Genomic DNA, 566,005 nt, shown 5'->3' on the forward strand with positions numbered 1-566,005 from the left:
TGTATATACAGTCTCTGTGAATAAGGATAGACTGTAGTTAGGTCCATATCTCACATGGTATTTGAGAATAAATCCTAAAATATCAGATAATAAAAAGTAGTAGAGAAAAATAGTGGAGAATTTTTTTAGGCCCTTGCAATAGAGAAGACCTTTCTAATTAAGGGATAAAATCTAAAAGCCACAAATAAGCATTGTTAAATTTGACTACAGACCACAGAAAAAAATAACGAAAACAAACAACAACAAACTACTTTAAGGCAAAAAAGAATTACTATAATCAAAGTCAAATTTAACTTGCTAAATAATCAAAATAGCAAAAGATAAATGACAAATCAGGAAAATATTTGCAATTCATGAGAGCAGAAAGCTAATCTCCCTAGAATAGAAATGTCCGGACACAGATGAGAAAAAGACTAAACTCCAACTAAAAAAATGTTCAAAGGACACAAAAATTCACAGAAAAATATATAAGCAGTTCATAAAACAAATGAGAAGGTGCTCAACTTGGTTCATAATGAAAAGAATAGGTACTAAGTCTATACTTAGATACTACATCTCTCCTATCAGACTAGCAAAATCCAAGTTTTTATAATAGTTTTTAGAATAGCTGAGGAAACATGTATTTCCATACACTTCTACCAGAAGGTTTAGTTGGTACAACCTATATAGAGGACAAACTGGTAATAATTATGAGAATTCAAATGGACATAACCTTTGATCCAGAAATTCACTCTTAGGAATTTGTCCTATACTTGGGCACATGTAAAATGACAGACAGGGTTACTCATCGTAACATTGTCAGCATTAGCCAAAGATTGGAATGTCAATAAAATGAGAATTAAATATATCATGATTATTTATACAATGGAAAATTGTACAGCTGTAAAAACACATGATAAAGCTCTTTATGAATTAACACAAAAGGATTGCCAAGATATACTGTTAAGTGAAGAGCAAGACGCAGAAAAATACTTATGTTGTCCCTTGTGTATAAAGGGGAAAAAAGAAAAAATAATTAGGCACTCTGGCTTATATATGCATAAAAGTTCAATGAAAGGATTATTAAGAAACTGATAAAAATAGATACCTATTGTGGGAACTGAGCAACTATAAGAAGGAAGTGGGAAGGGCATTGTTTTAGAATTCCTGATCTTTAACTTGTGGGAATGTATTCCTTATTGAAAAAATTAAATAGAAAATTATATTTAAAAATGGAAGCTGGAGGGGCGCCTGGGTGGCGCAGTCAGTTAAGCGTCCGACTTCAGCCAGGTCACGATCTCGCGGTCCGTGAGTTCGAGCCCCGCGTCAGGCTCTGCGCTGATGGCTCGGAGCCTGGAGCCTGTTTCCAATTCTGTGTCTCCCTCTCTCTCTGCCCCTCCCCCGTTCATGCTCTGTCTCTCTCTGTCCCAAAAATAAAAAAAATTAAAAAAAATAAAAAAAAAAATAAATTAAAAAAATAAATAAATAAAAATGGAAGCTGGAGGGGCACCTGGGTGTCTCAGTCGGTTAAGTGTCCGACTTCGGCTCAGGTCATGATCTCACTGCTCGTAGGTTCGAGCCCCGCATCAGGCTGGGTGCTGACAGCTCAGAGCCTGGAGCCTGCTTCCAATTCTGTATCTCCCTCTCTCTCTCTGCCCCTCCCACACTTACACTCTGTCTCTCTCTCTCTCTTTCTCAAAAATGTTTTTTAAACATTAAAAAAATTTTTTAATAAAAAAAATGGAAGCTAGATAGATTGTATTATAAGATAAAGGCACATTATCTTTTTGCCAACACAAAACAGAAAGGCAATTAGAAACTCTAAGAAGGAAACACACAAAAAAGCTAAATAAGAAAGTCCTGGTCCAAACCGGAAGCAAACCAAACACCATACTGCTCTCTGTAAATGGTATGCTATACGCACAGTGAATCCATCAAACCTTGTTGCCTGGGACAGGATTCTGAGTAGCCAAATCAGGTCTGCGGGTACCAATGTGAATTCAGCCCAACCTGTTACACCCCTGATGAAACTGAGTTCAATGACACTCAAAAGCAAATTTATCATAACTAGAAAATCACTATTTGGCCCAGCCTTGTAAACTATCAAAATTAAAACTAAGTCTAACTATTTAAAAAAAAAAAAAAAGACTTTCTTTAAATCTTGCCCATTTTTCTAACACATAAACTATAATCTCACTTTGGTCATTGTACCAGCCCTACCAGGCTCTGGGATGACAAGGATGCTTTCAAAATCTGTGGAATAATATTATCTTCATGAAAATCTCCTTAGCCAATACCGACGATGCTCACCTTCTCTTTGCAGCCAGGCTGTGATAAGATAATAAGCGTTGTGTGCCAGAGCTCATTTTCTCTGCACTCTCGCGGAGTTCTGAGAGTTGCCATCCAGATCCTCTCTACCTGACTCAGCCTTTGAGAGTTTCATGTGTACAGTGAAAGCCTTGGTTTATGGATGCATTTATGTCAGTCTGGCATTTCATCATGGAAGGGACTTAAGAGCAAAAGGATCAGGCCCACGGCCTGATTTATAAATAAAATGTAGTTGGAAGATGGCCACGCCCTTTTATCTAGCTATTGTTTATAGCTAATTTCATGCTACAACAGCAGAATTGAGTCGTTGCAACAAAAGAACGCATGGCCCACAAAACCAAAAATATTTATTATCTTGCCCTTTAAAAATTTTGCTGAGCCTTACTCAAGAGTGTCCAGGCCTGGCATCCAGCTGATCCCACTAACAAATCAGACAGACCTAATAGTATAATGTTGCCTGAATCAGTATTAAAAATCCTGCTTTGGAGATATATAAATATAGATGCAGATAAAATTATCATTATTATCGTATAAATAATCAGTATATATATGTGTGTGTATGTATGTATATACATATATACATATATATGTGGAGTTGTATCTTGAATAATGCAGGGGTTAGGGTGCTGATCCCCCACACAGTCAAAAATCTGCATATAACTTTTGACTCCCCCAAAACTTAACTACCAATAGCCTACTATTGACTGAAACCTTACCAATAACATAAAACAGTCAATTAGCACATATTTTGTATGTTACATGTATTATATACTGTATATTTTTTTAAGTAGGCTCTACACCCAGCGTAGAGCCCGAAGTAGGGCTTGAACTCACAACCCTGAACTGAGATCAAGAGTTGGACGCTTAAGGGGCGCCTGAGTGGCTCAGTCGGTTGAGCTTCTGACTGCAGCTCAGGTCATGATCTCATGGTCTGTGTGTTGGAGCCCCGCATCAGGCTCTGTGCTGACAGCTTAGAGCCTGGAGCCTGCTTCGGATTCTGTGTCTCCCTCTCTCTCTGACCCTCCCCCGTTCATGCTCTCTCTCTGTCTCAAAAATAAACATCAAAATATAAATTTAAAAAAAAAAGAGTTGGACACTTAACCAACTGAGCCACCCAGGTGTCCCTGTATACTGTATTCTTAAAATAAAGTAAGCTAGAGAAAAGAAAACATTATTAAGAAAATCATAAGAGGAAATACATTTATAGCACTGTACTGTATTTATTTTTTTGAAAATCTGCATATAAGTGGACCCAAGCAGTTCAAACCTGTGTTGTTCCAGGGTCAACTGTATATGTATATGTATTATGTATGGTAGCACACTCTTACTACAAAATAACAGTCAGATTAGGAGCAAAATGTTCATTCAAAGAGACTATAATAATCTTACCTTTATTCTTTCTCACAAGAATCCAATGTGCTCTACACATCTGAAAGGCAGCATAGTTTAGTGGAAAAAAATAGATAGATCCAATTAAAATCAGCTCTCTTACATTCCCTGAGCTCTACATCTCTTCTCTGGACCTTGGGGATACTATTACCTTCCTAAAGGAAGGGTCAATGAGACACCACATGTAAAATGCCTTGCACATAGTCAGCACCCAATAAATGGTGATTATTAGTTTTATTATACCTATGCTCATCTGCCTGACCCCATTCCTCTTTTCTCACTTTTTTCATTCCCTGGGCCCATTACCTGAACACCATTTCCTTTAATTACTGACAATATCTTTATTAATATCCTTTCTCTTACCTGTATTTAGACACTTATTTTTTAACTTCAAATAACTGGAGGTTGGAAGCCTCCATAAGTTTTGCCACTAACTAGGAATCAAAAAGAAAATATATAATTATCTCAAAAGAGTGTGTGTGTGTGTGTGTGTGGTTAAAACCATAAAATAGTTTAAACATATACTTTTTTAAGTATCTAACACCATAAGAAAGAGAGAAATTTCCACATGCTAGGAAACTGAAAATTGGAATAATAAATATGGGAACTGATTTTAGAGAAAGAAAAGAGGTGTTATTTTTAGTGATCTAGGGATTGGGGTTTTAACACTCTTGTGAGGCTACAAAAGCCCCATTAATGCTAGGAGTTAGAAATGAAATATCACCGTCTAGTGGAAAAAAACTATCAGCATGCAAAGATCATAAGAAAGTTTGTCAGTCTTTTCTTAGGCTCTGGATTGAAAAAGAAAGGTCTCTCTTGACAATGCAAAAATGTGGGCCCACACTGTACATGGGTTTGGACTTCAACTTTACATTCTCCATGTGATCTGAGGACACCAGTGATGTCCAGTGTCTAAAAACAATTATTTTGCATATTTTGTGAGCTCATCTTTTAATGGCACTTTATCTGTGGGAACATTGTGCAGCTGAGAAATTAACATAATCTAGTAAAAGAAAACAGAAAACTATCTGGAGGGATACGCTCTCAACACAGGCTGCACTAGATTCTGACAGAAAAAAAAACCCACAACTGAAAATGAGCTCATGACAAGAAATAACAATGTGAAACACTTGAAAACATAATTCACCGTGAATAAACAACAGTATGCACCACATAGAACACAACATAATCACCAAAAGCCTTAGATACATAAAATAGATACGTCTGAAGTTATTAAAGATAAAAACGTCCACTTAGGGCAATGTGGAGTAACAGAAAATTGGATTTGCCCTCCCATCTGAAATGACCAAAAAAAGAAAAAAAGGACAAAATATATTAAACAATGGTTTGCAGACATAGAACATTTGGCAGCTCTGGACAGTGACACTTAAGAGAGGGGGAACATAGAATAGAAACCCACCAACTGCCACAGATTACTTCTTGGAGGGAATTTCCAGGCCACAACACGGGAAGGGAGAATTGAGTTGGAGGTTTGCAGACCTTGTGAGTTGAGAAGAGAGAGCTAGGAGAAAGGGAGGCCTGAGCAGCTAGAGCTCACAGGACAAGGAACCAGAGAAGAGAAAAATACACCAAGAGTGAGCTCTAGAGATCATCAGAGCCTCTTGAGTCTTCAGCTGAGTACAGCTCAGAGTGTGCTTGTGAGGAAACTACACAAAAGTTGGGGAAAGAATCAACCAAAAAGATCAGAGGGATCAATCCCCAAAGCTCACACGGAGCCAGGAATAGTTCATTTTCCTGCCAGCCAGCATGAAAACCCTCACAATTCAAGGGAATTGAGTAGAATACTTAGAAGGATGATACATCAGTAATGATATCAAGATGTAGAACAAAGAATATTGCCATGGATACAAAAAGGACATTTAATAATGATAAAGGGGCCAGTTCATCAAAAGGAAATAATCCTTGAGTTAAGGAGATATAGCTGAGACCCTGGGGAAACTAAGGTGACTTGTATTGATGGGCATAGTACAAGAGAAAATGGAGTAACACAGAGAACTCAGGGATCTGCAGAGGGGTCCCTCGAGTTTTCAGTTGACTATAAGTACGTGTGTGTGACAAAACTAGCCATCTCTAGGGAAAGAACTTTCTAAAGAATTTAGAAGTAACAATGCCCAGTGCTCACTTATAGCTAGGAATGGTGCCTGATCCCACCACCTAGATTGAGAAACTTTATGATTCTCAGAATGTGAGGTAGGATATACAGAAGTCTCTTGTCTCAATAGTGGAGAATTATTAGTCCTCTACTGTGCACTACTTCAGTTTTGCCTAATAAATTTTATTGTTTTTACTTTTTACGTTCATTTATTTATTTTGGTGAGGGGAGTGGTGGTGGCAAGAATTCCAAGCAAGCTCTGCACTGCCAGTACAGAGCCCTAAGCAGGGCTCAAATTAACAAACTGTAAGATCATGACCTGAGCTGAAATCAAGAGTCAGGTGCATAACGGAGTGAGCCACCCAGGCTCCTCTGACTAATACATTTTAAAAGCAAAACTAAAGGGGCACTTGAGTGGCTCAGTCAGTTAAGTATCCAACTTCAGCTCAGGTCATGATCTCACAGTTCATGAGTTCCAGCCTCGCATCAGGCTGTGTGCTGACAGCTCAGAGCCTAGAGCCTGCTTTGGATTCTGTGTCTCCCTCTCTCTCTGCCCTCCCCCCACTCACGCTGTCTCTGTCTCTCAAAAATAAACATTGAAAAAAAATGCTTAGAAGCAAAACCTGAAAAGCTCAAATTGTTCCAAGTGTCTTAAGTGTGCCCCAGAACAAAGGGAAAAAACAAAAATATTCAACATGCATTACAGAAAAATTTATGATGTCTATAATCCAACCCCAAATTCCCGAATATAAAAGAGGAAGGAAACAGGACCCATATTGAGAAATTAATTAATAGAAACAAACCAGATGTAACACAGATATTAGAATTAGCAAACATAGTCATTAAAACAGTTACTATAATGGGGCACCTGGGTAGCTCAGTCAGTTGAGTGTCCAACCTCAGCTCAGGTCATGATCTCATGGTTCGTGGGTTCAAGCTTCATGCTGGGCTCTGAGCTGACAGGATGGAGCCTAGAGCCTACTTTGAGTTCTGTGCCTCCCCTCTCTCTGCCCCTCCCCTACTCACACTCGGTCTTTCTCTCTCACAAATAAACATTAAAAATTAAAAAAACAGTTATTATAACTATATTCCTCATGTTAAGAAAAATTAAATGAAAGCATGAAAGATATATGAAAAAAAAGAACCAACTAAAAATTCTAGAGAAGAAAACTATAACATGTGTTGGAAAATACACTGGATAAAAGTAATGGCAAATTAGATTTTGCAGGAAAAAAAAGGTTAATGAACCTAGAGATGGAACAATAGAAACTATCCAAAAGAATAAAAAGAAAATTTTCTTAATAAGCTGTGGGAAAACAGTATGTGGCTAATGTGTTGGTAGTTAAAGTCCTTGAAGGAGAGAAAATGTGATAGTAGAAAAATATTTACAGAAAAAATGGCCATAATCTTTCAAAATTTGATGAAAACTGTAAGTCAATAGAGCCAAGAATTTCAACAAACTCCAAGCACAAGAAATTTGAAGAAAACTATACCAAGGTCCATCATAATCAAATTTGTTCAAAACCAGTGACAAAACTAAATAACCTAAAAGCAGCCAGCTTAAAAAAATTAAAACAAAACAATATATGACATATATGGAAACAAAGATAACTTGCCAGAAACAATGTAAGTGAGAAGACAACAAATAACATCTTTAAAATGCTGAAAGAAGGGGCACCTGGGTGACTGACTCTTGGTTTCAACTAAGGAGATGATCTCACAGTTCCTGAGATCGAGCTCCACATAAGGCTCTGTGCTGACAGAGTGGAGCCTGCTTGAGATTCTCCCTCCCCCCCAACTCTCTCTCTCTCTGCCCCTTCTCTGCTTGTGCTGCTTCTGTATGACTCAAAATAAATATTTTTTTAAATAAAATAAATAAATGAATAAAATGCCAAAAGAAAATAAACTGTCATCCTACAATTCTATACCCAGCAAAAATATCTTTCAAAAAATGAAAGTAAACTAGATGTTTTTCAGATATTAAAAAGCTGAAAAAATTCTCTACCAGCAGAACCACACTACAAGAAATATTTTAAAACATCCTTCAGGCAGAAACAAAGAGTTATCAGATGAAAATGTGGGTTTATACAAAGGAAGAAAGAGTATTGCAAATGGTAACTACATACATAAATATATAAGATTCCTCTCGTATATCAATGCCTGTAATGGTAATTGACTCCAGACAAAAGCAATTACTATTTAATGTGAGTTTAACAACATAATATAGGACAACAATTGCACAAAGTTTAGAAGGAAAGAAGTGGAAGCATACTATTGAAACGTTATGTTACTATATATGAAGTGGTATAACATCATTTGAAGCTAGAATGTGATAAGTGAAAGATGTATATTATAAACCCTATAGTAATTTCTAAAACAATAAAGAGTTATAGCTAATATTGTAATATAGGAGATGAAATCACAAAAAAAAATTCAATTAATCCAAAAGAGGGGCGCCTGGATAGCTTAGTTAGTTAAGCATCTGACTCTTGATTTCAGCTCAGGTCAATTCATGATCCCATAATCATGAGGTTGAACCCCACATCAGGCTCTGCACTGATAGCATGGAGCCTGCTTGGGATTCTCTCTGTCCCTCCCTCTCTGCCCTTCCCCACCCCTCAAAATAAATAAATAAACTTTAAAAAAAGTTTAAAAAATCCAAAAGAAGTTAGCATAAGAGGGAAAAGGTAACAAAGCATAGAGTGCACAAATAGGAAAAAAAAGATGATAGACTTAAATCTAACTGTATCAGTAATCATATTAAATATAAATGGTCTAATTGCCCGAATTAAGAGGTAAAAATTATCATTTTGGATAAAAACATGTGAAGTCCAACTGTGTGTTGCCTATAAGAAACTCACTTCAATAAAGAGATATATCGGGGTGCCTGAATGGCTCAGTCGGTTAAGTGTCTGACTCTTGGTTTTGGCTCAGGTCACGATCACACAGTTTCTGATCTCAGTGATTGAGCCCCACATTGGTATCCACACTCAGCAGGGAGCCTGCTTAAGATTCTCTCTCTCTCTGCCCCTCTCCCCTGTTCTCTCTCTCTCTCAATTTAAAAAAAAAAAAGTAAATTTTAAATATAATAATAAAAATAAAAAGATGGAAAAATATACACCATGCAAACATTGATTCAGACAGTTGGAAGGGCTATTAACAGGGTAGATTTCAGGCCAATGAATGTCTCCAGAAATAAATAAGTTCAAATTTAATGGTTACTCTAGGGATTACAATATACATGACTAACTTCACAGCCTCTTTAGAATAAATACTTTATCATATCAAGTAAAATGGAGATGTCTTACAACCATTACCTTCCTCTTTCTTTTCTACAGTTGCCATATATAATACATCTAGATACACTGACAATTTTATATTTGCTTTCAGCAAATATATATATAAATATATAAAGAACTATATATATAGAATATATATAAATATATATAGAGAAATAAATATATAAATAACTAAAAAAATTTTAGTTCTTCAAAAACTAAAGAAAAGAAAAAACACTTGCAAAAAGAAAAATCATCCATTCCATATACAGGGGTATTTACCATTTCTGTTACTCTTCCTTCATTCCTGAAGTTCCAAGGATCTCTCTGGTATCATTTTCCTTTAAGCTGAATAACTTCCCCTGATACTTCTTTAAGACCAGGGCTAGTGGTGATGGATCACTTCTCTCAGTTTTTATTCATATGAGAGTATCTTATTTCACCTTCATTCTTAATGCATATCTTCCCTGGATATAGAATTTGGGATTGACAGGTTTTTTTCCTTAAAGATTTCATTCCACTGTTTTTTGGCCTTCAAGGTTTCTGGTAAGAAATCCACAGTCTTAAAAAATTATTGTTCCCTTGTTCAAATATGTCATTTTTCTTTAGCTGTGTCCAAGATTTTTTTTCTTTTTCTTTGGTTTTTAGAAGTCTTGCTATGATGGATTTTTAGGTATGGGTTTTTTAGTTTACCTTGTTTGGAATTCAGTGATCTTCTTGAAATACAAATTTATGGCTTTCACCAAATTTAGGTTGTTTTTCATCATTATTTCTTCAAATACTTTTTCTCAACCCATCTTTTCTCCTCTCTTTAGGCAACTCCAATGCATAAACATCAGACTTTTTTATATCATCCCACAGGTACCTGAACTTCTGTTCTTTTTTTTTGTCATTTTTTTTTTAATTTCTGTTTTTCCAACTGGAAATCTACTGCTCCATTTTCATATTCACAGATTCTTTCCTCTGTCATTTTCTCATCCAATGAATTTCTTAGCTTAGATATTACACTTTTCAGTTTTAAAATTTCCAATTGGTCCTTCTTGCATTTTATATTTCTTTGAGATTTTGCCTTTCTATTCATTTCAAGAATGCTTACCTTTATTTAATGTAGCACAGATATAATAGCTGCTTAAAGTCATTGATAATTCCAATGTCTAGGACACGTTAGGATTAGCATCTGTTGTTTGTCTTTTCTCTTGAGAATTGATCACATTTTCTGGCGTTTTGTGTGTCAAGTAATTTAAGATTATATCCTGGATATTTAATATTGTATTGTGAAGTTCTGGATTCTATTAAAATTCCCTGTAAAAGGCTGATTTTGGCAGTAAGTCTGGTGAGATTCCGACTGTAAATTCAATTTTAAAGGCAGTTGAAAAGTGTCAAGAAATCTACCATTGAAAATGGCACTAAGTCCAAATGGGTTTAGAACCAATCTTCACCTAAGCTATAGCACAGATTATAATAATTCTACTCAAATTATTTCAAGCCACATAAATACATAGAGAACTCTCCAACTCATTAACAATCATTGTAATAACCAGATTGGTTAAAGATTGTACAAAACAAGCTAAAAAGATCAAGATTGCCCATTTATTTAGCAATAAAAATTCTAAACAAAGTATTAGCAAATAAAGTGAAGGAATATGTAAAATAACAATACAATATGGCCAATTGGGTTGCTTCTAGAGAATCAAGGATGATATGACAGCAAAAGCTTGATTAACAATCCATTAGAAAGAAATAAAAGGAGAAAAACTGTCATCATTCAGCATCCAACAAGATACTCAACACTGATAAATATTAAAAAGCATAGGGGAAAGAAATCTTTTGATTATCTTTTAAGTCTCTGAATTCTAGTAGCATATGATTGCTTCATTTGTCCTTCTGATTTACATAAACCAATACATTTCTTTTTTTTCCTTAAGCTAGTTTAAGTTGGAAGGCTGTCACTTGCAACTGAGAGTATACACTAATGTAAATATCAAGAGAAAAACAATTAGGAAGTAAAAGATTATTCAACAAAGTAGTCACATACAAAATAAAGTTTTGAAGTTAATAGAGAACCTTCATGCATTGCTAGCAGGAATATAAAATAATGTTGCCACTTTGGAAAATACTTTGTCAGCTTTTCAAAAAGCTAAACATGAAATTACTATACAACCCACCAATTTCACTCCTATGTATCTACCCAAAATATATAAAAACATATGTCCACACAAAGACTTTATGCAAATGTTTGTAGTAGCATTGTTCAAAATAGCACAAAACTGAAAACAATCTAAATGCCCATTGCTGGTGACGGGATTGAGAAAATGTGATATAAACACACAGTGGAACACTATTCAGCAGTAAAAAGAAACAAGCTACTAACACATGCAACGTTATAAATGAACCTTGAAAAACATTATGCTAAATGAAAGAAAACCAGACACCAGAGACTTCATATTTCCATTTATATGAATTATCCAGAAAATTTATACAGCCAGAAAGTAGATGAGTGTTCACGTAGGGCTGGGGATGGGAGCTGGGATTAACTCTAAAGCGGCATGTGAGGTTTTATTGGAAGAAGGAAAAAATCTTAATTATGGTGATAGTGGCATCATTCAGCAATGTTACTAAAAATCATTGAAATGCACACTTAAAATAGGTGCGTTCAACAATACTACAGAATCTACCTCAGTCAATCTGGTAAAAGCCAATAGCTAAAGGCTAATAGATTTCTGATATACAAACAGTAATCAAGTTAAATGCATGATAGAAGAAAACATTCCATACACAACTACAGAAAATTATAAATTATCCCGGAATAATGTAATAAAAAATGTTTGGTGTTTACAAGAAACCACAAAATTCTACCAAGAAGCATTAAATCTTGAATAAATAGAGAGCAGTATCTCAGTTTCTTCAGAGCAAATTTTATCATCATAATTTTTTCCTAACGTAACCATAAGCTCAATGTATTCACAATCAAAATCCCAGCAGGATTTTTTGAGAAGAAGGAATTTGAAAAAAAGATTCTTAACTTCATCTAAAATTATAAACATGTGAAAATAGATGGGAAAATCCTTTTTAAAAAAAGAGCAGAAATGGGATCATGTCCTCCAATGCATTATTATCATAAAGCTACAATCCCTAAAATAGTACAATAGAATGTATAGCTTTATCAATAGAACAGAATAAAAGGTTAGCAAATTAGCAAAAGCATACAAATTTAATGTATTATAAATCCAATTTCAAAGCAAAGGAAGAAATACGGAATATTCAACGCATGGTGCTTGGACTGGTGTCAAGTCATTTGGAAAAACATAAAGCATCATTCTGACCTCACTTCATGTGCCAAAATGAAATCCAGATGGATGCTATTTTTATCATAGCTGAGTGAAGAGGACTTTTCTGAGCATTTCACAAAGATCAGTGTCTATGGAGAAAAAGATAAGTTGGATTACATTTTAGCTAATAGTATCTGAGACCTCTATACCAGGTGCCTTTCTAAGCATTTTACAACTAGTCATGCATTTAATCCACACAGTAGCCCTGCGATGTGGATACGAGCAGCAGCCCCACAAACTGAACTATTTTTTTGTTCATCCTCGTAATGTCTCGGCCTCACCTGTCTCCTGGACCCCCAGCCATTTGTTCTGCTTCACTCCCCACCCAGGCCAAAGAACTTCATTCAAGCAAGTAGCAATCATATGCTACGAGAATTCAGTGGTTTTGCTGCCTAAGGCTGGCCAGCCACTTACCTGGAGTCTATGGCTCCTCCTACAACCTCCAGACTCAGATGAGATGCCACTCCATAGGGTATGGGATCTGACTACCCACAGCAGCCAAGAAGTCTGATAATGCAACCCAGAAGTGAGGGAAAGTGAACTCCCAATGGGGTAAATGTTGACTAGCGAAAGACAGGATGCGGGAAAATAAACACAAACATCTTATAGCTTTCCATAGTCATGGATAGCAGGACAGTAGCAGGAGAGTGGCAGGATGGGGCTAGTGTAAAATTTGTAAACATAAGCTTCACACTTCATACATTCACACATTACCTCTAAGTTTCATACATACACACACATACACACTACATCTTCTTTATCCATTCTATGTATCCCAATATATACATTGTGTGTGTGTGTGTGTGTATACACACACACACACACACACACACACACACACACACACACACCCAGTCTTTATCCATTCATGTATTGATGGACACTTGGGCTGCTTCCATAGTTTGGCTATAATAAATAATGCTGCAATAAACATAGGGGTTCATATATCCTTTCGGATTAGTGTTTTTGTATTTTTTTAGTAAATATCCAGTAGTGGAATTACTGGATCATATGGTAATTCTATACTTAATTTTTTGAGGAAACTCCACACTGTTTTCCACAGTGGCTGCACCAGTATGCATTCTGACCAACAGTGCATGAGGGCTCCTCTTTCTCCACATCCTCACCAACACTTGTTGTTTCTTATCTTTTTTATTTTAGCCATTCTGACAGGTATGAAGTGATATCTCAGTGCAGTTTGGATTTACATGTCCCTGATAAGTGATGTTGAGTACCTTTTCATGTGCCTGTGGGCCATTGTATGTCTGCTTTGTAGAAATGTCTGTTGATATCTTCTGTCCATTCTTAACTGGATTGTATTGTGGGGCTTTTTTTGGTGTTGAGTTGTATAAGTTCTTTATATACTTTGTATATTAACCCCTTATCTGATATATTATTTGCAAATATCTTCTCCCATTTAGTAGGTTGCCTTTTTGTTTTGTTGATGGTTTCCTTTGCTGCGAAAAATCTTTTTATTTTGACTTAGTCCTAATAGTTTTTTGTTTTTGTTTCCCTTGCCTTAGAGATACATCCAGAAAAGTATTACTATGGCCAATGTTAGAGAAATTACCCCCCTGTGCTCTCTTCTAGAATTTTTATGGTTTCAAGTCTCACATTTAAGTTTTTAATCCATTTTGAGTTTATTTTTGTATATGGTGTTAGAAAGTGGTCCAGTTTCATTGTTTTGCATATAGCTGTCCATTTTTCCCAGCACCATTTGTTGAAGAGACTGTCTTTCTCTCGTTATATATTCTTGCTTCCTGGGACGTCTGGGTGGCTCAGTCAGTCAAGCATCCAACTTCGGCTCAGATCATGATCTTGCAGTTTGTGAGTTTGAGCCCCACGTCGGGCTATGTGCTGACAGCTTAGAGCCTGGAACCTGCTTCAGATTCCGTGACTCCCTGTCTCTCTGCCCCTCCCCAACTCTCTCTCTCTCTCTCAAAAATGAACATTAAAAAGTTTAAATATTCTTGCCTCCTTTGTCAAAGACTAATTGACCACATACTCGCGGGTTTATTTCTGGGTTTTCCATTGTGTTCTATTGATCTATGTGTCTATTTTTGGTGCCAGTACCATACTCTTTTGATTACAACAGCTTTGTAGTAAAACTTGAAATCTGGAATTGTGATACCTCCAGCTTTGTTTTTCTTTTTCAAGATTGCTTTGACTACTCAAGGTCTTTTGTGGTTTTTAGGATTATTTGTTCTAGTTCTGTGAAAAATGCTGTGGGTTTTTATAGGGATCACATTAAATCTATAGACTGTTTTTGGTAGTATGAACATTTTAACAATATATGTTCTCTCAATCTCTGAACATGGAATACCCGTCCATGTGTTTGTGTCATCTTCATTTTCTTTCATCAGTGTTTTATAGTTTTCAGAATACAGATCTTTCACTTTCTTGGTTAAGTATATTCCTAGGCATTTGATTACTTTTGATGCAATCGTAAATGGGACCATTTTCTTGATTTCTTTTTCCAAGCAACTACAGTTTTAATTACTACCGTTGTTTTAACATTGTCTTTGCACTTTCCCTTTTCCCAGGGATTAAACCAATGCTGTCCTGATAAATGTTTAGCAACCAGATTTCAGGAGGGCAGAAGCTGATTTGTACCACTTGTTGACTTCCATGGTGTAAATACTCCACAACAGACCATTTCAAGAGACATGCATATATTACTGAACACAGAGTTAGGAAGAGATGCACAGTGGCATATCATTGCATGTATTTTTACCATTCAGTTTCAACAGATATAAACAACTCAAGAGCATAAATAATGGAAAATTGTAGTAAAATAATTAGGAAGTGATGAGTTTCAAGCTTGCATTACCTTCATTTTAAATACAATGTTAAATTATAAGTTTGTAAAATTTAATTTTTAGTAATGGTTACATCTAATACTCAGCTCGCAAAGTACCTGAAAATTTAAGTCAGCTCTTGTGAGCTGGGATACCACTGAATTCAACCTGCCAAACATTTTCATGGTTCCGATTTGAACTTAACTTCCCACAAAGATTCCTCTTGACTCTTTGCAGGGAAGAGACCTATATATTCCATCCTGGATTCCCTGGGGGCTGCCACACCTCTGTCCAAACAGGTGCCCGCATCACCCACCTTTCTCCCCAAGCAATAAAGTTCCCTGAAGCTAAAATCACAGCTTAGGTCATTTCCCTTTTTTCCCTTTGAGATAGAAAAAAGGAGAAAAATGTCTACTAAATTAAACCTAAAACTAGTTGTATAGAAGTTGTACAAATTAATTACATTGGTTGATTAATACAGAAAGACAAGGATCTTAATCCTTATTCTGTTACTTTTGAGCTGGAGGACATCATTCCATCTCTCTGAGTTTCAGTATCCTCCTTAGTCAAATGGGAATAGAAACAGCCTCACAGGTGGTGGTCAAGATTAAATGATATAATGTCTACAAAACAGCCCAGTGTCTGGCACAGAGTAAGTGCTCAACAAATGGTAACTTGTTACTATCTGTTTTAAAGGTCAGCTTTAGGTAGGTACACTTGTAATGCAACTTATGAAATTTTAGGATATCAACTCCTGATTAACTAGCTCATTACCAAGGCCAAATGCCTTCCAAAAATCTCATTAGTCCAATATTCACACACAAATACTAAAATCAGGAATATGCTCTTCAGCCACCAAATTACCCAACCTACTTTTTCATATAAATGCAATGGAAAGGTACATCCATGTATTAGCGTAGTTTTCCAGGCATGGGAAATACAGCATTTAACAAAGTTGACACAAGTTTTGCCCTCATGAAACTTATGACCTAGTGGGTGACAGAGACATAGAATATAATCACACAAATACAGGATTTCATGCTACAAGTGAAAAGCAAGGAAAAGATATTCTGAGGAATTACTTCAGGTATAGCTTACCTACGCTGGAGTGTTAGGGAGCTTTCTGTTAATAAGAGACATTTAAGCTAAGGTCTAAATGGTGAGCAAGAGTTAACCAGTCACAGATGGGGAAAAGCTTTCCATGGTAAGGGATCAGACTTTGCTGCTGTGCGTTCAAGGCCCTGGAAGATAGGAGCCACATAGTATGATAAGCATTAAAGAAAAATTATGTCTGTTACTAATTCAACTATATTTGCTATTTCCCCCTCACTCATTTTCTACTCCATCTCTCCAGCTCTTTCTGAGAAGGTGGATCCTATATCCTAAAGAACCCTTTGTGACATGTTTGGCTTGCACCACTTTGGAGGTAGAAACTGGAGACAAGTTGAAATCAAACTTAATTGTTCAGCATATTAAAGGAATAAGAAGTTTAAGAGTGACCCAGAGGGAGAAGCTGAGAGTCAGAGAGGCTGCATGCTATACTGGAGAAGGTACTTCTAGCTAGTAGAAAAAGCTTACAGAAGATCAGAGGCTAGAAGGAGGAGAGAGACCAGGGTATTTACTCTCTATCTCTCTGCCTCCAGTTAGGTCTCCAGCGGGAGCTGCGTCTCCACTGTAACTTCTGATCCTGACAAACAGCCCCTCCACCTTAGTTCTGGCTCCCATCAGGAAGGCCTAGCCATGTTGCTAGCTACCCCTTGATGATGCCAAGTTCTAGGCTTTGGAAACAATATCTCCTCTTGGTGTTCCTTCAACTCCAAGGAAAAGTATGTCTTCCTGCTATTGCTAATCTCTGGTTGCCTCAACTCCCTGTGTTTCCTTGCTTTTCAAAAATTGGTTCATGGGCCAGCAGAATTGGCTTTATTTGGGAACTTCTTAAAACGCAGCATCTTAGGCTCCCAAACCTATTGAATTCGAATTTGCACTGAAAAAGGTCCCAGGTGATTTAAATATACATTAAAATTTGAGAAGTAATGGACTATTTGTATCTTGAAGAAGACCAACCCCTAAGAAACAAATAGTCTGTATTAAATTTCCCTCCTTTTGAAATGCCTAGATGGGTACTTTTTCTTGACAGGACCCTAACTGACACAGTCAAGTTTTTATATTCAATATTTTATGTTCGAGTTTGTTCTTAATGCTTACAACCTATTGTACAACAATTTAACATTCTTGGACTATTTTTTTTTAACTTAAAGTTTATTTATTGTGTGAGAGAGAGAGAGAACACGAGCACAGGAGAGGCAGAAAGAGAAGGAGAGAGAGAATCCCAAGCAAGCCCCTCACTCAGTGTGGAGCATGATGTGAGGCTTGATCCCAAGACCATGAAATCATGATCTGAACCAAAATCAAGACTTGGATTCTTAACCGACTGAGCCACCCAGGTGCCCCTTGGGGACTGTCTTTGGAGCTCGATAGATGTGGTCCTATCCTCTCATTTCCATAAATTCCACCCCACACATATCCAAAAGCTACATTTCTCAGGACATGTGATATATTTCTTCCTAAAATGAGCACTTATCCAAAGAAAACCTTTCTGGTAGAAATGATAGACTTTAGGGAAGTGCAGTAGTTGGAGATGGGGTAGTGGTGGAGGAAAAAGGTTGTGGTCTTTGATAGTCTCTCTGACAGAAGAAATAATGGAAGCATATGACCCAAACATCAGGGGAAGAGGAGAGCTCACCTTAGTCCTACTCATGAGATGCTTACTTGCCCTGCCCTGCCCTGGACAAGGGGCTGTGTATATCTAAACCTATTCTAAGTCTAGATCTTGAAGAGGAGTACTCCAGCACCCAAGTGCACAGGGAGAGAAACCAAGGAGATCCCACAGTTCTCACCTGTTCACAAAGATTGGGCCTTGTTTAAGAATAAGACAACAGTAAAAAAGGAATCCTATAAAAATTATTATAGCATAAAAGAAATGAAAAAATTATTCTCTAGGCTCAGAGGAAAATCATAACTCTAAAAACTACTTAGTACACACACAAAAACAAAACAAAAAACTACTTACTACAGGTGTCAGAAAATGTTTTGAAAGGACTTTCTTTATTATTTTCAATAAGATCCAAGGAGTCATGGTCTCTTTGAAAAAGGAGAAGTGAGTTTTATCAGCAATGGTTTGAGATAAAAAGAGAGCTTGTAAATTAACTTCAAAAGTAATACTACTAATAATATCAATGTTGGACATGATTTTATAAAATTGAATTGTTCCTGAAGAAAATATTAGAACAAATAAAACAAAAATAAGAATCTAAATTTTAATGAAAGAAGCTATTTTTCAGTGGAAAAAAAAGGTCAGTGACTGGAGATCAATATGGGTTGGTATGTTCCAGGTGATATTAATATATATGTTCCTGATGATATTTTTTGAATTTTAAGGAAAACCAAAAAAATTCTGTAACAATCTATGCAAAACAAACAAATGAAGAAAACCAAAATCCCAGATTATCTACAAAGGAACAAAATCAGATTTCTCTTTGGCAACATTGAATAACTTAAGAAAATTCAGAAATTTCTGTGAAGTTTTAAAGGGAAAAATTTTAACCAAGTATTGGTCAGAGACACCAAGTGAGAGAAGGATCTAAAATAATCCAAGAATAGGGGCACCTGGGTGCATATGAGTTTGAGCCCCCTCATGGGGCTCCGTGCTGATAGTGCAGAGCCTGCATGAGATTCTCTCTCTGTGTCTCTCTCTCTTTGCCCCTTCCTTCTCATGCTCTCTTTCTCAAAAATAAAATAAATAACTTAAAAAAAAATAAGCCCCAAATGCAGAAGGGATGTAGCTGCATAGGGTTTGTTGATATTTGGGGTCAGTTTAGACTCCTTCCCGAAAGAGGGTTCTATGCTTTCTAAAGGAGAGTATAGTCCCGGGTATATACCTGTATCAACAGTACAACTGGAAAAAACTCCCCCTCAGACATTGGTATATAGTCTCCTCCTTAGTTTCCAGTGTTAGTCTTTTTGCATATCTTCATGGATATTTTAATGGAAGAATATAAGACAATAATGTTGGGCCCTGCCAATCTGCTACCATAACAACAATCATGAAGACTAGCATTTGTTCAGCGCTTACTGTGTGCCAGGCATTGTGCTTAGTATTTTGTATATATTACGTCATATTCATTCTCACAATAACACCTCACTGTAGGTGTTGGAGGCAGCCTCCCACTCTCTGTGGCTTCATGTTTCCATGTGGAAGGATCTCCATTAGAATAAAACTCTTGGCCTCTTACTCACCCTCTCAATCTCCCTGGGGAGAGTTGCTCATCCCATTGACGGGTTAAGGAAAAAAGGAACTAAACACACATGGCTTGGCCACATCCAGTACCACTCTTTGATCTGCCTGCCTAAAGAAAGGATGCATTTTGGTCTGCTTGCAAAGGCTCAGAGTAAGCTTAGTGGAGCAGATCTGCCAGAAGAGAGAAGCTGTGTGCCTTTTCTGCCGGTGCCTAATGAATATGATTAATGTTGGGGCACAGTATTAGGAAGACCTTCGTTTCTAGACATCCAAGTTTTTGAAGACAGTTTTATTAGTAGTAAAGCAGCATTTGGCATTCATTTATCTAATTTCTGCCCTTTCAATTAGTTCAGTTCAAATGGGAAATTATTTATTAATCTCTTAAAATCCCCAGGGTAGGTATTACTAGTATCTCCAGTTTAAGTAAGTTCAAGCACTGAGCTAACTTATCCAAGGTTTCCCAGTTCATCAATGGTAGAGCATAGATTCTCACTCAGTTCTATTCAACTCCAGAGCAAACACTCCACCATCAGGGCCAAGCTAATACCTGAAACTTTATTGTCCTCCACAGCTGACCTTTGTAAAAATCGCATCACGCTGCTAAGACTCAGTGATAGCATCATCTGAAGAAAACCCATCTATCCTTCAAGACTCTTCTGTGGAGCCTCACCCCAATTCTCCCAGACAAAGTTAGTGAGTCCGTCCTCTGTGCTTTTTGTACAGCCTTCTGTTGGAGAGCAAAGGTTCATTCGGTTACTGATGTGTTCATTCATTTATCTCCCTAAGCACAACATCTAGCACAGAGGAGGTACTAGTTCAATTTCTGGTTAAATTATTGTCATAGAAACAGATTAACTAACACCAGATTCTCCAAAGCAATCCCTTTAAGTGCAAGGTCTACACAGATTCCAGGGTGGATTGAGCTGCCCTCCTGCATTATTTAAGTCACAGGGCCTTCTTCTGTTCCATTTAATTTCAGGAGGTTTTTGTTTTTGTTTTTGTTTTTGTTTGTTTAAGTTCCTTCTGTTCTTGCCCATAGAAGTTGTTGTTCTGGGAGGCAGTAAAGGGGCAGCAATATGATGTCTATTCATACTGTTTTACTCTAACTGGTTTAATCTCACCTGGAATTGCCACAAGACCTCAAAGTATTACAACAGTTACAAATATGAAAATATTAACTGCAATCTATCAAGCACCTATCAGGTACCAAACACATGGGTTATACAAATTATCTCCAACCATCACAAGAAGCCTATGTGGTATGTATTATTATCTCCATTTCACAAGTGAGAAAACCGAGACTCGACGAGGTGCAGACATTTGTCCCTTGCCACACACAGGTAAGTGGCAGAGCAGAAGCCAAGTCAGTGCTGTCTAGCTCCAGCTGGATCTTTTTCCTTTATTCAGTGATCTCTGGAACTTGTAGCAGCTGTTGTGATAGCTGGAAAAGGTAGTGGGTGCGAAGGTGCTTGGAAAACGAGAACTAAGCACATGCGAGATGATGAAGTAGAGAGCTTTGGCAAGGGCACTGTGATAACAGCCCTGGGGAGGGGAACACATTGATCTGGCTGGAGTTGAGGGACATTTCTTATTATGTGATTGCTCTGAATTCAGTATTTCTGAAACAGTGGAGATGCAGACTCTCCTCTCTTTGTGAAACAGTCCTCACCTCTGGGAACAAAGACAGGAGAGCTTAGGTTAGTTTAAACCAGCTATTTTCTTTCAAGACAGATGAAGGTGGGTGGCAGTGTTGCCCACTTGCTGTTGGGTCCAAGGCATTGATTGATTCCGGACCCTGCTCTGAGAGAGAGCAGTAACTTACAACACATGCTGAACGTTTTTCCATTTAAATTGCATTTCGACAACACAATAGACCTGCATGTTTATCCTCTGAAATACAGCACAGCAGAATGCACAGATTATTACATATGTTCTGAATGTTTCACCAGACTCCAGAGGCAGAGAAGGGCCTTTTGTTCTTTCATTTACCCAATAAACACCTCTTGAATGATTTCTATATGTCAGGCATTGTGTTAGGCACTGAGAGACAAGACAGGGGCCCTGCTGTTGAAAAATTAAGACTAGAGTAGGAGAGACAGACTCATAAACTAAACTTTTAAATATTATGATACAACATAAGTGCAATAATAGAAGTATATGCAAGATAAAGAAAACTGAATGAGTGATGTTCTTCACCAGTAGAGGCTCCTTCCAAGAAGGAGATGATGTCTGAGCTGACTTTGGATGACCAAACAGAAATATTAAGCCCAACCCCTATTATGTGCCCTGTCTTCCTTCCTCCTCCCTGCCCCCCATTTGTATCTAGTGCTTGGAAACACACTAAAATACTATTTGTCATTTTAATAATCATTTATTAAGTACATACTACATGCAGAACACTACATAAATATTTGTGCAGGATGTGAAGAAAAATAAAGGATAGTTCTACTAAATCCATCAAAACAGATTATATTAGAGTAAACAAGGCATGTTCCAAAATAACAAAAGAATGAGTAATAGTGGGTAAAATATTTATACAACACTGGAGATGAAAGATTAAGCAGACAAAATGTAAATTCTGAACCAAAAGGCAGAGAATTGGATCAATGATCTAAGCTCTCACCTTAAGAAGCTAGAAAGAGAAGAGTAAATGAAACCCAAAATATGCAGAAGGAAAGAAATATGCAGAAAACAATAAAATTGAAAACAGATAAACAACAAACAAAACTAATGAAAGTAAAAACTGGTTCTCTGAAATGATCAATAGAATTGAAAATACTCTAGCTGGACTTCTCAAGAATAAAAGAAAATAGATACAAAGTGCCAATTCAGGAATGAAAGAGGGAACATCACTACAGATACTGCAAGTATTTAAAAAGATAATAAGAAAATATTATGAACAAAATATCAATAAATTTGACAACTTATATGAAGGGGACAAATTCCCTAAAAGAATGCAATGTACCAAAACTGACCCAAGAAGAAATAGAAAATCTGAATAGATTTATATCCTATTTTAAAAAATTAATTTGTAACTAAACACAGCTTATGGACTGAATATCTATGCCCTTCCAATTCATGTGTTGAAGTGGACATATTGTATGATTCCACTTATATGAAGTTCTAGAAAGACAAATCTAATCTATAGTGACAGAAAGCAGGTTAATGGTTACCTGATCTGGGGGTAGAAAGGACCACCAAGGGGCACAAGGGAACACTTTAGGGTAATGGAAATATTTTATATTTTGATTATGGCACCAGTTACAGGATATATCCGTTTGTCAAAACTCATCAAACTGTACACTTAAAATGAGGGCATTTTACTATAAGTCAATTACATCTAATGAGAGTTGACTTACAATGAAAAAAATACATTTTAAGAAGAAGTGTGATACAAGAGATAGATTATAGACTGGTAATCAGACAGATTAGGTTCAAATCTCAGCTCTTATATCCCAGAGGTGTGACCTTGGACAGACCACTTCACCTCTAAGACTCTCAGTTTTCCCATCTGTGTAAGTGGGAGTAATGATACCTACATCAAATTGTTGTGATGAGGAGTAAGCGTACACATATTTTTTCCCCTGCGCTATGGTACTTAACAGTGTGCCAATAATGCTAATCCTCTTCTATTTAACTTCCACCATAGAGATGAAAGAACCGGAAGGCTGTGGTATTTCTTTGAGATGTTTAGCAAGTCCTTTGGACCCAAACAGTCCAGAAGCAATTATGGCCCCAAGTCACAGATCAGGCCAGCAGACACTACTTTCTTCCCTGGATAACAAAACAAAACACAGGAAATTGTGGCTTGGCAGAAATTCTTAGATAAAAAGAAGGCATGTAGAACAAACCATAGGGAGGGAGGAAGATGGGTAAGACCAGGGAAAGAAGATACAAGTCAACTGTGGAGAATAAGCCTTTTCCTTTCTGCTGAGATTCCAAGTTTTTCTTCAGTTCTATGATTGATAGTGTCTGCAGGTAAAAAATAATTATTGTGTTCAGTGCAGGGTAACCTGGTAGAAACAAAACAGCCTTTGAAGTTCTCAGTGCTCAGCTCAAATGCCAGTTTTTCTATTCCCTGGGTGTGTGATCCTTGGCAGGAGAGGGAGGGCTTCTGATCACAGTCTCCTCATCTCTAAGACAGGGATGATGGAAGAATCAAGCTCAGAGGGCTGTCCTCAGGGTTAAATAGCACAGGCTTCCACAAAAATTGATTAGAGACATGGTTCTCAAAGATAGGTCTTGCTGACCAAGAATAAGCACAGACAGTGAAGAGCTCTGGATCCAGTCCCCCAGAGGCAGGTCCAGATTGGATGAGAATGTCCGCTTAAGCCAGTTGGTGAGGTACAGAGGTCCTGAGTGACAAGGGTGAGCTATGTAAGACTTTGAGAGGTCATGAAACATTTTGTCCTCCTCTACCCTGGTCCTCAGCCATGTGTCTCCAGGAAGAGACACTCAACTCAGTCTGCTATCACTGTTTACCCTCTTGGCCCTGGAATCCCAGAGCAGAATGTGGTGAGTGTATCCTCCCCCTGGTGAAGCACTGCATCACAGCTGGGTATGTTCTGGGAAGTGTATGTCCTATTGGGTTTAGTGAATGACCTATCTCCTCCATGGGCGCCAAGTCCCCCTGGACCAATGGGAACTGGGCACGCTCCACAGTGGCAGCTAGGGGGATCCTGGGCTGGGATCTCCCAGAAGCTGGACCACTTTGGGGACATCTTTCCTGCAATGGGAAACTTGAGGTGGCCTGTGTCGGTTCCTGCGAGGACCTCATAGACCAGGATTTGGAGAATGTTTGAGAAAGGAAAATTGTCCAACACTGAAGAGAAAGAATTGGGGAACATCCTGTTATCTCCACAATCTCTTCTCACTGGCTGAGAAGTTATTCTGTGTCTTCTCCTTGTGTCCTTTTAAAAGAGTCATTTCAGAAGCTGTGTAGTGCAGTGGAAAGGACAAGGGACACAGGTCATGGATTCGGGACTGTTCAGGACTCTCCCTGCTTATGAAAACTTGGACACGTCTCTATTTTCTGAGCCTTTGTTTATTAATCATGTCTATTACCATTCACTGGCTCTGTTCCTTGTACCATGCCGCCAAAAATTAGATCATTTAATCCTTCCAGCAAGTATATGAAGGAAGTTTTGCTATCCCCATTTTATAGATTGAGAATCTAAGGCATAGGAAGCAACTTGCTCAAGGTTTTAATCCAGTAGTCATTGAGATCATTCTGACTCAAGAGTTTATGCTGAAGTACTTTGCTATCTCCAGTATACTCCCATTTTTCAAATAAGCCTTAGTAATGATGATGATGATGATGATGATGGTGATGATGATGTCTTTGTTACATATTTTGCCTTGCAAACCTGAAAGTAATTCACATGATTTTTTATATTCAAGATTTATATTCAAGGTTATATCAAGGGAGGGCACCTGGCTGGCTCAGTCAGTAAAGCCTGCAACTCTTGATCTCAGGGTTGGGGGTTCTACCCCATGTTGGGTGTAGAGATTATTTAAAAAAAAAAAAAAACGATTAGGGGCACCTGGGTGGCTCAGTTAGTTGAGTGGTCAACTTCTGCTCAGGTCATGATCTCATGGCTCGTGAGTTTGGAGCCTCACATCAGGCTCTGTACTGACAGTCAGAGCCTGGAGCCTGCTTCAGATTCTGCATCTCCCTCTCTCTCTGCCTCTCTCTCTCAAAAATAAATAAAAATATTAAAAAAAAAAAGATATTATCAAGGTCGCAAACAGACCCCGAGTTTCAGGGCCTAAGAGTCCCCCTCACAAAGGGAGTACGTGATAGGAAGAGATCTGTGGAGAGTGCCAGAACCGGGACCGAGATCATGAGCGTGGCGTTGGACTGATCAGAGCCCAGTGCAGGAGCACTCATAATGGCAGCAGCTGTTTCCCCCGACCTTCACCCCCTCCCCTGGCACTGATGCTGAGGCAGGAGACCCCATCTCTTCCAGGCCCCTCCTCTGTCCCAGGCAGAGGACTCCAGTCCTCTAATGAAGAGCCAGTTTGATTAAACATTTTCCTCTCCTTGGCTCAGCTATGCAGGCTCAAAGTAGCCCACTGCTGACTATTCTTCTTTTGAAATTCACCATATGTCCCTCAAAACATAGCCCTCCCATTTATGCAAATTCTTTGTCCAATCCATTCACCTTCTCCCCTTGGCCCCAGGAGGTGCAGATAGCTTAAACTGTGGAGCAACTTAAATGCTCTTCCATAAAAGGCTGATCATACCAGTTATCTTTACTTTGTTCACTAGTCACCTAAAATCCTATTGTAGTTGAAATAAATATAACTCAAACTGCCCGAGGCCACAATAGGGACTTATTGGCTCTTGTAACTGAAAAGCTCAAGGACATATAGCTTCAGGTACAATAGGATCTAGGTATTCAGACAATGTTTTCAGGAACCTGCCTCTTCCCATCTCTTGTCTCTGCTTTCTTCCACATAGGTTTCATTCTCAGGCAGCAAAGCCAGGGGATTTTATCCCACAGAATTCACCACCCCCAAAAGTTAAGGAGTCCCTGTGCACTAGTTTGCCCATTTCTGAACCAATCTCTGTGATTCAGACCAGGCCATGTCTTAATCAAGGGAGAGATATAACATAAAGCCTGGACCATTATACTTTGAAAACAAAATGTGATAAAATCTTTATAGCCTTGGAATGGGTGAAGGTTTCCTTAAAACACCAAAAAAGCACTAATCGTAAAAGGAAAATAAAATCATAAATTGAACTTAAAGTAAAAAACTGTTGTTTGAAAGATATCATTTGAAATGAAAGAGCAAGACTCAGATGAGAGAAAATAACAAACGTCCCTTAAACTGTAGAATAATTTGCCACTGTTAATAAATGACACATGTGGTGTCTGGGTCGCTCAGTCAATTGAGCATCTGCCTCTTTTTTTTTTTTTTTAATTTTTTTTAACGTTTATTTATTTTTGAGACAGAGAGAGACAGAGCATAAACAGGGGAGGGGCAGAGAGAGAGGGAGACACAGAATCCGAAACAGGCTCCAGGCTCTGAGCTGTCAGCACAGAGCCCGACGCGGGGCTCAAACTCACAGACCGTGAGATCATGACCTGAGCCGAAGTCGGCCACTTAACCGACTGAGCCACCCAGGCGCCCTGAGCATCTGCCTCTTGATTTAGGATCAGGTCATGATCTCTCAGTTCATGAGTTCGAGCTCAGCATCGGGCTCCACCCTGGCAGCACAGAGCCTGCTTGAGATTCTCTCTCTCTCTCTCTCTCTCTCTCTCTCTCTTTTTCTCTCTCTCTCAAAATAAATAAATAAAACTTAAAAATAAATAAATAAATGATACCCATCAACATAAAAAGATCTTTGGGAAGAATATTTTCTGTTTTATTCTACATCTCTATCACCTAAAATAGGGTACAATCAATATTTGAGTTAATGAATGGCCAAAATATATTATTAAATAAAAAAGTGTTATGCAGAGACTGATCTCATTAATGTAAAAAAATATTTTGTATAGATGTGTAAATGCATAGAAATAGAATTAGAGAGGCGCCTGGGTGTCTCAGTCAGCTAAGCATCCAACTTTTGCTTTTCAGCTCAGGTCATGGTCTAATGGCCTTGAGAAGGAGCCCCGTGCCAGGCTCTGCACTGACGGCGCAGAACCTGCTTGGGATTCTCTTTCCCTCTCTCTGCCCCTCCCCTGCTCATGCTCACTCACTCTCTCTCTCAAAATAAATAAACATTTAAAAAAAGAGATTCTCATGGGGCGCCTGGGTGGCTCAGTCAGCTGAGCGTCCGACTTCAACTCAGGTCACCATCTCACAGTTCATGAGTTCGAGCCCCACGTTGGGCTCTGTGCTGATGGCTCAGAGCCTGGAGCCTGCTTCAGTTTCTGTGTCTCCCTCTCTCTCTCTGCCCCTCCCCCGTTCATGCTCTGTCTCTCTCTGTCTCAAAAATAAATAAACGTTAAAAAATAAAATAAAGTAAAAAAATAAAAAAAGAGATTCTCTCCCTCTGCCCCTCTCCCGCTCATACTCTCACTGTCTAAAAAAGAAAATAAAGGAACAGCCAAACATTTAAAAAAGAAAAAAAGAAATGAAGGGGGGGAAAAAGAGCTGGGCTTTTACTTTTCACTCCTTATGCTTATGTAGATGGTAGAATTTTCACTAAGATAAATAGAAAAAAATAAAAATCATGAGTCTGTCTTATTTTGGGGCCTGGCCTTTAAGCCCTCAGGCCATGCCCTGCCTGAAGCAGAGGAGCCATACCAGGTAGTTCTGGAAATTACTCCAGTCTCTGCCTCCCAAGACCACTTCAGAGTTTCACTCAGGATTGATTCCTCAAGTTTTAGTCCAGTTTGTACACAACTAACCTTCTGATTTTTGACCCAGCTCCTTTGAACTGACAAATGGACTGCTTAGCTTTTAATTTGTTTTTCCTGTAAGATACTGTCTCTCTAGTCATTCCTTTAGACCGTCCCTTTCAGCTGTTTTATGAACGATGCTTCAACCTCTCATTGACCCAAGTTCCCTGGACACTATATCCTGATCTAGGAATGTCCTCAGCAGAACAGGATGAGGAATAAAGCTGGATCTCCTGCTGGGGTGAAAATTTTTCAAGCTGCCTTTAAGTCACGGGGATTATGTAAGATAAGAGCGCAAGGAGTAAATACAGGTGCTTGACATGGTTACTGCTTCCACAGAATAGGAGAACAAGGTTTCTTATTCCCCTTTCAAAGAAAGGGAGAATCTGAACCTCCAAGTTTGAAGACATGCATTAGATCATACAGCTAGTGAGTGTCTCCAGTTCAACCTGAAGTTTCTTTGATTAAAGTTTATTCCCTTTAGTTCACCTCCAACAAGTTGCTACCAAGGAACAGGACCCTGCTTACCCCCAAGTCTCCTCGTGAAAATGTGGAACAGAATTCACCCAAGAATGAAGGAAGTTTCTCCCCTAATTTTATTGCCCCTGCATAGCCCATAGATGATATCACTTTAAGAAAGCCCAGGTACTATGGTTAGTATGAGCAACATGAGCAGAAGGCCATCCCATCACCTGGAATGTATTTCAGGTTGGCCTTATGAAAACTTCTCACTGTGTGAAGAAAAGAAGCTGATTATCCAAAAGATAAGTCAAGAGGAGTGGTTTCTCTGGAAACATAAGGATTTCAGAACTTTCCAAAGTGCTCCAAGGAAAGCAAGTCAAGATGTAGAAATGTGCTTTATGAATAGAAGGCTCATAACATCCTCTCTGTCTTCTTGGAAAAATAGCCTCAGTGCAAAAGTGGCAGCCCTATGCACGTGTGACCAGGTCCCTGATCACAGATGATGTTCACCAGAAGTGAACATCTAAAAGTGAGCTGGTCAGACTCTGCCCCCTGGCTCAGATGATCTAAACTCAGTAACAACTCTCAAGAAAGTGGAGAAGCAATGGCCTGAATATTGAAAAAGTAAGTGAAAAGTCATTAAACTGAATGGTGAGGCTTCCCAGGACATTGGGAGCCAGGAGAGAGCATTCTCCTGCTCAAGACAAAGGACCTGCATATACTGACATTTTGATGTCCCCCTCAAGGGAATGGCCAGGAACCCCTAATCAGTGAAGAAGCCTAGTAACAAGCTCTCTCTCTCGCACATGTGCGCTCTCTCTCTCTCTCATACACACACACACACACATGCATATCTCCAATGCATTTAGTGCCTTGTTTAAATTTTTTTTTTCGTTTGTTTAAATTTCATTTTTATTTATTTTGAGAGAGATCTAGAGAGCCAGCGGGGAAGGGCAGACAGAGGAGACAGAATCCCAAGTAGGCTCCCCGCTGTTTGTGCAGAGCCCAACACAGGGCTCGAACTCACAGATTGTGAGATCATGACCTGAGCCAAAATCAAGAGTCAGAAGCTTAACTAAGTGAGCCACCCAGCACCCAAAAAGAATGTATATCTTTTAAAAAACAAGGCTCACCAGACATGTGGAGAAAGCTTATGTTTTAACATAACAGACTGAGACCAAAAAAAAAAAAAAAAAATACAGGAGGAAGAAAAGAACAAAGGAAGAGAATAATCTAGGGAAATTAGAAACAATTCAGGAAATAAATAAACTCTTAAAAATTATAATACACATAAGGGACTCATGGGTGGCTCAGTCAGTTAAGCGTCCGACTCTTGATTTCGGTTCAGGTCATGATCTCACAACTCATGAGTTCAAGCTCCATGTCAGGCTCTGCACTGACAGTGCGGAGCCTGTTTGGGATTCTCTCTCTCTCCTTCTCTCTCTGCCCCTCCCCTGCTTGTGCTCTCTCTCTCTCTCTTTCTCAAAAAGAAAAAAAAAACTTAAAGAAAAGCATCAAGTATCTAGAAATAAATATAAGGAAAGACGTGCAAGACTTTACACTGAAAACTACAAAATGTTTTTGAGAGAAATGAAAATAAATCTAAATGGATGGAAGTATATATCATTTTCATGAATGGAGAATTTAACATTTTAAAGACATTCCAAATTGATCTATGAATTGCATGCAATCCCGTTCCAGGTGTCAGCAATGTTTTATTAGGGGAAATTGATAGGCCATCTCTAAATGGCTCGGAGAAGAGCCAAGACAAACTTGAAAAAAGAACAATGCTGGAGGAATTAAACAACTAGATGTCAACAAAAAGCTAAAAATGTAAGCGAATTTATATGCAGCATATAAATTCTAAAGCAGCACTTTTAAAACTTTAATGTGTAGGGGGGACCAGACAGGCATACCACTTACACTATACCTTTCTCACTTACGGCCCCTCACTTTCTAGAGTAAGCACATCCACGTAGTGAGGGCTTTTGCTTGTAATAAGCAGAAAAAGTAGGTGCTAAGAAACTATTTGCTAAATTAACTTTCATAACCCAGGTCTCTTTGCCATTTTGAAAATAATACATATCGCAGCAACAAAAGGACTAACACCGTCCCAGACATGTCCACTAGTGATTTGGGGAAATAAGTGATCGCATACTAAACTTGGATACTGGACATTGAATATCAGAAGAGTCCATTTTCTATGAACGCTTTTTTCCAATCTAGTTATCTACAGACCAAGAAGACAGCGGGACCAATACTGTATTTTAGCTGATATATAGAACGCACATGGCTCATTCAGTAATACCCTCAGGTTAGGTGTGTATTTTCCATCAGTGCCTTTATCTACACAAATGGCCCTGGTACCTCACTCTATTGTGATTCAGCAAACAGTACTAGCTTGTGATCTGAAATCAGCTGCCTATACCAATAATGGCTCCAATGGACATTATCTTTCTATTGTGGTTCCTAAAATTAGTATTTCTTTCTGTTATAATGAAAAAAATAATCTCCATTGATTGCAAAAAGCAATGCCTGATATTACAGCATGATTACTTTCAGAATAAATTGAATACTGTATTGTCCAGTAATAATTATCATGTTAAAGAGATCTCAGTCTACAAAATAGGAAGAAATCCTGTCAATTAGATAATATCCAATAAACCAATAACCAAATTGTACCAGTGCACTAAACATAATTAGCCTTAGATTTAAAAAAAAAATATTCAGAGGCAAAGTCAAGTCTTTCCCTGGGAAGATGTTATGATTGCCAAGTAGAGCTCTAAGTCACCTCTGTATCTAAGGCTGCCTGAGGCCTGAAGGAGAACATGACGTTTAAGAACACAGTGTAAGTAATGTTTTTAGTTTTTAATGTCCTTTATTCTCACTGTAGTAAGCCTAGCCCAGGCCCTGGTCGTTTAACATATGAATCTTAGTACATACTTATTACCCTCACGACCTAAACACCTCCCAAAGGTCCCACCTCCCAATATCATCACATCACATATCAATGAAGGGGGTGGGGCACAGATATTCAATCTACAAAAATATGTGCCCATCTCCAGGGTGGGTCTCTACCCACCTCTGCTGCAAGCCACAATCAAATCATCTTAAAAAAAAAAAAACAAAAAACAAAAAACAAAAAACAAAACAAAAAAAAAACTAAACCCTAGAGTCGTCCTTTGCTCACTTGATATTCCTTGCATCAGTTAGGACGGGTTAGGTTATCCTGAGCAGTGACCATCTCTAGGTCTTAGTGGCTTTCATGTTACGAAAATTGTTATTCTATTCCTTCTTTATGCTGCATGGGTGCTGCTGGTTGGCAGTGGGGCTGTGTTCCCTGTAGATGCTTGGACCCAGGTGGAGGAAAGCGTCATGGGTCATGATCCCCACCACTGAAGGAAGGAAGAGAATATGGTAAATCACACTTAAATCTTCCTGGGAGTGGCATTCATGATGGCCACTCATGTTTCCTTGGCCAGGCAAAGCACACAGCTATGGCTAACTTCAAAAGTGGGCAGGGAAATGCTACCCTACATGCCTGCTGAGAGAGGGAATATGGTGAACAGGACAAATAACTCCTACTTCTACAAGGGGAATTTAAATAAGAGAAATATACAACCTTATGGGAAAAGTAGAGTAAGGACCACTGAAATATCTTATAAATATTTTTTAATTTTCTTAATGTTTATTTTTGAGAGAAAGAGAGACAGAGACAGAGTACAAGCTGGGGAGGGGCAGAGAGAGAGAGACACATAGAATCCAAAGCAGGCTCCAGGCTCTGAGCTGTCAGCAAAGAGCCTGACGTGGGGCTCGAACCCGCAAACCGTGAGATCGTGACCTGAGCTGAAGTCAGACACCAACCAACTGAGCCACCCAGGCACCCGTGAAATATCTTTAAATATTATTAAACTTAAAACAAAGTAAATCAATTATTTCAGCACACCAAATAGCATTAGTTTTTAAATACCTATTAAATTAGCTATAAAGATTCTGTACCATTAATTTCCTATTATTGTGGCTTTCTCTGTGGAAAATGTAGAATTTTTCTCTTCAGTGGTTTCAGTACTAGCTGTGCGTTCATTTTGCTTGGTATATATATTGTGCATGTGAAATATACAATACACAAGTTATACAAATATAATGCATGTGCAAAGGTATTTTTCTGCTTTGTTATTCCAGCCAGCTATCCTGTTTTATTTTTTAACTCTTTGTAACAGTTGAAAATTCAAATAAGATATATTCACAGTCTGGAATAATATACATAATTTTATCTTTACCAACTCAATTTTTGCCAAATAAGATAGATATTTGAGATAGGGAGGAAATGTGTCAAGTGGTTTATTGTCATTATTTCACCCCTCTGCTTGAAACTTTTAAAATTTCCATTAGCTACCTGTTCAGATTTAAATTCTAATATCTGGATTGGCAAAGATGACTACCTCTCTACCAAAAATTCAAAACATCCTCTTTCCCCTTCCAGAGGGTAGAGTCACCACTAGGAAATAGCTCCCTAGCTCTCTTTATAGAGCAAGAGTTATTTTTTTGAATTATGATTGCTGTTATTTTTTATACTATTTAGAGAACATGTATAAGCACATACTATATGCAAGGTATAGATGTGTTTGACAAACCAACCCATTACTGCGTATAATAATCCTATAAAGTAAGTTCTATTATTGTCCCCATTTTACAGATGAAAAAAACTAAGGGTCTGAGTAGTTGAATAATACAGAAGAACACTGTCAGTAAGTCAGAGATGGGATTCCAGCCCAGGAAGTCTAATTCCAGAGCCCATGTTCTTCAGTACTATGTCATCCTTCCCCTTGGGTCAGGGCCCTTAAAAATCAAGTGGGACTGGGGCACCTGGATGGCTCAGTCAGTTAAGCGTCTGACTCTTGGTTTCAGCACAGATCATGACTTCATGCTTTCATGAGGTCGAGGGTCGCGTTGGGCTCCCTACTGACAGGGGGCTCTGTACTGACAGTGTGGAGCCTGCCTGAGATTCTGTCTCCTTCACTCTCTGCCCTTCCCCCACTCGCGCTGTCTCTGTCTCTCGAAATAAATAAACTTTAAAAAAATAAATAAATAAAAATCAAGTGGGGCTTCTCTGTCTACTCTGTGACCCCAGGGGATAATAGAGCCACACCATTTCTTGTAGGATCCTGAGTTTCCAATTAGCCACAAGGAAGCAAGCTACCTCCTGACCACAAACTCCCACACTAGACTACCACATGAGTAAATAATAAATTTCTATTAAGTTTACACACTGAAATTTGGGCTTTGTTGTTATAGCACCTAAAGTTTTCCCCCAACTGATATACATGGCAATCAAGACCCCCCAAAATTTCTTGGTTCAGAGTCAGGAGACCTGGATTCTAGGGCCAGCACAGACTCTGACTTAACGTATGACCTTAAGGAATCACTTCTTTCCCTCAGGCCACATTTGAAAAGTAAGAAGGTTGGATTAGATCAACATTTTACAATCTGTGCTTCATGGAACATTCTATCTTGTCTATGTTGCTTGAATCTTCTTGAAAACAGGACTCCATGGCCAAATAAGGTGGGGAAATATTGGATACTGCATCTCCCTTCAGAGATTCATAATGCATATTTGCTTTGCTTAATGAAGGCTTTGAGACATCCTTCCATAAAGACTTGGTGAACAGTATTCACCATGTGGGTTTGACCACAGTTCTTAATTTTTTTTTAATTGAGACACATTTATTAATATTTAGTGGGATACATGTGTACTAAGAAATGTAGTTCAGGTAATGGTGGGCTAGAATCCTAAAACCATTCCAAGTTCTAAAGATGTTCTGTATGGTTCCCTACCTTTCTAAGTTTTCCATGCACACCTCCAATCGGGTTACCTCTTCATTGCAACAGATATGCAACATATGTCTACACTTAGGTCTGGGAACCTCTCACTTTGTCTCCTAAAGCTGGAATAACCTCTCCTCTCCTCTGCAGAAGAGTCTTTCCTACACTTCAAGGCTCAACTCAACTCTGTGCCTGGTCCATGAAGATCACACAGTGTGATTCAGCATGATGTATTTCTCTCTTACTCAACACCCATCAAATTGTCTGCACCCTCCACAGATGTCTTAGGCTTGTACTCCCCTGAAAGGTCTCCTGAAAGAAAACATATGGAGGGTAAGAGATAACTAGCAGGTGAGTTTCTTGAGCCATTTTGATATGCATTGGTTGAAGGGAGACAAAATCAGACTGGCAACAGTCACAAACAAGAAAGATGTGTGTTGACTCAAAGGTGGTCTTCAGCCAAGAAAATCCCATGAGGATCAAACAAGGAGCGAGATACAGTTCCAGTTGGAAGTTTCAAGGACAATCTGCAGACAGGAAGAAATTATGTTTGGGGATTCCCTTATTAGTAATCACAGCAAAATGGGTTTCCTGTCTAAACGAGGCTGAACATACATTGTCTGCATGGGCTTGGGTCTGTATTCAGTATGCCTACTCTGCATTATGATGGCATCTTCTCTGGCATTTGGGGATATCTGCTCTACAAGCATGAACACCTGGGTGCCAGATACCTTTCATGTATTGCCACACCATAGCTCAAAATAAAATTCTATTTTTTTTTATAAAATTATATTTTTAATCAAGTACTGGATCCCCAAATACATGAAGTAAAAACTGACAGATTTGAAGGAAGAAATAGATAATCCAACAATAATAGAAGAGGAAGGAGCACTTCCTAACTCATTGAGGCCAGCATTATCCTGATAGCAAAACCAAACAAATCACGAGAAAGAAAACTATATCCCCTATGAATATAGATGCAAAAATACTGAATGAGATACTGGCAAACCAAATTCAGCAGCATATAAAAAAATTGTATATCATGACAAAAGGAAATTCATGCCAGGAATTCAAGGCTGGTTCAACATATGAAAATTAATCAATGTAATACACCATATTAATGTAGGATAAAACCACATTATCATTTCAACAGATGAAGGCAAAACATTAACAAATTCCAACACCTTCTCATGATAAGAACAAAGTAGAAATACATGGGAACTTCCTCAATCTGATTAAAGGCATTTATAAAAAACTCACAGCTAACATCACAGTTAATGGGAAAAGACTGACAACTTGGCCTCTAAGGTCAGAAACAAGACCAGGAGGTCTATCTCACCACTCCCAGGCAACATTGCAGTGGAGGAGGTAGCCACAAGGCAAAAGAAAGACATAAAAGTTATCAGATTGCGGAGCCCAGAAATAAACCCTGAATAGATGGTAAATTAATTTACAACAAAGAGTGGAGAATATACAATGGGAAAAGGACAGTCAATGGTGTTGGGAGAACTGGACAGCTACATGCAAAAGAATGAACCTGGGTCACTTTCTTACACTATACACAAAAATTAACTCAAAATAGATTAAAGACTTAAATGTAAGGCCTGAAACCATAAAACTCCTAGAATAAAAGAAGTAGGCATTCAGCTCCCTGACATAGGTCTTGACAACGATTTTTAAAAATCTGACTCCAAAAGCAAAAATAAACAAGTTGGGACCATATCAAACTAAAACACTTCTGCACAACAAAGGACACCAACAGCAAAATGGGAAGGCAGACTAATGAATGGGAGAAAATATTTGCAAATCATATATCTGATGAGGAGTTAATATCCAAAATATAAAAAGAATATATACAAATCAATAGCAAAAAAAATTTTTTTAATTTAAATATCTGCAGAAGATCTGAATAGACATTTCCCCAAAGACATACAGATGGCCAACAGGTACCTGAAAAGATGCTTAATATCGCTAATCATCAGAGAAATGCAAATTAAAACCACAATGAGATATCACCTTATGCCTCTTAGAATGGCCATTATAAAAAAGACAAGAAATAACAGGTGTTGGCAAGGATGTGGAAAAAAAGGAACCCTTGCACACTGTTGGTGGGAATGCAAACTGGTGCAGCAAAACAGTATGGAGTTGCCACAAAAAAATTAAAAGTAGGATTACCACATGGTCTGGCAAGTTCACTGCTGGCTATTTATCTGAAGAAAATGAAGACACTAACTCAAAAAGATGTATGTACCCCCATGTTCATTGCAGCATTAGTACAACAGCCAAGGTCTGGAAATAATCTAAGAATTCACTGATTGATAAATGGATAAAAAATGTGAGACACACACACACACACACACACATACACAGAGCCATAAAAAACAATGACATCTTGCCATTTGTGACAACATGAATGAACCTTGAGGGCATGAGATAAGTGAAATAAGACAGAGCAAGACAAATACCATATGATCTCACTTATATGTGGAATGTAAAAAAACCCAAAAAACCAAGCTCATAGATACAGAGAACAGATTGGTGGTTGCCAGAATCAGGGGATATAGCGGGGATGGGGGAGAAATGGGTGAAGGGGCTCAAAAGATACAGACTTCCAGTTATAAAATAAGTAAGTCACAGGGTATCATGGTGACGGTAATACTACATTGTACATTTGAAAGTCACAAAGAGAGTCGATCTTAAAAGTCTTCATCAAAAGAAAAAAAAGTAATTATGTATGGTGATGATGTTGACTGGGCTTATTGTGGCGATAATTTCTCAATATATACAAATCTTGAATCATTATGTTGTGCACCTGAAACTAACATAATTGTATGTCAGTTAATCTCTTTGGGAATTAGATAGTTACACAGTGGTGATGGTTGCACTTCTTGGTGAGTATACTATAAACCACTGAATTGTACACTTCAAAAGGTGAATTTCATGGTATGTGAATTTTTTCTCAATAAAAAATTGTAATAAAAACATAGAAGTCATGCTCACTCCTTGGAGAGAATCCCAGCAACATGACTGAGGGCAAGATCCTTGGTCTTTGAAGGCATCATGTCCTCATTTGCTAATTAGACTCAATACCATTGTCCCTGCAATTTGCGGTGAAGTCAGTATATGCGTGGAGCTGAGCCCCATGTTCCTCTCCTGGTACTACTCCTAGTCGAATCTGAATCCTTCTTGTTTATAGCACTGCCCATGCCCAACCTAGCATCATCCAAGCCACGAGATGTTTTTCAGGTTCTTTGGTTTGATATGGTTTTTATATCCCTTTTCCCCTTTCTGAAAGTCCTCACCAGAGAGAAAAAGTGAGAGTCAGTGAGGACCTATTACGTGCCAGATTCTGGTAAAATACCAGACTTAGGTGTCCAGATGGTGCCCTGGGCTTGGTGTGTTTATTTCCACTGTAAAGGAAAGGAAACTGAGGCCTGGCTTACAAAATTCTCTCCAAGTCATGCCATTAAGGAGAGTAGGGATGTTTGGATTTAGATGGGCCTCAGCTCAAATCTGCCTCTCAGCAAATCTTATGAGATGGCCCATAGGTTTCCTAAGCCTTCCAAACCTCAGCTTCCTCATCTATAAAACAGGGACGATGGGAGAATCTTTGTTGTGGAGTGATTTGGAAAATTAAACGAGATACAGAAGATGCACTTAGCACAAATCCTGGAATACACGTTAGCTATTGTCAGTCGTATGTGAAGCTTAGCGGTGGCTGGATTTGGATTAGAAGCTCCATATGTGGCATTCCAACTTCTCCCCCACTTCCCCACATTGCCTCTCCTTTGTACCTGTCCAGGTTGGCGTGGAGAAAGACTAAGAACAGACCATCTATAGGCGTACACATCCCATTTTCCCCAAACTCATCATTCACAGCATATCCTTCATGGACGCCCTCCCCCCCCCCCCAACACACACACACACATACACACATGCAGCTTTCTTGCAAATTTCCGTAGCCAGCCCTAATCACTTCATGGAAAAATGGGATGTAGCTTAACCAGCATTTCACTGGAACATCCCCAGAGTTTCACTTGCTTGACCTTTCATAAAAACTCTGAGACACAATCAAAGAGCTTGTACAAACCCCTCCACTCCCTCTGTGTCTTCTCATAAACTGGCTCCTGGCCTCTCCCAGCTAGGTCTGGTCTCAGTGGAATGTGCTTATCAATCTTACTCCAGAGGAATGAGACCAAACAGCCTGGTGCCCTGGTAGCCGAGGAAGCTTCTACAAGCTTGTGGTATGCCATCAAGTGGGTTGACCCAGGATTTCCATTTTTGATCTTCTGGTAACTTCCATGACACTCAGAATCTGCACCCCCCCCCCCACACACACACACTGACATGCACCCACCCTTCCAGACTCATTCTGTTTTTCAGCCTCAATCCTACTCTCTTTTCTGCTCAGTCTAGTAGCGTGAATTGAACATGAGCTCTCACTATGATCATTGCTAAGTACTGATATTATCGCTTACGGTAATCAATGGTCCAGTTGGGCTCCTTGTTACAACCCAGCCAAGGGACTTGCCATTCCCTGGGAAGCAGTGTGGAGTGTGGGGAGAGCGCTTTGGCGTTGAACAAGCCTGGCTTTGAACCCAGCCTTCTGAGAGAACCTGAATTGGGCCCTCCACTTGTCCCTGTTTTCTCATCCTCACAAGACAGCTATTCATACCCACCTAGCTAGGTTTTTGGTGGGAAATACATAACTGGCACCATGGCAGTTATTAACAGTGTCACTATCTTCACTGGTGTTGATCTAAGGTTGTCAAGAGCCACCTGACAGGGACAGGGGTCCTGTTTCAAAACATGCTCTCAGGGCAAACTGTTACTCAGTTGTTACAAAATTAACCATGGGATGTCTCGACCTCAAGAGTATATTCACCCTTTATATCCAGACACTCAACCTTTAGGAGTAGAGTCTAAAGAAATAATCATGGAGGTGGGGCAAGGATGTAGCCACGGGAATGATCATCACATTATTGTTTATAATAATGAAAGACTGAAAAAAAGGACACTTGAGCAATGAGTTCTTACACAGTTAACCCAAGTCCAGTTCAAGAGATGACTAGCAGCTCTTGAAATGTGGTAGGACAATGTCCATGTCATGGAAAGCTGGCTACAATGTTGAATATATAACTTAAGTTGCAAAAATATGTTTCAAAACAGCATCTAGGACATAATCCTGGTTTTATCTGAAGGAAGATCTGGAGAGGACATTGGAGCATATTCAGAAAAGGCCAAGATAATCATGAATATGTTCAAAATGGATGTCTTCTTTTAGTCTGTATCTCCTGAACTGTTAATAATGAAAATACTGAGGGAAAAGGTAAAAATTTGGGTAGATTTTACCAAAAAAAATGATCAAAACATTCCTCCAGAAAAGTTGCACAAACCCTAGTACAGCTTGAGGACTTCTGATAAAGTGAACACACCTGTGTAACTAACACTCTGACCACGAAACATAACTCGCCACCACCCCAGAGGCCACCCCTCTTGCCCCGTGTGTCACTGCTCACCCTTCGTGGATACCCGCTGCCCTGGTATCTAAACAGTCTGGAAGAGTTTTGTTGGATTTTATGCACTTTACAAATGGAATCACCTCTTCCACTTTGTCTCTTTCTTTCATTCAACACTGTCTGTTGTAAGTGTAGTTCATTGGTCCTCAGTGCTGGATGCTCTCGCATGAACACGCAAACACAGTTTCATCAATCGTTCTTCTATCACTGTCCACTTGTATCATTACTTACTTTTGGCGTCATGAACAGTGCCTCTAGGGACATTCTTATTCTCTTTTGGTAGACTTATGCCCACATAGAATTGTTGGTCATGGGAAACGTGTATATACCGTTTAGGGGATACTATCAAACAATTTTCCAAAGTAGTTATTCCAATATACACTTCCATTAGCAGAATGAGAGTTCTGGTTACTGGACTCCAGTGACTTGTCCATACTTGGCACTGTCTGGTGTTTTCATGTTCACCATTTCTAATGGCATCACACTGAGACTTTATTTTACATTTTCCAAATGACTGGTGAAGTTTAACATCGTTTCAAATGTTACTGACCACTCTGATATTCTTTTCTGAGGTGCCTATTCAAGTGCTTTGCCCATTTTTCTACAAGTTATCCCTATTTTTCTTATTGACTCATAAGAATACATATATTCTGGGGCGCCTGGGTGGCTGGCAGTTAAGCATCCTACTTCGGCTCAGATCATGATCTTGCAGTCCGTGAGTTCGAGCCTTGCATCAGGCTCTGTGCTGACAGCTCAGAGCCTGGAGCCTGCTTCGAATTCTGTGTTTCCCCTCTCTCTTTGCCCCTCCCCCACTCATGTTCTCTCTCTCTCTCTCTCTCTCTCTCTCTCTCCTCTCAAAAATAAGCAAACATTAAAAAGTTTTTTAAAAGGATACATATATTCTGTACACAAGTCATATCAGATGCATGCAGTGCAAATATCTTTTCCCATTGTGTGGCTTTTATTTTTTCAATTTCTTAACGGCGTGTTTTGATGAAAGAGGGTCTTGATGTTAGTGCCTTGTACTTCAATAGTACCCTTGCTATGTCCTCTGGCAAGATTGAACCCTGATCATATCACTTACCATCAAGAGGCCAGGGAGGCAAACCCATACACAGAATAAGCATCTATCCCTATAATGACAAAAAGCTGGTCCTCCCAAGATGAATAGGGGCCAGTCATGCTATTTGCCCACTCATAGTACTACTTTTGTTAGTCTGGGTCCTTGAGAAAGAGATGCCAAGGTGGAATTAAACATGCAAAGATTTTAGTTTAAGAGAATGGAGAAGGAGCTGTGAAGATCTGGGACAGCTATCAGATCACAAATGCCAGAGACCTTACGTGTTGGAGCATGGAAGGAAAGCTTGGACAGATAAAAACATCCTCAACCTCCATGCAGTCTATGGAAGATTCTGCCAGGCCACCAGGGAGCACCTAAGCCAAGGTCAGTTGTCAGAGATGTCCCTCAACAACCAGGAATGGATGTGTCCTAGTATCTTTGCCACACGCAGTCATTCCTGGGAATGCCCGTGGGAAGCCTGGTCACCATGCAAACACAGCGATGGATTTCAGAGCACCAAGGCTGGGCTTTGGTCAATTACAGCCCCTGTGACTGAAGTTCTGCTAAGCACACTCTCATAGCCGCTGCAGCAAGAGAGCGAATACGGGAGGAGAACAAAGTAGAGGTGAAGGAGGAAGGTGGCTAATGTGATCACTCTGGGAAATACTGAATTTTTTTTTTTTAATTTTTTTTTTTTTCAACGTTTTTTATTTATTTTTGGGACAGAGAGAGACAGAGCATGAACGGGGGAGAGGCAGAGAGAGGGAGACGCAGAATCGGAAACAGGCTCCAGGCTCCGAGCCATCAGCCCAGAGCCTGACGCGGGGCTCGAACTCACGGACCGCGAGATCGTGACCTGGCTGAAGTCGGACGCTTAACCGACTGCGCCACCCAGGCGCCCCTGGGAAATACTGAATTTGATACATCTTCAGCTCTTAGATATTCGGCAACCAGCAAGATACACAGGGCAAGAATTCAGCAAGTGGGTCTCAGGTTGCTCAGATCGAACATCAGGGCATGACCCCCCCACCAAGAGCTTTGTGAAAGAAGGAGACTCGGGTATCTTCCTAAAGGAGTCAGAACAGCACTAGGGGGACCAGGCATTTCCATGGCTTCTTGCTTTTTCTGCTAAGAGCTTATTGAAGAACTGGAGAACAGAGAGGGAAGGAAGAAAAAAGAGGCCTCATGTAGTAGATCATGGGGCCCTTCCCAGACTTAGGGCCCTCATTAAAGAAACTCTTTTCCAAACATGGCAGCCCAAGGGTGCTGACACATTTCAGCTGTATTCGTCTCAGCAGAGCAAACTGGTTTTTCCCACCTTGAAACTGAACGTGGCCCAAAGTAATTTGTATCAGTTTTCACTAAGAATTTTAGAGGGAAGCCAATGTGCATTCATTATACACATGAGTGAGCTTGCACACATGCTTGTACAAACACACAGACTCACACACGGTGCAAAGGATGTGAGCAGTCAGATGTGGCCAATCACAGAATCTGTGTTCTGCAAGCTGGGAGGGAGCGCGTGGGTACGTGAGTCAGGATTAAACATCATAGCGACCAAGGTACTGAAGCTTGCCGAGTCAGGCAGCAATTTCTGCTTAATAGAGCCCTTAGGTCTCAATAAGTGCTTTGAAATCCATACATCAGCATGCAGTTCTCATGACTGGGGATGCCAGAAATCCAAGGGTGAGGGCAAAACTGACAGCCTCTCCTATGAACATTCAAAGACGCAAAAAAGTCCCCTGGTTCTGCCTCCTTCTCAGCATTTGTTAAAAAAAATTTTTTTGATGTTTATTTATTTTTGAGACAGAGACAGAGCGTGAGCAGGGGAGGGGCAGAGACAGAGAGGGAGACACAGAATCTGAAGCAGGCTCCAGTCTCCGAGCTGTCAGCACAAAGCCTGACACAGGGCTCGAACCCACGAACTGTGAGATCATGACCTGAGCCGACGTCGGACGCTTAACCGGCTGAGTCACCCAGGCACCCCATCCTTCTCAGCATTTGTAAATATGCATCTGCAACTATCTTTTTAGTAACGTCCAGTCACCCACAATCACCTCCAGGAGTTTCGCAGCAGATTGGGCTGGTTTGTGCACAAGGGCAAGATGTGGCCCCTGAATTAAAATCCGGTATTTGCTAACAAGGCTGCATACTGACCCAACTAGAAAAAACTGCCCCTTCTCAAGGCACTTTTCTTCTATATTCCTGAAAATTGTCATAATATGCTAACTTTGTTAAGCAATTTAGAGCCCGAAACATTGTTGTGCTAAATATGCAAAGTGACTAGGTCTACTTTCTGAATGAAAGATGGGGCAGTATACAACCTCGGCATCAGTCTGTGGCAGCCACATCAGATTGTACCCAGGAATTGTCTTTCCTCTGCCCTCTGTTTTTACACTGTGGGATTTAACACGCTACATGTAAATGGCTGCTATTCTTTCGGAAAACAGCTATTCCGGTGGGCCAGGGTTCTGTGCCAGGATTCAGGAATTTCACATCAGTAGATACTCATGGTCTATGAAAGAGGCCTGGAAAGGTGGAGCCAGCAAAGAATTCCGAAATGGGAGATACTCAAGAAACCTCAAGCGACAAAGGAAAGCAAACCAGCATGAGTTAGGATGAGTTCCAAGCAGCCGAGAAAACTGTGCCCCAGATGTGTGCAGCCGGAAACCTGTTCCAAGCCTGGCTTTCTCTCTTGGCTCCTCCGACCTCTGGCCACTCCGCTTCACCTCACTCCCAGGGTCCCTCTGCAGCAACAAACGTGGCCATTGCAACAGAGAGGTTGTTGCTTGGGAAACAGTGGTACCCAGCACCGAGAAAGCAGGGGGCTCTCTCCCCCACTCTCCAGGAAGAGCGGGTTGTCACCAGGTGGCTAAGCCCAGACTGGCCAGAGAGCAGGGCGCTTCTCAGAAGCCCCAAACACAGCTTTGGAATCTCTGTTCCAGGTTTCCAAGTCAGAGCTTTTACATCCTTCTTTTTTTTTTTTTTTTTCATATTTAAAATAGTACAAGGGTGCCTGGGTGGCTCAGTCAGTTAAGCGTCAGACTTAGGTTCAGGTGGTGATCTCGTGGTTTGTGAGTTTGAGCCCCGTGTCAGGCTCTGTGCTGACAGCTCAGAGCCTGGAGCCTGCTTCAGGTTCTGTGTCTCCCTCTCCCTCTCTCTCTGCCCCTCCCCTGCTCATAATCTGTCTCTCTGTCTCTCAAAAAATGAATAAACATTAAAAATAAATAAATAAATAAATAAATAAATAAATAAATAAATAAATTGTTCTGTAAATGTTTAAAAAAATAGGGGTGCATGTTGGGTTGAACCTTTGTACATTGGTCTTAGTTCTACCTGCTTCTGCCCTATACACCTGTTGAATTTCAAAACAAACAAATAAAAACAACAACAAAACACAAACCAAACCAAAAAAACCCAGCCCTTCAAAAATGTGAAGAAACTATCATGTTTTACCTAAATGTTCTGTGATCTAAAATTTCCAATGCCTTCATCTATGTTCCATGTGATACTCATTTGTTTATTCATTCTTTCATTTATCCAACCATATTTCCATTCATTGGATAGTTGCCCATTCTGGCCAACGCTGTGACAATCAAATAAATGACATACAGCATGGACCAGAGAGTGACAGACAGATGAGAATTGCCACAGTGGCGTTGGCTTCTGTGTTTTATTAAATAATGGTTTAAAATGGAAATAGAACAAAAAGATTAAGTAAAGAAAACTCAGAAAACTTAAAGAAATTGCTCTGATTTAGTATCTTGGTATTACATAGACAGTTCTGAAATTCAAAGCCAGTGACATTCCGTAAGTCCGCTTGTAAGTTGGTTGTTTAGAATGCAGATCTCAGGGGCACCTGGGTGGCTCAGTCGGTTGAGCATCCAACTTCAGCTCAGGTCATGATCTCATGGTTATGAGTTCAAGCCCTCCGTTGGGCTCACTGCTGTCAACACAGAACCTGCTTCAGATCCTCTATCCTCCTCTCTCTACCCCTCCCTGGCTTGTGCTCTCTCTCTCAAAACTAAAAATAAACATTAAAAAAAAAAAAAGAACACAGACCATATCTCCCATAGGCAGAAACAAGGCACCCAGAGGTTACATCCCCTACCTTGGAAACCTAGTAAAGGAAGAAACACACACTGAAGTTAATACGCTCTACATTGTCCACTGAACACTGTTAGAAGGCATCCGTGGCTACACGTGATGACTGAACAAAACTAAAGCCACAAAATTCAGTAAGAAAATTCTTCCCACTTACTTTGCTAGTCACTAAGGATAAGCAGGTATTGTTCATTCATTCAAAAACCACTTATAGGTTTATTTAGAAAATGATAAGGATGCCTGGGTGGCTCAGTTGGTTAAGTGACTTCAGCTCAGGTCATGATCTTATGGTTTGCTGGGCTCTGGGCTGACAGCTTGGAGCCTGGAGCTGCTTCAGATCCTGTGTCTCCCTCTCTCTCTGCCCCTCCCCCACTCACACTCTGTCTTTCTCCCTCTCTCAAAAATAAATAAAACACTAAAACAAAAAAGATAAAAAGAAAAACCCTGTTGCAACGTTTGCAGAGATTCTGAAAGGGACTTCTGGATACTGTCAAGACACTCAGAGAGTCACAAAACTGAAGGCACTGTTTCTCTTTTCCTGGATATAGGTGCACTACCAATAATATTTATGCACTGACTGCCATGAGCATGGCCACTTGGGAGCTGTGAGCCAAAGAGAACCAAGATAATTATTGAGGAATTTTCCAGACATAACTGGGAAAGAGCTAGAAAACAATGGAAGGAACTCTAATTGCCCACAGCTATGAATCTGACTAAAACAATTATCCATGTACTGAAAAAGAAATAAAAAGATTTATTAAGTGTCTACTTGTGCCAATAAACAAGACGGACATGTTTTCATAATTCTAGGTGAGTCTGAAGGAAGATGGGGCCCGGGGAGGAGACATGAGTCAGCATATTCCCCGTGTTGGCCTCCACAAGTTTCTCTGGGCCAGGATGTCATCTTTGATTTCAGAGAGAGACTGGGGGAGAAAGGGGAAGTGGAAAGTTCCCTGTTTGTGTTGGAGGTACTCGAAGAAGCATCCTACCGCTGGCTCGTTGACTTAAGGGTGCCTGAACTGGGCATCCAGACTCCAAAAGAATCCATATGCCCTGGCCAAAACATAATTGCCCTAGAATAATTGCATAAATTGTGAGGAGATGAAAAGGAAAAAATAAATATTAGTAACCACTGTATTCTTCCCTCACTTTATACTACAGGATAATCCAGCATATTAAAAGGCTCTGCCGTAGATCACTGTTTATCAGTCAAGTCTTTTTTGAGGTCTTTGGGAATGCAAAACAGAAAACAATTCCTCGGGGAAACATAACTGGATAATAAACAACTCATAACAACAAATTAAAGTATTGCAGGTGTGGAAAGGAATGTTCTAGGTTCAGGCGAAGCATTAGACCGACTCATGTCAGGATACCAAGAGTGGACTTTGCTGAAGTGTGGTGCTTAGACTGAATTTTCAGCAATGAGGAGAAATTAGCCAAGTAAAGAAAGGCTGACACACCTAGCCACAGAAATCAGACAAGAAAAAACAATAAAAGACATCCAAATTAGTAAGGAAGAAGTAAAACTTCCACTATTTGCAGATAACATGATACTACTATATATATAGAAAACCCTGAAGATTCCACCAAAAAAAAAAACAAACAAAAAACAAAAAACAAAAAACCCAAAAAACTACTAGAACTGGTAAACAAATTCAGTAAAGTCACAGGATACAAAATCAATGTACAGAAATAGGTTGCGTTCCTATACACTGATAATGAAGCAACAGAGAACTTAAGAAAACAATCCCAATGGCAATTGCACCAAAAATAATACAATACCTAGGAATAAAAGTTGATTTCTGTCCTATTCTGTTGCTCATAGAGATTTCATTATGGGAGCACCTGGGTGGCTCAGTGGGTGTGCGGAGTGCCTGGGTGGCTCGGTTGGTTAAGCGTCTGACTTCATCTCAGGTCATGATCTCACTGGTTCGTGAATTTGAGCCCCATATCCAGCTCTCTGCTATCAGCACAGAGCCAGCTTCAGATCCTCTGTCCCCCTCTTTCTCTGCCCCTCTCCCGCTCATGTTCTCTCTCTCTCCCTCAAAAATAAATAAGCATTTAAAAAATTAAGATGTGGTTTGTTTGCATATATAGTGATATATATATACTTTTTTTTACTATATATATACTAGTGTGTGTGTGTGTGTGTGTGTGTGTGTGTGTGTGTACATACAACCTTGGTTTGCGAGCATAATTCGTTCCAGAAACATGCTTGTAATCCAAAGCCCTTGTATATCAAAGTGAATATCCCCATAAGAAATCATGGAAACTCAGATGATTCATTCCACAAGCCAAAAATATGAGTATAAAAATGATTACAATACTGTAATTTAATACAAAATATAAAGAAAAATAAACAAATTAACCTGCACTTACCTTTGAAAACCTTCGTGGCTGGTGTGAGGAAGGCAAGAGAGAGGAGGGTTATTGTGTAGGATGACTTTCACTATCACTAACAGAATCACTGCTATCTATTGGCTTGATGGAATCTTTTTCTGCCTGGGGACCATTGTATATGCTTGTATGGATGTTGACTACAGTACAGTATTAATAAACTCTTGTCTTCTACTGTAAACTGGCAATAAGGCAGCAGAGGAGTCTATATCGGCAGGCAGCCTGACCTAGAATGAAGCAAAGCATTCCTAAGCTTACTCTTGTATGGAAAAGCAAAGGACTGTCCGTAGGTGCTTTGAAGTGACAAAAAATACACTAGTGACAGCTGTGGTCACCATCCAATGTTCCGAAAAATCACTGATTTCTGCCAAACACTGTGGCCTGAGATCAAGCATCTGAGAATGGGAGACGATTACCCACAATCCCACAATGAAAGAGAGAGAGAAGAATCATTGGCTCAGTTGTGATCATGTGACATTCAGCGTCTCTCTCTCTCTCTCTCTCTCTCTCTCTATATATATATATATATATATATATAGTGGAATATTATTCAGGCATAAAAAAGAATGAAATTTTGCCATTTGCAACAACATGGATGGAGCTACAGAGTATAATACTAAGCAAAATAAGTCAGAGAACAACAAATACTTTATGATTGCACTCGTATGTGGAATTTAAGAAACAAGACAAATGAACAACAGGGCGGAAAAAAGAGACAAACCAAGAAACACACTCTTAAATATAGAGAACAAACTAATGGTTGCCAGTGGGGGGAGGTGCCAGTGGGTGGGGGGATAGGTGAAATAGGTAAAGGGGATTAAGAGTACACTTATCTTAGTGGGTACTGAGTAATATATAGAATTGTTGAATCACTATATTGTACACCTGAAACGACTTTAAAACTGCTTGTTAACTACACTGGAATTAAAATTTAAAAAGAAATGAAGAAAAAGATGACACAGATTTCCAAGTGCATGAAAGGTATATATAGGTAGGTCCTAAGGCAGAAGAGAGCTTAACATGTTTGAGGAAGTGAGAGAGATTTTGTGTGGCCAGTGGGAAAAGAATAAGAAAATTGGCTCAAATTGAGGTTAGAAAATAAGCTAGATTACATAGGTTGGTCAAATTAAAAGTTTTATATTCTAGGAATGCCAGGGTGGCTCGGTTGGTTGAGCATCCAACTTTGGCTCAGGTCATGATCTCACGGGTCCTGAGTTCAAGCCCTGCATGGGGCTCTCTGCTGTCAGCACAGAGCCCACCTCAGATCCTCTGTATCTCTCTCTCTCTCTCTCTATCTGCACCTCCCCTGTTCATGCTCTCTCTCTCAAAAATAAACAAACATTTAAAGTTTAAAAAATAGTTTTAGGTTCTATTCTAAACACAATGGGAAATCATTAAACTGCTTTACATTAGAGACAAGGAATAGTTCAGAGCAGTAAAATCATTGATCAGTTTCCATTTTTATTTTATTTTTGTAATGCTTATTTATTTATTGAGAGAGAGAGCAAGTACGTAAGTAGAGGAGGGGCAGAGTGAGAGAGGGAGAGAGAGAATCCCAAGTAGGCTCCACACTGTCAGCTCACAGCCTGATGAGAGGCTCAGTCTCATGAATCGTGAAATCATGACCTGAGCCAAAATCAAGATTTGGACGCTTAACCAACTAAGCCACCCAGGTGCCCCATATTTCCATTTTTAAAAGATCATTTTGGGGGTGGGACTTCCAAAATGGCAAAGTGAAGAGCTCACTGGGCCCTCTCCCCAGTAAAACAACAATTCAACTGAAGAAAAGTATTTTAAGAAAACAACAATTTAAAATCTAGAAACTGTCCTAAAGATACACAGCAAATGGAGAAACGTTCAATTAAAATCTATTATATTTTGTTAATAGTAAACCACCACTAATTTCTTTACTCATGTCCAGCACCATGTTACATAAGCTCTACCCAGGTTTTCAACTTCACACAGAAATACCTGCTGAAGCATTCAAGACAGTGAGGAATCCCTCTCCCTGCATCTCCCAGTCTGGGATTATAGGCTCAACACAGTAAGGGCATGCTTCTGGGATTTCCCATCCACCACCATCCTCCCCTACCACCAACGTTGTATTGCAGAAGCTCTACTCCAGTCAGGCATAGCCAAGAGGATGAGACTCCCTTTTTATATCCAGCATCCACTCGCAAGATAGAAGTTCTACCCGAAACATGAAAGGCTGAGAAAATGGAGGTTCCACTCACCTCCCACATTCACCTAATTCCATGTACTCAATGAACAGAATTTCCAGGTCTGTAGGATCAAGCTAAGAAGACAAGGGATTGCCACTCTCCCCACCCTACCTCAATGCCCTCTTTTCGAGCCCGGGTGTCACCAAAATAAGAGTAGGTTTCTATCGCTAATTCAAATGCAGTGGTGCAAGGGCTATGCCCAGGGTGGGAGAGGTAGGCAATTAGATGAACTCTAAGGTCTGCCTGAGGGAACTGAGTGTTTGGAACAGAATGGAGAACTCCATGCCTAAGAATGTTGTTGAAAATCATGAAGATCAGGTGGAGGAAAAATGAAGAGGAAGCTGGTCACTCTATTATACAAGCTAAATAGAGCAGACAGAAGTTTAATAGGGAGTGCAGCGAAAGAGATAGCCACAAAGAGGCCTCTGGGATCACAATCCACTCTGGTGTCAGGAAGGCTGTGTGCATGTGCACAGTTGCACCCATGCAGGATTAATCAAAAGAGGACATGTGACAGACTTGAGAGCATTCCCCAGGTCACACATAGACCCATCAACATAAGGTAAAGCTTTAGTGGAGCAAGGGGATTAAATAAAACATCTGACCACTGACTGAACAATAAGCTATTCTGCTCCAGAGACAACTCCTAAGAAGCCAAGCTTAAAAATAAAATTACACTTACCCCTGGCAGTCTGGAAGAATATGTGGTGCATAAGACGACACCAGGAGTGATCAAAGAAGTGATCAAAGAAGGAATTTCTAAGTTATCTGTCCCAGCTGAATGTGATAGAAAAATATAAACTTCCTGAATTGTGATAGCAGATTACAAACCACACGCATCTATCAATAAAAGGAAAAATAAATCTAAGTGGCTAAGGGAACTGAAGCACAACCTTTGACCAATAAATGGCTTATGGTGGCCAAGAAGTGACCCTTAGGAATCCAGGCCAAAAGATAAAAACTGGGGGTGGAGGAGAACCTGAGTAGGTAAATTAGAGTTTGCACCCTACAGGAAATACAGACTTGGCATAATTAGTTCAGTCAAGTCTCTAAAGGAATAAACAAACAAACAAGCAAAGAAAAATAAACAGCAATTCCCTGGAAGGGGAAGATAAGTATTCAAATTGCTACAATATAATATCTAAAATATCCAGCTTTCAACAAAAAACTATGAGATGTGAAAAGAAACAGGAAAGTGTCACGCATATATAGGAAAAACTGCAGGCAATAAAATCTGCCATTCAAGGAGGAACAGATGGTAAATTAGCAGACAAAACTTCAAACGAGTTATTACAAATATGTTCCAAGAATTAAAGGAAACCACACTTAAAGAATTAAAGGAAAGTATTATGACAATGTATCATCAAGAAGAGAATAGCAGTAAAAAAAATTATTTAAAAGAATCACAGAATTCTGGAATTATAAAGCATAATAACCAAAGTGAAAAATTCAGTAGAGTACCTCCCTCAATAGTAGATTTGAACTGGCAGAAGAAAAAATTAACCATTGACAGATACATTAATAGGAAGTATATAATCTGAAGAACATACAATGAAAGGAAAATTAACAGAGTCTCAAAAAATGTGGGACATCTTCAATGCACCATGATACATGAAATAAAAATATCAGAGAGGAGAGAAGGAAAGGGATGGAAAAAATATTCAAAAAACTGATGGCAGAAGTTTTCCAAACTTTGATGACAAATACTAACCTACACATTAAAGAAGCTCAACAAACTCCAAGTAAGATAAATACAACGAGATAATTATTTAAACACATCCTAGTCAAAAGGTTAAGACAAAGAGAATATCCTGAAAGCAGGAAGAGAAAATCTACCGGGCATATATAGTTGACTCCTGAACAACACTTGTTTGTTCAAGATTTGAACAAAATTTGGATTTGAACTGCATGGACCGACTTAATCATAATTTTTTTTCAATAAATACAGTACCATACTGTAAATGTATCTTATCTCCTTATGACTTCCTTAATAACATTTTATTTTCTCTAGCTTACTTTATTGTAAGAATGCAGTATAGAATACATATAACATGCAAAACATGTGTTAATTCACTGTGTTATTAGTAAGGCTTGCAGTCCATAGTGGGCTATTCATTGTTAAGTTTTGTGGGACTAAAAAGAATTTGTGGGACAACCAATGGGTCAATAAAGAAGTCAAAGAGGAAATAAAAAAATACCTGGAGTCAAACAAAAATGAAAACACAATGGTTCAAAATCGTTAGGATGCAGCAAAAGCAGTTTTAAGAAGGAAGTTTATGGTGCTATGGACCTATCTCAAGAAACAAGGAAAATCTCAAATGAATAACCTAACCTTACACTTACAAGCAGCTAGACACAGAAAAACAAAGTCCAAAGCTAGTAGAAAGAAGGAAATAATAAAGGTTAGAGTGGAAATAAATGAAATAAAGACTAAAAAAAAAAAAAAAGATTAATAAAACAAAGAGCTGGTTCTTTGAAAAGTTAAACAAAGTATATAACCTTAAGTCATACTTATCAAGAAAGAGAGAGGACCCATATACATAAAATTATAAATTAAAAAGGAGAAATAATTGGGGTGCCTGAGTGGCTCAGTGGGCTAAGTGTCCAACTTCAGCTCAGGTCATGATCTCATGGTTCATGAGTTTGAGCCCCGCTTTGGGCTCTGTGCTGACAGCTTGGAGGCTGGAGTCTGCTTCAGATTCTGTGTCTCTCTCACTCTCTCTGCCCTTCCCCCATTCTCTCTCTCTCAAAAATAAATAAACATTAAAAAAGGGGGGGGGATAACAACTGACACCACAGAAATACAAAGAATTATAGGAGAGTATTATGAAAAAAATATATGCCAACAAATTGTACAACCTAGAAAGAATGGATAAATTCCTAGAAACATACAATCTTCCAAAACTGAATCAGGAAGAAATAGAAAATCTGAACAGACTAATTTCTAGTAACAAAATGGAATCAGTAATAATAATAATTAAAAAAAACCTCCCAACAAACAAAAGTCTAGGACCAGATGGCTTCACAGGCAAATTCTATTGCACATTTAAAGAAGAGCTAATACCTGTTCTTCCCAAATTATTCCAAAAAGGAAAACTTCCAAATTAATTCTACAAGGCCAGAATTTTCCTGATATCAAAACCAGGCAAAGACACTACCAAAAAAGAAAACTACAGGTCAACATCTCTGATACACATAGATGCAAAAATCCTCAACAAAATATTAGCAAATTGAATCCAACACTACATTAAAAAAGATCATTGACCAGGATCAAGTAGAATTTATTCCAGCTATGGAAGTGTGGTTCAATATTTGCAAATCAATCAACATGATACATCACATTAAGAAGGGGAAGGATTAAAACCATATGATCATTTTAATAGATGCAGAAAAAGCATTTGACAAAATTCAACATCTATTCATGGTAAAAAAAAATCTCAACAAAGTGTGTATAAAGGGAACATATGTCAATATAATAAAGGCCTTATATGATAAACCCACAGCTAAAATTATACCCAATGGTGAGAAGTTAAAAGCTTTTCCCCTAAGATCAGGAACAAGACAAGGATGTCTACTCTCACCTTTTTTATTCAAAGTAATGCTAGAAGTCTTAGCTATAACAATCAGACAAGAAAAATAAATAAAAGTCTTCTAAATTGGTAAGAAAGAAGTAAAATGGTCACTATTTGCAGATGACAGGGTACTACATACAGAAAGCCCTAAAGAATCCATCAAAAACTATTGGAACTAATAAATGAAATTAATAAAATTTCAGGACACAAAATTGATATTCAAAAAGTCATTGCCTTTCTATACACTACTAATGAACTATCAGAAAGAGGAATTAAGAAAACAATCCCATTTAAAATTATACCAAAAAGAATAAAATGCCTAGGAATAAATTTAATAAAGGAGGTGAAAGACCTACATTCTAAAAACTGTAAGATACTGGTAAAAGCAACTAAAGACAACACAGAAATATAGAAGATATACCATGCTCATAGATTGGAAAAATTAATATCACTAAAATGTCCGTACTCCCCAAAGCAATCTACACATTTAATGCAACCCCTATCAAAGTACCAATGATATTTTTCATACAACTAGAACAAATAATAATAAAATTTGTATGGAACCACAAAAGACCTCAAATAGCCAAAGCAATCTTTAGAAGAACAAAGCTAGAGGTATCATAACCTCAGAATTCAAGATATACTACAAAACAATAGTAACCAAAACAGTATGGTATTGGCACAGAAAAACAGACACAAAGATCAATAGAACAGGATGGGACCGAGAAATAAATTCACCCCTGTATAGTCAATTAATCTAAAAAAAGGGAGTCAAGAATATACAGTGGGAAAAAGACAAGTCCTTCAATAAATGGTATTAGGAAAACTGAACAGTTACTTGTAAAAGAATAAAACTGAACCACTTTCTTAAAACACATACAAAAATACACTCAAAATGGATTAAAGACCTAAGCTGGAGCCCTGAAACCATACAACTATGAAGAGAAAACAGGCAGCAATCTCTCAGACATTGGCCTTAGCAACATATTTATAGATATGTCTCCTCAGATAACACAAACAAAAACTACTGAGGCTACATCAAATGAAAAGCTTTTGTACAGCAAAGGAAACCATCAACAAAACAAAAAATAAAACTAGTGAACAGGAGAAGATACTTACAAATGATCTATCTTAAAAAGGGTTAATATCCAAAATATATGGTGAATGTCTACAATTCAACATCAAAAAATGAATAATCCTATTAAAATGGGTAGAAGACCTAAATAGACATTTTTCCAAAGAAGACATAGAGATGGTCAACAGACATGATAGACATGAAAAAATGCTCAACTCATCATAAAGGAAATGCAAATCAAAACCACAATGAGATACCACCATAAGCCATTAAAGATAGCTAAAATCAAAAACAGCAAGAAATAACAAGGGGTGCCTGCATGGCTCAGTTGGTTGAGCATCCAACTCTTGATCTCGGTTCAGGTCATGATCTCACAATTTGTAAGTTCGAGCTAGGCGTTGGGCTCTGCACTGACAGTGTGGAGCCTGCTTGGGATTCTGTCTCTTCCCTTCTCTCTGCCCCTCCTGCATATTCTCTCTCTCTCTCTCTCTCTCTCTCTCTCTCTCTCAAAATAAGTAAATAAACTTAAAAAAAAAAGAATTAACAAACATTGGAGAGGATGTGGAGAAAAGAGAACCCTTGTGCACAGTGTGTATGTATGTAAATTTTTGCTACCATTGTGGAAAACAGTATGGAGAGCCCTCAAAGAATTAAAGAAGGAAATATCATGTGATCAGTAATTCTACTAGTGGGTATTTACCAATAAAGCCAAATCCACTAATTCAAAAACCTATATATATGCCCTCTACATTTATTGTAGCATTATTTACAGTCCCAATATATGGAAACAACCCGAGTGTCCACTGACAGATGAATAAATAAAGAAGAGACGATATGTATACATACATGTCCATATACATATACACACATACATATGTTTATAGCATACACACAATGGAATATTACTGTGTTATTAAAAAGAATGAAATCTTACCATTTCTGACAACATGGGTGGATGTAGAGGGTATCATGCTAAGTGAAATATGTCAAAAGAGAAAGACATATAATATGATTTCACTTATATGTGGAATCTAAAAAACAAACAACAAACAAAAGAACAGACTCTTTTTGTCCTGCCTATTCATTTATTTTTAAAAATTGAGATACAATTGACATATAATATTCTATTTAGTTTCAGGTGTATGACATAGTAATATGTGTGTATGCTGTGAAATGATCACCACGCTAAGTCTAGTTATCATCCATCACCACACAGTTATACTTTTTTTCCTTGTGATGAAAACTTTTAAGATCTATTGTCTTAGCCCCATCTATATGCTGCCTGCAAGAGACTCACTTTAGACCTAAAGACATCTGCAGATTGAAAGTGAGGGGATGAAGGGCCATCTATCATGCTAATGGACACCAAAAGAAAGCTGAAGTAGCCATACTTATGTAAGACAAACTAGATTTTAAGCCAAAGACTGTAACAAGAGATGAAGACCATTTTATCATAATTAAGTATGCCCCCAACTTTGGACACCAAATATATAAATCAACTAATAATAAGCATAAAGAAACTCATTGATAATACAATAATAGTAGGGCACTTTAACACCCCACTTCCTGAACTGGACAGATTAAGCAGAAAATCAGTAAGAATAGCGATGGCTTTGAATGACACACTAGACCATGTGGACTCAACAGATATATTAGATCATTTCTTTCTAAAGCAATGGAATACACATTCTTTTCAAGTACACATGGAACATTTTCTAGAATACATCACAAATCAGGCCTCAAAAAGTACAAAAAAAATGAGATTTTACCATCCATATTTTCAGACCACATCACTATGAAACTTGAAGTCGACCTAAAGAAATAATTTGGAAAAAACACAAATACATGGAGGTTAAAGAACATCCTACTAAAGAATGCATAGGTTAACCAGAAAATTAAAGAAGAAATTAAAAAATACATGGAAGCAAATGAAAATGAAAATGTGACAGCCCAAAACCTTTGGGATGCAGCAAAGGCAGTCTTAAAAGGGAAGTATATTGTAATATAGGCCTACCTCAAGAAGCAAGAAAAGTTTCAAATACACAGTCTAACCTTATACCTAAAACAGCTAGAAAGGAAGAGCAAATAAAGCCTAAAGTCAGTAGAAAAAGAGAAATCATAAAGATTAGAGCAGAAATAAATGATATTGAAACAAACAACAACAAAAACTCTCTCTGCCCCTCCCGCTCACACTGTCTCTCTATCCCTCAAAAATAAATAATAAACATTAAAAAAATAATTAATAAAATTGATAACCCCCTAGCCAGGCTTATCAAAAAGAAAAGAGAAAGGACCCAAATAAATAAAATCATGAATGAAAGAAGAGTGATCACAACCAATACCACAGAAATACAATTATAAGAGAATATTATGAAAAATTATATGCCAACAAACTGGGCAATCTGGAAGAAATGGACAGATTCTTAGAAACATGCAAACTACCAAAACTAAAACTAGAAGAAATAGAAAATTTGAACAGGCCCATAACCAGCAAAGAAATTGAATCAGTAATCAAAAATCTCCCAACAAACATTCAGGGCCAGATAGTTTCCCAGGGGAATTCAACAGAAATTTAAAGAAGAGTTAATACATATTCTTCTCAAATTGATCCAAAAAATAGAAATTGAAGGAAAACTTCCAAACTCTTTAAAAAAAACTTTTTTTAATGCTTATTTACTTTTGAGAAAGAGAGAGAGAGCACACAAGCTGGGAGGGGCAGAGAGAGAGGGAGACACAGAATCCAAAGCAGGCTCCAGACTCTGAGCTGTCAGCACAGAGCCTGATGTGGGGCTCAAACACACAAGCAATGAGATTACGTCCTGAGCCGGTCAGACGCTCAACCTACTGAGCCACCCAGGTGTTCCCAAACTCATTTTTTTGAGGCCAGCATTACCTTTATTCCAAAACCAAAGACCTCAGTAAAAAGGAGAATTACAGGCCAATATCCCTGATGAACCTGGATGCAAAACTTCTCAACAAGATACTAGCAAATAGAATCCTACAGTACATTAAAAGAATTATTCACCATGATCAAGTGGGATTTATTCCTGGGTTTTAGGGCTGGTTCAATATTTACAAATCAGTGAACATGATATATCACATTAATAAAAGAAATGGTAAGAGCCATATGATCCCTCAATCGATGCAGAAAAAGCATTTCATAAAATACTGCATTCATTCTTGATAAAAACCCTCAACAAAGTAGGGATAGAGGGAACATACCTCAATATCATAAAGGCCATATACCAAAGATCCACAGCTAATATCCTCGATGGGGAAAAACTGAGAGCTTTTCTTCCATGGTCAAGAACAAGACATGGATGGCCACTCTCACCATTACTATTTAACATAGTACTGAAAGTCTCAGCCTCAGCAATCAGACAAAAAAAGAAACAAAAGGCATCCAAATTGGCAAGAAAGAAGTCAAAACTTTCACTATCTGCAGATGCCATGATACTCCACGTAGAAAACCCTAAAGACTACATCAAAAAATTGCTAGAACTAATACATGAATTCAGCAAAGTTGCAGGACATAAAATCAATGTACAGGAATCTTTTGCATTTCTATACGCCAATAATGAAGCAGCAGAAAAAAGAAATCAGGGAATCAATCCAATTTACAATTGCACCAAAACCAATAAGGTACCTAGGAATAAACCTAACTAAAGAGGTTAAAGATCTGTACTATGAAAACTATAGAACATTTATAAAGAAATTGAAGAGGACACAAAGATACGGGAAAAGATTCCATGCTCATGAATTAGAAGAACAAACATTGTTAAAATGTCTCTAGCACCCAAAGCAATCTACACATTTAATGCGATCCCTATCAAAGTACCAATAGTGGTTTTCACAGAGCTAGAACAAACAATCCTAAAATTTGTATGGAACCACAAAACACCTCAAATAGCCAAAGCCATCTTGAAAAAGAAAAGCAAAGCTGGTGGCATCATAATTCCAGACGTCAAGCTATATTACAAAGCTGTAGTCATCAAGACAGTATGATACTGGCACAAAAACAGACAGATCAATGGAACAGAAGACAAAACCCACAAACGGACCCATAACTATATAGTCAAGCGATCTTCAACGAAGCATGAAAGACTATCCAGTGGAAAAAAGACAGTCTCTTCAACAAGTGGTATAGGGAATAGTGGGCAGCAATATACAGAAGAATGAACCTGGACCACTTTTTTAGACCATACACAAAAATAAATTCAAAATGGATGAAATACCTAAGTGTGAAACAGGAAACCATCAAAATCCTAGAGGAGAATACAGGCAGCAACCTCTCTAACCTTGTCTAGAGCAACTTCTTACTAGTCATGTCTCCCGAGGCAAGGGAAACAAAAGCAAAAATAAATTATTGGGACTTTATCAAGATAAAAAGCTTCTGCACAGCAAAGGAAACAATCAACAAAGCTAAAAGGCATCCTATGTAATGGGAGAAGATATTTGCAAATGACACATATGATAAAGGGTTAGCATACCAAGCACCCAAAAAACAAATAATCCATTTAAGAAATGGACTCTGCCTCCCTCTCTCTCTGACGGTTGTTCTCTCTCTCAAAAATAAATAAAAAACATTTTTAAAAGTTTATTTATTTAGGGGCGCCTGGGTGGCTCAGTCGGTTGAGCATCCGGCTTCGGCTCAGGTCATGATCTCATGGTTTGTGAGTTTGAGCCTGGCATCGGGCTCCGTGCTGACAGTTTGGAGCCTGGGGCCTGTTTCAGGTTCTGTGTCTCCCTCTCTCTCTGGTCCTCCCCCGCTTGTACTCTCTCTCTCTCTCTCTCTCTCTCTCTCTCTCTCTCTGTCTCTCTCAAAAATAAATAAACTTGAAAAAAAATTTTTAATGTTTATTTACTTTTGAGAGAGAGAGAGAGAGAGAGAGAGAGAGAGAGTAAGAAGAGGAGAGGAAGAGAGGGAATCCCAAGTGGGCTCCACACTGTCAGCACAAAGCCCAATGCAGGGCTTAAACTCATGAACTGTGAGATCATGACCTGAGCCTAAATCAAGAGTTGGATGCTTAACTGACTGAGCTACCCAGGTACCCCATTTTAAAAACAATTCTATACATATATTTGCAACTTAGTTTTTGTCTTTCAAACACTCCTTTTTAAAAATATATATATATTTATTGTTGAGAGAGAGAGAGAGAGAGACAGAGTGTGAGCAGGGGAGGGGCAGAGAGAGAGAGGGAGACACAGAATCTGAAGCAGGCTCCAGGCTCCCAAACATCAGCACAGAGCCTGAAGAGGGGCTCGAGCCCGCAAACCACGAGATCATGACCTGAACTGAAATCAGAAGCTTAACCAACTGAGATACCCAGCCACCCCTCACACACTCTTAAATACAGAGAACAAACTGGTGGTTGCCAGGAGAACAGCAATGGGGCAGGAGGACAGATAAAACAGAAGGAGATATAGAGGTATAAACTCCTAGTTATAAAATAAATCAGAGATGAGAAGTAGAGTATAGGGATTATAGTGAATAATATTATAATAATATTATATGGTGACATATGATGATTACACTTATTATGGTTAGCATTAATACTGTATAAAATTGTTGAATCAATGTTATACACCTGAAATTAATATAACATTGTGTTGCAATAATACTTCAATTAAAAAGTCAATTTTGGACTGGAGGGAGGAGAAGTCCCCCAAAGCCCTCATTATTCAAGGGTCAACTGTACTAGGCAACATCAAGAAGAACAACTGTTGATTTTGTATCAGAAACAATTAAGGTCACAAGACAATGAAATGACCTATTCAGAGTGCTAAAAAAAATTTTTTTTCATTTTTAACATTTATTTATTTTTGAGAGACAGAGAGAGACAGAGCACGGGCAAGGGAGGGACAAAGAGAGAAGGAGACACAGAATCCAAAGCAAGCTCCAGGCTCTGAGATGTCAGCAGAGTCCAACACGGGGCTCAAACCCACAAATTATCATGACCTGAACCAAAGTTGGAGGCTTAACGTCCGAGCCTCCCAGGTACCCCTAGAAATTTTTTTAAACAAAAACCCCTATTAATGAAATATAATGAAAACACTATCTTCAAGTAAAGGTAGACATTCACATATGAACAAAAGAGTATTCATCACTAGTAGATATGCCTTACAAGAAGTATTAACGAGAAAGTAAAATAGAAGAAAAGTGCCCAACATTCTTGTTACTGGCCTCAACTTTTCTTAAATGTGGGGCCAGCCCAGATCAGAGTGACATCATGCAAAGTGGTGAAACAGGAAGTGCTAAGAGTTGGTCCCTTCATTAAAGCAATATATGAATCACTGGAAAGAGCTGCTTGAATAAACTATTGTGGAACTCTAGAGCCTGAATGGGTGCTTATAATAACCAGTAAAGGACTTGTTTCAGTAGATACATATTTTTTAATTATAGGAGAATATGGTGAACAAGTATACGCTAATAAAATGTTTTATGCTAATAAAAGTCAAATGACTTAACAATCTAGCAAACTATAGTACCAAGATTGACTCCAAAAGAAAAAGAAATCCTGAGTAGACCAACCTGAAAAAAAACAAACAAAACAGATCAATAGCAATTGAAGAGCCAAATCTCTCCCACAAAAAGCAATATATGTTATGTTATAAGTGAAGCTTACCAAAACTTTAAAAAGAGAGATAAGCTTCTTTTAAAAGAAGATAAAGAAACAAAACACTCAATTTGCTTTATGAGTCTAATAAAGCATTGATATCTAAACTAGATAATCACAGCACAGAAAATTGTAGACATGTCTCTCCAGTAAATCTAGACTCAAAGTACTTTAAAAAACGAATACAGATGTTTACTAAAAATAAAACATCATGCTTAATTTGGATTGATCTGAAAACACATAGATGATTTCACATTAAAACTCCCATCAACTAAGTTGTAAAATTAATAGATTTTAAAAACCATGTTATTACCTTCCAGTTTGATGTGTCCTAAAAGCCTCTATTAAAAGTTTGTCTTTGGGGTAAATTAGTGGCTCAGTCAGTTGAGCATCTGGCTATTGATTTTGGCTCAGGTCATGAGCCCAGGGTCGTAGGATCAAACGTTGGGCTGAGCTTGGAGCTTGCTTGGGATTCTCTCTCTGCCCCTCTCCCCTACTCGCGCTCTCTCTAAATCTCTCTAAAATGAATAAGTAAATAAATGCTCATCTTTGTTGCAACAAATATATTAAACAATACTTTTTTAATATTTCAAACTTTTATTATTTTTAACTATGATGAAAGGCACTCAACATAAAATTTACCTTCTTAACCATTTTTAAGGGTACAGTTCAACAGTTTTATGCACAGTTACATTGCTGTGCAATCTCCAGAGCGCTTTTCATCTTGCAAAATGGAGGCTTTGTACCCATGAAACAAGTCCCATTCCTCCCCACTCCCTTCCTCCAGCCCCTGGCAGCCACCATTCTACTTTCTGCCTCTATGAATTTGATTATTTTCATATTGGTGAAATCATACAGTATTTGTCTTTTTGTGACTGGCTTATTCCACTTCGCATAATACCCTTAAGTTTTCTCTGTGTTGCAGCACATGTCAACACTTCCTTCCTTTTTAAGGCTGAATGATACTCTATTGCATCACACACCACATTTTGTTTTTCCATTCACCTGTCCATGGACACTTGGGCTGCTTCTACCTCTTGGTTATTTTGGGTAATGCTCCTATGCTCCTCCTATACTAATGCTCCTGTATTGAGTATACCAATATCTCTTCGAGATCATGCATTTAATCCTTTTGGATATATACTCAGACGTCAATTTGCTGGATCATAGAGTATTTCTATGTTTAACTTTTAAAGGGACTGCCATAGTGTTTTACTCAATGGCTGTATAATGCTACATCCCCATCAACAGTGCACAGGTTTCCAGTTTCTCTGCATTTTCACGGACCCTTGTTATTTTCTGCTTTTTAAATAGTACTCATCCTAATAGGTGTGAGATTGTACATCGTTGTGGTTTTTAATTGCATTTTTCTAATGATTTGTTACATTGGGCATTTTCTCACATGTTGGCCATTTATAAATCTTTGGAGAAATGTCTATTCTAGTCCTTTGTCCATCTTTCAATCAGGTTGTTTTATTGTTGTTGAGTTTTAGGAGCTCTTGAAATATTCTGGATTTTAACCCCTTATCAGATATCTGATTTGTAAGTGTTTCTCTCACTGGGTCTTTTTTTTTTTTCCATTGTGAATTGTGTACTTTGATGCAAAGAAGTTTTTAATTTTAATGTAGTGCTTTTAATTATTTTTTATTTTGCTGCATATACTTTTGGTGTTATAGTAAACAAAATTTTTTAAATGTTTATTTATTTTTGAGAGACAGAGAGAGACAGAGCATGAGCAAGGGAGGGTTGGAGAGAGAGACACAGAATCCAAAGCAGGCTCCAGGCTCTGACCTGTCAGCACAGAGCCCGACACGGAGCTTGAACTCACAAGCAGTGAGATCATGACCTGAGCCAAAGTTGGATGCTTAACCGACTGAGCCACCCAGGCACCCCTAAACAGTACTTTTTAAAATGCAGATACCAGGTAAGCAATGTCAGTGGTATACAAAGTGAGGTCTCCTACCCAGGGAAGTGCTACCAACAACAGAAAAAGATACACAGTGAATTAGTTATTGGTGCTATCAAACAACCTTTTGAATAATTATGACTAACGTGCAAAAAAGAATAGAAAATTTTAAACAGACCACTGAAAGTATTATTAAAATGTCAAATAGAGATTCTAGTAGTGAAAAAATAAATTGTAACTGAAATTAAGAACTTAATAGATGAGTTTAAGGACAGATTAGACCACAGCAAAAAAGAGAATTAATTCACTAGAAGTGAAAATATACAGGTTGAGCGGTGCCTGGGTGACTCCATCAGTTAAGCATCTAATTCTTGCTATCAGCTCAGGTTGTGATCTCACAGTTGTGAAATCAAGCCCCATATCAAGCTCTGCACTAAGCATGGAGCCTGCTGAGGATTCTCTCTCTTCCTCTCTCTCTCTCTGCACTCCTCCCCATCATGCTCTCTCTTTCAAAATAAGTACATAAAAAAGAAAGAAAGAAAGAAAGAGAAGAGAAGAGAAGAGAAAAGAAAAGAAAAGAAAAGAAAAGAAAAGAAAAGAAAAGAAAAGAAAAGATACAAGTTGAAAGAGTTGGGATAAGACTTGAAATTATAGAAAATAATATAAGGGAAATATAGGATACAGTGTAGTATCTAATGTATATATAATTGGAATCCCAAAAGCAAATGAGAGAAGAGAGCAACAGAGGCAATATTTGAAGATATACTCATCCCCAAATTTCCAAACCTAATATATCAGACTAAAACACAGATTCAAACAGTTCTTCAAACTTCAAGTTGGATAAATAAAAAGAACACTGTATAATAAAACTGCTGAATTATAATTTCATTGGTAAATTATACATCATTAAAGCTAAAATAAAGAATACTGCTAAAAATCAAAGACAAAGAGTAAACAAAACCAAATAAAGGACAAAAAAACCTCATTATCCTCAAAGAAAAACAGTAAAACTTAGTTGCCTTTTCAGAAGAAACTATGGAAGACAGAAGACAGTGAATGATACCTTCAAAACATTGAAATTTTAAAGAAATCTCCCAACTTAGAATTTTATCCTTCGAAATTAAGATAAGTACTTTTCAAACAAACAAAAGCAGAGCCATATGTCACCAGAAGATTTGTACTACAAGAACGACTCAAGGGAATTCTTCAGCCTGAATAAAAATGACCCCAGATTGAAGCATGCAACTGAAAAAAGAAATAAATACCACTGGAAAGGATAAAATATAGGTCATATAAATGGATTTTTACTGTTTATAAAAATAATAATGTCATGTAGGGATTAAAACATAGTTACAAAATATGTTACAACAAAAATATAAAAGATAAGAAGGAGGTAAATGAAATTCAACTGTTGTAAATTTATTTGTTATCCAGGAAGTGGTGAAAGTATTAATTTAAGGTAGACTTCAGTAAATCAAGGGACATATTGTCATTGGTCTGGTAACAACTAAATAAATAATTATAGAGTTATGATTCAAATGCTAGTAAAGGAAGAAAAGTAAAAATAAAAATACCTTGTTAATCCAAAAGAGGGCAAAGAGGGGTAATGAGAGACAAATAAGTAGAATGAACAAATGGAAAATTGAAGGAAGGTAGTCTTAAACTCAATTATATTACTAAGTATATACATTAAATATAAATGGATAAATAACTGCAATTAAAATAGAAATACTAAAAGGTGATTTTAAAAAGCCAATCATAAGCTATTTACATAAAATACTTTTAAATAAAAAGTTAAGACAGATTGAGAGAAACAAGAAAAAAGACATAAGATGCAGATACTAATCCAAAGAAAGCTTATGCATAGATAAGATTCTAAGGAAAATATTAGTGGAAGTAAAAAGGAAATTTCATATGATAAAAAGATAAACAGGAAGATTTAAAAACTCTCACCATGTATGCATCTAATAGCATAGTTTCAAAAGTTGATAGATCTAAAGCAAAAGTTACTAGAACTAAAGTTAAGAGAACTAAAGGCAGAATTACACAAATCTACAATTACAGCTAGAAATTTCAATAAGCCTCTTCCAAGAACTGGTAAGACAAGGATATAAAAGATTTGAAACGTATGTTTAACCACACTGACTTAATAGACATTTATAGAATAGCACACTGAACAACTGTGCAGTGCATTCTCAAACGCAGGTGGGATGTACACCAAAATGCACGACATGGTGAATCATAAAGCAAGAGTCAACACTCTTCGAAGAATTGAAATAATATGGAGCAATGTTTCTCAAACTTTAGATATCAGCATAGATATCAGTTAGGATCTTGACAAAATGTAGATTTTTAATTTCCAACAAGCTCCCAAATGATATTGTTATTGGGCTCATGAACCACAGTTTGAATAACAAGAATGTGGACTACAAAATCGGATCACAGTCAATTTAAACTAAAAATCAATTTTATAAAAGACTATTAGAAAATTCCTAGAGATTTCAAAATTAAGCACTTAATAGCCCATGGATCAGAAATCACAATGAGTAGTCAGAAATATTTTAAGCAGAATAACAACAACAACAACAACAACAACAACAACAACAAAAAACACTACATGAAAGAAGCTTTTAGGAAATAGTAAAACAGTGCCTAGAGAAAAATTTTAAATGTTAAATGTACGAATTACCAAAAGAAGAAAGGCTGAAATTATGAAAGCTTCCAACTTTTGAGGCTAGAAAAAGAATAGGAAATCAACGCAAATAAAGTAAAAAGAAGGCAGTAATAAAGATAAAAGCAGAAATCAGTAAGATGAGAAGTAAGCATATGCTAAAGAAACATGATAAGGTCTAAAGTTCTATGGGGCGCCTGGGTGGCTCAGTCGGTTGAGCGGCCGACTTCGGCTCAGGTCACAATCTCGCTGTCCGTGAGTTCGAGCCCCGCATCGGCTCTGGGCTGATGGCTCAGAGTCTGGAGCCTGCTTCCGATTCTGTGTCTCCCTCTCTCTCTGCCCCTCCCCCGTTCATGCTCTGTCTCTCTCTGTCTCAAAAATAAATAAACGTTAAAAAAAAAAATTAAAGTTCTTTGAAAGATTATTAAAATCAATAAATTCATAGAAAGGTTGAGAGAAACAGAATACTGCAAGTTACGAATTCCAACAATTCTCCAGATTCTACGATATTAAGGTAAGAGGGTATCAGAAATAATTTTATAGGAAAGAATTTGACAATTGTAATAAATGGATAAATTCTTGTACAAACAAAGTTAACAAAACTGAAATAAGAAGAAATATAACTTTTGAATGGTTCCATATCTATTTTTTTTAATTCCATTTGTTGTTTTAAAACTTTCTCCAGAGGGAACTCCAGGTTTAAGTGTTTTTAGTCTTGAATCCTTCTATATACATAATAAAGAAATACTACCAATTTTACAAAAACTCTTTGAGATCATGAAAATGTGAGCATACTTCCCAACTCATTTTATGAGTCTGCATAATCTTGATATCAAAACCTGAAAAGGTTATTACAAGAAAGGAAAATTATAGATCACTATCTCTCAGGAAAATAAACACAATGATTCTATACAAAATAATAGCAAATGGAGTACAGGGATATGTAAAAAGAATATTGAACTTGTCCCAGGAATGCAAGTGTGTTAGTTATCTTATAGCTACATCATAAATTACCTCAATACTTAATGGTTGAAACAAAGAAATATTTATTATCTCGTAGTTACTCTGGATTGGGAGTTTGAGATATGGGTTTCTCAAATGGGTAGATTTGGCTCTCAGAGCCTCTCATGAGTTTGTAGTCAAGATGTCAGCTGAGGCCACAGTCATCTGGAGATTTGATGGAGACCAGATAATCTGCTTCGAAGATGGATTACTTACATGGCTGTTGGCAGGAGGTCTCAGTTCTTTGCCACGTGAGAAAAGACACAAAAGGCTACATATTTTATGATTCCGTTTATACACGATTTCTAGAAATAACAAAATTATGCAGACAGAAAGCATGTCAAAGGTCACCTAGAGTCTGGAATCAGAACAGGAATGAACTGCAAAGGGGAACAAGGAAACTGTCTGGGTGATGGCTTGTGAATGTGGTTGCACAACGGTGTCCGTTTTCTAAAACTCAGACTGTATTTTTAAAATTGATAAACTTGAGGTATGTAAACTGTGCTGCAACAAACTGGTTAAAGCATCAGTCAATATCATTGACCACCTTAACAAAATTAATGAGAATCATTACAGAAGCATCTCAATAAATGCAGAAAAAAAGTATTTGATAAAATTTAACACCCGTAACAGCACAGGGAATGCAGTCAATAGTATTTTACTTCTGCTGTATGGTGACAGATGGTAGCTATGCTTGTGTTGAGCACAGCATAATGTATTGACTTGTTGAATCACTATGTTGTACACCTGAAACTGATAGAACTATACTCAATTAAAAAAAAAAGGTTTAAAAAATGTAACACCTATATACGATGCAATCTCACAGAAATAGAAGAGAGCCTCTTTAATCAGATGAAAAGGTTACTTAAAAAAAAAAAAGGAAAAAGGAAAGAAACAAAGAAAGAGCTAAATTTAAAAAGACTGATACCAAATGTTGTTGAGGATATAAAACATTTGGAAATTATATATTGCTAGTGGTAATGGAAAACAGCACTACCACTGGGATAAACGGTTTTGAAGTTTCTTATAAAATTAAACATAGACTTACTCTATAACCCAACAGTTCCTGTCCGACATATTATCTCAACAGAAACTAAAACTTAATTTCACAAAAGAATTTGTATGGAAATGTTGATAGCAGCTTTATGTATAATGCCCCAAACTGGAAACAGCTTAAGTGTTCATCAAATAGGAGAATACATAAAAATGTATGGTATTTGTGGCATAGCGAAAATATTTTCGGAGCAAATAAACCATACATAAAAGAACACATGCTCTTCAATTCCATATATATGAAACTTTAGAACAGGCAGAACTAAAACTATGACAGAAATTGGAAAACAGTTGCCTATGTGCTGTGTGTCGTGATGGAAAGCAGGGGAGAAGTACAAAAATGTCTTAACTCTTAATTAAGGTATTGGATATATGAGCATAAAATTTATTCAATTATATATATAATATCGGTACATTTTTCTCTGTAAATTGTACTTTGATTTAAAATACTTTAGGGGCACCTCGATGGCTCAGTCGGTTAAGCTTCTGACTTTGGCTCAGGTCGTGATTTCATGGTTTGGGAGTTCAGCCCTGTGCCCGGATGTGCACTGACAGCATGGGGCCTTCCTGGGATTCTCTCTCTCCTTCTCTCTCTCTCTCTCTCTCTCTCTGCCCACTTGCTCTCTCTAAATAAATAAATAAATAAACTTTAAAAAATAAAATACTTAAAAAATTTCATTTAAACATTTGCTACATTCTCAATCATAATCAAATGTAAATTATTTATTCTTTATAGGCTAAGTCTTTTTAACTAGCCTTTGAGTTTACAGCAATAGGTCTTAATAACTTAGGATATTTTATTTAAAAATTTTTATTTATTTTGAGAGAGTGAGAGAGAAAGAGCACACACATGCATGCACACATGAGTGGGGCAGGGGCAGAGAGGGAAGAAAAGAGAGAATTCCAAGGAGGCTCCACTCTGTCAGAGCGAAGCCAGACACGCAGCCCAAAACCACAAACTGTGAGATCATGACCTGTGCAGAAGTCAAGAGTCGGACGTTTAACCAACTGAGCCACCTAGGCCCCTCAAGCTAAAGGCTATTTTTAAAAATTCATTCTGAATTTTACATATTTAAAAAAAACACAAAAATCTGTAGTTGAACGCCTACTTGAAGATCAAATATTGGATGTTTTCCTACTGATTTCAGAAATAAGACAAAGGTGGGGCACCTGGGTGGCTCAGTCAGTTAAGCGTCTGACTCAGGTTTTGGCTCAGGTTATGATCTTATGGTCTTGGGATCCAGTCCCACATCACTCTGTGCTTACAGTGTGGAGTCTGCTTGGGGTTCTCTCTCCCCCTCTCTTTCTGCCTCTTTCCTGTGCTCACGTGTGCGCATTCTCTCTCGAAATGAATAAACTTAAAAAAAATCATCACCACTTTTATTCAGTTTTGTCCTGGAGATCCTAACCAGTGCCATAAGGCAAGAAAAGCAAAAATAAAGAATAGAAAAGAAGAATTAAAACTGTCCGTATTCACAGAAACACATGATTGAGTACTTAGAAAATAAAAGAGAATCTACAGGAAAATTATTGGAATTATCAAGTAAACTTAGCAAGTTGTTGGATCCAGAGTCAATACGTAAGAAGCAACGTTATTTGCACATGCCAATACCAAACACTTAGAAAATGAAATTAAAGAACTAATATCATTTACAAAGACATCAAATACATAAGAATAAATCTAATGAAAGATGTTTAAGATCTTTACATTGACAATTATAAAATATTGCTGAGAGAAGTTTAAAACATGTATAGATGGATTCAATATTCAAAAATCAATTAACACGACCTACCATATTAACAGGCCAAAGAAGAAAAACTACATGATCATATCAGTTGATGCAAAAACAAACATTTGACAAAATTCATTTCCTGTTTGTGCTAAAAATCACTTGAGCAAAGTAGGACTAAAGGGGACCTTCCTCATCTTGATAAAGAGACTCTATAAAAAAACTGTACAGCTGATAGCATACTTAGAGGTGAAAGACTGAATGCCTTCCACCTAAATTCAAGAACAAGACAAGGATACTTGCTCCTGCCACTCTTGTTCAACATAATACTAAAAGGCCCAACCAGCACAACAGAGCAATAAAAGAAATAAGAGAGACAAATTGGAGAGGAAAAAATAAAACCACCCCTAGTTGCAGATGACATAATTATCTACATAGAAAATCCCAAGGAATAAAAACAAAATTACCTCGTAAAATTAGTAAGTGAGCTCAGCAAGACCACTTTTACAAGACCAACACACAAAATCTATTCTATATGCTAGAAATAAACAAGTAGAAACTGAGATTAAAAATACAGTATCAATTGCAATCAATCAGAAGGGAAATACAATAAATGAAATCTCATTAAAATGAAGTTTCCCTATCAAAACACAACATCAAGTGAATGAAAATACAAGCTGCTGACAGGGAATAGATATTTGCAGGATACATATCCATCAAAGGAATCCTATACAGAATATGCAATATGTTCTGGCAAACCACTAAGTAGAGGACTTTCCCAAAAATGAGCTGATTTTTTTTAAAATTAAACAAACAAACCACATAAGTGGATGACCAACTGACTAACGAATGAAAAATTGTACAATATCATCAATAATCTGAGCAATACAATTTAAAACAATAATCAGATACTACAATACCCACCCTCCAAAAAGACAACATCAAGTGTTGATGCTAATGTGAAGCAATTGGAATGCTCATACATTACTGAGGAAGTTTAAATGTGTAAAACTGTGGAAAACTGTTTGAAAGTGTCCATTGTATTGGAAGAAATTTATACCCTATGACCTAGCAATTCAATTCCTCGGTATATACCCAACAGAAACAAATGCTTATATCCACCAAAATCACATCCAAGAATATTTAAAGCAAGAGTATGCACAATACCCCCAAACTGGAAAGCACGCCAATGTATATCAACAGAATAGATCAATAATAGATCAATACATGCCGATATGTATCAACAATAGATCAGTCAATAAATAACAGTAGAAAAGATCAATGTATATCAACAGGAGAATAGATCAATACATAGATCAAAGCGGAATAGATCATAGAATGGAGTTATCCATAGTAATGAAAAAGTATTAGTAATTACTAAGTGCAAGGAAATGGATAAGTCTTTGAGACATATTGTCAAGCAAACAGAAACACAAAAGAAGAAATTTTATATGATTCTATATATATGAACAAGCAAAAATAATTACTAATTAATTATTATTTTATTATAATAAAAAATAATTAATAATGATTGACATCAGTATATATTCAGGGTATTGACAGTGAAGGTGCATAAGAAACATTCCAAATCCTGATCCACATGATGGTTAAACAGGTTTATATATAGGTAAACTTTCATTTTAGCTGTGAAATTTAGATTTGTGTATTTTGTGGTATGTAAATTACAGTTCAATAGGAAAAACCCTCACACCTAAGTCTACATGAATCTATAGTAATTTAGACAATGTAGCATTTGTGTAGGAATACACAAATGGGTCAGTGTCCTATGATAAAGAACTTGGAATCACAAATATGGGAATGCACATTATAAAGAAGTATTTACGCATCAGAAGGTAAAATAAGAACTATTCAACCATGTGTTTCTGGGACAACAAAGCAGCCATCCAGGAAAAACTTAACTTGAGTGCTTGCTTTACACACCAAATGAATTTTGAATAGATCAAATGTTTGAGTTGAACAGTTACAACTATCTATATAGTAAGGAAAGTATTCCTAAATATGATATAAAACACAAATGTCACAAAATATTGATTCATTAAATCAATATTATTAAAATATTATTATTATTAAATATTATTCATCACGAAACCTTCATAAACAAAGTCAAAAGACAAAAACTTGGGGAAAATGTATTTGCAACTCCTGTTACAAAGGGTTAATTCCCCAAATATATAATAAGTTCCTGCAAATTGAACTAGAGTATAAATCCAACAACCCAAAAGAACAATGGGTAAAGGGTATGAACAAGTTTCATGAAAAGAAAGTTAGGGGTGCCTGGATGGCTCAGTGGGCTAAGCATCTGACTCTTGATTTGGCTCAGGTCATGATCTCATGGTTTGTGAGAGAGAGCCCCAGGTGAGGCTCTGTACTGACAGCATGGAGCCTGCTTGGGATTCTCTCCCTCTCTTTCTGCCCCTCCCTCCTTCTCTATCTCTCAAAATAAATAAATATTTTTAAAAAGGAATAAAGTTAAAAAAAGAAATAGCTATGAAACATATGAACATATCACTTAAGCTTTTAAACTTACTCAGAACAAGAAAGATTCAAGGAGATAGCGTTTTTTAACCCACTACAATAGCTAAGATAAAAAGGTTAATTTTTAAGGATAAGAGAAACAGGAAATTTCATACTGTGTATAGGCACATAAATTGGTGTAACCCTCTGTGAAAGTGACTTGGTAATACATATCAAAACTAAAAGTGTGCATATCTTCAGGCTCAGTAACCCCACTTTTTTGGGGGGGATACCTTTTCCATCTCTCAATTCTTTTTTTTTTAATGTTTTATTTATTTTTGAGAGAGAGAGAGAGGCAGAGTGCAAGCAGGGAGAGGCAGAGAGAGAGGGAGAGACACAGAATCCAAAGCACGTTCCAGGGTCTGGGCTGTCAGCACAGAGCCTGATACGGGGCTCAAACTCATAGACTGTGAGATCATGACCTGAGCTGAAGTTGGCTGCTTAACCGACTGAGCCACCCAGGTGCCCCACCCCACTTTTAATAATGTATCTTGCACATATCCACACATATATACCAAATAACATTCCAGGTCTTCTGTGTGTGTGTGTGTGTGTGTGTGTGTGTGTGTGTGTGTGTGGTATTGTTTGAAATACAAAAGACTGGAAAGAATCTAAATGGCCGTTAAATAAGCTACCTCCGTACAATGAAATATGCAGCATGTAAAGAGCATTGTGTATTGGTGTGAAATAGTCTTCAAGATACATAATCGTGTTTTTTAAAAACTAAGTTGCAGAATGTTCATCAGTGCAAAATCGGGTAAAGAGAGCAACTGGTTACAAGATAACAGACAGTGTAAAAGTAAGGGTAGCAGACAGGGTTGGCCAAGTGACAATCCATCCAACCAGTGGCATGGGGTAGCAATTACCCACAACACAGACAAGAACCTTGTTAGCTCCACCAATACAGACACTATGGTTGCAACCAACAGCAGCCTCGCTATGGTTACCACCATGAGAAATGATCCCAGCTTTTACTAAAACCCTTTATTCCATTAACATGACAAAAGTGTGTGTATCTTCCGCTGGTCATAGCTTTACATCTGATTTCAGAGAGTAGATTATTAACTTTTTGCAACTTGTGACTTAAAAGAGAGAGAGAGAGAGAGAGAGAGAAAGAGACAGAGAGAGAGAGAGAGAGAGAGAGAGAGATGTTACTAGAAATGTGATGGTTGCCAGGAATAAATACTCCACTAAAAAGGTTGTGGATTATATTGCTTGTCTTCTACCTCAGATTCTTTTTGTTTTATGACTTAACAGTGCTTTGAACTTGGTGAATCTTTTGTTTGACCTCCAGGAGTTAAGTCTTTGTATTCCACAGTAATACAAATTTTAAAGTAGAAAATGCTTGCTTTTACTTTGTAAGATAAGGAAGTATCCATATACACAGATGTGCTCATTCCTAATTTTTTTTAGAGTCTCTTTATTTTGAGGGGGAGAGAGAGAATGCGAGCAAGGGAGGGGCAGAGAAAGAGAGAGAATCCCAAGCAGGCTCTGCCTGCTGTCAGAGCAAAGCCCTACGCAGAGCTCAATCTCACGAACTGTGAAATCATGACCTGAGCCGAAATGAAGAGTCAGACGCCTAGCTGACTGAGCCACCCGGGTGCCCATCATTCCTAAATTTTAACAGAGGTTAGTACAATCAACTCATGAATACACAACTATGCTTACTTGTAATGTATTGTACAGAACATCAGCAGTTGAAAGGTAAAACAATTGTACGGTATTTCCTGCGGCTTTTTTTGTAATGATCGTGGTATTTTATGTTTATTTACTGCAGGTGTGAGTCAGCTCCACGATACCCCTTTTTAGAGGGATATCATGAATATTAGCTATAAAATGAGGAAGGAATCCTCAGTTTCAGTGTCTTGATCTAGTGTTAGGGCAACATTAAGGCACACAATTATTTTATATAAGCTGTTGGCTTTTTGCTAACTTAAACGTATCAAGTCAAAATTCACATGTTACGCAAAAGTTTAACTCTGTAAGTGTTCTTCTTCCCTTTTCAATTGTATGTATATCATGCTGCATTCTGATTACTTGCTCTCATGGTATTTAATGTGGATTGATTTTACAATGTGCTATTCACTTTCAAATGTGCACCTCAGCTGTTTTCTCTTCTGTAAATACAATGATGCTGTAATCTCCTTTTAGAATGGCCATTTTATTTCAGATTTTTTTTTTAATGGTTATTCATTTTTGAGAGAGTGAAAGACAGTGCATGAGCAGGGGAGGAGCAAAGAGAGAGGGAGACACAGAATCTGAAGCAGGCTCCAGGCTTTGAGCTGTCAGCACAGAGCCCGATCAGGGCTGGAACACGTGAACCAGGAGATCATGATCTGAGCCAAAGTCGGACACTTAACCGACTGAGCCACTCAGGTGCCCCTACTTCAGATCATTTTAATGGCCATTAAATTGTTTCATTCAAATAAAATACTTGTAAGATAAAAAATCAAAGTGGATAAACAAGATATGAAAATATGATGTAATCCACAGTGAAAAGAAATTAAATAGACCCCTATATATCAATACGGCTAGATCTTAGAAATTTTATTTCAAAAGGCAAGTCACAGAATATGATGGATAGTATAATGTCATATTTAAGGATTTAAAAACATACTCTGGGGGCACCAGATTTAATTAAAATTAAATCTGTTTTGGGGACACCTGGGTGGCTCAGTCAGCTAAGTGTCCAATTTGGCTCAGGTCATGATCTCACCATCTGTGGGTTTGTTTGAGCCCCACGTCGGGCTCTGTGCTGACAGCTCAGTCTGGAGCCTGCTTCAGATTCTGTATCTCCCTCTCTGCTCCTCCCCTGCTCACGTGTTCTCTCTCTCTCTCTCAAAAATATTAAACATTAAAAAAATTTTTTTAAACAAAAATCTCTTTGGGGCACCTGGGTGGCTCAGTTGGTTTGGCGTCCTACTCTTGATCTCAGCTCAGGTCACGATCTCACCATTCGTGAGTTCGAGCTGAGCATTGGGCTCTGCACTGACAGCGTGAAGCCTGCTTGAGATACTCTCTCTTCCTCTCTCTCTGCCCCTCCCCGGCCCACTTTCTCTTTCTCTCAAAATAAATAAACATTAAAAATTTTTTTTAATCAAATCTCTTTGTTATTTACTAACTTTTTAGTCTTAAAAAAGTATAGCTTTATAATGATTTGTTGTAAAAATAGATTTGTCAGTGTAGGAGGGTAAAATATAACAGTTTATTAACTTGATTTAGACCTTCAATATTTAGTCATAAAGTATGTGAGCCTCTATTTGTAATCTATCCTAGACTACGAAAATGTAAGGAACTGTCTAGAAGTAAATATGACAATTTTCAGTTAGCAATTTTCAGTTCTGAGTGGTGGAAACACAACTATTTTACATTAAACTATTTGTTGTATTTTATGATCAGTTAAAGTTTTTTTTTAATGCCGAGTGGTTAGTTTTATGATATAGTACAAAGGGTGATACTTATTTTCTCCTTTATAATTTTCTCAATTTTAATATAATGAACATGTGTTGTTGTTGTTGTTGTTTTAATCAAAAAGAACAAAAAGGATTTTAAAATGTAAGCAAGCCGTTTGGAATGAAGGCAATTTTAAGAACCTGATCCTTGTATGGGCCTGTTTGAGCTTTTTAATATTTAAAGGAAAAACCGCTCCCACAGGCCCGGTGAGTCCTTCACTGACATGCACCAGTCATAAGTACAACAGGGGTTTGGAATGTAGGAGTTAAAGAGAGAAAGTTAGGACAGATCTGGTCAAGTCAGTGGACTTCTAGGAACACAAACACACCCCAACTGGGATGGACAGTGGAAATGGGGAGCTGGGGGACCGGCAGTCAAGGATCTTAGGGCACATGAACTCAACCCTACCTTATAGGATATTGCTGTCCAGTGTTTTAATTGTAGCCAGGATTCCTCCACAATTTGACATTATTTTTAAACTTTTATACAATGTTTGCTTAGAGTTACTGACATATTTATAAACATGTTCATCATTATTTCACACTCCTCACGTTTCCATATGGGTTCATTTTCCATTTGGCTGAGGTAAATCCCTTAAAATTTCCTTTTGTGAAGATCTGTGGGTGGTGTAATCTCTGATATTTGTATCTGACTGAAGTTTGGGGAGTTTTTTTTGTAATATATTTTTTTTTACTTCTAGCCCATTCTTGAAATATATATATATCATATATATATATACACACACACTTTATATTTATATATTTATATATATTTATATATTATATTTATATTATATATATGTGTATATATATATACATATATATGTAGTTAAGTGGATTAGAATTGTAGCTTATTTTCTCTAAGCATAATGAAGATGTTATGCTTCTGGCTGGCATCAGATCTTCTGCTGTTGAGAAGTCAGATAACAATCAATGGTGCTCCTTTATAGGTGATGTGTCTTTTGTCCCTAAGTGCTTTTAAAATCTCTTTTTCTCTGGTGTTCTTCAATTATCTGATGATATGTCTAGAGATGGGTTTTGTTTCTATTCACCCTGCTTTGGATTCACTGGAATTTCTGCCTTAAAAATTTTTTTTAAGTGTTTATTTATTTTTGAGAGAGAGAGACAGACAGACAGAAAGACAGAGCGTGAGCAGGGGGAGGAACAGAGAGAGGAGACACAGAATCCGAAGCAGACTTTAGGCTTTGAGCTGTCAGCACAGAGCCTGATGTGGGACTTGAACTCACAAACTGTGGGATCATGACCTGAGCTGAAGTTGGACGGTTAACCCACTGAGCCATTCAGGTGCCCCCAGAATTCCTGTATTTAAAGATATGTTTTCAACACTTGTGGAAAATTCTCAGTTATCATGAATTTGAATATTTTCTCCTTCATATTTTCTTTATCTGTTTTTTAAACAGCTTTATTGATACGTAATTTATGTGCCACAAAGATCACCTGTTTAAAGTGTATCATTCTTGAAAGAACAAATATTGTTAAAATGTCTGTACTACCCAAACAATCTGCACATCTAATGTACTCCCTAACAAAATACCAACAGCATTTTTCATAGAACTAGAACAAATAATCCTAAATTTTGCCTGGAAGCACAAAAGACCCTGAATAGTGAAAATAATCTTGAAAAAGAAAAACAATTCTAGGTTTCAAGTTAGACTACAAAGCTGTAGTAATCAAAACAGTATGGTACTAGCACATAGATTAATGGAACAGGATAGAAAGCCAAGAAACAAAAGAGTCAAGAACATGCAATGGAAGACAATCTCTTCAACAAATGGAGTAAAAGAATGAAATGGGACCATTTTCTTACACCAAACACAAAAATAAACTCAAAATGGATTAAATACCTAAATGTGAGACCTCAAACCATGAAAATCCTAGAAGAGCACAGGCAGTAATTTCTCTGACATGGGCTGTAGCAATAATTCTCTAGACATGTCTCCTTAGGCAAGGGAAATAAAAGCAAAAATAAAAAGCTTCTGCACAGCAAAGGAAACAACCAAAAGAAACTAAAAGTCAACCTACTAAATGGGAGAAGATATTTGCAAATGACATATTTGAAAAAGGGTTGGCATCCAAAATATGTAAAGAACTTATACAACTCTACACCAAAATAATAACAATAATAATCCAATTAAAAATGGGCAGAAGACATGAACAGACATTTCTCCAAAGAAGACATACAGATGGCCAACAGACACATGAAAAGATGGTCAACATCACTCATCATCAGGGAAATGAAAATCAAAACCACAATGAGATACCACCTTTCATCTGTCAGAATAGCTAAATTCAAAAGCACAACAGACAGCAGTGTTGGCAAGGATGTGGAGAAAAAGGAACCCTTGTGCGTTGTTGGTGGGAATGCAAACTGGTGCAGCCACTGTGGAAACCAGTAGGGAGGTTCCACAAAACATTTAAAATAGGACTACCCATATGACCCAGTAATTGCACTACTGGGTACTTACCCCCCAAATATGAAAAAGCTAATTCAAAAGGATGTATGCACCCCTGTATTTATTGCAGCATTATTTTTCAATAGCCAAGATATGGAAGCAACCCAAGGGTCCATTGATATATACATGGAGAAAGATGTGGTAATATCTACAATGGAATAGTGTTCAGCATAAAAACGAATGAAACCTTACCACGTGCAGTGACATGCATGGAGCTGGAGAGTATAATGCTGAACAAAATAAGTCATAGAAAGATAAATACTGTATGATTTCACTCATATGTGGAGTTTAAGAAAAAAAACAAATGGACAAAGGGGGGAAAAAGAGTGAGACAAACCAAGAAACAGACTCTTAACTTTAGAGAACAAACTGATAGTTACCAGAGGAAAGGGAGGGGTGGGGAATGGATGAAACAGGTGACAGGGATTAAGAGTACACGGATTTGATGAGCACTGAGTATGGAAGCGTTGAATCACTGTGTTGTACACCTGAAACTAATACAACACTGCATGTTAACACCAGAACTAACATTTACCACTTAATAAATAAACAAATAAATGAAGCGTATAGTTCCATGGTTTATAGTATATTTAGTGTTGTACACCATGACTCTGATTTAATTTTAGAACACTTTACCTCCAAAAGAATCACTGTACCTGTTACTAGTCACTACTAGGCATCTCTATCCCACCTGCTTAGTTCAAGGAAACCACTCATCTACTTTCTTTTCCCGGAGATCGGCCATTTTGAACATTTCATAGATTGGCCTATGTGGGAAATTTCATGTAAATAGAATCCTACAATACGTGACAATTTGTTAGTGGTTTATTTCATTTGCCATAAGGTTTTGGGATTCATTCACGGTGTAGTACCTTTTTATTTCCAAATAATATCCTATTGTATGGATCTACCACATTTTGGTTTTCATTGGTGACTTGGGCTATTTTCCCTTTTTGGCTATTGTGAATATGCTGCTATGAGCACCTGTCTGTAAGTTTTTGTGTGGAGGTATGTTTTTATTTCTCTCTTGTAAATACTTAGTAATGGAATTTCCAGGTCCTGTGTTAACTCTGTGTTTAGGATTTTTTTTTAATTTTTTTCATTTTTTTAATGTGTATTTATTTTTGAGAGAGAGACAGGGAGCGTGAGCAGGGGAAGGGCAGAGAGAGGGGGAGACACAGAATCCGAAGCAGGCTCCAGGCTCTGAGCTGTCAGCACAGAGCCCGACGCGGGGCTCGAACTCACGAACCACGAGATCATAACCTGAGCTGAAGTCAGATGCCCAACCGACTGAGCCACCCAGGCGCCCCATTAGGATTTTTTGAGGAACTCTCAGACTGATTTCCAAAATGGTTGCACCATTTTCCATTCCCACTAGCCGTGTGTGGTGGCTCCAGTTTTCCATCCCCATTATCCCTTTTTGGAAAGATGACTAGATGAATACTAGACATTCTCCCTATATCCAACATAACTCGTAACCTCTCATTTTTTCAATCTCTTTGTATTCCAAATAAATCCTTCCACTCTATCATCCAGTTCACTAGTTCTGCCTTCAGTGGTAGAACCCGTCTTCCAAATGAGTTTTGTTTTGTTTTGTTTTGTTTTTTTTTACTTTCAACCATTAAAATTTTAAGAAGGCTCCACACCCAGTGTGGGGCTTGAACTCACGACCCTGAGATCAAGAGTCAGATGCTCTACCAACTGAGCCAGCCAGGGCACCCCCTCAACCATTAAAATTTTAATTTGGAGAATTTCTATGTGGACTTTTCTCAGTTCTGCCAAATTATTCCATGCTCACGTTTTAAGCTTGTCATATATTCATATATTTATTTAAACATATTGTATTAGGTAGCTCAGTCTGCCATAACAAAATACCATAGATGGGATGGCTTTAACAACAGACATTGATTTTCTCACAGCTTGAAGACTGGAAGTCTAAAATCAGGACGCAAGCATGGTAGGGTTCCTGGCGAGAGCATCTCTTTACCAAGTGTTAAGATGGGAGAGAAAGAGAGGGAGGGAGGGAAGGAGGGAGAGACAGAGAGACAGAGAGAGAGAAAGAGAGAGAGAGAGAGAGAGCGAGCACCAACTTTCTGGGGTCTTTTCCTATAAGACACTAATCCTATCAGGGCCCCACCCTTATGACCTCATTTACTGAATTATTTCCTTACTCCAAATACTGTTACATCAGGGGGTTAGGGTTTCACATAAAATTCTAGGGAGACGCAACTCACTCCATAACACGTATTGCACTTGGTTGCTTCTAAGTCTTATAGTTTAGTATCTGAATACATAAAGGCTCTTCTTTGGCCTGGTATTTTTTTTTTTTTCTGCTGTTTCATATAGATAATGCCTCGCTTCTTAGTATGTTTTGTGATTTTGTCTTACAATAGATTTCTCATTTTTGTTGGAACTTCCTCTGTAAGAATTTTTGGAGGCCTGGATTGAGTGTGAATTTTTCCAAGGAGGATTTACAATTTGTACCTCTCAGTTAACGAGGGACCTAACAATAGGGGGCCACCTTAAACAAATAACACCATCAGCTTGCTCCCCATGCCCCTCAGAACTGTGTGAATCCATGGGATGGTCAATTTGTGGCTACAAATTTTCAGGGATTCTTTTCCCTGACATCCAGCACCGAGGACAAGTCATTTTTCCTGCTGTGTCCTTCTCAGTAACATTGCTTTTCTCATTCACTTTACAGTGAGGGTAGGGTCCCAGCTTTATGTAAGATCTCACATCTGATTTGCTGCTTTTCTTAGCCCTCAGCTTTGCCTTCTATTTCCCACATGCCACCTAACTATTAAATATGAAGTAAGTTCTTTCCGGCTCAGAGAAACATTTAAAATAATGTTTAAGGGTGCCTGCGTGACACAGTCGGTTAAGCATTCGACTTCGGCTCAGGTCATGATCTCACAGCTTGTGGGTTCGAGCCCCACGTCAGGCTCTGTGCTGACAGCTCAGAGCCTAGAGCCTGTTTCAGATTCTGTGTCTCCCTCTCTGTCTGCCCCTCCGTCTCTCTCTCAAAAAACACTTTTTTTCAAAATAAACTATTAAAAACATTTGAGGGTAATGGGGTGCCATGTCAGCAATTTCCTCTCATCTTTTCTGAATATGAGATTATTGAGAGAAAAACATATGTTCTGTTCAACCCAGAGAAATGATTCAAACTACTTGAAACAGAAATTATATTGGGGTGCCTGGGTGGCTCAGTCAGTTAAGCATCTGACTTCAGCTTGGGTCATTATCTCACAGTTTGTGAGTTCGAGCCCCTTGTCAGGCTCTGTGCTGACAGCTCAGAGCCTGGAGCCTGCTTCAGATTCTGTGTCTCCCTCTCTCTCTGCCCCTTCCCTGTTGACACTCTCGCGCTTGCTCTCACTCACTCTCTCTCTCTCTCTCTCTCTCTCTCAGAAATGAATAAGCATTAAAAAAAAGATTTTTAAAAAATTCAGTTACTTTAAATTTGAGCAACACAGAAAAAGCCAGAGGGAAAAAGAACATCACCTATAATCTATAATATTTTGGAATGTAGCTTTCTGGTCTCTTTTTTTGTGCATACATATGTATTCACATATACTTTTTAAAAAATGTATTTATTATGAGAGAGAATGAGAGCAGAGGAAGGGGCAGAGAGAGAAAGGAAGGGAGAGAGGATACCAAGCAGGCTCCGAGCCTGACACGGGTCTCAATCCCACTGTGGGACCATGACCTGAGCCGAAGTCAAGAGTGGGTCGCATAACCAACTGAGCCACCCAGGTGCCCCCACACTTTCACCATAAACCTCTCCTCAAGCCAATAATATTCTTTTGCAACATAGAAATAAATAAATAAATAAATAAATAAATAAATAAATAAATAAAAGATTACTTACCGATTTTTGTATATCAAGTCAGCAATGAGGCTGAGATCCAGGACAAATTTTGTCTGCCTCCACAGCCTACATTTTTTTCTCTCTGCCCTCCTGACCTTCGATCACCACTCCCTACGTTCCCCCACTGCCTCCTTGCCCTCAGACAGGAGAAAAACCAAAACAGCACAGATTTTTTTTTCTCACCCCCCTGAAATGTATCAATAATGACCCTGATGTGAGCCAGCTGTGTAGTTCTGCAACCCCCCCCCCCCCCCCCCCACCCCCCCCCCCATTCCCACATGTCTTCGCAGGCTCTCCCAAACAGGTGTATTACTTTTGAATGCACCGGCTTCATCCTCAGGGCATTTGCATAGCTAATTGCTTTCACAGTCCCCATTTTAGAATATTCTTTTCAAGAGGTTATTTGAAATAATGCCCCCTGGTATGCCACTGGCCCCTTTTGAATTGGTGATGGGATATGTCTTGGGAATGAGTCAATCAACCGTTATTTGAATATCCGCTGTGCACAAGATTCTGCATTCTTCTAAAAAATCGGGAGTGCCAAGATGGGAATGCTAATTCCTTGCGAGGAAGTATTCTGAAATTCGACTAGAGGGAGAAGAGGAAGGTCCACACAACACTACACAGTAGCATCAAGCAGCCTGAGCTCAGTGATGGGAGTCAGAGAAACATGAGGAGCTTTTATTATCATAAAGACTTTACCAGAAAGGTGGGGCTTGAGCTCAGCCTCTATTGGTGGAGGGATGTATGTGGAGGAAGTATTTTTGGCAAGAGAAATAATAATGATTAAGATACAGTGGCAGGAATGTTTTCGACACGTGTGGTGGATGGTGAAGAGACGGGTGTGGCTAGAAGGTAACACAAAAAATGGGTAAGACGTTAGGCCAGTGAGGTGCCTGGCTGGCTCCCTAGGTAAAGTATGTGACTTTTGATGTCAGGGTCATGAGTTCCAGCCTCACGTTGGGTGTAGAGCTTACTTAATAAAAATATAAAATAAAAGATTAGGTCTTAAAAAAAAAAAAGTGAGGCCAAGGACTGATTGTGGAGAGCTTTGAATGGTGTATGCAGAACAAATTTTCTTAAATGGGAAGCATCTGGGTTGGATGAGTGCCGGGTCCCAGGTGGGACTCTACATGAGGATATAAAGCTTTTTTGCAGACAGCTCCCTAGAGCCAATTGGTAGGAAAAGAAAGGGCAAGATGGGTGGTTCTAAAGAATCAGTGAAAATTATTGACAACACTGGGGAAGCCATGCCTATGTGAAGGCTAGAGAGACAGTGCTGGTAGAGGGGAAGATGAGACACAATGAAGGGACAGAGAAAAATTAGTGGAGTGAGTTCTCCAGTGAGGTGAAGGGGAGCAGATTCCAGGATACACAGGTTGATGGAGAAGTTGGGGGAGGGCTTGTCTTTCAGAAGGAGGCAAGTCACATACTCTGAGACAGGAGGGACAGAGACTGGCCTAAGTAGGAAGAAGGAATGGTCTGGAGCGGAGCGAAGGGTGAAAGATGTGTTATCCTGGGCTAGGGCTAGGCTCCGTGGGTTGAGGGAGTGGGCAAGGAGTGATATGGTTTGGAGAGTAACGGTGATTTTGTAAAGTGAGTTTAACAGTTCAGAGGATGGATGGGGAAGAGGCAGAAAGCCTGGTGACAGAGTGCAGACCTGCAGAGGCAAATCCGTGCCCGGGCCCCATGACTAGGGACCACTGCCCACGAGTGAGTTGGTGTTCTCTTTGGGGTAGATAAATTTCTCCGTTCCTGGTTTTGCCTTCTCCCATGGCCTTGGAATTCTCTGGGGCTAGGATTACTCAGGTTCTCTGGCAGCTCGGCTGAGTAGAATTTTCTGTAATGATACAAGTGTTCTATATTTGCACTTTTTACTATGGGAGCCAATAGCTACGTGGTGGCTTTTGAGCACTTGAAATGTGGTTAGTGTGATTAGGAACTGAATTTAAAATTCTTATTTAATTTTCATTAATTTTGAAAGCCACAAATGACTGACTAGTGGTCACCTCATTGGACAGAGCAGCTTTTGAATGGCCCTTTTCTTCTTAGTGAAAGAGATAGGACAGGAGTGGAGAAACACATGGGGTCAGGTAAGAAGTGTTAGTTTTTCCCAGGGACTACTCTGGCGGACCTTCCCAAGAATAGGTTCATAGTTTCAGAAACTTCACATTCCCTTTATTTTGCTCATGATAAACAAACTCACAAGGATCGCTTATTTTGGAGAATTTTTTTTTTTTCATGGCTAGATTCTGGATAGGTATTTAAGGATAGGCCTGTCCTTGAATCTGTCTACACCTGGGAAGCAGAATTCGCTATCCCAAGGCTTCTTGAAGAGGAAATGTGGAAACTGAGGAGACCATTGCACTCAGGCCAAAGTAGCTTCTGTGGTCATAGGAGGAAGTCTAGAGTTCTAGAAATAGTTCTGGCTTAGCAACAGAGATATCTGGATTCAGACTTTGGTCCTTAAGCAAGTTAGACAAGCATTTAAATTTTACGTCTATAAAATGGAAAGAATGATACCTATCTGAAAGGGCTGTTGCAAGCATTTCATATGATGAATAACATTCATATTTATTCCACATTGATCGCCAGCTAATGTACCAGGTACTAGGAATAAAATGGTAGGCAAAGCAGGTATGATTCTTGTTCCGCTAGCTTATTTCACTGCCTTATGTTTTAGTGTGTAAAGATAGACATTAACCAAATAATTGCAAAGTATATATTGCATCTTTATAATATAATTGTGCTATATAAAATTACAGAGTGTGATAACGGCAGGAAGGAAGAGTACAGGTGGTATGATTTTTTTTTTAATTTTTCTTAACGTTTATTTATTTTTGAGACAGAGAGAGACAGAGCATGAACGGGGGAGGGTCAGAGAGAGGGAGACACAGAATCTGAAACAGGCTCCGGGCTCTAAGCTGTCAGCACAGAGCCCGACGCGGGGCTGGAACTCACGGACCGTGAGATCATGACCTGAACCGAAGTCAGCCGCTTAACCGACTGAGCCACCCAGGCGCCCCAGGTGGTATGATTTTTAAAATATGTTGACACTTTTCCAAAGAAGACATCCAGATGTCTGACAGACACATGAACAGATGCTCAACATCACTCATCATCAGGGAAACACAAACCAAAACCACAATGAGATGCCACCTCACACGTGTCAGAATGGCTAAATTAACAACACAAGAAACAACAGGTGTGGGTGAGGACAAGGAGAAAGGGGAACCCTCCTGCACTGTTGGTGGAAATGCAAACTGGTGCAGCCACTCTGGAGAGCAGTATGGGGGAGGTTCCTCAAAAAATTAAAAATAGAACTACCCTACAACCCAGCAATTGCACTATTAGGTATTTACCCGAAGGATACAAAAATAAAAATGTAAAGGGGTACATGCACCCCAATGTTTATAGCAGTATTATCAATACTGATAGCCCAAGTGTCCATTGACTGATGAATGGATAAAGAAGATGTGATACACACACACACACACACACACACACACACACACACGCACAGGAATATTACTTACCAAAAAGAATGAAATCTTGCCATTTGCAATAATGTGGATGGAGCTAGCATGTATTATGCTAAGTGAAATAAGTCAGTTGGAGAAAGACAAATATCACACGATTTCATTCATATGTGGAATTTAAGAAACAAAACAGATGGACCTATGGGAAGGGGCAAAAAAGAGAAGAGAGGGAAGCAAACCACAGAGACTCTTAATGATAGAGAACAAAGTGAGGGTTGATGGAGGGAGGCAGGTGGGAGATGGGCTAGATGGGTGATGGGTATTAAGGAGGGCACTTGTGATGAGCGCTGGGTGTTGTATATCAGTGGTGAATCACTCACTTATACTTCTGAAAGCAGGATTGCCCTGTATATTAACTAAAATTTAAAAATGTTTAAAAAATATGTTTGCAGACTTTTTGACACTCTGCCTCTAAAAGGCAGTACCTAATTCTTCTCTTATTGAATGTGGGCCAATCTTAGTGACTCACTTCTAACGAATAGAATATGGTAGCAGTGGTATTATTTGACTTTAAGTTAGTACGCAAAAAGGATAGAGCTTCTTTTTCTCTCTTTCCTTCCCCCAACCTCCCCTCCATTTCCTCCCACTTTCTTAATGTTTAGCATTGAATTCAAGTCACCATGTTGTGAGAAAGCCCAAGAAATAGGGAGAGGCCTATGTAAAGGGAAACTGAGTCCTCTTATCAACAGTCAACACCAACTTGCCAGCCATTTGAACGAACCGTCTTAAAGGGGAAGCTCCAACCCCAATCAAACCTTCAGGTAACTGCATTCCCAGCTGACATCTGACCACAGTCTCATGAGACCACAAACCAGAACCACCTAGCCAAGCCATTCCCAAATGCCTGACCTGTAGATACGATGAGTGACAATAAATGATTATTACAGGGTTAAGACATTAAGTTTTGGGGATATTTGTTACCCAGCACTAGGTAACTAATACAATAAAAAAAACCCATGTGATAAAGTTTGGGGTACCAAGAAAAACAGGAGAAAAAATAAAGAGCAGAGGAAGATATTTTTTTTTTAATTAATGCTTATTTATTTTCGAGAGAGAGAGAGAGAGAGAGAGAGAGAGCGTGAGCAGGGGAGGGGCTGAGAGAGAGGGAGACACAGAACTCAAAGCAAGCTCCAGGCTCTGAGCCATCGGCACAGAGCCCAACATGGGGCTTGAATTCACAAACTAGGAGATCATGACCTGAGCTGAAGTCGGACGCTTAACTGACTGAGCCACCCAGACACCCCAGAGAGGAAGATATTCTAAAGAGCTGTCATAACACAAACAAGGACCCTGTGAGCAAGTGATTGGTTTAAGGACTAAAAGTTATCCAGGGTGCTAGGAGCACACAGTTGACAGGCAGAGATGCAAGATGACTGAAAAGGCAGGGAGGGGTTAGATCATGCAGAGCCAGAGAATGACTTCTCCTAAATGTGGTAGGGCACTCTTGAAGAGTTTTTAGCACGTAGAGAATGTATGAAGCCCTAACAGCTTGGTTTCTGGTGCTTTTCCTAGAGATAGGAAACACCCGATGAGGACCATACTCATAGTGGAAGACCATGGTTTTGGACAGGTTGTTTGACAGGCTTGTAAGAGACCCAGATGATGTTGTCCAACAGGACATTAGATATACACCTCTAGAACTCCAAGGAGAGATATGGATTTGCACGTGCATGGTTGCAAGACAACAGCAAACACATAATAATTGAAATGAATGGAATAGATTAGCTAGAATTAGCTGCAGATCGGATGTAAAGTCAGAATGGAAGAAAACCTAGGATCTAGAACTACACAATTTAACAGCTAGCTACAGGAGAATGGGCCAGCGAAGGACAGTGAGATACAACAGAGGAGTAGGGGAAACCAGGAGATTGTGCCAGGGAGAGAGATGGTTTCAGAGAGGTGATAATCAACCATGTCAAATAACCCAAGATGGGGTGAATGAAAGGCCCACTGAACTAAATAAACTGAGTCATGAGGGCTAGAAAAACATCTGTTTTGAGGGAAGACGTGATGGAGACATGAGCCTGAATGGAGAGTGTCGAAGAATAGTGGGAGTTAATGGAGATGAGGTCAGACAATTCCTAGTTCAGTTGAGAAAGGGAGGAGAGGGCAGAAGCTTCCGTTGAGGTTGGGGCAGTAGAAGTCATTTTTTTTGTCATTGTTTTTAAGATGGGAGGCAGAACTCTGTCTGTTTCCATGCTGAAAGAAAGGATCCCATAGAGAGTGAAGTTCGTGGTCTGGATAAGAGGGAATGGTGTACATGGAAAAGACATGAAAATGTGAGGGGATGGGATTCAGAACCAGATCAAGCCCTGGGCACATGGGAAGCCCTGGAATATGAGCAGCTTTTTTTTTTTAATGTTTATTTTCAACTTTATTTAAACATTTTTTAATGTTTGTTTTTGAGAGAGAGAGAGAGAGAGAGAGAGAATGTGAACAGGGGAGGGGCAGAAAGAGAGAGACAGAATCTGAAGCAGGCTCCAGGCTATGAGCTGTCAGCATAGAGCCTGACGTGGGGCTCGAACTCACAAACCGTGAGATCATGACCTGAGCTGAAGTTGGACGCTTAACTGACTGAGCCACCCAGGCGCCCCTATTCTTAACTTTAAAAAATTGTGAAATACAACAGATACCTAGAAAGGAGTTCCTAAAAGAAGTCCGCCCTTATCCATGGTTTTGGTGTCTGAGGTTTCAGTGACCCAAGTTCACCTGTGGTCCTGAAGCAGATGATCCCATCATCAGGAGGGCAGTAGTAGCCTAGCACTGTGTCCCAATGCTTGGGTCAATCACCTCGTTTTACCTCAACACAGGTTCATTTTTACCTTCTTATACCATCGCAAGAAGAAGGGTGAGTGCAGTAGGAGATATTTAGAGAGCAAGAGAGACCACATTCACGTAGCTTTCATTACAGTGTATCGTTATCATTGTTGCATTTTATTACTATTGTGAGTCTCTTACTGTGCCTAATCTATAAATCAAACTTTATCATAGGTACATATGTAAAGGAACATAGTATATAGAGTGCTCAGCACTATCCATGGCTTCAGTCCTCCACTAGGGTCTTAGAATGTCTCCCCTTAGATAAGGGGGGGGGGACTACTGTACAAAACTTAATGGATCATTATAGTTAACATCCATGTAACCAGACAAAAATATAACATTACCTACATTTCAGAAGTCTCCTCTCATATTTCTTTTCTTTGTCCCAATGCCCTATTCCTCGTGGTAAGCACTATCCCAGATTTGTTGGTAATTCACGTTCTATTTTTTTTCTTTCCAGTTTTACCACCTATGTATATATCCCCAGACAATGCTGTTAAATTTTACTTGTTTTTGAACTTTATATAAGCACAATTATACTATATGGATTCTTTTATTTCATGCTTCTTTCACTCCACAGTATATTTTTTAGCATCATTCATGTTGCATGGGCCTCATTTATTGTCAACCCTGTATACTATTCCACTGTATAATTATATCACAATTTATTTATTCTTTCTGCTATTAGTGGACATATGGGTTCTTTCTTGTTTTGTTTTTTTTTTTTTAAGTTTGTGATCCTCTATTTAAAAAAAAAAGTTTACTTATTTATTATGAGAGAGTGAGCGGGGGGAACAGGGTAGAGGGAGAGAGAGAATCTTAAGCAGGTTCCGTGCTGTCAGCATGGAGCCTGATGCAGGGCTCTGTCCCACGAACCATGAGATTATGACCTGGGCTGAGATCAAGAGTAGGACCCTTAACCAACTGAGCCACCCAGGTGCCCTGATTCTCTATTAAAAAAAAAAAAAAAAAATTTATCTATTTAATTTTTAAAAAAGTAATCTCTATGTCTAATGTGGGGCTTGAATTCACAACCCCAAGATCAAGAGCCAGATGCTCTACCAACTAAGCCAGCCAGGCCCCCTCCTGTTTGGGGTTATTACAAAAATGCCCCCCCCCCAACATTCTTGAACGTGTGTCCTAGTGCACACACACCTGAGTTTCTCTTGGCTGTATTCCTAAGAGGAGCTTGTGGGTCATAGAGTACGCATCTCTTCAACTTCACTAGTTACTACCAAACCTCCCCAAAGAGGTTATACCAACTTACCCTACTGTAAGTTGCTCAACTGCATCAGAAATGAGACAAACTATATCTTTACTATTAAATAACACATCTTGTTTTCTAAGCAGTGTCTTTCTGAGCCAGGTGCTTCCTTAAGTAGGTTCTAAGGGGTCAGCTCTCCTTTCTAGCTTAACATGTTACCATTAAGTGGGTCACTGTTTCTCTTATGTGTTACCAGTTAGGTTGTTTTGTTAAGACTTGGGAGTAACAAACTCTCTTGCATCATAGGTGATACATATAATTGTTACATCTCAGGGTGGATCACCCCTACATGTGGTTGATCTTTTGCACCGCACTGCATTTGAGCGACTAAGTAGAAGGTTAAGAGCCTGAAACATGGCGCTGGACTGCCTGGGTTTGGATCCTCACTCCGTACTTTCTAGCTGTATCTCAACCAAATTATTTCACCTCTCTGTTCTGGTCCTCTGTTTGCTCATCTACAAAATGAAAATAATGAGTACCTATCTCATGGGGTGACGTGGGGATTACAATGAGATAATGAATGGAAAGTATTTAGAAAAGTGCCTGGCATCTGATTACTTTGTTATATATCCACGTTAGTTTGGGGAGCAGTAGGATCAGTGATTATGAACATGGGCTGAAGTCGGAGGGAATTTAGGTCTTGGCTCTATTCTCTCCTGACGGTGGATCATTGGGTGAGTCATGTAAACTTCCTATACCTCAGGTCCTCACCTGTATAAACTGGGCTACTAATGGTTACCTCAGGTGCCATGAGGCTTGAGATGGCCAATTCAAAATGCCAAGTGCTGAGTATGGGTGTAGTACATGTTTAGTTGCTGTCATTTTGGCCGGTGGCAGTTACTGTTCCTGCCCTCGGATGCTGGGGTTGAACAGCTGCTGGGTCCTACATCCATAGGTCCCATGTGCTGACCAGTGGGTGGCTGAGGAGAGTGAAAATGTGTGTAGGGACAAGAGTTATTCCCATTTGTGTGTAGGTCCCAGACAACATACACTTAGCTAAATGAGACCCAGTCTCCTTTTAAGGGCTCAGATATGGGGGCAGCCCAATACACCGTTAACAGAATACAATAGTGTGTCTGGAGCAAGTAGCTTTGAGGGTCCTGGGGAGGAAATACCTAGTTGGGCAGTCTTCCTAGAAGAGGTTTTTAAGATAAGTCTCAAGAAACATCCATGTAAATGGGAGAAGTCGGAGAAAATATTGGTCATGAAGAACTTTGAATTCCAGGCCAAGGTACTTTTACTCTTAATTCAGTAAGAGATGGAATGCTTTATGTTGCCAGGTGGCTGGGAGATGGGAGCTGGAGTCTGAAAAGTGGTCAGGTGCACTGGGCCAACAGTGGTTGAGCAGCCCTATGGTCTGGCTTGCACCGCCGTCCAACTCTGGTGCTTTTAGAAGATGATATTTGGAGAGGGATATGCCTGGGGCAGTTTCAATGCCAAGTTAATTATGTTTTTCTAACACATTTCCAAAAAAACCAGTGCTAAGGTGGCTGGGGTCGCTATTTTAACCCTCATTGTATCATCTTATTGCATGCAAAAAAGATAAAATACATGAGATGAAATACGTGAGTACCTGCCTGGGGTGGTGGATACCTACACAAGTGAGAAAATTGTACGGAAATACACGGAAATTGTGGGTGTACGTCACCCACAAATGAGTACAGTGAAGACTGGGGAAATGTCACTAAGACCGGTGGATTGGATCGATGTCAACATCCTGATTGTGATACAGGATACTTTTGGAAGACATGACGGTTGGGGAGAACTGGGCAAAGTGAACAAAAGATTCCTTTGCACTATTACTTTTTACAACATGCGAATCTTCAACGATCGCAACCAAAATTTCAAGTGAAAAACATTAGTAAAAGTTAGGTTTTGTAGAAAATGTGCCACAGCAAGTCATATCCTGCTTCCCTCAGTTACGCATATTTAGGGGACTTGGGGACACATAAAATAGGCGCCATTGTTTATCCTGGGACCTCAGCTGGAAAGGAGAGCAAAGAGCTCAGAAGGAAAGACAGCAACAATGCAGGAATTGCTTCATTACATTGATCTTCCAGAAACTTCACTGACAGTTACCTGTTGCCCAGCACTTGATAGACCGTTCTGCCACAGAAGGCCGACTTGCCTAGCTGTCTTGCCACCGGGTCTGCTACGTCACTTTCGCGCCTCCGAAGGTAGCGTTAAAATTATTTTTATTATAGAAGTGAAGTTTATCCACACACACAAAAGCGGTGACCTGAAGTTACCGGATGTAACATTTTAAAAACTCGAGGAATTTTTACCTGATCCATTACTTTCGGAGAGGACAACCCGCAAGGAGGAGTGGGCTTAGCTTTTTGGGCAAGTTGGAGAGGACTGTGCTAGCAGGGCAGGGTTATCACGAACTCTGTAATTACACTTTCTCGGCTATGCTACAGGTTTCGCTTCCCAACAAAAGGGCCGACTTCGACTGGAACGAGCGCTCCGAACTTTTAAAGTGAAAGAGGGGAAGACATGGCAGGCTGGGAATCCGGCTCCCGGAAGGCTTCCACGGCGCTGGAGAACCACCACCGAATTTCCAGAAAAGAAACTTCTCTTCTCCGAACTTGCAGACCTCCGCGAGTCTCGGAGCGCTCTCAGCGGCCCGCCGAGCTTCCGCGCCCCGGACGAGGGAAACTGAGGCAGGGCAGGCGCGGCGCGCGCAGCTCCGGCCTCGGCGCCCGCCGGGAGGAGGGAACCCAGGGTTCCAGAGCTCTCCGCGCGGGCGCGGGCGCCTCCTCCCCGCCCTCCTCCCCGCCGCCCCGCCCTGCTCGGGACAAAGCCCAGGCCCGCGCCGGGAGGGGGCAGGGCGGCTCCCGCGCGCGCCCCGCTCCCCCGTGGGCGCGAGGCTCCGCCCCGCCGCCTCTGCCGGGGGAGCCCGCGCCCCAACGGCTAGGCGGCCGAGCCGGGCCCGCCCCGAATCCCCATGACGTCACCGGCGGCGGCAGGCCCCGCCCCCGGCCCCGGGCGGCAGGCCGCATGACGTCACCGAGGCCCCACCCCTCCGGAGCGAGTTCGGTCCTGGCGTTCATTTCATTCCTGTCCTCATTCCGAACATTCTTAGCATCGCTCGCGCCGCGCCGCGCCGCCCGAGCCGAGCCGAGCCTCTGCAGCCGCCGCCGCGGCCCCGCCGCCCGCCGCGGGCGCCCACCAAGCACTTTGCAGACTCGCTTCCACCCTGCGGGCCGGTCCGCGCGGCGGGGCCCGGGCCCGGGGCGGCCGCGTCCGGGGACAGGCCATGCAGTGAAACCCCCCCACCCCGTCCGCCTTTGCCCGGAGCCGCGGGCAGCAGCCCAGTGCGCCCAGCCGGCCCCGGGGCAGGAGCGGTGCTAGGCAGGGGTGGGGTGGCCCGGCCCGGGGACCGGGAGCCGGGGAGGGAGCCGGGCACCGAGCTGCGGGCGGGGGAACCGGCGCCGAAGTTTGCCTCGGACTCGCCGGGCGCTGCGGCGGCTCCCTTCGCCGAGGTAAGTTGGCGCGCGGGGCTGATGCAGGGTGCGGGCGGGCGGCGCGCGGGGCGCCGGGGGCGGGGGGCCGGCGGCGCGTCCCGCTCGGGCCGCTCTTTCTCTCGCGGCTCCGCTTTGTGTGCGGCGGGCGGGCGCGCGAAGGGCCGGGGCCGGGCCCCCGCGCCCCGTTCAAGGTGAGCGGCCGGGCGCCGCCGCGCGAGTTGCCGGGACGCCAAGTTGGGCCGCGCGCTGCGGAGCCCGCGCGGCAACAGGCGGCCCCCGGCGGCGGCCCTGGAGGCGGCCGGCCGCGCCGCGCCCCCCGAGCCCCCCTCGCCCGCCCGCACGCGCGCACACGCACACACCCTCACACCCTCGGGCAGTTTGCACGGTTTTCTCGGGGAAGTCAGAAGTTCGGAGCGGGCGCGGGCGGGGAGAGCCTCCGGCGCCGCCTGGGAGCCCGCAGCCGGCCGCCTCCCCCCAACCCCACCGCCCCCCCCCCCAACCCACCCCGGGCGCCGGGACCCCCCGAGGCCGGCCCGGGGTCCGCGCCGACTCGTGCTGCTGGCGGGGGTTCGCTCCTTCTCAAAGATGAAAGAAGGCACGGTCGCCTTTGCCGCTTCTCCAGGACTGTTGCTGCCGCCGCCGCCGCCGCTTCATTGCACATTCAAGTGGAAAATTTTCAGGAGTCAGCAGAAACATTGTGTCCAAAAAAGACTGAGTCGCAGTTACCACCAAACCCTGGAGGAGACTCTCCCTGGAAAACTTCCCTTCGGTAGGAAATACTGGGGGATTTGTTTGTTTATTGGAAGAGAAATGATCCCCAGGAGAGGAGAAAATCAGGGTGTACTTCTAGTCTTTGTTCGTAGCAGCAACACTTGTTTTCAAAAGTCCAGAGGCCCGCTTTCAAGAAAGTTCAACTTCTATGAGTTTCTTTTTTCTAAAATGCATTTGTATATTAAAAAAAAAAAAAGCAAAACTGAAGCAACATTTTAAAAGAGTTGAAAACAATGGAGGGCTCACACTTCCCTTATTCTCCTCCCACGAAAATAAATAAAATCCAGATCATAATTTTCTCTGCTTTTTAATTGTCTTTCTTTTTAAAGATTTATTTAAAGCTGAATGGTGTCACTGTATAAAAATATTTATGAAACAATGAAATAGCAGCCACCAGCATTTCTCAGGAGGCTTGTTAACTTCTCAGAAGCAAGTGACTGTCTGTGATTTGCAGAAATGAAAATTGACCTCCGTAAGCGCTGGAAACTTAGAGACGGATGATGTTCCAGGAGAGGGTCATGTAAAAAGGCCTGTTTTAAAAACAGTGCCTTGGAGGGAGCCCAGGTCCTGGGACAGAAAGGTCTGCAAAACCTATCAGATTTCAAAATGGTTAAACAAACAAACAAAAAATTAAAATACTACAGATATTGCAGAGGAGCAGAACACTAACAGTTCAGGGCAACCACAAGTTTCTCCCTCCCCACCCTTCTCCTTGATTGTTTCTGGAAGTTTTGCTGGTCTGATCGCTTGTGGTGTGCTGGGTGCCTGCAGGTGGTTACCTGAATAGACGGATCCCTTGTGGAACATGTGATCAGAGCAGGCAGTGTGGGCTTCTGTCTCTGCAGTGACTCTTGCTGGCGTGTGGTGCCTGGGGGTTTCTCCGCCAGGGTACTCTGAGGCACTGGTTGGGGAGCATAGCTCAGGCTGTGCCTAGTGCTTCATCCTTTGACTCTAGGGTTTGTGCCCTTTTGTAGATAGCAGGATCTTTAGGGCCGGACTTAAATCCAACTTTGGTAAGAATCTTTCCTCTTCAGAAGGAAACAGTGGAACTAATTACAAAGTGACTCAGGAAAGACAAATGGATTAGTTGAACCTTTGTTAACTGTGAGGTTTTGAATTGTTGATTATGTTTTGGGGGGAAAAGCTTATTTTTCTAATCTCAATATTTCCATAAATGGGCACAGATATTTTTGTTTAGTATTTTGTATGTGCAACTCAGTGTTGAGCTCTCAGGTTTCAGGTTTTAAACAGGGTTTATAATTCTTTGATTTGTTGTTGGTATATAAAAAAAAAAATGGACTGATAAGCTGTATCCATTACTGTTTCTTGCTGATGGTATAAAAGTGCCAGTGTGTAGACCATTTTATTTTTACTTTAATGGTAAGTATTATTTGGTCTGCAGTTTTAGGGTCGTAGTTTAATATCTTCCCCCCCTCCCTTTGTTTTTTTACAATTTTCAAACAAAACTAAGCGACTCTGCCTTGACAGTAAGATTTTAAAAATATAGGAAAGAATCTTTGTATAGACTCCTCCTCTCTGTGATCTTTCGTAAAGTAAGAAATAGAACTCCATCCAGAGAACATGCTTGAGAGATTGATGGAGGGTTTTTTCCCCCCCTTTTCCCCAAACATAAACCAGGACTCACCACCATATATCCTTAATGAAATTTAATTTAAAGAGGGATGGCAACCTAGTTTACTTTGAGCCGGATTGAAACAAATTTCTCATGGAGAGGCGCTTTTTGCATTGCGGCACTATGTGTGCTTAGGCCCTAGCGGCAAACTAATTATCTGTTAAGGGCAGGTTTGGGGCGGGGCGGCGGGGGTGGGGGGAGGGCACCATGGGAGAAGTCAGCTTCTTCTCTTTCCCTTTTCCTCTACCTCTCTGTCTTTATACAGCAGGAATTATGTATTTGGATACTCACTTTGGGGATTAATGTTCCCTTTTATTTAGAAAAAGGACAAGCAGATCAAAAGGAAAAAGGTGTTCTGTTTTTTTTGCTGCTTGAGCTTCAGTGATTTAGAAAGCGTTTTGAATTCTGATACTGCAGAACAAGTATAGGAAGGCATTTCTTAATGGGACAGCTGAAGAAGAATATATGTGTATCATTTTCTAGATCATATTTGTTACATCTTCAGTAGAAAAGTATGTAACAGGAATAGAGACTGTAGGTCCCAAATGTTAGATAGGCCTTTGAAGAAATGAGCTGTGCCATTAACAATATTTTAAGGTTCCTTGTTTTAGAAATGGATCAGTGTGACGTGGTGGTCGAACAAGAGTCTGTGCATCTGTGGGATTACTTTTCTTTTATGTCATGTATTATTACATGTTAATTGCGAGCATAATTATACTGACTGCAAATGAAAATTGTGGTGTTCTATCACTCAAAAGGTGGTGCAGATAACTGCATGTATGAGCCAGTGTCCACATGTGGACAGTAGGTAGGTAACACTTCTAAGCTTGTATTTTAGGCACATTGACTTGTTCCCAATAAAGAGATTGTGAAAGAATAAAAAACACTGCTGAGTGAAAGCTGGGTCTACAGTTTGGATCCATTTAGTCATAAAACTTTTTTTTAGGTCTGTTTTTTTTTTTCCCCCCAAAGACTGGAGGATACTGGTCAGAGCAAGCGTTGAGCTTTTTCTGTAGAACTGCAGGGAAATCAGAGCCCACCTTTCTGCTGATAAAGGCACGCATTGCAGCTTCCTCTTTAGAGTTCAGTGACTGGAACTGCAGAGGCTAGTGTCCTACTTCTGAACTCAGGGTGGGGGGTGGGTCGGGGTCGGGAAGTATATTGTAAGCTAATATATTGCCCTTTGACAAACTTGGGCTGTGCTGCTGGGCTGTTGGTATTGGGGACTGACCAATAGCTAGAATAATCTTTTATAGCTGCCTGGTGCTGTTTCTCATTTTATCTGCAGAAGTCACAGATTACCCGGTGGTGTTTCAGTTAGATCCCAAGTCAGGTTTGAACAGTATCAGTGATGCATTTGATTCTTTCATATTCACAAGGGTGATAAAATCAGGTAATTCAGGTCCATCTGAAGCCCTTAATGTTTCAGGGTTGGGCTTTTTGACAAATAGCAGTTTAGTCCCCCTTGTATTGTAATTACTACATGGTTTTGAGATCTGGGAAGTTTGAGTCTTCCCTCTTCTGGGATAGTTTGTGGAACCGTAGAGTATTTGGATCGAAATATCTGGAGTGTTTTGATTTTCTTTTGTTTCAAAGCTGTGAGCTATTGAGAGTCCCCAACCCGTTAAGGTTCTCTTCATAAGCTTCCTTGACCCTATTCCATATTTGAACTCCTAGCCGAAATTCAGTCACCTCTTCAGATACATTCAGTCTTCCTAGTGGTGCCTAGTAAGAACATTTTGAAATATGTATTTTTATTTTAGTGAAACCGAATGGGATGCCCTGAAGCGTGGGTTTTGAGGATGGTGTTTCTTACAGGGTGGGTCCCTCTCGGCTCTCAAGTTCTGTCCACTGGCTTTTTGCATGGTTGGGAGGGTTCTCAGAAAGTAGTTTTCATAGTCTGGGAGTCCTCGCTAATGGTGAAACCACTTGTCTGTCTTCTGATTGGAAAGAGGGGAGGGGGATCCTAGAGGCTGGTCTTTTCTATTTTGGGGTAGGCCAAGGGAAGTCTCCATCCTGGCTGTATCTGCCCCCACCCCTGCAAATTTACTTTCCCCATCAATATCTGCTATCCTCATGCAGTGCTTTCTGCCCCTTTTCACATTAGTTTTTAAGGCTGTGTCCTAGGATTTTATTAGCAGTTCTAGTTTGGGGAACAGAGCCCAGCATTGGAAAATGGGTTGAAAAGAAAAAAAAGGAGCTTACTAATGAACAAGTTAAGCACCACCATCGTCTCCAGTGGGGAATTCTGGTTGCTTTTAGGCCTCTGACAGATTTAGATGTATGTGCAAAGTGACTGAAACACTCTTGACTGGGAATATACAGCAATGACGAGTGCTGTTGTTTTTACTGATATATAAACTGAAACACTGCTGCTAATGGTGGGAAATGTTAATTATGTGAGAACATATTGAACTTATATTCTCTGGCATGAACTTTTAAAAAAAAATGCATGAACTGCGCCGCTTTTTTATAGGCACAGCTTTCTAATTATCATAATTCAGTTCAGCTCCGCTCTTGGATGGAGTTCAAGTGCAATCTCCATTTAACTTGAAAGGAGATTTTTTTTTTTTTTTTAAACTGAGAGTGTTTAAGAAAATTTGAAAACTTCATCCGAGAATGTTGTCTGCTAAGGTGTTGGTAATTGGGGGGGTTGAGATGAGCACCTTTCCATAATAGATAACTAGATCTGAATGTTAGGTTGACTGTCTTTTTTTTTTCTTTTTGCTTTGCCCTGTTTCCAGACCTGCATCTTGTACATTTTTGCATAACCAGATGCTGTGTGTTGCTGAGTTCCCTTTGAAGACCAGTGTCTTTGCCCAAATAGATAAACCAAATAAGTGAATATTTTATTACCATTAATGATATAACCTCTGTGAAGATAGGAACCTCTTTACAGAGTAGAAAGAAACTAAATGCGGAAATCTTACAAATTCATTTGCCGAAAATCCCCATTAAGCTGTGATACCAACCAAGCCTTTAGAAGGTGATCTCCTCATTTGTTCGACTTTGCATCTCAACTTGATGGCATTCTGTGACAGGAGTCATCTTTGACAGCATTCATTCCACGGTCTTGTGTCCTTTAAATTTTCTATGAGCTTAGTGCCTTTTCCAAGAAAAAAAAAAAGCTAATGAAGCCCAGGCGCCAAATCCTCTGTGGAATCAATTTTAATTGGAAGAAAGAACAACTTCAGCTGGACCTTCCGACTTTCGTCCAGCCTGACTTCTGCTGAAATGCAAAGGGAGCCCGCAGAAACCAAATGACTTCATTTGCTCTGGCACTTAAGAGCCGAATTCACTTCCACGGTGGTGAAATAAAAGGAGCCAAGTGTTTTAAATAGCCACTCCCCGAGGCCCGCCCGCCCGAGTGTTTTGAGAAAAGCGCATTGTCTGCTTGGAGCTCCAGCCGGGAGCCTGCCTGACCCGCCCTCCCCCACCAGGCAGCTCCATTTCTGGGGTTGACATCTGGTTTGTTCTGTTCACCTGATGTATACCTGCGCGCGCGGCGTGCACGCGCGTGGCCTGTAGGTAACGCGTCTTTTTGACATTGAACGTGTGCTGTGTTTCTGGTCTCTACGGGGTTCGGGGGAGGCACGGAGCTAATGGCACAAAATAAAATGTAAACACAGTAGCCGCCCCACATGCCGCTGCTGCCGGGTTTCTGTCCGAAGCTGCTTTCTGGGCAGGCGCGCCTATTGTTGCGGCAGCAACAGGCGGCAGAAGTTGGGGCACCATATGGCGGATGTGGGCCTCAGATAAGCTGTCTGGTAATTTAGCTTATCAATAGCATTTTGATATGCTCCGTTTTCAGATCACCCGTCCCCGTGGCTGGAGATGTCCTGGGGGCGAACTGATTGCGAACCATTGAAACCATTGTGAGCCAAGCTTCCTTTGGTGGAATCTCTTTGAACCCATTCTCCGTGGGGTGCCGTTTCATCTCCCAGCCTTTGGGAGACCACGGTGGTTAGAGTTAGAACCCCGTCAGCTGAGGGGACAGCAGCCCTGTCCTGTAATCTAGAACCGTTGGAAGACCTCCTCAGGTGTTTTCACTGAGAGAAAAACGGAAGACAAGCTACCTAATAGCATTTTTCTTGCAGGCAGAGCGGAGAAATTCCCATAATTCAAAATCTGCTTTTGTTTTAAACGCTGGAGAGCTAAGAGAAGGCCGATATTGCGCTTTCTTTGATAAAAGGTTTCTAGTTTTGTTGTGTGCTCAAAAGACCCTCCCCCGATATTCTTTCCCCTCGGAGTTTTACCTTAATCATAAAATATAAAAATGACTAATGCCTATATAACTGGAAACCAGGAGAAGAGTCATCTATGATTTGGAGGGAGGAAGCAGCTTCCTTTTTTTTTTTTTTTTTTTTTTTTTAACTGGGAACTGTTAAAGAGGGAATGGCTTCTAGAACAGTTCTAGTCAGGTGTCTTAGGGGACCTTGGGCAAAACTACCCTGCCAGGAGGGGACTGACGGGGGTTCTTCCTGCCTCAGTTGCTGGAGCCGGCTCGGGATTTCTGCACAGAGTAGGTGGCTGTGTGGAAATTTGAGGGTGTTCATCAGTCTGATCAGCCACGTGAATCTTATTCAGCAAACGTTTGTGCCCCCGACACGTGCCAGGCACCAGGGAAGCAGGGTGAGACTGTCGGGCACCTTTCCCAACACACCCTCCTTGGATGTTCTCGCTCATCCCCACACTTTGACTTCTGGGTTTGTAGTTCACTGTCCATAGATCCTTTTGCATGGCTAATTCAGGATGATCCTGACTCCAGTCCATGTCAGCCTCTTTCCACTCCTGTCCCAGGGAGCCTCTGTCCCACCAGTGTTCCTACCTGCCATGTGCACTGCGGCCTTCACGAATCTTTCAACAGTCTGGACGTTACCCCTGGAGCCTTAGGAAGGCTGGGCTCGGTGCAAAGTTGCTGTGCATTTAAGAGGTCCATAGAGGTGTCCACCTCTAGTTGGGAACCATTGCTGTAGATACTCTTAACGCTTCTCCTCACACCCGGTCAGACTAAATTTGGCCACCCCTCCTAACTCTGTGTGTGTTACCCCTTGGGAGTGTAGCGGTTGATTCCAGATGTGATTATAGAGGTGAGGTGTGTGTCAGGCTGGCTGGCAAGGGGTTTTTCAGGGCTAATTCTTGTCTGGCGGCTTGCAGAAGCGGTTTTACTTTCTGGGTAGTGGGACTGCTCATGGAGCTCCTCAGGTGGTATCCCTGACGTTGCAGGAGGGGATGGGAAGGGTGATCCTACCAGCAGCCCAGAGATGAGCCAGCTGCCGCTAAGCCTAAGCCGCACGTGCCTTTCGTTCCTTTTTTCTGTCTTCCTTGCACCTCGGGCACTTTGAAATCCAGATGCTCCCAGTTTTGTGTCGAACCGCTACTTGCCCCTGGACATTTGAACATTTGCAGGTGCTATTGGGTGCCAGGGGTTGGGTGATCGGTAAAAGGTGGTCAGAGAATGGCGAGCAGTAACATGTCCCTGCAAAGTTTGCAGTTTAGCAAGGGAAACAGGCCTGTAAAGAGATCATCACAATCTGGTGGGGAAGCTGTGTATATTTTGTATGTCGTGAGTTCTAAGATGCGATGCTTTATATTTGAACACTGTGGGGGTGGGGATGTGTCTTACAGTCGTGGCTGGGCAGGCAGTGGTCCTGACCTGGTATGTGGTTGCACACACTCCTCAAAGCCTGTACAAAGAATGCAGGGAGGAAGAGCATTCGGGGGTCCGTTGTGGGGCGCTCGTTAGGATGCTCTTGTCACGAGGGTCGTCGTGTGTGCCAAAGCATGGGTGTTGATGTCTCGGAGAAGCTGTTTGAGGTATATATTACCTAACCTACTTTGCTTATTATTTTCCTCTTTATGTGCAAGACTGACATGTGATTAAAAAAAAAGTTTCAATATGTATGAAATTTCGATTTCTGAATGATAAGGCAGCATTCTGGCACGGTTGGTTTCATAGCAATGTTTCTTAGAAATCACTGTCTTAGAGTTGAGGAAATGCTGAAGAAACACGTTTACATCTCCACCCAAAAGGATCTGAGGGATCTTTATATTATAGACAGGGGTTGTTTTGAGGGAGTGGGTCAGGAAGGGGCTTTCACTTTTTGAGCATGTGTCGTTCTCAGGAGCATGAATTTCCTTGTTTAACACCAGAATAAAGGGAAAATAGGTCAGTTGTCTAAGTGCTCTCGATAACATGCAAACAGCCGTGTCCCTCAGTGGTCGGGACCGAGGAACCCTTTGCAGAGGAAGTCGTGTTGGAGTTGGGGCTTGAAGGGAAAGGGTTTTATTTTCCTTTTCTTTTGGGGTGTGTGTGTGTTGCTAGATGCCATTTTGGGAGCAGAGCGGAGCTGAGTCAGTAGAAAACAAAGGACCCCCTGAAGTACTCTCCAGAGTACTGAACTCAACCCCGAGAAAAGGTGTATTGCCAATCTTTAGCTCCTACAGATCTGAAACTTGGCTTGAAGAATTAATTGGAGGAAGCAAAAGGGAAGAAAGCGGGGAGGCACCTGGTTGACAAGGGGAGTGGGAAGTTTCTGGATTCTGGTTTGGAAAAAGGCAGGAAAATAATGTGGTTTTAAAAGCACAGATTTGGAGGGGCGCCTGGGTGGCTCAGTCGGTTGAGCGTCTGACTCTTGATTTCTGCTCAAGTCATGATCCCAGGGTCATGGGATCTGGCTCCGCACTGAACGTGGAGCTTGCTTAAGATTCTCATTCTCTCTCTCTCTCTCTCTCTCTGTCCCTCTCCCCTGCTTGTGCACATGCGCTCTCAAAAAAATTAAAAAAAAAAAAAAACCACAGGTTTGGTTGGAGTAGGACACTCCTCTGTTGGACCCTTGGCTCAGCTACTTACTGGTTCTGTGGCCTTGGACAAATTACCCTCTGAGCCTTGGTGTCCTCATCCCTGAGTTTCAGTAGAATGCCTCCTGTATGTCTGATACAGAATACATGCTTGGTAAATAGGTATTTCAGGTGTTCTTCTGAATGTCAGGTCTTCACAGCTTTCCTGCCAGGGCAGCCTGACAGTGTGACTCTTGAGGAATACCCAAGGCTGAGGCAGAGTTACTTGAAGAGCTGGACTGCAGGTCTCAGGCAAATGGATTCAAATCCAGGAGTGGCTGAGGTCTGAGACCATTAATCACATTGAACCGTATTTCCTCTATTAAGAAGTGATGGAGGAAACCCATCAGTACATATATAACAGGTGAGGTCGTTCCTTGCCAAGTGGTGGTAGTTTGAATTAAATGGAAATGCTTCCAAAGGGGGGTAGCGGGGTGCGCCTTTGTGCACCGAAAGGAAACCTCTTTCTTAGATTGCTGCGTGGAAGCCACGCTCCTAACTTGGGATTGGCTTCTAAAAGGTCTCTGAGATGAGTGAATGGAAGTCATGTTTTCACAGAGAAATTATACCTGGGGCCCTGGACCTGCTGGGGAAACCACTGAGGAATCGCCCATGGAGGTTGAAAGGATCAAGCTTCAGGTGTGAAGGAAGAGGCAGAGACGTACCTTGCCCTTCCTTTTGCTGCCCCCGTTATACTGTTTGTTTTTAATTTTCTTTGGTATCGTACTTTATTTTTTAGAGTACGCTTCACACTCAGCGTGGAGCTTGAACTCACGACCCTGAGATCAAGAGTGCATGCTCTCCTGACTGAGCCAGCCAGGCTGCCCTCCCCGCAACCACTGCACTCTTTAATACCTGTTTGGGAGCAGGTTGCTTAACTTCTCTGCTCTCAGTTTCCACACATGGAAAATGGGGCTGACGCTACCTACTCTGAAGGGTTGTGGGCAAGTTGAGGTAAGAGGCAGCTCAGCAGGCCAGAGTCGCAGGTGTGAGCACTTTTAGAACCCAGACCATCCTGTTCACCTTCGTGCTCCAAGCTCTGAGATGAAGTCTTTGCCCCTTTTATTAGACTCCTTTCTGTCTGTGGGCCTTAAATATACTTCACAGAGTGATTCACGCTTGTGGGAATGGCAGCCCATCCATCGTTTTCCCAGTGTTTTTGCATATTAAGGAGAATGTTTGTTAGTCTAAGATGAATGTCTCTTTGGGTTAGTACCCAGGCACTTCCTGGATAGATGAGCTGGACCTTTTCTGAAAGCTGGCGGGTCTCAGTCTTGTGCCCTAAGCTGGTCCTGCTGTGCTCAGATAGCCAGCTACGCTTCAGGGTGTGTCCGTGTCCCCATGCTTTAAGACTTGGGCCACTCCCTGTGACTGGTCTGAGCAGGTAAGATTGCTTTGTGTGAGCCTGGGCTTGGGACCACCAGCATTTTATTGACATCTCTTCCTGCTGCCTCTTAACCAGGTCACACGGAACTGTGTGTGAGTGAATCTGGTTCCCCAGTCTTGAAATTAAAAAATTAAAATTAGAGATTGTTAAGAGAGATGAGTGGACTTGGCCGGGGGATAGAGGCTTTTGGAGATAGGCAGGCTGACAGCTGAGGAGAGGAGAGAGGCACATTAAAGACAATTCACAAGCTGTAAGTCTACTAAAAGCCACTGAATTACATAATTTTAAAGGGTAGGTAGATTTTATGGTATGTGACTTCTATCTCATAGAATCAATACAGTGCTGAATCTCGTTATCGCACTGAACAACTTTGTACTCACTTGGAGCCCCTCCCACGCCCCACCTTGCATTTGCATTTGTTTTGCTGGTCAGATGATTAAGGTTGATACTCAGAGTGATGTCCTAATATGAGTTTACATTCTTGCCTGTTTGCTGGTTTATAGTGAGAGGCCTTCAGGTACCCATTAGAAGTATCTAAGATGTAAGATGTTTTCACTTTATTTTTTTTAATGTGTATTCATTTTTGAGAGAGAAAGAGAGAGCAAGCAGGGGAGGGACAGAGAGGGGGGAGACACAGAAACCAAAGCAGGCTCCAGGCTGTCAGCACAGAGCCCGATGCGGGACTCGAACTCATGAACTGTGAGACATGACCTGAGCTGAAATTGGATGCTTAACCAACTGAGCCACCCAGGCGCCCTGGATGCTGTTACTTTAGAAAGAGTGATTTCAGGGCCTCCTGGGTGGCTTATTTGGCTAAGCATTCGACTCTTGGTTTTGGCTCATGTCTTGATCTCACAGTCCAGGAGTTCGAGCCCTGCATTGTGCTCTGCTGTGACAGCACAGAGCCTGCTTGGGATTCTCTCTCTCCGCTCCTCCCCTGCTCGTGCTGTCTCTCTCTCTCTCTCTCAAAAATAAATAGACTTAACAAAAAAAAGAAAGCAATCTCAATAATGTGGAATGACTTGCTCCTTACTGATACGTGTTGGCCACATTGACTGCCCATATGGCTTACACTTGAAGCCAGAAGCAATCCAAGACCTTAATAAATACCAACAAGGAAAAACTGGGAGATCATGAGAAAGAGACACTCGAAAGTCACCTGAGGCCACAAGTCGAGTATTGAATCTGATTTGTAAATTGTCTTAAGCAGGGAAGAAAAGAACCCAGAGTCAGGTTAATTTATACCCCAACTTTCAGGTTCTGCTCTGCCCAGTTTTTGTTTTTGTTTTTTTTTAATATTTATTTACTTTTGAGAGAGACAGAGCATGAGTGGGGGAGGGACAGAGAGAGAGAGGGAGACACAGAATCCGAAGCAGGTTCCAGGCTCCGAGCTGTCAGCACAGAGCCAGACACAGGGCTTGAACTCGTGAATTGCGAGTTCATGACCTGAGCTGAAGTCGGATACTTTAACCCACTGAAGCGCCCAGGCGCCCTGGCGCCCCTGCCCAGTTTTTTCTTAATTGTAATTTGGTCTTGTTTTTTTGTTCTCCCATGAGATGCTCCCTGTCTTCCTCCTAATAACTGTTTGTGGCAGTTTTTATCCATTGGTATTTTGTAAATGGTTGTCTTCTGTTTCTTGTGGCTATGTAACTGCTTGCCTGATACAGTCCTGCTTCTTGTCTGTATGTAAACAGTAGTTAATAGCACCCTCTTTTACTCTCAGATGCCCCGTTTGGATGATAAACTATACATACAGTCATTTCACTGTTAGGAAACTGTTGAGGAAACTGGGTGACCTCCTCGAATTAAGCAGAATGGAGAGCCTATCTTGGACAGGGGGCCTTGTGCCCAGGGGTTGAGCTCCTGACAGAATTAATCTGGAAAGTCTGTCCCAGGCTGTTTCTGAGACCAGAGCTACAGTAGAGGAGCTATTCCTATAAACCTGTGTTGCATTTAACCAAGTTGCTTCAAACCCTCTGCTCTTCTGTAGATCAATTCATAATGTATTAAAAAAAAAAAAGTGTCCATTCATAGGAATGATTCAGCATTGGTTCATTTCCTTTTAGACTAGCAAAGTTTAATTGAGAAGTTTTTCCCAGTGGAATTCTGAAAGGTTTGTATTGTGTGAAATTCGGGAATTTCAGATTATATTTTAGGACTTGTGGTCTCAGTACTCTTGACATTCTTAGGTTTCAGGCTTGCTTGTCTGTTCTTTGGGAGACTGTGGGATCACGTCCTCTGATGTACCTAAATATATAAGGCAGGCAGGGCAAGTGGAGTGGAATTTAAGACATTTTAGTATTTTGCCTAAAACCAAAAGTAATTGTAACGATACTGCTCAGTTCCAGGTGGTTGTTTTGACACCACTGTTTACTTAGTTATTTTGTCATGCGCTTTAGGCAGTAACTTGGGCAGGTGTTCAGCCCACTGTGGTGTCTTTCAGGCCTGAGCTTGGAGAACTGTTTCCTTGTCGGGGCCATTCATAGGGCAAAGGCATTTTTGAGGGTCCACCAGGGGCCAGGATCTTGGTCCCTCCACTTCCAGCTGTGTAGAAAGAAGGCGTGGTTGGACAGCCCCTGCCATTAGTTCCCTTGTGCCCTTGGGCAGGCAAGTCACTTGAAAATCTTGGTTTCCCTCTCTGGGAAGACAGTGCTGGGCCACCTGTCGCCCTGGCCCGCTTTCGAGCTGAGCTTTAAAGAGATAAAATGTGAGAACCTTAGGCAGAAAGGTCCTGGAGAACTGCGTCTTTATCGGTGTCATTCCATACACAACCCCAGACACCCCTCCTAAAGGCTGGATATGTGGACCAGGAGCAATACTGCTGGGTGACCCAATTCCCGGGCCACTCTGGGGGAGTTTGGGTAAGGAAGAGGCTGACTGGCCAGGTTCTGTCTTAAGACCGTTCTTTAGCATTACCTCATTTAAACCTAGGAGCTCCATTTGTAGTCGAAGAAAGTGAAGCTCAGACAGGTTTTAATTCCCTGCCAAAGGTCACACAGCCAGTGTGACCGTGTAACAGGGCCAGTGTTTGAAGCCAGTTCCTTGATCTGTGACTCCTCAGCTGCCAGGCCAGAAAGATTGCATATTAAGTCACCTGTCAGGTTTTATTATTATGGCATTTGAATGGAGTTAAGATAGATTATGACATTGAAATTAGAGGTAAGCTTCCCCTCACTTGGTGTATTTGTGCAGAAAAGGTAAATAAAGTACACAATACCTTTGTTTTGTGTTCTTGGTGACCTGTTTTACTCTGTCTTCCAAACAAACGTGTGGCTAAGGTCCTAAAAAGTTGGGTGTGACTCTGTCAAGCCTTTTATCAGGGAATTGTCTCACCCGGTTTTGTCTTCTGGAGAAGGGGCAAGAGTCACCTCTGTCCTTTGGGTTTAGTCCTCAAAAGACTATCGGGACTCCAGGGGTGCCTGGGTGGCTCAGTCAGTTATGTGTCCGACTTTGGCTCAGGTCGTGATGTCACGGTTCATGGGTTCGAGCCCCACATCAGGCTCTGTGCTGACAGCTCAGAGCCTGGAGCCTGCTTCCGATTCTGTGTCTCCCTCTCTCTGCCCCTCCCCCGCTCGTGCTCTGTCTCTCTCTCTCTCTCAAAAATAAATAAATATTAAAAAACAAAACAAAACAAAAAGACTATGGGGACTCAGTACCCCTCAGTGCTCAGGGTATACTGGCCATTGAAAATGAGAGGGTAAGGCTCCTGGGGACTGGGTTGATCTGAACTCCTTTGTGTTTGTGTGTATTGTGTGTGTGGAGGGGAGGTTGATATGGTTTGGAAGTGTGGGTTGATGATCCATATTGCTGTGTGTGTGTGTGTGTGTGTGTGTGTGTGTGTGTGTGTGTGTGTGGAGGGCCGCTGATGCTGTTTGGAGGCCTAGGACTGGACCTTCCAGTTTCTCTGGTTTTTCTTTGGAATGTGCTCTGTTGGCAGGCTGTCAGAATATGTCAGCGCCCCCCTCCCCACCTGAAGGCCTGGATATGGAAATGGCCTTATGCCGGGGGTAGGATTTAGGCAGGCAACCTTGACTTCACTCCTTGTTAGCAAGGGTGCTTGGGAACCTGGGAGATGGGATCAGTTCCTTCCCTTCCCCGCCCAGGTGACCACCTGAAAAACACACCTTAGGCTGTGCTATGTGGGGAGCAGTGGCAGAGGCTGAGGGAAGAAAGGGTTAATGGGCTTGCTCAGAGCCCTTAATAATAAGGCCTCTGAAGAAGACCTTAGGGTCTTCAAAATGGGACTGCTAATGGGGTTGCTACCCATCTTTGACACCTTGGCTGGTTTTTAGTGAGAGTGGGCTGGTTGATCCTCCTTTTCTCCTTTTCACCTGGTTCTGGTGACTCTGATCCAAAAGGGCAAGTTGGGGCCACTGGTGGCCAATTTCTGGGCCCTGTGCTCTCGTCTTTCCCTCCTTCCCAGTACTGGCCCACTCCTTTCTTGGAATCTTCATGCTCCTGTGCCTTTTGGGTTCTTCCGCCGTTGGCCATTTTGGTTTTGCCCTAATTTTGTGTAGTTCTCTTTGTGTAGCACAGTAGCCAACAAGCATGGTTTTGAGGTCAGACCCTGGTTCTGGCTCCAGTCCTGCTTACTGGGTGTGTGATCTCAGGTAAATTTATTCTGTTTCCTCATCTGAAAACTGAAAATAATAATATGGTAAGGTGACCTGATGGAATATGGCAAATGGCCCACAGTGAGCTTCTGCATTGTCTTCCCCAACAGTTTCTGCAGCCCCCTGCCTCCGGTCCCCACCTCCCCCCAAGGTTCTGAGGGCTTTGTCCCGGCCAGAAGGGACCAGTCAGACTGGAACGCGTTTATTTGCTTTTCCATCTTCCTCTATTGGCTTTAGTTTTAAGCTTTTTCCCAGCCTCCACTCTTGCTGGATTTCCTGCTCTGTGGTATTTCTCCCTTCAGACAATTTCCCTTTTGCTTCCACGTTTTCACACACAGACACGCATCTGCACATGTGTGCATGCCCTCTACTTTTCACCCGTGATCTTCTACTCTTGTCACTTGGAGATCTTAGAAATTGTCCCTGCAGTTCCCTAAGGTTCACCAAAAATGGCCCTCAGAAAAGCCCCATTTATCGATTCTGGTACCTTTAACCCTGGAGAGCACTGAATCTTTTTTGGCTTATGGAGTTAGCAGCACTCTCAAGAGTTGTTGCTGTTTTGAAAAGACATAACTGATAACTACATGAACTTGTAGAATTACACACATTTCTCCTACTCCTCTCTTTGACCTTGGGCAACCTCTTTAATCTTTTGGAAACTCAGTTCCTTTACCTGTAAAATGGACACAGTAGTGCCTTCTTTTCAGGTTACAGCAAGATTTAGGATGGCACCTGACAGAGAAGGCAGTGTCCCATAAGTGTTAGTGGCTGTTGACCACTGTGATTACTGTCACCCAGCAGCTGAAAATTAGAGTGCCAAGTACCTCTTCCTGTAGCATTTTTCTCTCTGAGGGAGTGGGATAAGAATAGTATCTTACTGTATTTAAAATAAAAAAAAAATTATTTATTTTTGAGAGAGAGAGACAGAGTGTGAGGGGGTGAGGAGCAGAGAGAGAGGGAGACACAGGATCTAAAGCAGGCTCCAGGCTCTGAGCTGTCAGGACAGAGCCCGATGTGGGGCTCGAACCCACATACCGCGAGATCTTGACTTGAGCCAAAGTCGGACACTCAACCGACAGAGCCACCCTGGCACCCCGTGTCTTACTGTATTTTATTTCAGATTGGTCAGACTTTTTATTATGGGTGAATTCAGTACAGTAGAGGGCCTTTGTGTCCCATCATCACTTAGTAACAATCATCAACGCATGGCCATTCTTCTTTATTTGAGAGAGAAAATATGAGAGAATGAATCTTAAGCAGGCTCCCACACTCAGCACAGAGCCTGACGTGGGGTTCGATCCCATGACCATGGGATCATGACCTGAGCCGAAACCAAGAGTCAGTGCTCAACTGACTGAGCCACCCAGGTGCCCCAACTCATGGTCATTCTTGTTTCTTCCAAATGCCTGGCTCCTCTCCCACTAGACTTCCATTCTGAAGCAATCCCAGATGTCATACCATTACATCTGTAAAGTTTCCAGTGTTTAAAAACTATCACTCCTTAAGAAAGAAAAATACTAACTGCAATATCATCACATTTTAAAAATAATTCCTTAATATAAAATATCTCTATCTATAAAAGTCATTTTTCAGATTTCCTTGATTGTCTCGTCAACGGTTTCCCACAGTTGGGTTTGTTTAAGTCAGGATCCAGAGGAGATCTACAGCTTGTGTTTGGTTATTGTGTTTCTTAAAACTCTTTAGACACCTCTCTTTCCTCCTTTACTTTTCCCCTTGAATTGATGTGTTACAAGAGCCTTGTGGTTTCTGTCTTGAGTTCCCCTCCTTCTGGATTTTATAGCTTCATTTGCATTCTCAGGGTGCCGTGTGTCGTGTTCCACAATCCTGTTTTTTCCCATAAGCGGGAATCTAGATCTATCAGCTCTATCCGGTTCAGGTTTGTGTATATATATATATTTTTTTTTTTGAGAGGAATACTTTTTTCTCTTAAAAAAATTTTTTTTAATGTCTGGTTTTTTTTTGTTTGTTTGTTTTTTGTTTTTGAGAGAGTGCAAGGGGGGGAGGAGCAGAGAGAGAGGGAGACACAGAAATCTGAAGGGGGCTCCAGGCTCTGAGCTGTCAGCACAGAGCCCAACTTGGGGCCCAAACCCATGGAACCGCAAGGTCATGACCTGAGCCAAAGTTGGATGCTTAGCTGACTAATCCACCCAGGTGCCCTGACAAGAATATTTCATAACTAGTATTCCCACAAGAGGTACATAATTATAATGTCCAGTTGTCTCTCTCTTTGTGATATTAACAGCCATTGATTTTTCATCTCTGCCTGTATCTGTTATTTCTTGTGGTCTTTATAAACCGCTCATATTCCAGTCCTCTTGTTCTTTGTTTGTGAGCTAGAATACTCTTACATAGAGAAACTTCTCTTATCAGTTATTTGGTTAACCTGGTGTATAGTTTGTACAAGAAAGGCAGGTTTCTGGTTTTGTTTTTTGTTTGAGTATCACTAGGCAATCATAGATTTTTAAGTTATTGGGTACATTGTAGTTCCTCCTCTGATATTCAGATTGTACCATCTTTGGCCAATTGGAGTTTCTTTAGTGGGTTCCTGCTGTCCATTTATTTGCTGTGTTCTTGGACAGAATGAACCATTTCTGCGGGATGTTGGGTTCCTTTTAACGGAAAACAGTATTTCAAGGCTACGGTGTGGACGCTGGGGTCTCTGCTCCCCCTCATCCCCACCTTGTTCAGAAATGGACCCCACTTTCCACGTCAACGCGTTGACCCAAGGTAAAACCTGTCCTTGCACACTTGTCTCATGCTGGCCCCTTTGGCTCTCAGTCATATTTCCACACCCTTGCTTGTCATCTTGTCCTTTTCTCCCTTAAGAAAAAGGCCAAATCAAAGAATTCCCCAGGGACAGTTCATGGTTTGACACTCCTCATGAAGGCCAAAGCTCACATTAATTTAGGCTTTACAGAAGACTTCAGTCACTGCCCTCAGTCATGCCTACCCGATAGTTTGTTCTGGTCCTTGTTTAAATAACCAGAAGGTGAGAAATTCCTTATCTTATTACCTTTCGGAGCCATTCAGACTGCAGGCTCTATTTTGATGAGATTGTTGGGGTCATTTACACACATCTGTTTGAATAAATACTTGTTGAATTAAGTTTTGTACTTTGCTGTCTTGAAGTGTTTAAAATAGAACATATTTAATCTCTTGGTCATTTAAAGAATTTATCACTAATACATTATTTTCATAAGCCAAAAAAAAAATGTTAAAGCGGTGTGGTTTTAGGCAGATTTATGCAGTGGAGTCCTTAGAACACAGCAAGTGTGGTGCTGTTGTGGGAACCTGAGAGTAAGCCTCTAAGCCTAAAGTGAGTGCTGTTAGACTTATTTTTAGTAATCCCTATCTTTGTTTCTTGGAAATTGTTTTGATGCCCATGTTGGTTCATTGCAGAATGTGACTGAGGAAAAAAAAATTACAGGAAAATTAAAAGCTCATTTCAAAGAGAAGCTAGAATGCTCTCCTCAGAGGGTCCATTTGGGCCTGGACTTTCAGCTTCAGTAATACTTTTTTTTTGTTTGTTTTGTTGATGAAACAAAGCCATGTGCGTTCACAGACCAGCCAACACAGCCACACAACAGAATGAGTGAATAATCCTGAAATTATCATCATTCGTGACATCCCTGAGAAATTAATCAGCGTCCTGGCCTGTGAAATTTTGGATATGCATTTAGATATGCCCCCCCATTTTTACTTTCATTTTTTTTTCTTTTTTTTTTTTGAAGGCAGTGAGCTTCATTTAATGGTTCCTCTGTATTAAAGCAATGTACCGCATTGTAGGGGTTCTTCCCTCCCCTTTCCTCCATGGGCATAGAGGGCAAGGAGCCCTGTAATTCATAGGCAGGCAGGCCTCTGTGCCCCGAGGTAAACTCGGTTCCACAAAGGGAATTTTCATTGTGGTCCTGTGGCTCCCTGACATAGTGGAGGCTTCAGGAGGCTAGTGGTAAAAGCTACCAAAGAAAAAGCTGGACCGGAGCCACTGACGTCATGTCAGTAAATCTGTTGGAGGAGCCCCACCGAGCAGCGCCTGCCAGCCGGCCCCTGCACTTTGGCCTTGCCTGGTCAACTGTTCTCGCTGTTTCCTCCACCCCCACGCCCCCCCCTCGCCTACATTGTTGTTTTCTTTTCCTTTTCCCTCTGTGTGGCTGGGCTTGTGTTGAAACCCGTACACTCTTTGAAAATCACCCCTGAAACTGGTCCTATGTTTGATGCCCTCCCCCGGGGGAAGGGAAAACCCAGGGATTGGTGGGCAGGGGAGGATTGAAAACTTGCCCCCTAGCAGGACTTCTTGATGACGAATGATCCATGAGGACATCATGGGAAACAGCCAAGGTGTCAGCTCCTGACTCTGTACTTTTAGAGAGCTTTGCTCTTCAGTACTGGGTGTGTGTGTGTGTGTGTGTGTGTGTGTGTGTCCCCTTCCCCATTTGTCTGTTTGTACACACATGTGTGTGTATGTGTGCGGCAGGGGAAAGAGAATAATGTCCAGCAGCAGAGGTTGGTAGAAGTCCCGAATTGCAGAGTTCTGCAGAGGGTGATTTAGGAGAATGAGTTCCACTAGGACCCCTTTATTACCCATTACTCATCGGTCAGCTGACCCTGAACTCTCTCCCTGGTTTGTAACTCTAACGGTTAAATCTAGAGCTACATGCTTCTTCACATCTTGGGTATTTAGAGTCGCAACCCCAGATGCGCCTGAATTAAAATATTGCTGTGCTAAATCTATTTTTACATCTAGGGCAATGACATCTAAAAATAAACCTTATCCCACCTGTTACCCACTTTTGAGAAGTTTGGATGCTTCAAGTCCTAGCTCACAGACCAGGCTCTTGATCATGGCTTCAAATGGGATGTCCACATATCACTTTTCCTGCCATTGGCGTGATGTTTTACTTCATTAACCATTGTCCTCCTGTTTATTTTTCTGTGAATATTCATTTGCAAATAAGAGTGAAGCATAGGTTCAGATTGGTTTTGAAGTTCCTGAGTCTTAGGGTCAGAAACATATTAAAAGCAGTATCTTATCCATGAATCATTAGATGAGTCAGTTCCTGAAACCACTACAAGCCTCATAGTTCTTGGCTACAAGCAAAAGCAGGAAATCCAGGCTTCAATAACTTCCTTTCCCAGTCCTGGCTGTAGTCGCATTGGCGGTTAGGTTCTGCTGCCTGCCTTTGTAAGCGGTAGGAAGATGTATGTCTGAGGAACAAAGGCACTCAAGTCAATTTACTGAAACTGTTTATAATTTGTGGTCTTGATCTGAATGTGAGGCTGCATTGGCATACCCTCTCTGCTGTGCAGCCGTGCACCTCAGCCAGGGAGGGCGGTGGGCTGGGTCCCCTGAAATGCCCCTGCAAACACAAGCCGAATGTTTCAAGGAGCTTTAATGTTCCAGTGAATCCTCAAACTTGTGGGCATGGAAGCAGACATCAGGCAGAAAGCTCTGGAGTCCATATGTACAGCTGAAGTATCAACTTCTTTTGTTCTCTGGGTTGAGAGAGAGGGAGGGTGGAGGCAGGGAGGAGAGAGAGAAAGAAAGAAAGAGGAGAGAACACACCCATACCAGCCAGCCCGAGCTCTGGCTTGTCTCTTGCTTTCCCTTGCAGTTTACTTCCTTATAAACCGGGTCTTTTTTTTTTTTTTTTTTTTTTTTTTTTAAATCCTTTTGCAGTGTTTTTCAGGCCAGTCTTACTGACTTCAAAATCGGCTCAATAACTATTTTATTAAATGTTTTAAAAAGTAAGGGGGAATATGAAGTCCTTATCTCCCAATGTAATGGGTTCACTGCAACTTGAATTTCTCTTCTTTCCCGAGCAGTCCCTACTTTTCTGTGTTCCGAAGTCAGAGCAGACATAGGTTTGTGTCTCTGCCAATTTAATGCTTTGCTTGTGAACTTATGGACTTTTCCGATTTTGAAAAAAAAAAGTTAAAATTGAGTGTGATTCATTTTCATTTATCAACTCCTCTGTTCTTTTCCTACGCTAATTGGTATTGGCTAGCTGTGAGAAAATGGGACTGAACTTGGACTTTTTTCCCACTGGGTATATGCGGAGTCCTTGGAAGTTCTGATAGAAGTCTAAAAATAGAGTGGGCAGGCAAACTCTGTGAAAGAGATGAGGAAAAAGAAGAAGGAAAAGTGAAGTGATGAGCAGTCAGTCATACACTGATGCTGTCTTTCAGATTGAGCTTGTTTCCAATTCATGGCTGGCAATGACTCAGAAAGGTCAAATTCTATTTCAGCCTTTGTCAAGGATAAAATAAAAGCAAATGCAAAAGTTTGCCTGCCTTTTTAATGAAGCATGGCTGATTCAGAGCACAGCCAGGCTGGTGAGTGCCACTTTGTTCTTACTTGTCATTTGTATTTTGTGTTTGGGTAATTCTCGGTTCAACTTCAGTCTAGACTGGAAAGGTTCGGATAAGCTGTTGAGAAAGTTACGCTCGTTTTGATTTTAGAGGTTTGACTGAGAGTCATAATATCAGCCTTTGGTTTTCCAGATTTCAGGCTTGTAAGAAAGAAAACAAAACAAGACCCTTAGTCCTAGGTGAGTGTGTTAGGAAACCACTGGAAATATATTCCTCTTATTAACGCAGTAAGAGTTATTGTCTAAACTTGCAAGATATTTTTCCTTATGTTGTGAGAGATACAAACCCAATTATTTTTATTTGTCCTTCATCGATCTGAGCATTAACTTCTTTTTGATGTAAATTTCAGGCTGGGAGTACAGACTGAATCTGGATTGCTTACTGTCGCTGGACCAAGTTGTTCAAGGCCAGGGATTGATTCATTAATTAAAATCAATGTAAATGGATTTGTAAGCCTCCTGTAACAGATTATCTTATTAGCAACCACACAGAGCAGCCCGTGATCTGTGAGGAATGTGTTTGTTGCCCTAGGTGAAATAGACCCCGACTGATGGACTCTTTGGGGCTACTTTATGAAAAACCCAGCGGCTTTTGGGAGGAAGGAGCGAGCCTTGCTTAACCTTTACACTGCGCAGTTTCTTCCAATGGAAAATTACTTTTAGTGTGTCTGCCCCAGACAGCGTCAGTTCTGTGTATGTGTGTGTCGAATATCCCTGCAGTGGCTGCCTCTCTCACCCACCTTTGCATTCATGATCCCAGGGACATTTTCGTGTATTGGCCAGGTTCTGCCTGTTTCCAGGCAGGATTCCTGCCGAGAACCTTCCTCTAAAGAGACAAGGAAGAACCAGAAATAACTTCCCATTTGATAACAACAAAATGCTTTTTTTCTTCGACCCAAGCAACCAACAAGCAAGCTACAAAGGAGACACTTATCTGTTATTTGAGGATCTGGCTGTACAGCTGTGCTTCCTTGGAGTGAGGGTAAGGAGACAAGATGGTACCTTTGGAAAACCTTGTGGCTTTAACAAAGATCAGAGTTCATTAAGCTGTCATTTGTATTGTTACTTGTTGTAACTGTCCCAGACACGGAGATACCTTCTGCAGTCAGACCAGCTTGCCCACCTTCCCTCTGATAGTTGGATCAAGGCAGTTCATCTCCCCCAAGCTGAGTTCAACTGTCTCCTGAATATTTTGGGATTGGGACAGCAATCCTAGTTTGACTATCATGTTCGCATTATAGTTCAGGGAAAATCTAATTGGGGGGTTGACTCACGGGTGCAGAGAAGCATGGAATAAAACTGCTTTGCAGAGAGAAAAGAACAAAGCAGTTGTGCAGGGCAGGAAGACAAGAGACCTTGGGAAGTCTCGTTTGTGGATGGTTTTCCATTTCTTGGTTTCCACTTCCCCTGAGGGCTGGCTGCAGATCTTGACTCAGGGTCTTCTTATAGACCCCTTGGCCTTATTCAGGGTCTGCTGATAGACCCCTTGGCCTTATAATGAACCATGTTCTATCTTTTGTCTCCCCCGCCCCACCCCCTTAGGTTAGTGGGAGTGGGTTACTGTTAATTGAAGCCAAATGGTCTCTGGCCAACTAGTTTGCTGGGAAATAGGCCCCGTGTGGTGTTCTGGAGAAGCCCTACTCACAAAGGCAGCTAACTGTGGCAGCACATGGCTTCTGCTTGGCTTGCCATGCAGGGCTAATGTTCTGGACCCTGTTCTCCAGTGTGGATTTGGTCTGACGGAACTTGATTTTATTCCCTAGGTGTTTGGCTAACTGGGTAGTAACAATAAGGGTTACCCCTTAACTTGTGTCTCCGACTGGAACATTTCAAGGCCTTCCTTAGGCTTTTCTCCTGCTTGGTATGCCCTGTGGATTTAGGTTGTGTGATGCTTCATTCAAACGTGGCAGGTGAGGAGGAATTTTCCCCGTCATACCCCAGGGCACTGGGATGATCTGGTTGGCTGAGCATCTGGAAAGAGGCAAGCCAGGTGTGTCATTAGACCTGAGTGTCCTGCCTGGTGGCACCACCCTTCACGTCCTCCCCTCCCGTCTCTCATCAGTGTGGAAAGCATGCTGTCCGTGGCCTTTGGCAAATGCTTCCTGATGATAAATCCAATGTGTACATTGTGCACGTGCTTCAAACTTCTTCTCGGGGAATCTTCCAAATTCGTTGGGTTAGCAAATGGATGAAATGGCAAATGCCTTCTTGAGGAGACCAAATGTGTGCCCTCGGGGATGGGGTCAGGTACTAAATGCCTGCTTCCGCTACTGTTCTCCAGATTGGGGGGGCGCGGCGGGGAGAGCAGTATAAACGAGCAGGGAGGAAGACATTTAGAAACGACAAAGTAGAAGCAGTTAAAGAAGATAGAATTTGTTCTGGAAATCCTTGTCCTGCACATTAGCAGATGTATATGCAGTATTTGTTGGCATCTTTACAGAGTTGAAGCAGTTTTGAGTTTAGGCTTGATATGACATGTTACGTTCTACTCAGTTCATAAAGTTTAGTCTGTATATTTAGAAAGTAGACACCTGGAGAGGTTTTTTTTTTTTTCCTCCTGTAACTTGAGAGGTAGTGGGAAGGGGAAACTTGGTGGAACATTATCGGGATGTGGATACGAGGAGGGCGGATTTATGGAAGTGCGTTCCCAAAAGTCCCATGTTTAATCAAAAATAATGTTCATCTGAAGCTCTACAGTTCAGATAGTTCTTTCAGTAGGTTGACTCACTTAGCCCTCATAACAACTTGGCTTTTGTAAATGAGCAAGTGGGGTCTCAGAGGTTAGGAGGCTTGCCCAGGGTCACAGAGCAAGCAGGCAGACCGTGCCCGGGGTGCTGCTGAATCATGCTGGAGGCCTCCTTTGCTGTGTGCTCTCCAAGCTGCCATGGGAGTAGAATGTGTTAGGACAAGGCTACAGAAGGGTGACATGGGGGTTGGGGAGGGCAGGCAGGTGGGGTCTGGGGACAGGAAAGGAATAATCTTTAAAAAATTTTTTTTCTTGAAGTTTATTTATTCTGAGAGAGAGAGAGAGAGCGCGAGAGAGCATGCTCATGAGCAGGGAAGGGTCAGAGAGAGAGAGAGGGAGAGAAAGAATCCTACGCAGGCTCCACACCTACAGTGCGGGGCTCGAACTCATGAACCCGTGAGATCATTCTCTGAGCCGAGATCAAGAGCTGGAAGCTTAACCGCCTGAGCCACCCAGGTGCCCTTGGAAAGGAATAATCTTAAACTATCAGTTCAGACAGGTCTCTCTGCAGTGTTCAGAGCACAGAAAGAGCTGGAGTGGTCTCAGATGATCTGTCCACTGGATTGCAAACCAGGCCGAATGTCTTCGTCGCACAAGGAGTTTTTGTTTGTTTGTTTTAAATACTGATTCCTGCTGTTCACCCTGGATCTTCTAAGTCAGATTGGCCAGTGGTGATGCTTGGGTGGCCAGTGTTCTGAAACCTTCCCAAGTAATTCTTGTTAAGGTATCTGAGTCCCTCTTAATTCTGGCCCCAGGTCTCTTTAACTAGGAAAGTTCCATAAAATTTAGCTACTTGGCATCTCCAGGGAGCTTGTTAGACTAGCAAAATCTGAGCCTTCCTCCCCTCCCCCACCTCCAGGCCTGCTGAGTTAGAATCTTCATTTTAATAAGATTCCAGGTAAATAGTCCAATACCATTTGAGAAACACAGCTAACATCTCAGGGAAACCAGGAGACTGTGGGATGGGTAATTGCACATACACTTTGTAGGGCTGTCTTTTGCCTTTTGGGTTTCCTTGTTCTGTAATGTTTCCATGCAGAAATTAATTTTAGAGCAGATTTATCAACTCTTCCTTTATGGCTTCTAGGTTTTTCATTTGCGTGCAGACTTTCTTACTTTGAAATAATTGGAAGAAAGTCTTCTACTTAAAAAAAAAGGTCATACTTTACATACTTGAGTGTGTCTAGAATTTATTTGGTGTATAAAGAGTGACGTAAGGAATCTAGACTTTTGTACCTAATGCTTGACTTGTCCCGACACTGTTCATTGAATCTTTTCTCCATGGGTCCAGACACTGAATTCATATTGTTTGATTATCTACCTGGAGCTTTAATTACTGTAGCTCTGTCACAGGTTTTGATATCTATTTTTTTTCTTTAAAAAAAAATTTTTTTTTTTAACGTTTATTTATTTTTGAGACAGAGACAGAGCATGAACGGGGAGGGTCAGAAAGAGGGAGACACAGAATCCAAAACAGGCTCCAGGCTCTGAGCTGTCAGCACAGAGCCCAACGCGGGGCTCGAACTCATGGACCGCGAGATCATGACCTGAGCTGAAGTCGGCCGCTTAACCAACTGAGCCACCCAGGCGCCCCAGGTTTTGATATCTAATACAGCCACGTACTTTTCATTACTCCCCATTTTAAGATTTTTGTTACCTGCCTTTTTCTCACCTGTTTGGTTATCTATGTAATTTTACAAACACTTTGTGTAGTTCAAGAAATTTTTCAGAAACTATTTTTATTTGGGTTCTATTAAGTTTATCGATGAGTTTAGCCTCATCCCACTTGTTTTATATTTTTTGTCTTTTCTAAATTATATATCCTAGTTATTCAGAATATTTTCCAGTAACAGTCACACCAGCCTTTGTAGCAGCTATTTTGAAAGTTGTGAGAATGTATCTTCTGCAGGGTTTTATCTTTGGAGAGCTTCTCCTGATTATCCTATCCAGTAGGTGTCTTTCTCCTCAGCCCAGCTGCTGCTTATTCTGAATCACTGTGTCCTTTTCATTTCTCTCAATAAAATAAAAATAAACATCCGATTATGTGACCTACCCCCTAGATTGTAAGCCCTTCAAGGGAAGGCTCCATGCCTGTTTTTTTTGGCCAGTGTAGTTGCTCAGTGTTTAGGAAATTTCTGGCAGTTAGCGTTCAATAAATAAGGGTTAAATGAGTTGGAATGGAGAAATCCCAGTTACCAGAGCTCCTGGCCCTTTATTTGAAGGTTAGCTTTGTGTAGAATTGTCTGGATTTGGATCCCACTTTGAATCCACCGTTGGAGGAATGACTCACGCGGATTAAAGCGAACGTGTGGTCCTTGGGGGGAAGCGTTTGTTATCTACCCCTGAATGGAGGACAGGCCTGGGAGTGTTTTCATCTGTGAAAGCTGACAGGTGGTATGAATTGGTTCTGGAGAGAGGGGCTTGGTGACCACCAGTGTCCGGTGTAGCTCTGGTCACCAAGCAGGCCGTCCTTTTGGTGAAGAACGCTCTGACCCGGATTCTCCTGCTTCGAGTGTAGCCGCATCCCCCCTTTAGGTGGTTCTGTTTGTGTTTACAAATTCTTTTCAGACTAGGGAAAATAAAATATTACTGCAAAGAACTTTGCATCTTTTTTCTGTTTCTGAAAATCCTTTAGAGAAAACAGCATCACCCATTTCTTAGACCCTTTGGTTTTAAGTACAAGCACCCAACTTGTGAGCTCCACATGGACGGGAACACAATTTTCATTATTTTTATGTCATTAACACCCAAATGCTCAAGTAGTGAGGGAAACCAAAGTATAAACGTAACAGTATACATATATTTTTTTCAATTTTTAAAAATGTTTTATTTTTGAGAGAGAGAGAGAGAGAGCGAGCAAGTGGGTGCAAGCATGGGAGGGGCAGAGAGAGAGGGAGACACACAATCTGAAGCAGCTCCAGGCTCCGAGCTGTCAGCACAGAGCCCAACGTGGGGCTTGAACCTATGAACTGTGAGATCATGACCTGAGCCGAAGTCGGATGCTTAACCGACTGAGCCACCCAGGTGCTCCTATGTATATATATCTTTTAATTTTTTGTAATGTTTTTATTTTTGAGAGAGGGGGAATGCATACACGTAAGTGGGGGAGGGGCAGAGAGACAGGGAGACACAGAATCCGAAGCAGGCTCCAGGCTCTGAGCTGTCAGCACAGAGCTCGACTCAGGACTCGAACTCCTGAACCTGAGCTGAAGTTGGATGCTCAACCGACTGAGCCACCCAGGTGCCCCTGTTTTTAAATTATTATTAAAGAAAAAGCGACGTTTTATTGGACTGCAGCGGAAAGAAGTTCTGTGTATATTTTAGTTTCTGCTAGCATTCGTAAAAGTCACACTGGTCTTAAAAACTTTTCCTCCTGCAATGGGAGAGTTTCTAGAAATTGTACTTCTCGACTCTCATTGTTTCCCTTCACTCAGAGGCGAGAAGGGTGGGATGTTTGGATGGGGTTGGTCAACCACTTAAAACACTGCTGCTTTTGCTTCTTAGTCTATGATTTGAGGCCTATATTTGGGATAATTCAAAACTCCAGTAGTGTTTGAGGGCTTTAACACATTTGGTCCCAAGGGACTTGGTTTTGTAGGTTGTAAGTAGTTCAGGTGATTGTGTCTTCAGTAAAAATTACTTTCAAAACAATCACTGTGGCGACACTGCCTGAATCCACAGCCGTCTCCTTGAGCTGAGTTCGTGGGTCAGTGGGACAGCTGACACTGCACGGGACAGAGCAAGGACACCGTCTCTAGCACAGGGCCCACCTTCCGGTTCAGCCTTTGGGCAAAACCATAGCAGCCCCCACCGGTGCCCCCATTGTCCCACCCCCTTTGCATTTGCCTTCGCTTCTTTGTGTGTACCGTGTATAGTATTTGAAGAGTGTAAGCCCGTGGTGTTTTCTTTAATAAAACTGCATTTATCCTTGTGTGGACACAGCGTGTTCTCAGAGAGTCCGCATTCTTAGAGAACATTGGGAACAGTTGACTTACATTTTTTTTCTGTTTCTTTAAATACAGCCTTCCTCTGATTTGTCAACTTTAAAACTGTTGAAAGTCAGTAGAAAAAGTTGATTGCAGGGAGAAGGGGCTATTCTGGAGTGTTTTAATTTAGTAACTGCACTTGGGAGTGCTAAGGGCTTTTACTTTTCTAGAACCTGTAGCAAAGCACAACTAAGATCTCAAACCTAAGTTGGGCCTTGCGTTTGATCTGGGAAATTGGGAGTTTGGAAAAACCAAACGGGCCTGGATAAATGAGTTGCTGCCATCCTGAAAGGGTGAAAGTTGAGTCATTGGAGCATGCCGTGCCTGTGAGTCCTCACTGTCTTTTTTGGGTTCCAAATGATGGCACAAACTTTGAATTTATTGTGTGTGGGGGTCTGTGTTGGGTGCTGAGGATTTGGAGAATGAGAACTCTAGGCTGGTTCAAGGAACTTCAGGGAAGCAGTGTAGTGGGGGAGAGAGCTGTGCTATGGGGATTATCCCAGTCTCCTGTGGTGAGTCATGTGGTGGGGTGGGGTGAGGGTCTGCCAGAGAAGAGACTTGGGGCTGGGGGTCCTGAGTTCCTGCCGAAGCTAAAATAGAGACAACTTACATAGAGAATGTGAGCGGCTCATCTTTTTGGCCCCGTGGGCCATGTAGACTTTACTCCACATAAACGAGTTGAATTCCTACATGGAATGCCAATGAATGACAGTATGGTGTAGGAAGCGTGAACCGTCTAGCCCCCGAGGGTGAGCGTTCTCACCCCGACTCTCTCTGGCTGGCTCCAGAACCCTTCTTTGGATCTGCTCACGGTCTCTGTAACTGGAGACCTGGAGGAGGTAGAGCCAAGCTATGGACCTCCTTCACCCTAGTCTGTTCTGGAATGGTGAATTCTGCCTCCTCATCTGCCCTTTGGACCAGAGCCTTTTGTGTATTCTGCTCTGTGCACTGTGGCGGCCTCGGGTGTCCGTGGTCCTGGGCTGTGCAGGGCGCGGAAGTTGGAACTGACCCTCGGGCTTACCGCTGGGGAACATCACGGACGGGGTGAGCAGAGTTTCCCTCTCCCACGGCTTGTTCCTCAGACTAGTCCCCTTCTCGACTGCCTCTTGTGCTTCCTGCCTTCCATCTGTACAGTGCTTTGTGCCTTAGTGTCCTGTGGCCAAGTCTGCTGTCCTAGTTGGTCCTCACAACAATGCTGAGGGTGGAAAGTGTCAGGCTTGTTAGCTCCATTTTAGAGATGGAAGACTTGAGGCTCAGAGAGATGCACTCGGGTGTGTAAAGAGCAGAGTCCAGCTGGGGTGCCTGGGTGGCTCAGTCGGTTAAGCGGCCGACTTCGGCTCAGGTCATGATCTCACGGTCAGTGAGTTCGAGCCCCGAGTCGGGCTCTGTGCTGACAGCTCAGAGCCTGGAGCCTGTTTCAGATTGTGTCTCCCTCTCTCTGACCCTCTCCTGTTCATGCTCTGTCTCTCTCTGTCTCAAGTAAACATTAAAGAGCAGAGTCCAGCAAGGAATCCTGAGTCTCTGTCAGGTGCTTGTATGGCGACTCCGCCGTATGTCGCTCCGGCACCGCCTTTCTCCCAGGCTGCAAGCCTCGGTGGACCGTCTCTCTTCCCCTTGCAAAAACGATTGCTCATCTCCGTAACTTCCTTAACATTCCCTCTGGAGCTATGACTGTCTTCTCTTGTCTGGATTTCTCTAGCTGTCCCTGAGACGTGTCCGCTGTGGTTAATAAAGTTCCTACGCCATCACTAGCAGGACCCAGCAATACCTCTGTAGAGTTCTTACTGTTGGCCTTACACTTAGAGCTTGCAGCTCATTTAATTTTCACAGTAATTCTGTGAAGTAGGTGTAGGTGGTATTATCACCTCCGCTTAATAGAAGAGGATGTGGAGGCACAGAGAAATGAAGTACCTTGTCCAGAGTTGCACAGCTAGTTTCAGAGCTGGGATTCAAACCCAGACTGGCTGGCTTCTGTGGCTTTTAGTCTCTACATCTGACCCGAGACTCTGATTTCTCGAGAGCTGCCTCTTTCCTGTTTCATCACCCAGCCAGTGGGCATGTGCTCTTTGGCCTGGCACGTGAGGGCCCAGCAGCGTGGTCTCAGTGTCTCTTTCCAGCCTGGTGTCCTACGAACGGGATATTGTCATTTCCCAGATGTCCCCTATGGATGCCATTCCCTCTGCCAGGAAGGCTTCCCTTAGCAGGAATGAGGACTTTGGTGTGTGGCTGTGCCACCAGTGAGGTGTGTGAGGTCACTCCTGCTGGCTGAGCTGGGGTTTCCCTGCCCAGTCCGTGGAGGAAATGTCCCCTTACACGCTGCTGCTGGGATTTAAGTGGTGCCGAACATGTGCTCAGAGAACGCCACCTGTTCTGTTTTGTTGAAATCTCCTTGTTTTGTCTGCAGCTGCCTCCTTCAGGAAGTCTTCTCCCAGCCCCTTCCCTCTTCACCAGAAGAGGATTTTTACTTCCTTTGACCCATCAGTGTCTCAATGGCACCCTCGCCATCCAGCACGTTTACCGTACTTCATACATGTCCTTCCTTCCTCCTGAACTGTAAACTCTCAGGGTGCAGACTGCGGCCCGCACACCCTCATATCTCCACCGTGCTTTGCATACGGCTGGCATTCAGAATAGATCCATGGAGTGAGTGAATGTGGCGCCACTGGAATCCAGTTATTGTGTCCCTTGGAGAGCGGGGTGAGCGGAGCCCGGTGTCAGTGGACCTGCAGGAGCGACCATCTGTTGCCTGGGCTCTGGGTTCTGCTGCTTGTTAAAATCCTTCCCTGATAAAGCTGGAGATCCTTCCTCTTGTTTTCAAACCCAGGCTTGTGAGGTATTGTGAATTTGCACAGGCATCTTCTTTTTTTTTTTTTTTAATTTTTTTTTTTAACGTTTATTTATTTTTGAGACAGAGAGAGACAGAGCATGAACAGGAGAGGGTCAGAGAGAGGGAGACACAGAATCTGAAACAGGCTCCAGGCTCTGAGCTGTCAGCACAGAGCCCGACGCGGGGCTCGAACTCATGGACCGCGAGATCGTGACCTGAGCCGAAGTCGGCCGCTTAACCGACTGAGCCACCCAGGCGCCCCCGCACAGGCATCTTCTAAGGAAACCAGCTAAAACCCCAAACCTCTGGAAGCACAGTGGCCCTGGATGTGCTTTTATTTTATTTTATTTTATTTTATTTTATTTTATTTTATTTTATTTTATTTTGTTTTATTGATATTTGGTGAAGACCATTTTAATTATTTAAAAAATCTTAATTTTGAAGTATAGTTCAAACAGTATTATTTGCTTCAGGTATAGAACATAGGGATTCAACAGTCATATCTGTTACAAAATACTCCCCCTGGTAAGTGTACTTACCATCTGTCATCATACAACGTTATTACACTATTATCGACAATATTTCCTATGCTGAAGTCTTTATCCCTATGACTTACTTATTTTGTAAGTGGGAGTTTTTACCTCTTAATTAACCCTTTACCTGTTTCGTCTGTCCTCTCCCCTGTCTCCCGTGTCTGGTGACAACCACTTCTCTGTATTTATGAGTTTCTTTCTGCTTGGTTTTTTTTTTTTTTTTTTTTTTTTTCCACATCCTAGATTCAGATGAAATCACACAGTATTTGTCTTTGTCTTATTTCACTTAGCGTAATATTCTCTAGGTCCATCCACGTTGTCACAAATGGCAAGATTTCATTCTTTTTTAGGGCTGAGTGATATTCCGTTGCACATACACCACGTCTTTATCCATCCGTCAGTGGGCATTCAGGTTGCTTCCTTATCTTGGCTATTGTAAATAACGCGGCAATAAACATAGGGGTGCAGATAGCTTTAAGAATTGATGTTTTCATTTTCTTTGGTAAATACCCAGGACTAGAATTACTGGACTGTATGGTATTTCTATTTCTAACTTTTTAGAAGAACCTCCATGCTATTTTCCACACTGGCTGCCCCAGTCTACATTCCCGCCAACTGTACATGAGGGCTCTCTTCTCTCCGCATCCTCGCCAACACTCGTTATTTCTTGTCTTTTTGATATTAGCCATTCTGACTGGCATGAGGTGATAGCTCATTGTGTTTTTGATTGTGTATGTGCTTTTTATATTTTTTCATTTTTATTAATTTTTTTGAAGTTTATTTATTTATTTTGAAAGGGAGAGAGAGAATGAGCAGGGGAAGGGGGGTGCAGGAGGGACAGAGAATCGGAAGCAGGCTCTGAGCTGACAGCAGAGAGTCTGGTGTGGGGCTCGAACTCATACCGTGAGATCATGACCAGAGCCGAAGTCAGATGGTTAACCGACTGGACTGTCCAGGCATCCATCATGTGGATGTGCTTTTAGAGCCTGGAAGGAGGTATGTTAGAGGAACCTGACTTCTGCCAAGTCAGAGACGTGTATGTATCCTGTATTCTGGCTTCATTGGCATTGTGGTTGGTTTGTTTTGGGAACTCCCCTCCATGTACCTAGACCAGAGGAAGGTGATGTGTGTTATGGGCAGTTCCCCCTACCAAGCCTAGGGAGAATGCAGTGTGACCACTCAGTTTGGTAAGTGGAATTTGCTGGAGGAGCTGCCCTTTCCCCTCTTGAGAAGTTACAGGTGACTGAGGTGTCTGAAACCAGATAGCCTGCGTCGTATTAACTCTGCTGATGAGAATGTCGCAGTACTCTCTTACACCCTCCTGGCCAGCCACTCCCACTCAGTATTCCTCGATTTCAGCCATGCTCAGCTGTCCCTGATGCCTCCCTGCCTTCTTTCCCACCTCTGTCTACCTGTGCTGCACCCTTATACCCTTGTCATTGTCCAACTCTTGTTTCTAAAGAGTAGAATGTACGTCATTTCACAGAAGCCTTCCCAGTTCCTGCAGGGCGATATAACTAAGCCTGCTTTTGTCTTCCTTAGTAACCCCACACTGTTCCTCTGCATTAGCATCCATCGCATTGACCCCTGTGTGTTGGATTTATCCCATTCTCTCCCCGAGACCCTTGAGGGCAGGAACTTTGTATCCTGCCTGGTACACAGGAGCTCAAAGCATGCTTGCACAAGTCAAAATATTTGGATGTGATAGTCATAGCTAACATTTGCCAAGCGCTGTAACTGTTTTTTTTAGCAGGTGAGTCCTGGTTATGGTGATGGTCACTCGTTTTTGGTATCCCGTTACTTTTGAGGATATTGCAGAGCCGTCCAAAATGAAGTACAATATTTATGCTAATAAAGACATACACCGTGTGTATGCTCCAGCGTTTGCCTTGCAGAGTAGATACCCAGTGCATATCTGTGGAATGACTGAATTAATGAATGAGTGAATGAATGAAAAGAGCCTCCGTCCTCAGGGAAGGCAAGAGGGGTAGAAGGACTAAACTTCTGTACCACCCTTGAAGCTGAACTTGGTGCTTGCCTTGAGGGCTGAGGCAGGGGCTGAGCTGACGGAGCTCTCTGGGAATCCACATTTCTTCTTTGTAGTCCTTTCTGCTCTTGAGAACCAGCAGGTCTTGTGTATCTTGCCACATTTTCCCAGACCCCAGGGTTTTTCCTCTGTTCTTCAGAATCCTAGGATTCTACCACCACGTTTCAATCGAACCTGGAAAAAGTACTCATCGTTTCAAAGTCCTCACGTCGTAGTTTCAAAATCCTCTGTGAAAATAGTTGGGGTCACCATAGCATGGTTCAGTACAGCGAAGCATCCCAATGCGCAAATGCTGGATGCTCGCCGTGGTCAACAGAGAAGCCCCACGGCTGGATTATGCGTGCTCTTGGGATCCCACCTGATGGAGGAGGGGAAGGTGCAGCTGCCAGCATCCTGCTGGCATTTGTATGTATTTATCCAGGCAAACTCGAGGACAACCGGTTCTTCGAAACACTTGACACTTAGAGAAATGAAGAGAATTTTGCTTTACGCTGTGAGAACAAGGCAGCAAAGATGGCCGAAATGCTGGTTTGTGTACCAGCTCGTACCGAAAGTTCTGTTGTGTATGCCAACATAACTATTGTATATGTGTAATATACAATGTGTATTTGTGTAATAAGCGATGTGTACGTTATACTAAGATATGCTTTACTTTTTTTAAAGTATTAAAAAAATTTTTTTTGATGTTTATTTATTTTGAGAGAGAGAGAGAGAGAGAGAGAGAGAGAGAGAGACAGAGTGTGAGCAGGGGAGAGGCAGAGAGAGAGGGAGGCACAGAATCCGAAGCAGGCTCCGGGCTCCGAGCTGTCAGCACAGAGCCCGACGCGGGGCTTGAACCCACGAACTGCGAGATCATGACCTGAGCCACCCAGGTGCCCCATCTTTTACTTTTATGTTATGTGTGTTATAGTGTAGATAAAATTTCTTAGGAATCTCCTTTTTCATACTGCCATTTGTTGAGTACTCAAAAAGTTTTAGCTAGAATATGTCAAATGAGGTGACAAATCATTTTTCTTTTTTTTACAGGCGTGCCTCGGTGACTCAGTCGGTTGAACGCCTGACTCTTGATTTCGACTCCGGTCATGATCTCATGGTTCATGAGGTTGAACCCTGAGTTAGGCTCTATGCTAAGCATGGAGCCTGCTTGGGATTCTATCTCTCTCCCTGTCTCTCTCTCTCTCTCTTTCTCAAATAAACATTTAAAACAATCAGTTTTTTACACTGGCTGACAAACTCTATTGCCTGAATCTCTCCAGTGTAATCTGGTAGCCCTTACTTAATGTATCTTGCTGAAACTTTTAAAATAAATTGAATGGGCTCCATTAGGCAATACGGGCCTGTGTTCTCACCATGCTTATTTACAAAGGCGGGTAAAGTGTCAGTGATGAAATCGAAACTTAGTTTGAACTCAATGTGCGAAACAAAATAAATTTGACTCTTTTGAAGTTTTACATAAATATCTGTCAGAGCCTGGTACGGAGTATCTGGGGATTTTTAGGGCTGACCTCATTGAACATTGAATTATTATGTTGTAGGAGATACATTTTAACAGTGTTTTCCTCAGAAATAAAGGGCTTAAACGGGCCAGTGAAAGTACTTCCACTCCCTCCGAGTTGAACATTTTCTGATAAGAACTATTACCCAACCTTAAAATAAAAATTTCCTGTTGCCTTACCTTTGGATTTCTGGGTTACTTTAATTGAATGGATTTCTGAGGCTGAGTGTAAAAGGTTAAAATAGGTAACATTTGCAACTAAATGTGAGTTAGGATTTTCCATATACTGTAGGCATAATAAAAGAGAAACATATTGTGGTTTAAACTTCAGTTCATGAGAGCAGTTTTATTGTATTTCTAATAAATAAGAGCTGTAACTTAAGAAATTCTAATCTCACTTTTTATCAGTTTTGTTACATATGAGGGTTATACAGAAGGTTTCCTTTGACGGGATGCTTCTGCCGCTAAAACCATTGCCATCTGTAAGGTAGACAGTGGAGCCACTGGGCTGCAGCATGCACTGTGACCTGGAAACTGGTCACTGAGCTCCTTTCTTACCTGCCTCTTGCGAGGACTATCAGGGTCCTCTGGTGCAGCCAGACCAGATGCGATGCTCCTGATGCACGTGTCCCTCAGTTCACGAACACTCCACGCTTGACTTGGAAGGTCAGCCTGGCTAGCGCCTGTCTGTGGTCACAGTTGTAATCTCCTGACCATCTCCATGATGCTTCTCTGCATCCTGTTTTACACTGATGGGAAAACCAGGCTGAGAGAGGACATGCAACTGGTCCAAGGTCCTCTCTTGACCTTGGCCCCAGCAATCTTTTCACCATGTGAAGTTGCACTTGTAGATCTCTGTTGCTGTGTCTAGGAGGAGGGCTTTGGTTTACAAAACTGTCTCCAAATCATTGGCTGGTTGGCGATTTTCCAGACAGTGTAAGTGTGGGAAAGAAAGAACGTTTGTGGCACTTGCTCTTCAGCAGAAGCCACAATGGCGGTGGAAGACCTGTTCACTCATGGTGCTGTGCTTGTGTGACTGGGTGTTGGTTCCATGGGATGTGGAGGAAAGCAGTTGATGTGTTTGCTCTTTTGAAAACACTGGCCTGAGACCTAGGATCGCCCCTTCCACTCCTCATGCCTTCTGCTTTGGTGGCCAGCCAGCTGCCTGCCTTTGTGTTGAAAACAAGATCCCTCCACCCAAGGACATGGTAGAACTGCCTGCAAGCCACGTTAAGGCACATATTCAGATGTAATGATGACGTCTGAATTAGTTTTCACAAAGCCTGCACCCCAGAACTTACAGATTTCGCTCACAGGTGACTTCTCTGCGCTCTGCTTGTTTATTCTTGACGTATTCACGTTCCTAATGTGCTTGATTTCTCATGGCAGAAATGGCTGGAGTGGGGGGCGTTTATGGCTCTAAAGTAGACAAGGGCATCTGGTAGGGTGAGAGCTGATAGTGTAGGGAGAGGGGAGCACGACCGTAGGCACGTTAAAAAGCATGTTAAACTCAGTAGCCCTCATTGCCCTGTTGCTTCGAGTGGTCAGCTCGATCATCTAGCACCGTGGGGCACTGGGTGTTCGTAATAAGGCTGCGATCTTTCCAAGGCATCTTTCCCTATTAACGAAGACAGGGATTGAAGAGATATTCTTCAAAGGGGCACCTGCCTGGGTGGCTCAGTCGGGAGACTGCCCGACTCTTCCTCTCAGAGTTGTGAGTTTGAGTCCCATGTTGGGTGTAGAGATTACTTCAAAATAAAATCTTTAAAACATTTTTTTGGTGGTAAAGGAATAGTTAAGTAAATCCCAGGGAAACCATATAGTATTATGAAGCTGTTGAAAGTGACGAGGTGGACTTACCTCCTCTTAGGGAGAGATGGCGAAGGGATTACGTGAGAAATTCACAGCTCGGCCTGTGTAATGCAATCCTGTTTTCAGTATATATGTATACATATATATATGTGTGTATGTGTGGGTGTAAAATGAATACTTTTTTTTAAAGTTTATTTGGAAGAGAGCATGTGGGCAAGAGAGACTGCGCATGTGCACACAAGCAGGAGGAGGGGCAGAGAGAGGGAGAGAGAGAATCCCAAACAGGCCGTATGCTGTCAGTGCAGAGCCTGATGCGGGGCTTGAACTCACGAACCGGGAGATCATGACCTGAGCCAAGATCAAGAGTCAGACACTCAATTGACTGAGCCACCCAGGCTCCCCTAAAATGAGTACATCTTACATCATCTTTCTATATGCATTAATTTGGGGGGAGAATCTATATCAAATGCTAATAGTGATCATTTATTTAGGATTTAGGATCAGGTAAGGATTCTCATTTTCTACCTCCTACGTTTCTGTATTGTTTGAACTGATTATAAATGGAAAACCAGGAAAAATTTTTAATTTTAGAAAGCCAACCAGCTTGGGCCCCTTTTTGAAGTCTTCCAGTTCTTTGACTTATTGGAACCTTTCTGATGTCCCTTTTTAAAAGGGAGCTTTTTATGCCTTTTAAAACTTCAACACTGTGGCACGCCCCCCCCCCCCCCCCCCGCCAACTTCTTAAACTTGCTCAATGGTAATGAGCAAAGAAGTAATGAGGTATTAGCAATTCATTAACGAAAGGGATGAAATTATGTATGTGTGGTTCATGAAAATAATGTGGCAAGCATCACCAGGCATCCACCATGTGCCAGACGTTTGGGTTACAAGGGTGAATGGGACGCGGCTCCTTGTTTTCCAGAGCTCATCGTGAAAGGAGGAGCGGGGTGCTTACAGTGGAAGTGATCGTAAATTGGAAGATCGCTGCTAACTAACGGAGGGCAGCCCAGCACCCAAGTGAGAAGGCAGTAGCTGTGGTCCTACGTCCCCTCAGCAAAGAGTGAGCCCCTTGTCTGACCAGGCACCGTTCTAGGCACTGGGGGGCAGAGCAGTGACCAAGGCGGAGAAGACCCTGTTCTCTGGAGCTTATGTGCAGCAGGAGAGAAGCAGACCTATTGCAAAGATCATGACCAGTGCAGGGAGGAAGTGTAGAGACGACGCCCGCAGAGTGAGGGGAGGGAGGCGCAATGGTGATGTGCAGGGGGGAGGGTGGGAGAGAGCAGCAAGGAAGGGCGTGGAGACGGTGCAGCTGGCGTTCCAGGCAGAGGCTCCAGCGGGCACTGCACGGGCAGGAAGTCTGCCTCGGTGTTTCCAGGGCTGGGCTGTGAGTGCCGTGTTGAGGAGTGTGGACCGTATCTGTTGGTGACTGGCCAGCCCGCGGGATGTTCACCGGGGAAGAGAGGCGATTGGATTCGTGGTTCAGAAAGTTTCCTCTGACTCTGAGGCTGGATTAAAAGGGAAAGAGACAGGGACCTTAGGGTGTGGTCACGGGGAGGCCACTGCAGTGGCTCTGGAAGAGGCAGGCAAGCCGAGTCAGAGGGCAGAGGGAAGAAAGCAGTAGAATGTGTCGGACTAATGATCGTAAGCCACCGAGATCCTGTGTGGAACAGGAACTGGGAAAGAGTGAAGTAGTTATAAAATAATATTTGTTCGTTGGAATCCACGTTTCTCTGATGCCACCTAAAAAGTCACCGGTGAGCCCTGAAGGCCACACATGGGGATTTTCCCAGCTCACCTGCCGTCTCCCTTCTAGGATCTTGCATACCGTGAACCTGCCTGGGAACCAGACAGACCCTTTGTGCAGAGAAGCTGGCTGGCAGGGCTGAGGCCTGAGGGCTAGACCAGTCCTCTGCAATACTCACCTCAGTTCCTCAGTGTCTGCTTCCTGAGCATCGGGGAGAGGGCGTGGGACATGGCTTCCCGAGTCCCCTCCTCCTGTGCCTGCAGACAGGCGCCTTACCGGCTCAGGTTTTCCTGAGAATCACTGCAAGGAAACTGACAGAGAAGCAAAAGTAACAAAGTAACACAGATAGGGTCACAAGTTAACCACAGTAACAATGAAGGAAGCATGGGGTCCCTGGCAAGGTTCTGCTCCTCCTACGAAGTCATTGTCCTGAGCCTGACTCCTGGTGAGGCTGCACCAGGCTTCCTAACCTCCCGTCCCCGGGGGAGACCGTGCCAAACTTTCCTCTTTCCTACAGGTCCTCCCTGCCTCTTTTCCCGCCAAGGGCCCTCAGCCCAGTGCTGGGCCTGAAGGCCTAATTCAGGTAGTCTGGGCTGAAGGTGGAGTGGCCATTTCCAGATCCACTTGGGAAATTTGCGTCTTTTGAGGGACGCTCTGTGTAGTAGCCCTTCACAGGGGCAGTCTTGGTATTTCTTCCTGGAATCACCCTGATTCTCCTTAAAAATCTCTCCTCCCCCTACCCACTCATCCATCCATCCATCCACCCACCCACCTACTATTCCTCCCTCCTTTTCTCCATCCAGTAATCTGAGCTCCTTGTTGGGGCAAAAAGCCCCGTTTTTAGCTGTAAAAAAGTCAGAGGGCTCTCAGGTCTCCTCCTACCAGTCTGACCATTTCACCCCTGGGAACTGTGGGTGGAACAGCCTCCTCCTGTGAGGCCCGATCACTTTTTCTGCCCCCACACGGCTTCAGCTCATGCTTCTGTGTGGATGACCCCTGAGCTCTGCCACTGAACTTGCTGTGTGGCCTTGGGTGGGTTCCCTAAACTCCGTCTTGCTGTCCTCTTTTGGTAAAATGGGAATAGTAACATACTTCTCTCCTGGACTGCTCTGAAGATGAACTGACATAATGTGTGTGAAGTACTCGGCAGGTTGGCTAGAACTCATTATGGGCTAACGTATTCCCACCACTTCTGCCACACTGCCGTTTGTGTTCACGCTATCACCACGGTCTGTGGTGCCCTCGGGAACTGTATCCATCATGTGGGGATGCTAGAGAAAAGGTAAAATGAGAGACTGAGTTTTTCTCTGGGTGAGAAACCATCAGATCTGGTATGCTTGGGGTTGATGAGGCAAGCATCAGAGGGCAGTTTTGTTTTTTTTTTTTTTAAGATTTTATTCTATTTTATTTGGTTTTAGAGCGAGGGAGAGTGAGTAGGAGAGAGGGGCAGAATGGGAGAGAGAGATTGAGAGAGAGTCTTAAGCAGACTCCACGCCCAGTGCAGATCCTGTTGTGGGGCTTGATCCCATGACCCCAGGAACATGAACTGAAATCAAGAGCTGGCCACTCAACCAACTGAGCCACCCAGGTGCCTCTAAAGATTTTATTTTTAAGTAATCTCTACACCCAACATGGGGCTTGAACTTACAGCCCCAAGACCAAGAGTCTCATGGTGTACCGACTAATCCAGCCAGGCGCCCCACTGGCATGCCGACCGGAAAGGCTTTGTGAGAGGAGGTGAGTCTTACGTAAAACTTGGACCTGAATTGACGAGAAGCATCAGCTTTGACCCAGACGGATTTGGAAAGGTCTTTGGCCTTGTGTCTAGTCAGAGGATTCTCGAGTTTGGGGCCAGTTATTTCTTAGGGTTGTGGTTGATGTTGAGGGTCTCCTCAAACCCACGGGCAGAGCAGGGGTTGTCTACAGGCTCATTGAATGCAATGTGTGTTGTCTAATGTTAAGCCCGAGTGTTTTTAGATGTGTTAAGAGTTGGCTGTCTAAAACGCAGATTCACTTAAGAAACGTTACTGGAAGCTGTGGTCGTCTGTTGGCCTTTGAGTTTTCGATACTCAAAGCACTACTGCTACCACCCAGATCATCTGCAGAATGTTTTGTTGTTAAAAAAGCTTCCCAAACTTGGCAAAGGCAAGAACCATAGATTTTTGCCCAGTAAAACCAGAAAGTTGACACTGGCTGCGTCTCGGCTCATGTAACATAGCCGGAGGCTTTTAGCTGCAAGTGACAGACCTACTCAACAACAGCTTTATAATAAGGAGATACTTCATCTCCTAGGATTTAGAAGTCCAGAGTTGTGGTGATCCTGGGGCTGGTTAGCTTGGCAGCTCAGTGACCTAGCCAAGGACCTGGGTCTTTCCATTTTTCACTGTGCCATCCTTTGCATGTCAGCTCCCTTCTTTCTTGGTTAGCAAGTGGCTGCAGCAGCTCCGGACATCACATCATCACACTCATATCCAGAAGTGTTTGTTCCCAGACTGTCTTCTCTCCATAAGGATGGAACGTATGGTGAGATAGCCTCTAGAAAACTCGCAAGTCGTCGCTTCTGAGGGCTCTTCACCTGCCACTCTTGGTCTGGAGAACAGAAGCCTCCTGAACAGCTGGTCCCAGGAGTGGGAGGGTCTGGAGAATGGAGTGATAGAAACACCACCCATATCTGTGTTGCCAGCAGCTTTGGCCTGGTCAGCCTCCAGATAGCGCTCTGGGGAGAGCCTGGCTGCTTCCCTGCCTTTTTTCAACAAGAGGACACCATGTGCCGGCCTAAGAACCCAAGGTAGAATGGAGAACCAGATAGGCATGGACTCCTTCGAATTCCTCCCTCCCTCCCACTCACCCACCCTCCCTCTCTTCCTTCCTTCCTTCCTTCCTTCCTTCCTTCCTTCCTTCCTTCCTTCCTCCCTCCCTCTCTCTCTCACTCACCATTCATTCATCCCTCTAGTACTTTCCCAGGGCAGCTGTAACAAAATACCACACACTGGGTGGCTTAAACAACAGAGATTTAGTTTCTCCTGGTTGTGGAGGCTGGGAGGCCAAGATCAAACTGTTGGCAGGTTTGGTTTCTTCTGGGGCCTCTCTCCTTGGCTCGTATATGGCCGCCTTCTCACCGTGTCCTCGTGTGGTCTTCTCTGTGTGTCTAGATCTCCTCCTTTTATGAGGCCTCTAGTCATGCTGGATTAGGACCCACCTTATGAGTTCATTTGGCCTTAGTTATCTCCTTAAAGAAATACCATCACATTCTGAGGCATCTGGGGTTAGGGCTTCAATATATGAATCTTGGGGGGACACCGTTCAGCTGATAACAATCCCATTTTCTCTGTTGGGTGCCAGGCGCTGTCCTAGGCACTAGGGGCATCAATGGGGGTGAAACAGACAAAAATCCTTGCCCATATAGAGCTTACTGTGGGGTAGGGTGTGATTGTCCTCTGTTACCGATTCTGGGTCCTGTTCAGGACCATCTAACATAGTAGGATTTCAACACCTTCCTCTCCCAAATTCCTTTAAATTCCGTGTCCTGGAGTCATTCCTTCCTCAGAGACAGAGCCCAGGGTTGGAAGCACCTTGTGTTCTAGTGTAACCAGCAGAACAGGCATGAGACAGAGAAGACATCTTTTCTGCCTGGGAAGGGCTTTTTGAGGGATCAGAGAGCAGAATAGCGCTCAGGGTGTGAGGGAGGGTGAGAGGACCCGTGTGTCAGGTTTGGATGGTGGCTAAGAAAAGGACTCTGGGCACAGGGTGCTCTGTTCCTGGGGAAGCTTGTTTCTGGGAGCAGGCCAGCCCCTACATTGGGGCGCCCGGGGAGCTGTCACCCTGTGGGTGTTAGCAGGGCTCCCAGAGACAGGAACTGCCAGGCCCAAGCTTCAGCAGAAGGGGCCGGGGTCAAGGAGTCTCCTCCTGGGTGTGATTTGGATTCTAAGGAGGGTCGCCCTGTTAAATTTGAGTATCAGAACAGCAGTCAGTACATTTTTAGTATAAGTCTTTGAGTTTCCGAGAAGCAATGTTTGTGACAGTTATAGTGAAAAAATTATTTGTTGTTTACCGGAAATTCACATGTAACTGGGCATCTCGAGTTTTTATATGCTAAATCTGGCAACCAACCCCAGCTCTAGGGGTTCTCAGATTAACAGAGGTGGTGAGGAAGATGGGGATCGAAGGGCAAGGATAATCCTAAATCCTTTTTTTTTTTTTTTTTTTTTTAAATAATAGCTTGAGAAGGGAATACTGTGCTCACTTCTTCCTAAGTTTACCCTATGCCCGCTCCCTTCAACCTGAGACCGCCATTGGCCTCTTTTGCACTAAGAAACATCACACAGAAGCCTCGTGACTTAGGACAGGCTCCTTGTCCCCTGGGCTGTCAGCTCCCCTCCGAGGGCTGCAAGGAGGAGGTGTGGTCTCCACTCTGGTGAGACCTTGAGCTCAGTCTTTCCATCTGCTCTCATTTTCTGTTGCGCTGGAGCAGGACAAGCCGAGTCACCGGACCCCATCTAGCCTCATTTTCTCTCTTAGCAAAAGGGGGTGTCTCTCAGGTGGATAGGGTGGCTGGAGATGCACAGGGTGTTCTCACATTCCCTGGGCAGCCCTCGTCCCTTCCCCTTGGCTGCGGACCATCAGTCCTTACGGCTGAATCCCTGGACGCGAAACAGTGGTCAGGAAGCGACGTTCATATTTTCCTCCTGGACTCCTTTTTAGGTATTTTCAAGGTCCTGTTTCCAGCACTGCTTTTGAGTCACGGGTCAGGGGTCTTTCCGTAAACAGCCAGGTGGTAACGATTTTTGACTTCACAGGCCACATGGTCTCTGTCACCACTACTCAGCTGTGCGGTTGTAGTGGGACACTAGCCACAGACAGTAGCCAATATACAGAGCAATGGGCATGATCAATAACATTTTAGTTTTTATTTTATTTTATTTTTTACGGACAGTGAAATGTGAGTGCTATGTAATTTATCATTCTTCTGACTTTTTAAAAACCGCTTCAAAATGTAGAAAGCGTTCTTGCGGGCCGTACCAAAAGAGCCGGTGGGTTGCAGTTAGTTGGCCTGTGCACTCTGGTTGGCCACAACCCTGTTCTGTCACCAGCAGAGCTGTCCCTCCCCCACTTAGGGCCGAAGGACTCCTTCGCCCCGAGGTCACGGCTTCCGCTGCTGCTCCCAGGTGACCCAGGTGACCGGCTGGGTCAGGATCTTAGGTTTGTCTTTCACGCTTTCTCCAGCGCAAGTACAAACCCACATCCCGCGGTTTGCTCTGCAGAACACTTTGTGCGTGAATCTGTGAGTCTTTGGAGAATGAGCCTTTATCAGTGCGGCCTGCCCGTACGATCAGTATTGTAATGAATGCAGTTTGCGGTGATTCCAGGCTAGGGTATCGAGAGTAATTTTGAGCTGATAATAAATGGGTGAGCAGCAGACCTGAATGTGGGGCAGTTATAGGTCTGTGCTCTAATGCTGCCTTCTGTATACAGTTATGTGTGTGCGTTTGGTATTATGTTTCTAAACGGACAGATCAGATTAGGTTTGACTTTCTGTCACCAGATGGGATCTAGCTGCACCTGAAACGTGGGTCAGGAGGCAGGGCCCTTTATCCCTGGGTGTCCTGACTGATGGAAGTTTCGTGTTTTATGGATGGAAGATGTGCTGGGCGAGGTGGACAATGGAATTACACTTCCCGCAGAAATCACTCCTGGACGGGGAATCAGGTTTGCCCACGTGCCCTGTAGCACTCATTCTTGCCGAATGCTGGGAGATGGGGTGGTTATTAGGTTATGTCAAAGTGGTGTTTGCCTTAATACACGATCCTCCAGCAATAACCCAATAACGGGAGGTGGATGGGGGGAGCTGACCTGCATGTTTCTGAAGGTTGGAAGCATCTGGAAGTCAAGGAGGCTTTTTTCTGTGGTATTATCAGTGAGCCGTGAGGTTTCTGTACCCCACCCCTCACCCCAAGTCCCTGGCAGGCTTGAATCCACTAACATGGGGACTTCTTCCAAGGCAGTATAGCTTAGTGAACAGCATCTGGGCTCACATCGCCTGGCTCCTGGCCCACCAGTTTCCAGCTCTTTGCTTATGGGCAAATTACTTAACCTTGCTGTTTACAGAATTGTACGGTGGGGGTATTAATCGGAGTACTCGCCTTGAGAGCAGTCCTACGAGTCAAATGAGTTAATGTCTATAAAGTGTTTAGAACCCTGGCCTGCCTCATAGGCATCTTTATTGAGATACATGAGGGAGAAGTGACTTTCTTTCCTGCTAGCCTTATGCTGGAAGGTAGGGTCAGTGCACCTCTGGTAGTAATGTCTCCAAGTAAGCTCGCAACCGTACTGTCTCCTCCCGGCATCGCTCATACAGAGCTGCCGAGCATACCTGGGAAAGGTACACGCTGGGTTCTCTGAGTAGTGCTTCATGGATGATGCTTGGCCCTGGGAGGACCTAAGGCTGAGATGCCAGGCCTGTCGCTTGTCTGCTGTGGGGCCTTCAGATGCCTCTACCTCTGGAGTATGAAACAGATAAGCAGGCATCTCCCCCCCCCTCTTTCCTCCCCCCAGGACTGTCTTGGGGACATCAAAGAAGAGGAAAGTGCAAGTGACTGTAAGCTGTAAAATCCATTCTCAGAGGGAAGGCACCACCGCTGTTCCCATCCTCTTCCTCGCTGTCCTCCTGCACCCCCTTGGCCTCCCAGTCTCCCCCACCCCCCAGCTCTTGTGGGTTGAGGCTTTGATATCAGGTCTGTAGAGTCCTGTGGTTCTTCTGTAGAGATTCTGATGTTCTCCCGCTTCCTTTCCAGGTAGAATTATCAACGTGATTCAAACATGAAGTTGTGTGAGAATAGCACTTTGGTTTTGTGGAGGGGTATTTTTGAATCCAGTTTCTTTTCTTTTTCCTTCTCTAAATTATACTCTTATCTTATCCCCAGAGGGTTCTCAAGTACAATCCAAGGCCGGTCTATAGTCAGATGATGTTTTACATTTGTTTTGCTGTGATCTAAGCTTTTTTAAAAAGGAGAAATTTCATCAAATCCCAATAACCTCCGTATGAATGTTACCTTGCTTAAGTATCTTCCTCAACTCGAAATTGGGACTGAGCAGTATAAATTTTACTTCCATATGCTTTATGTGTGTCATTGTGTTCAGTTCAGGGCAGCTCTCTAACTTTCAAGAGTTTAAAAGCATTGGGGCACCTGGGTGGCCCAGTCGGTTAAGTGTCCGACTTTGATCTCACAGTTTGCGAGTTTGAGCCTCGCGTCGGGCCCTCTGCTGTCAGCACGGAGCCTGCTTCGGATCCTCTGTCCACCCCCCCCCCCCCCCCCCCCCCCCCCGCCCCTCGCCCACTCTATCATGCACACGTGCTCTCGCTCTCTCTCTTTAAAATAAGTAAACGTTAAAAAAAATCTTGTAAAAAAAGTTTGAAAGTGTTGCTCTGAGGTGTTCTTGGGAGTCCGAGGGTGTAATTGGGCAGGGGGGTCTGAGGGTCTTCTGGACAGCCCCTTCCGAGTTGTGGTTGCTTTCTGAGATCCCCGTGGCTGGGGGCACTATCTCTTTGACAGTGCTGTTTCCAGGAATCAGGAACAGGGCTTTACTGTCCTGGCCTGGATCCTCCCAAGTCCCCCCACCCCCCCTTCAGGGTCTCTCCAAGAGCAGCAAGCAGCCCCTGTTTGCTGACTCCGAACAGAGCAAAACTCCAGAGCAGTTTGGGGAGGGATGCAGGTGCCTGAGTGGGAGGGACTGCGGTGGCACTCTGCGGAGGGCGTCCTTGTCCCACAGCCGGATGGCGCTCGCATTAACGAGGGTGGGGTATCATCCCATGAGCCCCATGAGAGGGAGATGCCAGTGCCTTGCCAGGTGCAGGCCGAGTGCTGGCCGAGGTAGCCCCTAGCCACAGCCACACCCCGTATTATCCCTCCAGCTCTTAGATGCCGTGCTACCTGCTCGTTCCAGGCGGCTTCTCCACACATCTCCTCTCCTCTCCCACTTCCTCTGTTTCGACTAAAAGGCCAGGCGAGGCACAAGGATTCTTTTGTGCTGAAAGGGACAAGCAGTGCTGAGAGAAATCTTAACAACCCTTTCAGAGTTGGATCTGGGAGAAGCCCAGGGTTGGAGCTGGGGTGGGGGGATTGGTTGAAATTGCGAAGAGCCTGATGTCTGGCTCGACCAGTCTTGAGCTAAGAGCTGTGAGACTCTGTGCCTTGAAAATTATGCTTTGGAAAATTAACAGGATCTAGGCTCCCCAAAAAGGGGAGGGCACGCTGGGGGGAGCATGTGCCAGTTAGCATTGCCTACAAGCTAGGGTGTGCTCATTCACTCCCCCCTTGTGGCCAGTATGGAGTCCCGTGATGGAACTCTGTCTACGCCAGAGTCCTGAGATGGAACTCTCTCTACACCACCCTACTTCAAGGCAGCAGTGGCTTGCTTCTTCCAGGACTGAACAAAATGTACTACTTACTAGGAACACGAAAGAGTTAAGCCAGATTTTAGGGCAATATCCAACAAACAGGATGCAGTACACCAATTGTGACAATCCTCTTGATTTATCCGGTCCCTGCTACCAGAAAGGCGGTGGGGGGCACGTCTAGTTGACATCATTCCATATCCACATTTCAGAAAGAAATTCAAGTGCCAAAACTAGTTCTACGTGCATTAGTAAAGCTATGTTTACCAGTAAGAAAGAAAGCAAGGAAGCCAGGGTGTGTTGGTGGATGGAACAGGCTGTGGTTTCCATAACCTGTAAACCCTTTTTTAATTTTATTTTGATGTTTATTTATTTTTGAGAGAGAGAGAGAGCGTGCACGAGCGTGCATGAGTTGGGGAGGGGCAGAGAGAAAGGGAGACACAGAACCCCAAGCAGGCTCCAGGCTCTGAGCTGTCAGCTCAGAACCCGACGTGGGGCTCGAACTCACAAACCGCGAGATCATGACCTGAGCCGCATTCGGACGCTTACCCGACTGAGCTACCCAGGCACCCCAGTGAACTCGTTTTTAAAAATGTAATTTTTCTGAAGTTTATTTTGAGAGGGGTGGGGGGAGGGCTCAGAGAGAATCCCAAGCAGGCCCCATGTTCTCAGCACTGAGCCCGACGTGGGGCTTGAACTCATTAACTGTGAGATGATGACCTCAGCCGAAACCAAGAGTCAGGTGCTTAACCCACTGAGCCACCCTGGTGCCTCCATAATGTGTAAACTCCTTAAAGCATGACTGAGTCTTTGCATCTCCAGAGCCTTTTGCTCCATACGTGGTTACCGAAGCAATCTGAATTACAGACTTCTTTTCCTGGCGGGAAAGGATCTTTGAAATCCAGCTTCCTCATTTTGCTGGGGCGCAGGCAGGCGAAGCGACCTTCCAGATCTCAGGCAGTAATTGGTTGAGGCGGAGCTCCTTCCCCAGCTTCTCCTCCTGGTGAGGGGCATTTCTCATCGTATCGTGTTGCTCTTCTAATTAAATCCTGGGCAATGTCTGTGGCATGCTTAATTTCTAATTAGATGACTTTATGGATCAATTTGCATTTAATGTTAAATCTAATGTGGAAATCATTAAAAAGTTAAATCCCTAAGGAGAGGAATAGGTACGAGCTCCATGCCTATTAAAAATAACAAGTATGTGCCCTGCGTTCATACACGAAGCTTTTCATGCAGAATGGGAAAACATTACTAGGGAACGCAGAACATCCAGGTAGTCCCGTGTGCTTGTGAATTGGGGAAATGTGTGATGTTCAGATCAGACTTTACAATGCTTGTAGTAGCTGTTGTAACAGGTATCATTTTCTGCAACTTTACTGGGTGCCTGGCCTGTGGTAAGCCCATTAAGGGGTTGTTTTATTTAATCCTCAGAACAACTCTATGAGGGAAGCTTGACTATTTCCCTTTACAGACGAGGAAACCGCGGCTTGAGAGATGAAGGTCTTGAGGTCAGCAGATGGTAAAGGCAGGATTTGAATCCAGACCAGCTTGATTTCGGCGTCGGCCGTTGAGTAGCCTGTGAGATGCTCCCATGGGTGCTCGGTGATTATATCCCACAGAGCTCCCCGGCGGTCTGAAGGTGACATCCGTCGGATTCTGAAGTGTTTGCAGCTGATGGCAATTTGGGACGGTACCATTACTGCTTTAAGGGAGAGAGATGGGCCCCGAGACGACCAGCTGAGGCTCCTTGTCAGTGTCCCCAGGCTTAAAGAGGCAGTGGCTAGCAAGCGCAACCCTCCCCCCACCCCGTGCACAACTTATCTGCCTGGCGCCTCCTCTGGGAAGCAACTTCCATCTTGTGTGTGTGGCTTTCCTTTGGACCGTGGGTCCTTCATTAACTTCACGTAAGTTATTTTAGACTTAAACTTCCTTTATTCCCTCGTTTTGTTTGACTACTTTCTGCTCCGTTAGATTGTAAAGAATGTGGTTTTGAGTCCCGTGTCCCTTAATTGCCTGCGTTTAGGGCAAAGCATTTAGTCCTAGCTACCTGTCACTCGTCTACTTGGTGTAGTTGTGAGGTTTCCTTGAGGACCTGCGAGTGTGGAGGTGTTGGGCCTGGGATGTACTCGGCTAAAAGCTATCTATTTCAGGGCGCCTGGGTGGCTCAGTCGATGAAGCGTCTGACTGTTGATTTCGGCTCAAGGTCATGGTCATGATCTTGCACTTTGTGAGTTTGAGCCCCTCATGGGCTCTGTGCTGGGAACCTGCTTGGGATTCTCTCTCTCCCTCTTTCTTTGCCCTTCCCCTGCTTGTGTGATCGCTCTAAACAAACAAACAAACAAACAAACATTAAAAAGCATTAAAAAATAAAAAGCTGCCTGTTCCTTGCTTCTCATTCCCTTCTGTAGGAACAATATCCATTTATGATTGACATGGCTGGATCTGGGAGCACTCACTTTTTTTTTTTTTTTTTTTTTTTTGTCTGCCTCTTGCTGGTACCTATTGTGCATTTATTCAACTACTGTTCACATGTGGACAGCACCCCCCACACCCTCTTCTGGTGGCTGGGGACACAGTGCCACTGTGCAAAACACGGGGGATGATCTCTACCCACTCCCACCTCCATGTCTAAATACAGTGGGATGCAGGTACTACCATACTACCTGCTTGTTTATTCATTCACTCATTTTTTTCAACAAGCATTTTGAACACTTACTGTGTTCCCATTACTATGCTAAACATAGGGCATGTGAAATCGGGTAAGATCTGGTAGCTCAGAAATTACTCTGGCAGAAAAAAATGTGTCTGAGAAACACAGGTCCCTCTCTTGGGTTCTAACATTTTAACTCTGAAGTTAAATGCTCATTTGAGCAAATATGGGCTTCTAAATATGTTTTTTTCCTCCCACAGCCCACAGATTTTTTTCATCTTGGGGGGAGATGGACATTTGAGTTTGGGTGTTGGGACTTGGCCGATGTTTGCAGGATTCTTAGACTAGTGGGTCTCAACAATCCCTGTGCCTGAAGAATTGCCTGCGTGGCTGGTGAAATTCACATTCAGGTACTTCAGTCCCAGATACTCTGATTCACTAGGTGGGGTTGGGGCTTTAACCTGTAGCGGGCGTGAGTTGGATACAGGAGGTCAGATTCACACAGTGCTGAAAGAAAGTTTTAGTCTCTTCGTTTTATTAAGGTGGAGACTATTTCCCAGAGAAGGAAAGGACCTTGGAATTAGAGCCCACAGTAGACAGGATGGGCCAGGGTTTTCGAGCAAAATAGTTTGGAGTCGCAGCCGTGTCCGTCGTCCGGTAGCCTCATCCAGCTGGGAATGGGTCGTGTGGCTTCCCTGAGCGTCCCATTCCCGGCCAGCCTGCCTTGCTGGCTGAGGGATGGGATTGGAGGGTCCCAGGCCGGGCCAAGGACAGAGACTCTGTTGTCCCATGCCCAAAACTAGTACAGTGGTTTCCCAGATTCCCGCCTCATCCTCAAGAGTCTCTTGAGTTGAACGGCTGCGTCTACACCCCGTGATTTCTCTTTATTTCACAAAATAAAATGCTGTAACCACAATAAAGGCAATGAAGCAAAAGAAAAAAGTTCACCCACAAACTCACCATCCTAACACAACTGTTTTCATTTTTCTTTTAGCCCTTGTCTGAGTGCAGGCATATTTCTGTATAGCTGTAATCATATGTAGGCCCAATTTTGTATTCTGCTCTTTGCAGTAAACCTTAAGCAAATGTTTTCCAAATGGTTACAGACTCTTCTAGATGGTTTTTAATGGTCTTACAATCTATCATCTCATGGGCTGAATTTCTTTAACCATACATCTATTATTGGGCATTTAGATTTCTTCCCCCCGCCCCCTACGGTTTTGCACTATTATAAATAATACTTGGAGATATGGCTTCATCCTTATTGTAGATTATTTCCTTAGGGTGAATTCCCAAGAGCAGGATTTCTGGGCTAAAGGGCGCAAACACTGTTTGGTCTCTCGATGCATAGTGCTAAACTGCTTTCCAGGAGGGTTGTGCCAGTTCGCGGTGCCTTCAGCAGAACAAGAAGGTACCAGGTCTTTAACAACTTGGCTTGCATTAGATACTGTCGTTTTTACAAAGGTTTGGCTCAGCGGTGCCTCATTGCTCGACTGGTATTTCTGCGATTATGGTCCCGTTTTGGTATGGCTTTATTACTATTTTTTAAGATTTTATTCACCTTCTTTGTTTTGTGTCATAGGCAGGATCTAGCCATTTGAGGTCAGATTTTTCTGCTCAGGATTTTTCAGATTCTTGCATTTTTGCAGTTAAAAAAACCCAAACGAACACAAACCCAACCCAGAGCCTATCTGTATAATAAATACTCTGGACATCTTTTACGGTCGGATTAGCTGTTCGTGATCTAACTTCCTTGCAGGTTGCCAGTTAATGGGGTGAGGGGCCCCCATTTCCTGTCCCCCTCCTCGCCTGTAAGCACTGCTTTTGTCTCTTTGGAGATGAAACATGAAAGGATCAGCTTTTCAGCCATGCCCCCTTCAGCATATAAAATGAAGGTTGCCTAAATTACGTAGCACCGAGCCAGCATAAAGAAAATCACAGCGTTGTAACAAATTGCCTTTAACTGCTCTGCAAAAGTAAGCGTCTCAGGATGGAAGAAAGGTGTGTTTGAGGGTGTAATCTTAGCTTGTGGTGAAGGGTAGTCCAACTTGTTTTTCAAGTTGGTCTTGAATAACTTTGTTCTTTCTGGAATGCTCACCATCCTCAGCATGACAGAGTTTGCCTGATGACAAACCCCTTCACTCTGCCTACATACCACCCCACGGAACTGGCCTGTTTATTTGCCTGGGGTAAATGACCGAACCGGCCTCTTTTGCAAGAGCACCTGGGATTTGATGGGCCAGTCTTGTCCCCCCAGGCACCCTCTGTTAAGGTGGCCCCTGGAGTCCCCCCCCCCCCCACCCCCCAACCCCGCCAGGATCCTGGTAGGATGCTTACTGTCTTGGGCTGGAGACGGCTTGATTTCAGCTTAATTTGTTAATGAAGCAAGACGGACAGCATTTTCCCTTCCCGCACACCTCTTGGGCTGTTTGAGATGAGGCACAATTAATTTATTTGTACTGTCTGTGGAGGCGTATGCCAGCTAATGCAGTGCAAGAGCTTTTATCTTTCTGTTTGTAATGAAGAGGGGCAGGCTGCTGGCAAATTGACAAGGATTACTGATGACTCATTCTCGGACTGCAGAGTGCTTTCTTCTGAAATCATAAAATGCGTACACAACACACGTGTGTGCACACATAACATGCGAGCCTAGTTCCTGTTTGACATAGGCAGAACCAGTTCGGGGAAAGTTCAGGTGCCGCTGAAAACACTGCAGGAGAGAGAGAGAAGAGGTGGACAGAGCCATGTCCCCAGCTCCCTGGCTAGGCCCAACTGAGGGCAGGACCCCTTGGTCAGTGGGGGCCCTGCCCTTTGAGACAGAAAGTCCCTGCTTCGTGCTCCAGCAGGCAGCCTTGTCCCTCTTCCACCTGCTGGTGGGGCTAGCCAGTGGACTGACCTGGGGAAGCCTGCCCTCCTGGGCTGCTTCCTACCTGAGGTCCCCAGGCAGCACTGTGGGGACTTGGCTTTGTGAGGCCACAGACTCTGGGGCTGTTTGAGGCTAGCCTGCAAGTGCACTGGGTTCTGTCTGGCCTTTGCCTGAGTCCCTAGGCCTGGGCCCTGGCTGCGGCTGTGTCAGTTGTGGGTTGCTCTGTCACTCGACCCTGACACGCTTCAGAAGAAAATAGCGTATGTAGTGGCTGACATTTGTTCGGCCCTGTACGGTACATAAGACGTTCTGCTGTTACAGCAACCCTGAGTTGGTTATATTTTTATCCCCGTTTGATGGATGTGGAAATCGAGGTACATACAGGGTAAATGACACAACGATCAGGCAGTTGGCTGGTAGAAAGGTAGCAGCGATGAAAACCAAACCTTGAGAGTCTAAAACCCGACCTTGTGATCTTTTCACAACATTGATTCATTAAGGACAACGTTGAAAATATTCTCTATAAGAAATATATAACTCATTGGCCGGGGAAGGTATTCAAGAGTTCTCTGAGAGACTGTATTCATGTCTCTGCTTCTGTGGGAAAGAAAGCAGGAGGCTCACAGGATACTTTCACAAGACCTGAGAGCAATTTGGTTGTCGCATTCCGAGCAAGAAACTCTAAAGCGTATTCTAAGGAGTGTTCCTTCCTGTGTCAGACGGTTGGTCAGACTGGTTGTGCGGCGAGGGCTGGATGAAATGGCGAAGGCAGTTGACTTGCAGAGCCACGAGGAGCTTTTACAGACGAGGAAACTAGGGCCTGGAGAGAGAGAGAGAGAGAGAGATTTTTGTTGGGAGGGATTCCATTCGTTTATCCAGCCATCCAGCCGTGCATCTGGCAAATGTTTATTGAGCCTGTGCTGGGCTGGGAGATAAGGCATAGGCTGTGAATGAGGCAGACACAGTCCTGTCGTCAAGGAACCTAGAATGGTGGAGAAGATGGCCCCGCGGGCACCTGCAGTCTGGCTGCTGGGGCTGTGTTGGGTGAAGCCGGGGTGCCCTGGGCACAGGGGAGGCACACATAACTGTTGGGCCTGTAGTCAGGGAAGACTTCCTTGAGGGATGGTACTTCCGGTGAGACCTGAAGGGTAGAGCTGAAAGTCCTTATATACGGAAAGCTGTCGACCGAACACGGGCCTCTCCATCCTCAGATCCAGCAGCAGAGTCTGTGCTGGAAGGAAGACGCCAGGTGCTTGGAGACCGCAGGTGGCAGGCTCCGGGAGACTCAGGCGTGTGTAGGAAATGCGCAGTCTAGGCCCGTGCTGCACTTGGAAGGTGGCCTCCGAATCAAGATGGCCCGGAGGTACACAGTGACCCCTGGCCTCCGAGGACTTAGCATGGAAAGAGAATGCAAAACCTCCGTGGTTTTTTAAAATACCGATTACGGGCTGAAATACTGTTTCGATGTGTCGAAAAGAAGTTATTGAAATTAATGTTACCTCTTTCTTTCTGCTTTTTTTTTTTTTAAGTTTACATATTTTGAGAGAGAGAGAGAGAGAGAGAGCCAGCACGTGCACAAGGGTCAGAGAGAGAGGGAGAGAGGAGAGAAGACCAAGCAGGCCCTGTGCTGTGGGTGCAGAGCCTGACTTGGCCGTGAGGTCATGATCTGAGCCAAAATTAAGAGTCAGACGTTCAACCGACAGAGCCACCGGGAGCCCCCTCTTTTTACCTTTCTTAATGAGGCGACTAGAAAACGTGCCATGACCCACATGGCTCGCCTCGCATCTCCGTTGGACAGAGATGCTCGGTGCAAAGAGAGACCCGGGAGGGGAAGGGGTTGGTGACAAGAACATAGGATCTCGGGGCAAGAGGTGAGGTTCGGGACCCCAGGGCATTGTCTGGGGGCAGTCCTTACTGTCTCTGTGCCTCACTGCAGCTTCTGTCTCACGTGGCCCTGACAGCTGAAGAGGATGAAGTCAGAATGCTCGTGAGAAGCACATGCCAATGTGGGCCGCGGTTCTCCTGCAAGTGAACAGTCCAGGGCTAAGAGGCCACAAACCATGCAGTGCACTGATACTTTAAAAAACAGCTGAGAAATCCAGCCACTTGCAGAATAAGAGGCTGGTGTGTGGACAGGGCGTGCAGTACGCAATGAGCTCCAGACTGGGGGTGGATCTGTGTGAGACGTTGTGGATAAGAAAATTCCGTTTCTGTTGCACTTGGCTTGCTCTGCCCCAGGAATTCCCTCACCCCTCACCCCTCACCTGGGAGATTTCATCCCGGCTTGTACGAGTCCTTGTTTCTTGCTTGATCTCAAAAGGCCGTTAAGGGCTTTCCCATTTCTTTCTTTCTTTTTTATCTTCGGCTTTCCCTTGCTGTCCAAAGGTAAAGTAATTCTGTGATTATTTTTGAAAGTTCATTTATTTATTTTGAGAGAGAGAGAGCAAGTGAGCATGAGCATGGGAAGAGCAGAGAGAGGGAGAGAGAGAGAATCTCAAGCAGGCTCAGCGCTGTCCGTGCAAAGCCCAACCTGGGCTTTGAACTCACAAACTGTCAGATCATGACCTGAGCTGAAACCAAGAGTCAGATGTTCACCTGACTGAGCGTGAAGCAAAGAGCATTTCTTCCTTGCTTTTCAAAAGTTCACATTTTGCCAGTTTGCTTTTACGAAGGACCTACATCAGTATGTGTTTTCTCCAACCGAAAGAACCCTGACAAATATTTTCACTTGTACAGGAAAAACTGTTACTGTACTAACATAGGTCTTTCATAAGAATGAGGTAGCATAACTTGAACTTATGGAAGGTAGAGGATACCCATGTTGTAATCTTAAAACCAGGCACTCATTGGGTTGCCTGGGTGGCACAGTCGGTTAAGCGTTCGACTTCGGCTCAGGCCACGGTCTCATGGCTCGTGGGTTCCAGCCCTGCATCGGGCTCTGTGCTGACAGCTCAGAGCCTCTGTAGTCTGCTTTGGATTCTGTGTCTCCCTCTCTCTCTGCCCCTTCCTCAGTCTCTCTGTCTCTCTCAGAAATAGACATTTAAAAAAAAAAATGAAAACAAAACAACAGCAGCCCAGCACTCATTAAGTGCTTGTTGAAGGAGTTGACATTCTACCAGTATTGCCTGAAACCTGGATGTGTTGGGTATCTGCTGGGCTCCAGAGATGCTGTGCCAAGCAGAGGACAGCTCAGCCCCCGCCCTCAAAATTCTCACCGTTGGGAAGGAGACAGTTACCTGACCGAGGGAGAGGACTGTGGGAGGCACGGTAAGCATTCCCAAAGTGCTAAATCCTGTGACTCAAAGGGCGACTTCATGAGAGATAACAGAGGTATGAGCTCAGAGTCAGTTGAGAGAGACAGCACACCTTCTTCGAAATGAAATCAAGGAGCTCAGTTTGCCTGGGATCCTACCAGCCCCTGCAGTTTCCAGCACTGTGACCATGTTCCAGACTGATGTCACACCTGTATGTGTATTGATTACACTTTTCATTGTCAGTTTACAGATGCCCAAAGGTGGCGCAGAGCGTGTGGAGCAGACAGCTGTCCTCCATCGGGAGTGGCCCAGGCTAATTGGGAGGCTCTCCGGGGACCAGAGGGGCAGAGGCGGTGTGGCAGGCCCAAGCAGGGGATATTTGATGGGCACGAAGTAGCTGTGACCTGGCATAGAGGTGGCTGGCAGGCGGACGGTCGCTTTAGCGGGAGATGGCATCTGATACTCATCCCTTTGGGCTAGTTTTGTAATAGCGGCACGTAAATAAGCTGCCTCCGGTGTGTTCCCAGAGTATTCTCTGTCTGCAAAATGTCTTTAAGGAGATGTTTGACTTGCAGGCATGTGGCTGATAAAATAAATACATTTTAGAAATGTAAACCTCTCTGTGAGTCTCCTCTCTCCTCTGGGAAAAATAAGGCCCTTCTTTAACCTCTTTTCTTCCCTAAGTGTAGAATTCCTGCCATGCTTTATAAGCAGAAATATCTTCGGAATGTAGCACCTGCGGAAATAAAAAGGGGCTCTGCCCACACCATTGGGCCATGGCTATTGTGTGGGTGGTTTCTCGATGGTTTGTGAAGAGATACCAGCCCTGACACCGGCAAAGCATTTGAGGAGCTGGGCCGGGGTTGGGGGAGCTGGAATTCGGAGGAGGGACGTAAGTTGTTTTTTGCTGAATTATTGTGGGCAGGCAGCTATCCTGGGAGATTCTCTCTGATACTGGAGGAGTCTTACCGTGTATTACACCTGGTTAGAACAGGCACGTGGCGCCTCGGCATGTGCCTGGCACGATGTAGGCACTTAATACATGGTTGTTGGACGAGTGAATGAAGGAACGAGGCCCCTTTCTGGGCCTTGGAGATCTTGTAGGGTGAGAGTGCCCCACGGCTTCCCTCTGCTTCTTGGAGGTTGAATGTACCGTTACTTTGCTAGCATGTGAATCGCCTGGCAGTCGCTGCAAATTCTGATTGAGCGGTTCTGGGACATGGCCCTGAGAATCTGCATTTCTAGCACGTTCTGAGATGATGTCTGTGGTGCCGGTCCAGCGGCTACACCGTAAGTAGCAGAGTTCGGTTAGGGTTCAGTCAGATCATCAGGAAGTCTTTCATGAGTGCCCAGCAGCCCTTAGGGATCATGGATGAAGGCAGGGGCCTTGGTCCTAGTCCTAAAAAACGGGTAGCCATAGTGAAAAAGCCTGTAGTCCTAGTGAGAAATGAAGACTCATCCCAGAAGCTGGAGAAGAAGCATTGCAACATTATACTTCGCGGTTGACAAGTGGTCGGGGGAAGCTGAAGGACCAGAGGGCCTTGTCATGCAGGTGGCACTGGAGCCACAGCGTGGTAGAGTCAGGACCTTGGCGGTACGGTTGTGTCTGCTTCCATGGGAGGGGACACCTGTAGCTTGCCCCATCACCTGGCCATCCACCTTCAGCTTTAAATGCTCTCCTGATGGGAACATAACATCTCCTGCTTGTATAGCACTTTACAAAGCAACCCCACAGGCTTTTTCTTGAAAGGTGAGCAGAACCTTCTGAGATTGTATACATTTTACTGCCACTTGGCAGATGGGGAAACTGAGGCTTCTAGAGATTAAGTGACTTGTTCAAAGCCAGATTCTTCTTTCCAGTGGTACCCCTGGGATCCGGACCTTTTGATTCCCAGTTGAATGTCCTTTTAACCATACTACATTTGGCCGTGATTTGGTGAGAGAGCAGAGAGGTAGACCCTAAAAGCTTGTTTGAGGATTTGAGATTGTAGGGGCCTGGAGCATGGATGCCTGAAGCGTCCATCAAGGAATTGGAGTATGGAGATGAGAGGCAACATTGAGGGTCATTTAGGAGGAGGTAACCCTCCACTCATGGAGGCTTCTCCTACAGTGCGTTCCCAAAGAGCCTTAATGCTTCCTAGAGGCACGTTTCTTTTGATGGGGAGCTCACTACAACAAAGGAAGGGCCATTTATTTAGCTCAGATGGGGTCTCCTCCGTCCTTAGCCATTAATCCTAACCCCCTCTTGCGCTGGAGCCATACATGAACATCTGATTGCTCTTTTCGTAGGGTAGCCCGTTTAGATTTTTTCTTTGTCCATATCAGATTTTCAATATATGTTTACTATGAAATAATAAAAAAGGTAAAGTTTTAAACTATCAAGAATTTCACCACTCGTAGTGTTGTTAGCTTCACACTACATAGTCTCCCAGACAGGTTTTAGTGCAATTTTTGATGTGTCTATATGTTGTTTCTACAAAATGAATTATATATAGTCTGTGTGCATAATATTTTGTAATTTTGTCTTGTAAATAGAATTTGATCGCTGTCTTCCATGTCAATAAATATTTGATATTGTACTTGGTATCATTTCATAATGAGATGTGTGATTTTTTTTTCCCCTCTTGTCAGATATTTTGCCTGTGCTCCCTTGTTTTTTGGCAATTTATAAACCGTGCTATAATAAACATTCTTCTAGAGAGGGCGCCTGGGTGGCTCAGTCGGTTGAGTGTCCGACTTTGGCTCAAGTCATGATCTCATGGTTTGTGAGTTCAGGCCCTGCGTCAGGCTCTGTGATGACAGCTCAGAGCCTGGATCCTGCTTCGGATTCTGTGTCTCCTTCTCTCTCTGCCCCTCCCCCACTTGTGCTCTGTCTTTCTCTGCCTCTCAAAAATAAAATAAATGTAAAAAAATAATTCTTCTAGGTTAATCTCACTGCTTTTATAGTTTACGTATAAACTGTGTCATTTGAAGATGACTCTCATGGCCCCCCAAAGTTGTTCATTCTCTGGCCTCATCTTCTTCGTTCCACTTAGGATATGGAGCCAAGCACTCTTGACTGCTCCTGCTCACCGAAGTGTGCTCACTTTTGGCCACTCATCCCTCCCTGTCTGTGGGATCCAGATTTGCAGTCTCACTTTTCTTACTCTGAATGCAGCATTTCTAATCAGGACAGCCTGATGCTGCATTAGCTTTTATGGCAGCCTCATCACAGAGTCATTGAGCTTGCGGGCAACCCAATCCCTTAAGACTTTCTCATGTGATCTTCTCTACCCTATACTTGTGAGTTGATTTTTTTTTTTTTTTTTTTTTTTTGGTAGTGGTGGGGGGGAACCTAAGTGCATGTCTTGACATTTCTCCTTATTAAATTTCCACTTCGTTAAAGTCAGCCGGTCATTATATCCTTTGAGATCGTATCAGGAGCAGACTGCCATTCTTCATAGTCACTGTCCCTTCCAACTCCCAGCCACTGGCAAATTCCAGGGTCAAATGATTCAGCAAATCCCTGCGATCCTTTACATCTCTGTCTTCCTCACTAGATGGTGAGTTCTTTGGGGGCTGAGACTATATCCTGTTACTTCTCTTAAAACAAAACAAAACAAAACAAAACAAAACAAAACACCACACAGTTTCTACTTCCATGTTATTATAGGTGACCTAGCATATACCCAGCAAATGTTGCCATGTGAATGATTGTTTTGCTTGAACTCCGAGGATGAAGGCACAGTTGTGGCCGTGGGATCACAGCTATGAGTATAGAGAAGTCCAGGCTGGGTCTCCGGGTGAGGTTGAAGGGACAAAACCTGAGTAACAGGTGCAGTCAAGATACGTTCAGGTGCTGCAGAGGCCGCCCAGGGTAGAGTATTTGGGCTTGAGCTAATTGTTGTAATGGATCCCCACTTCTTCCAGAAAGGCTGGCAGTGCAGGGACTCCTCTGGGCACATTAGGCGTGAGTGCTTGAGGCGTGAAAACTTGAGTTGGGACCCAGGGGATGGCAGGGAAGATGGTGGTTGGTGGGAGAGCTGAGGACAGGAAACCACCTGCCCCGCTTTTGAGGACTGTGCTGAATAGTGATTGTATAGAGGGTTCTTACCTGACTCTGTCCTGTGAGTTGTAGAACCAATGGTGCCCTCTCTTTTTCTTGTCATAGTCTCAGAGTTTGAGGCTTGTAGAGTGAAGACCTACTCATGATTGATTACGCTTAGATCAGAGGCCGAACTGAAACCAGACCCCAGGAGCTCAGATCCTTCTCCTGCAGCCAGTACTCTTGAAGCCAGATCTGCGGTGTGAGGCAGCATGATGGTTCCTGCATTTACCCACCTCGGGGGCCTGCCTTGGGCCCACCAGTGCTTCAGTTTCAGACGCCTCATTTGTGAGAGGGGAGTAATAACTCTCCACTTGCCTTTTTGGGTTGTCGTAAAACACACAGGATGGTGTTATGAGAAGTAAGCGCTGAGCACTGGGCTTTGGACACAGCTGCTTCTAGGTAAAGGCCCGTTGAATTGGAGGACATTGGACTTTGCTGCATCTCTTAACCTCAAGAGAGTCAAGGGTCAGAATCCTGAGTGTTCCTGGTCCCCCGGTGTGGCTGTGATCTTTTCCAGGCATGAAAGCAGCTCTGGGACCCCTGCTTCCCACCTCCCAAGAGATTTGGGATCCTGGTTAGGGCAAAGGTCCTTGTTTACTAAAAGGGAAGCTTTCCTCCAGGAAGAGAGAGAGAGAGAGAGAGGTTCGTTAGGGGCTGGGTCCAGTCACAGGAATTTCGAGACCCCGCAGCACTGCCCAGTGGTTGTCTTGGAAATTTTAAGGGCTTCTTCACTGGCTGAAACCCTAGTTATTTGTGCAGGCTGAGCTTGCGCGTGTTTGAGGTAGACACCCAATTTCCCTGTCCTGCTTTCCCTCGGCACACGAGCGGTGTCTGTCACACTTCCCTCAACCCCAAGAAGCCTACTTTATATTCATCTGTAGATGCTTACCTACGTAAAGAGCACACGCGTCTGTGTGCATGCACATATATGCATAGGCAAACGTGCATTCACAATTGGATATACAGAAATACACAAACACACACCTGCATTCTTTTAAAAAAGAAAAAGATCTAAGATTGTGTTTAATCTTGGTTTAGGCTTTCTTTTAGGTTCGCATCAAGTGTTAATGCGCTGCAGGCACTTTAATTTAGGAAAGGAAATTCAGAGGAGGAGATGGGGAGAAAATAACTCCCGCTAATTGTCAGGAATCCGAGGAGGTCCGGCGGAGTCTGGCCAGCAGAAGCCGAAGCGTTTCAGGTTCTGGCTTGCCAGTCCTTTCCCCTTTTCCACTTCAGAAGTACCTAGGGTTTCCATTCCAAAGGATGGCCATCTCCTCCCTTCCTTCTAGTTAGCCAGAGGACTTGCTTTCCCTCTCCATTCCACCTCTCACCCCCTTACTTTCTGGCTCATTCCCACTGAGTCTTGTCTGAGCTAGTATTGGGGAAAGGGGTTTCTGCAGGAAGGATTACAAACGGGAGGGGAAGAAGAAGTAGGGAAAAAGGATCTCGTCCTGCAGTGGTTCTGGCCTTCCTGGTCCTTGTCCCAGACAGGGGTAGCAGTGGGTGGAGAGGGGGTTAACATGTCTGCCATTCCAGACGTTTCCATGTATGTTAGCTCCTCTCCGCAGAAGGAGAGAACACATGAGGAGGCCGAGGTGTGGCGACATTGAACGCATGGTCTGGTGCACAGCTGCAGAGTCGTGGGGTGTGTATTCAAAGCCAGGCCTCCACGTGAGAGCCAGGCTCCCTGCCACACTCCAGGTCTCTTGACAAGCCTCTGCCCGCCCGCCCTGCCTCCCAATCTCCTTTTTATCTTTTGAGCACCTACTGTGTGCCACACACTCTTCTAGATTCTGGGGTTATGGCTGACGTTGCTGCCTCTCACAGGACCGTGAGGTCTTTGAGGGGGGGCATGGTGGTTCCCACCTTCATCTCGGGGACGGAGCCTGGCCTGAAGTTGCCCCGTGCGTGTTGAAGGCTAATTGAATGAATGCCTGCATGTGTTTTATGACACCCGACTAAATTATGAGCAGGCTGGCCAGGTAGCTACCAGTTGTGGGTCTCAGCCAGCTGACAGAAGCAGGCCATGCTTTATCTAGACACCTAGAGAGGTCATTGAGGCCCACCCTCAGGCGCTTTGTCAGTGTGCGTGAATTGTGAACAGGGATCTCCTTTAAAATGTTAATATGATTGTGATATTTGTTTACTTTGGCAAATAGTTTGCCTCTCCGATTTCTCTCTATGAATCACCACACAGTGCCCTGCAATTCCAAATACATTCTTTTTCTTCCTCTCATTTGCTATTTTCCACGCATCCTTTTTTCTTCCTCTTTCATTTTTCTTCTCTCATTTACTATTTCTGATCAAAACCAGTACACATGAACATATTAAGACCAAAGAGCTTATTTTTTTTCTAGCCTTCCCCCCGCCCCCCACATTGCCCCACCTAGAACAAACTATTCAGGAAAGACAGGTTTGCATGGTAGCAATGTATCTTAAAATGAAAGTGAATTCAACTTAAGGAATATAAAACTCAGAAATATTTTATTTAGGATTTTAGAGATCTTATTGACTTCAACCAGTCACTGTTATAAAGTGAGAAGTGAGGATCTCTCTTCCTTTGAACATACAGTTTATCAATGATTATTCTTAAATCTAAAAAAATATCTGTGTCTGAATATTCACTGTATTCTGTTTCAGATGAAGGTATAATCTTCAAAGTTTATTGGATGATGCTTGAACATACCGATTTAATATAGAATTTTTGTCAAATTTAATGGTCATGGAATGTGATGGGTTCCAGCTGGAACCTTGATTTTTGATAACATTTGCAAAGAAATACCGTAGGTAAAGCAGGAAAAAAAAAAGCAGGGAACATTTCTTTGAGATAGCCAAATACAGTTTGCGTCTCTTAAATGAGTTGCTATGAATGAAAATGTTTTTTTCCTTCTAAAATTTATTTATGATTTTATTGTAAGGTCTACTTTTGAAAAGTACCTTTAAAACTTATAATCACCACCTTTTATTATTTTGTTAAGAAATAGTCTGCATCTTCAGAAAAAAAACACTGCTAGAACATATTTAATATGGCCTATATATATGTAAAATATAATACAGTTAGTAACATTTATGGCACTCTAAAGAGATTCACGTTGTGGAGAATGCAGCCATGCATGGGCCAGAAGTCTCTCTGTTCTGGTGGACAGCTGAATGGACTAGAAAGAATATTACACATGAGACCTATCTAATAAAACTCCTGTTTCTGCTCCCTTGCTTACAGATGAGGAAACGGAGGCGCTCAAGGTTTAATTGATAATTAAGTTAATAATTGTTGCGTCCTATCTAACCCAGCACTGGCTCAGCAACTCAGAGTCAGGCTGTGTGTTGACACATTGCTGTCTCCATAATTCCCTGAACATCTATAATACGGACGGTTTGACTAAGTGGAAGACTAAATAAATATAAAATAAATAAGTAAATAAAAGAGGGCAGTCATTATCTCCTTTTAAAAAGGCCCTCTGAGTCTCCGCTCCTTTGTCCCAGCGCCTCAAATATCCTTTACCTATAGTATTTCTTTGTAAGTGGGCAAGAATCAAAACCCGAGGCTCACGCAGGGATTTTGCTTCCTGGTTGAGGGTTTCCGCACAAGCCGCCAGCAGCTGCGTGTCTAACATTTACGTCTGCTTCCCTTGTCATTTCAGCACGACCTGTTTGGAGCTGTGAGTAGCCCCAGTGTGTGAATGTTCCACGTTGGGCTTCCCTAAAGCTGAACTCCAGGCATGGAATCCAGGCATGTTTGTGCCCTTCAGTTGGGGTTCTGTGTCCTCTGGCAGTTGGCCGACTTGCGGGGCTCCAGCCCGGAGGAGCCTGGTTTATGCTTGCTTCCCTCTTAAGAGTTTGCTCAGTGATTGGGGGGGGGGGGGCAGATAAAAAAAAAAAAAGGAAACCTACTTTGCTCAGTAGCAGATTCAAAAATTTGTCCTCCTATGTGATACATAAACTGAGAGTAGACTTGGAGGTGTGACGAGCAGAATGGCATTAGGGGCGATTAAGTAATTACAGCAGAAACACATACAAGAAAAAAATACCGTGCTTGTATCAGCTGCCTTAAAGAATGGAAAGTGCACTATGCAAAGAACAAGCAATTACCGCCCCTGCCTTCTGAGCTGACCTCTCCAGATCAATAAAGATTTAGCAGCCTTAAAGAATGTTTTCTGATTTTAGCCCAAAGAATAGGTGCCTGACAAATTAATCAAACTGCAATTTAAACTTGACCTCAAGAGAATTCAAAGAGGCGCCCTACGCCCTTGTACAGCACCTGGCACCCGAGTGCCAGCCCAGGGTATTGGAAGACAGGCATGGAGCTTTAAGTCCGTGGGGGCTGGAGATGCTGAAAATCACCTGTTCACAGATAAATCCCCCATAGCTGATAGAGGTGGCAGTGGACTCTGGGAATCTCTGCAGGTGGATGGACCCTTGTCCTTTCAGGTTCAGGTGGGAAAATCTTGAGTTTCTGACGAGCATTGGCTTGCGTTCTTGAACCACCACCTTTCAAGACAACCGTGTTCTTGGGCTTTGAAAATCGGAGCAAGTATTCTAGGCCCTTTTTTTTCCAGCAGTTAATGAATTGACTTGGTAATTATGAAAGGTGATATGTGTTGAACCAGGTCCTGAGGACACACCCAAATAAGATAAGGGTGCCGCCTTCAGGGAGCTTGACACCAGGGGGGCAGACCGGTTGACAGGCATTCAGAGAGGTGCTCTGGTACAAGGGCGTGAGGCTGTGGGAGCATGTGACCAGGCTCCCCAGACTGGACTTGGGGATCCAGGAAGGCTCCTGGAAGGAGTGCTCTCGCTGCTGAAAGGGGAAGAGTCTTGGAAAGATACATGTGGCATCTGTGTGATGTGTGAGGCCTCTGTGGGCGGTGAGGGCTCTGTCACGGATTCCACTGCCGGTACGCTTGCACTTGGTCTGATTTCTTCGCTTAGAGGTCCCGTTTTACCTTCCTACCCACCTATCTATCTACGTACCAACCTGTTTATCCGTAATTTTAATTGTGGTCAAATGCATATAACCTAAATGCACTGCCTTAACCATTTTTAAGTGTACAGGTCAGTGGCGTTAAGCACCGTTGGTTTGCCCTCCGTCCTTGTGATCCATCTCCGTAACTTTTCATGGAAGACTGAAACTCTGTGCCTGTTCATGCTGCGTGTGAGTGCTGCGGGGAAGGTTTTGCCGAAGAGGGGCCAGTTTGGTCTCTGGAGTATGCGCGTCTTAGCTTACAGGGGGCTAAGGGGAGGACATTTTGGAAAAGAGGTGCCTGCACAGCAGCGGGCGAGAGACTCGTCTCTACGTTCAGGCCGTCTAGTTTGGTGGTTGCCAGTTTAGAGCCGTCTGTGCTCAGATCTTGGCCTTGCACCTCTTCTGAGCGAGGCCGGGCAGTTGATCTCTTTCTGGATCTTGGTTTCCTCATTTCTAAATGGGAATGGTGCTGGCACTTTTCTCATAGGATTGTTAAGAGGATTGAATGAATTGACCTATAAAGTGCTTCCGTAGGGCCAGGTCCAGAACGTACACGGTGTAAGCGTCCACTACTGCTGTAGAGTCCTCGGGTCTACCAAAAACAGGCTCCGATCTGTGTGCGTCTGGACTCGAAGCTTGTGACTAGTCCTAGAAAGTGGGAGAATGGCTCCTGGGGGTTCCTGAAGATAGAGAGGATTCAGGTTGACACAGACGTCTGACTTCCAAGCTTTTCTTTTTTCATTCAAGTGCTCAAATGTCTCAACTTGTAGCTGATTATTTAAATTTTCTTCAAAAATTGGAGTCATTTTTGGGGCACCTGAGTGGCTCAGTCGGTTAAGCGTCTGACTTAAGCTCAGGTCATGATCTCACGGTTTGTGGGTTCGAGCCCCATGTCGGGCTCTGTGCTGACAGCTCAGAGCCTGGAGCCTGCTTCGGATTCTGTGTCTCCCTCTCTCTCTGCCCCTCCCCTGCTCATGCTGTGTCTCTCCTTCAAAAATAAATAAACGTTAAAAAAAAATAAAAAAAAGGTAGAGTCATTTTTTAAAACAATAGGACATAAAACAAGTGTAAGACAAAAACCTGTAATGTCACCCTCCTAATAGTAACTATTTTTTAAAGTTTCAGTTACTTTATTTTGTAGGTACAAGCATAAAATCAAAGTTTTAATTGTGTATATACCATACACAATTTCGTGAGTACATAAATATTATATAACACATGTAAGTCTATTTTATAATATATACAAATGCATATACATATAATTTCATATGCACTTCTACACATACAAGTGTGTATTTTCTAATACATATATACACAACGTTGTATTTTGCTTTTGAAAATCAATACTCTGAGAAGCTTTCCTCAATGTTTCAGCCTGTTCTTTTTCATTTTTCTTACAAATGGAGACAGTTTTCCTTTGCATTATGTACTGTGGTTTTCTTAGTCATCCCCCCGTTCATAGTATCATGGGTGATTCTGTAATGTGTATCATTGTGATCCTAATGTTTTTCTTCTATGGAATTCTCTTTTTGATAAATTTCTAGGGCGAGGATTACTAAGTGAAAGAATCCAAGCCTTTGAGGCTCTTGGTCAGTGTAGCCATTTGGGTCTTCACATCCCCAACACCATGGTGCATCCCCGGTGTCATATTCACTGCAGATGTTATTACTGTCTCTACAAGTTTGCTGGTTAGGAGCCTTACAGTAACACCTTCAGCTTGCTCGAATTTGTCATCCTTTCCCTCTCCTAGTGAAGGGGGAGAGTCACATACTTCTGAGCGACTTGTCCATTCATCTCCTTTTCTGGTTGTGTTCTTGATATTTTCTAAAACAAATTTGAATAGTTTACTTACCATAAATATTAGCTTTGTGTTGGAAAAGAATTCAGGTGCAGGAAATTTAAAAAGAGAAGGACAAAGACTCGGAGTGCCTGGGTCGCTCAGTCGGTTAAGCGTCCGACTTTGGCTCAGGTCATGATCTCGCGGTCTGTGAGTTCGAGCGCTGCCTCGGGCTCTGTGCTGACAGCTCAGAGCCTGGAGCCTGCCTGGGATTCTGTGTGTGTCTCTCTCTCTGCCCCTCCCCCACTCTTGCTCGCGCGCTCTCTCTCTCTCTCTCTCTCTCTCTCTCACACACACACACACACACACACACACACACACACATGCAAACACTCTTTCATTGCCCTGCAGTAGTCAGGCATGCACCCTTGCCATTGTGTTCCAGGGACGGAGAAGGAACCTGTGCTCGCCATGTGCCAGCTCTGCTGGGATGACATGGGTAGAGTCTGGACTCTCCAACGGCCTTGCTTTTCCGTTGCCTTTTGTTGTGAGCAGAAAAACAGAGCGGCTGTCCATTCTCTCGGCCCTAACGGTATGCTCACTGCATTCACAGGGTCTCCCGCACCTCCTGTCCCATCAGCACCCAGTACAGAGCCAGTGGCTAGGAGGCAATCTGTTTTCATCTGTCATGGGTCAGAGGTTAGAATGTGCCTTCCCTGACATCCTTCTCCCTGCTCCAGTTCCCAGTACGGCATCCCTGTTAAGAGATCCCTCAGCTATTCCTTGATTACCTCCAGTGATGGGAGATTGACTGGCACAAAAAAAAAAAAACAAAAAACAAAAAAACAGACTTTGGGCTCAAGGTGAGGTGGATCTGGGTTTGAATGTCTCTGTTTGATAGGTGGACAAATGACTTAAAGTTTCTAAACTTCATTTTCTTCATTATCTGGAGAACGGATGTAGTAACGGGTGTAGCTCTACTTGGAGCTGTGATGAGGAGTAGGAGAAATAATAAAAATAACGTCCTGACCCCTGTGCCTCACAGACAGTAGTGTTGAATAATCGTTAGCTGTGGCTATGATTTCCATTTACTACTCCAAGGTATTTCCTTAAGCTTTTGCCATTGTATTTGATATTGTGAGTTAAAAGTGCCTCCCATAGTGACATGAAATTTGGAGTACATTCTTCCTTAGTGGAGATGTTGGTGGGCACTGGCTTTGAGCTGATTCCCGCTCCGGCCACCATCCCAGCTGCTGGGCTGGGCGGGGCTGTAATGCATCCAGGCTGCCTCTCGTTTGGTTTTCAAAGTCCGATTTACAGGCTTCTGGTTTGTCCTTCTCTTTCCTGGCTGTTGCCCCTGCCCTGGCATCCGCAATAGAGGACAGACAGAAACATTTAGAGGAAGCGATATTCTGTTCCACTTACTCGTTATCTGTTCCCTCACACAGAAAATACTGTAGGTTAGCAAAGAGCGATGAGGTAGAGATCATGCTTCCAACTGCATAGCAATGCGCCCAGCTCCAAAATACTGCATTTACTGGGGTGATAGGTAAGCCAGTACCAGGGTGGTTGGGGCACAGGTTGGGTTGTACTTGACTCTTCTACTTATCTCTAGACTTCAGCATTTCGATATGTTTGTTTTAGCTTCCCGAGAATTATAGTTGATGATCTGAGACTTCCTCTAAGTTTCATATGATTTAACCAGACATCTTTTATCCTTGAGGAGCCAGTGTCACGGGTGTTCGTACTCGGTGTATGGACCTTATGATTATGATGTCCCTGTTTGTCTAACCCAATTCACTATGCCCTATAGAGAATAACTCAGTGGCAAGAGCTCCCTGCTAGTGTCTTGGGAAGTGCTTCTTATTAACGGTCCGTTTCGGTTTTAAAAATAAAATATAAAGGATTTTAATGAATTTAAGAAACAGTGCTGGTGTGATAATTATGATTTTAACCAGTGGTCTTTGGGGAGCTGGTGGGGAGGGAGGATGAAGAAAATTTAAAAAGCAAATCTTGGGGCGTCTGGGGAGCTCCGTTGGTTGATCATCTGACTCTTGATTTGGGCTCAGGTCATGATCTCAGGGTCGTGGGATTGAGCGTCACGTCGGGCTCTGCACTGAGCGTGGAGCCTGCTTGAGATTCTCCCTCTCTTTCCCTCTGCCTCTCCTCTGCTCACGTGCGTGTGCTCTCTCTCAAAAATAAAAATAAAAAGCAAACCTTGAGTTATAAGTTGCCTGTGAACAGGAGCGGTATTTAAAATATATATTAAACCATAAGGACATTGACACCAGGGAAAGCACTGGAGGCCCCGGGGTGTTCCAGGCACTTATCCTTCATGGGGATAGAGAGGAGGCCTGGGGGTTCTGGGAGAGGGGGGGCAGCCAAAGGGACAGGGCATTCCACGGGCTTGTACCATTGGCTCTTCACCAACTCGTATGGAAGTATTTCAGTATTATAGACAACCAGCCTGGCCCTACCGGGGAGGTATTGGTGGGGTTGGTGTGGATAGTACCAGCAGCATCCACATCCCCTTTGACAGGTGTTTAGAGGTGTTAGAGGGACCCCTTGCTTGTGGCTTCCTCTGTCTCATTGCTGGGGGGACCTCTGTTGTGCTGGCCTGTTGATCTCCCGGTAGGCGCTTGGAAAGTGTCACATAAGAATTAGCGTTGTCTATTTGAGAAGCACCCAGATGCATTCCTTTATTCAGAAAATACCACAGTGTGACAGGCACAGTCCCAGTCTTCAAGGGTCCCCAGTCTGCACCAGTGGCTTCCATTTTTCCCTGCTCTTGTGGATTCCAGGAATCTGTCCATAGGAGATGATTACAAGGATGTTTGCCATAACAGTGAACAGTTGGGCAACATATGAATGCGCACCCATGGGGAAATAGTCAAATAATAAGTATACCCACAACATGGGATACTATACGTCTTAAAAATCACGAATACAAAGAATGTTTCAGGACTCAGGAAAATGCTAAGTGTGAAATGAACCCAAGACTGTAGGGAATAATAGTAAATAGTATTGACGAGAATAACATTATTTATGCAAGAAGTACATCAGAATGTGTTGTTAGCACTGACGACTGTTTGGTGGAGGACTATGGGTAAAGTTCGTTTTCTGTGTGTATTTCCAGATGTTCCAGTTTTTTTGTCATCTGTGGGTATGAACTTCACGTTTAGAATAAATGTAATATTTTTAAAATCCAGTTTAAAGTTTTAAACTTAATGTCTAATCAGCAGCTGAGTATGCCGAATTCAAACTTGGAGAAACACATTTAGAGCTTGTGTCAATTGCCTATAAAGGAAGCTGCTGACTTAGTGGGATAAAAATAAGAGCCTAGGTCAGCCTCCTCGTGCGGGTGTACCCAGCTCCTCCAGGTTTCCAGACTGTGAGGGTTCAGAGAGGCCCTAATGGGCTTGTTGAAAAGCTCTACTTGGCTTCTCATTAATGTCCCTCCCCGAGTCGTGCGCTGCTCTGCCGGCTAACCTTGTCCGAAGGTTACCCGTGGCTCTCCAGGGCTCGGCTAATTTTAAACCCGGTCGGCCAGTGCGGTGGCGTGGCATCACACTGTGGAGACACGAACAGCTCCCTGGGAGACACAGCTGGGGAAAGATGAGCTGAGTCCTGGGTTTTTTCTCCTCCTCCTGTAAGTGACCAGGCACGCTGGAGAAGCCAAAAGAGCTGGGCTAATAATGAGAGCTTTTATGGTTAAAAAAAAAAAAAAAAATCAGGATTATTAAAGATCTTTTGCAGTGGCAGTGCCGGTTGGTAATTGCACGGTGTGATGTGTCCTGCATGAACTGTGTGAATTCTGACAGCCTGAGGAGGAACAAGCGGATGAGATCCTCTCTTCCGGGAATTAGACTGTTTCTAAAGACCGAGTGAAACTGCTGTTAATTTCACTGTGTGTGTGTGTGTGTGTGTTAGTCTTCTAAACCTGCAGAACTCAGCCCCGGCTGCTAATAGGTTCCTTCTCTGAAGTTTTGGATGAGATTGGGAGAGGGCTATTTCTTAAAGAAAAAAAAAAAAAAATGAAGCACATAATCTGCCTGTCTGTGTGTTTACCAGCTGGGCTGGTTGCCACTGTGATTGCCATTTTAAAGTCCCTCCCCCGCCCCTTCCCCTTTAAGTATTTGCAATGGAGTCCTGTTCAGGGCACTGCTTGCCTTCATAATCCTCATAACCCTGCTATTTTAACATGAAACATAGATCAATGACTATAAAATAAGGTCTTGTTGGAGAACCTTTCCTCAGGAAAACACATTTTTTTTTTTAAAGAAGATCTTAAAGAATCTATTTTTTTTTTTTTTTCTTATTTGGATTTTTTTTTTTTTTTTTTTTTTTTTTTTTTTTAATCTGCCTCCCTTTCAACACCTTCCTCCGGGGGATCTAATGTGCTGGGGCTTTCACAGCGGGCTCTCGGATGAGGGATTACAATGGGAAACCAAATCCACCCCCGACACTGCCTGGCCTTGGGTTTTACCTGCCAGCTGGAGAAGGGCATTTCTTGTAACTAGGTCTGCACCCAACCCACCCTCTTATAAAACAGTTGCTAGGAGCACATTACAGAGGCATGGTGTATGGAGTATACCCAGATGAAAGAACAGTGGACGGAGAATCAATAACCTGTTAACTCGCCACCGTGATTGAAGTTAACTTTATTTGAAGCACGCCGGCTGGGTCAGACCACATCAAGCCAGCAGTGTTCCTGCATGAGGGTAGCACGGGGGTGACCTTTGGTTTCATTTTGGGAAAAGGAAAAAAAAAATGTGCGAATGCTTTTTATTAGCCTTTTCTTTCTTGAAGGTCTGTTCCTCCTTCAGCAGAGTTAATTAGCTTTGTCATGTTTGGATTTAGTTTTGAGAAAATTAAAGCTGAGTAATATCAGGGATTTGTTGAATGGGAATACTTGTTAAAACCTTCACTGACCCCAATCTGACTTTTATAAGAGAAGCAAACTAAATAAGAAAAATAAATAAATAAATAAAAATCCGCGCCCGTCCCCCCCCCCCCCCAATCTCTTGCCCTAAAATAATGTTTTTAAAAGCACGTTTAAAGTAGTTAAGTAGAATATAAATATAAGCTGCTCTGGATGGGACACTAAGTGAATGAGTTATTGTAGGGGCTGTAGTGATAAGTTATGTGAAGAGCGTAGTTGTGAATTTAAAGTATATTTCTTAAAACCCAGTTCCTCTTTGACTCAAACTCAAATGTCTGCTTTTTGTTGTTGTTGTGTGTGTGTGTGTGTTTTTTTTCCTCCTGGGCTTCTCTTTCTGCACTTGGCCTGCTCGCTGACTGTGCAGGCCCGCTGTTATTTTGCGGTAACCTGACACTTTGGCTTGCCGACTGCAGCCCCCAGGCCCCCGGAGGGCGACTGGCTGTGAGCTGAGAAGGCTGGAACCTGTGTCCCACATGGAGCAGCTGTGGCAGGGCTTGGGCTCAGGGATCGGAGCAGGGATCTCACAGACCTGGGAGGAGGGCCTGTGTGTCATCAGTTAAGACCTCGGGTTGTGGCTCATTAGGTAACAGGCCCTACCTTGAAGGGGGTTCAGCAGAGTTGATGCTGAGACTAGAGGCTAGCTCATCAGGGCCTTTGGAGATTGGAGGAAGGTTTTTCAAGCCAGTGACTTTTTAATTTTGTTCTGTGGGTTTGGTCTAGAGTATGCCCGAGGCTGTCTTTGTGACTCCTTAGACAAGGATGAATTTCTTAATAGTCATAAAAATTGTATTAATATTTTATGTTAAACTAAATCAGGCAATTATTTATTGAGCCGGGGTGGGGATGAGGTGTAGAGATGAATGGGGCAGAGTCCCTGGCTTATGAAATGTCTGTAGTATAGCAGGAAAGACAGATATATAAGCAGTAATTATTCATTAGAGCTATATACATTTGTTCAGCAATTACGTTGAGAACCTGCAGTGTGTCAGCCACAGTTCTAAGATGTGTGTGCACTCATACCCACTAACCTGTAAGCCTGTAGATAATGATAAATAATGTACGTAATGACTGCCGATGATTGAGACACCCGTACTTTACATCCACTCATCATCTTTACGACAGGTAGGTAGTACTAATTCTCATTGGCACAGAAGGGAGATAAAAACACCGGGACACAGCTAAAAAGTGGAGAACTCAAAATTCAAACTCCTTGGTATTCCAAAACCCTAGGTACTCTTTATATATATTTCACTGCTTTGACATATAGGCTCTCCAGATGCACAGTGTAGTCCCTGCAGCTCTAGGGGTACCCATGAACGAAAACATGTAGCAGACATTTTTTTGGAGTTCCAGAAACTTGTCTGGTGTTGAGAGAGGATATAGGAATGCCAAGGAACTTACCGATTAGCTGGAGACTGTATCTTAAGAGACATTATGGTGAAGCATGCATGTGTGGGGATTGGAAGTTTATTTGAGGTGCTCTGGGGACACAGATGTGACTTCTCTGAGTGGAGACATCTGCTAAGGCAGATTGAGAGAGGTTGGTAGTTTTGGTCTTGAAAGGACCAATAGATATTCATTAGGCAGAACGGCTGGTGAAGGAAGCACCAGGGCAGAGGGACCCAGGTGGCGGAAGGATTGAAGCAGGCGGCCCGCCGTATCTGGGCACCACGGAGCAGTCACGTGGTCGGAATGGGAGCAGGCTGCAGCTAGGTGGTTCAGGCCACGGGTGCCCCTGTTATGCACTTGGGTTCTGGAGTGGGTGGGGATCTGCTGAAAGATTTTGAATGAGCATATGATGAAAGTCATATTTGCATTTTGGGAGCACAGGAGAGACTTGGTAAAAAAAAAAAAATACATTTACTGGGGCCTCTGATTCAGTACTTCTGGCATCAGAGCTGGGATCATATTTTTAAGAAGCCGCCTATGTCGTCTCGACCTATATCCAGAGCTGGGAGCCGGCCAGAACCAGGTTGTCAGGAGTGGTAGTGGTTTGGGGACATAGGCAACTGCCGTGAGACAAGAGCAGAGTCGATGGGGATGGAGGGGAGCGGAGGGCATGCAGCTGAGGGATTGGGGGGCTGAGTGGACACTCTTGGGATTCAGTTGCATCAGAAAGGGTGGGGGGAGCGTGGGATGGTGGCCCCCGCCGTGGGTGCTGTACTCCCATGAGTCGTGGAGCCTCTCTGAGGGGGCTGTGCTATTGGGTCCCCTCACCAAGGACCTGGAAAATCTCTTCGGGTTTCCTGGCTGCTTTTAGAGACAGACCCTCAGTGCAGAGACATGGCGTCGAAGGTGTCAGTACCCAGTCTGCCCGGTCTGTGCATATGTGAGGGTTTGGGTTTGTTTGGCTTGCTTTTGGGCCGTTTAGGCCTTCAAGTTGAATCCTGCATGCTGAATCCATCCACATCAGTCAGTTGGACTGATGGGGAATCAACACCATGAACACTGGAGAAAGGGAGAGCCCGAGACAGAGGGAGGGCTGTAGTGCCACTCCACAGGTGGAATCCGCAATGGATTCGGGTTCAAGGAGAGGAGTTGAAGGCCGGAGTTCCATGTTCCTCTATCAGGGTAGCAGACTGTGTTGGAAGAAGAAGAGATCCTGGACAGAAATATAAACCCAGCCCCCTTAATTTTCTTCTGAAGAGACTCCTTGGGTGTGTATGTGTATGAGTGTGTGTTGGGGAGCTGCAGAAATGTAGACTGAATCCATTTCTGGCCTTTTGCCTCCTTTACTTGGTACGGGGGACTCGCTGGCAGGGTGGGAGGGGGAGGCAGGAGTCTGGTGGCACGCCCTCGTTCAGAGCCTCCTGGGCCACGCGGAAGTGAAGGCACAGGGAGGCTGGATTCCAGAATTGGGTGCCTCAGCCTTTCTCAGTCTGTACTTCTCGTTGCCTGGGGGGTCTTGTCCCGCTGTGTGTCCTTGAAGTGTTTGTGGACTGCTTGCATGCTTAGAGCTGGTTGGTGCTGTGCACACAGTAGGTGCTCACGTAGCATCTGACTTTTTTGAATGAGTGGCTTATTGTCTAAAGGGGGAATACTCGCTTATCCTGCCTGAGCCAGTTTCCATCCAGAGCGCCAAGACTAGTGCTCCTGCTGAAGTTGAACTGGGTGTAAGCCAAGGACCAGGTTTACATTTGGAGGATAGGGATGTGGGCAAGGGTGGGGCTTTAATTGGTCTCTGAATTTGCATCCCTCTCGGTAGAAGACCTGTTTTGCAGCTGCTCCATCACTGTGTCCTCATTACATGGCACATTGCGTCTCTCATTTGAAGAGTGGGGATTCCATTATGTCAGTAACACTGGGACCAGCAGACGTTTGGGTCCACTGTTGTCTTTGGTCGTATGTCTTCGGTCAGATTATACATTCGTTCCTGTGGGCATTAGCTGATGTTTGCATGTTGGCCATTCTCAGATGTGTGTCTGTGTGAGCACAGCAGCTTAGTCCCCGTGCTGGTTTGGGGGTGACTGTGCTGTCGGCACACAGCCCTCTTTGGGGACCAGGGGAATAATGCAGGGTGCTTGAAGACAAAGTCTAATGAGCAGTAATTGAAGATCCGAGTGGAGTTCATCTGGTAGCTCTGGGCTGTTTAAACAAACACATCTGTTTACGCTGTCATTAAAAACACCTTTATGAATTTGGAATGCTTCAGGGATGGAACACTTGAAGTTACCTAGAGAACTGTTCTGGCCTTGGACCACACTGAAAATGCTTTTGATTAAAAAATTCTGATTGCAAATTTATAAAATTATCTGTTCTTCATCCGTTATTCTCCCAAGCAGATAACACACTCGTGCGCGCGCACACACACACACACCCCCCTTAGTGGCTTGCACACTCCTGATGTTGCTGGTATTTTCTTGTTAGCCGCTGTATGAAATAGCCCAGCCCTTTGGTCACGGTGTGCGAGGGGCCCTGTGTGATCCGCTTCAGCTTCGTGTTTTAAGCTCTGCTCCAACCTTTCTGCTTTCTTGCTTTGCCCTTCTGTCAGCACATCCCATGCACGGATACTCTTCTCGGGCCCCCCTGAATCCTGCTTGTAATCGGCCTGGTAAGTCCTGTTTAGACTTCCACAGCAGTCTGAACCTCCCCTCCTGTGACCCTCTGGTTGACCCGAGAGGCGGGATCAGCTCCCCGATCTGTGCCCCAATAGCACTTGGTTCGTTCCTCCTTTGACATCCTGTATCCATTCCTTGTTCATTCATTCCTTCACCCATGGACTTATTGTTTTAGACCTTCATTCAGTCATCATTTTGGAGGAGCAGTTACTGTGTGCCAGGCATTCTGTTAAATGCCAGGGGCGGGAAGATGACTAAAGGCATGGACCTAAGCCTTAAAGATCTCACACACCTGCAAAGGTGGCAGACACGTAAATCCTTCCTGTGCAGTGAGTGAGGCAAGTTCATTTGTCCTGGCGAGCCAATGGCCTTCCGGCTTCTGGCAGAAAATGAGGGAGGGGTCAGACAGCCTCCCAGAGGAGGGGCTTGAAGTCAGGAAGGATTATGAACTTCGATATCTGTCTCCCAGCTGGAAGGCTGCTCCTTGAAGGCAGGGAGGGTAGCATATTTATTTATCTCTGTTTCTGTAGTGCCTGGCACGTGATGGCGGACATGGGAGCGGGCTATTAGAAAACAGAAGTACTTTCCGCTTTGTGTTTCTACCCTCTTTGACTTCAGAATGAATTTAAGGTGGCTTGCAAGGCTGTAAAATGGCATTAATTAAAAGGGAAATGCAGGAAAGGAGAAAGGGATGGTGTAGAGGTAAGGCCCTGTAGTGGATCTGCGAATGAAACTAAACTTGCTAACAACCTCCGTGGCCCCTTCTCTGAGGGGCCTTCCTGTGTGGCTCAGGGCAGTCTGCGGCTGGCGAGTAAAGCCAAGGCCTAGTCGGTTGACCACAACGTGAAAAACCAAACCAGACAAACACACGTTGTCTTGTTCGTCATCGAACTTACCTTTGGGATCTCTGTAAAGAGCAATCCGTGAGATATGATGAAGGACACCTTCACCTTCTTGGAGTAAATCCAGTGACTAATTCTTGGGATGTTCCTTTGTATGCTGATGGCGCTGCATAAAAGCGTAATTAGGTAAAAGCAGTTTACCGAGAGCGCCTGGAATACACTTGTCTCTAACGTAACTGTGGAATCAGAAAGGTTAGTTGTAGCTGCCCTTCTGCCGTGTTCCGCTTTTATGCAGTCCCCTAATGCCACATGCCACTGTCCGAGGTCCTAGAGGGCTCAGGGGCTCAATTTCTGCTTCCAGGGAGTTTTAGGATTGTGTTTTGGGCTCCAGATACTCTCGTATGATTTGGGATGAGGATCTGTATGCTTAGATCCCTTCGAAATGGCTATTGAAAAGTGGATTGGCCAGACCCAACACCCCCACAAAAAAGGGATATCCTGATTTTTGATGGTTGAGGGGCTGGAAAAGGACATGTGTTGTGTTGCATTGTGTCCTTGGTTTCCTGAAGGTGACAGGGAAGAGTAGTTTTTTCTGGAGCCCAGAGTTTGGATCTTACATTGTGAGTACTGAGGAGGTCCATAGGGGTCTGTTGGATCTTTAGAGAGCATTTCAATGCCAGCGTACCCCGTACAAGAACTGGAGCAGAGCTTGGACTTCACAGTTCAGCACTTTAAAGTTTATTTATTTGTTTGGAGATAGACAGAACCAGCAGCAAAAGGGCAGAGAGAGAGGGGGACAGAGGATCCAAAGCAGGGGTTATGTGCTGACAGCAGAGAGATCGACGCAGGGCTCGAACTCAGGAACTGTGAGATCATGACCTGAGCCGAAGTTGGACGCTTCACCAACTGAGCCACCCAGGCGCCCCCACAGTTCACTCTAAAATGCCAGCTTTGTTCAGTTGTTCTTGTTGATGGACTTCTGGCCCAATCAGAAGTGAACTATGGATTTACCCAGTCCTTCTGTCTCCTTGCATACTGTGTAAATGATCCTGGGTAGACATGGGCTCGGCTGGAATGAGAGAAGCACCCTAAGTCATAGGAGCTGGAGAAGGTGGCCCGGGACCATTTCTGTAGGTGGACTAGGGAGGGCTGTTCCTGATGCAATAGAATTCGAACTCCACATCAGCCAGAGGAACTGCATCTGGGCAGGTCAGCTGTTGGGACTCAGCCCAGAGCCAACATATCATTAAGTTGGCTGGCAGCAAGCTGTGTAACTCTGAGTCCCCATGGCCTTTTGTAAGAAGGGTGACACCCCAGTTGTGACCTACAGACTTGCCACCCAGGGCACAGCACTCTGCTTGTACGAGGCTCATTTGTAGGCACTCTTCCTGGTATGGGACTGAGATGGGCCGTTTGAAATGCTCGCCATCGGGTTTGACCAAGCACAGCGTATGTACCTCCCTGCTGTGTTGGTTTCTTTTAAAATACAAACTGTCTCCTTTTGATTTTTTTTTTTTTTAATTTGTATTCATTGCCATTTAAAACGAGAAGGCATCACAGTAATCTGATGGTGAACCTCACCAACTAAGAAAGTAATAGTATCTGTAACTTAGTGACTAAGGAATATTCTTTTTGTGGTGTTTGTTTTCTTTGTTTTAAAGAATCATTGCGGGGGCGCCTGGGTGGCTCAGTCGGTTAAGTGTCCGACTACGGCTCAGGTCATGGTCTCATGGTTCGTGAGTTCGAGCTGCACGTCGGGCTCTGTGCTGACAGCTCAGAGCCTGGAGCCTGCTTTGGATTCTGTGTCACCTTCTCTCTCTGCCCCTCCCCTGCTCGCGCTCTGTCTCACTCTGTCTCTCAAAAATAAATAAATGTAATAAAAAAATTAAAAAAAAAAAAAGAATCACTGGGATTGCTCTGTCCACCTCAAATATATGTTCGCTTTACAGACCTACGGGAATTGAAGGGTTAGTTTTGGGGTTTTCCTGGACTGTTACCCCTGGGAAAGGTAAGAATTTTCCTTTTGAATGCTCACTGAGCGCTACTTAAAAGCTAACTCTTGTGGCATTTTTTTTTTCTCTTAAAGCAGGAAAGAAACTTCTGTTTCTGCCTTTGAAATGTGTTAAGTAGTCGACCTCCTGGGGCCCCATGGCTCAGGCTGTGGACCATGCCATCCAGCTCCTGCCTTGCATATGAGTGCACTGTCTTGATATCAGGTTTTCACTTTGGAATGGTCAGATTGGACAGACTGCTTGGCTTTAGGTCTGTGGCCTAGTTCCTTTTGAAGGTGTCCTGTGATGAAACAGAGCAGTGATTCGTTTGACTGGTAGTGGCGGGAGGAGAAAGGGAGAGGCAAGAATTTCTGTTCTCCAAACTGAGGGTTGATGGGGGGTGGGAGGGAGGGGAGGGTGGGTGATGGGTATTGAGGAGGGCACCTTTTGGGATGCGCACTGGGTGTTGTATGGAAACCAATTTGACAATAAACTTCATATATTGGAAAAAAAAAAAAGAATTTCCGTTTTCACTGGCTAACAGATTCCTTAAGGGGATGGGGAAGGTGATGCCACTAAAGGCTGGTAATACAGAGCTGCATGGCATGAAGTCCATCGAAGCCTTTCTTGAACTGTCACCTGGGCAGGTACTTGGGGCTGATGGAGCCGGAGAATTAATCAGAGAGACTCAGGAGGGTAATGCTAAAGTCCTCCCATGGGGTGCTCAGCATCGTGGTCTTGGTGAAGAGGCATTGGCTTGTTGACGGATCCTGTTGATATGGAAGTGATGTTTGCAAATGAGAAGGAGTAATTATCCACTCCTTCCTGCTGAAATTAGCATCTGTCGGCAATTGGAGTCTATGACACCAAGGCTCACTGGCTGCTAATGGCTTTATGTTCTTAGCGTTGTCATTTCCTGAACGTTCTGCTCAGACAAGGACTTAACGTTCTGCAGCTCCATTTCTCTGGAGGTTGCCTCCAAAATCCAGTCTGTCAGGCTTCGCTTGCATTTCTCGGGCTACTTGTTGGCAGGTTTGGCTAGTGTCTAAAATGATGGGAAACTAGTAACTTGTCCCACCTTACATATGCAAAAGTGATGAACCATCGTGAGTGCCTGACATTCCTACCAACTACCTGGGGAGGTGAGTCAGTATCATCACTACTCATTAGGAATTAATTAGACTGCGCTTGCAGGTGTCAGTTGGAGACAGGGCTGAGCCTTCAGCACTGCCTACATTCTCTCCCTTGGAAATCCAGCCTCCAGCTCACTGTCTAGTGAGGGTGTAGTTGAGTCTCATATTCCCAGGGAAGGTGCGCTGTGTCTGGCAAAATGACTCCTGGATTCCGATTTTCATTAATATAGGACTTTAGTCAACTTAGTTAGGTCTCTGGACCTCATAAGGTGGAGATAATACCCGATAGGAGTAGGGCAGTGATGAAATAAGATACTGCAGGTCAGAGCTTCTGGCATTGTGCTTGAAACGTGGTTCATTGGGAGAAGGTTGAATTTGGATTTGAGGTACCAGTTCACTTTGGAAGTAAAGACTCTTTTTTTCCTAGTCTTTTATTGGAGGGCAGCTTTTCTCTTATGAGGAAAATCTGGGCTGTCACTAAGATCACAGTGACCAAGAGTGATTCTCTTTCTTTAAATGGCTCTCACCTTTGCCTATGTCCACATTCTTCTGAGCTCATAGAAATCTTCCTTAGCATTCCTTTTAGTGCCACTCCTTACTGTTCCTTTTTCATTCACCCGCTCATTCAAATTTGCTTTGTTACCATTTTTCATTTCTTCAGATTTCTTCCTTGGCCACCTCTTGGGTTTCTGGCCTTCACATCCTCACCACTTTGCCTCTCTTATGACTTTTCTCATAGCTGCTATTGTCTGGTTCTATCTTCTCTAGGGGCCAGAAGAAAAGAGAACGAGACAGGGTAAAATATTGTATCTCAGAAATTTCCATTCCACTCAAAATAATGTTTGTTCATCGAAGCAGGAGTTTACCTTCTAGAGGACCCAAACCATATTTGTGTCTTTAACACAGAAGGGCAGTCGGTTGTCAGTAATTGTGATTAATAATTAATAAATTGGGTTAGACAGTCAACTCTTGTCTATCTCAACCGTGCCTGTCTTAAGTCTGTTCTCTTACATCTTCGTAATTGGGTGATTTTCTCTGGGACTCTTCTCCTTAGAACCTTGACCAGATCAGGGTGAGGGATGGGAAAGGGACCAAAGCTCTCACCCTTCTTGTGGAAAGCTTGGGTGATAAGTTCATTCATATTGATGTGAAAGAATGTTCACGTCATCCGGTTGTTGGTTCATTCTTTCATTGAGCATTATTCCACATACTGTGCTAGCACTGGGGATCCCGTGATGAGCGTAAAAGTCCCTGCCCTCAAGGAGATTGGAGTATCGCTGGGGTGCAATAACAAATCAACTTACCAAGTTTTATTATAGGTAGAGTCGATGGGAACACAAGGTAGTGTTGTGTTGGCCTTAGTTGGCTTTCAGTGTTAATGACGGAAACTGATGTACATGGGGGTTGACGAGTGCCCTGTGTTCCTGGGTTACTCAGGTGGAGATAGAGTCGTAATGCCCAGTCCATCCCTTTTCTGGTTGCCTCGTAGAGTACTGAGACATTGCCTAACAGAAGCTGTATGGATTTTTGTGACCCTCATGTTCAGTGGTGTTTCATTAATCAGGAGGGTTATTTAAAACTAACCCCTTTATTTAAGAGCTCTTAAATCACCTGTAAGTGGGTGACGTGCTTACATTATGAGAGACCCATAGAAATTAAGATACAGGGAGCAACAGAATACTGTGCCCTAGGTCATACCCTTGTGAATATGTCCCTTGAATGGAGTCAATGTCAGAAGCACCTGCATTTGACTGTCTCACCCCTTTCTTTGCCCAGACTTTTAGATTAAAATGTGAATTGGTTAACTGTATATATGCTATCACTTCACTGTAATCCTATCACCTTTCTTGAAGTGTCAGTGGGTAATTATGGAAGAACGATCCATTTAGGGAGTGTAGCTATTGGGGCAGTTAACAGGAATATTTAGGTCCCGGGTAACATTTATTATAGCGTGGCCAAGGAGACTTTTAGGAACAAAATGAGCTTTTAGAAAAGTGTTAATGACAGAAACGGAGGCACACAGAGGCTACATGGTACACAATATATCTCCCTAAGTCTCTGCAACAGTCCTGCGAGAGTAGAGTCCTTCTGCCCCTTCATGATTTTTCTGTGTTGGGATTGAACTTAAATTTATGTCCATTTGTAGGTTAAACCCTGAGCTTCTACGAGATGAACTAATTTAGTCTGGGTGTTGTGGCTGGTGGATGAGCCAGGTCTACAAGCCAGGTCAGGTTGAGTCTTAATACCACGTGTTCCCTCTCCAGCCCCCGATCCTGGACTTTTCTTCATTTCCTGAGTTGAGTGAAAGTTGACTCCCTTGCTCAAAGGATGTATGAGCCGGTGAGGATGTAAGCTCTGGCACAGATACTCTCTGCTCAACTCATTTGACTAGAGCTTGTTGTTGGTAATAAGCGGGCGTTTGCTGCTGTACATTCAGGGGCCACGTAGATTGCGTGGTAGTTTACCAATTCCACACATGCTTAGGATATTCCTAATGTGTGACTGACACTCTCAGAGCCACTGGACACACGCTTCCAGGATGAGGTGGATTTTGAGCTGGGCTGGAAGGGACCTGAGGGATAGAATGCCAGGATGGTTATTTCAGTATCCAGTACGGGAGCTTTTCTCAGCCAGCCCCAGTCTTGTGATCGGAAACTCTCTGCCCAGACAGGGCCTCATCTTACAATTGGGTTGTAAAACCAAGGGCCTGTAGAACTCTGTGGATTATGTATGTGGTAGCTTCTGGGGCTATGTCCTGGCCCTTGTCCAGAGTAGGTAATTCCATCCTGCTGAGCTCCGGTTGACCAAATTGCAAGAGCCTGGACACAGCGTTCTTCCCTTTGCAGTAAATGAATAAAAACCTGAGAGCATTTAGAGCGCTGCCTGTATTGACTAAGTGGATGGATCAGTTAATGCTAGCTAATGTTGCATGCCCTAACCAAGGACTAGGGAGTTTTAGCTTTAGAGGTAACTTGAAGGGGTTGCCCGCCCAACTCTGCTGCCTGTCTTTACGGCACTTCCCTCCTTGTGGAACAGTTCAACTAGCTGGAAAATTTTCCGTATGTTGAGCCAGAAACTTCTTTGGAACTTCTACAGAATGGGTCTACACCCTTCCCATGTGGCAACTCTTAGAGGTTGTTCAATGTCTACGGACACTGAGCTTGACGGTTATGATTCAGAAAGATCTTACCAGCTTTGAGCCATGCCCTAAGGGTAAAAATAATGGAATTTAATAGGAATAAATATAAACTCCCGTTTTTAGCTCCGAAGCCAGTTGCACAAGAGAGGAAATTCAGGAGCAGCACTTGGGAGCTTGGAGGTTTTATGAATCATAGGTTTATGAATCTGAGTGTCATTTATGAAGGGCTGTGGACAAACTGGGATGCATTTATGAGGGCTGGGCAGAGGGACAATGTGAATTATGCCTAGTCTGGAACGTAATCAGGAGGCTGGGGGCTGTTCCAGCCATACCTCAATGGGTGTTTGTTGGTGGGGGGGAGGGTTGCTCCATTTCTGTCCCTTGAGGGATAGACCCTCAGGGGATGAATAGGTAGAAGTTAACTGGGTTTTAGCCTCCCAGATGGAAGAATCTCAGCATGCCAGTACAAAGGAAGTGGTACTGGGGAGGGAGTGGGTTCCTCGCCATTGGGGATGTTCAAGTGCAGACCGCGTGACCAGCTGATGGAAGAGTTAGAGAAGATGTCAAGCATAGGATCAGGGGGTGCCGCTGTATTTTGGCCTGGAGGCTCTGTGGCTCTCACTCACACGGTGGTGTTCTCCTTAGGCAAGTCACGCTCCCCGGTCCCTCAGCAGGCCCTCACTGTCCCGGATTCTGTCCCTCCACCATCATGGTTGCATGCTGGGCACATCACCTGTTCATCCTACAGTGAGGCTCCCTGCAGTGAATTCATACTGCTGGGAGCTGCCCAGAGCCCAGAGGGACTGGCCTGTGTTTTTTTGTGCCGTTCGTTTTGTTTTGTTCTATTTTGGGGTCAGGTAGAGAAGGAGAAGGCGGGCTGGCCGCTACCTCAAAATGTTTGCTCATATTCTCGTACTTCTTCCGAGAAAGTGCTTTGGAGGTGGAAGCGACTGTCGGGCAGAGTAGTACAGGTCAGCCTGAGTTTTGTAAGACTCCTAAATCCCAACCAAAAAAAATATAATAATTTGAGAATTCGAAAAGCCCACACTGGAGGCATCATGGAGTTCATCTGCAGGTCAGTCACAAGACCTTTTCTTGTGGCAGAGTTTATGCCTCAACATTTGGCAGGTTTTAAAGTCCTGTGTTAACGCACACGTGTTGGTAAGACATGGTAAATATTTTGCTGACAAGCTCCTTGAGTGATGGGTCAATGGCAGCATTTAAAGGCAGACAACCTGAGGGTTTCTTTTATCCAGGTGCTGCTAGATCCAAAAAGCTGTCAGGCTAAGAAGCCAAACGCACCCACCAGTTACACCATTAATTGTGTCATGTTCACATGCCCCTGAGTTTCTGCACCTGGGATCTGTTGATCTATGCAGCTGGGGGAGGGCAGGTGCGAGGGGGTGCAGTTGGGAGCGAGAAGGAAAGAAGACAGGTTGCTTGCTCTCAGGGGACTGCCCCGGAACGCCGAACAGGTCCCCTGTGCCCGGTGGGGCCGCCGGCATCTGCTGCCCTTCTGGCCGCCTCTGTTGTAATATCGTGTGGACTTGAGGTGTGGAGGTGGATGGGATGGTGGTCACACCGAGCTGTCCCTGCTCCGGTCCTGTGCCTCCCTTCTTCGATCCATCCCCAGGCGCATTTCTTCTCCCCTTTTGGGGAAGCCTTTGAATTAATGATCTGATGCCTCTTCGACAAAGGAATATCGATATGTTAGTGTGCAGACGGCAGGGGGTACTGGATTAGATCATTTTCACATTGGTGTTTGTGCCGGTTTGACATTTGTTTGGAAAGCTTATCCCATTATGACCATAGGTTACATGCATAATTTAAGGGGAATAAATCTTTGAGAAAAATTTCTGGTGCTTCTGTAATCTTCAGTGCTACAGAAGAATAAATGAAAAGACTCCCTACGGTTCTCATGTGATCAGAAATTCCAAGCAGGCTACCAGATGAAGTGCCCCGTGTAGGTGTAAAAACATTTCTGCAAATGCGCAGGCCACTTGTCGAGGTCGCAGGGGAGGCGAGGGCAGGGGCGTCTTGGTCCCTGCTGCAGGGTTACAGTCTAGAAGCTGAGAGTGGCCAAGTGAGCTGAGCGTATAGGGCAAAAGCCCCGCAGAGAAATGCTGTACAGAAGCAGATTCAGGGCAGTTGGCATTGGTTTTAGTGGAATGAGTATTTAGGATAACAGTAATCTCCTCCTTCCTCCCTCCTGCCACCGTCTTGCATTCTGGCGATCTCAGTGACACACTGACTGGGCTGATTTGACATTTTTGAGTTCTCGTGCCACTTGCCACAGTGAGGCAGACATCTTTTGTTTTACTTTATTTCCTTTTGAACCACTTGTTTTGCCGTGGACATTGGATTATCCTTGAGTAAAGTGCTCCTGGTAGATTGGAGGCATTCAGTCAGTGGCTTTTGCAGGATTCACTGTGAACTTGTAACTCCGAGTGAGTACTGTTCTCACATCTGTGAAGACTATCCAGTTTCTGCCTGCCATCGCGTTTGCGTATGAGTGTTTAACATGATCCATAAAGAACAAAAGCCGCCTGGACCCCTGGATTCCGTATTCTCCGCTAGGACCTATTTTTCGAGCAAAGCCAGTGACTGAAGAACGGGTAATAGAACTAGTGAGAGCAGTATGTTGGTCATTACCTCGTCCTTATGCTGTCTTTTCATTTCTCTCTTAGGTTTATTTTCTTGAAAAGGCTCCAGGCTCCGGCTTGGAAAATCCAACCGCCAAAATTGAGCCCAGCAGCTGGAGCGGCAGTGAGAGCCCTGCCGAAAACATGGAAAGGATGAGCGACTCTGCAGATAAGCCGATTGACAATGATGCGGAAGGGGTCTGGAGCCCTGACATTGAGCAGAGCTTTCAGGAAGCCTTGGCTATCTATCCGCCATGTGGGAGGAGGAAAATCATCTTATCAGACGAAGGCAAGATGTATGGTAAGTGGTCTGGAATGCTACGATGTGCTTTTGTAATAAGGGACGATTGTCGCTAGCCTCGTCCTGAGATCCATTCACTGGCTTGGGTTCGATGATCTTTGTGGATTTTAGTTGGCCATCAAGGGACTAAATCTCAACTAACCAGAAGAGTCCATAAAGGGCCGTCGGGAAATCATTCTCTGGGGTTTTCTTATCCTTCTACATGCTCAGCAGCATTATAACAAAAGCTCTCAAGGTCCAGGTTGGAGCATAGTCGCAGTGACATGCACAGACCCGCATGTGTCGGGGCTAGTTCTTAGGAGCACATGGCCAGTCTCATGGAAGCCTGCCGCATATTAGCTCCCGGTAATTGGCTGGTGTCACGTGGAAACGGGACTTGGTGCTACCAGATCTCTTGATTCCCGCCCCCCACACTCCCTCCCCCCAGGAAGAGCTAGCAATATAGATGTTGATATATGAAATCTACTCATTTTTAAAAGCTGGCATTTTTGTTTTTTAAGCACAACCCTGCACAGGCCAGTCAGACATGTATGTGGCTTGCTCAGACCTTCAGACCACAATCTTAACCGCTGTGTTGCCAGTTTGCAGTTGAATGGCCAGACAAGGTGTTAGCCCCCAGGCTCTCACCAGCCTCCCCTTCCGCAAGGGGACGCTTAGCAGTGCGTTTTAAAGGAAACTTCAGGAGTGCCCGCGAAGGGAAGACTGGTTAACCAAATGGCTTGGGGTGCCAAGGGCCACGGCAAGCACCCATCCACTAGTCTGGGGCTTGTGTGCTGGGGTTGAATGTTCCCTGGTCCTTTCTGAGTGCTTCCAGCTGCAGACCTGTGCTTGCTCACCTTTTGGGAAGCAGATGGCAGGTGGTTGCCTGCACGTTCTGCCTGTCTAATTGGGCACGATGAGTTGACAGAGCTTGTGCTAAAGAGTCTAAAGAGACGCAATCAAATCGCCGAACCTCCAAGAGAACCGGCCCAGCAGCCTACCTGAGGTTGTTAACTTATCATGGAAGTGATTTATTTCTAAATAATTTGAAAGCTCTTCCATAATAGGGTGTTGTACCTTTAATCCTGCGCCTCGTCTATCTGGGGCCGTAGGAGGCTGCTGCTCAAACTAGCACACGCGGCTAAGGAGAAGGCAGATGGTGGTGCAGCTGCTACCAGCTGTGTTCCCTGCCCTCCCCTTCTCCAACTTGGATGATGTAATGGAAACAAGGGAAATTTTGCTTTCTGCAGCCTTGGAGTCTCCAGCCTGTCAGTGTCACACACACAGGGGAGAGAGCCCAAGCCTTCATTTGTTTTATGCTCTCCTGTGATCCTTTGTAGCCAGAGAAGCTTCTTTGTGTCCATTGGTGAAATGGACTCAGGGTGAAACATATCAGCTGCTGTGGGTAGAAAGTTTCAGGGCTGTCTGTTCTCTCTCTCTCTCTCTCTCTCTCTCTCTCTCTCTCTCTGTGTGTGTGTGTGTGTGTGTGTGTGTGTGTGTGTATCTTTCCTGGGCTACCCTTCCTCAGCCTGGGGATACGCTTGCAGGGTCTTGTCTTCATACCTAAAAATGCACCCCCGCCCCCCATTTTAAAGGCAGAGGAAAGTACTTTAATCCTTCCGCCTCCTTTGAAGCTGATTTTATTACTAGTTGTGAAGGCAGCTTCAGGCTGCTCTCCGTTGTACAACTCCAGTTTGTTAGTCCAGAAATTGTTGTTCTCTAAAATATCAGCCGAGTATCGCACATCCTGGTCGGTAGGAACTACTACCCTTCTCTTCTCACAGAGGATACTGGAAAGGTGCTTGTGCTTTAGGAATGAGGTTTGCGGCCGAGAACTTAATTCAGAGCAAAAGTTAATTTTGTCTACTCCCGATTGTGTTTTCTTCTCTGTTGGTTTTACTTTTTAGGTAGCAGCATTGGTAGATTTCACCAGTCTGCCTATAACACCATCACAGAAACAATTTTTTTGTGGAAATCCGTGTGTTAAGTGCTCTTGTTGGTGGTCATGGGGTGTCCGAGGCACTGGGCTGAATATGGAAAAATAACCAAGAAGTTTTGGATTGGAGTCCTTTACCACCCGCGGACAGATTTGCCTTCTGCCTGAATCTCCGTTTTCTCCCCTGTGGAAAGGAAAAAGAGTCAATTAAAGTGATTGATGTCTATGGGTCCCCGAGACTTGTACGTTTGGTGATGCCGGGACTTTGTACCTCAGTAAGAGTGATCAGTATGAGAGCACTTGTTCTTGATGTATGGATTCTTTCTTTCCTTAAACCAACATTCCACCGACTTATTGTGTTAGTAGCGACCAAGCTGATTTAAAATGGGGAGGTCTTTCGAGCAAGCAGCATTAGGAATTACAACGGCTGCGGGGTCACGTGTCCAGATGGGGGGGGCAGGAAATGCATTTGCTCCGGTGGTCTTGAAGCCATGCCCTCAACCCCCCCTCGGTGGCCAGCATGGAGGGGTGGTGCTCTGACTGGTAATTTGAAAGGGACACATGGAGTTAGCAGGGACTCGAGAGGTGCAGACGACATCCCTCAGGAGGGCTGCTGATGATTCCCCTGTGACTTTGAGGGTAAGAGAAGTTTGACGTGGGAACCTCCATAGTGAGGCCCCCGCCACTCGGGGATTGTGGATTGTGTCAGTGAGCAGTGTGGGGCCAGAGGTACTGTTCCCTGGCTTCTGGCTTGTTCCGCATCTTACCATACATGAACCAGGCACAAGCTAGACCCAGAGTCGAAGTGTCCTAAGGTCCTAAGAGCGTTCTTTTTCTTTTGAGCATTTTGAAAATGAAAACATTGAAAGCATTTTAGATTCCGTGGAATAAAATCAAAATAATCTAATGCTTTTTAGTGAAATACCAAGTGTTTTTGACTTGAGGGGGTTTTTCCAATATTTCTGAGCATTTGTAGAGTGCATTGTGATGTCACTAATACTGAGCCATTTGAGAAGGAAGGTCAAGTGCAGCGCTGATTTATTTTGGTAATGACATTTCCTCCGTGGTCGGCAATAGGGCAAATGCAGTCTTATAGAGGGGAAAAATGGAAAGCTTTCTTTATGAGGAGGTTTGGGCCATTAGAAGAGATGGCTTGATTCTCCCTCTGCTGCCTGGGTCTGTGGGGAAGCTGAGACTTGATGTGATTGGCCTCCACGTGGACAGACTACTTTTCTGCCTTGGGCCCCTCTGTGTGGGCATCTGTCCTTAGGGATAGTTAGGAGATTGAGGCCTCTCTGCAGGCTCACTCTCTCTCTCTCTCTCTGTGTTTCCTGTTTTTACGTAGCTGAGTGTCTCTTTTTCTGGTAGATAGTTGGAGAGGAGATAGCAAGAGGACACAATGGGAGAGAAGGTTTTGATCAGCAAACTGGTCTGAGATTAGATTTCACGGGAACAGGCCATTAGTTTTTAAAACAAAGCCGTGAACCACAGGGATACCCAGATGTGTTTGTTTTGCAGCTGAAAACCCTAGTCTAGCACTGTGGTCCCATTATCTCCCATAATCAAACCAGGGTAGGGACAGCAGCTAACATTCCTCCACTGATTGCTTTAGAGACCGAAGAGAGCAGCACTTAAAATTTTGGACTTTGGAATTGATAGGAGGCTTGGCCCTGCCTCTTCTAGATATCAGACTTTGGGCAAGTTGCTTTTCCTCCTGGTGCCTTTGTTACCACAACCGCAAAAGGGATTTAAATAGATCCTACTTTGGGGGACCGTTACAAGATTTAAACAAACTAATTGTGATCTGGGATTCCCCCTGCCACGTTTGGACGGTGTCTGGCATCCGGTGAGAGCTATGGAAGTGTTTGTGAACGGAAAACGAAAAGTGCTGTCTGCCATGAGCTGGGCTAAAGGCTTTCCATACGCTTTCCATCTACCGCTCCCAATGACATTTTGAGGTGGATATTCTGATCCCCACTGTGTCGACGAGAAAGCACATGACTAGTGTAAATGGTATAGCCAGAAGGTTTCAAATCCAGGTCTGTCTGACCCCCAGACCTGGGCTCTTTTCACGTGCTTTCATTCCTTGCTTGGTGGAGGTCATTATGTGTTAATTCAACAGATCAGTATTGAGCGCCGCCTGTATCCAGCCGGGTGCTGGGGGTTGTCAGGGATACAGCAGTGAACCAGACAGACACGGTCCCTGCCCTCACGGAGCCATCACAAGTTCATGTGCAGGAAACACTGACCTGAGGTCAGGGCTGTGTGCCAGAGCTTTCTGGGAAGTCTGAGGACCCTTTGAAGATGGTCACCTTCCACTTAGCCTTTTGAAGCCTGTTCTTGGCCACCAGCGTCCAGGGCACCTGGCCCAATGCTGGCAGGAGGAAAGCTTCTCAAATAACGCAGAGGGAGGATCCTAGATCACAAGGCTGGCCATGATGGTGGCCAGGAAGCTGTCTGGAAGATTCTGGTGCCCTGGGATCCTACAGGCGGCCTGGACAGAGCAATTGCTAGGCAATGGTTTTCTCCTTTTATGAGCAAATGTCTTGGGGGTCCTCACCTAGGGACAGCTCCATGGATGGCCCCTTTCTTGCTGGGATGCCAGACCTACTGGTTAGTCCTGGAGAGAAAAACTGTGAGGACAACAGAAGTTTGAGGGGGTGAGAAGGAAGACCCCTGTGGGCCAGTCCTCTCCAGTTGTTCAGGCTGAACCCTGCCAGCTGGGGGAGCACTGGACATGCAAGGGGCCCCTGCCTACTTCACAAAGGCACTGACAGAAAAGGGAGGGGGGCACTTGTAGTGAGGTGACAGCAGGGGATGTCAGAATGGGTGAGCATTAGTCGGTTAGGCAGAGACTAAAATCTGTGGTCCTCCTGGTTTTGAGAACTGGTTGGGAAAATGCAGGAACATCCCCTTTCAAGACCAGGAAAGTGGCCTGTGCCTGTAGGCCCCAGAGGCCTTGATGTGGAAATGGCTATAAAATCCAAGCCCTGTGGGATCTCCAGGCCACTTGGAAAAGTGACGCTCGGGGCCTGAGGTGAAGTTGTTTTTCTGCACCTGGACATCATGTGGCATCTTTGATTTCCTCTTTCTGTCTGACCTGTGATTCAGGGTATTATTTCAAGTGAGTTGGCTACAAATGGGAAGCACAAAGAACTGTGCCCTGAGAACAGACTAGAAGCCCCGTAAGGCAAGGACCCCACCCTGACTGCCTTGTCAGACATAGAAGCTATCAGTGATGTTTGTCCAATACATGCATACCTGAATTATCATTGAAAACAGAGAAAGGTTGGTGAGTAATCCTGAGGCCAGAGGGGCCTCTGTTGGTAGAGGCACTGGCTAGAAAGAAAGGGAGAAGAGAATGCAGGGGGGAAAATAAGAGAGAGAAAAGTGTATATTTAACGGTCTTCCTAGATGAGGAAGAAGAAATCCTGGTTTTTGCTAGGTGCTGGCGGATGCTAATGCAAGAGGTAGGAAGGATTTCTGCCCAGGTGGGCCCAGTGGTAGAATGAGGGTTAATTCTGGACTCCTCAGAACACGTGAGTAGTAGAGGATTTTGAAAGACTTTGGTTCCTGTGAGAAAAGCAAAGCCAGCGTCATCAGCGTTTTGGCTGGGAAGTTTTTTTGTTTTTTAAAAAAAAAATTTTTTTTAATGCTTATTTATTATTGAGAGAGAGACACACAGCATGAGCATGGGAGGGGCAAAGAGAGAGGGAGACACGGAATCCGAAGCAGGCTCCAGGCTCTGAGCTGTCAGCACAGAGCCCGATGCGAGGCTCGAGTTCACGAATCCTGAGATCATGACCTGAGCTGAAGTCAGACATTTAACTGATGGAGCCACCCAGGCATCCCTAGACACTCTTTTTGTTTGAGAACGTGTTGTCTTGTTTATTCCTCACGACAACCCAACGATACAGGTACTTGACAGCTGAGGAAGTTGAGGCCCAAGGTCAAATCGATTGCTCAAGGTCACATAGTAGATAAGTAGTGGAGCTGACATCTGAAAGCAAGCCACTTTATACAATTAACAGTTGATCCTTGAGCAACAAGGGCTTGAACTGTGCAGACCCACTCTATACAGGCTTTTTAAGATAAATGTGGTACAGTATTGTAAGTGTATGTTCTCTCCCTTATGATTTTAAAAATAAGTTTGTGTTTAAAAAATATTTCCTTATTTTGAGAGGGTGGGAGGGGCAGAGTGGGAGAGAGAGAATCCCAAGCAGGCTCCACACTTGATGTAGAGCCTGACACGGGGCTCGAACCCACTACCATGAGATCATGACCTGAGCCAATGTCAAAAGTTGGACACTTAACCAACTGAGCCACCCAGGTGCCCCCAAAATAATTTTCTTTATTCTAGATTACTTTATTACAAGACTGCAGCATATACTACACACAACATATGAAATAGGTGTTCATCGACCATTTCTATTATTGGTAAGGCTTCTGGCCATCAGTAGGCTCTTTAATAGTTAAGTTTTTGGGGAGTCAAAAGTTAAACTTTTGACTCTGTAGGATTTTTGACTCTTAGGGGGTCGGCGCCCCTAACCCCTGTGTTGTTCAAGGGTCAGCTGTACATATTGATCTGGAGGGAAGTGTATGCCCTACTAGAGATATACACAGCTTAGTGGTAGGGCAGTGGGAAGTGATTGTGACTGGGGAATACACATACCTCTGTTAGAAAATGCAGAAGAATGAAGGAGGCAGAGGCAGAGAGGCAGACTTATTTGAGCTAACTTTGAATGGGAGAAGGCCACGTAGTGTGTGTTTTTCGCTTACTTTGGATTTTGGACCCCTTTGAAAACCATAGAAAGTTGTGGTTCTTCTCCCCAGGGAGATGCATAGTTGGGTGAAGTTACAGGATCACTGCACAAAACTTCAGGTGATGTCGCGCCTAGGCTCAGACTTGCTGCTGTGGCAAGAGACGGAGAAGGGAAAGGCGAACAGATCTAAGCAGACCGTGTGAGAAAGGCACAGAGTCCTGCGAGGGCATCCCTCTGGTGCTCTTAGAAATGAGGGTGTATGTGGGAGGGTGGTGGCAGGCGGGCCTGGGCTGCCTCTGCATCATGGAGGACCGTGAAGGCCACAGCGTGGTGTCTGGTGGTCATTCTGAGGACAAAGGGAAGCCATTACATTTTTCCCGGAGAGATGACGTGACTCAGCCGGTGTTTTACGAAGCCGGCTCTGCAGGCGTGTAGGCAAGATAGATGACTATTGCAGGAGCCCAGTGGGAGAGGAAGAGGCCTGAAGCAGGTACCAGCAGTGTGGGCAGAGAAGTTCCAGATGTGGAACCAACAGGACCGGCCAACCCAGTGGGATTTGTGAAAGAGAAGGTGGGGTTGAGTGATGTCAGGGTTCCGCTTTCGGGGGCCCGGAGGATGAAGTGGGGAGTGGAGACTGGAGAAGCAGGTTTGTAGACAGGAGAGGAAGGAGGAGATGAGTTCTGTCAAGAGCTCAAGGCCCTGGGCAGCCACCAAGGCTGGCTGGAGGCTCGCCATCAGAGAAGTGGTCCCTTAGGCACTCCCAGTGGGTCACAGTGAAGCTGGCACAATTTTTAAATGAGGTACCTGTTGCAGTGGGACAATAAAGAGAAGTGTCTTTTTGAGAAAAAGAGAGACACATTGGTAGTTCCCCAGCCTGACCGTCATCAGCAGAAGCACTTGAGAAGCTTTTTAAGCCTTTAAGAAAAAGAAAAGGAACAAAAACTAACTCAAACCAATCAAATGAGAACCTCTAGGAAAATGGTCTGGGAATCTATATTTTTTAAAGCTCCCTGGGAAATTTGGGTGATCAGCCAGGTTGAGAGCCATAGGGCTAGGAGGCTACAGCCTGGGTCCAGGAGGACAGGAGCACATTTTTAGAGTGGGGGAAAAAAAAAAAAAAAAAAAAAAGAAATGAGCAGAGAATGAAACTGACATTTGAAACAGTCCTTACAAGGTTTGGGTACAGGAAGTAAACTATGTTAGTCAGATTATGTTTCCTCTGTACCGAGACAGAACACGACCATGGCCTAGTCTTTGGAGAGATCTGGCCACACACAGGAGCAGCCATGAGATGGTATCTTGAAGGACGTGAGTAGTTAAAGGAAGACTTCCCTTAGGACAGGGGAGAGTGGTTAGCAGGGGACAGAAATTGATGAGGTGAGGATATATTTGGTGACACAGAACCCAGAAGTGACTTTAAGAGGGGGTAGGGCTTCTTTTACTCTGAGGCACAATGCCAGGACCAGATGGGCGGAGGGTCTGGGGAGGGCCTAATGATCGGGTCTACCGATGAGGGGAGTAAGGCCATGTGGGCCGAGGCGGGTTGCGGGCTTTGGAAAAGTAGATCAGGCTTAGTAGAGATGCTGAGGTGAGCGAAGGTATTGCCCAGCACTGGCAGGAGGCCCTGAGAGAACCTGGAGAGCCTTCTTTTCTTTTTAAAGTTCATTTATTTATTGAGAGAGAGAGAGAGAGAGAGAGAGAGAGAGCGCGCGCGCAAGTCAGGGAGGAGCAGAGAGAGAGGGAGAGAGCATCCCAAGCAGGCTCTGCACTGACACAGGGCTCAAATCCACAAACCGTGAGATCATGACCTTAGCCGAAGTCGGATGCTTAACCAGCTGAGCCACCCAGGCATCCTGTTTATTTCCTTTTTTTAATTGAAATCTGTATTGAGATAAGTAGATTCACGTGCCATTGTAGGAAATACACAGTGATCCCCTGTATGCATTGTCCATTTCCCCCCAATGGTTACATTTAGCAAAAACTGTTACATCCTGTCCCAACCAGAATATTCATGTTGATAGATAACACACCAGTGATCTTACTCAGATTTCCCCATTCTGTGTGTGTGTGTGTGTGTGTGTGTGTGTGTGTGCATGAAGTTCTGTACAGTGTTATCACCAGTGTCGACTGGTGTATCCACCACCATAGTGAGGGTGCAGAACAGTCCCAGTGCCGCTAGGATCCCTGGACTTGCCCTTTTATGACCACACCCAGCACTGTCCCGCCTGCCCGGGCTTTAACTCCTGACAACCTTTAATCGACCTGTTTCTAAAATGTTGCCATTTCCAACCTGTTATATAATGGGATCATACTGTATGGAACCTTTTGCGTTCGTTTTTTCCATGCCGTATCATTCCTTGGAGATTCATCCCCGTTGTTGGCATGTTATCAATGGCTTGTTCCTTCTTATTGTTGAGTGTTTTCCGTGGGATGTCTGTTTAAGGGCATCTGGACTGATTCTAGTTTCTGGTTATTACAGATAAAGCTCCTATGGCCGTTGATATACACAGGTTTTTGTGTGAACGTGAGTTTTCATTTCTGCGGGATAAAATGGCCAGCAGTGGTAGTTGGGACTTTCTGGGTTTTTTTTGTTTTGTTTTGTTTTGTTGTTGTTGTTGTTTTTAACCGGTCCCCTGTTTTCCAGAGCAGCTTCACGTTTTCCCCTGCAATCTAGGTTGTCTGCATCCTCACCAGCATTTGATGTTGTCCCTTGTTTATTTTAGCCATTCTGAGAGGTGTGTGGTCGTATCTCATGTGGGTTGTAATTTGCATTTCCCTAGTGACTAATGATGTGGAGCATCTTTTCATGTGCTTATTAGCCATCTGTATATTCTCTTCAGTGAAATGTCTGCTCATGTCCTTTGTCCATTTTCTAATTGGATTCTTTATATTTTTACTGTTGAGTTTAGGGAGTTTATTCTAAATACGACTCCTTTGTTGCATATGTGGTTTGCAAATATTGGCTCCTTGTCTGTTGCTTTTCTTTTCATTTTCTTCACATGGGATCCCACATTAAAAGTTTTTAATTTTGATGAGATCCAATTTATTAATTTTCCCTTTTGTGGATTATACTTCTGATGGCCAGTCTAAGGACTCATTGCCTAGCCCTAGATCCTGAAGATTTTCTCCGATGTTTTGTTCAAAAAGGTGTACAGTTTTATATTTTATATTTAAGCTTATAATCAATTTTGAGTTAATTCATGTATAGGTAGAGAGCAGTACTTTTTGGGAAGCCCATTGGCGTGATTTTGTGATACATGTATTTTTTTTTCACCAGAGGATTATTGGTTCATCCATATTTTGACAGTTGTCAAAGTTGGGACCTGAGACACCAAGGTGCTGGTGATCACATGGTTGTACCAGCCTAGGTTGGGAAAGGGACAAGGGGAAGCTGGAGGGGCTACGTCATGGCATGTACTGCCCAGAGCCTCTGTTAGTTAGGAGAAGAGGCAGGGTAGGAGGCTGTGGTCACGCATGGGAGAGGCAGCATCTGAGATTAGAGGTGGAGAGATTTCGAGCGATGAGTTTCGAGGTGTGGCCATGAATGTGGTCAACTGATACGAGCGTGGGTGATGACCATTGGTGAAGAGGAAGTAAAACATGGGGAACCTCATCAGCACTGGGTTCATTAATCACTTTAATGTTGAAGTGCATAGTAGTGAAGTGTGAATTTGTAAATAAATGTGCCAGAGTAACCAGATATTGGGAGAAATTCTTTGAGGACATGACCCCATGGATGCTAATGGAATGAGTTAGGTATAAGTGAATACATGGTATGGACATAGTAAAAAGCAGGTGGCAGAGTGGTGGGGTAGAAGGAACATTTAGGGTCACAAGAAGATGCTAACAGTTCCTACTTCCTTCCTCCCAACTTCTCTGGCCGTTCCCATACTATTCCTATTTGTGATGTGTCTTTGGACAGCTGTATTAGCTTTCTGTACTTTGTCACTATCATCTGTAGAATGGGATGAGGAAATCCACATATCTCTCCCTGCCTCTCAACAATGCTGAGAGAAATCCAATTGCAGATGAGAAAGTGCTTTGAACTGAATCCTAAAAAGAGTACTTTTGTGAGGTTAAGCCCCCTTAGGGCCTGTTGGAAAGGTAGGTAGGAATGTTTTGGAGTTGTCACACAGGATTAAGCTTCCCTGTCCTAGGTAGAGGGGTGTTTCGTTAAGGGAGGGTTGAACTCCCCCCTCCCCCTTCAGGGTTTCTGCCAAAGAAGGGGTCGGAGAGGGGAGATTGGGGCAAACTTGTCCAGGTCAGAGTCACATACAGTGCGGGGGACCACTGGGAGCCTGTTGCACTGCAGAGGCTGGGCAGCCCCAGACAAGTGGCCCTGTACAGCCTCCAGGGGGAGGGGGCTTGGACACACTTGGGTGTTGTAGGCACAACCGTGGATTACAAGTCTTTTTGTTCTTCCCACACTGACTTCTAGAGCTTTAGCTCCACGCTCCCGTGGCTGTGGCCTTGCCTGTCACTTGGGAGCTTGTCTCTAAGTTCTTACTATCATTACTTATTTGTATCCCTCTCCACTGATAGGACGTACAGTGGTCATTTCAATAATTATTATTATGGTTGTGTTCTGCTGATCTCTTTAGTAAAGGTGCCGTCTTAGAGAATGTTCAACTCTGTAAATTTAAATACATAAATGTATCACGTGGTCAGGATCATAGAAATAATCTGCAGGAATTTACAACATAGGAATAGTGGTTGCCACAGGGGTTGGATTATAGGAGACTTACTCCTTTTCCCCTATATATTGCAGTATTAATGGAGTTTCTTTAATAGCGAACATATGTTGCTTTTGGAATTGGAGGAAAAAATAATTATATCAAGTTTATTTTGTCCCTCTGGTTCTGAGTAAGGAATACTCATTAAAGGAAAATGTGGAAAGTACCAAGAATTAGAAGCAAACCATATTGCCTAGGTCCACTTTGGTGTGACGTTCACTAGGGATTCGGTTGGAGGTGTGGGGGGTGGGGTGGGCTTTGCAGGGTCTTGGTGAGTGGAAGGGAAGCTGGTGCCACTGAACTCTTCAGGGCAACAGTCTTGAGGGACAGGTGGTCAGAGAGTGGTGGTGCTGGGGCAGGAAGCAGGACAGAGTGTTCTTATTATAGACTTCAGGACGTCGGTCCGGGAGTTCAACAGGTGCCCTGGCCAGTTGGATCTGTCAGTCAGCTGTCCAGACCAACAGTGGAATTATTCTGACATTCGTCTATTATGGTAAAATGGCTATGGGAGAGGTAGAGAAAAGCATTCGAATCCATTCTTCTAATGTCTGCACGCTCACAGCAAAGGGACACAACAATATTAATGGGAGTTAACACACCATAACCCCTGCCGCACCAGTGCTTATCATTTAACTCAAACTTGACAGGAGTAGCGGACATGTTTTATTTTGGAGGGCTGGGAGGGGGCCTCTCTTTAAAAAAGTTTTTTTTTTTTTTTTTTTTAAAGGGTGCCTGGGTGGCTCGTTCGGTTAAGCGTCTGACTCTTGATTTCGGCTCAGGTCATGATTTCACAGTTTGTGAGATCAAGCCCCACATCGGGCTCTACACTGACACCACGGAGCCTGCTTAATTCTCTCTTTCCCTCTCTCTCTGCCCCTCTCCTGTTCATGTTCTCTCTCTCTCTCTCTCTCTCTCTCTCTCAAAAAGTAAATAAAACTGCTAAAAAATTTTTTTTAATTTTTTTTTTTTTTTATGATCGTGTTATTTTTTGTAACAGATTCCTAGCAAATAGTCTTGTGTTTGCATTGCCTTTTGGCAGAGCTAGGTGACTTTTAGAGTATGAAAATGCTCTCGAGACTATGGTGTAGTATACATTCTCATTTGATGTAATCATTTGAATTAATAACAGGTAGGTTTCATTTGCTTGATATTTACCTTTTGTGCATAAACTGCAGATTATTCTGTCTGCCCACCTTCCCTTCTCTCAAATGCTTCAAATCCAGGTAAATAATAAAATCAAATTCACTCTTCAAAGCCTGTAAGGATATTATTTCTTTCAAGCCTCTTTCTGTATCATTGTAGTCCCCTCTTTCTTAGCTTTTCAGAGCACAGTCTGAAAGGTGTGACGTTGAAACGTGCTGCCCACGACATTCAATTTATTTAAAAAAAAATTTTTTTTTAATAGCATTACAGCCTTTTCATCACAGGCAATGAAATTGGTCATTAGCTGAAAATTTCCATAGACATTGTTCCTTTTGCAAAGGCCAGAGGAACTTTTAGGCTACCTTATAAGAGAATGCTATGGAGGAAATGCTTTGCAGCATCTGGGGTAATATTTAACATATGTTAATAAGCTGAGGGTTTTTTTTTTTTCTCCCCCCCAGCCATTTAGAAAAGGTCCCAATTACTCTGTGTCTGCCCTCTTCCCTGGATCTGCCTTGGCTCTGTGACTAGCTTGCCATTGTGTTGAGACAGGCTTTGGCAACTGTCTCTCAGATGAATGGTTCTATTACAAACACAGTAGCTTCCGTGACAGCTTAGAAGAGATTGTTGTTTATGGCTGCTTTTATTGAGAGAGCTTCGGCGCACGTTAATGTCCCGATAAAGACATTTGTACCTATAAAGTAGCCACAGCTTTAACCCTATTTGATGGTGAGTAAGGTATTGGGGCTGATGACATGGCCAGATGTGAGGTATCGGATTGCATGTTTATTCAACTGTTTCTGCAGTCTCTGTACTTCGATGTGCCTTTGTATTTGCTGTATCACAGCAACACACAGAATGCAGTGGCGATACGATCCTGCTTATGGAAGATGCTATTTGGGTTACTTGGATCGTAAGCCACGTGTATTAGGAAGCATTCTCTCAGTGCCTTGTGTGTCCTGAGACAGCAACCGCAAACAGTTGTTAGGTGAAGGGATTTGCCAGGTGGGATGACTGCGTGCACTGGGGTAGGGCACTTTTGAGATGGACGGATCTGAGTGAGGCCTGGGCTGACCGGGGCAGGCATTGCAACAGGGATTCACAATAACGATGATGAACATCTAGCCAGGGCTTGCTGTGTGCCAGGTACTATTCTAGACGCTTAACATCAACTCACCTAAGCCTCACGACAGCTCTTATGAATAGCTACTATTATCATTGCCGTGTCACAGATGAGGACACGAAGGCCCGGAAATGGCTCAGGGTCATGCAACTCGTAACTCCTGGATCGGAGGTATGAGCCCCTATCGGTCTGATGCCAGCACCGGAGTCTCAACCGCCACTTGTCTGCTGCCTCTGAGGCTTGACAGAACTGTAACCTGAGGTCCTCTGGACTCCGTGTCCCTAAACTGCTGCCTGCCTGGTTTGGGAGAGAGTTTTGGTTCCAAGTAAACAATGAAAAGGGGAGAATGTGCTTTCCTGGTGTCTGGGATCCTCTTTATCCTATTATCTGACTGGCAAACTCCTACAGGTTCTTTAAGACCCTGTACAAAATACTCTCCTTTTCTCCGAACCCTTCCTTAAACTCCACAAGCAGAGATAGTTGCTCCTTTGTGTGTGTGTGTGTGTGTGTGTGTGTGCGCGCACACACTTTTTTTTTTTTTTTTTTTAATTAAGTTATTTAACTGTCAGAGCCTTTCAGGCGCAGTTGTTTTTACAGTGTTTGTGTCTCCATGTCCTCGGGGGGCAGGGCAGTGTCATCAGCACGTCTGCATCTTTAGCAGTTAGCATAGTGCCTGGCACACACAAGGCCCTCAAAAAATGTGTGGATTGGTGAAAATTGTTGGTAATAATAATTCCACCTTTCCATCTCTAGCAGGCATTTTTTCCCTGCATTGTTATCACATGTGCAACATTCTAATGAAATAATGAAGGCAACAGTTAGAATTTTATGGATGAGACACTGGGGCACAGAGCCCAGAGGGCTTTCCATTAGGATACCTTATTTTGAGGTAACCTCCTGGTAAAGCAGAATTTATGGTGGAACCCATAGCACCCCATCCCCATGTCTGTGTTTTTCTGTTCTGACCACATTGACCCTGTGCCTGGGTCAATGAGAATGGGAACACTTTTTCTTAGTTTACAATTTTGTGCCCATATCACCATGATTCTGCCCATATAGGATATTCAGTGGCTAGAAAGGATGGCTGAGCCTGATTTGGCTATTGTGGTGACTGAACCCACCTTCCTCCCATCCTGATTTGATTTTTATAACTATAGTAAAACATATTCCTAGAAAGCTAGTCTTTGACAATTTTTCCCCTTTGGACATACCTGCTACAGTGTGTTTGTAAGCTTATTTGACATGTCCTAAGTGGTGTCTATGCATACATATGTGTGTGCCTTACTCTTTTCAGGTTGACTGTGGATTTGGTTTAACCTGTCTGAATGTGACTTCCACAGATTATCCTAAGATGACATTGTTGATCCTCAAAGATTCATTTGAGTGAAACAGTGAACTAAGCAAGCTACTGCTGTGGAGTTTAGAAGGTTGTTAATTTCAGTTAGGGCAGGTTACCAGACCTTTGTGACCAGGTCACAAAATCTGGTTAGCGTAGATTTAACCTACCACTAATCTTGTTAGTGGCTGATTTATATGGGGGTTTGTCAGCCCATAGGAGTAAGTTCATCGTAGTTGTTAAGGGCATGGAGTCAGGAGTGGGGGCTCTCTGGGCTTAAGTCCTGGCTCTGCCGATGTGTAACCATGGATATGTTAGTATTCTTGAACCTCCATTTCCTCATCTGATAAATGGGGCTAATATTAGCACCTATCTTACAAGGTTGATATGAGGGTTAAATGAGATAATGTGGTAAAATGCTTCACATGCCCAACTCATTCTTAGAGAGAAGTATTATCTTGACCACAAAATCAGGCAAAGACATAACAAGAAAACTATCGACCAAAACCTCTTATGAATACAGATATAAAAGTTCTCAACAAAATGCTCATAGACTAAATCCTGCAACATATAAAAAGAATTACTCACCATGACTAAGTGGATTTACCCCAGGAATGCAAGGTTCGTTTAAAATCGGAATTTAACGTAATATACTTTATCAGTAGAATAAAGAACAAAAATCACATGATCATCTCAATAGATGGAGAAAAGGCATTTGACAAAATCCACACCTCATCTTGATAGAAACAAACTCCTATGTGCCTACCATACTAGCCTCAGAAGAGAACTTCGTCCCTGATACGGGGCATTGGTAAAAAATCTACAGCCAGCATCATAGTAATATGATGTTTACTTAATAGTAAAACACTGAATGCTTTCCTCCTAAGATCAGGAATAAGACAAGGATGTTTGCTTTCACTCCTTCTAGTCAACGTTGTGTTAGAGGTTCTAGCCAGGGCAATTAGTCAAGAAAATGAAACAAAAGGCATCTGTATTAAAAAAGGAAGAAGTAAGATTATCTCTTTCTGATCTTTTATATAAAAAAAATTATTAAAGCTAATAAAGGATTTGGTAAGGTTGCAAGATATGAGATCAATACACCAAGGTAATTATATTTCTGTACATTTGTAATGAACAGTCTAAAAATGAAATTAAGAAAGTAGTTCTGTTTACAGCATTATAAAAAGGATAACATAACTCATGAATAAATTAAAATAGACACGTGTGCCACTTTTACTCCCCAAACTACAAAACATTGTTGAAAGACATTGTAAAAGACCTGAAATAAATCAAAAGACATTCTGTATTCACAGATCAGAAGAGTTAATAGTGTTACAGCCGTCATCCCCAAATTGATCTACAGATTCAATGTAATCCCTATTAAAACTCCAGCGGACTTCTTAGTAGAAATTGACAAGCTGATCCTAAAAGTCATATGGAGATTAAGGGGATTCAGAATAGCCAGGACATAACTTGGAGAAGAAGAACAGAGTTGGAGGACTCATGCTTCCTGATTTCACAACTTACTACAAAGATACAGTCTGAATCAAGATGGTGTGGTACTTGTATAAAGTTAGACATGTATCTTGGGAATAGAAACAAGAGTCCAGAAACAAAATCCTGCATATTTGTGGTCAATTGATTGTCAACAAATGTGCCAAGCTAATTCAAAGAGGGGAGCAATAGGTTTTTCGATAAATGGTGCTGGGACTACTGGGTATCCACATGTCAGGAATGAATTTGAACCCTTTCTCCACAACCTACACCATAACTAACTAAAAATAGATACTAGACATAAATTTAAAAGCTAAAACTATAAGACCCTAGAAGAAAATATAGGAATAAGTCTTTCTATGATCTGTGGTTAGGTAAAGCCTTCTTGAATATGACACCGAAAGCATGAGTAATAAAAGTAAAAATAAATTGATACTTCATCAAAATTACAAACTTTTGTGCTTCAAAGGATACCATCAGGAAAATAAAATAACAACCTGGAGAATATTTTTAAGCCATAAATCTAATATGGGACTTGTATGTAGAATATAGAAAGAACTCTTGCAACTCTGATAAAGAACGTAAGTAATCCAATTAAAATGTAGACAAAGAACCTGAATAAGCATTTCTTTTGAGAAAATATACAGGTCGCCAATAGCACATTGTAAAGATGCTCAGCATCATTTGGCATCTTGGAAATGCAAATTAAAACCATGGTGAGATACCACTTCATATCCACTAGGATGGCTATAATCAAAAAGACTGATAACAAGTATTGCCATGGATGTGGAGAAGTGGGAATCCTTATGTATTATTAGTGGGAATATAAAATGGCACAGCCACTCTGGAGAACAGTCTAACAGATACTCAAAAGGTTCGACATAGCATTATCAGAAGACCCAGCAATTTTACACATAGGTATAAAACTAAGAGAAATGAAAGCAGGTATCCCTATAAAAACTTGTGAATGAATATTTATAGCAGCATTATTCATAATAGTCTCAACAGTGGAAGGACCCCAAAGGTCCATCAGTGGATGGACATAAATAAATATGGGCATGAATAAAATGTGATATATCCAATCAATGGATTATAATTTGGTGATAAGAAGGCATGAATTGCCAGTACATACTACAACATGAACAACTCTTGAAAACATTATGCTGAGTGACAGAGTGCAATTACAAGACTATATATTGTATGATTCCAGTTGTGTGTAATACTCAGAATAGGCCAGTCTTTAAAGATAGGAAATAGATTAGTCGTTACTTAGGCCTGGAGGATTTGAAAGAAATTGGGCAATTACTGTTAATGAATATGGGGTTTCTTTCTGGGATGATTAATATGTATTATATATTACATATATTAATATATGTTATATATGCATGTGCATGTGTATATATACGCATACATATATACATACACAGATAGTCTACATACATACATACTCTGAATATACTAAAAATCATTGAGTTGTACACTTTAAATCAGTGAGTTATATGATATATACATTATATCTCAATAAAGCTGGTTGGTAAATGTATATACTTAGCATCCTACGTGGCCCATTGAAAATGGTCAATAAATGTTAGCTACCATTGTGATAATTTCCTTCCTACTTTTCTTGCTACTTTTACAGTAGCAAAGATGGAATTGAGAGGACAATGCTGAGAAAGCAGGTGAACCTAGCAATTAATTCTGATCCTGGGTGATGGAGCGGGTAGAAGAAATCTGTAGGGCTCTAGGCTGGGAGCTAAATGCTGATTTAGGAGAGCTAACGGAGAGGTCGAGTGAAGTTACATGGTGCAACTGCCTGGCATAGAATTGGCCCTCCCAAACTCTTAGGTAGATTTGAATTTAGTTACCCTTAAAATGGTGGTCGAACTTAGGGCTCAAATCTGGTCGAACTAAACCAGATGTTCCTCCCAAAAGAATAATCACCACTTGTGTGTTAAAGGCCAGGGTTTTTGTGTCCAGGAGTTACTAAGCCAGATGTGCGTGTTTTCTTTTTAAATCGCAGTAAGCATGGCAAAGACCAGGGTTTTAGTTCTGGGCCTGTATATTTTTCTAGGCGGTGTCTGGGGAACCTCAGTTTCCCAGTCAGTCCCTGGAGAACAGCTTTGCTCCTGGCAGGCTGCCTTTGGGCCTGAGTGTCGGAACCCCTCGAGAGGAGAAGGGCAGAGCCCAGTCCTCATACTCTGGAAGTCAGTCCCTGCAGAAGCTCGACAGCACCATAGATCGCCATGCTAGTTACCAGCGGTTCCTCCTTTAGAACTTGGAAAACATGTGCCAACTGGGCGGGAAGGTTCTCCGCTAAGATGGGTTTATTTCCCAACATGTCTCACGGAATTTTTTCCCCCAAGGATTTACCTATGGAGGGAAGTTCCTATTTCAGTGTTGGGGGAAAACCAAGTGAGCTGCTTTTCAGATGTTTAGCCACACGCTGGCACCCAGGCTCACGCGGTACGGAGTGGCAGAGCCAAGACTCAGAATGTCCCCCATGGCCACCTGGCTGCTAAGACAGTTTGCTCTTAGTCTTAACCACTAGACCGAACTGCCTCTCAGGAATGGACGCAGTTGAGAGAGGGAGAGGTGTGAAGACAAGTGTTTTCAGGAACACTGGGGAGTCTGGAGGGCTGGGTGCCGACAAACACGGACGGAATGGCTAATGAACTGGGAAAAGGAGGATGAGTTTGAGTAACATGGCAGGTGATTGCATTTGAACCCTGAAGATCAGCTTGTCTGTGTGAGTAGCACATTTCTGGAAGAGGGACAGGAGTCATCACTTTTTTGGATACTCAGCTAGTGTTGAAGAATTATTCTGGAAGCCTGAGGAGTGACCCACAAGGAGGTGGAGGTCACTGCAGCACTCCTGTAGGAAAGGAGGATGGCTTCACCTATGTCAGGGGCTGTGGCAGTGACAGCGAGAGGCCAGGGTGGGTTAGGTCAGGATAATAGCGATCAGGCATCCAGATGGCATATAGGAGGGATCAGAAGGCTCTCTAGGGCTTGGTGGCAAGAGAAGAGATGGAGGTGTTTCATCTGTGTGGACAGCAGCGCATTTACAGACACATGGAAAAGCAGATTCTGTGGGGCAGAATTGGAGTCCTGCGTCTGAGCTGTATGGAGCTGGCAGGGCTTTGGGGTTCTCCGGGGGGAGGGGACCAGCAGGCACGTGGAAGTTCAGCGTCCTGGGTTGAGAACAGTTTGGAGGGACAGCATCTCAAGGTTTGGAGTTAAAGCCTTAGAAGTGAATGAGCTTGTGCAGGAGACAGAGAGGAGAAAGGACTAAAGAAAGAAAGGTCTCGGTGAGAACCATTGCAGCCGTAAGAGTCAGGCCCCAGCTCATGCTTGTGTGTCCGTCTTCTTACTGAGCATCCTGCTTGTCACGTGAAACCTTACAAGTGCTGGAGCCGGGGAGCCCGAATGCCTGCGTGTTTATTGTACTAAGTATGTTGAAGTCTTGAAGTTTGTCTCTTCTCGGTGTGTTGATGGGTACTTTTCCTGTGGGTTCATGGGGTGCTGAGTCTGTAGACACATTCTACTCTGTGGCTCCCTAGGGTGAGTTAATGGGTTAGACCCTGATCCTTGTTCAGCTCCTTCGTTTAACCTAAACCAGATCTGGTCTGGATCTGATGTGTGATTTCCTTCCTCCCAGGCTCCCGGGGAGCATTGCTGGGACCCTTGCGGTCCTTTGCGTTGCAAGGAATCAGCCCCCCACCCTTAACTGTGGCTCCTGTGGGGTAGAAGTGCCTCCTTTCAGAGTCTGCTTCAGCTTGCTCTCTTGGGGCTGGCCCGGAGAGCCCAGGGACAGTAAGCGTGACCTGTCAGAAGCAGGGCCTGCCCTCTCTCTGAACCAGGACTGGGCTCCTGGTAGCCTGAGCCTGGGCGCCGTGGGGGACGTGTGGGCCTGAATGTGCTCTGTGCTGGCCAGGGTGGGAGGGGAGCTGAGGGGAAGGCAAGGGCCTCTTCTACCTGCTCTTCTAGAACCCTGAACTGGAGGGGTCTGGTGTCCTTGGTTTTTATACTTGAAGCTGGCCCAGAGATGCCCTTTCCCCAGTTCCAGTTCTGGGGGCCAGCTGGCCAGGCGTGGTCGCAGCTGCTCCTACATGGCTGTTCCCTCCCGTCCCACTGATCCCGGGTTCCAGGGTGCAGAGGTCATTCCCAGTTGCCTAAGATGCCATGTATTTGAATGTCCGAACTAAAACACTTGAGAGAATAAAATGGGGCAGTATTAAGAATAACACCAGGGAAACAGAAATAAACTGAGACCTTTCAGGCAAACCAGGATATGTGATCATCTTCTCTGTGCTTTCCCTTTGGGCTCAGTTCTTAATGTACCCCCCGAAGTGGTCCCACCTCCCCTACACCCCATGACCCATGTGATTTGGGTGCCAGGGACTTACAGATCTCCATCCTTTGAGATTTGGTCTGCATAACAGAAGCCTCAGGGATCTCCCACGTTGGAAGGCCCAGCACAAGGGAAACCTGGAAGTGTGTTTCCTGGAAGTATGTTACAGAGGAGGGTGGGAGGGACGTGAGCATCTGGGCCTCTCTGAGACGAGGCCAAATAGGGGTTTAGGAAGAGAAGGTGTTCCTTTTTGAGAGTCGAGGAGGTGATGAGAGCTCTGTCCGGGGGACTCCTCAGCCTGCATGGGCCCGCATTTCTACGCAAAGCTGGAAGAACCCAGATCTCCATGGGGCCTGAGCGAAGAAGGTCCGAGGACAGGAGATGGCTTCTCATTTGGTCTTCTGACTGTGTCCTTGAACATCTGCCTTGCCCAGGTGACCTGGATGGCCTGGATTTGACCATTTTGGAGTGAGGAGTAGGGTTGCCAGATTTGGCAAACAAAAATACAGAGCACTCTTTTAAATTCGAATTGCAGGTAAAGACTAATTTTTTTTTTTTTAAGTTTATTGATTTATCTTAGAGAGAGGGAGAGAGCACGGGTAGGTGAGGGGCAGAGAGGGAGGGACAGCATCTGCACTGACAGCAGAGCCTGATGCGGGGCTCAAACTCTTGAACCGTGAGATCATGACCTGAGCCGAAGTTGCACGCTCAACCAACTGAGCCACCCAGGCACCCCAAGACTAATTTTTCTTGTATAGGTATATCCCATGCCATAATTGTATTCTATACATGACAGTCTTAGTAGTATCTGGCCAGATTTTGCTTGCTTCTGGAATGTGGGGTAATCATTCACAGTGCTGCCTTCACTCAACAGGTATTTATTGAGTCCCAACTGACACGTCAGATGCTGTTGTAGGCACTGGGGGTTTTCATTGAGCGAGAGACAACAGGAGTTCCTGACCTCCTGGGGCTTTCGTCTAGTGCGGGCAGTAGACGATAAGGAAGAGACATAAGGATGTCGGATGGTGACAGTGGGAAAGTGGAAAATAAGGTGAGAAGGGAGGATGGGAGGGGGCGTGGGGAGAGGATTCACACCTGGGTAAGGGTTTGAGGGGATAGGCCAAGCAGACGTTTTAGGGGAAGAGGATCCCAGGCCTCAGGCGACACACACGTCAAGCCCTGGTGTGCCCGGTGCGTTTGAGGAGCCGTGAGGACCAGTGTGGCTGGAGCCACGTCAGCGAGGAGGGAGAGTGTAGAAGCGGAGCCAGTGAGGTCAGGGAGTAGAGCTTGTGGAGGGGCCTCTGTAAGGACCCAGGAGGCCTTTGGAGAGGGTATTGAGCAGGGTGGGGATGTGATCTGATAAGGATTTTGTTCTGTTTTCTTTTTTTTTGTTGTTTATTTTTGAGAGAGAGAGAGACAGAGACAGAGACAGAGAGAGACAGAGCACAAGTTGGAGAGGGGCAGAGAGAGAGGGAGACACAGAATCCGAAGCAGGCTCCAGGTTCTGAGCTGTCAGCACAGAGCCTGACGCGGGGCTCGAACCCACACACTGTGAGATCATGACCTGAGTCACGGTCGGTTGCTTAACCGACTGAGCCACCCAGGCGCCCCTGTTCTGTTGTTTTAAATTACAGTATGGTTAACATACAGTGTTATACTGAGCCGATGAGGTTTTATTTTATTTTTGGTTTTGAGAGAGAGTGTGTGCATGTACATGTGCATGTACGAGGGCAGGGGAGGGACAGAGGGGATGAGAGAGAGAGAGAGAGAGAGAGAGAGAGAGAGAGAGAGAGAGAATCTTAAGCACGTTCCATGCTCAGCATGGAGCCCGACACAGAGATCCATCCCATAAACCGTGCAGTCATGACCTGAGCCGTGATCAAGCGTTGGACACTTAACCCTGCTGAGCCACCCAGGTGCCCCTGATCTGATGGGGTTTTAGGAGTCACTGGCAGTTGGTGGAGATCACGCCAAAAGCTGGCCTGGGGTCCTGTTCTGTCACCTCGCCTGCAGAGGTGGGCTGTGGGACTTGAGGTGTGCATGTCATTTAGAATAAAAAGTCGTTGCTACCAGGACTCAGCAACACTTTATAGGATCTTTGCCTTTTTCTCTCCTTTCTGTCTTCTCCATTTGAATGACGCATTCCTCCTAAACAAGGGGAGGGAAGTGTTGTGATTATCTGTACGTGTTTTCAGCCCCTGTGTGATAATACCTGGTTCGAGGGACAGTTCCAAATGTTTCTTATTAAGCTTTAGAGGAATGACTTACCGGACACCGTTTACACATCTGAAGTTCCAGATAAAATACAATTCCAAAATACATGAGTTTTTGTTGGTGTTGAAGGAAGTCATTTTTCTTTGGACTAAATAAATTGAAATTTTTTTGAGGTCTCGAAGAGCTTGAAAGCATGTCTTTTGTTTCCAGTCTCTGAAAAGGAAAGGGAAGAGTGAGCTGATCATAGTATGCAGCTTTCTTACACTTTACTGGGCTGAAGTCTGATTTAAAAATGGAGGAAAAAAAGCCAACAGACTTCACATTGACCTTGACACTAAGGCATATACACAATTAATTAATTAATTTATTTATTAATTTATTTTCAAATGTATTTATTTATTTTGAGAGAGAGCGCATGGGCACCCAGGGGTGGTGTGGGAGGGGTGGGGAGGGACATTGAGAGGGGCATTGAGAGGGGGAGAGAGAATTCCTATCAGCCTCTGCGCTGTCAGCACGGAGCCCAACTCAGGGCTCGAACTCACAAACCCTGCGATCATGATCTGAGCCCAAATTCAAGAGTCAGACGCTGAATCAACAGAGACACCCAGGTGCCCCAGCAATTTATTTTTATAAAATATTTATGTTCTTTGGAAAAAAATACTGAGGCTGTAAAACCTAGACTTTTAAGTAAATGGGATCATTTTAAGTGTTAGCCAATTTGGGGGATGAGAATTATAATTCTAAAAGGAGTAGCAAATATTTTCTAAGTATCTTTAACAAGCCTGATGACTTACAGAAGACCATAGTGGTAAATTAACTTTGCTGAGTAAATAAACTTTGCTGAGTAATATTATTAATAAATATTTAAATTTTTACATATATCCATAAGGTTTATTTGAGAAGATGCAAAAAGGAAGCACTTTAAAAAAGGTAATGCAGAGGCGCCTGAGTGGCTCAGTTAAGTGTCAGACTCTTGATTTCAGCTCAGGTCGTGATCTCATGGTTTGTGGGCTAGAGCTGACAGTGTGGAGCCTGCTTGGGATTCTCTCTCTCCCTCTCTGTCTCTGCTTCTCCCCAGCTCACGTGCACTCTCTCTCTCTCTCTCTCTCTCTCAAAATGAATAAATGAACATTACAAAATGTGTAGTGTAGACAGACATATCAAATGTGAAAATGGATTCTTTTACCAGAGTTGTGAAGAAAACATCAAGACCAAATCAATATTTATACATATATTTTTTGTTTTAAATGTTTGTTTGTTTATTTTTAGAGAGACTGAGAGAGAGCACGCGTGTACGGGGAAGGAGCAGAAAGGGAGGGAGGCAGAGAATCCCAAGCAGGCTCTGTGCTGTGAGCACAGAGCTCGATGTGGGGCTCAAACTCACAAACTGTGAGATCGTAACCTGAGCTGAAACCAAGAGTCAGACGTTTGACTGAGCCACCCAGGTGCCCCTCAAGCCAATATTTAAAGTAAGAACTAAGCAGGCTTTTTTGAGGGGCTGTCCCGTGCCAGGTCATGAGATGGGTACTAAGAAAACAGAATCTCAGGGCTGACCACTGTAAAAAGCATCAGGTAAAATTCAATGAGCAGTAAAACACAGGTATGTAAATTGTGCATTTAAAAAGAAGGCCTTTGATGGGGCACCCATACTCTGTCTCTCTGTCAAAAATAAATAAACATTAAAAAAAAAAAAAAAAGGCATTTTAGACCAAGCCTGTTTGAGCGAGTTTAGCTACGTCCTTAAGCAGGGACTAAAATCCATTGTAAACCACTTTAACGTAATTGAGTCCCAACCATGATAAATTGAGATTTTTGCCACACCAGTTTGCATTACAGCCTAGACGCGCATTCACTTTAGGATTAGAAAGATCTAGCATTAGCATTTCTAGCTATAGGACTTGGCCATCTCTAAGCTTTAGTTTTCTGTCTGTAAAATGGGAGTCTTGAAACCAGCCTCATGGAGTGGTTTTGCCTGTTAAGTGGGCGACTCGTATCGGGTCCTTGGCCAGCATAGTGAGCTCTCAGGGAGTGATGGCCCGTATCATTCTTACTGGCATTGCTGACGGAGACTCTACAACTTACGTTATTTCATGATTTCCGAGGCCACCCAAGTTCAAGTTTTGGGTGTGCAGGTAGCATCGTTTGAATGCCTTGAGAGGTGGGGGAGCAGACAGGGGGGTTTGGCTCACAGTAGGTGGGAGGTGGGAACTCAGAATCCTGCTGAATGTGCCATCACACTTGACATCACCCTCCAGATGGCTGTGCAGCCAGGTTGATAATTAGCTCCGACAGATGCGGGTGGAGAGTCCCCTGGGCAGCTCTTCTGCAGCGTGGGTGTGTAGTGAGAGCGGCACATGGCATCGGGAGGCCCGAGCCGGGTTGGGATGTGCAGCGGGCTCAGCTGGGCCGACGCAAGCATCGCCCTAGTCGGACCCTCCTGGGTCTCAGCTGGTGCACAGACACTGCCCCCACCCCGCAGGCTCGCAGGAGCAGATGCCACCCCTGTGGGGGGCTGTGGCCTCCAGCTGCTTTGCAGCCTCTGTCAGGCCAGGGCTGTTGAAGCTCTTGCTCTGCTATTTAAACCCATCATTGCTGGTGACCGCTTCCAGTCTTAAGTGGAGGCGGTGTATGTGTGTGCGCGTGCTACAGGTTTCAGCTAATTACCGCCGCAGGGGATCTGTCCGGCGACTGGGTGTGGGGAAGGCCAGCCCCACGGCCCCCTGCGTTAGCCCCCACCCCTACAGAGGCACCTGCTGAGCCTGCACCCAGAGAGGGGCCCTGCTGCCCCTCCAGGACCCCCCCCCCTCGTCAGTGGACCTTTTTCAAAGCAGGGCGAGAACCCGGGGTTTCGTGCTCCCGGCCTGTGGGGACTGTGACACCAGGGCTCAGACATTAAGATGTGGACTCTGCCACCCAGGTTGAGGGAGGGCGGGCAAGTCAGCTTACCTCTTGGGATTTGTTTCCTCTATTAAGGGGCAGTGAATTGGGGGGTGGGGGGCTATTAGCCTGTTGTCTTTATCTCCATGTCCCTTGGACACAGTAAGTGCTCATGAAACAATAGCTTCATTTGTAAAATGAGGATGACATTGCCCACATCCCTGAGTTGTGCTGGGGAAGAGAGACCATTCGTGTAATTCAATTCAGCTGTGGCAAAAGGGGAATGAGGTGAGGACACTCTCGTTTTCCCTTAGGTTCTGCTCCTTTCATGTCCCCAGTATCAAAACATCTCAGACACTCAGGACTTCAAAAGAAGCCCATTTGTATATCTTCACTAACTAGTTCAAACTTAACTGATTTTGACAGTGGATCTTAATGGACATGTCTTCAGAGAAAGTGTATAAATGGCCAGAAAGCACATGAATAGATGCTCAACATCACTAGCCACTAGGAGAATGTAAATTAAAACCACGATGAGATAGCACTTCATACCTGCTCTAGGAGGACTGTGGTCAGAAAGGCAAACACTAGTAAGTGCTGGCGAGGACGGGGGACGGCTGGAACCTGCATACACTGCGGGTGGGGAAAGTAAAATGGTGCAGCCTCTTTGGAAGACAGTCTGGCAGTTTCTCAAAAGGTGAAAGGCAGAGTAATTCCATTTCTACATCTCTGTCCAAGAGAAGTGAAAACATAAGTCTACACAAAGATTTGCATGCACATATTTATTGCAGTATTATTCTTACATGTAGGCTTTGTGTGAATGCCTTGGTTTCTGATATGGACTGGGTGTTGGGACATACTATAAAGATTTTCCTGGGATGGCTGCTCTCCTCTTGGGTCTGTTTTGTGGGGTTCATGCCTCAGAAATGCCTAGCTTTGGCCTCCGTCATTGTCACTTTCAGAGGACAGCCCAAGTTCGGTCTGTGTTTTCAGAACACAAACTCAGGGAGTCTCCTGTAGAGACTTCTGTAGAAACCCTTATCAACTGAAGATGTCTGGTGTCTCCCAGACTTTGGTCTCCTGCATTCCTTGTAATCAGCATGGGGGGGGACCCCTTCTTGTGGTGTGAGTTGCTCTCAACGCATCAGGCTTTCGAAGATGAATTCCTGGTCTGATGGAAGATTCTGGCAGTAATGGGATATCTCTTGAAGGTGCTGATAAGGGCCTCGTCAGTTTCAGGAGTGGGCAGGTCTTTCTTATAGAGGTTTCTGGTGACTGGGATACCTGATTAGCAGGCTTTTTCCTGGCCCTGTACAATGACGGGTTATAGGTGGGTGGGCGTGGGAGCAGAGCATCTTAGATGTGTCTGTGACATATAGGAGTCAGTGGGTGGTGTCAGCCTCAAGGAAAGGGCCTCTTGATTGAGATTTGGAACTGACTTAAGCCAGTTCTCTAGGCATCTATTGTCTCGCATTAGAAACACAAGTTTTTCCTATAGTAAAACTATAATGGGGGCGCCTGGGTGGCTCAGTCATTTAAGTGTCCGACTCTTGATCTCGGCTCGGGTCATGATCTCACAGTTCGTGGGTTCAAGCCCCACGTCGTGCTCTGCGCCGATGGCACAAAGCCTGCTTGGGATTCTGGTTCATCTTCTCTCTGCCCCTCCCCGACTTGTGCTCTCTCTCTCTCTCAAAATAAATAAACTTAAAAAAAAAAACAAAACTAAAATTGAATAGGGGAAAATGTTTCTTTAGTAACAGGCAGAATACAGAGAGATAACCGTAGGGAGAAAATAACAAGCACAAGGCAAGCAGCCTTATTTATTTGGAGAACATAGGTGAAATGTTTATTGTACACAAAGCAAGTCGAACTAAAATTTCTGCATGTACTATAGGGTATAATTACAGAAACCTGAAGCTAAAGGACTAGCAGGAATTCCAAAAGAACAAACAAGCTAGACATGGACTCTGCTGTTCCCGTAAACTAAGGGTGGGGGGGGGGGCATCGTCTAGAGGTGCCCCCAATGGGAGATCAGGCTGCAGGGTGATGGGAGTCGAGCAGGTGCTCAGGACACTACTCCAGGTACATGGGGAACACTTGGAGATCACCTCACTGATTGGAAAGTTGTTTGGTGAGTACAGAAATCGGACAAAAGTGAGCGAGCGTTTTTAAGGGAGATCTCGATCAGGCTTTGTTTGGTAGGTAAACAGTGCTTCTCTGCTCTGGGCCTTTTTTTCTCCAGGCAGCTGTCACTGATTCCACATATTTGGGGAGGAAGGGGCACAGTTCCAAGGGTATTACAAGAATAACCAGGAAAGGAAAGGGGAAAAACTTTTAAAATGTGCTGTATGTGCCATGGAGAAAGGTTTGGGCACAGACATAAAAATATAGGCAAATCTGAAAACTTGCTGCTTTACCAAAAAAAAAAAAAAAAAAAAAAGATTGCTGCCTTTGATATAAGCCCATGTATATTCATGCCCTTGTGATGGGCACTGAAACGGAAATAAGGATGGTTCTCAGCTCCCCCCCCACCGCTTGCCCTGCATTGCTGTATTAAACAGTGTCCTGGCTTTAGAACGTCAGGCCCGGATATGTACAGCCTAGCTGTTAGCTGAGCAACTCCAGACAAGGCTCTCGATCTCTCTATATTTAAAATAGCTGTAGTGCTGCATGCATATGGTTGCTGTGAACATTAAATGAGATGTTTAGCATAAAGTCAAGGATCATGCCAGGAACATGATAAATGTTTAAGTGTTAGTGCCCTGCATCTTAAACAGTGGAAGTTATATGGGGCGCCTGGCTGGCTCAGTTGGTTGAGCGACCGACTTCAGCTCAGGTCATGATCTCACGGTCCGTGAGTTCGAGCCCCACGTCGGGCTCTGTGCCGACAGCTCGGACCCTGGAGCCTTCTTCGGATTCTGTGTCTCCCTCTCTCTCTGCCCCTCCCCCACTCATGCTCTGTCTCTGTCTCAGAAATAAATAAACATTAAAAAAAAAATTTAAATGGCGGAAGTTATAATTGGAAATGTTTAGATTTAAGGTACACACTCATTTTTTGTTTTTCTTATTTTGACATTAGAAATAATTGAAAAGCATAAAAGAAATCAAACTCCTATCATCTGTATTTGTCCTGTTTTTCTTTCTGTGCCGATATACTTTTAGATTTTTGCACATCATTGAAAAATCTAGAAAGCTATTTAAAAAATGACCTCGAATATATGCATGTATCTGTGCACGTAAAATACCTTTATTCAGGCATTTGCCTGTTTTTGTTTTGTTTTGTGTTTTTAAAGCAGCGAGAGTAGTTTTTCCCTTCTGCAAGTAACTGAAGTGAATGCTCTTGAGTAATATATGCGATTCTTTCTTTAGGACCAGTTCCAAGAAGTGGAAGGGGATAGATAAAGGGTAGATTGTTTTCTTTAAGAGCTATATGATAATATTGCCAAATTCCCTGTGTCCGCCTCACTAAAAACGAAGTGGAACGCTCATTCCCCCCAGTCCATGCTCAATGTCAGGTGTTTAATTTTTTAAATGTCTTTGCTCTTCTGATAGGTAGAAAACACCTTCTTGTTAATTCAGTTTGTACTTCTGTGGTTACAGGTGAGCTTAAATAATTGTATATGTTTACAGTGTATTCCCATTTCTTTCATAAATCATCGATTTAACATTTCCCCCAATTCTTCTGTTACAGTATTATTCCTTATTAATTTGCAGGATGTTGACCCTTCTCATGAGTATTGCAGATATAGCGATTGTGCATTACATTTTTTTTTAAGCATTTTTAGGCACCCACTGACATGGTGAGGTAAGACTTTGTTGGGAAAAGGCATGCAGGTGTGGAATATGAATGCAAAGAGAACTCAGATGCCTTCTTTATTCAAGCCCAGCGGTTGTGTTGCAGTGGGGTAGATGGAAATCTTGCTGAGCGCCTAACATCTGGGGCCTCATTTCTCATTGCGAGTTCCCCGCAACTGTTCAGAAGCCTTGCTCACTGGGAAAATCAGGACACAGGCTGTGCCTTGAGGGTATCCCAGGTGTATGTGCACTGCACCACTTTGAAGAATTGGTTTGGGATGACCGTATAGGATGACGGAAGCGGACATTTCGTTGTTGGGGCTCTTGGAGTGAAGTGGCCATGACCTTTGGTCTATCCCACCCCATCTTATGTTTTGTTTATTCTGGCCAAATCCGATGGGAAACAGCTGTGGGATGATGGGAAGGACCTGGAACCAGTAGCTCAAATCGTGCCTCTTCTACTTATCAGCTGTGTGACCCTGCATAGATCATGCAACGTTGCTTCGTCTCAATATCCTGGGTTTGCTGTGTTGGTAAAACGAACAATACGTACGATCCGCTCGGCATGTTCTAAGCGTCCAGTAAATGCTTGTCAATTATTTTTTCTTCTCCCGCCAGACCATGAGCTTCTCTAGGCCTGATCTGTGCCATATGCATCTCCGTATCCTCATGCATACGGTGGTCCCTTTGTGATTATCTGTGAATGGGGCCGAATGGGGCTGAGGGTGTGGTGGCTTATATATCAGAGCCAACTGCTCTCTGCAGAGTTGGAATTGACTTTTAAACATTCTTTGTTTATTACTTTTACATCTATATGTAAAAGTACAAAAGCCACCTCTCATAGGTAGTCAAGGTACACTGAGTTTGGAGTGTCCTGCAAAATTTGGGGCTTAGAATCAATCCTCCCTTTAGGACATGTGACAGGCCCTCTCTGGGTTAGGGCCAGGGTGGATACTGCCCCAGCGCTGATTGTTCCCCTCCAGGAGGGCCCTCTGACATTGAGTTTCCCCGCCACGTGGCCTAGCGGCTGCCTGTCAGAACCCACTGGGCCAGAATGGGCCGCCAGGACCCAGCCAGGCCTGTAATTGTTCCCACTCATGACAGAGCAGGGCTGCTCCTACAACCCACTGGGGGTGCCCGAGCGGGTGTGCAGACACATAATGGGCCCCGCTGCCGGGACGGCAGGCTGTGAAAGCCCTGGGAGAGGCCAGGCGCTGGAAGGCGTCTCCAGGCAGTTACTTTTCCTGGAAAGGGGGATGCCAAGCACCCGGTGCTTTTCCCTAGCACTTCTCGTGAGGAAAGGAAATCTGGTCCTCGGTGCAGGCACCTTCTGCTGTGGCCAGGTCCAGTCTCCTAGCAGCCCTGTCAGGTGGATGGCAGTGCTGCATGGGGTCAGTTGGCCAAACCTGCATAACAAAGGACTGTGAGCAAGGCGGCTTCAACCCACAGACATTTGTTGTCTCACAGCTTGGAGGCCGGACCGCGTAAAGTCAAGGTGTCCGTATGGCCACGCTCTCTTGAGACTCTGCGAGAGAATCTGTCCCCTCCTTCCTCTGAGCTTCTGGTGTCGCTGTAAGTCCCTGGCTTCTTTTGTCTTGCAGCTGCATCATTTCCGTCTCCACCTCCCTTGTCACGTGGTGTTTGCTCCTAGTTTGTCTTTACTCTACCTTCTTTTAATGACGCCGGTCACGTTGTGTTAAGGGCTCCCTCTACTCCGGTATGACCTCAGCTAACGAATCACATCTGCTTCCATCCTCTTTCCAAATACGGCCAAATTCGGAGGTGCCGAGTGTTTGGACTTCAACCTAACTTTCTCGGGGACACGGTTCGAATCCATAATGCTCATGTTGTGTACAAGGATGCAAGTCACAAGAGGAGCAGTAATTTGGCCAGAGTCACCATTACGAAGTGTCGGGGTCAGGATTGTAACCCAGGTCAGTTTGACCCCGAAGCAAATTCCTTCTCTTTCCACTAAACTTTGGTGCATCAGAATCACTTGGAGAGCTAATGAAAAGCACAGAGGCCTTGGCCCCTCCTCTGCTGCTCCCCCGCCTGTGCCCCCTGGACCAGCGACCTCACATCATCCCGGAGCTGGTGGGAAATGCGTATTCTCAGGCCCTGCCGCAGACCTGTGGAATCGGAACCTACAGTTAACAAGGTCCCAGGATCTGTGTGCACACTCAGCTGGGGGAAGCACGCGACCGGGGGCTAGTTCACTCCGTTTCCACACGGACTGCATATTAGAATTATTTGAGAAGCTTTCAAACAAGCACACAAACAAAAACAATGACAGCAGCCTCACCCCAGGCGGTGTGAATGTGATCTCTGATGAGGCAGTGGGCATTGTTTTTTGTTTGTTTTTTTGTTTTGTTTTTGTTTGCTTTTTGTTTTCCCAAAAACCTGCCTAGGCAGTTCTCATTCACTGTCGAGTTGAGAACCTCTGGGGCCTGGAGGTGCTCATTTCTGGAAGATGTCAAGAACCTGCGATACTTAAGTTGAGAATCCTATCTGTATAGGGTGGTCCTTTTATTTCCCTAATAACACAGAGACTTGGCAGGGAGGGGATGTATTTCAGCAAAGACAGAATATTGGAGCAAAGAAAAACCACCCTGCTTTTCTTTCCTGATCTTACCTCTTACAAATGCCAAGTGAAGGGTAGCAACCTACTTACTGGGACCAGGAGCCTGAAAGTGGGGCATGGAGATATAGCACGTAGCAGGCGATCAGCATTTGTTGAATTAAATTGAAAAGAGAACTACACAAACAGCATGGTTTTGTCTTCCTGAGTTTTGTCCTTTAGAGAGAAGTTCTTGTATTACGTTGGGGTACCAGAAAAAGACACAGAGGTAGAGGGCTTAAGATGTTTAGTAAGTCTTGATCTATCAGCCAACATGAATGACTTCTTGGAAGTTTTGAGACTACAGTGTAATTCTTACCACCTAGTGCTGCGGTGAGGGGGAGAGACCGGTATTCTAGTGGTGACATTTTAAGCTCTAATCCTTCACCACCGTTGGCCTGGAGAAGGAAGGTGACCATGTTCGCAGCCTCTGGCTCCTGTTTTCTCCTTAAACTCAATGCCCATCCGTCCTTCTTCCCCCAGCTGATCCCCGGAGTGTGGGGAGAGAGCCCAGTTCAGTTTGAGGTTTGGCTGTGGCATGTGTATGCAGTCGTCCGGCCGGGGTCCTCAGAGATGGTGGGAACCTCTTTGTGGGCAGGACTGGTGCCCTTCCCTCATTCCTTGGCCTTCTTGATTTCCGGGATACCCGTCCCCTCATCCTGACCGCCTCTCTTGTGAATTCCACAGTGTAGTCCTGATGTCTCGGGTGCTTTCTCGGTCATCTTTTACTGGCCTTTTTCTGCTCGACTCCACTCACTGGTTATCTTCAGGGTTTTATTCTCCTCTTTCTGGGAATTTCCTCCACTTGGCCAACTTTACTACTATCTTTATGCAAAGGACTGCTGTTTCCCTTCCAGATGGATGTCCTTTTGTCTGCAAAATGCTCCACAGGCTCCAAATGGAACCCACCGACTTCTCTTCCTTGTTTTCTTTTTTGTGTCATCGTGTGCAATCTCCTGTTTTTCCAAGCCCCTTATGTTCGAAACCTCCTAGTTAGCCCTACCATTTGATTCACCTGTGAGATATTCGTTCAGTCCCTGACTCTTTCATTCCCCTCTGGGACATCTTTCACTTGTCCATGTTCCTTACCATTCCTTCCACTCAGTCCTAATGGTCTATTTCTATTACTGCCATAGAAATTGCAATTCTTTTCCTCCTCTTCCTTCTCCCTCCCCCGCCGTGTGTGTGTGTGTGTGTGTGTGTGTGTGTGTGTGTGTGTGTGTGTGCCTTAAATTTTTTTGCATAAAATGTAAACTCTACCTTTATTCCCACTTTTATCTTCCACAGTCATCTTGGTGGCCTCAGCCCTCACCACAGTATTTTTTGTTTCCCCACACTTGACTTCCGCACCTACACTCTGTGATTGGCATATGTGAAGCCCCGTGGAAGTCTGCTGGCTGCTGATTGGAGGCGATGCATCCCGTCCTCTAGACTGTCTGTCTCCCCCTGCCTATCCGTGCTTTTCCTGTCTTTGAAGACTCCTGGTTCCTGTTCCGTTTCCACTATGCCTTTCCTGACCACTCTATCTTCCCTTGGTTTCTCCATCTTCCCTTCTATCTTTTTTTCAATGTTTACTTTTGAGGGAGAGAAAGAGCATGAGCAGGGAAGGAGCAGAGAGAGGGAGACACAGAATCCGAAGCAGGCTCCAGGCTCTAAGCTGTCAGCACAGAGCCCGATGTGGGGCTCGAACTCACAAGCTGTGAGATTGTGATCTGAGCCAAAGTCAGCTGCCCAACCGATGGAGCCACCTAGGCTACCCCTCCGGCTTCCCTTCTGACCTGCAGAGTACTCATCTTCTCTAACACCTTTTCGTAAACTGTCTTGAATTCACTTATATTGACTTCTAACTTGTAGTATGCTGGTGTTCTGTTTCCTCAGTTAGACTGGAAGCTCCCTAAGGGCAGGGCTTGCTTGGTGTTCTGCGGTGGCCTTCAGGGGGATGTCTGGGGTTGGCTGTCTGCCTGCACGCCTCCTGCCCCGCCTCCTCCTAACACACTCCCCAGGGGACTCCTCTGCACAGAGTAGGAACTCGGTGCCTATGGTCACATGAACGCAGGGAGAAAATTGGAACCTGTGGCGGGTATATTTATTCAAATATGTAAACCAAGCATGACTACGATGCATATGCCAAAGGTGTAAAGTTCTCATCTGTAATTACCAATTAAAAAAAAACAAAAAACCACTTTGTATTTACAGTGGAGTTTGGCACCAGATCAACACTTGTTTCTCCTTTGGTACAAATGTTATAAAACCTTGACTGCTCTGTTGCCATAAAAGGAACGTGAACTTCTGTGGAGGTGGTGATTTACAGCGGATGTCTCCAGGCCGTGCTGTCCCACTGTCCCACCGACAAGGGCAGCAGGGGCGGTGTTGATCTAGGCTCAGTGTGGGGACTGTTTGGTCCTTTTTCTCCCCCTCTCCCTACCTCCCCACCTGAAAAACAAAACAAAACAAAAATCTGGCATTCTGCTTGCCGGTCCTGTATTGAAGTAGAAAGATTTGAACACTTGGTCTCTATCTGTTAATAACTCATTCAGGGGAAGTTTGAGGTGTCACATTAGGCTCCCCTCATCTGTGAGGGAGTTGGAATCTGTCTAAATAGGTGTGGTGGGAAAATGAAGAATACGGACTGATCTGGCCTTTTTTTTCTTGGCTTACCTACCTGCCTACCTTGGCTCTCAAGTTCGCAATGTCTGGTGCAGTCGGTAGAGCATGTGATGCCTGATCTCAGGGTTTTGGGTTCGAACCCTACGTTGGGTGTAGAGATTACTTAAAAATAAAATCTTTTAAAAAATTACAAAAAAAAAGAAATGTGCCAGGCATTGGTCTAGTCTACATGCCTTATGGATATTAATGCATTTAAATTTCACAACATTGTTACCCTCATTTCACAGATAAGGAATCAGGGCACAGAGCTGTTTGAGGGGGTTGTGAACGATCACACACTCAGCTCAGGACAGTTACTTTTATTTTTTTTATTTTTATTTTTTTTTAACGTTTATTTATTTTTGAGACAGAGACAAAGCATGAACGGGAGAGGGTCAGAGAGAGGGAGACACAGAATCTGAAACAGGCTCCAGGCTCCGAGCTGTCAGAACAGAGCCCGATGCGGGGCTCAAACTCACGGACTGCGAGATCATGACCTGAGGCGAAGTCGGACACTTAACCTACTGAGCCACCCAGGCGCCCCAGGGCAGTTATTTTTAAAAAGACACTTAATGATGACTGTTTTTCCGATAATTATCAAGGTGACTGAATGTCTTTTTTTTCCCCCCAATCAGATGTCCGATTCTATAACTTTAATTCCTATAAATCATTCTCGTTCCTTTTTATGGTTATGGCTATACTGTATTTCTCTCTTAAGGTTGGCAACAGCTCTGTGTGTGTGTGTGTGTGTGTGTGTGTGTGTGTGTGTGAGAACGTGTGTCTGCATTTCAACACATACTGAAAAAAATTTCCTACAGCGCTTTACAGTTTATAAGGGCTTTTTCGCATGTTATCTCCCTTACTCCAACAGCCGTGGTGAGTAGAGTTATTATTAATTTCCATTTAACAAGTGAGGTAAGTGGCTTAGAGAGGCTAAGAGACTGGGCTGTGACTTCAACACGATTAGTACATTGGAATTTGAACCCAAGTCCTCCTAGTCCTTTGCTTTTCCGGCACCAACTTCTGTTCATGACTTGGGAAGTCCTGTCCTCTCTATTTGTCTTTCTTCCCATTCTTTGTTCTTCTGACCTGGCTCAAAAATGATGTCTTTTTGCTCATATCCCAAACTTGTATCGTAGATGGTGAAAGTAGGGGTTTGAGAATGCAATTTTTTTGAAAGAGGCAAGATTGTCAGATCCCACCAGGCATTCATTCATTCATTCATTCATTCATTCATTTTTTGTTGTTTTTCTTTGGTAACTAAAGATTGAACGCTTTACAGGGTTTATCTTGCTGTCTTTGGACTCAGGCACCCCAGGGGAATGCACACCTAATGCTAATAATTAAATACAGTTTCTAATAAGGGAGTTCTCTCAGTGTCACCTGCACTGGTCTACAGAATTGGGTGAGAGGCTTTTAAGGAGAGATTGGAAGCTGGAGAGCCCAGATGTATGTAAATACCCAAATCTGAAGATAACTACTTCCTGTACTTCCAGAGCTAAATAGTCTTCTGCAAAAATACTACTGTCACCCCTGTCCAGAATGAATGAGTCAGAGTTCTAGGTTCCAATCCAGTTCTCCCACCCAGCTATGTGATCTTGCATCAATCACCTGCACACCCTCAACTGAGCTCAGTTCAGGGCGGTGTGGGAGCAGCTATGTGCCCCGCACCATGGTAGGTGCTCCAGATGGATATATAAATTAGATAAGGTCTCTCTCTTGGAGAGCGGGAGACTGCCAGGAAACACAGCTATGTTCCTGTTGTGCTGGAGATAGGCCCGGGGCCTGAAGAAGTGCTGGGAGGCCCTAAGCCATGCTGTAGAGCTGGGTGTCAATGAGGGAGTATGCCCTAATGTTGAGTAAAGTCAGCTTCCCTCCTCTGCCTGCCCGTCCAACCCCACCTTCATTTCCCTATAGTATCCCTCCTTGGGTGCTCAGTGTATAGATGTGCTCAGCTTATAGATGGACACAGTAGAGAGTGGGATAGAAATGAATGGTGGTACAGAAAGGAAGCAGAACCTCAGGAGGCATGGTCTGCTCCTCTGGGAATACTGTGGGGCATCTTACCCTCCATTCTCTGCCCCCATCTGTGCCCCGGAGGACCATGTGCTTCTCCCAGCACAGGGCTAATCTTACAGATTGAGAAGTATCCTGCACGTCTGACTGTATCCCACACTGGCCTAAGAACCCCTTGCTAATGGAGCCAAGGTTACATCTTTCTCAGTATCAGCACGGTGCCGGGCACAGAGGTGTTGAGTGTGTGGATAGATGCATGGATGGATGGATGGATGGATGGATGGATGGATGGATGGATGGATGGAGCTTGCTGGAAGCACAGTTGGAAGGAGCAAAGGAAAGAGGCTGAAGTGAGGAGAGGTGAGATGCTCTTGGGTTGTGATTGATGAAATGTAACCCAGGCAGGGAGGGGCCTGGGCTAGAACCTTTTGAAAAGCTGCCAGCTTCAAAGCAAGAATTTAACTCCTTGGTTTCACAAGAGAAGACTGAGCTTATCCCAGAAATGATTTGATTTGATTAGGCCTAATGCCTGTAGTTTGTGCTTTAGCGAAAGCTTCTCAAGTTCTAGTTGGTGGCTGGTGTGAAAAGGCCATTGCGGACAGAACTGGGTTCTTGGTGGGGTAGGAAGGTCCCAACTCAGCCACTAAATCCTCTCCTTTTCTGAGCGAATGGGGCTGCCGGAGTAGAAACTAGAGCCTCTGGTAGTTTTACCCCATTTTTAAGAAAAGGGGTAACTTCATGGAGGCCTTTAATTAATAGCTACAATATCTTGAATACCTGCCATAGGCTAGGGACTGTGGTAGACACTTTAATTCATTGAATCCACCAAATAACTTTCTGAGATAGGTTTTAATGTCCTTATTTTGAAGATTGCAAACGGAAGCTCAGAATGGCCCCTGTTGAATAGCTAGTCGAATGGGAGCCTTGATTTGAGTCTGGGCCTGTTTTCTTCCAAAAGCTCATACTCTTAAATGGATTTCAGCGATGCCAGATCGCTGGACTTTCCTGAAGATGTTTATGTACATTATCACCACAAAGTCAAACTGAGAATCATATTATTGTATTTCATTCAGAATCATAACATGCCTTAATCCACATTCTGCCTCGGATAATGAAGGTGGGTGGTTCCCAGGCTTTATTGATCCGTGCTTCTGATGGGCAAAAAAAAACCAACAACAACAATAAAAACCCGTTTGATTTCTGTTCTGGGGAGGCAGAACGGATCGCACAATAGCTTGGTTGAGTTTGACATTTACTTAATGTAGGTACATTTAGTGTAAGCTGAAATTAGGCAGAGGGCTGAAATAGGCCCTCAGGGGTTGCTGTGGAGTAAAAAGAGGCAGTTACACTCGGCTCCCCTCGTATTTCACGCTTGACTTTAAATATTCGTGAAGGGAACATAGATCTTTGGTTTTAACGGGATGTAGCTCAAAGGTCAGCCCTTCAGAACAGATCATTTCAGTCTCAGGGCACCAATTTTAACCTCCAGAGATGAGACCACATTTGAGGCAGCCAGAGCTTGGTGTTCAAGAAAATCCATCAGTGATAAATCAGATCACAATTAAGTTTTTTTGTTATTACTTGTTGAGTGTCCACCGTGGGTGGGTCTTAGAAATATGAAATGATTGTGGGTTTTATTGTTTGATTTTGAGAAGTAACTAGTCACCTTTTCCACATGAGGGGTATACTCCTAAAGAAGGGTAGATCGACCTAGTCCCCTTTTGAATTCATGAGTTTTGTTTTCTGTATGATAAAGTGTATACAGTAAAATGTATCGTTTAAAACAACCATGTGTTCCCGTCTCCCCCCCCACACACCCCCACGCACCCCCATCCAAATAGTTCAATTTTGTCTCTGGACAGGGAGGAAGATTCTGTTTATGAAAGTGCCCGGCACATGGTAGGACGTGGTAGGGGGCAAGTCGGTGCCCGTGAATCTTCATTTCCCTGCATGGCCTGCTTCCCGAGAGGGACTGGTGGCCAGGTGCTGTTCATCCAGGTCAAGATGGAGAGAATGCACTTTTGTCATTTCTGCAGGCATGTAGCAAACCCAGCCGGGTCTCAGGTATTCCAGATATGAGCGATGTGCCGATTGCGCAAGGCTGGAAGCATTGCTCACCCAGAGATACAGAGGCCTGCCTGCCCCGAGCCCTTTGTTCTCCTGGTTGAAAGCAGTTAATTAGCAACTGTCTCCATAGCAACTACCTCATAGTCCAAAAACATTGTCTAGTTTTTCAGTTTAGCTTATCACACTGTTTACCTGAAGGGCTTTTCACGGCTCGGAGTCTCATTTGAGTTGGCGGTGTGCCCGTTGGAGAAGTGAATTGTCAAGACAGAAAAAACACCATGGTAGCCAGAAACCGGGGGGCGCCTTCTCCCTAACATGACCCATGCAGGCTCTGGGTTCCGTGAAGACAGGAGTTGCGAGGGCCTAGCATTTTTACCTGTGTTTTTTGGTTTGCCAGAAAGCTGCCATTCTCTCCACCAGGCCCTGAATGAGGCGGATTTCCGCCCCCCCCCCCCCTTTCCCCGGGAGGCTCTCTGAGCTTTCATATTCCCTGTTTACGGCCTGTGTCTGTTATTAGTCATCTCGAAACCCTCGGTGCTCTGTGCACATTCGAGGAGATTTCACTTCCCTGAGGGTCTTGGTATTTCTGAAGGTCCTTGGATGAAGGATTATGAGGAGGCCTGTAAATTAGTCAGGGAGGCTTTGTTTTTAGTCATAATGAGGAAGGGCTTCTCCTTACCTGTGGCTTGAAGTCGATCGTGTGTGAGCAAAAGAGGACTTCAGGTGGCTCGCCGGTAAATAGGAAGGGGAGCTCTGGCTTTTCGTAAGCTGGGCCACAGAGATAATAATTGTCATGGCTTTTGTTGATTGAATGCCACTGTGCTGGGACTTGGTGGAGCTTCAGCTCACATCCGCAAAGGGAAGGTGGGAGGCGGGTAGGGAGAAAGATCCCACTTTCTGAATGCCTGCTGTGTGTCCTTGTCACGGAGGCAGGTCTTTCACAGAGTGGGGTCCCCTGGACCCCTCACAGCAATCCTGCAGACTACGTTCACTCTCACTGTGCTGAACACTGGAGACACCAGTGTTCTGAGGAGCCGTTGCCTGTTCAGGATTGTGGAATGCCCGCCCAGGTCTGTTGGTATACAGGACACAAGCTCTTGCCTCCGAGGCAAGCGGCATTATGGATGCGGGGCCTTCTGACTCAGGATTTGGTGGTGAGGCTTTGCCCATAGCTGGTGAAAGGCTCGGTTAGGAGGTATGAGTGACACATGGCAGTTTTCTTGCAAACTCTTGCCCGAGGGGGGTGGTTACAATATGGCGGCGTATGTGTGTAATCAGATGCCTAAGTTATGTCCAGAAAAATCACGAAGCCCAGGCCTTCTGTGAGGTCTTCTCAGGTCCAGTGATAAAGTAGTGGAATTTTATCTTTAGGCACATGCACCAGAGCCCAGGTACCTAAGGAAATGTCTCTCTCTTCAAAGTATTAATCTGGAAAGACTGTGCCTTTTGACGTTTCCATTCTTCACACCTGAAAGAGGTCTTAAAAAGGGATCTCCATGGGAGAAAGTGCTTTCCAAGCTTGCAGCATATGACCTTGAATTCTGTTCAACAGAGCATTGTTGGGCACTTAGCTCCTATCACTGTGGGCTGAAGAGTGTGGCGTTTCTCTTGTGGTCATCACTTGGACCTAGCATGGATTCACTAAGAACGGCTCCTACCAGGTAGTTTCTTTCATAGCAAAGCTAATAGAGCAGAAAACTGCAGTTGATGTAGAGGATAAATAAGGCAGTTTATCTGATTTTTAGTGATGTCTACTCTGTCGAAAATAGACCTGTCCTGTGTGCTCCATGCAAGGGCTCTGATTCTAAAGTGCCGTTGGTTTAACGCCTAAGGCTAATGAGCAGGTGGTAACATGGGAGATCATTTCCTGGCTGTTGCCACCATATCTTGTGTCCCAGCTGACATCTGTACGGCGGCCTGGTGGAGATGACATGAAGCTTGGAGAGGGTGAGCATGCTTGGTGTGGGCCTGAAAAAGTCTGCCCTTGCCGGAAAGTGAATCCATCTAAGAAATAGGATATTTTAGAGGAGGGAAGGTACCCAGAAGTCCCAGCGTGGACAGTAAACATGTGACTTGGCAGTATTACGTGGGTTTTGTTGACTGTGAGATTACAGTTAAGTTCAAAAAAGTGGCCTCTGCGGAAGTGAATGTTGTCTCGGGCTCTGTTGATCGAAGAGAAGGGGATGCTCACCATATTCGATGATGCTTGGAGTCGGGTGTTCTGCGTTCTTCCTGTTTTCCCCCCTTCCCTCCCTCCGCCCCTCCTTCCTGTGTACTCTGTGCAAGGCACCTTTCCATGTGCTGGGACTACAAGGGTGGACACAAAGAAAGCTGCCTTTAAAGGGAACGTAAACATTGTGGAGCTCGTACAGAGAATGATGAAGAGAATAGAAAATCACACAGTACACAGAATCATCGAAGGGATTGGGGGTGTTTGGTCCAGCTTCGAAAAGACTCTCAGAGATATGAGACTTGTTTTCAAATATGTGAAAGATGCTCATGGGTCAAGAGGAAGCAGTTTTGTCCTGTAGACCCTAATTATAATGGAGGCAGTCAAATACTATTTTCTAATTGTCCTACCAACATGGACTTAGGCTTCTGTTCCAGGTAACAGGGAGAAGTATTCAAGCAGGGGTCAAATGACCATTTGGTGGTTTGCTGTGCAGATCAAATGATAAAGTGAGTCTCCTTTAAAATTTCTAGTCGCACAACTATGGTCGGAGAGCAGGCCTGTTATCTGCATGGAAGGCAGATGCTCGCAGTGGAGGAAGATGGGTGTCACATTTAAGATGACTTTTTTTTTTTTATTGCTTATTTATCTCTTTTGGGAGACAGCTGAGGATGATCAATTGAGAGACATTAGGACATTTGTAACTATAGTTTATGAGATGGGCACTTTTCATTGCAGGAGGATCCTTTTCTTCAGAATTCTAGCACAGGCCCAGTTCACGATAATTGTTACGTCATCATTATATACTGCGGGGGTCTTCATTCCTTTCTGAGCCCAGAAGTAAGGATCGTGTAACATATATCCTGGCCATTTAAAAAGGCTTACAAAATAAAAAGGGGGGGGGTGCCAGGTGGCTCAGTCGGTTAAGCGTCCGACTTCAGCTCAGGTCATGATCTCACAGTCCGTGAGTTCGAGCCCCGTGTCGGGCTCTGTGCTGACAGCTCAGAGCCTGGAGCCTGCTTCGGATTCTGCGTCTCCCTCTCTCTCTGCCCCTCCCCTGCTCATGCTCTGTCTCTCTCTGTCTCAAAAATAAATAAAAACATTAAAAAAAAATTTAAAAGGCATTACAGTGATTATATAAAACAACCTTTTATGTAGAACCATTCAAGTTGAGGTCTTAGGTCTCTCCGTATTGAGTTTATTTCTTGTGTCTTCAAAATGCTTGTCCCTAAAGACGGTACAGATTTCCATGCACGGGACACAGAACAGTGGTCTTTTTGCTCTTGATAATTATTTACCATAGTTTTAAGACAACCCGGGGAGTTTTAGAAATTGAGACAATTTCTGCAAAATCAGGCATTGAGTGATCAGATGAAGATAAGGAGTTTCAGAAACTTGTTGAATCATTGATTCACCCTGTACCACCCAAAAAATTGATCTAGTTAAATTGAGTTAGTTTCACAGCTCTGTTTGGTGTGCCTCTGGGTTGATTAGATAGTTTTAGGGAGTTTTTTATATTCTTTCATTAGGAGTTCTGCTGACCGGTTTTTAATACCTGAATTGACAGGCTGGCTTATAAATTTCGAGGGTCTGTGTGAACTTCTCCTTAGTCTGTTTACAGTGGTAGCACTGTTGTGTTTGAATGTGACCCGACCTGCCCCTAATATTCATGGAACCTGAAGCAAGAGTAGAAGTGGAAGCTCCTATACCATATGTCTCAATCTTTAAAAGTTTTAAACCAACAAATTATTTTCTCATCTCCTACTCTGATAAATGTACCTTCATAATAACCCAGAACCAGAAAGTTGGGGACCTGTCCCCTTTTGCATCCCACCCCTGGATATGTGGGTTCCCCAGCTGGCATAGGCAAACTCTCCTCCACTCACCACTCCCTTCAACAGCTGGTCACTCCTTGCCCCTGAGGGTACACATACTAGGGACACAAGTGTCCTTTTGAGGCCAGATTCGGGGAACTGGTCTGTGAAGGCCCTCGATGCAGACTGGGGACGTTGGTCTGGGAGTTCTGAAGCCAGAGGTTCTTGCTCCCTGGTCTAAAAGGTAAGGGGATCCCTGAGCAGGCTGTCCCCTGACCTTCAAAGACTTTACCTGGAGAGGAAGAGTATGGTTGAGAGAGGACCGGAGTGGGGCCTTTGAGGCCTACAGTTCCAGTTGGGTGCTGTGGCCTGTGTCTAAGGACAGTATTGAATGCGGGTAAAAACATGACCAATTTCTAACTGACTTTCAAGCTTCTGAGCTTGAAACTGAGTTATTTCAACTGAGTAGTTGGGTTGGCCTAAGTAACGTTTGCCATTTAACCTTATAAATGATCTAAAGATCATAGTATGAGAGTTGAGTGAAAAATAGGTGAGCTCATCAGGTCGGGTTTGAATTCTATCATATTTTTTAGTTTATAGATATGGGGACCTGTACTGTGAAATCACCTATAAGAATTGCAGGTTATGCCGAACAATCCAAATGAATTGGTAGGTTGGCTCCCATCGGCAAAATCTTGAGGCTGTTTGGGGCAAAAAATTACAAAATGTAATTAGTAATAAATAATTTGCTTTTCTGGGGAAGCAAATTGCGTTACGGGTTTTTTCTCCCCCTGATAATGTGTTTATTTTTTAATCTCTTAATACTTTCTATTGGTAGCACACCTGATGATTTTTAAGGCATTTTGACCCTTACAGTAGTCATGCATAGCAGATAGGATTATTTTATAGACACTAATCCAGGCTCAGAGGGGTCTGATTTGATCACAGTCTCACCTGGGGCCCAAGTTTATAGTTGCAGTCTTTTTTTGTTTGTTTGTTTTGTTCTTGGTATTTATTTATTCATTTTAAATTTAAATCCCAGTTAGTTCACATATAATGTAATAATGATTTCAGGAATAGAATTTAGTGATTCGTCATTTACGTATAATACCCAGTGCTCATCACAAGTGCCCTCCTTAATGCCCCTCACCCCTTTAGCCCTTCCCCCAACCCAACACCCCGCCAGCAACCGTCAATTTGTTCTCTGTATTTAAATCTCTTATGGTTTGCCTCCCTCTCTGTTTTTATATTATTTTTGCTTCCCTTCCCTTATGATCATCTGTTTTGTTCCACACTTGGGTGAAATCATGATATCTGTCTTTCTCTGACTGACTTATTTTGCTTAGCATAATACACTCTAGTTCCATCCACGTTGTTGCAAATGGCAAGATTTCATTCTTTTCGATGGCTGAGTAATAGCCCATTGTGTGTATATACCACATCTTTATCCATTCAGCAGTCAATGGACATTGCATTTTTTCCATACTTTTTGGGTATTGTCGATAGTGCTGCTATAAACATTGGGGTACATGCGCCCCTTCGAATCAGCACTCCTGTATCCTTTGGATAAATACCTAGTAGGCATTGCAGGTTGTTTTAAAGAATGAGGTTAAAACACTGAAGCTAACAGCACAGATAAAAAGGGTATGCCAGTTTTCACAAAAAAATTCTCAAATGTGAAAGCTCTCTTTTTTTTTCTTCATAAATTTATTTGGAAGCAGTAATGTTGGCAGGCACATTGACTTGGGTAGAATAAAATAATTTTTTATCTTAGTTTTTCAAGGAAAGTGAAGCTGGTCAACCTTCAGTGTCCACACAGTTCAGTTTCTGCTCGAAACACAGTCTTTATGAAGACTAATTCTTCACAGGATACATGAAAATGTCTCCTTAACCTTAAACCTCAAAATGGTTGAAGACATTACTATGGTTCGGTGTGGTTGGATGGGTTCTTCTTCTTGGTTCTGCCATTTCTTGGCTATACCTGTGTGACATTGAGCAAGTTCTTTAACCTGTCTCCGAATATTAGTTTTCTCATTCTGTAAAATGGGTTGAATAATAGCACTTGTGTTATAAGGTGGCTGTAGGGACTAGAAAATACAGGTATAAGAGCTTACTTAGCACATAGCAAACTAGTAATAGTAGTCAGTTCACAGAATAATAAATGGAAACTAATCATCATTAGCTCACTTGTGTGAGGAAGGTTTAAGGGTTTACATAAAGGCAACATTTTATGGTAAAAGAACCTGGGGGCGCCTGGGTGGCTGAGTTGGTTGGGCATCTGATTTAGGCTCAGGTTATGATCTCATGGTTTGTGAGTTCAGGCCCCACATTAGGCTCTCTGCTGTCAGAGCACACAGCCCACTTCGGGTCCTCTCCCCCCACCCCACCCCCACCCCCACCCCCACCCTTCCTCCACTTCCACGATCTGTCTCTCAAAAATGAATAATCATTAAAAAAAAAAAGAAGAAGAAGAACCTTTCCACGAGGACCTATGAAAATTACGAAGGGCTGCAAGGAAAATCCCAATGCGGATAATTTGCCTTCTCCTGGAATTTACCTGTTCAGGTGACATAAGTGATGCTTTGAAGCGCCGGAAGTGACCAGCGCTGGATAGGTGCTGAGGGCTCAGTGGTTCCTTTGGGTGCTCCGTCCCTGCCTCCTGTCCTTGAGAGCAGACTGTGGTCCTCACCCACCCCCAAAGAGTCCTGAGTTGCCAGAGCCCTCGATGTGATTGAATGCTTATCCACAATGTGGTTTTGAAGGATGCAATTTTTTCCTCTTTGAGTATGAAGCGGAAGAGGATGGAGAAACAACTGGAAGTTTCTTTTTTCTAAGTGAATACAATGCACAGCCTCAGGAAACCAGGGGAAAGGATGAGAAGGAGAATTATTTTTGTTTCTAAATGCCCTATTCATCCCACTTCCCAAGTAACTTGTAGTTATCATTATTTTTAGTGATTTATGCTTATTAAATCGTCTCGCTCAGGAATAATCAAATACTGGCCTCAGACATCGTCAGGGAGATTGCAGAGCATAGCAGGCACATACAGTAGGGCCTAGAGGGTGCCCAGTTTGGAATTGGACATGGGATGAGGCAGCGGACCGCTACCCCTCCTGTGTCCTCAGCTCTGCCCTGGAGCCTGCGCCAACGGGGGTCACAGGAGTCTGACCTCTTTTCTGGAGCCGCTGCCACTGAATTCATTTCTTGCAGCCCCTGCGAGTGCACCTCCTCTGCGCCCTGGTCTTCTGTAAGCCTCGGTTTTCTCCTCTGTAAGAAGGGAGACAAGGTCCCAGCTTCGCCTGCGTGCTCAGAGGACGGACCGAGAGCACCTAGCTTGAGTCTTCCGAGAGGCTGCTAGGTTATGCCTTCTCTTATGTGTGGGGCAGTAGATGTCTCACTGGTCGCCAAGCCCCTCTTCTTTGAGACACTAGGGAGAAAGCAACACATGGGATGCACAGAATTTCCTGAACAGGCACTTGCAACTTTAAAGTTTCAACTTTAAACTTGTCAGCGGTGTTTTCTTTCTCATTCTCGATGTTGAAAAATCTATCCTTTAAGCTTTAATCATCTCACCTGTCAGGTGGGGAGAATAGCTGCCACTCCACGAAGTGGCTGTGAGGATCGGTGCTGCAGGTGACAGGCTGGATGACTCTATATTTGCAGTCTCTGTAGCTACAAAAGGAGGGAGGGAGCTGTGGAATCCTATTCTTTTCTCTATATATGTATACATATACATATACATATACATATACACACGTGTGTATATATATGTGTATACACACGTGTGTATATATATTTGTATACACACACACACATATATATATATATATATTTTTTTTTTTTTTTTTGAGAGAGGGAGAGGGAGAGAGCATCCCAAGCAGGCTCCACACTCTGCGTGGAACCTGACGTGGGGCTCGATCTCAAGACCACAAGATCATGACATGAGCCATTATCAAGAGTCGGACGCTTAACCCACTGAGCCACCCAAGCACTCCTGGAATCCTGTTTTGAGCTGGAGGTTTGAATTCTGAATCCCTGCTAAGACAAGAAATGAGGCCCTTCCCAAAGCTGAAACCGCGATGGTCCATATTGAGTATGGCCTACGCACTGGTTTTCTTTCTTAGAGGGTAACTCTAGTAACTCTGATAAGTCATAGTAACTCTAATGATTAGAGTTACACTCTTCCTGACCCAGGAAAAGTGTCTGAGTCGCGGACCTAGAGGACCCCAAAGGGAACAGGCTTTGAAGGGAGAGCCATGGATGGACCCTCAGTGATAGACCCTCACAGTCTGGCTCTGGCCCTACCAGATCCCATGGGTCAGTGTAACCTTAGGATTTTTAGGTCTTAAATCTTCATAACGAACTCTTTACCCTCCCCTTTACTTAGTGGCAGAGGCTGGAATCCTTCTCTGCATGAAGACAGGTGGAATCTGGAAGGTTCAAACCCTCTGCTCTCCCCACTGACAGCCCAAGTGTCAGTGAGTGTGTTTCACTCACTGCTAGCCCCATTTCTGAACTCTGCCTAGTATCTAGTAGACATTCAAGAAGTGCCAGCTGGAGGAATGTCACCTTTGGGGTTGATGTCTTGTGTGCCTACCCCCAGATCTTCTCTTTTTTATAAGTAATCTCTGTGTCCAAAGTGGGGCTCAAACTCACAACCCCAAGATCAAGAGTCACACGCACTACCGACCGAGCTAGCCAGGTGTCCTCCCAGATCCCCCAGGCTCCCCAGATCTTCAAAGACCATATTTCTTGATCTGGCCACAGGATCCCCCTTCCACTGGCCACTTTAGACACGACCGGGACGTTGGGCATAGCCTTTCTTCACTTCCAGGGATAATGTTCTTCTTTGTAGGGAGGTCTACACTGGCAAGGCTGCACTTAAGCCTAAGGAGGGGCTGCCAAAATCCGTCTTCCTGTGCTTCACCACTCAAGGCAGTTATGGGCAACTGCTAAGATCTGCGGAGGCTTCTGTGTGCAGCCCAGGTTAGAGAAAACCCTCTGCTTCATTCTCGGGCTCCACCTTCGGCCACCAGGAACTCAGCTGTACCTTGTGATCTCCCAAGCCCTGCACCCGACAGGTCGGCGGTGTTGTTATGGAAATGCTCCTGAGGCATGAAGGAGTCTTTAGACCCACGATAAAAGGGAAAAATAAAGAAAAGAAAAAACTCCTCTGTTAATCCTAAGTAACTGCTACCAGGTGAAGGCTTTTTAGAAGTGAAGGAGCTTGGGAACTTAGGGACAAATGTATGGAAGCTGGAACATTTTCTCTGTTGGGGTTTAAGCCTGGGAAAATGGCCAGTTTGAACTTAGAGACATTTTCCTGTTTTCTCAAACTAGGGGTGTGCTGGGAGAACTCTGGGCTCGTTGCCCACAGGAGAGCTGAGGAAGCTTTTGTCTTGACCTCTCTGGCTGAGACACATTTTCCTCCCTCTCTCCACGTCCCTCTGCGTCTTTTGAGTGTCTTTGTAGAGTCGCGATGTCTAGTGACTGAAGGCTCTGTGCTTTCTGGTCTGACCAGGAACTGTGCTGTACCTCCCTGGGTCTGGCAATGTCACCAGCAGTGGGTTGATGCCCAGTGCTCTGTCCTACATGCTGATGCGTACAGTAGATAACGTGACTGCAGTATTGTGATTTATAAGGAAAATATATATTTGGTCATGCAGCTGACCAAATATATGTTTTCTTGTATGTCTTTGGTCTCCATCCACAACTCCTGACTCACAGCTCCCCAAACCTGTGGAATTTCCTGTTGAGAGTGACAAAGTTGTCTCTCTTTATGTTAATGAAATGACTTTTGGGCCCCAAGTAAGGATGGGTGGCTGCTGATTGCCAGGAGAACCAACCATGTGATTAGAGGGTTGGAACTTTCAGTCCCATCCCATCCCGATTCCTCCCCACTCCCAACCTCTGGGGAGAGATGAGGGTCTAGAGGTTGAATCCGTCTTTATTGGCCAATGATTTAATTAATACTGCCTGTGTAATGAGAAGCCTCCATAAAGACCCAAAGGATCGGGTTCCAAGAGCTTCCAGACTGGTGAACATGTGGAGATTTGGGGAATATGGTGCCTTCTGAGAAGGCGCACCCTTTCTCCATGCCTTGCCCTGTGCCTCCCTTCCGTCTAGCTGTTCCTGGGTTTTATCCTTTGTAATAAAAATAAATAAGCTAGTAAGTAAGGTGTTTCTCTGAGTTCTGTGAGCTGCTGTAGAAGATTAATCAAATCTGAGGACGGGTTATGGGAACCTCTCATTTATAGCCAGTTGGTCAGAAGCACAGGTAACCACCTGGGCATGTGATTGGCATCTGAAATGGGGAGAGGGGTCAGCTTTGGGGGACTGAACCCTTGACCTGTGGAATCTGACGCTATCTCCGAGTAGACAAGTGTCAGGATTGAGTTGAATTCTTTGGCACGCTGCTGGTGTCCACGAATTGTTTGTTGGTGGGGTGGGAACTCCCTGTGAACATTGGAATTTGGGTGCGGGAACCCACTTCGTCATCTTGGAGGTTTCTCATGAAGTTCTTCCCAGAGCTTTTGGTCAGAGAGGTCTCAGATAGTTCTGTGTCCCTGGCCCTGAGAGACATTTCTTCAGGCTACGGATTCTTCCTTACCCAGTGGCTGCTTGCTGTTAATAATTCTTTCCCTGGACTGGTGAGATGGTTGCTTTCATCTCCGCCTGTGATGCTGGGAGTCATTGGCACAGAGGTGGCCTGGGGCTACTTAAGCGCTCCTCAAGAGGCTTATAGAGGACATTTTGGAAGCCTTCTCAGCATCCATTCTGCTCTTCTTACCAAAAGCACACAGGCTAGCCTTCCCCTGTGTCCTTTTTTTTTTCTTTAGTGTTTATTTGTTTTTGACAGAAAGAGAGAGAGAGAGAGAAAGGGAACACGAGCAGGGGAGGGGCAGAGAGAGAGAGGGAGAGGGAATCCCAAGCAGGCTTTGTGCTGTCAGCGCAAAGCCTGACGTGGGGCTCGATCTCATGAACCGTGAGATCAAGACCTGAGCTGAAATCATGAGTCAGATGCTTAACCAACAGAGCCACCCAGATGTGCCCCCCTCCTTGGTTTTTTTATATCATTTGGGAGGGGTTGACCTCACTCACAACTACATAGGTGGGCCATGATTGACATAAGCCAAACAAACAGCTTCTGTCCATGGGCAACTAGTTACCCAGTCAGAGCCAGTGAAATAGATGAGATTTTTTTCTTGACTTCTGAAAAAGTAAATCTTTTTTTTCGCCATAGATTTTGGTTGAGTATCTCGCATTCTATGGATGGTGTGTGAGGACATGAGGTCTGTAACTATGGTAGCATTTTTCTTTCTAAGGAACCTATGCATGTACTAGACTGGTTGGAACCAGTAGCTAACCTAGTAGGGGACAGCTTTGTGATGATGTCATCTGAGCTGCTGGAACAAGACTTCTTAGTTAAAAGAACCACTAATCCCCCTTCCTCTGTTCTTTGCTTAAAAGCCAGTTTTAATTGTTTCTTGGAATGTGGTAACCTGATACGAAGACTCTTCCTGATGAGAATTTGGTGAAGAATTTCCAACAAGATCTTTCCAAGTCCTTATCATGAGTGGGCATCAGCCACGGCAGGTGTATTCAGGGCATAACTCCGACCTCATGCCGCTGGGGGGGTGGGGGCGGGGAGAGGTCAAGGCCAGAGATAACTGTCTGTGATTCTGGAGAGAGCCAGAGGTGGGACCCAGAGGCCCAGGGAAGTGCTGAGGAAGAGTGGGTTGGAAGAGAGCCGTGGGAAGGTTTGGACTGGTCCAAGTAGGGAGTGGCCTTGTTCCAGTGGCATCTACCGAAGATCTCAGGGTGGATATATGTCATTAATTTGCCAAAATCCATAAAATGTCCAACAGCAAGAGTGAACCCTAATGTAAACTATGGACTTTGCATAATAATGATGTATCTGTGTAGATTCATTAATTGTAGCCAGTGTCACTCTGGTGGGGGGTGTTGGTAATGGGGGAGGCTATGCATGTGTGGGGGCAGAGAGTACATAGGTAAACTCTGTACCTTCTACTCAGGATTGCTGTGAACCTGAAACTTCTCTACAAAATAAAGTCTATTTGTCTATTTTTTTTTTTTTTTAGTTTTAATGTTTATTTTTGAGAGACAGATACAGAGTGTAAGCGGGAAAGGGGCAGAGAGAGAGGGAGACACAGAATCCGAAGCGGGCTCCAGGCTCCAAGCTGTCAGCACAGAGCCCGACGCGGGGCTCGAACCTACCAGCCGCGAGATCATGACCTGAGCCGAAGTCAAATGCTTCACCGACTGAGCCACCCAGGCGTCCCTAAAATAAAGTCTGTTTTTAAAATAAAGTTCCCAGGATGGAGGTGTTGGTCCTCAGTTGTCACAGCCCGTGTGTGTGTGTGTGTGTGTGTGTGTGTGTGTGTGTGGTGGGGAGGGGATGGAGAGGTCCAATTTCTGTCCTGTTTGCAGAGTCTGATTGTTATAGATGTATTTCTCCCAAAGAGGTCTCTACTTTTTCTTTCTTTCTTTTCTTTTTTTTTTTTGTTTTTTTTTTTTGTTGCTTTGTGAAGCTCTTGCCTCTATGCTGAGAAGAGCCCCTCACAGCTCATCTTGGGGTGTGACAGTGACACACACCTGTGATTGGATAGACCTCACGCTCAGCAGTGATACACCGGCCAGAGCTAACCACAGGGCCGGGGCCGTGCTCACAAATACTCTCTTATGATGCACACGGGCTTTTGGGCTTGTGGCTTTGGCCTGGTGGTTGTGGACGGAGAAAATTGCTTCCTGGGTTTACAGGGAAGGTAGGGGGATAGCCCTCTTGTCACCACTTACGCAGTGAGGGCTGCCTGGTGTGGGCACAGGAGGACGGATGTGAGGGACAGGCAGGATTTCAGGGCTTTGCAGCGAGGTGGCTGCGTGGACAGGGTAGAAGAGGACATCCTCATGCAGGGATAACCCCTCCCTGCTGTTCTGTTGACATTAGAACCCGAAAAAGGTGGGAGTGAAAAGAACACTTACCGTCTGTTGGTCCTGGGAAGACGGAATGATTGAAGGTATTTGCCTCTATCCTGGGGGAGTCTCAGCCTCTTACAGACAACAGATCTGTAAGAAATGTGGTCAGGGTTAATAGAGGGACAGATGCACGTTGGCATAAGTGTTTAAAAAACGAAAAAGTTGTATTTATTTATTTATTTATTGTTTAATGTTTATTTTTGAGAGAGAGAGAGACCGAGCATGAATGGGGGAGGGGCGGGGGTGGGACACAGAATCCAAAGCAGGCTCCAGGCTCCGAGCTTTCTGCACAGAGCCCAAGGCAGGGCTCGAACCCTCGAACCGTGAGATCATGACCTGAGCCGAAGTCGAACGCTTAACCGACTGAACCACCAGGCACCCCAAAATGAAAAAGTTTTAAAAAGAATTCTGAATGACTACCGTTAGCCAGTCTTTCAAATGTAGTATCTAATATGAAACTTAGGAAACTTTCCTAGAGAAAGTTTAATCTTGGAGATGCTGGAAGCCCACAGCTTTTCTTGACCTCCTCTTGGTAAGGATGAATCCCCTAGATTCAGGACCAGAGAGAGTCAGCTGCGTATCTTTACTGAGTCAGTCTCTTTGGGGAGGTGGTGGCTGAGTGCTTTTCTGGGTTCAGGAACACAGGGCCACAGAATCACCCCTAATGGGCCTGAGAGCAGGTCCTCTGGATATCCAGCGAGACTGTGAACACAGCGGTAACATAATAGAATAATACCTCTGACAGCACATGGCCAGGCTGGAAGGAAGGGCTCATGTGCCAGCAGGTGTCTGATATAAAGGAAAGGGTTAGTGACCAGGATATTCTGAACCGAGAATCAGGGCACACGGTCTGTCTCAGCAAGGTGAGTCGGGGCAGAATCGCTGGTGTTTGGATGTTCCATCCAGTGGGCTCTGCCGGGCGGATGTGGCCCCAGAGGAGTAACTAAGCCAGGTGGCAAGAGCCGGCCTGGAGCTGGGGGTTCAGTCCTGGGGAAGATGTTCCTGAGCTGAGGGTGTTGGGGCTGTGGAGGCAGTGGGGGCACGCCGGGGGCTCCCTGCGTGTCCCGGCAGCAGCTGCTACCACATTGAATGCTTGAGAGGTGGAGGGTGCCAGGGAAACCTGTTGGGTGCTTCCCCCCCCCCCCCCTACAGAATACTAGAAATGCTATCTTTCAATCTATTGTTGAGGGGATCTCCTTTAAGGGAGCTTTAGGAGAGCCCAAGTCGAGGCTCAGTGGGGACAGAGGAGCTGTTGAGGTGAGGTGAGCACCATGAGCCACATTCTGCTCTTCCGCCCCCCATGTGGACTGTGCATCCCAAGTCTGGCCTGGGAAAGTAACATTTCCCACAGCGCGTGCGTGTGTGTGCACGTGCACGCACCTGCATGTGTTCCGTTCCTTACGGTGGTACTTTTGATAAGCAGTGGAATGTTAAAGCCAAGAACTGTGCTTTTCATTTCTGGAAACGAAACACGAGAAGCTCAGAGGCCTCTGACAAGTTGAGAGCTGTGTGACTTTGTGCGAACTCCTTACCTTCTCTGGGCCTCCGTCTGCACCTCCTTCGCAAGGAGCCGCGATGAAATGATAGCCCCCGCTTCCCTCCTCGGTGGTGCCAGAGGACAGCACGCTGAACTGTAAGTTCGCCTGGGACCTCCACGTTTTGTTCAGGTTTAGCCGCCATGCTGGTGTCCTCTCCTGCCTCAGGCAGCGTCTTGAGTCCCCGCCCACGGTGGAGGAGACAGGGTGGGGTCCAGCCTGGTCCGGCTCTCTTGGACAAGGTTGAGAGGTGCTAGCCACAAGTCTGAAGCCTTGAAGAAGTGCTACAAGGAAGGTGTTTCTTTCCCCGTTGGCACGGCCTCCAGGTTCTCGACAGTTGGACACAAACAAACCGTTCTGGAAGCTGTTTCTCATTCCCCTTTGCCTCCTGCTTGCTGCCCGCCACCCTTGCTGGTCACTGGGGCTGACGTATGGGGAGGAGTGGAAAGTGGCCGCGCTGACAGTGTCTGTCATTGTTTGCTCTCTGTGGAAGGAGGATGTCTGGCGGAGGGAGAGACCGCACTCTGGCTGTTGAGGCCTGTGCTAAGGCTGCAGGGTGCCCCGGGTGCCCCAGGGGTGCACAGGGGCTTCTGTCTTCAGAGGGTAGTGTCCTGGGCCACTGTTCCTGTGTTTGAGTGCTGGTTCCACTCTTGGAGAGTTTGCTCTCCTTGGAAGCAGATAGGGATGTAGCCAGTGGACGCCTTTGAAGGCGGCAGGGACGAATGGGAGAGGGTGTGAGGGCGCTGGCCAGCTCTGAAGGGGTGGGGTTGACATCCTCGGGGCCCCCACCTCCCCTTGAGCCCCTGCTGGCCTGGCTGGAGAGCTTGTATGGAGGAGGGGGGCTCTGGGGCTGGGCCAGGGAGAGTACTTTTGGCTTCAGGGAACCTGAGGAGCTTGTCCTCATCAAGAATTGCCAGCAGAGTGGAGGGGAAGTCCAGGCCAGAAATGATTGACAAGTCCGTGAATAAAGCAAGAACAGTGGGGAACATTTGTGCATGTTGCCCCCCTTCATTCCCCAGCAGCAGGAAGGGCACAGAGGTGTGGACAGGTTAGCAAATTTGTCACACAGTGAGAGGGCCGGGAATTCTCATCTCCAGTCCAGCCGCCCTCTGACCGTCCAAAAGCATGGTCCGTGTGTGTGTCTGCCCACCCAGTCGCCGCTGAATGCTCCCTCCACGTGCGCAAGGCGCATGCTTTTTCCTTTTATTACTCAGGAACGGGCGTCCAGTGCAGAACTGGGCCCCATAATGGCTGCTGACTAAGTGCTTAATGGAGATATTGCTGCTGATAAACCGCAGTTGAAAAGGGAAAGAGGCAAGCAAGCTGGCCAACATCAAAGCCAGTTCTGTTTTATAGATAAGAGTAGCTTTCATTTTGTGGGCTCCAGAGCCCCTGTCCCCAAATCTCGGAGTGAGTTTTAGAATGGAAGCTGTGTCTGTCCCAGGGAGCTAGAAGACAGGCCGGCTGGGGCTTGGAAGCCTTCCTTCCTTCCCAAAGAGCCTGGCCACTGCCCTCATTTGCAGCGGAGACCCTTGGGGCACGAGGAGGGCTCCCAGCTGCCTCTGGAATGAACAGTTCTGCTCTCACCCCCAAGAATTTCCATGTGGTTTTTGTTCTTCAAAATTTTTCATTCCTACTTAACACAGAATTTAAAATAATTCAGAAATCACAGATGTTAACTACAGGAATCTGGGGGCCCCTGGGTGGCTCAGTTGGTTAAGCATCCAACTTCCTCTCAGGCCACGATCTCCTGGCTTGTGAGTTCGAGCCCCGCGTCAGGCGCTATGCTGACAGCTCAAAGCCTGGCGCCTGCTTTGGATTCTGTCTCTCTCTGTCCCTCTCCCCCAACTCCTTCTCTCTCGCTCTCAAATATAAATAAACATTAAAAAAATATATTTTTGAATAAAAAAAACTACAGGAATCTGGAGAAGAGAAGAAGTCCCAGAAATGTAATGGGCCCAAGTTGCAAACATTGTAAAACACACTTGTGTGGCTGGGTGTGCAGTGACTTTCCCCCTTCGTTAAAACTTAGCGATGACGTGAGGTCACGTCCTTGGTCACAAGTGTTCTGGGTGAAAAATGCAGCTAATTGTAGCCAGGTGATAAGTAGTTTTAATGACTGGGTGATAATTGGACTAAATTGTAATCTAGGCAGAAGCATGGGGGACTTGACAGTCGTAGGGCACGTTTGTGTTTGTGTACGTGTGTCCACGCCCGTCTGTGTGTTGCTTCTATGTTGTTCAGTGCAGGGGTGGGGCCACAGGAGAGATGGGGTGTTTTGAGCACAGTGGCCCGTAAGAGAGCAGGTGCGGGCCACACCAACACATTAAAACTTGTTGCCTGACTTAAAGGTTGAAGGATTCTTCTGTCACTGGCTCGGGGGAAAGAGGCAAAGGCAGCAAGTCAGGATCATAAATATGACATAAACCTAATCCATTTCAATTACTGTTTATAGCACTTCAGTTTTGATTTGGCCCTGACTGAAGTCCTGTTCACTTTTCAGAAGATGGATGGTTGTTAGGACCCCAGGCAGGGCTTCTGTTGAGGCCGGGCAAGCTGGTGACGGGCCTGTCCTCTCTCTGTTGGGAGCCAAGTGTCTTTGTGAGCCATCCACCTTCACACCAGGCCTGCTCTTGGGTGGTTCTTTTGTTCTTTGTTTAAAATCGGCATTAATACCATTGCAGCCACGTCGCACCTGGGGCTGCCCACCTTGCTGTCACCCTCTGTCATTCTAGTGCCTGTGTGACCACGTTCCCGCTTGGCCCTCTGGAAAGCCCCTGGAGGGTTCTGGAAAGGCATACTAGCTGTGGTTCAATTTTCAGGACACTGGAGCCAAGACTGTCAGCCCTTTGCCCCTGGGAGCCTCTTTTCTTCTGAATATTTATTTTGCAGGGGATTTCAGGGTTGGCTCAGCAATTGAATGCAGGCAAGCCCTTTTCTGTATTCCTAGTGGCTCACAAGCCCTAAAGTAACAGAAACCATTTGTCGGCCTATTAGGGGCATTTCCACATTGGGCCCCTAGTCTGGGAGATCTGAAAGGTGGCCCTTTGGGTGACTTTCTGCTCCAGGCGATGCTCCGAATCAGTGCAAGAAAGAGGAGAAATGCAGTTTTTATACACAAGCCAGATGCAGGACTCCCAGAGAGGGAGGGAGAATTCACACCCTGTGGCTGTCTTTTACCACATCTTTTGTGCAGATCTCCAGTGCCAGGAAGGGGGGAGTCAAGGTGAAGAAGCCTTGGTTCTTGCTCTCAACACACTCGTGGTTTAGCGGAGGGGACAGAGTTGGGCACAGCTTGCTGTGTAGCGTTCTCACGTGGAAGTCTACAACTGAGAACTGCTGGACCCTCCCTGTTCTTCATCAAGATGCCCTCTCTGGGCCACACGGCTGGAGGCCTGCCAGCCTGGAATACTGTTTGTTCCCAGCTCAGATGAAGGCTCCCCGCCTTTGGTGGAGCGGCCTGTGTGAAGTTCACGTACACTGCACCACTAAAGAGAAAAGTCTCTCCTGTTCACTAGCTGCCAGATCAACAAGAACCTTGAGCCAGGCGGTCCGCGGACGCATGCAAGTCAGAAGACATTTGTTCTTTCTGGCCACCTGTTAATTTTCTTGGAATAAAAGGTACTTCAGAGCGAGGGTAGGTTGAGCTGACTCTTGTGTTATCCAGAAGTTAGCAAATTTTACTTTTGAGAGCGGTGGGGATAAACAGACGGCGGTCAGCCAGAAGGGGTACGAATTGCCAGCACTTGGGATTTTTCTATTCTTGTTTATGGAGAGAGAGACTGCCATGGACTTAATTCCCAACTTGTTGATATAGCATACCCTATTTTTTAATCATTTTGCCAGATGTAAACATTTCTTTTGTGAACAGTGAATTAGTACTTGGTCTATCACATTTAATGTATTCTGTGCATGTGAGCACCGGCCTCTTCAAAACTGTCGACTTCATCATCCATGTGCTGTCTCGAAATGAGATCTTGATGCCCCCCAAGTGAATTATGAAAAGCTTTTCATAGTAATATAATTGATCTACTGTTGGCCACACTTATAAAAAAAAAATCAATGTAACGTGTTAATATTTCATGAGTGCCCACGTTGCCAGCTTCTTGCAATGGGACCAAACTGTAGAGAATGAGAACTGTTTCACAATAGCCCCAGCACACGGACAGAGTGCCAGGAAAGAGAGTTTGGGGTTGACTTGAAAGTTTGAAGTGCACAGGGCCATTGAAAAACAATCCTCTGACTCATGTCAGATTGTTATAATTATTTAATGCCCACAATGCAGCCTTGTCCCCACGGATTTATACTGGAGAGGTTTCTTACCCACACATTGTGGTTATTAGCTGCAAAGAAAGCAGCGTTTGTTTATAGTGACATGGGGTCTATCTGTATGGCAAAGAAAACACTGCAGATTCTGTCTTCTTGTGAAGGAGGCAGGAATTTGGCAGACAACCTATAGGAAATTGGGAGACAGGCTCTCATTACTTTTCATATATGCGGGTGGTTGCCCCTAATAACCATTAAACACCTTTTATTTTTAACCTTTGTTCTAAACCCTTGAGAGAATGAAATTGAGTGCTGACTTTTCATCCACGTGATACTCGTTTGCCGGTGTGCTCCGGAGTGTATGTAGACTTGGAGTTGTCCTACCTCCATTAAACGTGGGGTCACACGCATTGTCTGTGGCACCGCTGTTAACATTTGTGTAAAGAGTGGATATGTTTTGAGCGGTTCTCACATGGCCACATCTAATTAAGCTCTTTCAAAGGACATGGGATTTGGGGTGTGTGTGTGTGTGTATGTGTCGGAGTCAAAAACTAAAAGTTGAGGAAATAGCGCTTTGGGGGCTCTCTGGGGACATGTCTGGTTTGGAGATCAGTGGTGGTGCTAATGACCCAGAGTCAGGGCGTCCAGCTCCTTGGGAAATGAAAGCCCTTTGAGTCCGGAGGGTCAGTCGAGTCCGGCTCCTCAAAACTGCCCTCTGTCTGTGCCTTCCTTGGCCCTCCCCTCTTCCCTCACACGGAACTCTTATAATTGCCTTTGCTGTCAAAGGAGATTCAATATCAATGGGTTTCTCAAGCTTAGAGGGCGACAGGGAGACATTGAACCAGAGTAGTGTGAAATTGTCCTGAGGCACTCACAAGCTGGGGTGTGCAGATGCAATTTATAATTGCACCGGAAATACTTGTAACCTTTATCACGCTTAGTGGTGGAAATGAGAAAATCTATGTGAGTCAGCTTAGGACTGACTTGGGACCCATATAGAAGCAACCGAATCGTCTTAGGTTTGCAAGAGAACTACAAATCGAAAGCAGACACAGAAAATAGGCCAGAGTAACAGCCACTATATTTTGAACCCCAAATTAGGGCTTATGGTATGTTCCAGGCTTTTTTTTTTTTTAATGTTTCTGGCTCAATAGGAAGTCTGGGGGATCCGTAGGAATTTGGGGGCGCTTTTGATGGTTTATGCAAACTTTGGAATTGGAGTTGTCCCAGAAACCCTGGGATGTGTGTTGACTGAAATACAGAGTAGGGTGCTGAGATGTTGCAAAGGACAAGCCAGTTTCGAGAAAGGTTGCATTTCAGTGTCATCCCCTGCCCCCCCCTACTGGGTACTGGCTGGAGGCTGCCCCATCCCTTGCTTGTAGGAAACCCCCAGGGCCTTATGAGGAGGGGAGTTTTTGTTGCTGATTTAAAAAATGAGGTCACCAGAGTACTCACATTATCATCCTTCGTTTAGGCAGTGCATTTAGGTCTTACTTTTATGTGTTTATGTTACATTTCACGGTAGAAGATGTTTAAGAAGCAGTCCTATTTTGTCATCTATTGGCCCAGTTTTAAACCATTTGAAACGATGGGTTAAGAACATGTTACTGTGTCCCAGACAACTAAATGGCATATTGATTTTCTTACCCTCATTGCGAGCTTCGTGAGGACAGGGGCAGTTTCTCATTCTTCCTGGGGTTGGAGGTGGAGGAACTGAGTGAGCATCCTAGCCAGGTGGCCGGGAACTTAGGTCCTTGGAGCTTAGGGCCTGCACAGTGAGGGAAGGAGGTAGAAGGCAGCTTAGAGGGCACCGTGTGCCGTGCCGTGGAATATAAACTTCTCCATCAGTGCAGAGCCGGATGGCAAAGGTTTTAAGTGGGGAAGTATGTTGGGGGCGTGATGTGATCCGGTTTGAATGAAATCTGCCCAGGGCCCTTGCCCTGCAGTAATTTTCTGCAGCCCACAGGACCCTGCTGTTGTGGGGAACGGACAGCTCGTAGCCCAAGAGCCACAGGCGCCCCCTGCCCCCACCCACCCTCGGGGGCATCCAAAGCCTTCCTCTCTAATAGCACTTTGTCTCCTGAGAAGAAAGGCACAGTTGTTTTTCCTTTCTTCCTCTCCTCCCGCCCCCAAAGCGTTCTCCTTCTCACCCAAACCATGATCTCAGACCTTAGGAGTTACAAGTCAGACATGTCACGGAGCTTCTTTGAGATCAGTTGTCTACCCTGGTGATGAAATCGAAACACCCTAAAAGAAGCCTTTGGAGGAGGAACTTGCCAGGGTCATTAGGCATGCTTGGCGTGAGAGAGGAAATGTGATTACATGAAAAAGGGAGTACAAAGTGGTGCCTATTCCATGATTGTGGCTACTGTTCCCAGGGATAAGCCCCAGACCAGAAGGGAAGCCAGGCTGAGGAAATCCCTTGCCTTGTAGGGGCTGGGTAAGTGCAGGTTTCCCAAATTAAAATAAGTTCATCGTTGTAATGACTTTGTTGAGCCACTGATACACTGATTTAAAGAAATCAAAAGTGAGTCATTATAAGATGGCAACAGCGAGTGTGAAAATCAAGCTGAGAACCCAGGAAGGTATATTGTATGTCAGTCTATTTCCGGCTGACGGTAGAAAGGGCTTGGCAGAAGGCAAGTGTTTGCAGCCCTTTGGGGGCTCTGTACCTCCCGGCATGCTTTGTTTCGTCTTTGCCTTGGTCTCTCCACTGCCCTGTCTGCCCTTAAACTTGGGGAAGTGGCCTCCTGCTGCTTTCAGGGTTTCCAGAAGCAGAGCCCCTGTTCTTCAATTGGTCCAGTTCGCTGCTATCCAAAGCCGGAATCTCTGTGGCATGACTTTGTTCACGGCCCTGGTGTGATGAGCCATTGATGGAAGTGTGTGATTTAACAACCAGTGCTTCTGTAGTGCATGGTGCTTGCTGACTCGGGATTTGTGAATATGAGGAGGCCAATGTTTTGAGTGCTGGCCCCAGCCCCATCACTTTCTTACCCTGTGACCTTGGCCTAGTCCTGAAACCTTTCTGAGTCTTAGGGGAAAAAAAAAAAAGGCTGGATTGGACCACATGAAATGATACATGTGAAAACATTTAGAAATTGTCAAAGCTGTATCCACCTGCAAGAGAATATTTTTATTCATAATTGCATTGTATCTTAATGGGGACATAGAGGAGGTTAACCTCTTGCAGAGTTTAGTTTCTTCAATAAAATGGGACCATGACTGAGGCCTTCACTGGGAGTTCCCTCAGCATGCAGATGGAATTGTAGGAGCTCCTCTCCGTGGCCCTGGGGTCGGTAGAATGTCTTTGGGATAGAAGTAGGTTGCCTCCCGTGTGTCCTGAGGAGCCTACAGTGTAGGGGTCGTACTAGGTTTAGAAGAGTCATCTGGGGGCGCCTGGGTGGCTCAGTCGGTTAAGCGGCCGACTTCGGCTCAGGTCATGATCTTGCAGACTGTGAGTTCGAGCCCCTTGTGGGGCTCTGTGCTGACAGCTCAGAGCCTGGAGCCTGTTTCAGATTCTGTGTCTCCCTCTCTCTGACCCTCCCCTGTTCATGCTCTGTCTCTCCCTGTCTCAAAAATAAATAAAACATTAAAAAAAAATTAAAAAAAAAAAAAAAAAGAAAGAAAGAAGAGTCATCTGCACCCTGCAGAGGGTGGCCCCTGAAAGGGACACATCGCCGCCTCTCATTTCATTCACAGCTTATCTCTTCGGATTCCACTGGGCCATGTGGGCTGGAATTGTAGCTGCGAGTGAATTACTTTTCTGTGGTGTATCAGGAGTGTGTCCCTAAGGAGATGAAGTTGGTATAAACAGCGTGGGCATCCTGGCTGATGAGTGGGGAGCACTGATACCGGGAAGTTCATCAGGGCTGAGTTAGACTCACTGAACGGGAAATCCCTGTTTCACGTGCGAGTGGAGGTCACACAGCACCAGGGGCGCCCTCGCTTCCGATCTGCCACACTGCGGTTGTGTGATGTCCGTGTCCCTTCCCGGCCCCTGCCCCTGGCTGCTTACCTCTTTGCAGCTCAGCCCTTTCACCCACTAAGTATAGTGGCAAAAACAGGGACATCAAAAGAGACAAGACAAAATGTTAGTAATGTTAGCAATTACTTCTGTGATGGGGAGAATTCTCTTGGGCATAAGAATTTAATGTTTTCGTGGGTGCTGTCTTAGTCTGTGCTGCTGGAACAAAACACCATAGACCATAGTCTCTGCTGTTTACATACAGTTCTGGAGGCTAGAAGACTGAGACCAAAGCACTGGCTTGACTCGGTGTCTGGTGGCGAGCGCTAGCTTCCTGGCTCATAGATGGCGGTCTTGTGGCTTGTCGAGTTCTCCGTGGCGGAAGGAGCACCCGGTCTCTTCAGCTCCTTTGAAGGACACTGATCCCATTCTTGAGGGCTCTGCCCTCCTGACCTAATCACTCCCCAAAGGCCTCACCTCCAGTTACCATCACACTGGGGATTAGGATTCAACACGAATTTTGGGAGGATGGAGGACACACACATTGAGTCCCAGCATGTACGTTGATGATGTACACACGTTCTATCACAATAACATTTTTACGTAGAGGGGCTTGTTTTAATCCTCGTAGCCACTTTATGCGATGGGTACTGCCATGTTCTGGTGTGAGAGATGGGGGAAACTGAGACACATGGAGGTCGAGTTCCAGAACAAGCAAGCAGAAAAGCTGGAATTTGAACCCAGGCAGTCTGGCTCCAGAGTCCCTCCTCTGAATTATGATGCCAGTCTGTTTCAAGTTAATGTGCTCCAAATATGCCGGTTATGATATTCTTCTCCCACTTGATGAATTCTCATTCACTCGGCAACACGCAACATGTGTGTGCCACCGTGAGAAGAAACTAGTCTCGGGAAACAGAGTCCTAACTTAGAGTTCCAGGCTCAGTAGAATCTCTCAGTGCCCCAGGGAATGCGTGGTGATCGCTTTCCTTCTGAGCAATGTCCACGTGACATGTCAAGTCCCATGGAGACTGGCTTTTTAGGTACATTCTTGGGGACCTCATGCTTTCTAGAGCTTAAAGAACTATGCCTTTGTATACTAGGGATATCACAGACCACAGTTCACACTGCTTTTTCTCGACCCAGATGCAGACATCTTCCTTTTCTAGCAACATAGAGGTCTGGCCTCCGACTTTTCCAGCATGCGCGCGCGCGCGCACACACACACACACACACACACACACACACACACACACAGAGCTGCCAATACCTCTTTCTTGCTGACTATAGCAAATGGTCTGGAACCCCGAGCTACCACCTCTTCTAGAGGATAAGATTATTATCTTTTGACTCCATGGTGCTAAGGGCATCACAGATACTCAATGGAAGCTTATTGAGAAAGTGAAAATGGCTTTACAGGAAATGCACATCTATTTTCATGTGTTTTTAAGTTATTGATCAGCCTGTGTGGAATCTATAGCCAGATTCGAATTGGCTGAGCATTGGTAACGCGTTTCAGTGCGCGCACCTGGGGGGGAGCACATTCTCTCACTGGACCTTCCGCCTCTGTCCACCGCTCCTGCTCCTGTTCTCTTCCTGTGTTCTTTGCAACTTCCTCCTCCTTTTTCTCCTTCTCTGCTCTGCCTCACCTGCAGGGAAGCTAGAGGTCTAGTTTCTCACACACTGGTCCTCTGTCCGTGAAAACTTAGAGTGCCCCTCTCACGAATGTAGAAATTCTTAGTTATTTTCAAGGAACGATTGTGTTACGTGGTGTACCCACCTACTGTCAGCTGTGAGCTCTGGGAGAGACAGGTGGCGTGCCCTGTCACATCCCCTCAGGATGAGAGCCCAGATCATTTATTCTAAGCCTTCCCACCCTGGCTTCTCCATAGGAGTCCATTGGAAGAGGTGGGATAGACGCTTGCCTGTGACGTGTCTGTCCTGGGAGGAGGAGGGAAGAAGGCATGTAGCCGGAGACTGCAGATGCTTCTGGAGAGGGCCGGGAAGGTGGCCTTGTGCACATGCCCTCTGCTCCTTCCAGCTACGCAGACGCCTGAGAGCTTTCCCCGGCCATACACGCCTTGCAGAATGGTGCACTGTGGAGCTCTGCTAAAGGAACTTGCGTTTTAGGAGCGCCCCCATTCTGATATCGGCGTTGTTGCATGGATAAAATTAGCATCCGTATTAGTAACGCCCAACCCTAAGAACCATGCAATTATCTCATGATTTTATTTAATGACGGTGCTCTTTTCAGAGCTTATTGGGGTAATCTTCAGAACATGTCCTGATTACATGTTGCACGGACTACTTAACAAGTGAACGAAAAAAGCGATTTAAACCGAGCTCCAGCTTAATTTGTAGTTTTTACATTTCAAGACAGCATTCTTAATAGGTAATTATCCAGCGTCTTTTTTTTTTTTTTGACGTATGTCAATTTTTACTTGTTTTATAATTTCCCAACTCCCCCAGCACATCTCATCTTTGATAGTAACAGTGAGAAGACAGAGCCGCTATCCCAGTGCTCCTTCACCTTGCTAATCAGGCAGTCTCTCTGAGCGCTTTCGGGAATGTTTAATGACTAAAATAAGACCTTGCAGGGCTTGCGTGTGGAGCCTCGGAGGTCATTTCTAAATGGAAAGCCAAATTGCAGGCACTTGCTAGTTGCATGATCCCAGGCAGTTCACTTGACTTCTGAGCTCTGATAGTCTAGCTTCTAAAACGCTCCTACTCTATAGGTGAAGCCTGCTTCACAAGGTTGAGCTGAGGCTTAAATGAGGGACCTCTGTGAGAAGCACCTGTCCATAGAAAGTGTCAGTGCCCCTTTTCTGGGGCAGGGCAGGGCAGGGCGGGTGCTGAGACTGCCTGGGTTGCCTCACTGGTGGGTTGCTGGGGCCCTTCTAGAAGACCCTCTTTGCCTTTCCACCCCGAGATGCTTTCTCTAGTTGGGAGGAACAGGTGGGGAAGGAGAGCAGGTGCTTCCTTGACACAGATAATCTGTTCTCCCCCCAGATCATTGTGATAGTGCATCGAGCTCTGCACGGGGTGGGGTACGAGGCTGCGACGTGCATTCCGCTTGTGTAATGCACTAGTGTTGTGTGACAGAAGCGTGAGCTGTGATGGCATACACACAGTGTCCGGTGTTTGGTCCAAAGTACCATTAGCGGAGGAAGGGAAAGGGAAACCTTCACTTGGCACTTGCTGTGTAGCAGGCACAGGGGTTGCAGGGGTGAGAGGGACGGTGGTGGTTGGGGGTGCAGAGGGCGTGGGCCCTGGGGATGGGAACTGCAGCGGTACTGGGTGAGGTGTGCAGATATGTGGTGCCAGTGAGTGCAGGGCTCTGGGGGAGCCCCCTGAGTGTTGCCACTTTTCCCTTTAACAGACGGAGGTCCGCCTGCTCTGCCCTGAACGAACGGTTCTTCTGGTTCTTGGGGAGACTAAGTGATTTCGGCTTCCCACCTCCCTGAGATACCGGAAAAGGAGAACTTCTGTAAAAGCAGGAAAATGAGCTCTAGTTCTGCCCACACGCTTTGGTTTTTCCCTCTCTATCCCTGGCTAGATCTTAAATCCTTTGAGCAAGTGTTTTGTTTTGAAACTCATTTCTTACGAAATCCCCACCCTGTGACGTCCAGTTTGTTGAACCATCCGTCAGGTTCATTGCCCTTTGTGATGGCCTAGGTACGTTACAGATGACGAGGTACACCGTGGGCCCTGGGTTCTGCATGCTGTAGGCACTCAGCCGTCGTCTGTGGCCTCGTCCGAGGGGGTACACGGTAGTCCTGGCAGGCAGGTGCTGCCGTCCAAGCTGGCGGGTGTGCGCAGGGTAGAGTGCGAGTGAGTCAGAGACAGAGTTCACTCCCACATGTGGATTCTGAACCGCCGTCTGTGCCTCTTGCTGGGGCTTCTCAACTTTCACCTTTCAGAGAAAACAAGGTCTTTGGATCCAGTGCGTTCTTTCAAATAGCGCTGGATGCTGCTTGTTTGTCTCCATCCTGGAACTGCGCGCGCACGCACGTGCGTGTGTTTAAAGAAGTCCACCTGTTTTGCTAAGATAAGAGACTGTTGTGTGAAAATTGCTGCAGGGAACTCCCACTGGAGGCTTCCCTTCTGCCAGACCCCTGCAGAGTTCACTCCCAGCTGGCTTTAGGATGGGGGGAGAGGGCTGGGGCCAGATCGGTGGGTCCCCCGGGTCCGCAGGCTTGGGCAGTGGGATGAGTGGAGGGTGGAGACAGTTGGTGGGGCAGGTTCCAGGCCGGAAAAGCCATACTGACCAGGGTGCTATTAAAGAGCTGGCAGTGGTGCCCTGGTTTGCCCTCTCTTTGCCCTCCCCCTCCCCCCACTTCTCACGATCAGTGCACGAGACGATGCCGCCTTTACACATATTTAGCGTTCAGTAACTTTTATGTCGTATCTGTTAGTGACATTTTTGGTTCTCTGTTCTTAATTTAAAACACACATTGATTTTTTATAAAGTTGTAAGTATGTTTCCCATTTGTGTGTGATCATGGGTCATCAGTATAAGGAAATATTTATCCAGCTCTCTTTTGGAAGGTCCTCAGTAAAGCCTGCGTAGACTACTTTGTACAGATTATGAATACGCATCCTCCTAAGAGCTCAAACAGGCAGGGATGTCCACTCTTGCCACTTCTGTTCAAAACTGGTTAAGGCATTAAAAAAATTCACATTATAAAACTGGTTAAGGCAATAAAAACATTGACATTATAAATGAGGAAGTAAAACTGTCTTTATTTGCAGACGAATTGAGCCTGTATATAGAAAATCCTAAGGAATGCACGCACACACACACACACCCCACACCACATGAACCTACCAGAAGCAGTAAGCTCAGCCAGTTTTCAGGATACCTGTCAATATACAAAAATCAATTATATATATAGTACTGACAAAAAAATCTCTCTTAAAATGAAATTAATAACACTATCCCATTCAAAATAGCATCACGGGGGTACCTGAGTGACCCAGTTGGTTAAGCATCCAACTTCGGCTCAGGTTATGATCTCGTGGTTTGTGGATTCAAGCCCCATGTCCGGCTCTGTGCTAACAGCTCAGAGCCTGGTGCCTGCTTTGGGTCCTGTGTCTGTCTGTCTGTCTGTCTGTCTTTCTCTCTCTCTCCACCCCTCCAAAAGTAAACATTAAAATTTTTTTTTAATTAGAAAAGAACAAAATGGCATCACAAAATAAAATTCTTGGGAATAAGTTTCACAAAAGAATTGTAAGATTTGCACCCTGAAAACATTGCTGAGAAAAATGAAAGATCTAACTAAATGGAATAGAGTCCACGCTCATGGATCAGAAGACGGAGTACCGTTAATTCTTTCCACATTGGTTTATAGATTCAATATAACCCCTGCATACTTTAAAAAAAATTTTTTTTTTTGTAGAAATTGACATGGTGTTCCTTTTAACACAGAAACGGAGAGGGCTCAGAATAAAAACACAATTTTGAGAAAGAAGAAGATAGAGGACTTACACCTTTTGACTTCAAAACTTACTTCAAAGCTACAGTAGTCAAGGCAGTGTGTTGTTGCTGGTGTAAGGGTAGGTTTATGGCACTGGGTTGAGAGTCTCAAAATAAACCATAACGTTTATTGTCAATTGATTTTTTTTTTCCTACAGAGATGCCAAAGCAATTTAATAGAGAAAAGATAGGATGTTCAAGCAAATAGTGATAGTGCTGGGACAGTTGGATGTCCACATGCAAAAAAAAAGATAAATTGAAACCCTTAGACTCTCTCCAGAGATTACCTCAAAATGGGACGTAGACCTAAATGTAAAAGCTAAGGCTAAATCTTCCAGAAAAAAACCACAGTAAAAAAATCGTTATGACCTTGGGTTCTTAGTTCTTAGACACGTGGGACCAACTCAGTATACCTTTGCTAGCCCTGAAGACTGTCGTTTTAAAAATCTTTCTTCATTCAGTGGGTGGAAAGCAGACACGTAAGGGAACTGTATTCTCCTGTTCACAGCAAGATTGAATTCTTAAAATGTATTAACCACCCAAAGTTAGAATCTCTGGGATCTTTGTCCTGTCTTCTCCTAACCCACCCACCAGACTTTCCCAGAGAAGTAGTTGTTTGGAGAAGAACATCAAGTTGTGGAGCTTTGTACTTCAGATTACACTTTCCCTTGTCAACCGTGGGTCTACTGGGCCTGCACAGAAGGAGATCCGTAGTGATTTTTGTCCTTCTGCAAAGAAAATAGTGGAAGTAAATAGTTTTCAAGAAATGAACAGTAGAGAAGGAAATGCACACAGACCAGACTAATAACAGTAATCAGTCAGGTGTGATATAAGAAATAGCATGGGATTTGACATCAAACTGCTTGGATTCAAGTCATGGTCTACTTCTTACCGGCTATGCAAACTTTGGGCTAGTTACTTACCCTCAAGTCCTTAATTTCACCTGTACAATGGAGGTAGAAGCATTGCTTTTCCCTTAGTGTTGCTTTGGCATCAAGTGAAGTAACACACCTAAGGGTTAAGCACTGAGCCCATTGTTAATTACCACAGGTTTGGGTTTCAGGTCCCTGGGTTTGGAACTCTGACTCCAAAGCTTCCATCTTGAACAAGGTTTTCCCAGGCGTCCCTGCAGAGCCTTCTTCTTTAAAATACGCTTCAATCGAAAGGTTGGCAGCACAGTCTTTTTGTCACTCCAGACGTGATTTCCTTTGGGGCTGCCGTGCTCCCTCTGGTTTGAATTCACAGAGTAACTAACTAAAGGGCAAGAGAGAATTCCTCTCAACTCTCCGTCTCCGAGAATACCTCTGGGTGCTGGTGAGGTGCCACTCATCAGTTCTATTGTTATTGTTTTTAGGGCTGTGAGCCTTCTGGATAGAACCCAGTGGATTTTCTTGAGTGCAGAAGAATTAAGCGAGGTGAGGGGAAAGCATTTAGACTTTATTATCTCCAGCGAACCATGCCTAATCTCACGTGAGCCCTAAACGTACATATCCTGCCTCTGAGTACCCTGTGAGTTCTTTACAGGCAGGAACTGCATCTTTGAATTCTCTGCATCTCCTAGGCACCTGCCTCAGCGCTAAGCAAACAGTAAGCAGTCAGGAGAGGCTGGGACTGTGCCTGGCATTTTCTGAGTTTCCAAACAGGCAAAGTTATGGAACCATACAAGGTGTCAGATGGTGTTCAGATACATAACTTCACTTTGTACTCTCCGCCATGCTTGTGGGGGAGGTTATGAGATGACAACAAGCATTGCCTGTATTTTACAAACAGAAGAATGAGAGCCCAGATAAGTTAGTGCCTTGCTGAAAATGATAATAGCTCTTAAGGGAGAGCAGAGATTTGAACTCAGATCTACTCCACTCTAGGCTGGAAGCTTTATTATGCTTACACTGCAGATGGCCTTGCGCATCTGATACGGCCAGAGCCACAGGTTTGTCCTAGTGACAGACCACGCATCCTGTTTGCTTACCTTCAGATTTGCAGAGGGAAGAAAAACGTTCTTCCACATTTGTTGTGCCGGTAGTGAGAAAAATCCTATTACCAAACATATTTACTCCTGGCCCTTCCCCTCCCCCCCAACTCTGTGGACAACCGTGTACGGACTCGACATCGTGTTTCGCCCTCTTTGTGCCAGGACAGCTCAAGTGGATGCTTTTGTCACCATTTCTGCTTTCTTGGCAAGAGTTGTATCCCTAGCCAATGAAAAAATAAGTGAGCGAGAAAATGACATTTCCGGGGAATGGCAAGTAGCAGTTAGTGAAACTTTAGAAGAGAAGTAGGGTGTGCGCGCGTGTGTATGTGTGTGTGTGTGTTTCAGCGAGTAAGAAATGGTCACAGCAGAGTGAGCTGTTGGCTGAAGAATGTATTCGCTCTCATCACGATGGTCACTAAGGATGTTTTGAAACCCCAGGTTGAGTCTCGAGGGCCTAGGGCGCTGCCGTGCCACTGCTCCAGGACGGAGATCTCTTCCTGGTGGACACTTAATTCACAAGTGTGCTAATTATTCATCCTCCGTCAGGACAGCCTGCTGGAACAATCGCCCTGCTTGTTTGGTGCGCAGTGTGGCGTCGGACAGCAGGCCTTTTTATGTAACTGATGGCGCTGTATGTTCATATTGTTCTTTATGTACTTATTTTATAGCTTATGCAGCAGACGCTGGAGTCAATTAGCTTCTTGTCTTGCAAACTGGGCGCTGCTGTTCTAGAACCGAGTTGGAAGGGTGTGTCGGAGGGCGACCGGGCCGACCTCTCTCTCCTTTCTTTTTGTGCTGTGTGGGCTGGTTTCAAGTTACAGCATTTTTATTGGCTCTTCTTTGCTGAACCTTGGTTTCAAAAGCTGGCATCTGTGAGTTGAATTTCTTAAAGGCGTAGCTTTTCTTTTCACAAAAATCGAAATCAGGAAGATCCACACAGTCCACTTTTTTTTTTTTTTAGTTGAATGTTATATATATTTTTTACAGTATGCGCTAACTGAAAAATACGAGTGAATCGTTTCTCCACTCAGTCCTTTCCTCAGTATCGGTCCACACAGCCCTTCCTGTAGAGTCCCTGCTCTTGCTTTCCATTTTTCTGTATCCTCTTCCTCCTGTCTTAATTTTAATTTTACTCTTGTCTAACTGTTTTCTTCACCTGTATTTTTTGAACCTACCTCCAGTCCTTTGGGGAACAAGCCAAGCAAGAGTGTAAATAAATTAGGTAAACTCTGTTATGTCTGTCCCACCAACTATTTCTGCAAAGGACAATGTTTATGAAACATGGATTTGCTGTTTTCAGCTTATGAGCGTTTTTAAATATCGGAAAGAAAATTTATTAAAAAGAAAGAAAGAAAAATGTCTTTCCTGCCTCCTCTTTCCACCTCCTGTTCTGTGGACGTAGCTCTGTGACCTGATTAATGAGTGCCTGGTGGACGAGGAGGCTCCCATGATGGGGGACCTCGCCTTGGACGGAAGTGCAGCAGGCAGAATTTTTATCCAGTGCACTTTGCCCCAGTCGACCATCCAGTTCTGCACGGCACAGACTCCCGTTACCCTTGAATCCTAAGAGCCTTCCATGGTGCCTGGCCCAAGACAAGAGTTTGAGAAAATAGATGAGAAAAATGAACGAGTAAATGAGCCCACTCCATCTTTTCCTCCCTTGTGGAAGCATCCCTTAAGCCTCAACTGCACTAGAAATCGTCCCCACTGTGGTCACCAGGGGGCTGTAGGTGTGCCTTAGAGAGCAGCTGGGTTCTCCAGAGCAGTCGGGGCCCGCTGTGCTTCGGGCTTACTACATTGCTTAGCCTTATATTTGTCTTTAGAAGAAGAGTTGAACTATGGGGCGCCTGGGTGGCTCAGTTGGTTGAGTGTCCGACTTCGGCCCAGGTCATGATCTCGCGGTTCACTAGTTCGAGCCCCGCATCAGGCTCTGAGCTGACAGCTCGGAGCCTGGAGCCTGCTTCGGATTCTGGGTCTCCCTCTCTCTCTCTGTCCCTCCTTGCTTGTGCTCTGTCTCTGTCTCTGTCTCTCTCTCAAAAATAAATAAAAACATCTATAAAGAAAAAAAAGAAGAAAAGTCAAACCGAAGAAAAGGACCTTGATTTCTTCCTCACTCTTGCCAACTTTGTTGACTGATTATGCTTCTGTTGATCCTCGAGACGAACGGTTTTCTTCCTTTATCTCTGTATTTATTGAACATCTTCTATAGTCGAGGCTCTGCCTCAGCGTGGGAGATGGAGAATCTCCCAGTGTGGTGTTCTGCTGACCCCTTATTCCACCTGTAGAGATTAGGTATGGACTTGGGTGTTTGCAGTACACCCGTCACGAAAGCTACAAGAGTTACAGTATATTGAGCACATGCCATATCCTGCAGATGGTGCCTGGCACCTTCCCTGTAATCACTTAGGTCGTTCTTGAGACAGGACACAACGTGTGTTGGCGTCATGAGACTGTTGAAGCCATCTCTTTTTTTTTTTCCTCCGCGACACTCACCACAAGACACATAGAGGCTTTTTAGTGAAACGACTGGGCAGTGGGAGAGTTTGTAGCTCTCTGTTGAAGAGGGCAAGATCAGCGAAGTTTGATGAGTTGTGCCTTGGGAGCGGAGACATTGAGGGAGGACATGCAGGCCAGGGAAGCATCCGAGAAAGGACTTTGGGGGTGACAGAGACCCTCATCCGTTAAGAATTGGAAGAGGGAGGGGCACCTGGGTGGCTCACTCGGTTGGGCGTCCAACTTCAGCTCAGGTCATGATCTCACAGTTTGTGGGTTCGAGCCCTGCATCGGGCTCTGTGCTAACAGCTCGGAGCCTGGAGCCTGCTTGGGATTCTGTGACTCCCTTTCTCTTTGCCCCTTCCAAGCTCACACTCCATCTCTCTCTGTCTCTCAAAAAAATAAATAAATGTTTTTAAAAAATCGAAAGAAAAAAAAAAAAAAAAGAATCGTAGGAGGGAATTGGAGGAGGGCTGAGAGTGATAGTGACCAAATGAGAAAGAACATTCTGGAGACTGAGCTGGGCCTCACCTCACGTGGGTAGAGAAAGCCAGAGGACAGCCTGCCCTGCGGAGATTCACAAAGGCTGGCGGGCAGGGCACGGGTGTGTGTCCTGATGTACAAAGTGGGGGTGAGCAAGGGGTACAGAAGTGGGAAGACCCCGTTGTGTTTTAGGGGAATCAAATTCCTCTTCCATGTCTGCAGATTCCAGAATGCATGGTTGTTCCAGTGAATTCTTGAGCCTTTCTCTGATACAAAGAAATATCGACTGTGAATTCTAAGGCACTGATTCTTTTCTATTATTAGTATTACTATTATTATTTGAATTTCTGAACCCCCTGGAGGGGTTCATCTTCAGCACTGTTCGTCTTGTTATTTCTCTACTTATACTGTATCTCCTTGTGTTGTCTTGGCAGGAAACGGGCAACCCCCTGCACCGCCCCCCCCCCCCCCCGCCCTGGTTGGCTTGCCTCATTTGTTAGGCTGCCTAGGAAGTTAGCTGTGGCTCTCAAGGGCTGACGCCACATCCCTGAGTCCTGGGTCCTGAGGAGGACTCAGCCCAAACCTGGCTACCCATTTGGGTGGCCTGAGAATTGGGTTGTCCTCATTCCATGCCCCTGAAGGGAAGGCTTCACCCAGTTACCTCTGGGCATGGAGACCCTCATACTTAGAGATGGGCAGGGATTAGGGCCCAGGGTCTCAGGGCCTCACTGCATGTGAGAGAGCTGCCTTTCTGTGCAATACAGCCCAGCCCCACTTGTTCTTAGGTATCTGCTGCTTGTGTGTATTTAATAAACAAAATCAAGAATGTGTTCATTCTTCAAAAAAATCTATAAGCCTGTGTGTAATACACATAAATACATATATAGACACACGTTTTTGCACATGAATTATAAATGAATCATACATATGCTATATACTAATTATATTAATAATTACATTACACACACACACATTTTAGTTCCTATGTGTCGCCCGTGTAACTGTGTAAAAAGCCAAAGATGTCAGGAGAGTGGGCGAGCCACCCTCCAACCCCACACCCATGGTCTCCTTCCCTCCACTGTTTTCTCTGGCTGAGGCTTCTGCCCTGGCCCCGTCATCTGACCCCAGGCCCCCCCAGTGCTGCTGGTAGGAAGGTGATGCCCTCTCCTTTCCCTTCTCCCTGTTGTGAAAACCATCTCCCTCCATTCAGTTCCCCAAATGAGACCTCTTTGGCAGATGAAGCTCTCTCTGCCTGAAATCCACCCCCCCTCACCTACCCTTCAATGGCTAAACCTCCGTGACCACCCCCCACCCCCCCCCAAGAAGCCTGCCGTGTTGGTCTGTCTTCCTCCTACTCCTTTCCAGCTTGTCCTGTCTGCATTGTGGCTTTCTTCAGAGGCTGTCTCAAACACCACTTCTTCCGTGGACTTTGCTGCAGAGTCTGCTCTTGCCCTGGCCGCCTGCCACCTAGAGGCCTTCTCCTTTCCCCGAATTCCCCCAGTGACCTGAGCTGATCTTAGATGTGCTTGGTTCACCATTAATTGGGCGCATATTCCCCTCAAACTCCTTGAGGGCGGATGCTCTGCCTCATTATCTTTGTGTCTCAAAAAGGTTGCTTTTATATAGTCAAGAAATACTTGTTTGAATTAGTTTCTTATTGATTCTGGAAAGTTAGGTTTGTGGGTTTTTGTTTTTTTTTTTAAGCAAAAGGAAAATGTTGTAATCTCAGTCTATGTATATGACTACTTAAATTGGCTTTATGTATTTAAACTTCATATTGTACTTACTACATATTCCTTATTGAAATATGCCACTTCCTTTAATGCAGAAAGAAACGTTTGTACTTATAATATGCCAAGCAGGAGATTTACTGTTTCCAACAGGTATAGGAGGTAGGAAGCGTCCCTCGCCTCCTTCCCCACCCCCAGACTTCAGCATATGGGATAACTGATCCTAGAACAGTCATGTGACTTGCCCTGAGGCATACAGCCAGGAAGCCAGGATCCCATATTCCCACCCACATCTCTCTGACTCCTTCCAGTGAACCGCACTGCCCCCTAGTAATGATTAAACTGGTTACTATGTACACACAAAATGCATTAGGACAAGTTTTGCTTGTTTCCAGTTCTGAGCTCTCTCTGTATGTTGGAGCGTCATAATTTGGGGGCATTTGAAGGATTGTCTGTCCCTTAATTAAAAGTGAGCAGACTAACAAAAACCAAGATGGAACAGTGGCGGAGATAGTCACTCAGTTAATCTAGACACTCAGCAAGGGTTATAAATTCAATATAGACAACTGGGGAAAAATACTCAAAAGTTTTTGGTAAATGGTCTCCCAGCCAGACTGCTTCTTAGTAAAACGAGGGAAAAGCAGTAATGTCCCCAAGACTGTGTTTAATCTGTACATTCTTGGTAAGACCTTATCTCCCCCCTCTTTACATTGAGTTTAAGGTTTCCTTTTGCCTCTTGCCCTAATCATTAGGAACTATACTGTTGTCACAGCTCAAAACTTTCCTATTGACACATCAGTCATTTTTAAAGATCTTGAATGTTCCACCTTTATAAAGCTAACCTTTTGCACTCTATTAAAATTTAAGAACCGCTTGATTCTCCGCGAATGCCCCAGCTACTGGATCATGAAAGCATTACCTTGTGCCAAGGGCATGATTCAGTACACTCATTCCTTTTTAACAAATAATAAGAAGTTTGACTTTTCATTTACACATCCTGCCAATCGCTAACAAGTTTCCATCTCGTTCAAACACCAGATTGATCCTAAGAAATTGAAAATATTGATTTAACCCTCTGTCTGATTTGTACCGCAGGCACCTGCTAGTTCAGTCTTAGCACATTACAATTGCTTGCCTGTAATTCCTCAGGGGACCACTAATAACTACCACATCTGTCTTTTCATCTTCCGAAATTATGCTAGCAGTTGTCCAAGTCAATTGTGATTCATTTGATCCTGCTCTCCTTCAAGACATATTGCAACCAAATAGACTTGCTCACCAGTAATATATCTGATGACATAGTTAGTTCTCGTTAATTGACAGAATGATTCAGGCTTTTATGGATGGCATTAATTGGTCCCTTGTGTCCATGCAATAATTGACCAGACAGAAGAAGCAGCATTAGCTTTCACCCAGTCAGGAGAGTGTTGAGATGAGGTAAATGTAGTCAGGATGACAAAATGTCTGTATTTTTAATCAAGACTTTATCAATGAATTGAAGAAAAAGAGATTTGGGGGGAATGCGATCATCTTAATTAGGAACGCCGCACCCCAACCCACAGAGAGAGGTGTGCCGAAACGCAGGTCTGCCTCTCCCCTGGCCTTGTGGGGCTGAAATGTTTTAATACAGGGTACCATGTAGATCTGATCGATACAAGGCAGGAAAGCGCTGTTCTCTGAATTAAGATACTGAAAAAGGAGAAATAAAAACCACTCTTTTGGACATTCATCATTGGCTGCCCAACAAACGGTGCACGTAAAATCTGAAATTGTGGAATTTCGTCTTGAGTCTTGGAGAACAAGTCGGCCCCCAGAATGTTTGGATAAGTTGTCTCATCTTCCCGAAACTTAAATTCACTCCTGTCGCCATGCTGCTGAAAAGAGCTTTGGTTCCCTTTTTCCTGTCGGATCAGGCTTTTCGTGTTTAAAACGTGAACAGTCTATCACCATTGTTGATTCCCCTGTTGTTTTTGCTACACAGAATCACTCGGTATTTCCAGGGTCTGTTATGATTCAGCCATTCTAGACATTCCCACTCATTCTTCAAGAACCCTTTCTGCTGCCTCCTCTGAGTTTCTCAGACCAGATTAGTTGCTTCCTCGTCTCGCTTACTACACGTTTGGTTCCTCGTTTCCCCGACCGGAGTTGGGACTAGCCCTTGGGCAAAGGCTCTATCTGTGTACCTGACTCATATAATTATGTAAAGACTTAATGAGCGTTTGTCGAATTGAGTTGCAATAGTGATATCTTGAGGAATGAGAACTTGGAGTTTGAATCGAAGAAAGAAGGCCTGGGTAAAATTAGACATCAAGCCATGTGTATTATAGCCCGTGTCAACAAGTGGCTGGCAACCAGCGTTGGGGGTAATTACAGTTTGGTGTAAAACAAGCCATTTGAGGTGTGAAAGATAAATTGCTCGGCTCACGTTTGGAGAGGAGAGGGTGAGATAGGAGATATGCAGAATAGATTTTCTAGCATTTGATTTACTTAGATTATTCATCCTTTTTAGGTCATCTGTTACTTAGGCTGGGCAGTGGCTGGAACCGATATCCGTGGAGGCTATGGACTTGTGAATGTCTGACACAACCTCCTTTTAAGGGCAATGTGTTCTGACAGACCTGGGCTCAGCTCCCAGCCTGGTGTTTAGTTGCTGTGCCCTTGCAGTGAGCTCTTTAACTGGTGTGGGGCTCAGCTTCCTCATCTGTAAACTGGGAATAATGGTAGCGTCTGTCATAATAGAACGTCCGTGATAATGAAGGGATTATTTGGGAAGGGTATTGCATAGCGGCTGGTACACACTAGGCACTCAATAGATGATACCCATTACTGATTAAAGATCTTTTGATTCTTCCTTCTGAGAGTTCAGAAGGATGGTGAGTAAATATAGGTGTGTGTATAAGGAGGAAGTGCTTTAGAGTTTTGCGATTTTTTTTTTTTAAATCCTGCCTCTGGTTGCATCAGATGGCCATTGTCTCTGTGAGATCATGTGTCACTTCCATAGGACTCAAGAGCATCGTGTATGTAGCCCAGAACGTAGCAGAGGGAGGGCAGGAGGTGATGTGCCAACACACGGCAGCGAATACATATAATAGCAAACCTTGTTTGTTTGTTTTCTTATACTGGAAAGCAGCGTATCTGCCATTGTGAGAGTATCTGTCCACTGATTTGGAATAGACTCCCGATCTAGGTCTGGTATTTTATACATACCAAACACTGTCCTGTTTATAGGAGAAGAAATCTGTTTGGCAGTGAGATTTTTAAATGGCGAAATGTATACAAACAAACCTTGGCTTCTAACTTAGGCCTGGCTTAGAAGTACGTATTGTTTTTCTGTTAAACGTGCAGGGTTTAGCAAGGAGACCTCCTCTGCAGAGAGGTGAACCCAAGAGACCTCAAATTTGGGAAACTGGGGCTGGTACTTCTATGTGGACTTGACTGACACACCTCTCTGGTTGAAAGGGTTGGCACACAGGAAGGGTTTGGTTGTGGGGTGGATGGATGGAAGGATGGATGGATGCCTTCATGCTGCTATTGGAGTTTTATTTGAGAGTCATAATCCTCTTTTAAAACATCACTGTCCGTGCAATGACAAGTAAAGTGTACTGAGTGTAGTGTAAATGAGGTCAGTGAGATCAATTTCTCTTGACCCCAGCTGGGACTGTGGCATTGCAGGAGTGCGATCTTATGTGGGAGCAGAGAGCGGGCTTAGTAATTTCTGAGCCTAGCTGACTACTTTAGGGCTGGAGTGCCTTGTGCTGGGGGAAAGAGGTAATAGGATTTGGGAAAGAAGTAAAGGTAGTGGGGAGGAAGACTAGGAAAAAAACAAAACAAAACAAAACATTGCTTCCTACTAAATTGGGGAGCAGGTGGCTGAAGTCCCCGTTTTCCTTTTAGCATCCTTGAAGGAAGACAGGTGGTCACTGTTAGTAGTCTTACTCTTATGGGTTAGATTTTCGTGGACTGGTCTTGGGTTTATGAGCTGAACGAGATTTTGTGGATTCGCTGGAAATGTAACTGCAATGCTGTCTTTTCATGGGCCGGGTAATACTACCTTTCAATTTCTGACTTCAAGCCGTGGGAAACAACCCATCCTTACGCTGAGTACTCCCCCTACCCTCTTTTTCTGCCTTAAGGCTTATTTTGAGGAATCCTTGCCACGTTGTATCGCGGACAAAGTGGGGTAAAGGTGGGGAGTAAAAGCACATTGGTCCTAAGAAGAAAAAGTGGATCTCTTTTTCTTTGGCAACGATCACCTTTGAAAAGTGTTGTAGTATGAAACGCAGTTTCCTTAAATACAACTAACTCAGCCTAAATGTGTGCTTTTTATTTTGTTCGGCAACTGAGCCCAAGTTAATTAATGCCGCACATCCCGTAGTGACTCTCTCTCAAGCCAGGCACACTCACATATACCCTAGTGCATAAAAGGCAAACAACTTAATTAACTTACTCTCTGTCCATAATTATCTTTAAATTAACTATTTATAACGTCCAAGCGTTTACACTGCGAGCGTATTTTAAAATCTGCTTAGAGTAAAAGGGACTGGACATGGTTGGTTACCCTCTTCATTCCTTTGTTTGCCTGCTTGGCTGTTACTTTCAGATGCCACTCTCGTCATACTCTAAGGCTGTGTGCCTGAAATTAATATCAATTTCTGCAAACACTCAAGGTTTCGTGTTTGTTGAATCTTGTTTCAAGATGTGTTCTTTTCTCCTTGAGCCCCTATGCTGTGTCAGGCCTTGGGCCCTCAGGAGTGGACAGGACAGATGGGGCTGCTGCCCTCAAGAAGTTGAGAGTCTCTTTGGAGGCCACATATGCACTGTGTTAGTTTGCTAAGGCTGCTGGACCAAAGACCACAGACTGGGTGGCTTACACAACAAAAATGGATTTTTCTCAAAAATTGATTTTCTCACAGTTTTGAAGGCTGAAAGTCCAAGATCACAGTGTCAGGAGGTTTGGTTTCTCCTGAGACCTCTCTTCTTGGCTTCATAGACCTCCACCGTCCCACTTTGTCCCTACCTGGCCTTCCCTCTGTGCACACACATCTCCTTTGGTCTCTTCCTCTTTGTACAAGAACACCAGTCATACTGGAATAGGGCCTCACCCTTATGCCCTCATTTAACCGCAATTACCTCTTTAGAGACCCTGTCTCCAGACACAGTCACATGGGAGTTCAGGGCTTCAACTTAACAAATTTGGGGGTGGGACAGACCTACAGTGTAGTCTATAAACCGTGTTTATTGTCAGGGGCTGTCTAAAATGGGAATTGACATAGTAGAAGTAGGAATTGGCTAGGCGGAGAAGAGAAACGAGGGGCGGAGTATCTCATGTTTGAACCCCCAGAGGATATGAGAGAGAATGCAGTGGATAATTCAGTGTGACTGGACTTAGAGATAGTTACTGGGTTTTTTTTTTCCATCGTGATTTTGAATGCCACATACACACAGATTGTACTCTTGAATTGTACCAGCTCTCTAGAACTCAGTGTACCTTGTCCTTGGATTTGTGAGTGGTGCTCAATGTGAAAATGGGATTTTATCTGTGGAGGGTCAGGGTCACCAAATGGTATTGACCAAGTAGCCTTCTCCCTACATACTTGTGCTGCTCTGGTTGGTTGGGTTTCTCGTCTGCCCTCTCGTCCCCCGTGCCCCTGTGTAGGCAGTGTGTGCAGGAGGTAGGCACAGTGGGGACGAGACGGATTCCCCTAACAGAAACCGGAGAATAAGGGTTCCTGGCTGGCCCCAGTCAGTTAAGTGTCCGGCTGTGGCTCAGGTCCACCGTCGTACCGCTTGTGAGTTCGAGCCCCACATAGGGCTGTCAGTGCAAAGCCCGCTTCGGATCTTCTGTCTCCTTCTCTCTCTGCCCCTTTCCTGCTTATGCTCTCTCTTTCTCTCAAAAATAAATAAACGAACAAACGAACAAATGAACAAAAGAAAGAAAGAGAAAGGAGGGAAGGAAGAGGGAGGGAGGAAAGAGAAAGAAAGAAAGAAAGAAAGAAAGAAAGAAAGAAAGAAAGAAAGAAAGGGAAAGAAAAGAAAGAAATAGAACAGAGAAGTGAAAAAAAACCCACTGCCCTGAGCCAATTACTGTTAGCATTCTGGTGTATTTTCCTTCATATGAGTTCATTTTTACTCTACAAAGTTGTGATCATCCTCCATGTTTTATTGTGCTTTCTTCATGTAAAGCATAAGCCTTTCCTATTAAATAATATTTTTTTTAATTTTTTTTAACGTTTATTTATTTTTGAGACAGAGGGAGACAGAGCATGAATGGGGGAGGGTCAGAGAGAGAGAGAGGGAGACACAGAATCTGAGACAGGCTCCAGGCTCGGAGCTGTCAGCACAGAGCCCGACGCGGGGCTCGAACTCACGGACCACGAGATCATGAACTGAGCCGAAGTCGGACGCTTAACCGACTGAGCCACCCAGGCACCCCTTAAACAATATTTTTGAATGCCTGTTTAATATTCTATTCAGAGAAAGTTGAACAATTCCTTATCTTTAGTGTGTTTCTCTTCTTTGCCCCTCACAAACATAACTGTGACAGACACCGCTTAGCAACCTTCTTCCCCAGGATTCCAGATTCTGTCCCTAAATCACACCAGGAACAAAGGTATTGTTAAGGCTTTTCATACATATAATCAAATGGCTCACCAAAAAGGGTTGAATCAGAGTATCAGTACTTTCCTCCAACAGCAAGGTATGCTCCTGGGAGCAGAGAGGATTATTGTTGTTTTACATTGCATTACCTGCGAGGATGAACCTTTTCTCACTCTATCAAATCATTTCTGTTTCTTTTGTGAACTAGCCTTCCAAGTCCTTTGACCATCTTTGTGTTGGTGCGGTGGTGCTTTACGGGCAACAGAGGTGGGGAGGAGTGCGTGTTCTCTCTTCCCTGGTTTAACTGGCAGCAGTGAATGCTGAAAGTGATGTGAACGAGAAATTATAATGGTAATGAGAAATGAATTTATTTACGTCTGGTTTTGGAGTCAGCTAATGAGTGCAACACATTTATAAGAAAATGGAGGTCCGGGTAAGTTAAAACTGGAATTTTGAACCAGGTGTCCCTGTCCCTAAGCTGGGGCTCCTTTTTCTAAACCAGCCACCTCTTCTATAAGATCTGGTATCTGTGTTTTTACACCGATTGCTGCTGGCCCCTGGAATGCCCAACCCAGTGCTAAGCTGCTTCTGCAGGAGGATGTAAAGAGATAAGCACACTTCCTGGCGATGACAGTGACGCTGGGGATCGCCTTTGGGTAAGGAGAGACTGAAGGCATTGGCCCTCCTGTCTGGAAAGAAGAAAGTTGGAAGAAAGACATAAAGGAAGCTTAAAATCGTCTAGGGTAAATGCAGAGCATCCAGTATTTTTGTAAATGCTTGAATGTGGGTGCGCTTAGAAATTACAAAGGAAGATTGTTAGGACAGAGGGTTGCATAATACATTTCATATCTTGTTACTCTGCATATCTCCGTAGCTGAAATTTAAGTGAGTCGGACATTTTGTGGATGAAGGAATGATTCAGAGAATGAATGATTCAGAGAGGAAACGTAGCTGGAGAGAAGACTCCAACTTTTTAAGGCTGAAATTATGGGTCGAGGACCAGAACGCCTTCCCCAGCAGGACATTGCAGGTGCCCACCCAGGGTGGGCTTGGTCTGAGGGGCGGAGCGGGAAAGATGAGCCATGGACGCCCTGGTAGATGGCTCTTCATGGGTTAAAGCAGGGACCGACTCGGCTGCTTTACATCATCATCTCTCATGTTTGAGGACCCACTGGATGCGCTCAAAATGAGCCATTTCACCTCCTCTTACCTCTTCCGCATCATCAACCTGCTTATTAAGAGAGAAGATCTTTCATTCTTTCTCTTCAGAGGAATTTTGGAGCCTATGGGATTTTGAAAACAACACTGTTGCCTCCGAACATAAGGCATATCCCTACGAATCCTAGTAACAGGAGTGTTTGGTGTTGACACGGGACCTCCTTTTGTGAAACTGACTACGGTCAGGAGGATCCCACTGTGGAGGGGCCCTTGGAACATTGTAAAGTCTTTGGATAATGTCCAGTGTGGACAGGGCTGCGTGGCCTCTACAAAGGCCTCTGATGTTTTAGGGGGAGAGCGGCCTTTACTTTTTGATTCTGCAGTTACGATCGCAATAGACTCCAGGACGCAATTCCACATATATCCGGATTAGGTTTTTCTTTCTAATTGAGGAGAACTTTGGATTTAAATCCTGCTGGAAGCAACGTTAAGGGTCTGTTTTATGCATTTACTAAATGTTTATGATGAGATGCACTTTAAAGAGAACATTTAGCATTTGCGTAAAACGTCGATACAAAACAAAGGTTTATTATTACAGAGTGGATCTGGAATGAATACTTCCCCACTTTAAACTCATGAGTGGTGGGGATGTGGGTATGTCCCTTGGCTTTTCCTTGCTTGAATTTTGTCATCTGCAAAAAAAGTTGAAATTATTAGATGATCCCTAAAGTGTCTCCTAGAGCTAAACATTTCTGACTCTCTCGTATTAAAGTCTCTAAGACAGTTCCTCTAACAGAGTCCAGGCAGTATGGTTACAAGTATTTCCATCGTTTTTTTTGTGGGTTTTAGTGATAATATTTTGTAATTAAGAGGCTTGAGTAGATGAGAAACCACACACATGGCATGAAAGGGTTTCTCAACAGAAAATCTGTGTGGCTCAAAGTGGAGAAGCAGGCGTATAAATTTCTCTTGACAGAAAACATGTTACCACACAAGGAAATCATGAAAGACCTCTGAGCAAGCATTGCTTTTTCATAGGCTTGGGAAAGTTCCCAAATAATATATTTTTTTTCTAAAATAATTTTTTCTGGGGTACCCGGGTGGTTCGGTCGGTTAAGGGTCCGACTCTTGACTTCGGCTCAGGTCACGATCTCACGGTTCATGGGTTTGACCCCCCCTCACATCGGGCTCACTGCTATCAGCATGGAGCCTACTTTGGCTCCTCTGTCCCTCCTCCCCCCCCCCCCCCCCCCGCCTCTCCCCCGCTGGTTCTCTCTCTGAAAATAAATAAACTTTTTTAAAAACTTAAAAGGTAAATAGTATTTTCCTTCCAACTTTATTAAAACAAACAAACAAAAAACCTTTTAAGATCCTAAGCTTCAGAAAGAAGTCTGGTGCACACTATGTTTATTGTTGGTCCATTCATTCAGTCGATGTTAATTGATCATCTTGTATGTGCTAGGTGGTATCATCCTGGGGTCTAGGGATAGAAGGATGATGGGGAAAGCCCCTGCCATCTGGTACCCTGGCCACTTCTAGAGAAGGCGGTCATGGAAGCAAATGATGGATGTTGGGGGCGGTTCTGAGAGCAGGAAAGTACAACGAGCAGGAGCAGAGAAACCCCAGTTGCGGGTTGTGGAAGGCTTTATGGAAAGGTGGATTGCAGGGGCGCCTGGGTGCCTCAGTCAGTTAGGCGTCCGACTTCGGTCCAGGTCATGATCCTGCATTTCGTGGGTTCAAGCCCTGCGCCAGGCTGCTCTGTGCTGACAGCTCAGAGCCTGGAGCCTGCTTCAGATTCTGTGTCTCCCTCTCTCTCTGCCCCTCCCCTGCTTGCACCCTGTCTCTCTGTCTCCCAAAAATAAATAAATATTTTTTTAAATATGTGGATTGCAGTCTGCAGGTAGCAACAAGAGCTGGCATCCCTGCTGCAGGGGACTGCACTGACTGAAAGCCCAGGGATTGGAAGGAGGCACTGAAGACATTGGGAGAAGACTTTGTTTTAATTAAGGCTGCTCTGGTGGTAGCCTTAAGGAAGGGTAAGAGTGGAGGAAATGGAAGATCAGGAAGCAGTTAGGAGGTTACTGGGAAAGATTGGGAAGGAAATGGTGAGGGCCTAGAAGAAGTGTGGATGAGCCCGAGGGACAGATGTTTATGCAATTGTGTGTTTGCAGACGAATGGATCATGTAAGGATGGGAGTCAGAAGAAGGAGGCACATGTGATTGTGGGGGGTTCTAACTTGTGGGTGTTGCTTGGATCACCTCTGAGAAACTCACAAGACGTCACTCAAATGTGACATCTCTAGTTGACTTAGGAAACTGCTTGCCCCTTTGGTGAAACATTTATTTATTTTTAAAGTTTATTTATTTATTTTGAGAGAGAGCAAGTGTGCATTTGGGGGAGGGGCAGAGAAGAGGGGGTGGAGAGGGAATTCCAAGCTGACAGCAGAGCCCAAAATGGGACTTAATGCCATGAACGGTCGATCGTGACCTGAGCAAAACCAAGAATCTGACGCTCAACCAACTGAGCCACCCAGGCGCCCCTCCTTTGGCGAAACTTTTAGAAGCACTGACTAAAAGGGCTATTGGCCACTGATCTCCTGACAGAGATTTAAAAAAAATTTTTTTTAATGTTTATTTAATTTTGAGAGAGAGAGAGACAGAGACAGAGCACAAGTGGGAAAGGGGCAGAGAGAGAGAGGGAGACACAGAATCTGAAACAGGCTCCAGGCTCTGAGCTGTTAGCACAGAGCTTGACGTGGGACTTTAACTCAGGAACTTGTGAGATCATGACTTGAGCCAAAGTCCGACGCTTAACCCACTGAGCCACCCAGGTGCCTCTGCTGACAGATGTTTTAAAACACACATGTGCGTGCACACACAAACTCAACTGATGCACACACACATATGTTGATTAAAATTTTCACTACCATAGAGCACGTGTAGCACACAACCTACAAATACTAATGAAACATACAGTGCTTTTGACTATAAATTCCATGCAGCCAATTGATTCTCACAGTATTTTCACTATCTTCTCTTGTGTTCTTAGCTGGACTAAGGGCAGCGAGCAGAGAGTGGTGTCGCCTGCGCTCCCCAGTCTCTGCTCGCATCTGGGAAAGTGGACCCGCTGCCTCACCTCCCTTACGTACTCTCCCAGAGGGCTGCTGGACACAGGCCTGCTTTGTCAACACTCTCTCCCAGACCACACACCATTCAGTAACTGCCCTTGGGTTTTGTTGCCATTCATTCCCCCCCACCCCATATCCGAGGTCAGTGACCAGAGTCCAGCACATGAGACCATGTGAATCATGTAACTTCCAAAGGGCCCTTGATCCTTGGAACCCCACTTGCGAACCCCTGTCTCCAACAAGCCTCATTCTGCATCAGACTGATGGGCGGGCACACCCACAACCACAGCCACTTTTGTCTGTGAGCGTGTTTATTGTCGCTCTTAAGAGATGTAATTTAACGTGTCCCATAACACACAGCTCTCATCCTACTTGACCTTTCTCTAGCATATTAAATGGGTGGCTTTTGGGCTCTTTTTGCAACTTTTATCTGACCTTGCCCTCCATGATACTACTTGACCAAGTATATTTCTTTTTTCAATTTCTCAACCTCCTCTGTTGACTCCTTCGCCTCTGTTCAACCCTCTGTGCTCTCCAGCTCCCCTTTCCTTCTGTACTCTTCCTGGTGTGATTGGCTGCTTTCAGGCTTACTTATCAGCCAACAGGCTGACTGCCGGACCCATACCTCCTGCTCAACCTGGATCTCTTAATCCCCCACCTCGCACATCCAGCTGCTTTTACAGATGGCTTCCCTCGGGCATCTTTTTGTGCCCTCAAATTTAGATGCCCAAACGAAACTGATGGCCTCCCTTGCTCCAGTGGCCTGTGTTGCCCGCATTCTTCATTTCTAAGATGCAATACCATCTTGGAACCAAGACTATCAGCTGCCCCTGAAATCTGTCCTTTCCTTCTATACCACACGTGTCCAGAAGACCGGCCAGTGCCAGCCCTTGATCCAGTCCCCTCTCTTGCTTCTTCCGGGCTACTTCCCAAATTCAGGCTTTCTTCCCTGCTGCCCCGGATTGTTGCTCCATCCTCCTTGCCCCCCTCCCTGCCTCCAATTAGCCCCTTCCCGGCTCCTCTTCATTCACTAGTTAGAATTCTCCCTCGAGAGCCCAGGTAGGATGTTCAGGCGCCCTCCTCGAGCACTTCTGATGGCGCTTGGCATTGTCCTCGGAATGCAGCCTTAGCTCTCAGCATGCCTGTCTCACTGACGCAACCTCAGCTGGGCCTCTGCTGTCCTGGCTCCTTGCTCCGTAAACCAAGCTAAATAAGTCCTCCCAACTGCTCACTCACACTGAAAGGTCTGTAATTAAATTACAGAGAAAGGTCAATCAAAACTCACATAATGGGGATGATTGTTTCTGAGTAACGGTCTTTCTCAACTTTTACTCGTTTTCATTTTCACGGCCTAAGTGACCGTCGCTTGGCTCCCGATACCTGGGTTTGGCTGAGATGATGTCATCGGGACTCCCCTCTGCATGTGCTTCACGTGGTTTGGGGGTGCTGTGTATGTCCGTAGGCGTGCCCAGCTGGCTCCACATCTCTCAAGGATAGAGGGGCCCTGTTTGCATCGGAAGCTTCTCGGTTTTCTCTGAGGTAAAAAATGAGATCTAGGCTTCATGTTACGGGAGGTCATACGTACACGGTGGCTCCCTATATGTGATCTCGTGAGAGGAACAGAATTAGATTATGTGTGGTTTTCGGAGTTGGGGTCCACATTTGATTGCTCCCCCAGGTAGCAACTTCATGGCTTTCATGGTGGGGAGGGGGGAGATTGTTCTGGAAATGTTACGCTCCGTGTCCTTCAGCCGGTTTGTTGCCGGGCCAGACCTGTCTAAAAATGGAAACAGAATATTGGGATGCTTTCTGTCTTCTCAGGCTATCAGTGGTAGCTGTCAGGAATTTGTTACTGTCTCCTAACGCCTTTTAGCGTGAGAACAGGCTAAAGGCAGTCCAGGTGGAGGAAGTTAACATTATTATGGGGATGCCAGAGAGGGACCCAAGTCTGGACTATTCATATGTGGAAGGGCAAAAAAGGGGAACAGAATTAAGAAGGAAACCCTTAGAAATATCTAACCACCATGGATCTGCCTTTTTTTGTCTTTCCCTAACTGCGTCTCTTATACACCATTAGGTAGCTAGATTGTAAGTTCCGTGAGTGCAGAAGCAGTACCTTTTCCTTCCTTTGTCCTCTTCACTGTCCGCCTCCAAGTCATGCCCATAATGGGTGCTCAGAAGCCATTGGCTTTCGCATAGTATCTCTCTGCTCTAGCACAGCTCTTGAGATAGCAAGGAAGGGTGCTGATTAAGAAGTGTGTCCTCACCTTAGCATACAGACTGCACTTAAGTCTCCTCCATCACTATTCCCGGAGGGAAACTCGAAGGTGAATGTTTGCTTTGCCTTGTTTTTGGAAGGGTGACTTTGTAATTTTCTTGGGCTTTTCTAAGAATCCCTCTAATCCCAGCACCCCCCCCCCCCCAGACCAGCGCTGCTCTCATAGTAGCTGTCCTTCATGCAGCTACTTGCATTTCCTGGGAAGCGTGCCATCTTCCTTTGGTTTGGGCCGTGGAGGCTCCACACTTTGAGCATTCAGAGGGAGGCAGAGGGTGGAGGACAGGAGGACACCAGAGCTTTCTATTTGTTCTCTGGCCGTTTGTGTTTGGAGGGAATCTAAAAGTAGCTAGATCTCATCATTGTGATATCATAGCATTACAGGGTACTAGCCCTTTGGGGAAACTGAGGCTCAAAAAGGGGTTTAACTTTCCCTAAAGTCAGTGACTAGTTAATGGCACAGTTCTACAGTCTGTATTTTTCCACCCCCCCCCCCCCCCCACACCATTTCTGTGGAGGAATCTGGAAAGCTCTCATCTGAAAGTGTGTCCTGACCTCGTGAAGTATCAGCCTCAAGGTTACATATGTTAAAGAAATGCAGTCCGTTTTCCCCAGGTGCTGGATTCTGGTGAGCAAGCTGACTCTGAATTCCTCAAACCATTTCTACAGAGCAAAGAAAAACCAGTCAGACTAATGTTAATCATGGGAGCCTATTACAATGATATATAACTTGTCATAACACATTATAATATTACAGCAGGTATATTTAACCCACAGAACATTCTCTGGGGGCCCTTAACTCCCTTTAAAATCGCGTTCCAAGTCTCTGTAGCAAGACGGAGTTTCCGAGACCGGTGACGCGGCCACCCCACGATGGACCAAGCCGAATGCTAGGAGAATCCTTTTTGGAAAACCCTGCCCTGTATCCCCGGGCTTAAAAGTATGTTTGGTTTTGTCAGCACCTCCAAACGGGAAGTTGAGATTTGAGGGAAAACCTTTGGTGGCTGTGCACTAAGCTTTCCCTAGAGTCGGAGTCTCGGTCGTCATGGGAACCGCACTGCTACCCCATTTATTAATGGAGGCTCGGTGAACTTCCCGAGGTACTCTTGCCCCGTCCTGTAAATTCATTCTAGAAAAATGCAGGTTGACTCTTCAGATATTTCTCTGTCACGTCTCAGGCATTCGTTCCTGGAGCCTCACGAGCTCCAGAGAATGGCCTGTGTGCAGTTTCAGAACCACTGGTTTTTATCTGGCAAGGGTGCGTGAAGGCCGTTTCCTTTCATGCTTAGATCGTGTTACTGCCTGCCTGCCTTGTTCAATAAGCAATTTTTTTTTTTATTATTATGCCGCCTTTACGAATTATGTGGATTTAAAATAAGGGGAGAGGGAATGGAAAAATTCAGTAATCAAATACATCTAAAACCTTGATAGTGGCTTTAGGAGACTCAGATGTTTCTGAGCCTTTTCTAACTTTTAAAATTCTAAACTTTGTCCTTTATCCAAAGTGAAAGGTTTCTTTCTTCCCACTTCAGTAAAGCACTTTCAGAGAATGCCTCAGACAAATGGCCTTAAAGTAAGTCTAATTTCACTAAACTAATTCTCCCCTGCCAGGCATATATTAACAGTATTGGAAGTTGCCTCCAGAATTTTTTTTTTTTAAGCTAATTGTTTATCTGGGAGGATGGAAATGGTGGTTTTAAGCCTTTAAGTCATTCATCATGCCTGGCAGCCTCTATTGTCTCATTGTTGAGTCTCAGCCAAGTGAGACTCCTTCTTGGTCTTGGGAGGGAGGTCCACAGATCTGGTTTTGCCAAATCTGTGTTCTGAGTCCGAGCCCTACTCTAAGGGAAGGTAATGCAGGCAGACTCCTAGGTCCCCTCAGTTTGGGGAAATGGGAACCCACTTTCTTATGTGATACGAAAGTTTGGAAGTCACTCTCTGTTCAACGTAGAAGTGACGGCACTTCATCTGTTCTTCCCAATGTCTCCGCATTACTGTTAGTTTTAAGTGCATTTTTGTGGACGTAATAAAATATTGTTTATAGTGAGCTACAAAGTAAGTAATTACAATGTGGCGAATGAAATTCAATCTAGCTTTGTCGTGGTTTTTTGAATTTTAATTAAACCAGTCTTAGAGTAAATTATAAATGCTGCTGCTTTTGTTGTGACAAGTGACATTGGCAAAATATTAATCTAATGGATAGTTATTCACAGAAGTTAATGTCTTCTCCTGTCTGCAGGCTTTGGGTGTTTGTTTTTGTTTTAATTTTCAGTTTATGCTTTAAAAAATCCAGAGTAGAGAATAAAGTTTTAAAAACCACATGAAATAAGAACTCCATGTATGGAATATTCCATCACTGATATCTTGCCAGCCACAATTGCAAATGTCTCATTTATGGCACTGAAAACTTTTTTTTTTTTTAAGCCAGATGTCTCTGTGGTCACTTTTTTGGTATCGTGAAAGCTGGGATAAATAACCAACTGTTGACTACAAAGCCGTAATATTAAAGGAATAATCAGCCCGTGTTCCTATTAGATCATTTCCCTTTTATTGTATTTTGTAAATTACCTTGTGGTGTTGCTTAAAAGCTGCATTTTGTTGGTTGCGTGTCCCTTTAATAGCTAAATTATCCAAGCTATTTTCTTAGGAGATTCTCTTAACTTGCATTTATAATTATCTGTAAAGAATATATGTATTTTGAGTATATTAAATATTCAAAAGTTAATTTTTCTTTCTGTCAGTTTATGTGCTTCTCTCCACCCTGGCCTAAAGCTGTTCTTACGTTTTAACATTCTGATTTCTAAAACGAATGTGAAAAATTTAATGACAAGACCTTTACACTAGTCCTGCAGGAGTTTTTAATATGATGAATTTCAGTCCAAGGGTGAGATCTTTACACATTGTTTATCTCTTTTCACCCTTCAAAGCTGACTTAGATCCCAAAAGTTAGAGTAAAATCAATTTCACCCCATAGTTTTTTCCCTCCAGCGTGCTAGACATTCCCATCGGAAAAGTAGAGCCAATTATCCCCGCGCGCGTGCATGTGTGTGAGGATGATAAAATCACATCATTGAGTCAGTTTCCAAATACGGTTGTAGCTTGTATTTTTTATCCAGGGATTACATTGTTGCCCCACCACCGCCATCATTAGATCGTGGGGGGCAAGGGTAGAGAAGGTGCGAGACGGTTGGCTGTAGACATCCAAATATGACAGCAGAGAGTAATCTCTGCAACAATATGGCAGCAGAGCATGTGCTGACTTTAGAGTGCCAGATCAACCCCAATATTTTTTCAGGGAGGCTAAATCTCTTGTAACTGCTCAATTGGATTTGTCACTGAATGAAGTATCAGCTGCTGTTGGACAAGGCCATAAAAGCCAGCCGGCTGGCCCTTTGTAGGCAGGGCTTACCCAACGATTGATATGTTTTAGCACTTTTGGGATTATTGTGATTAAGAGGAAACCATTCTGAATGAGAGAGAAAAGAGGGTAAGGATGCACAGCCCACAGCTGGTGAGCAGCATGTGTTTGCTGCTGAGGAAGTCACCATTATGGCTTTCTCCGGGATCCTGCCCTGATTGACGGGTATGAAATCTTTATACGAAGAATCAGTGTCCTGGTTTCCTCCAGCGGCAGCTCTCCTTGCAGGGCGATGGGTATTTGGAATGTTGTGGACTTGAGCATTCTGAATGCTTTCAAAGCCCTCGGGCGCGCATGCTCACACGCCCACAGTGCCTAAACGCATTGGTCTGCGCGCACCCGAGTTAATTGAGTTAACGTGTAGGGATTTCAGGAATAACAACAGAGTGTCCTCTTTCATTTCCCAGACCCAAAGCTCTGTGACAGCCGTTAAAAATATCCCTCCATGTAGTTTGTGCCCTAGTCGTTTGTATGGGTGCGACGGCGACACGGAAACAGCACAGCCAGTGGATTTGTAAACTCGAGCACCTGGCTGGGGGTTTCTTTAAGTACGGGAACCTTGCCTTGTCTTTTTAGAACAGGTTTGTTTTCAAGAACCACCTGCTCCCTGGAGCAATAGAGCTCTTGCACGGGTCTTGCACTGGCCAAGGCAAGCCCCTGTGGAGGGCCGATTGGAGTTTGAGGCTGCCCAGTGCTTGCGGGGTTGTGCATGGAGTCCGGTCGCCTCTCTGGCCATCCCGGGGAGACTGTGCCCGGTTCATGCTCAGAGTTTGCTCGGCATCCCGCACAGGAAAGAGGCCGGCTTGCCAGGTCCTGCAGAGTGTCTTTCCAAGCCTGTGAAAAGCACGAATCATCCAGCAGTAGAGCATGCTTACAGCTGGCCCTTTGCTAGCTTTGATCTGCGAATCAGGCCGCTCCATGAATGCCCTTATTGTCATGTTATGTGTACACAGTGTGTGAATTATTGAAAATAGGGAGGCCTGAGCCTCATCTGGTAGAGATTACAGTGCAGGCATGCTGGGCGAAGGTCTGTAATTGAAAATCCCCAGATGCTGTTTATTTGGCCTTTGTCACATGACCTGCTGCAGGAAGATTGTCGGAACAAAATGTTGCCTGCATGGAGAGTGGAGCCCACCCTCCCCCACCCCGAGAGTCTCCGCAGGCTCAGTCTGTACACAGCTTAAACACCTGCCCAGAGGATTTTTAAAGGCTTAAAATAGATTCGCTCATAGCATTTAAATAGAGGGCATCTTGCTTGTTGGTTTAAACTGCTTAAGCGGTTGTTGACTTGTGGAACCTTCTATCCACACAAGGGTTTGCTGGATAATTTCACTCCGAGATATCTTTGCAAAGCAACCTTCAAGTCTAGAGCCATGTAAGCAGAAGTAGTTTGGGCTCTGCCTTTTCTTAAAATCAAACTTGAGTGTGGTGAATGAGCTTGCAGATGAGGCCACGTTGACTGTATGTGTTCCTTGTCTTGAAAAATACTGTGGCTACCCAGAATATGGCTAGCTAGTTCATCTGTGTTTTATCCAGTTCATCCTTACCAATTCTACCAATGAAAAAGTTGGGAGGTTTCTTAGAACGTGTGTTTTTCTCTGTTGGATACTGAACGTTATACTCTTTGTAGGTGGTGGATTGAGGCCGGATGGTAAATCTGAACTTGATCACAGGAATGAAAAGTGTTGTCATTTTGAAGAAGGGTGGGCTGTGGGTTTCGCAGGTGCTTTCTGCCAGGGAATAAAGTAACCCCTCCCCATCCCTTTGCCCTCCCCAGTATCTATCTCAGTTGTGATTATGGGTGCCTCGTACGTTTCTTAGAGCTTGGGAAGAGGAAAGGTTCTTGGGTATTTGCCACTCTCAGCATTCACCTGGACTGTGAGTTCCTCGAAGGCAGGAGCCCCTGTCGTGTTCTCTTTATATCCCAGATATCCGCCAGCACGGTGATTTTCTGTCCTGCCAGCTCTGTCTTCCTCCCTCTCTTCCCGCCTCTTGGAAGAAAACATTCAGTCACCACCTCCTGTGTGCCGTCATGACAGTTCTTCAAATATTTTGCCTTTCAAGATGGGGCTAAAATCAGCAGTGGTGCTATCATGAAGTAGCACATTCTCAGTACTGTGCCGGGAGCTGGGGGTTCGGGGAGACTGGGAGTAGGAGGTGTCCCCTGCCTTCAGGAAGCTGATAATTTGTCAAAGAAGGTAAGTGGAAACACCCACAAGGAGCGTGTAGTATGGTGAGCCCCGTGCTGGACGCACACCTAAAGCCTGCTGAGCGGAAGGAGCAGAGCAGGCTAACGGGCAGGGAACTGGGAAGTGCCATGTGACCTGGGTTTTGGTAAGTCAGAAATAAGCCTTCAGCAGATTTGGGCGGGATGGCGGGAGGGGGGGTGGGGTGCGGGGAGGGGAGGTGAGGTCATTCACACGAAAGGAATAGAACCCAACATGACATGACAGTATGTGTAGAGAGTGACAGGATAAAAGGCAAAAAACAAGACAAAACAAAAAACGTGGGTTTGTGTATGTAACATTTTAATTTTTTACAGGGAGAATATACTGCATATCACCTGGGTAATTTGAAATTTTTAAAGGAGAATAAAAGGGGGTTGACTCTCCTGAATGTGAAACTCGACCAAGAGAGGTATTCTGGTTTGCTTGTTCACGATCTCACGTAGAAAGCCCAGTGCATAGGCCACTGTTTTCTCCTTAATGATCGGCCCGTGTGTTGCTGCCTTTGGCTGCTCTTGGTTTTGCGACCAGTCGAATGTAACGGGCGCAGCTGCGTGAATGTCCGAGCGTGGCAACCATGGGAGAAAACGTCTGGATTTTTATCTCAGACTGTTCTTTAGTTGTCCCTCTCATCCTCATAATGCCCTGCTTTTATTGCTGTTGTATGGCTTTCTGCCTCAGTTTCCCTCCTGTACTCTAAGCCCCTCGAGGGCAGAGAATATGCACTGTTCCAGTGGATCTCCCACACTGCTCCTGCAGTGCTTCGTGTGACGCCTTTTGTAGAGAAAGTATTCAACAGATGGTCGTCAAGCAAGGGAGGGGAGTGCGTCGGGGCTGGATTAGGAAGGACTCGAAAGCAGAAGGACGGGTTGAGTTTTACCCTGTGTTGTAGGTGGTGGATGGAGGACGTTAAGTGGTGTACATTCAGTCCACTTCACGGCCGGGTTGTGCCCCCTTCTAGTAAGATTGTGTTCTCACTAAGCACCTAGTAGTGGCCTTGTGAGAAGTTAACTTACTGGGGTATCGAGGCTATCTTCAGAGCAGTCGGTCCAAAGTCAAGGCGTCATGAGGGTGGAGTCGGACCCCGACTCCCCCACTTAGCAGTTTGGCGACTTGGGTGGGTTTCTGAGCGTTTTGAGCATCAGTCAGCATCCACAAACTGGGAACAAGGTAGGTGCGAGGGTGACGCACACGAGCAAATAAGCCACAGCGTGCTACGTGGCCCTGACGCACAGTAGGTCTTCAGCACACGCTGTTGTCCACCTCGCTCCCATCTCATTGCGTCTCTACCCACCACACAGTAGGTTTTTCGTTTCGCTTAGCCCTCAAATTAATATGTCCTCAGTTTGAGTGCAGTTTTTAAAATGTCCTTTATGATCATGGTTTCCATGTTATTTTTAAAAGAATTTCCGAGTGCCTGGGCATTTAGAATCCTCTTTATTTAGCATGTTTCCTAAGCAGTGGGCAGTCCCACGTGAGTGTCCCTTCGACTGAGTGCATGGGTAACGTGCCTCTGTACGGCAGCCGCCTAGTAAGCTACAGAAGTTTCTTGCTTTATTCTTCTAGTGACGGTTGTATTTACACTAAGAACTAACTTCTGGAAATCCGGCGGGGGACGTGCTATTTAATGCGATGCCGCCAGCCTGTTCATAAAGATAATTTTACAATCTGCCACGGATTACAAGAATTTTGGCCGTGCTTCGCCCTTGGCAAAAACCTAATTCCCACTATCTTATTCAATGAACAATCCATTCTAAATTAAAAGATTATTATAGCAAGTAAGTAGCCTGCATGATGCCCGGTTAACGTTAAGATATCCTAATAAAGGGCTCCGTTTACTTGGAAACAGTTTCTGTGGCTACATCCTTTTGACAGGTTCGCGTGCGGTCAAGATGTCCAGAACGGTTTCAGTGCCGCGTGGCAGAGCTGCTCCGTGTTAAGATCCCAGAAAGTAGAAGCATTGTAGGTTTATACAAGATGCTGTGTGGCATGGCTCTCTGGACAGAGAAACCTCACATACGCGTTCCAAGCGATGAAAGCATATAAACCAAGTGCAGTGACACTGCATAATAGTCCCAGGACCATTTAAGATCACTTTGAGGGGTGAGACCCTTCCCCTGTCATTGCTAACGCATGCAACAATGCTCCCGAGTGGATACTTCATCCCCATTTCACAGGTGAGGAAATAAGGCTCCAGAGAAGTTAAGCAAGCCGCCCCTGACTCACACAGCTTATAAGTACAAGTCCAACTTCCCCAGCAAGACTGCAAGTCCTACTTCGGAATCAAAAACAAAAACAAGTCTGCAGCATTGCCACCATTAAAGATTCTCCATGAAAAACCAACAGTTTTTGGCACTTCACATGTGTGGATTTCACACTTCTTTAAAGGCCAAATAATTAATAAATAAACAGAGTGTTCTTAGCAAAGTTTTTCATTAACAAGACTCTCCTGGGTTAATGTTGAGATTAGCTTTCTTTTGGACCAGGTCCATATTCCTGTGGCATTTGGAGGTCGGTGTGAGTAGGAAGGGGAGAGGAGGAAAGGGGCATGTGCTGGTCCCCCTTGTGCCAAGTTAAGAGAGCAGAACGAGGGTCTGGAAAACTTTGCTGCCTGTCATTGCAGTAGTCGTAACTGTAAAGGGGCTTACGGGTTTCAGGTGATACTGTTGGTGTTGCCCACTTTATACGATCTTTTTCTAGATCATTTTTTCTCTGTGTAGGAGACCTCACTCGGTCATTTATTAAAGACATTTACTGAGTACCTACTTAATAGGTGCCGGATCTACAGTCAGAGAGAACTAGATAGATTGTTTCTATGGAGCAGTTATAGCCCTAGACGGGGAATGAATAGTCCCCTAGATGAGTAATCCTTGTGTAGAGCAGCAGGGGGTATGCTGGGCATATGAGAAAATGACTCACTCTGGATGGGTCCCAGAAGACCTTAGGGAGAAAATACTTCAGTTGGGGCTTACAGGGATGAGTAGGAGTTTGCAGGCAAAGGAGAAGGGAAAGAACATATGGTCTGTGCAAAGGCATAGAGGTACGGAAAAGCATGATAGTGACCTTGGGAAGTCTTCAAAGTTCTTTGTGCTAGAATAGAGGAGCCATCTACACAAATGGGCTAGTAGGCCTAGGTACGGGCTAAGGAGTGTGTGTGTTTCTTACAGTGGCCAGGGACCTGTGGATGTGAGAAAGCAACATAATCAGATGTGGCTTTGAAAGAAAAGGCAGATGCCCCAAAGATGAGTGAAGATTTTCCCTGAGAGCCTGTGGTAGGGGGTCTGTTTAGGTTGCCGTCAAGGGCAACAAGCATGGGTTCCATTCAATCCCACATGCACCTATATTCAATCCCGTCTACACCTTGAGTGTGTATAGACACAGAGCCTACCTTTAAGGAGCTTATGGTCTGTTACACAAGGAGTCTTACTAGAGCCAGAATGTGGGCCGTGCCTTGACACAGGCAGAAGTAAGGCATCGTGGGCCCAGAGCAAAATGGTGATTCTCTGCTACGCTCCCGGCCAGAACCAAGCCATGCTGAGTGATGTGTTTATAACTCACACTATCTATCTTCTGTTACCAGTTTGCTCTGTTGCGCTGTGGTCTTTCCCAGACGCTGGTCTGCTAGGTGAGCTCCAGGCTCCTGACTCTCTGGCTCACTCTTCACATGTTCCCTGCCTTGTGCGTGTTTCAGACGGGGTTTCATGGAGGACACCCCCTCCGAGCTGGGCCTGGAAGGATTTGTTGATGGATCGTCCTAACCGTGAGCAAAACCTCTGAATGGCAGGACGGTTCAGGGAACTGAAAGCTACATTGTGCGTTTTGATGGTGGCAAAATGGATTCAGGTGATGGTGGAGGTGGAATGTCATGAGAACGCAAAGTTGGGGCCAGATGGTGGAACAGCATTGAATACTATACTACGGTGGTTTGACCTTTAGACTGTAGGCAGTCAGCCATTAAGGTCTTAAAGCAGTAACGTGGCTAAGCCAGAGCTGTGCTTTGTAGGTAGCCGTGGACAGGATGGACTAGGCAGAACAGGGGTATAAAGTTCAGCTCTTCATTCGAGAATTTAAAAGGTGATCATCCAGCATCTCTTTACCGCTTCGCAGAGAATGGACCACCAGAGACGCTTTCTTCATTCATATTTATTTTCCTTCTAGACATAATTACAGCAAGGATTTCTCTCCAATGTAGAAGGACTGTGTTCCATACAAAGCATTGGGCGGTTTTACTTGCTTGCCTCTTTGGCCCTTGTAGTCTACTCCGAATGTGCAGTCTGTCAGCTGTCCCGCTAAGAGGAAGGACAAGACAGCGTTTTATGGGGGCCATCCCTTGATAATGTTATCAGCCGCCGTTGACTGGTAGGAGCTCCTAGAAGTGGGATTTGAGTTCTCTCCAGGCCTTTTGAAGGGGTGTGAGGAGTCAGTGCCGACTTGCCAGAGGTTAACATAGCTGTCCTCTGTATTCTTTCTGCTATGGCGATTGCTTCTAAGCCCCTGAGCGGAATGCAGACACAGGTTCTTTAAGGGACTTGCCAATGTTCACCTCCTGAAGGCCATCAGTCCATTCTGTAAACCTTTAGATTGGGAACACACAGCACCAACCCCTCACAACCCAGAACAGGCTGTCCAGCCCTTTCTGGTGATTTTCCACGTTGGTGCTGGTTTTTGGTCAATGATTTATATCAGGGATTAACCGAGACACTGAACTTCCTCATTGGTAGTGCTCTGGGGTTGGTTCAGATGCTGTTTTTTGTTTTTTGGTTTGTTTGTTTGTTTGTTTGTTTGTTTGTTTGTTTTTGGTGACCCTTCCTTTATTCCCAAGCTTAGCTTTGTACCCTCCTCCCATTCTGGTTGTCCATCCCTGCCATTCAGTCGTTCATCAGTGTGTACTTACTCTTGAGGACATGCTGTGTGCTCGGCCCCGGGGGTACAGTGATGCACAGACCCCAATGTGTGGCCAGTGCTCCTGTGGAACTCCCTGTCTGGCAAAGTGGGAGGGGTAGGCATTTATCACGGAAGCATTCGGATACGTGGGCCGCATCAGCTGTGGTGCACGAGAGGCACAGGCCCGGGCCGGGCGACTGGACTCCATTGTCATGAGGGTCCTTCACAGGTGTAGGTTCCTTGAAGGCAGTGGCATCTTCATACCCCCCGTGATGCTGGCATATTGCTTGTGCTCTGCAGGTGCCATCAGTTGTCTGACTAGACGGTGACTGACCAGCTTCAGTAGGCCTCCTTTTCCTCCCCATGTTGCTGGTGCAATGGCAGCCATGTGGAAAACAAGGTTAATTGTTAACTCCTCCCAGGTTAGTTAATAAAGACCCTTGACTGCCTCCTCTGGCAGCGTCCATCCCTACAGACTCCCCATAGATTCAGGAGGAGTATGTGTCCCTTGGTGCCCACATCGTCCCCTACACTTGTGCTTTTGGTGTTGACTTTCAAAGCATAAGAGAATTTTTCCTTGAGAGGAACCTCAGCTGACAGGGAAAAAAAAGGGGCGGGGGGGGGGATTCGTGGCTACAAAGTATTTTACCACCACCTTAGAGAATCTTGGCCGAGAAAGTACTTCGTAAACCGTCTCTCTGTAGGGCGCCGCTCCTGTGTCGGAGGACAGAGCCACGTCTCGTGGTCTCGTCACCTTGCGTCTTCTTTGCTTCTTTCCACTGGGACATCTTTCCCTTTTCTGTGTTCACTTTATGTTGATGATCCCGTGTCATAGTGCATTGATTGCAGGGATGTAGCAGCCCTGCTTCTGCCCCTGTCAGTGACTCACTCCACAAACACTGAGCTGCCTGGGAAGGGGAAGCAGAGAAAAGAGGAGTACCATTGGTTCTTATTTTCAGCGACTTCTGGTTGGAGCCATGGCGTGTACCGAAACAATAGAATATAAGGCAGAAAGGATATGAACCAGCAGCGAAGAGGCCCAAGTCAGAGGCTGTGGATGTTTAAGAAAAAGGGAGGCCTCTTCTATCCAGAAGGCTCACGAAGGACGAGGCATTTGAAAGATGAGCAGAATCCAGATGTGCAGAGAAGAGTCAGGGCAATACAGGAAAAAGCAGTTGTGCGTGCGGGTACAGAGCTTGGAAAGCTCAGGGTATTAACAGGGAAGCTTCTGGTAGCCAGTAGGGTCATTGAGCTGAGTTAGGGTTTGTGAGGGGCTGTGGAAGAAGGCCCTGAGGTCTCAACCATAGCATCAGTGTCTGTTTGATATGGCTTCGTTCTAGCAGTCTGGAGAAGTTGGAGTTTCCTTTCTGATTTTCTACGTGGTTAAGAGACGTGGGGGATCCTCAGGTATCCCTCCCAGCAAGGAGAGGGCCAATGTGCAGTGACCAGAGCCCCTGCCCTGCCCCTGGGGTGGTCAGCCCTCCCCTGGTGTGAGTTTGCCTCTGAACCCCGGCTACAGCCATTAAGAGAAGGTTCCGTGCCTTACTTCTTTCTTTGTGGCTCCCTGCCTCCATTCAATTACAAAGTGGCTCTTACGCTGTGAAAGCCCAGTGTCTCTGGGCTACAATTTCTAGCCACAGACCCTGCATTTGCTGGGCCTCAAACATGACCTTGAGGCCACATCCCATCACACACCCAGCCCACAACAACGTTAACCAGTCTTCTGTCTGGGCAAGGCAAGCCCTGTGCAGACTCCTCGCCTTTCAGCTGGAGTCTTGCTCCCTGTTGTCCCTTTTAGCGGGAGATTGCACGGCCATCCGGGGCACGGGAGCAGCGATGATGGCTCACTTTCAACGCTGTTATGTTCTTTAAGAGAAAGGAAGAATAAATAAAGGCTGGATTGCGGTGCCTGGTGAGGATCACGGTAGGAAAGTGACGAGTCGGGCTTTGTCTGTCTTTGCTGCTGCCCGCTGCCTGTGGGAAAAGCAAGGGCAGCCACAGCTGCCGAGCCTCAGGCTTAAAGAAGCAAGGGGGTGTAGGTGTCTAACGGACATCTTATGCCCCAGAGTAGCTACAGTATAATGACACTTAGTGGTGAAGTGTGACATTGGCACTGAGCTCTATAAGCTATCACAAATATTGATAGAGAAGTGTGAAGGTGAGGCGTGAATGCTGTGGGCGCTGACTATCGGGTCAGAAACTCTTGGGCCCAGAAAGGAAGTGTGGGACAGTCAAAGGAGCTTCAGGGCCGGCAGGTGTGGTTTTGTGGGGTTCCACGTTCCTGCTTCTGTGTGTAAGGAAATGCCGCTCTTCCGTGTGGCATGGCCTTCCTCCCATGCCCCTCCATTCTGCCTGCCAGAATCTGTCTTAGCACTTCAGTTAATGATACTCACATTGAAGTCTTAGGAAAAGTGTTGCCATGCCTGCGGAAACCACCACAACACAAAACGCAACCGCAGCAATAAGATAAGAGCTCGGCGGATGGGCAGAGGAACGGAAAGGCATGTCGAAGCAAGTATAGAAAAAGCGAAGGAGGTGGGTACGTACGTAGTGTGTGCTGTGAGATTCTGCAAAAAAGAAAAAAAAATTCTGTATGTCTGAAATTTTTCATAATAAAACGTGGGAGAAAGTATCATCTGTCCTTAAAAGCCTAGATGATGTTCCGGTACTTTGGGGACAGCTTTCTAGACTTCCTAAATTACGGTGTCCGATTGTCCGTGTATGTTATCAGACCCTCTTCCATGGCGGTAGTCCTAGTGTGACCCTTGGAGCTGGTTGGTGCTTTTATCTTAGCTTTTGTGTTGGCCAGTGACCTCCTTGTGGGCAGGCAGTCTGTCTTCTCTTTATATCCCTGATGCACCAGGCAGGCATCGTAGAAGGTGCAAAGAGGTGGTCCCCACCTGCCAGTAGGATTCGTTTAGGAATGTCATGCATGCTTAACGTTGCCATTACCTTTATTGAAAGTCCTGTTTGTAATGTAAGGTTACTGGACCACCGTGTGTGTGTGGGTGTGGGTGTGTGTGTGCGCGCGCGCGTGCATGCTCACACACACACTCGCGAGTGTTTTAGAAGAAAGAGAAAAATTAGGGTTAACATTTCCAATTCCCAGCATTCTGATCATGACTGCAAAACAAGACTATGCTGTGTGACCCAAGGCCGGCTGCCGGTTACATCGGTGATTGTGGGTGCCCAAGCTCCCAGTCCTTGGCAAGGGAATTCTGGACTATATGGATCCACCCCATTTGGAAAGCCGTACTATAGAAATATATATAAATAGGGCTCAGATGTTCTTGTCAAGGTCACTGACCAAGATCCATTCAGAACCTTGTTGATTTCCCCAAAATATGTCCAACCCCGGGGTTGCCTAATAGATACCCCACGGTCATTTGGAATGTCATCCTTGTTTCCATAATGGTAGGCATATTTTAATTCTGGGCAGATTTAGAATTGAAAACAGAAGATTTTAATAGAATCAAAGCTATAGTGTTAATATTTGACTCAGAGGATTTATACACATTTGATGTTTCAAGTAATTATTTAAAATAATTTGGCCCGTGCCACGGGTGAGCCTTTATTTCCAAATTAAAATGTGCAATGAGGTAATTGGTTTAGACTTGATTTGGGGGAGGGTTGAAGTCTTACTAGAATTGTAAGCAGTATTAGAACATTTAAGATAATTCGTTAGGTTTCTAAGAGTTGTTTAAGGGAAGGTTTTGGAAATTCAGTCAAACAATTCTAATAATTAAAAGAATTAAATATATTCTAAGTTAAATACCCAGTTTTAAACGTTTAAAGGACTTTCAATTAGCTTTGTAAAATGGAGCAAACATTATTTGAATGGCCCTTTGAATGTGGTTATAAAAATTATAAGGTATGTAAGTTGAGCTTAAAACTTAAGGATGAACTAGATAGAGTGTTTACATCTGTTTTTTTTTTTTTTTTTAATGTTTACTTTTGAGAGAGAGAGAGAGAAAGCCTGAGTGGGAAGGGGCAGAGAGAGAGGGAGACACAGAATCCAGAGCAGGCTCCAGACTCTGAGCTGTCAGCACAGAGCCCAATGCGGGGCTCAAACTCACGAACCACAAGATCATGACCTGAGCCAAAGTTGGTCATTTAACTGACTGAGCCCCCAGGCGCCCCTTGTTTTTTAAATAAATGAATAAAATACCCATTTTTAAAAACCAGGTAAGCCCAAATAGTGTTTCTGCGTACAAAGCTGCCCGCATGGTGATTAAAAAATTCACACGAAATAAAGTGATTAACAAACACTGTACTTACTAGATCAGGTGGGTGCTCAGAGTTAGTTGAATCTGAATTTAAAAGTCGAATCAGCGGTACCCCTTGTGGAGGCAAGAAACACACAGAAACCTCAAGTTAATTACCCTTCACGGCTTCAAACATGGTACGAAAGAAAGAACGCAGGGTTTCGAAAGGTGATCTTACTTACGTAAAGAACAGGGACGTGAGAGTCACAACAAGCTTCAGTGAAATGGTGGCTGTCGTGTAGTGCTCTGCGCATGCTAGGTGCTCAGCGAGGCCCTGCTGTAGACATGGTAATGTTGAGAAGTTTGATTTGACATCATTTAGCTCCGACGGGTATCATTCGCACGGACCGCAGGGTTGTGTACGGCCAAATGTGGCTGACCTGGATGTTCATCTCCCCGCGGGACCACATGCCATAAGAAATCAGTTATGGAGGTTACGTGTCACACAAGTCACACAACCGCGTCTGCTTTCACAGAAGACGGGTATGGGGGCAGGGCACGTTCCTGCCATCTGGACAAGGTTCGGGTGAAATTGCATGTAATATAGAACCCTGGATTTATTTTGTTCTGGCCACTCAGACAGCCCTAAACAGGGCTCACAGTGAGGCCCTGGGCTGGAGGATGCTTGGCTCGTCTGCAGACATTGTCATTTAGGTCTGGCTTCTGGTAATGAGGCACTCCTGGCCGGGCTGTGCTGTCAGCGAGCCTTTGAGACAAATTGCAAAATCTGTACAACCATTTGAGAGATGGAGAAGCAGACCCGAGGACCCTACAGGGGATATTGGTAGTTCTCAAAAGTTTGAAACCGAATGCTCAGAGAAGCAGTTTAAACCTGAATTTAGAGGTCCTTTTCCTGTGGTTAAAGTGTAAGTTCAGACAAGAATGAGGATGTGAGAGGATCCTGACGGGCTGGAATGATAAACTTAATCTAACAGGATGAAATGCAGTAGCAATAAATGTAAGCTTCTGTATTTGGATCTGAAAAATCCCAACTGTGCATGAAAAGACTGGGCACAGAGGTAGAGAGATATATCTGAGGAGTAGTCTATATGAAAACGACCTCTAGGAGTTCAAGTGACGTAAATTGACAGTTTATTGTGGGTCCCCAAAACCAAATGCAGTCTTAGGCTGCATTAACAGAAGTAGGGTATTTAGGATGAGGGAGGTGATAGACTTATTCTGCTGTGGACTTGTCATAGGAAGAGCACCACTATGGTTCTGGGCTCCAGCCTATGAAAGGAAATTAGATAAAGGATGCTCACCAGATGGCTGTGGTAGTATTCCAAAAGCTGCCACAGGTAACAGGAACAGAGGAAGTTTGGCCTAGGTACAACTCCAGGAAGACCTGAAAGTTGTTAATATCTGAGAGTCAGTCACGTGCATAGCCTCGTTCATGTGAAGAGGAACAAGGAGAACCTGGGGTTGAAAGTTCTAAGAAGCTCCAAATAAGGAGGGTCTTTTGTTTTTTTGTGGTTTTTTTTTTTTTTTCCTTTGAGAGAGAGTGTGTGTGAGCAGGGGAAAGGGGCAGAGGGAGAGAAAGAGGGGGAGGGAGGGAGGGAAGGAGGAGGGGGAGAGAGAGAATGAATGAATGAATCTCGAGCAGGCTCCATGCTCAGTGCAGAACCCCACATAGGACTTGATCCCATGATCCTGGGATCATGACTTGAGTTGAAATCAAGAGTCAGACACTCAACTGACTGAGCCACCCAGGCGCCCCTTTTCATTCTTAAATATGGTTTAAGATAAAGTGGACTGCTTCCTTAATTCTATAAGTGCTTGGTTACGTTTATAAGACTCTAGGCTTCTAGCGGTAGGAGCAGATGACCCAGAGGAATCTCCCAGCCCCAGGATCCCACAATTCCTTTGCCTTCCAGTGGTGACCCTGATCTGCATGGTCCTAACACAGACATGCACGGACAGAGCCATGATGACAGGAACCTTCTAGGCAGTGCCGAGGGAGTCTTCAGAATCCTCAGACGAGCTTTCCACAAGGACACTCTTGGGTTGATCCTCATTAGTGCTGCCAGTTTTTTACTGTGCCAGGGGAGATCTGGGGGGTGCGGTCCCTCTCTGTCACCAGAGGCTGTGTTATTGTCTCATTGGTTCTTTCTGTGTGCCCAGCAGTGTGTTGGGTGCCGGGGAGGCTTTTGGGGAACAGACAAAGCTCTTGTCTGAAGAGGTTCAGTTATGCAGAAATGTCTGCAAAGTAAGGCAGCACAAATGAATTCTACAACCAGCTCTACAGCTAACAAATGTGGTTAACTGAACGAGAGGGCTTTTATTTCATGTAGTGTTATTAATACCTTTCCCCACTTAGTTTCGGGGACACATCCTCCCATGACATTATAGTTCTTCGAAGTCAGATTACCTGTTTGTGACATCTCCGTCTCCTGGTGGGGTAAAGCCGGGAGATTTTGCTTATTCTTGTAGGCATTTTCTTTCCCCTACAGGTTATAAAGCTTTGAGGTAGTTAAGTCATTTCTTTTTCTTTTTCATGAACATGATCTCGTGTATAGTTAGTTACTAGGACAGTGACATCTTTCGGGAATGTCGTTAGCCCCTTGTTGTAGGGTTTCTGTGGTCACAGCAGGTCAGTCTCCGGTGGCTCTCATGACTCTAACTGGAGTGAACTAAGGATGGAAACTTGGGTGCAGCGAAATGGGCATGGAAACTAAGACGGAAACAGATTTGTGGATTCCCGCGCAAAGCCTTGTGTTTGTTGCTCGTACAGGTTGACCACCTCTTTAGGCACAAACGTGTAAAGAAACAAAAAGGCACATTTCTACCCTCAGTTGCTGATCCTAGTAATTAAATGCCCTTCATCCTAATTTCCCCTAGCAAATATTTTTGCAAACAATCGTACTGTTTTATTTTTCTGGCATGAATAGATACACAGCTCCAACTTTGAAAATTTTTTGTTCTAACTTCTTAGCTTTCAGAGGCTTTTTTTAAAATTTTTTTAAGTAACCCATCTTATTGTAAATTCTTCTTTCTTTCAGGTAGGAATGAATTGATAGCCAGATACATCAAACTCAGGACAGGCAAGACGAGGACCAGAAAACAGGTAAAATAACGTACCTGGACACTGTGCATGTCAGCGAATGGCCCGACGAGGCATTTTGGCTGCACTGGCTGGCTGTGCTTTGGCTCCTAGGAGCCCCCAATTTGAGTTCCCTGTAAGGACGTCAGTATTGGAGGTGTTTCCAATTGGCTCAGTTTTTCACTGTTCATCATTTCAGTGACCCTTTACGATGTGGTCTCCAGAGTTCTTTTTATACACACATGGGAAAGTCTCACTGCCAAGGACAGTGTATGCACTGGTCTGGTACTGTACTTTAATACTTCTGTTTCTTTCCCGAACTGCGCATCTGTAAATGCTACAGACGCTGCAGGTGCAAGTACACTTGGAAGTCACGAAATTTTGAGATTTTGCGCATTGTAAAATCCTGGAACAATTCTGCATTAGTCATCATTTCGATGCAAAAGTAACACTGGCAGCCATGACTGTTGGCCTGAACATAATACTGAATGATGTGCGTCCAGGGAACTGTTGCTCCTTAAGCTATGGCTTTTTGTCAGTAGCTGCTGTGACTGAAATGAAGTTATAACTTAAATACCTTTGTGCAGAGTAGCGTCAGGAATTTTCCTCTGCCCTTTGTCAGGGCTCTGGCTCTCTCCTCGTTCCTTCTGACGTAAAGCGGTCCAAATCTCTGACCCAGTTCAGAACTGGAATGGATGAGCAATTCGTGTTTAGCTAAAAACGGAGAAAGAAAGAGAGAAAGGCAAAGGGGGGAAGAGCTTCGAACAAACCTCATGGGTGAGCTGTTAACAGAGCAAAATTATTTTTTAATATTGACCTATGCTGATCTCTCTGGCACGGATTTTGAAAACTATCATCGTACCAAAAGGCAAGCTTAACTGTGGATCTCGTTAAGTATGAGCAGCAGACTCCAGTTCTCTGCTCAGCGATGAGTTGTTTTCATGAGTGTTTATGACGGGGAGAGCTTTTCCCCAGGAATGTTACATGTGCCCCCGCCAGGAGCCCGACTGCTGAGTCAGCACAGAGGGCCGTGGCTTCCTGCCAGGGCTCAGAGGCAGGGCACTGTCTGTTCGGTGCATGCTCCCCCCACCCTGTGACAATGGACAGTGGCCCTAGGCAAGTCAGAGAATCATGTAATAACAAAATTAGGGGGAGAACAAGTAAAAGCAGGAGCCGGATGGAGGGGTGACGATGATGGGGGAGTTCCCGCTTCTCTGTACTTTAAAAAAAAAAAAAAAGGCAACTTGAAAACAAAAATCATTGAAACTCAAAGATAAAGCTAAAGATAAAAGGATCTTTTGTTACCATAAATCCTGTTTTTATAGTCAGTATAGTGTTCGAAATGGAATAACTGCCTCTCAGTCCGAGTTGCTGAACTTTTCAATGGAGGGTTCGAAATTTCCGAAATAGATCCAGTTCCCAGCATACTGAAAGCGGTGGACCTGGGCTATCTCTCTGCTGGGTCTGTGAGCCCTAGTCCCATGCCCAACCCCTTCACCGGGGACTCTTCTAAATTTAACCAAATGTAACCCACTGAAAGAGATGCAAATTTGTTTACCCAGTGGAATCATTGTGTTTCCGAAGCTGGGCTTGGCTTGGTTTCCAACACCCCGGCATCCTGGGGATGTTTTTAGGCAGCAGTTGGTGATACCTCTCCAATGTGAATTTGTTGTTCAGCAAATCGTGTGGTTTTCAACCCAGATTTTTAACAGGATGGCTGGCTGGCTGTATTCACACTTTTCGCTTTGTAATAATATGCAAATCCACTTCGCGCCCAGTCAGTACCCAAAAGAGTGGAAGGATTGAAGATATTTATAAGGGGGGGGGAGAAAAAAACCCCTCTGCTGACTGGGTCTGTCCATTTCTCTGTGAGATCTAATTTACATGTCGGTATTATTTTAACATTTGCTACAGAATCCAGAGCTCTTAATGAGATCAGAATATAACCGACAGCTTCGGCTTTTTGATTCTGCAGAACGTGCTAATTTATGGATGGTCTCTTCTAAATTGAGAAGGAGGGATTTTCCCTCCTGATACTGAGAAGCTATAAATATTTTCATTTACCTCTAGCCCCACCTTTTAAATTTCATCAGGAAAACAACTCCACTCTCCCCCTCTCATCCCGTGCCCGTGATTTCTCCCTGGTGAGAAAACTAAAAGCAGCCTAACTTTCATCCTGAATCAAGTCACTGCAGTGATGACCCAGTCTGAAAAGCTTAGAGCAGCGCTGGGGGCTTGGTGTCTGGCTGGGACTGTGTATTTCCTAACTGCAGAGCTTTGTTGAGATGCAAATAACCTTCCCCCAACCCCCACCCCAAAACCCTCCCAAGGAGTAGCGATTTTATATTTGATTTCCTTTTTTTGTTTTGTTTTGTTTTGTTTTGTTTCCCCTCATAAACCCGAACAATGTAGGTGTCTAGTCATATACAGGTCTTAGCAAGAAAGAAAGTTCGAGAAATTCAAGCCGCCATTAAGGTACGTCTGGCTTGCCCAGTTGTAGGGGGCTTTTCATCTCCATGGTTACAGGCTTTTCCTTTGTTTTCCTCCCTTCCCCTACCCTGCAGGTGTCTAGTCACATTCAGGTTCTTGCCAGAAGGAAATCTCGTGATTTTCATTCCAAGCTAAAGGTATGCGCTTTCCTGCTTTTTGGCTTGTGGTTGCTATGCATCTCACTTCCTGTTTTCCATGGTGACTGGTGAATGCCTGGTGCTGGGATTCTCGTAACCTAGTTTCCTCGCATGTGAGAGCTGTTTACATTTCTTTGTGTCTAATCTCTGTTTCTGTACTAGCCTCACATTAAGCTTAGTGTGTGTGTGTGTGTGTGTGTGTGTGTGTGTGTGTGTGTCCCTAATAACAATGCAAATGCAGCAGAAAGCTGGTCTTGATAACTTTTCAGCTCAGAAACATGATTTTTTTTTTTTAACCTTCAAATGTCCACCAAACAGCCCTGGGCTGGGAGAGGAAAAAAAGTCCAGAGACACAAAGTTAGCGTAGAAATAGTTAAAAAAAAAAAAAAAAAAAAAAAAAAAGTAATAAAGTAAAATAAAATGCATCACTTCTAGAGTAGTTCTCATGATTACTTTAAAAAATATTTAAAGTCATTTTTTTGTACTTGTTATGTATTTTAGAGAATACTTATGAAAATATGTCTTTTCATGTAATTTTTCAAGTATTCTTTCAAAACAGTATTTTCTGCCAGATTTCTTCCACGTTGCTCAATATTGTTGCGCTCTGTTATTAAAAAAGAAATTTGAGGTGAGGCCTTTAAAAAAAATCTTAAGAGATGGGAAGGCTCTTAATCAAATCCGTGTTTGCAATTCCATTTCTACTTGAGTTTACTTTAATTGTTTTTTACATGTGTCTCATTTTCTAGTCTCTGAAAATATATTTCACAGCAAAAATGGAGGCATTGACATTTTTAAAATGCAAGTTCTCTGTATTTTCTCCCCTTCCAAAATTTGTAGTAAAAGATAAGTGACTTTTTCTTTCCATAATGCCCCATTTTAAAAATGCAAAGGAATTATAGTTTACATAGAAGAGCTTTACTTTATAATAAAAATGAATTTGTGGCCCATATTGTTGCCCTTCCCACATGCCTTTTTTTGTTGTTGTTCCATTTTGATTTTTTCCATACATTAATTAAATTTGTTTTTGTTCTAAACCTAAAGAACGAAGTGCGATTTCACAGCACTGAATGCTGAACACTGGGATCCTTCCCAAAGTCCTCCAACTTTTTTTTTTTTATGCAAACAAGGCTGGCTGTGGAACAGGACTAGCGACCAGGAAGGAGCATTTGGTGGCCCTCTGCAGTGGGCTGCATGCTGGCTCGCTCGCACGTGTGGCTGATGGTGGCTGGCTTTTAGCTGACTGGCTGAGCAGTTGGAAGATTAAGATAACTTCACAGATCCTGCTTTTTAACCAAAGGTGCCGTCCTCTCTATGTGGATGTAACTCCCCCAGCGTTCGCTCAAGTTCTGACTCTGTATCTAGTTTCTCTGCGCTAACGAATTAATGATGTACAAACAAGTTTACAGACATCCATTCTGTGTTTCCATCCGCGATGTTATGAATTGCTCTATTTCTGTACCGTCTGTGTGGTTCCTACATGCTCACCCAGGGCACACAGCCCTGGACCAAAAGCCCTGTACGTGATGAATTAAGCTCTCCTGCCCAGAAGGGAGCCCCATGGGATATCGGAAGTACTCGTTTTCTTATTCAGGGATTTTGAGAGCCTTCCTCCGTGGAAACACTTTACCAGTACTTTATACGTACACATACATGCAAACACAGTTGTTGTATTTGTGTTCGTTCTTATTAAAAAAAAAAAAGATGACATTCCCCCTCCTTTCAGCCCTGGCCCACTCTCCTTTGGGACAGACACACGGAGGAGGCGGAAATAGAGGCAGTAGGGTAGCAACCAGCTCAGCGTTTCAGCTCCAAGAACCACCTCCATCTTCTTGCGGTTCCTTTCCTTCCTCCCTACCACATTATTCTTGGGAAAAGGGAGGCCTTTGTTCTTCCCATCAGCTAATACCAATGGAGTGCTCTAGGCATGGTGTCCATCACGGTGGGCAGTTAACAGTCAGCCCCCTATTCACAGAGCTGGCCGTGGAAATAGGAATGCGGAATAGAGGGCACTGTCGGATGAGTGTTAGCAGAAAGCACCCGGAGAAAACGTGGAGGGAATCCCAGGGACGGGCTGCACAGCAACAGTGCTGCTGTTGGGGAATGCAAAGACCGAGTGAGTGTATGCAAAGTCTGTTACGTGTTCTCTCATTCAGTAAGCTCACTCCAAAGTGAGTTCCATTATTCAGATTTTGAGGGATAATATTTAAGAAGCCAGGAGGTCAGTTGGTTTGCCCAAAGCTACCAAGCCCAGCACACGTCACTGCCAAGATTTGAACTCAGGTCTTTCTGACGCCTACCCCACTGGTCTTTGAGGTGGGGTTTCATCCAGTGGAGATGGGAGAGTGTTCTCAAGCAGAAGGTCTTGTGCCAGCACGCGCCATGTCGCCCCCCTTCGTGTCCCTCGGAGCTGGGCGTGCAGTTCTGACCACCAGCCCTCTCTTCGGCACCCACACTTTAGAAACAAGGCGAATTGTGAACTTTGAGCCCTTGGTCAGAATGTGGACCTAATGTGTGATTGGCACTATGGTGATTATCCGTAGTTCAGGGCAGTGAGGTCCTAGTCGCAGAGCCGCTGTGTCACCACCCAGAGGGCATTAGGCCAGCCGAGGAGAATGAGTGAGACTGACTGTCACCAGACTGGCAGGTGACAGCCAGTGGACATGTTGCTGCCTTCGCCTCCCGTGGGCATTTGATGTGAGGGATGCCTTCCTCAGCCTTCCCAACCAGCCATTACCAGGCAGGCAGCGGGCTCGTCAGGAGAGGTAGGTCTCACCGGCTTATCCGTGCTTTCCCCTTCAGGTCTGGTGTCTCCCAGCACGTTCGTGGGAGGCAGGGGTGAGCACTGAGTTCGTTGTGGGGTCAGGCTGACGGCCATACTGCCTTGGCCTCCCACACTCATTAACGAGGCAGACTCGCTGTGGAAGGTTGAAGTCATCCCAGCAGACAACAGCGATAGCTTCTGGGCGGGCCGTGGGGGCGGCAGCAAGGGTCCAGACTTCAAAAAGAGATGCCATGCTTTGCCTGGGAAGACGTAGCCAGGTTCGCCGGAGAAGGTGGCTGATGGCCTGCCTCGCCTGCTTCAGCCCCGCTGCTGGGCCTTTTTCCTATGTGCTCAGCAGTCAAGGATTTGTGTTCTCTGGGGTGGACAGAGGCCCTCCTTAAAGAGAACGAAGCCAGGCTTCATCCCTCTGGCCTCCTCTGGAGTCTGAAAAAGTGGTTTGCTCACACCTGGGGCCGCCGCCAGGCGTGGCTTCCATGGGAGCCCTCCTGCCTGTAAGCCTCCCTCCTTCCTGGGGAAGGGTGTGGTCGAATTCTTTAGGCTGGTGACTTTCCAGCCTTTTTTTAAGCTGCAAACTCGTGTTTCAGGTTGAAATCTTTGTTGAAGCATTTCATATATAAATGAGTAAACTATTTTAATTGGGGCTCATGCTCTTTTAGCCTTAGCAATGGCCTCTTGGGGTGTTCCACTGAATACAGTTTGAAAACCACACTGCCTTAGGCAAAGGGAAAAGGAGGTGACTCTCCGCTGTCCCTGCAGCCTTTACAGGACAGTCCATGTTTGGCAGCCGGTTCTGCCATATTCCTGTGAAGAAACCAGTCTCAAGAAGAGCGTGGTCATGCTCATGCCCCAATTAAGGATGAGTCATCCTTACTACAAAAGTCATGCTCTTGAAAGTCTGTTAGAATGAGACCCAAAGGTCAGCCTTACTCTTCTGCTAGTGCAGAAATGGTTCTCAGAGTGCTTGCTCGTAAACCAGATCACCCCAAAATGTGTGGACTTTAGTTTTAGCTGTCATAACAAAATTTGTTTTCATTTTGTGGACATTTAAGATTTCCACAGAGATTTGAACTTTATAAAGCACAGCAAACTTTTCATGGAGAACCCAGTGTTCTAGACCCTCGAGTACATATCGGGCATAGAGAATCAAATTAGCAATCTCTGTTCTTGAGGAACACTTAACATTTCTGTTGTTTCTGGCCACAATTGGGGAAATACTAGATATCCAGTAGACTGCTCCCCAACTAGGGGGCTCTGCAGTGGAAATTGAACAGAGTGGTGCAAAGAATCCAGTGAAAAGAGTGGTCAGCTCTGAGTGTAGAATTAAAGAAAGACTTGGGGAGGGCATGCTGTTACAACTGGGCACTGAGAAAGGAAGACAGTTCCCCTGAGATGTCGGGGTGTTTGGGGAACCATGAAAAACACTATTACTTGGAGGCACGGGATGGACCTGGGCAAGCCCAACAGAAAGGTTCCAGATCCTCTGTGAGAGAATGAGGTTCATCTCTGAGCCGTGGGATGTGCTCTGGGCTGGAAAGTTCTCTCCCACCCTTTTCAGATGGATGGCTAGGTGGAGGCAGAGCTGGAGGCAGGGAGCCTAATTCAGGGGCTGCTGTAGGATCTGAGTGAGAGGGGTGCTGACCTGGACCAGGGGCAGACAGACACACACACACACACACACACACACACACACACACACACTCTCTCTCTCTCTCTCTCTCTCTCTCTCTCTCTCTCTCTCTCCAGCTGGTTCCCGCTCCGGTCCCCTCGACTGCTGTGCTCTCTTCCTTCCTCAATGTTTTTTAAAGAGTAAATGATGTTTAAAACTTCTCTCCTTACTAAGTCTGAAAAGTGTACACTTTTCAATAGCAGCATTGAACATATAGGTTATTGAAGGTTGGGTTCTGTTAAAGTAATGGCAGCTCACTGAGGGGATGCATCAGTTAACTATGAGTTTCTTGCTGCTGTATTTTAAATAGGACAATATGAAAAAGTGAAGAGAGTTACTATAAAATATTTGTTTCTACCAACCAGAAATGATCATTTTCATTATGATGTATTTCTCTTCATTTTTTTTCCAGTGGAAGAAATCAAATGGCAAAACGGTATTCTTTTTCTAATTTCCTATCCCCAACCTCTTTCCCCAGCTAATCACAATCTCCTTCTTCTCCCCACCCCCTAGCAATGGTATCTTTCCTTGCCATTTATTTCCCTAAGAAAATAAATCCAGTGAAAACTATTTTCTCCTTTTGCCCCTGTCCTAAAATGAGTCTAGATTTTTATCCATCGTTTATTCTGAATTTGTGCTAAAGCCATTGGCACCAACATGAGACATTTTGTTTATGCAAAGCAGCCTAGAGGTGCCTGGGTGGCTCAGTCAGTAAAACGTCCGACTCTTGATCTCAGCCCAGGTCACGATCTCACTGTTTGTGAGTTCGAGCCCACGTTAGGCTCTGCACTGACAGCATGGAGCCTGCTTGGGACCCTCTCTCTCCCTCTCTCTCTGCCCCTCCCCTGCTTGCTCACTCTCACACTCTCCCTCTCCCAAAATAAATAAATAAACTTAAGAAATTAATAATGTATATAGAAGCCTAAGCCAAGATAGACTTGGCTAGCAGTTTGGGATGGCCTTCGCCCCAGACTGTAAGCACAAGGGAGGGCTGCAAGGGGCAAGCAGATCAGATCGAGGGGATGGTTGAGGTAGTCGAGGAGTGCTGTGAGGAGACGAAGAACCAGGAGCAGAGAAGCCGGGCCAGTAGGAAGAAGGGGTGAAGGGGTTGGCAGAGTCCCGTTGAGATTCAAGAGCCTGCTAAAATGGATAAGGAAATACAAGGCATTTGTGACCAGAGTGCCAGAATTTTGGACGTTAAGCATACACTTTGCAGTGTTTTATTTTCTGATTTAATCTTCTTGGGCTAACGGGCCTTAAGAGACAAATCAGAGCGCTAACTGGGGGTCTAAGATGGAGCTTATTAGCTTTGAGGGAATCGTTCCGCAGCGCTGGGCATGCCATGTTGTGGTCCCTGCCCAGACAAAATCCTTTTGAACCCACTCCTCTAACAGGCTCTGGGGTGGTTGTAGGTGACACACGGCTTTGTAACTAGGCCTGATTGTAGTTACAAGGTAAAGATGGAGCCACGCAGGTGCAGCGTGGGAAGGACCTGTGGATCGGTGGAACGTGCCTTTAGCAATTCCAAGGATGCCGACTTTCCTCCCTCGGACCTCGTGTCACCAGCTGCACCTGCAGACGTCACCCAGAGCAGGTTCATTTGTTGTCGCGCGTCTCCTCCTCACCCGCAGGTTAGCCCCTCACCGCGATCTCCGGCTGAGCAGTGGAGAAGCGGCAGCCTGTCAGAGAAGACAGCGTGCGGCGTGGTCCCGAGCCTGGCCCACAGCTCTAGAAGTTATTCTCTACTTTGAATTATTTCGCTCACCATTAATTGCCCAAGAGGCCATTAGCCCCCCCTTTTTTTTTTTTTTTGGAAGCGCAGGGATTTATTATCCCAGCCTATAAAAAGAATGCAGAAGTGTGGTCCATACACGAAGCAGTCTTTCTTTGCTGCTTAGGGTTCCTACTTCGAGCTTCCTCCTCCGAGTCTCTTATCTCGGGATGTTCAGTTGCCTCGAGGGGTTGTCCAGTCCCTGCCCAGAGGCCTCCCCTCCCTGGCGGCCGCAAAAAGGCGACCTGCAGACCACCCACCCCCTGTGGACCGTCGTCATCTTCCTGAGAAGGTGGGCCAGGCCTCCTGGGGTCTGGAGTGCCCAAGTCCAGATGGTACTCCGAGGAAAAGAGGGCTTCTTCATTCTGCCCTGACCTCAGCAGGAATACATCTTAGGCGGTGGACGTGTTCATGTCCAGCTCTGGACTCGCACTGAAGAAAAGCCAGTACTTGCTGACATTGCGTCATGCCACGAGAGCAGAGAAGGGCCCGCGAGTGTCCGATTGCGTCCAGTCGTTGGTGACTAATTTACGAGCTACATGTGCTCCCCGGGGCCGTTTTCTTCATCCTCACCCTGGTGGCCTTTTGTGATTTGATTTCTGAGCAGGCCATTCTTCCCAATCTGCCGTTCCTTCCACTAAGCAGAGAGCTTAAAGTTCAAATTGTTGATTTAATTCTCCAGGAGAGTTCAGCAACTTCGCTGGGGGCGTTGCTGCACTTCACACGGCTACCTCCCGGTTGTGTCACCACTGATGCCGGCCACGAATGGGCCTGTCCACAGGGGAGACACGCCTCACTTCAGCCACGGTGCTCCCCGTGGCCTGCTGAGCCACCCCGCTCCTTCAGGCGATGGCTGTCAGCGGTACACAAGGCCACGGAAGCCTGAAACCACAGCCTCCTTTGTCCCGGCGCCAGTCCTGAGACAGTTGGCCCAGCCGCAGGATTTGGGAAATGACGCGGCACCTCTCCTGATACCTTCCGATCCTCAGGGGATTCTTTTGCACTCACCCTCTCTCCCCAGTGATATTTTCTCTGCCTTGTTTTTAATTTACCTGAGTTCAAGCTAAGGGTGGAGACCGTTTATTTCTCGGGGTTGGGTGTGTTGGAATTAGAACCTCTTATCAACCGTGTGGTGATGCGGAACTCACAGTGTAAACAGAGGGCTGAACACATTTACCTTTCTGTGTGAACTGAGCCAGGGCTGGATTTTCTTTTTAAGGGCAACGGAAACACCCTCATTCTCCGTTTTTATCGCTTGCTAGAGAAATCCCGTTGTTAATCGGCCCCCAGTGTCTACGATGCTCTAGACTACCAGAGAGCTGGAAAGTTCATGTGATCGGGACCAGGGTGTCTTAAGCATTTCGGGTCACATGCGCCCCAGAGACTGCAAGTTCGCTGAATGGCAAGGCTGCGGGCACCCTGGGGAGTGCTTAATGCAATTCCCAAGGCAGTCCTGAAGGCGCTGTTCTCGGCCTCACTTTACAAATGAGGAAGCAGATGCTCAATGGCCAGGTGACTTACCCAGGGTCCCAAGTCTGCATTTGATCTGCATTTAGCCCCAAAGCCCAAACTCTTCACATGATGTCATGCAGCTCTGCCCAAAGAATGCTGGTCAAGGATGAGGGCTCATTTCTCTGACTCAAGATGCTTTCACATCGTCTCTCACTGTTCATCGTGTCTGTATGTTTGAATTACTTAATTTTAATCTTTTAAAATGTTTCTTTATTTTGAGGGAGAGAGAGAGAGAGAGAGAAAAGAGAGAGAGAGAGAGAGAGAGAGTATGAGCCAGGGAGGGGCAGAGAGAGAGAGGGAGCCACAGAATCCAAAGCAGGCTCCAGACTCCAAGCTGTCAGCACAGAGCCCGACGCAGGGCTTGAACCCACGAACCGTGAGATCGTGACCTGAGCCGAAGTTGGATGCTAACCGACTGAGCCACCCAGGCGCTTCTGTATATTTGAATTAAACAGCAGATGAGTGGTGGGAGCTGGAACTCAGTCTGGAGCCAAACTAGAGCCTGCTGCCTGCGTGGGTTCCTCTGGCTCCTCGGGAGAGATTTACTTCCTGCCTCTTACTGTCACCTCCCAGGGGAAAGGGGGCTATGGTCAGAAGGGTGCCTTTTCCCCAGCACCCAGACCTAGCTTTAGCTGACCTCAATGATAGGTTTCCTGGTAGTGTTGTCAGGCACACCTATAAATCGCCTGGATCCTCATCTACAATCTTTTATGATGCTAAGCCCCACATCAAAATTAAAGGAAACACTATTGACAATTATAAAATACTAAATATAGCTTAGTACATTTAAAAATGAACAATAGTAAAAGCCTTGAAAATTTTTTCTTTGATGTGAATGGAGTCTCTGGCATTTGGAAATACAATAAGATGAATTAATTGCTACTCATTACATGGCAAGTCGGGAGAAGTATGAATGTGCCTTCCCCCCCTGGCATTAGCTGTTGCCCGACCGAAATAGCCCCCTTTTGTATTTACTCCTGCTTTCTCTAATAATAAGTAAATTAGGGATCATGGCTAGAAAAATTCAAGTGCCCTCCATCTTTTCTCCCAAACCATCCTACAGATTCGCGATGTTTTATGTACTCAGGGGCTAGCGCTAATAATCACAGAGGTCATGTGAATCCACATAGTGCAAGGTGAAAGCAACATCTGCAAAATGACTTTTTAGGAGAGCATCCTGTGTTTTGTCTTTTCCTGAAAAAAAGTGGTTTTGCAAGCAAATTGCTATCTTTCCTCTCCTGTACTGTATTTTTGTATTGCTGGGAAAAGTGCACTTGGGGAAAAACATTTAAGAGCTATCCAGAGATTTTGAGTCCGTGGCCTTTTTTTCCAACGTTGCCTATTTTTCCTGGTGTATCAGTGGACTTCCTTACGAATAAAGTAGATTGGAGTCTTTAAGTTTTAAATTGACGGCCCCTGAACAAACTGGAGTATATTGATTTAGTATGCTCTTCATTAAAATGCCATATATAACAGCTATAATATTATACTTGCAAGCTTGTGAACTTTATATTATCTTTAACGTTGTTGATGGCTAGTGCTGGAAAACGATAAGAGAATTGATTCCTCAGAGTAATCAAAAGCCAAGGAAGCAGAGGAAAGTGGGAATAAGACTCCCATACTGTCTGGAGACTGATTCATCACATGTCCTGGAGTCTGAAGAGTGCACTGCTTCAGCCATGTGCATTTGTGACACTGGCCGCCTTCCTGTCATGTATATTACACTGTAGACACTTTCCAAACATCGTGCACATTTAAACCATAATGAGGAGGCCGCGGTCTATGGAACCCAGAGGTATAGCAGCAGCCTTGCTCTGCTTCATGAAATATGAAAGCCTGTTTACTAAGTGGCAATAACAGTTTGGAAGGCTTCAGGCTGAGGAGTTTATGCGTGACACAGCCTGCTGGACCCCGTGTGGCTGAGGCAGGGAAGGCCATTGACAGCATGGCGTGCCAGAAATTGGACAAGGAAGAAAGTCGAGTGGGTTCTGAGACCTGCATCCCTCGGCACAGTGCTGTGTCTGACCTCATTCTTTGTTCTTAAAGCCCCCGTGTTTCCTGCTCCATAAATATTTTGCACATTTCAGACCATGGGCTTGAGTTAGGATTCAGTTGGAAAAGGAGATTTGCCTTTTCTTTCTCCATTCCCCAAATATTCAGCTTTTTTTGTGGCCTCATTCTTCGTAATGTTAGGGATGGAGGGACTTAAAATCAGTAATGAGGACTCGGTGTGAAGTTGTCCAGGCTTTTTGCTAGGACGCGGTGTTCTTTTTCATGCAAGGTCACGTATAGACACGCACACACTCAGAGTATTTCCCGTCCTGTAAGACAGCACAGACCGCAACTTGGTATTGACTTAGTAACGGTTTTTCAGGATAAAACAGGGTGCTCATCCTTTGTAAATCTCATGCACATTTCAGAAATGTTGGTGTGAAAACATCTTAGAATAAAAGTATTCTGATGTACAAGCGTAACGTATATTTTTGAACTTACTTAAGCGTCTGTTATTTGGATAGATTAACAACCGCCCTGCCCCCTTTATTCTGGGGTGAGTGGTAAGGATGGAGTGGGACGCCCAAAAGTCCAGGATATTGGACCAGAGTGACACAGAGAAGCAATTTACTCAGGTCTGACACTTAGAGTTATAATTTCTTCCAAGCCAGGCTTGTATCTCTAGGCTGCAAATGACAATTTAGAGGCCCTTCCATTGAAATCTCAGCTTGGCATCGTTCCGTACTCCCATTTCAGATTAAGTGGGTCAACAGCCAGGCTGTCGGTTCTGATTTCAGGATCTCGCTTGCCGTGCTTATTATCTGCAGGGTTGCTTTAGATTTTAAATAATAAAATTTAATCCTTTTAATTTTCAAATACATATCATAGATAAACGGGGAGATGTTCTAAAATTAGATGAGTAGGTAGAGTGTCTCCACTTCAAAAAGGAAGGAAATCAGAGGTATAGACATTTTAGTCCATTTGCAGAAAATTGCCTATTCTCAAATAGCTAGGTCAAGTGCAGAAAGAACCTCTACTTGAGATAAAATTTCCTGTCCACGCTTGGCTTTCTCTCTGTTAGGATAGGTGGCCAGGAAGCTGCCCAAATTTTAACATCTTACTATCTTTTCGCCGGTGGTTTCCGGCTGTGTGTGTTAAGACGTATTTGCTTATAAATGGAACTCACAGTCCTCGCCACAAATACTTTTGGAGCCAGAAAGGCTTTAGAGAATAAAGTACAACTCTGTTTCATAGATGAAGAAAATTAGAGCATTCAATGACTTGCCCAAGGTAACGCAACCCACTACCACCGTCAGGCCGAGGCAGGTTCAAGCCAGCCTGGAGAGGCTCCTTTTACTGGCACGGAACAACCTGGTGAGCTAGGAACCACTGATTTGCTCTCCTGCTTCCGGACGTGTGTCCCATTCAGGCACGTCCTGGAACGCTGGGCAGTAAGAGTCCAACCTTACTGTGTTTAGCAAAAGGAAACGGCCATGTTCCGAAGCTGTGTGACATACAAAAGCTGGTGACTTTGCTCCTTTCCCCCTTGACTGATTTCCTTTAAAAAAAAAAAAGCATCAAACTTTCATGAGCTCTTCGAAGAACTTTTCAGTCAGCGCAGCACAGGGGAACATCTCCAGCACCTCTAGTAGAATAAAAATGGGCCATGGAGATGTGGGGGAGTCCTTTCTATTTGGACCTGGACTTTTAATTCTTGAGTCCTTCCATCCACCCGAGTGTGTGCAAACACACTGTATCTGGGCGTGCCAAATCACCCCCGTCGTCAGCCTTTCATCAACAGGGGACTCTCAGGTCTGAGAGAGGCCCATGACGTGCATTTGAAATTTAAAAAAAAAAAAAAAATTGTTTGAAGTATTTATTTATTTTGAGAGAGAGAAAAAGTTTTTATTTATTTTTGAGAGAGGGACAGAGGGAGGGAGAGAGAATTCCAAACCAGCTCCGTGCTGTCAGCACTGAGCCCGATTCGGGGCTCCAACTCGGGAACCTTGAGATCATGACCTGAGCCAAAGTCAAGAGTCGGACGCTTAGCCAGCCGAGCCCCACAGGCGCCCCGAGGATGGTGCTTTTGGGATAGAGCCAAGCCCACAGATCTTTTGTAGTTATTCCTCAGAATTTGCATCAGCCAGGCCTGCGAGAAGTCTGGGCTGCGCTGTCCCAGCTCCCCTAGCCTGGGCCCCGGAGAAGCTGTGAGGCTTGTTCCTCTCAGTGCAAGGCGCCTGTGGTGAGACCTGTGGCATTACTTCAGTTCAGAAATCACCTTGAGAGGCGTTCGTAACCTCTCATTAGGGGCTAGGTGGCTTCGGGGCTGGAGTACAAAGTGACGGGCCCAGAAGAAAACTGATGTGTTTGTATTCGTGTCAGGGCACTTCTGACGGAGACGGGCTGTAGTGTGACTAGAGCCGGGTTTTCTGTTCACACATGTGGATCACCTTCTGCGGGGATGATGAGGGGGCAGGTGGCAGGTGAAACCACGGGACCAGCTAGGTAGGAACAGATGGACTGGAGCTGGGATCTGTGTGTGTGTCAGGCTCAGCTGGGTTTAGGGCACTTATATACCTAGTCAGTTTATTCCACCATCATCATGATTTTGTCCTTTACGAGCATCGCAGTATCTGAAATGATTCAGATCTTAAAAAAAAAAAAAGAGAGAGAGAGAGAGAAGGAGAAGGAAGGAAGGAAGCAAAAATGTTGACAGAGAAAGCTAGCTTTAGGTAGAGCCTTCAGCAAATTAGCAAATGGAGGCTCAGCTCAAAGAATGTCATCTGACCAGAGGCAGTAAAGCACCATTCTAGTCCCCCGGTGCCATTCCACTGGGGACGAGCAATCCTGCAGGCTTCCTGGGCCCTTTGTGGTGCCATTCAGCTGTAGCACGTGCCTTTCGAGATGACCATAATGACCGTGTGCCAGCCAAAAAGCTGCGACATGAGGCTCCTTACTTTTTCAGTTGAGAGCCAGAGAAATGTGACAAGTGTCAAATTTTATGCAAGTGTTAGGCTCTTTGTCAAGGGGCAGCGTAAGCTTTTTGCAAATTCATGCGGTGTTCTGGCAATTACGGGGCAGAGTGATGTCTGTCTTATACCTTGGGAGCACCTAATTTGATCTTTCTTAGAAGCCCCTAGTAGTTATTTTGTAGGCTTTGGGGGCTTTCTCTTTTTTGTTTCTGGTTTTTGCTTGTTCGTGTTTAAATTTCTCCTTTTGGCTTTGCCTTTGGCACCTCAGCATGCTTCTGTGTCACCTCTGGGTAAATCTGTACACATTGAAGCCAAGTCAGGGCTGTTTCAGCCTGAAGTTCCCCTTGACCTTCACTCACTGGCTGACTCTGAATGGCAGCCGTGGTGGGTGCTGTCTTTACTTTACTGTCCCCATTTTGTTCCTGCTCTGATGGAGCCTGGGCCTGGTATAGATTGTATAGACCTTCTGTTAGCAGCCGGGAGGAACCTTGACTTGTTTCCCAAGCATGAAGCCTGTACCGTCAGGACCTGCCTGACCGTTTCTCCATCTGTACTGGGGAAGCCACAGAACCAGCTCGAAGGGGGTTGGGAGTAGTTTCTGAAAGGTTGGAATGGTTGGTAATCGCCCTTCTAGTTATCTGGGTCAGACATCCCTCCTAAAATGTGAAAAAAAGACCCACACTCCTATGCATTTTATTGTACCCAATATTTTGTGTTTGTATAAGTATATATGTATTTTTTTAAGTGAAGAAGAAAAATACCCCTGCTTTTGTCCGCAATTCTTTTAACAAATTGTTTATTGTTGTATCCAGGTAACAAGCATGGTAAGTATTTTCACCACATTGAGTATTCTGTATTTTAGCTGTGCTTGGCAGACTTTTTGGCTAGCTTTTGTGTTATCAGCCTTGGCTTTTCTAGAAGTGACCCATCAGGGAAGGGAGAAACCACTTACCCGGTAGCAGCCCCTGTGTTCTCGGCTGTAGAGAGAACCCGTGTGGCCTTAGCCCCATGGTGGGGATACCTGAGAAAGCATGCACCCCGCCAGCATGCTGCTTGGCCCCGTCCTGGCCCCCTGCCCGCCCTGCTGCCTCCCAACCTCCCCTCACCAGGTGTCTGCCACGGCTTCTGGGCCTCGCATGACTCCAGCAGCCCCTGGGAGTGCGGCCCCGTGACTGTGCACACCGATGGGGCCTGCCCGCACCTTGTGGATGGTCCTACCCCAGATCCACAGCCACCCCTCTTTACGCCCCCTTCTCCCATCCGTATGCTTAAAAGCAAGGCCTCCCCCCCCCCCCCGCCCTTGCCTTGAATGTGTTAAGTAATTGGAGAAATCTCCCTATGGAAGCTGGAAAAATAAATACGCTGTCCACTCTTCTCAGAGGCTTCCCATTCTGTTGAAAAACAGATTAAAAACATTTTTTTTTTTTTTTTTTTTTTATAAAACCTTGCCACTGGGTAGTCTCAGTAAAGGTTCAGAGTTAACGGTAGGTCGAGTGTGTTTTAGCCTTCTGGCTGTGTTTATTTATCCGTGCATGTTTGCTTCTCCGGCCTCTCTTGTGGCTCTGTATTTAGTCCATGTGCTCGTGGCTGTGCCTGTGGAAGCTGCCTGGTAGCCCTGTGTTCTGTATTAAGTCTGTGTGTCACTGTCACCTTCAAGGATCAGACTGCCAAGGATAAGGCCCTGCAGCACATGGCCGCCATGTCGTCAGCACAGATCGTCTCGGCCACCGCCATTCACAACAAGCTGGGGCTGCCTGGGATTCCACGCCCCGCCTTCCCGGGGGCGCCGGGGGTAAGTCACAAGCTGGTCCTGTAGTGGTGGCCCCCAGGGGTGAGGGGCCGGGCGTGAAGCCATCCACCTGGCGCTTGTTCTTGGCTCCCGGGTAGGGGAGGGAGGGACTACCTGTGGCCAGCTGATGGTGCCGGGGGCAAAGTGGTAAAAGGAGCTGGAGAGAGAAGGAGGGAGGGGGCCTGGAGAGAAAGGAAGAGGAAGGCATCCTTGGTCCCTGCAGACGTGGGATTAGGCATTACTTTGCCAGTGCCCTTCTGGGTTGTGACCTGCTGCTTCTGCTTTTTTTCCTGGCCCTTCATCTCTTTTCCTGTGTCCTCGGGGTCACTTTAAGGGAACTAAGCCCTAAAGGGACAAAGTATTCTGTTACCATTTTCCTTTTGCACCTACCAAGGGCTGAGAAGTTGAATGTTTGTTATAATCCCATTAATCTTTGAAATCATCTTCAGCGGTTCTAGTTATTGTTGCCGTTTTGCAGACAAGGTTACGGAGTAACAAGAGTTTGGGGAATTTGATCACAGTCCCATAGATAGTGACCTCAGGACTCAAACCCGGAGCCTTATGCCTCCTTTTGCAACTCCTTTTACAACAGGCCGCCTCTCCAGCAGGGGTCGGCAGGCACCAGAAGCCTCAGGGAAGCTTACAGCAAAGGAGGTGTCCGCATTGCTTCTCGGAGCTTTTGGCCTCTTGCTCAGAGCTTTGTCCTCTCCCAGCTGGGCCCTCGGTGCTGTGAGCTGTGGAGACAGAATGTTACACAGGGAGGGTTTAAGAATGGAGGAAGAGAGGTGCCTGGGTGGCTCAGTTGGTTAAGTGTCCGACTTCGGCTCAGGTCATGATCTCACAGTCTGTGAGTTCAAGCCCCGCTTCAGGCTCTGTGCTGATGGCTCAGAGCCTGGAGCCTGTTTCGGATTCGGTGTCTCCCTCTCTCTCTGACCCTCTCCCGTTCATGCTCTGTCTCTCTCTGTCTCAAAAATAAATAAACGTTAAAAAAAAAAAAAAAGAATGGAGGAAGAGAAGGGGAGGGGGAAGGGGGGTGGGGGGTGTGCCTGGATAAAGCAGTCAGACAGAATATCTGTGAGCCCACCTGTAATGTGCCCAGATCTCTGTTAGGTGTCAGGGAAACATGGAGAAGCTGCTGCCTGGTCCCTGCCCTCAGGGCACTGATCTGGAGGAGGAGCCCTGGGCTGCCAGGCCAAGGATGCCACTGCCATCGTGTGCACATCGGTGGCCACATCTACGTCGAGAGAGGGTCACCGTGCAGCTGATGGAGGGTCTGAACCCACTGTCTTTATTTAGCAGGGGTTGCAGTGTGTAGGCATCCCGAACAGTGCTTCGATGTGAACTCCTAATTCTGACACCTCTTGCGTTTTGCCTTCTAGTTCTGGCCAGGAATGATACAAACAGGGCAGCCGGGATCCTCACAAGAGTAAGTGCAAGGAGGGGCTCCTCAGTGACGGCAAGGGTCACAGCCCAACCCCGGGTGGCGTTTCTCTAGGATGACTCTGCCTCGGGGCTTGCGGGAGAAAGGAGATTTAACCTGAGATCGCCAGAGTCATCTCCCATTATCCACCGAGGCCAGTAGCAGCAAAGAGACTGCTTAAGTCCAGCTCACGGCCACCTTAAGTATTAGTGTCCAGCGGGAGACAGGGAGAGAGGCCCCGTCCCTTCATGGCTTTGGAGGCAGAGCCCGGGGTCTTCCTGAGAAGTGCCTTCCTGAGAGAGGGCGGTGGAGGCGATCCTATAGCCCAGCCCATGCTGGCTTTCCCGGTGGTAAGGGCAGCTAAGAGACCATCCTGCTTGAAGCGGGCCTTGTAAACTGGAAGCTGAGGGTGGTCTGGAGATAAAAACAGAAAGGAAATCCTGCCCACCTGTTCTCAAAAGAACTTGAGCTGTTTGGCCAAGAGAAGGAGCCTGAAGCACGTCCCAAACCTTGCCTGGGAGTGGTGACCCCTGACCTGGGTCGTGGCAGGGATGAGAAGAGAGGGTCCAGTAGATGTCACAGCATACAGGAATCGTGCTGGGGTCTCTCCAGCTTGTCCCACTGAAGCGGTGTGAGGCTTGATGGTTGGGTCCCCAGCACCATGCTGGCCCGTCTCAATCAGAGGGAGTCACCGTCTCTGTCTTGGCAGAGCTCTGCCTGGGCTGTGCTACCACCTGCAAGCAGGGAACCTTAATTGGGGGGTGGGGGGTGGGGGGTGGCAGGTTGGGCCCCAGCACTGGGAGGCCAAGGCAAGACCTGGGGAGTAGAGTAGCCACTGCTATAGTCTTGATTTATGACTCTGTCCGCCCCTCCGCCCCCAGCGTCAAGCCCTTCGTGCAGCAGGCCTACCCCATCCAGCCAGCGGTCACAGCCCCCATTCCAGGTGAGTCTCCCAGCGGCTCCCTTGTGGAGAATGTCCCACGCAGCTGGCAGCCAGCCCGTCACACTGTGTTCCACGGCAGTGCAACCCCCACCCCCACCCCCCCACCCTGTAGGTCCGTGGGTGCCCCTCCCTCACCCCTACTCTCCTTAAGGCTGGGAGTCAGGAGGGTCATGGATGTGTCCAGTGCCCCCAGTCTCCGCCCAGGGGCTCTTCAGATGGGTTTTTACAGAAAAGGAAAGCCAGGGGCTTCTGGCTGGCTCAGTCAGTAGAGCATGTGACTCTTGATCTTGGGGTCATGAGTTCAAGTCCCACATTGGGCAGAGAATTTACTTAACAAAAAGAAAGGGAGAAAGATTTAGATATGTCAATTATATCTCAATTGCAAAGTGGGAAGAAAAAAAAAGAAAGAAAAGGGAAGCCCATCACTTTCGCCAAGACCCTGGGTCACCCTTGGAAGGGGAAGTTGTGGTGGTTCCTTCCTCATCATAAACAGGCTGGATTGGGCAGTCCACGTCTTGAGAGCAGATAGGGTTTATTTACCCTTCCTTATGTCAGTAGGTTTCAGTTCCTTGCACCCTTTCTTTAACGAAGAGTTTCCAGGGAAGGCTTGACCTGGAAACCCAAATCTTGCCGGCGTACCTGCCCCATCCCCCACCTGTGCGCCTGGAGTCACTCAGCTGAACTATCCCCAGATGGGACGTGTGTTCATGTGTTACCCTCTTTTCTGATGCCATGGAACATTCTGAGAGAGAGAGAGAGAATTCTGTAGTGCTTATGACCACAGTCTTAGGAAAAGAGATTGGGGGTTGGGGGGCGCCTGGGTGGCTCAGTTGGTTAAGTGTCCGACTCTTGATCTTGGCTCAGGTCATGATCTCCTGGTTCATGAGACTGAGTCCTGTGTTGGGAGGCTTCTGTCCACACCTGCTTGGGATTCTCTTTCTCCCTCTCTCTCTGCCCCTCCCCTGCTCTCGTGCTATAAATAAATAAATAAATAAATAAATAAATAAATAAATAAATAAGGGATAGAGGAAGGAAGAAAGGAGGGAGGGAGGGAGGGAGAGGGAAGGAAGGAAGGAAGGAGTGAGGGAGGGAGAGAGGGAAGGAAGAAGGGAGGGAGAGAGGAAAGGAAGGAGGGAGGGAAGGAAGGAAGGAGGGAGGGAGGGAGAGAAGGAAGGAAGGAGGGAGGGAAGGAAGGAAGGAAGGAAGGAAGGAGGGAGGGAGAGAAGGAGGGAGGGAAGGAAGGAAGGAAGGAAGGAGGGAGGGAGAGAAGGAAGGAAGGAGGGAAGGAAGGAAGGAAGGAAGGAAGGAAGGAAGGAAGGAAGGAAGGAGGGAGGGAGGGAGGGAGGGAGGGAGGGAGGGAGGGAAGGAGGGAGATGAGCCAACACAAGAAGTGCCCGGTAGTCCCAGTGTCTCAGAGGATCTTTGCAGGATTCACCTGGGCTCTTTCAGCCTCTCTGGCCTTGGTCCCCAGCTGGGCCCCTTATCCAGGGTGAGGTGTCTTCCAACCCTTAAGCTGGGCTGAAGTTGGCTTTGAGAGGAGCCACATGACCATTGTGCCTCCGGGGTCCTTGGCCAGAACCCCACCACCGCCTGACTTAATTCTACCCCTGGACTCTGGCGGAGGGGGACTGTTGGCCTTTCCTCCCGGCTCAGCTGTTGTGCAGGGCCCTGCCCCAGTATTGGCACGAGACCCAAGGGGACGAGGCTCACAGCCTCCTTTAGAGGTGACGATTGGTCTTTCAGGTTTTGAGCCTGCGTCAGCCCCAGCTCCCTCAGTCCCAGCTTGGCAGGGCCGCTCCATCGGCACAACCAAACTTCGCCTGGTGGAATTCTCAGCCTTCCTCGAACAGCAGCGAGACCCAGACTCGGTGAGTGTACTGCGAGGTGTGCCTTGAATCCCATCCTGTTCACCTTCTCCCGCCTCTGCCTTCCTTCTCCTTTCCCCCTGCCTCATGCCTGACAAACAACCTGCATGTAAACGGGCCTGTGGGAGATGAGCCAGGCCGACTTCCAATTAAGTAGAAAGGTATTTGTGTTGACAAATAGGTAGAATTTTAGAGCCAAATGCTCTGTGCCTCAAACTCCAGGGAAGGCTGGAGCTGGAAGGGAAAGGCCTTAATAGGCTCTTGTGTTTAATAAAACGTAACAGTAGGTGGCAGTTACTGAACCCTGACATGTGGCTGGCACTGTGCAAAGCTGTTTATATACATGGTCACTTTTTATCCCCACAAAAACCCTACAAGGGCGGGTACCATCTGACAGATGAGGAAACAGAGAGATTAACCTCTCAAAAGTCACACAGGTAATACCTATTAGATGCGAGATTCCAATTCCTGTCTTTAAAACTCAAGCCTAAGCATTTAGCTTAGTTATTCTATACTGTCTTTGCTTGTTTTCTCAAGATAGCAAGTGGTTCTCTTCTTAAGGAGAAGTAACAAGATGGTATTTTAGCAGTTTGATACAGAACGCGTTGCATTATAATATAAATACCAGTCACAATGGCATCTGGACTCTGTGTGTCATTTTCTTCTTTTCTGTCTTCACCACCCCATCCAGCACCCGCCATACCATTGTTTCTCAGCCTGCGCCATCATTTCCCATACATATGTGAGCCTCCCTTCTTTCCTACCCGATGAGCCCCAGACCCTTCCTTCACTCCCACTCCTTGGCTGTGAGAATGAGCATTGCATCTGTGTGTGGGTGAGCCCACGGCAAAAATGCAGGAATCAGGAGGTTTGTCTTCGGGATCCTCACCAACTTCTTTCCGCACACTCTATCTCACCCTCCCCCCACCCCCCGCCCCAGCCCCAATCTCGGGCTCCCAATGCCCAGAGGTCCCAGGCTCCTGTGAGTTCACCGCCTTGCTGTCATTCCCTCGTCAGCAGAAAGTATCACGGGTGAGTTCACCATCCATCGTAAATACCAGCACATGGAACGATTGGAGGTGACCTCTCCGGGGTGTTTGTACTTGAGCTCAGTGGAGAGCCTCTGATGGTGGCATCAGGGAGACACCGCGAGCCATCACCAGAGTGGAGACCTAGGGGGAGCCTGTGTGTGGACCGCTGACACTTCTGTCTACAAATTGTGAACTCTGGGAGCTGGTAGTAAAATAGAGCCTGCTCCAAAACTAGGGGAAGAAAATGAAGAAAGGGATGTAAAGTAAATCATTGGGCCCATTGAGGCAAGTTACTGGGGCCAGGGAGGGAAGGGCCAGCTGGATCGCTCTTCTTACGTGGCTGAGCGGTTTTATAAGAAGGGTGGTGGCGATGGCTTAAAATCTTTCTCTGTGAGAGGCACTGAGATGAACAAACATGAAGATTATCCTCCTGATTCTTTGTTTCTTCTTCTTTCTGGAAAGTACAGAGGATTCTTTGGCCAAAGTCTGGGTTTCGGCCCAGGAATGCTTTTCACTTTGCATCACGTGTGTTTGTATGGCACCTGGTTCCTTACAGAGTACGCTGTAATCGATTATTTCATTCTGTCCCCATAGGGCCCCATGACTAAATTGTTTGCCCTATTTTACAGATGAAGAAACCGGGCCCAGACAATGTTAAGACAACTTAAGATGTTTAGCAAATAAGCAGAGGGATCAGGAGCCCAAATCTATTCCGTTATACTCTTTTGACTACCGTAAACCATCCCCAGTTTTGAAGTTCTCTCTCTTTAGTACACATATCTCCTGTGTGGCAAATCTCTCTCTTTGCATGTGACCATTTTTTAAGGACCAGAACTCCGATGCACTGGGAAGCAAAAGTCCCAAGATGGTAGTTGTTTTCCCTGGTTAAAACACGATAGAATGTTTTATCGCAATAAAAAAAATTTTTTTTAATGAAAATGCTTATGGCAGCCCCGTCTTGTGACTGTCCTCTCCAATCATGGACCCATTAGGGCCCGGAATCTCTAGTCTCTCTTTTTGTTGTTGTTAGTGTTGATTTGGCTTCACGTTGTGAATCCCTAGATTCCTTCAGTCCAATCTGTAAACATTTACGAACACCTGCGCATGCATGCACGGGTGCAACATCTAATGGGGGGACACACACAAAGCACCACCCACTCATGAAGAGGTCATTGTGAAGTATGGTGGGGTTTCAGAAGCAAGAGCATCGAATGCCACGAGCGATTAACGGCACAGGGCAGACTCCCTTGAGGAAGTAACCTTAGGTAGAGGATTGATCTAGCCCGAGGAAGAATAAGGGAGAAGAACATTCCAGACGTAATGACTCTGAGTATATAAAGGAGTAAGTGAAAGTTGGTAAACAGTTTTGTAAAGGCAGGACCCACCACCTCCTTGGAATACAGTCCAGAGATAAGTGTTTCGTACATGTTTAGGATTACACATGATAATCCGACTGGTTCGACTGGATTTGGCCTTTTACCGATGGAGGAAAAGGTTTGGCTCTAAAGACTGGACTTTAGCACATGACTTCAGAGGCCCTGAAATAAATGCAAGGCCTGGCGTGAGTCAACACCCTTGGGCCTCTTGAGAACATAATTATATTTTAAGGGGACACGAGTTGGGGACTGAAAGAAATTGGAATTCATTCAACAGCTACGTTTTAAACACTAACTACATGCCAGACACTGTTTCAGGTGTTAGGGATTCAACAGCAGAGGAAGCTAATCCCCATTGTCATAGAGGCTGTGTTCTAGAGAAGACAAACCAGAAGTGCATACACACACACACACACACACACACACACCCATGTGGAGTGATGTTGGTGCTGAAGTGAATATAACAGTCTTTCACAGTGTGAAAATTACTCGTCCTTTAGATTAAAAAAGTATAATTTCTGAAAATAATAATACCATCTAATACATATGTTGGTGTTGCTGGCTTGCGTCATGATTTTAAAAGTATGTCTGTCAGTGCCAACCAAAGCTGTATCACTGTTGTGAAATTATGTCGTTTCCTTTGTAAACACCAGTCTCACTTTTGATGTGGCTCCTCACATTCCTGGGTTCTGGACCCTTAGTTTGCAGGGGTACACAAATGGATTTAATGTGTACAAGTGAATACACGGGGGATTGTGAATAGTAGCATATGGGTTAATTTTAGGAGAAACGTGAGGGCTTGAAGGATGAGTCTTACCAAAGGAGGAAGCAGGGGAACCTTGGGAGAACAAGGTGACTAATTGAAATTTGGGGGGGAGAATTAACAAAACTATTTAAAGCTGAGTGAGAGGGTCTCAAGCACCAGCTTCTCAGATTACATAATGTGTACTTTATTTTGCAACTACAGAGCGCTAGGGTGCTGTTACAATGAATGTAACACTTCGGGCCCAAGGTCACACTGAAAAACGTGGAGCTTGTGGATGGTTTCTTTGGCTCTCAGACTTTCTGTGCTTCTCGGGCTTTAATTTTACTGTATTTTTGTTCCAACTCTAGGAAATTGTAAAGCCATCTAAAAGAAACTCAACTGGTATCTTTTAACAATTTGGGATGTATACAGTGTTTAGAATTTAACATTAGACACGTACACACATACAGATGTGCCCCCACCCCCCCACTTCTTTCTCAGGGCTCAGGCTCCTTGGAGTCACGGGCTTATAGGCAGTGGTGACAAAAGGCAAACAAATAAATGAATGCCCTGCGTCTTGTGCTGTTTTTCACTAGTGATTTCTTTCATCTTTATCACAGCCCTGTGAGGTTGGTAATTCTATTCCTTTTTATAGAAGAGGCCTGGAGAGATAGCTGGTTTAAGGGTGGCCGTGGCCAGCGTTGAACCCTGCCGGTACTCTCCCCCAGGAGGAGATGAGGCACGAACACACACTTGTGTAGCAACAGAGGCAAGAGGAGAACCTGGTTTGCCACATCCCCAGTCTAGGGCGGCCTCCCTGGTACCAGCTCTTCTGGAAAGTCACTCTTCGGCGCACTACGCGCATCACCACTGCCGCCACTGAAGACTTCTTCCTGACTGCCATCCCCGGCGATACTGGCTGCTGGTAATATTCCGCAGTACAGTAGAGGCAGTGGCCGACACCGTGCATCATTTTATTTAATCCTGTGACACAGCCTGCCCCATGTTAGGCAGTCACTTGACATTGGACACGGGATGGAGGTCCAGGCCTGCTGACTCTGCAGCCGGAGACGATGACCAAAGAGCTGCAAGATCCACTTGTATCTTCATTTTGTAGTCCGTAGCTCCGCGAAATCTGTGAGAAGCGAAGGAAGAGTAATCCGGGCGGCGAGCGCCCCCTGCTGGCTCTGCATCGTGTACAAACCAGACGGCAGCATTTCCCCAAATCGGTGGTTGTTTATATTGGTGGAAAACCAGCAAGTCAGTCCCTCTGTTACCTTTGGCTCCACTTGAAGCTAAGAGAAAAACAGCAGAGGGTGAAGAAAGGGAGGAAGAATCGAAACGACAAAGACTATTTTAGAAGTGGTTAGTAATGCTTGAAAATGCACTCTTCTGCATGATTTCACTGTTGCGTATCAAAGGACTTCCGAGTGTTAAGTGCAAGATCCTCCACCCAGGGTGGGCTGTTTAGAAGCACCTTGCCTGAAATCTGGCCGAGGGAGCCAGCTGCTCCTTTAGGCGGATGAAAACCTGGGCTCACCGTCTGTGCGCGGGGAGTGGTTTTTCCTGATAAAGCCTAGCCAACTTCCTCCATTCCCTACCCTGGGACGCGGCAGGTTCCTCCAGCCCTCCTGCAGCCCGGGCCACATCCGGCCCCACAGCTGGCAGCCCCCCACTGGTTCAGACTTCCCAGGCACAGGATTGTTCTGGATGCCAGGGCAAGCAGCACCATATGCAGGAAGAGAGTGTGTGAGTTTACTTAGGTAGGAGTTAATACAGCCAGAGAAGGGAAGGCGGTGGATTGGAGAAGGAGGCACAAGGAGAGTATTCTCTTTTGGTTGGGAAGCAGCATTGCTTTGCAGAAAAAGGAGGGGAGCTCTGTGACGGGTACAGGTTTTTCCCTGAACAGGGAAAGCACACCTCGACTCACTAGAGCAGCGATGACTGTTGCTGGCACTGACTGAGCTGTTTTAAAAGCACCGTATGCCAAGTATGTTGACATGGATACTGTTCTTCTCTCCAGTCTGTCAGTAAAGGAACAGAGGCTCAGAAACACGAGGGTACGTTATCAAGATCCATCAGCAGGAAGTGGCCATGCCAAGGTTTGGCTCCAGTCGGTGTTCTTAACCACCTCACTGTACCTTTGAAGAAATAAAGAAATTACTCAAACAGAAAGACCGCTGCCTTCCAAACTGTGAGCTCCCTAAGCACAGGCTGGATGTAAACAGTGCCCTTCACCTTGGGTAGAGAGTTGGGCTGGGTCTCCCCCGAGCTCCTTTTCCAACCTGGGACACCATGGTTCTTCTCAGGATTTGGGGCAAAGGAGTAAAAGAGGGAAAGAAGATTGCCACCTGGACTTTAGAACACATCTCCCATCATGCTGTAGTGGCAACATGTGTATTCTGGTGGAACGAGAAGGCTCTATCTGAATTCTTACCAGCTGTGTGAGATTGGGGACCAGTGGACTCAGCCTGACTCCAGTCTGTTCATGGACATAATGGTCTTCACTGTATTGCTGTGACAGTGAACGTGAGTAGGATCCCTGGACATGTCGACAATTCCACAAATCTACTTAAGACCTGAGCGCCTTGTAGTAATGTAGCAGGAAGTTGGGCCAGAGACAAGGAAGGGACCAGGCTCGAGAGGCTATGCTCACCAGGTGGTTTGGATCCTGTTGAAATTCAGCGGGGAGCCAGAATGATTTTTGTTTTAATTTTCTTTAATGTTTATTTATTTTTGAGAGACAGAGACAGAGCATGAGTGGGGGAGGGGCAGAGAGCAAGGGAGACACAGAATCCAAAGCAGGCTCCGGGCTCTGAGCTTGTCAGCACAGACCCCGACACGGGGCTCGAACTCACAAACCATGAAGTCATGACCTGAGCCGAAGTCCGACACTTAACTGACTGAGACACCCAGGCGCCCCATAGCATGATTTTTTTTAATTAATTATGATTAATTATGATTTGAATACATACACACAGCCCCAAATCTATAAGCATAAAAGAATGGAGGGAGACTTCCCGTCCTTCTAATGCCTATCCTACCCCAAGTAGGTAACCACTGTTACTCTATTGTTGTGAGTCCTCCCAGAGATTTTAATACATATACTGGGTAATGTGAATATCCTCACTCCTCTTTTGAAAGACAAGATGTGGTCGGATGTGTGTTCCAGGAGAATGACCTTGGCAACTGGTTAGAAAGCAGGCTGGGGGAGAGGAGTGACTTTCCAGTCCAGGTAATGTGGCAAGGACCAAACCAAGGCAGTGGCCTGGACATGCCCAGGGGGATACAAAACAGAGAATGTCAGAGGGGAGCGACATCGTGTTGATAAAATTAAAAGGCCTTGGGGATTAATTAGCTGTGGGAGGAAGAGCATAATGGGATGACTGTGTTTTTGAGACCAGGGATGGCGCTGTAATTTGAAGAGCCGTGGAACAGAGAAGAAAGCAGGATTGCTAGGAGCTGGCCAGTCTGCTAATGCTCTTGCTTCTTGTCAAAATGAACTTGGCTGGAGTGGGTATTGGAAACAGAGAACCTCAGCGTCCTTAGGTAGTTGAGCCTAGTAATCAGCTTCTAGATGGCGTGGCCAGATATTTGAAGTTTGTCTGAATCCAAAGCCCATGGTTTAAGGAGGTTGAGGAAATGTAGAAGCAGTAACCACCATTCAGGGAGATCTTATGTTCTAAGCATTCTTCCGTGCATTTCCTCGCAGCGTGACATGGAGGGGACCGGGACTGGGACGATCTTGCGAGGACAAGGATGTGCACCCCAGCCCCACCCCTCCGGGGAGCCCACCTACAGTTCTGCAGGTTACCCCGCAGATAACCTTATTCTTTTCCACGAAGACAGGTGGTCACTGTGGCCCCAGGAGCAATTTAATTTTCGTATTTTTATAGCTCCTTTCAACGGCCTAAATTCACAGATCAACGAAAATTCCTTGGTTGGATCACAGATCCTGGTTTTGGTTTGGAAAATGTGACCGGTGCAGCTCGAAGGACATGTACCATTGATGAGGCCTGTGGCAAAAAGAAAGGCAGGTGGTTTGGATGGGGAGTCGATTGGAAAAATAAAGGAATGAGCTCCGAAGCAAGGTTAAAACTCCACGGACTGCCAGGAGAATCCCTGCCTGTATCACGGGCAGGGTGAAGACTTAGGGCAGGGTTTCTCTGGAGGAGTTTCTAGGCCCTGCGGTGGCTATTGAGGCAGCGCTTCATCTCAGAATGGGGTCGTGCATTCACAGGAAACGGCTGTTTGGCCAGATCCAGTTGCCAGTCCTTCAGGAGAGAGGCTCCTCCTCGCACCCCAGTTCGTGGCGTGGCAGGTGGATCTCATGAACAGCAGACCTGCCTACCAGCACCTTTTCCTAAACTTGTTTAGGAAGCAGCTCCCTGTGGCTCACACAGAACTGTCCTGTTTACTGTTTCGTTTGCCCTTCACACTGACCCCTGGAGAAGAGCCAGCCAGGTGTCATCTGTGTTCAGATGAGGGAGTCAAGATTCAGAAAGGTTAAGCAACTTGCCCCAGGCCACACCGCTCAGCAACGCCAAAGCCCGGCTTCTAATCCCTGTGTTGTTAATGGACGCCCCACGTGCTTGGAATAAATGGTCAGAGCGCACATTTGGCCTTCCCGGTTCTCCAAGGGAGGCTACAGCTGGTCCGACGGTTGGCTGCGCCCAGGGTTTAAATGCTTCTCCCCCCAGGTTTTTCTGGAAGGACACAAGTGAGGCGGTGTTCCTGGGTGACAGCTCAGTGTGGTGTGCTGTGGTTTCCCCCGCTCTGTCTTGCGTGCTGCCCGGCGGTCCCCGCTGCCCATCCTCACCCAGCTGTACCCTCTCACAGCGGTGGGTGGTTTACCCTTGTGTGGGAGCTGCGCTGGGCACTTGCCATCCTTTTTCATTGCCATTGGGGGATGAGGCAATTGAAAGCATCTGGAAATCTGGGTTTTATGGACGTTTCACAGAGGCCCGGCCAGGCTTCCATCTGCTTTCTGGGGTGGGTCAGCTCCCCACGCCCGCCTCCTGCCCGGTTGCCGTCCCCGCGCACGGCCCACGGGCCTTTGCAGCTGCACCTCTGCGGGGAAGACCCGCTTCTCTCTGAGAAAGCAGCAGCCCCTCTCTAAACGTGGTGGTGGAAATGGGAGGCAGGGCCGAGGGGGTGCATCCTGGTGTGAGATCTGGGCAGGAAAGACCCAACTTGCTCCTTAGTCTTTGCTCTCAGTGCTGTTTGTTTCTGAGAAGGGCACAGGGCAGGGGACGAAGCCAAGTAGCCAGGATAGGGCTGGTGCCTCTGAGCCCTTAGCTGAGGAGAGGCCCTACCGGAGTTTGAGTCCGGCCAAGCCCTGCCCGTCCCCCCACTGCCTCCAGGCGCTGAATGTGCAGGTCATTCTGGTTGGCTCGGCCCTACAGCCACTCCCTGCAGGGCCCAGGGGTTATCGCAGGTTGCCCAGGCTGCCCTGGGGGAGGGGTGTCTGGACAGAGCCCAGGCAGGCGAGGGACAGGAAGCAAAGGTAGGTGATTTGTCCCTGTTCTGTTCCAACTTGTACATTAGCATCCCTTGACATGAGTTATTCATCTTGGTTTCTTTAAATTCCTAAGTGGATTATGATTTTTCTGGTGGTATTATTTGACAGCAGTCATTTTTCAAGGTTTTACTACGTTCTTCAAATACTTGGAATTTTTGAAACAAGTTTAGGAAAAGACCGCCATCTTTATGTCGGACGGTGTAGTGCAGCTCTGGGCGTGTCTGAGGAAGCGGCACCAAGGCCTAGGGCCAGGGGTTTTCTCTCCCCCTTTTCACAAAAAGGGAACTGCCTCATCAGAGGTCCCTGAAATAGAATCCGGTAGCAGTTCTTTTTTCAAAAAGGAGAAAAAGTCAAAATCAAACCCGAGTGGCCACTTTGGGGAGTCTGGTTTATCTCATCTGTGGTGATGGGCACTTTCAAGGACAGGTTCTGCGCACTTCAGAGAGTGGACACTGACCAGTCTGAAGGATAATAACAAGTTATGTGTAAGCACAGCACTATGTATTTCCCACACATTATCTGCTTTAACCCTTGTGATGCTCCTTCAAGGTGGGTTCTCTGCTTCTCCCACGTTCCACATGTGGAAGCTGTCCCAGAGGGCTGGACCCCACCCCCCACCCCCAGTGACCCCCACCAGGAAGTGGCACCCGCGCCAGATTTGGCCACAGACCCTGACTGACTCCAGAGTTCGGGCCCTCGGGGCTCCCTCTGCAGCCTCCCCAAGCAGCAGAGAGGAGAGGAGAGCCGGGAGCAAGATAGAAAGTGACTTCACAACAGATTTGGGAGAGGAGGAAAAGTCCTTTGTTAAACGCCCAGGGTAGCTAAGCCCAGGGTAGCTAAATAACCCGTTGCAAGTTAGCTTTGTTGAGTTTTTAGGGTAACATTCACCTTTGTCACTGTTTATACTGCTGTGAAGAATGGCTAGAGGGATTGTAATGACGAAAAGAGAAAATGAGCATGTTCCCAAGTCAAAAGAAATCTGTGTATTAAGGTTGTGTCAGGGGCTGCCGAGCTGTGAGACCTCCTTGATCCAGGTGGGACTTTGCTGGTGCAACATTGGTGTTTTTGGTGAACCGTCCAGGCAGACAAGGGTGCCTGTTTCTGCTCGGTCATTCTGAGGAGTTGAGCCATAGGAAGGCTCTGTGATCTGACCAAGTTCCTTTTGAGTCCAGGGAACTGTGGCCAACTAGAATAAACATCCTGAAGCACAAGTCTTAATATTTTTGTTTCCGTTTATAGTTCTTTCTCTTCCTCAAAAAAACTCCATGATGTTCCAAGATAGTTTCTGATTGGCTGTTTATTTAATTTAATAAAGTCATATGTGTGCTTTGTATATAAGCCAAATTGAACCAGACTCAGCCTATAAAGAAAAGCAGTGGTCCTCTGTCCCATGTCTTCCCACCTCCTGGTCCTTCTTCTTAGGGACAGGCACTTATAAAGCCTTTCAGCTATTTCTTTGTATGTTACTGCCGTATTCCCAAATAACATGATCATACTGTATATCTCAATCCATCAATTTTGGACATTTTTTGTTGACTTCTCGCTATGGAAGACCACAACTTAGCTCTCTAAATAAATTTAGCACTTTTTTCCTGCCCATCCCCCAGTGTGGTTACGTCACAATTTTTGGTTTGGTTAACACTCAGCATTTGTATCACAAGCCTGTAAATTTTACATACAGCATGGTTAATGTGTGATGTGTTAGAACCATTTTCTTGATTGTAAACATTTTTTCCTGGGATTTGTCATTGCCTCTTTTTTTTTTTAATTCAGTTTTTACATGCCCATACAAGTTCATCCTCAACGTTTCTAACAGAGTTCTCATACTCTTCTCCAGATGGTCGCATAAGTCAGGGGATCTTTCAAGTCCATTGTCCCCTTGGTGGCACCCCTCTGGCTCTCCATCCACCCTGGACCAGCTGCCGTCCAGGTCAGGGGCCCAGCTGCTAGCCTGTGCATTCTCTTACCCCTCTTCTGGATTAGGGCCCCATCTCCCTCTTGTGATTTATTCCCTCATTTTGTGAAAACATCCTCCGGCAGCTAGCTGGAATAGTTGGAGCCAGGGCTAATTTTCTGAAACCTTTACAAACCTGAGTGTGTTCAACTCTCACTCAGACGTGATGGATAACTTGTTTCTCATCTTGGTTCCCAACTTAGACTCGTGAACCCTTATTCACATCCCGTGAGTTCCACCTCTGTTCTCCTTGCTCATGAGTAACGCTGTATGGTTAGTGCTGGAGAATAGTCATTCCTATCAAAAGAGCAGGTGAATGCTGATTTAAGTCATGTGATACGAGAGAGGAAATGTTGACTGTCTTTATTCCCAACCTGCTCTATGGGAATCACTGAGAACATTTATTTACATGGGTAAATACATGATTCTGACTGTGGAGGCAATAAACTAGCTCCATATGGTCACTCTATAGGGTCTGTGAAGAAAAGGGTTTTGTGCTATTAGCTCATGGATTCCCTGTGTCTAGCATAGTGCCTGGCATAGAATGGGCCATAGGAGTGCTGGTTTGTTCCACTGAAATCCACAAAAGAAATATGCAGAATGAGCACCTTTTCTGTAGTTGTCATTGAAATGTTGATAATCCACACATCCACCTACCACCGCAGGAGACTTTTTTTTATCATTGAACAAACCAACGCTAACCTTTTTTGGTATCGAGGCAATCTAGTCTTAGGCTTTAGTGTCCATGACTTACTGACATTCACCCTGTTTCTGCTTATACGTTGCCCCCAATACTTAAGATTTTTAGTTGCTGCTACTGGTGTTGTTTTTGCCAATATTTGTTTCCTGCCCTATATAATAGAATTGCCCTTTTTTGGTGCTGTGTGTCACCTTTAGCTTTGGGGAAACCACCATTGCTGAAAAGAAAATGGGATTTGTATGGGAAGGAGGAAGGGAAATCAGGTATTCACCCTGGTCTTCTTCCCTTATAAGGAGAACTGGCAGGATGGGAAGTAGTTAGAGCCTTACCAAATGGTTTTTAGAGTTTTGATTGCGTCAAAACTTGAACCCAAACATATCCAGTAGATCTCTTCCTTTCAGTCTTCTGGATTTGGGGGCGGAGGGATTCCTAACCTACCCAGGTTGAGTTAAGGGGAGAGGGAAGGCTGTTTGTCTCACTGCTGTGGTCTCCAGGATACCTTCTTTAGTCCTTTGTATTCTTAGAAACAAAGTCACCTCTTGGCAGGAATCAAGCCACCCAGATGCCAGCAGTCAGGGTTTGGTTTCACGTCACCAGCTTTGGAGAGGCAGTGCCCGGTTTCCTTTGGCAAAGACAGCCTGCCCTTCTCCGTTCATTTCAGCCACTCGGCCACAAAGGTAACTTCCTCAAAATAGAAACCTTAGAAGAAGAGTCTATCTGATGCATCTGCGAATCATTATGTTTATCCTGAATTCTAATTTAACTTAGAATTTTGCAAACACGAGTCAGCTTCTTTCTCTTCTCTTTTCTCAAATCAACCATCAGAAAACGTAGGTGTGAGTGAGTGAGAAGGGTCTAGACGTTTTCTTCTGGGAGGCGGTATGGTTGACGTTTGCGGCAAATGCTCAGGCTGTGGTGTTGACAGGTCCAAGTTTTATTCTTAACTCCGGGACTATTCCCGGAAGTGTGACCTCAGGCAAGTCTGTTCATCTCTGAACTTCCATTTCCTCGTGTGTAATGACCTTAATAAAATGCCCCTGCAGTGTCATTGTGAGGCTGGGATTACCTGAGGTCACATATATAGAAAGCACGTTGCCCGGAGCAGTGAATGGATACAGCGCTTTTCCGTCCGTCGGGCACAGGAGAGGCCTACACCCCGGGAAGCTCATTATGAGTGGGCCACAATCAAGAATTTGAACGGTCACATGGCTTCGCAACTTGCTCCCAGCTCTTGGCTTACCTGTGCTTATTTTTTCTTTGCTGGGCAAAGGGGTAGCGAAAGCAGGAAAGTTCTTTTGCCTCTCCCCCCAGGATGGAGTCACCTCACATAATAGTAAACGACAACAGTAGGAATCTCAGCAGCTACAGTCGGTCCAACACCTCTTACGGGGGAGGCCCTATGCCAAGGGCCCTCTCTGGATGATCACCTTTCGTCTTCAGACCCGCCGTGTAGCATACATGGTGCGTCCTCGTTGCCCATGTGAGCAAGCTGGGATTTCAGGTTCTCATCTGGCTCCGGGGTTTTTGTGTTCAGCCATATCTTCATGGCCCCCGTGAAAGTGTGGTAAATTTTGCCCCCCGTTCACCTTCCTGTCCTCTTGACGTGCAGAGGTCCTGGGTTCCAGCAGGACGCTGCAGGGACCCTAGCCGTCGTGAGCCAAGAAGACTGCAAGTCCCAGCTCCTCACCTACATCCCAGCTCTGGCTGCCTGTGGGTGGCTGCCAGGGAGGAAGAGCTGGGAGTGCGGTGTTCTGCAGAGAGACTCGGATTCTATCTGCAGGTGTCCCCATAGCTCTGCTTGTGGTGCATCCTTGCCCAGAAACTCACGGCCTGCAGGGGGCACACGAAATGACAGAAACGCTGCCGCCCGGACAGGGCCGGGGAGGGCTGGGAGCTGGCTACCAGCAGAGGTTATTAAGAAGGGTTGGGTGGATGGACACGCACTCGGCCGGTCACCTGGATAAAGAAAGAACAACGCCTTTTGCCCTCAGCTCTCAGAATGGCGGGGAAGTAGAGAAAAGATGATGTGACAGCATTTGGGAACATTTACAGAAAGGTCAGAGACACTCCGCTGTGTGGATCTCAGCTCCCTAACCTGGCAGTGGCTTTGACTTTGTTTTTAAAATTCTCTTCCGGTACAGGCATAGTCTGTCCTTGCATAGTGGTCCCCAGCCCCCAGTCTCACCTGAAACCTACCAGGTAGCTGGGCAGAGGCTGGGTCCGTGACAGAGCTGAACAGGTGCGCCCTTTTTCATTTCCCCTGGTGCCTTTTAGGGATTTTGAAGCTTTGGTAAAGATCCCATTCTGATGTTGAACAGAAGAGGGGCGTAGCCTTCTCCCAGAAGATGCTGGGCCCTGGCCGCCATCTCCTTATCTCCAGCACTGTGAACAACTGCCATCGGATGGGGTGTCAAGCCTCCTGCCCTCTGGTCCTGTGGCCAGAGGTCCATGGTCTGTGTAGCAAGTTATGGATTTAAACCAGCATTTCTTCAGGATGTATTTCTAGGGTTTTGTGACCACACAAGTTTAGGAAACTTTGGGTTACACTGTTAAAAACTGTTTTTTAATCATGCTAATATCTACTGTGAATCTCAAGGTTTTTTTTTTTTTTAAACAGTAGCCAGTAATACTAGCTAGCATATATCGTTTACTGTTCATTGAGTCTGTGAGCCTAGTAAGCTCTTTCTACGCAGTTTCTCATTTAAACCCCATAGCATCCCTGGGAGGTAGAGGCCAGCACCTTCCCCATTTTAAAGACCGGGGAGGCACTTGTCTTACCTGGTTTGCCCTGGGCACAAAGCTTTGTGCTCAAGCAGGCTGAGTCCAGACCCCATGCTCTTAACCAGGACATGGTACTCTTCTGGTAGGCAACCTTGACCAAGCCTTCTTGTATTTGGGACTCCTCATTCCCCAATGGGATCAGTACCCCGAAGCACTCTAGTTGGAGAAACGTCCGTTTAAACTTAAAAGGTAAACAGGGGCTGCTCAGCGAGCAGGGGCATAGAATTTCTTGTATGAGTCCTGTTGGGTTCCGCTCTCCCCACAGCCCCAACGCCCCACCCCCCCAGATGTGTTTGTGTCACTTTAGGTTGGTGTCAAGTGTCTTTTCTGCAGGAGAGGCAGGCACAGAGGACCTGGAGTAGGAAGTGGAGGCCAGTGGTTCTCAAACCTGGCTGCATATTGCAATTCATGTAATGACCACTAAAAATTGCTGATAGCTGGCCTCGTTTTCTGGGATTTCCAGTGAGTCCGGATGGGCTAACCAGGCACTGGTGAGGTTTAAATGTTCTTTGAGAACCACTGGTTTGGACAACTCCTTTGTGGTCCAGTGACCATGTCTTCTACCAAAGCAAGGAGAAGAAAGGGTCTCTTTTCTAAGTTAAACGACTTAACAGGGTTTTGGTTGGTTGGTTGGTTGGTTGGTTGGTTGGTTGGTTCGTGACTGAGTGGCCTGTGTTCTCAGATTACTGGCCCCTTATAGCCTTGTACCATGAATCCTCTCCATGGCCTGTACTCCTCACCCTAACTTTGCACTGACAACCATGTACTGACCAGCTCCTCTGCAGAATCTTTAGACTGATTACTGAGGAGAATGGTGGGAAAGAGGCTCGGCACTCTTACTCCCTTTGGAGGAAGTAGGTGGGTACCGCTGCCCAGAGCACTGCATCCGTGCTGTTGCCAGGGGAGCTGGGGCAAGAAGTGCATTCTGGGCGATGCTGTTAGCTGACCACACACACACACTTTTTGTTGGGCTTAACTGCGAATATTGGGCTCCAAAGGGTGTTGCTGGCATTCTCACTTGCATCAGATGAAACTGGGTGAGAGGATAGTTTCTTGGTTCGGTAGTTAAAATAACTTCAGCTGTTATTTACTGCTATGTCTCCAAAAAGCCCTTTTTAGGGAAAACATATGCCCTTGTCAATGAAAGACAATGATTGTTTTAACCCTGAGCTATAATGGCTTTTCTTAACGTCTTCATGTTTTCAAAGGCACAGATCCTAGGCTATTCAAGGCGTTAATTCCAGGATTTCGAGACTATTGCTCTTTTTTTCCAGTTCAAGATGGATATGCCCCAGGTTGATCAAAGGGTTTGTAATGGGAATGTTTCTGTTGGTTTCTTACAGTACAACAAACACCTCTTCGTGCACATTGGGCATGCCAACCATTCTTACAGTGACCCATTGCTCGAATCAGTGGACATTCGTCAGATTTATGACAAATTTCCTGAAAAGAAAGGTGGCTTAAAGGAACTGTTTGGAAAAGGCCCCCAAAATGCCTTCTTCCTCGTAAAATTCTGGGTGAGTAAGACATTGCTGTGGTCGCGGTGGATGTTGTCTGAATGGTCGCATCCTGTGTGTGAGCGCGGAGCCTGTGCGCGTGCATCCGCAGGAGCACCTGGGGGGCCATCCCCGTGCTGACCTTGTGATACATCCTTGGGTACAGATGCACCCGGGCAGCATCTGATATCCCTGCCCGAGAAAAAGAGAGATGGAAGGCCTCTTTGGGCTTCAGGGCTCACTCGTGCCATGGCCGTCCTCACAGACGGCTGGAGTCGTGATAGAGGACATGGGGCACGACGAGACCCTTTCTGTTTCTTCTCACTCCATTAAGCAAAACGACCTATAAATTCCACTGGAGCACAGGACCTGAGGCAAAATGGGGCCGGGATGGAGATAAAGTTTCATGCTTCAAGATTTTAGAAGTGTCGGAGAACCTGCAAAGTGGCTTTTCCCCGTAGGTCCCTCATTTGTGCTTTAAAACACCGAGGGCAGATCCCCCCAGCTGCTGGGGCTCGCTCTGAGAGAGGTTTTCTGTTCTTTTCTCCACTAGTCAGGCTCGAGCCAAGAGACTGCTAACAGGTCACAAGCATGAGTGCAATGTGTGTATATTGGAGGCAGCGAGACACCAGAGGGCCTGTTAGCAGTGAGTATTTATAAGTCATCCGTCTTTACAAAAATAAAATCACTTCAAACGTTTGCACTCCTTAGCATGGCATTAAAGGCCCTAAGTGAGCTGGTTCCAGGGGGTTCTTTGCTCTCCATCCTGTGCCCAGCAGTTCTGTGTGTCTGATGGATTTTTTTCCTTTTCTTCTCTCCCGTGGGGCCAGCTCCTCCTTCCTTTGAGATGGTGGCTCCTTTATTCTAGCACCTTCCTCACTTAGGCAGACCATTGATTTTCCTTTTACTCCCAGCGCATTTTGCAGTTAATCAGGTCCCATGCTGGGTCATAATTACTTGGATGTGTGTCCCACTCCCCTCTGGACCCAGGCTACCTCCGGGGCACCTCACTCATAATAGGGCTGCCGTTTATTGAATACCTGCTGTGGGCTAGGAGCCGTGCTAACGCTTTACACTCATTTTATCCAGTCCTCACAGTGTTAAGTGGGATTTGCCTCCTATCCAGCTAAGAAAACAGAGACTCAGAGATTACAAAGGACAGGCTACTTGTAGAGGGGGGGGCCGGGTCTTGTAATGAGATAAGTTTGGCTGTTGTGCCTCTGCCTGATTTCCTGGCTGCCTCATACCCTGTGAGCCCCAGCCGGTCAGGGGCAGGGCGCGGGGAGGTGGGGGGGGGGGGGGGGGGGGGGGGGGGGGGGGGGGGGGAGGGGAGTTCTGTCCACTGAGGACTCTCCATTTCTCCAATACTACGCAAACGCCTTACACAAACAAGCCCAACGAATGGGGAAACGAATGAATAAATCAGGGGAAAAGGTATGTTTTAAATTTCTTGGAGGAGAATTTACATATTAAATTTAGTTTGTTTTGTTTCTTATATCTGTCCGTGGCAACTAGATTTCATTTTTCATTCTTCTGTATTAAATTTGGATTGTTGTGGAAATAGCCTTCTACTCATATTAATGTTCTTGGGACAAGTAATACATATGGGTAACCTGAATAAGGAAAAATCCCTTTCAGATTGGGGGCTGCCACTAGAGATTTGAATGGTCACTGGGGGTCAGTTATTATATGGTAACATAGCAGTTTTCAAAGCATGGCTTAGAGTCCCCTGGAGGGTTCATCCGTATACTTTCAATGGGCTGAGAAGGCCAAAGCTATTGTCATTATGACACTGGGACATTATTTGGCTTGTGCACACTGCTGATATGCACTCTGAAGGTTCAAAAGAAGTAGGGTAAGGGGTGCCTGGGTGGCTCTATTGGTTAAGAATCTGACTTCAGGTCGTGACCTTGCGGTTTGTGAGTTCGGGCCCCAGGTTGGGCTCTGTGCTGACAGCTCAGGGCCTGTGGCCTGCTTCAGATTCTGTGTCTCTCCCTCTCTCTGCCCCTCCCCCACTCATACTCTGTCTCTCTCTCTCAAAAATACATAAAACATTTAAAAATTAAAGAAAAAAAAAAGTAAGGCAAAACTGCTGAAGCTTTAGCTTAACTGGGCTGGTACTCACGTACAGTTTCAAGAAAAAGAGAACTAGTCACACCAAGAATGTCCTTTATGAATTGTATTACATCTTGAACCCAGAGTACACATGGCAAATGAATGCAGGGAGCCTGCCTGCCACATCAAGGAGAACGGCTGACAATATTTATTACCAAAGAGAAAATCCTAGCTTTCTAGAAAAAATAAGGGTTTTGGAAAACTCATATCCACCTCCGTGAACTTGACAGCTTTCCAATACTTAAAAGACTTGTCTGGTGAGATCCACAGCCAAATCAACAAAAGTGACTTTTTGGTATTGTGTAAGATAAACCAGTGGATTTTAATGTAACCACATATGAAAAGTTCACAGATATGGTTTCAGATTCCACACTGCAGCTGCGTTTTAAGAAACTGTCACTTGTTAAGTTTTGGTATGGTATGAAATAAAAATGACCACAAGTATCTGAAGAGCCTATTGAAGTACTCTTCCCTTTTCTAGTTCCCTATTCATATTAGTCTGGATTTTCTCCACGTACTTCAACAAAAACAACACATCGTGACAAGTTGAATGTAGAAGCATGTTTGGGAGTCTAGGAGTTTACATGAAGACACATGTCAAATACATTTGCAAAGTATGAGACAGTACTACTCTTCCAATTTTTGTCTTTGTTTTTTAAAATATGGGTATGTCCAATTAAAAGAAAAAAGATGTAATGAGTTTATTTTATTTTTTTTTTATTTTTTTTTAACGTTTATTTATTTTTGAGACAGAGAAAGACAGAGCATGAACAGGGGAGGGGCAGAGAGAGAGGGAGACACAGAATCGGAAGCAGGCGCCAGGCTCTGAGCCATCAGCCCAGAGCCCGACGCGGGGCTCGAACTCACGGGCCGCGAGATCATGACCCGGGCTGAAGTCGGACACTTAACCGACTGAGCCACCCAGGCGCCCCAATAATGAGTTTATTTTTTAAGTAGGTAACAAATAGGGGTGCCTGGGTGGCTCAGTCAGTTAAGTCCGACTTCAGCTCAGGTCATGATCTCACGGTTCATGGGTTCAAGCCCCGCATCGGGCTCTGTGCTGACAGCTCGGAGCCTGCAGCCTGCTTCGGATTCCATGTCTCCCTCCCTCTCTCTGCCCCTCCCTCACTCACGCTCTGTCTCTCTTTCTCTCTCTCAAAAATAAACATTAAAAAAAATTTTTTTTAAATAGGTAATAAATCTTTTTAAGATGTTCTCAGTTTAAATTTCCAATACAGAAAATACAGATAGGTATAACTGACAGAAACAAAAGCCCCTTGAGGTCCTCAATAAGTTTTAAGAGCAGAAGGGGGTCCCTGAGATCAAAAAGTTTTTGAGAGCCACTATTGTGAAGGGTATAAAAAGAGGCCATTCTACTCAAGTTGATTATAATTAATCAGAAATTGTAGGATCCGATGAAAGGAAACCGTTTTCATTACTTTCACGTTAAACAGTATTGGTTTTTAAGGTTAATAAGATTTCGTATAATTAGCATGTTATTTGGATATAAAGTGGAATGGAAAGTGCTTAAAAAGTTATTCTTGTTTTTGCCTCCAAAGCAAAAACTTGGGATGATGTTAATAAACGCTTTCAGTGCTGGGCCCCTTTGGTCATGAATCCCCAAGGAATGAAGTCTAGATTGTAGCGTGTGATTGCTGGTAGGAAGTGTCCAGTTTAGAAACAGTCGCTCTGGGATTAGATACTAGTTTATTAAATTAACACTTGCAAGATTAAAATTAAGCACTCCTATGAATGTGGGAGGAGAGTTCACTCCTTGAGTACAATTGTGAGCAGCACTTAACCTTTATAAAGACATTCAGTCGCAACCACGTTAAAATAAATGGGGAAAGGCCATTTGAATTAGGTTTACAATTTGCTGCAATTTGAAGTTGCACTGGCTTCCTCCGATGCCTCAATAAGAATAAATTATACTTAGAATATCTATCCTTGGGTAGCTGGTGTTTCTAGCAGGTGTTTCTGAAGCCGGTTTAACACTCCCTTTGAAATATTTTTTGTATCTGCAATTTGCTTAGTAGATTTTCTTATCTTTGTGTGAATTCAGTAAATTTCAGCAGAGATCCTGTACCCGATCTCCTTTATTCTCCTCCCTTTTTCCTCCTTCTCAAAGTGCCTGAAGTCTCTAGGGTGTCAAAGTCAGGCTGACTCTTCATTTGCCCCTACGATTGCTCCTGAAGCTGTTTTCGGAATGTCGGGCCGGCCACCTGCACCCTGGACTCAGTCAGGCTAGGCAAGGTCAGGAGTTTGCTGCGGAGGAAATACTGAGCGCTACCCTCCGAGTGCCTGTACTTGGAGGCCCGAGCTGTGGGCACCTCCGCCCTTGGCCAGCTGACACTTGAAGGTGAATGGCATGGTGGTGTGCCAAGCAGCAGTCTTTCCACTGTTCGGAGGGTGGAAGACCCTGACTGGCACCCCAGGACTCAGGTCCCCAAACATAAATGACCGGCAGAGGCAAGGGTGCCCATGTGGGTGCCCCTCTACCATGTTGGCTCTATAACCCCTCATGCCTTAATGGGGTGGGGCACCAAGGGCCCGTGTGGATGGCTGCATATCTGGTGAGATCTTTTTTTTTTTCTTTTAAGAGCCTTATTGAGGCATAATTTACAAACCATAAAATCTACACCTTAGAAATCAGTGATTTTTAGAAAAATGTACAGAGTTACATAACCATCACTCTACTACAATTTGAGCCTGTTTGTATCAGTCCAGCAAGATCCCCCGTGCCTGTATGCAGCCGTTCCCTGTTCCCGCTCCCAGCCCCAGACAGCTACTGATCTACTTTCCGTCTGTACAGATTTGAACCCTTCAGTGTGCAGCCGTTTGCACCTCGCTTCTTTCCCCCACAGTGTTTTGAGGTGCAGCTATGTTACGGCACGCCTCTAGGTAGCCTCTTTCTATTGCCTGGTACTAGCCCATCGTGTGGACATACTGCGTTTTGCTTATCCGTTCACCAGTTGATAGACTTGCGGACTGTTGACCCTTTAGGCTTTTCTCCAACAATGCCGGTATGAAGTCTTTGTGTACAAGTCTTTGGACGTTGCGGTTGCGTGTTCACCATCTTTCTTGGCATTTTTCCATAGCAGTGGAATTGTGAGGTCACATGGTAACTTCTTGCTAACTTAAGAAACTGCCCCAGGTGTTTTCTTAAGTGGTTTCGATTATTTTCCCTTCCCACCAGGTGAGATGTCAAGGGTCACTCACCACCTCCTTCAACCATTATGGCGGCCAGTATCAGGGTAGGGAGAGATGACCTTGAACGCTGTAGATGGATGAGGGGCTGGCTAGGGGGACCAGCAAGACACAGGGCACATGTGAGGTCCATCCAGGTGAGTTCAGGAGTGTTCAGGTATCTTGAGGTGCTTTGCAGCTGGGCCTTCACTCGTATGCGAGGCATAGGTGGGCGACAGATTAGGAAAGACAAGGAATCGGGTTTGATCGTGTCAGCAAAAGGAAGCAGTCAGTGCTTTTAACCATTTTCAAGCCAAGAGAGTATTCAGATTCTTTTTACTAAGTGTTACAGCGACTTTATTTGCATTTTGCCTTCTCTGTTTTTATTCTTTATCTTTTTCTTTTCATGACCCTCTCCTTATTTCCTTTCTCTTCCTTCCTGCCTCCTTTTCATTCACTCTTGTGCATTTTAATTCTTTTCCATATTTAATTACAAAGAGAAGAAGAGGCTTCTGCAGGAAGGGGAAGGAAGGGGCTTCTCACTTTTTCAGCAGTTGAACGTGACTTAATGAGTTCCTTTTTTGAGCCAGGCACTATGCCAGATAAACATGTCCTTGATATTACTTAATCCTTGTGAGGCCCGTGTGATTATTCCTACTTTACTTTACACATAAAGAAATTGAGTCAGGGAGAGGCAGAGTGACTTCTGCAAAGTCTTACAGCTAATCAGTGTGGGATTGGCCAAACTCTGAATCCACACTCTTTCCGTGAAATCTGTGCGTGGCCTCTGCAGGGGGCACAGCTCTGTCCCTAGCCCCTCTCCTGGCCTGATTTCGCTGGAAGCGGGTGACGGTAACCGATGGGAAGCAGCGTGGTTTCTGGCTGAAGTCAGCCCTGTCATCACGGGATGCCCTGGTGCACGTTACGTGGGGGCAGCTGTGAGCAGACGCTGCTACCAGGAAGTTCAGGTCGGACCTCGAGTTTTCTTAGAAAAACTGATACCTCACTGTTAGCAGCCTTTGGGGTGGGGTTAGGGGAGCAGCAGCTTCGTGTTTACATTATGATTCCAAAGGCAATATCGTAACATTCTAGACAGTCTTGGAAATATATAATTTTTCATTCATTCCTAAGTGTACCATGAATATAAGACATGTTTATGTAGCTTGAATCGGGTAATACATTAAATTAAATCTGGTATCCGGCTTTTCTCCCTTACCAGACACCCTGCCAAGTGGCCATATGCCATTATATCCCTAATTACCATTTTTTTTTTTAGTTTATTTATTTATTTTCAGAGAGAGCGCTCACGCGAGTGGGAGAGAAGGAAAGAGAATCCCAGGCAGGCTCCACGCTGTCACCGTGGATCCTGATGTCGGGCTTGAACCCACGAACTGCGAGATCATGACATGAGTGAGCCAAAATCAAGAGTCAAACCCTTAACCGACTGAGCCACCCTGGTGCCCCCCTAATTATCATTTTTAATGACTACACGGTATCCGATTTGCTGGTTAAATAAGAATTTAATTATCCTTATTTTATTAAATATTGATAATATTTGTGTGTGTGTGTGTGTGTGTGTGTGTGTGTGTGTGTGTGTGTAAATAGCCAAGGTGCTGTTTTCTAAGGCAGTTGAGCGCTGAGTAGAACAGGCATCTGCATCCAGCGTGCATGGACATAATTTAAAACGAAACAACTTTCAACTGTCACTTTGCTTTTTGAATTCCTCTTCGCCTGCAGTTATTTTTTCTTTCTACTCAAAGACCTTAATCCTTCCTCATTCTCTAGAGCAACTTTTTTTAATGTTTATTTATTTTGAGAGCAAAAGAGAATGCACACGAGCTGGGGAGGGCCAGAGAAAGAGGGAGACAGAGAATCCCAAGCAGGCTCAGTGTGTCAGACCTGAGCCCAAATCAAGAGTCAGACACTTAACCAACTGAGCCACCCAGGTGCCCCCTCTATCGAAACTATCAACGAGGTTAAACATACTGTTTCACTCAACTCTGAGACCTATACTTGTTCCCATCTTAGCAGTTCTAGAAGTGGGATGCTGCTTAGAGCGGACACCATCAGTGCCTTCCTGCCCCTCCAGAGCTGTGGTCGTCCTCACCTGCCCTTTGTGACCTGAGCCAACGTGGGAGGCATCTCACCAGCCCCCTGTCGCCTTAGTTAAGTCTTTTGTACTAATAGCGCTTTGGACGACTAGTGCGCGTCTTAGCTTAAACTTGAATCCCTACTGAAAACGTCTCGGAAAAATTACAGTTAGATGCAGGACTGAAGTTATGATCGAGGAGTGTGGAACCAGACTGGTGAGGCAACCCTTGCACTGGCAGAAAACCAGACATTTTTTCCCCTTATAAAACAGTGATGGATTAGGTGCTGTGGAGGCCCTAAGAACAGAACAGCCCCATCCACAAATGGACCATTTCCTCACCGAGGTTCACGCAGATGGGTTGCCAGTGATACGGCAGACAAGGCAGCTAATTTCAGATAAATGCCAACTGTCTTGGGATTCACCATCGGATTCCCAAAGCTAGACAGGTGTGGGTGTGATTCCGTCGTGAGTCCCAAAAGACAGAAATCCAAAGTATCACTTGCAGCTGACTTTCAAAAGAAGTTCCTTTCCAGCCACGTGTGGTTTCCTGAAGGAAGTAAACAGAATTATGGGTTTAACCAAATAAGAAACACAGCAAAGCTAATATTTTTTGAAGGGCCTCAGAATTCTACTCTCTGTCCTAACAGGGTGTTCAAGTGTCAAGCTTGGGGACTCTGGTTCAAAGAAAGCCACGTGTTACCAACACGTTACTGATAACCTTGCAGCCTAAAACTATTTAGAAGAATAATTAGTATGATGAAGACTTAGTCTTAAACTTTGCTTGGAATAATGAGTAATGTGAAAATGAAATTTTATGGACATGTACCCTGTTGTTAAAGAAAAATTTTATACGCGTTTATATAACGTTTCTTTTTTCTCTCAAATTATCAAATCAGTGGTATTTTAGAAACCAAGGTATATGATGCTACCCTGTGGTTATGCGTAATATTTTGCTTTTTAAAATTCTTGGAATTGTGATCATTCAGTCGAAACAATTAACAATAAATAAATATATCTATAGTCGTTCAACTTTCTTAACCTATTTTTCTGGGGGAGGAAAAAGGCTAGTTTTACTAACCAGAGCAGATGTGAGAAGGCTTTACAAAACAGAAAGAGAAAGTGAGTTATCTGGAAAGAGGGCAGCTGTTAGAAGATGCTTTTATCTTGGTAAGAACGGAATCACATTTGTTGGACAAAATGACAGTCACTATAAATAAAACCGCTGGGCTTTATGTAAGAGGAGAAACCGGGTGCACACGGGAAGCTGCCCGAATGGCCCCCTGCGAAGTTTCAGCCTGTGTCTAATTGGATTCGGCCTGATTTTGGATTGGAATTGTAGACTGGAGTCTATCATTTGGAACCAAACCCACCCATTCCTGTTCGTGGAAAAGGAAGTTAGCAAAATGGAATGATTTGCTCCGCACATGTTTCAAACTGCTATCAGTAAAGAAAGGGGCTTTCAGTTCAACAAGCCTTCCATGTCTCCGTACTTCGGTCTCATCTCAAAATAGCATCGAGTCCCGAAATTACGAGAGCACTGTCAAGTGGTGGCATGATGTAAGTGGAGGGAAGATTAGCAAGCAAAACCACGGTGTTCGGAGGTATTTATGAGGCTAATACATAATAAATACCCTGGGCCAATTGTGGTTATGTGATCATCTTCACCAGTGGCCTGTTTTTTATAAAAAAAAAAACATTGCTTGGGGTGTCTGGATGACTTAGTTAAGCATCCGATTCTTGATTTTGGCTCAGGTCGTGATCTCATGGTTCTTGAGATCGAACCCTGAGTCCGTGTCTGACAGCACAGAGCCTGCTTGAGATTCTCTCCTCCGCTCTCTGCGCCCCCCCCCCCGCCCCGCACACCCACTCGCTTTCTCTCTCTCTCTCTCTCGTGCTCTCTATCTCAAAAATAAATAAATAAACTTCAAAAAAAAAAAAACATCTCTTATCCACAAGTTCTGGTACTGCGTGTGGAGGGCTAGGCGAGTGAATAAACTTGCACACGCATCCAGTTTGGTTTGATTTCATAAGAGAAATGTCTGGAGCTTGCTGGCATTTTCTGCTTTGACTGCTGTCTCTTGCTGCTTCCTTCCTGTTTTCCCGGCCCTGCATCCTAAACTTCTTTGAAGGCCTCCCCCACCAATCAGGGATCCCATCTGTAGCTTTTGTTTACCCGGCGGTGTGGTGTATATAGCAGATTTTTTAAGTGTTTTAAAAAAATTTGTTGGCTGAAGAGTTCTTTCACTCAGCACACGTAGAAAAATTGCTATACATCAGGTGCTATAATACACCTGCCAGTTAGCCAGCTCAGATGTCGTGTACTGATAGAGTAAGCATCTGATAGTTTATGGAGTGATGCTTCTAGAGGCATTTGCCAGAGTAGGGGAGGACACCTTGAAAGAGCCCCCACGGAAGCTTTTTTCCGAGCTATCTCTGGAGTTCTGTTAGGTTCTTATAGAAATGGTTTCTTGTTTTGCATTAGTGACAGACATGTACGTCACTAGTGAGTCATTCAGTCAACTCTCAGTGCACTCTACTTTGATCCTAGAGAGCTGGGAAAACAGACTTGATAAGAGGCCGACCTTGGTGTCAGGTCTGGGATGGCAGACACATAGGCAGGTAAGTGACAGCACCATGGGATAGGAGCTGTGATGGAAATGAAGAAGCACAGAATGCCTGAGAACATTCCGGAAAGCCTCACAGACACATGGCATTTGAGCCGAATCTTGAAAGAATTTGGTCAGCGGAAGGGGAGTGGGAAGGAGTTCCAGGAAGTGGACGCTTGTTCAGAGACCGGAAATCTTACTAGGAGGTGTTGGCTGCTGAGTCTTCCAGAACTTGGAGAACGGTGAGGGTTGGGTTGGAAACAGTGATCTCTGTGGCCATCACTTTCTATTTAAAAGACTTTCTGGATCCCCCTGAAAACAAGGCCACACAGGACAACCTAGAAAATGGAAGATGCTCATTCTGCTTTTTCCTCAATCCCTTAGCCTCAGCCACAGTATGGATACTTTTTTTTTTTTTTTTTAACTTGAATGCTTATGCACATCTTGGCGGGATGTAAATTGGAGTTCCCTTAAGCCCTTGGGAGACCCCATCTGACAGCTGTTCCTCTAATGCTTTCTGTCCTGGGTCATTTGGCTCAGTGGTTGCTAACAAAGCCCAGGTCAGGGGTCCATCTTTTCTTGCGCTGGGCTCTTTAACTCTGCTCCCTGCCATGGTTCCAGGCTGAGATGCTAAGCCACTGTCCCGCACAAGCCACTGCTAAGCAGAAGTCTGGGGAAGCAAACACGTGACGTCTCTGCCCTTCCCAGTATTTGCCCCATTGTTGGCGGCACGATTGGCTTGTCTGTAACTTTGCCTCAAGAGAAGCCTGAGAAGGAGAGAACTAAGGTGGCACGATCCGGGTGGTTCTTATTGCCAGACCCAGTTTTGCAAGAATAAGTGGATTATCTGGACATAGTCATCCGGACATCTTGGTCGGTTGTCTAAATACACGTAGGCCCTTGGTGATATATGACATCCTTTCTCACAGGTGGCGACCCAGAGCACATCCTACCCACCCACCACATTTGTATTTACTTTGTACATTGCAAAAGCAATATAAGCTTATTATAAATAGTCTAAGGAAATCAATAGACTGGAGAAGAAAACGTGAGATTTCCCCCCACCCCCACAGCCATGTATCCTCCTGGACTTTTTACACACATTTACAAACATTATCCATCATTCGATTGTACTAAAAAAGAATTATGCTCCATGTATGATTTGGGGGCTTTGTTTTTTTCTTAAAATATCCTGAGCAGAAAACGTCTTTGAGGGTAAGTCCCAATCTTTGTTCTTTTTGTTAACATGACTTGTTAGTAGAGTTGCCAGATTTTAGCAAACGAAAATACAGGCCACTCAGTTACATTTGAATTTCAGATAAACAACATATACGTTTTTAGTGCACACAACTTCCCACGCGATCCTTGGGAAACACACATAATTAAGAAAGTTTGTTGTTTACCTAAACATCCAATGGATCGAGGTGTCCTGTATTTTATTTGGCAACTCTGCACTTGTTAATTGATTTGTTGTCATCTGTATAGGACTTTCCTTGCACAAAAACTCTCAACCAGAAAAAGGGTCCCGTTTCCCGATTTGGAAAGGGTGGTCTGGGGCCAGTGTTCACACACCTGATGAATGTGCTTCGTGACGGGCCGGCTCAGCTGGGAGCCCAGTACTCATTAGCTGCCTCCATTGGAAAGAACTGGCCTGTGCAGCTGCTTTGTGCTTGGGGCTGAGACCTTGGCTCTTTCATCCCAGCTACTGTGTGAAGTCACCAGTGGCAGTTACCTGAAGTCCTGTGGGTGATATTAATTGACATTTTTTAAATGAATGCCGGTATTTGTAGGAATTTGCAATGCAAACAGTCAGCCTTTCAAGCGGTGCATATTGTAATTAAAGCAAGCTTTTAAGATTCTTTGAAGTACTAAATGTTTATGAAATTCAAATAGGGGTGCCCGATCTGCACAATAAAGGGGCTCTTAGTGGAGTTTTTTTTTTTTAAATCTTCTATTTTGTAGATGTAAATATATGCCATAATTAGTGGAAAGTAACTTGAAGAGCGAGGCTGAGTTTATTCCTATTATTCTTATTTAAAACAGCTGTGGCAGGAGCCCTACAGCTGCTGTCCCGTTGTTTGGGCAAGGGCACCATGGTCCCAAGTGAACACGCTCAAAGACTCACTTCCCTATGAGCAGCTCCCTCGCTCTCCCCCAGTGCAGGTTGCCATGCGGGAGTTGTCCCATGGTCATCCCGGTGAAATTCCCCCACCGCAGTCCTCTGATGCCAGTGGGGCTGGCTTCAGGGGTCTGGGCATATGCAAATGAGTCAGGGGGGAGGGTGTGGGAGCAGCCTGCACCCTCAGAGCCTCCCCCTGCCCCCCATCAGCACTGCCTCCTGGGCTACTTCTGCCCCACCCCCCTCCCTGCTCTCTGCCTTGTTGCCCAGTGCGGAGTGATTGTCCTTTGGCGCCTGCGGGAGCAGCTGCAGGCCTACGCGGTGCCCTGCCCGGCGGAGCCTGGCCATGTGGCAGGCCTGGACGGCCGCCCACAACCAGGCCCAGCTCCCAGTGCCGCCTGCCAAGGAGCAGATGCTGCCATTGGAAAAAATTGCTTCACAATTTGAAATCTTGGTCCTTTGATCATTGCTCAGAGAGGATGAAGAGGAGAGGTTCAAAGTGGTGGTTTGAAAATGCCAGCGTCTCCTTGCCTCCATCAGTGCCTATTAGACTGTCTCTTGTCAGGGACAGTCCTCTTGATGTTTTCATCTTTGCAACCAAGCAATTCCCACTCAGCCCTTGCAAGCCCTCGGGGTGGAAGGGAGTGTCCAGCTGCCTCCTCCTTTCCTGACCCAGTGCCCCTGCTCTGTCCCCTGCCTGTGGGGTTATCTGCTTCCCCTCAGTGCCGGCAAGCTTTTACCTTCTAGAAGCTCACGGCAGAGTTTGTCACCAGCCCAGCGCTGCTCCTGCGTGAGCTGTGCGTTTCCGTTCTTTGCTCAGCACCTGTAGTGCTCACGCCCTGGTCCTTCAGCCACCTGGAGCCAGGTTTTCAGAGCCCTGGAGTTGTGCACAGAGGGCCCCCTGGCCCGACCCTCCCCTCTGAGAACTCTGGATCCTACTTACCAGGGCGAGGCCTCATTTTCCTCACCCCTAGAATGGGAAGGATCATTCTTTAAAGTATATTCCTTTTTTTAATTTTAATGTTTATTTATTTCCGAGGGGTGAGAGGGGCGGAGAGAGAAAGGGAGAGAGAGACTCCCCAGCAGGCTGCAGGGCTCAATCTCACAAACCATTGAGATCATGACCTGAGCTGAAATCAAGAGTCGGACGCTTAACCAACTGAGCCACCCAGGCGCCCCTGAAGTATATTGCTTTTATACTTCAAATTTCAAAAACATAAAACTAAACAGCGGAACAGACACATGAATAAATGGGCTAACTAAATGAGAAGTAACAGAGGAGAAACTAATCTAAAGTCTTGCCTGGTGACTGAAACGTTTCCGCTGCATTTATAATGAGTATAAGACAAGGATGATTTAGAGAAGGATTAGGGAAAATTTGATGTTTCCTTTTTTTGTTATTGTTTCTTTGCTGTCTGATGCAGTCAGCTCTCTCTGTGTGGCATTATAACTTGCTTCCACCTTGACTTTGTATCATTTCCCAGGACTTGCCCACCAGTGGACTCTGAAGTCTTTAATTGATTCAACACGCCTTTATTAATGATTGCTTTTTTGTTTTATTTGCAGAAAGAATTCTGTAACCTAATTAACTCTTTGTGGGAAAGATGGTAATTTTGTGCCTGTGCGAACAGTTATATCCAAAACTTAAGACTCGTCATAAACTCACAGAGCAGAAAAAGTGCTGCTTTTTCTCTTAGGAAAAAGCCATCGTGTGTCTGTACTGTGCACCTGATCCTTATAGATGGGGGCTCAGACTGGCTCTGTGGGCATTGTTTTCCGTCTTGGTTATTGATTATGAACAACCATCTTTATGCGGTTACGTCTCTGTGGACAGGACTCAAGGCTCCGTCTGTATCTGTCCTGAGTGTGTTTTCGATCACTGAGTTATTAGGAACAGTTGTCAGCATTTTTAACGGCTGCCATTTTGTTTCATGTGCCATCTCTTCCTATCACTGTGGTGGCTTCGGGAAGCAGGTGTTTCTTTGTGGTTAAAAATGGAGAAAGAGACTGAAAGAAATGACTGCTGTCCATGCTGTTGGGTAGACGTCTGGAATGAAATAAGGATAGGTGAAAAGTCAGAATTCACAGACATCTGTAATGGATGGAAGGGGGGGTCTGAAATCAAGATGGGGTTTGATAAAAATAAATGTAGGACTTGAATCCGGGGAAGCAGATGGGACCTGAAGAGCCTTGTGGGTAAGAAGAGGAAGAAGACAGGTAAGAGTAGGGGGGAAATGAATGAAAATTGCAGGATTGTCTAACAGAGGTATTCTCGGGTCTGTGTGATTCCAGAAGGCTGAGCACTGGGTGGGGGAGTTGCAGGGACACAAACTGCAAATTGAGGGGTGTGGTAGGCAGAGTCACGTCCCAAGTCCGTAGCCATCGTATCTGTGAATATGTTACATCGCACATAAAGGGGAATCGAGGTTGCTTATCAGCAGCTAGGGCGAGGATCTTGGATTATCTGAGTGGGCCCAGAGTAGTCACCAGGTTCCTTAAAAGCAGAAGAGGAGGGGAACCCAGGAGAGATGAAAGTAGGCAGCGGGAGAAGGACCCAGCCTGTTGTTGCAGACTTTGAAAATGGGGAGAGGGGCTCACATAAGGAATGTGAGTGGCCTCCAGATGCTGGAAGAAGCAACGAAAACCAATCCCTCCCCAAGGCCTCGGGAGAGGAATACAGCTCAGCCAGGACCCTCATAGACCTGGGAGACCAGCGTCAAAGTCTCACCTGCAGAAGTTTGAGATTGTGTATTTATGTTGTTTTAAGGCACTCAATTTACTCATTTGTTAAAGCAGCAATAGATAACTAATATAATAGGAAAAAGAACTAACAATTAAGTCTACCCTGCATGTAGTTTTTTCTTAAAGCAATGATTTTCCTATATCTAAAGATATTTAGCCCAAAGGCAGCACAGGTCAGGATACCATAGAAAGGATTCCTGCATTTGGCCTCCAAGCCTAGTTCATATATGGGGTCTCTGTTCTAAGGCAAAATGGGCAAAGATTCCTTAAAAGGGCCCATTTGCCTGGACATCCCCCCTCCACAGCCACATCTGCCTGTGCGTGTGTGTTTAGCACTTCATAGCCCAGCCCAGACCAGACCATTTTAGGTTGGCTTGTCCCCAAAGGAAAGGATGGGATATGGTTTGAATTTGGGATTTGTTGGGAAGACAAGTTTGCTGGATTTTAGCTGTTTCTTGGATTTTTATATTAATTTGCTTTTAGAAAATATAGTGCGGTCAGATAAAGCTGATGAGGCAGAAATAGTTTGTATCTGATACCAGCACATTCTTTCTTATTTTCTTGCCTTCAGAACTGTCGGAAAACAGGGGGCGCCTGGGTGGCTCAGTTGGTTAAGCGTCCGACTTCGGCTCAGGTCATGATCTCACGGTCCGTGAGTTCAAGCCCCGCGTTGGGCTCTGTGCTGACGGCTCAGAGCCTGGAGCCTGTTTCGGATTCTGTGTCTCCCTCTCTCTGACCCTCCCCTGTTCATGCTCTGTCTCTCTCTGTCTCAAAAATAAATAAAGGTTAAAAAAAAGAACAAAAATTAAAAAAAAAAAAAACTGTCTGAAACAGGTTTGCCCTGAGTTTTCAGTTGGGAGAAACAGGTAGGGGGGTGGGGGGTGATGAACTACATGTGAATCTCAGACTCAAATCACAGAGTTTGCCTCCTTTGTTGTTGATTCAATACTAGCATTCTTTCTTTGATATTACCTTTGCTCCATGGGAGCTCAGTGAATGCATTTCTTTCTGGGATAATCGGAACATCCTTGGCTGACAGACAATTATCTCTCCCATCAATACCTCCTCCTAGAAAATTCCCAAAGAACAGCTGTTGATGTGGTGGGATGGCTACATGATTATTTCCCACCGTTCGAGAGTAATTGCAGAGAGTTGTAATAGCAAATTGGTTATTTACTGTTAGTCGAGAAGCCTTTTAAAAACTAACCTGATAAATGTATACTGATAATTAAAGTTTTCTCAACTGTTAGAAAAACAAGATCATTCCAAAACCATCTGTCCCTGTTATCTAAATGAAAGCTAAAATGTGCACAGTCCTCATGACCCAGCTGTTCCACTCCTGGGAACACCCAACAGAAATGCATACACGTGTTCATCAAAAGCATGTGCAGGGGTGTTCAGAGTAGCTCTCTGATTTGGAAACATTGCCAGGGCCCGGCAGTGGTAGAATGCCTAGATCGTGGTATTTTTCACTTGGTGGAATCGTCTAGCAAGTAGCAGGTGAATGAACTGCCCACAACAGCATGCGTGAATCTCCCCCCTAGGGCTGAGCATATGAAACTGAGCACGAAGGAGTCAATCTGTGATTCCATTTATTTAAAGTTCAAAACACCAGACAGAATTAACGGACAGTGTTTTCCCCTCAAGATCACCCCTATGAGGTAAAGGGGTGATTGTACTCGAAGACAGCATGAACGGGAGGGCTTCTGGTTTCTTCATCGGGGTGCTGGCTGCATGAGTGTGTTCACTTTATGAAACTCAATGGACTGTAAACTTGTGATCTGTGCATCTCTCTGAATGTATGTCAGACTTTAGTTTTAGGTAATAAATAAATAAGTAAATAAATAAATAAGCAAGCTTCCACAACTTTAGAACTCCTAACTTGTTGAGCTAATTTCTGAGCAGGTTTTCGTAATGTATATATTTTAATAGCTTCATTTTTGATACTTCCTGTCATTAAAACCATAGATCCTCCATCACCAAGAAAAACTCATTAAAATTATTTGGGGACTTCAAAGGGACAGTGGTGAACCGAAGGTGGGATAGTAAGGACGGTCTGCCCAGGTGCAAGGCAGTAAGGACGTCCGTGGTGGTAGAGAAGTTTAATGGTCAGACCACCTAAAAATCGTTGTCACGTTTACGATCGCCATGTGCCCACGGTTCTGAACAATGCGGTTGACAAAATACTTCTAAAGAGAAAAAAATATTTTGTTGACCTAAGTCCTAAACGATTGGTGAAGTGAGTGTTTTTATTCCATCTACGCGTACATATATATGCTTCAAATTAGCACACTTCTATTACGTGGCCGTTGTGTGACTTACTCTTTAGTAACACATGTGGACTCAGCCTGTGTCCGTTCCTAGGAGTAAGTTCTTGACAGTTTGGAGTCGTTTGGGCTGCAGTCCCCGTGGCTAAACCATAGACCCCGGAAAGGCACCCTGATAGCAGTCATTATGCAGACGGCAAAACAGAACTGGAGTCACTTCAGTTCTGTCACTCTGTTACTACTTTGGGAGTTCTTGCATTTAAAATTTAAAACCGTGAAACAGAGTGCCGAGTCTTACTGAAAATAATTTTGTCCAATAAAGAAAAGAGGGTCTTAAAAATGAATCCAGTCTGCTGAGGTCCACACAGTGCGCCGCTGCCCGGGACCGCTGCTTTCTTTCACCAGCATGACTCTACGCGCAGCAACTCTGAGAGATGGGGGCATTTCTGGGAGACACGGGAGGCTGTGGACATTTCCAGCAGTTTTGCTAACATCACATTATGGCAGATACCATTCCAAACATTTTTAAATTTTATATATAGACAGATTATTTTGTGCGTTTGTTTCTATGTTTGCTTTAGATTTTAAATGTCTGAGTTAGTTTGCATCATCAATGCCAGTGAAGTGAATAAAGTAAAAAAATGGAGCATTTTTTTTAAAAAAAGGGCAGAAAAGAAAGTCTTGTGCCTAGGGAGCTGAGGTGCAGTTCTGAAGACACCTCCCTCCTGGTCATATCACTGACATAAGTAGAGGTTGGTAGTTTAAAAGAAGTAACCCAGGGTGCCTGGGTGGCTCAGTCGTTGGTTAAGCTTCTGACTTCGGCTCAGGTCATGATCTTGTGGTTTGTGAGTTTGAGCGTGTCGGGCTCTGGACTGACAGCTTGGGGCCTGGAGCATGCTTCTGATTCTGTGTCCCCTGCTCGCTCGCTCTCTCTCTCTCTCTCTCTCTCTCTCAAAAATAAATAAACATTTGGGGCACCTGGGTGGCTCAGTCGGTTAAGCGGCCGACTTCGGCTCAGGTCATGATCTCACGGTCCGTGAGTTCGAGCCCCGCATCGGGCTCTGTGCTGACAGCTCAGAGCCTGGAGCCTGTTTCGGATTCTGTGTCTCCCTCTCTCTGACCCTCCCCCGTTCATGCTCTGTCTCTCTCTGTCTCAAAAATAAATAAACGTTAAAAAAATTTTTTTTAAATAAATAAACATTAAAAAAAATTTTTTTAAAATAAAGTAACCCACCCAGTTGCCTGTGCCGTTAACCACCTCCTTCCTATACTTCTCTCCACTCGTCACATCAGACTGCTTTTAACTGTTCGTTGACCACCTTCCCTATACTTCGCTCCTCACACCAGACTGCCTTTGACTGTTCACCAGTCTTTCAAAACAACCCGATTGTGTCAAAAACAATGAGTTTCTTTGTAACTCAAATACTATCAGTTTATTTATAGCCCATTGAAACTCTTTCAGTGCTGGAAAATTTTTTAAATGGAAGGAAAGGAAATGAAAAGTAATTTCTAATGTACCTTTCCTGCTGCACATAAACTCATTATTGTATCCATGTTGGGAAGCAACGAACTATTCATCAGTAGAGCACGCAGTAATTATTATGCTGTGCCTGGGTAATGGAATAGTATGCAGTTACGAAAATGTGAGGCTGCTCACGTTTTTAAATGGCTAGTCTTTTTAAAACTGATTATTTCCGTATCAGTACTGTATGAGTTCTAAGATGTAGCTGTGTATTTTTTTGTGTTTAGTTTTTAAAGTTTATTTATTTTGGGAGAGAGAGCACGGAGATGGGGCAGAGAGAGAGGGAGAGAGAATCCCAAGGAGGCTCCACACTGTCAGCACCAAGCCTGACATGGGGCTTGAACTCATGAACTGTGAGATCACGACCTGAGCCGAAATCAAGAGTCGAACGCTTAGCCAACTCAGCCACCCAGGCATCCCAACTGTGTGTGTGTGTGTGTGTGTGTGTGTGTATATATATTTTAAAGCAAGGTTTGAAGAGTGCCACTCTTTGTGCAAAAAAGAGGGCAGGTGTGTGCTTGCTTATCTAAGTGCTAACTCTCTCCAAAAAGACGCTTGGAAAACACTGATCACCAGTGGAGAGATTGGCAAGTTCAGGGGTAGAAATAAAATGTACACTCTTTTTCCAGTTTGATTTATTTTCTTTCTTTTTTTTCTTTTTCTTTTTCTTTCTTTTTTTTTTTACTTACCACATATATGTTTTTACTTTTTTCAGAAAAATACTAAAACCTGTTGGCACAAACTATACCATGACTGTGAGAGCATAAATCCCACCACTGAAACATACCTGAGCCACTTCTCAGAGCCTCATGTCCTCAGCTGGTGGCAGAACAAGGCAGTGGTTCCTGCGGGCCCACGTGCACGTCACATGGCAGGTAGAAAGCTAGATATAATTCTGGGCTCCCGCATGCCTGAGACTCGTTGGTAACGTTCTCCTCTGGAGGCTGGAGCTCAGTAGACCCAGAGAGCTTGGGCATAGATGTCAGTCAGCATCAGACATCATCGTTTCTTGCTAACCTGCTCTTTTCGCGGAGTCAAGCGTCAAACCTGCAAAAAACCTGAAAATGTACACTTGGGTATTTTTATTTATTTACTATCTGTGCACCATATAATTCCAAATGGCAGAATGTGAGGGAGTGTTACTAAATTTATGGGTAATATAAACCTGGACAAGTACAAGTAAAAGCAGATTGGAATCCAGTAAAAGGAGCTATACGCTGGTTGTTAGTTGCTATTAGAAATACCTGGGACAGGTAATTACTGTAGTTGAGCACTGAATTTAGCTTTGAATTTCTTGGCATGTAAGAAAAAAGGGGGAATTTAAAGCATATGGTTCTTTTTATTTGAGGCCAGGAAATCTGCAGTTTTGCCTAAGGAAAGGGACACTGTCTTGATATTCAATTCAAATGCAGATCCTCATTAAAAATATATATAGGATGACTCAGGTCTTCCTAGTGGTTACTGCCTGTCAGGGTTTGAGAATCAGCTGGTCAGAATGTGCCAGACCTCACAAACTGTGGTCTCATTTATGAGTCCGGTCCACCTGTCTCTCTCTAGCCCCCACAGTGGTGCAGATACCGTCCCTTGTCCGGACCACTTTGACAGTTTTCTGACCTGTCTCTGCCTGTGCTCTCACTTTTCCAGAGTCGTCTCCATGCTGTGTTTGGGGTGCCTTTTAGGAACTCAGATCCAGCCATAACTTGTCACTGTGCCCGTCCTGGGCACTTACAACTCCTGCATCCCTTGGTTTTAGGATCTAAGACCTAAACCCTCCTGCCTCTCCTGCCACCCTCTCTCATCCCAGCCTTTTCGTGGCCTTGTTTCTGGTTCTGTGCACCTTGTCCACACTCTCTCAGGACACATTCACCCGCCTACGTCAGCTCTCCTACCGTCTTTGGATCTGAGCTGCATCATCCTCAGAAGCTTCCCTGACCCCAAAGTTGGTTCTCATGGCCCTCGATGCCTCTTTCAGGAGTGCTCATCCCTAGGGTGATGTCCTCCCTGCTAAATTGTGAGCCCGTGGCAGCAGGGACTGGCCCAGCTCGTGCTTACTCTGATCCCCAGCTCCCCACCCAGTGCCTGGTGTGCCATAGCAGATCACAAGGTACCGGAGGGGAGGGAGCTGTCAATCAGTGGTCTGGCCACTGCAGTGGCCTCACAGCCTCCCTCCACAGTGGACACCAGACCGCACTGAGACGTTGATCCCTGAAACACAGCTCGGTTCACAGCACCTTCTTGTGCCAGAGCTTTCAAAGGGTCCCCATTTCCTGCAGCATGCAATCCACACCCCTTTTTTTAGCCCTCCATGGCCTGGGTCCTGGTTGCATTTTCCAAACTCACTGCTCCTGGTGGCCTCAGTCCTTAACACTGCAGCTGGAAAGAGGCACCCTAGGCTGCTTCTACCCCCACTGTCCCCTAAACCCATCTCTGCATGTTCACTTTGTAACCACCCCGTAAGTAATACCCCTGGTTGAAAGTAATGCCTTCCCTTGTCTGAACTCTGAGCATCTTTGACATGGTAGTATTTCTATGTCCCTTGTAGCTCTTTTAAGACATACCTCTCACTTGTGGTCCTGTATAGTGTCTAGCATAAACCTCACACAGTAGGTAATCCTACAATACCTTAAATGAGTGGGAATTACCAATGACTTGGCATCTTTGCAAGCCAGTCTTGAACAGGAGCCATTTCCCTCCTGGATGCTGTCATTTGTAATGAAGGTTCTGTTTTTGTACGTATAACAAGTGACTAGCCAGCTGCAGATCTCCTGTTCTTTTAAATCTGTCCCCAGGTCCTGGGGCGCCTGGGTGGCTCAGTCGGTTAAGCGGCCGACTTCAGCTCAGGTCATGATCTTGCGGTCCGTGAGTTCGAGCCCCGCGTCAGGCTCTGTGCTGACAGCTCAGAGCCTGGAGCCTGTTTCAGATTCTGTGTCTCCCTCTCTCTGACCCTCCCCCGTTCATGCTCTGTCTCTCTCTGTCTCAAAAATAAATAATAAACATTAAAAAAATCAAAAAAAAAAAATCTGTCTCCAGGTCAGTGAATGTGAGCCCAGGGCATACACTGCTTTCTGCACATATTTCAGAGACCTCCTGGATCCTTTATAACAAGGATAGAGTATTATTCTATACTGGACGCAAGAAAGCAAACTGAATAGATGCGTGTACCATTGTCATTTCACGGGAAGATTGCTGGAGTTAGTGTTCTCTTCAAAAAATGACCAGTGGGCTGCAGAACTTGTTTCTAGATCAGCATCACCTCACCACCTCCCTGCCCCCCACCCCCGCCCTCTGCTCGGCCAGAAGGATTGGAGATCTCCCCCCCCCCCCCCCCCCCCCGTCACTGCTCATTGCCGTGACTCCTGTAAAGAGAAAATAACCCCCACCTCCGTTTCCTTTCCAACAGGCCGACCTAAACTGCAATATTCAGGATGACGCTGGGGCCTTTTATGGTGTCACCAGTCAGTATGAGAGTTCTGAAAATATGACAGTCACCTGTTCCACCAAAGTGTGCTCCTTTGGGAAGCAAGTAGTAGAAAAAGTAGAGGTAAGTGGGCATCTGCAGACCAGAGCCTTCATTCGGGGGCACCCTGCTACCTTCCTTTCAGCTTTCACCGGGGCAGAGAGTTTTACTTTTCTGGTGTCTCCTCCTTCTCCCCCTTTCTCTCACCTCTTTTCCCTGTCACTTCTAAAAAGACACAGCGATTTGCAAGCAAGTGGAAGAAGCCCCCACGCCACCCCTCCCCGACTGCAGGGGCCCTGCCTTGTGTGGCCAGCAGTGTTCCGTGCCCTGGTGTGGAAGCTGCTACAGACAGGCCCCGCCCCTAGGTCCGAGGGCACTTCCGGGCGTTGTAAATAGCACCTGCTTTCTAAAACCCGGACACCTCAAGCCTGGTGCGGGTGCTTCTGCCCCTTCTACTCCTTTCATTGTTCCAGACAGATTCCAGCGTGAACTGGGGTCGAATACCTATTCATAGTTTTCCTGTTGCATACCTCCCTCCCTTTCAAAAAACGTGTGTTCTTTTCAGCAGGGTGGGTTGCTTTGTGTGAATGTTTGCGGTTGACATTCCACGTAAAGCTGTATTTTCCGACGTCTTCTGCCCGTTAACCCGGTCCACCCGTCATGGCGGTCCTGGAGCTCGCAGGCCCCAGGGCCCAGCCTGACTGTGCCAGACTTGGTGCCGAGGCAGGAGAGAGAGGATGCCCTGGGCGGGAGGAGAGGTTTGAAGACTTTGGGCCGAACGATGAGGATCTGGGCTGCTGCACAGCCTTTGGCTTCCTGAGCACAGGAGGGGCATGCTGTGGATGGTGTTGAGGAGGTTACACTGGCCAGAGTGGATAGAAGGGAGTTGACTAGATGGTCGATGTCAGCTGAGGCGTCCTGAGCTTCATGAACATGGCAGCAGTGGGAATCCAGTAAAACATTTTGAATGGAACTTAGAGACTCACCAGATATTAAATACTAATGAGGAGGAAGAACCAAAGGTCACACATTTTGTGGTTGCAAGGGCCGCGCTGCCATGAGCAGAGATTAGAAAGTAAGGTATTCAAAAGCAAGTAGTCAGGGGATGATTCTAGATGCAAGACTGGAATTTGGAAGACTGAGAATACCAGTTGGGAATCCTAAGCATTAAGGAATTAAAGCTATGGGAATGGAGGGCTTGGTGCAGGGAGGGCGTGGGAGCAGTAGCCAGCCCTGGAGTGAGTGAAAGGGACACACCAGCAGAGGAGCAGAGGACAAAAATGGCTGAAGGAATTGGGGAACGAGCCCAACGCATGTCTGGGAAGCCCAAGGAGAGGGGAGGTGAGAAGGTGACCGACCGTGTAATGAGACAGGTCTGGGAGGCCTACGGCCAGATGACCTCCCATCTCCTCCGAGCAAGAGGAAGCACCATTACTGGTCAGTGGTTGGCAACGTGGAATGTTCGTGGGCAGCATTGCTGCTGAATAGCCGAATTGTCAGGGCTCACCTCTAGATGGACCACCTGCCCGCACAAGATGAACCAGACAAGTTACTCTGTTTCCCAGATTCCAAACTCATACCCAAAGCTGTATATAAAGTTCAGGGAGCAGGAAAATGTTGCCTTTGACTGAAATCCCAGGAGTTTTCATGTAGAAGGTAACGTGAGTGCTGGTGGAGTTTTGTAATTAAGCGTTTAATCCATTTCGAATGTATTTCCGCATTTGGTGTGAGATGGGTGTCCGCTTCTGTTGTCTTCCAAATACACAGGCGTTTGTGTCAAAACCGTTGATTGGGGCGCCTGGGTGGCTCAGTCGGTTGAGCGTCCGACTTCAGCTCAGGTCATGATCTCACACTCTGTGAGTTCGAGACCCATGTCGGGCTCTGTGCTGACAGCTCAGAACCTGGAGCCTGCTTCAGATTCTGTGTCTCCCCCTCTCTCTGCCCCTCCCCTGCTCATGCTCTGTCTCTCTTTGTCTCAAAAAAAAAAAAAAAAAAAAAAAACCATTAAAAAAGATTTTTTTAAGATAAAATAAAACCCGTTTATTAAACGATTCATCCTTTTCCCACTGAGTAGATCTTAGATGTACCCCTATTAAGGTCCTGCATATCCTGGGAGCCATTCCTGGAGTCTGTTTGATTCCACCCTGTTTATCTCTCCTTGTCCCCCTCTACCATGTTGATTTGATTACACGGGCTTTATTGTATGTTCTTACACCTGCTAAGGCAAGTCGATCTTGCTTTTCTTCTTATCCATATATTTTGTAGGCAGATAACCAGCACTTATTCTTCCAAATAATTAGATCACTTTAAAAAAAAGTAAAGAAAGCCAAAAACCTTTTGATCAATGTAATTATAATCGTACTGGATTTATATGTCATGTGGGGATAAACTGATACATTGCCAGTACTAAGTCTTTCCAGTGAAGGACGTATTTGCAGGTCCATTTACTTATCTTAATAAGATTTTGTAGTTTTTACATATACGTTAATTTATATTAATTTGTTAATGCTATTTCCTGTTTCTAGATTTTAATTACCAGAAGAGAGACAAGTTCTTGGTTTTAGCAAAAATATGTTCTATCTGGCCATCTTGCCATATTCCCTTATTTATCTCTACTGGGTTTTGCCCCTAGGTTCTTGGATTTTCTACTTATGTGGTCATAGCAGCAGCAAAAAGAGCGGCTTTATTTTATTTCTTCTTTTCCAATGTTTATGCCACTTTTCTGTTACTATTATTTTCTCGCTTTCTTTCCATTTTCTAAAACCTCCAGCACACCTGTAAAAAGAAATAGGATGGTGAGTATCCCTGTATAGTTAGTTACTGCTGCTCATAGAGATGGATTTGGTGCTTGGCCATTTAGGGTTATACTTACTGTTGGATTTTATAAATGGTCTTTATATGTAAGTGCTTTCTTTGTGTTCTTGTCATACTGAGGGTTTTTATTAGTAACAGCTGCAATATTTTACCAAATGCCTGTTCAGCAACTCTTACTATCATTTTTCTCCTATTCGTGGACATCACGAGTTAATGCATGTCCTGTGTTTGAGCCACCACAGCATTCCTGAACAAAGTCCTACTTTGGACGCACTGATGTGTTCCATTTGCTATTTTACGTTAAGATTTTTGCATCTCATAAGTGGTAATCACCTTTCCTCTTTATAGTCTCTCCGTGTCCATCGATTTCCTAAAAAGAATTGGGACACCTGGTCTGATGTAGTTTCCATAACAATGAAAACAGTTGTTCCTTAAGAGTTCCATAAAACTCAGCCATCACACCAGGTGGTCTTTATGCCTTTTTCAGGGGTTCATCTCTAAACAAGTTTCTAGGCATTTCCATGGCAATTGAGCTATTGGAGTTTCCTATTTTTTGGTTCAGTATTAGTAGTTTAAGTTTTGCTGGGAAAGCATCCTCTCCTCTACGGCTTTTTGCCTTACAGCGTTATGTGAAGTAACCTTTTACAAATCTCCCAATCTCTACTGTCATTGTGGTTTCGTCCCTTTTCTTCCTTAACCTTGTGAAGGCTTTATTTTATTTTGGCTTTTTAAGAACCAGCTTTTTAAAATTTATTCTGTCTCCATTTCTTATTTCTGTTAACATAGATTTGAGCTTTTATCTTTATTCATTTCCTATTCTGGGTTTTCTTTGGTTTCTTTGTGGTTTGGGTTTATTTTTGTGGGTTTTTTTTTAATCGAAGATGTGGTTTAGTTCTATAATTTTTCGTCTTTAATGATGAACTCATGAAGCTACATCATTAAGTGTCCTCCAAGTATAGCTTCATCGGGTCCCATAAGTTTTGATGTAAAGGATTTTCCTTTTCATTATTCTTGAGATAGTTTGTAATTTCCTTTTTAATTCCTCTTTGATCCAAGGCTATCTAGGGGTGTGTTTCTTATTTCTGAGTGCTTCAGTGGGAACTTCAATACCAGTATTTTTTTTTTCTTTCCTTTTTTATTAAAGACATAAATAACTCACAGTCAGGAGCTCATGATCCGTGTTAAGTAGTTTTTTCCAAGGTAGAGAAGTTAGCTGCATTGGTTGTTGGCTGTGAGGCCTTTATAACAGTGACGGAGGATTTTCTCTGGGCTCTTTGAAGAATTGTCATTGGCTGGGCCCGCTCTCCCAGGTTTCCAGGTAGAAAATCACTAAGTAGGTGATTATATTTCTTTCCAACCTTTGCTTTCTTTTCTTTCTGACCTGTACAACGCTTCTTTAAAGCTATTCTGTTTACACATTTTGTTTTTTTAATTTCCAGAAAAATCCTGGATTTCTGAGTATGGCATTCAGTTTGGAAATAGGATTTTTTTTTTTTAATTAAGTAAACTACATAAATAGTACAGCATCTAGTGGATGATTCATGTTGAAAAGGAAAAATGCTTTTGCAGGCAGCAATAGCTTTTTTCATGTATCTTGAAGTCAGAAGTGTAAAAGTGCTCAACTCCTTTTTCCCTCACAGACGGAGTATGCGAGGTTTGAGAATGGCCGATTTGTGTACCGGATAAACCGCTCCCCGATGTGTGAATATATGATTAACTTCATCCACAAGCTCAAACACTTACCAGAGAAATATATGATGAACAGTGTTTTGGAAAACTTCACAATTTTATTGGTAACTGTTTTGCCTCTTTCCTCTTGGGGCAGACCCAGCTGGTGGGGAAAGACAGCAAGGTGGCCGGGCCAGGGGAGGTGACCAGGCTGTTGATCAATTACCATTTGAATCCACAGCATCCAGGGCAAGCATGGGCTCAGGTCTATAGAAGAGACGGGGTTTCATTGGGCTGGGCTAAGCTTTTTGAAGCTTGGGAAAACTAGAATTCAAATGGGTAGTAAAAACTATGGTCCCTACATTCTAAACTCCAGCTGCACATTAGAAAGATGTGGAGAACTTTTAAAATACTTAAAAACTTGTAAAAGCCTGACACCAAGGCTGCATCCTAGATCAGTTAAATCAGGATCTCTGAGAATAGAACCCAGGCATGAATATTTTTTATAGTTCCCTGGGTAATACCGGTGTCAGCCAAGTGCGAATCCTAGAAGCATTGTCTGCAAATCTCAAATGAGGCCAAAACTGTAAAGTCCGTGGGTTTGTCCTTCAAATACACCTTGACTCATTTCATGAAGGATTGCAAGGCTTTAAAAGAGATAACATACCTTAAGACAGCAAAACATAAACCCTCAGTACCACAAGAAATAGAAAATTAAAATAGAATGTCATGACCAGGAAGAGGGCAGAGGAAGTATTCTCCATAGGCTGAAAAGTATGGTCAAAACGTGGGCAGCTAAAAGGGGAAGTGAAAACAGTGGTGCTCAGGGTCCACGATGCGAGAAGTTTCTGGTTCCCCTGGGCAGTGCTGGGGAGTGGGGGAGGGTCCCCTCAGATTTAACTTTAAAACAAATTTCCCATGGAGGCTTCATTTGGAGACTTGGGAAGGTTGTATGAACAGTGTTGTCCTCAAAAATCTGCCTATAAAATATGCAGCAGTGGGTTTCATAATGCTCATTTTTGAAAAAGTTAGCATTCCTTGATGTAACTGAAGGAAAAATGCCAAAACAGAACTTGGAAACAGTTGTGCTAAAAGGGGGCAGCAAGACGATATTGTGGTCAAATATTCAGCCCTCTGAAGGCCTGCTTTGTTGCTCTGTTTCTAGGATGAAAAACTGGAATACTTAGGGCAGAAGTTGTTTACCAGGAGTTTTTGGATCCTTTGAAACCAGGGTTCTCAGTCAATGGTGTGCTACTTTAAGGGGAAAAAAAAAAAAAAGAAGGCGGCTGTTCCGCAACCTTCCCCCAAACCCTTGATTTATTAGCTTTTGCCCATTTCCGTGGTCAGTTTCAGAGTACCAGTGGTTGTCCAGTTCATGAACTTCCTTAATATTCAACTTTCAGAAGCCAGTAGGAGCCAGCTTCTTCACACCAAATGTAAGAACTGAGTAAATAAAGGTTTAGAAATTAGAATCTTCTGCATATCAGATTCAGCCAGGAAGCTTTTAAAAATTCTGGGGCCTGGTCCCCATCTCAGATAAATAAAATCAGAACCCCTGGAGGTGGGGCCCAGCATCCTGGTTTTGTTTCATTTTTACAGCTTCCCAGGTGTTGAGACCCACTATAGGGGATGGCTAAGTGAGCCACAGAGAGCCTCAAGAGTTCACAGACACGTGATCGGCATACAATTGGCGGACAGATCATTTGGCATGTAATTTTCATTTATTCCTGAGAGGGAATCTCCGTGGATTCTCAGGCGTGTCCACGAGAAACTAGCAACCTGAGGGAGAGTTTGGAAAGCCTGTTCTTTAATAACTATTATTTACTAGTATCGTGTTCCCTGATGGTCTTTGGCAAAAACTGAGCAGTTCACGGTTTGGGCTGCTGGCAGGCACCTGTCGTATAGGTGCTTCCTGTTGCTATTTAAGAACAGGTGACTTTTGTGCTCAGATGAGCAAAAGGTGAGTGTGGCACCTTGGGGTGGACGTTGAATAGCCTCACGAATTAACCCAAACTCTCTTGAGTGAATGGGCCAGCCCACCTCTCTTGGAAGCAGCCTTAGGCATTCTTACAAACCAGTTCTAAGGTCTGTTCCAGCATGTTAAGGAATATGTCCTCGTTGCCTATAACCCTACCTCACAGAGCATAGCTTGGGAAAAATCAGGCCCAGAAGAAATTAAAAGCATCTGTTGGCCACCAAACTCATGAATACTAGTAATACTCTTTCAGAACACGTGACTTCCAGTAGCTTAGATATTCAGAAAACACACCATATTATGTTAATTTCCAAAATGTATCATTAAACCACTAAATAAATCCTTTTGCTGTGAAGAACTAGGAGCTCTCAATAAATGTCTGCCAGAAATAATATTTTAGCATTTAGAAAAGCTGAAATTAAACCAGTATGCCTGGATTATGAGAGTCACATCCTCTCCTTGATAAATAAAGGAGAAATAGTACTTCTGAGCTCTTCCTCCCAGGAAGGGTGTAGGAATACGGCAGGCTGGCAGCTGCTGGACACAGTGGCAGGTATTTTACCAGGTATTGGGTACAAAACCTCTGTCAGCAAGATCAATCCCAGACCTTACTGGCTGGTGAGCTAGACTCTGATTTCATCAGGATGATAGAGAAATTGAGGTGAACCCGTAAAGGGAAGGCCTTAGTGACAGTATCCAGACTGAGGAAGACAGTAGCTGAATCATAGGCCAAGCGTTCTTGTCCTCTTTGGGGGTATATTCAGACATACATACACGTTGGTAGGGACATTTTTTTCTTTCCTCCTTTTGAATCTCAATCATCAAGTCTAAATAGGACACATTGGGGGTACCTAGCTGGTTCAGTTGGTAGTGCATCTGACTTGATCTCAGGGTTGTGAGTTTAAGCCCGACGTCAGGCCTGGAGGCTACTTTAAAAAAAAAACAAAAAAACCAAATAGGACATTTTCTTTCCCAGAAAGTTTGCGAGAAGGTAAGGTAAATCACAGAGGTTCCAGGCACAGTGCTGAATCTTTTGTAGATGTCGTATTATGAAATTCTCACCGCAGAACTACAAGGTCATATTTATTCCCATTTTATGGATAAGGAATGTTAGGCCTCTCTGAGGTCACAGAGCTAAGGACACACATAAATTGAGACTTAAAATGATAGAAAAGACACTTTGCAGGTTATTTCATGATCATGGAGTCTGAAAATGGGGGTTTAAGATCCAACTCTACTTTATGATCTTGGTTTGAGTAAGTTACTTAAAGTCTCTAAACAGTTTCCTCCTCCGTTTACAAACAAAATGCTCACATCTGTATGCTTCACCTCAAAGGTCATTGAGAATATTTTCATTTGTTCAGCTAAACTATGGAGAGATTGTACTAGCTGCCAGAATACAGTACAAATATAACACAGTCCCTTTCCGATAGTAAATCCTGGCCTGGTAGGGGAAAGAGACGGTTACAATACCTTTGTACATTACATGGCTGCAGTATCCTTGAGAAACAGACACCTGGACATACAGAGTAGTTTAACTACCTGAGCAGTTACCTGTAGTTGGAATGAGGTGGGAGAATTCCCAGAGATGTTAAAAGATGAGGTTTAAGTTGCCTTGATGGATAAACAGACATTTTGCAGATTTACCAAGCAAAGGGCTTTTCGGCAGGTGCATACTTAAGTGTTAGGTGCTGGGATGTGACCTAGATGGGGTGGGACAGCCGTCCTGGAGGCTCCTGAGAGAGGCAGGGGTTCCTCAAGCGATCCATCACAAAACGGATGTAAACCAAACGGTGGCTGCTGGCTGGCAGAGGGAGGTACGTGGTGCCACGAGAGCACAAGACAGGAGCATTTGCCTGGTCAGGGAGGCTTCCCAAAGGAAGAAACCATTGAGGCATACCCTCCGGGTGACTAGGCGGAGAGGGTGGAGAAGGGCACTGCAGGTGTGCAGGCAAGTGGAAGGACTGGAAATGGGGGGTGTGGCTGGCGTGGAGAGAGGGAGGAGCCCAGGGAGCCAGCCAGGTAGGAACAGCCACGGGAACAGCCAGACCGAGCGGGGTCTGCTCAGCCATCGGAGTTTTTAAGCAAGAGTGTGTTGTTGTCAGATTTATATTACTTACAGGGGTTTTGTGGCTGCTGTGTGTCCCTGGGAATGTGTGAGCCAGGGTAGCTCCTGGTAGGGGAGTCTGGGTGCTTGCCTGGTCCCCTGGGCTGTGGCGGTAGAGAGCGGGATGATTCAAGAGCTGTTCAGGAGGTAAACGTAGGCAGGACATGGCATTTCTTTGGACATGGGGAGAGAGGGAGAGAGGTTTCCAGGATAAGAGGCCTGCATACTTGGAGTCTGGTCTGTGAAGGAAGAGGCAGGAAATAAGACCAGGAAAGCAGGTGGGTACCAATATTGAAAAAAATCTTTATTCCCCAGAAACAATAAATGTAGATAATCTATTATTGTATCAATTCATTTGTCTAGAGCAGCATCGCTTAATGATTAGAAAAAAGGTCTTCAAAATCAGATCTGGGTTTCTTAGTTGACAGTTGTCTAACCTTAATTTTTTTTCAAACTATCAAGTTGTTTTTTTTGTTTTTTTTTTTTTTGAGAGAGAGAGAGTGCAAGTGTGGGAGGGCCGTAGGGAGGGGGACAGAGGATCCAAAGCAGGCTCTGTGCTAACAGCAGAGAGCCCGATGTGGGGCTCGAACTCATGACCGCAAGTTCATGACCTGAGCCAAAGTCAGACACTCAACTGACTGAGCCACCCAGGTGCCCTGACAGTTGTATAACCTTAAATCACCTAACTCCCCTGCCTCTCTCTCTGTCAGAGGGGAGCTGATAGGGCACCTACTCATGGAGTTATTATAATATTACATGAGACGGATGTGTATGAAGCATTTAATACTGAGTAGATGTATACTAAGCAGTTACTATATGTTGGCTATTATGTGGATTGTCATTTATTCAGCAAATATTTATTAAATGGCTGTTGTGTGCCAGACTAGTTATTAGGCAACATGGTCCCTGTTCTTCAGGAATTTATAACCCATTGAATGACATGGGTATTAAAAAAAAAAAAAATCTTACAAATCTGTGTGTACTTACAGACAGTACCGTGTGCTCTGATGGGGAATTACAAGTTTGTGAGACTTTAGTCATCAGTCAGAGACCATACCCTTGGATACCGAGAAGGCAAGGGAAACAACATGGGTGAAGCAGCCTGACAGAGCTGGGGACGGGGCCCCCGATGCACTGGACTAGGCCCTCAGACTCCAAGTGTTTGAAGGCAAGGGGCTTTTAGAAAGTCCCTTGTGATAATGGCTCTGAGAAGTAGGGAGGGGCCGCAGGGACCTGGGTCAGATCCGGTCACTCAAGATAGGAACGCAGGCTGAGACCATGGGCAAGAAGAACAGAGAGCTGGAGTCCAGCGACTTCAACCAGGAGGGGAAGTAGATGATGAGTATTGAACTAGATGAGTATTTCAAGTACATTTCGAAAGCTAAAGCCTATATGAATGAAAAATGAAAAGAAAGATCCTTTGACAAAATTCTTCCACCATTCCTTACTCAGCACATATTTTACTGAGTCCCAGCACTGCTGGTTAACATTGGTGAGCAGGGCATTCGTGGGGCTCATGTCTATCATTGGCCCTTGTGAAACCAACCTCGTAAAAGTTTAGGTACAAGATGGGAGGCGTTTCCTAGGGGAAATGACCCGTCTCGTGGGACAGACTGCTAGAAAATTGTCTTCGTTGTCAAGAAATTGACCCTCCCCCAAAACCCACACTAATTCTTGTGGTCTCTTTGTGGACCCAGATAATGGGTGAGGCCCTGTCCGGAAGGTATTTCTTACACATGGTACCTAAGTTCACATAGGATTCAAGTCAGACCCAGAATACCCTGAGTTTGTTGGAGAGGGCAGAATCAGGCCAGAACACCTCCAACAGTCTACCTGCTGGACTTGAGACTGTTCCTCTCCAAGCAAATCCTAGTTGTCGTGGTATAGGTGGAGTATGTCTTCATCCATGTGAGTTTTTCTATCTGTATGTATGTGTCTATGTGTGTGTGTGTGTGTGTATATATATATATATATATATATATATGCTTTTTTTTTTAACAGGTGGTAACAAACAGGGATACACAAGAAACTCTTCTCTGCATGGCCTGTGTATTTGAAGTTTCAAATAGTGAACATGGAGCACAACATCATATTTACAGGCTTGTAAAAGACTGAACATGGTTATTTATATATATAGACATCTGTATATACACACACACACATACACACACACACACACACATATGTGCGCACACACACTCTCTCTCCATTACTGAATGACTGACTGTAAACCTCACCACACAGGGGGGTGCCCTGGCCCCGAGGTCACCCTGACTTTTTCTAAATCCTGTTTGAGTGAAGTCATTTTTCATGTGTTCATACTATCATCGTAGCTGTGAAGTTCTGGTACAGTTGTAAAAAGAGAAATCGAGTTGTTTCTATGTGTCCTTCAGATCCACAGCCCACAATTTTTGGGGAAGGATGAACCTTAAGAACCCGGGTCTCAGTCTGTAGAGACCTGTTTCTAATTGTGGTAGAAAAAATTTGAGACAGAGCATTTGCCATGGGACATTTACAGCCTTTATACAAATGTATTTAGTTCTTTTTTTTTTTCCAACATAAAATTCTTGTTTTAAGATACAAGTAAAATTAATCTTTAAATATAAATGTAAATTAGTACACAAAACTAAGAATCTTTAGACTTATCTTTGTAACTAATTAGGGTGGAAGTTATGAAAGAATGTAATTCACTAAATTATTTTTTAAATGAAACTTTCCTTTCTTTTTTGAAACCAAATGTTAAAATATAGCCTTAAATGCTTGGTAGAAATATTCTAATGAGACAAATTTGTACTTTTTTTTCCTCAAGGTTAAAACTAATCTCTTAATCCATTAAACTCTTGAACAGGTATTACAAAGGAAGAAAACTTCACCCCTTATCCTTAACATATATAGTATATTTAAGAAATATAAAATTGTATTGTACTAATGTGATGATTATTTAATGAAAAAAAAAGATGGCTCTTTTTGCAATAAGTAGATAAATACTGAAAATCTAAACGTACAATGTTTATAGTCTTGTGTGTGCAGTTATATTTTATATGGACAACCAAATTTTTTATAAAGATGAGTAAATGTTTGAACCACTGAAATTTAATAACAAAAATTTAAAATTGGCACGAATACTGCACTGTGAGCTGCAAAATCTAGAAAATCCTGTGGCTGGGAGAAATTTCATCAACCAAACAAGTAAAAGGCTCATCAGTTTTAGCATCTCTGCTCCCCAGAAAACTTGCAAGCATCCTCACCAGCCTGTGGATAAATTATTTCTGGTGAACCAACATGCATATTAACCTGCTGTAACTATATGTGTATGTGTGTGTTTGTGTATGCCTCTATACACATATACATGTGTAGTTATTCAACACATATTTATTGAACATTTAGTGTCACTCAATTTGCTAGGTGCTGATACGTATGTATATCTCAATCTGTGTCCATAGATCTAGCTATATTCTCACAGGACATCCGTTTTCTCAACATCTCTCAATAAGTCAGAGTACTTGTTTGAGGTCTGAGAGGCCCAGCGCCCTCTGACTTTTTCAAACAGACTCATTTGGGAGGTTCTCTTCCCAGGAGAAATTCGACTTTCCGACCCAAATATTCCAAAGCATTGCCCAGGCACAGCTGGTTTGAAGTGGCCAACATGTCTTGGGCTATTTTTCCATAAGTGCTTCATTGGGAAGGAGAGAGGGCATACTCCCCAACTTCCCAGAGGAAAGTGACATTTTTATATTTGCCAGGCATATGTTAACATGGTAGAATAAATTCTGTAAGTCACGAACCTTATTAAGACTTTTTCACTAAGCTGGAAAATGAACACCCTGTTCTTTCACCTCCAAGTAACTTCCCCTCTTCCCTGTCCCACCACCTGCCCTGCTTGTGTATTGATTAGTGTCTGGTGGTCATGATCATGAGGGTGTGGCTGGCTTGTGGCAGAGGGAAGGACACTGGACCAAGCCTGACCTGTTCCAAACTCATATGCCACCGGTTCCTGGGAAGACCAGAGAAGAAAGTGCAGAATGTTTCCCATTTGCAACGCACATCCCTCATTCACACCAGTGGGATGAGATCTGTCTTCCCTCTGTAAAGAAACTAACATTTATTCTCTGATTCTAAGTGGGCCTTGGAAGGATTGGCCCCAGTTGTCCGTTCCATCTGGTCTCCAGCCTAAGCATTTAAGCTTCTTCCATGGTCATCATACGTAAGGACTTCTCTTGGTCACCCCTCCCAGGGATGCTTTTTTTGCTCCTGTCTCCTGCATCTTTCCTCGAAGGAAACCCCACTCACCCAGGACCGGGACCCTACGGAGGGGTGTAAATGACTTGCCATGGCCAGAACCATCCGAGAATTCAGGGAGAGGGGCATCCGATTCACATTCCCACCCAGGAATGGGGTCTTCTGTGCTGCCAGGAGGGCTCCTGAGGGTTTACTTTTCAAAGCACAAACAGACCCCAGAAGAGCAGCTAGAGGGTGGTTCTGTTGGCTGCAGAGAAGGGCAGACCCCGGTCTGCTGAACTCACAGAGACAGGCTGGGCCCTTTAATGCCATCCCGCCAAGTGCCCTCTTCCCCCAAATGCCTTCGTGGTTGAGTTTGGGGCATTTACACGAACATCCTTGAAGATTGCTTTTTGCTCTCAAGACATTTCTAAGATCTTTAAAATTTTACTTCTTGTCTTATTCTTCTAAAACTTTCTCCAGGGAAGATATTTTCCCTATCTTAACCACTGACCCAATCACCCAAACACTTGGCCCTCTCTCCATCTCTCTCAAATTAGGTGCTGGGGTGGGATTTGTGTAGTAACACCTAATCCAGATCTGTCTTTGGCCTTTCACCCTTAATAGCAGAGTCTTCGCCCTTTATATGTAAAGCTTCCTAAACTATAAAGAAGCCTTTCCACACCTCTGTCTTTACAGCTTTCTTTTGGGTACCATCTATCCTGGTGACCCTCTGCTACCAGGATTGAGTCAGGGACATCATGTGCTTTTACTGGAGAATTTGGAGGCTGATTTACCACAGCTTAGACAGGGAGGCACTAAAGAACTAGACTCTGGTCTGTTGGCATTTGTTTCCATCTTAGCAGGAGACCTAAAATTACAATCACGACTTTTTCAGAACAGGTAGAATCCCAGAAGGCCTAAGCTATGCCAAGCCAGGGTTTCTAAACCTCAACACCGGACAGTTTGGAACAGTTCCTTGTTGTGCAGGACTATCCTGTGCATTGTAGGAAGTTTAACAGTATCCCTGGCCTCTTCCCCACCCTGCCTCAGCTGCCACAATCCAGAATGTCTCCAGACATTGCCTGGTATCCCATGGAGCACAGCACTGCCCCCCATTGAGAAGCACGACCCTAGGTCTTACAGGTCACCAATAGCATATTTGGGATTTTCTGGTTTCCTTCCATTTCACCCTTAGAAGGTTTGCTCTCCTGGGAGCCTTGTTTCAGGACATTAAGAGGCAGGTAGGAATATTACTCAAATGACATTATGTCCAGGTCTCTTCCAGTTCAGAGCTTCTATTTCAGTGCAGAGTCTGTCTCGCTACAAAGTATCCCTTCCTTCATCCCTGGGGAAGTCGGGAGCAGCTGGTGGCCATCGTGCGGATAATCCACTTGCACCTCTATGTTAGGTGCATTTGGAATTTGATCTCCATGTTTTCATGTACCAGCTTGAAAGGAAGTTCCGGCTATTTTCATGATTCCTCAGAAGCTTATGGGTCTCCTGATCGAAGCTGTCATCATTTCAGTGAACTTCCTCTGGTCTTCTACAATCTGCCCTACCTTCAGTGCCGTTGTTAGAATTTATGGAAGCCTTTGGAACACTTCTTTTCATCTTTAGGGATGGAGGAGAGAGGGACCAGTTCTGGAAGAGGGCTGATAGGTTTTTTTTTTTTAATTGAGCTACAAGAGGGCACAATCTACTGTCTTTCATTTAGCCGATGAGAAAGTTGAGGCCCAGAGTGGAAGTGACCTGCTGAAAGTCACCCAGCTAGTTAATGACAGGATAAGGATGAGGAGGCTCTGGGACCTTGTCACTTAATCCTTGGCCTCTCCTGGTGGAGGTTGTTCCTCTCCGGTGCTCAAGGCTACCTGATCCCTACAAAGGTGTGCACAAGCTCAGGTCAGAAGAGAGGGGGAAGATTAAGAACCGTCCCCCTCAGCCAGAGTAATAGCATCCCCCCCCCCCCGCCCCGCCCCATGCTGACGTTACTTCTCACATGGAGCCTCTGGTCCGCTTGGAGCTATGCGAGACACGCACAAGCAGATATGAAAGCTGATGAGCCTTTTCACTTACCCTGAGGACAACTCACCTGCCCCAGACTCTGAGTCCAATTTCTTTTTGCCAAACATCCCAGCAGCAAAGTCCCACACTCAGACCAGCCAAAAAAGCAGCCCCGGTTCCCGGCACTTGGCGTTACAGGTCCCCAGAGGACTTAAACCCAAGGCTTCTTTAGGTCTCGATACCGTAGCGGCTTTAGCAGTCTGTTTTTGTACAACCGTAAATTATTTGAATTGTATGAGATGACAGTCGACTTTACCAAACCAGGTACATACAATTTGTATAAGTTTGTATATGCTCTGTCTGGTACACCACACCTGTCCTAACGAAGGGTAGAACCAATTCTGTGCGTTGGTGTTCACACCTGTGACATTGAGAGGAAATGTCTGCATTGCTTCTTTCTTTCTGTTGCTGTTTCTGTGGCAAAGCCCTGCACATGTCATTTCTGAAAAGCCTTAAATCTTTGAGACGTTGCATGTAGGGTGCGCAGTGCAAAAGGCTGCCTCGGAACTGTGAGCCCTTTTGTAAGCTGGAAGCATTTCTCTTACTACTGTTATTACTTTTTTAGGGAGTTTTAAATTCAGAGCTGCCAAAGCGTTCCAGTAAGCAGTGCCTTAGTGATACCTAGTCATGCCGCCGGCCTTTTCTTACCCAACCCTCCACGCCCATTTACGAAATTGGCCCAGCATTTAAAACCACGCAGGCAAAAACCGTTCTCATTTCTCTTGCGTAAGCCCATTTTTCTCCGTTTCTATAAGAAACTGGCCACACTTGGTCTAAAATCGGAAGCCGAACATGAGTGGGTTCTTTGACCGCACTCTCCAATGTATATACCAAAATGGAAAGTTTTCCAACTTCATAGTTTACCATGAAAAGCAAATTGTACTTTTAACGCTGCCTTTTAAATTCACGACCAAATACTTAGCTATTTATGAACCTTCTGCGCTCTAGCATGGAAGTGCCTTTGGTTTGAGATTCCAGCTTAGAAAAGTGCTGCCGTGGTAAATTTGTAGAGAGACCAAAAATATTTTGAGATCACCGTAATGCCTTTGGTTTACCAGGATGAGTAACCAACCACAGGCCTCTGTCCACAAGCGTGCGACGCGGACCCTGCCTGTGGCCGCCACCAGTCACCAGTGGCACACCGCGGGAGGAGGGCCCCCGGGAACTGTCGTTGTCCTGTCTGTGTGTGCCAGCGACCCAGGTGTCCCCTCCGCTCACCACCCAGCCCCGCGTCCACGTGAGGGGACTTGCACACAAACGGCAGACTTCCGGCCGGTGGACAGATCCGTCCTTCCCCTTCTGTTCGTGTCCAGTCTCTGGAGGCTCACTTTTCCATCCGGACGACCGCGCGCACTTACCTGGTTTACCATGTAAAGTATACCATGCCGAGAGCTAGAAGCCTCAAACTGAGACGACCGTGCAGAACAAAAAGCCAGTTAGGGTCATGACAATTGAAGTGTTCTTCTTACGGCGCAGATGTTGACTCTGAGTGTTGTGTATGAATGTGCTATGAGAAACTTCCAAAGAGCACCATTCACAATTCGGCATTTTCAAAGAATGTTCCAGCCCTCAAAAGGGCAACTCTCTAGAGTCCGTGTTGGCTTTTATCCAAACCTTGTGTAGCTTGGGAAAACTGTTAGAGGTAAGGAAGAGGAGTGGAAAGGACCAGAAGGCAAAAACACCAGCCAAACAAAAGCCAGGAGGAAAAAAAAAAAAAAAAAAAAAATTGTCCTTTACCAATATAGACTTCAAAATGACATCAGACATCTTTGAAAGTTAGCCTCTGAACTCTTAATGCGTATGTTCTTTCGTCTCCACCTGGTGTCTTTAAGAATACCCTGTCTGGGCTCTGAAATTTCATGAGTGATTCCTACCCACACCAAGTTGTGAGTATAGAAATTTCTACAAGAAAAAAAAAAAAATCCAGTGATGAAAAGGAAACTGACCTAACACAAGCGCTAGTCAGCTGCTTGTATCCAACCCCTCCCTGCTAGTTTACTCCACCACAACTTGAAAGAAATTAATCAATTACTTGTTTCCCTGCTTCTCTTCTCAACTGTTACTGTGCTTTGTTTGGCAATAGATTTCTCCCATAAACTCATCATCGCTTCTTATCGTTAAGAATGAAGGTTTTGTGTTTAAAATGTATTGCGTTGCAAGGATAGTTTCACTGAGGTCACGCACCATTAACTGAGATGAAATATTTGTATTTATTGTCATACTTCCTAAGCTATCGCTTGTTTTATTCTTCGTGAATTTGCGTTCGGTCGGTCATATGCCACGCCCCATCACTTTAGTTCATTTGAAATGGCATTTATGTCCCCTCCTGTTCCTCATTAAATGGGGTCAGATTCCAGTAGATTCCGCCTCTCTCAGGTAGACTCTTTTGTCTGCTTTCCATTATGGTTTGCCCCTCCCTGGTCTCTGAGAGAGGCCAACAGAATCTAGGTGTAAATCAATTGGAAACCAGTCTCGTATTTCTTTATTTTTATTGTTATTTTTTTGGATCATTTTCTGTGATTAGTTTGACTGTGTAAATTAGATATTAACTGCACTTCTTAAAAAGGAAAAATACATCTCCCTGTTACCTCCTGGAAAGATTCACTTCTGTAGGCCTTTGTCAATAGGCTCACGCCTGCAGAGAAGGGGGAAAAAAAAAAAAAGAAAACACAAAAACAGTACGTGCCTGAAAAACAACAAAACAATTTTGTAACATTTAAAAAAGAAACCCGAATAGCCTTTAATTCTTTAATATGCTTCAATTTTATGTAAATTGGTTTTGCCACATGTGTTTGTTCACATTCTAAATGACTTAATGGGATTCTCACAGTCTGTGTCTTTGTGTCCCGTGTATACTATGGGCTTGTGACGGAAACGCTTCATCTGTTCAGTGGTTGCTTTGATATTGTACTGCGGCTGGGAGGGGGCTATGGAACCTGCCTGTGGGTAATAAGGTTCCTCTTGGTAGATTGGAGATCTGGGGGTGGGGGGGGGGGGCAAATTCTCACACACGTTTTCTTAAACTGTTTGCAGAAACTTTCAAAAGGCATTCGGTTAAACCTCTCGGCAGTACAGTATTCCTGTATTTGTTAACGTCTGTGTTTAGGTACTGGTACCTTTTTGTTTAAAAATGTTCTAAGTGTTGGCTTTAAAGTGAATTTATCTTTAGTATGATAGTTATATGAAAATTATAGGGTTTGTGTGCAGAGAATTTTTTTATAAAGTGCTTTGTAAAAAAAAAAAAAAATGTATTCTAGCTTTCGCGGTACATATGTGTGATAACTTTAATATCCATGACAGTTAAGTGCAATTATTTCATCACTCTAAAAATGCTATTTTTGTGTCAGTTCCTGCAGGTGTTTTCATGTCTTTGCAAAGTGACACATTTTGATGCCTTCTTGATAAAGTGGTAGACATTTTGTAGCTTTCTAGAAACTTTGTATTCATACGGTATCAATGAAAAATAAAGACAATGAAAGTGTGGGTTACCTTTTTTATCTGCAAAAGTGTATGCTGTTGAAAATGACATGTGATTATGTGTTGTGGGTGAGCTGTGGGCTCCATGATTCGGGTGTATGAGGCACACCCGTGCATAAGAAAGCCTTTGATTCACTGAGTTAAGTTTACTGTGTGCTTGGCACTGGCCAAGCGTTTGTGATACAATGTGGATACATTGTTTCCTTTCATTCTTACAATAGTTCCAGTGACAGTGACATTATTACCCCCAGTGGAGGCTCAGAAGAGATGGGTCATCCGGAGCCCTAACCCGTGAGTGGTGGAGCCTTAAATAGTTCACCTTCTAAGGCTGGGACTCCTGCCTCGTCCTTCCTCCCCTCTGACCCCCACATTACGACTCACTGAGAATCCGTGGACGTAAGTAGCTCAAGGCTAGACGAGAAATTTTTCAAACAGTGATGACCTTAGGCTTCTGACACAAAGACCAAGTGTACCCTGGGATCCTCCAGTCTGTGAACTAGACCTCAGAGGGTCTTGTTTCTGCCGTTTCTTTGAAATCTGAGGTCAACTGTGCCTCAAACCCCACAAGTCACTGGTGGGAGTGGGAACAGAGAAGAAATAACATCTCCTCTCCTTTGAAAAGAGACCTCTTCGGCAAGCCACAATTCAGGAGGAATGCTGTTGTCCACTGAGCTGCTCAGGGCAGAGAGAGAGGAACTGTGGAACACCTTGTGGAGGCCCTAATGTATGCCAGGCACTGTTACAGTCACTGTGTTCTCTAAACCACACACTCAAATAAAGGAGTCCTTTCCTATTTTCCAATAAAGAAATTGTGGCCCAGAGAAAGTAAGCCCTCGTTAAGGTCATGAAAGCTAGTAAGTGGCAAGAACTGAGAGGTGGAAATGCCTCCCCCCTTGCCGTTCTGACTCCACCACTGACTGTGTGGCACCCTTTGCCCTACAACTCCTCTAAAACCAGGTGCTTCAATACATTAAAAACCTCTTTCGTTAGTGCCTGTGGTTCCAGTCAACTGAAGTTCAGCAAAGATAGAGACACACGAGGTGAACATCACTGAGTAAAGGGGATTTTAAGAGTAAAGGGGAGGACAAATAAAGGCTTCTGTAAGATGAGGGAACGAGCAACTTTGCTGTGAACCCGGATCGTTTCTGACTTACTGTTGCCGTAGACTAACAAACATAGCTATACTTACAGAAAGCCAAATTAGCGGCTGCCGTTAAGTCATCAGTGAACAACTGATAGAGTTCCAATGAAAACAAAATAAAACAATGTTGTGTAAGCCTGTGAAGCCTTAGGGTTTTTTAAACTGCTTTTAGAGACACCTTTGTTCTGTTTAACATCCCCTATGTCAGATATATCTAGGTTGTTTTAACTATAGCAAATAGTCTGCCAACCACCTGACTGCATTAGTTTTTGGTTTTTCCCCAGTAAACGTTCTCCTATTTGTTTTGGCTCCCAAGACGTTCAGACTTAAGCGTTGTGTTCTGTGCTGATAAGAAACCAACTCAAATGTAAAGGCATAGAAAGGTTGAAAACAAAGGCTGAAAAATATACCAATAAACCACCAAAAGAAAGCTGATAGATTATTTTCACACTAGGATAGCTCAAGGGAAAAAATTACTACTAGAGTTCATGGGGATTATTTCAAGATGATACAAGTTTTAATTGCCCAGAAAAAAATAGAGACTCTTAACTTGTATGTACTTAATAACATAGGTTCAAATTTATAAAGCAAAATTGGGCATTCTGTAGTGGGAAGGTTTTAAACAACTAAATTCATTGGGTTATTTACAGGCAAAGCAGACCAAAAAAAAAAAAAAAGTCAGATATAGGGGATTTGAACAGCATATTTATTTTATTTTTTTTAACTTTTTTTTTTAACGTTTATTTATTTTTGAGACAGAGAGAGACAGAGCATGAACAGGGGAGGGTCAGAGAGAGGGAGACACAGAATCTGAAGCAGGCTCCAGGCTCTGAGCTGTCAGCACAGAGCCCGATACAGGGCTTGAACTCACGGACTGCGAGATCGTGACCTGAGCCGAAGTCGGCCGCTTAACCGACTGAGCCACCCAGGCGCCCCAACATATTTATTTTAATGTGCTGTTCTAGTTTACAAAATACAAAGTGATGAACCCAACAATTGGGAGACTACACATTGTTTCCAAGCACATACTGAATTTTTATGAAAATTGACTGCGTTCAAGGCCAGGGGTTTTGAAATTATAGTCTGTGAGCCAGATCTGGCCTGCTCTTTGTTTTTGCAAATAAAGTTTTATTAAAACACACTACTAGCTCCTATTTTATTTATTTGCTGTCATGGCTGCTTTCGTGCTGCAAAGGCATAGTTGATTAGTTGTAAAAGACCTATAGCCTAAAATAATTGCTACCTGGCTCCTTACAGGAAAAAAAAAATGTTTTAGGGCACCTGGGTGTCTCATTTGGTTAAGCATCAGACTCTTGACTGGCTCAGGTCATGATCTCATGGTCCATGAGATCGAGCCCCACATCAGGCTCTGCAGTGACAGTGTGAAGCCTGCTTAGGATTCTTTCTCTCTCTCTTTTTCTGCCCCTCCCCAACTCTCCCTCAAAATAAATGAATAAGCTTTAAAAAATCATTAAAGTATTTTGCCAACTCCCATCCTAAGCCAAAAAAGCAAGGTCCTAAAAAGATGTCTGTGTTTCCTGTTGCCGAGTGTATAGGTATTCTGGCAAATGGCTATCAATTCCTTTGATGCCCTTGATGTGGCATCATAGCATTCTTCCTCAAGTATCCAAGCCTTCCCTTTGATCAGTGAGTCATGGGTCTAAGAACAGGCTTAGATCTGGAAAGGGTGAGGGACAGATAGTGCTATTTCACTGGAGCAGCTGACATCTGTTCATCTAATCTTGGATATTTTATGATTAATACAATCAACACCTTCGATGGTTGCCCATCTGTCTTGTCCCTATCTTACCATGGTCCACTAGCCATCTTCACAGGTCCCTGAGTGGCTAGGCTCCTTGGTTTCCATCCTTTGCTGCCTGTTTGTTATGGTAGTTACTACCTTGCCTCTGACAGTTAATTGCTGCTACCTGGTCTCTGCTGTTCCAGAATCTTCGTTCACCTAGGGGAACCCAAATCCATTTCAGGATCTCCTGCCATCAACCTTGGCCTGCAGGCCACCACTGCGTTTCTCAGCAACACTTATGCCCCGTTCACTAGTGCATTTGCTATTTTAGTGAAGGGACTATTTTCTTGGGCTTCTGGAGCACATAGTTTTATGGTAGGTGTTCTGGTCTTAAATTATACCCCCACCTCCAGGAGTGTTGACTCTTTGAACTTTCTGAGCTCTGCCTCGGTACCAAGTACCAAGGCAGTCCCAACACCTCTACTACATTTCCTCTACGCCATCATTTCCTCCAGATTTCAAGAGGCCACCCAGTAGCACACTGTCCAGCTGACCCAGGATCATCTCCAGATACCCTTACCAGGATATTAAATACTAATTTTAGAAGAGTGTGACCTATACCAAGAAACTCTCCCTAAGCTAGCCCAGTCTCAGGCTCTCAAGATTAATTCCCAGCCTCGTTCTTCTTCTTTTTTTTTTTTTTTTTTTTTTAATGTTAGAGAGCATGAGTGGGGGAGGAGCAGAAAGAGAGGGAGAGAGAGAATCTCAGGCAGGCTACATGCTCAGCGTGGAGTCCAGCTTGGGGCTTGATTCTACGACCGTGAGATCATGACCTGAACCGTTGCCAAGAGTTGGACGCTTAGCCCACTGAGCCACTGAGGCGCCCCCATTTCCAGACATGTTCTGCCAGTTCCTGCAGGACTGAAGAGTACAGACTAGCCAAATCCTGCACTCTTGGTGAGGAGCCCTTCCCTCCTGAATTAAGAACCAGATCTCCTCCACCGGACATCCTGAGGCTCCACCCTAGTAATTGATGAGGTGGGGCAGATCTTGGGGATGCAAGTACTTCATCTTGTGAGGCATCCAGTTCAGTTGAGGTCTTAACATGGTCTCCACGCAGGGGAGGCTGCTATCCCAGCAAGAGCAGGTGTACTACTCGCCCAGAGCGTTCAAAGTCTCAGTGTTTCCACCCAGATGTCCCCACCCCACGTTTCAGGGTGCTGCTACTTACTTTTAAGGCCTGACTGTAACATAGACTTGTGAAGGCTGTGAATTCAGCTCTATTTGTAATTTCTGGCTTCGTTCTCAGCAAAGTCTGCCATCAGCTGCATGAGCTAAGGATTTTTTCAAATGCTGCCAGGGAGACCTTTAAACCAGGCCCTGAGTTGAGCGTGACATTTTCTTCTTTCTGTGCACTGATTGCACTTAGCAATAACCAGCCTGTTCCACAACCGTGAATTAATACCACCCTCACATGCTAGAGCTTGTGTAATTTAGTGCGTCCCCTTCCTTGTAGACCCAGTGCCAATTTATCACAGGTGGCCGTCCTAGTGTGGTGCTACAACATTCCAGGGGACCAACTGTCCTAATTTAGATTGTCCCAGTAGACTCTTTTGAAAAAAAGACTCAAGTGCAAACATTATTTGTGAGCCTTAATAGACATTAAGATTAAATCTTAAAGATGTCACTTCAGATGATATAAGGTTAAATCACTATGAAGGTGAAATACTGTCCATCCTGTCTTAAAGAATATGAAACAAAAACAAGAGAACAACAAAGAAAAAGAAAATCCAGCCATCTTTCAGTAATTGATGGGATAAGCAGACAAAGACCAGGAAATGTGCATAAAAATTGAAATTTTGATTATATGTATGTGCACGTTCACAGTGTATATCACGACATTATCATTCATAATTTTCAATCACATAGAGAACAATATGAAAACCATGTACTTGGCAGGGGCACCTGGGTGGTTCAGTTGGTTCAGTGGCCAACTTCAGCTCAGGTCGTGATCTCGTGGCTTGTGAGTTTGAGCCCCACATCAGGCTCTGTGCTGACAGCTCGGAGCCTGGAGCCTGCTTCAGATTCTGTGTCTCCCTCTATCTCTGCCCCTCCCACACTCATGCTCTGTGTCTCTGTCTCTCTCAAAAATAAAAAATAAAAACATTTAAAAAATTTAAAAAAAAACACCAACATGTACGTGGCAAATTAAGCAAGTGCCCATTTGTTTCAAAGGATTGCTACAATACACAATATTCTCTGACCATGTGCAATTAAGGTAGAAATTGGTAAAAAAAAAAAAAAAAAAATTTAGAAAAGCCCCATATATTTGGGGATTATTAAGCATTTCTAATTAACACACGAAAATAAATCATGGAAATTAAGAAATAATTAAAACTATGTTAAAGCAATACCACCTATTAAAATATGTAGAATGGAGTTAAAGAAGCATTTAAAGGGCACTAGACTAACATGCTTAGAAACATGCATTTTAGAAAAGAAGACTAAAGGGGCGCCTGGGTGGCTCAGTCGGTTGAGCGTCCGACTTCGGCTCAGGTCACGATCTCACGGTCCGTGAGTTCGAGTCCCGCGTCGGGCTCTGTGCTGACAGCTCAGAGCCTGGAGCCTGTTTCGGATTCTGTGTCTCCCTCTCTCTCTGACCCTCCCCTGTTCATGCTCTGTCTCTCTCTGTCCCAAAAATAAATAAACGTTAAAAAAAATTTTAGAAAAAAAAAAAAAAAAAAGAAAAGAAAAGAAGACTAAAAACTAATGAGCTAGGCATTTGATTCGTGAAGTTAAAAGAACAAAAAAAATGGAAGGAACTAATAAATATAAGAGTAATGAAATAGAAAACAAACATGTTAGAGATCAACAAAGTCAAAAGTTGGTTCTTCAAAAACACTCATAAAATATACAAGCCCTTAGCAAGATTGATAAGGAAAAGAGAGAGAACCAACCGAACAACAGTAACAGCAATGAAAATAGGAACATCACTATAGATCTTACAGATATTAATAAAAGTGCAATGAAATAAAGATATAAACTTTATGTCAATAAATGTGTGATGATAGATAAAAGTGATGAGTTCTTAGAAAACTATAACTTTGGAAAAATGTCTCACAAAGAAATAGAAATTCTGAAAAGAGCAGTGTTAAAACCCTTAAAGAAAATGAAAAACTAGTTCCCCAACAGAAAAACTCAGGCCTACATAGTTTACTAGGGAGCATTATCAAACTTCAAAGGAACAAAATCCTGTGATCTTACACAAAATATTTCAGTGCATAGAACTATCTAAGCTTAGGTCTTCTAGAAAGCAGAGCCTGAGACAAGGATTAAGATACTAAAACTATTTGGGAAATGCAAACTCCGACAGAGTAGATGAGAAGAAAATGGAAGTCAAACAAGGGAAGTGCAGTGTGCTACATTTATGTATTGAATAGAATATTAGGTCATTCAGCATGTGAGACTAGGGGCTATTGGCATGTGGACCCTTCTGGAAAGGATTCCAGGACGAACCATATCTTGAAGTAGTCAATGGGAGAGTAATTTGGCTGTCAGGTAACTTCCCATCTCCTAGTTCTCACGGGTCATCACCCCATAGAGATACAATTGCCTGTCCCTCTGGGTGGCACCGTCCACCTATTAGCAGCTGTTCAGGAATTCAGATCCCATATCTTGTAATGTGGTGGTGTTTCATTAAAGTCCAAAAGTGGAGGGAAAACGTGGCATGTGTGGGATGTCAGTCAAGGCAAAGAAAGGAGGCAGTCAAAGGTATCTGAGAAGACGCATAAGGTTTTTTTTTAATGTTTATTTTGAGAGTGCAAGTAGGGGAGGGGCAGAAAGAGAGGGAGAGAGAGAATCCCAAGCAGGCTCCACACTGTCACCATGGAGCCTGACACGGGGCTCGAGCTGATGAACTGTGAGAGCACAACCTGAGCCGAAATCAAGAGTTGGATGCTTAACCGACTGAGCCACCCAAGCACCCCTAAAATTTGATTCCAAATATACTCCCCAACTTATTTTATAAGGCTAGAATACCAACAAGGACAATATGAGAAAAGGAAAAGGTTAATCTCTCTCATATGCATAAAATTGACAAAGTATTATCAATTTGAGTATAACAATATGTATAAAGCATAATGCATGATAACAAAACGGGGTTCATTCCAGGAAAGCAAGGTTGGTTTACAGTAGGAAATCAACCCATGTGATACACATCAACAGATGAAGGAAGAAAAATCACAGATCATCTCAATAGAAGAAGATAGATGTACCTGATAGAGTTCAATGTCCACTCATAATTTTTTGAAAACTTTTTGGCCAATTAGGACTAGAAGAAACCTTTTTTTTTTTTTTAATTTTTTTTAACGTTTATTTATTTTTGAGACAGAGAGAGACAGACAGACAGACAGAGAGTACGAACGGGGGAGGGTCAGAGAGAGAGGGAGACACAGAATCGGAAACAGGCTCCAGGCTCCGAGCGGTCAGCACAGAGCCCGACGCGGGGCTCGAACTCACTGGCCTCGAGATCATGACCTGAGCCGAAGTCAGATGCTCAACCAACTGAGCCATTCAGGCGGCCCTAGAAGAAACCTTTTTGAACTGATGGAAGGTGTCTACAAAATAATGAGCTGACAGCCATAGCATTTCTTTCAGTGTTGGGAATGAGGTAAAGATGTCTGTATCTACCACTTTTGCTCAACATACTGAGGCTCTAGACAGTAAGGCAAGAATAAGAAAATACATAACGGGAATCTGATCTGTCATTATTCTTAGAAGATAAACTTGTACATGTAGAAAATCGAAAAGAATATATGGATACATTACTAGAATTTGGAAGTAAGTTTAACACGTTGCTGCCTACAGAACAATGTACCAACAATAAATTGCATTTTTGCATAATATTAAGATATAGAAAATTTCCTTAAAACATATGAAGTACTAAAGTACAAACCTAACAGAGGTCATAAGAGATCTTTGTGGAGAAAATGATAAAAGTGCTATTGAAAGGCTTTAAAGAAGACCTACGTAAATGAAGAGATCCAAATGTTCATGAACTGGAAGAATCAATTGCATCAAGTTGTCAGTTCCACCAACTAAATCTATAGATTAAGTGAAATCCAAGTAAAAACTCCATTCTCTCCACTCCCTCACTTACGTGCATGGCAGTGCAAGGGACCAAAAATAGTTAAGAAACTTTTGAAGGTAAGAACAAGCTAGAAGATTGTGCCAGTTATCAATTAATTTTCTCTCACCTCCAAATCCGCCTTCTCGGCCCTCTCCGGGAGACTGGAGCTGGACACCAAAGACTTCTTCCTTGCCGGTGGGCAAAATGTTTTGCTTTGCCAATAGAGGGCACTGGAGTTATACTGCACGACAGCAGCGACAGGAAGGCATTGGGCTCAGTCCTCCATTACCGTTATTTAGTGCAGTAGCCCAGCAGCCCTGGTGAGGCAGCTCCAGCTGTGCCCACAGGTCACCGCTCCCCCCACGGCGGGTGCTTCTATGGGGCTCCATGAGGCCACTTCTACTGTGGCTCTGACTATGCCCTCAGGCAAGTGTCTCCGCCAAGGAGGCAGTTTCCACAGACTAGCTCCATACCCCATGGCAACAGTGGACCATTCTACACACCAGCTCGGGCCCATACGCCCTGTCAGGTTTCTTTGCAACGAGCAGGCTGCATATACCTCGGCCTTCGGTTGGGAAGGCACGTGGTTCTCCAAAGGTTCTAGTTCCTTCTTTGTCCCCACTTCTTTAGCATGGAGATAGGAGCTGCCTGCTATACCGGGACTCCTTGAGTCTTCCTTCACCCCTTTTAGTAGTTAAACCCTTTCTACTAGTTAACAATTCTTTATATTACATTTTCCCTGTTATAGTAACTGGTGTGATTTCTGTGTCCTGATTCTGTGACTGACATAGGAGACTAACCCTACCAAGACATTGGTACTTATTATAAAGCCCTACTAAATAAAACTGTGTGCTGATAATGCAGGATGAGACAAATTAACAAACAGAATAGAATAGAATAGGGAGATCAGAAAAAGATCCAAGCATATATAAAAACCTCAATACATGACGAAAATGGCACTACAGATCAGTGGTGTAAGAATAGACTATTCAGTAAATGCTGGGGGAGACATTGCTTAACCACCAGGAAGAACGAAAATGTATCTTGACTTTACAACATGCCCTGAAATCAATTAAAGATAAGTTAAAATAGACATAAGAAAGGCAGAACTATAAAGTATCTAAAAGTAAACATAGAATATTTTCAAAACTTTTGATTAGGCAAGGAGTTCTTAAAAGAGATAAAAGGAAGACCCAATAAGGAAAATTTGATAAATTTAATTACAGTTCACAAATTCCATTAATTATAACGATAGTGAAAGTAACTGCCCCAAACTAAAAGATATCTGTAATATGTATAACGAGGGAAAATAACAATATACAAAAGACATCATGAATCAATATGTAAAAATAACTCCGTCAAAAATAGAGAAAGACTTAAACAGTCATTTCCCCCCAAAAGAATCAGCATGGCCAATAAACCTATGGAAAGATAACTCCATTCGTAATAAGAGAAATACAAATTAACATAAGGTTTTCCCAACAGATTTAAAATTTTTTTAATTGGGCAAAAATATGGAGCAATGGAGCTTTCATACATGCGGGGAGAAGTATAAATTAGGGGAGCCTGGGTGGCTCAGTCTGTTGAGCATCGACTTTGGCTCAGGTCATGATCTCACAGTTCATGGGTTTGAGCCTTGCATTAGGCTCCATGTTGACAGGGCAGAGCCTGCTTGGGATTCTCTCTCTCTCTCTCTCTTTCTGCCCCTCCCAATTCATGCTTTCTCTCTTTCTCAAAATAAATGAACTTTAAAAAAAAAGAAAGAAAAAGTATAAATTGGTACAACCACTTTAGAAAACAACCCAGCATTACTTAAGAAAGGTTAGCATATTTATCATCTACAACCCAACAACGATATCTGGCTTTATAACAAATACTTTCAAAAGTGTTCCAGTGTACAAGAATGTTATAGCCCCATGGATCCAATCAGCAAAAAAGAAAAAAAAAAAAAAAAAAAAAAAGAGAGAGGAAGAGCAGAAGGAGGAGAAGGAGAAAACACTGCAAATATCCAGCAACAGTAGAATACATGTGGTGTATCTGCAATGGGGCAGAACTTCCCTTTTATCAAACCCGCAATGGGCAATCAGTCATTTGAGTTAATACCGTCGAGGGAGTATTTTGTCCAGGGCCTGCTTGGATCCAATCCTTACCTAGAATGGCAGGGGAACTGACCCCTGGTTGGTTCGTTCTCTCCAGGCAACTTTGTCAGGTGCCTCTCGGCACCTGGCCCATGGAAGGTTCTAGAAGGAGAGGAAGAAGGGAGAAGCCAGGCCATTGTTTCCCCTCTTTCATTCCAGGAAGAGCAACGGCTGTGTTTCCTCCAGGGCTCCAGCTCCTGTCTGAGGGACCCACAGAGTTCCAGCTTCTGCCAGTGGTCTGATGCCTCCCCCCACCGCAGCTGGGGGCAGCTTATCCATTCACTCCTCGTCCTGAAAGTGGGAGTGACGTCCTCTTCCTGCTTATCTTGTGCTTTAACCTCTCAGCACCTCCACCACCTGTGAAACCAATTCCCTGCGTCAAATTCCCTTTGTTGTAAATACTCTAAGTGGTTTCTCTTTTCCTAGTTAGTCCCTCACTAATGCAGGGGAAACACTCTCTCTCCACTGCTCTGGTTTCCATAGCGAGGGATTTTTTTCTCTAATTACTCTTGGCTCTATTTCTTACTTGTGCCCACAGAGGTACAGTGAATTCCCCGGTCAGTGGGTGACAGACGTTGCTGCACATTCTCATCCAGGTGGGGCTCTCCTGGCGGAATTTGAGGGTGAACTTTAGCATGCACTTGAGTCACAGGGAGGGCTCTGTCCTCCAGGGTAGCCTGTTTGCAACAATGTTGATACCTGAATCTCCATCTGTCCGGTTTCTGAGTCTGAATCGGTTCCCAAGGCCAGGACAAGGCGTGCTGTTTCTCCCTGGCTTCCTCACACTCCGGCAGCACGCAAGGGAGAGATCAGATGTGCGGTTCTGCTGTGTTAGAGCCAGGAGAAAGTCGCCCCCCTCCCCGGGTCTGGCTTGCGACAGGAGGAGGGGGGAGGAATGGGGCACCCTTTCCCCACCTCTTCTCCCCAGACACGCTCTACTAAATTTCCGTTCCTCAGGGAGCTATTGAGACTATACCATAGACCCAGAAGTTCAATGCCAGGAGGAGGTAAGAACCAGGGAAAGCCAGCTTCACGGGCGTGGAACACGTGCAGCCGCAAAGGGCACCACCCTCAAATGTGCTCGTCCTTCTGTTGTGGCTGTCTTGAAATTCTTAAGACGCTTTCCCACAAGGTGCCCTGCATTTTTCACCGGACCCCTCAGATTGTGTGCTTCCCTTGTCGTGGGGTGCACCTCTCAGAAGGATCGGGCAAGTGCTGCGTGCCAAGCTCCTTGGGATTTTAAGGCCGGCCAAGCTGCCGAAAGCATCCAGGGAATTTTCCAGGCGGACAGCAGAGGGCAGTAAACTGCCGCTTAAGGCCTTCTCGCCCTAGAGGACTAGGTTTGAAGTAAACTTTTCTGAAGTTCATGGGGGGGCTGGGGGGGCGGGGAGAGCAGGCGACAGGAGTGGGGGGTGCTGTTGGCCGGTTGTCTGTTTGCGTTCACTGTGAAACTCTACACTCCTGAGCCCCAACTGCGGCCAGGTAGTGTGTGGCCCATGCTATTCCAGTGAAGCCTGTCCTTCAGCACGGAATCAGACCCCTGTAGGGTCAGGGGGGAGCCCTTCCACAGGTTGCCTCTAATCCTTAGAGCACGCCAGCAAGGGCTGTGTTTTCATCTGCATGTTCCTGCTGAAAAACCGGATTCAACAAATGTTAGCTTGATCCAGCTATGAAGTAAGAAAATGAGGATTTGAACCCTGGTCTACCTTGTTTCAAAAAGGCACACTCTTCACAAGTTCGGTCTGCAAAGAGAAGAGAAAAAAAAAAAAAAAAGGAAAAGACCTTTCTTTTCAGCCTTGGCTTTGTCAGGTGGAAAGTTCCCCAGGGCTGCGTCCGGGAGCTGGCGCTGGCTCTCCCAGGGGCAGGGAGGGCAGCAAACAGGAAAACTCCCATCCGCCCGAGGGCTGTGACCTGGGCCGCGTCTCTCACCAAGCAAAGAAAGGACTTTTGAAACCTCGTTTCCCACCCCCCCACCCACCCCCATCTCCTTTTTTACAATAATCCAACAGCTCTCTCTCTTGTCTTGGGAACCCTGTTGTCCTGAGGAGCTCAGCATCGATTCCGGCCTAATGAAAAGCGTCTTCGGTGAGCGCTCGTCCACATTCCTGATGGGCTTCTAGCGCTTCTGTAGACGGCGTTGCCTTGAGAAGCTCCCCGGAGGACTTTGCAGCCTCCTACAGGCAGGCCCCAAAGCACACAGGTGTCAAAATGAGAGAGCTGAAGTGTTTCACAGTTGATGGAACTACGATTCGGGGCTTGCGAGCGCAAATGCACGCCAGGAGAAAGCAATCCTCGTAACTAAGGAAAGCGGCCCATGTGAGGCAGTGCCTGCCTCCCCGTTGACGGGCGTTCACGATTAAAGCAAAACCACCCCAGAAAACCCACCTGTGCACCTGAGGGCTGAGATTCATTAGCCTGCGTCTAATTTAGCTTTGCCTCAGTGGCTAGGGAGTGCAGGGATGAATGGTTGAGGGGGGTAACAGTATAGGAGAGGCATTCTACGCAGTGGCTGGGCTGAGGGATCTAGACTCCCCCAGTCTGGATTCTGACCCTGATTTTAGCACTGAATAGCGGCGGGTCTTTGGGCAGTTTCTTGCATTTCTCTGAGCCTCAATGTCTTTGTCCGATAGTGGTGAGGACATCTCCCATTAGAGCGCTGTAAAAAGCGATGAGGACAATGGAGGCCCAGTGTTGACTGGACCCCCAAATGGAAGCTCGTATGTTTTCTTTCCACTGCTCCATGCCCATTATAGCCTTTGAAAGCAACTATTCTGCTCTGGCCGAGGAGACCACTCCGTACGATGTTTCCACAGGTTCTCCTGTGTCATGCTTTCTGTGAGACCTCTCAGATGTTTCCAGAAGAAAGGTATACATTTTCAATTCATAAACAACAACAAAATAAGAAAACCATTTCTTTTTGTGCCCATTGCCCTCCCTTTGGCCCTTCGAGTAAAGAGAGAACAGATCTGGCCCTGAGTCGTTGGTACAGGGACATTCTTGAGTTTCACAGAGGCAACACCAGAGAAGCCAGACCTGTGTGAACGTGGGAAGGGGAGCCTGCAAGATTCCCACAGCATGAGGGCCCCCAAAGGTGGGACCCCACACATCAAGCCCTCCACGGACAAAGCTGGACCCTCCCCCTGTTGAGCTGGGCTGTGGCCAAGAGGCCTTTTAGCAAAGGACTGTGGGTCCCACGGGGATTGATCAACTCCCTGCAAGTGTGGCTGCAGAAAGGTCTGAGCTAGCAAGATATGAGGAAAATCCCTGCACCTTCGGTGCCCCCCTCTCCAGCCCATCTTGAACAAAACACCTCTCCAGCACAACCCTGGCACTTCTTTTTTCCTCTTCATTTAATGAAGGAAAGAAAATCAAGGAGGTCACATTTCTAGACATCTCAAGCTCCAGATCCAAACTCCCGCCCAAGGAACCGCACACTTTTGGGAGAGCCCAGGGTGTCTCAGACAGCTCTGACATGTAGCTGGCCCGGATGCCCAGTACTGCCTGAGGCTTCTTGGGATGGTAAGTAAATGCACATATTTTAAAACTTGGAGCCAGATTTCAAAGGTGCTTTGTATGTGTTTTTACAATTAAACCAAGAAAAAAAAATCCTCTCTATTTTGTGATGCAGGGATAGCTCTTTTGAAGCTGGGTGGAAAGCCAGATTTATTAAAGTAGTTACCACATGGAAACTTTAGAAGCTGCCTCCGGTCCTTCTCAGGATGACGCCCGGTATGAAAATCAACAGGCAAATACAAATGTAATTAAAATATTATCACAAAAATGTAGATCAGTGTCAACTGGATCCAAGACAAGAACTTTGACAGGGGATTTAGGCAGAGAAAGCCAGGCATTGGTTTCTAGATTTGGAGGTAAGATATGTAAAGTACTGGGTTGGGTCTTGAATACGTTCGCTCTCAAGCTATAATCTGTGAGTCTCTGTCGGTGGGTGGCCTGGGCAGGCTGGAGGGTGGGGGTGCTGATGGGGTCAAATCTGTGATGGGACATTGAGGGGGACTGAATTTCCCCTGAGGAGAGCCTGCTATTCTCGCCACTAGAAAAGGAGAATTTGAGAACCTGACCCTTGACTCTTCTCTTCCTGAGGTTTCTCTTAGGCTTCCTTCCCCTCCCCCACCCCTGCCCTGCAACCCTCTTTGAAGCGCCAAAGGGATTCGAGTGGCATTCTGTGCACCTGCACGGGCTGCCTCCCTGGCTCTCCGCCTACAGGCTCAGGAGACACTTGCCTTGGTCACGGCACCCCCTCTCCCACCTCTCATTTAATCAGTTTCTTCCTGTAATAAATCGGTTCTGAATTCCTATACCGAGAGAACAATTTTCGACTTGACCCTGCCCACCGAAGAGCCAAACCTGAGAATCCTTGGTGACGGACCAACACAGGTGAAGTCCCTTTCCTGCCCTAGCGTGGAGTTTTACCCTCCCCTTATCACCGACCCTATCTGGGGACTCACAGGTTACCTCTGAACACCACTCTGGGGGCCTGCATGTAAACCACAGCCATTTATCAAGCACTTAACTATGTGGCCCAGATTCTACAGCCTTGCCGGAGGGTATGGCTGTCACCATAGTGGAGGACGTCTCCTAGTATAGGACTTGTGTGTCGTGTTCTCATACTATAGAATGACAGGGGGTATTTAATAAAAGAAAACCAATAATTAAAATAGAGGTGAAAGGGGGTGCAGGCCCCCGGCTCTGGGCTGCTTTGGAGGAGGCAGGAACCGTGAGAAGTGTGGGTCGTAGGCCCTCCTGCGCTTGCTGGGAGGTCATGGCAGTTCATCATTGCGTCGTCAGCCTTTGCCTCATGGACTTGCCCCAAGCAGCCTTCCGCCTGCTGTCTGGGCCGCAGCACCTCCACACTCTGCCCTCCCACGATCCCATCCAACACGGAATGATCATCCAGAGAGTAATTTACAAGCCGACTCCCCTGACTTGGGCTCCGGCAAGTCCTGGCGGATGTCTGCTGGCTTGGGTGGGGAAGCAGCCCTAGCTGTAAAGCCCCTACGCACCTGCAGGCCCCAGAAGTGTCCCCCGCCCGCCCTCTCCTGCAATCTCCCGCTGCATCTCGTGTTCCAGCCCAAGTGCAGGGGAGGGAGATCAGACATAAAATTCCGGGGGCGGAAAATTCCTCCCACAAGGACATTCCCGCCCCCCACCCCTTTCCAATGAATCAGAAATTTTAACTCTTCAGGGCAAATTTTCAAAGCTGAGTAACTACCTATTACACACTTAAATCCTGTTATTTGTTAACAGTATTTGAATGAGTAACTTGCTCCCAAAGCCATGGGAGCGTATCTTTTAATAGAGCAGGGGCGATTAGAGATGAAAAGTACCCGCGCGGTGCGCTGCCAGAGGCTGTTCTGCCCTGGCATTCCAAGGCTGGTGAAAAAGAACTTTCTTTAGGAGGATGTAGAAGGGGGGTGGCTTAGCGGGGAGAGAGAGCACAGAGTATATCCGTGTGGCAGGAAAGGTTTGGGAATCACCTGCTTGACCACTTTGTGTGTGTGGTTCAGGGACCTGTCCTGTGACTGTCAGTTGCAGGCAAGTGTCTGTCAGAGAAACAGACCAAGGCTTGCAGGGTAGAGCAGGGATGTCAACTGGAAGAAAAAGGCCCTGAACGCTCTCTCGGGACTCCGTCTCCACCGGTCGCGCTTACAGAGAGTCACCTTCCCACGGTAATGTACGAAAACACCCTCCACTCCCCTAGCGCTGAGCCATGAGTATAGAAACCCTGGAGCAAATAAATGAGTGTCTTGGTGATGCTGAGACCCTCCAGGATAGACACTTCCAAGCCCCTTGCAGTGTGGTGTCCCTAGATGGGACTGCCAAGCCATCAGAGAAAGGTACTGCAGCCAAAGAACGAAGCCAGAGACCTGGGGGATTCTGGCACATCTCGAACACCACCAGGCTCTGAGCTCAGCTCCGAGTGCGAGGTGACACGGCGTAAAATAGCGGGTTCTCCAAGTTGGCTGCATGAAAGAATAATTACACGAAGGAGTTTGTAAAAATCCTGATGCCCAGACCACGCACCCCCAACACTCAGTGATTCAGACTCTCTGGTGGTGGGACCCCAAGCATCGATAATTTCTCAAGCTTTTCAGGTGATTCCAGCATGTACCAAATTTGAGCAGTGGTGGTGCCGAATGGTTGGAATGATTATGAATGAGACTTGGGGACCCACTGGGGAGAGAAGAAGGTTTATCAGCTTCTGGTTGGCAAAAGAAGCATTCAAACAGAGAAGACTCCGAATCCTCCTTCTTTTCGTATGAACGTTGTCACGTCCTTTGGGGGTAAAAATATTGCTCCTTCTTCCTTTGGAAGGGGAACCCTACAGCTTAACTAGCTTAACTTTTTTTTAGGTGGAGGGATAAACTTGACTTTGTAGTGTTTATAAAATATTTAAAAAACTTTTGGGGGGGGAGATAATTTCACACTTAGCATAGGAATTTCAAGAATAATATATAAAGCCCTAGTATACTTTTCTCTAGAGCGCTAGTTGTTAATATTGTCATATTTTTTCATATATATACAGACATATATGTATATGCACATATAATACATATCCCTATATATATGTGTGTGCACACATACACAATCCCTGTGTGCATACACACACACATATGTGCATTGTACATATTTCTTTCTGACCATTTGAAGATTAGTTGCATATACCATGCCCCTCTCTATGCATTGTGCCCTTTTGATTTAATGCCATGGTATATATTTCCCAAGAACATGGATATTATCATCTTCTATAACCACAGTACAATTATAAAATTCAGGAAATGTGACATCCGTACAGTACGATTATCTAATCTACAGTCCATGTTCCAATGTTGTCAATTGTTTTAATAATGTTAGCTTTTATAGATTTTTTTTTCCCCCAATTTAGGAGCCTACCTAAAATCACACTTTGCATTTGTTTACAGTTTTAACTTCCTAGTAGGGAAGGGAGAGATTTACATTCAAAATTTCCTGCTGTGTAATATAACATAACATAAGGAAGATGTCCTCTGATCTTAAACAAATTATTTCTCATTCCCAAAATTCATAAACCAAAGTTTTATTCAAAGCTTCCTCAAAAGTTAAAAATGAAAAACTTTCTCATGATCTTTCAAATCTTTAGTGTCTCAAAGAACTCACAACATGTTACCATATTTAACCTGTTTTTCTCATAGCATGAACACAACATTGCCGTGTAAGGGAAATCTCCCACAATATGTGTGTGACTCAGGAAGCGTTATCTCTGGTGATGTCTTCTCAAGAGGTAACCAGGAAATGCTTCCTCTGTGAATGAATGAATGAATGAACCCCTTGCTTGGATTACTGCAATAGACTCTCAGCTGTTTTCTAGCTTACATCCTTCCCCTACCTCCCCCCCTGCTCTTTTTTTCATAACCCGGCAACCAGAATGATCCTTTTAAAAACCTAACTCAGAGCGTGTCCCTGTTCACACTCTCAACGCCTTCTTTGGCTTCTCAACTCATTGAGAAGAGTCGCCATCTTCAAAATTACCTACAAGGCCCCGTGCGTTTTATCCTGGGGACCACCCGTGCCCATCTGCTCTCTCTCTCCCTGTCTCTCTCCCTCTCTCTCTCTCTCTCTCTCTCTCTCTCTCTGCTGTCATCTTGACTACCCCTCCATCCCTTGTGTCCCCTGCTGCAGTCACACTGGCATCCGTGTGGTTTTTTGAAGGCACAAGGCACACTTCTGCCTCAGGGCCTTTGTACTTGCTTATAATTCTATTCTTCCCCCATCTATCCACCTAGCTTGTCCTTTGCTCTTTTCAGGTCTCTGTTCAATTATAAACCCTCTCATCCCTGCCCCTGCTCTGCTCTCCAGGAGGCTCCTCCTTGTGCATTTATCTTCCTCCTCCCTATCTGATGGGCTTTGGGGGCCACACAGCCTTCTTAGCCCATTTAAATTTTATGGAAAGTTGGGGTCACAAATTTTGACTTCTTTCTTTAACTTCTGTTTACCAACCAGCCAATACTTTTGGAACCCCTCCCTATTGAAATTTGTCAAAGGCAGAAAAGGGCAACAGAAACTTATTCTGTTATCCAAACACTTTCCTTAGACCAGGAGGTGGCAAACAGGCCAAATCCAGCACACTTCCTATTTTTGCAAATAAAGTTTTATTGGAACGTAGCCGTGCTCATTTGTTTACATATTCTCTATGGCTGGTTCCATGCTATAATAGTAGAGCTGAGTAATTTCAAAAGAAACCATAAGGCCTGTACAGCTGAAAATATTCACCACCTGGGTCTCTACCAAAAATTTGCCAGCCCCTGCCTTACACTTCTAAATTCAGATGGCTCATGGTCTGCTTTTCAAGTCTGCAGGCCCAGCTTGCCTCGCTTTTTGCCAATGCATACCATGGATTGCCACCTTTCTGGACTAGCAGCTAAGCTAATGCCACATAGCTTAGATTTCGGGTATGGCAGTCTGGAAGGTGTGACCTCCAAGGTCACTCAGCAGGTGGAGGAGTACTGTTCTCAACTGCCTTTGCTTCCCTTGGCCAGACTAGTTCTAAAACCCCAGTTTAAGTATAAGGCGGGGGGCGGAGGGGTGACTGGGGGATATCTAGAGGGCTGTTTGAATGTTTGATGAATTCTAGTCCATCTTTGTAACTTTGATCCTTTACCTCCATGCAAGATGAGATCTAAACTCGCCCCCACTGAGACACTCTTGGAGAATCCCATAGCATGGGATTCCACAGAATATTCCAGAGGGCCTGGAAGTCTTTTGTCATATCCAGCAAAAGCATGGAGTGTCTTTTATCTTAGAGCGCTGGGTGCATGGAAGAGGTAATTTGAGGAAAAGGAGTGTAAGTGAAGGAAATGGGGAGGGGGAGAAAAAGCGTGTGAGAAAGAAAAGGATACTGGAAGTCACCAAGAGGGGCAGCCCTCTTCCAGTGACTGAAGGTCTAGAAGCCTGTGAGCTGTGCTTTTCAGAGCCAGGGCACCACTGAAGCCCAAGCTATCATTATGACTACAAAGCTATCTACTTATTTCAATTGTATTATTGAAAATAGTGAATCAAGCATTTTATGACTGGAAGTGACTTCAAAAATAAACTTAGTTTCCCCCCAAGCAATTAAAGAAGAGTTTAGAGTTCACTTCTGCTTAATAGATCAAGGTAGAAAATTGCATTTTCTATTAAAAAAAGTGTTCAGAGAGCTTTGGGGGAACCGTGGGTCGTAGGCCCGAGAGACAGGAGGCTGGGCTCTGTGCCCAGCTCTTTTTTTCCGACCCTGTTCATGACCCTGAGAAGTCGAGTCGTATAACCTTCTTGGAACCTCAGTTTCTCCCTCTGAAACAACCAGTGCTTGCCTCTTTGGGCAAGTTGCATGATTAATAATGACACAGTGTAAGCAAAGTTACTTTGAGGTCTTTGGATGAAAGACAAACTATAAACTCTGCTGGAGATTTACTGTCTTATTAAAGAAATGGCAGCATATAGTACTCCACTAATAAAGGCTGACAAAAGTAAGCGTTCTCCATTCATCCCGGCAAGGACAGGCTATTCATGTATTGCAAGTATGATGAGAGAGGGTGTTTCCAGGGTCATTAAACTTTATATTAATATTGCCCAGGAACATGTTTTGGATCTACGTCTATATTATCACCTGGAGTGGTAGCCAGTAGGGCCAGCCGTCTAGATTTATAATTACATAAGGACTAACAACGAACAAAACGGGCATGTAGAGTAGCTTTGTCCCTTGACTTGGATACGAAGGGAATAGGAAGAATTGCCACCCAGCACATTAAGACCAGAATTCTGGTAACACAAGAAAAAGCTATGAGAAAAAGACAGAGCATCGTGTGAGGATTGCCTTGGCTGAGTGTCCTGAAAAATTAGGCAGGAAGGAGGCCTGTGTCGGTCCACATAGGAATACAGAGATTTCAAAGGTGCTCTTAATTCCTAGTATCCACGCTTCTCATCAATCCAACCCAGACACAGTCACCTCCATCTTCTTGGCCATTGTGGGTGACTCTTCTGGTTATGTGGGAAGAGTTAAGGAACGTGAATCCAGAGACTATTAGCTCTGTGATGAGCTGTGCAACCTTGAGCAAACTGTCGCCTGAGCTGTAAAATGAAGGCCCTGAGCTAATAATAAAACTAACGTCTGCTGAGCATATACTAAGTACCAGGCCCCTTTCTGTTCCTGGCGTATGCCCTCTTTTCTTCAGTCCTCTGATGTGGGTCCTATTATCTTCATTTAACAGGTGAAACTGTGGCTCAAAGAACTTGCCAGGTCTTTTACGCACAGGCATTTATTTGATAAACATTTACTAAGTGTCTACTATATATCGGTCGCCAAGAATCAAGGGAAGACATTCAGTCCTCATCCTTGACGAGCTCAGAAGGTGGAAGAGCCTCCTACTGAGAGTCTGCCTTCATCCTTAGTCTGCTCCTGCTGCTAGAACAACATACCGTATGCTAGGGGGCTTAAACAACAGAAATTTCTTTCTCACGGTTCTGGGGCCTGGAAGTCTCCACGAACTTGTTCTGGTGAGAGCTCTCTGCTGGGCTGCAGACTTTTGACTTCTCACTGTGTCTACCCATCTGGAGATCAGAGAGGAAGCCAGCCCTCTAGTGACTCTCGTAAAAACACCAATCCCGTTCATGGGGACTCTACGCTTACGACCTCATCTAATGCCAATTACCTCCCAAAGGCCCCACCTCTTAGTCCCATCACAGCGGGGGTAGGGTTTCTACACGTGAGTCTGGGAGGCACACAAACCCTTCAGTTCATAACAGAGTCACTACTAGAAGATGGAAGACTGGAAATCTGACCTTGGGTCTAAGATCTTAGCCTTGTCGATGTGCTGAGTCAGTACGCAAACATGCTGCTATTTCGTCCATCTTAACAAACAAATGGTTTCTCTTGACCCCATTTCACCCACCAGCTACTGCCCCACCTTTTTGCTTCTCCTTCCAGTACTTCTGTAAGGAGATGTCTGTACTCCTCTCCAATGCCACTCCTCCTGTGCTCTCTTACTCTCACCCCACCCAGGCCTTGGGTTCCACCAAACCACCGGAGTCTCATCATGGTGGTCAAGCATCTCCACATTACAGTGACTTAGTTCCACGTCCATCCTCGCCACGAGACTGTGTTCCTCCACGGCTAAACCGGGCGGTTCTCACTCGTCATCTTCCTTGACTCCGCAGGCAACATTGGACACACTCACTTGATGCCTCCCTCCTCCTTGATATGCTTTCTTAACTTGTCTTCCAGGACACCCCTTCCACTTGTTCGTTTTTGTTCTTGTTGGTCTGTCTGCTGGATTGTCTTTTGTTTCCCAATCTCCTTGCTTGCTCCTTATCAGTCTTACTTGTTAGTGTGTTCTCTTCTCCCCAGATTTTTGGCATGGCAGTATTCCAGGGCTCAGACCTTGGGCCCCTTCTCTTTTCTGTCCACACTCCCTGGGTACTAATGCCCGCTTTCAAGGTTTGTCATACCGCCTTGATGCAGATGAGTCTCCCATTTATATTCTTGGTCCAAACGTCTCTCAGATTTCCGACTTGAGCAACTAACTGTTGCGTGTCACCTCTGATTTGGACACCCCAAATCAGCATGTGCAGACTTACCACCTGCTGTTTTCACTGAAACACGTTCTACTTGCCGCTTTCTCCATCTCAGATGATTCTAACTTTATTCTTTGGGTTTCCGAAGCCAAAAACCTTGACTCACGCTGCACTCCACGCTCGCTTGCATCCTCTACATCCAAATGATTAGGAAATGCATTTGGTTTTACCCTCAAAAGGTATTTAGAAACTGGCCAGTCCTCACCATGCCCCTGCTCCTACTCTGGTCCAAACCACCATTAACTCTTACTTGGGCATCTACTCTGTGCTGGGTTTTGTGCTAGATGCCAGGAATATAGATCAGTAGGACCTAGTCCCTGCCACAGAGAGCACAGAGTCTACTGGGAAAGATAGATAAGGAGCTAGATAATTTGCATTGCACTGCAGTAAATGCTATGACAGAGACATGGAAGTCTGGAGAAGGGATGCATTCTCCATATTCCCTTATAGCTCAGATGTTAAAGCTGCTCATGCCAGCCTTATATCTTTTTTTTTTTTTTTTTTAATATATGAAATTTACTGTCAAATTGGTTTCCATACAACACCCAGTGCTCATCCCAAAAGGTGCCCTCCTCAATACCCATCACCCACCCTGCCCTCCCTCCCACCCTGCCCTCTCTCCCACCCCCCATCAACCCTCAGTTTGTTCTCAGTTTTTAACAGTCTCTTATGCTTTCAGCCTTATATCTTTAAACTAAGCTGACCCCACAGTGTTCTAGGCAACCTAAGACCAATTAAAACAAGGCTCAGGTTCCATTCACGGCTCCTAGACCCATTTGCTTATAATATGTCAATACCTTTTTTTTTTCTTTTTTTTTTTATCTTTGCTTTCTAATTCCCTGTGCCATACTCATCCATAGATAGAACTCAGACCTTCCCAGCATTGACATTCAGTGTGTCCAGAATGTGGCCTACACTGACTTCCTTTCTCCTGGTAACTTTGGCTAATGGCTCACTGGCCCAGCTCTGGCCCCCAGGGACTCAGCCCCAGTGGGCTGGCTGGGGCTGATAAAATTCAATTCCCATTGAATTGGTGCTTCATTGAGAACAACTGGCCTCGGCATCCTTAGTAAGAGAAATGTCTATTTATCCATCCTTTCCATTTGTTTTTCGCTGTTCCGCCGGGATCCAGACTCACTAGTGTCTCTCCTTTCTCCATTCCCTCGCAGCCAATCTTGTACATGACTCCATTTACATATGCCTAAACAACTGCCTTGGTTACATCTTTTCCAGCTAAAAGCCTTCAAAGGCTCTTTATTACCTACCCAATATGCTCAAAATCTGTTAGCAATCAAGACCCATACTTAGCCTCAAACTTCTGCTGTCTCATGTCCCAGCCATATTTCTGCATAACCACGCCCTGTCTACTCATGGAGACCATAACATGCATACGTTTGTTCATCTCCAGGCCTCTTCTGTGCCCTCTCCTTTGTCAGGAATGTGCTTCTCCACTTCTTCACTGAGGTAATATCATTAACACCTGTGCCAAGTCTCTGCCCCTGCCAGCTCACTATGACCCCTCTGAAGTCACCGTCCTCAGGCCCATATCATCAGCAACTACTCATGTCCTTACTTTCTCAGAGCATTTCTTGCAGTGTAGTTTTTATTATATGCATGTGGGGTTTTTTGGTTTTTGTCTTTTGTTTGTTTTGTAGTTTTACATTGTATTTAGCCCTCTCCTGGGCATGTTTTCTCTCTCTTGTGAACCCTCGGCATGGCAAAAGTGGGAGAGCCTAGACTTTGCAGTCAGACAGACCTGAGTTTAATGCTGGTTCTCTCATTGACTAGATATGTGACTTTGAGTAAGCCACTAGATCTGGGACCTCAGTTTCCTCGTCTGTAAAATGGAAATGATAACTAGCTCGCAAAATTGTTGTGACGATCAGAGAAGACAACATACCTGAAGCTTCCTAAGAGTGCGTGGCTCAGTATTTTCTCCCTCTTTGTGTCCCGTATGGAGCCTTATACATAGCACATTTTGAAAATCTTTTGATTTAGTTTTGAAACAAAATGTCTTTTGTGAATTATGTACGATTATAGCACCATCATAGGGTAGATACAGGCACCCATTTCTGCAGTACGCTTTAGCAAAAGGAAAAGAAAAAAAAAAAGCAAATACTCAGGATCCATAAATGAAGCAAAAGCTGAAAAAAAGGAGTTTCAAGTAGTATCTGATACTTTGGCTGTCCTTGGGGGTAAAGTCGCCAATTTGGGGTTCCATCTTCCATTCGGGACAGGGACAAGGCCTTCGATGAGGACCCTGCACAGATCCAGTACCTTCTAGGGGCACATTCTGGGAAATAAAGCCCGCCGGTCATGGGCTATGGGGAAGGAAAAAAAATCCCTTCTGAAAAACTGTAACCAGAAGCCAATTGTCACTGAAGGGTTATACCCACCAGGGGTTTGAGGTTCAAATGTATACTACCTGAGTGGCAGGGAGTCCCCAGCAATTCAACATGAGAAACATCCTGAGCTGGTAGCAAGGCTTCCAGAAGCAAATGCAAAACCACTTTGAAGACACCCTCGCCACCCAGGCTACGCAGGAATGCCACGAGCACCGCTGCACATCAGCCCGCGGTCAAAGTTATGAAACACACGAGGAAACAATCACACAGGAAACAGCAGCCACAAGCAAACAACAAGGCAACAACAAAAGCAGCCAAATTAGACGCCCAGGGTAGCAATAGGTACTGCGGTGGTTAGACCGGAGCCTGTCTTCAAGGGGCATCCAGTCAGCCTGGGAAATAATTCACTAACAGCGTAAGGCAAGGCCGACGAATCCCAGTTTAATAATTACCACAAGGTAATCCGAGTAAGTTCTTCAGCTGTCAGAATGTCATTTTCTTAGAAAGCAATGCTTTACCCCGTAGATCACAAAAGGTTTTGGAACTCACAAGTTAAACCTCTTGAGGACACATAGGCACAATTTCCAGCACTAATTTGTGCTCAATAACCATTGGCTATGGGGCCAATGGATGTAGAAGAAGGAGAAGAAACAAATTGTATTTTCTCTCCAAGGCAGGAGCCCAGCTGTGTAAAGGAAGCACTTGTGAATAAACAGGTAGAGTTTACATCAGGCACTCTCCCACCAGCCTGCTCTGACTTCTGGAGTTTTCCCAGCATGGACCCACCAAGACTATCCTACTCTCAAATGTCCCCCTGCTTTTTTTTTTTTTAATGTTTATTTATTTTTGAGAGGGAGGAGGGGGAGGGGCAGAGAGCGAGGGAGGCACAGAATCTGAAGCAGGTTCCAGGCTCTGAGCTGTCAGCATAGAGCCCAACATGGGGCTCGAACCCACGAACCATGAGACCATGACCTGAGCTGAAGTCTGACGCTTAACCGACTGAGCCACACAAACACCCCTCAAATGTCCCCCTGCTTTGAATGCCCATCTCTCCAGTGCTGGGGATCGGACTGCCCTGTCCTTGGGAAGCACTCAGGCTGGGATCCGGGTCGGATAGGAAGAGCCATTACCTGCCCACCCAGCGTCTCCGGATGCCTGCAGCTCTCAGGGATGTGTGTTTTCCCGCATGAGTCTCTACTTGCTATGACAAAGTGAAATGAATTTATTCCAGCTATGTGGGCCGGCTGGAGGGGAGGCGGAAAACCTTTATCCAGGCTCCCTTACCATGTCCCCCCTTGGGGTCACCTTCATTCATTGGCTCATGCAGTCAACAGATATCTATTGAATGCCTACTTCCGTTCAAGGCTCTAGAGAGGCAGCGATGAACAAGCCTCTGCTCCCAAGGAGTTTTCCTTTCAGGAGAAGAGACATCCAATAATAAAAACAAATCCTGGACAAAATAAATGCCGAATGATAAATGCTATGGGAAAAAGCCAAGAGGGAGAGGTGGGAGGGACCAACCCTACCTTCCCCCGGTGTTTTACATCTGCCCTATCGCCTCTACTGAACCCAAAGTGGGTTTTTGGTTTTTTTAAGCTTTGGTTTCTTTTGAGCTGCCCGTTTTGGCAGCTGAGTCTGTCTTACAGGCCCAGGGGGACGGGCGCGAGCATACAGAAGTGTCAGAATGTTTGTAGAAGTTGTCTTACCCTGCACTGACAGCTGCTATCACTCCATCTGATTCCATGGCTCACTCACACAGGCGGGAGAAGAATTCTTTCTTAATGTGAATTTTAAGGTTCTGCTGGCTGATCAATGGACTCTCTCTGCCTGCTGTTAATTTCAACATACAAAGGGGAAGTTGTCCCACAGGTAACCTTTTGAAACAAAGGCAGGGCTGGAGTGGTCATCAAGGCAATGGTTAAGCAGGCACAAACAAAATGTGAGCTGGCATTCATTTCAGCCCGCAGCAGCCTGGGCTCCTTCCTGGAGACTGTTGACAAAGGAACTTGAGAAGGCAAAAAAGCGCCTGGAATCACAAGAGGATGCTCTGAAGTGCAGGAACAGCACTCTGCCACTGGCGGCTGAGAGGATCACTCTTCTGAGTCCAGGATTAGAGAGAGCTCCGTCTGCCCACCGATCCCAGACACCAGAGCAGCTGAGAGACTCGAGGGGAGCCTCCTTGCCCACCCCCGCCTCCAGAGGATTGTTCTCCTGGAGAAGCCACCACGTCTGTGTTCCTGTAGCTTTCCAGAAACTCCTTGTCCTCTCCAGGCGCCTGGCAGCCCTCAGGGTATGGAAGCCTCAGGCGAACCCTGAGCTCTTACCCGGGGTCTCCAGTCCACTGATCTCAACAGTGTGCAAGAAGCCTTTCATACTTGAAAACCCACAGTCAGGAGAGCTGAAACATCCCCCCTGTGCAGAAAGGAAGTAAAAAAAAAAGTTTCTATTTTTTTAAAAACAGATTTTCTTTATAGACTCTTCCGATGTGTTAATTTCAGGTCTTTTTTATATCTTGAGACTAAAAGGACCAACAAACCAGTGTCCATTGTGCTAGGACTAACTACTCTCTGTCTCTCTCACTCACCGACACCTTATCTGGAGCTCCCAGGTTTTCTGCCAATTCTATTCCGTAGTTACCCTCTCTCCACCCCCACATCCCTGCCCAGCTCCAGGCTTCCCCCATCACCCACCAGGACTACTGCCGTCAGCCTCCTAATATGTATCCATCCTTATGGTCTCCTATCATTTTGTGGGGGAGAGAGGAAAGGGAGGGAAGTGTGGACTGAATATCAGATTTCAAATGACTTCTGGGTTTTCCTTATGTTTATTTATTTATTTTGAGTGTGACAGAGCCCACGAGTGGGGGGGAGGGGCGGGCAGAGGAGAGGAAGAGAGAGAGTCCTAAGCAGGCTCCACGCTGTCAATGCAGAGCCCAGTGCGGGGCTCGATCTCATGAGCTGTGAGATCGTGACCTGAGCTGAAATCAAGAGTTGGATGCTTAACCGACCGATCCACCCAGCCGCCCCAGCTTCTGGTGTTTCTTGTATGGAGCATCATGAGAAGAACTTGGGGTATGTGATCAAGAAACGTTAACAACCGAGAGCAGCCAATATTCAGGAACTAAGGAAAATGCATATGCCATTGGGTCTGATCTGATAAAAATCCTTTGCATATTCATGATTGTTCACCGACAATGATAAATGAATGCTGTCAAAAATCATTCCAATTCAAACTTCTGTGGGCATATACAGATATACAGATTGTACAGATACACATAACAGAATGACAGAAAACACAAATCATTTGCATTTCATTTTTTAAAATGCTTATTTATTTTTGAGAGAGAAAGCATGAGCCCGGGAGGTTCAGAGAGAGAGAGAGGGACAGAGGATCTGAAAGGCTCTATGCTGACAACAGAGAGCCCGACGCAGGGCTCGAACTTGCACATCGTGAGATCATGACCTGAGCCAACGTCAGACGCTCAATGGACTGAGCCCCCCCAGGCGCCCCTGTATTTCATTGTATACTGTATTTTATTAATGGAGATGAGCACACTCATCAGACATTTATTGGGTTTACCAGACAGATGTAGGGCCACTGTGCAAGAATAAATACAGAGCTATCGTGTCTCTCAAGGGGCTAAACATGGAGTTTCAAAAACGACAGGATTATTTGGTAACTTGAGATCGATAAACAATATTCATTTGATTTCATTTGGTTCTTGAACTGTGTTGTTGGGGGAATCAGGAGGTTCGTCTTTTTTGTTGCTGTGTGCACGGAAGTACCAAATGTTGGTTTATCCATTCATCAGGTGAGGGACATGTGGGTGATTTCCAGCTTTTGGTGACTATGAATAAAGCCATTATACGCGTGTAGGTGCAGGTTTTTGTGTGAGCCTGACTTTTCATTGATCTTGGGTAAATGCCTCTGAGTGCAGTTGCTGTGGGAGCCTTCCAGTTCCTCCATATCCTTGCCAGCACTTGCAGTTTTGGACTTTAAAACATTTTTTAAGTGTTTTTTTAAATGTTTTATAACTTCAGTCATCTAATAGGTGTGCATTGGCATCTAACTGTGATTTTCATGCGCGGTTCCCTCAGGGCCAATGCTGTTTGTCTCTTCATATGCTCATTTGCTTGCTGTCCCCATATTGTCTCCAGCGAAGTAACTTCAAATCTTTGGCTTTTTAGTATTATTTTTTAAATGTTTATTTGTTTTTGAGAGACAGACACAGACAGGGTGCAAGGAGGAGAGGGGCAGAGAGAGAGGGAGACACAGAATCTGGAGCAGGCTCCAGGCCCTGAGCTGTCAGCACAGAGCCCAATACGGGGCTCGAACTCACGGACCGCGAGATCGTGACCTGAGCCAAAGTCGGTTGCTTGACTGAGCCACTCAGGTGTCCCAAATCTTTTGCTTTTTAAAAAATTGGGTCATTTATTTTCCATACGTTACTTATTTTTTAAGGTTTTTATTAGTTTTATTTATTTTTGAGAGAGAGCATGAGCAGGGGAGGCACAGAGAGAGAGAGAAAATGAGGATCCCAGGCAGGTTCCACACAGCACAGAGCCCGACTTGGGGCTCAAACTCATGAACTGTGAGATCATAACCTGAGCCGAAATCAGGAGTCAGACACAACCAACTGAGCCACCTAGGTGCCACTCCTTACATTATTTGTAAAGAATCTATCCTTCTCGCTGCCTTGGTCCACTATTGTTATGGGTCAGCAACTCCTTAATCCTTATAGGATAGAGTCCAAACATCTTACGATGACATAAACAACACTCATAATCTGGCCCCGGACAGCCTGGCCACCTGTTTCTTTCTGCTCCCAAGCATATTCTTTCCATGGCTGAACCATACTATTTACAAGGTCGCAAGGGCTGCATCGTATTCTAAGTTTTGCACATGCTGGGTTGCATGCCCTTCTTTCCAGGTGAATTCCTACACTGCTCTCTCAAGGCCCAGATTAGAAACTTTGGAATTTTGAGACAGCTAGTAGGCTTCTGAGCTTGTGTTGCTACTGTAATATATCACTCATCTATTGATGCATAACAAATTGCCTAAAACTTAGTGGCTTAAGACAACAAACATTAATGAGCTCACAGATTTTGCAGGGCAGAAATTTGGGAGTGGTTTGGCCGGGTGGTTCTGGCTTATAGGAGGTCACATGACTCCTCAGATACAGTCATCTGAAGACTTGACTGGGGCCAGGAGATCCCCTGCCAACCTCACTTATGTGGCTTAGCAGAAGGCCTAGTTCCTTGATGGATGTTGGACAGAAATCTCACTTCCTCCGCCATTGGGTTTTTTCTCATAACATGGTGGCTCTTTCCCCAAAGTGAGTGATCCAAGAGAAAGAGGCAGAAACTGCAATGTGTTTTGTGACCTAGACTTGGAGGTGCCATACCATTACTTCTATCATGTTCTCCCCTTTTTTTAGAATTTTTAATGTGTATTTACTTTTGAGAGAGAGACAGAGCATGAGATGGGGAGGGGTAGAGAGAGAGGGAGACACAGAATCTGAAGCAGGCTCCAGGCTCTGAGCTGTCAGCACAGAGCCTGACCTGGGGCTCGAACTCACAAACTGCAAGACCATGACCTGAGCCAAAGTCGGACGCTTAACCGACTGAGCCACCCAGGTGCCCCTATCATGTTTTTTTTTTTTTTTTAGTTTTTTTTAAAGTAATCTCTGTGCCCAACGTGGGGCTCAAACTCACAACCCCAAGATCAAAAGTCACGTGTTCCACTGACCGAGCCAGCCAGGTACCCCTACTTCTCTCATACTCTATTGGTCACACAAACAGTGGGGAAGAGGAGCATCCAGACTATGAGTACCAGGAGGCCAGGATCATTGGGGATCATCTTGCACACTGGCTACCAACTAAGAGCATAGACTCAAAAAGACCCAGGTTCAAATCCTGCCTCTTGCCGTGTATTAGCTGCGTTGTCATGATTAACTTACTTAACCTCTCTGAGCCCTGATTCCACATCTATAAAATATGCCTGATAGTATTAACCTTATGAGGTTGAGGTTGCACCTAAAAAAGTGGGTTGCCAGAAACCAGCTAATTTATAGTAAACACTTCATAAAAGTTAGATGCCCTTTAGAACCTCCATGTCATTTCATATCATTATTATCCTATTTTTTTTGGCTATATATGTTTCCTCTTCCTTACCTAAATTGCAGTTTTATTATTAACAACCAACGATTGAGTCCCACCCGCCAGACTCCATGTTCATGCCATCTCTCTGACAATCTGGTGCCACTGGAAGAAGAAATGAACATACTAATTGGGATCGTAAGCCCTTCCATTTCCTCCCTAGGACTTCAAGGTTACAAGAGATTCCTTCCAGATTTCTTTTGCCTGAATTATTGTTTCTATGTGTTGGTTATCACCCCCTCCCAACTCCCATCATTCCAAGCCCACGATCTGTCTTTCTTTGCTCTGCTCTGGGCCCTGGGAGCCTAACCCCTCTGGAAAGCATCACTGCGGCCCTTTGCTTTCTGGTTTCCTTTGAGTTCAAAGGGAGGCACCGATTAGAGATCAAAGAGCAGTAGAAGATGAGCTTGGAGTATTTTTTTTTTCCTGATTCCTCCCTGTTTGGGTGCTGTGCTTCTGGCCAGGGCTGTGTCCCTCTGTGTCCCTCCTGCTGGGGTGGGTGGGACTTGCCTCTATGTTTCTAGCTCTCACTTGGCCCAGAAACACTATTTCTTCCCCATTGCCCTTTCAGGACCAGGGGTGGTGATGCCTTCCAGCTGTTGCAAATTATGGCCAATCCTAAGCTATGGTCTCAACTCCATGAACTTGCAAAATACATTATTCACTGTCATCGTTTTCCCCACAACATCACTTCTGATCAAGGAACACATTTCACAGCAAAAGAAGTGAGGCAACAGGCCTATGCCCATGGGATCTACTGTTCTTACCTCGCAAGGATGGTGGGACACCCTACTGAAGACCTACTTCTGGCACCCAATAGACAACATCGTGACAGTTCAGTGTTCTATGTTATGGGGTGTGGTATACACTTTGACATAGCAACGAGCGTTTCTGTTTTCCCCATAAATAAAATCCACAGGTCCAAGTAGCTGGAAGCACTTGCTCCCAGAACTTTGTTCTGATGTCTTGGAGGTCTGAGGGCTCAAGGGAAGAATGCTCTCGGCAGGTTCCGTCCAAGTCAACCATCATGGGCTCACCGGGTCACCAAACAAAGAGGCAACGAAGGGAGTTGCTGTCCCTGCTGGGGAGTTAGGTTCTGGTAACCAAGGAGAAGGTGGAAGGCTGCCACACAGGGAGGGCCTGGAGGACCATGTCTGCAACCCATGGGATTCTTGGGGCACCTGCATGTCCAAGAGTAACACTTAGTGGACAAAACCAGGCAGAAGCACTAAAGAGTCAGACCTTTTAGAAAGGGAAGTTGAGGTCATTCTACCAGGTAAAGAACCCACACCTGCTGATATCCTGGCTGGGGGCAAAGGAAGGAAACATGGAATGAGGAGTGGAGGAAGGGAGTTCTAAACAGCAATTCTGCCTGGTTATCAGCTGCGGCAACAAGGACTGTCACGACCACGCACGATTTCTTTCATACATGCTACGTCCACACGTCCACATACATACACTTGTTTCTTCTCTCTCCCTCTCTCATCCTTCCCGTACATTTATAATGTATGTAAGTCTTGGTGGCTGTAGAGGAGGTCCAAAAGGCAAGAAGACAGGGCGGTGAGGTTGTCCTTTTGAAAGATAAGAAGTGGTAATAAGGGATGATTAGCAAGAAGCAAAAGTCCGTGACAAGTTCAGAAGAAAGTGGCAAAGCGGCATATATAATCGAGCCTGAGTTGCTGGTAAACTAACTGTAAGTTAAATACAATTCTTTGGGGCACCTGGGTGGCTCAGTCAGCTAACCCCCCAACTCTTGATTTCGGCTCAGGTCATGATCCCACGGTTCATGGGAACGAGCCCCTAAATGGGCTCTGTGTTGACAGTGTGGCACCTGCTTGGAATTCTCTTTCTGTGCCTTCCCCACTCATGCACCAGCTCTCTCGCTCTCTCTCAAAATAAATAACTTTAAAAAAATAAATAAAATTCTTCAAGGAAGTCCCCACAGCTTGCTCCAACTATTTGATCCTTTCTTCTTTCTAGTGAATCATCAGGACCCGTAATACACAGGGTGACCATACGGCAATGAGATTGATTGCCACAGTCCAATGTCCAAAGTCCAAATCGGTCTCAGCACTTTGGAGCACATCCGATCAGTGCTTGGTAATAAGGATTAACTTTGTATTCACTGCTGCCAAACTCATCACACATGCTCTAAATGACCATAACAGTGAAAGAAAAAGGCCTGGGTCTGGGAAGGCCATGTCTCTTAACTAATCATGTAGCATGTTGGGACTTCGTTTCCTCATCCACAAAATGAAGGGGCCACCTGACATGGATGGATGATGCATCAGAATGTTTTTGGTTCTAAGTAAGAGCAAAGCTGGCTCATACTGGCTTAAATTATAAAGGAATTCACCGGCTCATGTAATTGAAAAGCCCATAAAGAGTTGAAGAGCTTCGGGGCTGGCTCGAACACCTGAATGGGAACCAATTTCCGCCTCACCGGTTCTTGGCTCTGCGTCCTTGGTGTTACTTCGCCTCCGGCAGATCTGGGCAAACCCTTTGGTGGTAAACCGGGTTCCAGCTGTTCCCTGGGGCTGCATGCGCTCAGGCATGGAGGCAGGAGGGAAAATCTTTGTGCTGATGAATGTTATCAGCAAAGTGCTTGAGATTTACTCTAACCACACCCTCTGAGGTCAGGTGCCCCTTCCTGAGCCAATCACTGCCACCGGCGGTGGAATGTGAGATCCCCCTGGCCTGGGTCCGCAGCTCGGTCCCTTCGCACTGCTTGGGGTGGCTTCAGCCTCCGGACAACTGCGTTGATTCCCAGGTGGAACTGGAACAGGGGGGAAGCAGGAAGGAGAGAAAGAAAGGTGCACAGTCAAGCAACACGTCTTCGTGGTTAGTGCATTTAAACTTTTTGGGGGTGAACAGAACCCCAATATATAACATATACATAATGGAACTTCTTCACTTAGCTGACATACGAGTGGGGATTTAGGACCCTTTGTTCTGTTGTTCCTAAGAGACGTGCTTAGAAACCTAGCGCCTCCTAGCCCAGGAAACAGGGATAAAAGCAATGTCCCTGGGTCCATCAGCTCTGTTCCTTGCTACCGCTTAATAAGCAAATATCTACTAAGATAACTTGTCAGCTGCCTCCAGGCACTTCTGCGGGCCTTGTGCTATTAATTCTGTGCACAGTTCTGTGAACTAGGTAGAACATTAATTTTTATTAAGAATATGCTTTATAGTTCCAGGCTCCTCAACATAAAGATTGATCAGTACCCAACTCTCATTGTTCAGGTTTACCAAAGCTTGCAACCATTTACCTAAGTTTCTGGTAGAGACCAGAGCGATGAAGCCACAGACCAGCACAAGAAGCTAAGGAATCTGACTATACATGGGTCCAGGGAGAAACGGTTTGAAAGCAATAGGAAGATAAAGGCTTTCTTCAAGTGGACAGTTACCAGAAACGTAGTTTCCTGAAAGATGCAGGGAATTAACAAAATATTATATTAAAAAAAAAAAAAGGGGGCACCTGGGTGGCTCAGTCAGTTGGGCGTCCGACTTCAGCTCAGGTCATGTTCTCATGGTCTGTGAATTCGAGTCCCGCGTTGGGCTCTGTGCTGACAGCTCGGAGCCTGGAGCTTGTTTTGGATTCTGTGTCTCTGTCTCTGCCCCTTCCCTGCTCGTGCTCTGCCTCTCTCAATCTCAAAAATGAATAAATGTTAAAAAAAAATTTAAAAAATAATTTTAAAACCCCAAAATATTATATTTACTTTTATTTGTATTTATTTTTATTTTCACATTTATTTATTTTTGAGAGAGAGAGAGAGAGAGAAAGAGAGAGACAAAGCATGAGCGGGGGAGGGGCAGAGACAGGGAGACACAGAATCCAAAGCAGGTTCCAGGCTCTGAGCTGTCAGCACAGATCCTGACCTGGGGCTCGAACCCATGAACGTAAGATCATGACCTGAGCCAAAATCGGACGCTTAACCGACTGAGCCACCCAGGCACCCCAATATTTACTTTTAAAGTCATGTGGAAAGCATTTTACATCTTGAAAAAGTTGCAGATTCTCTTAATAAGCACTTTGACCTAAAAATCTGAAATACTTAGACAAATTATTATTTTAAGTTCTGGTAAAAATGTACATGACATAAAATTTACTATTCTCACTTTTTTTTTTTCCAGCGTATTGCTCAATGGCATTACGTGCGTTCACACTGTGGCGCAATCCTTACCACTGTTCATCTCCAGGACTTTTTTCACCTTGCAAAATGAAACTTCACACCCATAAAGCAACAATTCCCCGCCACCATCTGGTAAGCACCCTTCCACTTTCTGTCTGTACGTTTGACTACTGTAGGTGCCTCATATAAATGCAATCCTAAGGTATTTCTTTTTTTTATGACTGGCTTATTTCGCTTAGTGTGATGCCCTCAAAATTCATCCACGTTGTAGCATGTCAGAATTTCCTCCCATTTAAGGCTGAATTGTATGTGCATCACATTTTGTTTATCCATTTATCATCTGTCGATGGCCATTGGGAGTGCTTCCACCTTTTGGCTGTTGTAAACGACGCTGCTATAAACCCGAGTGTGCACATCTGTCTTCAAGACCTGTCTTCAAATCTTTTGGATAAGCACATACCAAGAAATGAAACTGCCGAATCACGTGGATGGATACTTTTAATGACACAGTTCTGCTCTGTGAAATTCTTTAACGTATACTCAAAAGTAGCAAATGCTTGCATACGGAAGAATTCAGTGATTTCATTTTACAGCTGAACAATCGATATGGAAGAGAAAGCGACCGGACAATCTTTCGGAAGATCGAGTGGCTTCTTTCCTATTTATGGAGGTTTAAGTGATTCGGGGTTCCATTGTGTTCTAGGTTTGCATTTGTGTCAGTCTCGAAATCACAAAATCAGGTGTAAGGGATCCATAGTTTAATCCAGGTTTAACTCAGAGCACCGGTCCAAGAAAACAACGCTGTGCTTCAGGAGTGAGACAAAGAGGAGATTCTCCAGCAAGCGGGGAGAGACGGCCGGCATACTCAGATGTAACCTATTTTTGCTTATCTCTCCCACAGCCTTCCTTTTCAATCCAGACCGGCCACAGTGACAATGGAAACATGTCTCTATTTCTTCCTCAGTGGGGGAAGAGAACATCTCCTTGTGAAGATAGTTTCATTGTCTGAGAGTCATTTGTATCAAAGATTCCGTTTAATCAAATTTAGCTTCTTCTAAACATTATTTCTTAAAGGGAGTTGGCGAGTTCTCTGCAGCTGGTGCCAGCTCATAAAACAATCCTGCTTTCAAACCAAGAAATGTGGTATTGAAACTTCTCCCGACTCGATCGACTTCGCTGAAAAAAGAAAGCTAGCATTTTGCTCACATAAAATGGCAGTAACTCAAGCACAGGCCTCGTATTGTGTCCTGGGTGGCGAGCAGCTGACACATAATAATTTGGTGTTGGGACGGTTGGAGAGAGTTTGTATCTCTCTACAATGAAGAAAGGCCACACTTTGGGTCAGGCCGATTCCACCCTGAAAAGGCTGGGGAATGTTTCAGATGTGGCAACGAAGACACTGTCTCGTTCACACACTCATTAATAGGATCACCTTTCATTAATTGGGTAACAACAGATAATGAAAATTAATCGAACAAAACCCCTTTTGACATAGTCTTCAAAGGTGATGTCATAGACCATTGAATGAACCGTGTTTGGTTTTCTCTTTTTTTGCTCGGGAGACTTCTCTCTGACTGTAAGTCATACATTCCCAGGATGATTTGTGAATCAGGAACGAGGCTGGTTTTGTTGGAACAAAAACTAAGAATGTCAATCAAATATCTTCCAGAGTGTCTTTCAGATGACTGATGTCAATGCTACTTGAGACTCTCGTACCTAAACATTTCTACGTTATCACCTTGTAACCTAGGCTTCCAACAGAAGATACAAAGCTTCCACCAGAGATACAAGATTGCAGAGTATAATGAATGAGCCGCTCCTCCCCTACTCTGTCCTGTGTCTTCCTTTCTCTCTCTTCCCTGGGGCATCCCTCGCCTGTCATATGTTGCCAACATCCTACTGTGTGGATGTCCTTTATATGTATGATTACTATTCATGGAGCCAAGGTGCTAAAGAGAATTCTTGCTAAGAGCGTGCTTGTCTCAGGTTTTTTCCTCCTCGTGCAGTTGGGCTCAACTTTCAGTGTGCAGAAGAAGCCCCAGGGGAGATAGCTTTACACACAAATTCCTGGGCCTACCTCTAGAGACTCCAATTCGGTGGGTGTGGAGAGGCCCTGGAATCTGCATTTTAATAAACACCACCGGCAATTCTGAGCAGGTGGCTGGCCGACCTCACTTTTAGAAGCCGTGTCCCTGAGGAGGCCCCCCTCCGCACCCCTCACCCCAGCATCTCTGCCCCAGCTCAGGCTGGTGAGGAATGAGCTCCCTCGGTGGAGAGCGGCAGGTCCCCGATTTCCCCCGATGCATTCGAGAGAGCAGCCACGCATTTCCGTAAACACAATTTGCCAGATTATTTTCTGTGGTTAATCGTTAAGAGGAACCGATTCAGGCAGTAAGGTCCAGTCACACTTGTGCACGGCTCAGGATAATTAAGGGCGGAAGTTCCTGTTTGGGGTGTTCCACGGCCGCCACGAACCGTGACTGACAGACTGGACAGGTAGGAATGCCAGACAAAATACCAGCTCCCACAGGGCTCTGTGAGCTGGGAAACTGGCCAGTGCCTGCCCCTTGGCCCTCAGTTTTCTCACGAGTGAGGGAGCTATGTCTCACTTCTCACAGGTATAAGGAAGATGACTCAAAACCCATAGAATCAAATGACTCGCCACCCTTGAGATCCAACATGAGGACATTGAGCAAAGGGCTCTGTCCCCACTGTGAGAACTTCGTAGAAGTTCTGTGTTGCCTTCTTAGAAGCTCCCCTACAAGAGGAAAAAGATCCAGGGTGAAGCACATTCACATTCTTTTTTTTCTTTTTATGTTTATTTTTGAGAGAGAGAGAGAGAGAGAGGGAGAGAGAGGGAGAGAGCAAGCACGAGTGGGGGAGGGCCAGAGAGAGAGGGAGACACAGAACCCAAAGCAGGCTCCAGGCTCTGAGCTGGCAGCACAGAGCCCAACACGGGGCTTGAACTCACAAACCGTGAGATCAGGACCCGAGCCACCCAGGTGCCCCAGCATGAAGCCCATTCTTTAAACCAGGTACTCGACTGGACTCCTCCTCAGCCGGTAGCATTCTTAATCTTCACCATCCTTGGAGATAAAGCACCTGAGATAACTTCCTTCAGATTACACGGAACGGAGATGCCCTCGTTCCCGGGGCTGTATCCACAGCAAGGAGACACGGGCAGGTGAAGAAAAGGTCTAAAGGAGAAGCAGAACTCAGTGATCCCACCTGAGGCCTCTCACTTTTTAAAATCGTACGCTGTAACTGCATAATCAGGCAATACGTGACTGAATTCCTCTTGTAAAATCATTACAGAGGAAGCTAAGTTCCTCTCTGATCCACTCCCTCGGCAAACATCTTCTTCCTCCAGGAGAGATTCACTGCTTTCAGTCTGGTACCTTTGATACCTGGCTCTATGCACGCACACACAGATATCAGTACCCCTGGAAAACATACAACGTGGTTTTATGTACATGTGTATGGGTATGTGTTTCGTGTGTATATTTTTTAAAATATCAATGGGATCCCAGCACATACATCCCTCCAAAACTTCCCTTTTGCACAGAACAATGCATCCTAGAGATCTGTTATTGCCTGTGCAGATAAACCTACTGGCTCTAGCTAACACCTCGCCTTCCAAATTATGGTTGTCCCCCAGTGCACTCAGCCAGTCCCTTACTGGTGGACACTTGAACTGTATCCATGGGCTTGCTGAAACAAAAATGGTCCGTTCACACCCCTGTTCATGCCTCCTGAGCATATGTGTGTTTCTCTAAGGTAGATACTAGAAGGTTGAATTGCTGGGACATGGGGTATGCATAGTTTTATTTTTAAGAGATATTACCAAATTGTCTCTAAAATAGGTGTATTGATTTGCACCAGCGGCGAATGAGAGGATGTATCTCATCTTTGCCAACAATGTTATTACCGATTTAAAACATTTTGCCCATCTGCTGGCAGGAAAAGGGCATCTTGTTTTACTTAAATTTACATTTTCCTGATTTCTGGTCTGGTTGGGCATTATTTCATGTTTGTTGCCATTTATTCTTCCTCTGCTGTAGTCTACCTGTAATCTACCTGTTACCCATTTACACGATGTGTGATGATTTTGCATGATCTTTTTTTAAACTAAATTTTGCAAGTTCTTTTTATGCCCTAAATTCTAAGCTTTTGGTACCTACAATGTACATGTTTTCTCCTGAGTTATTATTTAACTTTCAACACCATTGATGATATCCTTCTGTCCTTTTTTCGTCAGAAGTTTCAAATTTTGATATGGTTGTATTGACTGGCCTTTTCTGCATTTTGCTTTTTTAGATGTCCTGTTTGCGAATGCCTCCCCTCGGTTATAAGTATATTTTTGTATATTTTCTCCCATTATGAAGCCTGTGTATTTTTCTGGCTCAGAGCACTGCCTGAATCTATGCGTCTTACATTAGGGCTGGTGGATGAGCAGGGATGCTGAAATCCTGTCCGGGAAGCAACAATGTATGTTTTCAATGGGATCCAGCTGCGGGCGGGACTCAAGAGCGGGCTTCTTAGGCTGCCCAAGGGGACTGGCTTACGTTGCAGCACCAGGCTTTTCTGAGGGACATCATAAAACAAAAAGAAACCTTCCAACTACGAATCCAGAAAAGATATGCAGTGGCTTTCTCTGGAGGTGGCCACGACCCGAGACAGATATGCACTTGTTCAGGACTCTTAGGGTAGCTCCACTCGAAGAGGCTCAAACCATCTGCTCCAAGTTTCTAGGCCTTCCCATAGACAGCGTTGCCTAATGGAAATACAATGTGAGCTACATAGGTATGTATACATTTCTGGTAGCTACATTAAAGAATACATAAAAAGAGGGACACCTGGGTGGCTCGGTTGGTTAAGCGTTTGACTCTTGGTTTCAGCTCAGGACATGATCTCATGGTTCATGGGATCGAGCCCCATGTTGGGGTCGAGCCTGCTTGGGATTCTCTCTCTCTCTCTCTCTCTCTCTCTCTCTCTCTTTCTCTCTGCCTCTCCCCCCTCAAAATAAATAAATAAAAATTTTTTAAAAGAATAAATAAAAAGAAACAAGTAAAATAATTTCAAGGATTTAATCTGATATTTCTAAAACAGTGTCATTTTAATATGTAGTCTCTATAGCATATTGTTCGTGAGGTATTAAACATTTTTTTTGTGTGCTGAGTCTTTGACATCTAGTGTGTAGTTTATACTCACAGCACATCTCAGTTCAGATGACCACATTTCAAGGTCTCCAGAGCCACCTATGTCCATTGGCTACTTGTGTTGGAAAGCACAGCCCTAAGGATTAAAACCGGAATGTCCCTGGTGTGCTGGGAGGCATCTACTCAACGTGTAGGAAGGTGCTTAGGTGACCACAGTCTGAATTTTAAGTCCATTCTTCACCTTCCCCTGCAGCCCAGTCTTCTTCCTAACAAAAGGGCATCATGACGTCCATTGTTCTCAGCTAGTTGTATAGGTTAATCATCCTAAAGCCCAGTTTTGCTTGGATTATTTCCTGGAGAGGATGTTGTTGACTTTTAGGAGGAGGTGATCATTCAGCTGAAACCTGGAGGGTGGGTAGGAATTAGGGGGTCAGAGAGGACGGTATGAACAAGGGGGCAGCTGGAATGGACAGGCTGGGGGTAAAGAAGACATCAGATCCCAAGGGGTGTGTAGACTCTACTGAAGTTAATGGGGGTCATCAAACATTTGGCAGTAGTGGGTATGAGAGAAAAACAAGACCAGAGACAAGGAAACTCATGAAGAAAGTGCAGGATCCAGATAAGAAATAAGCAATCCTTCCTTCCTCCCTCTCTTCCTTCCTTCTTCTTCTCCTTCCTTCCTTCCTTCCCTTCCTCCCTTCCTCCCTCCCTCCCTTCTTCTTCTCCTTCCCTCCTTCCTTCCCTTCCTCCCTTCCTCCCACCCTCCCTCCCTTGATTCCTTCCTTCCTTCCTTCCTTCCTTCCTTCCTCCCCTTCCCTTCCCTTCCTCCCTGCCTCCCTCCCTCTCTCTTTGCTTCCTTCCTTCCTTCTTTCCTTCCCTCTCTCTCCTTCCTTCCTTCCTTCCTTCCTTCCCTCCCTCCCTTCCTCTCTCCTTCCTTCCTTCCTTCTTTCCTTCTTTCCCTCTTTCCTTCCTTCCTTCCTTCCTTCCTTCCTTCCTTCCTTCCTTCCTTCCACCCTGCCACAAACATTTACCAAATGCCTACTGTGTGCAGAAAACAAAAGAGACAAGACCCATGCCCTCACAGAACTTCAATATACTGTGGGAAAGGAGATAACTAGAGAGTGATGGAGTGTGACACTCAGGTTCCTGATCTCACTTGGTGAATGGTGGGGCCATTGTCTGAGACAGGGGTTCAGGAGCCAGAGCAGGTTCAGGAAAAAAGATGATGGGTTCAGCTTATCTTTTTTGACACATGTTTGGGGTGTTTGGGGGACCCCTAAGTGGAGCTGTGCCACTAGCAGCTGCATGTACCTATTTGGAGATCAGGAGATCCAGAAGGGACACATAGATTTGGGAGCCATGACAGATCAAGGGTATGAAATCCCTGGCAGTGAATGAAAAAATCCTGGGAGGATGTGTAGCAGCAGGAGTCACAAACTCAAAGGTGCACGGCGGTCAGGTGAGTTGCGAGTGTGTGTGAATTGGGTCATATGTGAGACATAGAAAGTGGTGGGAACGTGGCTACCTGGAAAGGATGTCCTCCACCTAAGACATCCTGTGGGCCACATATAGACCCATTTGCAACCTATAGACTTTCAGAACTCTCTCTGCCATATCTCCCGTTTCTTATAAAGATTCTCGCGGCAGGTAGCTAGCTGTTCACAAAAATCCACTTCCGGTTCTTTGGGGTCACTGCATTTCCCAGCCTCCCTCGCCATTACAAGTGGCCGTGTAACTGGGTTCCAGCCAGTGGGACATGAGGGGAAGTTGTGTGCTCCACTTCCCGGCCATGGCCTTGAAGAAGGTAGGCCCCCTCCTCCTCTTTTCTTCCTCTGGCCAGATGTAGATGATGAAGTCTATGGGCTTTTGGATCCATTAAGTGGAAGGAACCAGGGTCCCTATATTATTGTCTAGAATAATACCACCTACCAATCAGGACACCTGCTTTTGACTATGACGTCAGTGATAAATAAACCTTTGTCATGTTTGAGCCATTATACATGTTTGGCTCCGTTTGTCACTACAGCCTAGCGTAATCTACCAAATACATTTCTAATCGAACAAATACCAAAGTAGCCCTGTCTGTGAGCTCTCTAAGGGCAGGGACCATGCCTGTCTAGTCCACTGCTGCGTCCTCAACACCAAGTCCACGGTAGAGCATGGAGTAGATACTCAATAAAACTTGTGGATAAAGCTAAGTATGTTTCATTGAGCATTTGCTAGATGAAATGTTAAATCTTTTATTGTTGTACACTGTTTCATTTTGTGTTCCTGGGAACTCTATAAGAAAGGTTCTATTATTGTCTCTTTTTTCCACACAAAGAAAACTTTGAAAAGTTATAGCTGGGTGAAAGGCGAAAGGTTCATCTAAGCAGGATGATTCCAGAACCCACACTCTAAAACACTGGTATACAACCAACCATATGCATACCTACGTTAATAATTTAACTCACATGATCTCTCCCTCCAAGGATACCCTCAACCCCTTCCCTCCGCTTATTAAGGTCCCACCTTCTTTATCCTTCCCGGAACCCCTTGATTACCCTTTAATTACTCCAGCAGGAATTTCATATATATCATTCCTGTAACAGGGATCCCACATATCTGTCTGCCTCTAGAGAGAAATTATACTAACCTTAAGGGTAGCAGAATATCTTAGACATCATTTATTTTAGTGTTCCTTATAGCATCGAGGAAGATAGAGGCACCACTATGTGCCAGGCACTCTCTAGGCACTGGGGACCAAAATATACACAAGACAGTCCATCCAGTCTCACAGAAAGCTCTCAAGTCTTGTGGCATAAACAGATATTTTAAAAAATGTAACTTCTTCATATTAAGAGAGGCAGAAGAAGAGCAAGGAACCCATTCTTTTTGGAGGAGAAAAGAAAGGATTCCCAGAGTGTTTGATCTTTGAGCTCAGCTTCTGGAGGCTTCGTAGGTGTTTTCCAGTTGTTTAAGAGGGATCCTCATGGGGCGCCTGGGTGGCTCAGTCGGTTGGGCGGCCGACTTCGGCTCAGGTCATGATCTCGCGGTCCATGAGTTTGAGCCCCGCGTTGGGCTCTGTGCTGACGGCTCTGTGCTGACGGCTCGGAGCCTGGAGCCTGTTTCCGATTCTGTGTCTCCCTCTCTCTGACCCTCCCCTGTTCATGCTCTGTCTCTCTCTGTCTCAAAAATAAATAAACGTTAAAAAAAAATTAAAAAAAAAAAAAAGGGATCCTCATAAGCAGGGAAAGCATGTACCAAAGCATGGATGCATCAAGACATCCGTGCTGTTCTGGATGAGTGAGGTGTTGACTTCCTAGAATGTAGGGTCCACTCATTCATTTGCTCATCCATTTATCTGACAGATACTTGAGTAAACTTAGAAGGTGCCATGCATTGTACTTTAAATGCAGAGGATTCAAAAGTGAGCAAGAACAGGTAGGATCGCTACCCTCGTGGAGCTTAAAATCCAGTAGGGATTACGGCTGAGAACAAAGCTGTAACAATCACGTGTCCGGCGGGAAGGAGGAAGGGATAGCCAAACATGTGAGGACTCGGGGGAATGGGCTGAGCCAGACTATCAGAGACCTCCAATACCATGCTAGGGAGATGGAAATAGCCCTGCCTCTCTGATAGTTCTCAATCTTGTCCAGTCCCCTCACTGCCCCTGCCTACACTCAGTGCAGGCCACCGTCTCCTCCATGAAGGTATATGACAATCCTCTAAAGAGCCTTTTTGCCTCTCATCCTCCCCCGCCCACTGTCACCCCCAACGCAAACAGAGTGATTTTTTCAAATGAGAAGATCATGTTACGTTCTGTGGTAGGCAGAAGTCTAAGAGGGCCCTATGATCTCCATCACTCTGGTGTTTCTCTGGTGATTACGTTATGTTACACAGCAAAAGGAATTCCGCAGATATAGTTAAGGCTACTAATCAGTCAACCTTAAACACAGGGAAATGATCCAGGTGAATCTACCTGATGAAGCGAGCTCTTTAAAAGTAGAGAGTTTTCTCCAGCAAGTAGAAGGGCAAGTCACAGAGACTCAAATTCAAGGAGGTTTCCCAAGGATTCAACATGCTGTCGCTGGCCTGAAGATGAAGAGGGTCACGTGGAAAGGACCTAAGGAGGGCTTGCAGGAGTGGACAGTGAGCTCCAACCAACAGCCAGCAAGGAAACAGGGACCTCCCTCCTCCAACTGCAAGGAACTGGATTCTACCGACCACGTGAGTGAGCTTGGAAATGGATTCTTTCCCAGAGCCCCCAGATGAGAGCTCAACCCAGCCAACGCTTTGCCAGTAGGCTCGGGAGACTATGCGCATGGAAGCCAGCCATCCTATACTGGGTTTTTGACTTCCAGAACTACAAACTAATAACTGCGTGTTATTTTAAGCCACTAAATTTATGGCGATTTGTTCCACAGCAATAAAAAACTAATACACCCCCTGGCTTCTAACCCTCCAATGAAACTCCCACCGTGGACTTGCCACGTCTCAGCATCAAAACCTTATCACAGTCCTATTAGGTGGGTATGTTATTATCATGATTTCACCGATGAAGAAACTGAAGCTTAGAGAGTTGAAATACTTTTCCTAAGCTTACTGAGCTACTAAGTGTCAGGGTTGAGATTTTTTGCTCAGCCAGTCTGAACTCATAATGCATACCCTGTGGCCTCTCACTACCCTTATGGTAGGTTCACCTCTCTTCCTGATGGACTCCTGTTCACTCATCCAACCTCATTATTTTTTTTTAATGTTATTTATTTTTGAGAGAGAGGTGGGGGGGGGGCAGAGGGAGGGAGGGGACATAGGATCCTAAGCAGGGCTCTGTGCTGACAGCAGAGAGACTGATGGGAGACCCAAACTCACGAACTCATGAGCGAATGACCTGAGCCAAAGTCGGCTGCTTAACCGAGCCCCTAGGTGCCCCTCATCCAACCTCATTCTTTGACACTACTCTCACTTCGGATCCTTATAGCCGGAGTAACAGCCACACCACCATACTCTCTATTCCTTGACTTTGCACATATGGCTCCTTTTTTTTTTTTTTTTCAATATATGAAATTTATTGTCAAATTGGTTTCCATACAACACCCAGTGCTCATCCCAAAAGGTGCCCTCCTCAATACCCCTCACCCACCCTCCCCTCCCTCCCACCCCCCATCAACCCTCAGTTTGTTCTCAGTTTTTAACAGTCTCTTATGCTTTGGCTCTCTCCCACTCTAACCTCTTTTTTTTTTTCCCTTTCCCTCCTCCATGGGTTTCTGTTAAGTTTCTCAGGATCCACATAAGAGTGAAACCATATGGTATCTGTCTTTCTCTGTATGGCTTATTTCACTTAGCATCACACTCTCCAGTTCCATCCACGTTGCTACAAAGGGCCAGATTTCATTCTTTCTCATTGCCACGTAATACTCCATTGTGTACATATGGCTCCTTCTGCCTGGGATGCCACCTGCCTCCTCCCTCGGTTTTCTCTTTGGCTGACCTAAATGGTGCTTTTGGCCTTGCTTAAGATGCTGTCTCCCCTGGGGGTGCGGGGGTGGGGGGGACGTCTTCCTTGGCTCTCCCAGGCTGGGTAGATACTATCCCAGCATTCCCCTAGCACCTCATACCTCCCTTATCAGAGCACAGAAGCCGCTGTGTTCAACACTCCACTCAGCCGGGCTCTTCACTAGATTGTGAGCTCCTTGCCGGCCAAGACTGTGCTTTGTCCATCACCAAAGTCCTAGCACAGTATCTGGAGCCAGCGGGTACTCAATAAATATTTACCAAGTGAATGAATAAAAGTACTTTATTCAGGAGGCAATGGCAGTCATCCAAGGTCTTGACGCAAGGGAGTGACCTTATCAGACCCGTGCTTACAAGGACAAGCTGAGGCCAAGTCTTGCACGTAAAGGACCACCCTCATCAACATCTGAGGATGAAGAAGTTCATTCACATTGTGGTCTTGGACTTCTTGAGCTGGGAAACTTGGCTCTTCTGTCTTCCTGACTACATCTGGATACTGGATACGCCAGAAACCGTCACGGTCATGGCTAGTGTTCTCCTACGGAGGTGGAACGTGGAAAAAAGCTCGCGACTGGGGTCGAGGGTCTCGAAATCCCACTAGAATTAGGCGCCGCCTGCCAATACAGCTGTGAGAAGCCACCGCAATATGGGGAGCCACGACCCTGTCCATGCGGGGATCCTGGAGCCAGCCTCCGGAGAGCCCACTCAGGCCTAGCCCTCTCTATCTCCACCGAGCGCACAGTCCCAGTACCTCTCCTTAAATATGCAAATATTGGTTCCTGACAAGTAGGGCTGGAAGGCCTTCCGCATTAAAGGCAGCGCTTACTGCTCCCAGCTGGAGGTCAAGTGATGCGGTCAGAAGAGTCTCCAGTTGAGACGCTGCGCGTCTCGGTTTCCTCGTCTGCGCAAAGGGCACTCCCCAGACGACGCGGCCTTGAAGGACCAAGGGGCGCCGGGAAAGGTGAGAAAGTCAAGATGCGTACAGGTAGCTCTACACGCAAGGAGAGGAGACAGTGGGCCGAGGGAGAGGCAGCGCAACAGAGCGGCGAGTCCGAAAAGGGGCCGGGATTCCCGTGGCGGGCAGCGTGAGAGGGGGGCGGACTCGGCTCCCGGGCGCGGCGAGGCAGCGAGGGGCGGGTCCGGACGCCGCGCCTCCCGCGCTCCGGCCGCGGATCTGGGCGCTGGGGGCGGGCGGGGGAGGAGCCACGTGGGGAGGAGCAAAACCTGGAGGCCCCGGGAACCTTGGGCAGAGCCAGAGCGGCGGGAGCCCGATCCCGGGCGCACTGCCCAGGGAGAGCGCGCCGTCCGGGCGGAGCACGGCCTCGGCCATTCCAGCCTGCGTCGGCTCTTGCGTTCGGTGCGCAACCCGGGAGGAGGGCCAGTGCGGACCGGGCGAGTGTTCCAGGCTCCTAAACTGTCCCAGAGCTGCCGGGCTGCCCGCCGTCGCTGCCGCCCCATTGGGGCCCAGCCCGACCCGCCACCTGCGTCCCGGCTGCACCATGGATCCTTCGGAGAAGAAGATATCGGTGTGGATCTGCCAGGAAGAGAAGCTGGTGTCTGGTCTCTCCCGCCGCACCACCTGCTCGGACGTGGTTCGGGTGCTGTTGGAGGACGGCTGCCGGCGGCGACGGAGGCAGCGGCGGGGCCGGCGGCGGGGAACGGCCGGCGACTCTCCAGGCCGGGAGGAGCTTCGGGAACTCCTGGACGAAGACGAGGAGGACGACGACGAGGCGCTGCCGCAGGGCATGCTGTGCGGGCCCCCGCAGTGCTATTGCATCGTGGAAAAGTGGCGGGGCTTTGAGCGCATCCTGCCTAACAAGACGCGCATCTTGCGCCTCTGGGCCGCCTGGGGCGACGAGCAGGAGAATGTGCGCTTCGTGCTGGTGCGCAGCGAGGCGTCACTACCCAACGCAGGTCCCCGCAGCGCCGAGGCGCGCGTTGTGCTCAGTCGCGAGCGCCCCTGCTCGGTTCGGGGCATCCCCGCGCGGCCCAGCCTGGCCATGACCCAGGAGAAGCAGCGGCGGGTCGTGCGCAAGGCCTTCCGCAAGCTGGCCAAGCTCAACCGGCGGCGCCAGCAGCAGCCGTCGTCGCCCTGTTCGTCTACGTCGTCTTCCACCGCCTCGTCCTGCTCGTCGCCGCCGCGGGCCACCGAGAGCGCATCCGTGGAGCGCATGGAGACGCTGGTGCATCTGGTGCTCTCCCAGGACCACACCATTCGTCAGCAGGTGCAGCGGCTCCGGGAGCTGGATCGCGAGATCGATCGCTACGAGGCCAAGGTGCACCTGGACCGCATGAGGCGGCACGGAGTCAACTACGTGCAGGACACTTACTTGGTGGGCGCAGGCATCGAGGTCGACGGGCCCAGCCCGGTAGAGGAGCCCGAGGCGGCGGCGGCGGCGGCGCCGGCGCCGCCGCCCCTGGACGGCGAGGCGCAGGCGGCCGCGCTGGAGGAGCTGGCCCGGCGGTGCGACGACCTGCTGCGGCTGCAGGAGCAGCGGGCCCAGCAGGAGGAGTTGCTGGAGCGCCTCTCAGCCGAGATTCAGGAGGAGCTGAACCAGAGGTGGATGCGGAGGCGCCAGGAGGAGCTCACCGCGCGGGAGGAGCCTCTGGAGCCTGATGGTGGCCTCGACGGCGAGCTGCTGCTGGAGCAGGAGAGGGTCAGGACGCAGCTCAGCACCAGCCTCTACATCGGGCTCCGGCTCAACACGGACCTGGAGGCCGTTAAGTCGGACTTGGATTACAGCCAGCAGCAGTGGGACAGCAAGGAGCGCGAGCTGCAGGGCCTCCTCCAGACTTTGCACACGTTGGAGTTGACGGTGGTCCCCGATGGGACTGTCGGCTCTGGCGGACCCTCCCGGGAACCGCGGCCTCAGGGCTGCGCGGAGATGTGGGTGGACCAGGCCCGCGGACTGGCCAAGAGCTGTCCTGGCAACGACGAGGACTCGGATACCGGGCTGAGCTCCATGCACAGCCAGGACTCGGACTCGGTGCCCGTGTGCGAATCTCTTGTGTAAGAGGTGTAGACCACGCTTCTCCCTTCCTCGAAGAGAGCAGTGGCCTTGGCCGGCTCAGGGACTCGAAACCAGGCAGGGGGTGGGCGGGGGAGCTCCTGCCAGGTAGCATTGCTCTTCGCGGGGCGGGGAGGGCTGGCGACACCTGCCCGGCCAGGGAGTGTGGAGGGGGTGCGGAGGCCCGGAGGAGGCAGGCGGGTCTCCATTCCAAGCTCTTTTAGGGGAAGGAAGGAGGGAGGAGGTGAGAACGTCCCGTATTGGAAAACAGTCGCCCCAGGGAAACTGACGTGGTCCGAACCCATTTTCAAAAAAAAGAAAAAGAAAAAGTGTTATGGAGATTTCAGCAATCTTCTGTATGGGAAGGACTGATGGCAGCTAGAACTTTAGTTTGTGGCATAAAGTGCTTTTAAAAGAAACTCTTGGATGAGAAGGAAATTCCTTGAATGTTAATTGTGACTGTGAACGTGTTAAAACTAGCCAAAGAGCGCTGGTCTCAGCCTTGCTTACATCTCTGATAAAACCCACAGGCACCCAAATCCTGGCTCTTTACATTTCTGCAGATTGGGGGATTTACCCATCTGCTGCACTGTTCATCTTTTCTTTTCTTTTTTCTTTTTTTAAGGTTTATTTATTTTTAAGAGAGAGAGAGACAGAGACAGAGCATGAGGGGCGAGGGGCAGAAAGAGGGGGAGACACAGAATCCGAAGCAGGCTCCAGGCTCTGAGCTGTCAGCACGGAGCCCGACTTAGGGCTTGAACTCACCAACCGGGAGATCATGACCTGAGTGGAAGTCGGACACTTAACCGATTGAGCCACCCAGGTGCCCCATCTTTTCTTTTCATTCAAAGGCTGAGCTGTATGGAAGCCTAGCCTCGTATTTCCTCCTAGCAAACACAGTATATGGTAAAATAGAATGCTTTCCCTACAATGACCTTTTATTATTACAAAAGCCAAACATAACCCTTTTGAGATGATAGAGAATCCTGGGACACCTAATCCCTGGATACAGCTTAATGTAGGCCCTTGGGGATTTGCTCCTGCAGAGGTACCTGTGCCGTCCTTAATTTTCATTCATGTTGCCGCTTCATCCACTCAATCACTGCTCCTCCAAGAAAACTAGGAGGAAAGTTGCAGAAGCCAAGTTCAGTACAACTAAATTTGCTATTTAATGAGCACGCCGGTTGAAACTAAGACTTGAAAGCCAAGATCTTTGTTAGCATTCAGCTTTTGAACTAAGCTGTGTGATTAAAACCAACCATGACCTCAAGGTGTTTTACCCCCACCCAAGCCAACCTTCAGTATCTTTGGTCAGAGATTAATTAGTTACTTGTCCAAGCCTAAACGGAGAGGGCAAGTATCCAGGCTTACTAGATAAGGCCCCCCAAAGAAAACAAAAGAAGTCAGTCTAATAGTACACCTTGGGTGAGCAGTTTGATTAACCGTGGCACGTAGCCATAGATAAAAGCATACAAAAGTGAGCTCGAAGACAACTCGAATGACTCTGGCTCCTGCCTTTGCAGCCGCCAGGAGATACAAGCACAACACCTCTCTCCTAATAGCCCGGTGACAGAGCCCTGGTGGGGACTCAGGGTAATTGTTGCAGTTATTTCAATGAAAAGTTATCAGTTGTAGCTAGTTGTTGGCCTGTGGAAGGAGCCTGTTGGCAGTGTTCCCTCTGGAGCTCAGTGCTTCTGAGGAATGCGGGATCTAATCTGTCCTGAGGAGGTATTAACAATGGCGTGTGTGTGTGGTTTGCAGAAGCCCGGTGTCAGCCCAACCATGCAGGGGCTGGCTCTGGTTTCAACACTGCACGTGAAGATAACGTCAGAGGTCTTGCTTTAGAGAGATGTTTCTTTCCTTGGAGAGGTCGCGTCTTGGTCACCAGCGGGGACCTGCTCACCTGACCGCCCTCCAACCATTTCAGCTGTTTCCTTTGGGGAGCCGGCCCTCCCCTGCCCCTTGCCGTTACAATGCACGTGGATGTCGCAGGTTTTCAAGGAAAAGGGGGATTAAAAGGCCGTTTTCTTAATTGATGTTTTCGAAAGACATTAGCCGGCGTAATTACGGTGTTTTAGTTTCGCCCGATGCGGAAAACGTCTACGCATTTGGTCTTGAGCGTGACTGAAATGGGGAAGGGACCGGAAGAGGGCCACTGCCCCCTAGATGATCATTTGATCTCCTAAACACAAAGCCTAATGATAGCTTCCCTTTTGAGGCAGAGGCACAATCCTCGTTAGAGGGTGACAGACGCTGCTTGTCTGAATGGCTTCTGCTGGCAATGGGCTGACCTGGTGGTTTTAAAATTATTGTGTTTTTTTCCTCCCTTTTTTTTTTTTAATCCCCCAGAGTGGTAGGGGAGGTGGTTCTTAGACGTTTATTAACTCAAAAGAGAATACAGAAGTTGGCAGAACAGGACTGCCTGGCAGAAAGGGGCTGTTTTCCTTTTCACTATTATTATTATTTTAAACTTTGACGGGCTGCTGACATCAGCAAATATGCCCGAAGCCTGTAAAGCAAATGAGCCACATCACAGGGAGAAGGGCTGTGAGGTTTTCTGGTGCCCTCTTTCCAGAGCCTTCCTGTCCCGTCTACCTGGAGATGCTTCTCCAGTCAACACTTCGGGCAGCGAGGAGGCTCTGTTTATAACAAAGGGCAGCCCAGTCTGCCCCCTTTCTCCTTTCATCCGAGTCACTTACGTCCCCAAGAGCCACTCCCTGTGTGGGTAGGAGAAGGAACAGGAGGTGAAAAAGAAAGGAGACAATAGTTCCTTTTACTAAGAACTTTCCCACGCCTGAGAAAACGTGAAATTTGGATATCAAAAGGACCGAAACAGTGCCTGTGCCTAGAAAGTGCCTAACAAATGCGAGATATTTTGAAAACGTCATTTCATTTAGAAAATAATCCTCATGGCATATTAAAAAATATGCATCATGAATGCACAGCGGTGGAAGCATCCACTCAGGATGTCAGAGCCCCTGGGAGAAGGAACTCATCTCCTGCTTTCCCCGCAGAACAGGAAACCCCTGGGAAGAAGCAGCAAGCCTGTGCAGGACAGTGTGAAACAGAGGGGGCTCCCACCAACCCACCCCTTCCTTGCTGGGAGCTGATAGAATTTACCGTAACTTTGATCTAAATTATCCCATTCTCCACCATCTCCCAAACCAAAAAGACTTCCCCTGGCATCTCTGTCTGTTTACATATAAAACACGGTGGTGATGATTTGCTAATTAGACAACTTACATTCCATGGTCCTTATGATGAACCTAACAATAACATAAGTAAAAAGAAAGAAAAGTCACTCAAAATCCTGTCACCGAAACTTATCGCTACCAAAATTGGGCATGTTTTCCTTCCCAACCTTTTGAATTGTGATTTCATATTTTGCTGGGGTTTTCTTGTTTTTTGTTTTTGTTTTTGTTTTTGTTTTTTTGAGAGCACCAGCGGGGAAGGGGCAGAGAGAGGGGGAGAGAATCCCAAGCAGACTCACGACTGTGAGATCATGACCCGAGCCAAAATCAAGAGTTGCGTGCTTAACCACTGAGCCACCCAGGTGCCCCATATTCTGCTTCTTTTAAAATATATATATACTTTAAATGAGGTCGTATGTATGCTTTTATGCTCGGGTTTTGACCTGAGGCTCCATCCATCTGGTGGATACACCATAGTGCATATAACTGTTCTCATGTTAGTAAGTTATTCCCAGTGTTTTTTTTACTGTTATAAAATAACACTGTGACATGTTCCTTTGTGCACATTTCTCTTTTCCCCAATAAGATGGAAAGAGACTTCCCAGGCCAAAGAGTGCAAACATTTAAGGACTTGGTACTTAATCATCAACTTTCTTTTCAAAAGATTTGTTCTAATAACAAGCTGCTATGTGTGATGGGGTCTATTTCACCACCCCTTGGCTTTCATTAGATATTACGTTTTGTTAAGAAAATATTTTTTTAATGTTTATTTATTTTAGAGAGAGAGCGCGCTAGTGGGGGAGGGGCAGAGAGAGAGGAAAACACAGAATCTGAAGCAGGCTCCAGGCTCTGAGCTGTGTCAGCACAGAGCCCAATACGGGGCTCCAACTCACAAACTGGAAGATCATGACCTGAGCTGAAGTTGGACGCTTAACTAACTGAGCCCCCCAGGCGCCCCATTGTTAAGAAAATATTTTAACCAAAATTAATTAAATAGTTCTTTGTGGCCCCAGGAATGCAGGGCTGGCAACCACTGACTTAAAATATTCTTACAACAGAAATGTGGGTCATCCAACGGAAGTGTTAAGAGGATGCGGTGCTTTCCCTTCTTCCTGTTTTCCGTGTCTTCCCTGAACACCTGCTTTGGAATAGCGATCCTGTCTCCTGTCAGAGCTGGCCAACAATGAGCGAGATAAGGAGAATTAACAAATAAGAGAAACAGATTTATAAAAGACAAACGTTTATTATATTTTTCACCCTGAGTCTATGAGAAAAGGTTATTCTTAGAAGGTGATGAGAGAGGGGCACCTGGGTGGCTTAGTTGGTTGAGCCTCCAACTTCGGCTCAGGTCGTGATCCCCCAGTTTGTGAGTTCAAGCCCCACATTGAGCTCTCTGCTGTCAGCACAGAGCCTGCTTCAGCAACTCTGTCTCCCTCTCTTTCTGCCCCAACCCCGCTCGTGCTCTCTCAAAAATAAACATTTAAAAAAATTATTTTTTAAAAAGGGGATGATATAAGTCGCGTTTGATTTTCTGCTTCTCCCTACCCACTCCCATCTGAAATTAAATCAACATAAAATAAATACATAAGCCCATTTGCTTATTAACAGCCTCTAATGAACAGTTTTGATTTTTCTGGGAACTTCTTTCTACATGTAATAAAACACCTGAGCTTATTCTTGGAAGGGGAACATTTGACCATGAAATTTGTAAAACTATGAATGTGGAAATGTTTGAAATATATTGTTCTAAACAGACGGAAAGGAGGACGATAAGGAACTATTTTTTGCTGAGTACTTGCCAAACATCAGATCCTTGGGCTGAGTGTTGTTGCATGCATTTTCTCTGCATTCATCTTGTGAGATAGAACTTTCTAAAAAATTTTTTAATGTTTATTTATTTTTGAGGAAGAGAGAGAGAGAGACAGAGCGTGAGCAGGGGAGGGGCAGAGAGAGAGGGAGACACAGAATCTGAAGCAGGCTTCAGGCTCTGAGCTGTTAGCATAGAGCCCGATGCGGGGCTCGAACTCGCGGACCTCAAGATCATGACCTGGGCCGAAGTTAGGACGCCTCGCCGGCTGAGCCACCCAGGCGCCCCTAGAACTTTCTAACCTCCACTCTTTACAGACAAAGAAACTGTAGAGCATTGGCATTGGAAGGGCCTCAGAGATGATCAGCTCTTGTCCACGTATTTCCACCGGGGAGGTGGAGTGCCTTTCTCAAAATCGTAGAGCCAGTAAACATCTACTAGGTGGGGATTTAGAAAAAAGACGAAGGAGGAGAAATTCCTGTGTAAATATCTGGGCATCTATCTGTCAGGTGAAGTCCTTGACAGTGGGAAAAAATTCTCACAAAAAATTAATACCCTGTGTATCAGCATGGAGGTTTCGATGAATGCCCCCTCCTCCCCCGCAAAGGCACAGATGGCTAGTCAGTCACCAACAGGAACTCCTTGGCCATCAGGGCAGACAGCTGTGTGCTATTCACAATAACATCTGGAAGGTGGTACCAACCATGGCTGTGCCGAAACTGCCCCCAGCATTTTTAAGCAGGCCTTGTTTCTGGTTGAGCCTCTGGGCACATGAGAATCAGCAGAGGGTCAAGGGAGGGAACGTTGGGCCCTCCGAGGACCCCTGTGCCCATGGAGTCGTGCACACTTGGTTTAAGCATCTCTGGCCACGCTCTTTCCATTGAACATGTGTAGCCCAAAAATGGATTGCTTTGAAGGCCTGCTGCTTCAGCCTCTGCCCCTCTCATCCATTCCCTTGAAATGTTTTTCTGTTTCAGACACCTCCAGGGTTCGCTAGAGCTTTCAAGGTAAAATCCACATTTCTGAGCAGAATTTATAAGGTTGTTGGTTATCCAGCTCAAGGCCACCTACTAAGGCCCACGCTCCCCTGCCTTAAAATCACAGAATTGAGTGGATCCTGTTTCTCCATTCAGGTCACGCTGCCACTGGCTGTGCAAGGGCCCTCTTCTTTCTTGTTTTACTTCATGTTTTCCTTCCTTCCCCACTCCCACACCCATTTCTCTTCTTCCTCCCACTGTAAGCAATTCTTCTAGTGTATTTGATCTATGACCTTTCAAACCATCTTACATATTCAAGGCTGTCACGTTGCACACCTCCAGGGGGCACCATCGACCTAGGAAACTGTGTGAATCGTTTCCCTGAAGTCGAGCAATGTGCCAGCACGTTCCATTTGCTCCTATGGGTATATGTATCTTTGAAACGTAGAATGAAACAGTTGTGTTCTGATGATTAATATGCATGACCTTTACTGGACTATACAGCTCACTATATTTCTTTCTTTTTTTTCACGACATTATGTTTGTGTGAGCACTCCACATTGTGCTTCGTAAATCTAGCTCATGATTTTCTGACCTGTGTGGTATTCTGTCACTTTAATGTCTACGTTCCTTTGGGGGAAGGAAACTTAGGTTGTTCCCAATTCCTCACTTTCTCAAACAGTGTTCCAGTGAACACAGGCAGAAATCAGTGGCGACATGCGAGAATTTGCCTGAGTTTGGAACCCAGAAGTTTGAGTGCCGAACTGCTCTATCGCTCTCCCGAATGGCTACACTCCCAGGTTGGGCTCTTACTGGCAGTGAAGAGTCTCCATTTTCCCCATTGCCTCTTCAACACTTCATATTATCCAACTTTCTACTGTTTACATTTTGTCTTAATTTGCATTTCTTTGAATTCTACTGAAATTGACCTTCACATGCTTTTTATCCTTCTGTTTACTGCCTGTTATCGCCCATTTTTCCTGTGGGTCTCTCTTTTCTGGCAGATTTGCAGGAATTCCTACGTGTCCTGGACACTAGTTTCTTGTTAATTGTAGAGCAAGTATAAATATCTTATTCGAATTTGACTCCATCTTAACTGTGTCTGTGGTGTCTATTGTTGAAAGATATCTGATTATAATATAGTTAAATGTAGCACTCCCACATCTCCCCATGGCTTATGGTTTAAGGTTCTTGTCTAAGAAATAAAGTCACAGAGATATGCTTCTGTAGTTTCTTCTATTAACCCCATACTTTTTCTTTCTTTCTTCCTCTCTTACTTTTTCCTTCCTTCCCTTCTTTCTCCTCCTTCTCTCATTTCTTCATCGTTGATTAACTGAAGTACTTCCACAGAAAGATTCTTCCCTTTATAAAGTGTTACTCTGAAGGACAGTTTAAAGCCTAATTATCCTGAACTATAGGACAAAAACAACATTCTTACTTTTTATTTTTATTTACTAGGGTTCAAAACAATGTGGCTGATCTCTAGCATTCTCCAAAGGTGACTAATGAGTTTTTCCTTTGTTGTTCATCTTTTGGGGAATCATTGTGGCTTTTCAGATTTAAAATATTTAATGTGTTTCAAACCATTGTGGTTACGGTCCCATCTTTGGCTAGTGGGAGCTTCTTCAGGTTGACTCCTGGATCTTTTTCCTGGATCTATTTCATAGTCCTCGAAAGCTTCCTTTGCTCTTCCTTTGTCAAGATGATCCAGGCTTGCGCTGTACCCTGTCCCAGACCTGAAATCAGCCATCACTACACAGAGCCTTGATTTTTTTCAACGGCAAATGATATTTAGAAACCACAGTCTAGATACTAGGGGTGCTCATTGCCACTGGGTTGGTGATTGTTTTTAGGACTTTCCAGTAGAAATAAAAGAGGAGATACGTTTTATTGTGTTTCCTTTTAAATTTTTTTATTACGGTAAAATACAGATAACAAAATTTGCCATTTAACATGTGTTAAGTATACAATTCATTGGCATTAAGTACATTCACAATGTTGTACAGTCATCACTGCTATCATTTTCCAGAACTTTTTCTTATCATCCCAAACAAAAACTCTGTGTCCATTAAAGAATAATTTCCTATTCTATCCTCCCCTCTAGCTCCTGGTAACTTCTATTATCTTCTTTGGAGAAGTGTCTTTTCAAATCCTTCGCCTGCTTTGATTGAATTTTGTTGTTGTTCTTGTTGTTGAGTTATAAGAGCTCTTTATATTTTCTGAATAGTAATCCTTTATCAGCTGTGTGATTTGAAAATATTTTCTCCTATTCAATGGATTGTCTTTGTTCATAGTGTCTGTAATGCACAAAAGTTTTTAAAGTTTTGTTCAAGTTCAGCTTGTTTATTTGTCTTTTGTTGTCTATGTTTTGTTGTCTTATCCAAGAAATCTTTACAAATCAAAGGTCATGAAGGGTTTTTTTCTATTTTTTCTTCTAACAGTTTTACAGTTCAAGCTCTCATATTTAAGTCCTTGACAATTTTTTTGCCACTATTCTTTTTGTTTTTATTGACAAGTGACTTTTTGGAGGTCTTTATCCTACAATTCCTACTATATCACTTACAGGATTTCCCCCCTTTTCCTTCTTTCATCGGATGGATAGAATTTTCTTTGGCTGATTGGGAGTTGTACATTTAATTTTGCTCTTCTGCAAAATTACTAGGAGCCATACTTACTGCAAAGTTACTAGGAACCATACTTATGTTTATTTTTCCTGAGCAAGAAACACACTACTCTCACTTTTCTGGTCTCGCGCCCTTTTCATTCTGGCATCATCTATAATTTCAGTTATAGGAAATCTTACTTAGCTAATAATAACCCTTCTCAGTCTATTTTGTTGGGATCATATGAAGTGTGCATAATATGGAGGAGAATTGACATCTTTATGATGTTGAGTCATTCTATCCAAGAATAAGATAATAGCAAAGCACAACAAATCACTCCCGAGTTCAGTGTGGCTTAAAATAATAATTTATTCTCTCTCATGCATCTGTGAGTCAGACAAGGGTTAGTTGATCCAGGCTCAGACAAACTGGACTCCAATCTGCAGGTCAGGCTTAGGTCTGTTGTATGTTACCCTCCTGGGACTAGAGGCACAGAACTTTCCCAAACGTCCCTTAGAGTCGTTACAGAGACATTAGCCTAGACTTTTTCTTTTTTACATATACTTCTGTAGGCCGTGGCTCCTCAGTCTGGGTCAACACACAATTATTAAGTGCCTATTGTGTACCAGGCCTAGGGTTTAGGCCTTCAAAGGTAGGGATCAGTAAAGCAGGTAGCGTTAAATCACTACATGTACTCTCTATGACACGAACATTGGGATTTTAAACATTGGACTCATACTTTTCAGGCAGTGATTCCACTTTTAGGTATCCACAGAGTATTCGTGCAAGTGGGCAAGGATATAAGTTCACGATGGTCACTGCAGCGATGTTTGTAATGGCGAAAAATCAGAAACCATCCTAAATAGGAAAGTGGTTATAGAAACCATGTTATAATCATATTGCTGATAATATGCAGTTACTAAAATAATACAGATCTGCATTGCCGACATGGAAAAATATCTAATATATCATTAAATAAAAAAGCAAGTTAATGGAAATAGCATAAGCTCCTTACTTATTTTTATAACTTTAAAAATTACACGTTTCTTAACTTTATCCCCTGAAAGGGTCTGGAATCAATTATTGCCTAGTGGTAATGAGTACCCGCTGGCACCTATATCATGGTATCTAAATTCGTTTTGAATTTTATTTATTTATTTTGAGAGACAGCATGCGTGAATGAGAGTGGGGGAGGGGCAGAGAGCAAGGAAGAGAGAGAATCCCAAGCAGGCTCTGCACTGTCAGCACAGAAGCCAATGCAGGACTCTATCCCACAAACCATGAGATCATGACCTGAGCTGAAATCAAGAATCAGATGTTTAACCGACTGAGCCATCCAGGTGCCCCTATATGGTGGTATCTAAATACCATATTCTATTAAAAAGATAAAGGCTGCTTGAAGTAATCATAATTCCAAATCCACAGCAAAAAAAAGGTAAGATGGGCTTGCCACCTCTTAGGTACTAGAAAGCAAGGAACTGTAAAGACTTAGTAGTTTTATCTAAATTCAGGAGTAACCTGAAGGCACTCCAGTGGCTAAAAATGGGGAAATCAATTTCAGTGAGAATAACAACTGTTATGGATGGAAGCACATGAAAAATGTAAAAAGCTAGGGGTTCACAATGATACTGCAAAAAAAAGAAATTAACTCATTAATCACCTTTGGAAATTGCGAGGATGTCTAGCTGTCATTCTGGAAATCAGTAATAAAGAGAATATTTATTCTCATCTGTACACACCATGCTTCTAAGTCCATCAAGCTGCTTGATGAGGGGAAGTTTTTCTTTACAAGAGAATTTTAACTAGCAAGTGCAGAAGGAACGATTACCCATATACAACCCAGCCCTAATGAATTAGTGCATGTGGAGAGTGGTCATGGATAGGTACTAAAATGAGCAGGTGTCAGGTTAATCGGAAGCTGTATGGGATGATCAGCTGATCACACTGGCACCCATGGAACATTCAGTTACAGTGTGCCTCCCAGTATGATAAAATAGGAAGCACTCAGCCCCACCTATCAAATATGGTAGCCCAAATCATGGCATCTGAATCTAATCAAGAATCTAGTGCTATTGAGGGGGTTGTAGGAAACAGGGAGAACAGAATGTGGCATGATCTTCTGAGTGTGTAATCAGCCAAATCCAGATTGTGGCAAATCCTGCAGGACAAAAGCCTGTATATAAATAGCCTAAAAGAGGGAGTGGAGATGTAATGATTACAACTGTGGTTTCATTTTTTTTTTAACATTTATTTATTTTTGAGACAGTGAGAGACAGAGCATGAACGGGGGAGGGTCAGAGAGAGAGAGAGGGAGACACAGAATCTGAAACAGGCTCCAGGCTCCTAGCTGTCAGCACAGAGCCCAACGCGGGGTTTGAACTCACGAACTGCGAGATCATGACCTGAGCCGAAGTCTGACGCTTAACCGACTGAGCCACCCAGGCGCCCCACAACTGTGGATTCAAAGGAACTAAGACATATCAACGAGTTATAGACTTTATTTGGATATTAATTCAAATAAACCAAAGGTTAAAACAATTTTAATGACAATCAGGGAAAATAGAAAATAGACAATTATTAGGGGATTATTGTTTTTAGATATGATAATGGCAAAATGGTTATGTCTTTAAAAGATTTTACCTGTTAGAAATACATAACAAAATGCTATGATGTCTAGGACTTTCTATGATATTCCAAGAAAACAACAACAACAACAACAAAAAACTTGATGCAGAGGAGAAATAAGTAAAAATTGACGAATTGTGCCTATTTGTTGAAGCTTGGTGATGGGTACATAGGACTCATTATGCTGCTCTCTGTATTTATGTATTGGTTTGAGGATTTCCATGATAAAAAGTAACAAATAAATTGTAAAAGAGAGCACAAGAAGGAAAAATCGGGTTGTAGAACGATACGTATGTTATAGTTTATGGGTTTTTCCCCCCTTTTAATAAACCAAACAGGACAAAACTCTGTTATACCGTTATCTGGGGTTATATTTGAGAGACGGGATCAAGGAATGGTGTGGGAAGCTGTTTTGTTTTTTTTTTTAACAGTATAAACCTGGGGATCTTTTGAATTTGAAATAAGAACATGTAACTTAAGTTACTTTAAAAAAAAGAATGAATAAGACGTCATAAATAAGATATGAGCAAAGCACTGTGGGGGATTGTTTCCTGTGTCCTGGTTAAACATGGCTGCCAAAAACAGGACCTAAAAGCATGAGAGTGAAGGGTGCACCTGAATAACTGGACAGGCTCAGCGTGACCCCCAGCCAACCAATCTGCCATGCCTTGAGGGATTTACAAAGTGATCACACTCTCTGGAAAAGACGGTATTCTCATCTCATCATGTGGAAGCTAAGCAAACTGTCCAGTAGAGTGACCCTGTGATTACATGCCTAAAAGAAAGGATTTAATCTGTTCATCATGGGTTAAAATACAAATTCTTATAGTTTTGAATTAATCTTTCAATGCCGGAATAGAAACAGAGTAAAACCTTGGTTTGCGAGCATAATCTGTTGCAGAAACATCTTTGTAATGCAAAGCATTCGCATATCAAAGCAAATTTCAAGAACCATTGGCTCATGTGACATTCGGCATCACGTCGTACTTGTATTGCAAGACATTGCTCGCTTATCAAGTTAAAATTTATTAGAAATGTTTGCTCATCTTGCGATACGCTCGCAGAACAAGTTACTCGCAATCCAAGATTTTACTACTTAGTTATGAAGTGTTGTCAGTTAGTTATTCATTTTCTTCCATGTCAGTGATTGCCTGAGTTGGCCCAATTCCAGGGGGGAAATGGTAGTGGGGGGTGTAAAGGGTGGATATTAGCATCAGTGGGTCTGAAACATGGGCTCCTAGCATGCTGGGGTCCACAAACACATACCTCACACTAGGCACAGTCTGTGGGCACCTTTCACATGAATGTTCTGCTACTTTGGGAATTTTTGTAGATGCATAATTGTGATGCATATAATCAGACTCTTCAGATCCTTGCTGAAGTTAGAGGAACATTAGGATGTTATGCAGCAACTGCTGTCATGTGGGGATTTCTAAATCTTTTGATATTAGAAGGGGTTCTCATATGGAGAGAGAATGGGGCCACTGGTCTGGAGTTATGAATTATTCTTTTTAAAAATGTTTTTAATTTAGGGGCACCCGGGTAGCTCAGTTGGTTGGGCGTCCGACTTCAGCCTGGGTCATGATCTCGCAATCTATGAGTTCGAGCCCCATGTCAGGCTCTGTGCTGAAAGCTCTAAGCTTGGAGACAGCTTCAGATTCTGTGTCTCTGTCTCTCTCTGCCCCTTCCCTGTTTATACTCTGTCTCTATCTCTCTCTCTCAAAAATAAATAATGTTTTTTATTTTTTATTAAAAAAATTTTTTTAATTGTAAGTTTTTAAATTTTAGACACAGAGAGAGAGAATGGGGGAGGGGAAGACGGGGAGAGAGACAGAATCTCAAGCAGACTCCACGCTCAGCATGGAGCCCAACGTGGGGCCCAATCCCACAACTCTGGGACTGTAACCTGAGCTGAGATCAAGAGTTGGATGCTTAACTGACTGAGACAACGGGACCTTCTGGAGTAATGAATTATTCTTAAGCTGATCTTCAGGGTTGGAATTTGGGTGCTCTTTTCATTTGCTGCTTTTCAAAAAGGTAACACTCCAGGCCTATTTCTGCCAGGCTGAAGACACTTGAAGCTGCTGGGGCTCCCTTCTGCTTGCTCCAGGGTACTTTACTTATTACACAACTCCGTTATGGTTCTTGTAACACTAACTGGGTTGGGTGTTTTACTTGTGTCTCCTCCACTATTATTGGCAGGGGGAGGAGAAGTTGGGAGAGATTGAGAACAGAAATTCATTTATTCAACAAACTTACAGGCATCTGCAGGCTCAGGAGCTAGAGAGAGGTAAAGAGATGAACAAGATACACCCCAGGTTGTCACAGAACTCACTGAGTAAGGCAGTGGAGGACAGATGAACAAGTAGACATCACAATACAGTATGGGAAGGTGCTATGGCTTCCATGGGAGAAGAAAGCATCGTTATAACCCAGTTTGTGGAAGCCACAGATACTGGGAACCGATGATGCTTAAACTGTGATTTGAAGAACCGGTTGGAGGTGGCCAAGTTGAAGTGGGGGAGGGAGGGACCAGTAAGTACAAAGTGCAGAGGAAGAGAGCACAAGCCCAGAACTGAGAGGCGGAAAGTGGAGAGAGAGGGGACAAATGCAGAGAGGTTGGCAGGGGCTGGGTCACGTGAGCCTTGTGTGCCATGATGAAGTCTTTGGACTTAATCTTGAGACCAATGGGAACATATTGCAAGTTTAAAGGCAGAAACCTGACCGAGCAGAGTTGTCTACCTAAATCATGACTTGGGCTGGAGTGTGGATGGTGGCTTGGTGTGTGCAAAACTGGAAGTGGGCAGAGGTATCAGGGGGCTGATTCTTCATGCAGGTAAGGTCCAGGCAGACACCTGAATGAAGGCTGTCGTCGTTGGGATGGAGAGATAACAAACTCGTGGGACACTGAGGAGGTAGAATGGACCCACTTGGTGCTGGGTTGGACGTGCAAAGGGAGGAATCCAGAGGACTCAGATGATGACCAGGTTTCTGGCCTGAGAAATAGGTGGCTATTCCCTGAAAGGATATGGGAGGAGGGAGGGGCTTAGGGAGATACAGTGCAGGATATCAACTCTATTTGAGTGATGTTGTATCTATTCCAGCCTTTTTAAGAGACGCCAGAATCACCAAGGCAGTGAAAGTCTCAAGCCACAGGGGCACCTGATGGCTCAGTTGGTTAAGTGACGGACTTTGGCTCAGGTCATGATCTCACAGTGTGTGGGTTCGAGCCCCACATCGGGCTCTGTGCTGACAGCTCAGAGCCTGGAGCCTGCTTCCAGATCCTGTGTCTCCCTTTCTCTCTGCCCCTCACCCACCTGCAGTCTGCCTGTCTCACTCTCTCAAAAATAAATAAACATTAAAAAGAAATTTAAAGGAAGTCTCAATCCACCAAAGAGCATATAAATCTTCCTGCCTTTGGTGAATGAGACTAAATTTTGAACACACATACCAGGAGAGCAATCTGTGCCTGAAGGTCTTATGTGACCACACATTCTTTGGAACAACAACAATGAAGGCAAACTTCTGTGCTTTGCAAAAATGAATACATTTCATTTTCTGAAGGAAAAAAAAAATGTGTCATTTAGAAAAACTCCTGCTAAGTAGAGTAGATAATCAATTTGGCTAATACCAGCTTTATGGAAGGACCTAAAAATAATGCAATTGCTGAGCAAAGCTCTATCTTTGGTGGAAAGTCTAAGACTTGGACCCATGGGTTCAAATCCAGGGTTTTCTACTGCCTCACTCTGTGACTCACTAATTTTATAGTTGGGCCAAATTATGTAACGAGAAGTTAGGAACAATAATAACCACCTCACAGAGTTGTCGTTCAAGTGATCTGTGAATTGTAATGTTGTAAACATATTATTTTAAGTTGGATGGTGTCACGTGCCTTGTCCCATTTGTTCCTTAGTTTATCCACACATTCATATGCTCATTTCATTCGTACAGTCAGAAATACCCACTCTAAGTACACACTATGTGCCACCACTCTGGCAGACCCAGAGGATAAGACATTTATTAAGATGTGGTCCTGGGGTGCCTGGGTGGATCAGTGGGTTAAGTGTCCTACTTCAGCTCAGGTCATGATCTCACAGTTCATGGGTTCGAGCCCCACATCAGGCTCTGTGCTGATAGCTCAGATCCTGGAGCCTGCTTTGGATTCTGTGTTCCGGCCCTCTCTGCCCCTCCGCAACTCCTACTCTGTCTCTCTCAAAAATAAATAAACATTAAAAAAATTAAAAAGACATGGTCCCTCATAGTCCAGTGGGGATGAGAGATTAAAAACAAAAGCAGGGAAGATAGCAATCAAGTGGGTCAACAATTTAGAAGAGAGGTGAGGAGGCCCTGAACTAGGGGAGGGACAAAGCAGAGATCTGAGACACTGGATGGTAACTTCACTCACATGCAGTGACTCATCAATAGTAGAGGACAAGGGAGAAAGAGTAATCTAGAATGACTCCCAGGTTTCCAGCTTGGGCAAATGGAAAGATAAGACTGGGTGATTTCCTTGGATGGGGTGAAATGGGTCTTGACAAGGGGTGGGAATAGGAGGTGGTGAAGTCAGTTTGGAGTAAGTTGAGGTTCCTGTGGGTATCATCTGATGGTGGGGGAAGGGAAGCGATAGGGATCAGATGCTTAAGGAAGGGTACAGAGTGGGAATTTAAGGGGACTAAAGTTGAGCTCTGGACAAGACTAATACTGAAATAGTAGACAGAGGAAGGGAAATTCACAGAGACTAAGAAACAACACAGAAGAAAGAGAAAGTAACATCGTGGAGACCGTATGGGAGGAGTGAGTTTCAAGACAGGGGTGGCCACCTGGACCCGTGTGATTTGGTAATTTAGAAAGATAGCCTTGGAGAGAGGAGTGGCAGTGGATTGGTAGGAGGTGAAGCCGCATTTAGTGGTTTTAGGAGTGAGTGGGAAGGTGGGGACAGGAAGTAATGAGAATTCATTTGTGAAGTCTGGAATGATGTGGGTAGAGGTGTGACTGTAGTCTTGCAAGATGAAGGCCCACAGAAGGAAGAATGGAAGGTGAGGAGGCGAGTGGCCCAAGATGGGATTGGGGAAGTAGGCAAGGGCCAGAACGTGTAGAGTCCAGAAGGCTACAGGAAGGTGTTTGGATTTTTATTTGTAATGCCCTGGGAATCACTGAAGAGCATCAAGCAGGAGAATGATGTGATTAGATCCCCCTAGCTGCTCAAAGGATAACAAAGGAAGGGGAAAACTGGGCTTTGAGTTTCTCAAGGTGTAGAAGGTCTATGATGTTGCTCTGGCAGTAGATGGCTAAAGAGAATGGTTCAAGGCCAAGGCCATCAAAGCTGGGAGGCCAAAGGTGTTAGGAGATATATCTACATGGATGTTGATATATCCACAACAGCATCAGGAATTGAGATGGTGAGATGAAAAGGTCTTGGGATGAAAGAACAGAGAAAGGTAAATCAGTGGAACCAATATTCTGAATATGGGGAAGACTTGCATCAGAGCAGTGACTGGGGAGGAGAGGCGTTAATGACCCCGTGACTCTGACCTCATCTCTCCCTTGCTCAGCTGCCCCCAAATTTCCCTGTTACCCACTGGAGAAAGTTCAAACATCTTAGCACTTCCCTGCACAAGTTCATCTTGACAGCCTCACCTCCTGCCTCCACCCTCCCCCGAGACTCATTCAACTGCTTGAGTTTTCCCATTTACACCTCTCTCCCTTTGCACACACTGTTCCTTTCATCTCAAGTGTCTGTCCCTTCTTCCCACCCTTGCAAGAACCTCTCTTTACCCTTTATGGCTTAGTTCAAATGTCCTACTTCTATAAACATTTTCTCAAATGCCCCAGCTATTCAGGAAGCTGATATTTATTGAAGATCTACCATGTGCCAGACTCTGGGCAAGGCACATTCATTTGGCCTGCCCTCTGTGCTGCCCCATCCAAGCTTGCCAGGTCTGCCAACAGCATAGAGACCGGCCCAGTGTTAGAGCTTCCAGACTTGGCTCAGTAATCACTGAACCTGAGAACCAGGCTCCATTGGAATTTCATCAACAGGAAGGGCTGGGCAGGTTTCTTCTTATTCCCTTACCTTAACCCAACCTCGGCAACTTCTACAGCTATAAACAACAAAGGATACTTAATATGTGAGATGCGATGGTCTGTGAAGCAATGTTCCTGATTCATTCGGAAGTTATGGTCAGGTATTATTGCGGTACATGCTTCCTATTTTGATTTCTGGGTACCCGTGATATCCATGCCTGTAGCTAGATACCAGATGATTTTTCCCCAAGAGTCATTTGCTTTGCTGTAAGCAGAATGGAAATAACTGAGAGACTCTGTTTGGAGGGCATTCATCTTGGGGCAGAGATTACATGTTGGGTGACATAAGCACTCAATCAGAGGCCAATACATAGTCAAAAAATATTTCCCGAGATGAGCACTGGGCCCAGTTCTGAGCTAGACACTGCAGAACAAAGCTAAGCTTGGACCCAGCCTAAGCATCAGTGCTGTTGTGTGAAGAAAACTGCAGCAATGATGCCCTGGCCTGCACACCCTTTCTCATTTTTTTGGCTGCCAGCCTAAGCCTCCTTTTTCTGGAAAGACTTTGATGGGCCCTAGTAGATATGGTGAGTTGTTTATTCAAAACCATTTTCCCTTACGCATAAACTCTGTTTATATTCTGGATAGCATTGTACACAGCTGATAGATTGCACTTGTCAGTCTCCTTTATATTTAGGGGCGGCTATTAAAATGTAAAAGGAATAGGTTGGGTGAGGTTTCTGGCAAATTGCCTTCAAAGAGGCGACTTAGTGGACAGGTGCCTCCTATTTGCCCTCACTCCTGTTCTCCATTTTCATTTCTGGGCTGCAGATATGATGGCTGGAGCTTTCACAGCCATTTTGAATGATGAGGTAATCTTGAAGATGTAAGACACACTAAAAATGACAGAGAAGAAATAGAGGGCCTGGAAACTATTCTAAAAGCCCTGGACTGCCTCCTCCTGGGTGTCTTCATTTCAGAGAAACAAACAAACCTCATTTAATATGAGCCCTTATTTATTCTGCCTGTTCTGTGCAGTTGTGCCTAATCCTAACCAATACACCCCCCAGACTGCTTTATCCCTCGTATCCTGATTCATGTTCCCTTTTTTGCTTGTTTACTTACTTATTTTGAGAGTGAGAGAGCGACTGTGCCTGCATGTGAGTGGGTGGAGGAGTACAGAGAGAGAGGAGAGAGAGAGGAGAGAGAGAGAGAGAGAGAGAGAGAGAGAGAGAGAGAGTGAGTCAGTCCCAGGCAGGCTCCTTGCTATAAGCGTGGAGCCTGACTCAGGGCTTGATCTCACAACTGTGAGATCATGTCCCAAGCTGAAATCAAGAGTCAGATGCTTAACCAACCGAGCCATCCAGACACCCCTGATTGATTTCTCTTTATAGCACTTACAACTACCTGACATTTTTATTTGTCTGTGTCCCCCATTAGAATGCAAGCCCCATGAGAATTTCTCATGGTCTAGAACAGTGCCTGTCCCACAGTATATCCTCATTAAAAAGCTGTGACACTGTTATTGCTGTTGTACATGTCCTTGTGTCATCACACCCATTGTACTTGCAATCACGCCCTTAACATCTATCTTCCCCGCCAGAATCTATACCCGTATACACAGGGGGATATTTCTACTTTGCTTTCTGTTGTATCAGCAGCATCTAACTTAGTGCCAGCATATATGTGATCGATGAAAATGCAACAAGTGGAGCAAATTTTTCTTTGCGAGAATCCTGGGCTGGGGTGGCCGGAGAAGCCAGGCTGGGTTGCCAGGAGTGGTCCCAGTGGGGGAAGCAGTCCAAGTGGGGGTGGGAGCAAGAACGGGACTGTGTCTCCCAGTGATTTGGAGACAATGAAGAAGGTCTCTTGGAAGGATCCTGGGTTGGTTGGCCAGGGGTCTGGAAACAGGATGGAATGAGAGACATGGCAGGTGCCTGATGAGATCTTTCCCCGTGCTCAGCTCCTCACCTGAAGTGAAGTTGCTAAATGCTTGGAATTCTTGATCTTATTGGATTAGTTGTTGAAAATATTGAAGGCCTGCCATTATGGGCACTGTGTGTTGGAACCGAAATAGTTTGAACACAGGAGAGGAGATAGGGAGAAAACAGGAGGAAGGAAGCCATGAGGATCACAGAACTTGGGTGGAAGACTTCAGACGGCCCAAGTGTCGAAAATTCAACTTTCTGGATGATCACGATTTCCCACTGTCCCGGGGTGAATTATGTCCCCTCAAAAAATATGGGTTGAAGCTCTAACCCTAGTACCTCAGATTGTAACCTTATTTGAAAATACAGTCTTTGTAGAAGTAATGAAGTTAAAATTGAGGCCCTTAGGGTGGGCCCTAACCCAACATGACTGGTGTTTCTATAAAAAGGGGCAATTTGGACAGAGACAGTCATGCACAGAAGGGAGATGATGTGGCCACACATGGGAGAAGATGGCCTTGTGATCGGAGTGCTGTATCTATAAGCCGCGGGACATTAGGGAGCAGACACCAGAAGCTGGAAGAGGAAGAAGGACTCTCCCCTAGAGCTGGCACTGGTGCCACCTTGATTTCAGGCAGCTGGCCTCCAAAATTTTGAGACAATATGTCTTTGTTGGTTTAAGCCACTCAGTTGGTACAGCTATGTTAGGACAGCCCTCGAGATGAACAGATCTATGAGAGAGGGAGACCCAGCTAACAGCTGGCTGCAAAAATTAATTGAATTGCATTGAATTAGTGAAACTTCCTTTTTTGGCGGGGTGATGGATGCAACACTGTGTCCCAGGGGTTGTGGTAGCATAAAGGAAGTGGGCCTAACCCTGTCTGAGGATGTCAGAGGGGTGTCATAGAGTTGGTCTTACTAGATGAGTAGCTATTCACTGAATAGGTAAAGAGAAAGGGAATTTCAGCTTATAGGAACAGACTGGGCAAAAACATGGGAGGACCTGGGTCATGGGTATGCTTAGAAAATGACTGGTGATCTCATGTGTGGAGTGTAAGTTACCTGCAAGTCAACAGTAGAGAAAATGCTGTAGGACACAGCTGGGCCAGGTTAGGAAAGACCCATATTTCTGGCTAAAAAGCTTGGGTAGCAACCTTGAGACAATCCAGAGTCCGTGGAAGACTTTAGGCAGCAGAAGTATGTTATTTCATCTCTGTTGTAGAAGACTAACTTCGTGACAGAGAGGAGGATGAGCTGGAAGGATAAATGGTGGCCAAGAGATGGCTGCAAGGGTTGAGGGTGATAATCATAATTGCTTACTATTCAATTAGTATTTTACCGTCTACATCTATATCTACTTTCTAAGCTTTGCTACTGCTTCCCCAAAACCTGAGAAATAGTTAATAATAATTATCCAGGTTTTGAGTTGGGGAGACCAAGAAACTTGCAGTCTAGACAGGTACATTAATCTCTCCGTGGGGGACAAAAGCGGGGGTGGTCAAGTACGTGGACTCTGGAGCGGACCGTCTCTATCGGAATGGGCAATTCTATGTCCTACCTGGGTGACTTTGGGCAAGAGGCTTAACTCCGGTCTCAGCCTCTTGATCCGTAAAATGGAGGTAAAGATAATAATTACCCTTGGGCTGTTGCAAAGATTAGATGAGTATATAAAGAGGTCAGAAAAGTGCCCGTCCTAACCCAGGTGTCATAGGCCTGCTATTACTAGAATCGTTTTGAGAGGCGTGATGGTTTATTTTATGTGTCAACTTGACTGGAACGCAGGCTGCCCAGGTATTTGGCTAAATGTCATTTCTGGGCGTGTCTCTGAGGGTATTTCCAGATGAAATTAGCACTGAATTGGTGCACTCAGTAAAGCAGACTGCCCTTCCCAACGTGGGTGGGCATCATCCAACCTGCTGAGAGCCTGAATAGGACAAGTTGGAGAGAGAAAGATTCATCCCTTCCTGCATGATTGCTTGACCTGGACATCTATCTTATCCTGTCCCCGCTGCTCCCAGTTCTCGGGCTTTCAGACTCAGAATGAATCACACTACTGGCTTTCTTAAGTCCCCGGCATGCAGACCGCAGACCGTGGGACCTCTCAGCCTGCACATAATGTGAGCCAAGTCCTTATAATAAATCCCTTCCTATACATAGCTCCTATTGGGTCCTATTTTTCTGAACTATAGAGGACTCTGAATGTTACTCCACACGGAGGGATTTGGAAAAGCAGAGAAGGGACCTAAAAAAATGTATGTGAAGGTGATGTGTAGCACGGGGGGGCGGGGGGGCAGGCATTCCAGACGAGGGGAACAGAGGGTATGAAGGCATGAATTAATAAGACCACTGCATGTTAGGGGAGGTAAAGGGTATGAAGCATTGGGTGTGCATGAAGATGGTGGGGAGGGCATGATAGACAGTACACGATGGGGCACAGGATGTGAGCATGAGACCAGAGCTAGCTCTGAAGATCCTAGAGTCAGAGTGTGTAACATCGTCAGATTTGTCATGTCAAAAAGACAGCTGTGGTGGCCCTGTGTGGAGGAAGGAAACTGTGTGCAGAAAGACGAGGAAGGAGGGAAGCAATGGCTTGGGGCCAGGACTAATGCAGTCTTTGTAGACTGCAAGGGAGGAAACAGATGTGAGGCATTTCTGATTTGGAACAGATAGCCCTTGATGTCTGGATGTGGGCAGTGAGGACATCAGAATTGAATAGGAGTAAAAGACGACAGACACCATTCATTTGGACAGAGAATTGAGAGGTGGGCTTAGGCTGAGGGTAAGATGTTAAGCTGCGCTTTGGACATGCTGGATAGGAGATGTTTTTCCGACATTCAGGTAGAGGCGCGTGGAAGGCAGTTGCAAAAACGGGTTTGGAGTTTGGAAAGCAAAGTGGAGGGGGGTGATGCCGGTTGGGTGGTCATCTACGTGTGACCAGCAGCTGAAGCTATGGAATTGAAAGGTCTTACGCGGCAAGTATGCACAACGTGAAGAGGAGAGGGCCCGCGACAGGCCCACCATAGGTCATGGTTTCTTAATTTGGCTCATGCATCAAAATCTACATCCAGAATGGAAATATGGAACTCAGCCAACATCTTGTTAACTTTCAGGATATAAAAGGCAAGGAACTGGGGATGAAATAGGTTTGAGTTTTGACTAGAGGGTCCAGGAACCAAGGGGCCTTGTGCACAACATCAAAAGGAATGAACAGCAGTAAATGATCTTTATAATAATACTTAATAATACCTGACATTTACAGAGCACCTTTCTCCAAAGGACTGGAATCTCTGCTCACACATCATGAATCTTCATAGAAAGTTTGGGAGGTCTGTAAGGGGCAGGGGAGATTATATTAACTTCTGACTCATAGTAAAAATGGGGTTTTGAGAGGACCAGGAAGTTCTCTTTGAGCGTAGAGCTGGAGAGTATTATGGTCTGGCATCCTGGTTCTAAGCCCCCTCCTGGTGGCCAGCACTCTGACCCTGTCTACTTGTCTCGATCTGACAACACAATCATGTGCACTCCCGTTCTTGCCGACCCTAGATCTCAAATCCTGTCCCAAGCCAGTCCAGACACAGAGGATGTGTGTGTTCCAGAAGAGAACCAGTTATAACAAGGGATTCTCTAGTGGAGAGAGTATAGAATTTAGAGTCCGACACACCTGAGTCCCAGGGCCATCGCTGCTTCTCACTAGCTGTGTGACGCTGGGCTCTTTAGTTTCTACTTTGGGGCCTCAGTTTTCCTAGCGTCAAAACGAAGATGAGACGAGCAAACTCAGGGCTGTGTGAAAATGTGCTCATTCCACAAATGTTTATTGAGCAGCGGCTATGTGACAGGCACCGTTCTAATCCCTTAGGCTATATCAAGAAACAAATCAAAGCTCCCTGACTTTGGACTCTTACCTTCCCAGATGGTGAGGAGTGGGAAGGGAGGAGAGACAAATATTCAATAGCGGAATAGCGGAGGAACAGAAGATCTGGTCCGTTAGACGGCGATAAGCTCCAGGAAATGGAGACATAACGTTCTATCCGGCACTTAGCACGCTGTCTGGCGAGGCACACAGTAGGTACTCCAGGAACTGGTGCTGCTATTATCCTAGTTAAGAAAAGATGAAGGGCCTGGGGCAGAATAACAGGCTGTACATTTTTATGAAAACGTGTCTATCTCTTAAACTTCAATCAGAAGTAAGCAGAAAAGTTGCCAGAGGAGGAGGAGAAGAAGATTACAAAGTGAAGAAAAAAAAAAAAAAAAGACCTGAAATGCTTTCAACTGATGTGTAATCAGCTGCATCTATTCTAATGACCGCTAATTAAACTGTCTCTTGTAGGCTCCCAGAGAACCTCGCTTGCCCAAACAGGTAGACTATGAAATGAACATTATAAGACCTTCAGCGTTTAAACCGAGTTTCATTTTTACCATAACTCAGGGAGCCATTTGGAAAGGTTAGGCTATTTTCTTCTAGCAGGTGGCCTTCACAAGTGACCATTTAAAATACCCATGTGTTTTTAGCTGTATTTTTAAGGAAAAGCGAACGCTATGTCAAGGACATTTCCTCCTCCCTTTCATTCGTGATGCCCTCTTTGGTTGACATAAAGGGATTGTGATCAGCGGTTTGGGCCATTTATTTATTAGTTTGGCTAGCAAACATGTATGTGGTTAATAATAAAAACGAGAGTTAAAAATTCTTCAGTGTGCACCTTTACCCTGTCGCACATTTATGTGCAATGCCTAATTTAATTTTCTCAACAACGTATTGGTAAATATCTTTTACATGACGAAACTGAGGTTTATAGAGATTATGTAACTTCGCATGGTCAAAAAGCTAGTAAGAAGTGAAGCAGGATTCGAATCTGGGTGTGACTGACTACCGAGGGCTTATATTTGACCACTACTATGACTGACAAACCTCACGATAAACCAGGTAAGAAAGGTATAGTTCTGGCCTAGGAAGACCTCGTTATTCAATGAGAGAGACAGATAAGCAAACAAATAATTGTAAGACAGTATGTCACCTTGACATAATAGGCATGCTCTGGGAACCTAGATAAAAAGAACTGCCTACTCAGATCGATTGCACTGGGGAGATTTTTCCAGAAGTGATATTTAAGGTGGGTGTTGATGGATGAGTAGGAGTTTGTCTGGAAGCAAAGGGCAGGGCATGAAGGGAAGAGCATATTGAGCAAGCTTTCTCTGACGCTACAGCCCATGCTTTAAACACTAGGCTAGACTAACTACCTCCATTCATGTCATAATTAGTCAGACGTTCACTGACTATTTTTCTTGTACACTCAGGTTTTTTGGGCGAGAAAAAACAGAAACTGGCTTCAGTTCATATCAATAACCAACCTAGAGAATTCAGGTCTTACAAATGCATGTTCTCCTTGTAGATTCTGCCCTGGGGATTTTGAAATGAGTCATTTAGCTGAACTGCGCCCAAGGAGACAAGAAAGATCTCACCGGCAAGGTGCACGGCTCACTGGGCACTTGTCTGAGTATCCCAGAAACTGCTCACACTGGGCTCCAAGCCCTAAGCTCCTCAGTGAGGTGTCCTGCAAACCCTCCAGACACAAAAAAGTTAGTAACCGGGATCGGTTGACAACAGGGTTGATGCAGAAATCTCAGAACAAGTGGTCAGTGGGAACATAGTGAAAATCACTTGTGTTCTGGACTTGTATTTGTCTGTAGTGAGAGGAAAATGATGGCAATGGGAACCACTTAAGCCTTGTCCCCCCAAGGGGGTAGTTTATTATAATCAAGTCTTTCTGTTCTATGAGAAATGAGCGTGTTTGCATTTCCACTGAGTCTCACCCATCACAGAGCAGAGCTAGGCTCATTACAGATGTTCCTGTACTAAGGGCCGTAATCAAAATGAAAGCCCTTATGTAAATCTTGAAGCGACTGGGCTGGAGATTCGAAAGTCAAACAGGGGCAACATAACTTCTAGCCCAGGTCCAGGAACACAGCTTGTATTCAAGAAGCGTCTGCTGAATGAAGTAAATAAATAACACATTAAATAAATAAAACATAAGGTAACTAGATTGATCTGATCCTCTTTCAGTGTGGACATTGTAATTAAATTAATGGGTGATTTCTGATTACAAAAGCAGAAGGAATCAAACATCTGGAACCAGAGGGACAGCACGTAGGTACAGTGGCCGTGGTGGGAGCATGGAAGTATTTCCCGAGGGGTGGAGGGGGAGATGGCTCGATGAGGCAGGGGAGAGTGGGAGATCCTGGCTCATAATTAAGGAGTTGAGAGCAATGCGAACATTCTTGGGTTTCAGGTAGGGGGTGATTTACGGGACCACTGGCTGCTAGGTGGAGAACCAACAGACTGTGGGGAGCAGCAGTTGATGCCTGGAGAGCTGGTTGGGAGACGCCTTCAGGCCCCACTGAGTGACGATGGACTAGGAGGTGATGGAGGAGTTGGGGCGCGGATGGGGGTGCGGGAGTGGGCAGGTGGGACCCACAGGACCTAAGGACAAGGGAGGAATTGTCATTGACTCCTGGGATTTTCACCGGAGCAACTAATGGGTGATGGTGTCATGTACTGAGATGGAGAAGAGAAGGTGACAATGTCTGGAGAGAAAGATCAAGAGGCTGGTCATACACCCACTAATTTTTTTTTTTTTGATCACTTGAGTGACATCCAAATGGAGACTGCAAGCACTGAATATGAGGGTGTAGCCCAGGGAGAAGGTTTAGACTCCAGAGTGTGTGTGTGTGTGTGTGTGTGTGTGTGTGTATTGTATTAAGCAAAAATAGATTATACTATCATACTGTAGAGCAACCTGTTATTATTATCCAAAATACCACTTGCCCATATTCCTCTGACGACCTTTACAATTTTTCAATTCTTTTGTTTTAATTTTTTTAATGTTTTTATTTATTTTTGAGACAGAGACAGAGCATGAGCGGGGGAGGGGCAGAGAGAGAGAGGGAGACACAGAATCCGAAGCAGGCTCCAGCCTCCGAACTGTCAGCACAGAGCCTGACGCGGGGCTCGAACTCACAGACCGTGAGATCATGACCTGAGCCGAAGTCAGACGCCCAACTGACTGAGCCACCCAGGCTCCCCCCTTTTTTTTTTTAATTTTTAAAATGCTTTTATTAAATTCTTTTTAATAGCTACATAATATTCCACCATATGAATATACCACTGTTTCCTAATTTAAAATTTTAAATGATGACATATTTGAAAAACAGAAAAGTACAAAACATGTAACAGATACCCATGCACCCATCAGCTAGGTTTAATAGATGTTAACCTTTTAAGACATATTAGTCTCAGATCCCTTCATTGGACTTAAAGAAATAAAATAGTTCAGATACAAGTAAACCCCCCGCCCCTCTGCCTCCTTTCCTTTATCCCTTCTCCAGAGCCAATTAACTGCCCCGATGTTGGTATATGGGATTTCTGGGCACATTTTTGTGTACTTGCCAACATGTGTTTGCATCTGTAAATAATATATAATACAGTCTTATTTTAAAACTCACATAAATTGTTTCATGGAGTTGTATATACCCTTTTGCCATGGCACAGATCACTTAACATTATATGTACGATATTTATCCATCTTTAAAAAGTCCTCTATTAGTGGACACTTTAATTTTATTTTTCACCTGTGTTCCTCCAACACAAATATAGGGTGATTTACCTGGATACATAAGCCTGAAGCTCTTCAGCCAGGTGCCATCTGTGAACACTGGCATGAAAACCACTGCCAAGGTATTTCCTGAGCCTAGCCCCGGAGTGGCGGCCTTGGATATTAACCCGCGGTGCCCGCAGCGGGCCATGCAGAGCAGGAGTTATGTAACGTCACGTTCTGTGAAGAATGCACGCAAAGCTGCTTTGTCATCACGTCAGCTCAGAACAGGAGCAAAGCTGTTGAATGAGAGGCTCAGAGCACAGCCCGGGCTGTTTTCTGGGTTGGGCGTTGATGGAGCTGTTTGCTTCTCTTCATCTTGGCCCTTTTAAACCTTTCTTAATTGCTTGACTCTGGAGCTGACCAGCCAGTTCTTACATCAAACACTCCTCCTGCATCCATAGGGCTTCTCTCCTCCACCTCCTCCTCCTCCTTTTTTTTTTTTTTTTTTTTAATATACACCCAGCACCTCCCAGCTTTAAAAAAAAAAAAAAACAAAACAAAAAAAAACACACACACTTCTGAATGCTTTCAGTCTCAAACAAAGCTTTATAGATTTCTTGGCAGGAAATCCTGAATGGAATTTGCCATTAAACTTTACTAAAGCAACTCTTTAAACAACATGTACGGAACAATCAAACACGTTTAAATGCCGGTCCCCAACAAAAGCATGCATTGTCCCTGGAGAGCCCCGAGTGGCACTAACCTGCTCAGAGTTGGAAGAGTTTACAGAAACGTAACCTATTTCATTTCACAGTTTGCCTGTTGTACGGAACTTTCCACACCCCATTAAAAGTAAGGCTTCCTGATAGCACATTTCAGAAACCTCAAGTAGCTCCTTAATGGGAGACTTCTGCTCCTCTTGGGGCAACGCGACAGCACTTTTTTTCCCCCCCAATTGAGACAGCTTTTTCATAATGACAAAGTCAAACAGAAAGTGTAATTTTGCTCCAACTCTCATTCTCCTCAGCTTCTGGCAAGTCTAGCTAATATTTATTGAGCACTAATTATGTGCCATGGACTGCTATCTCAAGCATCACGACAACCCTGTGAGATAGGTATTGCCACCGTGTCCGCTTTCCAGGTAGGGGAACTGGGGCGTAGCAAAGTTCATGAACACATTCAGGGTCATAGGGCTTGTAAGAGAGGGAAGCACGATTTGAGCTCAAGGAGCTGGACTTCAAAGCTCATGGTCCCAAGTTGCTGGACTGATTTAACGCGTTCTAAAAAGGCTTCCAAATTTTCAATGAGGTGGGAAAGAGGGCTTACCCCTAAGGAGCACCCACTAGGGGCTAACATTTCACACATGCTCTCGTTGTTTTAAGTCTCTTCACACCTTTAAGAGTTCTGTTATCTTCCGTGGTTTATGCACGTGGAGGTGGAGCCTCCAAGGGCTCTCACCTGCAGAGGACGATATCGGGCTTAGGACTGAACCCAGGTTCAGTAGAGAGAACTAGAACTGTCTGACCCTCTAGAAAACGACGGAGCATCTAGAAGGTCTTCAGTAATGCTTTATTTTTTTTTTTTTTAATTTTTTTTTCAACGTTTTTTATTTATTTTTGGGACAGAGAGAGACAGAGCATGAACGGGGGAGGGGCAGAGAGAGAAGGAGACACAGAATCGGAAACAGGCTCCAGGTTCCGAGCCATCAGCCCAGAGCCTGACGCGGGGCTCGAACTCACGGACCGCGAGATCGTGACCTGGCTGAAGTCGGACGCTTAACCGACTGCGCCACCCAGGCGCCCCAGTAATGCTTTAGATTTATGGGTCTTTGCCCTCTTTGGCTTCTTCTTTCTGATGCAAAGGGTACACATATGGTTCAGTGGGAGAACGTCTGACTCTTCGAGTTTACAAGTTTGTTTAAATAAAGCATTCATTTATGGCCCAGATATAAAAACCTGCAAATAAATCAAAATGTCTGGCCATCGAAGATAATAAACAAGAAAGCAGCTGGTGGAGAAGACCCCCTGTGACCCCCAGGAGGTCCCCCTGTGACCATCTAGTCCTTCGGTGCCATCGGAGGGATGCCCGGCATACGCATCGCTAATGTGAGTCAGATATCCACGCACACGCAAAACCATCCTCCTGTCGCCTTAACCTTGGGCCCCCAGGAGCTGGTGCTCTGCAGCATTTTCTCAGAAGTTCCCAAATGCACGAGTTCAGAGTCCTCCCCGTGGGTTGCTGGGTACGTGAGCCAAAGTTATGTAAGTTAACCAAACAGAAGAAAGAGACTGTGTGAGCCGAGGTGACGGAATGACACAACCGGTATGGGAGCCGCTGGCCTCAGGTGGCTGGTTGGGCTCCAGCGCAGGTGAGGGAGGCAGATCTCCACCTTTGTTTTCTTCAGGCTCCAGGGCAGTCACCAAGGGAACCTGGTCAAGGGGAACTCTGATCGAGCCAAGCTGTGGGGGAGGCCCTGACCCCTGGCAAGGTCCTGGTGAACTCTCGGAAGAGGAGGAGGAGGAGGGTGGGGGGGGGAGGAGGTCCCCTAGGCAGCGGGTGGGGCCACCAAAGAGGCCGCGGCCTCCTCTTTCCACACGCAGGGAGGACAGGTCCTGTGTTGTTGGAGTCTCCAGGGCTGGCGCGTTGGTCAGGAGGAGAGATGGGGAAGGAGGGGCAGGTGAAGGAAAGAATCTGTTCCAGCTCCAGAGCGTGCTAGGAAACGTTGCTGGAAGTGCAAAGAGAGGGAGTTTGTGCAATCAAGACTGCTCTCGTCATGTTTCAGAGGTGTGGATGTCCAGAATAAAAACACTCAGAGGAAGAAGCGGCCCCGCGTAGTGTGTTTCACATTGCTGTGGAAACAAGCCCTCAATGGCTCCCACTGTCTTCACCCAAGAAGCGGACCTGGCAGCCAGAACGTCTTTTAGAGGCTACCGAACCCCAGAATACACTCGACACGCTTTTTCTGGCGTGTGGGCACTAGCTGCGAGTCCCGCTCCCGCTTTCCTTTACCCTCCCCCCCCAACAAGAGCTGAATACAGACTACTCTTGAATTCCAGCACACAAGCCCTGTTGAGGGCGTTGAGCAGAGTGAGAGCCCCCGTGGAAAGGGGGAGGCATTTGGACAGCACATAAAAGCTGAGCTGACCCAGTTCTAAGATTCTCATTTTGCCAAGTACAGACTCAAGTCTCCCTCTTCCCCAGCAGCTGCATGGCACTCAAGACGTAGATGTCTTAAAGCAACTGCCTCCGAGACCTTTTCAGTCCACAGGAGGTGAGATTTTTCTACTTCTAAAAATCTGACACACAAAGCCAAGCACACAAGTGCCCACTGAGTTATGAAGTCAAACGTTTCAGGATTCGAATAGGGTTGCCTGGGCCCCTTGTGGCTATTAGAGAAAACTCCCAATTCCTGTACAGAGAAAGGGAAGTTCATCTTGACCAGGGGTCTGGGAAGCATGCAGGCTCCAAGCAAGATGATGTCTTAGGAGAGAATGTTGGTGCTTGCTGGCCCCCAGGCTGTCTTTTTCAAGTGTTTATAGGGCTTTGAACCTCAGGAGAAGGAAGCCATTCAAGGGTGAGGCCAGGGTAGTTCTCATTTCTTTTTCCCTTGGTGGGGGTGGGGGGGGGAGGGAAGAGGGGGCAGTATTTTTACTGCTCTTTAAAAAGCAGTGCGAAGCCTGCTTGGGATTCTCTCTCTCTCCCCCTCTCTCTCTCTCTCTCTCTGCCCCTCCCCTGCTTGTTCTCTCTGTCTCTCTCAAAATAAATAAACTTAAAAAAAAAAAATACTCTTGATTAGACATTCGGGAACACGTTTCATGGTTGCTATTTTCCAGAAAAGGCCAGGCCCACCACCTGAACCCACTGACCAACCTCAGCATGGCCACGAGCGAGGCGGTCAGCACTGTTGCCTCCTGACGTGGGCTAAAGGGACACACGGAGCACCACCTCAAAGAACCATCGTCAAAAAACCCAAAGCAGTCAAATGTTGAATGCCAATTTCTACCTGGGGGTGGGAAGCGGGGTACGGGGGGGTAAGCAAAGTTAAATTTTACCACAAGGAGACAAATAGACTAGTTTAAAATGGGGGACGTTCTCAGGACAATGGATCTACTTCTTTCAAAGCGTTGGCATGAAACATCAAGGAGACACTTGGGAAAGAGAAACTCCCTAGCTTAAAAAGGTTTAAGAGACATAACCACCAAATGCAGCGTGAGGGGCTGGAATTGTGATTCAAGCGTACCAATTGTTTAAAAATAAAAATTAACGGGGCGCCTGGGTGGCTTGGTCGGTTAAGCGTCCGACTTCGGCTCAGGTCATGATCTCACGGTCCGTGAGTTCGAGCCCCGCGTCGGGCTCTGTGCTGACAGCTCAGAGCCTGGAGCCTGCTTCGGATTCTGTGTCTCCCTCTGTCTCTGCTCCTCCCCTGTTCATGCTCTGTCTCTCTCTGTCTCAAAAATAAATAAACGTTAAAAAAATTTAAAAATAAAAATTAAGAAGGAAAAAAGAAGACCGAGAAATTTGAATATGGATTTGGTGTTAGGTGATACCAGGAGATTGTTGTCAAGCTCATTGGTATATAAAGATGGTCCTGTGTCTAGATTGAAAAAACAAAACAAAGCCCAGTTTAAAAAAAAAATACATACTGGGGTGGGGAGTGAAATAACAGGAAGTCAGGAATTGCATTAGAAAAAAAAAAAAGATGAAGCCAATGCAGCAAAATCTTGCTAATTGTCAGGTACATGGGTTCATTATACCGGTTTTTTCTACTAGGTTATTATACAATTATACCACTGTAATTGTATGTTCAAAATTTTTCATTAAAATGTTAAGAAATTAAAAAAAAAAAAATGGGGCAGAAACTCCTAAAGCAGAAGAGTCAGGTTTTCCCTTGATCTTGTTATTCTTCCTTTTCTAGCTGCGGTCAACTTGGGCAACGGAACTCTCTGGGGCCTTTTCAACCACGCCAGAACTGGACCGTGACCTTCACTGGCTCAATGACAATTTACTGTCTTTAGGATTTTCATTTATTCTCTTTACATACTGGGTCTGAAAACAACTAGAAGGAAGCCTTTAAGCCTTGAGTTGTGCTAGACACTTTCATAAGGTCGGGGCGGGGCAGGAGGAAGAGGGGAGGACGATCCTGGTGGGGGGAAGGGCAAGCAGACCCGCGAGGCTTGGTGCCCTTGTGAGGCTTACACGGGGTGCTCCAGGCAGCGTGTCAGGGACTGGCTTAGAAACCCGCGGGGTTGAGCACTGGGTGTTGTATGGAAACCAATTTGATAATAAATTTCATATATTGAAAAAAAAAAAAAGAAATGCAAAAAAAACCCCAAAACCACAAGAAACCCGCAGAGAAGAGGAGGGGAAAACAGCACAAAAGACAAAAGCAAAACCAGGTAGCTGGGAGATGGTGGGAAGACACTGATGTTGGACTGAAGGGTTGGCTTGGACGACTTGACCTCTCTGGGCTTTAGGAACTTCACCGCCCCACCCCCCCCCACCCCCCCCACCCCCGCCTCCCAGCGTGGCACCGGTAAAAATCCCTCCCCGACAGCTACTCAGGGAAGAGGAATCGGGTCTGAGTTTAGAAAGCAAATATTTATTGAGAATCTACTCTGTGCCAGGTGCTGTTATAGGTAACAGCAACACAGGGATTAATAAAATAAGAGTTTTGCCTTTGAGAAACTCTTATTTCCGCGTGTACTTGGCCATGCTGACGAAGTGAGTGAGGATATAGAAACGAACTAAAAAAAACAAACGTGTTGAAAGCCTTCTGTGTGACGGTCACTTTGTCCTGTGTTCTGTTACCTCATTTTAACCTCGCGAGGACACTCCAAGATGTTGTTCGCTTTACAAAGGAGGAAACTGGCCCAGAGACGCTCACCACGTTTGCCAAAACCACGCAGCTTGTACGGAGTTTAGGATGTGAAATCTCCCCAGACCTCCAATCCTCTCTCCTTCTCCACGGTTAGAAGCCAGCCATCTGGAGCGTTCTCATCTTTCCACAGCCAAACCGCAGACCTGTCTATACCAGCATCTAGCCTGTCCTTTCCCCTGTTGTTCAATGGAGAAAGCGTGCTTCTCGGTATCACACGGATTCTGGATCCCAGAACTTCTCTTGGATCTGTTTGTAGGTATGGATTATCTTCTTTCACTCCCACTACTCCACCTGGGGCTTTTCCACCAGATCCTTCCCATCAGCGCTCAACACTCAAGCCCCACATGCCTTTCTAGCTCTCGTGCCATCCCTCTGTTCCCTTCCACAGGGACGCTTCTTGAAAGAATTGTCTGCCACCACGGTGTCCTCTATTTGCTTCCTCACTTCCGGTTCCTCTGACCCAGTCCCTTCCCCTTGCTGCCTGTATTTCTCCAGCAAAGCCGCTCCTGCCAAGTTCAAATGGCCTCGTGATTCCCAATCCATTCTTGTGTGCGTGTGTGTGTTTTCTTTCTATATTCTTAAAAATTGCTCTTTGTAGAGAGGGATCACACTGCTAAATGTTGCTACCCAGGTAATTGTATCTTAAATTTAAAGAACACTGAACTTTTATTTTATTTATTTTATTTTTTATTTGTAAAGTTTATTTTTATTTATTTTGAGAGAGAGAGAGAGAGAGAGAGAGAGAGAGAGAGAGAGAGAGACCGGGGTAGGGGTGGAGAGCAAGGGAGACAGAATTCCCAAGCAGGCTCCATGCTGTTAGCACAGAGTCAGATGTGGAGCTCAGACTCATGAACCGTGAGACTGTGACCTGAGCTGAAGTCTAGAGTAGGTCGCTTAACCAACTGAGCCACCCAGGTGTCCCAACACCAAACTTTTTAAAACCATGATTATTGAAAGATAATTCACATACTTGAAAATTCACCCATTTAAAGTGTACGGTTCAATTGTTTTCAGGATATTCACAGAATATCCACCACAGCCTAGAGTTTAGACATTTTTACTGCCCCCAGATAAACCCTTCAGCTATTAGTAAGGGCTCCCCCTCTCTCCCCTAGTCCTTGGCAACCGCCAATCCACCTTCTGTCTCTAGAGATTTGCCTGTTCTTGACATTTCATGTAAATGGAATCATACAATAGGTGGTCTTTTATGACATGTTTCTTTTACTTAGCTTGACATTTGCAAGGGCCATCCGTGTTGCAGCCTGAATTGGTGTTTCATTCTCTCCCACTGTGTGGATACACCCCTTTTTGTTCATCTGTTCCTTAGTTCATGGACATTTGCTTACTGGTCACCCTTCAGCTATTATGAATAATGCTGCTATTGACATTTATGTAAAACTTTTGATATGGACATGGGCTTTCATTTCTTTCGGTCATACCTGTAAAAAGGGAATTGTTGAGTCACATCGTAACTCAACCTTTGGAGAACTGCACGGCTGTTCTCCAAAGGAGCTGTGCCAGGTTGCATGTCACCGGCCATGTATGAGGGCTCCAATGTCTGCACATCTTCCCTAACACTTGTTATTGTCTGTCTTTGGTCTTTGGTCTTTAGCCATAGCTTTTCTTTGTCTATTATGATATTAGCATTTTTGAAGAATTCAGCCCCTCTTCCCTTGGTGTTACTTGGACAGTCTTCATTTTAGGTTTATCTGATGTTTCCTCATGAGTAGATTCTGGTGACACGTCACGGGCCAGAACACTGCATAGATAGTACTGTGTCCTTCTTAGGGTGTCACATCTGGAGGCTCATGATGTCCATCTGTACCTCTTGGTGGCGCTAATTTTGGTCATCCGGTTGAGGTGTTGTTCAGTTCTCCACTCTATAATTACTATTTGTTTTTCTTCTTTGCAACTAATGGACATGTGTGGGGAAACCCTTTAAGATCGCTCAGATATTCTGCTCTTAGTCAAAATTTCCCCTAGATTTTCCTTCCATCGATGGCTCTTGCCTAATTCTATCTTTATCAGGATGGTTGCCAAGTGAGCATTTTCCAGCTACTGCCCTCCCTCTATATTTAGCAGCTGGTTCTTGGCATTAGGTTGTAAGCTAGATTTCTCCCTTATCCATTGATTGATTGATTGATTGATTGATTGTAAGAACATATGAATTTCTATTTTTCCTAATGCTTTATAATTCATTACTGTACTTCACTGATTTGGCCAGTGGGAGTTTCTCTACTCTGTCTCCTTTGTCCTTGTGACAAACCCCAATCCTTCTCTCTTTCTCAGCTCCATCGAGGCATAATTGACTAAATTGTAAGATATTTAAAGTGTACCATGGTGATTTGCTAAACATATATACATCAGGAAAGGATTTCCAGCATCTGGTTAATTAATACATCCATCATGTCAGATGCTCATCCATCCGTATTTGTATGCTCTTTCTTCTCTTGTGAAAACCCTGGATCTGTACATCAATCCATCCCCTCACTTCTCAATCTTACAATCATATACACTAGTTTCAGAAGGGCTTCCCCTGTACCATTACAATAAACAAACCTACAAAAACGAGTTTGAGATTTGTTTATAATTCTTAAAATTCATAGAAGTGTGTAATGCGTATCATGAGAAATCTGAAAAATATCCTAGGGACTCAGAAACTTTCAATAAAAATCTCTTATAAGCCTGAAATACAAGCTCAGTTCTTGGATTGGAGTTGGATTTGGGGGTATTTTCTTTCTAAGGTGGAAAGGCAACTGTAATTTCCTGAGAGTAGCCTTTAATTGAAGACATGTTTGCAAATCCACTGTGTGATCCCAGAACTCATTCAAATAGGCGTTTGTGCTCGATATGTCTCAGGTTTGGCCTTGTCGGAGCATGCCAACAGACAGCAGAATCACCAGCTACATTTTGCTAAGAGAGATTGTGCCAAACTGATGCACTTGACCGCCCGAGGAAACAACTCCCTGCTCTTCCAGGTGAGACTGAAACCTGCTTACCTTCTTCTTTCTTCAAAAAATCCACAGAAGCATCAAAAATTGTCTTAAATTAGACCCAGGCCAATCTGGAGATAAGCTCCATCCCTGTCTACTCCCCCTCATTATTCCATAATCACCAGTTTGCATTTTTTGACTCACTTCCTTTATCATAAATCCCTCTACATTTGTTGACTTCTGGCCTCGACAACAGGAATGCTTACCAATGAAGAAAAGACTTAGTGCTGTGAACTAAAAGAGGAGACCCTCCCAATCTAGACAGTACAGATTGGAATGGAGTTGAGAGTTCAGGGGCCTAATAAGTTCCTTTCCTCCTTTCTCACCCATGTAATATACTAGTTGAGAGATAAGAGTCAAGCAGATGGAAATTGACATCTCTTTATTAATGATATATCTAGGTTGGACTATGTTGGTGGATGCTATATTGTACAACCAAAAACCCATTTCAGGAAGGAAGGACTCATTCCCCCAGCTGTACATCTTCCAGAAGATCAGCTGACGGCCCTCTTTGGGGATGGTCTTGGCTGAAGGAAACCATCTTGCCCAATCTCACCTTCCAGAGGCAGCCTATACCCAATGACTGGCCCAACTTCAGAATACCAGGACTTCACCCCACTGCAATTTGGGACAGGTCTGTAGGGTTGCTGAGGCTTCTGCTGGGACTGCATTGCTGCTCAACCTCTCCCTCTACCCAGTTTGCTTCCTCCTCCCACTGTCCAGAGGTATCAATCCCAAGAGCACTGCCTTGTCAATTTCCTATAGGCTAATCTCCAAATTTGTCTGCAGAAGAACCCAGCCTGGGATGCATGCAGTCAGGGAAAGCGTCCTGGAGGTTGCATTTGACTGAGCTGTAAGACTAAAAGTGAGACAGGCAAACCAAGAGTATGTGTGATTCATCCCAGGGAACAACATAGGTGAAGGCCAGAGAACTTAAAATCTTGTGTTCTGAGTCCCAACTTCCTTCCCTGTTCCATTTAGACCTACCCAGGGCCTGACATCATTTTGGTTGTATGCATTAATAAGGATGAGTGAGCTTTTTCCATGTATTTCAGATTGTGGATTGTACCTCTTTGTTTGTTACAACAGAAGCACAGAAACAAACAATGCCAAACAGGAATAATAATGGCTCCCATTTATTGAGCTCTTACTATGCTCTAAGCACTGTATTAAGCACTTGATACATATTCTCTTATTTAGTTCTCCTAAGATCCTCTAAGGCAAATACTATTATTGTTTCTAATTTTATGAATAAGAAAACTGAGGCTTAGCCAAGAGACCTTCCTGTTCTCCAGCATCCAGTAGGACTCTTGGCCACCTACTATAGACTCCCTTAGACAGAGAACCATGAGGGAGCATATATGAGGATGGCAGAATCCACAGCGGGTTGTGACCTCTCTTGGATGTGCACAGAGGGCCTGGCCTGAGGGCAGGACCTGCCTCAGGCAGCTTGAGGCTGGGAGACCTGACCTTGTGTGGCTTCCACCTCTCCAGCTCAGGTGGAGGTGGGTAGTAAGCAGAAAGGCCTCAGCAATGAGGAGAGAGCCATGGTTCTGAGGCTGTAGACAGTTGCCTCTGCTCAAACTAAGAGAAACTTGATAGACCAGTTTTTCTTGCCTTTGGAAAAGAAGGTGCCAGCATAAGGCCAGTGCTTAGGGATCATTCAGAGATGTTTTTTCAGGAAACAGAAGGGAGTGGGGCCAGCAGGGCATAAGGGGAGGCGTTTAAAAAAAGAAGGCCTGTGTGTAGGTTTCCCTTGCAGGTGGGGTTTCATTAACAAAAGGCACACCATGCCTCTTGGTTCTTTTGCTCAACCATCCAATCATGCATTTAACAATATCTATTGGGTGCCTACTATATGCCAGGCACTGTTCAAGGCACTCGGGCACAGCAGTGAACAAGACATTCAATGTCCCAGCTCTTCTTGAGCTAATATGCTAGTGGGAGAAGATAGACCTACTCTAGTCTCCTAGCTGTCACTGGCCCTGTCAACTCCTGCTAAGCTTTTTTGGTCTGTTGCCTGCTCAAGGGATGGTACCTGGGCTTCTGCATGGTCATGGTCAAGGACGGGCAGGGTGTGGAAGTGTTGCTTGTCACCCCCACTACAACCTCCCTGTGGTAGGAAGGCTGGATTCCACATTATTCTCTTAATGGAAAGAGCTAATGCCAAAGCCATTAGCCTAGGCCTGTGGGTAAGAGGGCCCCAGGAGGCCAGCCCTAATCCCTCTGTGCCCCATCCCTGGCAAGAGGGGTGAGATGAGTCCAGATGGCCCTTACCCATGCATCAGGAGCTACTCTATGGCCAGTTCTCTAAAACCTAGGAGCCTGTTGGGTTGGCACCTATAATGAGTTGGGGCCTCCAGGCCCTGCTGCATGAAACCGAGTTCTTACTTCTCATCAAGCACTTTCTCTTGAGTGGGCAAGTCTGCTGAACTTGGGGCCCCTTTGTTTAAAGCAAGAACTACCACTGGAGAAACAGGTGTAGTGTAGAAAACAGCACTTGGTCTGAAGCAGGAGGAAAGCATGTTCTAATTCCAGGATTGCCACCTTTTAGCTGAGTGATTGGGCAAGTTGCTTGACTTCTCTCAATGAGCGTTTTGGAATATGTTATCATCCCTAACTCACAAGACTAAATAAGGTAATGGGTAAGAAAGGCTCAGGCTTGGAACACTTAGTAAACACTGGCTAGATATCAAATATTAATTGAATATGAAGTGATCTCAAATCAAAGTAGTAACTTTTTTGCTGAGCACTTGAGGGAATTGAAGGAAGTATAAAGCAACATGCCTGTCCCCAAGGAATTTTCCCTAGAGTTCAGTTGTAGTCTTGTAGAGTTCTCTGATGACAATATTGAGTGCTCAAAATTGCTAATAACTAGCATGTGGGTAAGTGTGCAAGTGTTACAAATGGGTTTCATCTACATATACAGAGAGAATTACAGACTAAGCAGGAAAAAACACCGAGGGAGCAAGTGGGCAGTTTTAAGTTCCCATACTGTATCTGGTAGGACACTTACTGGTGGGACGTAGGCACTATTCAAAGTAAAACCTTCTGAATAATGGGATGGGGGAGTGGAGGCACCCAGCCTGGGATTTGCCCTCTTCCAGGGGGTCTAACGGAGGGCTGGGTTCAGCACTGATGACAAGTGGACCTTCACTGACCCTTGGCAGTAGTCACCTGATCAAGTGGATTTTCACTGGAGAAGAACTACAGCTTACACATGAGTTTGTTGTCCAAATAGAAACAAAACCATAGATGGCCAGAGTTATGGAAGATGAAGACTCTGCAGGTGGAAGAACCCACAGCTCACTGATTATTATTGTTTCAGTCCTCGTACAATGAGAGGACAGGCCTTCGGGAGCCAGACGGGATCATGGTGGAACAGGGCCCAGTATAGCATGCAGGAGATCACGGAAGAATCACAAAGATAAGCAAGGAGAGGCATATAGAACAGAAACAGGGAAGAGGCTGTTCTTGTGGCTTGTCCTAGTGGGGAGGGACAGGTAGTGAACACCAGACCCATGTGGTTGTTTTAATTGTATACTTTATTTTCCTACTATAACTATATTTGTGCTTAACAGTTTTGTAATGTAATGTGTGTATAGTTTATCGTAGAGGGTGGGCTCAGTCATTTTAAACAAACCATTTTGCTGATATAACCTCCGTAGATATTGCCAAGGAGGGGAAGTGAATGGGCAGTTCCCATGTCCATGGCAGTCACCCGGTGCCCACCGTGGGTACACTGGTTGAGCTATTCCTTAGAGGGTGGTTCTGACTGAGAAGGTTGAGTATGGGCACCTCTCTCTAAAATGGAGAACAGAATGATTGCTGGAGGAATCCACCATACTGGCCGCTCCTTAAATTTCCTCCTATATTTTCTGCACTTGTGAAAACTGTCATCAGCCATATTTGTGGGGGCTTCAGGAATGTGACCCACTCAACCCTGTATCCACTGGTTGCTTGGTTTTAGAAACATCGCTGAGATTTTTGACAAGTGATTTCATGGTTCCTTTATTCCTGTGTGTCAGAGACAGAATATTAACTTTACACTCTAACTCGGATGCACAGAGAAAATATACCTTATTTTTCTTATATCTAGGGTAGCCTTCCCTGCTTCAATCCCACAGCCAACTCATTAGCAAAGAGAAAATGTAAGTGTTCAAATTTAAGCATAACTCAATATTAAATCTGAAAGTTTATTTAGAGTAACCTCTTTGGGATAAAATTGCTCAGTCCCCCAGATATAATTCCTCCTCTGTCTTTTTTGCTCCCAAAGATGCGTCCACATGTGTACATGAGAGGTGGTGGTGGTTTATGTGACGTCACAGCCATAGGGAAGATTCAGGGTCTTTGTTCCTTCTCGTGTACTCCTCACCGTCCCTGGAAGTATGACTCCTGACCTGGCCTTGCTCAGTTCGGTTAGGGCCTTCAAGCACCCGCTGGCTGACTCCCCCTCACCTTGGCCCTCTTAAGCTTTGGCAACTCCTCTGAAGAGACTCCCATTTGGCTTTGGCTAGAGTGTTTCCCTCAGTAGCCTGGGTACTGAGATCCCTCATCCTTCCCATGGTGATCCTTCTGGAAAGTTCTTCCACTGGACTCTCAGGCATTTCTGAAACCTGTCTATGCCACACTAGGAACAAAGATGACTCAGGAAAGCTTGAGCCATACGGTCTGCCTCTGCCTGACTGTGCTGGAGTATCAGGGTGAGGAGGTGGTCCCCTCAGCTCAGTGTGGACAGCCTGGAAATTAGCCTCCTCCTCCCAGTCTTCAATGGCTTGCAGAACAGAGCCTCCAGCCTTCTTGGCTCTCTTAGACTTATCTAACCCATGGCCCTCCTAAGTTCACTGGGCAGTAACCAGCTAGAGCAAAAGCTTTGTTCTGCTACCTCCATATGCTTCTTCTGTCTCCTGCTATATCCTGGGCTAGAACGTGGAGGGCTTGTCTTTTGCTTCTATTCCATTTCTTCTTGCACAGAGTGCAATTTGTTCCTATAAGGGCAAGAGTATCTTCTCCATACCATGGAAGCGCTCTCTGAGCCGGGTCCTCCAGGCTTAGATGCTGATACCTAAGGAGAAAGACAAAAGAATTTGGAAAACCATCTCTCAAGACAGTAGCCTTGGGTGCAAAGCTATTATCCTGCTACCTAAATTGTGATTGCTGGAGCTGATTACTACCTTGGTAATTCTTTTTACGCTCTCTCTGTCACAATACCTAATCTTCTGGAAGCATTTGATAATAAAGGTCATGTACTTGGGGAGGTAAGAAAGAAGAACAATTTTAGAGATTTCAAAATGTGAGTTACCCTTCTTAGACCTGCTTCTCTGGAAAGGTCCTTCTACTTGGGCACACTGCAGTGGTGTGGGATGGAAATACCTCCAAGTGGAAAATGTCTTTGTCCCAGTCAGCCTGATAAATCTTGGTCCCAGCCAAAGACGGGATGACAGCAGCTGTAGCTGATGACAGAGGGAGATAAGAGTCCCTGAATTGAAAAACAAGAGGGGACAGTACCTCACCCAATGGGCATCTTGAAGGAGGGAAAAAAAAGAAGATACTTAAAGCATAGCACATAAAGAACTGAAATAGACTTCGTCAAATAAGAACTATTTGCTACTCTACTACTAAATAGCTACTAAATAGCCAGCCGACTGGCAGTCACCCTTCATTTAATAGATATATTTTAATAACATCTTAATTAGCACTTTCTTGTCTACCTCCCCCAACCTCAACCTTGTCTAAATAGTCATTTTCATGTATTTGAACTGTTTCCACTGCTCTGCCTTCCCAAGTGTCACCTGCATGAATGAGGCACCCTCTGTCCTCAAGGTGGAAAATTTAAGCACTAGCATATTGCCCCTTGTTATTCGTTAAGCTTTCTATGAGGAGCCTGGGTTTCTGCAGGGTCCTGGTTTCAGGAAAGCTCACAGTTCAGCAGGGTCATATAGTTCTTGCCCATTTTCTGTGTTGGGTAAATTTGCAACTGGCCACTGGCAGAAGGCTCTGTCTGCTAGGACTATGCTCTCTTTCACGGGAGCATGTTAGGGGTCAACTTCAAGCACTATTAGCTAGGACTTACTCTCTTCATCTTCCCCATTTCCTCAGCAAGGTATCATCTTGACTGCTAGGTGCAGTACCATATATCTCCTGGAAACAGGGACACCTGAGACTTCAAACCTGTAAGGAGAGATCAAGCCTAATAGCTCAACACAAGTTTTCTGAAATCGCTGACGTAAATACCTAAGGATCGCGTGCCTACTTTGTGCTCACACCATGCTCAGCACTGGAAACATAAGTGTGCAAGACAGACATCGTCTCCCCTCTCAATGGAGTTTATGGGCTGGTGGAGGAGACAGGCTTTGTTAAAATATTTGCTCAAACAAATACATAATTACAAGTGGTGATAAATGCTGTGGAAAAAAACGCAAAGTGCGGTGAGTGGAAAGAGCTGACCTAGCTTGAGGGAGGAGGTGGAATAGAAAAGTCTGTCTAAGGAGAATGAGTTTTCAACTGGGATCAAGAGGAGGACAGGCGTGGATAGGAGACCAGAGTCTGTGGACAGGATATACAAAAGACCTGAAGCAAAATGAGCGTGGCTGCTTTCAGGGACCAAATCACACCAGTGTTACAGATTAAATTGTGTCCCCTTCAAAAAAGATATATTGGGGGAAAAAAATACGTTGAGGTCCTAACCCCGGGTACCTCAGAATACGATCTTATTTAGAAATAGGGTTGTTGCGGTTGCAATTACTTAAGATGAGGTCCTACTGGAGACCAGTAGGCTTCTAATGCAATGTGCCATCCTTATAAGAAGGTGGCCACGCGAAGACAGAGACCTGGCGAGAATGCCATGGGACGATGGAAGATTGGAGCAACGCACCTACAAGCCAAGGAATGCCCACGATGCCTGCAAACCACCAAAAGCGAGGCGGAAGCAAGGAAGGCTTCCCTCACAGTTCTGGGGAGAAGCCTGGCCCTGCCAACACCTTGTGTTTGTAGCCTTCTAGCCAGAACTGTGAGACAATGAGTTTCTGTTGTTTAAGGCACTGGGTCTGTGGTACTTGGTTACAGCAGCCCCAGGGAACTTTCAGAGCGGGTGTGGCCGAGTTGTAAAACGGAGCGCAAGGGAGGAGTGTGAGACGAGAGGGGAAGAGTAGGAAGGGCCATAGACCTGTGCTCAGGATTCGGGGCTCTAGCCTCAAAGCAGTGGGGCAGCAGTGAGGAGTTTAACTGCTATCATTCAAGTCACAGTGCACACAGATCGCCGTGGTTGCTGGGTGCAGAAGGACTGGAGACGGGATGAGGGGTGTTGCAGGTTGAGTTCTCCAGGAGGAGACACCGCGATAAAGCCTGAGCTGACAATGCCTCCGCTAACCTGCTGGAGAGCTCTGGAGCGAGGTCCGTCAAAGTTGTGCTACCACCTCTCAAATGATCAGACATTCCGGCTTCCCAGGGTGGCCACCTGTACAGGATGCCCTGGGAAAGGCATGACCTGAGGCGAGGTGGCCCGTCAGCAGCGGAGGCAGCCTCGGCAGGAACAGTGAAGCTGTCTGCGGTCTACATGCCCCACGGCTGGTCAATAAGTCTTTCCTTGAAGGGTTCTGGACTGCTCATCTCCTCTTCTGCCACAAGACATCATGGGAACACCAGAAATGAAGGGCTCCGGGGGAGAGGTGACAGTGGCTTGAGCCGGTGTGGTGGCAGTGAAGAGAGAGAATGTGGCCTGGTTCCGAGATGGGTTAGTAGGTGAAATGCTATAGATTGCAGAGATTGAATGAGAGGATTGAGGCTTTAAGGGAAAAGGAGGCATCAAGAAGGGCTTCCAGGCGTCTGCCTTTGCCCCACCGAATGGATGGTTGGTGCCATTCACCAAGTTAGAGAGCTCTGGAGAAGATCGAATATGAGAAAGTAGAAGGTCGTGCTTTCAGATGTGAAATACTGTTGGATGAACTGGATATACCGAGGAATAAAACCCTGAGAGAAACACACGCACACACACACGCACGCGTGTGCACGCACATTTTGGTTCCAAGAAGAGTCCTGTGTGCTCACCTCTCATTCTTGAAAATGCCATCTGTTGTTGCAGCACTATGGATTTTACCCTTTTTTGCTGGAACCTGAATCAGCATCCATAATTTACCTGATAAGCACGCTGAAAAGCTGTAGTGCAGAAAGATATGAAAAGGAACTCAGACATCTGAGGAGTGAGGATGGCCCCACACACTGCACAGGAAATAATTAGCCAACTCCCGAGCCAGCGGTACCACCCCCCCGATGGTATCACTTGCTAATCCAGAACTGTAGTAACTCCAGAGGTGAGGCGGGTAGGTTTGAGAGGTGAGAGAGAGCGGCGACATGAAAGACTGAAGATTAATTTAAGACCGGGAAAGAGTTTTCACCAGAAAACCACTTTGCTAAGCAGAATCTGCGGACAAGTCCAAGCAGAACTTTCCATCCAATCGAAGTTCATCAGCTGAACTGGGCTCATAATTATGCTCCATCCCACCACCAGCTGGGGCTGCCTCCTGTACCACGCCTTTGAGATGTCAAGTTTTCCGTGGATATGTTCATTGCCTTTGACTCAGTGAGTCCAAATTCTGAAGCTGATCCTAAAGAAAATAGCCAATAAAAGGAAGATGCTGTAGGCATGATGATGTTATCAGCACATTTTATGATAGCGATATATTAGAAAACTCCTTTCATGCCAAGAATGCATCTTCACTTCGTGAAAGGTGTTGACTGTGGTCATTATGAGGGCTGTGTTACAACAGGAGAAGATGCTCGCCTAGTCTCTTTGCTGAGCGGCCGCCCTTGGGAAGCACTGTGATACATCCGAACATAAAAGTAGGCTCTGATGTGGGGAGTAAACCACAAAGATGATACGTAGCCTCTAGGAGGTCACACAGTAAGAGGGAGAGCTGAGATTCTAACCCAGATCAGTCCTTCTACAAAGCCCGACTATCCAGCCACTCATACATTTAACCAACAAATATTTATTGAGTCTCTAATATGTGCCAAGAGCTGTGTGAGGCCATGCTGTTTTGGTGATATCATCTTCCCTGGAAAGAAAGGGAAAAGTGCAGCTTTTCATATGCAGATGCAACTTCTTGTCTGAGAACTGCAATGTTTTAGATGGTGTCTTATAGTTTTTAGAAACTCATAGTCTTTATCCTCCAACTGTTTATCACCTACCCATCTTCAAGACTTCTCTCAGACCCCTTTCCCCATTTCCTCCAGCCACAACAGCTCTCTCCCCGCACTGGGTCCCTTTACCACACAGTTCACACCTAACTAGATCTTGATGAATCCTGATGGCCAGCCCTGGAGATTTATTCTTTGGTATATACTGTCTTACTCTTTACTTAATAGATGCACATGTGTGTGCATGCTCTTCTGCGTGTGTGTGTGTGTGTGTGTGTTCTTTCCAATAAGGCTGTAAACAGCTCCATTAATTGAAAATTGTTGAGGCTGGGAGTTCTCTGATTCATAGGCTTCACGTGCTATTGCCTCACCAAAAAGATGGCCGTATTCAAACTAAATAATTTATGTCTTCTTTGCATATTTCAACCCAGCCACGTCAAGCCCGCAAAGACTTAAAAATTGACCCAGACATTTTAAAAACGTCTCACTTAATTATTTCAACAACCTATGAATATGTGTATCAGTAAGACTGTGCTTCGTTAAGCTGTAATAGCAAACAACCCCTGATCTTCGTTGCTCAAAACAACAATAGGTTATTTTTATTTAGGTCGGTAGGGAATCTGTTGTACTTTAAACCCACTCAGAAGCCCGGATGATGAAGATTTCTGAAATGTTCCCAATCTTTATAGGGTGAGAGGAAGAAACAGGAGCAATTCTTGCACTAGCTTACAGGTTTCCATATTTTATTGGCCAAAGTCAATAGTATGGCCATGCCTAAAATCAAGGGAGAAGGGAAGTGTAGTCTCACCAAATACCCAAAGAAGAAATAGAAATATTTGGTGAAGAGCATTAATAATTACTATGTTTTTTTAGTATTACTATTACTATTTTTTTTTCCTTTTTAGTTTTTAAATACCACGAAACTCAGATGGGTTTAACAACAGGTCCAAGGTCATACATTTAACCACAGAAGAGCTAGGATTTGAACTGAAGTCCGTCTGATAGTGGAGACTACGCCTCTTTCGCTTATTTCAGAGCTGCTTTCCGGAAAGGATGCCTTGCACATTCTTTGGGTTCTGGCTGGCCTCACTTAAATTATTCTTCTCTGTAGGGCTCTTCATTGGCTACTTCAGGTGTATCCTCACCAAACATGATGTCTGTTTGCTCTTCTAGTAGTCGATTCATTGTTATTTCAATTTTTTTAGATTTTTTTAATGTTTATTTATTTTTGAGAGAAGAGAGCGAGGGAGGGACAGAGAGAGAGGATCTGAAGCGGGCTCTTGCTACCTTTTCTTTGACAGAGCAGATGTCAGTAATATCAAGGTGAATAATATTTAGTCCTAGCTTATAAGGGTTTCATCTTTAACTGGAACAATCGCTAAAGGTAGCAAATAATTCCCAAAGCAATGTGACAAGTACTATAATGAAGACCTGCCCAGTCTTTGGATACAGGCTGTCTCCCAAAGTGGAATTAGGAAAATGGAAATGGCACACGTGAGAGTCACCATCACTGGAAGTAACCCAGACCAAGTCTGCAAAGAAAAAGTTGCAGAGATTGTGGAACACGCCTGAGCCTGGCAAGCCTGGATTTTTTTGCAAATAAGAAAGCTCAAAGCTAAACAACAATAAACTGCAGCATGGGACAGGACTGCTAACAGAAAGTAGATGGTTTGATTGGGATTTCTGAGAGGGAGGTATCCCCGATGGAAGTTTATTACTTGAGATGTAGCACTGTCAAAGTCATAGAAAAATATAGCCTGGGGAAACTGAGGCTCAGGGAGAACCAGTGATGGGTCCCAGCTCACAGAAAAATGGTGATGTTGGGATTTCACCCCAAGGCTGTCTTCCCTAAAAGTTGAATGTCCACACGTGTTCCATGTTGCCACCTGCCACTAAGTGAACCACCCAAACCAGCGGCCTGCAAGCCAGAACATTGATGGCACTTCCAGGGGCCCCGGGAAGACTTTAATCTTGGGTTCTCCCAACCCAGCTGCCACCTTTGATTATTTGAAGTAAAAATTATACCTGTATTGGTATCTTTCAAGCCACTGCTCTAAATCTCTGAAGATAAGCATTACAGATAAATGTATGCTGCTCCGTTTATCAGTCTTTTGAAATCTCCAGTTTAGGAATGAATATGTTGGGTTGTATGTCCCTTTCAGGCTCCACCCTACCCTCCTCTCAGCCCATAGGCTGCAGGGAGAGATGCTACATCCACTTACAAACAGGATGACAGAGTAGTTAATTCTTGCTAGAGCCATTTATTAATATAGCCATGGCTCCATTACAGTGTGAGTTTCTGGAGGTCAGTAGCCAAGTGTTGTGCCTTTAAAATTACTCAGCCTTCTAGAAGAGTCAAGAGAGTTTTTTCATTTGTTTCATTTCTTAAATGCTGTCATATTATTAAAGTAATCTGGGTCAATGGAGAGTGACATGATCTTTTTGGCAGTTTATGGATAATTTCTAAGGAATCTTCCTACACTGTAGGAATCTTTCCTACATTGTAGAAAAAAGGAAATAAAATGGAGAAAGACTCCACTTTTGATCCAGATGGCATAATAATAGGGACTGGGGTTGAAATAACTAAGAAAAGACAAAATATAGAAAATAAAAGTTTTTAAGACACTGATAAGCAGGCAAAGAAAGACAGTGGTCCCGGAGATACAAGGAACAAACGTGGTGAGCCCTATGGTTGCCCAAAGTTACTGACCTGAGCTTCTAGGCCATAACTCAGGGAAGGGAACCCAAGCAAAGCCCAGCAGACTCCTTCAGTTGGGAGATGAAATTGAGAAAGCAGGGAGATCAAGGCAGCTAGAATATACATTGGGAAAAGTACCATAGAGGCGAGAGCTGCACGAAGAGAAAGACCCTTGGATCCACAAAGAGGTCCTCTTGAGTTTTTAGCAGGGTATGATCAGCACATATGTGCAAGAGAACCACCAAAGGTCAGAGAAGGAAGCATTCAAAACGATTAAAGAGGGGCGCTTGGGAGGCTCAGTCAGTTAAGCATCCGACTTCAGCTCAGGTCATGATCTCATGGTTCATGGGTTCGAGCCCCACATCAGGCTCTGTGCTGACAGCTCAGATCCTGAAGCCTGATTCAGATTGTGTGTCTCCCTCACTCTCTTCCCCTCCCCTGCTCATGCTCGCTCTCTCTCTCTCTCTCTCAAAATAAATATACCTTTAAAAAATCTATTAAAAAAAAGATTAAAGGAATAGTTCCTAATGCCCATCTAGGGACAGAAATAGTCCTGCTCCTATGAGCCACACAGGAAAAACTTGTAATTCATGGGGCATTGAATAGAATATTCTAGAAGGTCTTGCCTCAGTAGTGAAGAATAATTATCCCTAAACTGATTATTGCTCTGGACCATAAAATATCACTGGATATTTTATGAATCATAAAAGCAAACCCTGAGAGGATTGAACTGTTTCCAAGTAACCGTATCCTAAAACAAAGCTCAAAAATATTTACAGGAATATAAAAATATCCTGTCCCCAATACAATAAAATTCATAGTATCTGGCATCCAATACAGAAGAGTTCTCACTTGGATACCCATCCTGAGTTCTCTCCACCTCTGCAAGACCTCTGCAAATGAAGTGTGCCCTCCCTTAGTCTCTCAGACTGCCATCAACAGAAATCGAGAAAGCAGCCTACAGCAACCCTTGTTGTCTATGAGAGGCTCTCCTCCAGCCTTCCATATGACCATCAGTCAGGAGTCCAGAGAGCAGTCAAGAGCTCTGTGTGCTCCTGACACCCCTTCCTACCCTTCTGTGATAGATAATTTTACATGTCAACTTGACTGCATCATGGGATGTCTAGATAGCTGGTCAAACATTACTTCTGGATGTGTCTGTGAGGGTGTTTCTTGAAGAGATTAGCATTTGAATCTGTAGTCTGCGTAGAGCAGGTGGCCCTCTCAAATGTGTCTGGGCTTCAGTCTGAATAGAACAAAAGGCCAGAGGAAAGTTGACTTTGCTCTCTGCCTGGCTGCTTGAGCTGGGACAGAGATTTGCCCTCATTGCTCCCAGTACTCAGGCCTTCCAGCTACACCACTGGCTTTCCTGGGGCTCCAGTTTGCAGACAGCAGATTATAGGACTTCTCAGCTTCCACAATCAAATGAGTTAAACCTTATCATAAATCTTGTGTGTGTGTGTGTGTGTGTGTGTGTGTGTGTGTGTGTCTGGTATAGATAGAAAGATAGATACGTAAATAGATAGATAGATGATAGATAGATGATAGATAGACAGACATAAAAATAAAATGGGATATATCCTATTGGTTCTGTTTCTCTTGAAAACCTTAGGCGAATACATCTTGTCTGCCTTCAACATTCCAGCTCTACCACCATTGTCTGCTTTGAGACCATCAGAACTTATCTCATTCGTCCTTCTTTATATCAGTCACCGCAAGAGGCCCAAGGTGTCCTGGTTATTCATCATCCCTTAGACTCTCATCCCCACGTGGCTCAGATGTCCCCTTTTTTGGTGAGGCCTTCCTAACCATGCTAATTCACATTGCAATCCAACCCCTCTACACCCCGAGCCCCTTTCCCTATTTTATTTTTTTCCGTAGCACTTACCCCAACTGAATATACTATATATCACTTATTGACTTGCCCACTAGAATACGAGCTCCATAAGGGCAGGGAACTGTACCCATTCACTGCTGCACGCCCAGTGTTTAGAACAGTGCTGGGTACATAGTAAGCAGCCAGTAATTATTTGAGGAATGAGGGACACATGCTGTGTCAGCATTTAACGGCATATCTATGAGTTCCTTCTTCAGAAAAGGCGGGCCCTAGTTTCTGAATGTAACCTGATGCTCAGTGAATTGCTCACAGGGTCCTTTTTGACCAAGCATTTTACACCATCTCAAGGATCATGTGTAAGCTGCGTCTGAGCACTCACCCAGATCCACCCCCACCACTGAAGTCTCCCGGAGGACCCAAAAGGCGGGACTGTCCCATGGCCAAGAACGTACTCCCAGATCTGTGGCTCCTGCAGTTCCCCTGGCTCCGTAAATGGCACCACTTTTCACCCAGATGCTTGGTCTAAACACTAGGAATTACCTGTGATCTCTCTCTGACTGCTCACATCGGGTCCATCTCCAAAACCACTCGGAACCAGAATACTTTCCGCCATGCCAGGGCCACCGTCTCCCTGAAGCGGCCTGAGATCTGCTGCTTCTACGTCTGCTCTTGACCCCTACTGTTCATTCCCACAGAACAGAGATCTTTCCGTTTGTTTACTTCTTGTATTTCAAAAAATATTTCGGTGACTTAGGAAATTGATAAAGTGGAGTACTTGATGAATAAGAATACAATAGAATAGAATAAATAGAATAGAATAGAATACGATCCAAATGTGAAATAGGTACTGAGAAAAAAGCCTAGAAGGAAACACGTGGGTATTTTAAGTGTAATTATCTCTGAGTGGCAGGATTATGGTTTGAATTTCCTTCTTTATGCTATTTAGTATTTCACAAATACTCTACAGTGAGTATGTATAGTTGCTAAGAAAACAGTAAGAAAAATGCTGAGTGACCAGTGAGGCAGCACTAATGTAGGTCAGATTTATTTAATAGATTCAGAATTGTTAATTTATGAATGTAACGAAATTTGGAGTCTGCTCATTTTGTAGATCTCCTCGTGCATCCCAGTCACTGCGCTACTAGGCGCTTTTCCCATACTTTATTTCTGTGGAAAGGGAGCCTTCTTCAAAGAGGCTAAGTGGTTTGCCCAAAGTCACTTAGCTGATAAGAGACATGGCAGATGCTAACGAGGTCTCCAGACCAGACATCCAGGCTCTACTCACTACCCCACATTCTCTTCTCTTACCCAAAGGCTGGGGTCCAGGGCAGACACGGCTGGCGAATGACTGGGTCAAAGATGGCAGGATTGAGGTTATCAGCCTAACTAAGGGGGTGAAATGGTTTGGTGAAGACACTGTCAGCCAATGTAAATCAAGTGACTAGAGCATCGTTTTACAGGCATACTTGAACTTGGAACTTATTAGCAACATGGATTTAATGTCGCCTGTAAAAGCAGCATAAAGGTAAACCTTTATTTATTCTGCTTCCTCGTGCTATAAAAACAGAGCTCATGCTCTGGGAGTTGATGAGTCTGGAAAAAGGGGTGGGGCTAGGCGCTGGCATCTCCACATAAGTCCTGACCTCTTGAGGAGAGAGGGGAGGAGCTGGGGGGGTGGGGGGTGGGAAGGGGCAACTGTGGTTTCCCTCAGTGGTCCTGAGAGACTAATCTTGTAATAAAAAAACCCGCTTCCCATTACACTCAGAATAACACCCACATGCTCTGCACGCAAGGTCCGTGCTTCTTACGTGGCCCACCTTCTTTCTTCTCTTTGTCCAGAGCTCTCAGTCCCTGGGCTCTGGGCTCACCAGCCTCTGTGCTTCTGGAACTTTCCGGTATTCTGGCAGGGTCTTCACCGACTCCTCTGCTGCCCCGTTGCTTCTCCTTCATGCCGGTGCTCTGTAGACTCCCTCTCGTCCTTCAGATTTCAGCTGAAATATACACCTGAGGAGAGGCCTTCCCTGGTGACTTCATGTGAGAGACCTCCACTCCACATCACAATCACTCTCTGTGCCCTTAACCCCAATCTTTTTTATAAGCAGAACTTTTAACTGATATAATTTCAAATTCAAAGAATGTGCAAAGGATATATGGAAAAAATAGGTAAGTTGTGAAGCATGATAACATAATAAACACTTATGAACCCACCAATCAATTTAAGATCTAGAATATTAACAATACCTGATTTTTTTTAAGTTTATGTATTTATTTCTGAGAGAGAGAGAGAGAGAGAGCACACGAGCAGGGCAGGGGCAGAGGGGGGGGGGGGCGGACAGAGGATCCGAAGCAGCCTCCATGCTGACAGCAGAGAGCCAAATGTGGGGCTCAAACCCATGAACCATGAGATCATGGCCTGAGTTGAAGGCAAACACTTAACCAACTGAGCCACCCGGGCACCCCCACAATACCTGATTATTTTCTGCATAGCACTTATCAACTATCTAAAACTATATTATGTACTTATTTCTGTATGTATTTTCTTTCGTATCTACTGGAAGGTAAGGTCCGATGCCTGTCTTGTTGATTGCTGTATCCCAGAGCTTAGAATGGTGCCTAGAAAATAAATATTTGAGAATGGATGAGCAACGAGGGTGAGGCAGAGAGGTCAGAGGAGTAGGACGTTACTGTCAGTGGTGAGGGGTGGCCTGCACTGTCTCCATGCAGAGATCCACAAGCCCACCCCCTATTTCTCCGAAGGCTAGTCACATAACGTAAAGTGTAATGTCTAGCTATGTAGACAAAGGCACGCGAGGCCAGTTATTTTGCCATTTTGAGACTCCATTTCCGTCTCTGATAAAATGGACCATAATAGCTACTTGCAGGATGCCTGGGGTAGAGATACAAACATTCTCACCTCCCTCTGTAATACCTGAGAGAGCAGGGCCACGGAGGTACAGGCAGCTGCTGGCAGCAGGCAGCTTCAGACCTGGAGACTGACAGGCAGACAGACAGATAGACAGATAGACTCTGGGTGGGCAGAACTGTGGCAGACAGATGCCCAGGCCACCCGGGAAGCAGTGGAAAGCCTCTCCTGCCTTCTCAAGGGCCTGCTGCATGTGCTTTGAGCCCTGCACTGATGCCCGAGGCCAGGCGCAGACCCCTAGAGTGGTGGGATGGCTGGGCCTTGAACTACCTGCTGGCAGGGATCATACAGGGTCTTGGTGCCCGAGTGGAGGATGCATCATAACTGAAAAGAACAATGAAATCTCTTTTCTCTTCAGTGAATCAGGGGAAAACTTCAGTCGAGCCTCGGTTTTCCCCCCCCAGTGCAAGTGTCCTGATTAAGCCAGTCTGTACTAAAATTATATCCAGAGGAACCAGGCCCTCAGGACAGTCTTCAATGTCTTCCTTTGCCTGGCAGGCTAATTAATTAACTCAACCAGCAGTCATCAAGCGACTAGTATGTGTCGGGAGGCTTTTTGCAGGGCCAGGGTGAGGAGGGGTAAATGCACGGGGGCAGAATAGCGCAGTCAGTATTCTCCCCCCTGGGGAAAGTGGAAGCTGGAGGGTGGTGGGGGGCGTGGGGAGGGGGGTGCAGCCGGCTCTGTGAGGGCCAGGCGGAGTGACAGCGAGCTGCTCCTTGCAGAAGAGGGCTTTTGCATTGCACCTGAAGGATGATGGAGGCACAGGCCCACCCACGGATGGTGGAAAGCAGTACACGTGTGGGCATGGGTGCAGCAGGGAATCATTTCAGAGACATGGGCTGCAGCCACATGTTGACGGCCTTGCTCACTGGGTCCTGAAGGCAGTGGAGCAACACGATCAGGTTTGTGCCTCAGACAACCCTCGCAGGGAACAGCTACTCCTCTGCCTCTCCCACCTTCACTCACCCTTCAGCTGATCAGAACATGTCCGGTTTCCTTTGGGGGCTCGCCCCGCCCCCACTCGCAGCTCGCGTGGTTCCTTCTGGTTCCTGAGTCCTGCCTATGATTCAGTCCTGGCCCATCAGTGTATTTCATTATTTTATCCCGAGGGATCGATTCAGAGCTGGGCAGATTCTCCCGGTGGTCTGGTGAGACCCCGTTCGTGGACAGTCATTGGCTCTGTCGGGGAGAGGTCTCCTGTCTGCCAGTCTTGAAGCAGGAAGCCTGCCAACCTGTGGCTGTGGGGCCACCGGTGGGAGAGGACCGGCTTGAGAACGACACCAGCACAAGGGGTAGCAGAATGAAGACCTGGATTGATCAATGATGCCTCCGTGCTCTCCCTGCCCATCCTGAGGATCCTGTCAGACCCATGGCAGGAGCAGGTCCCGTGCTTCTGAAACCACCTAATGGGTAGAAACAGGCTTTTTTTACCTGCTCTGTCTACCGGACACTGACCTTCTTTTTTTTTTTTTTAAGTTTTATTTATTTATTTTTAGGAGCGAGAGAGCGTGCACAAGTGGGGACGGGGCAGAGAGAGAGAGAGAGAGAAGGAGAGAGAGAATTCCAAGCAGGCTCTGCACTGTCCGTGCAGAGCCTACCATGGGGCTCAGACTCATGAACTGTGAGATCACGGTGTGAGCCTGAATCAAGAGTCTCATGCTAAACCAACTGAGCCGCCCACGCACCCCGGGGGATTGACCTTCTTGTATGACTCTGGTTCCATAAAGACTGTGAAAACAAACCCCTCTGAAAACAAATGGGCCATTCGGGAGGGATTTCCAGTTCCTGTAATCATTCATTCATTCATTCATTCCACAAGTATTTGAGATTCTACTTTATGCCACACTCTGCGATAAGCCTATAATTGTGAGCAAAATAAACATTAGGCCCTGTTCTCATGGAGTTTGCAGCCTATTAAAAAAGACAGATGATAGGGGCGCCTAGGTGGCTCAGCCGGTTAAGCCTCCTACTTCGGCTCAGGTCATGATCTCACAGTTCGTGAGTTCCAGCCCCTCATTGGGCTCTGTGCTGACAACTGAAAGCCTGGAGCCTGCTTCGGATTCTGTGTCTCCCTCTCTCTGCGCTCCTCCTCTGCTCACGCTGTCTCTCTCAAAACTAAATAAACATCAAAAAATTTTAGATACGACGGATGATAAAATATGTAATTAGAACGAATATGTAGTTAAAAATTGTGAAAAGTATCACGAAGGAAAAGTACAGGTAGCTATGAAATGTATTCTGGGGTATCCGATCTTACGGGGGTAGGATGGGTAGGGATCGGGGGAGTTTTCTTTAGGAACCAACAAATAAAATAGGAGCAAAAAAGAGGTGTAGGAGTTGGCTGGGTGAAGGACTGGGAGCAAAGAACTTTCCAGGCAGAGGGAAGAGCATGTTCAAAGGCCCTGGTGTTCTGTCAGCCATCTTGAAGAGCTTCCTCATCCCCACAGGCCCTCCTGGGTGGGAAACGGGGAGGGGAGGGTGGAAAAGGTGGCCTAGGAATCCAGACTTGGCTTTGCTTGGCCCTTGGACACAAATGCAGCATATATAACTGACTTGCTTCACTCCTTCATCTCTCAGTCCCAGGGCACCTTCACTCTTTCTTCCTTAAAGAAAGTCCCTGTGCAAGTATCTTGCATTGGCGATGGTAAGGGGAGGAGGCACATTGCTAGCCTGCCTCAACCGTCCTTTCCTCATTTCTTCCACAGCAAGAAGGTTTCAATTGGGCTTATTCAGTTACTATAACTTAAGATTATAGTGATGATTCACTGCTTTTTTTTTTTCTTGATTTGGAAATCATGCTGGATATTTAATCTCAAAGCTTTGTTGAAATAACAGACACACAGAAGTTTAAAAGTAGACGTTACATGACACTGAAAACGTAAGCAGAAAAAGAAAAAAGTGGATAAATTGACTTCATCGAATTTCATCGAAATTTAAATTTTTTGTGCTGCAAACAATACCATCAAGAAAGGGAATAAAGAGGGGTGCCTGGGTGGCTCAGTCGGTTAAGCGTCTGACTTCAGCTCAGGTCATGATCTTGAAGTCCGTGAGTTCAAGCTCCACATCGGGCTCTGTGCTGACAGCTCAGAGCCTGGAGCCTGGCTCAGATTCTGTGTCTCCCTTTCTCTGCCCCTCCCCTGCTTGTTCTCTCTCACTCTCCCTTTCTCAAAGAATAAATAGACATTAAAAAATATTGAAAGAAAGAAGAAAGAAAGAAAGAAAGAAAGAAAGAAAGAAAGAAAAGGAAGGAAGAAAAAAGAGAAAAAAAGACAAGTCGAAGAACGGGAGAAAAATATTTGAAAATCATATATTGGATAAGGGGCTTGTATCCAAAATATATAAAGAACTCTCAGCTCATCATAAAAAGAGAAAGGCCACAGGGGCGCCTGGGTGGCTCAGTCAGTTAAGCGTCCGACTTCGGCTCAGGTCATGATCTCGCGGTTCGTGAGTTCAAGCCCCGCATCGGGCTCTGTGCTGACAGCTCGGAGCCTGGAGCCTGTTTCCGATTCTGTGTCTCCCTCTCTCTCTCTGACCCTCCCCCGTTCATGCTCTGTCTCTCTCTGTCTCAAAAATAAATAAACGTTTAAAAAAAAAAGAGAGAGAAAGGCCACAATCTAAAATGGGGCAGAGGATTTGGATAGACATTTCGGCAAGATCTAGAGATGGCCAATAAGCACATGAAAAGATGGGCAACATCATTAGTCATTAGGGAAATGCAATCAAGGCTCTAAGGAGCGATCACTTCACATCTACTAGGATGACTTTAAGCAAAAAGATAGCAAGTGTTGGTGAGGGCGTGGACAAGTGGGAACACTCAAACACTGCTGGTGGGGATGTAAAATGCTGCCGCTGCTTTGAAAAACGGTGTGGCGGTTCCTCCAAACGCTAAACACAGAGCTACTATACGAGTCAGCCGTTCCTTTCCCAGGTACGTACCTAAGAGAAAGGAAGACGCAGGTCTATACAGAAACTTGTATTCTAATGTTCACAACAGCATCGTTCATAAGAGCCAAAAGGTGGAAATAACCTAATGTCTACTAACTGATGATGAAATGAATAGTTTGCTTTATCTATGAAATGGAGTATTATTTAGCAATGAAAAGAAAGGCAATATTGATACATGCTACAACGTAAGCCCTGAAAGCACTATGTTGTGTAAAAGAAGCCAGCACATTCAATGATTCCATTTATATGAAATGTCCAGAAGAGACAAATCTCTAGAGACAAAAAGACTCATGTTTGCTTATGGTGGGTTGATGGGAGTGAACGGGAGTGACTGCTTATGGCTATGGAGTTTCTTTTAGGTGGAATGAAAGTGTTCTAAAATTAGATGCAGCAATGCTTATACAACCCTGTGAATATACTAAAAAACATTGAACTTTAAGTGGGTGAATTTTACAGTACATGAGTTTGTGCTTTTTTTTTTAAGTAGGTTAATGATCTCAAGTAGATCAATCAATATTGTCAGAGCCTGCGGTTGAAGTAAATTTTATCCAGATTCTGGCACAAGACACAGGTCAGTCAGAGAAAACCTCCCCAGGGGAAAAGTGTAGCGATAATAATGGTCACATTATTCACAGTGGTAACTGAAATTGATATGACCTTTATGGTTGGCAAAGAACGTCTGCATTTGCTTGTTTAAATCCTTTCACTCACATGAATCACAGGAGGGAGGCATCATCACACATATCTGACACCCAAGGGAACTGTGGTTCATGGGGTTTAGGAACAGGTAAGATCATATGGGTAGTAAATTCTGGGGCTTGAGGCAGAGCCCTGGTCCACCTGCCCCAGATCTCATGTCACTTCACTAAGCTTGGGAGGGCAGAGGCCATGCTCTGTCTTTTTACAATAGTAGCCCAGTGCCTGGCAGGATGAATACATGAATGAATGAATGAGTAATAAGTTACTTCTCTTTGGACTCTGTGACCATGTAATGCAAAGTGTGTTTCCATCTCCTCCTAGGAAAAGGAGACCAAGAAAGACAAGCTACAGGGGCCATCCTCGGAACACAACTTCGCAAAGTGCTGGCCGGCAGCCTGGTCTCCAGAAGTCACACTGACTTTATCCTTTTATGGGCATAGAGAACAAGGTGGGAATATCTCAGAGCTGAAGGCTTCCCATTTCCCGGGGCCTAGTATATGGTCCTCAGTCACCCAGTGCCCTACTGAGATCATCCTGAGGGGCACATGGATTGCTTCAGCCCCACTCCCCACGTCCTGCCATCTTGAATTCCTGATCAGCATTTGCCCTCCAGAGAAAGGTTGAACCTCCCAAGGCTGAGGTAACCCATAGCTAGTCTGTGCTGTCCAGAAGATGGCATGGGATCCCACAAAGGAGGTACAATCTCACGCAGCCAAAGGAGTCTTTACGGATGAAACCTGAACGGGACAGAGAGAGCTTTGACCTTCTGCCTAACACGTTGAGTCAGCTGGTAGTTGAGTTCGGTTGGTTGCCTGTGTCTCAGATGTCAGTAGGAGACGAAGCAAAGATGTCCTGTTTGCTGAAGTTATCCTTTCTCCATGGACCAGATGTTCTTTTGGCAAGAGCCTTGGATTTGGAATCGCAAAAACCTGGATTTAAACCCTTTTCTGTCATTTACCCTAGTGACCTCCCTAAGCCCAGTGCCCTCGCCTAACCAGTGAAAATCTCACAGTCCCCAGCTGGTAAATGGCAGAGCTTGGATTTGAATCCAGGACTCTTGACTCCACCTCCACCTGCGGTCGAATGATAGATGGCAAAGAGATGTCTAAACTGCACGCAAAAGGGCAGGCTGTGGTAGATGTGAACACCTCCTCCCGGTGGCTAAAAGCCAGGAAGGAGTGAGAGAGCAGACTGAGAGAGCAGATGCTAATGTTCTCCCATTAATCAAGCCAGAGTGTGTGCTCTGTGCCCTTAAGAGGGCTTAGGACTTGGAATTGCTTCTGCTTCACAGCCTGTCTCTGGCACAGCCTGGGCTAGAGCCCTGGGGGTACTGGAGACACTGCCCAGATACGTGTCTGCTCACCTACACCCTCGGCCTGACTCCTTTCATGGCCCTTCCATTTCACAACCGTCACTGTGTCCGGGCCACACCCAGGAGGAATGGGATACACATCCCGCCAGTCTGGGTTATCTAGGTCTAAAACATACTTTGTTGCTTTGGTGATTCCATCTGGGAGTCCCCATGGAACTGAATGACTGACTCTCCTCCTTTAGCTTTAATCAAAGGGACGGCCGCTCCTACCCGTCCAAGGATGGGAGTTTCCATGAGATTGTCGGGGTCAGAGGCAAGGGCCCGGATTTTTGAATCAGACAGTGCCCTATTTAATCCTGGTCTCTGGTTATTTCTGTAGGACCTTCAGTCATGCCACTTGACCTCTCTATACTTCATTTTACCTTTCCTATAAAGTGAGGCAACGATCCCTTCGTCTAGGGCTGTGAGGTAGTGTAGTGATGTGGTAGGTGCTGAGAAGACCTCAGAAACCAGAAGGTTCTCTCTCCTTCCCGATTCTGTCTCTTCTCTTGACAGTAGAGTAGATCCACTCAAAGAAGGAAGTAGACTCCACCTGGAACCTGGGGCGGTTTGATCAGACCTCCACTGAGTCCTCAGGTGTATGTGGGGGAGGATTAACGATCCTAGACAAGTCTTCCTGGGAGGAGAGGGGCTGGGAAGTATTGGAGGTATTGAAGGCAAGTGGAGAAAAGACCAGATGGGGATGTGCTAAGTATCGTAATAAGCAGTAATAGTGATAGAGTGCCTCATTTAATTGAACACTTACTATGTGCCAACATTGTACTTGGAAATTTACATGTGTTTCTTAATCCTCCTCTCGTCATCCCCATTTCACAGATGAAGCAACCAGCTGACAAGCGTCTGGATACGCCAGTAACTGCGACTTGAAACTACATGTCACCCAGTGCTCTGGGGAAGGGTGGGAGACGTAGAGGTGGTGGTAACTCAGGCTGGCCTGGAGGTCCCTGCCCTGGGGGAGGCTCAAGTCCTCTGTGGTTTGTGACCCAGCCCGGGTGAGGCAGGAAGTATGGGGCCTCCTCAGGCAGAGGGCCTGTCTCCCCAGTTCAAATGTGAGCACCTCCAAACCAGGGCCCCGTCTGCCTGCTCCCTCTGGTAGGGGCGCAATCTGTGTTTAATGGAAGCAAGAAACACTACCGTTTTCCCCTTTTCCTTGTGGGGTCGCCCTGTGTGGAATGACGTCTTTGACAACATAGAGCTTGTCACAGTTGACAAACCACTTTCCTATCCATTATTCTGGAGACCACCTGCCACCCAGGAAGTCTCTCCTCCTCCCCACTGCTGACATCTAAGTGGTCACCAAGTCTGGCCAATTCTTCCCTTTATAGTCGAACTCGTCTGTCCTTCTGCACCTTCCTCACTGCCATCACCTAGATGCAGGCCTCTGTCGCTTCCTCCCACGACGGCTCCATGTGCTTGCCCTGTGCTAAGCCCCCAGCTTGCCCTGTGCTAAGCCCCCTTTCCATCCAAGAGTCAGAGAGATCTCTCTCTCTTTTTTTAAGTGCATTCATTTATTTTGAGAGAGAGAGAGAGAGAGAGAGAGAGCACAAGCCAGGGAGGGGCAAAGAGAGAGGGAGAGAGAGAATCCCAAGCAGGCTCTGCGCTTTCAGGGCAGAGCCTGATGCAGAGCTCAAACTCATGAACCGTGAGATTATGACCTGAGCTGAAACCAAGAGTCAGATGCTTAACCGACTGCGCCCCCCAGGTGGCCCCAGAGAGATGGCTCTTAAATAAGACTCTGCTCATTTCTCTCCTGTTGCCTTAGCACCAAGTCAGCCCCTGCACAGGGCCTGAGCCACCTGCCCCCCCTCCCCATCCTGTCCTTATCTCCTCAGACCCACTTGTCCTCCCCCTGCCTGCCTGGCCAGGAGTGACCCGTGCGGCCACGTGCCTGAATCACCTGGCAGGGGAAACAGGGACCTGGAGGCACATTTCATCCCTCCCTTCATGTCATCCCCTTGTCCGCACACGCACGTCTGTCCCGCCTGGTGATGTCACGGGCCCGGGTACGAGGCGGGGGCGGGGTGCGGAGTGATGAACGCCCGGTCTCACTTCTGAGAGATGATGACAGCACAGAGGAAGGTGAGGCAAGACTTGGCACAAGGCACAGTGGGGACGCAGAGTCCCCAGAGCCTCCTGACTGAGAAATATGAACACGCAAACTTGGGTAAATAATGTCACTATTAGCTACCATAGCACTTGCTAAATAAGATACTTACGTGGTACTCTCTTCATGCTGGACACCGTTGTAAGCAGCCTACGTGCACTTATTTGATTTGTCTGATGAGTTATCCCCATGACAACTCACTTTACAGACAAGAAAAACAAAAACAAAAAACTTGAGGCACAGAGAAGTTAAGTAACTTTCCTAAAGCAACACAGCTTGTAAGTAGTAAAGCCAAGATTTGGCTCCTGAGTCTGTGCTCTTAACCCCTATGCTCTTTTGTCAGCCTGTAAAAGTCAGGCCTGCCCCCCTGCCCGGGGGTGCGCTGTCCTCCTGCGGCCCCTCACTCACCCGGGCGTGACAAGTGTCTGTAGAATCTCCAGCCCAGAGGCCTCACCTCGCTCTGCTGTCATTCATTATTTCATCGCTGTGAGGCCTCATCCTATTTCTCAGCTGGGTTTTGATCTCCCCATTGCGGGGGGAGCAAACTGAAAGAAGATTCCTGTGAGGCATCGCACCGCAGCATTCCCAGGAATCAAAGCTGAGGGCATCTATCCGCGGAAACACTCCTGTAGGAGAAGGGTCGGTCTGAGGGTGCCCCGGGGGGCACTCCCCAGGCCTCGGTGGGCACACTGTGTCCGCGGCGCCACAGGGGCACGCGGCTCCAGGCAGATGCCATCCTGTGAGCCATCGGTTGTGGGAAGTGTTGAGTCCACAGAAAGAGAAGTGAAGGAGTGAGGAGTTGATAGGAGCAAAGACGAGCCTTGGGGAAGGCCTGGTCGGAGGGGATGAGATAAAGAGCAGGGGTGGGGGGAGGAGAGGGACAGAAAAAAGTGATAGGAGGAGCACACGCACGAAGCAAGAACTCCTATTTGTGCATCATTTTCTCTTATCCCTCATCACACCTACACACACACACACACACACACCCCAAAACCTCCGAGTCCAGTGCTGGAAGCAGGTGAGGTACGATTAGTACCACCAGTTTCCGGATGTGAAAACTGAAAACAGCACAGGCTCGTGCCCCCCCCCCCAACACCGCACCACCACCCCCGCCCCGTGTGGCAGGTGGTAGCTAGCACCCTTCCCCACCCCCATCCCCCACCGTTCGGGAGCTTGTATCCCTCACGCAAGCCACCACGGGAGAGGAAGCAAGGGGGCCACCTGTCACATGTGCCCTTGATCCAAGCAGGAGGCACATCTGGGCCATGGAAGGAGCAAGCCCGGTGGGAGTGGGTCTCTAAATGGAGGTGTGGGTCGGGTGAGGAGTGGTGGGGGGTACAGAGCAGGTGGAGGAAGCCAGCATACACCCTAGTTAGAGAAACTGGTTCTGGGGAAGGAGAAGCAGGGGGCCCTGGGAGGGGGTTGTGCCCTCTCTCTCTCCCCCTGGTCTCTGCCTCCTCTGGCACTTACGGTCTGCCCGCCCCTCACTGTCTCCCCGCCTGCACCACCCCCTTCTCGTTCCCCCCCTGTCTGTCTGTCTCTCCCCTTTCTCATGGCTTCTTCTCTATTTTCAGGGCCCATTCTGTCTCCATGTTTCCTCTTCCCCGACTCAACTATTCTGTACCTGGAAATCTAAAACATATCTGGCATGAGGTTTGCTTACTGAATAAAGTTTTATGCTACTTGTTTTCATTTGAAAAGCAGGAGGGCAGAAACGTTTTCTTCCTTTCTCTTTGAAGAAGAAAAACTGTCTCTCCAAGGGGGATGCTTTTTAAACATCATCCTTGATGGATTCTGTGGGCAAACTAGTGTCTCCCAAGAGAGAAGACACAGGCTCGCCATCTCTGTGTGAAGGTGCCAGAGACAGTTTCTGAATGAGACAGAAGGGAGACTCTTTCTCACTTTTCCTCCGAGTGACACAGACACCCGTGGGCTCTTCCCCGTGATGAGATCACCCAGCATGCCCAGCAAGGTGCTAAAAAATAATTACCCTCAGCGAAGACATACAAATAAATCATTCTGCCTGGCAGAGAAAAAATGTGAGCGTGTCAACAAAACAGGCAGGCAGAGCATTCCTCCAGCTCCTGGGCTCTGAGGACAGACCCACCCCATGCCCCCGGGGCCAGGAGGCATGCTGCTGCCGGCAGACCCTCACGACAGTCCCCTGGGCCCCCAGCTCACTCTGGGAGCACAAGTGGAAGTCACTGCACAGCTTTCCTCCCGGAAAGCACGCACACAGTGCGCAGAAGTGTGGCTCCACCTGCTCAGTGGGGAGTTTGTCCAGGGCTGAGCTGTCGCGGGGAGACTTGCGCCTTCATCCCGCAGCCCAAGGGCTACAAGGCCATGCCGTCAGTCATAGCGGCTCTCCATGGCTGTGATTCGGCTTCAGGAACAGGCCCTTCCGGCCACCTACACCTCGGTCAGTGGGCATCCTCAAGCCCTTGAGTTTCCCCACGTGAACTCTTGGACAGATGGAAAGAGAAGCACGTGTGATTCCGACGCCCTTGGAGGGAGGACCGGGTCCCTTCTCCCTCCCCCGTCACTGCTGTAATAGGCACTCTTACTAGCTTCCAGCTAAAGCCCTTAAATCACTTTTGCCAATATTAAATAATGAGTTGGCTGCTTTCTTGACACAGCTGACACAGAGATAAGAGATTTCCCATCATCGAATAGGAAAAAAAAAAAAAAAGGCCTAGGTTTGACTCTGGATTTATTTCCTAAGACCAGATTCTTTCATCAGTGAATCATTTTGCTGACTTCCTTCTAAAGCACCTGAGACAAAGGCTGGCATTTTGGGGCATGCTCACAGATGATGGAGACGGGATGGCGTGAGGGCCTCTCGCTCTCAGGGCGGAGGGAGGAGACAAACACCTGAATCCGGGTCAGCTGGCGGTGGGGGCTGGGAAGGGAGGGAGGAGTTATAAAGACTGTTCCGGGCAGAGGTAGGCACAGCCTGGGGTCGTATTCTACAGGTGGGAGGCAGTGGAGAGGGAGGTAAAGGAAGTAAGAGGGTGAAGAAAGGGGGCAGAAGAAGAGCAGAGTGAAGACTAAATTCTCACCTCTTCCTGGGTGCCTGCTTCTAAATTTATTCTGTTAAAGATGTCCCGTCTAGGGGTGCCTTAAGCGTCCGACTCTTGATTTCCTCTCAGGTCATGACCTTGGGGTTCGTCAGTTTGAGCCCAGTGCAGAGCCTGCCTGGGATTCTCTCTCTCTCTCAAAATAAATAAGCATTAAAAGAAAGAAAAAAGATGTCCCATGTAAACATAGCTTTACATTGAGAGATGCGGTACAGACTTGGCATACAGCTCAAGGTCTTTTCAGTCTTGTCGGAGTCTGTTTGGGCTTTCCAATCTGCTTCCATATTTGCACTTCTGGGAAACTTTCTTGGTCTGGATTCCCCCGGAAGCGTACCCTGAGACAACACTGTGAGTGCTGGGGCGGGGGGAGCTGGGGTGAGGAAGGCAGCCACTAAGTGTGGGGCAACTGACCCTTCCTCCCACCGAGCAAGTCTAGGAGCCAGTGTAGAATATGCATTTGGGAGTTAACTACTGCAGGAGCAAGGGGAATGGGTTCCCATTATGATTGGGTGGGAGCTGCTCCTCGGGGAGAGAGAGGGAGGGTGTTCATCCCCAGCACCTGACCTGCCCCAGGTTTGCTCAGCAGTTGGCGCAAGCCTCTGGGCTCAGCGGCCAGCCAGGTGCCGCAGTTGGAAAGGCTGGTACACATGGGGATGGAAAGAGTAGAGGCCATGGGGGTGGGACATCAACAGACTTTGCCAAAGTGACTACAGCAAGCAAGTGACCCAAAGCCGGGCATAGGGCACCTGATCCAGCCAGAAGAAACAAAACCTTACAGGGTTTGGCACCCACTGATGTGACCACCTTGAGCTTGTCGTCGGGGCTCCAGAGACATCTTTGGTCGTGAGGGACGCCAGCACTGGTGGGAAGAAGGAAGAAAAACCAGAAAGAGATAGTCAACCGGACGTGAAAGGGGAGGGCAACGAGAAAAATGAGCAAGATGTAGGTAAGCCACTGAAAAGGAAGCATGAAATACACAATCCGCAAAACTCCAACGGGACGTGAGGTGAGCCACGCAGGTGGTGTAGCTGGTCAGCTTTTGGGAAGGTGACACAGGAAGCAGCCACAGAGAGATGGGGTTCTGAGTAGGTGGCAAAAGATTCTAGGCAGAATTCAGTCTGGAACATTGCTCTCTTTTTTTTATTTTCTTGTTCTTTCTTTGTTTTTTTGTTTTTTTGTTTTTTGGGGTTTTTTTGGCTAAATCCAGGAAGATCTACTAAGACTTATTATAAAGACAAGGCTACAGCTCTCACCTATCTATGATGGGACAATTAGCAATTAAGAATAGAAACATTAGAGCAAGAACAATAAGAATCACAACAGTCGATGTGGTTGAGAAGTCAGGTCAGGGTGGCGCCCGGTGTGACGCAGCCAGCAGTGGCTGCGGGGGACACAGATCATTGTGGTTTCCGATGTGTGTCTGCAGACACGGCCCAGGCAGCGTATGATCACAGAGGAAGGTCTGGGTGGGTGGGTCCGCACTGTTACAACCTCCAGCTGTTCCCTGTTTGAGGGCCCCAGGGAGGCGGCTCTGGTAATATAAAATGATATTAAATGCAACTCTTCCTGTTGATCCAAAACGTTGGCCAGGAAACCCTAACGTGAAGACATAGGTGAGAAGTGGCACATTGTCTGGGGGGAAGTACTAAACATATCCATGCAGGACATCTACGGTGTTAACAAAAATAGCTCTAGCAGGCGTCGAGCTATCCAGCTTTATAGGGACAAAGAGCTTGGGAGGGGCTCCCTAGGAGAGTCATGGAGGTAAGTAGTTGCCAGCCGAGCCAGGCGTGCTGAGCTGTTTCTCTTGTTCCCATTACCCTAAACCAAGTGAAGGGGCACTGACAACACTGGGGAGGAAAAAAAAAAAAGAGAAGGGTCCTAACTTACAGTCCTGAGATGAGCTGCAGAAAGTGTGGGTCTATGGTGAGAGAGACACTGAGAGCAATGTTTGTTTCGTTGGAGTTTGGAGGTATATTTGAACGTAGAGACGGGTCCCTCCTCCCAGCCTTGCCCTCTGCTAAGTTGGGAAGGTAAGAAGGTCGCTGAAGTCCCCCACTAAGGCAGGGTAAAAATAGTGAGCAGGGTGCCTGGGTGGCTCAGTTGGTTGGGTGTCTGACTCTTGATTCCAGCTCAGGTTGTGATCTCCCAGTTGGTGAGTTCGAGCCCTGCATCAAGCTCTGTGCTGACAGCATGGAGCCTGCTTGGAATTCTCTCTCTCCCTCTCTCTCTCTGTCCCTCCCCTGCTCATGTTCGCTCTCTCTCTGTCTCTCTCAAAATAAATAAATAAACATTAAAAATATTTTTAGGGGTGCCTGGATGGCTCAGTCGGTTGAGCATCTGACTCGGCTCAGGTCATGATCTCACAGCTCATGAGTTTGAGCCCTGCATCGGGCTCTGTGCTGACAGTTTGGAGCCTGGAGCCTGCTTCGGATTCTGTGTCTCCCTCTCTCTCTGCCCCTAACCCACTCGTATTCTCTGTCTCTCTCAAAGATAAATCAACATTAAAAAAAAATTTTTTTAATATTTTTAGAAGAGTGAGCAGAAAAACATCAGCTTTGGTGTGAAAAGGAAGCATGATTTTCCTTTGGGATAAACACACAAATCTTGGGGAAGATTAGGCTTGAAACATGGATTTGGGACCCTGCCAGAGAGCGTCACCTGCCAGTTGAGAGGCAACAGGAAAAGGTTGCAGAGAGGGTCGTTGCAGAAAGTGGCTAAGGGGGTTGCAAGGTTGATGGAAAGAGCTTCCCCCCGTCATCGGGGAACTGCAGCAGGGCCAGCCATGAACATCTAGAGGCTCCCAGAGGGTGTGGACACGTGAGAGAGAAACCGTACTTGTGGGACAGGTAAGAATAAAGACACGCTTCCCCTGCCCAAGGGAGACACCTTGAAGTGGGTGTATGATTGCTTTATGTTTTAAATTGGAGAAGACCCTTTATATTCACCAAAGTGACCAGAAAGCCCTGAAGGGAAGGACGGCAGTGTGCCTGAATGCCACATCCCCTTTCCTATTTATACAACCATAGAATTTAGGCCATTCAATAAACTAGTTTACAGGCATTAACACCAGATTCACACCATAGTTACACCTTATCATTGGGGTGTGTGTATTTGGGGGTGTGCAATATTTATAAACGCCATACATAGCTCACCCCATAGTGTGGGTTTATTCCTTAGCAATAGGTGGTTTTGTTGTCTCTATGGTCCTCCGTAAAGAATCCTTCTGGCTATCTTAAAGAGGAGAACCTCAGCCAGTTGACCCCAGTCAATGTTATAGTCCCTGTTGGGGGGCCGCAGGTGGGCAGGGTAGGTTAAGAGCAGTCCTGAGTGAACTAAGTAGCTTCGTGAGAAGGTTAATGTATTTCTGGTGTCTATGGAAGGGAAGGCAAGGGGAACCTCCTGCAATAATTTCAGGTGGCTTGGGTTCCCACTTGGGAAGAAAAGGCCCATATTTTTACTTTGACTTTTGATTCACAAGTCTTAAAGAACCTGGACTCTGCAGGAATCTGGGTGAACTTGCCCCCCTTCTCTCCCAACCCCCCCACCCCCCCACTGTGTCCAGGCTCCCTACCCCATTCCCGTTTTGTCCTTGGGGAGCCATCCTTCTGTCTAGAGCAGTGGTTTTCAGCCTGAGCTGCATATGAGAATCACCGATTTTTCACTGGTATTTCAAAAATACACCCGTGCTAAGCTCTTACCTCCAACCATGTTTCTGGAAGTGGGGTGTGGACACAAGTATTTATTCATTTATTATTATTATTATTTTTTTTTTAGAAACTCTTACGGTAACTCTTGTGTTTAATTAAGGTCTTGAAGATTGAGGAAGGTATTAAGCAGAGGCCAAGTGGGTCCGATTGTAGGAGACAGGGGAGGCAACGTTCTGTAGAAAGCATGGCTCCAGGCTGACACCTCTGGGCCTGGCTTTGTGAAATAGAGAAATTCATTCATTCCTCAGATATTCATGGACTGTCTACTATGTGCCCTGTACGGTGGGTATAACAGTGAACAAGACAATTAAAACTCTGTGCCCTGGTGGTGCTTACATTTCAGTAGAGGGGGCTTTCCTGATGGGGAAACACAGGTGAGGCCCGCAGAAACCCCTCTCGGGCTCTCAGGTGGGTGAGGCTGGTGAGCATGCGTCAGAGTGCTAACTGGTTGTCTGGTTTGATTAAACACATTTGCAGTGGACTGTAGGCTCACACAGCTGATCCACATCCGGCTGCTGGTCTCCCGTGTCTGGGCCAATACAGTCCCAAAGGCTCAGAGCAGCAGGAGAGACGTGTGGAGCAGGTGCTCATAGCCCTGCACACTGGGGATGATCCCAAGGCTGTGGGATGATGTTGCGGATGGTGATGATGAGCGTGCTCATTTTCACTTTAGTTTATTGTCTCACATGAGGAATCTGAGGCAGAGCCAGCCCCTGAACCAGAATCTTCCAATGTCTAGTCTAGACAGGGCCCTCTCCTGCCTCTCATCACGGCCATACTTAAGTTACCTTGAGACGAGAGGAAGGACGTCCTAGGAACCTGCTTTGGGCCCTTTTTTGCCCCAGGCTTCATGACCTGACAAATCCCTTCTGCTCATCTTCCTCAGGATGAGATTTCAGAGGCTGGGATCAGAGGCAGCTTTGATGCAGCACAAGGCAAATGGTTCTTATCACCACCCCCACCTGTGAAATGTGTTTCTGGTGGGAAATGTAATTAGAGCCTCAGGAAGCCTTGGGGGTGGGGGGTTGCTGATGAGAGCTTGGCCACGTGCTAAGCAGGTAGTGTCGAGATGACCATCTGCCCAGCCCTGTCCTGCAGGCCCACAGGTCTTGAACCTGTGGAACAGAATGGATGGAGAAGCAGCCTGGCTTCTGTGTGCTTCCAGGTCCCCTTATCCTGGCACAGAAGAGCCTTTAGGTCCGTCTCTGCCCTATTTGCGGGGAGGCCCATTGCTGAGTGTCCCCATTCTCATTTCTAGGGTCCTCTTTCTTCTTCCACCTCTCTCCTCCCTTGTCCTCTTTCTTCCCTGGTTTGTGCGCATGCCTACTGCCTTTAGGCTGTAGAGTCCTGAGCGGCGTCCACATCTTTGGTGGCCAAGAGGTGGCTGGACCACCAGGCCACTCTGCTCAGTACCTTGGAGCCTTTCGGACTCTCCCTTGGGTTCCGAACACTAGTTGCGGACCATGTGAACTGCACAGAGAAGGGAGAAATGAGCAACATGTGAGCACAAAACTACATGCCCTGAAATGGACAGATAGCCTTTCATCTCATTGCTTGAAACACTTCCGTGGTGTCTTTGTTGCTGGCGTCGACTGAGCCAGTCCTTGTACTCAGTGCTCTACCTGTATTACCTCATGATAAGCCCATGAGCTACGTCTTATTTTCCACTCTACACTTGAGAAAACTGGGGCATAGAAATCTTAACTTTCCCAAGGTCACACCACTAGCAGGTGCTGGATTCTCCAAAGCCCGTGTGTCTGGACTGGGTGGCCTAGGCATTGGAGGAACTGGCCTGATACAGAGACCCCCGGAACCCAAACCCAAGTGGTTTAATTGGCCCCAAGGGTAATAGAAGGAAAATAGTGGCAAATAGACAATTTCCGGATTCAGCCTGGGAGGCGAGCAGGGGGCAGATCTAACCAGATGAGCCAAGGATAAGCAAATGGAGTGGTGGGAAGGGTGGGAAAGAGGCTTCAGCCTTGAGGGGGAGGATTCAGAATCCAGGTCAGGAACTGGGCCTTGGCCACTGGCTGAGATGGGGTGGGGGTTGGGGGGGGGCGGCTGGCCCAGGGAGGAGGTGTGGCCCTGCCTGTGAATTAAGGAGAAGAAACAGGCAGAGGCCCAGTCTTTGGGGTGGGTCAGCACGGGAAGAGGAGTGGGTGGCTGTGATGTGATAGGATGTGGCAGATATGCAGATGCCCAGTATGATCCCCAATGCAGTGGTTGTTGGGTCCACTGGCACAAAAGGAGACCTGGAGCAGGGGGCACAAGGGATGCCGCTGCATGGGGCTAGACCCCAGATTTAAAGCTGAATTAACAACTACATCCCTGCAAGTCAGAGGGTCAGAGGCCCCTGGTAAATATCCTGATTCATTTTAGATGCGCTCATGAACTCGGGGAGCATGCGGATGCCCAGTTTGAGAACTGGGGAGGGAAGGGTATCAGGCAATGTGCTAATATCCCCAAAGCAAGTGCCTCTGAAATCCTACTTCATCTCTACCTAAATGATGAGGCCCCACTGTTCCTGGCAAAAAAGAGAGCAAGATGGGAGACCACCTAACCACAGTCTGGGCTACTCCGTTGACACGGAGAAGTCAAAGACTTTTTATTCTTCCTGCCTTATTGCCTGAGAATTATAGGCTTCTTTGTTTTGTGGTGGGGAGTGGTTGGTAATGAGAGTGGGATCAGCATAAAATAAAATAATAACCAATAGATATTGAACAGTTACCATAGGCCAAGCCTAACAACGCCCCCTGAATTAGGTACTGTTATCATTTGTCCTTTTTACTTATGAGGAAAATGAGGCTCAGCAAGTTAATAATTCAAAATCTTACAGCTCATGAGTACAAATTTCACGATTTGAACCCAAGTGTAAGCCTACACGGTAGCCACAGTGTAAAACGGCTATATTCTGTGGAAGCCACGAGCTCCAGGCCAGGATGTCAGATGTAGCAGATCATCGGAATTACATATTGAATGAATGAATCAATGAATACATGGATGAATAGGCCCTCAAGATATATTATCCAGACCTTGAGGCCGAGGCAGCTCCAGAAGGGGAGGGAGTTAAAATGAAAACTGGGTGTAGGTCCCCCTTGTCACATTAGAATTTACTTGGAAGGATGTCCCAAGATGAGGCCAAAGGCCAAAAGTCTATCAATTGCCATGAAATGAGGAACCCAGGCTACCCTACCTCCTTTATGCTCTTAGGTATGATTAGAGAGCATAGATGCGGTCGTTCTCAGGAATGTCATTGCTCTCTTCCTGATGTTTCAAGTCTCGTTTCCAACGTTCTATATTGTTAAATATGAATGCTGAAACAGAGTCCTTACCTGAGTTTTAGAAGCAAGTTTTTGGTTCCAGAATAGACAAATGAGGGAAACAATCCCCTGGACAAACTTGGATCTCCAGGAGACTTTCTCTTTCACAGACGTAGCATTGAAGAATGGTAAGCGCCCAGGACAGAGGAGATAAAGAGCACTGGGGATCCAGGTCGTGGCTGAACCCTGGGGAGGCAGATAATCAGAACCCAGCCCCAAGAAGGGGATGGACAAGCATATGCAGAGCCTGGGGTTCAGGGTAGGTAATGGAGTAGCAGGAGGTGTAATTGATCCAAGACTTTGGGAGGGAGGCAGATGGGGCTCAGCCTTGTGAACTGCTTCAACATGGCAGCCCAATGGGGACAGAAGTGCTTGGAGGCAGGGATGTATGATGTCATACACTGCCTCCACTACCACTGAGAAGAGTGGTACTCAGGATGGGGTCCAATTTTTACCAAGTTACAATATCACAGATAAGGGGCCAAGGACAATGACCCATATCTTTCTGGGTTAGGATTACTACACAGTCTGGATCTGCAGGAGGGAGATGGGGGGGGGCCCAGCTGCCCATTGCCGGGGCATCTTGAGGCTACATGGGAGGAGGGGGTCACCCTCTCCTATATGCCTCTCACTACTCTTGACCCACTTAGTTTGAAGCATGTGCATGGCCAGTTTATGCTTCAGAAACTTAGTCCCACCAAAACAGTCCTCTTGATTGTTGCTTGTTATGCCTAAGACAGCAGTATGATGCTGCCTCTTACTAGTTCTATACTGGCTTTGGGTCTCCATATTCTTTGTGGACTGTGTTGTGGGATACATAATAGCAATGAAAAGGGTATTTACCCTGTTTTAATTGTGAAGGGTCACTTCCTTCTTGGATCTGAGGCATCCAAGATGCCTTGCAAGATGGCTTGCTCCATCATCCTCCATGTACCCTAACAGTTCCTCTGAAGGCTCCAGATAGTACCTCAATGCCCGGGGATGGCTGCCCAATTCCTCCCTCTTTAATAGGTGTCCATCCAGGACTGTGTGGGGCACACCTACATTGCCCAGGTGCTTTCCTCTGCGCTGCTTCCAAGGGCAGGTTGCTCCCTTGGTTGTCCTCTCTACTTTACATTCTTTGCCCAGAATGGGCTCCCTCCCTTCCCTCCTCTCCCTGTTGTCAAGGCACCAGAAAGCTTCAAATTCAGAACAGGATGATTAAGTAGTAGAGGAAATCACAAGAGCCTCCAAGTGTCCCAGTGCCGGATCTTTTGGGATCCTCTTTCCCTCCTTTCCTTCACTCTTCTATGCTGATTGGAGACTCTAGGTAGCCCATCCCTCAATTCCTCGCAACTTACGCAACATCCTGATTATTTGTTCAGAAACACATCTAACATCTGGTCACACCTTTTCCTCCCACCCTCTTTGCACCTGCCTTTCCTTTTCCTCCTCCTTGCTGGATCACCACCTGAGTCTCCTCTCTAGGTTGGATGGAGGGCAAGTCAAAATTCCCAGGCCAGGCAACTGCAGGAGTGAAAGCTACAATAAGGAGCTAAAGAATTTGCAAGCCCGGGACTTCTTTTTGTTTTACAACTAATCACCCTATGACTTGATTAGCTGATTTGCTAATGCCAATACATTCAGTATGGTTAATTATAGACTGTGCTATTCAGGTCAGAACACATGCAGGTAAATGAGGTGTTGGGACAATTGCTCTCCCTGAGACCTGTTTTGGATTCCAAACAATCCTAGGGTTGGTTCCTTAGGACTCCTATTAGGCTACTAACTCTTGGTGTAGTCTTGAGGGGGGGGGTTGTCCTTTCTTCTTTCTGAGGGTCAGTTTGCCATGACAGAGGTGTCTTGTGGCATTGATGGGATCCAAAGTGCTTAAAAGGCCTAATCCATTCTACCACTCTGAGGAGCCTTAACCTCCTTTGGCTCCATAACTCAATAAGCCCTAATGCTAATAAAAATGCTTCTGTAGCAGGAAAGGATGGACCTTGTAAATCCTTCGTATTTTGGGTTTGGACTTTCATCAGGCAGGATGTGGTTCAAGAATATATAAGCTTGAACAACAACACCTGGACCCAGACCTTGCATTGGCACCCTCAGTGGCCTGCACAGGACAGATGTCTTGATTTATCTCAGCATGAAGAAACTCCTGGCTGCCTGCCTGCTAGTCAGCCTGGTTCTTGCTTGACCCACTTTTTTTTTTTTTAATGTTTATTTATTTTGAGAGAGAGCACAAGCAGGGGAGAGGCAAAGAGAGAGGGAGAGAGAATCCCAAGCAGGCTCCACACTGTCAACATGGAGCCCAATGTGGGGCTTGATCTCATGAACCATGAGATCATGACCTGAGCCAAGGGTCAGAGGCCTAACCGACTAAGCCCCCCAGGTACCCCTTGCTTGACCCACTTTGCCAACTCTCTGGCTACCTAGTCTCTCTCTCCCCTGCCACCTCTCTTACACACACACACACACATACCCTAGGCTACCTCCTCGCATCACCCATACCACACTCCTCACAGATGTTTTCTTCCTTCACAGCACAGTCTATATAAGAAGATTGAGAAAAAACTTCTAAATATTTTCTTCTTCTCCATTTCCTCTTTCCTCCAACCCCTTTGTCCCCTCTTTCTTCTTCTTTTTTTAAAAATGTTTATTCATTTTTGAGAGAGCATGAGTGGGGGAGGGGTAGAGAGAAAAGGACAGAGGATCTGAAGCAGGCTCTGTGCTGACAGCAGTGAGCCCGATGTGGGGCTCGAACTCACAAACTGTGAGATCATGACCTGGATGAAGTTGGACACTCACCTGACTGAGCCGGCCAGACAACAGGGAGATGCAGTCAGACCACGTGCCCAGAAAGAGAACCAGGATGTTTGTAGACAGCACGTCCTGCCTTACTCCACAGCTGTCTGAGCCCCCAGCCTTCAAGAGCCCCTGGAAGTGCTATCCAGCTGACAGTCCCCTCCTCAGTTCACTCCCACCCCAGGCTGCTTGCTGCTCTAAGAGCCCCTTGCACAGGTACCTGTGGAAAATAGATCAATTTAGGTTACAATTATTCCTAAGTGTTGTGAGAGCTCCCCCAAAGAGGGCAGCTGGATTTGTAGGTCAGAGTGAATCTGCCAGGAGATAGAGAGGACATGGATGGGGAAGCAGGGCAAGGAAGGGAGGACCATTGGGTGGAATGACTGGACATTTGGGATGCCGGAATGTGCTTCTTGCCTGTGGGACACCAACCCCACTCCTTCTTGGGGAGGATGTGTGTTGATATTCCCACTGCTTCTGGGTTCACAGGGACTGCTGGATTTTCCCACTAAGACTTGAGCCCCAGGAGTGGCCACACTTGATCTAGACTTTCTTACATGCCCCTGCTGTCCCCAGGCTTCTCTGCTCCAGGGGCCAGCTCCTCTGCCACCAGCTCTCTGCCAGGACCACCTTCGTCTCACCAGTGCTGACTGCTCAGGACCAAAGAGTTTCTCTTTGTCCAGCAGGTGCCACAGAGCCAAGGTAAGGTCTTACCCTTCTAGAACTCTATTGGCCTTGTGATATAAGCCCCATGGAGACATAACGCTCTAACCCAAAGGCTACACTCAGTGGGGAAAATTCCAGATTTGGAACCCATAAGCATTTATAGAGTACCTACTTTAATCTGAGCCCTGGGCCGAAAACTCTCTCAACCATTATTTTATTTGAGATAACAAACTTATCAAGTACGTCTAATTGTTCCCATTTTAAGACGGAGGAGCCCAAACTCAAATTAAATACCCAAGGATGCAGAGCTGGCAAATGGAAGAGACAGGGTTAAAGTCCATGTCTGTCTGACTCCAAGTCAGAAGTTCAGTTGGCTTCCCTTCCCCTTGCAGTAACCGAAGCTCCCTCCCCCAGTCCATGCCATGCCCCAGCTGCCTGTCACTAGCTGCCTCAGTCTAGGTACTCTCAAATGATGGAGGCTCAGGCTACTGATTCAACTTCAGCAAAAGTAGATGGAGCACCTGCTATAGGCTGGTCTCCTTTCTCTCTCACGCTTTGCCTCATGTGATGCTCAGAGCATCCCTGTGATGGACCCCTTCTATCTGGGCTTTTCAAAGTGGATATGCAGTGGTGGGCAAAGAGTAGGTAACACCACAGGGAGCCATCCTACATTTTCCTAGCCAGTCAATTTTATTTAAATATTGTTTTACACAAATTACATGCAAATGCATGTGTTGATATGTATTTTTCTGATATATATGTATTTCTGATATATACGTATATTTGTAGTATTTGTATATGTAAATATATTTATAATATATAATATATTATGATAAATTTTCTTTTTTTAATATGAAATTTATTGTCAAATTGGTTTCCATACAACACCCAGTGCTTGTCTCAACAGGTCCCCTCCTCAATGCCCATCACCCACTTTCCCCTCCCTCCCACCCCCATCAACCCTCAGTTTATTCTCAGTTTTTAAAAGTCTCTTATGGTTTGCCTCCCTTCCTCTCTAACTTTTTTTCCCCTCTTCCCCTCCCCCATGGTCTTCTGTTAAGTTTCTCAGGATCCACATAAGAGTGAAAACATAGGGTATCTGTCTTTCTCTGTCTGACTTATTTCACTTAGCATAACACTCTCCAGTTCCATCCACGTTACTACAAAAGGCCATATTTCATTCTTTCGCATTGCCTAGTATTCAATTGTATATATAAACCACAACTTCTTTATCCATTCATCAGTTGATGGACATTTAGGCTCTTTCCATAATTTGGCTATTATTGAAAGTGCTACTATAAACATTGGGATTCAAGTGCCCCTATGTATCAGCACTCCTGTATCCCTTGGGTAAATTCCTAGCAGTGCTATTGCTGGGTCATAAGGTAGATCTATTTCTAATTTTTTGAGGAACTTCCACACTGTTTTCCAGAGCGGCTGCACCAGTTTGCATTCCCACCAACAGTGCAAGAGGGTTGCCGTTTCTCCACATCCTCTCCAGCATCTATAGTCTCCTGATTTGTTCATTTTAGCCACTCTGACTGACGTGAGGTGATATCTGAGTGTGGTTTTGATTTGTATTTCCCTGATGAGGAGTGACGTTGAACATCTTTTCATGTGCCTGTTGGCCATCTGGATGTCTTCTTTAGAGAAGTGTCTATTCATGTCTTCTGCCCATTTCTTCACTGGATTGTTTCTCGGGTGTGAAGTTTGGCGTGTTCTTTATAGACTTTGGATACTAGCCTTTGTCCGATATGTCATTTGCAAATATCTTTTCCCATTCTGTCGGTTGCCTTTTAGTTTTGTTGATTGTTTCCTTTGCAGTGCAGAAGCTTTTTATCTTGATGAGGTCCCAGTAGTTCATTTTTGCTTTTAATTCCCTTGCCTTTGGGGATGTGTCAAGTAAGAAATTGCTGTGGCTGAGGTCAGAGAGGTTTTTTCCTGCTTTCTCCTCTACGGTTTTGATGGTTTCCTATCTCACATTCAGGTCCTTTATCCATTTTGAGTTTATTTTTGTGAATGGTGTAAGAAAGTGGTCTAGTTTCATTCTTCTGCATGTTGCTGTCCAGTTCTCCCAACACCATTTGTTAAAGAGACTGTCTTTTTTCCATTGGATATTCTTTCCTGCTTTGTCAAAGATTAGTTGGCCATACATTTGTGGGTCCAATTCTGGAGTCTCTATTCTATTCCATTGGTCTATGTGTCTGTTTTTGTGCCAATGCCATACTGTCTTGATGATTACAGCTTTGTAGTAGAGGCTAAAATCTGGGATTGTGATGCCCGCCGCTTTGGTCTTCTTCAGTATTACTTTGGCTATTCGGGGTCTTTTGTGGTTCCATACAAATTTTAGGATTGCTTGTTCTAGCTTTGAGAAGAATGCTGGTGCAATTTTGATTGGGATTGCATTGAATGTGTAGATTGCTTTGGGTAGTATTGACATTTTAACAATATTTATTCTTCTAATCCATAAGCATGGAATGTTTTTCAATTTCTTTATATCTTATTCAATTTCCTTCATATGCTTTCTATAGTTTTCAGCATACAGATCCTTTACATCTTTGGTTAGGTTTATTCCCAGGTATTTTATGATTCTTGGTGCAACTGTGAATGGGATCAGTTTCTTTATTTGTCTTTCTGTTGCTCTGTTAATAGTGTATAAGAATGCAACTGATTTCTGTACATTAATTTTGTTTCCTGCAACTTTGCTGAATTCATGTATCAGTTCTCGCAGACTTTTGGTGGAGTCTATCGGATTTTCCATGTATAATATCATGTCATCTTCAAAAAGTGAAACTTGACTTCATCTTTGCCAATTTTGATGCCTTTGATTTCCTTTTGTTGTCTGATTGCTGATGCTAGAACTTCCAACACTATGTTAAACAACAACAGTGAGAGTGGACATCCCTGTCGTGTTCCCGATCTCAGGGGGAAAGCTCTCAGTTTTTCCCCATTGAGGATGATATTAGCTGTGGGCTTTTCATAAATGGCTTTATGATGTTTAAGTATGTTCCTTCTCTCCTGACTTTCTTGAGGGTTTTTATTAAGAAAGGATGTTGAATTTTGTCAAATGCTTTTTCTGCATCGATTGACAGGATCATGTGGTTCTTATCTTTTCTTTTATTAATGTGATGTATCACATTTATTGATTGGTGAATACTGAACCAGCCCTGCAGCCCAGGAATGAATCCCACTTGATCACGGTGAATAATTCTTTTTATATGCTGTTGAATTCGATTTGCTAGTATCTTGTTGAGAATCTTTGCATCCATATTCATCAGGGATATTGGCCTGTAGTTCTCTTTTTTTTTGCTTGATATAATTATTTTCATGTAATACAGCATATTAAGTATATAACTTGATATAATAAACAATATATACAAACATAAAATACATATTTGTACTTTTACAAATATAAGTAAAAATTTATCAAAACAAATTACTATGTGATAAAGTAGGCAGGAAAATGAAATTGACCATGGTAGAAAGAATTCTAGGATGTCCCCAAAGATTTCTTGGCCCTAGTGTATGTAGGTTATGTCACATGGCCAGTTGACCTTAAGATAAGGAGCTTATCTAGGGGGGCATGATGCAATCACCTGAATCTCTTAAAAGCAAAGCATTTTCTCTGGTTGGTAGCAGAAGGGAAGTCCAAGAGATTCAAAGCATGAGAAGAATGGGCTGTGTGGGGTGTTCTCCATAGCTGAGGTGGAGGGGGCCACATCACAAGAAGTTGACAGCAGCCTCCAGCAGCTAAGATCATTGCCATTCTATAGCTAGAAAGACAGCAGGGACTTCAGTCCTACAACCACAAGGAACTGAACTCTGTCAACAAGCAGGGGGAATGTAAAAACATACCTTTCCCCAGTCAAGCCTCCAGATGAAGACACAGCCAGCTGACATCTTCATTACATTATGAGACTCTGGGCAGGGGACTCAGCTAAAACATTCCACATTCCTGGGGTGCCTGGGTGGCTTTGTCGGTTAAGCGTCCAACTTCAGCTCAGGTCATGATCTTGCGGTTTGTAGGTTTGAGCCCCATGTCAAGCTCTGTGCTGACAGCTCAGAGACTGGAGCTGCCTTCAGAATCTGTGTCTCCCTCTCTCTCTGCCTTCCCCCACTTGAATTCTGTCTGTTTCTCTCAAAAATAAATAAACATTAAAAAAAAAAAACATACCACACTCCTGACTCATGGAAACTGAGGTCATAAATCTAGGTTGCTTTAAGCTGCTAAGTTTCTGGTAATTCGTTAATACAGCAATAGAAAACCTATACATTGACTTTTCAGCATAAAAAATATTTCGTATTAATTTTTGGCTTGCTGTCAGCTACTATTTGGGCTTATGTTTCGTGACTCTGTGAGGTTTGCTGTTTATGCTTCTACAGAGAGAAACTTTAGAGAAATTTTTTCTTTCTTTTGTGTTTGGTAACAAATGTTTATTGCAAATGTCTGCTCTTTGTCAGGTATGACTAGGCTGTCGTGATAGGTGAGACAAGTAAAATTCTCTGCTCTTAAAAAGTTCTGGTCTAGAGGAAAGTCTGACAATAAGAGAACAAATAAATACACAAGATACTCTGAGGAGTCTGAAGTGCCATGAAGACGGTGAAGGAGTGTGGGAATGTAAATAAGCCTGGAGGTGAGGCTGCAAGCTGTGGCCTTAGCTGGGTGGTCAGGGACAGCCTCTGAGAGGATGACTTTGGAGCTGAGACCTGGGTAATAAGGAGCAGCCCCAAGTGAAGAGGGAGAAATGTCAGCTCCAGGGCGTTGTGAGCCTTCCTGAAGGTAGCCCCGCCCCTGGGCATCACCACCAGGAAGGAGCTGGTCAGAACCTCCAGCACCCCAGGGCTGCCTCTGAGGCTTCCCTGAGGGCCAGCACTGCTAAGTCTCCAAGGAAGCTGCTTGGTACAGCCCAGGCTGGGATCCCGGAGACTAGTGCCACCCCTAGCCCCCTTCAGGATATTAGGGAAGGCTTGAAGGACCCGAGGTCCCCCTCAAGAGTTTTCCAGATAATCTGCACCAGTTGGGGTCTGGCCATCAGATCCTCACCACGGTGAAAGTGCTTTGTTCTCACTGGGACCTGTCCTTACGTGTGAGAGGTTTTCCTGAAAAGTGTTTGTTTTCTCTCAGGGCCTACTGCTCAAGGGCCTTCTGAGTGATCTCAGTCCAGATTCTTGCCAATCTTCCCATACCCTGCTCATATTGTTGTAGGGTCTGGTCTTTCCATTGTTTAGGGAGCCCCTTCTGCCCCTGCCCCACCCCAAGCCTTTAATGAGGACCAAGAGGAGAGGCAGTGCCGAATCTGTACAGGCAGGCTTCTCTAGGCTTCCCATCCCTGGTCACACGTGTAACATTGCAGGGCCTGGGAAAGAACTTGAATTCAGGTCCACATACCATATGGCTAAATACTTTAAAGCGATACATCAGGCTGGCAAAGTATATATAAAATGGGTTGTATTGTCAGACTTAAACAGACCTTCACAAAGACTTCTCAGACTCCTTGGAGCTCTATGCTGAATAGGTGGTGTAGGGGGGCAGGCCTCTGGCTCCCAGGCTGCAGAAGGCTGACTTCTCTCCCCCACCAATCCCCTGTTCCACCCTGAACCACAAGGGGCGTCCCTTGAATGCATGTAGACACCCTGGCCCGCATGTCCAAGCTTCACGCAATGCTCCCTGCAAACCTCTGTCCCTCAGGCCTTACAGTGTGCACCCCTTCCATGTGGTCCACTCTCAGGAAGATGGATCCAGGCAACAGGCACATGCACATCTAGAAGTGGATTCAGGGTCAGAGGGCAGGGAATTGTAAGGTTCTGGGTGCTTGGAGGCTCTAGAATGGGGTTGGTGGGCTCTGGGTGGACGCAGCCCTGTGGCCCTGCAGGCTCCTTGGCCTGTTGAGAAGGGACAGGATGTGGACGTCTGAAGTGCAAAGCCCAGTGCGAGAGCCCCTCTTGCCTGGATCTAAGAATGAGAACTTTCTGGCACTTTCCACGGTGCTGCCTGTCAGAAGTTTTTTAAAAAATTTGTCCTTAAAGAAACATTTAACACTCTCAAAATTTCTCAAATTTATGGAAAAGATGCCAAAAGAGTTCGATGAACTCCCCTTTGCTTTCTCTATAAATAACCTACAAAAATTGTGCCGAACTGTTTGAGAGTAGTTGTAGACACTGTGATTCTTACCCTCTAAATACTCTAGTGTGTGTATAGTTTCTAGTGTCTATCTTTCTTTGTCTTTTATGAATTGATAGATTTGGAGAGTACAGGCTACACTGTCCCTTGGTTTGGGTTTGTCTGGTGTTTCCTTCTGATTAGGTTGGGGCCATATATTTGGGGTAGGAATACTTCCTGAGTGATGTGCTCTTTTCGGTATATCTCATCAGGAGGCCCATGATGTCAGTTTGCCCATTACAATTCTACATGCTGATTTGCAGGTAATGTTAAACCATAAAAACATCCTGTCTCATCACACTGTTGGAAAGCATACCTTTCCCCATCTTGTAATTTTTATCAAGAACAGTATTGCCCAGGGGTGCCCGGGTGGTTCAGTAGGTTAAGCGTCTGACTTCAGCTCAGGTCATGATCTCATAGTCTGAGTTCGAGTCCCATGTCGGGCTCTGTGCTGACAGCTCAGAGCTTGGAGCCTGCTTCGGATTCTGTGTCCCCCCTCTCTCTGACCCTCCCCTGGTCATGCTCTGTCTCCCTCTGTCTCAAAAATAAACATTAAAAAAAATTAAAAAAAAAAAAAGAACAGTATTGCCCAGTAGATATATATACTGTAAGTCACATCTTATTTTAAATTTTCTAATAGCTACATCAAGAAGGTAAGAGAAATCAGGTCAAATTAATTTTAATAATGTATTTTATGTCATACAACCTATCTAAAATATGATCTCAAACATGTAATCGATGTAAAAAAATTGCCAAGGAGACATTTTAAGGTTTTTTTATTCCAACTCTTTATAACGCTAGAGAATTAATATTAATTCCTAGAAACAGTACAATAACATTTTCTACAGTAAAAGGCAGTCATGGGACTTAGAACAGAAAGGCTCTGTGAGCTCATGAACAAGATGAACACCAAAACCCCACACCTGAGACACTGTAAAAACTTCTGAAGAAACAAAACAGTCCTAGACAAAGGAATGAAAATCAGTCCAGCCTAGAACTTCCCAACAGCAATGATGGATACTAGGAGATAATGGATTTGGCATTTGATAAAAAGCTGCTCATTATTTTGCAGGGGATAATACAAGTCCCACCCCATTCCGAGAGCTTGAGAAGGCTGATGGCACAGTCCTACTGAAAATCAACCATCTTTCTGCATGCACCTGCTCCATCTTGATGAAAGGCACCACTTCCTACCTAGTGACCCAAGCCAGGCTCCTTCAGGGTGCCTTCCTCAGCTCTGCTATCCAAAGGGACACCAATTCCTGTAGCTGTTACCTCCTAAAAATCGCTCCACTCAGGTGCTCCTCCCCATCCGCCACCCAACTGCTCTTCTCCAGATTATTTTTTAAATTTTTTTTAACGTTTATTTATTTTTGAGACAGAGAGAGACATAGCACGAACGGGTTAGGGTCAGAGAGAGGGAGACACAGAATCCGAAACAGTCTCCAGGCTCTGAGCTGTCAGCACAGAGCCCGACGCGGGGCTCGAACTCACAGACGGCGAGATCATGACCTGAGCTGAAGTCGGCCGCTCAACCGACTAAGCCACCCAGGCGCCCCTGTTCTACCCCAGATTATAATCATAAAAGGTTCTCAGCCTCAGCATGCCGTGGTCCACTCTGCAACCCGCGCGATCTTTCTTAAGTTCAAATATCACCATGTTGCTGTGCTGCTCGCAAACTTTTGCGACGGTTCTCTTCAGCTTTACGACAAGGTCTGAGTCTTGGGTTCAGTTCACAGGACTCTTCCTGTTCTGGCCCAGAACAGCCTCTCCCGCCTCCCTCTGCTCCTTCACCCTGTGCTGCTCCTTGACAAAGCTCCTTGCAGTTGGCCGGACGCGTAGGTTGTGTCATGCCTCGGTGCGTTGACAAATGCACCTCTTCCCAGTAAACTCCTTCTCCTGTTTCCTCTAGCTGAGCACCCCCCGGCCCTCCACAACTCAGCTGGAGCATCACTTTTTCGGCCAGCCCTCATCAGATTTAAATTTGAGAATGGATCCCTTTGGCAGCCGTGAGGAAGGTGGGTTCCTCATAAGCCATGGGCTGATGGTTGGCTTCAGTCTTAAAATGCTACATCAGACATCTGGGATGTAAATTTGAAGAGCTGCCCTGATAGTCACTGCAGACAGATGGTCACCACAGAGAAAAGCTGAGTCATGGTGGTCTGGAAATGGACTACTCCATTCTCCTCACTGAGTCAAGCTTAATCAGGGACGTCATGAGAATTTTGTGTTATCTTTATCTCGAGATGAACTTCCTTTTCTTATCTAGGATCAAGACTTTTCAGCACATTCATTTGCCAGGTTACTTGGGCTGATCTTTCACAGAATAATCAAGAGTGTCAAACGATTTCCTTGTACATGAAACTGTTATAAGAGACCTCAGCTAAGACACCTGTGGCCGCTAAGGGCACACATTCTTCGGGATCCTGTGATCTCATTGGCTACCACCACACTCTTTCAGACATGGTGAGAACTATCTCCTCTCCTCATGACTCCCACGTCAGAGTTAGCTTCCCTTTCGTTGCAGGGTGAGGAGAGAGAACGAAAATCATTTCACACAGCCTTCTCACCTTACTGCTTTCCTCCACACGAACCTAAAGAGGGACTTCTGAAATCTGAGATTTCTCCTCTGTCTTAATGAGTAGAAATTGATGAAAAAATACCAACGTTGGAGGACTAAACCATTGCATTTCAGGATTGGTACCTAGCAGGGCCTGGACACGATACAGAAATATATTTGTTCCAGTAAGCTCCTCTCTAACTTCGGTTTTTGTTTTTTGAACATCTGTCCTTTTCTTGGTGGGATGTGTTCGTTAAAACAATTCGCCCTCGGGGTGCCTGGGTGGCTCAGTCTGTTAAGCGTCTGACTTTGGCTCAAGTCATGATCTCGCGGTTTGTGAGTTGGAGCCCCGCGTTGGGCCCTGTGCTGACAGTTCAGAGCCTGGAGCCTGCTTCGGATTCTGTGTCTCCCTCTTCCTCTGCCCCTCCCCTGCTCACGCTCTGACTCTCTCTGTCTTTTAATAATAAATAAACGTTAAAAACAAAATTTAAAAACAATTTGCCCTCCTCCAGGCACGGGTCACTTCTCGAGGGCTACTGGTTGTCGCCCTAATGTTGGATTTTTTTCTTACCAGCTGCTTCCAAATATCTGCCCCCTTCCTTTTCTCCCTTAGACTGGGGGTCCACAAACTTTCTTTGCAGAGGGCCCGGTAGCAAATACTTCCAGTTTTGTGGCCATATGATCTGTTGCACTTACTCAATTCTGTTGTTGTAGCAAAAGTAGCTACACACACTATATAAATGAATGGGTGTAGCTGTGTTCTAATAGGATTTTGTTTACAAAAACAGTCACCAGGCCAGATTTGGCCCAGGGGCCATCCTTTGCCAAACCATGCTTTAGAATATTCCATGCAACAATGTACCCTTACAAAAATTCTCACCTTTCAGGCTCCTTGCACTTAGGGGTAGTCATGGCCAATGAGGCATTGGCGGACTACCACAATGGATTTCTGGAAAAGCTTCTTCTGTTTTCCAAACAAAGGTGTCGCCATTTCCTCTTTCATTGTTTTCTTCCTTTCGTTCAATATAAGCATGAAGCCTGGAGGGACAGAGCAGCCATCTTGTGACAGTGAGGGTATGAGAGTAAAGATGAAGGCCTATATCTAAGACGGAAAGTGTGAGTTCTGACAGCACTGGGGGTCTGGCTCAGCCCTGTGCTCTCTCCCCGGTGACTCCTTTACTTAGTTAAGCCACTGTTAGTCACGTCTTCCGCCCTTGTACTTGAACTCACTCCTAACAGCTACATATCTGAAAGCAACATACGCACACTATAAAAAATTCAGAAAATACAGACAAGCTGAAAGGAGAGGGGAAATCATACCCAGTTTAACCACCCATAAACACATGTCACAGAATGGAGAGGATGTCATCAGTTACCCTCAAACTTACCTTGCTTGGGCCATTGCAAGGTAACTGTGATTATATTTCTGAGTACAAAACCCCAAAAGAATGAGTTTTATTTGCTTATATCAGTTTCTTCCAAGAAATCTGGATGTTGTAAACCAAAGTTTTTATAGCACTGGAGTGACAGCTCTTGCAACATGTGGTCCATATCATAAATCTTTAAAAGGGGCAGCCTTCTGGTAGCCAAGAAAACCTTTCAGACCTGAAACTCTACCTCAGGATCAAACCCCACCCTTCTCTGTCAAACATACACATGCACACACACATACAAGTGTGTGCATGCACAACCCTCCCTGGTATGGGGCGAGATGCCTTTAGATGAAGGAAAAGACCAGTAGGTTGAAAGAATAGGGTATAAAGCATGGACACTAAAATGCAAGCGGATGGAGTCTAATATAAAACAATAGAGGGGATACAGCAGTGCAAAAAGGACACGATAGTGAATAAATGGTGTTGGGACAATTGGATTCCTAAATGTAAACAAATGAAATTAGATTCCTACTTCACCCTCTATCCAAAGTAATTTCCAGAAGGATTAAAGACCCAAATGTAAAATGCAAAACTTTAAACCTATTTAAACATATGAGATGCCTTCATGTCCTTGGGGTGGGGAAGAATTTCTTCACAAAACGTATCGTGAAGAAAAGTTATAAATATGGCTACATTAAAATCCAAAATTTTGGTACATCAAAAGACATCCCTTTTGAAATATGAAAAGATAAGCCACAGATGGGAGAAATATTTACATATATACAACTTACAAAGAATCTGTATTCTAAGCATATAAAGAAGTCTATAAATTAATAATAAGGAAAAGACAGCAGCCCAATAGAGAAATGGGTAAAGATAGAAACAAGTAACTCACAGAGAGAGAGAGAGAAAAAATGAACAGAGAGGTAACACATGAAAGATGCTCACCTTCGCTAGTCCATTAAGGCAAAGCAAACATAAACAAGTTATGTTTTCACTCATTTATGTGGCAGAGTTTATAAATAAATGTCAAGGATGTGAGAAAACAGGAAGTCCATTGGTGGAAATGTATATTGGTATAGCCATTTTGGGAGGTAATTATAATGAAATATGTTTTTTTTTAATGTTTATTTTTCAGAGAGAGAGACAGAGAGACAGAATGTGAGCAAAGGAGGGGCAGAGAGGGAGGGAGACACAGAATTCAAAGCAGACTCCAGGCTCTGAGCTGTCAGCACAGAGCCCAACGTGGGGCTCAAACTCACAAACCACGAGATCATGACCTGAGCCAAAGTCGGACACTTAACCAACTGAGCTACCCAGACACCTCCGTAATGAAATCTTTATTGAGTAACAGGGTAGGGCAGAGATCAAGTTTTACTCTTCCCCAAGCCTCGTCTTGAATCTGCTCTGCAAATTTTTTCTCTGTTCATGATAGCTTCAAATGCTATGGACTAATTCATATGTGGAAGCCCTAATTCCCCATGTGACTGTATCTGGAAATAGGGTCTTCAGTAGGTAATTAAGGTTAAATGACTCATAAGGATGGGGCCCTAATCTAACAGGACTGTGGCCTTATAAAAAGGGAAGATTGATCTCTCTCTCTCTCTCTCTCTCTCTCTCTCTCTCTCTCTCTCCTCCCCCTGCCCCCTCTCTCTCTCTGCCAAATAAAGACCCAGCAAAAAGGCAGCCATCTGCAAACCAGGAAGACAGGCCTTACTGGGGAACTGAATTGGCCAGCACCTTGATTACAGACTTAGCAGCCTCCAGAATTGTGGGAAATAAATTTCTTTTGTTTCAGCCACTAGTCTATAGTATTTAGTTATGGCAGCCCAAACAGACCAATACACCTAATAATAAATATGCATGGCCTAATATGAAGAAGGAATCCTTCTGAGGTGTAAAAAATGACCCAAATATCCTTGGATTGGGAGGTTCTTCCAAAGTAATAGATACTTAATGGAATCCTATTCAAAATTACAGATTATTCTTTTACCCTAACAAGCTGATTCAGTAATGCCTCAAGAAATTACGTGAAAATGACAAAAATTTTGGAAAATCAAAACAAAGACAAAACAATAATGTGAATGGGGCTATTTTCCCACATTGCAAAACACCATGGATTTGGTAACTTTGGTGTAGAAATAGACATATAGTGACCTAGAAACGAAGAGAGTCCAGAGATCCCCACACATCTGTGCCTATGTATATATGTGCCTGTATGTGTTTGTGTATTAAAAGTAGCATTTCAGGGGTGCCTGGGTGGCTCAGTCGGTTAAGCGTCCGACTTCGGCTCAGGTCACGATCTCGCGGTCCGTGGGTTCGAGCCCCGCGTCGGGCTCTGGGCTGATGGCTCAGAGCCTGGAGCCTGCTTCCGATTCTGTGTCTCCCTCTCTCTCTGCCCTTCCCCCCTTCATGCTCTGTCTCTCTCTGTCTCAAAAATAAATAAACGTTATAAAAAAAATTAAAAAAAAAAAAAGCATTTCAAATCAACGACAAAACAATGGCATACCTGATACATGGTATTAAAATAATTAGATATTTATTAAGCAAATACGATTCGGTTAGATCCTTCCCTAGCCCCATACACAAATTAACTTTAGGTCAAGAGTTTGGCATTAAAATTTTAACAAAGTATTTGCGGTGATCATTGTATTTGATCTATTCACCCCAAAGAATTAGTTTAAGGCAATCATGGCAATCATATTTCCTTGGGCAGTAATTGGGCCAGGACATGAGGGAAAGTGTTTTGGAGCTTTGGGAAAATTTTTTTCATGTTTCTAAGGAAGAGAAACAGGAAAATACAGTCGTTTTTGGTGCTTTGGATTTTCTATGAACTCTGCATATGAAATATATATCTGCTCTACCAATCTTGCTGGCAACCTAAAATGGAGGCAGAACCAAAGATGGGATGCCAAGAAGTCAAGTTCAGGATAACCTCATTGGGCCAATGTTCATATCAGGCCTAAATCCACCCTATTTCTAGACATCTTAAGTTAAATAATATATCTCCTTATAAGAATACATGGGAAAATACTTTAAATAATTAGGAATTAAGAAGTAATTTTTAATCAGAACACAAACCCTACAATCTGTGAAAGGAAGATTGATATAATTGACTATATTTAAAAATCCATACGGCTAACTTCATTATAACAAAGTGAAAATAGAAAGCAGCAGAAGGGGAGAAAATAATTGCAAGTTACATAACAGATCAATGGGCTATTGCCCATAATCCTAAGGAGAGCCACAAGTCATAGGAAAAGTTAAAAGAAAAAACTCCAATAGAAAAATAGCAAAGGATATAAAAAGTCACTTCGCAGAAGAAATGCGATGGATAATAAACATGATAAGGTGATTGACCTCTCTGCCTGCCAAGAGAGTCAACAAGAAAACTGCTTACTGAACTGACAAAAATTTAAGTAATGATAATAATACCCATTTTGATGAAGAAGCAAGTATTGATGGGAATATAAATTCATATGGTCTTGTTGAAGGACAATCTGCTAGCATCTACTGAAGTTTTAAAGGTGCTTATACTTGAAAGAGTATATCTGTACCAACTTTTCTAGAAAGATGTCCACACAGATGCTCCATAAGAATGTATGAAGGTGTCATTGTAGCATTGTCGGGGGGGAGGGGGGAGGAAAGAACCTAAATATTCATTTTAATATTGAGCAGAAAAATTAGTAAATGATGGTATAAATTATGAACTACTATGTGGCATTTTTAATGGGGTAGATAATTACGACCTAAAGTAGAAAAATCTCCCAAGTTATATCCTCAGGAGGAGAAAGAAAATCACAAAATATATGTACATGCAGAGAGAGAGAGAAATTATATAAAACAAGTCCATTCTTATACAAAAATAAATGTTAGAATAAATCTATTATAACAATTAGATATTTTTTTACTATGTGAAATTAGAAAGCATCTCACAATTTCTGGCATGTCATAATTTAACTGGTACTGGTTTTTTTTTTCCTTAGATATGCAGATACTTTAAAAAAATAGATGCATCTGCCTGGTTCAGTCGATGGAGCCTACAACTCTTGATCTCAGGGTTGTGAGTTTGAGCCCCGCAGAGGATGTAGCGATTACTTACAAATAAAATCTTTAATAAAATAAAATTAAATTAAAATAAAATAAAATTAGATGCATATCAGAGCCAGTACAGCACAGACAGATAGATAAATAGATGATGAATAAACAGGTGATAGAAGACCAAATGTTTGTAACACCTTCACCTCTGTTGAATTCTGTACTGTTTGAACTTTTTACAATGAGAATGCATTTGCGAACTACTTGTGTAAACATTTTAAAAATTCTAGTTCTTCTGTTTAATCTTTACTCCCTTAAATCCTCTCTTGTTTTCCTTTTGTTTGCACTTGCCTGATGGATCCCCACCCCATCCTTTTCAACCTTTCAGTATCATTTTACGACATCTTGGGTGAGCAGTCCCTGGATTGCTTTGCTGTTTTTACTCCAACGTGAGCCTTTGCCTATTTTTAAATGGGTTTTAAAAGTGTTGACATAACCATTATGTGGCGTGTTACTTCTGTCATCTTGCCTCATGCCTTACATTTTGTTCTCCATTTTGTCCTTCACTATAGGGATAGTATTTTGTTTGCTTTAATTTCTGCAGTCATTTGGAAACTAGACCTCCTGCTTTAAATTCTCTCGGTGGTGACTAAATTAGGAAGTAATTCTTAAATTCAAATGTAGCAGCCAGCTCTTGGTCAGGAAAATGATTGTCTAGGTATTTCAGGAATAGAAGTTTACTGCCAGGGCCACACAACTTTGGAAGGACGGGGCTGTGTAGGTCGGTGGATCCCCACCTAGATCTGAGCCAGAAGGTGTGAGGCCACTGTGAAGTTACGGGACTGCACACTTCTGCGGTCACAACCGCCTCAGGAGAACAACGAACCAATCTTCTCGAGAACGTCTCTCCTGGGCAAACTCTAATCCATATGGAGAAGGAGATTCTAGGGACTGTAGTTCTTCCTGGCTTCTCTGGAGCCACGCAGAATGGTAGCAAGTTGTTAAGAGACACCAGAAGAGAACTTGTATTGTTTTACTAAAAAGTGCACATTAACATGGGGCACCTGGGTGGCTCAGTCGGTTGAGCCTCCGACTTCGGCTCAGGTCACAATCTCACAGTCCGTGAGTTTGAGCCCCGCATCGGGCTCTGTGCTGACGGCTCAGAGCCTGGAGCCTGCTTCCAATTCTGTGTCTCCGTCTCTCTCTGCCCCTCCCCCGCTCATGCCCTGTCTCTCTCTCTCTCTCAAAAATAAACAAACATTAAAAAAAAAATTTTTTTTTAAAAAGTGAACATTAACATTTCACTCCTCTTTATATGGAATGAGGAATCAAGCATTCTTCCTCGAGCTACGTTTCCCCGTTTCCAGTCATTTTAACTAGACAATTTATAATTACCCATTTTAGTTTTTTATATTTATATTTCTTCTGTCTTCTAGTATAATTTCTTCAGTGTATCCTCTCATTAATACACTTTTTTTTTTTTTGCAGCGCCATATTTATTACTCTTCTGCACCCAAAATGGATGCCAATCTGTACTGCATTTTCAATTCCATGGAGTCTTTTCTAATTTGGCTGACTGTGTTTTCAAGAAGTCTTGTTCCTATTTCGTACAAGAATTTCAGTAACAGTTACTGAAAACACAAGGCAAGTCGTTTCTAAAAATGTTTTTATTCCATACCCAAAAAAATCTACATCGAAAGGGGAAAATTCTATATCTTACTCTAGAATATTGGGCCATTTTTCTCCTCTTATGTTACATTGATTTTCATAGGTCTGTGTTAATTTTTCCCTCTTTGGTTATCCTTTTAGAGTGAGCTATATTCAGGGCGAGACTGGAGACTTAAATATAACTCACCCAGTTCCAGGCTGGAAAGAGAGAGGATAGTAGATTTTCAGTTCAATGAATAAGCAGGCACCATATTTGTACATTTTTGTGCACTTGACCTACTTTGAAGGCTTTCTGAACACCATGAAAGATGGATATTTAGGGGAAAAGCTCTCTCTGAAGCACCACCTAATCCATTAAATGTCCACCAATCAAATGGTGGTTTCTGTCCTAGGGTAGAAATTAAAGTATCTGCAGTGACCAGAAATGGAACTCTGATAGGCTGGCTGCAGTGCTGTCTTGCCAAAGAGCCCAGTGTTGGCTGCGGAGACAGGCTGAAAAGTCAATTCTGAGCCATCGTTAAGGAGATGACTTCACTTTCTCCAGAATCTGGAGAATGCAGATCTCTTGCTCATATATAGGAAGAACTGGCCGGGGTACACAGTGTCCAAATTCTTGGGTCAAATATGAAAAACATGCGATTACCCTGGAAGAAACGGATGGCCATTTATTTGAGCTCCTAAAGATATGGAAAAAAAAAAAAAAAGACATAGGATTAAAAACAAAAGTGGAATCCTTTCCAAGCAGACTGAGCCAAGAAAGGGGCCCAGGTCCTCCCCTTACCCAGAGCACCCTTCAGTCTTGGCATCCTGTGCTTTGAATCAGAGTCATTGTCTGGCTCTAATGCAAACACTGGCTTCATTGTGATTCTGCAGAGAGCCAGCCCCAAATGCACTGCTTTCTACCCGCCTGGGGCTTCTTTGAGCTTATCCCATTGAGCTATGACTCCGGCAACCAGCCAGGAGGGCCTCTATCCAGGGTGGTGCCTTGAGATTTCTGCTGATTTATTACACAAGAGCTGCCAGGTAAATCCCTTTGCTGTCTCATGGGAAATGTCAAGTCAGGGGCAAAGTTTAGGTGCTGTCCAATTGAATCTGGGGGTTTGGGTCAGAATGGATGGTGGCCAGGACCTTCCTGTTTGTTATATATGCTTCTGAGGCTACTTGGATGGACCTTAGACTCCCTGGAAAGTTCTAGAAAACTTCTAGGTTCCACGAATCAAGCGTGCTAAGGGATTTTATTGAAATCTAGGGAGTGATGCAGTACACACTGAAATGGATGAGGTTCTGTGAACTGAACTTCTCTGTGAAGCTAATAAACATGGGGATTCCTCAGCCACATTCCCCGGACTTCTCATCCATAGGTCTGTGGTTGAGCCGAGCATTCCCAACGGGCTCTAATGCAGGAGGGTCACGTGACAGCTTCCACTGAGAAAAACAGTGATTTGTGGGGATGTTGGCAAAGTAAACACTTGGAGCAGTAAAAGCATATGGACCAAGAATGTGTTCCTCAGGAACTACAAAAGGAAGACTACATCCCGCTCCCACTGGAAGGTTGAGCACTGCTTTGCACCTAGCCAGATTTCCTCAGAAAGCAGGGTGCCTTGCAGACTCTAATAATATGCATTGCTCTCAGGCGAAGCTCTCCCAAAGGTCAAGGACAGTAGCAAGTAAAGGGAAGAAACCTTTCTTCTGTCAGGTGACTTCAGACTGATGAGCTCAACTGGGAAATCCCAGTGACAGAAACAGTGCGTTGTGATATCAATCAGCGCCCGTCTGCCCACAACCCCCTCTCCCCCGCTAAGGAAAACTACCCCACCCCCATCCCCTGATTTCCAGGTGACCACACGAAGTGCCATAAGAAGGTGCATCCCTGGCCACAGCTGATTAGACCAAGGATGGGCGCCTGAACCCCAGGCAGCCAATTTTCAGGTGACATAGGACGTGAACTGGCATGAAAAGATGAACCAGGCCAATCAGATTACTTCTTCTGGGAATCCGAATTGGGAAACATGCAGAACCCAAACCAGTTACCAGTCAGCCATAGTTTATCAGAAGGTCATATCATGGTAAGAGAGGCTAGGGGAGCTTTGATGCACCATGAGTAGGCAAAGAATGCTGGTGAGGAGGGAGAAGAAAGGAGAGCAGATAAGCAGAGACAAACAAATTTTGAGAAAATGTGAAGAATAGAAAAATGAGACACCTGGTTAAGAGCACCAGGTAAAAGCAAACGAGAAATTCTCCCCGACTCAAGGAACCCGTAAACTTATATGAGCAAGCTTGAGAGCATCTCCGTTGCTGGCAATGAGAGACACCCATAAACAGTGAAACGGGACTGACATCACACCAAATGTTCGTGTCCCCCAGGGTTCATATGTTGAACCTAATCCCCAAAGAATCAAGATGTGGTCCCTTTGGAAGATGATTAGGGCATGGTGGGGAGGGGCTGGTGAATGCGATTAGCACCCACATGAAAAAGGCCCCCGAGAGCCACCTCATCCCCTTCCACCACGTTGAGGACACTGCAAAAAGACCGCTGTCATTGAACAGGAAAGCGGACCCTCACCAGACACGGAATCTGCCAGCACCTCAATCTTGGACTTCCTGCCTCCAGACTATGAGGAATAAATTTCTGTTGTTTATAAGCCACCCGGTCTAAGGTCCTTTGTTACAACAGCCCCAGTGGACTAAGACAAACAGTTAATAAGCTCTTATTGCATGCAAGGTACTTGCTGAGTACTTAATGTATTTCTCATTTCTCATTCTTCCTCAGCTATCTCACAACAGCACTAAAATACATACATTATAGTCCTTGCCTGTTCTACTTTATCGTCCTTACTTCAGAGATAAGGAAAATTAAGAGATTGTCTAGCTCTTCACTTCCCAGGATGGTAGCCACTAGTCACGTGTTGCTCTTAAGCATTTAAAATGTGGCTAGTCCAGGGGCACCTGTGTGGCTCAGTCAGTTGAGCAACCAATTCCGGCTCAGGTCATGATCTCGCAGTTCACAGGTTTGAGTCCCGCATTGGGATCTGTGCCGACAGCTCAGAGCCTGGAGCCTGCTTTGGATTCTGTGTCTCCCTCTCTCTCTCTGCCCCTCCCCACTCATGCTCTGTCTCTGTCTCCCCAAAATAAATAAACATTAAAAAAAATAATAAAAATAAAATGTGGCTAGTTCAAATTGCGAAGTGCTGTAGGTGTAAAAGCCACACCAGACTTTTGAAATTCAGCACAAAAATTTTAAAGACAACGTAAAATATCTCCTCCATCATTTTTGGTTGATAACAGGTTGAAATGATGTACGTGAAGTATCTGAACATATATCCATTTTTACGTTTGCTCTTGGAAGCCATCACTATCCTATAAAGAAGCTGAACTTGACTACGGAATGGGACACAGAGAGAGAGAGAGAGAGAGAGAGAGCGGTCATGTGGGGGAGCCCCTTAGTGCCAGACATCTGAACAAAGCCTTCTAGGACCTTCCAGCACAGCCAAAACGGCCAGCTGAACACAGCCTAACGAGTGTCTGAGCCAATGCCATGTGGAGCAAATGACTCAAGCCAAACACAGCCCAAATGGCAGAACCAAGAGAAATAATAAAGCGCTTTTGTTTCAAGCTGCTAAGTTTGGGGGTAGTTTGTTACATAGCAATAGATAATTAAAGTGTGCCTTCTGTAGGCAACACCCTATGATAGACAGACCCCTGGGGCCGTTCAGCCCCTGCTAGTTAAGCACTCCCTGCTGGTTGACAGCCGCTGCCCAGATTTCAGACGAGACCTTTGAGTGGTTGCCTTTCCCTGTTGGGTACCCCAGGGCCCTTTTTTTCTCCACCGAGCCTGCTGAGAAGAGAGGCAGCCATCCCAGCTCTCTCTCCTGGCACCCCTTAGAGACAGGTCCACAGGACTAGCTGCCAACAGGAGCCCGCGGGAAAGCAGGTCGCAAACACGAAGAAGTAACACAGATGCTGGACTCTTACAAGTTTTTATGCTTCATTGGGCCAGACTTTCTGATATCTCACAAAATGTAGTAAACAAGAGTGGGTGGACGCTGTTCACCTCCACTTTCTTTTCTAAGGATGGGGCTCGCCTCCCCTGGCCCCCTTCCGACTCTGTATACCAAAGTTCCTTCCAGGCCAATGTTTTCCCCATCATCATCCAGGCACAACAATAGGTTCTCCTTTGTCTCAAGTTGGCCATTTGCATTTCTGGGGCTTTCGTGCCTGGGTGACACCCACTTGATTAGACATTTGCCCCTGGTGGGCTCACAGCCCCTCATTTACATTTCCCCACAATAGTGAATGGCTTACAGGCCGGTTGAATGAAATACAGTTGCTAAATAGCTAGTGATTGAGCCAGAAAGGCGCCCTTGAAAGGTCGTCCTTGGAACATTTCAAAGCTGTGGACCACCTTTGAAAGTCAAGGCAGTGTGAGAACACTAGGAGCAACTCAACCTTGCCTCCTGCAGACATTTCGATGGCCACTTCCCACCCAGGTCTTCATCGATGACCCCGGGAGAAAGGATTTAGGAGTTAAAACCAAAGCCACAAAAGCAGCGTCACCATTTAAATTCTACATAGAGTCCATGCATAAAACAAAAATCACATATGGTCGCAATTATCCTTCAATGCCTGTGAATAGAGCAGACATTGTTGTGTGTTGACAACCCTGAGTAGTAATTCTTAATAGCAGTTGGAAGTTCAAGACCGCTGAGTTACAAACAAAAGGGAGGAATAAAAGTAACGTGGATGCATAGATGTCTGTTTTCAAAGCATTTCACATTAAGACAACTGCTAAATTCCCAGCCACACTCTACACATCTCTAGCGGGAAATGAGGGACAGGTGGAGAAAAACAGAAAGTCAACACTCAGCACAGTGAGGCGCTGTGCTCTCTGCTGTGTATCAGCTCACGCAAACTTTACATTCAGAATCACCCCTATTTTACAGAAGAGGAAACTGAGGTATACAGAAGTTGTGGAACTATCTGAGGTTTCCTACTAGCATGTGCTCCCAAGGGGCCATAGTAAATGAGTTACTGGTGAAGGAAATTTAGGATCTCAATAACTGGAACTGAGAGATGGGGACGGATGTTTGGGGTGAGAGACACCCCGTAAGCAAAGGAATAGAGATGGAAAATACAAGGCAGGTCTGGATGATATGTTTTTGTGGTTGGGTCACGGTGAGGTGATGTGGGCTGGGGGAAGGGTCAAGAAAGAATTCTTGACATGTTTTTGGTGCAAACAGGTGTTTTTAGTGAACCCCGGGACAGGGCCTGTGGGAAGAGTTGCACAGGGATTATGAGGAGGGATTAGTTATATACTTTTATGTTGGGGGGGTGTGGTGAGTGCAGTGGCTTGAGATAAAGGAAGTTTCCAAAAGGATGTTCATAAGCTAAAGAAGACTTTCAGGATCCTGGAGGTCGGCTATTGTCAAGCTAAGGTTGTTTTTTGCCTCTAGCAAAGCATGAACATTAAGACAGTTGAGTTCCTTGGGGAATGTCATACTCTGCCTGTGTCAAATCTTTGTCAAAGGGCTGCAAAGTGTAAGGAAATGTAATTTTCTCTACATTTCTTTTGCCTTTGTTCTTCTCATCCAAAGGATGAGTGAGATCTGGCATAGGAATCTAAGGCTGGATAACCTGGTAATGCTTGATTTACGTGCCACCTTGGCTGGGCCATGGATGCCCAGATATTTAGTCAAATTTTATTCTGGCTGTTTCGATGAGAGTGTTTCTAAATGAGATCAATATTTAAATAGGTGGACCTTGAGAAAAGCAAATTTCTCTCCCTAATGGGGTTGGACCTCGTTTAACTAGTTGAAGGCCAGAGTACAACAAAAAGATCGTCCTCCCCCAAGCAAGAGAGAAGACTCCAGCAGCCTGCTTCAGACTTCATCTGCAACATCATCTCTTCCTGGTTCTACAGGGGACAGCTTTCAGACTAGAATTGCAACATCAACTCCCTAGGATCCCCAGCCTGCCAACCCACCCTGCGGTTATTGGACTTGCCAGCCTCTGTAATTGCCAATACCTTATAATAGATCTGTTTCTCTCTCTATACACATCCTATTGATTCTGGTCTTTAGAGCCAAACCGTGGGAGAGAGTCACAGAACTTGAGATCTGGAAAAAATCCTTTAGATCTCCCTCATTAGAACAATAGAAGAAGGGAGGGCCGCTTGGGTGGCTCAGTCGATTAAGTGTCTGTCTCTTGGTTTCAGTTCAGGTTTGTGGGTTCGAGCCCCGACAGCTGTCAGTGCAGAGCCTGCTTGGGATTCTCTCTCTCCCCTTCTCTCTCTGCCCCTCCCCCACTCACCCTCTCTGTCACTCTCAAAATAAATAAACTTAGAAAAAGAAACGTTAAAAAAAAAAAAAAACCAGTAGAAGGGAAATAAGACCATGTCTTAGAGACTTCCAGTGGCTTGTGAAGACAGTAAACAGATGTGGCCTAGCTGCTGGCTTGGAACTCCCTTTCCAATCTCTTTTTTGCTGTCCCTTTGACTCACACACAGGATGAAGGTGGGGTTGGTGAGGGGACAGAGCTCTCCTGTGTGTTTCCCAAATACATTCTCTGCTTTCCTTCTCCAAACATGGCATATATTGGTGTTGGCTCCAAACAGCCAGTGGTGGCCGCCACGGCACATGCCCATCCTGCGATGCCAAGCACTTCACAGGTAGGTTGTGCCCAAGAGCAGGCCAGGAGCCAAGTCGGGCAAGCAAGGAGGTCCCTTCTTCTCAGCCTAACCAGCATTGACGGCTTCCTCCCCTGGCGTGATTTTAGGATTTCCCATTCTCCTCCCTACTGCATTTCCTGCTTAAAATAACTTTTTTTCCCAAGTCACTTTGGCTGCTCTCTGATTCAGGCAAAACTAGAGAGGCAAAGAAAAATAAAAACCGGTCAGTTATTTTGGCCCATAGGTCACGCTACAGAGACACCAAAAAATTACCTAATCCTGAACCTCACCCACTCTGCCCCTATCACAGCCCTAAATGTTTGAATGTTTTGCTTGCATTGTTCAAAGACCGGCTTCATCAAGTTCAAATTTATACCTTCTTGATGGGAAGGACAGGTGTAGGCAAGCATTATGGCTCTTGTATGTGGACCACTCCAGACAAAAGTATGAGACATCTCTGCATTGCCCATTGCTTATCTCCACCTATGTTTCAAACCTACTGGTCTTCCCAGCTGCAAATTTTTTGCTCCAGTCAAACCGGTCTCTTGATTGTTCCCTAAACTTGCCTTGTGTTTTGCAACTGGAAACCTTTGCCCCCACCACCTGCCCCCATGGGATGTCTTCCCCACCTCTTTCGACCTAGCCAAATCAGATTCATTTCACCCTTATTCAACGCCAACGGCAGGTCGGCATTGGGCCAGCACCTACACACGTGTTATCTCATCCTGCAAGGTCCAGCAGAAATTCTTCTTATCTGTGAAGCTTTCTGGGACTCTCCCAACTGGAAGTGACCATTTCCTCCTTTCTCTCATGCTTATTTTCTGTACTACTCGTTTGGCACTTAATGCGTCGTAGAACTTTATAAACATTCACTCATTCATTTTATTTAAACAAGTACTCACTGAATGACTATTATGTTCCTGAAACCGTGGTAGGTGCTGGAGGTACAAAGATGAAGAAGACACCCTCAGTTGTCTTCATGAGACTCAGTCTAGTGGTGAAAACCGGCACATGAGGAGACAGTTGTCATACGATATGGCGGATGCGGGTCCAAGAAGGTTTCCTATGTCATCTCTGTCCCGGTTCAGTCTTGATGAATGAGTAGAAGTTGTTCAGGCGAAGGTGGGGAGAAAGCATGTTTTTAAGAAGGACAGAAGGACATGGGCCCAGAGCTGGGGAACAGCAGAGTGCGTAGAAGGAGATTGTAAGCAGCCCCCTCTTGCCGGGGCATAGAATGTTGCTGAAGCACAGAATGTGCAAGACATAATGGGAGAGTCTGGAATACCAGGCTTAGAAGCTTGGATTCATCCTGGGGGTTGTGGTGTGCCATCGAGGGTTTTAAGAAAGGGATCGACCCAAAATTGGCAGTTCAAGATCACTCTGACTACAATGTGAAGAATGGAGAGATTTGAGGGAGGGAGCTGTAAAAAGGCTGTGGTGAGAACCTAGGCAAGAAATAAGAGGGCAGTGATATCTGCCCCAGGAATAAGGATGCTAGATTTGAGAAATATACAAGATGTGAGATATATCAAAGTCAGAGCTTTGAAGGGCTTCACAACTACAAGTGTAGAATATAAATATAATGCAATGTAGGGAATCCATTATGGAGATTGCAAAAGTGTTGTCACGGGAGACAACTGTCTGTTGTCAGGCTGAGACTGTCTTAAAAATATAAAACAGCTCATAGATTCGTCATTCTTATAACCTGGATATTTGTATGCATCACATCTCTTCTCCTAGACTGTAGGCTCCTTGAGGGCAGGGGCCCTGAAGACGCTAAAGCACATCTAGCTCTTGTGACAAGCCAAAGCCTCTGCTCTCCCTGTTCGAAGGAGGTAGATTGCATCCTGGGGAACCACGTTGCACAGCAGGCAGACCAAGAGTTTCTGCAGCAGGGGCAAGGCAGGGAAGAAGAACCAAGACATGTTTCTAACAAACCATGAGGGGGATAGCCATTTCACAGCTGGAGCCAGGCAAGGCCAAGTCCACATCTTTATTCTGCCACCAGCTGAGTTGTGTGATCTTGGGCAACTAAAATTCTCTTAGCCTCACCTCTTTTATCTATTAAATGAGAATAATATTACCCGCCTCCCCAGGTCAATTTCAGTACTATGTGAAATAATCAGTGGAGACCTTCAGGCACGTACCTGGTACTGAGGGAGCACTCATTGTTATAGGCATAGGTGTCAAAGTGTCGGTGTCTTTTCTTTGTTCCCCTCACTGCTCTGCGGGAACTCTGAGGGCAGAGACTATGTCTTACTCATGGTTTACTCCCATTTTCTACCACAGTGCCTGGCACACAGTAGATGTTCAACGAGTTCGTTGAATGAATTTGTATTATACTTACAGTGTTATCTCAGAGCCCGGCCAAGGGCTGTTATTCCAGATTCACAGCTTACCCCCTGAAAGAGCAAAGCCAGGATACAAATTTGACTAAGATCAAAGGGGCAGAGATTATTCTAATACACAGTAGAGCATTAGGTTCTCTGAAGCTTGATCCTGTTCTTCCTTTCTTTTCCTCCTCTCCTCTTCCTGTCTCGTTCCATTCTACATCTTGGTCCAAGGCCATCTCATTTGCTCACATGACTTAGATCTATATGTTGATGGCTTTCCAAATGTATGTCTCCAGCCCTGACCTCTCTTCTGAAGTCAAGATCAATAGATCCAACTGCCTCCTTGACATCTCCACCGGCAATTTCATATCTAAAATTGAACCTCAGACATTCCACCTAAACCTGCTCTTCTTCCAGCATGGCGCTTCTCATTGGGTGGCACCATTATCCACCCAGATGCCCAAACTCTTCATCTGGGACCTGCAACACCTCCTTCTCCCTCAGTCTCCACATCCAATAAAGTGCCAGACCTTCAAAGTCTATCTAGGCCCTCTCCTCTGCTCACAATCCCTATATTCAACACCATCATTCACACAGAGAGGGTACAACTCCTCTTGTTGGCCATTCTTGCCAAAACCTGCTTCTTGCTTCTGTTTTTAGACTGGGGCCAGAGGAATATTTAGAATTACATATCAGACCACATTATGTATTTGTGTAAAAGCCTTTAAAGGCTTCCATTACACTTGGGAAATTTCTCAAAATGCTTACCACACATGACCTGACAGTGCTTCATGACTGGACGTCCTACTGTACCCCTCCCTCCCTCTGCTTCCTCGCCGGCCTCCCTTCAGTTTTGCAAACACCCCATCCTTCTCCAGCCATGAGGGCTTCAAATCTACTGTTTTTCATGGAAGGCTCCTACCCGTCCTACTCACTTGGGTCACTGACAATTCCATCTGCTCAGTTTAAATATTCATTCCTCAGCAGGGCCTTTCTCCTTCAAGCACACATCACAGTTCTTCCATAACCCTCTTATTCCCTTACAGCACTTAACACAATTTACAAATATACTCATTTGTGTGTTTGACATCCATCCCCTCAGCCCCACCCATGTGCACGCTTCTCCCGTGTTACCCATCGCCTTGTCTCTGGAGCCCAGCACAGAGGGCTTGGTGCACAGAACATGGTAGGTTTTTGTTGAATGAATGTGGTAAAGGCTGTGAGAAGCAGGCCAGCCAGGGGTTGGGATTGTGCAGTGGAGGCAGGAGGACCTCTGAATGGTGGTGCAGAGAAGGCTTCCAGGAAGGTAAGGATTTGGAGGAAGGTTTGAAAAATGGGTGGGATGGAACCATCCAGGGTGAGTGAGAATAAAGGAGCCGGTGGAGGAGCTTTCCATGTGGATAGACAACCCGGTAGGAGAAACCCCAGGGGGTTGTGAGAAATGGCGGGTAACCAGGATGTCTGAAATATAGGGCTTGGGACAGGAGGTAGACTGGAAAGGGTGTGCAGAGAGCTGGCTTAAATCTCCAGGAGGTGCTGATGGGTGGCCAACAGGCGTCTCCTGGACCAGATGGCCCTTCTCTTTCTGGAGGGATTGTTCACAAACACTTGTGTCCCTTCATGAGCTTTCAGGAAGGAGTTAGGGCCTAATACAGTTCAGCCCCTGCCGCTCCCTGCCCCACCCCAGCCCCAGGCATCTGGTTGGTAGGTTTGGGCCAAACCCTATTTGCAGTGGAAATGGAATGTTGCTTATTTTATGATGTTAACTGTTTCATCTAGTTCCACATTAGAAAACTTGGGACTCTGGACAATTTATAGGAAAAAAAAATTAGGACAGAATTCAAACAATTCTTCCACAGGCATTTGACTCGTGTTCGAATCATGTCCAGGTGTGAACCCTCTTGACTCACCACTGAGGCCTCTAGAAAAATTCGTCCAGCTACACACATGACTTTCTGAGCTTGCTGAAAACACATGCATGGCTCCTCTATCCAATGGATTAAGGTTTAATTATTTTTTTAATCTTTATTTTTGAAAGAGAGAGAGAGAGAACGAGTGGAGGAAGGGCAGAGACAGAGGGAGACACAGAATCTGAAACCGGCTCCAGTCTCTAAGCTGTCAGGACAAAGCCCGACACGGGGCTCGAACTCACAAACCGAGAGATCATGACCTGAGCCGAAGTCGGACGCTTAACGGACTGAGCCACCCAGGTGCCCCTGGATTACTGTTTTAAAGGGACATTTATTAAGTGTTTTACCACTTACCCTGTTAGGTGCTTTCCATGTGTTACCTCATTTAGTCCCCACCCTCATGCCATCAGAGAAGCACTCAGATTTATCTTGTAGATAAGGAAACCAAGCTCAGAAGGATTAAGTAACTTGCCCCACATCACACAGCTTGTAGGCGTGAAGGCTGCATTTGAATGGAAGTCTGGCCTACCTCCTGTGCTCTCAGCTGGTAAGCTCTGTGGCTCTCCAAACACAGGGCATAGTGACCGGGTTTGGGGGAACCATAAGGATTGCTTTTTAAGGAACTTTTTTTTACTTTAAAATAATTACAGACTCACAAGAAAGTTGCACAAAATGTGCACTTGCATAGCTGTAGTACAATATCAAAAACGGGGGAGTGACAGCTCAATCCAGAGTTGTGAGTTTGAAATTCAGATTTCACTAACTTTACCAGCCAGGTTATTTTTTAAGTGGCGTGAAGCTTTCAAGGGTAAAACCAAACCAACAAACAAAACCTGCACACTTTATGAAAGGTCCTTTTGAACTCCTTCTGCCCTGGGCCCTTGAACTCTCACTGATGTCCTAGGCTTCCTGAAACAGCAGATCTGAGGAGGGGAGGAATCAATACACAGAGAGATCCATTTCTGCCATCATGGGCTCCAAGGAAATGCTATATTGCCATGGGACCTCACTGAATCCATGCTGCTTTAACAGGAGAGGGCTTCCAGCAGGGGAACCCAGAGGGACCTGGTCAGACTGCCTGAGTCTGGTTGTTTGGAGGCCTCTAAAACCCTTGGGGCTACCTAAGACCTGGCTTAGCCAAAATGTCTCTTTGCTCCCATTGTCTGTCTCCTGGCAGCTGATGATAAGTGATAAGCATGGGAGATAAAACAGGTTTGGGGCTGTGAACCTGCCTGAATCACTGGCAGCCAACCAGGCCATTTTTATCTGGAAAAACTCCCCCCAGGACAGCCCAAATGAGTGTTTGGGAACCTGACTCAGGGAACAATGGCGGGAAATGGAGGCCCAAGCTTGGGCGTTAGGGCCCTGCCACCCACACTCCCCTTGCACTGTTATTCCTGGCGAAAACAGAGATTTGCTTTCATTCAGACAGACTCTGTGGGAAGAGGTGCAAATGAGGTTTTAAAATTAAAAGGAAGTAGTATGATGACAAGGGAAGTGATAGGAGATTGTTTTCCAAGCTTCAGAGATTTCATTATAAATGATTCTGAGAACTCCCTCCCCGGGTATATAATGACAGCCGTACTAGTTACTATGGTAGCTCCTTGCCCACCAGGCCAGATGTCGAAGCCATGTCGGGGGTTAATTTCCTTGCCACACGGTTTCATTTAAGAATTTGAGAGACCCCAGAACAAAGGAGAAGTCAGACCTTACTGATGCAGAAGACGGTCATCCTTTTTGGTGTGGCCATAGGGCGATTGGGTTCTGGCCCCAGGTAAATCTGGTTTACTCATCTTTAACCCTGTGGAGGAGGCCATCCAGTTAGACTGACATGCACCGATGTTGCTAGAGATGACTGCTGTACCAAATGCTCAAAATCTCTCCGTTATGGTTGTGTTGCCCCCAAATTCGCATGTTGGAGTCCTAAATTCAGTGCCTTAGAATGCGACCTTATTTGGAAATCATTGTGGATATAATTAGTTAAGGTGAGTAGAGGAGAGGAGGGTGGACCCTAATCCAGTACAACTGGAGTCCTCATAAAGAGGGGAATTTTGGACACACACACACACACACACACACACACAGAATACCATGTGAAGATAAAGGCAGAGACGGGGTGATGCTTCTCAAGGAAAGCTGAAGACGGCCAGCAAACCATCAGAAGCTGAAGAAAGGCATGGAACAGATTCTCCCTCAGAACCCCTAGAAGGCAACTGCTCTGCCAAACCCCTGCCCTCAGACTTCTAGCCTCCAGAACTAGGAGACCATAAATTTCAGTCCTCGAAGCCATCCAATTCCCACTACTTTGTTAAAACAGCCCTAGCAAACCAATAACACTCTCTCAAGAATTTTGTTTTAGAAACTTGCTCAGAATTGATTTCAAGGTCACTGGCTCATGCTGTGTGAAGTCCACCTGCCTTCCACTTTCAATATTGGAGTGGATCTTGCCATATTTATTTTCCCAACACTTCTGTTCTCAATAACGCCTATAAGCAAAAACAAAGCAAATACCCCAAAAATGTTTGCCGGTGATTATGCTTAAATTAGAGCCAGTCAGCTCTTTCTGAAAACTAAAAACAAAAACCAGAACTAAAACCTAGATGTACGCCATTCAGGAGATATTTCCTGCTGGTTCTTAGTCCAAACGGGTGAGGAAACACTAATGGTGGAAAAGTACCACTGTGTTCTCAGCAGGCACATCACACCTGCATTGGGCATAAACAGCTCCTTTCCCCTGGTTCTCGGATGCACAGAGAAGGGAGAGGCTCTCTACAGACCCAGGGGAATAACTTGCTGGCAGAAAGATGACCTAAGGAAATGACAGAAGCTGCATAAACATGATCCACAGCCCTGGTGGTGGTGGGGAGTCCTTTCACTGCAACCATCCCAACAGGGCCCTTCAGCAGAGACAACCAGGACCTGGGCTCCAGCAGGCCCTAGAAGGAATCCCTGTGACCAGAGGTCACTGGGACACATATCCCTATAGCCATGGGGTCCTGGCACTTGTGGCCCAGCTCCAAACCTTACTTGCTCTGGAGTGCTGGCTAGACATAGATCAGTTAATCTGCAAGACACCACTTGGAACCCCTAGGACTTCCTGTTCTGTTTTGAGATCCTCTTGGGGCCTCCTCTTGGAGTGTAGGTCGGACTTGGGCAGTTGGCTACACGGGTGAACAGAAGGGAGAACAGACTTCTCCTTCCTCCTGTTTCCCCGTGTTCCCTCATGCCTGACACACAGCCTTGCTTGGCCTTTGCAAGGTCCTCTGCTTTCCCACCTAAAGGTGAATGGTTTTGTTACAGGTGGGACAACAGAGAGGCATGCAGGTGTGGGGAGTGGGAGAGGGGGTTCTGCCAGCAGGCTGGGTCTCTACATTCCTCCCAGTGGAACTGGGTTTAAAAGATCAGAGCTGTGCCCTTTGAGGAAACAGCCAGAACTCTCCTCCCCTTAAGTGGGAAACCTCTTATCCTCACCACAGCTGCTCTGACCTGGCTTGTCTCCAGCCTCCCTCTCAGATGACCCATTCTCTGAAGGGTGCCTGGGGCAAAAGATAGGGAGACCCCCAGGGAGTGCCTGAATGGTCCAGCACCACCCAGATGCTCACCCAACTGGAGAACTGACCTCCGTAAATGGCACCACCCCTTTTGGCCATGGATTCACTCATTAATCCAACAGGGTCCACCTTGGAGGCTTTCCAGAATCGCTTTTCTGTCTAGCTTCCCGCCCTTTCACCTCCTCCATAGTCACCTTAGTCTTCTCACCTCTCTTTCCCTGCCTGGCCCCACCTCTATCCCCAGAAGGTATAGGTCTCATCCACAGGTGCCTGGGCACCCCAGCAAGAGGCTTAAGTCTTCCAGACTCTGCAACATACGACATCAACACAAACCTTTCCCTGGCTACTGGTGACTGCCCTTCCTAACTCAGCTCAGATGTTTTTAGGCCAACAAAATCTGTTTGTTTAAACTGTCGTACAGGAAAACCCAGGCAGAGGTGAGAAGGGAGGAAAACCCTGTCCTGCCACAGAAGCAGAGCAGCAAAGAAATCCCAGCCCAGCTGCACACCCTGAAGCAGCGACCAGAACTAGGCACTCAGCAGGCACACTGGCCCTGGCCTCATGGCTGCAGCTCAACCTTCCCAGCAGGGCACACAACGGGTTAAGGAACTACATTTCGACGAGTACTGTGGCCTGAAACTCAAGCTCCCAAGGTCTCTTTCAGAGTCCAGGGCCAGGGAAGTGTCTATTGTCAACAAATGCCACCACCGGACCAATAGCAGGCCAGAGTGTGGTTCTGAGATAGGGGCCTCTGCGTGTCACCAGGCAACGGGCACAAAGAAGGCTGGATCAACCAACCGCCCAGCAGACGGTGACAGTGCCCCACAGCCTCCCTGCACCTCCCGCTCCAGCAAAGCCAGGTGGGAGAGCCACTCAGTCCCAGAGTCCCCCAAGATCACATTACCATCAGTCTCATGATTTGGGGGGAAAGGAGATGGTGTAGAAAAGGCTTTATTTGGAAACTCTAGTACAATTTGGTTTATTAAGAGCTGGGCTGATGGCAAAGGTGAAGATTTTCAAGTGAAAAGGAAGTAAATGTTGCTGCAAACCATAGCAAGGCTCATACACCTTTCCTTTCCTCCCTTCCTACAAGTCAGGAGATGGCCACAACCCTAGGATCCCTCACCCAGACCTCCTGGCTTTCCCTGGGGAATGCTGGGTGGGATGCTTGTGACACATTTACTAAATTAGGCTAGAGGAGAATGTAAGGTGAAACCTAAGAATGTTTGTTTCTCATTCCTACAAAGTACACTCCCTTCCTGTCACAGAGCCAGAGCGGGTCCAGCCATCACCCAGGCAAAGCCTTCTGATCTCCAACGAATGGAGACTTGAAGAAACATTTTTATTTCATCACATACATCTTCATTCAACATTTAGAGCAAAAGAGGGCCTCAGCTAGGTGCTGCGGATGCAAAGATGAGCTGGTCATGTTTCCCACGTGGTCTGACCTTCCCCAAAGGTTCACCATCTTACCCACCCTATATGCTGAAGACTCAGATCTATCCTCCCAGCCCAGCCCATACCCCTCCTCTCCTAAGCACCAACCCAATATATCAAGTAGTTTTCTAGACACTTCCTTGTGGTTTTCCACAGGGCCCCACGCTCAAGGCTTCATCTCTCTACCACCAAACCGGTTTTACCACATGAACTCTTTGCATTAGTGGATGATACCACCCCTCCATGGGGTTGAAATGTGCCCCCTGAAATTCAAATATTGAAGCCCTAATCTCCAGTACCTCATAATGTGATCTTATTTAGAAATAGGGTTGTCAGAGATGTAACTAATTAAGATGAGGTCGTACTGAAGTAGAGTGGGTCTATTCCAATATGACTGGTGTCCTTATAAAAAGGGGAAATTTGGATACACACACAGGAAGACACCATGAGAACAGACCTAGGGAACAGACAACCATCTATAAGCCAAGGAACACCAATGGCTACCAGAAGCCAGGAAAGAGGACTGAAACAGATCCTTCCACAGAGCCTTCAGAAGGTACATGGCACAGCCAACGCTTTGATTTCAGACTTCCAACCTCCAGAATTGTGAGACAATAAATGTCTGTTGTTCTAAGCCATCCCATTTGTGGTACTTTATGACAGTAGCCCTAGGAAACGAACACTACCTCCATTAAACATTGTCCAAGAAAGGAGCCTGGAGGGACGCCAGGGTGGCATGGTTGGTTGAGCATCCAACTCTTGATTTCAGCTCAGGTCATGATCCCAGGTTCAGGCTCCATGCTGAGCATTGAGCCTGCTTGAGATTCTTTCTCTCTCTCCCTTTGCCCCTCTCCCCAGCTCTCTCTCTCTCTCTCTCATTCTCTCATTCTCTCTTCTCTCTTGGAAGAAAGAAAGAAAAAGAAGAAAGAAAGAAAGAAAGAAAGAAAGAAAGAAAGAAAGAAAGAAAGAAAGAAAGAAAGAAAGAAATGAAAGAAAGAAAGAAAGAAAGAAAGAAAGAAAGAAAGAAAGAAAGAAAGAAAGAAAAAAGAAAGGAGCCTGGAAGCTTCCATTGTGTCCTCCCCTCCATCAACACTTCCACTCTCCACCTGTAACCAACAATAAACCACTAAACATTGCCCGTTACACCTGCAGGACACCTTGCCACCAGCCCACTTGTCTTCATTCCTGCTGTCCTCACCTTGGAGCAGGCTGCCATTATTTCGACAAAATCCTTCCTAACTGCTGCCCCTGCCTCCAATACCACCTCCTGCCTAGCTCTTCCTCAAATTCCAGCTGGAGTCCTATTTCAATGTGCAAAGAGGAGATGCCTCTTCCCTCCTTAAAAGATGTCCCCCCTTGCTATTAGAATGGAGTTTTCTTCCCCTACAGGGCTCAAGAGGTAATGGGTAATGTGACCCCTGGTTCCCTCTCTGTCCCCATCTCTTGCCAGTCTCTTTCCAGTAGAGTCCTCCAGCAGTCCCAAGCTTTTTTCTCTTCCTTAAATGCACCAGGTTCTATCTGGCCACCAACACTTACATATGCTGTTCCCTCTGTCTAGAACCCATTTCCCCACCCTCTTCATCCACAGGCTTTTACTTAAATTGCATTGTAATTGCCTCTTTTTCTATTAGTGTCCCACCTCGTTGGTAAGCTCCTAGAATGGAGTAATTCCATCTATTTTTTTCATGGATATATCTACAGTGTCTGGCATGGTGCCTGGGACATAGTAGGTGCCCACCAATCATTTGCTAATTGGCCAACTGGTAGACAAAAATGCAACTCCTATCCACGATGAGCTCAGTCCAGAGGGAAGACAATAGTGTGGACAAAGAAGCTCAGTAACACAGAAATAAGACCTGCCTTTGACTCAGCCTGAGGAAATCAGGGACATTTCACACAGGCAATACCATTTAAGTTGGGCCTTTAAAAATGAGTAGGAATTGGCCAGAATGGAGAGGGAGCAGGGTAGGGAAACTCATTTTAGGCAAAGAAGATGCCAAGGGCATGCTTAGGAAATTGTGAGAATATATTGTGTGCCTAGAACATGATTCAGCAGATATGGGCTGGGGGCAATGGACTATGAATCTTGCAAGGAACTTATTTTTGCATATAAACCTCAACTTTTCGTAGACATGAAAGAGCAAAAAGTAAGTTTGTGATCCCTTTTTACAGTCAAGGAAGGGGATCTAAGTCCAGAAGCGCTGTTCCCTGAAAATCCTAATTCTGTTTGTTCCTGGATGTAAAACGTTTACCTCTTCAGAGCTCCGGCTAAATATTACATTTCTTTTTTTTTTTTTTTTTAACGTTTATTTATTTTTGAGACAGAGAGAGACAGAGCATGAACGGGGGAGAGGCAGAGAGAGAGGGAGACACAGAATTAGAAGCAGGCTCCAGGCTCTGAGCCATCAGCCCAGAGCCCAATGCGGGGCTCGAACTCACGGACCACGAGATCGTGACCTGAGCTGAAGTCGGACGCTTAACGGACTGAGCCACCCAGGCACCCTAAATATTATATTTCTGCTGAAGCTGAGCATCCGGATAAAAACAGCTGGGACCACAACTGCATCCACTTTCCCCTAGCCCAACACCCCTCAAACTCCTGACTATTCTCAAAAGAACACAGGTTGAGTGAGTAAATGTCTAACTCCTCCAAATGTCCTGGGGGATGGAGGGGAGGGGAGGCTTTCTGGGGATACCCTTTATCATTCTGAAATCTCTCTGGCTCTAATCTAATTTCAGTTCCTCTTGTTAGTCTTTTCATATATAAAGAATAATCTGTCTATATCCCCTGCATAAAATCATTTCCTATACTTGAAAGCAAGAATTAAACCACCCTTTGCCTTCTCTTCTCCAAAGAAAACAAGTTTGCTTCCTTAACTGTTTTCTTGCAGAATCTATCATCTCTTTGCCAACCTTAACTCCTTAACATCATTTTAATATTTCCCTCTCTCTCTCTCTTTCTCTCTCTCTCTCTCTTGGAACCAATGTATGGACCAGAACAGGAGAGAAATCATAGAGCCAAGATAGTTTTTCTTAAGATAGATGGGTGACCTGGCATAGCAAGAAAAAGAGTCCCTTCTGCACAGGAATATCTGCATGGTCCAACACAGTTCAAGTTCAACCCAGGGAAACATATGTCTGCTGTTGCACATAGCATGAAGCCTGAGAAGGTGTGCACGGGATAAAGGAAGCCTGCTACCATGCCACCACACATGGATCTATAGCCTGGAGCCAGCGCTGTGGTCAGAACATGGACAGATGAGTCTGAGCACAGGCACACACACAGCTCAAGCCCAAGTATCAGCAGTGGCCCAGCAGTGGCCCAGCAGTGGCCCAGAGCTACGAAGTCATTTTTTGTGGTACAGGAGTGAGACATCATAATCAGCATGTTAGTACTGTTCAGGCAGCTCAATCTCATGTGAAAGAAATACCATGCCAGCCAGCAGAAGTAATTGGATTGCCAAGCTGCTTTCCAGGGAAAAGGAAAAGGGACATCTGGTTGACCTCATGGATGGGGTAGAGGGTCAGAGATATTCCCCAAGGGAAGAAATAAGGACAAAGCCCACTCAGATCCCATCTGGAATCAGGGCGCCCCACCTGGACAGCACTGCTGGCTCTGCCTGGTTCCCAAACACTAGAAAGGCACTTAAAACACTTTAGGAAAGTCACTCTAAAGTGTGTGTGTGTGTGTGTGTGTGTGTGTGTGTGTGTGTTGATGCATGGAGGTCCAAAGGTGTGAGGCCTGGGCAAGGGCTTCTTTTTATCAGAGTCTAAGAAAAGTACAGGCTTGAATTCAGGTTGGGGTGACTTCAAATCACTCATCCTGACCATTATAAAATATTGGGAACCATACAAATCATAGCTTTCTATGACAAAGCTAACATGTCAAGCTTTAGAGAATAGAGAGGAAGATGTGGGTATACCTGCTGCATTGTCCCCTTCCTCCTTGTCCTGTCAAATGTTCTATTCCTGCCCCCCATCTGCTCTCGTCAACCTCGCCTTCCCAGTAGGTCCTACCTCCGTCATCCTTCTGCCCTTCCTCCTTCACTTTGCTGTGTGTGAGACGGTCCCATAACTCGGAAGCCAGGCACAAAGCGCTTCACTTTCTGGTCGCATAGGGCTGGAGTGGAGGGTGCATAGGGCAGGATTTGTTGAGCAAGCCAGAGTCAGGCAGAGACTAACTCTAGGGCAGGGCAGGGCAGGACCTAGAAGAACAAATTGAAGATTAGGGTTATTTATGTGTCCATTTCCAGCCCTAGGCAGTGACTACTTCCCGGGAGGGACCTGCCTGCTAGTCTATCTTCTTGCATCCCTTGTGCCTTGAACAATGCCTGTCACCATGTTTGTGATAAATGAGAGGATAAAAAGATGAAGGGCCAAAGGGCCCTGCCTTTGCCTGTTGAGATTGGCTCAGGACTTGGGGCAGGCTCGACTCTGTAGGTAGAGCCATGGGCAGATCCAGCTATAAGGAGTGGAGAAAGCCACAAAAGGAGGTGGACCTGAGATTAAATGTCCCTTCTCTCACACCCCAGAGGCATTTCAATGTGGTTCCATTCCCTCAATGGTTGTGGCTCAATGCTGTCCTCATGTGACCACCCTAACCCCACAATAGCAGGGCTGTCCAGGGACACCCCTCCCTCCCATCAGAGTCACAGGAATCCCTAGGCTTCCCTTTGAACCACATCGCTGCCACAGCAAGCCACATCGGAGTTGTAAAATGTCCAGTGGGTCACTCTTACGTTACAAACAGTCCCCAAGCAAGCCCCCCACTAGCAATTGTCAGCTCGTGTCCTGTGCTGAACCACCTGGGAGATCTATCAGTTGCTGTTTGCAGTCACCCAAGCACCCCAGTTTCAAATAATTAACTGCTCCCTCGGAATGCTTACCTTTGCAAAATACCGCATGCTCACCTGAGCATAAAGAGGCTCGTGATAAGACTATCAAAATTGCCTTTGAATGCTGCATAATTTATGGTTAGGTTCATACCCTTCACTAAGCTCTAGGTGACAGCCTGGCATGCAATTAACAAAACAAAACAAAACCTGGCCTCTGAACTGTTAAAAAGCCTGTCCAATAGTCCTGTCTCACAGATGGTGACTCTCGGTGCCTCCCAGCTGAGAGTAGTCGTGTGGAAGGGAGTATCACTGGAGAGGAGGCCCTGGAAACATGAAGGCAGCTGCTGCCGGCTGTGTTGGGAAAACAAGCTTTGAAACTCAGGGCTGGGATGGGCTAGCAGGGATCAGATATAGCTAGGTGAGGGGGATGGCTAATGCCTTGCTCCCTGAAGCCTGTTTCTCCTGGTTACATGACTCCTACTGTTGCTCTGCCCCCTCTCAAACCCACCCCAGCTCAGGGGAGCCAGCAGGCAGAACTCTGGACAAACTGGCCACAGAGTATCCGCCGATAGTAGGGGGATGCTCATCTGGCCCATGAGCAGCATTACCTTTTTATCAACATTCCAAATGGAATTTTAACACTCCTAGCACCTGCCACGTCCCTCAAGGATTCCTTTCACGCATAGAAACCTCTGTATGCCACCTCTCTCGCCTCATGGTAATAAGACTCCTTTGAAATAACATTAATAATAACAGCTAATATTAATCATGCCCTTAATACGTCTCAGAAACTGTAGTAAGTTGAAACTATATTCAGAAACTGCACTAGGGGTGCCTGGCTGGCTCAGTTGGTGGAGAGTGCAACTTTAAAAAAAAAATTTTTTTTAATGTTTATTTATTTTTGAAAGAGAGAGACAGAGTGCTAGTGGGGAAGGGGCAGAGAGAGAGAGAGAGAGGCACGGAATTTGAAGCAGCCTCCAGGCTCTGAGCTGTCAGCACAGAGCATGATGCAGGGCCTGAACTCATGAACTGTGAGATCACAACCTGAGCGAAGTGGACGCTTAACCAGTTGAGCCACTCAGGCGCCCTGAGAGTGAGACTCTTGATCTCAGGTTGGGAGTTCGAGTCCCACTTTGGCATAGAGATTATTTAGAATCTTACAAAAAAGAAACTACAGTAAATATTTCTATAATTGTAACAGTATATGATTAGTCCTATTGTGGGTACTTTATACACATTATCACTCACTCAATCTTACACAATAAGTCTGTAAATTAAAAAGAAAGCATCCGGGGATGCCTGGGTGGCTCAGTTGGTTAAACATCCAATTCATCTCGGGTCATGATCTCATGGTCTGTGGGTTCGAGCCCCACATTGTGCTCTGTGCTGACAGCTCAGAGCCTGGAGCCTGCTTCAGATTCTGTCTCCCTCTCACTCTCTGCCCCTCCCCTGCTCGTGCTCTCTCTCTCTCTCTCTTTCAGAATGAATAAACATTAAAAAAAAAGAAAGAAAGCATTCATTCTTTTACCATTAAATACAATGTTATTTGTGAGTTATTCATAGATATCCTTCATTAGGTTGCCTTCTATTCCTAATTTAAGTGTTTCTATCATGGAGAAGTACCGAATCTGTAAAATGCTTTTTCTGTATCTATTGATATTTTGTCATTTATTCTATTGGTATTGTACGAAATTAATTGATTTTCAGATGTTAAAACAATCTTATATGCCTGGGATGAGGTTGGTCATGGTATATTGTCCTTTTTTTATGCTGCTACATTTGGTTTGCTGGTATTTTAGTGACAGTTGGTCCTTTTGTTCTTCTTTTTGCTTCTTGTATGTGACCTGTCTATTTTTCCCTGTGCGATGTGTCCTCATCATCAAAATGGTAAGAATTCAAAGACTGAGAAGGTAGCTGGATCAAGAAGCCAGCCAGCTTGACAATTGTCTGGAGCGCCCCCTATAGGAGGTCTTGGAATAAGTACGAAACCTAACTGTTAACTCAAGATTTCTACAAACCACTTATTATATCAGCGGTTCTCAAATTGTAATGTGCAAAAGAATCACCTGCAGTGCTTATTAAAACACAGAGTCTTGGGGCACCTGGGTGGCTCAGTCGGTTAAGCGGCCAACTTCAGCTCAGGTCATGATTTCGCGGTCCGTGAGTTCAAGCCCCGCGTCGGGCTCTGTGCTGACAGCTCAGAGCCTGGAGCCTGTTTCAGATTCTGTGTCTCCCTCTCTCTGACCCTCCCCCGTTCATGCTCTGTCTCTGTCTCAAAAACAAATAAACGTTAAAAAAAAAAAACCCACAGAGTCTTGGGTCCAACCTTCAGCCTGATTCAGTGAGTCTGGGGAAAGGCTCATGATTTGCATTTCTAACAAATTCACAAGTGATGCTGATGCTGATGGTTCATTATACTTTTAGTAGAACTTTTTTTATATGACTGGCTAATTGTAAGTTGCTCAGTCTCACTCTGAAATTCGCAGAATCTTACAAAGGAAATAACCACACACACACACACCCCCCCAACGCCTTGAAGCAAAGAGAGGATCCATTATCCTGATCTTCATTTCTAATTTAAAAACAAAATTTTTTTTTAATGTTTGTTTATTTTTGAGAGAGAGACAGAGTGTGAGCCAGGGAGGGGCAGAGGGAGAGGGAGACACAGAATCCAAAGCAGGCTCCAGGCTCCGAGCTTTCAGCACAGAGCCGGATGCCAGGCTGGAACTCATGAACCATGAGATCATAATCTGAACTAAAGTCAGACACTCAACCGACTGAGCCACCCAGACGCCCCTTGATCTTCATTTCTAAATACCATTCTCTGATCCAAGGAAGCAAGGACCCTTGAGAAATAGCTAACTCTAGGGCTGGGACAAAAAAATACAAAATGAGCCTGGAGGATCTTTTAATGTAGGGAAAGTAAGGAAATAAAAAGAACAAAAGGATGTAACATATCAAAAGAATGAAAAAAATATCCATGAGTTCATCCTGATATAAATAAGTGAATAAACAAATAGAGAAGAGAGATGAACTTCCTTACAGAAGAATCTAAATAATATATGTAAATATTCTCCCTTCCAGGAGGTGAAACTTAATTCTCATCCCCTTGAGTATGGGCTAGATTTACCAACTTCCAAAGAAGTGGGTAAAAAGTAACTTGATGGTGGAGGAACATGGCAGATACCACGTTGACCAAGTGATCTAGGTCAACATCGCCAGTGATAAGTCATCTCTGTAGCATGTGCCCCAATAAGATGCCATGAGAAGGGTACCTTACCTCTGTGATACTCCCCCCAAGTCCCATAACCCCAGTTTGATCATGAGCAAACATCAGATAAACTCAAACTGAAGACAAACTGGGGGAAAAAACACAAATTATGTAGTTGCTGGAGGACTTGTTTCCAGAATATGTAAAGAATTTTCAAAACTCAGTAAGAAGGAAACAATCTGGATAGTTGGAGACATATTAGGGGTTACCTGGGAACAAGAAGATGGGGGTAGTGGAGAGGGGCAGAAGGGGGCAGGCAATTCCTCAGGGATGCAAGAAAACTCTGGGGACAATGGCTATAGTCACTATCCGGCTTGTAGTGATGCAGTGATCACAGGTGCACACATATGTCAAAACAAACTAACCAGACAGTACATTTTCAGTATGTGCATCCTGAATACTCTCAATGACTTTTCCTTATCTTTTCCTAATTTTCCAGAGGATACAGGGGTGAGGGATCTTGTCTCACCGGGTAGAGCCAATACATACCCTTTCCCTACGAATCACGTTCCTGGGAAGGCAAGGCAGCCAGCATTTATTGTGTAGTTATTATGTTCCTGGAACTTTCACACAGTAAACTCAGTGAATCCTTGGAGCAATCCTGAGAGGAAGACAGTAATAATGCCGCATTCCAGATTACAAAGATGAGCCTCAGGCAGTTAGGTAACATGGCTTATTATACAGCTAGTCAATAATGACAGAGGAATTGAAAAATAGTTTATTCAAAACCCAGGGGCAGGAAGGGGAATTTGTGTAACTATATTATCATAAATTACTTCCATCTCTGTTGAGTAACCTAATGCCATCCAGTTATGACTGAAAAAAAACACAAATAAATTAAAATAAAATATTGTTTATTAAATATATAGCAATGCTTTATATTGACAATAAGGAGGATCTTTTTTTCATAGTATCTGTATTGCATTTTTATTGAAAATCTGTTTTCTCTATTTCCACCCCATTAAATGAATATGGATAAATATTAAAGCAAATAAGACCTGACTGGGGCAGCCACATGACTCCATCTGGCCTCGGCTCTGGGTCAGATTGTGGTTTAGAAGGAAGGGGCAAAGCAAACCACTAAGGGAGCTTTTGTTGTACATGGTAGCCCTGTTCTAGGTGATGCCTCTGCCCGCCTGGTTTTCTGAAATCTCCCCTCTGGATTCTCCAGTCTGGTGTCCACTCTGTGGGATAGCCATTACTTCCAGAATCACTGATGCCCACATTTCCTAAACCACAGCTGGGACTGTGGCACCCAGGGACGTTGCGCTGGACCCTGGACTGTCTGGGCAGCATTCTACGGGTTGCTGGCATGCATGAGCTTCGCACCTCCCACATCACAGACTTCTCTCCTTGTGTCTCCTCTGTCACAATCTCAGCTGGACTCCCAGCCTCCAGGCAGAGTGATCTTTCTGAAATGCAAATCTGATCATGCCATTTTCCCACTGCCAGCCCTTCGCTGATGCCTCGTCACCCACAGGCTAATGCCTGAGCTCTCTGTTTATACACAGCATCTTCATGATCTGCCTCAGCCTATTATTGTAGCTTTACTTCCTGTCCATCTCGCCACCCCACATGCCAACCAACCCCCGTTCCAAGAACAAGCCCCATTTCCTCTTCCTCTGCCAGGAAGACTCTCTCTCTCTCTCTGCAAGCTCCTACTCAACCTCCATGTTGAGCATATAACTCAGAGGTCACCTTCTCCAAAGTGACCTCCCTGACTCTTCAGGAGTTTCCTTTTTTACACTCACCAAGCACTTTGTTTCCATCCGCATATAGCCCCAAGCAAAGCTCTCTCTGTTTCCATATCTGGATCTTCCTATAGACTGAACTCCTCAAGATGGAAACTGTTGGGTACATCTTTGTGTAACCACAGTGCCAGCTGTCTCTTCGTCTTACAGTTCCAGAGTCCACATGTGTTGTCTGTGTTTACCCCAAGGCCACCTGGGTGCCCAGTTCAATAGCTCTAGACCTCTGATCCATCCAGGAGCAATGCAGACTTTGTGGGAGCAGTGAAGAGTGACTCACAGGGCACACCCCACCACAAACAACTGAAAACTGCTCATCAGTTGTCTTCCCATGGAATTCTTTCCTTGGACAAGCTACAACCAGGGGCTTTTCTCTCTTCCCCTCCTCCAAAGAGTACCTGTTGCCTTGGCTCTTCTCTGTTTTTATATACATGTATATAAATGTTGCTATCCATGAGACTTGATCTTAAAAATGCAAACAGAACAGGGGCCCCTGGGTGGCTCAGTTGGTTAAGCGTCTGACTCTTGATTTCGGCTCAGGTCATGACCTCGTGGTTTGTGAGTTCAAGCCCTGCGCGGGGCTCTGTGCTGACAGCCCAGAGCCTGCTTGGGATTCTCTCTCTGCCCTTCCTCCACTCGTGCTCTCACTGTCTCTCAAGAATAAACACATAAACTTTAAAAAATGCAAACAGAACATAAGACTGTAAAAAAAAAAAATTAAAGTACCATATCTCTTTTAGACCCACTTCCCAGAAATGACTGGTCTGAAGTTTTCATAACTAACTTCTCATACTTAGATCTTTATTTCATGATTTATCCATCCGAGACAGTATCTGTTGACTCCTCAGGATGAATATGGTGAAATTAGTACACATACTACCCCTCCCACTTACCTTCTCTGTTCCCTTTTCTCTTTTTTGATCTTCACGATAGCCTTAATTTGAGTTCTCCAGATGATTATCATTAAACAACATACTTACACCTCTATATCTTGATCTATCAAATTTATATGTACTTATGCACTAGCTCTTTAATAAATGCACCTACACAGCCACCTACTTCTATTTTTGTCAACCAACCACATTTCAACATGTCAAGATGGTCATAATATTTGTATGTTGTACAAGAACTATAATTCAGTTTGCTTGGTCTAATGGGTTGATTTTTAAAATAGAAAACCAATAAATAGCATTTAAATAGTATGACTACGTAACTATTATTTGCTCTAGAATCGTGTGGTGTGGCTGGGTTATTAAGGAAATGGAACAGACAATGATCTGTGACTGACCCGTGAACGCCTGTGGTCGTGGGAACTCTTTTGATTGTATATCTTAATCACCTTTTAGAGTGACAGTAATTGGTCTCTTCAAGCTTCCTTCTTCCTCTTAGGTCATGTGCCAGGAAGTTACCCTTTCCCTCTGAATCCTTGGATTTATTGCCACAGGGTTGAGTCTCCCCCTTTTTCGTTGTTTTGTTTTTTTTTTTTTTGTTTTTTTTTTTTTTTACTTATTCAGTTTTCTTAAGGGTTTAGCTATTTCAGGGAATCAGCTTTATGTTTATTTAAATGGTTAAATAAATGTTACATCTAATTAAACCTTAACAAATCAGGGGCGCCAGAATGGCTCAGTCAGTTAAGCATTCGACACTTGGTTTGGGCTCAGGTCATGATCTCACTGCTTGTGAGATTGAGCCCTGAGTTGGGCTCTGCACTGACCAGCCTGGAGCCTGCTTAGAATTCTCTCTCTCCCTCTCTCTCTCTGCCCCTCCCCTGCCTCAGAATAAATAAGTGAACTTTAAAAAGTAAATTTTAACAAATCAATAAATTAAATTTTAATAAACTCATTGAATTAAATTTAAATTTTGTTTTTATAAATCTCCTCTTCCTAATTTCCTGTTTTTGTTTTTGTTATTTCATTAGTTCCTTAAGACAAGACCTTAGTTCTCTTACTTTTTAGTCTTTCTGCTCCAATTGCAAAAGGATGACAGGCCATAAATTTTCCTCTGAGGACAGCCTTTGCTGGGTCATTGGTTTTTATTGTTCTTTAGCAATAATCATCTCCCTTTTGATTTCCTTGTTGAGCCCAAAACTATCTAGGTATATACTTCTTAATTCCTTTTTTTAATTAAAAAAATTGTTAATGCTTATTTATTTTTGAGAGAGAGAGATAGACAGAACATGAGTCTGGGAGGGGCAGAGAGAGCGGGAGACACAGAATCCGAAGCAGGCTCCAGGCTCCGAGCTGTCAGCACAGAGCCCAATGCAGGGCTCAAACTCACGGACCGCGAGATCATGACCTGACCCAAAGTCAGACGCTTAACCGACTGAGCCACCCAGGCGCCCCTACTTCTTAATTCTTAAATAAAGTCTTGTTGGGTTTTTGGGGTTTTTTTTACCTTTTTTACTGACTTATTTTTCAAGTCATATTATGATCAGAAATTTTGCCTGGTTATGTATCAGTTATACCACGATTTAAAAAAAAAAAAAAGAATAGAAAAGAAATGTTGCCTGTAAAATTGCTACTAAAAAAACACGTATTTTAAAAAAATTTTCTTTTTGTCTCGGCAAGGGACATCTGTTTGCTAAAAGTAAATATAACCTTTAGTGAATAAGGGAAAAAAACAGCTTTCATTGTTCCTAGTACCGGGCTTAATAACTAGTAAGTGACAATTTTAGGGCTCCGTCAGGCAAGCAACGCAGATGGAGCTAATGCTCTGCTCAGAGAGTGTCATGGCAGCTCCATCCAATGTTGGTTGTTAGTCAAGGAACTTGGGGTCATCCTAGACTCCTCTCTTTCTCTTACATTTCAGTGAGGCAATCCCGTGGGTTCTACCTTTAAAATATATCCAGAGTCAGACCACGTGTCATCACTTCCATAGCGGCCACCCTGGTCCAAGCCCTGACATTTCTCTCCTGCCCATCAGTAGGCTCTTTAACAGGGCTCCCTGCTGCCACTCTCGCCCCCTACAGTTTGTTTTTAACGTAGCAACAACTTGATCCTGCTAAAAGGATAGTGTGTGCTCCTCTGCTCAGACCCCTCCAGTGGTTTCCTGGCCACTCCACGGGGAAGCCCCCTTGGTAGGGCCATTGGCACCCTCCCGACCAGCTGGAATGGCAGGGAAGTGTCGGAATGAATGGGGAGCCAACCGGGAGAGGAGGAAGAGGGGGAGGGCCCTCTGAAACAACCAAGGGACACTTTAAGGACAGCTGCTTATCAACGATCCAGCTGCTCGGGTTAATGCCATCATTATTTGGGTGTTAAAAAGAAGTGTGACCTTCCTGGTCACAGGCTTTTAAGGCACGAATCATTTATGTTACAGTAAGTTTTGCCAAATGTTCTTGCCTAAATTTGTCTTCAGGAATGAATGATTTGCTTCCGATGCTTCCAGGTGAGCTTCCCTTTGTTGGCTGTTTCTTTGAGAGGCGAAAACAATGGCATTACATTTTCCTTTTAGCCAGAAGCATCTCTGCCTGTGCTTCTAATGACACCATCTGATTAATGCAAACGTGTGGGTCTCTCTGAGCCTTGCACTTTGTAAACCAACCAGTGTTGAAGCCTTTGTTGCAGCTGACCACATGAAATGGGGTGGGGGGGGGAGGCTTTCTTTCCTTTCCCCCTCCGCTGGTTTGGAGGATGGCTACTCTTTATTTTCAGAGTAGGGCATATCACCCGATATTGCACGCACCGGGATGAACACAAGAGGCCTTTATCTGGGTTACCTGATCACGGTGCTGTACAACTTTCATTACCTGATTAGCTACAAGAGACGAGAAGGGTTTTCCAAGGAAGGCTCAGATACAGCAACACTCCCAGGAGTCAACAGCCTTCTTAGCCAGGGGCACTGGTCGTCCCTATTTTGATAAAGACCAATGTCATTTTTTTTTTTTTTACCTAAGGAAGCTTACAATGGGGGTGGGGGGAGTGTACATGTGTGTGTATGTGTGTGTGTGTGTGTGTGTGAGAGAGAGAGAGAGAGAGAGCAAGAGAGAGAGAGAGAGAGAGAGAGAGAGAGACACTCCTGGGATCTATATAGTTTGTCCTCTCTTTATACACCTCAAAAATGTTTCAGAAAGGAACTTCTCTACAATGTATCTTGGGCTGTTTCTGGTCCCCGTTTCCCTGCACAAACACGGGGTTGCTTCTGCGACTAAAACAAAAATCGTCACAGAAAGCAGAACCTCACAGGCCCAGGAACCTCAGCCAAGGTTCCGCTGCCTGCCTCACGTCAGGAGGGAAGGCAACCACATATCTCTTGAGCATTTACTGTGAAGTAGACACTTTGCCTCTTTACTTACCCTAAGCTTTACCTCTTCTTGTCTCTTTTACAGGACTACACACTGAGACTCATAGAGGTGATGGGAAACAGCCCGGCCCCCTCAGTGCAAGTTCTGCCTCCCCCCTACCCCGCCCCAGGTCTCTGGCCTGGATTCTAGCAGCTGCTTTCCAAAGGATCTCTCCACGCCGAAATCTTTCCACCAGCAGCTAGAAGGAAGTTTTCAAAGTACATTTGTGAGCAGGAGACATATACATACCCTTTACCCCCACCCTCACTGCTAAAAAAAACCCTCCCGGGTTTTTTAATTAATCTTTGCACAAAGACCAGATGCCTCATGGTACCCGATCTGCCCATCGTCTCTCTCCAGCCTCATCTTGCCCCGCTCTGCCTTCATCCTCTGGGCTCCCACCCACTGTGCTGCACCGTGCTGCTGGCTGGCCCAGGACTCTGCCACGTTCTGGCCTCCACCCCGGGGAGCCCCGCGGGCCCAGCTTCCAGGAGCCACTCGGGCCTCATTCACTCCCATTCACCCTTAAGCTCACAGCTCACCCCTGGCTTCACCAGGCCAGCTACATTTGCTCCCTTAGAGTCCTGTGTATGCCTCCTTCATAGCCCTTGCCAACATTTCAGACGGGCATTTTTATCTTATGAGCGTTTGATGATCTTCTGACTTCCTCTCTAGACTGGCACGGACTGGGCCTTTTGTTCTTTTCACGAGCTGTATTTTGAACACTTTACACGGTGCCAGGCCCAAGATCGGCAATCCAGATTTGCTGTGCAAATATGCCTGAAGGGGAAGGAATACAGCAACACCTGAGTGGATGGAAAGCCAGGATTTAAACACGGCTTGTGTTCATTCCATTGCCTCACACCCTCTCTCCAACTATTTGCCTCCTGACTTTAAAGATATTGGTTAAACTTCTTACATGGTCCTCCCTTGCACAGGACCAGTAAACATAGAATTGCTCATGTCTGGGGCACCTGGGTGGCTCAGTCGGTGAAGCACCCGACTCTTGGTTTCGGCTCAGGTCATGATCTCACAGTTCGTGGGGTCGAGCCCTGCATGGGGCTCTGCGTTGACAGCGAGGAGCCTGCTTGGGATCCTCTGTCTCCCTCTCTCTCTTCCTCTCCCCTGCTCACTCTCTCTCTCTCTTTCTCTGTCTCAAAATAAATAAACATTAAAAAAAAATTGCTCATGTCTTTTCCAGCTGCTTGAAAAACTGCCACTGATACCAAAACTTTCTGCTTCCACGTTTCCCTCATTAGAAACTTCTCATGTCAGCTTTGAGTAAGGGATGCCTGTTTTCTTGCTCTGTTTTCTAAACTGTCTCCCCATCGTCGCGTCTCATTTCCCTTCTGTCCCAGTCCTCCTAGGCTGAGACTATTCCCTTCTTTGCTCTCCCAGGACTCAGGCACGTGTCACAGCAGCTGGCCCCCAGGAGGCAGTGAGCCGGGAGGATGGGCCATTTGAGAGCACAGGTGAATGGGCACCTGTGAGCGGGAAAATCAAGGTGCAGGTCAGCAAGAGATCCCCCATTTGGGGTACCAACTTCCCACTATGTTTCAGAAATTATGTGACAGGTTAAAAAAAAAATGCATGGTGGACCTAGTCTTTAAGTTCTAGTGGTTCCCTCGAAAGCGTGTAAAGCTTTAAGTCATCGTATCTGCAGCTAGAGCAAAACCACTTTGCATTCACCCTAATCGACTCTTACTCGGTACCTGCTGTGGTTCAGACTCCATGCAAGGCCCGAGGACACAGGGCTGAACGGGGCACAGGGCCTACCTCCAGCGCAGCGGTGGAGAAGGTTCTGGGACAAAGGTGGACAGCACGCTCTACCGGAGAATGGATGCCACCAGGGAGGGAACAAGGCCCGCTGTGGAGGAGAGGGCTGAGGGTGGGGAGACAGCCCGGAAAGCAGAGAGACAGTAACAAACACGTCAGCTGGATTTGGGGGATACAGAGAAGTTCATCCGGCAGTGGCGGGAAAGGGTAAACCAGACTGAGGGAGGAGCACGCACAAAGTGCGAACACGGGAAGCGGAACGTGATTTTGCAGAGCGGTATCTCGAACCGCTGAAGCGCTGGGTGTGCGTTAAAGCGGCGGCACGGCATCATTTGTTGCCCAGATCCGGACACCTTTGAGGGTAAAGTGGCACCGTCTTGGTAATGATGGCAGCCCCGCGGGAATAAACCAGGACCGTTCCAGGCAAATTAGGCTGTGCCACCACCTAGGTGGACGGGAGAAGGCCGTGACCGACACTAGCCCAGGTGGTGGGTGGGACAGGGACTGAAGCGTGGAAACCTGCCCGGGAGCCAGGATTGGATCCTCCCGGCACTGAGATGTCATCGAAGGGTTGGAGGCCCAGTAGTGGTGTGATGGCCCCTGTGTGTAGGAAGACCGCCCGGTAGCTGCAGTGAGGAGTCAAGGTGTGCAAAAAAGGACTAGACTGTAAGCTTTACAAGAGTGGGGGTCACAGCCCTGTATCTGGAATTTGCATACACCGCGGCCAGCACGATGTCTGGCATAACGAGGAGCTGGGCAAATATTCCAAATGCAAGACTTGCCCTGACCCCTGTCTTCAAAAATCGCAATCCCCTCCCCCACCATGCTGGGCAGCCTCCCCTTTCCCCCTCCCTTATCGCTGGGCTTATCGCTCCTGGCCGACTCCACGTGTGTCTGGGTCCCTCGAGAGCTCAAGCTCCTCCAGGGCAGGACTTTGACCTGTTTTGTTCACTGGTCTCCCCAGCACCTAATGCAAAGGAGACGCTCAATCCGTGTCCGTTGATAGAAGACGGAGGCCAGGACGCTTGGAGTCTGACAGCTGTGCAGATGTGAGGATCCGGAAAGGGCGACAGGGCAGGGATGAAGACATAGGACATTCACAGTGAGACATGTCTGCCCCTGTCCTGGGATGCCCTGGTCAGAGCCTGCCCATCTTTGTGGCTCCTTCTGCAGCTCCCCGTGCTGCGATCTGCAGGGAGTTGGTGTGAGGGACTCCTCAGGTCTCCTGGATGTAAATAGCTAACAGCTCCCTACCCTCTGCTCGTCCAGCCAAGGTCCCAAGTGCCCACTGCTTACCTGTGAGCGTTTCATGGGAGGACGGCGTTTGCCACGCTGGCAAGCGGGAAGGAATACAAGGCCACAAGGTATGCTTTCAAACCCTTGTGTTTTCAGTTCGTGAGATCGAGGCACCTCTCCTCTTTCCCATTGGCTCCGTCTCCTCTTGGACCTGCTCCGAGGGCCCTGCTCCTGAGCTGGTGGGCGTCTCTTCCTGCAGGGGCGGCTTTCTCTCCAGTTGTTTAATTTCCTTTACATGACTTCCTGTGCCTTACCGCTGCCACCAAATACCTTGGACAAGTGGGCCTTGGTAACCTTCCTCAGGATAAATTCAGCCCGTAACCAAACCTCTTCTAGAACCCCAAACGACTAAGAGTGTATAGGCCCTCCAAACTGCTCAAGCTTCCACCTGGGCCACATTTCAGTTCCAAGCCTTCCTCGCGGCTGCTTCTGGGAAACCTATGGCATGTCCTTCATGTCAACAACCCCCCCACTGGCGACTTGCCCGGGCCTGCCTGGACGTGCCAGAGACTGAGCGGTGGTAACAGACTGGGCTTCTCTGTCACAACCACATTCCAGGCTGTGCTGGCACTAGGGCGGGGACGGAGGGCTGGGACAGGGATGTTGTGATTAGATCCCAAGGCTCCAGGTCCTGCCATCTGGAAAGGGCAGCTGGCGGGGACTGCTCGGAGACTGGGGACGTGGGGGGACCACAGTTAACAGACCTGACTCGGAGGATGCAGGGCTCATGGTGGAATTCTGAGATAGGTCAGTGTCCAATCGTGAGCTAGCAGCTAAAAGATGGTTGTGGACCCTGAGGCGGAATGTTTGAGTCTGGGTGCAGACACTGCGGAGGAATTAAAAACTAAGACAACAGATGTCATCACACATGGCCGTGCCCATTTTCACGAGTTAGGCCTGTTGGGGAAATGACGCCAACAGCCAAAGGCCAAGAGTGTGCTGGTGAAGATGCACAAGAGGAACACGAGGAGGAAGGGGTCACTCAGGCTCCAGCCCCACTGGCTGGGGTCCCTACCACTCTCACTCCATTCTCGCGAAAGCGCACAGCTTGCTTTCAGTTTAGGACCTGTTCTTCCCCGCAGGTGCCCAGACATTTTCCTGGGTTCAACCTTCCATTGGGGTTGATTCCGATGGCTGTAGTACGTGGTTCATTCATTCATCTGCAGCTCCTTGAAGCCGTCAGCAGATCCTGAGTTGGTCCTGAGGTACAGCTTGGTCAAAACACAGCCCCTGCCTGCAGAAATCTCCCTGTCCAGGGGCACCTGGGTGGCTCAGTCGGTTGAGCATCCGACTTCAGCTCAGGTCATGATCTCACGGTTTGTGAGTTTGAGCCCCGCGTCGGGCTCTGTGCCGACGGCTCAGAGCCTGGAGCCTGCTTCGGATTCTGTGTCTTCCCCTCTTACTTCCCCTTCCCTGCTCATGCTCTGTCTCTGTCTCTGTCTCTCAACAATAAACAAAACATTAAAAAAAAAAAAAAAAAAGATTTTAAGAAAGCTCCCAGTCCGGTGCAGGAGCCAGCTAGTGGCTAGGGAGTTATAAGTCCTATCACTGGGGCAGACCTAGAGGGCCACGGGAGCACATAGGCGGATGCCATCTTAGGTTTGGTCCCCCAGAAAGATTGATGTGTCTGATACGTTCCTGATGTTTCAAGTAATGCTCTCAGGAGGAACCAGTAAAAGAGTGGAAGAAGCAGAACAAGGGAAGAGACCCAAAAAAGTTGAGCACAACTTTGCTTCGAGAAGGTTCCACCTTCTCACTGGAGAACTCTGAAGTGTATGTCAGGCCTCGGTTTTGTCCCAGCAGGAGGGGAAGAGCCTAGGCTTTGAGACTCCTATCCTTCCAGTCATAGGCTAAGGGGGACTGTGAGGACAGGCACATACCTTCCCAGACTCTATGCACGCAGGGGCCAGCGGGCCCAGGGCAGTTCTTCTGGAGAAGAGTCACAGGTACAGGAGGCAGAAAGCCAAACATTCCAAAGGGGAAAACAAGGAAGCTGACAAACCAGGGAGGGGCACAGAGAAATAGTGAAGGGATCTGAGGGGATCTGGATGGAGGTCAACGTCTGATACAGGCACCCAACCCAACATGATGGGTCAATATAAGCTTTTGGGGAAGGCCATGCCATGCCTAGGAGGCGGAAGGGAGTCATGAAACCGAGGATGTGTGACAGGCTTGAGGTGGGGTGATGGCAGAGGAGGGCGGTCAGGGCAGGAAGCAAATGCTCTGTGATAACCACATTCAAGAGGGCCCCTCCCCTTTCTGGGGTGGCTCCTGTACCCAAGTCTCAGCAATTTGTAATTACCAAGATAACAACATCGGGATACCCAAATCTGTTCCCAGGAAAAGAAAACAAACAAGAGCACATACTATTACCTGGTTTCTTTGGAGAAGAATGATGTGTTGTTGAGAACAATGTCCGCTTCTGACATTGTTCAGCCAGTGTGTGTCAGGACCACCAACTCCATGGTAGAGGAAACCGTACCCAAAGCCACACAGCGTGTCTGCTTCTGAGCCCCACTCAGAAGCACCTGCTCTCACCCGTCACCTCTCCTGAAGCCGGCTGCCCTGGGACCCAGGACAGGCTACCAAGTTAGAGGAACAACCTAGAGAGAATTTGTGTCAAATTCTCTTCTGGAAGATAGGAGAAGTGCCCAGCCAGGGGAGGAGATGAGTCTCCTCAACACTTCTGTTGGAAGCATTTTCAAAGCGAAGACAAATTAGCCGGAGAAGACGTTGGCCTTCCTCCAACTCCCCTTTTAACTTTCACAGATATCGGCACTTTCGTGGCCTTTGATTCCAGAACATCTACATCTTGGTGACTGCAGCACAGAACGTGTTTGGCCTCTGGAACACAAATGTAATATTTTTGTCTCTGCTTCAAACACGGACACTTAATTTTTTAACCTGCAGAAAATGCTCAACAGTCACTAAACCTAAAGAGCAGAAAGTCAGACTGATGTGTTTGACAGATGGGGAAACTGAGGCACAAAGAGGGAAAGTGATTACTGGGGAGTGACAGGGACAGGTCTAGAACATGGGTGTTTGGTCACCTGCCTCGCATGCAGGCCTGCTTATTAGGACTTCTGACTCTCAAAACCTACACTCCGCTTTCGCCTGGGAAGTCATGGACACTGCTGAAAACCCTGTTTCGTCGGTGATGGGGTGAAACCCCTCCAGCTGCACTACCGTTGGGAAACAGCGGCCATCTCTGAATCGGACTGCCTAGTCCACGTCACCCAAATGGAAATGTTTTCTTACCCCTCTACCATTTGCTCAGTTTCCGCTGAAAAACCTTAAATCTATTTTAGGACCAAATGAAGCTTCTAGTTGTTCTGCTAAGTATCTCCTCCACAGGTGTTTTCTCTGGTTGTGCAGGAACGGCCTTTTGGTCGAGGTGGTCGGCTCCTCCTCCCTCAGTGTGTGCTAGAGAAATGAGCAATGGTCACTCCTTAGTGTGCAGATGGGTGTACGAGTCTTGCTTCCCCTCTGGGGCATATGGGTATTTTTTTGTGCCTTCTGTGTTTGTTAGGGTTTTCTAGAGAAACAGAACCAATAGGATACATATATATTTTACATATATACGTCGTAAGGATTTGGCTCTCGTGATTGTGGAGGCTGAGAATTCCCAAGATCTGCAGGGTGAATCGTCAGACTGGAGACCCAGGAAAGCCACTGGTATAGTTCAAGTCTGAAGGATGGCAGGTTAAAGACACAGGAAGAGCCAATCTTTTAGCTTGAAGGCCAGAGAAAAGAAACCACGTCCCAGCTTAAAGGCAATCAGCCTTTTGTTTTGTTCAGGCCTTTAACTCGTTGCATGAGGCCCACCTACACTGGGGTGTGGGGTGGGGGCAATCTGTTTTACTCAGTCTACCAATCCAAATGTGACTGTCATCCAAAAACACTCCCGCAGAAACAGCCAGCATAATGTTTGACCAAATATCTGGGTACCCCATGGCCCAGGCAAGACACATAAAATTAACCATTACACCTTCCTAAAGAAATTCAAGCAATTTGCCAGCCAGAAGAGTGGAATTTCTTTGGATGTGTGGGTCTCTCTTGAGACTGCCAGAATTACACAACATAGAAATTAGAAAGAAAAGTCCTTCTTCTTACCCTAATGTTTGAAAAGCCCCATTCCCGGAGACATTTTGCTAATTGAGGCTTCACGGATGATTATTCTCATTTTCCCTATTTTACTGTGTTTGAACTTTGTTACAGTTGCTCTGTAAGATGAATTATAGACACAAGTTTCATCTGATACTAATCCAAGGATGAGCCTTCCTTGAGTTTTTCAAATAGCCATTTACAATTCCTTTAATCAAGAAAACCGCACCAAATGATTAATATTTCTCTATGATTCCAAGTCACCTCCCTCCAAAAAGAAAAGAGAAGTGCTCGATTGTAAGAATATGGAACCAAGCTGTGATGAGGCTAAGGAAAATTATCATCTAAGAATCATTTCAAGGAAATAAATAGAAGACATATGCCTTTACTTGGCCTTGATATAAAGGAGGGGGAAAAAAGTTCTACCCTAACATACACATCCATGAAAGGAAACTCCAAATGATTTTCTCACAGTTACATGAAGGCAGCAGTAGGTCACGACCATGCTGGTTCTTCCTCCATATGACTCCATCTGAATCACCCTGGGCAGTGACCACGGTCTCCTTGGGCAAATAGCAGTAGGGGAAGTGAGCAGGTAGTAAACTCCAACTTATAAAAGGAGGGGCCAGAAGCCTAGATGATGGTCTGCAGGCTCTGTTTCCACTACTAAAGGGAAGAAGGGAATGAAAGCATGTCTAGGAAGAAGTGAAATCAACCCATCTTGTTCCCCTGGACTCAACTGTGATGTCAGCTTTCAATTTGGGATATCAGCTTTCAATCTCTGTAGTGCAGAATGGCACAAAGAAGCAGTGAGCCCTCCACACTGTGCAGGCTTCAGTGGTGTGACCCGGAGTTCAGTTTCAGGGGCACGGACTTCACTTCTCTCACCATTGATATAAGCCCATATTCAAGGTTTCCACGAGCATCATCATCACCATCGTCATCACGTCACTATCATCATCCTCAAACCCACAAATATTGGATTCCCTTTAAACTTGAAAAACTAGAAATCCAGTTCCTGGTTCTTGCAAATCAGTCAACCTGATTTATTTTAGGTAAGTCTGTTTTGATCGTTATTTTCAGGCGGAAACATTCAGTGCAGCCAATACAGTGTGCACGGTGCAGCACGAAACTCCACCGGGGTACACAGGTGGGTGAGGCGTGCTTTGTCTCTGTCTTCCAGGGGCTTCCACTTACAGGAGGATGGCTCAAGGTGTGTGTGTGGCGGGGGGCGGGGGGTGGGGGGGCGGTGTCAGAAAGGATTCCAAAACAGCGAATGGTTGAGATGAGCCTAAAATTAGCAACTATGTGGTTTGTCATCCAAGTCAGGTCCTTATGAGCTAAAAAGGGAGCCCGGTTAATTATTACTCCTGGGCAGCAAGCACCAACCAGGGCTGTCCTGAGCAAACCAGGTATATTCTAGCCTTAGAGGATGCAGCAATCCCATGGTCCCAGCTAAGACCAAAATTACTGATTTCAGGGTCGGGTGCTGTCTTGGCCTTTGGCTGAGAGTAAGCAATAGGAAAAAAAGATGGGATGTGTCACACCAGACTTGGTTGCAAGTAACAGAAACAGCACTCAGACTAGCTTGGGCAACAAGGGGACTCTCTGGGGTCATGTAACCATGGGATGACCCAAATTAGAGAACTGGGATGTGGACTCTGTCAGCCCTCCATTGCTCACGTGTGTGCTGTCTCTCCCGATCTCAGCTTCTCTCCGTGTGTCAGCCTTATCCTCTCAAAGGTGCTTTCTCTCCAAAGATGGACCTATGGTCCCCAAAGTTGCAGGTTCACATCTTCTCTGTCTCACCATCTGAGGAAAGCTTTTCTTGGTCCCATTTAAAAAAAAAAAAAATTGCAGGGGACTGTTCTGATTGGTCTGGTTTGGGTCATGTGACCATTCCCTGGACCAACTTCTACAGCCAAGGGGAGGGTGTCAGTCTCCTCTAAAACCCTGTTGGCTGCCAGGGTTGAGATTCTCCAAATGAAGGAGGGCTATTTCTAGAAGAAGGAGGGAGTGTTGAGTGGGCAAAGTAACACACATTCATGACAGGGCACTTTGAAAATATCTGTATTTCATAAGTATAAACCATCTAGCTGGATATTCTCAATTTGAGAGCAGACTTTGCCCCCTAAGTTTTCTTGTTTGGTTGCCTACACTGACCAAGGACCCAAATGATTACCAAGGAGCCACTGTGCTATGGCCTGTGGAGGAAACGTACAGCAAGGATGGTCATTCCTAAGTCCAGAGCAGAGAATAAATCCCTCAATTTGCAGACAAGCAGTTACAGAGCTCAACCAACCAACCAGCCACGCATTGGCTTCCATGATAGTTTCAAGAAAGTTGCAGAGAGGGAGACACAGGTAAAGGAAAACACACAGAGACTCTAGATCAGAGAAAATAGAATTATTTATAGACTGAAATTTGGGGAAAACTTAAGTTCTTTGATGTTCATCAGTCCCATCTCTTAAATTAAAAGATTAATACCTTCCTCACTGGTATTGAGAGGGTTGAATAATGTAACGTAGATAAAAGGACTAAAAGAATTTGTTTCCTCCTCCCCTGCCTCAAGCCAGTTGAGGAGTTTATATGAATAATTAAGGAAAGTTTCTGAAATATATAGGTCCAGAAAAATGCTTTGAGGGAAGCGATGCCCTATTTCCCAATAAGCTGGCATTAAGGGGCAACACATGAGGATGATTGGTATTTTTTCATTTCTTACAAAGCTGGTTTGGCACCTCTTCCTCTTCTGTTTACATCCCTGTGGCAATTATCATTTTTACCACTCCCCTGGCACAGACCGCAGAGGGCATTGTTCAATTAGCTATTGTTTGATGTGTGTGAATTCCGCCCTAACCCGTGACCTAGGGCACTTGACTTAACCTCTCTGAGCCTCATTCTCCGAGTTTGAAAAATGAGGTTAATAATGCTTTCTTCACAGAGTTGTTGTGAAGATTAAAGATTATGTATGAAAAGTGCCTCGTGGTGTGCCTGGCACATACTAGTCAATATTTCCCTGCCTCTTTTCTTCTCCTGGTGTCCAACCCTTAGGAGAGCAGAGTCTAATTGAAATGTTACTCCACTAACACGAAAAGCCTGAATTTTGCTTTGCTCACTAGTCCAGTGCGGGGTACCTCTGTTGAGAGTTGGGTACCTCCGTGTCCCTAAAGTCACAAGATCCCCCTGGTCCTGTCCTTTATGTCCAGCCAGCACGGATAGGTCTTTGCCTTGGATAATGGCAACCAGCTGGGATCCTGATCTAAACTCAATGAAACTTGATGCTATTTCCAATGGACTCTGAGATAAATGACAGAGTCTGCGTTTGGACTGTTGATTATCTCCTCTTGGAGGTTCATCCCTACATTGCCATGTAGCCTATCTTTCTTAGCCTATCTTGCTCCAGATTCTTTTCCTTCTCCATAGGCTCATCCACCTCTGAGTTCCCAGCATTGCCTAGGGACTCAACACCTCCAGGTTTTAACAGTGAACCCCGACTTGAGGCAGTCAGGACTGTGCATCATGTAGGTTTTTGAAAGACAGCTACCGTGGGATTTCTTTATCAGTCCATGTCTATACTATTTGGACTCAATTGCCATCCATCAGAATTGATCAGATCAATTCATTCTTCACCAAATGTCTTAGGTTAGATTCTTTAGAAACAGACCCTGAGACAAGGATTCAAATCCATGTGATCTATTAAGGAAGGATTCCCAAGAGAAATCAATAGGAGAATGGATTCAGGAGGAGCAGGAAAGGAAAGGGAAAGAGGACAACCCAGGGCAAGGCTTGAGACCAAGTCACAGCCTCAGCCGGATGCCATTGGGGTTGTGGGAGATAAATGACAGCTCAGAGCTTATCTGAATGCAAGCCAAGGGATCCAGGCTCCCAACCACAGGACCACTGGCCCTTAGAAACAAAGGAACACAGAGGCTGGGAGCAAAGCACAAGAAATAACAAAGGGGGTCCAGGGAGATCTGGGCAGAGCCCCTCCAGTGTCCACTGCTCCAGGTTCCTTGATGGAGGATCCTATTTCCTGTTTTCACACCTTTAAAAAAAAGGGGAACTTACTATTTTATGACTCATCACTTTCCAGTGTTCAACAGGGCTAATATGAAGAAAACTCTTTATAGGGAATAAAATGTGTACCTCTGTAACTTCTATTCATTGGTTCTCAACAACTAACCAACAACTTGGGGTGCCTGGGTGGCTCAGCCGGTTAAGCATCTGACTCTTGATTTCAGCTCATGTCATGATTTCACCATTCATGAACTCCACGCTGTGGTTCCATGCTGTCAACGTGGGATTCTCTCTCCCTCTTCCTCTGGCCCTTCTCCACTCACGCTTGCTCTCTCTCTCTCTCTCTCTCAAAATAAATAAGTAAACTTTAAACAATTAACCAACAACCTATCAAACTCATCAGATATTTGTTGAGCAACTATTATTTGCCGAGCAACTATTATTTGCCAGGAAATATGCTAAGTGCTGGTTTCTGCCTGTGGAGGAACACAGAATAGGTCTAATTCTTTAGCACAGCACATAAGTATTTTGATATAAATATCAAATATACTTAATTATAAATATTTATAAGTAGTTACGTTATTAAATAAATTATAAATATTTACAACAAATTAATATAGCTTAAAAGAGGGCACACCAAAATAGCCCCAAACTGTAAACAACCCAAATGTGAATCAACTGTGGACTGAATAAATAAATTATAGTACATCTATACAAGCAGAATACTATGCAGAAATGATAAATCATAAACTATCACTGTCCCCAACAATATGGATGAAGATTTCAGACTAATGTGGGTCATAAAAGCCTAGACAAAAAGAATATATCCTATATGATTCTATTAGGGATAAAACTAATCTACAGTCAGATATCAGGATAGTGGTTACTGCTGGGGCACAAGGGAATTTGTTCTAGAATTTGATCTGGCAGGGGAGGGAGGCTACATAGGTGTATACAGATGTAAAAATCCATCAAGCTGTGCACATAACGTGTGCACTCTACTGCAGGTATGTTATACCTCAGTAAAAGTGTTTAAGTTAAAATGAGGATACAAAAAAGAAAAAAAGACAAGGCTGAGAAAGTAGATCCAGAAATAAAAGCAATAATGAAGGCCATCCTGGCCTATGCACTTGGTGAGTAGTCTGTGATGGGCTCTAACCTTTCCAGCAGCCATCTAGCATAACCACCACCCACTCCCCTGAATCTTTTTCTTCTCCAGACTGACCAGACCCAGGTCCCACAGAAGTTCTCAGCGTGCATATCTCTAAAACTTCCAATTTCCATTTTCTACATATTATGGTGTGTTACTATCCCTCTAGCAGTCAAAACCTCCAGATAGCATAGGGCTGTGTTGAAAATCCTCAACTACATTTCTCCCGCTCATCCATCAGTACAGCACGAGATTACTTATGGGAACCATATGATGAGGTATATTGTCTCGAGTCCTTTAACTCCATACCTTCGTAGCTCACTAAAAGGAATTTGTTAAAAAAAACTGACTGTAGTTATGATTCAATAAAATGCCCAAGTTCATTACATGAGCTATAGACAAGCCAGTTCTCCATTTTGTCTTTATGAGACCTCATGTAGATATTGCTTGTTGATCCATGTAGAGGACTTATGACTCTAAATTTAATAAGCAGGTCATTAACCTCTGACAAAGGTACTAATGAAATTGTTATGAAGGACAGGATCAAGAGTGGAACCTTAAAACATGTTACTGGGTTTGTATTTTCCTGGGTATAATTTTCAACCAGCTGTCTGAAGCTCCCTGTGTCCAGTGACTTTTTCTCCATCTGCCTCAAATTTCTTGTGGAAATCACGAAGGGATGTACTACATTTATGGCATTTTTCTAATTTACACAACTAATAATCCTTCCCCCAGACACTTTAGTTCTTAGTTAACCCATGCTGCCTCCTAGTGACCATTGCACTTTCTAGATGTTTTAAAATGTTACCAAGTGGTCGGTATTGGGAAATTCTGCTCCCAATATGGTCCATAAGAAAGGAACAAGTCAACAATAACAGATTTAATAGAAATATGACCCTCTGCTAGAGAAAGTCATTCCTACTGTGCCCCGTGCTGAGAAGAAAGGATGTGTAAGTCCTTCTCAGATGGCTGCTTTCCATCTGACTCCAGCAAGCCCATCCAATATGATGGATGGGCCCAATCATCACCAATAGATGCATCAATGCAATACTAAGAAAGTTTCCATTCATGGAACATTTTCTATGATCCAAGCCCTGTGCTGAGTAATTTAACAGAGTAAAATCCTGCCTCTCCTACTTACAGCAATGACCTTATGTTTCTTTTCCTCAATTACTACACCTAAAACAGAGATATTGATATCTCCCTTACAGACTTGTTACAAGCATCCAGCACAGAGCCCTGCAAGCGGTGAGAGTTGGCTTTTTCCCCTTTTATATTTTATAAAATTCTTATCCAACACCTGATTCTGCCCAGAGAAATATCTGTTGTATAAGAACAATCAGATAACCATTTCAATAGATGCCTCAGGAGCTTTTAATGAAGTCCAGCATCCTATTCTTTAAAACATGTCTAATGTTTATTTATTTCTAAGAGAGAGAGAGAGAGAGAGAGCAGGAGGAGGTCAGACAGAGAGGGAGACACAGAATCCGAAGCAGGCTCCAGGCTTAAGCCATCAGCACAGAGCCTGATGCAGAGTTTGAACTCAAGAACCGCGAGATCATGACCTGAGCCAAAGTTGGATGCTTAACCAACTGACCCACCCAGGCGCCCCTCTAGCATCCTATTCTTAAAAATAGGAGATAAGAACCAAAGACAGAACTCAGCAGATACCGGAAGGATGAATGTGGTAATAGCAATAGGATCTTTTCTGCGCAAGGCATTTGGCAATTTGTGAAGGACTTTAGATATATTATTTCATTTGAACCTCACAAAAAAACCTTATAAGGTGTGCAAAAAACACAATTATGATTCTTTCCATTTTATGAATGATGAACCAAAGGCACAGGGCTTTTAAGAGACCTGCCCAAGGTTATGTTGGAACTGTGACTTCAGCACAGCTCAGTGCTTGAAGAGACTAAAGTTATGTCCTGTGGGTAATTGGTATAATTGTTAGAGTCTCCTGGGGATCCTTGGAAGCCAGGGAACACTGGAGCCAGTGTTTCCTAGACTTGTTCTACGAGACTTAGGAAGCACCATGAATGTTGAATCTCTAAGTCTTCAAGTTAAACTAAGGTTAATTTCTAGTCTATGAGATGCAAATGCAGTGGGTACAATTTATGGGGTGATTCCCTAGTCCTGTGTGATAGGGTGGTAATAACGCAGTCAATACATTTTCAGGGAAAACGATTCTACTTATAATAGAATGGTAGATTTGGGGCTCTTTGGTTGTACAAAACACTTTGACTTGAGAGTCAGGGGATCTGGGTTCCAATCCTGTCCCTGTCAGTGCACTATATGTGTGAATTTGGGCACATTACTTAACTTCTCTTAGTTTTGGCTTCATCACTGTGAAATGGTGAGCAATGCACAGGGTTGGTTCTATTAAACAAGAAAATGCATGTAAAGGCTCCTGCCTAGTGCCTGATGCATAGTAGGTATTCAGTATTTAATTATTGGCATACTTCCCTGCTCCTCACTTTCCTTCACCTTTGTGAGACTCACCTTCATTGTCTACAAATTCAGAATCAGTAACAGAGCAGTGGTTCTCAAAGTAAATGTCCTAGATGTATAGCATCAGCATTACCTAGGAACTTATTAGGAAAGTCTTGGGCCCCACTCCAAACCTACTGAATCAGAAACTTTAGGGATGGGGCCCAGAAATCTGTGGTTCAGACATCCAAACTCCAAGATAGTCCCCAAACGCTCCCCACTTCCTGGAATTCACACTCTTGTGTAGTCCTGCCCTACCTTGAACTAGAATCAGTATGTCTGATGACTAAAATACATCAGAAGTGGCGGTACATCTCTTCCAAGATTATATTACACAATACACTGTGGCTTACCTCTTAGTTATTCCCTTGATCTTTCTTGGATCACTGACTTCAGGATAGCCAGATGCCAGGTTTTCAGGACATTCAGGCAGCTCCATGAGAGGCTCACATGGTAGAGAAAAGAGACCTCACTGCCAGCCAAGTGAGTAAGTCCTAGTCAAGCCTTCCGATGACTGTAGTCCCTCCAAAAAAAACCTTGACGGTAGTCTCATCAGGGACCTTGAGCCAGAAGTATACTGATAAGCCACTCCTGGATTCCTGACCTTCAGAAACTGTGTAAGAGAATAAATTTTTGCTGTTTGAAGCTGCTAGATTTGGGGGTAATTTGTTACATAGCAAATAGACAACTGTCGCGCAAGCCCTGCACGTGATTCCACTGCACGCTTAAGTCTGAGTGCCCCAGGGTAGATACTTCCAAAGCTTCTTGCCAGCTCAAAAATGTTGGAATTTTGTGGCTAATGTTGGGAATTAAAAACCAAGCAAGAAATGTCTCCTTCCCCCTACACCAAACAAAAGGACATTGGCCACCAGAGCCCTGGTTTCAGGCCCAGCCATTGACATTCAAGGAAAATTTGGTAAAGCTGGAGAAATTCCAGAGGAGGGCAACGGAGAGAAATTGCAGCCTAGAGCCACTGGGTTCTAAGACAAACAGAACTCTACTACTGGAAACACTCAGAGATGCTAATCTACAAAAGCACAAGGCACATGATCAGGACTGTGGATCTATTATCCAAGTGAGGGAAAGCAATGTTAATGGCAGCAAATGCAATGGAGGGGACCCAGACCCCAGGGTCAGACAGGCTGGGTCCTGCTCCATAGAAGCCACTCACTTAGGGAAAATTAAATAATCTCTCTGAGTCTCAGCTGCTTCTTCCGGAGGAAAAGAAATAAGACCGTTTGGTAGCCCAAAGATGAGAATTCACATTGATCTGTTTCAAGAACCTGCCACGAAGCAGACTTTTCCAGAAGCGATATTTATCATTGGCAATGAAAGCAAGAAAAGGTGGCCTTTGTATGAGTGCCACTGTGTTCACGTTATCTGTGCTTTCGTGTTGTTTGAAGGAACCTAAGCTGAACTTCCAACTAGAGTCAACATGGGTTTCAGTGAATTGGTGAGTTGGTTTATAATAGGCTATAAGGCAAATGACAGGTGGTTGAGCAATGCCATATGTTTTAGACATTGACATCACAGAGACTGAACACTCCCGGCACGGGCACATGGTCCCTTGGTCACCTTCCACCACCCACCCACCCCTCCCCACCCCCCCATCACGGAGCAGAATCCCGAAGGAACGGCCCAAGGGGGCAGCAGGACTTCTGACGACCCAGTGGGTGGGTGGTAGGGGGTGGGGAGGATGGAGTGACGGCAAGTCAAAAACAAAGGATGAATTTGCTGCTTCGGGCTTGGATGTGTCCAGCAACGCTTCTGGCTGCTGGCTTCCCCCACTCCTCCAGGCTTGGGTTGGAACAGAGAAATGACTCCACTAACAATCTACACCCACTTTACTGCAGCCATTGTCCCTGAGTACATTACAAAGGTACCAGAATCCTCTCCGAGGGTTGCATGCAGCCCCCGTTCCCTTCAGAAAGTATTAACGATTTAAATAAGTAATCGTCTAACTCATCCCACCTTCTGTTTGCTTGCTGCCTCACAGCTGTCCCCTGACATGCCCTGGCTTCTTTCTGCTGCGACGCCATTGCTTGGGAAAATATTCTCATCTGGTTCCACGACTGTTGAAACTTGTCCGTAAACGATGAGCCATGTGCTGCAGTGCCACAGCCGAGGGAATTAGTCGCTATTAAAATCGTGTTCAAACCTGGGCGTTGCCAAGGCGCCGACATCTGGGGAAGGTGCCCGGAGGGCGTGGGCTCCCCAACAAAGACTTGAAGATGGCAGGATCTGAACGGGGTTTCTGCATCACGGACAGACAGACACTCTGGGCCTGGAGGTTGCCCGGAGACAGCTCCAAAACCCTCAGTGAGTGAAACCTGCAGGGTTTTTAAATCATCATGCACAAGAGCCTGATGTGGCCGGAAGCATGCAGGTGGAGCCGGGAAACTTCAAGATGGGGACCAAGGCGAGAGGGAAGGTGAAGGAAAGCATGTGGGTGACCCATTTTTCACTTTCCCTGTGACACGCAACCGTTCCTAAGCCCTTCACACTTATCCAAACAGCAATTAACACACAACCTAGCATGTTCCTGCTTGTAACTGAAAGTTGTAAATGGCTGTAAAGTCAGTTGTGTGTAAATGGTGGAGTGACATGTGTGTGTGACGCATCCTGCGAGACGTGCCCACACTTTTAATTTTTGTCAAGTCTGGATTAGCCTGCCAGAGGGGACCGTAGGCATGAATAATGCAAACAGCCAAGGACCTGCAGCTCTCCTTCTGGTTTAGTTTGGGATGTATCTGAGCACTGATCCCCACAGCAGGCTGAAGCTTCCCCTGGCAGTATTCTCCAGCCAATGTGAAGGTTAACTTGCCTTCTGTGATCCACCCCCGCCACTCCCCCCCCCCCCGCCACACCCTGGGCTCAGCTGTCCTCAGGGGTGGGCAAGGAGCCCCAGTGGAAGGAGGAGAGGGTGGAAGGTTCCGTGAAGCTCCATAGACTTTTCCCTAGATAAGGGGCCCCTCACACATTTCTTTTACTGTCATAGCTTCTAAAAGAATTTTGACAAAACTATGCACCTGTTGGCACATTTTTAAGTTGACATCTGAAATAGTTCATACTTAAAGAGCTGCAAATAATGTAACTTCTGATACCCTGAAAATATTATTTAAAAAAGCAAGCTGACGTCATTCTCTTTAATGTAGTCAGTGGAACGTGAATGTCGTAAACCTTAATTCCCACTGTCATTCCTTTTGTTATTTTTTTAAAAAGTTTATTTATTTATTTTGAGAGAGACAGAGACAGCAAAAATGGGGAAGGGGCAGAGAGCCAGGGAGAGAAAGAGAATCCCAAGCAGGCTCCTTGCTGCCAGCTAGGGAGCCTGATGAGGGACCTGGAACTCACAAACTGTCACATCATGACCTGAGCTGAAACCAAGAGTCGGCTGCCCAAACAGTGGAGCCACCCAGGTGCCCCCACCGCCATTCCTTTTAAAAAACACATATGCAAATCTTTTTACTTGTCTAATATTTAATATTGTGGCTTTCTCTTTTTGAATTTGACCTCCACCCCATTTCACATACTGTATTTTAGCCTCATACATCGTTTTAATCTACAATTTTTACTGATTACTCAATACTTATTCTGCAACAAAACTAAACTTTATCGATATCTATCTATATTTATTTCCTGTGACCACAGTGTTAAATTTATTATCCAGTATTCCTTTTTTTTTTTCTTGTAAAAGCAAATAAAAAGGGGTCTAAGTGTTCAGAAATACTTCTTACCTTTCACATGTCATTTTTACTTTTATTTTTCAATTTTTTAAAAAGTGTTTATTTATTTTGACACGCACCTGTGAGAGCACGAGCCGGGAGGGTCTGTCAGTGTGGAGCCATAGACCCTGGGAGACTTACTGGGAGACCTGAGCTGAGATCAAGAATCATATGCTTAACCAACTGAGCCACCCAGACGCCCCTCACCTGTCAGTTTTTACTTTTAAAGAAAAGTAATGCTCCTTTGGGGGGAGACAAATGGGAAGCTTACCATTTCCTTTTCCTTGAAATGCAAATATGCAAATAGACAAGTGTCAAGACCCAGTGAAGGAGCATGCTCCCTAAACTCTGTCCCCTCACTGCAAATGGAGAAAATGCAGAGAGGCACTCCTTCTAGGAGATTAGTATTTACCTCCTAGGAGGTTAGTATCTCCCAGCATGCTTTTTAAGCATGTTGAACAGGAGTGCCTGGGCGGCTCAGTGGGTTAAGCATCTGACTTTGGCTCAGGTCATGATCTTGTGGTTCACGGGTTTGAGCCCCGAGTTGAGCTCTGTGGCTGACAGCTCAGGGCCTGGAACCTACTTCGGATCATGTGTCTCGCCCTCTCTCTGCACCTCCCCTGCTTGTGCTCTCTCTCTCTCTCTCTCAAAAATAAATAAACATTAAAAAAAAAAAAGAATGTTGAGTATTCTAACTTTTTCTCTTTTTTCAAGATTTTGTTTTCAAGTAATCTCTGCAACCTCAGCACGAGGCTCGAACTCACAACCCCGAGATCAAGAGTCGCACGCCCCACCGACAGAGCCAACCAGGTGCCCTGAGTATTTCACTGCTAGGACAGAGAGAAAAACAGAGACAGACACAGAGAGAGAGAGAGAGAGAGAGAGTAGAGCTCTGCCTGGAGTTTATCAGTGCAAGGAAATGAGGCACGGCTGCTTCACTACCTCTCACCACCCTCCCCCCACTCCGCTGCACTAAAACAGTGTTACTGGCTCAGTCGGTTAAGCGTCCGACTTCAGCTCAGGTCACGATCTCGTGGTCCGTGAGTTCGAGCCCCACGTCGGGCTCTGGGCTGATGGCTCAGAGCCTGGAGCCTGCTTCCGATTCTGTGTCTCCCTCTCTCTCTGACCCTCCCCCGTTCATGCTCTGTCTCTCTCTGTCTCAAAAATAAATAAAACGTTAAAAAAAATTTTTTTAAAAAAGAAGTAAGCTACTCCTTGACAATATTTGAGAGATGTGATTAAATGAAAGCGACCACCCCTCCGCCGCAGTCGACAATATAATCTGAAGCTATAACGTCCTCATGTGTACCAAAATCTGTGTTTCGAAGGCCACGCTTTTCTCTTAGTGGAAACACGTGTTAGGCAGGGAGAGAGTCCAACAACGAATCAAGAGTGTCTCGATTAAAGGAAGCTTCATAAATACCAATATTTAAATTGTCTTTGTTTGGAGCCCAGGAGGATTTCTCACTCCAGGGCAAAGCCCTATAGGAAGATTTGGAGGAGAGGGGGTGATAGGTGCCCCTTTTTTTTATAGATAAGGGGCAAGCCGTTGTGACCTCTGTTCAAACGCCAGCGAAAACCCCCACAGCCAAATGCCTGCATAAGTGTGGTTACTAGCAGACCCCTGGCTTCTACCCTCATCATGTTTCCCTCCCACCTGTCGAGTCTCATGTGGCTACTTCAGATTGTCAGAGCCTAAATCTCTTATAGAACCTCAGTCGTTTGGAGGGTCTGGCAAAGATAGGATTCTTTATCAGAAAGCATCTAGAAGAAGATAGGAATGGATACTGAGCGATCTGATCCTTAGTATCCATACAACTGGAAAAGCCTATAAAGTGAGAGAAAACTTAGACAAACACCTTAAACTCGACAAGAGACAAATTGAACTTCCCACATCCACTCCTGCTTCCCAAACACCTAAGAACATTCCAACCTTCTTTTCTCTCTTGGGACTCTTATCTCAGTAACGGGTACCCAGCAGTCACCCAAGAAATCAGAACACCCCATTTTCTTCTTTCGTCCTCATTTCAGCCCAGCCCAATTCTCACTCCCTGGTAGCTTTCAGATCCATTCCCTTCCCTCTTTCCTCATGGTCAATGTCTTATATAAAGATTTCTTCCCCCCTTACCTGACGTTACTCAGTCTGTAATATGCCTTTTTGCCACCAGTCTCTGGCCTCTGTATTGATGCAAAAGCAATATAATAAAAGAAACTATGCTGATTAAGTTATTCTAGGACTTTCTATCTCCTTGAGTAATGGTCCTCAATCCTAGCTGCACATTAGAGTCACCTGAGGAACTTTTAAGGTCCCAATGCCCAGCCATTCACAAGATCAGTGAAATCAGAATTTCTGGGTGGGGCTCAGATATCAACATGTCTTAAACTCCCCAATCAATGCTCAACCAAGGTCGAGAACTTCTATGGTATGCAGGAGATCATCCCCAGTCTGGCTCCAGAGTCAGAGGCTTTGACTCCCACACCCGAGCTTCAGCCACAATCTCTCTTGGTCCCCCAAACATGCCCTGCCTCTCACCTCTCTGACTTTGCCTGGCCTGTTCCTGCCACTGCCTGAAAATCCCCTCCTACTCCCTTGACCTGGAAATTCCTACAGGACCATGAGTATACTATCCCATCAAGTGTGTGCCCTACACACTCTGCACATTCTATCATGACAGCAATTTTCACACTGTGTAATAACCGGGTTATTTGTATGGTCACTTGACCCATTAGACCCTGGGCTCACTGAATACAGAGAACTGATTCATCTCTGTGTCTCTAGTGCCTAGTATATTTCAGCTGATTCTCAGCATACGTGGGCTGAATGAGTCCCTAGATGAATGAATGAATGAATGAATGAGGCATGGATGAAGCTGTTGACCGACCCCATGTGTTTCACCCTCTCCCCCAATTCACCATGTTGTACTAAGTATGTTAATTATGGGAAAAGCCTACACCCAATTTTCTCTCTATCAAGTATTTCCTTTCGCATCTCTGGAGCCGCATGGGAACGTTAAAACACGTAATGAAAAGCACACAACACTGATGTGATAGTAATATCCAATTTCTCCTTTCTAGAGTAAGGGACATATCTTCATTTCGGTCATAGTTGCATGGTCAGATGCTCATCTCTTTTTAAATTATTATTACTTGGTCATCCTAGCCTGGATTCATTGCAGCAGAATGCATACCTCTATCTTGAGGTCTATCAGGGCTTTGGTAATAATTATAGGGAACTCCCAGTCTCGCTACTTGCAATTATCCAAGCACCTTCTACCTGTCATCCAGTAACTGGTTATTCTGTTGTAGGTTCCCTACTGGCATCTCTCTGCAACGCCAGAAGCTAGGTATATTTGTCTCCTCCAAAATCTGCTGTCTTCGTGCTCTTTCATTCTACGCTTTCTCCTTCTCACTCCTGCTCTTCACCCCGCCTTTTCCCTTTTCTCTCCCTCTGTCTCTCTTTCCATAGCACAGGTCAGAGGTTAGGTGGGGGTAAGCATCCCTGGCAAGATTCTCCCCAACTTGCAGAAATCGTTTACCCTGATTCCTGCCTTTAGTACACGTCCAGACACTCAGTGGCAGCCCTGAGGTATTCCTGATGAACGTTTAGTAGCCATCGGGTAAGCCTCCACGTAGACACCTGGGTAAAGACCATCTCCTGAATATGTCTCGGGATATGCAATCTCACCTTTGAGAAGCTTAATGGCAGCCTCTCCCATTGGGGAGCTCTTTGGCGTAACATTTTAGAATAAAGCTTTTTGTGATTGTTTCCCTTCATTATAAAAAATAATAGATCAACATTCTTTAAAACTGGGAAACAGGGCAGCCGGGGTGGCTCAGTCGGTTAAGCACCAACTTTGGCTCCGGTCATGATCTCACAGTTGGTGACTTCGAGCCCCACGTCGCTCTGTGCTGACAGCTCAGAGCCTGGGGCCTGCTTCTGATTCTGTGTCTCCCTCTCTCTCTGCCCCTTTCCTGCTCATGCTCTGTTTCAGTCTCTCTCTCTCAAATATAAATAAACATTTAAAAAGTCAAAAAAAAAAAAAATAACACTGGAAAACATAGGAAGGTATCCCGAAGACCATAGAAATTCCATAGAATCTTATGGGTAAGACAGAAACCACTATCCCTGTTAAATTTGGTGTGTTTTCTTCTATGCTTTTCCTATTAAATCTAGAGTCCTAGAAGTAGAATTATTATCTCAAATGGTATGAATATTTTAAGACAATTGATAAATATTGCCAACATGCTTTCCAAAACCTTCCAGAAACTTACAGTGTAGGCAGTGTGTGAAAGTGTTCATCTCACCAAACTCATGGCCTTGGTTAACCTCGCAATAGCATCAACAAAATAAGTAGTGTGTGGGAAATAACTGGCGATGTTTCTAATGGGCAGTACATAATCTTTTCTAAACCCTAGAGCCATGGAATGTGTAGCCACTTCTTGACATTCTTCGTAAACGTATTGATCAACATAGGGTAAGCTAACGTAGCAAATAAACCTCAAACTTGCCGTGGGATGGCATTAAAGGTTTGTTTCTCCTCACAATTTGATGTGAGTTGGATGACGCCTGAGGAGCCCCCCTCCAAAGGATGACTCAGGAAGCCAGAAAGCTTCCGTCTTATAACTTTGCCTTCCCGTAATCCCTTTGCTTCCAGCCCTCTGGATAAGAAAGAAAGGGTGTGGGAAAGCACACCCACTTTTAGCTGCCCCAGACCGGAGCTATGCACCACCCTTCTCTTTCATACCCCCCAAAACACTAATTCAAGCACCCATCTGGTATGATGGCTTCTCTTTCCCAGCCATTTCTGCAAATCGCCGAGAAACACTCACATGCCTATTAGCCCATTTGATAGCCCATTTGACTGAGTTGTCAGTGGTTAACTCAGCCACCTTGCTCCTCCAACCACTGGCATAGTCTCTGTATGTGGCTACTGCTTGGGTTGAGTTTCAGGTCCCTCCAGGATGTAGTAGTTCACCCCAATGGTGGGCACACATCCCTGCCTCTCCCCTGGATGAGAGCTTCCAGCCCGGCTAGATCCAGGGCGTCAAACTATTTACTCCTGTTCAACTCTGCTTTCCTTCGTGTTCATTATCAGGCATGCTCTGTCCAAATGGACGTCCCTGTCAGCTAACACACTGCTTGAGCACAGCAGTCCTGGTGGTAAAAGAAAGCCTCTTTTCCAACAGTTTCTGGGCAGGAAACAACTGCAGATGTCTGCTACTGAGCCCAGACTAGTGGGAACTGTCTGAAGGTAATACAGTTTGAGCCGGGACGGGATCGAGCTAGGGTAGAATATAGGAGGTGGGAGCCACTGGACCAGAGATGGCAAATAGGTGACAAACGTGCTCACTCCCCTCACCCATAGCAGACATGCTAATTAGTCCTAGTCCTCGTGTTAAAAAAAAAATTTTTATGTTTATTCATTTCTGAGAGAGAGAGAGATTGTGTGTGTGTGTGTGTGTGTGTGTATGTGTGTGTGAGAGAGAAGGGGGGGGAGGGGCAGAGGGAGCAGGAGATAAAGAATCCGAAGCAGGCTCCAGGCTCTGAGCTGTCAGCACAGAGCCAGCCGCAGGGCTCGAATCCACAAACGGTGAGATCATGACCTGAGCTGAAGTCAGACACTTAGCCCGCTGAGTCGCCCAGGCGACCCCAGTCCTGGCCCTCTTGACCGTGGGGCCCTAGAATCCTTCCAACACGGGGTCTACCAGTGAGTCCTTGAAACTTACCTGCCATCTCTGCATCAAAGAGTGTAGAACTCTACACTCTACACTCAGGCTGCAGAGTTCTTAGCACAACATGAGCGCTCAGTAAATATTGATTTAACAAAACAAAACCAAAGCTGAAATTTGATCCAAGGAGTAAACTTAACAATGGTGTGTCCAATTTTAGGAAACTGAAGGTCAAAGAGCTTCCATGGGATTTGAGAGGAGCGCAGTGCCCAAAGCCAGGAAATCATAAGCCCGGAAAATGTCTGGGGTCATTTAACTGCTGCAACAGCCAGTTGGGTCTCCCTGCCTCTGATCTTGACCTTTCCCACCCCTGACAGTGCCTTCTCCAGGCCACAGCCATGAGTCACCACCTTGTTTAAAGCCTTCTTTGATTTCCTATTGCTTTTAGGATACAGGCAAGATACTTCCTACAGCTTCCAAGGCTGCCAGACCCTGCCTGTCTCTCCAGACTCCCCTCCACGCTTCCCTCACTAGAATATTTTACACACATGTTATCTCATCTAATCTTCACCATCAGCTAAGAACCAGGCTTGTTAGTCCAATTTTACAGGTGAGGAATTCTCACCTGATCCTCCAAGAGATTATGGGAATTAGCCAAACTCATGGAGCTGCCAAGCCTCTTAAGTGCAATTTCTATGCCTGCCTGGTTCTGAAATCTGCATTCAGGAATAGAGAGGCATTTAGAATTAATTCAGCTTGGTGCAAGAGGCACTTTCTTCTCCTTTTACCAAAACAACAAAACAAAACTGGCTATGGGCCCACTGGAATTCATTCACACACACACACACACACACACACACACACACAGAGAGAGAGAGAGAGAGAGAGAGAGAGAGAGAAGGGATGGATGGAGGGAGGGAGAGAGAGTTGTCTGATTTACTTTCTGCCCACGGTGTTGGCACAGTGTGGACAGAACTTTCTAGCGTAACTAGAGCTTACTTCCGGAAGAGGAGAATGGACCAAAGTAGTGGATTTCTTTCATTTTCCTTTTTTTTTTTTTTTGGCCCCCCCCCCCGCCCCCTTCCTTCGTTTTTTCTTTTTTGTTCATGGGTGTTCAAATCTTTGTGAGTGAGAAGAGGGGATTCCGGGAAGGGGTCCTGTCGATGAGTCAGCCACTTGTGAGTGGGGAGAGAAAGCACACAACCGCGACTTTCTTCTCTTCTGACCCTCATCTCCACCCCGACCAGTAAGTTTGCTTCCCAGCGACATTTGCTCCAACTGCAAAGCGAAGCCCTTCCTGTCCAACTGGAACCGCGCTCAGAATGCGAATGCCCCGGGGCTGAAAAGCGCCTTTCAGCAGAAACTCCGGGCCGGCCCGCCCGGAGTCTCTTTGGCCTTGACTGACAAGAGCATCCATACACCGGGCCACAGGGCCTCCCCTCCCACCACCCCCCCACCCCCATCCCAGCATTGCCCTCTAGCTCAGCCGGAAACTAAAGAACCAGACCTCCAAGGACGTCCAGTGCTACCCTGCTGGACAGAAGCCCGCGATGACCACATGAAAAGTAGCACTTGTCTCTATCCGGCAGCCCACTCTGGCTCTGCAGGCTGGGACCTGACGCTGGGGCGGGCTGCACGTCGTCGGGCTGCAGGGGAGCGGAAGGGCGTGGAGCCCTCTGTTAGCACTCACCCCCTCGCGGGCTGGCGGGCTCCGAGGATAAGGAGCGCACTCTTTCCCAGAAGGGGTTTGGGTCTGTTGCAACATCTCGCAGACATTAACCTCAGGGGAGAGGAGCAGCAAGTCTTCCCGTTTCCTTGTCCCAGGCCAGGCTTGCTTGCTTTTTTACAAGCTCAGAATGACTAAGGCGGAAGCTTTTCACGGGGCTATCACTTTCGATGACTTTTCCTAGGCTCCTGGAGAGAGCTGAGTTTTGACCTGCGCTTGGAAGGGTCTGATGGAAAGGGAAGAGGTTCTGCTTACCACTGCGGAAAGCGGTCTGCCCCTGAGAGTCTTTCTTAGAGGTCAGTCAAGGCAGGGAGTGAGCAGGGCAGAGAAGGTGTGCCCAGACACCAGGGCTCTGGACCTCAGTGCCAAGGGATTCTACCTGGTTTGGGGGGTCACCCGTGGCTCACCACGTCCGGTGGTTGACAGAACACCAGCTGTGGGCATCTCGAATGTTGCCAGAACAAGGAGGCTGCCATGGACTTGAATCTTGAGATGCTTCTGCAAAAAAAAAATGGGTGACCTGAACATCCACCCTGTCATTCTCTGAAGCAGGGGGTATCCAGTCTTCCAAAACGAACTGCTGTTTCTACATGAACTGCTGAAAAACCAAGAGTCCTTTATTGCCTTATTTGTTTTTTAATAATTTTCTTCTTTTTTTTTCTTTTAAAGTTTATTTATTTTGAGAGAGAGAGTGTGAGGGGCAGAGAGAGGAGAGAGAGGATCCTAAGCAGGCTCCACTCTGTCAGTATAGAGCCTGATGAGGGGCTCGAACTCACGAACCGTGAGATCGTGACCTGAGCCAAAGTCAAGTCAGACGCTCGACCAGCCGAGCCACCCAGGCGCCCACACCCCTTCCATCCCTTCTTGCTCAATTCATTTATTGATTATATTAAAAAGAGTTTTATTCTCATTCCATGTACTCTTATTAGTTGTACAGAATCGAAATCCATTTAGATACGTTTTGAGTCTCGATTCTTATCTCCCTCCGTGGCATTTACCTGGCTTCTCAACTTGAAAATAGCGGCAAATTTATTGATTCCTAATTTTCTACCTACGTATCCAAGTCATCGTGAACAATGTTGTGCAGGACAAGGGTTAACTCAGAGGCACATGGAGGCCACCTGATACCATCCCATGTGTGGTAGTAATTCAAATATCCGTCTCCCTTTTGTATAATAAGTCAGCAGTAATTAAGTCTTCCAAGTAGACTATCTGATCATCCAATCCATATTCATTTCCAGATCTTTCAGTAATAATCTCAAAATAGAAGAAGCATTCTCTCAAATGGGTTGTTAAAATCAAAGTACACCATCTCTGCAGTAGCCAACATTTTAGCCTGAATAGAAAAAGAAGGAATTATACCCATAGCATATGTTCTTTATGTATTCAACCAAGTTTATTGAGTGTCTCTTTATGTGAGGCGCTGTGTAGGTCCTGGGGATGGAAGGGTGACTCTGGTAGTCCCAACTCAGAGCGGAGCAGGGTGTCAGCAAGAAATCTAGTCGGGAACTGGATTCCCAAGAGCGAAGGGAGCCAGGATGAGATCCCAGCCCTTGGGATTCTAAGCCTGGAGCTCCCTCACCAAAGGGAGCCATGTCTGTTCCAGAGGCTCTCACTGGCCGAAAAGCTTCCTGCCAACCTGCCTGCCTGCCAGTCCTTCTGGATCTGCAACGCTTCTTCCAGACAGGCGTGCTGGAGGGCTCTCCTTTCTACTCAGGTGCCACATCTCTAGGCCCCCATCCTGCCATCATGTCTAGGAGACTGGCAGCTCCCTTGGCAGCCGGCAGGGCACTTTGTCACAATTAACATATGATTAGCGTTGTTTATCTGAAGGCAGAAAGAGCACTTCGTCTTCTGTGAATGGCTTGAAATCTGCTTTCCCGAAGACCAGCACAAATTGTTCCCTTCCCAGCATTTACCTTCATGGGAGGCACAAAAACAAAAGCCTCTCTGAAAGCAGCCCCTTCCTGGTTGATTGGCTATCCGTCCAGTTTATCAGGGAAAGAAAAACAACGTGGAGCCATCCTGGATTTTTCTCTTTCCCTTACCCGCCACGTGGAATTCTCCAGCAAGTCCTACCCTTTAAATATCCCGACCCTGGTCATTTCTTACTGTTTCCGCAGCTGCCTCGGGATGCAGGCCAGCATCCTTTTTCTCTGAGCCTCCAATGGGGTGTCCCCCCTTCCACTCCCCCCTCCCATACCCCCACGCTCCAGTCTCCCTCCAGCAGCCAGACTGTCCCCTCAGACACATCACTGTAGCTCGGGACCCTGTGCTGCTTGACCCTCCCTTGCTTTCCTGTAACGCTTAAAATAAAACAACCCCTTTCAAAGGTGTCTTTTCTTTGGGGTCATTCCAGGAGGAAACGGTAACAATGTTTCATTTAATGCCACTGAACTTAAGGGAGGCGGAAGATCACGTGTTCCAGGAAGGCTGGTGATCACCAGGAGATGGGGCCGCTTCCCTGTCACCTGAATCTGAAGAGAAGAAGGTGATACACCCCTGCTCCCTGGTCCCTCATCGGAGTGGCACACGCAGCAATCCCCAGCCTGCAACTCCCCGTGTCTGAGGCCGGGTGTCGTTCAGAGGCTCAGGCTGGCGATGACCGAGATCTCACTGTGAGCTTGTGAACTGACAGTGGGGAACTGGGCCCCCCTGCCCTGGGGGGTCCTGCCGTATATAACTCAGTATCAGTCGTTCTTTAAAATAGAGAAATATAAAGGGTGTTTGGATGGCCTGTATTGGTTTGCTAGGTGGCTTCGAACAACAGAAATTGAAGGTCTCCGTTCTGGAGGCTGAAAGTCCAGGCTCACGGTGTTGGGCAGGTTGGTTCCCTCTGCCTGGAGTGGGAATCGGCCCCGGGCCACCCTCCTGGCGCCCCGTGCTTGCTGGCAATCTGTGGCGTTCCTTGGCCTCAAGCTGCATTGCTCAGGGTTCTGCCTCCTCTCCACATGGGGTTCGCTCTGTGTGCATGCCTGTCTCCAAATAGCCCCCTTGTGTAAGGACCCCAGTCATATTGGGTGAGGGCCCACCCTCATGATCTGGTTTTAATGGCATCCCCTCTGTAAGACTCCATCCCCAAATAAGGCCACGCTCTGAAATACAGGGGGGTTGGAATTTCAACATATGAATTTTGAGGGAACCCAGTTCACCCCAAAACATGGCCTATCAGCACACCAGCATCATCACTTGTTAACATCACAAATATGAGACCACGGTTTAAAAAAAAAAAAAAAAAAAAAAAAGCAGTACCCAAAAGCACAAGACTGCTGTGTGGATTGCACCAAATAATGTACAGAAAGGTTTGGTATGTAGAATTTTTTTTTTAACGTTTATTTGTTTTTGAGACAGAGAGAGACAGAGCATGAACGGGGGAGGGTCAGAGAGAGAGGGAGACACACAGAATCTGAAACAGGCTCCAGGCTCTGGGCTGTCAGCACGGAGCCCGACGCAGGGCTCGAACTCACAGACCGTGAGATCATGACCTGAGCCGAAGTCGGCCGCTCAACCGACTGAGCCACCCAGGCGCCCCAGGTTTGGTATTTAGTAGGTGCTCAGCTCATCGTAACTTCCCTCCATTCCTGTCCCTCCACATCACCAGCCAGTACTTTCCCAGAATGAGAAGGGTTAAAAGATGATTTTTTTTTTTAAAGAGAGAGAGAGAGCGTGCATGTGTAAGTGAGGGGGGAGGGGGAGCAGGGGAGGGGCAGAGAGAGAGGGAGGGAGAATCTTAAGCAAGCTCCATGTCCAGCATGGAGCCACACTCGGGGCTCAATCCCCCTGGGATCATGACTTGAGCCGAAATCAAGAGTCGGACACTATCCCGGTGAGCCACCCAGGTGCCCCCAAAGATAATTTTTCCAAAAAGATAAATTCATGACTCTGCAAATGTAAGATGAGCACATATTAAAGGTTTCATTTAACTCACTAATTAATTAGGGAATGGGTAAGATGTGACGAGTGGCTCAAAGGAGAATTCAAACAATCGCATGTATGTAGGCAAAAGGGAATACTGCTACTCCATCCACACAGTTCATTTGCATTTTATTTATTAATTTTTTTAATGTTTATTTATTTTTGAGAGACAGAGACAGAGCGTGAGTAGGGGGAGGGGCAGAGAGAGAGGGAGACGCAGAATCCGAAGCAGGCTCCAGGCTCTGAATTGTCAGCAAGAAGCCTAACGCGGGGCTCGAAGTCACAAACTGAGATCATGACCTGAGCCGAAGTTGGCCGCTTCACTGACTGAGCCACCCAGTCACCCCATTTAACGATTTTTAAATTGGCATAAATATAATGAAAAGAGGAGATACGCAAAGGATGCACTAGACAGGACAATCACTCATCTGTCTTCTCCTCATTTGAAAGCATTTTGACAAATTTTCTTGACAGAAGTAGATCTTGAACAAGTAAACCTTCTTGCTTTCTTTTACCTTTCAAACAAGGAAATGGTCAGCAAATCTAAACTCATAAAGCTCCCATTTATGAAGCTGTTAAAAGTAAATGTTTTGAAAATCAGGCCAGCATCTCAATTTGAAGAAATAGAAATAGTCGTTAAAAACGTGGGGACATATTGGGGGAAAAAATGTCTCTAGATACCTGCTAATGTCAGAGAACCTACTGGTAGTCACCCTCCCCTAGGAATGTGACTCTGAAAAACCGCAAAAGACAGCCTTATTTGTCATCACCCTTGTAGATCTCTTCTGCTCTCATGCTCCTGAGGTGAGAACAGGAAGCCTTGTCTTTTTTCTAACTCTAAGGTTTCCTCTAGCCTAGCCCCTCCCACACTGTAACTTGGAGTTTATTAGTGCCAGGAGGACAGTCCCAGGGTCATATTCATTTTTGTAGACGCTTGCGCCTGGCAGTGTCTGGCAAATAGCAAAACTCAGTTTATTAAATCAAATTGGATTGGATTGGATTGGACTGGATTGGTTTGGATTGGATTGGGTTGGGTTGAGTTGCATTGAGTTGAATTGAACTTGCTGAACTGAACTGAATTGGATTTCTTTTTTCAGGTCCCACCCAGCCTTCAAGAATCAGCATCACTGGGAAAGTGGCAACCTTTTAGTCTTATTGCAAACTCAGCTTTCTTTCCATTGCTGTCACTTAGCAGGCAATTATATTGCACAAGAAAAAGGACAAGAAAAAGGTACATTGTTTCCCCTTGACTACACGGAAGCATGTAAAGTTTGGAAAGCCACGGAGGTACCATTTAGTGGAAGAAAGGCTTGCTAAATAACAATTCCCTTGTCTCCTTTGGTATCAGATCTTTAGTGCCTCTGTAAGTGCCACCCTTCCCACCGCAGAGGCTGAAAACTTTGTGGGAAAGGAACTCATGAATGAATGAGGTAGAGTCCTTAGAGCCTAATAATGCTAATAATAACCAACAGTTGCAAAGTACTTTATAGTTTGCAAAGTACTATTCGTACCTATCACCTTATTTAATTCCTACAATCATCCCGTGAGGGGTGGGTCATCATTCTCATTTTAAACACAAGGAATATGGGTCAAGGAGGTGAAGCTAGATGGGTGGAGTTAGAAGATCTGGATCTCCTAACTCCAAGACAAATTCTCTTTCCCTTACCTCACTCCTCTCTGGGAAAGATGAAAGCAGACGGACGCTCACAGAATCACGGACCCTGCAGGTGGAAATGAACGTGGTAAGGTCTTTCTTTAGGTTACTGTTGAAGTGACCAGCTAAGTAATGAGGACATACACTGATGATGGTTCCCTTTCAGTCTGTGAGCATATACTCACCGTGACCTACCCCTAACCCTCAGGTATACCGTATGCATGGAATAGAGGGCTGGAGGGGAAATGAGAGCTAAAGATTAACATCATATAAACCTGAATATTTGCCAGGCCTTGTTCTGAGCGCTTTACAAATGTCGACTAATTTAATTCTTATAACCACCTTCTTTTACGTAAAAAGGCAGAAAGGGAATAAAATAAAGGCTAGATCACGGGTCACCAAGCTGCCATCGGTGGACTAAAAAGGTTCACCGCCAAGTTTTTGAGAATAAAGTTTTATTGGAACACAGCCACACCCATTCATTTATCTGTGGGCTATGGCTGTTCTATGCTACAATGGCAGAAATGAATAGTTGTGACAGAGACCACTTGGCTTATAAAGCCTAAAATATTTACTGTCTGTCCCTTTGTAGAAAAATCGTGCCCATCCCTGATTTAAATGCATATCTCTATTTAGCATATATACAATAAGGATGTTTGTTTGTGTGTGTGACTCTCCCATGAGGCTCTACGATTTTAACATGCCGAGAGTGTACCTTATGCATCTTTGCACTTGAACACCTGGCACAGGGGCTACCATACAGTGGGACTAGAAAAAGAGTTTTGTTACAATACACGGTCAGGAAAACTTGTGAAAGACTTTGAAAGGATAAAACCAATTACTGCATGTCCTTTCTAGAATACCCATAGAGATCTGTGGCACTATAAAACAAACAAACGAACAAACAAAACTAGCATTTATATTGGATAAGAAGAAGAGATGAAAGGGGTTAAGAATGAAAATTACTCAAAGAAATAATGGCTGAAAATGTCCAAGATTTAGCAAAAGACATAAACCCACAGATGCAAGAAGCTCAGTGACCCCCATTAAGATAAACTTCCAGCAAAAACAAACAAACCACACCAAGAGACATAATAGTCAAACTGCTGAAAGCTAAAGAAAAAAACAAACAAACAAACAAACAAACAACCACTTTGAAAACAGGGGAGTGAAAAACAAAATCTTATCTGTAGGAGAAAAAGAATTCAAGTAACAGTGACTTTCTCATCAGAAACTATGAAGGCTAAAATAAATAGCACAATATTTTTCAGTTGCTAAAAGACAAGAACTGTCAACTCATAATCCTATACCCAGCAAAAGTACCCATTAGAAATGAAAGGAAAATCAAGACATTATCAGGTGAAGAAAAATTAGCAAGTATGTCAGCAACACATTTACCCTAAAGAATGGCTAAAGGAAATTCTCTAAACAGAAAGGAAACAGAGAAGGAATCTTAGAACATCAAAAAGGAAGAAAGAATATGGCTTTCTCTGGATTTGGGCTATGTAAGCAAAATATAGGTAAATACAATAAGCTTTCTATTTCCTCTTTAGTCTGCCAAATTATCTTTGGTTGTTGAAGCAAAATCCTAACACTGTCTGATACAGTTATACATGATACCAGAGGAAATCATTAAAGCAATAATATTATAAACAGGGGAAGGTAAAGGGATGTAAAAGGAAGTAAGGTTTCTACATTTCACTCAGACTGGTAAAATAATGACACAATAGACTCTTATAGGTTATGTATATAATATAATATGGAGAAGAGCCACTAAAAAAGTTATCAAACAGGCACATCCAAAAATAGTATAGATAAAATGGAATTTAAAGAAATGTTGAAGTAATCCACAAGAAGACAGGGAAAAGAAAACAGAAAATAGAAAAACAGAACAAACAGAAAATAAAAAATAAAAAGGCAGACTTAATTCCTAATATATTAACAACACTAAATATAAATAGTCTACAATAATTAAAAGATAAAGATTAGCTGAGTAGATTTAAAAACATGACTCAACTATATGCTGCCTAAAAATAACTCACTTCAAAGACAGTGATATAAACAGGTTGAAAGTAAAAAGATGAGAAAAGGTTGTGTTTATTTTCTATTTCATTGCCATTCCAACAAATTATTCCAAGTTGAGTGGCTTCAAACCACGCAAATTTGTTATCTTAAAAAATTCAACTTCATTTAAATTAAGAACTTCTGTGCTATGAAAGCCCCATGAAGGGAATGAAAAGACAAGTTACAGACTGGGAGAAAATATTTGCAAACCACATATCTGATAAAGGGCTTGTCTAGAATAAATAAAGAACTCTCAAAACTCAACAGTTAAAGAAAATCTACCCAGAAAATGAGCAAAAGACACGAAGAAACATTTCACTGAAGATGAAGGATAGATGGGAAATAAAAACACATGAAAAGACATTCAACATTATTAGCCATTAGGAAATCCATATTAAAGTCACAAGAGATATTCTAGAGAATCATGCTGAGCGAAGGTGGCAATCTCAAAAGGCTGCATATTGTATGATTCCATTTATGTAAAATTCTTGAAGTGACAAAATTATAGAAATGAAGAACAGATTAGTAGTTGCCAAAAAGGATGTGGGAGCAAAAGAAAAGTGGATGTGGCTATAAAAGGGCAACTTGAGGGATCTTTGTGATGGAATGTTCTTTTTTTTTTTTTTCAATATATGAAATTTATTGTCAAATTGGTTTCCATACAACACCCAGTGCTCATCCCAAAAGGTGCCCTCCTCAATACCCATCACCCACCCTCCCTTCCCTCCCACCCCCCATCAACCCTCAGTTTGTTCTCTTGTTTTTTTTTAACGTTTATTTATTTTTGAGACAGAGAGAGACAGAGCATGAACGGGGGAGGGTCAGAGAGAGGGAGACACAGCATCTGAAACAGGCTCCAGGCTCTGAGCTGTCCGCACAGAGCCCGACGCGGGGCTCGAACTCACAGACCGCGAGATCATGACCTGAGCCGAAATCGGCCACTTAACTGAACCACCCAGGCGCCCCTGTTCTCAGTTTTTAAGAATCTCTTATGCTTTGGCTCTCCCACTCTAACCTCTTTTTTTTTTTCTTCCCCTCCCCCATGGGTTTCTGTTAAGTTTCTCAGGATCCACGTAAGAGTGAAATCATATGGTATCTGTCTTTCTCTGTATGGCTTATTTCACTTAGCATAACACTCTCCAGTTCCATCCACCTTGCTACAAAGGGCCATATTTCATTCTTTCTCATTGCCATGTAGTACTCCATTGTGTATATAAGCCACAATTTCTTTATCCATCCATCATTTGATGGACATTTAGGCTCTTTCGTGATGGAATGTTCTGTATCGTGACTGTATCAATGTTAGCATCCTGGCTGTGATATTACTCCATAGTAAGTAATTTTGCAAGATGTTACCATTGAGGGAAACCAGGTAAAGGGCAAACGGGATCGCTCCATTTTTTTTTTTTTTCTTACTATTGCATGTGAATCTAAGTCACCTCCAAATAAAAAGTTCAAAAAATTTCATGAAAAATTTTCATTCAGGAATTCATAGTCAAGTTAAGAATAAACCCTTATAATATGGTCTACAGTTTTTCAAGGTGCCTTCACATCTATCATTTCATGCAATCCCTGGCTTATTCATTCATTCATGCAGGTATGTAATCATTAAAAATATTCTCTATTAAGCATTGTGCTTGGGCTCAAATTATAGTTATAAAGCCTACAATTCCCTTTCTCAAGGAGGTCATGGTCTTTTTATTCTCACCAACCACATGAGTTAAGCAGGGCAGTTAATATCATTCCTGTTTTAGAAATGAGAAAACGTACAACCAAAGAATTGTATGCCTTGTCCCAAGTCATCCATTGGTTCACCATGGAGCTGGCTGTAGACACGGGTCTTGTGTTTCCATTTTACCTACAGTAAAGCCAAACGGTGAAAAACATAGTCTTTGGACTCAGACAGTCTGGTGGACTCAGCAACCCCATTTATTACTTTGTGCCCTTGGATGGGTCCCTTCATCACTCTACGCTTTTGTTTTTCCTCTGTAATAGTTCCTATTTTATAGGATTTTGTAAGACTTCAATGAGTTAACATGTGCAGTGCATTTAGAATGGCTAACACATTAAGTAGCCCACTTAGTGTGACTTGATGTTAGAATGTTGCCCTTATACCAAATAAGTAACACAATAGAAATTATAATATGGTAATATACAGTCATAATAGCTCATCCAAGTATATGATATTTCTTCAAATCATCTTAAATCTTCAAACCATCATCAAGTATCCCTTAATATACATATATTGAAAAAGGCAAGGGCGCCTGGCTGGCTCAGTTGGTGGAAGTTGGACTCTTGACCTTGGGATTGTAAGTTCAAGCCCAATGCTGGGTATAGAGATGACTTAAAAGTAAAAAGAAAAGAGGCAAATGGGTAGAAATATGTATGATTGCTGTTTGAGAGAATAGAGAAGTGGCATGTTTGGCTAGAGCCTCAAAATGTCCCAATGATTTGTTGGGACTAAAAGTAAAAGACCCTTTTCTTTCTTTTCTTTTCTTTTTTTTTTTTAATATTTATTTATTTTTGAGAGAGAGAGAGCACGAGCAGGGGAGGGGCAGAGAGAAAGAGAGGGAGACACAGAATCTGAAGCAGGCTCCAGGCTCTGAGCTGTCAGCACAGAGCCTGATGCGGGGCTCGAACCCACAAACTGCGAGATCAGAACCCGAGCCAAAGTCAGATGCTTAACCGACTGAGCCACCTGGGTGTCCAAAAGGCCCTTTTCTTTGTGAATATTTTTTTTAATTTTTTTTTTACGTTTATTTATTTTTGAGAGACAGAGAGACAGAGCACAAGTGGGGGAGGGGCAGAGAGAGAGGGAGACACAGAATCCGAAGCAGGCTCCAGGCTCTGAGCCATCAGCACAGAGCCCAACGCAGGGCTCGAACTCATGAACCGTGAGATCATGACCTGAGCTGAAGTCGGATGCTCAACCGACTGAGCCACTCAGGTGCCCCTCTTCATGAATATTTTTAAGAAAATTTAAAAATTAGGCTTCTCCCACATTGGCTGCAAAGGGAAGCTATGGAGTCCATTTATCATTGGTATCTCGTAATCCTCTCCCTTCTCTCCAGCTAGTGACCATATGTCAGGGTGTGCATGTGTTTTAATACAGCCAGATGGGCGAGGCAGAAAGACTGTAATCAGTTCCCTCCCTCAACAATGCCCCAATTTTTTCACCTGTCCGCCAATCATGGATTAATTATGAGCCTTGTCCCCCCAGCAGGTGGTACCTGTGATCCCATGACCATGTCAGCTCTGCCTCCAGAAGAAGGCAGATAAATAGTCCATCCGGCATTTCTAGTGTAAATGTACATCACCTGTGTATGCAAGGGGGTAGGGCAGGCGTGGTCTTTATCAGACTGGTTTTTTGTTTTTGTTTTTTTTTTTTACTTGGTGTTTCCATACCTGTTGACAGAGTTGATGAGGCAGTTCTGAGAAGGCCCATTATGGAATGTCAAATTAGGCCATGCTAGATCTGACATTCAAAGATTTGCATAACCACTTCCCAAGTGGCACACCAACATGGTCCCATCATTTGCTATTACCTTCCTGGAGGCACGTGGCAGTGGCCAGTGTCATTGGCGGCTTACGTCAGGGATTTTTAAGAGTTCCAATTTCAAGTGTTTTGTGGTCGGTCACACAAACTATCAAAGTCATAAAAAATATCTACCTTTTGGTCTGCCTCTTTTACCTCAGATTGGCATAAAAATCCTTTTTCCAGCCATGTGTTCTGATTTGAGATTGAGAAAATAAAGTCACCGTAGTTTAAAGCCCAAAGACTAGGAATCGTTGAGGCTAAATGTAAAGAGAAAGCAAATTATTGTTCCACCATGACACTGCCAGTAAAAGCATGTAGGACGAGGAAGAGGACATGCACAAAGGCTTGACATCAGAGCTAAACTAGCCTCATGTTTCATGGAAAACCACTTGAAGGAT

General features: G+C 45.0%; 2 protein-coding genes and 3 long non-coding RNA genes across 14 annotated transcripts; 3 read left to right on the forward strand and 2 right to left on the reverse strand.

Annotated features, from left to right (window-relative positions):
- Nucleotides 1-92,327: 92,327 nt before the first annotated feature.
- Nucleotides 92,328-353,694, forward strand: TEAD1 (TEA domain transcription factor 1). Of its 9 annotated transcripts, XM_042959706.1 has the most exons (14): nt 92,328-92,515; nt 178,105-178,360; nt 283,297-283,361; nt 285,750-285,812; nt 285,902-285,964; nt 299,472-299,483; nt 300,317-300,451; nt 301,828-301,874; nt 302,750-302,811; nt 304,555-304,679; nt 320,128-320,301; nt 342,330-342,470; nt 346,841-346,993; nt 352,952-353,694. In XM_042959706.1, the coding sequence occupies exons 2-14, from the start codon at nt 178,204-178,206 to the stop codon at nt 353,063-353,065; spliced, it is 1,311 nt and encodes a 436-aa protein (XP_042815640.1). In that variant the 5' UTR covers nt 92,328-92,515; nt 178,105-178,203; the 3' UTR covers nt 353,066-353,694. The 9 variants fall into 9 exon arrangements, with proteins under 9 accessions (XP_042815640.1, XP_042815641.1, XP_042815642.1 ...); XM_042959707.1 differs by lacking the exon at nt 285,750-285,812; XM_042959705.1 differs by lacking the exons at nt 92,328-92,515; nt 352,952-353,694 and adding an exon at nt 348,034-348,127 and having other exon boundaries at nt 178,120-178,360.
- On the reverse strand, nt 179,963-218,704 carry LOC122231537. Of its 2 annotated transcripts, XR_006208804.1 has the most exons (4): nt 218,130-218,704; nt 204,862-205,038; nt 201,487-201,645; nt 179,963-180,459 (listed from the first exon to the last, which is right to left on the reverse strand). It is a non-coding gene; the product is annotated as an uncharacterized LOC122231537 (long non-coding RNA). The 2 variants fall into 2 exon arrangements; XR_006208805.1 differs by lacking the exon at nt 204,862-205,038 and having other exon boundaries at nt 218,130-218,699.
- On the reverse strand, nt 260,675-264,979 carry LOC122231539. The gene is made up of 2 exons (XR_006208806.1): nt 264,611-264,979; nt 260,675-260,794 (listed from the first exon to the last, which is right to left on the reverse strand). It is a non-coding gene; the product is annotated as an uncharacterized LOC122231539 (long non-coding RNA).
- Nucleotides 353,695-407,016: 53,322 nt separating the features above from the next.
- Nucleotides 407,017-409,179, forward strand: RASSF10 (Ras association domain family member 10). Its single transcript, XM_042958228.1, has one exon. The coding sequence runs from the start codon at nt 407,252-407,254 to the stop codon at nt 408,764-408,766; it is 1,515 nt and encodes a 504-aa protein (XP_042814162.1). The 5' UTR covers nt 407,017-407,251; the 3' UTR covers nt 408,767-409,179.
- Nucleotides 409,180-441,215: 32,036 nt separating this feature from the next.
- LOC107179728 lies at nt 441,216-466,095 on the forward strand. Its single transcript, XR_001510421.2, has 3 exons — nt 441,216-441,638; nt 444,242-444,360; nt 465,935-466,095. It is a non-coding gene; the product is annotated as an uncharacterized LOC107179728 (long non-coding RNA).
- The last annotated feature ends 99,910 nt before the right edge of the window (nt 466,096-566,005 follow it).

Source organism: Panthera tigris, chromosome D1, assembly GCF_018350195.1.
Source record: "Panthera tigris isolate Pti1 chromosome D1, P.tigris_Pti1_mat1.1, whole genome shotgun sequence".
NCBI lineage: Eukaryota > Metazoa > Chordata > Mammalia > Carnivora > Felidae > Panthera > Panthera tigris.

Excerpts from the sequence above, each read along its gene's own strand:
- TEAD1 (XM_042959701.1), top strand. The coding sequence starts at position 178,204 with ATGGAAAGGATGAGCGACTCTGCAGATAAGCCGATTGACAATGATGCG. Across the intron at positions 285,813-285,901 it reads AAATTCAAGCCGCCATTAAG|GTGTCTAGTCACATTCAGGT; the intron begins GTACGTCTGGCT and ends CCTACCCTGCAG. Across the intron at positions 320,302-342,329 it reads TCTTCCTCGTAAAATTCTGG|GCCGACCTAAACTGCAATAT; the intron begins GTGAGTAAGACA and ends CCTTTCCAACAG.
- RASSF10 (XM_042958228.1), top strand. The coding sequence starts at position 407,252 with ATGGATCCTTCGGAGAAGAAGATATCGGTGTGGATCTGCCAGGAAGAG.